The 487,587-nt window shown below is 45.0% G+C and overlaps 10 protein-coding genes, 1 long non-coding RNA gene, 1 other non-coding gene and 1 pseudogene across 18 annotated transcripts; 5 read left to right on the top strand and 8 right to left on the bottom strand.

Moving 5' to 3' along the window:
• Positions 1-65,967: 65,967 nt before the first annotated feature.
• iqcc (IQ motif containing C) lies at positions 65,968-81,116 on the bottom strand. Its single transcript, XM_059949150.1, has 5 exons — positions 80,980-81,116; positions 76,594-76,737; positions 69,964-70,333; positions 68,994-69,115; positions 65,968-67,239 (listed from the first exon to the last, which is right to left on the bottom strand). Exons 1-5 carry the CDS (start codon positions 81,088-81,090, stop codon positions 67,180-67,182), a joined length of 807 nt encoding a protein of 268 aa, XP_059805133.1. The 5' UTR covers positions 81,091-81,116; the 3' UTR covers positions 65,968-67,179.
• On the top strand, positions 81,044-118,705 carry zbtb8os (zinc finger and BTB domain containing 8 opposite strand). 4 transcript variants are annotated; one of them, XM_059949151.1, is made up of 7 exons: positions 81,044-81,246; positions 96,642-96,666; positions 98,445-98,566; positions 107,675-107,757; positions 108,475-108,527; positions 114,951-114,987; positions 115,087-118,705. In XM_059949151.1, exons 1-7 carry the CDS (start codon positions 81,165-81,167, stop codon positions 115,171-115,173), a joined length of 489 nt encoding a protein of 162 aa, XP_059805134.1. In that variant the 5' UTR covers positions 81,044-81,164; the 3' UTR covers positions 115,174-118,705. The 4 variants fall into 4 exon arrangements, with proteins under 4 accessions (XP_059805134.1, XP_059805136.1, XP_059805137.1 ...); XM_059949153.1 differs by having other exon boundaries at positions 81,137-81,238; XM_059949154.1 differs by lacking the exon at positions 81,044-81,246 and adding an exon at positions 81,265-81,446.
• A 5,705-nt stretch (positions 118,706-124,410) lies between these two features.
• On the bottom strand, positions 124,411-124,482 carry trnaq-cug (transfer RNA glutamine (anticodon CUG)). Its single transcript has one exon. It is a non-coding gene; the product is annotated as a tRNA-Gln (tRNA).
• Positions 124,483-136,166: 11,684 nt separating this feature from the next.
• Positions 136,167-156,575, bottom strand: LOC132380400 (CD276 antigen-like). Its single transcript, XM_059949155.1, has 5 exons — positions 156,566-156,575; positions 156,194-156,270; positions 145,931-146,284; positions 140,364-140,648; positions 136,167-138,597 (listed from the first exon to the last, which is right to left on the bottom strand). The coding sequence occupies exons 2-5, from the start codon at positions 156,243-156,245 to the stop codon at positions 138,458-138,460; spliced, it is 831 nt and encodes a 276-aa protein (XP_059805138.1). The 5' UTR covers positions 156,246-156,270; positions 156,566-156,575; the 3' UTR covers positions 136,167-138,457.
• Positions 156,576-165,968: 9,393 nt separating this feature from the next.
• On the bottom strand, positions 165,969-181,718 carry srsf10b (serine and arginine rich splicing factor 10b). Its single transcript, XM_059949156.1, has 6 exons — positions 181,568-181,718; positions 179,155-179,259; positions 173,197-173,300; positions 170,736-170,907; positions 170,589-170,648; positions 165,969-169,463 (listed from the first exon to the last, which is right to left on the bottom strand). The coding sequence occupies exons 1-6, from the start codon at positions 181,630-181,632 to the stop codon at positions 169,241-169,243; spliced, it is 729 nt and encodes a 242-aa protein (XP_059805139.1). The 5' UTR covers positions 181,633-181,718; the 3' UTR covers positions 165,969-169,240.
• Positions 181,719-208,935: 27,217 nt separating this feature from the next.
• On the top strand, positions 208,936-216,236 carry LOC132380598 (gap junction beta-2 protein-like). The gene is made up of 2 exons (XM_059949522.1): positions 208,936-209,123; positions 215,473-216,236. The coding sequence occupies exon 2, from the start codon at positions 215,484-215,486 to the stop codon at positions 216,234-216,236; it is 753 nt and encodes a 250-aa protein (XP_059805505.1). The 5' UTR covers positions 208,936-209,123; positions 215,473-215,483.
• A 27,622-nt stretch (positions 216,237-243,858) lies between these two features.
• On the top strand, positions 243,859-249,052 carry LOC132380402 (gap junction beta-2 protein-like). The gene has a single exon (XM_059949158.1). It carries the CDS (start codon positions 246,781-246,783, stop codon positions 247,441-247,443), a length of 663 nt encoding a protein of 220 aa, XP_059805141.1. The 5' UTR covers positions 243,859-246,780; the 3' UTR covers positions 247,444-249,052.
• Positions 249,053-249,186: 134 nt separating this feature from the next.
• fabp10a (fatty acid binding protein 10a, liver basic) lies at positions 249,187-276,334 on the bottom strand. The gene is made up of 4 exons (XM_059949159.1): positions 276,178-276,334; positions 254,079-254,251; positions 251,217-251,306; positions 249,187-249,294 (listed from the first exon to the last, which is right to left on the bottom strand). Exons 1-4 carry the CDS (start codon positions 276,242-276,244, stop codon positions 249,244-249,246), a joined length of 381 nt encoding a protein of 126 aa, XP_059805142.1. The 5' UTR covers positions 276,245-276,334; the 3' UTR covers positions 249,187-249,243.
• Positions 276,335-276,659: 325 nt separating this feature from the next.
• myom3 (myomesin 3) lies at positions 276,660-398,354 on the bottom strand. The gene is made up of 36 exons (XM_059949160.1): positions 398,225-398,354; positions 393,052-393,202; positions 390,092-390,242; positions 386,690-386,847; positions 385,778-385,870; positions 377,982-378,070; positions 371,688-371,732; positions 368,470-368,610; positions 366,959-367,120; positions 360,656-360,797; positions 356,996-357,195; positions 355,396-355,446; positions 352,950-353,077; positions 346,488-346,671; positions 345,269-345,443; positions 342,086-342,207; positions 339,956-340,143; positions 336,961-337,087; positions 327,577-327,755; positions 320,227-320,341; positions 319,962-320,118; positions 319,118-319,224; positions 318,994-319,038; positions 308,161-308,297; positions 302,691-302,835; positions 300,515-300,574; positions 296,867-296,934; positions 296,646-296,756; positions 294,364-294,451; positions 292,573-292,611; positions 290,428-290,533; positions 288,951-289,114; positions 286,314-286,350; positions 284,312-284,334; positions 283,451-283,506; positions 276,660-280,950 (listed from the first exon to the last, which is right to left on the bottom strand). The coding sequence occupies exons 2-36, from the start codon at positions 393,168-393,170 to the stop codon at positions 280,696-280,698; spliced, it is 4,167 nt and encodes a 1,388-aa protein (XP_059805143.1). The 5' UTR covers positions 393,171-393,202; positions 398,225-398,354; the 3' UTR covers positions 276,660-280,695.
• Positions 398,355-405,623: 7,269 nt separating this feature from the next.
• On the top strand, positions 405,624-408,103 carry LOC132380599 (small ribosomal subunit protein uS9-like; annotated as a pseudogene).
• Positions 408,104-408,222: 119 nt separating this feature from the next.
• On the bottom strand, positions 408,223-439,949 carry LOC132380405 (uncharacterized). Of its 3 annotated transcripts, none has more exons than XM_059949161.1 (7): positions 439,606-439,943; positions 437,019-437,145; positions 427,275-427,450; positions 420,514-420,683; positions 417,925-418,075; positions 415,867-415,991; positions 408,223-409,930 (listed from the first exon to the last, which is right to left on the bottom strand). In XM_059949161.1, the coding sequence occupies exons 1-7, from the start codon at positions 439,646-439,648 to the stop codon at positions 408,887-408,889; spliced, it is 1,836 nt and encodes a 611-aa protein (XP_059805144.1). In that variant the 5' UTR covers positions 439,649-439,943; the 3' UTR covers positions 408,223-408,886. The 3 variants fall into 3 exon arrangements, with proteins under 3 accessions (XP_059805144.1, XP_059805146.1, XP_059805147.1); XM_059949163.1 differs by lacking the exon at positions 439,606-439,943 and adding an exon at positions 429,194-430,331 and having other exon boundaries at positions 437,019-437,136; XM_059949164.1 differs by lacking the exon at positions 437,019-437,145 and having other exon boundaries at positions 439,606-439,949.
• Positions 424,800-458,779, top strand: LOC132380408 (uncharacterized). The gene is made up of 4 exons (XR_009507752.1): positions 424,800-425,196; positions 434,954-435,488; positions 443,578-443,756; positions 458,048-458,779. It is a non-coding gene; the product is annotated as an uncharacterized LOC132380408 (long non-coding RNA).
• Positions 458,780-458,881: 102 nt separating this feature from the next.
• On the bottom strand, positions 458,882-485,116 carry LOC132380407 (interferon lambda receptor 1-like). 2 transcript variants are annotated; one of them, XM_059949165.1, is made up of 7 exons: positions 484,943-485,116; positions 479,116-479,227; positions 474,269-474,444; positions 469,147-469,310; positions 465,233-465,389; positions 461,237-461,379; positions 458,882-460,290 (listed from the first exon to the last, which is right to left on the bottom strand). In XM_059949165.1, the coding sequence occupies exons 1-7, from the start codon at positions 485,025-485,027 to the stop codon at positions 459,751-459,753; spliced, it is 1,377 nt and encodes a 458-aa protein (XP_059805148.1). In that variant the 5' UTR covers positions 485,028-485,116; the 3' UTR covers positions 458,882-459,750. The 2 variants fall into 2 exon arrangements, with proteins under 2 accessions (XP_059805148.1, XP_059805149.1); XM_059949166.1 differs by lacking the exon at positions 484,943-485,116 and adding an exon at positions 484,747-484,868.
• Between the last annotated feature and the right edge of the window lie 2,471 nt (positions 485,117-487,587).

Below are 487,587 nucleotides of genomic sequence, written 5' to 3' on the forward strand. Positions count from 1 at the left end.
GTGCCACCTCCCACTCCGGCATTCCTTCTCTGTCCCGCTCTACTCCCGCAGCACTCCACCCTCACCATTCCCAACAGCCTTTGCTCTCCACACCACATTGACAAATATAGCACTGTGCACCATAGATATGCATATGCACCTAATTCTTTTGAACAGTATTGTATGTACTGTGTTTTGCGCCTTGGTCCCAGAGGAATGCTGTTTCGTTTAACAGCATACATGTTTCTGGTTTAATGACAATAAATGTGAATATGAGCTTGAACTTGAGTAACCTCTGCATCAAAGTAACACAGGCTTACATATTGTTCGCTTGTTAGTCACTTTTATTTCAAGAAATGTTAATGTTCTTCTTAAAAATGCTTCACTACATTTTGCCTGCTCTCCAAGAGGACCACAACCTTGTCGTAGCTTTTCGAGGCTTGTGTGCCTCAATGACAAGGAGAGTGACGTCGGCTCGAGTAAGGGTTTCATGCTTTAGCTTTAGGTCAGGTCACCCATGCCAAACAGGTAAAAAGGTAGAGGACAGACTAAGAGTGGTCCACTGGTCCTCCAGGTTTAGGGGTTCAGATTAGGATTAACAACTCTGACTGCTAAGATAAGGTTATTATGGAAACAGCAATGAAGAATCCTTCAACATCTGAGTGCGACGGTATTCCCGAGTCTCCACCCGGGACTTGCCTGACTGACAGTAGTGAAACTGAGAGGAAGTTACTGACATGGAGAAGGAAGTCCTGAGCACCACCAGAGATGGAAGCCCTTCAATGCTGCTCGAAACGCCAGCGGGATGTCGGCAGGAAGTAAGTACTGTTTGTCTGCGAAGATGGCTCTTTCCCTTGTACACCCATTAAGAAGTTGGTTGGATATTTTAAGGCAACAAGATCCAAATTGAAGACTCCCTTCCCCCAGTGTAACTCAGTCTGAGTAATTTAAAATGTTGATGCAATATTCCTCTCACAGTGAGGTTCTGTCTGCTTATGAATATTCATACACATTAATGTCCATTTCTCATTACTACCATCAGGGAGGAGATACAGGAGCCTGAAGACCCCTCTTCTCATTACTACCATCAGGGAGGAGGTACAGGAGCCTGAAGACCCCTCTTCTCATTACTACCATCAGGGAGGAGGTACAGGAGCCTTAAGACCCCTCTTCTCATTACTACCATCAGGGAGGAGGTACAGGAGCCTGAAGACCCCTCTTCTCATTACTACCATCAGGGAGGAGGTACAGGAGCCTTAAGACTAACTGGCTAATAGTTTCCTTTCTTCTGCCCCTTTCCCTCCTTGAAAAGTAAAATGACATTTGCAATTCTCCAGTCTTCCAGACCACTTCAGAACCAAGTGATTCTTGAAAGATCATTACTAAAACCTCCACAAGTCCCTTCAGGCACCTCTTTCAGAACTCTGGGTGACTTTTCCACCTCTCAGTTTCCCAAGAAGCTTCTCTCAAGTTATGGTAACTTCACACACTTCATGCTACCTGACACCTGGAACTTCCACCATACTGTTAGTGTCTCCCACAGTGAAGACTGATGCAAAATTCTTATTTAATTCATCAGCTATTTCTTTGCCCCTGATTACTACCTCTCCAGAATCATTTTCCAGCAGTCCAATATCCACTCTCACTTCTCTTTTACACTTTATGTATCTGAAGAAACTTTTAGCATCCTCTTTAATATTACTGGCTAGCTTACTTTCATATTCCACCTTTACCTTCCTGATGGTTTTTTTAGTTACCTTCTGTTGGTTTTTAAAAGCTTTCCAATCCTCTAACTTCCCACTAATTTTGCTTTATTATATGCGCTCTCTTTGGCTTTTATGTTGGCTTTGACTTCTCTTGTAGCCATGGTTGTGTTATCTTGCCTTTAGAATACTTCTTCCTCTTTGGGATTTCCCTTCCAGAAATTCCAGCCATTGCTGCTCTGCCGTCATCCCTGCCAGTGTTCTTTTCCAGTCAATTCTGGCCAACTCCTCTCTCATGCCTCTGTAATTCCATTTACTCCACTGTAATACTGATGCATCTGACTTTAGCTTCTCCTTCTCAAATTTCAGGGTGAATTTAATCATATATTGATCATCTCAAGGAGAAGCCTCTCTTTATTGAAGCCTCGAAGAGCTATATGTCCACTCAGTCACTGCACTGGCCCCTGCCTTCCTTTAATTTGCTCTTATTAATCAATCCCAAATGCTGGTGAAAGCTCTATCACACTGCTGTGACCTGCTCCTGCAGTGGATCTGATTGACGTCCCCTCCTCTCCAAACTTCCGATGTCCAGATTGGCCACTGGTCAAAGCTCTACAGCTTTGTACAGTATTAAGGTAGGACAATAGACAATAGACAATAGGTGCAGAAGTAGACCATTCGGCCCCTCGAGTCTGCACCGCCATTCTGAGATCATGGCTGATCATTCACTATCAATACCCAGTCCCTGCCTTGTCTCCATATCCCTTGATTCCCCTATCCATCAGATATCTATCTAGCTCCTTCTTGAAAGCATCCAGAGAATTGGCCTCCACCGTCTTCCGTTTCAATCAGATCAGGACAAGGGATAAAGCAATTATTATAGATGCTGGGACCTGGAGCAAAAGCCATCTGCTGGAACAGAAGTTCCCAAACTTCTTTTATGCCATGGACCCCTACCATTAATTAAGGCATCTATGGACCATAGGTTGGGAACCCCTGTGCTAGATCTCAGCGAGTCAAATAGTATCTATGGGAGGAAAGTAGCTGTCGACATTTCAGGCTGAAACCCTGCATCAAGTCTGGCTGTATGCTTCCTTATATACAGAAGGACTTCAAGTCAATGCAATTCAAGTTCAGTTGTTATTCAACCATACATGAATGCCCATGAATACAGCCAAATGAGACAGCATTAATCTGGGGCCAAGGTAGAAAACAGAATACCAACAGTTACACACAGCACAAAACACACACAGCCCATACAATATAGAAAGTGCATAAGGATATCAGTAACATACAGCCATGCAAAAAAAATTCCATTCCCTGAGTCCATGAATGGTGCAGAAATCTGCAGCTGACCACGAAACAGTTTGTTGTCTGCTGAGCGAGCTCTGGGGGAGGAGCACCAAATCCAGCCTGAACGCTGCACCACACTGCCCCTGGTGGAGTACACCGGCTCTGACGCCCTGAATCACTACCAGTCTCACAATGGCCTGACATGACAGGAGTAAATCATCCGTCCCCTTGTCTTCAAATCCATTTGCATTTAAGGTCAAAATATCATTTGCCGTCTGAGTCACTTGTGTACCTTCACAGTGACCTCAGTGTTGTGTACAGGGGAACTTAGATCCCCCCCTGAACATCAACCCTTTCAGTTTTTGGCCATTGACATACTTCAGGTTTGTGTAAATATAAATATTTATCAGAGAAGAATTATTTGTTATTTGTTGTCAGTAAATTGGTAAGTTGGTTTATTATTGTTGCATGTACAGTGAAAAATAGTGTACCTAACAAACCACCCATTCAGGTCATTTCATTACAACAGTGCATTGAGGTAATACAAGGTAAAACAATAACAGAATGCAGAATATGCAGAAGTGTTACTGTACTGTCCTCACTATTAAATCAACTAGACAGCCAGGCAAACTCCATTCAAACATGACATGAGAGTCAGGGTATAGCCTCCTAGCTCCTAAGAGTTATTGTAGATTAATCATCTCACCTACCAAATCCTTCAGTAAATTGTGAACACATACTTTCATGATCCCTCTCTTCCTTAACTGTGTACTTCACTGTTGTATTTCTCTCCCCCCCTCCCTCATTCGTTGCTTCTCATTTATCAAATTGAATTTTTCTTTCCTGCCAGCTGTTCACTGAGAGCAAACCTCAGATTTATCCTTCATATCCATGGTGCGGTCATTTTTCTTCTCTATCAGTGTGCTGACGTTGCAGAGATTAACCTGGAGTTTGGACAGTTTTGTTGGTTAACAGAATGCAAGTCATTCCCTAATTCTTTGCTTTGGAACAATGGTTGCTTTGACTTCCGGAAGGAGGTACTGCCCTTGCTGAGGTGTTGTAACAGCAATGGGACAGTCAGACAAACTCCATTCAGAAATGACATGACAGTCCCAGCACCTTGGGTTTACTGCAGACTCAGTGGTGTGACAGAGTGAATAAGGAGTGAAACGGAAAAACAACAAAATACAACGCAATTACCGAGCTGTTCCATTCACACAAGTAAACATACACAGGAAAGTTGGACCTTGGTTAAGTTTCCTGCAGGTAAGAATTATAGGGCTCTGACAGGTAAATACTATGGGTAAATAGCATGTGTAATCCATTAGTTTAACATTCCATTTTAGCAGAATTTTATTGATTCCTTTAGATTAACTTCTGAACAATGTAACATCAACTTTCAGTGACCTGTCCAACTCCCCTCTCGCTGTGACAGGAGCGTTGCCTCTCTCTCCCTTGTGAGTGAGAGAAAAAGCCTTTGGTACGTTGAACTGTTGGTGAATAATGGTTTTTGATGGACTGTAGATCATGGTCTCTCTTTGGGGGCTTTGATGTTGCTTGCATGGTGGGTGATGGGGGGGTGGGGCTGATGCTTTCAGCCGGAACAAGCGGGGCAGGGCCAAACCTTTGCTGCTTCATGGGGTTCTCTTGTTTTTTCTGTAATTCCTTCTTTGGGCTGTTTCTTGTTTCATGGAGTCTATGGAGAGTAAGAAATTCAGGTTGTATATATTCTCTAATATTAAGTGGAACTGCATTGAACCATTGAATGCTGGGGGAACAACAGGACTGCTTTAGACAGAAACTGCTTTCACTCCTAACATAAACCTCTGGTCTTCTGCTAGCAAATGTTCTTTCCTACTTACTACTTCCTGACTGCACAGGAAATGACCTAATATCAATCTGAAAAAGCTTATTAAAATAAAAGTTTCATGTGTTTATTCACAAACATAAATGAGTTGCTCAAAGAGCAGAACAGTGACAGTTACAGAGAAAGTGCAGTGCAGACAGACAATAAGATGCAAGGTCATAATGCGGTACTAAAGATTGTAGGGTCAAGAGTTCATCTTAATGCACTGGGAAATGATTTTATCCATCATATTTCTAAATGGACATTGAACCTGTGAACTCTACCTTACTACTTTCCTTTTCTCTTCAAAGTTCAAAGTACATTTATTATCAAAGTATATATACTGTATACAAACTTGAGATTTGTCTTCTTGCAGGTAGCCACAAAACAGAGAAACCCAATGGAACCCATTAAAAAAGACCATCAAACACCCAGCATGCAGAGAGAGAAAAAAAACAAATCATGCAAACAATAAAATTAGCATTCAGGATTGCAGTATAGGAAAGAGAGTTTGTCCACAGCTTCAGTTCAGTGCAGAGTCATGTAAACGTCACAGTAGTGAACTGAAGCAGCCTATCTCTTGCCGCTGGCCCTGGCATCCTGACCTTTTCAAACTGGCCCAGCACTTAAGTCATCCAAAGATCAGGTCGTTCCTCGCTCTCGGACCCAGCGTCTTTCGCTTCTATACGCTCTGAACTACTTAATTAATTTAACTTTTATATACTTATTGTAATTTGCAGTTTTTTTTATTGCTATGTTTTGAAATCTACTGCTGCAGCAAAATAACATATTTCGTGACATATGCCAGTGAAATTAAACCTGATTCTGATATAACAGCGAGGTAGAAGCTGTCCTTGAGCTTGGTGGTATGTGCTTCCATGTTTTTGTATCTTCTGCCTGACAGAAGGGGAAAGAAGAGGCAATGTCTTGGAGGGAAGGGGTCTTTGATTATTCTGGCTGCCTTAATGAGGCATCAACAGAGTCCAGGAGAGAAGACAGTTCCATGATGAGCTGAGCTGTGTCCACAACTCTCTGCAGTTTCTCGTGGTCACACATAGAGCAGTCACCATACCAAGCTGTTAAGTATTCAGACAGGATGCTTTCTGTGTTTCATCGATATAAATTACTAAGATTCGACAGGGGCGTGCCAAATTTCTTTAGCTCCTGAGGAAGTAAAGGCATTGGTAAGCTTTCTTGGTCACGGTGTCAACATGATGCAGTTACAGGCAGACAATAAGGTGCAAGCCATGAACTTTGTTATTGAGTACTGATGGGCAGAGTATCCATAGGTAGAGAAGCCGCTCAGTTAAACTCAATTACAGTGATCTCAGAACATAAAACACAGAACACTACAGAAAAATGTAAATAAGTCTGAACAAGTACACGGAAAACTTACAAGGATGTTGATAGGTGTGGAGGATCTGAGTTATAAGGAAAAGTTGAATGAGTTAGGACTTTATTCCTTGGAACATAGAGGATTGGAAGGAGATTTGGCAGACATAATTATGAGTGGTATAGATAGGGTAAATCCAAGCAGGCTTTTACCACTGAGGTTTGTTAGGACCACAACCAGAGGTCATGGGTTAAGGGTGAAAGGTGAAAGGTTTCAAGGGAACTTGAGAGGGAACTTCTTCACTCCGAGGGTGGTGAGGGTGTGGAATGAGCTGCCAGCACAAACCGTGAAAATGGTATGATATGATAGATGGTGCCTGGCCTTCTGAGTTCCTCCAGCATTTTGTGTGTGTTGCTTGGATTATCTTTTGCTTGTGGTGCATGTGAGCTTGATTTCAACATTTCAGAGAAGCTTGGATAGGAAAATGGATGGCAGAGGTATGGAGGGCTATGATCCTGGTGCAGGTTGATGCAAGTAGTCAGTTTAAATGGTTCAGCATGGACTAGATGGACTGAAGGGTCTGCATTGTATTTTTCTACGACTCTATAAATCTACAACACAGCACCTTTGGCTATCATGTTGTGCTGGCCTATTAACCTAGTTCTATTAATCCCTCCCACGAAGCTCTCCATTTTGCTTCCGTACAAGTACCTATATAAGAGTTTTTAAATGACTGTACCTCCACCCCTGGTCAGATCTTCCATGCATGTACCACTCTCCATGTAAAAGACTACCTCTGAGATCCTCTTCTCCAATAGTCTTAAAGTTACTCCCTTGTGTTTTAGCCATTTCCACTCTGGGAAACATCTCTGGCTCTCCACTCTGTCTATGCCTCTCATCATCTTGTACATCTCTATCAAGTCACTAGCTCTCATCCTCTTCTGCTCTGAAGAGAATAGACCTAGCTCCCTCAACCTATTCCCGTAAGACATGCCCTCTAATCCAGGCAACATCCTGGTAAACCTCATCTGCACCCTCTCTAAAGCTTCCACATCCTTCCTATGATGAGGTGACTAAAACTGAGCAAAATATTCCAAGTGTGGTCTCACCAGGGTTTTACAGGGTGGCAATATTACCTCACAGCCCTTGAACAGCTTTTTTCAGTGGAGGGTGTTGGGTGGGGTGGGGTTGATGGTTTTTTTTGCAAGGGAGAGAGTTGGCGATTTAGGGTTTTTGACATTCTGGCTGCTGTTCACTGGGTGGGCGATATGTTGATTTTTGTGCAACAGAGGGGTTGGAGAATTTGGGGTCTGGTGTTACAGCAGCTGTCTTCCTTGTGGGTGATCTGTTCATTTTTTGTGCGAGGGAGGGTGGGGGAACTTGGAGTTTGTGAGTTTTGTTTCTTTTTTTCCTTTTTATGTGGGGAGTTAGTGTCCATTCTTTTAACAACAATTCTTTTAACAATTTTTGAACAACAATAGTTTTTCATGACTATCTGGAGAAGACTAATATCAGAGTTGTATTGCACATGTGTACTTTGACAATAAAATAAACCTTTGAACTGAATCCCCCGACTAATGAAGGTCAACAAACCATACACCTTTTTAACCGCCCTATCAATTTCCACTTACAGATGCCGGCTTATTGAATTTTCTCCCATTTGATCTCTAAGTGCAGTTGGTACTGGTTGGCTTAGAGTGTCTGTGTTTATGACATTCCACTGAGGTTCCATAATTAAGTTTGATGAGAGTATGGTCCATGGTTTAGAGTTGGATCTATATCACTAAGAAAGAGAAAAGGATGCACAGTTCTTAAAGATAATAACATCAGTCAGTAATGTGCACAAGACAGTCAACTAGGGGCGAGTTCTTTTGAATAAAAATACATAAGTACTACTCTGAAGTTTTATGAATAATGGGTAATCAAGACAGATACAAGAGAAATGAAAGAACAAAGGCAAATGGAAGATGTGGATGTGACTCCCATGTACAGTCTATGTATATAAGATAATCTTATGTCATAAAATCATAAAAGTACAGCACAGAAAAGGCCATTTGGCCCATCTAGTCCATGCCGAGCCATTTAGGCTGTCTACTCCCATCGACCTGCATTGGGACCATAGCCCTACATACCCCTCCCATGCATGTGCCTATCCAAACCTTCCTTAAATGTTGAAATCGAGCTCACGTGCACCACTTGTGCCGGCAGCTCGTTCCACACTCTTACAACCACCTAAGTGAAAAAGTTTCCCCACATGTTCCCCTTAAACCTTTTACCTTTCACCCTTAACCCATGACCTCTGGTTTTAGTCTCACCAACCTCAGTGGAAAAAGCCTGCTGGCATTTACCCTGCCTATACCCCTCATAATATTGTATCCCTCTATCAAATCATGGCCAGACTCGGCAGTTACTGTGTTTTATAGGATTGCTTTTATATTTCTGTTTACTGTGTTTTTTATGCTGCATTGGATCCTGAGTGACAATCGCTTGTTCTCCTTTACTTTTGAATGACAATAAACGATCTGAAATATTGAAAGGTGATTTCCACAAATCTGTGCTGTGATTGCTGCTGTGTGAAATCACTGCTTGTGTTTTAGTTACTGGCGACAGAGCTTCCAGGCGCACAATAATGAGGTTATGAGAAGGGTTAATTACCTCATGCCACACTTTGTCCACTCTATAGACGAAGCCAATCTGCAACAACATCACTTGCTGCAGTGAACTGGCATATTGACTGAATTATGTTTTATTTCAGACATGTAGTGAGTGGTCAACTGAATCAATCTGAATGTGTGACATTCCCTGGACAGACATTAATGGCGTTAAATCCAATCTCTCTCAAAGTAACAACCACACTTTCACTCTGGTATCAGTGTTTAGAAATCAGACTTGTCTTTGGCATTTCACAGAAAATGCTGGAGGAGCTCAGCAGACCAGGCAGTATCTATGGAAAAGTGTACAGTCGACATTTCAGGCTGATACCCTTCAGCAAGACTCCGAGAGGTCCTCCAGCATTTTGTCTATGTTGCTTGGATTTCCAGCATCTGAAGAATTTCTCTTGTTTATGATTAGATTAACACTACCTAGGACAGAGGGAGGAAGAGGAATAACAGACATTAAAATTTTACACAACAGTCAAATAAAACTTCTAAGGATATACTTTCATCAATGAAAACAGGATTCAGCACTCCATGCGAACATATGGAATTCTGAAATGAAGGACACACCATTAAACTTAAACGAAGGCACAACCCAGAAAGATGAAGAAATGATCACTATTGAGGAAAAAGTTAACCAATGGACGAGCAAAACCCTCCAAGGAAGACATCCCCATGATCTGAACAGACCAGATGTTGACAAGGAAGTGTCGAATGCTTGGCTCAGAGTTGGAGACTTTTTCCCAGAAACATAAGGGTTCCTATGTCAATACAGGACCAGGTGGTTAACAGGAAAAAAAATCAAAAATACATAATAATAGACCAACAAATTCCAGACAATAAATGCAAAAAATGTCAAGAGAAACCAGAAACAATCCAACAAATTACAGGATCCTGAAGCAGTTTAACTCAATCTGATTACGTACACAGGTGTGATCGAGTGGCAAACATCATTCACCAAAATCTTGCTTTAAAATACAAACTCATAAAAGATACCATTCTTTACTATAAATATGAGCCTGATCCAGTTTTAGAGTCAGAGTCCCACAAATTATGTGATGACTGATCCATTATTACAAATCCGACAATCCATAATAACCATCTGGGTATAATATTACAGGAAAAACAAGCATGAACAACTTACTTAATAGATATCGCCATATGTATAACATACAGAAATCAGTAAGTGAACAACATCGGAAATAAGCTGAATTATAAGAGGAAACTGAAAGACTATGGAATATGAACAGGGTATACATTGTCCTGATAGTAATATCTACAACTGGTATCATCCCAAAGTCACTACACATTAGAATTAAACAATTACACCTACACAGCAATACTTATGTAAATCTCCAGAAGCACCACCAGAGTAGTCCAAAAGTTTCTAGCAATTGAAAAATGAGCGTGCTTGGCTACGTCCACACCTTCGGTTTTACCAGCCTGAGCTAAGAAAAAATAAAAATACAAAAATAATAGGGTTTTGGCTCAAAACATTGACTGTACTTTTTCCCATAGACGCTGCCTGGCGTGCCGAGTTCCTCCAGCATTTTGTGTGTGTTGCTCGGATTCCCACCATCAGCAGACTTTCTTGTTTGTGAAAAATAATAACTTATTTATAGACCCTCCGTCCTGACGAAGGGTCTCGGCCCAAAACGTCGACAGTGCTTCTCCTTATAGGTGCTGCCTGGCCTGCTGTGTTCCACCAGCATTTTGTGTGTGTTGTTTTAACTTATTTATAGTGCATTTTTCAAACATAGAATATAGAAGACATAACATAGAACACAGATATAGAACAGTACAGGAACAGGCCCTACTCTGGTATTAGACATTTCAACCCTGGGAAACAGATACTCCCCGTCTACTCTATCTATGCCTCTCATAATCTTATAACCCTCTATCAGATCTCCCCTCAGCCTCTGCTGCTCGAAAGAAAACAACCCAAGTTTGTCCAGCCTCTCATGATAGCACATGCCCTCTAAACCAGGCAGCATCCTGGTGAACCTCTTCTGCACTCTCTCCAAAGCCTCAACATCCTTCCTATAGTGGGGCGACCAGAACTGTACGCAATACTGCAGATGTGGCCAAACCAGAGTTCTATAAATATGCAACATAATCTCTTGACTCTTGAACTCAATGACTTGACTAATAAAAGCAAGCATTCCATATGCCATCTTAACCATCCTATCGACCTGTGTAATCACTTTCAAGGAGCTATGAACTTGGACCCCAAGATCCCTCTGCTCAGCAAGATTGTTAAGGGTCAAGACTATGAGAGGCATAGTCTCTTTGCATCTGCCCTACCAAGATGCAACGCCTCGCATTTATCTGGGTTAAACTCCATCTGCCATTTCTCCGCCCATATCTGCAACTGATCTATATCACGCTGTATTCTTTGCTAGTCTTCCACACTATCCACAACTCCACCAACTTACTAACCCAACCATCTCCATTTTCATGCAGGTCATTTATATATATCATGAGCAGCAGAGGTCCCAGTAGAGATCCCTGCACAACTCCACTAACCACAGAGCTCCAGCTCGAAGAAGTCCATTTGACCACCACCCTCTGTCTTCCATAGGCAAGCCAGTTCTGAATCAAAACAATGAATTTGCTGTGGACCCCTTGCATCTTAATCTTCTGGGTTAGCCTTTCATACGGTACAAAGTGTTTTATAATGGTATGAAGTCCGAAAATGAAAATGAAATAAAAAAATAATGTTGAAAATAAAAGATGTTAGTTAAAATCAAGGTTAAATAAAGTAAGTTTTGAGCTGGCGTTTAAAAGTATCAAGAGAGTCGCATCCCTTATAGTTTTTGGTGCTGAATTCCAGAGTTTCGGAGCGCGGTTTAAAAAAGCTGACCTGCCAATTACCTTTTGAGGGAGATTGTTTAAATTTAGGAGACCGTCAGAGGAAGACCTGAGAGCTCGAGCAGGATTATAAAACGAAAACGGTTCTGTGATGTACGCCGGTCCCAAGCCATTGAAAGCTTTAAAAGCTAGTAAGGAATCTTTAAAGTCAATTCTAAAAGATACAGGAAGCCGGCTGATGCAGAGTAGCTAGGAGGGGAGTGGTATGGATAGCTCATGCAGCAGGGATCTCAGAGACTGTGTCAGGTTGTAGAAAGTGCAGTCAATTACGACACAAATACAACCAGGCAGAGGAAGCTTCACAAAGTGCAGGCTGTGGAACTCAATAACGTCAGTGAGCAATAAGTCAGAGTGTATTTCCCAGGGCAGAAGTGCCATCTCTTATCATGATAAACAATTGCACAGCAAGCATTAATGTGGAGCATATTGACACCAGAAATTAGTAGTTTTTCAATTATTTAAATACCAACGTTCCCAGGTTGAAGGCTAAATAACTCAAAGTGCAGGAACCTGACAGTTCCAATCGTGTCTGCCTGATCTGCAATTGCCTCTGACTTTTAGCCTGGGAAATTGACACTAAAGGGCTTAAGATTACAGTCTCTCATAAATTTTATCACCTTTACTTCTCCCTCAGCCCCATTCATCTCTCTAAACTCGGGTGGCTAAATTGTGCAAATCCATCTCCAACTGTGCACCGCCGTGGCCACCCACAGGACTATTACAAGCCCACGGAAGCGATGCTGACGTGCGGGGAGTGCAGGGATTTAATGCAGACGTTAAAGGGACACTCCCCGTGGGTCTCAGCAAAGGGCACGTCAACTAGTCTGCATTGAACTCAGACCAGTACAGCACAGGACAGGCCATTCAGCCCACAATGTTGTGCTGAACCAGCTAAAAATAAACTAAACGTCCTTCTGATAGTGGGTCAACCAGAACTGTACACAATACTCCAGCTGAGGCCTAACCAGAGTTTCATAAAGTTGCAACATCACCTCCTGACTCCTGAACTCAATGCCTCGACTATTAAAAGCAAGCATTCCATAAGCCTTGTTAACCACCTTATTGACATCTGTAGTCACTTCCAAGGAGCTATGATGGACACAGTCCTGATGGATGTTCTCAGCCTCAACCTTTAACCCTCAACTATAAACCCTCTCCATAGATGCTGCCTGACCAAGTGTCACAGAAGTTCAAAGTTCAAAGTAAATGTTATTATCAAAGTACACGTACAGTATGTTACTATATACAGTCCTGAGATTCATTTTCCTGTGGGCATACTCAGCAAATCTATAGAATAGCAATGAAAGACCAAGCAGGGTGCAGAAGACAGCAAACTATGCAAATATAAATATAAATAGACAGCAATAAATAATGAAAACTTGAGATAATGAGAAAATTAGATAAAGAATCCTTAAAGTGAGATCATTGGTTGTGGGAACATCTCAAAAGATGAGTGTAGTTATTTTCTTTTGTTCAGGACCCTGATGGTTGTGGCCTGATGCATTATTGTAAGTGATGTGGTTCAGAATCAGGTTTAATATTGCCAGCATATGTCGTGTAATTTGTTGTTATGTGGCAGCAGCAAGATGCAATTCATGATAAAGAAAACGATCAATTACAGGGAAAAGTATTTGAAAAGTTAAGTTGAAATAAGTAGCGCAAAAATAGAAAAAAAAAGTAGTGAGGTAGTTCAAAGTAAATTTATTATCAAGGTACACATGTGCCACCATATACAAGCCTGAAATTCATTATCTTGAAGACACTCACAGGTAAAAAACTAGAAAGAAACACGATTGATCAATGGAAAACCTTGCATGACAAAAACGGACAAAGAACCAATGTGCAAAAGGCAACAAACTGCAAATACTGTACAAAAAAGAAAAGCAATGATTATAATAATCAATAAATAAGCAATAAATATGATAGCATGACATGTAGAGACATGAAATTGAGTTTACAGATTGTGGAATCAGTTCAGTGTTAGGGTGAGTGAAGTTTTCCCCTCTGGTTCAAGAGCCTGATGGTTGAGCGGTAATAATTGTTCCTGAACATAGATGTGTGGGACTTGAGACTCCTGTACCTTCTTCCTGATGGCAGCAGTTGAGCATATGAAAGCTGTATGTTGTAGTCTGTACTGCAAAACAGACGTGATCTGAACCAGTTTCTAAACTATAGTTTATTGATAAAACTGACTGATCCCGTACAAGGCTGCAGCCAGCTTCACACTGCACCAATTTAATGGCTCCAAGCTCCCCAGAAAAATCCCAAATAACTTTTGTAGGCTAAATTGGAATATTGACAGGTTGCAGAACTGGGCTGAGAAGTGGCAAGTGGAACTTAATGTGGAGAAGTGTGAAGAGATTCACTTTGGAAGGTCAACCTTGAAGGCAGAGAAGAGGGTTAAGGGCAGGATTCTTAGCAGTGTGGAGGAAAAGAGGGATCTTGGGTTTGCATCCATAAATCTCTCAGTTGTTGTGCAAGCTCATGGGGTGTTTAAGAAAGCATATCATGTGTTGGCTTTCAGTTGTCGGGGGATTGAGTTCAAGAGCCAAGAGGTACTGTTGCAGCTCTATAAAACTCTGGTTAGACCGCATTTGGAATATTGTGTTTGGACCTGGTCACCTCATTACAGGAAGGATGTGGAGCTTAAGAGTGGGTGCACAGGAGATTTAGCAGCGTGCTTCCTAGATTAGAGAGCTTAGACCATAAGACATAGGAGCAGAATTAGGTCACTCAATCTATTGAGTCTGCTCCACCATTCTATCATGGCTAATCCCAGATCCCACTCACCCCCATACACCTGCCTCCTTGCCATATCCTTTGATGCCCTGACCAATCAGGAAACTATCAACTTTCGCTTTAATCTGTTTTAAAAGGTTGAGGCTGTGCCCTCTAGTTCAGGATACCCCCACCCGAGGAAACACCCTCTCCACATCTACCCTATCTAGCCCTTTCAACATTCCGTATGTTTCAATGAGATCCCTGTGCATTTTTCTAAATTTAGTGAGTACAGACCCAAAGCTGCCAAATGCTCCTTATATTTTAACCCCTTCATCCCCAGAATCATCCTCATGAACCTCCTCTGGACTCTCTCCAATGACAACATTCTGAGATAAGGGGCCCAAAACTGTCGACAATACTCCAAGTGTGGCCTGACCAGTGTCTTATAAAGGCTCAACGTTATCTCCTTGCTTTTATATTCTATTCCCCTTGAAATAAATGCCAACATTGCATTTGCCTTCTTTACCACAGACTCAGCCTGTAAATTAACCTTTGTGGGTCTTGCACGGGTCCCTCTGCAGCGTGTCTGATGAAGACAGGTTGAGCAAGCTCGAACTTTTCTCTTTGGAGTGAAGGAAGATGAGAGTTTCATTTGGAGTTTGAGGAGATTTCATTTGTCACCTAAAACACTTGGAACCTCCTACAGATGTAATGTGGAGAGCATTCTGACTGGCTGCGTCACCATTTGGTATGGGGGTGTGGTTTACTGCGCAGAATCGAAAGGGGCTACAGAAAGTTTTGAAATTAGCCAGCTCCATCTTGGGCACCAGCCTCCATAGTATCCAGAACATCTTCAAGGAGCGGTGCTCAGAAAGGTGGCGTCCATTATTAAGAACCCCCATCTACCAGGACATGCTCTCTTCTCATTGTTACCATCAGGAAGGGGGTACAGGAGCCTGAAGACACACACTCAACCATTCAGGAACAGCTTCCTCCCCTCTGCCATCTGATTCCTAAGTGGATCATGACCCATGTACACTATACTACCTCACCATTTTTTATTATTTCCTTTTTTGCACTATTTTTAATTTAACTATTTAATATACTGTATAGTATTTAATATATACGTACTTGTAATTCATTTTTTTCTGTATTTATCATGTATTGTATTGTTCTTTGGGTTTAATATATCAGAATTGAAATTTCTTGATCAGAGTTGTCTGTGCACCCTCGCCCCTGAACCGACAACACAGGGGCTTAGCTCTGAGACCTGTGCTCTTATGCCAATGTGGGAGGAGCTGCCATTCAGATGAGATCACCTTTGATTCTCCTGATCAGCAGAAAACATCCCACGCTCTCCCTTGCTTGCCAGTCAATAGCTAGCCCTCAGACAGCCCCAGTAGTTCAGGCTGCTTGCTGTCATTGATCTCCTGCTTGTGGGAACTTATTTTGCACTGTTCAATTTCTGTAAGAAATTGATTACATTTCAAAAGTATTTAATCGTGAAAGGTACGATAGGATAGATCTGAATTGGAATCACGTTAATTATGACGGACAACTGTGTCTCATGAAATTTGTTGTTTTTCAACAGCAGGACAATGAAATATACATTATTATAAGAGATATGAAATCATACATTAACATCCAAATTGAATAAATAGTGCAAAAAGAGAAAAATAGTGAGGTAATGTTCATTGGTTCATTACCTGTTCAGAAATATGATGGCAGAGATGTTACTGTTACTAAAATGTTGGGTGTGCATCTTCAGGCTCCTGTTACCCCTTCCCTGATGGTAGCAATGAGAAGAGGGGTCTTCAGGCTCCTGTTACCCCCTCCCCAATGGTAGTAATGAGAAGAGGGGTCTTCAGGCTCCTGTACCCCCTCCCTAATGGTAGCAATGAGAAGAGGGGTCTTCAGGCTCCTGTACCCCCTCCCTGATGGTAGCAATGAGAAGAGGGGTCTTCAGGCCCCTGTTACCCCCTCCCCAATGGTAGTAATGAGAAGAGGGGTCTTCAGGCTCCTGTACCTCCTCCCTGATGGTAGTAATGAGAAGAGGGGTCTTCAGGCTCCTGTCCCTCCTCCCTGATGGTAGCAATGAGAAGAGGGGTCTTCAGGCTCCTGTACCTCCTCCCTGATGGTAGTAATGAGAAGAGGGGTCTTCAGGCTCCTGTACCTCCTCCCTGATGGTAGGAATGAGAAGAGGGGTCTTCAGGCTCCTGTCCCTCCTCCCTGATGGTAGCAATGAGAAGAGGGGTCTTCAGGCTCCTGTACCTCCTCCCTGATGGTAGTATTGAGTAGAGGGGCCTTCAGGCTCCTGTCCCTCCTCCCTGATGGTAGTAATGAGTAGAGGGGCCTTCAGGCTCCTGTCCCTCCTCCCTGATGGTAGTAATGAGTAGAGGGGCCTTCAGGCTCCTGTACCTCCTCCCTGATGGTAGTAATGAGTAGAGGGGCCTTCAGGCTCCTGTACCTCCTCCCTGATGGTAGTAATGAGAAGAGGGGTCTTCAGGCTCCTGTTACCCCCTCCCTAATGGCAGTAATGAGAAGAGGGCATGTCCTGAGTGATGAGGGTCCTTAATAATGGATGCTGTCCTTTTGAGGTATTGCCTTTTTTGAGTCCTCAGTGTGGGGGAAGGCTAGTGCCAATGATCGAACTGATGGAGTTTGCAACCCTCTGCAGCTTTTTCCAATGCTGTGCATTAACTCGGGATCAATAAAATGTCAACTTAACTCAGATATGTCTTATACCAAAAAAATCTACAGTATTACTTAAAACAATGAGACATAATAATTCCAGGTTGTGGTTCAGGCAGAAAGGCTTGATCTGATGTTAGACTTCACATGCATTTGGCTTATTTCCTCCTCAGTCATTGCAGATCCGCTTCTGTCAACAATCATACAACAACAGGGATTGTGGGGAGCTCGCTGAAGGTGCGGAGTCCTTGGCGGAGGAAGCGGTCGGCCAAGCATGGCCAAAACACAGAGCTGTAGCAAAGTGTGGGACTTCTAACTGATTTATTGCTGTTTATTAGGAAGAGTTTCAAAAGTATTTTCGGTCAATTTAGATCTCACTTTTCCTTCATTTCTCCATGGGGAAAGAGTTTGACGACTATAATTTATGGTGAAAATGTGAGCAAAATACCAAGAATCAAAGAACATATATTATCAAAAAGTGTATAAATTATTCACCTTGAGATTAGTTTACTTATAGGCAGCCACAAAGTCAATGTTTTTAGCTAAACTCCCCAGTAAGAAGTTTAGATCGAGTGAACAGCCAGAGTGGAAATGCTAGTTCAAGGTGGCCTATTTTTGAGGTGATTGGAGGAATTTATAGTGGGGGGGGGGTGTCAGTGGTAGATTTTTTACACAGAGAATGGTGGGTGGGTGGAATGCCCTGCCAGGGGTGGTGGTGGAGGCAGATACATTAAAGACACTTAAGAGACTCTTAGATAGACATATAGATGAAAGAAAAATGTAAGCAATGTGGGAGGGAAGAGTTAGATTGATCTTAAAGTAGGTTAAAATTTTGGCATAGAAGAGCTTGTACTGTGAGTTTCTATGCAAGACTAAACAGAACACTTAATCAATATTGTATTGATATATTATTTTCACACGTACTGAGGTATAATGAAAAACTTTTACTCTGTGCACCATCCAGGCAGATTCCTCCATAGGTAAAGACACAAGAGCCTGCAGATGCTGGAATCTGGAGCAAGAAGCAATCTACTGGAGGAACTCAGCGGGTCGGGCAGCATCTGAGGGAGGAATATAACTGTTGACATGTCAGTGTGAAACTTTGCATCAGGCCCTTGCCTGGTTTCTCAGGGTTGGGTGTGTCTGTACCCACACCACCCCCCCGGCACTCCTCTCTGCCACCTATCCCACACCCCTCCCATAGCCCTCCACCCTTGCCATTCCCAACATCCTTTGCTCCCACTAGATTTACAAACTCACTCTCCGCTCCATATTGACAAATACAATACTGTGCTAAAGTCTTAGGTACCCTTGCTATAGTATATACATGTGCCTAAAATTTTTGCACAGTCCTGTATATCCTGCGAGTAGGAGGAGGGTAGAATTATTAATAACTTTAGAGATACAGTGTGGAACATGTCCTTCCATCCCAACAAACCACACAACCTAGCAACCGACCTATTTAACCCTAGTGTAATCACTGGACAACTTACAATGACCAATTAACCAACTAACCTATACATCTTTGGACTATGGGAGGAAATCAGTGCATCCAGAGGAAACACACACATTCATGGGAAGGACGTACAAACTTCATACAAATTGAACTCCGAACTCCGACACCTCGTGCTGCAATAGCTGACCTCTATGCAATCACGGCACACTAATATTTAATTCAAAATTCCGGATGCAGTCTCAATATAATCAGAACAAATCATTTATACCCTCGTGTTCAAATCTATTTGCATTTCAGGCCAAAATGCCATTTGCCAGCAAGGGAAAAGCAAGTACCCAGGCAGAATAAAGTGATACAGCCACAGAGAAAGTAAAGTACAGACAGATGGTACGGTGCAAGGCCATAATGAGCTAGACTGTGTGTTTAAGAATCCATCTTATTGTTCTTAGTGACTATTCAATTGTCTTATAACAGTGGGACAAAGTTGTCCTTGAGCCTGGTGGCACGCGTTTTCAGGCTTTTCTATTTTCTGCCCAATTGGAGGAAGGAAAAGAGAGAATTGGTTATATGGTGTAGTGGTAGCACAACGCTTCACAGTACCAGTGACCCAGGTTCAATTCCTGCCCCTGCCTGTAAGGAGTTTGCACATTCTCCCAGTGACCATGTGGATTTCCTCCAGGTGTTCCGGTTTCCTCCCACAGGCCAAAGTTGTACCGGTTAGTAGGTTGATTGATCATTGTAAATTGTCCCATGATTAGTCTGGTGTTAAATCGGTGGATTGCTGGGCGGTAAGGCTTGAAAGGGTAGGAGGGCCTATTCCACGCTGAATCTCAAAAAAATATTTGTTTAAAAACTTTGACAAATAGAAATAAATTTCAGAGTAATCAAGGAAATGATGAACTACTATACTTTGCACCATTTCATTGTTTTGTGATTGTTGCTGCATTTGTCATTTTTTATATTCATTATTACCACAGTTGCTTCCTTAAGGCTGTTATAGCCGGGGGTAGAAGTGGGGAAAAGCTCCCACTATCTACTAAATGCTCTCAATGGCTTGCGACTCAAATAATCTCTGAAAACTAAGCCCGGTTCCTAGCCTTCATGTGTGGCTTAGCTACTAAGCCCAGTGGAACCATATGAGCTGACAGGAGAAAGGGCAAAGGTGGGGTGCTGGTGCCTTAAAACCAGTCGCTTCAGGCAGATGAAGGCTTCAAGAGTAATCCCCAGGATAAATCCGGAGCTGGAGTCCCTAAGGCAGTCCCATATTGAGCTCAATGTTAACCAGTAACCCTCTTGATGCTGCTGGTACCAAACTGTATCAGTTTCTGCCGTTCCTTTGGGTTCATTTGATACATAGAATATGGAACTTGCTACATGAGCAACAGCTTGCTATCTATATCATACTGCCCAGGCTTGCATACCTGGACAGCTAGGACATAACATCCATGGTCGACCACGACCAATGGGTCCTCATTACCACATGGTTACTCTTTGAACTTCGCACCAGCAAGGAATTTCACTCTGCCCTGGAGTATAAACTAATCTGAATCTGATTCTGAGGCATAGCTCTGTCGTCAGCTTTGCTTTCCTGGAATCATAGGCAGGGGCTTGGTCCTCATGCGAAGCTCTTCCACCGAGCTCAGACAGGCAGCACTGGTGCTGTGGCTAGTAATGTTGATGTAGAATGGACCTTTTCCATTCAAAGGGGATACCTAAAGAACAATCTGATAGACAAATGCAATAGAAGGAATAGTCTGGTCCAGGTGTGACTAATAGAGAAGTACAAATGACAGGATTGGGTAAAAATAACCTAAACTCTGTGAAAGAGGATGGTATGAGAGTTCCAAAACTCAAGCTGATCTGGTATGTCACCAAAAACTCAAGGAAGTTTCTATAGATGCACCATGGAGAACATTCTGACTGATTACATCACTGTCTGTAATGGAAAATGCCAACACACAGATCGATAGAGGCTGTAGAGGGTTGTAGACTTAGCCAGCTCCATCAAGGGTACTAGCTTCCCCACTGTCAAGGCCGTCTTTAAAAAGTGATGATTCAAGAAAGCAGCATCCGACATTAAGGACCCTCAAGAATGCTGGATTTCTGTTTAATTTCTGATCCTTAAGAAAATATCGAACTCAACTGGGTCAAGGACAGTGGAAGCAGACAAATCAATTGTCTCTGTTCTTGCCATGAGGTTGAAGGAATTGAGGCTGCCATTTTGTGAAGCTGCTCTGTGACCTCCATTTTGTGAACTGTTGGATAAACTGTTTCTTGTCCTGGGATAACTTAATCAGAGCAATGGAATACGGACACAAGGAGTTTCTGCTATTGATCTGCTAAACTTGAGACCATTCTCAGATAAGCTGTTTATTGTGTACAATGGCAGGTTTGCAGAAGTAATCTCGTTATCTCGGCTCAGTATCTGAGTGACCTGATTTGACTGGTTTGAACCGAGTTGAATAGAACAAAATAAGACTCCTAAGGCATGAAGCTTAGCCCTTGGACTACATCCAATGGGAATATTTTATAGGTCAGTCAGATAACCCTGAGCCAAGAGGAATGAAGTGCATCATCTGAACTGATAAGCAGTGTTTAAAATAAAGAGCTTCAAATGAAAAAGTATGTCACCTAAGCCTCACAAGGAAGGGTCCCAATGCCGGGGTGTGGAGCAAAAAGAATCAATGGTTTGTCCAGTGGGAGATCACCTATTTTGTTGTTATAAATTGAAGAAGCAGTCTGAGTGAGTATTGGCAAAGGGAACAGTAGAATTCATGTTTAAAGTTGTTGATCTGGGATCAACATAGTTAGGTTATTGTTTGTGCAGAGACAATAAAGTGCAAGCTTTGATTAATTAAGAATTGTGTAGTAAGTTTCCTGCCTTAGTTCTGTTGGTCAATGGTCAACAATGAAGTAATTTTTACACATTGCGTTGTACTGCTGCCACAAAACAACAACAAATTCCACGCTGTGTCGGTGATATTAAACCTGATTCAGATTCCTGTGTTGTTAACCTTCAACAATAACGTGGGTGACAAAATCCCAGTTAGCTCAACAGATGTGCCACTAATTCCAAATGAAAAATGCATCAGAGTGAGAGACAGCAGAAACTATTTGCAAAGATTTGACTTTGTCACAAATGGAGCAGGTAAAAGAAAATGAAAATTTCACACTAATTACCACAAATCATTGATCAGGGATCAAAAGTATAATGGAAGATAAGAATTAGAATTACCTCAACTAACAGGAAACATATCACTTCCAGAATCAAGACAATACAATCAAACTCTTAAAGCTATGAACAGATGTGTGTAGAGGCCACAAAATTAACGTGAATACGACAGCCATTCTGGGCAGATTGGCAGTGGGGTAACTTTCTTCTTATTTTAAATGATGAGAGTGGCGTGTTTTTTCTTTAATTTTACAGCTAACTACTAACTGGTAAAACAGAATCAATAGATCTGCTGGTTCAGGATGGCGGTGAATATTGGTAGCTTGGGTTGAGCTGTTTGATGTTGCAGTGTTCACAGAGGTTGTAGACGTTTCATCACCGGTCGAGGTGACATCCTCAGTGTGCAGTCATTGGTGTTTCTCTCTGGGAGTGCTTGCATTTATATAGCCCCCAACCCTCATTCGCTTGTCTTCTGCTAACCCTCCAGTTGACCTTTGAATTCTATTGGCTCGCATTTCTTTGGTTCTTAGACAATTGTAGGTGGAGTCTATTTTGATTTGATTGTTTACAGTTATCAGAGAGAACCTCACTTATTTGTCAGTTATGGTCACCTCATTATAGGAAGAATGTGGACGCTTTAGAGAGGATGCTGAGAAGATTGACCAAGATGCTCCCGGATTAGAGAGCATGTCTTGTGTGGATAGGATGCCAATGATAGAACAAGTAGGAGAGAGATAGATCAACTAGTTGAGAGATGGAGCAGCAACAAATTTGTACCTAACATCCGAAATTCTGAAGAGTTCAGAAAGGGTAAGATGTGGGAACATGCACCAGTCTTCAAAGAGCGATCAAAAGTAGAAATGGTAAACAATTTCAAGTTCCTGGGTTTCAGCATCTGTGAGGATCTGTCCTGGGCCCAACATATCGATGCAGTTACAAAGAAGGCACGACAGTGGTGATATTTCATTAGGAGTCTGAGAAGATTTGGTATGTCAGCCACAAATTTCTACAGAGGTACCGTGGAGAGCATTCTAATTGGCTGCATCACCGTCTCCGCCGGATTGAAAGAAGCTGCGGGGAGTTGTGAACTCAGTCAGCTCCATCATGGCAATAGCCTCCCCAGCAACCAGAACATGCCTCAGAAAAGTGGCATCCATCACTGAGGACCCCATCAACCAGGACATGCCCTCTTCTCATTGCAACCATCAGGGAGGGGGTAACAGGAGCCTGAAGGCACACACTCAATGATTCAGGTACAGCTTCTTCCCCTCTGCCATCCGATTTCTGAATGGATATTGAACCCATGAACTTTATTCCTCAATTGAACCTCAATACTTTATTATTTCTATTTTTGCATTACTTATTTAATTAAAATTATATGTATATATTTCTTACTGTAATTTACAGTTTTTATTGTCGTGTATTGCATTATACTGCAACAAATTTGAAGACATATCCCAGTGATATTAAACCTGATTCTGATTCTGAGTTTTCAAGAGTGAAATCAGGAAATATTTTGGAGTACTGTGTTCAATTCTGGTCACCTCATTATAAGAAGGATGTGGAAACTTTAGAGAAGGGGCAGAGGAGATTTACCAGGACGCTGCCTGGATTAGGGAGCTTGCCTTATGAGGATAGATTGGGAGAGCTTTTATAGTTTGAGATGGGGTGATTGTTTTTCTCTCAAGAGCAAAGAATGATGAGAGGTGATTGGATAGAGGTGTACAAGATGATGAGAGGCATAAATAGAGTGGACAGTCAGAGACTTTCTCCAAGGACAGAAATGGCTAACATGAGGAGGTATAACTTTAAGGTGATCAGAGGAAAGAATAGGAGGATGTCAGAGGTAGATCTTTTCCACAGAGAGTGGTGGATGTGTGGAACTCCCTGCTAGGGGTGGGGTTAGAGACAGATACACGAAGGACATTTAAGGAACTCTTAGATAGGCACATGGATGGTAGAAAATGGATGGTTCTGTAAGAGGAAAGGCTTAAATTGAGACTGGAGCAAGTTAAAGGGTCAGCACATCATTGTGGGCTGAAGGGCCTGTACTGTGCTGTACTGATCTATGTTCTATGTGAGAAGAGGTTATATTCCTAGGTGAAATCAGCTGATAATCACTGTGTGTGGTCTGTGGAATTCATGTCTTACACACAGTTAAGTTCTGTGTAATAAAAGGGGGAGAGAATCTTACATAAACATAGAGGCAGAGACATTGATACTGGCAGGTCATCCAATGCCAATATTTATTAGACCATGGACCTACTCTATAAACCAAGTCATAGTAGTTTAATCTGCAGGACTGCTTTATTCTTCAATAAAATCTTGTTATAAAATTTAGCAAATTATTGCACGTGAAGTTTCGGAATAAAATGTGCTGTCACAACATGGGCTGAATAATGAAAAGAAGCAATTGGACCAGACTTCAGCGTTTGAGATTTAATAGTCTGACTAATATTTTACTGGCCTGCAGCTATAATGCACTGGTATGAATTTCAATCCGCACTTGATTGAACATGAGTATTCTTGTGCTCTTCTGCCACTGAAAGATCGAGTGTTACTATAACACCAATTACATAATGCAGAACACCTTCAGGCCCACTGTCACTGTTGTATAATAATAATCAGGCCCCTGCATAAACTACAATTCTCACTCTCCTACGACTGAAGGAGAACACTAACAGGGAAGAGCAGCAAGCACCAGGAAGCAGCTGAAACATACTTTACCATCGGCGTCAATACTGTAACTGACCAAGCAACAGTCGGGGAGATATCTGAACATTGAATGAGGTTGAAAGAGATTTGAGCCTGTGATTAAAACAAAAACTTCACGCCGTCATAAAAGTTTCTTCCCACAGACAGTTAATCTGATCAACCCCCCCCCCTCTATTTATTACCTCACTCACTACACTGCTCTACAAACTCCTCAAACCACTTTCTATGATGCTGCTAATATTGTAAACACTCCAAGAGGGCTACAGTCTTGTGGTAGGGTTTGGAAGCTTGTGTGCCTCAATGACCCGGAGAGATGCTGGCTGGAGTCAGGGCTTTACGCTTTGGCTCTTGGAAGGGTCACGCATGCCGAACAGGTCAAAGGGTAGAGGTCAGACTGAGAGTGGTTCACCGGTCCTCCAGGTTCAGGGGTTCAGCTCAGGACAACCAACCCTCACACAGGAGCAATGAAGCCATGGTTTTACACCCCTTCTGAAAGGCAACATCAGCCTCAAATCAAGGTAAAATGTATTACCAAAATACACATAGGTTGCCATATACCACCTTGAGTTTCATTTTCTTGCAGGCATTTATAGAAAAGTAAAGACATATAATAAAATTTATGTAAAACTATGCATATTGTAAATGAAGACCGACAAGCAATGTGCAGAAGAAAACAATTCGTACAAATAAATAAATAACACTGAGAATGTGAGCTGTTGTGTCCCTGAAAGTGATTCCCTAGGTGGCAGGGTCAGGTCAGAGTTGTGGTGATTGAAGTTATCCATGTTGGTCCCGGAGTGGGATGGCTGTAAGAATATGGAACATAGTACAGCACAGAAACAAGAATAGGCCCTTCAGCCCACAATGTTATGCTGAACCTATTAAATCAGTAATCAAATGGCCAACTAATCCCAGCCTCCACCACTCCAGAGAAAGCAACCCAAGTTTGTCCACCCTCTCATTATAGCACGTGCCCTCCAATCCAGGGAGACCCTGGTAAACCTCCTCTGCACCTTCTCCAAAGCCTCAATATCCTTCCTGTAGTAGGGCAACCAGAACTGTACACAATACTCCAGATGTGGCCTATCCAGAGTTTTATAAAACTTCAGCATAACTTCCTGACTTTTGAATTCAATGCCTCAATTAAAAAAGGCAGGCATGCCATATGCCTTCTCAACCACCCTGTCAACCTGTGTAGCCACATCAGGGAACTATGAGCTTGGACCCCAAGATCCCTTTGCTCATCTTGTCCTTAATAATGTACTGTCCCTTTACATTTGACCTACCAAAGTGGAACATTCACATTTTAATCTCCATCTGTCATTTCTCCACTCATATCTACAATTAATCTACAGACCATTGTATCCCTCGCTACCGTTTTGCTACACACCACTGCACATCTAAGGAAGTTTATTTAAGTGGAAGTTGAACCTGCAAACTATCCTAGCAACAGGAACACTGTCCCATATGCCATGACGGGATTTTGATAGAATCCTGATAACCTCTCAGTCCTTGTATTCAGAACACCAGATTCTGTGACTTTCCTGTCAGCAGTGTCACAGGCACAGGACAGATGTCAATACAATTGAAAGAGTACAGATAAAATTTACAAGGATGTTACAGGGACTTGAGGACCTGAGTTATAGGGAAAGGTTGAATAGTTAGGATTTTATTCCTTGGAATGTAGAAGATAGAGAGGAGATTTGAAAGAGGTATACAAAATGATGGGGGGTATTGATAGGGTAAATGCAAGCAGGTTTTTTGCACTGAGTTCAAAAGTTCCAAGTTCAAAGTAAATTACTATTGAAGTACATATATATCACCAAATACTACTGGAAAATCAATTTCTTGCAAAAAAACAGTAGAACAGAAAAATATAGAGAAACAATGAAAAGCTACACATAAAGACTGACAAATTGTGCAAATACAAGAAGAAAGTAATAAAAATAAATAAGTAAGTTATTACAGAGAACACAATACTGAAATAGTACCGAGGTTAGATGAGACTACAATTAGGTGTAAGAATCAGAATCAGGTTTAATATCACTGGCAGCTGTTTGAAATTTGTTATCTTTGCAGCAGCAGTACAATGCAACACATAATAATAGAGAAAAACATGAAATACAGTAATATATATATATACTGTGTAAATTATATAAGTAGTGAAAAAGGTAGTGAGGTAGTGTGCACGGGTTCAATGTCTATTCAGAAATCAGATAGCAGAGGGGAAGAAGCTGTTCCTGAATTGTTGAGTGTGTGCCTTCAGGCTTCTGTACCTCCTCCCTGATGGTAGCAATGAGAAGAGGGCATGACCCGGGTGATGGGGGTCCTTAATGATGGATGCTGCCTTTCTGAGGCATCGCTTCTTGAAAATGACCTGGATACTATGGAGGCTGGTGCCCATAATGGAGCTGACTAAGATTACAACTCTCTGCAGCTTCTTTCAATCCTGTGCAGTAGCCACCCATACCAGATGGTGATGCAGCCAGTCAGAATGCTCTCAAATTTGTGAATAGAAATTTGTGAATGTCATTGGTGACAGACCAAATCTCCTCAAACTCCAAATGAAATCTAGCCGCTGTCATGCCTTCTTTGTAGCTGCATCGATATGTTGGGTCCAGGTTAGATCCTCAGAGATCTTGACAGCCAGGTACTTGAAATTACTCACTCTTTCTACTTCTGATCCCTCGATGAGGATTGGTATGTGTTCCCCTGTTGTACCTTTTCTGAAGTTTCAAAGGTTCATAGATTTCAGAGGGTAAGGGTCAAAGATAAATGTTTAAGAGGAACCTTCAGGGGAGTTCTTTCACTCAGAGGAAGTGGGTGTGGAACAAGCTGCCAGCTGATGTGGTGGATGCAGGTTTGATTTCAACATTTGAGGGAAGATGGGAGGGGTGTGGAGGGCTATGATCCAGACGGAACTAGGCAGAATAACAGTTCAGCATTGTCTAGATGGGCTGAAGGGTCTGTTTCTGTGGTGTAGTGCTCTGGGACTTTTTAACACCCAACGGTCAAGCAACGTCCCACGTTAATGCTCGTCTCTGTTGTGGAGCCTGCTTCCCAGAAGTTCAATGAACTTCTCTGCTGACTCCCAATGAGAATTGTATGTGCATTCCACACAATTCCCCATGAGAATTGTGCACACTCTCTGATATCAGCCAGACAGTGTGGCAGTGCACAAGCATTAGCCAGGGGATGAGTTCTGCCCGAGGTTTAATGTTGCTCTCTCTCCAAATGCCACAACTGCAATGCATCAAGCTCTCAGTGAAATCAGAGCTACACTTCCCTGTGTGGTATCATGGATTAAATATGAGTCCTTCCATTTCTCCCCAAGTCAGAAACAAAGTCAGTGGAAATCTGCATGTCAAATCTAGATCAGGACGACAAAAATAGACACATAAATAAAATGGGGAGGTGAGAAACTAATAATTGATGAGCCCCACTATTTACACGGCAGCTTTATCACTTGCTCAATCATTGATGACTGAGCTGAACTTCTGAATACATTAAACCCATAATGAACAGGAGCTGAGCCCGCAGCCAATATGCAGATGCCTTCTTAAATAATACACAGTACGGCCTGCCAATGTGATTCCTCGGGGGATGGGATTTTCTTTACAAATTTCACAATATGCAAATGTTATGCCCTATAAAATGTCATTCAGTATCATTTCCTGAAGATTTGTAATGATAGAATTTGAAAATATACAAAATTACAAAACTTTATTCCTGTGAAATACTACGCAATAATGTTTCATGAAATCTGTAATAGCTTATTTATTGGAACTATAAAATATCTGCTTATCTCACATCTGATCTTTTACTAATAAATGAAGCTGCTGCAACAATTAAGCACAAATTCCAATGCTCTGATTTTGGAGATCCATGAAAAATTGATGTAAAATAAGTTGATTATTGACCTCAGGAGGCGGAAACCTGAGGTCGAGGAGGAGGAGGAGCCAAAGATGGCACCAGAGAGCAACTTCTCTCAGTATATCTGCGAAACAGTTTACAATTCTTCTCTTTAATGTCTCTTTTCTTCCTTTTCAAGGCGGCTGGGGTCCTGTCGGAGTCCATCCTCCACAGCTGCACTCAGCCTGCGGTTCTTCACGACGGTGGGCTCTGACTCTTGGAGCTCCTGGGCAGGCCTGGCGTTTTTCGTTATCTCCAGGAGCGGTCTGGAAGACGTGGTCCTTTGGAGTGTGACCCTACAGACAACCTGATCCCTCGCCGATGTCACCTCGGAAGCATTGCAGGAAATGAGAACATCAAGACAGCAGTGGATGCTGCTGTCAAAGTAAGGAATACTGCAGACTGTATCAATGAAACAGTGAGCTGTTGGTCTCTCCTCTCATTGTGACAGGACCGATACCTCTCTCTCCCTCGTTAGTGAGAGAGACAGAACCTGTGGCATGTCGAACTGGTTTTTGATAGACTCTAGATCATGGTCTCCTTGGGGGGCTTTGCTAGTGCTTGCATGACGGGCGCTGATGTTTTTGCTGAGGGAATGCGCACAAAATGCTGGAGGAACTCAGCAGGCGAGACTGAGGCAGGTGGTGGGAGGAGAGGAGAAAGGGTTGATGCTTTGCCGCTGCTTATGTGTGGGAGGTGGGGGGGGGGGCTTTGGGTTTTCCTATCGTTCATTCTTTGAGGTTTTTCTTCTGTTTTATGGACGTCTGCAGGGAGTAGGAATTTCAGGTTGTATACTGTATACATTCTCTGATATTAAATACGACCATGAGCCAGTCGTCATCGGAGGACCAGAGGTGGACAGAGTCAACAACTTTAAATTTCTTGGTGAAATCATTTCAGAGAACCTATTCTGGGCCCTTAGGTGCAATTACAAAGAAAGCACAGCAATGCCTCTACTTCCTTAGGACTTGGTGAAGATTCAGCATGACATCTAAAACTTTGATAAACTATAGGTGTGTAGTGGAAAGTGTATTGACTGGTTGCATCATAGCCTGGCATGAACACACCAATGCCCTTGAATGGAAAATCCTGCAAAAAGTACTTTCCCCATCATTGAAGTTTTCCAACAACCAATTGGCTCACTTTCCAGGACACTTCATTTCATACTAAGACCATAATGCCATAAGATATAGAAGCAGAATTAGGCCATTCGGCACATTGATTCTGCTACACCATTTCATCATGGCCGATACAGTTTTCCACTTAGCCCCGATCTATTGCCTTCTCCTCGTATCCCTTCATGCCCAGATCAATCAAGAACCTATCAACCTCTGCCTTAAATATACATAAAGACTTGGCCTCCACAGCTGCCTGTGACAAGGAATTCCACAGATTCACCTCTGTCTGACAAAAGAAATTCCCCCTCTCTGTTCTAAAGGACACCCCTCTATTCTGAAGCTGTGTCCTCTGGTCTTAGACACCACCATCATAAGAAACATCCTCTCCAATCCATTAAGTCGTTTCAACATTCAATAGGTTTCACTGAGGTCACCCCTCTTTCTTCTGAATTCTAGTAAACACAGGCCCAAAGCCATCAGACGCTCTTCATATGACAAGCCATTCAATCCTGGAATCATTTTCATAAACCTTCTTTGAACATTCTCCAGTTTCAGTACATCCTTTCTAAGATAAGGTGCCTAAATCTGCTCACAATACCCCACGTGGGCCACACCAGTGCTTTATAAAGTGTCAACATTACATCCTTGCTTTTATATTCTAGTCCTCTTGAAATGAACACTAACATTGCATTTGACTTCCTCACCACAGACTCAACCTGCAAATTAACCTTTAGAGAATCCTGCACAAGGATTCTAAAGTTCCTTTACTCCTCAGTGTTTTTGTATTTTCTCTGCATTTAGAAAATAGTCAACCCTTTCATTTCTTCCACCAAAGTGCATGACCATACACTTCCCGACATTATATTCCATCAGTCTTCTCTTTGCCCATTCCCTTAATCTGTCTAAGCCCTTCTGTAACCTCTCTACTTCCTCAAAACTATCTGCCTTTCCACCTATCTTCATATTGTCTGCAAACTTTGCAACAAAGCCATCAATCCCATCATTCCATCATTGACATACAATGTACAAAAAATCGATCCAAACTCAGACCCTTGTGGAGTCACCAGCAGCCAGTCAAAAAAAGCTCCCTCTATTCTCACTCTTTGTCTCCTGTCAATTAGTCAATACTGTACTGTATCCATGCCGGTATCTTTCCTGTAATACCATGGGCTCATAGGTTGCTAAGCAGCCCCATGTGTGGTCCCTTGTCAAAGACCTTCTGAAAATCCAAGTACACGACATCAACTGATTCTCCTTTGTCTATCCTGCCTGTTACTTCTTCAAAGAATTCCAACAGATTTCTCAGACAAGATTTTCCCTTAAGGAAACCATGCTGACAACAACCTATTTTATCACCTGCCTCCAAGTACCCTGACTCCAAAATCTTCCCAACCACTGAGGTCAGACTAACTGGCCTGTAATTTCCTTTCTTCTGCCTCTCTCTCTTCTTGAAGAGTGGATTAAAATTTCAGTTTTCCAGTCTTCCAGAACCATTCCAGAATCTGGTGATTCTTGAAAGATTATTACTAATGCCTCTACAATCTCTTCAGACACCTCTTTCAGATTTCTGGGATGTAAACCATCTGGTCCAGGTGACTTATCTACCCTGAGACCTTTCAGTTTCCCAAGAACCTTCTCTCTAATTATAGTAACTTCACACACTTCATGCCTCCTGACACCTGGAACTTCCTCCATACTGCTAGTGTCTCAATATTTATTGCCTATTTAGTTATTATTATTGTTTCTTCTGTTTTGTATTTCTACAGTTTGTTTTCTGCATTCCGGTTGAATACCTTAGTTGAGCTGTCTTTCATTGATTCTGTTCTAGTTATTTTTCTATAGATTTGATGAGAGTGCCCACAAGAAAAGGAATCTCAGGATCACATGTGGTGACATATATTTACTTTGATAATAACATTTACTCTGAGCTTCGAACTTTGAACTTTGGATATGGCCCAGTCCATCAGCGGTAGAGACCTCCCCATCAATGAGTACATCTACACAAAGCGCTGTCGCAGGAAAGCAGCATCCATTATCAGGGTCCCTCACCACCCAGGTCATGCTCTCTTCTCACTACTGTCATCAGGTAAAAGGTACAGCAGCCTCAGGATCCCGACCATCAGGTTCAGGAACAGTTACTGCACCTCCACCATCAGGCTCCTGAACCAAAGAGGATAACGTCATTCAACTTCACTTGCCCCATCACGGAAATGTTCCCAGACTTCCATACCCCTCCCATCCATTAAATATTGAAATTGAATCCACATCCACTACTTGTGCCTGCAGCTCATTCCGCACTCTCACCACCCTCTGAATGAAGGAGCTCCCCCTCAGAGGGTCGTGGTGGTGTGAAATGAGCTGCCAGCAGAAGTGTTGAATGCAGGCTTGATTTTACATAAGTTTGGGTGACGGGGTGGAGATACATCTCTACCAAAGGAGTTGTAAGGGACTCCTTCCCTCCACTACCTGCAGGTCACCCTTGGACAAGGGGTAGCACCTGCCTAGCCCCCAATCAGGGTCATGTGAAGACATGGGAGCAGGTGGTGGATGGTTGTACGAACAGCTGGTGCATATCACAAGTCCTGGTTATGTGACCACTGACACCAGGCAGACAATCTCTGAAGAGTATTGATAATGGCTGGGGTCACCCATCTTGTAAAGACACTGCCCAGAAGAAGGCAATGGCAAACCAATTCTTAGAAAAAATTGGCCAGAAACAATGACAGTCATGGACAGATGGAAGATCATGATTGCCCACCACCCAAGAGATTGCTCTCACTTGGCTAAGAAGATCATTTTTTACGCCCTGCTACCATTTCTCTGGTGGACAAGTGCTATGTTTTCCCCAACCATGAGAGAAATTAATCCAACAAGGCGGCGGAATCCAGGTTCAGATTAGTAAACTGGCTGAAAAATCACTGGAATTGCTGCCATATTTTTCAGATGGCATTTGGCTGGAATGGAGAGATCACCTAAAGAGGGGAGAAGAGTGTCTGTGCTGCTCGGATGTGATCATAGCTCCGTCTACAATCATAAGCCACAGAGGAATGTCATCATCATGTTAGTAAAATACCACCACCTACAAATTATTGCCATCTGAGCTCATCGTGGGGGTTTGTAGAAAGAAGCACAGAGGTGTTAATTGGTGCACGAATAAGAAGGAAGTTGGAGACAGTTACTTTCCTCCCCATGTGGTGTGGGTCTGGGACTCATTGTGGTGGAGGCAGATCGCGGCAAATTTACATAGAACATGGAGCAAACCTGTGACAGCCAAAATGCCAGTCAAATTAATCCCATCAGCTTATATGTGGTCCATTTAGGGTGGCCAGGTAGTGTAGTGTTCAGCATAACACTTCACAGAATCAGCGATCCGGGTTCAATTCATGCCGCTGTCCGTAAGGAGTTTGTACCTTCTCCCTGAGAGACGGTGGGGTTCCTCTGGGTGCCCCCATTTCTGCCCTCACTCCGAAGACGTATGGGTTAGGGTTAGGCGCCAGAAATACGGCGACACTTGGGGGCTGCTGTCAGCACAGCCTCAGACTGTGTTGGTTGTCGATGGAAACGACGCCTTTAGCTGTATATTTCGATGTTTCACTGTACATGTGACAAATAAAACCAATCTTTATGTCCCTCCATTACCTCCCTGTTCTCAACACATCTTAAGTATTGACAACATATCTGCCTTTGAACAGAAAATCCTACAAAAGATAGTGGATTCGGCCCAGTGCATCACGGGGAAAGCCCTCCCAACCATTGAGCACATCTACATGAAGCATTGTCACAGGAAAGCAGCATCCATCATCAGAGACCCTCACCACCCAGGCCATGCTCTCTTCTCACTGCTACCATCATCAGAAGGTACAAGAACCTCAGGACTCACACCACCAGGTTCAGGAACAGTTACTACCCCTCAACCATCAGGCTCTTGAACCAAAGGGGATAACAATCACCTTTTCAGCTCTTAGCTTCATCCCTCCCCCTCCGGTCTTTTCCTATCATTTCACATTTCCCCCTTACCCCACTACTTTCAAATCTCTTACTATCTTTCCTTTCAGTTAGTCCTGACGAAGGGTCTCGGCCCGAAATGTCGACAGCGCTTCTCCCTATAGATGCTGCCTGGCCTGCTGTGTTCCACCAGCATTTTGTGTGTGTTGTTGTTTGAATTTCCAGCATTTGCAGATTTCCTCGTGTTAACTACACTCAACTTCATTTGCTCCATCTGTTCCCACAACCAATGGACATTTTTCTATATTATCATGTATTGCATTGTACTACAGGAGGGGGATCGGTGGGAAGGGATGGGGGGACGAATGGACAAGGGAGTCGTGTAGGGAGTAATCCCTGTGGAAAGCAGAAAGAGGGGGGAGGGAAAGATGTGTTTGGTAGTGGGATCCCGTTGGAGGTGGCAGAAGTTACGGAGAATTATACATTGGACCTGGAGGCTGGTGGGATGGTAAGTGAGGACAAGGGGAACCCTATCCCAAGTGGGGTGACAGGCGGATGGGGTGAGGGCAGATGTGTGGGAAATGGGAGAGATGCGTTTGAGAGCAGAGTTGATGGTGGAAGAAGGGAAGCCCCTTTGTTTAAAAAAGGAAGACATCTCCTTCGTCCTGGAATGAAAAGCTTCATCCTGAGAGCAGATGCGACAGAGATGGAGGAATTGTGAGAAGAGGATAGCATTTTTGCAACAGACAGGGTGGGAAGAGGAATAGTCCAGGTAGCTGTGAGAGTCTGTAGGCTTATAGTAGATATCAGTAGATAAGCCGTCTCCAGAGATGGAGACAGAAAGATCTAGAAAGGGGAGGGAGGTGTCGGAAATGGACCAGGTAAATTTGAGGGCAGGGTGAAAGTTGGAGGCAAAGTTAATGAAGTCAACGAGCTCAGCACACGTGCAAGAGGCAGCGCCAATGCAGTTGTCAATGTAGCAAAGGAAAAGAGGGGGACGGATACCCGTATAGGCTGGGAACATGGACTGTTCCGCAAACCCGTATAGGCTTGGAACATGGACTGTTCCACAAAGCCACTCGTATGGGTCCCAGTTATGCCCCTGCCTTTTTGTTTGCTTTGTTGACTCCCTTGTCCACTCATCGTGTCCCCCCCCCCCATCCCTTCCCACCGATCTCCCTCCTGGTACTTATCCTTGTAAGCGGAACAAGTGCTACACCTGCCCTTACATTTCCTCTCTCACCACCATTCAGGGCCCCAGACAGTCCTTCCAAGTGAGGCAACACTTCACCTGTGAGTCGGCTGGTGTGGTATACTGCGTCCGGTGCTCCCGGTGTGGCCTTTTATATATTGGTGAGACCCAACGCAGACTGGGAGACCGTTTCGCTGAACACCTATGCTCGGTCCGCCAGAGAAAGCAGGACCTCCCAGTGGCCACACATTTTAATTCCACAGCCCATTCCCATTCTGATATGTCTATCCATGGCCTCCTCTACTGTCAAAATGAATCCAAACTCAGGTTGGAGGAACAACACCTTATATACCGGCTGGGTAGCCTCCAACCTGATGGCATGATCATTGACTTCTCTGACTTCCGTTAATGCCCCTCCTCCCCTTCTTACCCCATCCCTGACATATTTAGTTGTTTGCCTGTTCTCCATCTCCCTCTGGTGCTTCCCCCCCCCACTTTCTTTCTCCCGTGGCCTCCCATCCCGTGATCCATTCCCTTCTCCAGCTCTGTATCACTTTCGCCAATCACCTTCCCAGCTCTTAGCTTCATCCCACCCCCTCCAGTCTTCTCCTATCATTTCGCATTTCCCCCTCCCCCCACTACTTTCAAATCTCTTACTATCTTTCCTTTCAGTTAGTCCTGACGAAGGGTCTCAGCCCGAAACGTCGACAGTGCTTCTCCTTATAGATGCTGCCTGGCCTGCTGTGTTCCACCAGTATTTTGTGTGTGTTGTTTGAATTTCCAGCATCTGCAGATTTCCTCGTGTTAACTTCACTCAACTTCATTTGCTCCATCTGTTCCCACAACCAATGGACATTTTTCTATATTATCATGTATTGCATTGTACTGCTGCCACAAAGTTAACAAATTTCACAACATATGCCAGTGATACAAAACTACTTCTGATTCTGATTCACTTTGGATGACTCTTCTTCTCATGCTCTCGATATTTATTGCTTATTTATTTATGATTACTAATTCTTTCTTTTTGTATTTGCACAGTTAGATGCCTCCTACACTCTGGTTGACCGTCCAGGTTGGCTGAACATCAGCGAAGTATGGCGGAGGTTTGTTCTCTGGCAGGTCTAACCAAGCCGTGAAGGTGATGTTCCTTCGGTAGACCTACTAGACTAGATCTAGTAGTAAGATCGTGGCTAGCTGAGTCAGGGAGGTAAGCATGCCTTTGCTACTTTGTAGGTTATGCCTCTTCAGGCAAAGGCTGCACCCAATGAGGATGCCAGCAGCAGGGTGTCTGATGGTGTCTGTGGCAGATGAATCCCAAAGGGTCGATGGTACTGCCACCTTGGTGGCATGCGGAGGAACCGGAGTGCTGGTCAAAGGATGGCATCACTAGATTAGTTAGTTGCCACTGCGGGGCAGCTTCCTTAACTGCTAAGTTTGTTACACTCCTGTGTACCACTTAGTATCAGATCTGGAAGCCCAGAGAGACTGCATGACACCGTCTGTCTTATTACTGTGCAAGGCATGTTGGTGTAGATAAAACTCTCCGCACAGTCAACATTGAAATCGATGGACAGCCGTAGAAGAGAAGGATTATAGAAGAATGGAGAGCAATGAGCTGTGTAGGAAATGGGGGTGGGTGGTTAGATTGATCGTGGGAGAGGTTTATATTGGTCAGCATAACACTGTGGGCTGAAGGGCCTGGACTGTGCTGTCCTATTCTATATTCTATGATCTATGGAGTACTGACCCTTCACCTGACCTTTGTGCGTCACACTGCCCTGTCTCCTACAATCCACGCCATGGATTCTAAGAGCAACATTCAGACTGTCATGAGAATCATAGTGCATCAGGCAACTCTGTGCTATGTGATTATGCTCCTCCATGGTTTGGACTGAACCTGTGCAAAGACATGCTTAGAATCCCTTAGGGGACAAACTCTGGAGAGGGAGCAAAAGGAGTAATCAGATTTCTCCAACTTTCAGTAATCTCACCACTTCTTCCTTCTCTCTTTTTTTCATTTTGATTCCTCTCTCACCCCTTGTCTTCCCCTAACCCCCCCTATCACCTCCCTTTAGGTTCCCTCCTCCTTCCCTTTCCTCCATGTTTCACCTTTCTCTCCTATCAGATTCCCTCTTCTTAAGTTATTTACCTTTTCCACCTATCATCTCCCAGCTTCTTATTTCATCCTCCCTCCTCCTCATTTGGTCTCACCTGTGCTCTGCCAGCTTGTACTCTTCCCCCTCCTCCCATCTTCTTATTCTGGCTTCTGCCCCCTTCCTTTCCAGTCCTAAAGAAAGGCCCTGGCCCAAAACATGGACTGTTTATTCCTTTCCAGAGATGCTGCCGAGTTCCTCCACAATTTGCATGTGTTCCTCAAGATCTCCAGTATCTGCAGAAACTCTTGTGTTTATGATCAGATGTTAACAGCCTTTGCCACACAGTCTCTTCACTGTTCAGTCAAGACTTATAGATTCATAGTCATAGAAAAATATAGCGCAGAAACAGGTCTTTCAGCCCATCTAGTCCATGCTGAGCTATTTAAGCTGCCTACTCCTAGCGACCTGCATTGGGACCAAAGCCCTCCATACTCCTACCAGTCATGTACCTATCCAAACTTCTCTTAACCTTTGAAATCAAGCTTGCATACACCACTTGTGCTGGCAGCTCGTTCCACATTCTCATGACCCTCTGAGTGAAGAAGTTTCCCCTGATGTTTCCCTTAAACTTTACACCTTTCACTCTTAACCCATGACCTATGGTTGTAGTTCCTCCCAACCTCAGTGGAAAAAGCCTGCTTGCCTTTACCCTACCCATACCCATCATAATTTTGTATACTGTACCTCCATCAAACTGCAAATCTGTGTCTTTGCTGTTGCTTTGCTCACACTGGAGTGCTCAGTGGTGGTGCTGATGCTTGCTCTTTGCCGGGGAGGGATGGAGAATCATTGCTCGCTGCCACTTACATGTGGGAGGGGGGAGTTGGGGGGACTTTGGGGTTCTCACGTTTAACAGTCGTTCACTCCTTGGGGCACTTCTCTGCTTTTGTGGATGTTTGTGAAGAGAAAGCATTTCAGGCTGTATATTGTATACATTTCTCTGACATTAAATTAAACCTTTGAACCTTTGAAATCTCCTCTTAATCTTCTACATTCCAAGGAATAAAGTCCTAACCGATTCAATCTCTCCTTATGTCACCCTGATTGGTGACGAAACGTTTGCAGCCGAACCCCAGGATCAGTGAACAACCCTGCAAACAAGGCTTCCAATCGCCTCTTTTGTTTCGCACAACCCCTAAAACCAGAATATTGCATCATGTAGATATTTCTAATGAACATGATTGTGGAGCATAAATGAATAGATGATGGCTGAGGTCTCAAAGGGTTAAATCCCATTTCAATGAATCTTCTTCAGTAGTTTGTTGCCTGTGGTTTCCTGTCCTTCTCTGATCCCCTGAGGAATGAATATCAGAAGGATACATATGGAGAGGGTGTGAGCCGAGCGCGATGCACCATTGCGACAGATCACGGACACCTTTAAACATTCCTTTCATGTTAGCTCGCTCAGCTGCGCCAGGTTGAAATCTGTCTTGTGTTGCATGAAGAATGAGGCCATGTTTTTAGAACAAGCATCCAAATGTTCTCATAAGTAAATATTTACATTATTTTAAAGAAAGGACTCAAAGGTTCAATTATTTATCAAAGCATGTATGCAGTATACAACTCTGAAATTCATCTTCTCCGGATAGCCACAAAGCAGAACCTCAACACCACCCCCCCGCCCCCACCGGGCAAAAAAATCTTGCAGACAGCATGGTCATCAACGCCTCAGCCTATGGCAAAAAAACCTCACAAGTCATGCCAACCAGCAATAAGAACGTCAAACCCTAAACTCCAAACATCCTCCCTCGCACAATAAAACTAACAAATCGTGCCAAACGGCAACAATGGGCAAGAACACAGAATGCAATAAAAACAAGAACTGAAAGAGTTCAAAATCAATTTGTACAGTTAGTTTGAACTCCAGTCCACAGTCCAATCCTTAAATCGCAGAACTTCATTAAAACCCTTCGGCGGGGGAGGGAGTGAGAGAGAGAGAGGGAGGGGGAGAGAGAGAGAGAGAGAGACTCATTACTTCAATTAAAAAGGATAATGAATCCCATTACCTTAACATCCCCCTATCTAGGCCACAAGGAAGATACACATTTTTATGTCAAAGAGTGGGAATAATTCTCTTTGGAATTTTTTGGTTAAACTTTAGTCTTCATTTTAAAAATCAAAAATCAACTAGACAGTTCATTTTGCATAATACTGTAAAGTATAGATCTATAGAGCAATTACTCCCCTTAGCACTACGTATGGACTGATAACTTACACATTGATCTCGCCCTCTCTCAATGCAATGTGAACACTCCAGTTAAAGCCACCTCCCGCATGTCTGCTTTTATTTAATTGATATATAGTTGCACAGACTCAACAAAGACCATAAGACATAGGAGCAGAATTAGGCCATTTGGCCCATCGAGTCTGCTCCGCCACTTCATCATGGCTGATCCATTTCCCTCTCAGCCCCAATCTCCTGCCTTCTCCCCGTATCCCTTCATGCCCTGACTAATCAAGAATCTATTAACCTCTGCTATAAATATACTCAATGACTTGGCCTCCACAGCTGCTTGTGGCAACGAATTCCACAGATTATCCACTCTCAGGCTAAAGAAATCCCTCCTCATCTCCATTCTAAATTGACCCCCCCCCCCCCCATTCTGAGGCTGTGTCCTCTGGTCTTACACTGCCCCGCCATAGGAAACATCCTCTCCTCATCCAATCTATTGAGGCCTTTCAACATTTAATAGGTTTCAATGAGATCCCCCTTCAGTCTGAATTCTACTGAGTACAGACCCAGAGCCATCAAATGCTCCTCATACAACAAGCCTTTCAATCCAAGAATCATTTTCGTGAACCTCCTTTGAACCCTCTCCAATGTCAGCACATCTTTTCTAAGATAAGAAACTGCTCACAATACTCCAAGTGAGGCCTCACCAGTGCTTTATAATGTCTCAAGAAACTTCTTTCATTCTTACATCAATAGACAAGGTGTTATGTAGTGTTCAATTACATTTCTGGAAGGCACTCATGAGGCCACCTGAGGCGGTACACCTCTGCAATAATTGAAGGGCTTCCTCTCTCAACCCAGCCCCTGCTTCTCCAGTAGTGGAAGAACCCTGCACTGCGTGCTTTCCCCCTGAGCCCCTGTATCGGGCTTCAGTGCGTCCCTCAGCACGCCCTCCTGCAGCCTGGAATGTGCAAGTGAGCACATTCCTCCATGGAATTCGTCATTATTCGCTTAAGTTTGATTCAGTGAAAACAGTTAGGGTACAAGATTTAGATATAAGTATGGTCTAATTGGTGGACTTAATTACCTCTTCCTGTCCTTTAAGATTTGTGAGCATGAGACTACATCCCTTGTCTTCCCTTTCATAATGGAGGACGTGCCCTCTGGGAATGGAGAATGTCCCTTTTGGGTAGAAGGACGTGCCTTCTGGGAATTTGCCAAGAAGCTTAAAAGTGACCTTGATAGTGGTCTCATTGCTTCTTATACCATTTCCAAAATGATAGCAAGGTGTGGAAAATCTCATAGAGATGGGGAAAGATTAATAATGCCTGCTGTATCAGAAGTGCTCACCACTGTTCTCAAAATGGACACCAGTATTTTAAAATCAATTCCTGCAAGTAATAACTGTAGTTCATCATATTGATGAAATGAGTGAAGACATTGAGTATCAACTACACACAGAGCTACAAAAAATGGGATGGAATAGAACTGGATGAGTCAATTGTGCAAGACAACGAGGCATTGCTAATGACACATGTACGGTTTATCGAAAACTGAAATGTTTATGAAGAGATTCTCTTTTGTTAAAAAAGTAAAAAACAAATATCAATGGAGAATCATTCTACGACAAGCTCAAAATGTATATTGAGGATAAAAGTATTACAATTAGGAGCATGATTTCTTGTGCAACAGATTGAGCACCATATATGACAGGTCACCATGCTGGCATTTATGAAAAAAGAAATTTCAGGTCAGTTTGCAATCCATTGTGTAATTCATTGTCAACTTCTCACAGCCAAAAACCTCAGCCATTGACTTTTGTCAAGGATGACTCTTGTAATATCTGCTATCAACAAAGTAAAGCTCATCCATTAAATAGCAGGATATTTTGCCATTTATGCCAAGATAACGATAAAGAGTTTAAATGCTTGCTTCTTCACACTAAAGTGCGTTGGCTGTCAAAAGGCTGCTGCTTAAAACACTTCATTGACCTTTTTGACACTGTGGTTGAACTTTTACTCAAAGTCAACAAGAGCTTGGGAAACAAGATTGAACTTCTACATGGAAACATGGCATACCTAACCGATCTGTGTGACAAAATGAATATTCTAAACATGAAACTGCAGGATGAGAATTTCAATTCAATCCAGGCAAAAAGAGCAGGGTCCACTTTTATCGGAATACTGGAAATATATAAGCAAAACATTGGGAGAGGAATGTTCTCACAGTTATGGCACTCTCTTTCATAGACGGTGATTTTTAAGAGTACTGCTTACACCTGCAGTTACTGAAGATGGATTTTCAGAATCCATTCAAGGATTAGAACAATCTGGAAATTCCGGACTGGGTAATTAACCCATTTCTTTGCCAGGTGGAAGAACATAAAGAGAGCTTGCAACAAGAAATAATTGCATTGCAGAATGATGAAGAAGCAAAAATAGTTTTCAAAAATGTTGGCTTTTGTGGTTTGTGGCTACACTGTCATACGAAGTTTCTTGGTCTTTGGAGAAGAGCCAAACTGATCTTCATTGCATTTCCATCCTCCTACCTTGTTGAAAGAGGTTTCAATGTAATGAACCACACACTCACAAAAAACAGAAACCACTTGGACATTGTTACCCGTGGGGACTTAAGGCTTTTTCTGACACAACTTGAACTAAATATTTAACTCTTGCTAAACACCATCAAGCTCAAGGATCACATTGATATCAAAGCTGCTGTACAGCACGCAGGTTCTGTGTAAGCTAGGTTGAAAGACAAATGAAAAATTAAAGCAGAATCATTTTCCTCATGTTAGCATATGGTAAATAAGTTTTTACATTATGGGGGGTATGGAAAGTATATTTTGCCTAAGAGGGGGGTTGGCAAGTATTAAAGTGCTTTTAGTTGGGCTAAAAGAAAGTTGGGAACCACTGTTCTACATGCTCTACTTTCCTCCCACATTTCAAAGGCATATAGCTTAGGGTTAGAAAGTTCTGGAAATGCCATGTTAGTGCCAGAAGCTTGGCAACACTTGAGACTGCCCCAGCACATACTTGGACTGTGTTTGTCATTGACACAAATAATGCATTTCACTGTATGTGTTGATGGACATGTTACAAATACAGCTAATCTTTAATCTTTAATCTTGCAGCCAGTCACATCAACAGCTTTAACTCTTGTAAGTACATAGCTCTTAATGTGATTCACCTTCATTTTATGCATGATGGAAAAATTACAGAACAAATGTTTGATTGATTTAGAATCAGCTTGGAATAGGCCCTTCTGTCCGTTTGAGTCACGCCACTCAGCACCCCTGATTTAACCCTAGTCTAATCATGGGACAATTTACAATGACCAATTAACTTACCAATCAGTAGGTCTTTGGACTGTCGGTGGAAACCAGAGATACCTGGTTACAGGGAGAATGTACAAACTCTTTACAGGCAGTGGGGAAATTGAACCTGGATCACTGGTATTGTAAAGCATTGTGCTAACCACTACACTATCATGCCCTCCCCAAAAGGTTCTATATTTACGTTCTATATATGTGAGTGATAGAAAAATAGAGGACTATGCAGGATGGAAGGGTTAGATTCATAATGGAGAAGGTTAAAGGTTAACACAACAATGCAGGCTGAAGGGCCTCTACTGTGCTGTAGTGTCTAAGTGTGTTCTGTTAACGTTTTACACCAAGCCACATACAAATTGAAATTCTGTAAGACATTGGTGAGGCCTAATTTGGGATATTGCATACAGTTTTGTTCACCTACTGACAGGAATGATTTAAATAAAGTTGAAAGAGTACAGAGATAATTTACAAAGATGTTGCTGTATCTAGAAGACCTGAGTTATAAGGAAAGATTGAATCGGTTAGGACTTTATTCCTTGGAATGTAGAAGATTGAGATGAGATTTCACATTGGTATACAACATTTTGAGGAGTATAGATAGGGTAAATGCAAGCAGGCTTTTCCTACCTGAGGTTGGGTAGGACTACAACTAGAGGTCATCGATTGAGGGTGAAAGGTGAAAAGTTTAAGGGGACCATGAGTGGAAACTTCTTCACTCAGAGGGTGGTAAGAGTGTGGAATGAGTGGTGCATGTGAGCTCGATTTCAATGTTTAAGCAAAGCTTGGATAGGTACATGGCTGGTAGGAGTATGGAGGGCTATGGTCCCAGTGCAGATCGATGAGAGTAGGGACTTTAAATGGTTTTGGCATGGAATAGATGGGCCAAAGGGCCTGTTTCTGTGCTGTAGGGAATGAAGAGTGATTACATCCCACACTCAAGCAGACCTATCATACATACACTGAAAGAAATCTTTTCATTTTCTCTGAAGTCCACTGACTGTGGTCTTCAGAAAGGGTAAGACGACGGAACTCTCACCAGTCCTCATACAGGGATCAGAAGTGAAAAGAGTGAGCAATTTCATGTTCTTGGGTGTCAATATCTCTGAGATTTAACCTGGACCCAACATCTTGATGCAAATGCAAAGAAGGCACAACGGTGGCTATATTTCATCAGGAATATGAGGAGATTTGCGCTGTCACCTAAACCACTTGAAACTATCGGCAGATGTACCATAGAGAGCATTCTCTGACTGGCTGCATCACAATCTGGTATGGGGGGGAGCTACTGCACAGGATCGAACTAAGCTGCAAAGAGGTGTAATCCTAGTCAGCTCCATCATGGGCACTGGCCTCCATAGTATCCAGGGCATCTTCAAGGAGCGATGCCTCAAAGAGGTGACGTCCATCATTAAGGATCTCATCACCCAGGACATGCCCTCTTCTCATTGCTGCCATCAGGAAGGAGGTACAGAAGCCTGAAGGCACACACTCAACAATTCAGGAACAGTTTCTTCCCCTCTGCCATCTGATTTCTGAATGGACTTTGAACCCATGAGCATTACCTTACTAATTTTTATTTTTGTTTTTGCACTGCTTATTTAATTTAATTATTTATATATATTTTTCTATATTGTACATTATACATTTTTTTCTATATTATCATGTACTGTAATGTATTGCTGCCGCAAAGTTAACAGATTTCACGACATATGCCAGTGATATTAAACCTGACTCTGATTCTGAACAAAAGATGGTCACTCTAGTGAAAGGCTACACATAATCTTCTTTATGAAAACTTCACGTACAAGTAGCAGAGGAGCAATGTCATTTATGTGGATTTCTAAGGTGCTTGACAAACCCATTCATAAACATGATGTCTCCTTTACAATTTATCTCTGGATAAGTCCATAGCACAAAGAGCTTTCAGTAATCAGTTCAACACTTCATGTGGACAGGGGGCTGGAGGATAAAGTTGCAAAGATTAAAGAAGATTAAAGATTAAGCAAATTGTCAGATTAGCAGAAAAGGTCATCAGCTACATCCTACCATCACTGCTGGACTTGTACGTGTCCAGGACAGAGAAACAGACAGGAAGAATCGTTGTGGACACCACCCACCCTTCAAACTGCCTTTTCGGAAATCTCCCGTCTGGAAAGCACTATAGAGCTCTAAAAACAAAAACTTCACACCATCTTAAAGTTTCTTCCCCAGGCAGTAAATCTGATCAACCATTCAGTTTCCCCACCCCTCTCTATCTATTACCTCAGTCACTGCACTGTACGCAGTTTGATATTATTGGCTAGCTTACCTTCACATTTCATCTTTTCTCTCTTTATGGCTTTTTAGTTGCTTCTGTTGAATTTTAAAAGTTTACCAGTCCTATAACTTCCAACTAATTTCTGCAATATTATATGCCCTCGCTTTTGCTTTTATGCTATGTTTGACATCCCTTGTCACCCACTTTTTAAAATGCTGTTTGCATGGAAATACAAGCTGATATTTTTGTATTTATGCACATTCTATTGAATGTTGGTATTTCTAACTTTATTTTTATATAATTATCTATTTTGTGTAATTGTTGAATGTTGTTTTGTTGCATGTCACACTGACCAACAGACCACAGTAAATTCCTAATGTTTATGGTGAATAAAGTTGATTCTCCTCATCCCCCACAAATCTGGCAATGCCTTGAACTACATAGTCCATAGATAACTTCTTGCTTCTTCTTTCAGAAGTAGTTTGCTGCAACATTTATTCAGAATTTCCTTTTTTCAGATAATTTCAGCAGATTTTTCAGAGAATTTGGTTTATCACCAAAAACATTGGCAAATATCTACAAATGTACAGTGGAGAAGATTTTAACTGGCTGCATTACTGTCAGGTATCGGAGGGGTTACTGTCAAAGTAAGCTGCAGAGTTGTAAACTTAGTCAGCAACATTCTAAGCACTAGCTTCTCTAGTATCCATGACATCTTCAAGGAAGAGACATCCATCATTAAGGACCCCCATCAACCAGGACATGCCCTCTTCTCACCGCTACCATCAGGGAGGAGGTACATAAGCCTGAAGGCACTCACTCAGTGATTCAGCAACAGCTTCTCCCCCTCTGCCATCTGATTTCTGAATGGACATTGAACCTATAAACATAACCTCACTACTTTTTTATTTTCTTTTTTGCACTACTTATTTAATTTAACTATTATATTTACTGTAATTTACAGTTTTTTCTCTATTATTATGTTTTGCAATGTACTGCTGCCACAAAGTTAACGAAGTTCCCGACATATGCCAGTCATTCTGAACCTGATTCTGATCATCAGGAGGTCTGTATTTGTTTTACTGGGTGAATTCAGCAGCCACCGTGTACTTGTCACCAGCAGTAAGATGATTGGGCAGCAAAGTTATTTTTGGTGCTTTTGTTTGGCCAGGGTCCTTGGAGAGCTGACGACTCTGTAGATTGCGCTCTGGGATCTTTAACACCCAAACGAGCCAACAGATGGGGCTCAGCTTAAGTCCCATCTGACGCGTGCCAGTCCATCTGTCTCAGCAGCACACTAACTTGTCGCCACAGATTATTCCTTCAAGCTCTGGAGGGGGCTTGAACTCACCACCCCCAACTGAGAGGTAATTGAGCTAGAATGAATCCTTACCAAGGGGGAAAGTTTGGGAGGGGTGCCAGAAAGTATTTGTGTGAATCGGAGCTGGAATATTGTTGGCAGTGAAAGCACATTGAGAAAGCAGAGTAAATTGATGGGAAGGCTGGAGATCAAGTAAGCCCTAGACCTTTCTCATGTGAACAGTTCTTGTACTTTCACTCATATAATAATCACTGGTGTACACTTTGCAACAATATTTTATTTTTAACTAGAATTATTTAAAAATGTCAGAATTCTGGGCAAAACTGTGAATAATCATGTTCAGGAACAGTTCTTACCCCTCAACTATCAGGCTTCTGAAGCAGAGGGGGTAACTTCACTCATCTTCACTTGCCCCATCACTGAAATGTTGAACAGAAAATCCTATATAAAGTACTGGATACAGCCCAGTCCGTCATGGGTAAAGCTCTCCCCACCATTGAGCACATCACAGGAAACCAACATTCATTGTCAGAGACCCCACCACCAGGTCAAACTCTCTTTGCACTGTGACCATCATGAAGAAGGTACAGGAGCCTCAGGACTCGGGAACAGTTATTGCCCCTCAACTACCAAGCTCTCGAACCAAAGGGGATAACTACGCTCAACTTCACTTACACGTTCTGATATTGCCAGTCAATTCATGACAGGTGGGCATATTATGTTTGTACCAGAGTGTGTGGTCACACTTGTGGGATGCCCCCAGCACACATTCTTATGTTGTGTTGGTTGTTAACATGAACAACACATTTTGCTGTATGTTTCAATGTACATGTGATAAATAAATCTGGATCTGAATCTAGATCTTGATCTGGATCTGGATCTGAATCTGAATCTGGATCTGAAAAGACAAACTTTGATGTAGATACAGTGAGGAAAGTTTATTCATGATAATTCCAAAAGAACATTGGTGGCTCAGCCGAGCGACACTGTGAGAAGTAACACTCTCAAAACTAGGACCCTGTGATTAGCGCTAATCAGGTGTCCGCTTAAATAATACAAGTAACATGGAATCCATGAGCCTACCAAATAAACTTAAGTTAAACTGGAAAGCACCAGGAGACTGCATTACAAAGAGTGAATCACTCAAGAGAAGTACAGGGAACAATTAACAATTCTTATTAAACAATAATTAACCGATTTGAGTGCTCTAAATATCTCAGTGCCCAGCGCTCTCTGGTGCCCCTCACAGGCCTGGAGAGCACATTACACCATCATGCTCAGCAGAACAGCAGCAAAACAAAACCCTTTCCCCGCCCCCCCACCAGCTCACTCAGACAGACAGGCCTCCAACCCCAGTTCAGAATGCCTCAAGGTCTCCAACCCCCAGCCAACCATCCAGCATGTCCTTCTTCCCCTGCACAGCAAACTATTCCCAGGTCTTCCTGTGGGTGTAAGTTGCCACTGAAGTAAGAAATATGTGGGGCAGAAAAGAGGTGGAAAGGTCCGAAGAAGGTATTGTAGATCTCAGGGCTATGGCAGCCAAAGACACGGTGACCAGTGATGTAGGCAATAAGTTCAGTCACAAGCAAAATCAAGGACAAAGTCAATTTGCTATTGAAGTACGTATATGTAACTATATACTGCCATGAGATTCATTTTCTGGTACGAAAATAAGGAAATACAACAGAATTTATGAAAATCTGTACATAAACAAACTTCAAAAAGTTCTAAATAAATTTATTATCAAAGTACATATATGTCACCATGTACAGATTCATACTCAATAAATCCATAATAGAATAATAACAAAAAAAATCAAATTGGGCGCTCAACCCAGAGTGCAAAAGACAACAACCTGTGCAAATACAAAAAGAAATAATAATCATAAGTAAATAAGCAATAAATATCACAAACATGAGATGAAGAGTCCTTGAAAGTGAGCCGGTCTATTGGTTTCAGGAGCATTTCAATGATGGGTGAGTGAAGATGAGTGAAATTATCCCCTTTGGTTCAGGAGAGTGATGTCTGAGGGGTAATAACTGTTCCTGAACCTGGTGGTGTGGGTCCTGAGGCTCCCATACCTCTACCTGATGGTAACAGTGAGAAGAGAGCATGTCCTGGGTGGTGGGGGTCCTTGATGCTGTTTTCCTGTGACTGTGTTTTGTATAGATGTGCTCAATGGTGGGGAGGGCTTTACCAGTAATGGACTGGGCTGTCTCTACCACTTTTTGTAGGATTTTCCATTCAATGGCAAGACATGTAAAAGAAGACAAATAGTGGAAGTAACAATAAATAAGTAACGAGTTGTTGTGTCCGTGACAGTGAGTCCAAAGAGCCAGACTGGAGGAATGAGAGATCCTGAGGGGATGTGGGGCTTGAGGAGGCTGTAAGGACGGGGAAGGGAGAGGCCAAGAAAGAATTTCAGAGAGGAATTGGGAATTCTGTATTCTTGCATCCTGTTAATCAACACCTGTTAAATATGCCCTATGGCTCCTTTCACCTTTTCATTAAAAAAAGGAATCTGATGTTGCTGGGATTTTACTCCTCAGAGCAGAGAAGGTTGAGGAAACCTCATCGAGACACTCTGACTAACGAAGAGTTTTCAGTGAGAGCAGAAAGTGTGACAAAGGGAACGGTAAACCAGAAGACACAGAGTGAAGATTAATGAGCAAGCAAAGCAAGTGGGAGATGAGGGGAAAATTTTCCACACAGTAAAATTTCTGACTACTCAATGACCCAGAACATTAGCTCTAGTCCCGCAGATACCACTTAACACACTGACAATTTCAACAGTCTCTACTTTCAGCTGTTTTCTAAAAGGAGAGAGGGAAGAGGGATAACGCGCCAGTGATCCATTCCCACTGCTGTCTGTAAGGATTCTGTACGTTCTTCCCATCGCCATGTGGATTTCCTCTGGATGCTCCACTTTCTTCCCACATTCCAAATACTTCCGGCATCAACGTAGTATGCTCTCGACTCATTAGGGTTAATAAGCTGTGGGCATGCTATGCTGGCTCCAGAGGTGAGGCAATGCTTGCAGGCTGCCCCAGCACAGTTCCCAAAACATTGACTGTATGTTTTTTCCATAGATGCTGCTTGGCCTGCTGAGTTTTTCCAGCATTTTGTGTGCGTTGCTCAGATTTTCCAGCATCTGCAGACTTTCTCTTGTTTGTTATTTATTCATTGATCTATTTATTTACTTGTTTGTATGTATATTTATCGGGATACCGCATGGAACAGACCCTTCCAGCCCTACAAGCTGCACCACCCACAACATCTGATTTAACAGAAGCCTAATCACAGGACAATTTACAATGACAATTCACCTGTCAACCGGTACGTCTCTGGACTGTGGGAGGAAACCAGAGCACCCGGAGGAAACCCACATGGTCACAGAGAGGACGTGCAAGCTCCTTACAGGCTGCAGCGGGAATTGAATCCATTCGCTCGAACTGTAAAGCTTTGTGCTAACCACTGCGCTACCATACGAGCAGAAATTAGGCCATTTGCGGCAGGAAATGAACCCAAGTCACTGGTACCATGAAGAGTTGTGTTCATCACTACGCTACCATGCCACCCCGGACTGTATTGGTCACTGGCACAAAGTGATGCATCTCACTGTACATTCCGATGCTTCGATGCACAGACGACAAATTCAAGATTCAGGATAGTTCATCGTCATTCTTCAGTACGAGTGTAAATGAGAACCAAATGATCATTACTTTGGATCCGAGGCAGAATTTAAAAAAGCACAAAAGCATAAAAACACAATAAGAAACATAATAAAGCTAATATAAATAAAATATATCAATCAAGATTCAAGATTATTTAATGTCATAAGTCTAAAGGAGAATGAAATAATTGTCACTCCAGATCCTTCTTCTTCTTCATGTGCCTTGTGTGTTATACGCTTGGGCGATCATGGCTCTCCACATTAAACCATCCCTCACAGTGTCAATGATATCTCGCTCACTTAGATATGTTAGTTCTTTCACAGTGTCCATATATTTCCTTCTTTGCCTTCCTCTCCCACGTTTCCCAGGCATACAGCCTTGTAATGTGTGGCATTCTATTTCCCCCTTTCTGATGACATGGCCCAGGAATTTAAGTTTCCTTTCTTTTAATATTCTCATTAAAGATCTTTTTGTATGGGCATGTTGGAGTACTGTCTCATTAGTTACCCTATCTCTATATGATATTTTCAGCATTCTTCTGAGAAATTACATTTCTGTTGCTTCTAAGTTTTTTTGGAGTTCTGGTGTTACAGTCCATGTTTCGGAAGCCTACAGCAAGATTGACCAGATGTAACATTTTAGTAGCCTAAGCCTTATTGTCCAGACCCAATGCAGCTAAATAACACAAGCTAGATAAAAAAAACACAATAACTATAAATACATAAGATAGCTGGAGCTTCAGATGTTCATGATAAATCTGAATGACCTGGATGAAGATGGTGAAGATGAAGATGGGTGAGCTTGCAGATGACACAAAAGTTGGTGGAACATAGAACATTACAGCATAGTACAGGCTCATTGGCTCACAGTGTTGCTTTCCCAAATCCTGACCTACTCAAAGATCAATCTAACCCCTCCCTCTCACGTAGCCCTCCATTTTTCTATCATCCATATGCCTATCTAAGAAAGCTTATATGCTGTATATAGATTGCTTGTTTGTCCATAAAGTGACGCTAGGCACAGGAGTGTCTGTACATAAAGTGACACAGAGAGGACATTAATTTGTAGATTTAAGAATACTTTCCTAAATTATTGTGTGCTATGCATGTGTTATGTGAACTATTGTGATTTACGCTCTGTCCGGAGAAACATTGTCTCATTTGGTGGTATACATGTATATAGTTAAATGACAATCAAATAGGCTTGTCTTGAGATGAGAAAGCAGTGGGGGGGATAGAGGGGTAAAGCTAATCTTTAATATTTCAATAGAATTGGATAAATACTAGAAAGGTGAAGCAATGGGTAGCTATGGCAAAAGTGCAGGGGCCTACAATAGAGTGAACTGCCTTGTCAAAGAGCTAGCACAGACAAAATGGGCTGAATGATCTCCTCTGTGCTGAGCAAAAAACCAACGAAACATTTTATTAAATTAAAAACGTCAGCTTTCCTGTTGGATAAGACATGTTGTTAATAATTGATGGGGAGCAAATTCCTATTTTCAATAATATTAATATTATATTAATGATAATATTAATTCTTGCCTTCTTCGAAGAAACCCTCCCATCCACTCAGCTTAGGTATTGGCTTAATTTTACACTGACCACTGGGAATTATACTGTTGCTGAAATTACAATGATTAGTGTCCTTCTTCCATCATGAAAATAGCTGCTTTTCAATGTTCATCTGCTCTGGATGAATGATTTTACAAACGACAGTTTGCCCACTGTAAACTGGGGTTAATTGAAATAAATTATTATTTTTCTATTTTAAACACAACAATTAAGAAATAACAATGAGAGTTTTTAAATAATTCTGGTGGTTAGTGGTATATGAAAAGCAAAAATGCATTTCTACATGTAGGTAATTTGGTTCCAAAATGCTCTGTGCTCAAGGGGCCTTCTCTCTGACATCCACTTGAGAAGCCTAAATCTACATAAAATCCAGTCTAAACTGAAGTAGACACGTCTGGTAGCATTAACAAGCATTCCGCTATCACACAGACCACCTCCATCCAAATGATGTGGAATAATATTAAAGCAGTCTGAAGAAGTTAATAATGCTTAGCCTTTAAATCTCAGTCTCAGTCTCACAGCAGACATCTGCTCAGGCTACGATTGAAAATTCTCCCTCAGAACAATCACCAGAGCGATGCTGCAGCATCGTGTGTCATGTCTCACACTCGAACAGCAAGAGGTCTTCAGTGACCTCAGAGGGCCGAAGTAACTCCTTTGTGGTGTAGGCTTTCTCTGTCACCTCAGGGATATTTATTATAACTGAGGTCTTTGTGGAAGGACCTGTATTCGCGTCTCAGTCAGCTGCAAGGAAAGATACGAGCTCTAAATGTGACCATTGAAAGAGCTGGGGGGAGCCATACACAACGTGAATAATTACCTCTACCAGCAAAGCAGAAAGGCTGGGGTTCTTCGCAGGGTGCAGTTCTCACCCTACGTGACGCTCTCTCTAACTTAATGAATCCTGCATTGTAAAACATCACAGTCATCTTCTACAATTTATTCATAACAAGTATGTACACACAAGGTGACAGCTTTGAGCTGTATTTAATTATGTTCTCCTCCCCCACACTCTTTATAGATGATCGGTTATGGAAAATTCTCTTCCATACTCACGTGACATCATTAAGCCCTCTCCAAGTCAGGCATATCACTGATGGCTTGTAACATACACTGCTGTCTACGTTTTCCTAAGGTTTCACCTTAGTTTCTCAAAATAGTATCTTTAGATTCGGATTCAGCTTCAAAACTACTTTTCACACATTCGTGTAAATATAGATTTAATAGCTAATTTATTAGATACCTCCTGCACCTAATAATGAGACCAATGAGTCTATGTTCATGGTCTTTTGCTGCTGTAGCCCAACCACTTCAAGGTCTGATATGTTGTGTGACCTGAGATATTTTTCTGCGCACCACTGTTAGTTATTGATTCACTGTCGCCTTCCTGTCAGCTCGAACCAGTCTGGCCATTCTCCTCTGACCTCTCTCATTAACAAAGCGTTTTCCCCCACAGAACTGCCATTCTCTGGATGTCTTTTATTTCTTGCACCATTCTCTGTAAATACTAAAGACTGCTGTGCGTGAAAATCGCAGAAGATCTGCAGTTTTTGAGGTACTCAGACCACCCCATCTGGCACCAGCAATCATTCCACGGTCAAAGTCACTGAAATCACATTTCTTCCCCATTCTATGTTTGGACCTCTTGACTGTGTCTGCATGCTTTTATGCTTTGAATTGCTGCCGCATGATTGGCTGATTAGATACTTGCATTAACGAGCAGTTACACAACTGTACCTAATAAAGTGGCCACCGAGAGAAGTGAAATTTATTGTTTGCCCTAACAGGATGTGCTGTGTGGCAGGTGTGGCCACATATTCTGGCACCAACATAGCACGCCCACAATACCAGGCTGAACAACACAGTACACAACAAGCAGCCACAGCAACACAAGCCCATTCCTTCCTCCCCACCCACACACAGGGACAGTTCTCCAACTCAGGGCAGGCCTTGGTCGCCGTGCTTCGACTTCCACACTGCTGATCAACCTTCCGACTTTGATCTGGACTAGCGGATAACGGGACCCCGACTTCCAAGCTCAAACTCTGAGCACAGACATCCAATCCCAGGGCCCACTGACCTGGGCCAGCCCAGACAAATAATGAGAACTTAGACAAATACCGGGGAAAGTTACAAATAAAAGATTCTCACCCACTGGCTGCTGGGATGGTCTTAAGTTGCAGGCTTTACATCTACCACTTCTCATTCCCATTCCAATATGTCCATCCACTGTCGTGATGAGGCCACACTCAGGTTGGAGGAGCAACATCTTTGATTCCGTCTGGGTAGCCTCCAACTTGATGGCATGAACACCGATTTCTCAACCCTCTGGTAATGCCTCCCAAATCCCGCCCCCTCCTCCATTTCCCATCCCCTTTTCCCTCTCTCACCTTGTCTCCTTGCCCACCCATCACCTCCCTCTGATTCTCCTTCCCCTTTTTCTTTCTTCCATGGCCTTCTGTCTCTCTCACCGATCAACTTCTCAGCTCTTTACTTCATCCCTCCCCCTCCAGGTTTCACCTATCACCATGTGTTTCTCTCTCCCCCTCACCCCACCCTTCAAATCTACTCCTCAGCTTTGTTTTTCCAGTCCTGCTGAAGGGTCTCGGCCCAAAATGTCAACTGTACTCTTTTCCATAGATGCTGCCTAGCCTACTGAGTTCCTCCAGCATTTTGTGTGTGTTGCTCGGATTGCCAACATCTGCAGATTTTCTCTTGTTTGTGATTGGCTTTACATCTAAGTTGTTTAAGAGGGGCTTAAATAGAAAACTGAAAGATTTACAAGTCGAACTCAATGTTCGATCAGAGCAGACTCTCACCACCTTTTGTTGTGCTGGGCCTCAACACGACAAAGGGAGAGGAGATTCTTCATGAAGAATCTTCCCATCAGTGCTTTGTCTCTCCAGGTAAGTGTGTACTGTGTTCAGTTCTGGTCACCTCACTACTGGAAGGATGTGGAAGCTTTAGAGACGGTGCAGAGATTTACCAAGGTGCTGCTTGGATTAGAGAGCATGTGTTATGAGGACAGGTTGAGCAAGCTGGAGTCGTTTCTCTTTGGAGTGGTGGACAAGGTGACTTGATGGAGATGCACGAGATGATAATAGGCATAGATTGAGTGGACAGCCAGACTTTTTTCCCAGGGTGGAACAAGGGGGTGAAGTTTTAAAATGATTCAAGGGAAGTATAGGTGGGCTGTCAGAGGTAGGCTTTTTTCATATAGAGTGGTGGGAGTGTGGAATGCCCTGCCAGAGTTGGTGGTAGAGACAGAAACTTTAGGGACATCTGAGACTCTTAGATAGGCACATGGATGACGCTGATTTGGTAGAAGTGGCGTGGTGGGCCAGAAAGCTGCTTTTCCCGGCCCTTTGCTCTCCCAGAGAATCCAGATTCTCGCAGGCGCAGAGATGAGGAGAAGCCGGGCGCAGGTTTGTCTTGGTGGAACCTGCCCCTTTGCTGCACAGCCCGAGGGGAGGGGATGAGGCAAGTGACACGGCCCTTAGCTCCACTGCCCCCAATAACGGACAGCAATCAAGGGAATCTGCACTCCCACCCTCCCAACCTCACGGTAGCGTTTGGCAGTAGCTTCAGCACAAGACCCTAACCACTGCAGGGGACCTTATGAAAAGAAAGACTGATGGCTGAGAAAAATACATTGAGCACCGACCAGTCAGCAATCTCTGCCATTACTCAGAAGACTTGATTTAGAGGAGGATGTTCTTGTTGGCATTGATAGCTGTCCAAAGCTGTCCTGGATTGAGAAACGCTCCCAGGATTGGACAGAGGTGTGGATCAGGAGGGGACCAGGAAAATCTGCCGCAGATATTTGACATGATGGGGAGGATGTACAGGAGCCTGAAGGCCCACACTCAGCAGTTTAGGAACAGCTTCTTCCCCTCTGCATTCAGATTTCTGAATGAACCATTAACCTGTAAACACTACCTCACCACTTCTCTTTTTGCACTAATTATTTAATTTTGGGTGGCCTTAAGCAAAGTGTAGCACCTGCTTAGCCCCACACCCCTAACCAGGGTCATGGGAAGCCATGGCAGCAGGTGGTGGATGGTCGTATGAGCAGCCAGTGCACATCACAAGTTCTGGTTATGTGACCACTGACGCCAGGCAGACAATCTCTGAAGAGTATTGATAATGGTTGGGGTCACCCGTCTTGGAAAGACACTGCCCAGAAGAAGTCAATGGCAAACCACTTCTGTAGAAAAATTTGCTAAGAACAAAGATGGTCATGACTCCATGACCATCCACATCACAAGACAGGGCACATAACGATGATGTTGATGATTTAATTTTACATATATATATATAGAGCACTGTGCAGAAACCTTGGGTGCATGATGGTATTCAGGAGCACTACGTGGATGAGTGCCCAGTCAATAGTGAAGCACAACAGAGGTTCCCTGCAGGCTTGGGGCTGTGTTTCTGCAACTGGAGTTGGGTGATCTGGTCAGAATGAGTGGAATCCTCAGTGATGTGGAACAGATTCTCATCCATCACGCAATACCATCAGGGAGGCGACTGATCTGCCCCAACTTCATTCCGCAGCAGGGCAATGACCCCAAACACATGGTCAAAGTCATAAAGAACTATCTTCAGTGAAACGAAGAACAAGGAGCTCTGCAACAGATGGTGTGGCCTCCACAGAGCCCAGATCTCAACATCATCGAGGCTGTCTGGGATTATCTAGAGAAACAGAAGCCAGCTGCAGATCTGTGGCAAGCTCTCCAAAATGCCTGGAACAACCTACCAGCCGATTCACTTTTAAAACTGCACAGCAGTGTACCTAAGGGAATTAATGCAGTTTTAAAGACAAAGGGTGGTCACACCAAATATTGACTTGATATATTTTACTTCTACTTTTTACTGCTCTTTATCGTAAATTTTTTAGCACATAGAAACTTTTCATTTTTGAAAGCATCTTCGCCTTACTGAATTTTTTACATGTGCCAAAGACTTTTGCACAGTACTGTATATATACATTATTTATTGTATTTTATAGTAAATTTTATGTATTACACTGTACTGCTGCCACAAAACAACACATTTCATGACATGTATCAGTGATAATAAACCTAAGTCTGAATCACAGTAACAATAAAGGTAATCTGATGCCATTGAGTGTACTGTTGATGTCAAAGTAGTGAACCATTTGGCTTTATAGTGCCAGTGACCCTGGTTCAGTTTCCACCACCATCTGTAAGGAGTTTGCACATTCTCTTTCTGTTACCACCTGGGTTTCTTCTGGGTGCTCCAGTTTCCTCAGGATACCCTGGTTCCCTCTCACATTCAAAGTTTCAAAGCATATTTTATTATCAAAGTACATATATGTTAACATAAACAACCCCAAGATTCACTTCCCTGCAGGCATACTCAGCAAATCTATAGATTATAGTAACTATAGCAGGATCAATGAAAGATCAACCAGAGTGCAGAAGACAACAAACTGTGCAAATGCAAATATAAATAAATAATGAGAACATGAGATAATGAGATAAAGAGTCCTTAAGGTGAGATCATTGGTTATAGGAATGGAGAGTGTAGTTATTCCCTTTTGTTCAGAAGCCTGATGGCTGAGGGGTAGTAACTGTTCCTGGACCGGGTGGTGTGAGTCCTGAGGCCCTTGTACCTTCTCCCTGATGGCAGCAGCGAGAAGAGAGCATGGCCTGGGTGGTGAGGATCTCTGATGATGAATGCTGCTTTCATACCACAGTGTTTCATGTAGATGTGCTCAATGGTTGTGAAGGCTTTATCCATGTTGTACTGGGCCGAATCCACTACCTTTATAAAGACTTAAGGGATTGGGTTAGTAAATTTGTGTTTCATACTATGTTGGTGCCGGAACTGTCGTGACACTTGTGGGTTGTCCCCAGCACTTCCTTGGACTGTGTTGGTCGTTGACTCAAACGATCTATTTCACTGTATGTTTCAATGTACATATGACAAATAAAGCCGATCTTTATTCTTTCAGACCCAGTTGTAATCTTCATTAACAGTGACCCCTAGTGGCTGAGCGAATGAGTAAAATTGGCTTCTCAGGCAGAGCCGCACAAGGAAGATGCTCAGTGTTTGAGGACATGGTTCACTGAAGGCGAACAGGACGTTTCCAGGAAAAGAGGGATGGAATGTCGGGTTTATTTCCCTCGAGCTGTACAGCAACATAATTTACTGGGACGGACGTGAACACTTGCATCAGTTTGATGTTATGGTGCTTGCCGAGCTTGGCAATCAGCTTGCGGACATTTAATCACCAGTCGAGGTGGCATCCTCAGTGCGCAGTTGTTGGTGTTCCTCTCCAGGAGTGCTCGCATTTATATAGAAATCCCCCTCCACCCGTTCCACTCTGTACTGATCAGCTACCCCTGTAGGATAATGTAATTGGTGGAAACCTACAGAATTCACAGCCCCCGACATTGAGTTGGAGTTTCACTTTAAGAAGCTGGTCTGACATGATGACGTAATTACGTAAAGGACTCTTACTGTACTTTGAGTTCAATAAATGGGTTGCTTCGCATTTTCCTAAACATAAAACACTAAAGATGTACCAGTTGGTGGGTTAAGACCATAGGCCATAAGATATCATTTATTTTATGAGAAATAGTGCAGAACCTTTTGGCCCTTCGAGCTGCACTTCCCATCAACCCCCAATTTAATCCCAGCTGAGTCACAGGACTATTTACAATGACCAATTAACCTCTCAACTGGTACGTCTTTGGTCTGTGGGAGGAAACCAGAGCAGCCGGAGGAAACCCACACAGTCTTGAGGAGAACGCACAGATTCCTTACAGGCTGCAGTGGGAATTGAACCCATTCACTCAAACTGTAAAGCTTTGTGCTAACCACTACGCACCATGCGAGCAGAGATTAGGCCATTTTGGCCCATCAAATCTGCTCTGCCATTCCATCATGTCTGATCCATTTTCCCTCTCAGTCCCAATCTTCTGTCTTCTCCCCGTATCTCTTCATGCCCTGACAAATCAAGAATCTTTCAACTTCTGCCTTAAGTATGCCAAATGACCTGGCCTCCACAGCCACCTATGACAACGAATTCCACAATTCACCGGTCTCTGGCTAAAGAAATTCCTCCTCATCTCCATTCTAAATGGACGTCCCTCTATTCTGAGTCTGGGTCCTCTGGTCCTAGATTCCCCTACCATGGAAAAGAATTAGTCATTGTAAATTGTCCTGTGATTAGGCTACGGTTAAGTCAGGGGTTGCTGGGCTGCACTTTTCAAAGGGTTGGAAGGGCCTATTCCATGCTCTGTCAGAATAAATAAATAGATAAATAAATAATTAGACAGACAATAGATAGTTAGAAAGAAAGATAGACAGACAGATATATAGACAGAGATAGATAGACAAGACAGACAGATAGATACAGTAGATAGACAGAGGGATAGATAGACAGAGATAGATAGACAAGACAGACAGATAGATACAGTAGATAGACAGAGGGATAGATAGACAGAGATAGATAGACAAGACAGACAGATAGATACAGTAGATAGACAGAGGGATAGATAGACAGAGATAGATAGACAAGACAGACAGATAGATACAGTAGATAGACAGAGGGATAGATAAATCAATCAATCTTGAGGATGTTGGATCTTCATGATTTTGCACTCCAAAGATACCTCGGAAATCAGGAATGAGGCATAAAACTTATTGTTTACTATCATTTTTTAAGTGTTGCAAATAAGATGAAGCGTCGAAAGAACAAAGAACAGACCAGACTAAAAAGTAGCCGCGGCCTTCTCATTGACGTGAGATAACTAGGTTCCAGCAACAATTAACCAATAAAAGAGATAGATTCATGTTACAAAGGCACCAGGAACTGAAAACTAAGACATTTCATGAAAAGTACAGAAGCATCTGCACTGTAATTGCTGGAAAATTCACTGAACAATTGAATGCCCTCAATCACCTTAAAATTGAGGATCTCCATTGGTCGGGGTCAACCATGGATGTTGCATTTGATATACATCTGACAAATAAAGCTAATATTTTCCTGAATCATTCTCTTCCAACCTGTATGAGTGAGCATAGCTCCAACAGCACAGAAGAAGGCAGCCCACACATCACCTTCAGATACTGACACCAAAGGATCATCAGGAGATGTGGGAGTTCACAAAGGTTCCTCCATAGTCAAAGCGAGCATAGAAGGGATTGAGCTCATCTGGAGGTGAAGCCCTGCTGTCCCCCAGCCATATTTGTTCTTTCTCTCCACCTGGTAGAGACTGTTTACAAAATACTCTGCAATTCCTCACCCAGAGTAACTGGACTGCAGGCCCCTGTGCAGCAATCTCTATCACCAGGGGCTTGGAAACGTCGCCACCTGCAGGTTCCCCTCTGAATTGCACCCTCACTTAACTTGGAAATTATTTACCATTCTTCATCACTATGCGGACATCATGCAAATCCAGCCCAAAACCACTGAGCCAGCACCTCTACCAGAAGGATAGCAGCAATTTAACCAGCTTCTTAGGAAATATAGGCATGGCAAATTCATTCACCACAACTCAGACGTGATTCTACAACCTACAGACTCAATTTCAAGGATTCTTTACAACCCATGTTCTCGGTCTTTTTTTAATTTGCAAATGTCGAGGTGTCTGTAGAGCAGGGGTTCCCAACCTTTTTTTATGCCATAGAAGACTAATACCATTAAGCAAGGGGTCCATAGACCCCAGGTTGGGGACTCCCGCTACAGAGGAATGCTGCCGACAGGTACAGGAGTACGTAGTACGGAGTGCACTGAAGCTTCGAGCAGCCACCACAGGGGCTCAGTGGGGAACGACCACAGTGTAGAGATCTTACCCTAGTGGAGAAGAAAGGGCAGGGCTGGATGAGGAAGACCCTCAATTACGGTAGTAGAGTACCACCCCAGGGGGCACGTGACTGGCAACAGTGCTGTCGGTTCAAAGAGAAAAAGTTCAAAGTAACTTTTATTATCAAAGTACATATATGCCACTATATACAACCCTGAGATTCATTTTCCTGTGGATGTACTCAGCAAATCTATAGAATAGTAACTATAACAGGATCAATGAAAGATCAATCAGAGTGCAGAAGACAACAAACTGTGCAAATGCAAATATATTGCAAATAAAAGTGTGGTAGTGTAGTGGTGAGCACAACGCTTTACAGTACAGGTGATCCCCTATGGCTGAAGCCTGCTTGAAGCGGGTGGGTGCCAAACACTGCCGAAGCAAGAGGTTGAAGTTATCCATGAACGCACCAGCCAGGTAGTCAGCACTTGGTCAGGTACCCTGTACAGGCTGGGTGCTTTCCTTGGATTCATCCTCCTGAAGGCAGCCTACACATCACCTTCAGATACTGACACCAAAGGATCATCAGGAGCTGTGGGGCTTCTCCATGTTCTGATGGTCAAAATGAGCATAGAAGCATTGAGCTCAGCAGGAGGCGAAGCCCTGCTCTCCCCCACGTTGCTTAGGAGGTTATGGCATTCAAACCCTGCCACAACTGTCAAGCAGCCTTCTTTGATTCCAGTTTAGTCTGGTATCTCCTCTTCGCCCATGAGGTGGCTTTCTAGAGATCATACCTGCATAAATTTTGTATTTAGCAGTGGCTGAGTTTCATTAAGGGCTCTTTGTCAGTACTGTGTCTGTTCAAAAATTAATCAGATGAATTCTGACTAGAGCCAGAGATTGTGGAAATGACAGCAGTAGCAAGCTATCACATTTACGAAAGGGTGGATTTTTCTGTTTTCCGTTTACACTCGTGCACTCGAATTGTACAAATAATGAACAGTCTGATTAAAAGGCTGTTGAGAAATCATGGGAAGACACCTGTCCCCACTTCAGTCCCCACTGAAGAGTGCAGCTCAGGCTCTGTGTATCTGATTTACCAGCACTGATTCCGACATACCCGAGGGAGGGAAATACTTGTTCTGGGACGCTGTACCCTTACCAGAAGCATTTATGCTTCTGGCTTCTTTGTATTTTTAATTCCTTGTCCAACTGCAACAGTGTAGGGCTGTCATGACTTTAAGCCTATGTTCATCAAAAGTGGAAAGGTTTCTGAAATAGACACTGGTGAATGGCTTATTTGCAAAGTAACTCACAAAATGCTGGAGGGACTCATCCGATCAGGCAGCTTCCATAGAAAGGAACAAACAGTCAACATTACAGGCAAAGAACCTTCATCAGGACTGGAAAGGAAGGGGGAAGAAGCCAGAATAAGGAGGTGGGGGCAGGGGAGGGAGTACAAGCTGGCAGGCAATAGGTAAGGGGGAAGATGGGTGGGTGGGGCAGGAGGGATGAAGTGAGAAACTGGGTGGTGATAGGGGGAAAAGATAAAGGACTGAGAAGAAGGGATCTGATTGGACGGTTGACCATGCGAGTACAGGCACTGGGGGAGGTGATAGGCAGGGGACAAAAGAAGAGGTAAGAGTGGAGCCATAAGATCACAACACACACAGTACTGTGCAAAAATCTCAAGTGCATGTATATAGCTAGGGTGCCTAAGACTTTTACACAGTACTCCAGTAATTTTATGTATAGCCCTGTTCTGCTGCTGCAAAAAATAACAAATTTCTTGACCTATGTGAGTGATGATAAACCTGATTCTGATATGGGTCTCCATTGTGGACTGAGAGTGGGAAGGGGGCAGGGAGAGGGGAATCATGGTTGGGAAAGGGGGAAGGGAGAGGGGAGGGAGCAGGAAGCACCAGAGAGACATTCTGTAATGATCAGTAAACCAAATATTTGGAATCAAATGACCTTACCTGGTATCTCAAGGCTGGGTGTGACTGCACCCGCAGCACACCCCGCCCCAGCACTCTTTCTCTACCACTTGTCACACACCCCTCCAGCAGCACTTCCTCCTTTCCATTCCCAGCATCCTTTGCTCCTGCCAGATTTACAAATCCCTTTCCAATATTTTACTAATTTATATATAGGAATACAGAGTACAAGAAAAATTATACACTAATACATTATACTAAATCGCACATAAAGACTCCTTACCCTATATTCATACAGATTGGTTAATTCATAACATTGAAATATAGTAATTTTATTATATTAAAAAATCTAACTATCAACACCGAAGCTGATTAGTAAAGAAGAAAAGGAAAAAAAAATTAGTCCTCATCTGTGCTTTAACAGCAAATCAAAGGTTTTGAAAATAATTCCGAAAAGGTCTCCCCAATGTTTGAAAGTCTTTACTAGATTCAGAGATTGAACATCAAATCTTCTCTAAATTTAAACATGACATCAAATCACGTAACCTTTGGGTGTGAATAGGAGGGGGCCACATCTTTCCATTTAAGCAAGAATGCCCTTCTGGCCATTAAGAGTAATAAAAGCCAAAATGTGCAAGTCAGATTTCCTCCAACAATACCAAATAAAGAGGTCAAAGGATTAGGCTTAAAGTTTACTTTGAAAAGTATCGAGAAAGTTTGAAATACTCCTTTCCAATATTTCCCAAGACCTGGACATGTCCAAAACATATGAATGAGTGAAGCTTCTCCATTATTACATTTATCACAATACGGAGATATATCTAAATAAAAACGAGACAACTTATCCTTGGTCATATGAGCCCTATGGATCAATTTAAATTGTAGGAGAGAGTGGTGGGCACATAACGATGAAATGTTAACCAATTTAAAAATTTGATTCCAAGTTTCCTCAGAAATCGAAGACTGTAAATCTTGTTCCTAAAGATTTTTAATTTTATCTAAAGGAACATTTCTCATTCCCAACAGCATATCATAAATATTAGATATAGATCCATTATAAAAAAGTTTCAAACTAAAAATTATATCTAGTAGATTCTTATCAGGACTTTTAGGAAATGTACTTGTTTGAGACTGCTGCTATTTATTTCTAATGCTGAGACTATGTTACCCCCATGCGCTTTCTTTACACTCCTGTTTTAGCCAGTTCTCAGGTTATAAATTAAACCTACATAAAAGTGAACTTTTCCCTTTGAGTAATTTGATACCAACAAATTCTAACATTCCTTTTAAATTTGTAAGAAACCAATTTACCTACTTAGTGTAACAATCACTAAAAACTATAGGTGTCTATTTAAAGAAAATTTTCTTACCCTATTGAATGACGTAAAAAGGATACTATCAAATTGGTCACCTCTTTCGTTATTGCTGATTGGCCGAATTAACTCTATCAAAATGAATATATTACCTAAATTTATCTATCTTTTTCAGGCACTGTCTGTTTTTATTCCTAAATCTTTTTTTGATTCTATTATATCTTCTTATATATGGAAGAATAAGCATTCAAAATTAAATAAAATTCATATTCAGAAATTTATAAAAAATTGGAGGATTAGCCTTACCAAACTTTAGATTTTATTATTGGGCAGTTAACCCACCACTAAGCATATCTTTCCCTCCCTACCCCCTCAGCTTTTCGCAGGAATCATTCCCTCTGTGACTACCTGGTCCACACGTCCCTCCCCACAGAACTCCCACCTGGCACTTATCCCTGCAAACACAAATGCTACACCTGTCCCCACACCTCCCCCCTTACCACCATTCCGGGCCCCAGACAGTCCTTCCAGGTGAGGCAATAGACTGCTGGAGTCGTTTATTGCATCCGGTGCTCCTGGTGCGGCCTCCTCTACATCGGCGAGACCCGACACAGATTGGGGGATTGCTTCGTCGAGCACCTACGCTCCATCACAATAGACAGGACCTCCAGGTTGCCACCCACTTCAACTCTGCCTCTCATTCCCATCTAGATATGTCCATACATGGCCTCCTCTACTACCATGATGAGGCCAAACTCAGGCTGGAGGAGCAACACCCCATCTACCATCTGGGTAGCCTCCAGCTTGGTGGTATGAACATTGAATTTTCCAATTTCCAGTAATTCCCTCCCCCTGCCCCTTCCCCTATCCCAGGTCCCTCTCTGCCTCTCTCCCCTTTCAACTTTCTGCTTCTATCTCTACAGTTCTTTCATGCTTATCCCCTCCCCCTCCCCTCCTTTTATCTTTCCTCTGATTGGTTTTCCACCTGACGCCTCTAGGCCCTACCCCCTCCCCTATCTCTATTACTGGGCTTTGCCCCTCTCTTCCCCCCATTCCTGATGAAGGGTCTCGGCCCGAAACGTTGGCTACTCTTTTCTCACAGGTGCTGCCTGACCTGCTGAGTTCTTCCAGTGTTGTATACGTATTCTTACATTTTGGTAATATTACATTAATCGTGACGATTTCTTTAGAAGCTAACTCTTTTAATAAACTTTCTATTATTTCTCTTCTTGGATCTTCACTTCCTTTCTCTCTGAGTAAGTTAACTGATAATCTGATAGTTAAACAGACTATGAGAATTTCCCAGGGCACCAATAGCAAACACCAGAGGGCATATGTACAAAATTAAGGGAGGGAAGTTTAGAGGAGACATCAGGGGTAAGTTTTTTTTTACACAGAGGGCTGTGAGTGTCAGGAATAACTTGCGAGGGATTGTGGTGGAGGCTAAAACATTAGGGGTATTTGAGAACCTCTTGGACAGACACATGGATGAAAGAAAAATAGAGGGTTATGGGGTAGTGTGGGTTTAGTAGTTTTTTTAAGGATTATATGGGTCAGCACAACATGCAGGGCTGAAGGGCCTGTGCTGTAATGTTCTATGGTTCTATGGATACAATTCCGAAAATACTTTGGCTTATTGAGATTTTCTTTCAAGTCCCATTTTTTCTAATTATTTTTTAATTTATGATTGATGTTGCTTTTAAAGAATGGGATAGGTTAGGTATTAAATGCTTTCAGGACTTGTTTGTAGAGGGAAATCTCTTTTCGTTTGAACAACTGTCAACTAAATATAGTTTACCCAAAACTCATTTTTTTTCAATACCTACAAATAAAGAGATTTTTTACGGTCAGATTTACAAATTCAATCTCTGCTGCGTGTTGACAAATACAGTATTGTGCAAAAGTATTAGGCATCCTAGCTATACACATAGCTATTCAGTATATCTGTTTGGGTTACCTGGTGAAATCGGCGGTAGCAGAACATTGCATTTGCAGTGGCCAAAGAATTGACTTCGAAGGCAGAAATCTACTGTGCCACACCAATGACCTTTGGAACTGCCTGGTGAAGGAAGGCATTGAAATGAAACTAGAACAAAAGAATTTTAATAAAGACGAAATTCTTGCTCTATGGAAGAACTGGAATTTGATTGTAAACGAGGTGGGATAGAGAAACCTGATTGGATGAGGACTAACCAATCAGGAGGGATGGACAATGGGGGTATAAATGCCTAGGCTTCATCCCTGAAAGAAGATGGCAGTTTGTCATCAGTCAAGAAATTGAAATTGCTCACTCTTTCCACTTCTGATCCCTCTATGAGGACTGGTGTGTGTTCCCTCATCTTAACCTTTCTGAAACCCAAAATCAGTGTGTGGTCTTAGTGACATTGAGTGCCAGGTTGTTGCTGCAGCACCACCCAACCAACTGATATATCTTGCTCCTGTACACCCTCTCATCACCATCTGAATTCTTCCAGCAATTGTTGTGTCTTCAGCAAATTTATAGATAGCATTTGAGCTGTGCCTAACCACATAGTCATGAGTGTAGAGAGTAGAGCAGTGGGCTAAGCACACACCCCTGAGGTGCGCCAGATGAAATGTGATTGTACAGGGTAGCTTATAAGACCATCAGGTCTATGTAAAGCTATGGGATGAAATATTCTGTGAAGCTCCTGGAAATCCAACCATTATCAGAACTTTATGAACCACAAATGAAATTTGGCAACTGGGAATGCCAATATTCCTTTATTATTTTTAAAGAATTGTTCTTGAATTGTTCTTGAGGTTACAGCTACCTATCATACAATGTGTTGGGCAGTGTTTGGAAACAAGAAAAAACTTTGATTAATATAATTTCAAAATATATTTTTATTAATCTTTCTCATAGAAAAGTGAAGAGGAAAAGGTCTGTACAGGAAATTTCAAAATAACAACAGAAACTATACAGTATTCCATAAAAAACAGTGTATATATTTAAATTTATGGTCCTTATTTGAGGATTTGCCTGGAACAGCTCACTAAGGCTTCTGTGCAGAAATGCTCTTGTATAAAATGTGGAGAATTAGGCACCACAGGCACTTAAATTATTTTATTTCCTTAGGGAAATGTCCATCTTCTTTTCCGTGAATTCTTTCTTCAGCGAGCAATCAGAATCTTACCAAAGAAAACCAAGGCCACAAATTAGATTGCCTTTTATAACAATATCTGTATTAAATTCGTCCTCACACCAGCCATCAATTAGCAACACATTAACCTTGAGAGAAAATACAGAAGAAATAACATCATCAAGCAGCAGGTTATTCCTCTGTAAAGTAAGCCACTTTGTCAGACAGACTGACAAGTGTTACAACTGGTTATCCATAGCAGGGATGGATGGATGCCCAAGATTAGCAACAAGCGCTCCAGTTCCTTGACCACAAAACCAGTTACAAATATTAATTTAGAAGGAATACTATTTTCTGAAGTGTAGAATTATGACTGGAATTATAACAGGACCAGTAACGAATCATGATCTTGAAGCAAACTACCTGTAACATACCATAAGACATCAAAGCAGAATTAGGCCATTCGGCCCATTAAGTCTGCTGCACCATTCCATCATGGCTGACTTATTACAACTCTCAACCCCATCTTCCTGCCTTTTCCCCATAACCTTTGAATCCCTGACTAATCAAGAACATTTCAACCTCTGCTTTAAATATCTTCAATGACTTGGGCTCCACAGCCATCTGTGACAACAAATTCCACAAATTCACCATGCTCCGACTGAAGAAATTCCTCCTCATCTCTGTTCTAAACAGACATCTCTCTATTCTGAGGCTGTGTCCGCTAGTCTTAAACTCTGCAACACAGAATTACAAACTTTAAAGTATAGAATTACAGTTACAAGGTTGCATTAAGTTGCGTTCTTAAAACCTTTTTTCTTTTCTTGGTTAAAGGTTTCTAGCAGGTGCTTTTTTACAGTGCTTGCCCATGTGAACCTGTTCTGTGGTATCCCCTCGTCGTAGCCAGTTCATTGATTGATGAAAAACTACAAAAAGCGAGTTTTATCCAACTTGTTTCTTACAGTTCAGATGCTGTTGCCAATTCTGGAGCTCCCAACTTTTGCTTCAGTATCAGATACTGGCAAGTGAAAAAAAGACCATTAGTGAATTAATTTAAAAGAGAACTATCTTCATTTAAACAGCACCTTTAATGAGAAAAAAAATCCCAAAGCAGGCTAATTAAACAAATCTTCTACTAGTTCCCAAGGAGATATTAACCAAGATGATCAAAGAGGATTTGAGAACTTCTGAAAAACAACTTTTCTGGTGTCTGGTCATCAGTGGTAAAGTCAGCATTTATTTGTCCATCTGTAACTACCCTTAAGAAGGTACTGATAAGACCTTTCGTGAAGGTGTTGACTTAGAAGGTTACTTGGGGCATGAGCATACATTCTGGCCCTCTAGCTGTAGTAAAGATACATTTTGTTTAGGTTATTGTGTTTGTTGGTAACCCAGTATTATGAAATACCTTCTGAGAACTGAATTTTTTTCCTTTGATTTTGGGTACAATAAGCACTTATTGGAATATAGAACTTGAGGTTCATCAAAAAGAGACCTTGACTAGATGCATTCCAGATATTTTGGGCTTGAATGTTTGCTTTTGGTTCAATTTGCCACAGTGGTATAGCTAATATTGCTGCTCTCTCACAGCTCGTGACTCAAGTTCATTCCTGACCTCAGGTCCTGTTGGTGTGGAGTTTGCACATCCTCCCTGTGACCTAGTGCTCCAATCCAAGCTGGTAGATTTGTTAGCACTGTAAATTGCCCATAGTGGTAGCTACACAGTACTGCTGGGCAAGAACTTCCAGGATTTAGACCTAGTGACAATAAAGGACCGATAACACTGGACAACAAAGATTTTATTTCCTGAATACTTTTGGGTATATCTTACAGATTCTGGGCTGCTAATCATGAAAATCACTACGAAATTCCCCTGTTAAACACCAGTTTTCAAAAATCACCTATATTTGTTATTTCAATTCATAATTCAAGTCAGAACAACTGATGCCAAGATTAAGGAAGGCATTTTTATTGGTCCACAAGTCAAATAGGTCCTCAATGACAGGCAATTCAAAGAACTTCCAGTGGGACCAGAGAAAATTGCGTGGAAGGCATTCAAGGATGTTGTTGACAATTTTCTTGGCAACTACAGAGCATCAAACTACATGCAGCTGGTTGACAACATGCTTCAAACATACAAAACCATGAAGTGCAACATGTTACTAAAGATTCATTTTCTGCATTCCCATTTAGACTTCTTCCCTGCAAATCTTGGTGCTGTCAGTGACGAGCACGGTGAAAGGTTTCACCAGAACACTGCAGTCAAGATGAAATGGTATCAGGACAACTGGAATCCATCAACGCTGGCTGAGTACTGTTGGACACTTAAGGGGGAAGCCTCAGACGCAGAGTACCAAAAAAATGACTTTTAGCTTAGTTGAACTGTTGCAAAGCATCAGCACTGTTATGGAATTAAATGCATTATATTCAATAAAAGTTAATTTCTTGTTTCTCCAAATTCCTATGTGATACCAGTAGTCAGAAATTATATTTGTGTCCAGCTTTACATGGTGTATCATAAACAAAAAAAATTCTGAGGAAGCAACATTTGCGAAAAAAAGTGTTGTCCAGCGTGACATGTCCTTCCTGGTGGTTGATGGGAGCTGCTGGACCAGCCTATATGGGTTTGTAAATGGTATGTAGTGCACTCATCCTGGGCTGCGTATAAAGGGAATGACCACTTAGGGGATGGATGAGATACAAATTGGTGTTTTTTACCTTTATATGTCAAACCTGGGTATACTCTCAATCGCACATGAATTTATTACTTACATTTTTACGGCTCACAATGGCTTGTTGTAGCCACAAGAGTTCCATTGCAAGGCTACTTCTGTAGTTCTGAAGTTCCTGGAATGACGTAGGCATCTCTTTCCTTTGCAATTTACAAAGAGGTCCTGCAGATTCAAATGACAACATTCCTCAGCATGTAGTGTTATAGAACCTGTCACTTACACCTCACACCAGTCACTTTCAATGGGACTTAAAAGGAAAGTCTGGCTAGTATAAGAAGTTTGGTATCATTTTAAAATATGTTTTCATTTTTGTAAGAATCTGATAAGGCATAGAACTGCTTTACAGCAGAATACATCCTTGGGACATTTAAGCAGTTCCCAAAAGGAATGCATAAAAATAGATAGGTGGAGAAGAATGGAAGCATTTGTTCCATCTGTGCAAAGAACTTTTTTGTTTTCTCTTCTTGCCACCTAAACAGAATACTTTCCTCATTAACCTTAGAACTCGAAATCATCATTCCCAAACCAAAAACCTATTCCAAAATACTGTAACATTGGTGCAAAACAATTAATATTTCAAAACATTTTATAGCTATTAAGAGTAAAAACAATTGAATTTATAAAATATAGGAGCTTAATTAGGCCATTCAGTCCATTGAGCCTGCACCAGCTTTCAATTGTGGCTGATTTTATTTTTCTACCCCAAACACGACCTTCTTCCAGTAACTCTTAACCCCTTTACCAATTAAGAACCTATAGGGACGAGGTAGTTTAAATGGTTTGGCACGGACTAGGTGTACTGATGGGCCTGTTTCTGTGCTGTATTTTTCTATGACAATCTCTGTCATAAATACACCTAATGACATGACTTTGACAGACCTTTGTGGTATCCAATTCCACAGATTCACCACCCACTGGCTGAAGAATTACCACCTCATCTCAATTTCAAAGGGATTCCCTTTATTGTGAGCCTCATCGTTATGTACCATTGAGTGAATCTCGCACTTTACCTATAAAGTTGCCTTTGGATATATTCTCCAGTACTGCACGATTGCATGCTGACATTACAGTGGAGGAATTATCAGAGCCCTTCCTTTCATCCCCACTTGCACAGAATGTTTGCTCTGTCTCTGAAAATGGAACCGTACTTTCGATATGTGGTACGTGTTCATGTGAACTGGTATCTACGTTCAGAGTGTTAGGAGCATCCAGCTGCCTGGGAGTACTTTGCCTGCTGGAGGGGTTTGTGCTTTCACAGGAATCCTTTACTGGTTCATCATTCTCAAGTAGTGGATGGTCAGTGCTTTCTTCCGCTTTGGGGCAAAATGTTTCAGATGTTTTACTTTGAAGTATATTGTGGACACCTTCTGTTCCTGAAACCTGGGGAAGATGAAAACAAATTCTCAGACAGCTGTTGTAGAAAAGTAAATAAAATGTTGGAGGAATTCAACAGGTCAGGCAGCATCTATGGAGAGACATCTGCAGTTTATGTCAGCACATAAAGCTTGAAAATTGCTTTTCCTTCAAGTAAGGATTTTGAGTAAAATATTTTCCCTCATCTCATTTCCTGGACTGTTTCAATAACTCTGCAGTTTGATGTTTTATATTCTGTGTTTTTCACTTGTTTTTTGCCATTTGCGCAATTTGTTTTTTTTTGTACGTTGGGTGTTTGTTTTCAAACTTGATCTCGTGTCAGTCCATTCCACCAGCTTCTTTCTAAACTGCTACACTCTACCACTGGCAACCCACACAAAAAACTGGAGGAACTCAGTAGATCAGGGAGCTTCGATGGAGAGCAATAATCAGTTGATGTTTTGGTCCAAGGCCCTTCATCAGGACTGGAAAGGAAGGAGGCATAAGCTAGAACAGGGGCTCCCAACCTTTTTTAGGTCATGGACCTCCTGCCATTAACCGAGTGGTACATGGACCCCAGGTTGGGAACCGCTGAAATAAGGAAGTAGGGGTAGGGGAGGAGTACAAGCAAATTAGTGATAGGTGAGACCAGGTGAGTGGGTGGGGGAAGTGGGGAGTGAAGTAAGAAACTGGAAGATGATTGGTGGAAGAGTTAGAAGAATCCTGATGAAAAGTCTTTGACCCAAAACTGTTTATTCTCCTCCATGGATGCTGCCTGACTTGCTGAGTTTCTCCAGTATTTTGTGTTCAGACCTGGTCACTGGGTACAGGAAGGTTATGACGATGTTTGCCAGGGTATAGAAAAGATTTATGAGAATAGTTCCTGGGTTGAGGGACTACATTTACCACAACAGACTGAAGAGCCCCACACTCTTGACTTCAGAGAGAAAGCAGGCAGGATATTTTCAAGGACCACTGTGCATATCTACATGCAGCATTCTGGATGTACCAGACAGAATGGGGGAAGGACAGTGCAAGGTTTGTGAGGTGTTGCAACCAATACATTAACTGGAAATCCATTTATACAACTAGAGTGGAGATTGATTTGGCTATACGAAAACACTGTCTGTAAAGCACCGACTACTGGATAAAATAAGCGTTGGTGCATCTGCTGGGTAGGAACAAACCCTGGCAGAATGGTGGACTGCAAAGAGGATAGTGATAGATTACAAACACAAAACGATTCTGCAGGTGTTGGAAATCTTGAATAAATTGGAAAGGGAACAAGTCTTATTAAAAAACTACATCAAGACAATGATAGAGGCATCTTGATGTGTATTCAGGAAGCTAAATTCATAGTATGGGATAGATGCTCCAGGCCATGACTGAACCCAATGTTTCAAAGATGATTTTGGTTTTGGGCTAGACTGAAAAGGTCAGGGTGTTGGAGTCTGAGACAAGGGTTGGCCAGTTCAGCTCGTTGCTCTGCACTGCCCTGAAATAAAGGTCTGTGAACAGACTCCCTTTTTTTTTTCTCTGCACATTGGGTATTTGATGGTCTTGTTTTTAATGGGTTCCGTTGTATTTTTTTGTTTTGTGGTTGAAAATAAGAAGACGAATCTCAAGGTTGTATATAATACACATACTTTAATAATAAATGCACTTTGAACTTTGAATAGATTTCCAGAAGGCTCACTGAGCAAGATGAGTCGAATGGGGTCAGTTGGCCATTATGACACATAAGATATGGAAAACCTTTTTGTAAGTTGCTACAGAAGGAAGCCAAATAGATATTTTGTGTTGAAGCGAAGTCACATGGTAAAATGGGTTATCCAGTCAGGTCCAAAGATGAATTGACTTGGACAGAAGTACTACTATAGATTTTAAAGAAAATTGTTCCCAGAAGAACAGGATTGGTATTGATGTTGGCTAAAGGAAAAGAGAGTTGCTCTCACAACAGTTAAGGTTACTGAAGAAGACTACAGTTTATAACTGACTTAATACTTAAGGCTGATATATACTTGTGCGTGGCATCTACGCCGTAGGGATCGCGAACCCTACGCCGTACCACTGTACCCTATGCCATAGGGTGACGTGCACCTCTCCAGAAAAGTTACTCACGCGTTGCGGCAATGCAGACCACAACAACTGTGATTGGTCCACTTGGTAGCATCACATTTCCTCCTACGTATTTCCAGTTGCTTCTTCTCCACCATGTTTGTAGGCTGTGCGTACACCAAGACGAAATAGATGAACCAAACTGTCAAATCTACCTGCTGACACGTGAAAATGTTTGAAATGCATTTCCTCGTCCATGTCTCATGAAGAAACTCAACACTGTGGCATAGAAACCCCACTGCCAACTAGTGTTTTGGCGCACACCGACACATGCTCACTATGGCGTAGAGCGACGCAGAAGTGAAAATCAAGGCCACGGTGTAGGCTGCAAGATAATTTCTAGCTGGGTAAGGAGTCAGAAATCCTTTGGAAGAAAAGCTGCATTAACATCCTTTATAACCTCTGCCTTTACAGTCTTGGTAAACTATGGCATGGTTACAGCAGTACTTTACAAAAGCTAGCTGTAAAACAGCAGTTTGATCCCTACTGTTGCCTGTAAGGAGTTTGTATCTTCTCCCCATGACCACCTGGGTTTCCTACAGGTGTTCTGACTACCTCTACATTCCAAAGGCATACAACGCTGGAAGGGTGGCAATACTCACAGTCTTCCCAGTACAATCATTGCTGATTTGATTTGATCTGATGCAAAAAACGATGCATTTCACTGTATGTTTCAAAGTACATGTGACAAATAAAGCTAATCTTTAAAAATCTCCCTGCATGTCTCAAAGGATGTAACACCTATGGAACACTCTAGCCCAAGGGTTCCCAATCTGAGGTCCATGGACTCTTGCTTAATGGTATTGGTCCAGGGCATAAAAAAAGTTGGAAACACTTGCTTTAGCCAAATCACGCACATTATTTCTGATAGACAACAGAAATAAATAACCTCTGACCTAGTGGGAACGACAATGGTTAAAGAATAAATTCAATCCACAATATTGAGAAAAGTTGTTTGACCTTTTGCATCCAGATGAGTAGATTGACTAACATTCAAGTCATTCCCAGGACGTGGAATGATTATTCTTTCCTTTACACGACTCACTTGGGTTCAATAAGAACATGAGAAATGGAAACAGGAGGAGGTCACGTGGCTCCCTGAGTCTGTTCTGCCATTTAATAACATCAGTCAGCAGGTCGGGCAGACAAAAATAAACGGAATGCATAGGGAACAGGAAAAGATAAAAGTCAAGCCCCAGTTTCAAAAAGAGCACTGATTTGCATGCTGTTTATGAAAAATCTGACAATGATGAGAGTGACACAGGACTGGGTAGCCTTGAGATTTAAGATTTGAAATTTTACAAGAGACAAGCAATATGGCTTACAGCAAAAGTGAATGGCAAATTAATTAAAATGGTATTGGACACTTGCTTGGGTGTTTCAATCATTTCACAAAATGAGTTTGAATGACATTTCAAAGAGACTGAACTGAAGCCCACAGATATCCAACTAAGAAACTATACTAAAGAAAAGATAACCCTGTGGGAACGTCATTCGTAACAGTAAATACAACAAACAACAAGCCACATTGAGCTTGTATGTAGTAAGATCAGGAAGGCCAGAACTGTGGGCACCTGAATGGCTGAGACAACTACAGCTTGATTGGAGATCCATCCACCATTTGCATTGCCACATCCCCTGCAACAGAGTCAACTGAAAGCGAATCAAGAAAGGTACTGGATGATGCCACAACTGACTCCATGCTGTACACCATGAACCGTTGCTCAGAAGAGGGCAAACAGGTGTTGGTGCCAATCTCTGTGCCTCTGGTTGGAAACATATTGGACCACGGAAGGACCGTGCTGCTCAGAGAAGCATGAAAGCGTGGTCCCACTACAACAGTTTTTGTAAAAAGCTTCTGATATGTTAACCAGGCAATTACTTATGAAGTGTAGCTTGCTTTTAATCTGGAAGTGTTCAAGGAGCTGCAGGAAAGTTGCAAGTATTTGGCTTTTTTGAGTATAAAGAATCAGAATCTACATGAACTTTAAATGGGAGACAATAAGTTGCTTGTAAAAGCAGATGCAACAAACAAAACCCAGCTGGATGAATGGAAGACCAAGAAGAAAGTAACAAAAATGGGGGAGTTGTCGGATGATATTGTGGAAACTAAGAGATCAGATCATATAGGGAGCAAAAGAAGGATTAGTAACAGAATACTCCAGTGAACTAAATGCACCTTCCCAAGATCAAAATGTACAAGCGCAAGGAGCAAAGTAGATCCGGAGAGAAAAGCCGAGAAAAGAAGAGTTGTGTCCAAGCTGTCAAAGCCATTTATTGCAGTCCCAGAGTCAACTCCTATAACCATTACAGAGGAGACCCCAGAACCACAGATTGTTTTCACAGCAACAACTCTTACCTGCCAAGCAGAGTGGCCTCCCACCATCTGCCGCCCCCTGTTGGAAAGAAGTTATCCCACAAGAGCAATAAAGCCTTCATAGTGATTAAATCTTTAGGCCTGAATGCAACAACTTTAAATTTACTAAGCTGCATGTCCATATAATAGTTGTATTATCACAAGTCTTGGTCAGTGATGCAAGGCAGACAATCACAAAGAGTATTGATAATGGCTGGGGTCACCCGTTTTGTAAAGATACTGACCAGAAGGCAATGGCAAACTGCTTCTACAGAAAAACGTGCCAAGAACAATCACGGTCATGAGACCATGATCATCTACGTCATACGACATGGCACATAATGATGCTAAAATTTAATTAGTCTTCACTACTTTTCAATTCTTCTCACCAAAGGAACAGTCTCCCATTTTCATACATTATATTCCATCTTTAAGACCATTTGCTAAGTTGGGAGGTATTGTAAGAAATTTACAAAGCACTGGCTAGAATGTATTATTTGCTCTGGAGAGAGTGCAGAGCAGATTCACCAGAACGGTGTCTGATTGGTGGACTTTAGCTATGGGGGGGGAAGGGAGAGGTTGGACAGGCTGAGCTTTCCCTGGAATGAAACTGAGGGGAGTGACTTGATATAGGTACATAATAAGAGGCAAAGTACGTCACGAGTGAAACCCTCCTAACCATGCAGCATTCATCATCAGAGATCCTCACCGCCAGTTCATGCTCTCTTCTCATTGCTGCACAAGGTTTCTTCCAGGTGCTCTGGTTTCCTCCCAGTCTAAAGGTGTACTGTTTGGTAGGTTAATTGGTCATCGTAAATTGTCCCGTTATTAAGCTAGGGTTAAACTAGGGATTGCTGGATGGTGTGACTCAAAAGGCCAGAAAGTCCTGTTCCGTGCTCTAGGTAAATAAATATTATTTTTTTAACTGTCAATTTGTGAGACAGGACCTGTCCTGCACAAAACAACGCTGACTAACCCTAATAAAACTCTGCTTTTCCAAATGCATCTTCTCCAATCACTTAAGGTCTGCTCACCACATATAATTAAGGATCCCCACCACCCAGGATGTGCCCCCTTCTCATTGCTACCATCAGAAGGAGGTACATACCGGTAAGCCTGAAGACACACACTCAGCAGTTCAGGAACAGCTTCTTTTCCTCTGCCATATGATTTCTGAATGGACATTGAACGCATGAACGCTACCTCACTACTTTTTTTAATTTCTATTTTTGTGCTACTTAATTTAACTATTTAATATACAGATATATATATACTTACTGTAATTTAGTTTTCTCTCTATACTTATCATGCATTGTACTGCTGCTGCAAAGTTAACAAATGTCACCACATATGCTGGTGATATTAAACCTGATGCTGACTCTGATATATTCCTGGATTGTCTCTGTTGCCCGTCATAAACAAACACATTAATATAGGTTAATCAATCTTCTACAGGAGGATGCAAGGATCTCAATCAAAGCCACAGAAACCTCTTCCCTTGCTCTCAGTTTGCTGGGACGAATTCTATCAGACCCCGAGGATTTATCCACCTTAATGTTTTTCAGGATACACACCACCACCTGCTTTTTGATATTGACATGCCTTAGAATATCAATTTATTCCCCCCTAATCTCAGCATCACCGTTGTTGTTCTCCTTGTGAATACTGACGTGAAATACATTAAAGACCATACCTTTTTTATGTCATGGAGCCTTACCATTAACCGAGAGGTCTGTGGGTCCCAGTTTGGGAACCCCAGATCTAAAAGGCTAGTTAAATATGTAAGTTTTATTTCCAAATATACATTACATACCTGATTCCGAAATCTGGGTCGAGGCAACTCTTTCCCATCCCATTCCAACATGTCCGTAACCCCTTCAATTTCTCTCACAATACATTCATAGTCCTGGCGGAGACTTCGGAACTTTTTTCTTACCAAATAGCCTCTAACGTGAGCCTACAAATGGATGCAAGGACTTTAAAAGGTAAATATAATACATCAAACTGCTTTCCTAATATAAATAGGTCTATATCCCTGCAGAGTACTGATATCTGCTCCATTTAAAACAATATTCAATGGGGTTATGGATTGTTGCTTTTGATGGACCAGATCAAGGACTCTTTGGGGGGTGGGGGTTGCTATTGCTTCCATGATGGATGTTGGGGGGGTGGAGGTCGGTGCTTCTGTTGGCAGGGGTAGGGGAGGGTCAATGCTTGTGCATGGGAGGGGGAGAAGGGCTTTGGGGTTCTGATGTTTCTGTCATTCACTCTTTGGTGTTTATTGTTTCATGGATGTCTGTGAAGAGTAAGTCTGTATACTGCATACATTCTCTGACATTAATTAAATTCAACCATTTGATATTTGTTAAACAACATTTCAATTCCAACATTTGATCATGCTGGCTGCTTTACTGAGACAGCCGGAAGTATAGAGAGTCCATACAGGGGAGCTGGGTTACCATGACATGCTGAACTATGTCCATAACTCCCTGCAGTTTCTTGCAGTCACATACAGAGAGAGGAGTTGCCATACCAAGTCACTGTGCATCCAGGTGGAATGCTTTCTGTGATAAGGGTCGAAGGGGACATGCTACATTTCTTTGGCCTCCTGAGCAAGTATAGGCATTGGTGAGCTTTCTTGGCTGTGATATCAACCTGGTTGGACCAGGTTTACTATTGATGATCATCACTCTCAGGTAACACCATCCCACTACCCCTGTGTAAGTGCAATTGTGAAGGAAGCACAGCAGTGCCTCTACTTCCTCAGGTGTTTGCAGAGATTCGGCATGACATTCAGATGTGTACGAAGAACGTATTGAGTGGCTGCATCATAGCCTGGTATGGAAACACCAGTGCCTTTGAACGGAAAATCCCTCAAAAAGTAGTGAATTTGACACAGTCCATCACAGGTAAAGCCCTCCCAACCTTTGAGAACATCTACATGAAAAGCTGTCATAGGAAAGCAGCGTCAGAGATCTCCACCACCCAGGCCATGCTCTCTTCTTGCTGCTGCTATCTGGCAGAAGATCCTGGAGCCTCAGGACTCCCACCACCAGTTTCTACCCCTCACCCCTCAGACATCAGGCTCATGAACAAAAGGGGATAACTACACTCAAGTTCACTTGCCCCATCATTGAAATGTTTCTACAACCAGTGACCTCATTTTCAGGACTCTTTATCTCATATTCTTGTTAGTTATTGCCATTTATTTATAGTTGAATTGGCACAGTTTGTTGTCTTCTGCACTCGGGCTGATTTTTCATTGATCCAAATGCACCCAAGTAGGACTGGCTGGGGTAGATATCTAGATTATCTTGGTCTTTAAAGAATGGGGTTTCCCTCCCTCTACGAATGATGCTGCCCTCACCCGCAATCTGCTCCATTTCCCTACATCCGCGCTCACCCATTTTCTCAGTACTTTAATAGTGAAAGAGTTCCTCTTGTCCTTACCCACCACACCATCAGACCCTGCATTCAACACATTATCCTACGCAACTTTCACCATCTCCAAAGGGATCCTACCACTAAACATATTTCCACCCCCCCCCCCCACCCCTCTGCGGGGATTGCTCCTCTCCTATCAGATTCTTCCTCTCCTTCCCACCCACCTGGCTTCACCTATCAGCTATCCTCCTTCCCCTCCCCTACCTTTATATTCTGACATATTCCCCCTTCCTTCTCTGTCCTGAAGAAGGATCTCGGCCCAAAATGTGACTGTATATTCATTTCCATACATGCACCTGGCCTGTTGAGTGCCTCCAGCTTCTTGTGTGTGTTGCTTTGGATTTCCAGCATCTGCAGACTTTGATGTGCTTTTGACTTATCAGAAAAATGGGTGAATTAGAGAACATGTGCTAAAACGGATGGACAAACTTCTGTTATTTTCTCTGGAATGCAAAGACTGAGGGGAGATCTGATACAGGTTTATAAGATTATGAGAGGCTTAGAGAGAATACAGAGTCAGTTTCTTTTCCCCAGGGTTGAAATATCTAATTTTAGAGCAAATTCATATAAGGTGGCAAGTTCAAAGGAAATATGCAGTACAAATTTATTTATTTCAAACACTGAGTGTATACACAGAGCTGGAATGCACTGCCTGGGGTGGTTGGTGAAGGGAAATACAACAGGCATTTAAGACACTCTTAGATAGGTGCTTGAATGTGGATGAAATGGAAGGATATGGACACTGTATCAGCAGAAAATATTAGTTTATTTAGGCATTTGATTACTAATTTAATTAGTTCAAAGTAGATTTTATTATAAAAGTACATGTATGTCTGGAGTGTCCAAAGATTTTGTCTTATTGGTTAGATGTTGTAACAGAGATAAGGTCAATAATCAGCCCAGAGATTAATTTTGACTTTAATGTTATTTATTTGGGTAATGGGCTCAAAAAGCATGAAAGATATTTGTTACAAATACTACCAGCAGCCAGTAAGAAAGCAATTACCAGGAAATGGCTAAGCCAAGAGTTTCCTACAGTCCTGGAATGGATAGAAATAGTTCAAGAAATTTATGTTATGGAACGATTGATTTTCTCTCTGAGACATGTCACTAAAAAATTTGAAAGATGCTGGGAAAATAGGACATTTTATTTGAACCTGAAATAACATCTTCACTGTACATTTATTTGGTTTGAAGACCTTTGTTTTATTTCTTCCTATGAGGGAACCTGTGGAATGGATTTTAAAGTCATGGGTCTAAAGGTCCCCTGAGACTTTGAAGGACAATTATGGACAAAAGAGTTTGGTTAACTTTGATACAGCAATGTAACCCATTTCTCTATTTTTTCTATTATAAGATATGGCTTTTACTTCACCTATCATGACCCTGTCTGTTTTTATCCTGTTTGTTCTGTTATTGGCAAAACAATAAAAATAAATACTTTTTTTTTAAAAAGTACATATATGTCACCATATGCAACCGAGATTCATTTTCTTGTAAGCGCACTCAATGAATCTATAGAATAACTGTATCAGAATCAATGAAAGACCACAACCAACCAGTGTACAAAAAATAAATAAGCAATAAGTACTGAGAACATGAGATGAAGAGTCCTTGAAAGTGAGTCCATAGATTGTGGGAACATTTCAATGATGGGGCGAGTGAAATTGAGTGAGGTTATTTCCTTTGGTTCAAGTGCCTATTGCTTGAGAGGTAGTAACTGTTCCTGAACATGTTAGTACGAGGCCTGAGGCTCCTGTACCATCTTCCAGATAGCAGCAGTAAGAAGAGAGCAGGACCTGGGTGGTGGGGTCCCTAATAATGGAGGCTTCTTCTTCCTCCATTTCCAGCAGTTTAGACGCATCTAGGCGTATTACTGACCTCCGCAGGATGTATAATTAGTTACAGAGTTTCAAGCAACTCAAATTCTTGAGTATACACAAGTCGCACGTAGAAACAGATGGTGGCCAAACAAAGATTTAACACAAAAACAAAATACATTTAAGTCAGACAGCCTCTTGAACAACATGCTTCTCTCAATTTTATATCGATTATAACTCAGCAAAACATCGATAATGGAGGCTGCCTTCCTGCAACAGCATTTCATGTAGATGTGCTCAATGGTGGGAGGGCTTTACCCGTGATGGACTGGACAGTAAGCATGCAACACTGTGGGCCAAAAACACCTGCTCCTGTGTTGTAGTTGTTTTATGTTACAACAGCCTATTGTGCCTGGAACAGGAAATAGTAACATACTTTTTTTTGCAGGGCCCATCCGTAAGGGTCCTGGATTCAGAAAGTAATCGGATTCATACTTGAAGATAAATAAAAATTGCAGCTTCCAGACTAGGGGTTCAGCTTAATTACTCAAATAAAAGGGCAGCACAGAGCGTGTAATAATTATCCTGATTCTCCAGCACGTTACTGAGGATTGCCTTCAAGTCGAGTATGTACAGGTACAATCGTACCATCAGATAGGCTGCATTCCTGTTTAAAAATAAACAACCGGACCAACGAAAAAATAGCTGACTCAAGTAGCTATTATTTAACCGCTATTTGCAAAAAAAAAGTCATTTCAATTGGAGCTGAGATCGAGTTTCTACTCAGGGTTTGGCCTGTCACCATAGCAACCACCTAAATGTTGCCGACAGCTTTAAAACGAGAATTTAGCTATATCGAGAAGTTTAAGCACACTTTTCTGTGGTCAGAACTCCGCTCATAGACGAATCGACAAAAAAAACTTTTAAAAGCTGACCTGGATAGTACAAACTCCACGCAGCTCTGCCGCCGCCATTTTAAATGACCTGAGGAAGTGACGCATGGTAGAGTAGACCAACCGCCGACGACTTGCTGAGGTGATTGACATGGGCTCTGCCAATCAGGGGGCGGGTGAGGCCGCTGGGCCGGGTCACCGAATAGAGAGCGGAGAGCGGCCTAGACATGGATGACCGAGAGTATGATCTGACGGCCAAGCAGAAGGCGGTCAAGGACAAGTACCCGCCCGTCACCAAGAAGTACGAGTGTGAGTGCTGTCAGCCGTCCGATCGGACCGGGTTGGGTGGGGAAGGTCTCGTTGCTGGGCGACGGCTGGACTCCTGCAGGTTGAACATATCCAGAGCGCCTGCCCCATCCCTCACGGTACACTACGGAGCTGTCTGCCCCCCACCCCCAGCAGATGTAGGTAGTGAAGAGGGAATCACTGAGTGGTTGCTCCAGGGAAGGGTATGTCTATTTACCATAGGCCGAATGGCTTGCTCACTCGGTCCAGAGCCAATAGCGACAGGCCCTTCGGCCCATTTTGTTAGAATCAGGTTTAATATCGTCGTCATATGTAAGGAAATGTTTTTTTGCGGTCGCACTACAATGCAATACATAATTTTAGTTAAATAAGTAGTGCAAAAAAATCGTGAGGCAGTGTTCATGGGTTCAATGTCCATTCAGAAATCTGATGGCAGAGGGGAAGAAGTTAATTTGTGAATCATTGAGCTTGTGCCTTCAGGCTTCTGTACCTCCTCTCAGGCCATTAAGTTTAGGTTTCTGAACTTCCTACCGCAACGCATTCGAAATGTCACTGGATAATTTGTACTGCACCCTACAATATTTAATTTATGCATTTTATTTTATCTATGTGTACATTTGTACATTTAATTCTTGCTTTCTTGAGTTACTGTATTATGTTTTATGTGTATTGCTGTGCTTTACATCCTGGTCCAGAGAAACGTCTCACTTGACCATAAGACAAAAAGATAAAGAAGCAGAATCAAGTCGGCGCCACCATTTCATCATGGCTGATCCAATTTTCCTCTGAGCCCCAATCTCCTGTCTTCAGACTCCTCAATACCCAGAGCCTGGACTGACACCTTACTGCCATATTGTCTTGTTTATTATTTATTCTAATGCCTGCACTGTTTTGTGCACTTTACACAGTCTTGGGTAGGTCTAGTGTTTTTTTTCTGTTTTTTTACGTAGTTCAGTGTAGATTTTGTACTGTGTCATGTAACACTATGGTCCTGAAAAATGTTGTCTCATTTTTGCTAAGTACTGTACCAGCAGTTATGGTTGAAATTACAATAAAAAGTAACTTGACTTCTCCCCGCATCCCTTCGTTCACCAACTAATCAAGAATCTATCAACGTCTGCCTTAAATATACCCAATGACTGGAATCATTTTTGTGAACCTCCTTTGAACCCCTTCCAGTTTCAGAACATCCTGTCTAGATCAGGGGCCCAAAACTGTTCACAATACTTCAAATGAGGCCACACCAGTGCTTTATAAAGTCTCAACATTACATCTTTGCTTTTACTGTATTTTCCAGACTTGGATTGAATGCTAGCGTTGCATTTACTTTCCTTGCCACAGACTCAACCTGCAAATTAATCTTTAGGTAATCTTCCACAAGGTCTCGGCCCGAAATGTTGACTGTATTCTTTTCCATAGATGCTGCCTGGCCTGCTGAGTTCCTCCAGCATTTTGTGTGTATTACAAGGATTCCCAAGTTCCTTTGCACCTCAGTTTTTTGTATTTTCTCTCCACTTAGAAAATAGTCAACCTTTTCATTTCCTCCTCCAAAGTGCATGACCATCCACTTCCTGACATTGTATACCCCCTGCCATTTCTTTGCCAATTTTCCTAATCTAAGTCCTTCTGTAGCCTCTCTACTTCCTCAAAACTATCTGCCCCTCCACCTATCTTCATATCATACTCAAACTTGGCCACAAAGTTATCAATTCCATCATCCAAATCACTGACATATAATGTAAAAAGAATCAGTCCGAACATAGATCCCTATGGACCACTAGTCACCAGCAGACAGCTAGAAAAGGCTCCCTTTATTCCCACTCTTTTCCTGCTACCACTCAGTCACTGCTTATCCATGCTAGAATCTTTTCTGTAATATTACGGGCTTGTGTGGCACCTTGTCAAAAGCCTTCTGAAAATCCAAGTACACAACATCAATCGGTTCTCCTCTGTCTATCTTGCTTGTTATTTCCTTAAAGAATTCCAACAGATTTGTTAGGTAAGATTTACCCTTGAAACCATGCTGACTATGGCCTATTTTATCACATGCCTCCAAGTACACTGACGCATCATCCTTAGTAATTGACTCCAACATCTTCCCAACCATTGAGGTCAGACTAACTTTCTTATGCCTCTCTCCCTTCTTGAAGAGTGAATAACATTTGCAATTTTCCAGTCTTCCGGAACCATTCCAGAATCTAGTGATTCTTGGACGATCATTACTTATGCCTCCATGATCTCTTCAGCCATCTCTTTCATGTGGTCACCTCTTTACACCATGTGGTCCAGGTGACTTATCTACCTTCAGACCTTTGTTTCCTGTGGACCTTCTCTCTTGTTAAGGTAGCGTCACACATTTCATGACACCTGATAACTGGAACTTGCACCATACTACTAGTGTCTTCCACTGTGGAGGCTAATGCAAAATACTTATTCACTTCATCTGCCATTTCATTGCCCCCTGTTACCACCTCTCCAACATCATTTTCCAGCAGTCCAATATCCCCTCTTGCCTCTCTTTTACACTTTATGTATTTGAAAGAAATGTTGGTGTTCTCTTTAATATTATTGTCTAGCTTACTTTCATATCCCATCTTTACTTTAATGACTTTTAGTTGCTTTCTGTTGGTTGCCTCCTCTAATTTCTCAGTAATTTTTGCTCTATTATATGCCCTCTCTTTGGCTTTTATGTTGGCTTTGACTTCTCTTGTTAGCCATGGTTGTGTCATCTTGCCTTTAGAATACTTTTCCTCTTTGGGATGTATGTATCCTTCCCAAAATTCCAGACGTTGCTGCTCTGCCATCATCCCTGCCAGTGTTCTTTTCTAGTCAATTCAGGCTGATTCCTCTCATGCTTCTGTAATTCCCTTTACTCCACAGTAATACTGATACATCCGACTTTAGCTTCTCCTTCACAAATTTCAGAATGAATTCAATCATACGATCACTTGCCCCAAAGGGATCTTTTACCTTAATCTCTTTAATCACTTCTGTTTCATTTCACAAAACCCAATCCAGAATAGCTGATCCCTTAGTGGTCTCAACCAAGAGTTGCTCTAAAAAGCCATCTTGTAGGCACTCTAGATATTCCCCCTCCTGGAATCCAACACCAACCTGATTTTTCCCATGAAGTCATGGACTTCACGTGCATAGTGAAGTCCCCCATGACTATAGTAGCATTGCCAATTAGCATGCATTTTCTATCTCCCATTGTAATTTGTGGGCCACATCCTTACTAATGTTTGGGGATCTGTATACAACTCCATTCAGTGTCTTTTTACCCTTGCAGTTCCTTAGCTCTATCACCAATGATTCAACACCTTCCAACTCGCTGTCATCTCTTTTTAAAGATCTGATTTCATTTTTTACCACAGAGCAAAGCCACCCCCTCTGCCTTCCTACCTATCATTTCGATACAGTTTGTATCCTTGGACATTTAGGTCCAGCTATGATCCTCTTTCAGCCATGATTCAGTGATGTCTACAACATCTGTAACTGTGCTACAAGTTCATCTACCTTCTTCATTATACTGTGCGCATTCAAATATAACTCCTTCAATCTCGTATTTGCTTTTTTCGATTTTGTCTGCCTTTTACATTGCAACTCAGCCTGCTGATTGCAATTTTGCCTCTTCTCACTACATATTACCTCTTTTGTAAACCAGCGACCTCACCTTCAGCACTATTATCCGTCTTTCCTACGATATATGCAGATCAGGACACTAGTCACACCAGGCTCAACCTTTTGATTCCTGACTTTGTCTGAGGTCTTACCAACATCTTCCTCCACAACCTCTCCACTAACTGTTCTGGCATTGGTTCCCATCCTCCTGCAATTCTAGTTTAAACCCCACTGTGCAGCATTAACAAACATTTCTGCTAGGATATTAGTCCCCCTCCAGTTCAGGTGCAAACTGTCCCTTCTGTACATGTCCCACCTTCCCTGAAAGAGGGGCTAATGATCCAAAAACCTTATGCCCTCCCTCCTACACCAACTCCTTACTCACATATTAAACTGTATAATCTTCCCAGTTCTGGCCTCACTAGCATGTGACATGGGTAGCAATCCTGAGATTACAACCCTGCAGGCCCTACCTTTTAACTTAGCACCTAACTCTCCGAACTCCCTATGAAAAACCTCGTCACTCGTCCTACCCATATCATTGGTACCTCCATGGACCACGACTTCTGGCTGTTCACCCTCCTACTTAGGACTGCTGAGGACTCGATCTGAGATATCCTGGATCCTGGCACCCAAGAGGCAACATTCCTCCGGGAATCTCATTCTTGCCCACAGACCTTCTTGTTCGTTCTTCTAACTAAAGAATTCCCTATCACCACAGTGTGCCTTATCTCCCCCCTTCCCTTCTGAGTCACAGAGGTAGACAGTGCCACAGACCTGACCACTGTGACTTTCCTCTGTTAGGTCATCTCCCCCAACAGAGATTAAAAAGCGATACAGTGGCATGCAAAAGTTTAGGCACCCCTGGTGAAAATTTCTGTTAGTGTGAATAGCTAAGCGAGTAAAAGATGACCTGATTTCCAAAAGGCATAAAGTTAAAGATGACACATTTCTTTAATATCTTAAGCAAGATTACTTTTTTACTTCCATCTTTTACAGTTTCAAAATAACAAAAAACGAAAAGGGCCTGAAGCAAAAGTTTGGGCACCCTGTATGGTCAGTACTTAGTAACACCCCCTTTGGCAAGTTTCACAGCTTGTAAATGCTTTCTGTAGCCAGCTAAGAGTCTTTCAATTCTTGTTTGGAGGATTTTCGCCTATTCTTCCTTGCAAAAAGCTTCTAGTTCTGAGATTCTTGGGCCGTCTTGCATGCACTGCTCTTTTGAGGTCTATCCTCAGATTTTTGATGTTTAGGCCAGGGGTCTGTGAGGGCCATGGCAAAACCTTCAGCTTGCGCCTCTTGAGGTAGTCCATTGTGGATTTTGAGGTGTGTTTAGGATCATTATCCTGTTGTAGAAGCCATCCTCTTTTCATCTTCAGCATTTTTGCAGATGATATGACTCTTGCTTACAGAATTTGCTGGTATTTAATTGAATTCATTCTTCCCTCTACCAGTGAAGTGTTCCCCGTGCCACTGGCTGCAACAACCACCCCAAAGTATGATCGATCCACCCCCATGCTTAACAGATGGAGAGGTGTTCTTTTCATGAAATTCTGCACCCTTTTTTCTCCAAACATACCTTTGCTCATTGTGGCCAGAAAGTTCTATTTTAGCTCATCAGTCGACAGGTCTTGTTTCCAAAATGCATCAGGCATGTTTAGATGTTCCTTTGCAAACTTCTGACACCGAATTTTGTGGTGAAGACGCAGGAAAGGTTTTCTTCTGATGATTCTTCCATGAAGGTCATATTTGTGCAGGTATCGCTGCACAGTAGAACAGTGCACCACCACTCCAGAGTCTGCCAAATCTTCCTGAAAGTCTTTTGCAATCAAACGTGGGTTTTGATTTGCCTTTCTAGCAATCCTAAGAGCAGTTCTCTCAGAAAGTTTTCTTGGTCTTCCAGACCTCAACTTGACTTCCACCATTCCTGTTAACTGCCATTTCTTAATTACATTACGAACTGAGGTAACGGCTACCTAAAAACACTTTGCTATCTTCTTATAGCCTTCTCCTGCTTTGTGGGCATCATTTATTTTAATTTTCAGAGTGCTAGGCTGCTGCTTAGAGGATCCCATGGCTGCTGATTGTTGGGACAAGGTTTGAGGAGTCAGGGTATTTATAAAGCTTTGAAATTTGCATCACCTGGTCTTTCGTGACGATGACTGTGAACAAGCCATAGCCCTAACAAGCTAATTAAGGTCTGAGACCTTGGTAAAAGTTATCTGAGAGCTCAAATCTCTTGGGATGCCCAAACTTTTGCATGGAAAAAGTTCTTTTTTTTTCACTCTAAAATTGTACAAAACAAAAATAATACACTAATCTTGCTTGAAATGTTGAAAAGAATGTTTCATCTTGAACTTCATGACTTTTGGAGATCAGTTCATCTTCTACTCATTTAACTATTCACAGTAACAGAAATTTTGACCGGGGTGCCCAAATTTTTGCATGCCACTATATACTTGTAGTTGAGGGTGATGGCCACAGAGGTGCTCTGCACCTTGGGTGTAACTGCCTCTCTATATGTCCTATCTATCACCTCTCTCAGCCTCCCAAATGATCCGGAGCTCATCCAGTTCCAGCTCCAAATCCTTAATGTGGATTGTTAGAAGCTGCAGTTGGATGCACCTTTCACAATTCACAATCTGGAGGTCTCCATGCTTCCCCAAATTCCACAAGAGGAGCATTCCATTATCCTGCCTGTCATTCCTACTGTCCTAGCTGAGCAGATATAAAGAAGAGTACAAAAAAACTTGAACTATTCTTTCCTTTGCTTTCTCTGACTGAAGCCTCAAAGAGCTAAAGCCTTAAGATCACCATCTGACCAAGTCCACTCAGACGATAGCCTCTGTGCTTGCACCTACCTTCCTTTAATTTGTTCATTAATCAATCTCAAATGCCGATTGGTCGCTGGTCAAAGCTACTTTTCGTTGTGCTGGTGGGCTGTGGTGGACGTGATTGAAGTCCCCTCCTCTCAAAGCTTCCGATGTCCGTATTGGCCACTGGTCAAAGGTCTTTTTCGCTATACTGACCCGCTGCTGCCTTTTATCCTTGGGCAGTGGACCTGGTTGAAGCTTTCTTTTTGCGATATACATGTATATAGCTAAATGACAATAAACTTGACTTAAATGGAGTGAATGCACACAGTACTTTCCCCAGGGTTGGCAATCAATGACTAGAGGACACAGATTTAAGATGACGGGAAAGATTTAATAAGAGCCTAAGGGGTAAATTTTTTTCCGAGAGGTTGTATGTGGAATGTTCCACTGGAGGAAGTGGTTGAGGCAAGTACCTTATCGTTACGTGGACAATCATTTGAGATTGAGCACATAAACAGGCTTGTGCTGTTGACTGGGCATGACACTTGGATCTCAGTATGCAACAAAAACTGATTCAAGAAATGCTGAGCATCTTGAACCTATCTGTAAGCAGAGGTGGATGGGAAATGTTAACGCTGGAATATCAGTTGGCATTCTAACTTGTTCCGGTGAAGATGAACACAGACAAATAGGAACCTTACAGGCTCTGCACTGGTCAGTGAACTCTGCAATTTCAGGTAAACAGCATCTCTGATTCTTATTGGAACTGAACAAGTTGATGACTGCTCAACATATCTTCCACATTTCCCTTCGATTGGGGCTTCCCAATGTGCTGACATTGGAGAGGGTTCAACGGAGGTTCAAGAAAATTATTCTGGTATTGAAAAGCTTGCCATATGTGAAGCATTTGATTGCTTTGGACCTGTACTCTGAAATTCAGAATAATGAGGGGAGACCTCATTGAAACCTATCGAATGTTTAAAGACCTCAATAAAGTAGGTTTGGGGAGGATGTTTCCTGTGATGGGGGAGTCAAATACCTGAGAAATTTGTTGTATTTGCGGCAGCAGTACAATTCGATACATAATAGAGAAAAAACTGTGGATTACGGTAAATGTATATATTTATTAAATAGTTACATTAAACCAGTAGTGCAAAAATTGAAATTAAAAAGTAGTGAGGTAATGTTAATGCGCTCAATGTCCATTCAGTAATCTTTCTTTCTTTTTCAATCTTTTTATTAATTTTCACATAGACACAAAAAAAAACATAACATAATAATGAGTAAATTATGAATACAATAGACTTGAAATCACGTTGATAATAAGATAACAATATCCTATTAAACATCAACAGAAGAAAATACCTTAATCAATCAAGTCCATATGATTATATATGAAAAAAAAACAAAAATGACCATTAAAAAAGAGAAAAAAAAATTTGAAAATATGTGGAAAAAAAAGTATATATTAAGAAAAATAAAACTCTAAACTAAACTAGCATGGGCAACAATAATAGTTTACAAGTATATGATAGTGTCAACAAACTCCAGAACTCCATACCTGAACATGAATAAGCAGAAAGAAGGTCTGGAAAGGGCCAAATTAATTCATATGAAAATGTCGAATAAACGGTCTCCAAGTTTCTTCAAATTTAATTGATGAGTCAAAAATAGTGCTTCTAATTTTTTCCAGGCTCAGATAAGAAATAGTTTGAGAAAGCCATTGAAACGTGGTAGGAGGATTTACTTCTTTCCAATTTTGTAATATAGACCTTCTGGCCATTAATGTTACAAAAGCAATCATTCGTCTGATTGAGGGGGAAAACTGATTACCATCTTCATTTGGTATGCCAAAAATTGCAGTAATAAAATGAGGTTGTAAATCTATATTCCAAATTGAGGAAATAGTAGTAAATAAGTCCTTCCAGTAATTATGTAAAGTGGGACATGACCAAAACATATGGGTCAATGAGGCCACTTCTGAATGACATCTGTCACATTGAGGGTTAATATGAGAATAGAATCGAGCAAGTTTATCTTTAGACATATGAGCTCTATGTACAATTTTAAATTGTATTAAAGCATGTTTAGCACATATAGAAGAAGAATTAACCATTTGCAAAATTTTTTCCCATTTATCTGTTGATATATTATATCGAAGTTCTTTTTCCCATTCTTGTTTAATTCTAACTGATATTTCTGGTTGTATCTTCATAATCATATTATAAATAAAAGCTACTAATCCCTTTGACAAGGATTTAAGGTAAAAATCAAATCTGTAAAGTCCACCAAAGTTGAATTAGGAAAAGATGGTAAAACTTGATGTAAGAAATTTCTAATTTGTCAATATCTGAAAAAATTAGATTTAGGTAATTCAAATTTGTTGGAAAGTTGGTCAAATGACATCAAAGTATCTTCAAAAAAGAGATCACGAAAACATTTTATACCTTTCCTTTTCCATATGTTAAAAGCTTGATCTGTCCAAGAGGGTTTGAAAAAGAAATTAAGTAAGATAGGGCTATCAAGAACAAAGTTTTTCAAAGTAAAAAACTTACGAAATTGAAACCAAATTCGTAATGTATGTTTAATAACAGGATTAGATATTTGTTTATTAAATTTAACTAAATCAGCAGGAAGACAAGAACCAAGAACAGAGAATAGAGAATATCCCTTTACCTCATTACATTCCAAATTTACCCACTGTGGGCACAGTGGTGAATCCAAATCTAGTTTCCAATACATTAAATTACGAATATTATTTGCCCAATAATAAAATCTAAAATTGGGTAAAGCTAAACCACCATCTTTTTTAGATTTTTGTAATTGCTTTTTACTTAACCTAGGGTTTTTATTTTGCCACACAAATGAGGAAATTTTTGAATCAATGTTATCAAAAAAAGATTTAGAAATAAAAACTGGTAGGGCTTGAAATAAATATAAAAATTTTGGTAAAATCATCATTTTAATAGCATTAATCCGACCAATTAATGATAAAAACAAAGGAGACCATCTTGTAGTAAGTTGATGAATTTGATGAAGCATAGGTAAAAAATTCAGTCTAAATAAATCTTTATATTTCTTGGTAATTTTTATACCTAAATAGGTAAAGTTATCAGTAACAACTTTAAATGGTATCCTATCACTCAATAAAGTTTGTGCATTTAAAGGAAATAATTCACTCTTATCTAAATTTAGTTTATAACCCGAAAAAGTACCAAATTGAACCAACAAGGATAAAATAGCAGGAATAGACCTATCAGGGTCAGAAATATATAACAGCAAATCATCAGCATAAAGTGATAATTTGTATAACTTCTCATTACGGGTAATACCAAAAATATTAGGAGATTCACGAATAGCAATAGCTAAAGGTTCTAATGCAATATTAAATAATAAAGGACTTAAGGGACAGCCTTGCCTCGTACCACGAGATAATTGAAAAAAAGAGGATCTATAGTTATTTGTAAGAACAGAAGCAACAGGTTTATGATATATTAATTTAATCCATGATATAAAGTTAGGACTAAAATTAAAATTTCTCAATGTATTAAATAAATATATCCATTCAACTCTATCAAAAGCTTTTTCAGCATCTAATGAAATAACACATTCTGGGATTGTGGGTGGTGAAGTATGAATTATATTAATCAATTTTCTAACATTAAAAAAGGAATACCGATTCCTCATAAAACCAGTTTGATCTTCTGAAATAATCTGTGATAGTACTTTTTCTAAACTAATAGCTAAAATTTTTGTAAGAATCTTAGAATCTACATTTAATAGTGATATAGGGCGATAAGATGTACATAAAGTAGGATCTTTATCTTTTTTAAGAATTAGAGAGATATTAGCTTCATAAAAAGATTGAGGTAATCACTTCTTAGCAAACGCATCATTAAAAATTTCACATAACCAAGGAGAGAGCAAAGAAGAAAAAGTTTTAAAAAATTCTACTATATAACCATCAGGACCAGGAGCTTTCCCTGAATTCATTGATGAGATAGCCTCTCCTATTTCCACCATAGAAATAGGAGCATCTAACAGGCTATGGTCTTCATCAATCAGTTTAGGAATATTCAAATTGTTAAAAAAATTATCTATCATGGACTGCTCACCATCAAATTCTGATTGATATAAAGATTTATAAAAATCTTGAAAGGTATTATTAATTTCTTTATGATCAGTAGTTAAATTACCGTCTTGTTTGCGAATTTTAATAATTTGTCGCTTAGTCGAGATAGCCTTTAATTGATTAGCTAACAGTTTACCAGTATGATCACTGTGAATATAAAATTGAGCCCTGGTCCTAATTAATTGATTTTCAATTGAAGAAGATAATAGTAAACTATGTTCCATTTGAAGCTCAACTCTCTTCTTATAAAGTTCTTTGGTAGGAGTCACGGAATAAATCTTATCAATTTCCTTTATTTTATCCACTAATAAAGCAATATCTAAATATCTTTGTTTTCTTTTACCAACAGAGTATGAGATAATTTGTCCACGAATAAAAGCCTTAAAAGAGTCCCAAAGCATTCCTCTGTCGATTTCTTCAGTACAGTTTGTTGAGAAGAACAAGTCAATTTGCTGTTTTATATAAGTGATAAATTCTGGGTCTTGAAGCAAAGTAGCGTTAAGCCTCCAAGATCTGATATTATTGGAATAGTCCGAAATCTTAATAGATAACTTCAAAGGTGCATGATCCGAAATAGTAATAGAATCATATTTACAATCAATAACATCCGTTAATAACCAATGATCAATAAGAAAATAGTCAATTCTAGAATAGCTATGATATACATGTGAAAAAAATGAAAATTCTTTATCTTTAGGGTTCAAAAACCGCCATATTTCTGTAATTCCCGAGTCAACCATAAATGAATTAATAAGTAGGGCTGATCTGTTCGGAAGAGTACGAATAGGTTTAGATCTATCCATCGAAGGATTCAAACAACAATTAAAATCTCCACCCATTATGAACATATATTCATTTAGATTAGGAAGGGAAGTAAATAAATGTTTAAAAAATTCAGGGCAGTCAAAGTTTGGAGCATAAATATTAACTAGAACAACTTTCCGATGGAAAAGTAAGCCAGTTATCAACAAAAATCTACCCTGTGGGTCAGAGATAATTTCATGATGTGTAAACGATATTGAGGGGTCTATAAAAATAGACACACCCCTAATTTTAGCAGTACAATTCGAGTGAAATTGTTGACCTTCCAGAACCTAAAAAAACGTTGATTATCCTCCCTCCTGATATGGGTCTCCTGTGCAAAGATAATATTAGCATTCAGTCTATGGAATACTTTAAATATTTTTTTACGTTTAATCGGATGATTTAAACCATTAGTATTCCAGGAGATAAAGTTAACAGATTTATCCATCATACTAATATTAATTGTGTGTATCATAAAAGGTTAGAAAGACACATAACCCACAATTCAGGAAGGAGGAAAATTGATTCAGGAGCAACCGGAGAACATGACACCTCAACAATATTAATAGTTTAAAGTCGTCCCATAAACTAAAAGCAAAAAAATAAAAAGCAAAAGCGTGAAAAAAGATCCCTACCCCCTCCCCCCACCCTTCGAAAAAAAGCCAAGCGGCAGGCGCATAATCTAATACTAATATTACCCCCATTTCAAGATGGCAGCTCTATAAAAAAGATTAAAAGAAAACTATATAACACCCAAATTAAGATATAGAGTTGCAAAAAATATATATATATCAATCAGAATAAAAGAAAACTAATATAATACAACAAACAATCATTAATAAAAGTATAAACGTCAAAATTTAAAAGTGTAATATACCTTTAAAAAAAATCCCATGTTCAAATACAAGATGACGTTTCAAAAGCAAAGACTTATGGGAAGAAGAAACGCCATTTTGAAAAAGCCATATTACTAAATACAAATGTGAGTTCAGCAATCTGTTAAAAGACAAAATAAGATTTTAAAAAAAGGGATATAATAAACAGTGCAATATATATAAACAAAAACCAAAAATCCAAAACATTCGTCCCATATCTGAGTACAGGCATACAAGCTTACAAAAAACAGAATCTTACGGGAAAAAGAAACGACATCTTAAAAAAAGGTAAATCATTATTGCAAAATATAAACGTATATAACCAAAACAGAAAGAAAAAAAAAGATATTATAAAAATTAAAAAGAACATCTATAAACAATGATGATAGTAAAAAAAACCCGACCCATAGATCAAAAAATAAAAAGTTATAACCCAGCTTCATAGGTTAAAACTTAAAATAGAAAGATATCCTCTCTCCGAAAAATCTTCCACATAACACATAGTTCAACTTGCAGTAGAAGATCGAAATTCTTCAACAAATTTCTTCGCTTCTTCCGGAGTGTTGAAAAATCGTTGACTGTTGTCGTTCAGCACAATTCTAAGCTTCGCTGGATACATTAAAGCTTGTTTAAGTCCAATCGAGTCAATCTCTGCCAACACTGGTTTAAAAGCGATTCTGGCACTCATAACCTCATAAGAATAATCCTCAACAATTCGAAATTGGAAATTATTGTAAGAGATCATACCTTTTTTACGAGCTAATCGAATTAGAAGCTCTTTCTCAAGAGGATAATGAAGGCGAACAATCACCGCTCGTGGTTTATCAGTCATAGACGAAAACCTCGCAACTCTGTGAGCGCGGTCGATAACAGGTTTAGTTTGCAAACCTTCAGCACCGAAAATTTCCCACAGTAATTTAGAGAAAAATTCAGTTAAATCACCGGACTCAACTTTTTCGGAAAACCCGATAATTCGCAAATTCTGTCTGCGAGATCGATTTTCGAGATCAGTAATTTTAAACTTATGCTGATTTACAACTTTAAGAGTCGATTGTACCTTCTTATCCAACTCCTCAAGTGTACATGCTTTTTCAACAATTAATTTTTCAGGAGTCTCCAACTTATCTTCATGCCGCTGAATATCCGCTGCCTGCGACTGAAACTTAGTATCAAGCGATTTAACAGCTCCCTCAAGTTCAGACATTTTCGTGGTAAACGTGTTTTCCAAACTGGCCATTTTACTTTCCAAGCTTGCCATTTTACTTTCCAGCTTGCTTTCCAAACTTGCAAGTTTAGTGTCCAGAAGATTAGAAATTGCATCGATAGATAAAGGCTCCTTAGACGATTTCTTACTTGTAGCCATTTTAAGTTCGGAAAAGTTAGATCAAATATAGTTTTAAGAAAAAAAAAGTCAATCAAAAATATCAACTCATTTGATTAAATTCGAAAAGATTTGATTAAAGGGTGATTATAGTTAGAAAAGTGAAGAGTGCCTAAAAGGCAGATGTTTACGTCGCCATCTTGAAACTCCACCCCTCATTCAGTAATCTAATAGCAGAGGGGAAGAAGCTGTTCCTGAATCACTGAATCATAAGAACCTTCAGGTTCCTATGCCATTTGCTTGATTGTAGCAATGAGAAGAAAGCACGCCTTGGGTGATAGGGATCATTAATGATGGACGCCGCCTTTCTGAGGCATTTTCCTTGAAGATATCCTGGGTACTACAGAGGCTAGTGCCCATGATGGAGCTGACTGAGTTTACAACTTTCTACAGCTTATTTCACTTCTGTGTTGTAGTCTTCTCTTCCCATACCCCCCCCCCCCCCCACCCCACACACACTTACCTGTTAAAAAGCTCGGTACAGCACATCTATAGAAATTTGGTAATTCTTTGGTAACGTTCCAAATCTTCTCTAATGCCAAAGGTCGTAGCCTCAGAATAGAGGGATGTCCATTTAGAGTGAAGATGAGAAGGAATTTCTCCAGCCAGAGAGTGGTGAGTCTGGAATTCCTTGTCAGAGGCGGCTGTGGAGGCCAAGTCATTGGGTATATTTAGGGCAGAGGTTGGTAGATTCTTATTAGTCAGAGCATGAAGGGATTCAGGGAGAAGGCAGGAGATTGGGGCTGTGAGGGAAATGGATCAGCCATGATGAAATGGCAGAGCAGACTTATGGGCCAAAAAGCCTAATTTTGTTCCTATATGTTATGTATCTTATGGTCTTGTGTCTTTGTACATTATACCTGCTCCTACATCTACGTGAATCATGAAAAATTTATGTTCCCATCTTGCAGCCAAATCACCATTCCAGCAATTACGTGCTGAACTTTTATGTGCTTTCTCTGTTGCAAGTGTTTTTCCTTGGACAGGGTGACCTGTGCAGGATGGGCCAAGCCTGGTCTCATCTGGGCTGAATGTGATTCAAGCACAGACAATCCTCTTACAGTGATGGGCAGAGAACTGGTTCCCTTACCATTTGCTTGCTGAGCCTGTTTTTATTAAGGTGTTGAATTGGTTTGTTTAATTAGCTTGGAGGGAGGAACGAGGCTTTTAGCTGTTGTCTTGTTGCTTGTGGTCTGTGTCACTCTGCTGAACATTGTGAGCATGCTATGCTGCTGCCAGAATGCATGGCAACATGTGTGGGCTGCCCCAGCATATCCTTGGGATGTTTTAGTCACTAATGCAAATTACACATTTTGATGTACATGTGATAAATAAAATTAATCAGAATCTTGGCGATTCCAGTCTTAATGAAGGGTCTCAGCCCAAGATGTTGACTGTTTATTAATTTCCATAGATACTACCTGACCTGCTGAGATCCTCCAGTACTTTGTTAATCTGAGTCTTGTTGTGATTTGTGTATAGGGGTACTCAGATCCCTTTGTCCTGTACCCCATACCCCTACCATCCATATACAATCAAACTTCTCTTAAACGCTGAAATCGAGCTTGCATGCACCATTCGTGCAGGCAGCTCGTTCCACACTCTCACGACCCTCTGAGTGAAGAAGTTTCCCCTCATGCACCCCTTAATCTTTTCACCTTTCACGTTTAACCCATGACCTCTAATTGCAGTATACACCTCATATTTTTGTATACTTCCTACAGGTTTATACAGTTCTTAATTCTGTGTTTTTTTTCCTCTCTCTGTAGATTTGGACCACACTGCTGATGTTCAGTAAGTTATTAAAATGCCTACTATAAAGTGAACTGATAGTTGAAAGAGATATATCATGCAAGTAAATTGAATGACTTTCATTTGTTCATTACGTGCCATGTTGTGTGACATGAGTGATCACGATCTTTCCATGACCATGACTGTTTTCAGCAAATTTTTCTACAGAAGTGGTTTGCCATTGCCGCCTTCTGGGCAGTGTCTTTACAAGAAGGGTAAAGCCATTATGAAAACTCTTCAGAGATTGTCTGCCTGGTGTCAGTGGTCACATAACCAGGTCTTGTGATGTGCACCAGCTGCTCATACGATCATCCACCACCTGCTCCCACCTGCTTCACATGACCCTGATCAGGAGGAAGTGGGGAGTGGTGCTAAGCAAGTGCTACACCTTGTCCAAGGGTGACCTGCGGGCTAGTGGAAGGAAGGAGCACCTTGCACCTCCTTTGGTAGAAACGTATCTCCACCCCACCACCCAATGTGACATTAATGTACATTAATGTTTTTAAGGTGAAAGTACTGTGGGTATATTTAAAGTATAAGAAGTCCTACAAAAATTTACTGTTTTGATTTCTAACATGAAGGTGGGATTGACTTCAAACATAATATTAAGTAGATGGTCCTGTAGTCTTGAGCGTTTAGAAGAATGAGATTGGATCTGATTGAAACATGCACAATTCTTAGGGGGCTTGACATAGGCAGATGAGAATTTGACTTTCTTTGGTGGAGGTGTCAGAAACCAGGAGTCACAGTCACAAAGTAAGAGGAGAGTAGAATGGAAAGGACTTTCTTCATCCTGAGAGCTGTTGAGGTGAAGTCACTGGGAATTTTGAAGGTAGACACCAATATATCTGTAGCTGTCAAGGGTAGATGCAAAGTGGTGCGGAGGCAAGAGATCAGTTAATGATCTATTAACAGTGCAGTGCTTTCCTCTTATTTCAAAGTTCAAAGCAAATTTATTATCAAAGTACATTTATGTCACCATATACAACCCTGAGGTTTATTTTCTCGTGGGCATACTCAATAAACCCATAGAATTAGCCATAACAAAATCAGTGAAAAACTGAACTAACTTGGGTGTTCAACCAGTGTGCAAAAGATAACAATCTGTAGTAGTAATGAGAGGTCATGAGGCTCCTGTACTTCCTCCCTGATGGTAGGAATGAGAACAGGGGTCTTCAGACTCCTGTACCTCCTCCCTGATGGTAGTAATGAGAGGAGGGGTCTTCAGGCTCCTGTCCCTCCTCCCTGATGGTAGTAATGAGAAGAGGGGTCTTCAGGCTCCTGTACCTCCTCCCTGATGGTAGTAATGAGAAGAGGGGTCTTCAGGCTCCTGTACCTCCTCTCTGATGGTAGTAATGAGGAGAGGGGTCTTCAGACTCCTGTACCTCCTCCCTGATGGTAGTAATGAGAACAGGGGTCTTCAGGCTCCTGTACCTCCTCCCTGATGGTAGTAATGAGTGGAGGGGTCTTCAGGCTCCTGTCCCTCCTCCCTGATGGTAGTAATGAGAGGAGGGCATGTCCTGGATGGTCATGATGAAAACCAGCTTGTTTCTAGGTTGTTAACAAATTGTGTTCATTTCTCTTTAACAGTTCAATAATACCATTTGACTTCTATCTAAATGTTTATTTTTACAGCTGTTGGTAGTTTAGTACAAAAAATCAGTTCCTGGTTTTACAATTAAGGCATAATAAGATGCACAATCCATCTCCGCTTCCTAATACTTCGTAAAGAGTTAGCTTTCAGTTCAAGGCCCTGAACTGCTTTGTTTTGTGCTTTGCAGGTTACACTCATGGGGTGATACAGTAGAAGAGGCTTTTGAGCAGGTTGCCATGGCGATGTTTGGCTATATGACAGACATAGAAACTGTGCAGCCATTAACCACCCTTGAAGTAAAGGCTGAAGGTAATCTTAGCATTCTGATTAATTTAATGGTGTTGATAGATTTTCAACAAAGGATATAATAATATCCTTTATTATCCTTAAAGGATAATAAAGTTTTATTATCCATTATGTGAATATACCTGTGCTACAGGGTCATTTGTTAATCAGTTCAAGTGTAATTGTCATTTAAAGGTACATGTAACTCCCTGGGTCGCCTTAGGCTCGCTCAGCTCGTTCTTGTCTAGGGGGAGCAGCCTTCGGCCCCACCAAACTGGGTAATCAGCTGGTGTGGATGCTGTGTGATGTCCCCGCGTCGCCCAAAACCAGACAGTACACCATATGCGATTAAATGAGTACAATTTATAAAGGTTACTATAACTAAGTGATTAATAATGATACAGTATATATGAAGAGAAAATTAAAGAAAAGGCGCCAAACTTATCAAAGTCCAAACCACTTCCTGCACAACCGTTGGAGCTCAATTACTGAAGTCTTCTGGCCACCATTCGATCCCCTCCGAACTTCTCGACTCGCAGCTCAGGACCCTCCGAACTCCTCGACTCTCCAAACAGCTCAGGACCCTCCGAGTGGTCAACCAAGCACATATAGCTTCATCCCGATCCTCGCCCAGCTTAGAGCATTGCGTCCTCTCTCTCGACCCCCTTGCGCCGATCTGCCCAAAAGCCCGTCAACAAAAGCTTACAGACTCAGAAGAAAGAACATTAATCCCCATTTGGTTTACAAAGGAATACCATTCTCGTTATCAGTAAATTAGCATTCCTGCGAGTTAACAAAAGGAAACCCTTTCCCAACAGTCACAAAAAGAAAAAAAAGAAACCCCCTTTACACACTTCCTCCATCAAATAAAAGTCATGTCCTCATGTCTACTAAATAACTCGCCACCTTTCCTGCCAACACACTGTAACCCAAGCACAAACAGTGACATCTCCTCCCCACACAGTAACCCTCACGCCCTGTTCCTCAGGCGCTACTTAGGTCAACTATCTGGGAGTTCCCTAACCCTTCTGAGGCCTCCGTACCCCCTCACCTAAACCCTTCAGGCTCGGACACAACTGGGGATACCTTGGGCCCACTACCAACTCCTCTCTCAACCTCTCACTCATGCCCCACACTGCACACAGCTAACCCTCCCCGCTACACCTGACTCAATGGGAGAAGGGCCAAAGGTCTCTTCCTCAATCGAGGGAAAGTCAGCAAAAGGCAGCATGTACCACACATCCAGCACATCATCCATCGAATCTGTATTCTTCCTCATTCCTGTGATCGGTAGCTGCTGTTTGATCTTCTCCAAACGGAAACACGTGGCCTGCACTGCTCCCGCAGTCTCTTCAGCCTCCTGTTCAGTATTCACTGCACTTCTCTCCAGCTTTTTCTTCCTCATGACTTCTTCCAGATCAACTTTCAGGTTTTGCACTTCATTTGAACTGTCGATGGTCATCTTCAGGTTCCCTTCAAGCTTCCGCTTCTCTCTTCTGAGATTCGTCTGTAATTTCTTCACCTCTGCAAACTCCCCTCTCCGGGTTCTCAGTTTGCTATTACCCTCAGTCAGACAACTTTCTTCATTCTCTCCAACTTGTAAGTCTTCCGAATGGTTCCAGATCACTTTCTCCAGTCTCTCCGTCTTCACTTCAAACTTGATTCCGTAGAGACAGTCTCTCACGAGCTGTGACCTTCGCCTGCCCTGGCACGTGCCCCGAAAACACTTTAACTCGGTAGTTCTCAGCTGCTCCTGCAACGACCTCACTTCATATTCTCCTGAGGCAAATCCAAATACCAAGAGATCATCCACATACACCAAAACTCCAAATGCCTCCACATCCCCTGTGGTCTTCCACCTGCCCCGCAGGAAGGTTGCAAGGGCTCCAGATATGCCCTGTGGCATCTTTTCGGACCCGAAGACTCCTAGGGAATTTATAACGGCCGTCTTCTCCTTGTTGGCCCCACTCATCGGGATCTGGCAACATCCACTCCTCAGATCCAGCACCTTAAAGCACTTCACACCACTCAGACAGGCCATCGCCTCTCTGGCCCTCAGGGCCATATTCTGGTCACTGACAGTGCGCCTCTTCAACGCAATATAATCCATACACATGCTGCCTACATCTTCCTTGGCTGTAGGGGCCAGTCGCCGCAACCTCTCTCTCTCCGAGGTGTCTTCAGCAGTCAACTCCCCTCCCTTGTGGTGTTTGGCAGCGTCCACGAAGAGGGTCTCACCCTCAGATACTTCCCCCAGGCCGTACCACCACTGGCTCTTGTTTGAATTCGGTATCAGCCCAATGCTGCTACTCACGTCCACACAAGCAGCTCGAAACCCTGGGTGCATCGACAATGCCTCCAAACAGCGCTCACCCGCCTCCTCCAGGCAGGCTCCCAAGCGCACCAGCAGGATTTTGGTTCTCTCTAGAACAGAAACGCTGCCCGTCTCAACAGAGTCCGGACACATCAGCATTAACGATTCATGAACCTCAGTCTCCTCCACATTTGCCTCTAAGAACTCCATTTTCATTGACCAACAACCGTTGTCTGGATAATCACCGGCACTGGTACCCCGAATCTCCAGTGTCCTCAATGTTGTCAAGGGTAAATGCTTCCAATAACGGTTATGAAACAAACTGTACAGCAACTTCATCGGCGCCCCGGTGCCGAGGATGGCTTTAACTTGACTTCCATCCATCCGTAACAACACCTGTGCGCATGGCCCCTCTAAGCCTTCAGGAATAGGGTCTGTTCCTTTCGGGAGTTCCTTGGTACATTACTGGGAATGTGCTCCCCCAGAGACCCCAAGCCGTTCCCCCACTGGGCCTCCTGTAAGTTTCCCGACACCTCTCGAATCAACGGAACAACATATCCCCTTGACAGATCCCCTTGGCACCACAAGCAATTTATCTGCCCCCCTAGGCAAAAAGGGATACCCTAAAAACTTCCCACCAATCTCCTGCCACAGATATAATAAGCCCCCCCAGCTGCGGCATTTGACTTCCAGTCAAACCACACGCATTTTCCCACACTTTCCCAGAACTGGCAGCGGTCACTTCGAGGTAATTGCGCCTGACAGTTCTAACAAAGTCTCCAGCCCGCCTACTCAAACTTTCAACCCGTCCCTGTCGCTTTTCCTCAGCCAAGCACTGCCACTCACCCAACAACTGAGAGGTCCGCTCCGCCCACGCCTCCGCCCCTTTAAGGCTGGACATTATTCCAATAACCGGGCGGAGCTCACCACTGCTGAAACATCCCAACCTGTCACTCCTCAATCTCCAAACAGTACGGACAACCCATGGTCCCACCACCATTTCATCAGCCAACAGCAACCATCCCATCCAACACACACACAGCGATAACCAGCAATCGCACACCCACAAAGGCACACCAGCTCTTCGCCGCAGACACAATTTAAAGAGGGTGATCACACAGCTTCCACAGAAATCAACCCCGGACGAGCACCCCACAATGTAACTCCCTGGGTCGCCTCAGGCTCGCTCAGTTCGTTCTTGTCTAGGGGGAGCAGCCTTCGGCCCCGCCAAACTGGGTAATCAGCTGGTGTGGATGCTGTGTGATGTCCCCGCCTCGCCCAAAACCAGACAGTACACCATATGCGATTAAATGAGTACAATTTATAAAGGTTACTATAACTAAGTGATTAATAACGATACAGTATATATGAAGAGAAAATTAAAGAAAAGGCGCCAAACTTATCAAAGTCCAAACCACTTTGTGCACAACCGTTGGAGCTCAATTACTGAAGTCTTCTGGCCACCATTCGATCCCCTCCGAACACCTCGACTCGCAGCTCAGGACCCTCCAAACTCCTCGTCTCTCCAAACAGCTCAGGACCCTCCGAGTGGTCAACCAAGCACATATAGCTTCATTTCCCCCCCCCCCCCCGGAGAATCTCCCGGCCTCGGACCCTCGCCCAGCTTAGAGCATTGCGTCCTCCCTCTCGACCCCCTCGCGCCGATCTGCCCAAAAGCCCGTCAACAAAAGCTTACAGACTCAGAAGAAAGAACATTAATCCCCATTTGGTTTACAAAGGAATACCATTCTCGTTATCAGTAAATTAGCATTCCTGCGAGTTAACAAAAGGAAACCCTTTTCCAACAAAAGAGAAAAAAGAAACCCCCTTTACATACATGAATAAAGCCAAACAAACAGCATTGCCCCAGGGCCATAGTGTAAAACACAATACCAACAGACACACAAAGCACATATAGCAAGTACATATTATCAGTAAAATACAGTCACTCAAAGTATATAGTCCCAAGACCCTAAATCCATGAATGTTGCAGCAGTCGACAAACACAATACAGGTTGTCTTCTGCTGAACGAACACTGGGGGGCAGCACCAACTGCAGTTGAGACGTCTGCCCTGGTGAAGCACACTAATTCTGACAGCTCTCTGCTGCCAAGCTGTAAACAGGTGACTCTGCGGCTTGAGGCCTGCCACCCACCAATGAATCAGTGAATCAGACTTGCAGCACTCCACATTAACAATATGGTTTCATGTGAAAAATGTTGTATTCATCAAGTCCTGTTGCAAGGCCAAGGCTTTGGGGCATCAGATATTTCATTAATGTGTCTTCACACTGTTCTCTTAATATCTACATATGGGGGGTGGGGCTGGAGGGTGCTGTGATAGAGTTTTGCATTCCCAGTTATCTGACGTGTGATGTTTGGGGTATGGGAACAGCTGTTGATAGAATTACAGGATTAGTCAGCATCAATCCTTTCCCCAGTCCTTCCCCAGATGCAACAAATGCTTGGCACATCTGCTACAGTGGCACACCTGTTGCCGCGTGGCCAAGTGGTTAAGGTGTTTGTCTAGTTATCTGAAGGTGGCTAGTTCGAGCCTTGGCTGAGGCTTGCGTATGTGTCCTTGAGCAAGGCACTTAACCACACATTTCTCTGCAAGGACACTGGTGCCAAGCTATATGGGTCATAATGCCCTTCCCTTGGACAACATCGGTGGTGTGGAGAGGGGAGACTTGCAGCTTGGGCAACTGCCGGTCTTTCATAAAAAAAAAACCTTGCCCAGGCTTGCACCCTGGGAACTTTCCAAGGTGCAAATCCATGTTCTATCAAGACTAATGGAGGCCTACTACTGCAGTGGCTGAAATATGTTTAGCAAATCAAGTGGTTCAAATTTAAATGGCTCAATTTAATATCAGAGAGCGTATACAGTGTCCAACCAGAAATTCTTACTTCTCACAGACATCCACGAAACAATCCCCAAAAAATGATAGAAGCATCCAAACCCCAAAGCCCTTCCATGCACAAGCAGCAACAGAAGCATTGACCCTCCCCTCCCTCCCACTTGCACCAGCAGAAGCACCAACCTCCACCTCCTCACTCCCGTGGCATGCAAGCAATAGCAAAAGCTCCCAGAGAGACTTCAATCTAGAGTTCATCAAAAACTACAGTCCGTTATCCAGCATCTCACTCTCGCTCTCACACCAGATTGATCTTCCATCAGTACTGGACAAATGATCTTGTAGGTTAACAAGATTTAAGGTGCAAGGGGAGGAGGGAATAAAGGGTGCTTGGCAGGAGATCAAATGACAGAAAGGATTATTATGCAAGGCAAAAGGTAATTTTAAAAAATTGTGGATGTTTTCAAAAATAGCAGGAAAACGGATCCTAGAGTTGTACAACACAGGAACAGCTTTTCAACACACTGTGCCCACACTAATCACTCCCAGTAGGTCTACAGCATTCAGTGCCTTGTCAATTCAAGTGCTTTACTAAATCCTCCTAAAATGTCTAACACCTTCTCAAGCCACAAAAAAAAACTTCCCAAGATTCCCTCTAAAATTGGTCCCTTTCACTTTAAACCTATGCCACCTTGTCTTATACACCCCTAAAATGGGGGAAACAGTTCATTACTATCTTCCCTATCTATCCCTGTCATAATTTTGTGTATCTCTACCAAGTCATCCTCACAAGCCTCCCACAGTCTGGGTGAAAAAAGCCCTGGCTAATCAATCTGTCCTTAAAAATGAAGTTCTCCAATCTAGGTAACGTCCAGGTGAATCTCCTCTGTACCTCTACACAGCAATTACATCATAATTGTGTGGAAACCAGCACTATACACAGTACTTTGTGTGCCTAACCAATATAAGTGCATAACATCTCACTTTTCAGCATTAAGTTCCAGCTGATGGAAAGAACCCTCCTTGCTATCTATAGCCAGTTTTCACTTGTAAACATAGTGGCATACAAGGCCTTCATGTCATTGTGTACCATTCAGCTAGGTCTTCTAAAATACAGCAACAAACTACAACAAATTCAGAGTGGATCAAATCATAAGCATGTTTTATTGCTAGGGAGGATCCACCTCCATACATTAAATCGGAAGCTTCAATCTTGCAACTCAAAACAAACCATTTTTATACTTGTACAAAATCCAGTAATTCATCTTTGAGGTCGTTTCATCCCATAACATTCCTCCCTTATCTGCATGTGGCATCTGTTTTGTCAATCAATCCTTTTGTCTTTTGAGGCTTCCTCCCCCATGACAGCTGTGTTGTCAAAACATTCCTTATTGTAAACGCACCCCATGCCATAAAAACACACACACTTCTTGTAAGCCTCCCTCTGAACCAGTAAAGCACTCCAGGATCACACAGGTTCCATTTTGTCACATTACATCTGGGACAGTGTCAAAGGCCTTACTGAAGTTCACGTAGACAGCTACTGCGCTGTCCTCGGCAATACGTGGAGTTTAAAAATTCAGTGGAGTGACATGGTTGCGTAGCAGTCAACGTAATGCTTTACAACACTGGCTGTAAGATCAGGGTTCCCATTCCACTATTGTCTATAAGGAGTTTTGTACATTTTCCCTCCCACAGGCCAGAGGCGTACCAGTTAGGGTTAGTGAGCTGTGGGCATGCTAACTCAGTGCCAGAAACACAGCAACACTTGCGAGCTGCCCAGCACAATCCCCACTGATTTGATTTAATGCAAACAATACACTTCACCATAGGTTTCAATGTTTATGTGACAAAAAGATATTCTTTATCAAATTCACGAAACACAAGTTCCTATGATCAATAAATAAAATTAAATCGGTTGATTAATTAAAAGCCTTGCCAATTATCCGTTGTCTATGCCCACCTTTCCAAATCTAAATAAACCCTCTTCCTTCGAATTTTTGCAGTAATTTCCCTACCACTGATGTAAGTCTGACTGGTTCATTATAACGTCACCATTGCTCTTCATGAACAAAGGAACATCATTTGCTCTCTTAAGTGTGTTGAACCCAAAAAACTGTAACCATCCGCTACAATGGGACTTTCCGGTGGTAGCCAAACATTTTAATTGCAATTCAAATTCCCATTCCGACATGTCGGTCCATGGCCTCCTCTTGTGCCAAGATGAGGCCATCATCAGGGTGGAGGAGCAACACCTTATATTCCGTCTGGGTAGCCTCCAACCTGATGGCATGAATATCAATTTCTCCTGGTAAACAAATTTCCCTTCTCCACACTCTGACCTTTTATTTCTTCTCACCTGCCTATTACTTCCCCCGGGTCCCTTTCTTGGTCTCCTTCTCCTGTGGTCCACACTCCTCTCAGATTCCTTCCTGCCCAGCTCTTTACCTTTCCTACCCACCTGGCTTCACCTATCACGTTCCAGCTAGCCTCCTTCCCCTTCCCCCCACCCCCAGCTCTCCAGTCCTGAAGAAGGGTCTCAGCCCGAAATATCGACAATTTTTTCATTTCCATAGATACCTCCTGGCCTGCTGAGTTCCTGCAGCATTTTGAATTTGCTTCTGTGGATTTCCAGCATCTGCAGAACTTCTCGTGTTTATAAGCTGCAACTGACTTGGTTTAAGGGGGTTCATCCTGAAACATGCACTGTTTCATTGGTAAAGTGGCGGAGACAGAATGGAGAATTAGGTGTTCCAGAATGGAAATCTGAATTAAAATGTTTGGCCATCAGGAAGTTCCACTTGAGGTGGAGGTGCTGGATGAACCCAACAGATTTGCAGGTGAAGTGTTGCCTCACCTGGTAGGACTGTTAGGCCCTGAATGCAGGTGAAGGAGGAGATATTGGTTTATTATTGTTACATGTACTGAGATACAGTAGAGACACATTATTTGCGTGCCATCCAGACAATTCATTCCTTACATAGGTACATGGAGGAAGTCCTAAACGAAAACAATAAGAGAATAGAGGGAGGCACGGTATCATAGTGTAGCACAAGACTTTATAGTACCAGCAACCTAGCTTCAGTTCCCACTGCTGCCTGTAAGGAATCTGTACATTCTCTCTGTGACTCTGTGGGCTTCCTCCCACCCACAGTCCAAAGATATACCCATTGTTAGGTTAAATGGTCATTGTAAATTGTCAGGGTCCTCATTTCTGCCTCTGCAGTGCAGTGCTCCTGGGTTTCCTGCTCCCTTCAGAGGTCTAATAAAGGGCTGCCTCTCTTCTCATCACTTGCCCAGTCCATCTCCAGCGTTTCCTCATGATGATGGTGGCCATGTTCCCTTGGTGACATTGAAGGAGCAGTGCATGGAAATATATAATTTGTAGTATAAAATGTATTCTGTTCCTTGTCTTGTCCATTGGGATTTATCACTAAATGTTTACAATTGGCCAACTCACACAACATGTTGGAGCAGGTCATGCAGCATTCTAAGGTTTGTCCCACTCCCATCAGAGAGGGGGCTAAGTAGCATCCATGACAGGAGCATCAGTTGCTTTCACAGTAATTTCAGTAGATAGTTACTTTCCCCAAGCAGTAAGGCTTAAAACCTGTAGGACAAGTAACTTGGCCTCAGTTTGATGGTAATCATGACACAAGAACAATTAAAGTTTGTTGCCATGCACTAAAACTTTTTCCACATTTATAGTACAGCTTGTTCTGTCGTTGTTGGTGATGCTTATGCTGGTCTGTGCTGTGTGTTGTGTTTTTGTGTTGAACATTGTAGGTGTGCTATGTTGGTGTTGGTATGTGTGGCAACTTTTGTGGGCTGCCCCCTGTGCATCCTTGGGCACGTTCATTGTTAACACAAACGATAGGTCTTGATATACATGTGATTATTTGAATGATGGGGAATATAATATGAATTGTAATGAATTCTTATGTTTCTGTCTCCTTTCCTATAGGACATGACATGCAATCACTGCTCTATAATTTCATGACTGAATGGCTGTACCAGTTCAGCGCAGAAACGTTTTTTATTCCAAGGGTTGGTAACTGTTTCAAACTAAGTGAACTGACAGAGAGTGAAATGAATTGTTTGTGCGAAGATAGCAATGTTCCAGAAAGTCTGAAAGAATTTTAAGCAGTTTTGCGTATTCCTACCTTAAATCCATGGGATGCTATGAGAACCCGCTGCATCCCATCTCAAAGTGGAAACCCAATTGGCTCAAACCAGATTATTTGATGACAACATTGCACCAGTCCTGAAGAAGGATCTTCACCTGAAACCTCCAGCATTTTGTGTTTGCTGCTTTTGGTTAACTATTAAGAAGTTGTGTCTTTTGGCTTGGCTAGAACCAGCAAGTTATTTTTTTTGTCAGACTGTATACCTTATCAGCTACAGATGCAAGCAAAGTGAACTTAGAGTCAGAGTCACAAAATCATCTGCTGATTTTCATGTGTTTATGTATGTAAGCTATCTTACATGTTTATATTGTGTTTTTGAGGAATTACTGTGTTCTTTATCTTATTGAGTATTTTTTGTCCTGCATCTGATCTAGAGTAACAATTATTTAATTTTCCTTTACATTTTGGCACTGGAAATGACATTAAACCATCCTGAATCTTAAAATGAAAAGTTTTGGACCGAGCCAAACTCCCTCCATCAGGACTGGAAAGGAACTAGGCAGAGGTCAATTGTTAATGATTGGCATTGACTTTTAAAGATGCTGTTCCAACTTTTTTCTTGTTGTTGCTCTTTTAGGAGATGAAAGTGATTCACATAGACAGAAATAATTACACAATTCGATCGATAGGGTAAGTACTACAGCTTCCTGGACCAATGAGTTCTAACTGGAATCTAGAGAATTAGCATTCTTTGAGTCCACATCAATCAGTACAGCACAGGAATGGCTGCTTGGCCAAGTTAAACTAAAGCTTTGTGTCTCCATTCCTCACATATTCAAGTGCCCATCTAGGTGTCTGTTAAATATTACTGTTTTATTTTCTCTGTTATTAACCATATAACCATATAACAATCACAGCACGGAAACAGGCCATCTCGGCCCTCCTAGTCCGTGTCGAACTCTTAATCTCACCTAGTCCCACCTACCCGCACTCAGCCCATAACCCTCCACTCCTTTCCTGTCCATATACCTATCCAATTTTACCTTAAATGACACAACTGAACTGGCCTCTACTACTTCTACAGGAAGCTCATTCCACACAGCTATCACTCTCTGAGTAAAGAAATACCCCCTCGTATTTCCCTTAAACTTCTGCCCCCTAACTCTCAAATCATGTCCTCTCGTTTGAATCTCCCCTACTCTCAATGGAAACAGCCTATTCACGTCAACTCTATCTATCCCTCTCAAAATTTTAAATACCTCGATCAAATCCCCCCTCAACCTTCTACGCTCCAATGAATAGAGACCTAACTTGTTCAACCTTTCTCTGTAACTTAAGTGCTGAAACCCAGGTAACATTCTAGTAAATCGTCTCTGCACTCTCTCTAATTTATTGATATCTTTCCTATAATTCGGTGACCAGAACTGCACACAATATTCTAAATTTGGCCTTACCAATGCCTTGTACAATTTTAACATTACATTCCAACTTCTGTACTCAATGCTTTGATTTGTAAAGGCCAGCTTTCCAAAAGCCTTCTTCACCACCCTATCTACATCAGACTCCACCTTCAGGGAACTATGCGCTGTTATTCCTCGATCTCTCTGTTCCTCTGCATTCCTCAATGCCCTACCATTTACCCTGTATGTTCTATTTGGATTATTCCTGCCAAAATGTAGAACCTCACACTTCTCAGCATTAAACTCCATCTGCCAACGTTCAGCCCATTCTTCTAACCGGCATAAATCTCCCTGCAAGCTTTGAAAACCCACCTCATTATCCACAACACCTCCTACCTTAGTATCATCAGCATACTTACTAATCCAATTTACCACCCCATCATCCAGATCATTTATGTATATTACAAACAACATTGGGCCCAAAACAGATCCCTGAGGCATCCCGCTAGTCACCGGCCTCCATCCCGATAAACAATTATCCACCACTACTCTCTGGCATCTCCCATCTAGCCACTGTTGAATCTATTTTATTACTCCAGCATTAATACCTAACGACTGAACCATCTTAACTAACCTTCCATGTGGAACTTTGTCAAAGGCTTTGCTGAAGTCCGTATAGACTACATCCACTGCCTTACCCTTGTCAACATTCCTCGTAACTTCTTCAAAAACTTCAATAAGGTTTGTCAAAAATGACCTTCCACGCACAAATCCATGCTGGCTACTCCTAATCAGATCCTGTCTATCCAGATAATTATTAATACTATCTCTAAGAATACTTTCCATTAATTTACCCACCACTGATGTCAAACTGACAGGTCTATAATTGCTAGGCTTACTTCTAGAACCCTTTTTAAACAATGGAACCACATGAGCAATACGCCAATCCTCTGGCACAATCCCCGTTTCTAATCACATCTTAAAAATCTCCGTCAGAGCTCCTGCTATTTCTACACAAACTTCCCTCAAGGTCCTGGGGAATATCCTGTCAGGACCCGGAGATTTATCCACTTTTAAATTTCTTAAAAGCGCCAGTACTTCCACCTCTTTAATTGTCATAGGTACCATAACTTCCTTACTTGTTTCCCACACCTTACACAATTCAATATCCTTCTCCTTAGTGAATACCGAAGAGAAGAAATCATTCAAAATCTCTCCCATCTCCCTCGGCTCCACACATAGCTGACCACTCTGATTCTCTAAGGGGCCAATTTTATCCCTCACTATCTTCTTGCTTTTAATGTAACTGTAGAAACCTTTCGGATTTACTTTCACCTTATTTGCCAAACCAACCTCGTATCTTCTTTTAGCTTTTCTAATCTCTTTCTTAAGATTCCTTTTACATTCTTTATATTCCTCGAGCAATTCCTTTACTCCATGCTGCCTATATCTATTGTAGACATCCCTCTTTTTCCAAACCAAGTTTCTAATATCCCTTGAAAACCATGGTGCTTTCAAACCTTTAACCTTTCCTTTCAACCTAACAGGAACATAAAGATTCTGTACCCTCATAATTTCACCCTTAAATGACCTCCATTTCTCTATTACATCCTTCCCATAAAACAACTTGACCCAATCCACTCTCTCTAAATCCCTTCGCATCTCCTCAAAGTTAGCCTTTCTCCAATCAAAAATCTCAACTCTAGGTCCTGTCCTGTCCTTCTCCATAATTATATTGAAGCTAATGCTATTGTGATCACTGGACCCGAAGTGCTCCCCAACACATACATCTGTCAGCTGACCTATCACATTCCCTAACAGGAGATCCAACACTGCCCCATCTCTAGTCGGTACTTCTATGTATTGTTGCAAAAAACTATCCTGCACACATTTCACAAACTCTAAACCATCCAGCCCTTTTACAGAATGAGCTTCCCAGTCTATGTGTGGAAAATTAAAATCTCCCACAATCACCACCTTGTGTTTACTACAAATATCTGCTATCTCCTTACACATTTGCTCTTCCAACTCACGCTCCCCATTAGGTGGCCTATAATACACTCCTATCAGTGTTACTACACCCTTCCCATTCCTCAATTCCACCCAAATAGCCTCCCTAGAGGAGCTCTCTAATCTATCCTTCCAAAGCACCGCCATAAGATTTTCTCAGACAAACAATGCAACACCTCCTCCTCTGGCCCCTCCTACTCTATCACACCTGAAGCAACTAAATCCAGGAATATTTAGTTGCCAATCACACCCTTCCTGCAACCATGTTTCACTAATAGCTACAACATCATAATTCCAGGTATCAATCCACGCTTTAAGCTCATCCACCTTTCTTACAATGCTCCTAGCATTAAAATAGATACATTTAAGATACTCTCCATCTCCTCCTCTCTTTCCATCCCTAACAATGCATTCAAATTTATTATCCTTTTCTTTCTTCTCCCCTACATCTTCGGGCTGAGCGCATCCCTTCTCCAACACCTGCCTTTCCTCCCTCACACACTCTATTTACTTGCTCTACTGGTGAACTAACCTCCTCTCCCATGGTTTCCTCAAATTGATTCCCGCCCCCACCATGTTACTAGTTTAAAGTCTGCCCTGTAGCCCTAGCAAACCTCCCCGCTAGGATATTGGTCCCCCCAGGATTCAAGTGTAACCCGTCCTTCTTGAACAGGTCACGCCTGCACCAGAAGAGGTTCCAATGATCCAGAAACTTGAATCCCTGTCCCCTGCTCCAATCCCACAGCCACGCATTCATCCTCCACCTAATTCTATTCCTACTCTCACTGTCGCGTGGCACAGGCAGTAATCCCGAGATTACTACCTTTGCGGTCCTCCTTCTTAACTGCCTTCCTAACTCCCTATACTCTCGTTTCAGGACCTCTTCCCCTTTCCTACCTATGTCATTGGTACCTACATGTACCACGACCTCTGGCTGCTCACCCTCCCACATCCTGGACACGATCAGAAACGTCCCGAACCCTGGCACCAGGGAGGCAAATTACCATCCGAGACTCCCGATCACCTCCACCGAACCGCCTGTCTGAACCCCTGACTATCGAATCCCCTATTACTATGGTCCTCTTTCTTCTATCCCTACCTTTCTAAGCTACAGGGCCGTCCTCTGTGCCGGAGGCCCGGCCACTGTCACTTCCACCAGGAAGGCTGTCCCCCCCAACAGTACTCAAACATGAGTACTTATTGTCAAGGGGTACAGCCACCGGGGTACTCTCTAGTACCTGCCTCTTCCCCTTCCTGACCGAGACCCACCTATCTGCCTCCCGTGGCCCCGGAGTGACCACCTACCTGTAACTCCTCTCTATCACCTCCTCACTCTCCCTGACCAGGCGAAGGTCATCGAGCTGCAGCTCCAGTTCCCTAACTCGGTCCCTCAGGAGCTGCAGTTCGGTGCACCTGGTGCAGGTGTGGACGTCCGGGAGGCTCGGAGACTCCAGGACCTCCCACATCCGACACCGAGAACAACAAGCTGCTCTCACACTCATACTTCCCGAAAAACTGAAAAATAACAAGAACTGAAAGATAAGCCGACTGTGCCCTCTTCTGCCTAAGCCCCCTGAGCCCAAGCCCTACACTCTGCTCCCGGCGCACTCCGCTGCCCGCTTCATAAGGCTGCGTTCTTTTTATATCTTCCCTCCTTCCCAGGCCTCCTCACACGCCTGCGCAGTCCCGCCTCTCAGAACTCTGATCTGAGATGCAATTGGACAATTTGAAAATGGCCGCCGCCGCACTTCCTCTCAAAGCCTCACTGTCCTCTTCCAAAAGAGAACTACCTCACTCAGTCTCTCCTTTTTTATTCTGTTGCTGTTCAAATAGTTCTGATATTTTTTGCCCCCATTTTCCATCTGTCTATTTAATATTTGATCACCACCCCTGAAGCCATTTCACAGCAAACAGGGAAGAGATCTACTGAGCGAATTGAAAATTAAGTTTCAAGACCTGCATATTCAGAGGGTTTTGGAGATTTTCAAGTTTTGTAAATTGGCACAAGTTCAGTGTTGGTTTATGTGCTTAAATTTTAAAGTATCCATGGTTCAAAGTTCAAAATATATTTTATTATTAAAGTTCATATATGTTACCATTCAGAAATTGTGTAGATCGGATGGTCGAAGTTTGGGTTGAGGTGTTCTCCAGTCTTGGTCATTTTCTTCCAAATCTTTCATCATCATATGCGGAGAACTCATCAGTGTGCTGTTAATTGTGGTGCCCTCCAAATGCTTGGCTAATTGGTTGGCATTACAGAAACTCACTTGTGATGTAAGGAGTAGGTCTTGTCACTGATTAGTTGTGTGGCAAATTTCATGCATTGTTGTCTGGAATTTTGCCTGCATTAGCTGATAACTGGGATCGGTCTACATGTCTGTTTACAGAAGTTTTCACAGAAAACCACGCTTCAAGGAATTTTCTTGCAGGTCACGTGTTTGCTTGCACCATAACTTTCACGAATACCCAGTCAAATTTGTGCCCTTCTTAATCTTCATGGGTAGAGACGAGGTAGAGCTGGTCATGTCACATTACAGCGTGTTAATGCTTATGGGTTCTTGTAGATAATTTTCTCCAGGTTTAGCCGATGTAATATTTGCTGCAGTCCATGCGTTGGATTTTGTAGACCACGATGGTCTTGTTCAATAGTTTGATTCATTCTTTTGGTCTGCAAAGTACTCTCCTCAATGTTGCTGTTGGCTTACATGCAACCAAAATTCTATGTTCTTGGAGCAGTTGAGCCAGTATATAAAGGCCAAGTATTTAGAGGACTGCACAATTAACAGCACACTGATGATTTCTCTGAGTATTGCTACAGAACGTTTTCAAGTAAATTGCCAAAACCCAATCATATGTCACCATATACAACCCTGAGTTTTATTTTCTTGTCGGTGTACTTAACCAATCTATGGAAGAGTAACTATAACCGAATCAATGAAAGACTGCCCAACTAGAGATTCCTTTTGGCAATAAGAATAACTGTACATCCATTGCAATTTAGTTTGATGTGTTCTCTCAAACAAGTGCACTGTCCACTTGTCCATATTTATTCAATGACAATATCACATTATATCCCGTATCTAACAGCATTTAAACTGATACTTCAGTAAGTACTTTAATGGGAAGTTGTGCTAAGATTTTTGTTTGATGCGTGTATTTTATTTTTTAAAATGTAAAAGTTCAAAGTAAAGTTATTATCAAAGTACACATATGTCACCATATGCAGCCCTGAGATTCATTTTCCTGCGGGCATACTCAGCAAATCTATAGAATAGTGACTATAACAGGATCAATGAAAGATCAACCAGAGTGCAGAAAACAACAAACTGTGCAAATGCATTTATAAATAAATAGCAATAAATAACGAGAACATGAGATAACAAGATAATGAGTCCTTAAAGTGAGATCATTGGTTGTGGGAACATCTCAATGGATGAGTAAGTGAGTGTAGTTATCTCCCTTTACTCAGGAACCTGATGGTTGACGGGTAGTAAATGTTCCTGAACCTGGTGGTGCGAGTCCTGAGGCTCCTGTATCTTCTACCTGATGGCAGCAGTGAGAAGAGAGCATGGGCTGGGTGGTGAGGGTCTCTGATGATAGTACTGCTTTCCTACAACAATGTTTCATGTAGATGTGCTCAATGGTTGGGAGGGCTTTACCTGTGATGTAATCTAAAATCTAACAACTTGATTTCTACTCTAAGATGGGGTGAAGAATTTGATCTGGCCAAGCATCCTCAGGTAATGATTAGATGCCATCCCTTCTGACTTTAAAAATTGCTTTGTTCGGAGCCCTAAACCCTATCTGACTACTGCCACTCTCTCTGTTTACATTTGCAGGGCACAGAGGTGAAGGCCATCACATACTCAGCAATGCAGATTCATGAAGAGCAATCGCCTCAGATTTTTGTTATCATTGATATTTGACTTTTTTCACTCTGCTTTTCCGTTCTGTCTATCAAAAACTATGTCCAAAGTATCTTTTTACAATAACTGTGTTGGAAATAATGTGCCAAGGTGGGCTAATATCTGGCAAACTACCTGTTGAGCAAACACTAACTTATTAAAAGAAGTTAACTTGCCAAGCTGGACGAAGAAAGTCCAGATGTGACACTTCTGGCAAAGATGGTAATTCAGTAAATTAGAAAATATCTGTCCTGAGCTGGATAAGTATATCCCATCTACTTAGGTTTGGTAGAATAATGTATTTCTACTTAATTCTAACCCTTCTGAAATGGATGGATACCTTGTTTCTACTTTTTGGGCAGTGCTGGCAATCCGGCTGTTTGTCTGGCATGCTTACAGACTGAATGAGATTGCTGGTAAGGTTTTTAACACTGGGTGCATTTTTTAATATATCAGATCTGAAACTGTTAGTGACATATTCAGATATTTGAATATCACTCTAGCAAGGTGGAACAACAGATCTATCACATGGAGTGGCCTAACTACAGAATGATATGGTGTCTTTAAGAACTAACATGTAAGGTAGATAACTCGGGATAAAATCTAAATAACAATCAAACTTAAAGTAGGGTGGAAAAGGATTCCGGCTAGAACCGGAATGTGAGGTAACATCCTAGCATATCCTCGGTTGTGTCAGTTGTTATTGTGAACGACGCATTTCACTGTATGTTTCGATGTACATGTGATAATAAATCTGAAACTTGAACACGAGATTCTGCAGAGTAACACACACAAGATGGGCCAAAGGGCCTTTTTCTGTGCTGTTCTTTTCTGTGACTATAAAATGCTGGAGGAACTCAGCAGGTCAGGCAGCATCTAGAGAGTCGACGATTCAGGCTGAGACCCTTCATCAGGTCCTTCACTTCTCAGGCTCTTTTCCATCAGGCCCTCCATTGGTTGGGATCGACCACAGAAACTACATCCTAGCTGTCAACATGATACGCAAGCCAGGGCAGTACAATATGGAAAGCAAGCTATTGTCCATGCATCAGGCTCCCCCTCTCCACGCAACTGATAAATCAAATGGAGTGACAGTGACCGACACAGTTTGGCACCAGCACTGTCGCAGGAGCAGCCAGACAGCTTTGAACTCAACGTAGCACTGTCTTAGGGACTCAGAATCTGGATTTTTCCTCAGATCGTTCCCGAAACCGTCCCTGCATGTGGATACAGCCTCAAGACAGTGGAGATTTAAGATCAAAGTTTTCCTTCTCCTAGATGAAGTGCCCAACATGGCTGACAAACCCATCTGGTTTTAAAGCACCAGGAACCTGCCTTTGCCCCTTCAGTCTGTAGAAGTGGTTCTGCTGGCCTTGGTAGCTAAGCCACATGTGAAGGCCAGGAACTGGACTTGGTTGTCAGAGGCTATTTGAAACGTATGCCAATCTGAGCATTTAATAGGTAGTGAGACCTTATCCCCGCTAACCCCCCCCCCAGCTGTTACAACCTTCTTTTCCATATAAACTACCTATCCTGCTGAGTTCCTCTAGCATATTCTGAATCTTGAACCTTGAAATGATTAAGCCAACTGTGGAATTTTCCAAATGGAAATATATTTTTTTAATTCAGAAATAAATTATTTGGGCAAAAAAACATAAATGTGTGGATGCTAGATGTCTGATATAACAGACTGCTGGTACTACTCAGTAGATCAGGCAGCATCTGGAGCACGGCTTCCCAACCTAGGGTCAGCAGACATCTCGGTTATTGGTAGGGGTCCGTAGCATAAAAAAGACCATCAGATAGAGTAGAATTAGGTCATTTGGCTCATTGAGTCTTCTCTGCCAATTCATCATGGCTGATCCATTTTCCCCTTTCAGCCCCAAACTCCTACCTTCTCCCTATTTCCCTTTATGCCCTGACTAATCATGAATCCATCAACCTCTGCCTTAAATATACCCAATGACTTGGCTTCCACAGCCACCTGTGGCAACATATTCCACAAATTCACAGCTCTCTAGCTGAAGAAGTTCCTCCTCATCTCCGTTTTAAAAAGAAGTCCTTCTATTCTGAGGCAGTGTCCTCTGGTCTTAAGACTCCACCACTGTAAGAAATATTCTCCACATGCACTCTATCCAAACCCTGTATGATAAGCCTTTCAATCCCAGAATAATTTTCGTGAAATTCCTTTGAATCCTTTCCAATGTCTGCACATTGGAAAACACTGATTGAAAGAAAATGTGGAAGATATGTCGAGCATTCATCAACTTGTTCAGTTCCAATAAAAATCAGAAATGCTATTTACCTGAAATTGCAGGCTTCACTGACCAGTGCAGAGGCTGTAAGGTTCCTATTTGTGTTCATCTTCACTGGAACAGGTTAGAATGCCAACTGATACAGCTTTGAACAAGAGAAAATCTGCAGATGCTGGAAATCCAAGCACACACACAAAATGCTGGAGGTACTCAGCAGGCCAGGCAGCGTCTAGGAAAAGCCTGCTGAAGTCCTGCCGAAGGGTTTCGGCCCAAAACATCGACTGTACTTGCTGAGTTCCTCCAGCATCTTGTGTGTGATTTTCCAACTTTAACATTTCCCATCCACCTCTGCTTACAGATAGGTTCAAGATGCTCAGCATTTCTTGAATCAGTTTTTGTTGCATACTGAGATCCAAGTGTCATGCCCAGTCAACAGCACAAGCCTGTTTATGTGCTCAATCTCAAAATGATTGTGCACTTAACGATCTAAATGAGGGGTTCCTAACCTGTGTCCACAGACACCTTGCTTTATTGTATTGATCCATGGTGTAAAGAAGTTTGGGAACCCTTGATCTAAATGTTGAGAATCTCTTCCTCCAGCATTGTGTCCCAATTCCAGACAGTCCCTTCCAGAACATACAGGGTGTTGTATCACAGTTTGGGTATTCTTTATCTCTTCTATCCTCACACCTCTCCTAATTACAGCTCCTGCAGACAGATGAACTGGAAACAACACCTCTTCCCACCAGACACCACCATTACCGCTTGTGTCAGTCACTTCCTCATGGTCTCCGTACTATCACAGACATTCTCTTCTCCACTGTGTCACCCTTCCCTGCAAATTAAAGCATGTTTGATTTCTAACTGTTTCTAGAGCTGATTAAAGGTCCTCAGTGTGAAACGTTATCTCAGCTTCCCCCTCCACAGATGTCACCTGACCTGCCTGTTATTTCCAGCAATTTAAGGCAGTGTTGATGTTGGAACAATGCATTTCACTTTTCAATGGATTTATTTGTAGTGAAAATGATTTTAATCTCTTATTTTTTTAAACATCCTCCAAGGAAAATTTTGCTTCTTGGTATGGTATACAGGGCCTTGTAAAAGTATTCAGCCACCAACCCTTTATCCATTTAATTACAACCAGAAATTTTGATCAATTTAACTGAGAATTTTTATTTGTGAATCCCATGTTCCTTTCACACAGTAGAGCAGATTCCTTCTTCAGCCCTTTACATCTTCCACCTGTCACCAGCCAGCTTCTCACATCATCCCTCCCTCCCCACACCCACTTTCCCCTTCACCTAGTTTCACCAATCACCTGCCAACTTGTACTCTTTCCCTTCCCCCCCCCCCCCCACTCCACCTTATTCTAGTTTTTGCCCCATTCCTTTCCAGTCCTGATGAAGGATCTTGGCCCAAAATGTCGACTGTTTATTCGTCTCCATAGATGCTGCCTCTCCTGAGTTGCTCCAGCATTTAATGTATTATGAATTATTTACATTGTTCTTAATATTTTACTCTGATCAGGGTTTGTAAACATTGTGCAGTTTTAAAAGTACAATTCAATAAAGCTGTTACAGTAAGCATCGGTGTCCAGTTGTCACTTGCCAACATCAAGATACTTGTAATTTAGTGGTCATCTTCTGAGGCTGGGAAGTTTTATTTGTCTTAGTTTGGAGAAAATCAGAAGTCAAACTTTTGATCTTGGACTTGATTTTGAGAAAAGATGGGTTCATTTGCCCACTACTATCTTCTGATTTGAGTTAATTAATATGGTTTCCTTCCGATTGTTCTTTAAATGGAATTGATTTGGCGGATTGATGTTTTTCTTCTATAGAAGCTTGTATGATGTATAGCTCCGGGGTCGTGCTCCCAATGGGGTTTTTTTTCGGTGTTTTTTTTTTCAGTTGGTAAGGGTTTTTTCTTAGTAGGGGTTCTTTTTTTTCTTTTTCTTTCAAAAAAATATTCTTAACACTTTTTTTCTTATTATTGATATATTGCTTAGCTTTGTTAATCAGTTATTTGCCAATTTAATTCTTCATTGTACATAATGACATATTGACTTTTTTCTTTGTTGATCCTCAATAATAATAAAAAAAGATTTTAAAATGAAAAAAAAAAGTGGTCTTTACAAGATGGGTGAGCCCAGCCATTATCAATTCTCTTCAGAGATTGTCTCCTTGGTGTCACTGGTCACATAACCAGGACTTGTGATCTGCACCAACTGCTCAATTGACCATCCATCAGCTCACCACCTGCTCCCATGGCTTCATGTGACCCTGATCGGGTGGGGGGATGGGAGCTAAGCAGGTGGTACACCTTGCCCAAGGGCGACCTGCAGGCTAGTAAATGGAAGGAGTGCCTTCCACCTCCTTTGGTAGAGATGTACCTCCACTCTCCACCCATAAGTGTCAGACTGAACACAGATGCATTTCTGCATTCACACCCTCAAAGGAAGCTCCTACATCTATTCTCGTCCGTTAGTCTGAGTGCAACTGAATATCAGTGATGCAGTAAGCCCATACTATTGAAACCAGCCCACATACAGCTCCTTTGCTGAAAATCCCCATCTGAAAATCTGTGTATCTGATCATTAAAGATTAGCTTTATAGACAATAGGTTCAGGAGTAGGCAATTCAGCCCTTTGAGCCAGCACCGCCATTCAATGTGATCATGGCTGATCATCAACAATCAGTACCCCGTTCCTGCTTTGAACCTTATCAAAGGCTTTCTGAAAGTCCAAGTGCACTACATCCACTGGCTCTCCCTTGTCCATTTTCATAGTTACATCCTCAAAAAACTCCAGAAGATTAGTCAAGCATGATTTCCCCTTCGTAAATCCATGCTGACTCGGACCAATTCTGTTACAACAATGCAAATGTGCTGTTATTTCATCTTTTATAATTGACTCCAGCATCTTCCCCACCACTGATGTCAGGCTAACTGGTCTATAATTCCCTGGTTTCTCTCTCCCTCCTTTCTTAAAAAGTGGGATAACATTAGCTATCCTCCAATCCTCAGGAACTGATCCTGAATCTATAGAACACTGGAAAATGATTACCAATGCGTCCACAATTTCTAGAGTCACCTCATTAAGTACCCTGGGATGCAGGCCATCAGGCCCTGGGGATTTATCAGCCTTCAGTCCCATTAGTCTACCCAACACCATTTTCTGCCAAATGTGAATTTCCTTCAGTTCCTCCGTTACCCTAGGTCCTCTGGCCACTATTATATCTGAGTCTGTGTCCTCCCTGCTGAAGACAGATCCAAAGTATCTGTTCAACTCGTCTGTCATTTCCTTGTTCCCCATAATACATTCACCCGTTTCTGCCTTCAAGGGCCCAACTTTGGTCTTAACTAATTTTTTTCCTCTTCGCATACCTAAAGAAGCTGGTACTATCCACCTTTATATTTTTTGGCTAGCTTACCTTCGTACCTCATCTTTTCTCCCTGTATTGCCTTTTTAGTAATCTTCTGTTGCTCTTTAAAAGTTTCCCAATTCTCTGGCTTCCCGCTCATCTTTGCTATGTTATACTTCTCTTTTAATACTTTCCTTGTCAGCCATGGTCGTCCGCTACTCCCCTTAGAATCTTTTTTCCTCTTTGGAATGAACTGATCCCGCACCTTCTGAATTATTCCCAGAAATACCTGCCATTGTTATTCCACTGTCATCCCTGCGAGGGTATCCTTCCAGTCAACTTTGGCTAGTTCCTCCCTCATGGCTCCATAGTCCCCTTTGTTCAACTGTAATGCTGACACTTCCGATTTTCCCTTCTCCCTCTCAAATTGTAGATTAAGACTTATTATATTATGGTCAGTACCTCCTAATGGCTCCTTTGCCTTGAGTTCCCTTATCAAATCTGGTTCATTACACAATACTAGATCCAGAATTGCCTTCTCCCTGGTAGGCTCCAGTACAAGCTGCTCTAAGAATCCATCTCAGAGGCACTCCACAAACTCCCTTTCTTGTCACATGTACAAAGTACATTGAAACATATAGTGAAATGTGTTGTTTTGCATCAACAACCAACACAGTCTGAGGATGTCCTGGAAGCTGTTTGGAATTTTTTTTTTAGTATATTGCACAGTACTGCTGCTGCAAAACAACAAATTTCACAACATAGACCAGTCATAGTAAACTTGCTTCTGATTCTGAACTGAACACAATACTCCAAGAGTGGCTGCGAACTCTGCAGTTAATGTTCAGTCTACTATTTGTTTACTTTTTTCATTGTTTGCACTATTTGTTCTTTGTTTTTCACACATTGGGAGTGTGACGGTCTTTGTTATGTGTTTGTTTTCTAGTGGGTTCTTTTCAGTTTCTTTGTTTTGTGGCTGCCTGCAAGAAGATGAATCTCAAGGTTGTACATACTTTGATAATAAATGTTCTTTAAACTTTGTCTCTTGAACTCAGTTCTCCAACTAACAACACTATCAAATTGCCTGGCAACTTTGAGGGATCTTTGAACTTTGATCCCAAGATCTATCTGTTCCTTCACACCAAGACCCTGCTATTAATCCTATCCTCTGCCTGTAATTAGGAAGGGTAATTTTGGAACGTCAACTGGCTGTGAGCACCTTTAGTGTGTCCAGTGGCAGTGTTGCATGGTTTGTCCAGTCTAATTTTTTAATTCCTTAAGGTGTTATGGCTAGGGGAGGTAGTGGGGATGAACTTCCACTTGCTATTAAATGCTCCCAATGGCATGCACCTCAAATAGCCTCTGAGAACCAAGGCCAGTGTTTCTATTGACAGGAGAAGGGTCAATGGTGGGTTACTGGTGCCTTAAAACCAGCCGCTTCAGGCAGATGGGGCTTGTAAGCCGTAGTTGGCAGCTCATGTAGAACAGAAACTGACCTTAAACCTCCACTGCCTCGTGGATATACCCACTCATGGGGACAGTTTTGGAAGTAAACCCCGAGGGGAAAAATCTGGAGCTGGAGTCCCTAAAGCAGCCCTATGTTGAGTTCAATGCTGACTAGTAACTCCTGCGACACCGCCGGTGCCAAACTATCGGTCTCTGCCATTTCTTTGGGTCCATCAGATGGGTGGAGAGGGCAGCTTGCTCTCCATACTGTACTGCCTTGGCTGATGTATCTAGACAGGATGCAACACCCATGATTGACCCTGACCAATGGAGTAGTTAAATGAGCATTATCAAGCAGTGATGAGAAGCGAGTCATATGAGGGTAAATCACTGAAAACAAGATCATACCAACAAAACAAGTATGAGGACACCACCCTGTTCTGCACAACTTACAGATCTGGCATATTTTAGAGTATAGAAAGTACTGCATAAAAATGGGCTCTTTGGTTCACCTGCTGAACCATTTAACTACCTAGTCCCATCGCCCTGCATCAGGACCACATTCCCTTACCATCCGTGTGCCTATCCAAACTTCTCTTAAGTGTTGACCTCAAGCTCACGTGCACCACTTGTGCTGGCAGCTCGTCCCACACTCTCATCACCCTCTGAATGAAGAAGCTCCCCCTCATGTTCCCCATAAACTTTTCACTTTTTACCCTTAACCCATGACCTCTGGTTGTGGTCCCACCCAACCTCAGTGGAAAAAGCCTGCTTGCATTTATCCTGTCTTTACCCCTCATAATTTTGTAAACTTCCATCAAATCTCCCCTCAATCTTCTACGTTCCAAGGAATAAAGTCCCAACCTATTCGATCTTACCTTATAACTCAGGTCCTCCAGACCCGACATTATCCTTGCAAATTTTCTCTGTCTTCTTTCAACTTTATTTACATCTTTCTTATAGGTAGGTAACCAAAACTTCACACAACACTCAGCAAAGCCTCATACAAATTCAACAGTTTGGGCATTCTGATCATCACCAGAGAGGCCAGCATTTATTGCCTGTCATGAACTGCCCTGAAATTAGTGGGCGACCAGTTGCCTTCCTGAGCCGGTGAACAAACATTTTAATTCTGATTCCCATTCCCATTCTGATATGTCGGTACGTGGCCTCCTCTTGTGCCATGGTGAGGCCACCCTCTGGGTGGAGGAGCAACACCTTATATTTTGTCTGGATAGCCTCCGAACTGATGGTATGAATATCAGCTTCTCCCTGCCATAAAATTCTGTCCCCCTCCCCGGTCCTTTTATTCTCCACTCTGGTCTCCTACCTCTTCTCACCTGCTTACCACCTCCCTCAGTGCCCCTCCCTTTCTTCTATGACCCACTTTCCTCTCCTATCAGATTCCTCCCTCTCCAGCCCTTGACCTTTCCCACCTGTGGTAAACCATGTTTATCTGTCTGGACACGCCCCCCCCCCCCCCCACAGACCCCTGGATAAAGGTGATTGTGTCACTGCTCCTCCCACAGTCATCCAGCATGGACATGGTCCATTTTACTGCCTTTCAGTATTTACTCTACTTCCAATCTTTTGGAGTTATTGATAGTGCATCACACCCACCTGCCTTCACCTATCACCTTCTAGGTATCCTTCTTCTCCCCCGCCCGCCAGCTGTTTATCCAGGCATCTTTCTCCTTTCCTCTCGGTCCTGAAGAAGGGTCTCATCAACAGTTTATTCATTTCCATAGACGCTGCCTGGCCTGCTGAGTTCTTCCAGCATTTTGTGTGTGTTGCTCTGGATTTCCAGTATCAGCAGACTTTCCCTTGTGTATGACTTGCTAACCCATACATCTTTGGAATGTGGGAGGAAACCAGGATCAAGTGCCAAACTAACCTAATCCCTTCTGCCTGCACAATGTCCATATCTGCCTGTTATCATAGCTTCACCAGCACTGCTGGCAGGACATTCCAGACATTCTTCTCCCTGTCTGCAAAAGAATTACCCAAGCATCTCATTTGAAATCACCTCCTCTCACCTTAGACACAATTCCTCTGGTATTAGACATTTCAATCATGGGAAAGTTATGTTTAATTACAACAATCAAGTGTAGTTTATATCTGCACCTGCGGCGTATAAATGGGTAAACTTTTGTATCGAGGTTTTTTTTTACTTTATTGGTAAAAAGAGTTATCCGTTGAGGTTCCACCGAGATTTGAACTCGGATCGCTGGATTCAGAGTCCAGAGTGCTAACCATTACACCATGGAACCACGCAAGGGGTGGGGCGGCTGCCGCTCTCACAGACTCTGAGCGGCGGCTCCTACAGTGCCGTATATAGTTCATCTCCAGAGGTCTGAACCTCAGAGGGTTCAAACCAACTCCTCAACTCCGGGGTTGTAGCTCAGATCCCGGGAGAACCGATAGAGTTGGACCCGGTTACCTCTGCGCTACAACATCACACTCAAACTCTGTCACTCACGCCGCTCTGTCACAACCAGGGGTAGGTTAAAAAAAAACAGAAAAGTTTTTCTCCCACTTAGTTTGCGGATTGTCTTTTCTCGGTGTATCGTGGGTGTGCAGCTTTCCTGTTATGTCTAATAGTTTGTCTTTGGAAATTGTTCGTAATTCTTTGAAATTGTTTAGCTGGCTCTGGGATTTCACAAACCAGAGGAAATCTGCTGATGCTGGAAATCCGAGAAACGCACAGAAAATTCTGTAACAGTAAACACTGCAGGTGTTGTGGTTAAATCAACAAGCTGAATCAACTCAGCAGGTCGGGCAGCATCCGTTGAAAGGAGCAGTCAACATTTCGGGCCGAGACCCTTCGTCAGGACTAACTGAAAGGAAAGATAGTAAGAGATAGTAGACATAGGCCATGTCCGCCAGAGAAAGCAGGATCTCCCAGTGGCCATACATTTTAATTCCACGTCCCATTCCCATTCTGATATGTCTATCCATGGCCTCCTCTACTGTCAAGATGAAGCCACACTCAGGTTGGAGGAACAACACCTTATATACCGGCTGGGTAGCCTCCAACCTGATGGCATGAACATTGACTTCTCTAACTTCCGTTAATGCCCCTCCTCCCCTTCTTACCCCATCCCTGACATATTTAGTTTTCCCCCCTTTTTTTTCCTCTCTTTCTGCCCATCACTCTGCCTATTCTCCATCTCCCTCTGGTGCTCCCCTCCCTCTTTCTTTCTCCCTAGGCCTCCCGTCCCATGATCCTTTCCCTTCTCCAGCTCTGTATCCCTTTTGCCAATCTCCTTTCCAGCTCTCAGCACCCCACCCTCTCCGGTCTTCTGTCATTTCGCATTTTCCTCTCCCCCTCCTACTTTCAAATCTCTTACTATCCTTCCTTTCAGTTAGTTCTGATGAACGGTCTCGGCCCGAAACGTCGACAGCGCTTCTCCCTATAGATGCTGCCTGACCTGCTGCGTTCCACCAGCATTTTGTGTGTGTTGCATGGGGAGCAAGCTGCTGCCCATTTAGCAAGCTCCCCATCTCCACACATCTGATGAACCCAAAGGTTCGGCTGAGACCAATACAGTTTGGCACCAGAAGCGTCGCAGGAGTTGCCAGTCAGCATTGAACTCAAAGTAGGGACTCATTGCCTTAGGGACTCCGCTCCGGATTTTACTCCCAAACCCTTCCCCAATGAGTGGGTGTAGCTGCTAGGCAGTGGAGGTCTGAGATCAGAGTTTTCCTTCTCCCCTGCCATCCCCCTCACTGGACCCCCTGCAGTTCGTGTACCCTCCCAACCGTTCAACAGACGACGCCATTGCCACCACCCTCCACCTGGCCCTAACCCATTTGTGCACCATCAATAACTCTCAGAGATGTGAGATGAGATATAGGCTTTTATTGGCTGGAAGAAAGAACAAGCAGCAAGTGACCACCACACAACATCCTGGAGACTGAGGCCGGGGCTGTGCCTCCAATCGCCTTTATACTGAGGTCTGTGGGAGGAGCCACAGGAGCAGTGTGTCCAGACAGGTATATGTAGTTCACAACACCCACCTGGACAAAAAAGACACATACGTTTGAATGCTGTTCATAGACTTCAGTTCAGCATTCAACACAATCATCCCTCAGAAACTGATCGGAAAGCTGAGCCTACTGGGCCTGAACACCTCCCTCTGCAATTAGATACCAGACTTCCTGACTGGGAGACCTCAGTCAGTCCTGATCAGGAGCAGCATCTCCAACACCATCACACTGAACACAGGGGCTCCCCAGGGTTGTGTGCTCAGTCCACTGCTGTTCACTCTGCTGACCCACGACTGTGCTGCAACACACAGCTCGAACCACATCATCAAGTTCGCCGATGACACGACCATGGTGAGTCCCCTCAGCAAGAACGATGAGTCAGCTTACAGAGAGGAGGTGCAGCGGCTAACAGACCAGTGCAGAGCCAACAACCTGTCTCTTAATGTGAACAAAACAAAAGAGATGGTTGTTGACTTCAGGAGGGCACAGAGCGACCACTCCCCGCTGAACATCGACGGCTCCTCGGTAGAGATCGTTAAGAGCACCAAGTTTCTTGGTGTTCACCTGATAGAGAATCTCACCTGGTCCCTCAACACCAGCTCCATAGCAAAGAAAGCTCAGCAGTGTCTCTACTTCCTGCGAAGGCTGAGGAAAGTCCATCTCCCAGCCCCCATCCTCATCACATTCTACAGGGGTGGTACTGAGAGCATCCTGAGCAGCTGCATCACTGCCTGGTTTGGAAATTGCACCATCTCGGATCACAAGACCCTGCAGCGGATAGTGAGGTCAGTTGAGAAGATCATCGGGGTCTCTCTTCCCGCCATCACGGACATTTACACACTGCATCCGCAAAGGAAACAGCATTTTGAAGGACCCCACACACCCCTCATACAAACTCTTCTCCCTCCTGCCATCTGGGAAAAGGCACCGAAGCATTCGGGCTGTCACGACCAGACTATGTAACAGTTTGTTCCCCCAAGCTATCAGACTCCTCAATACCCGGAGCCTGGACTGTCACCTTGCCCTATTGTCCTGTTTATTATTTATTGTAATGCCTGCATTGTTTTGTGCACTTTATGCAGTCCTGGGTAGGTCTGTAGTCTAGTGTAGTTTCTTTTTTTCTGTGTTGTTTCACATAGTTCAGTGTAGCTTTCGTGCTGTGTCATGTAACACCGTGGTCCTGTGTCTCGTTTTTACTGTGTACCGTACCAGCAGTTATGATCGAAATGGCAATAAAAAAAGTGACTTGACTTGACTAGATGAGCTGCCAGCCACGGCTAATGAGCCCCATTTGCCCAAAGCGACCAGCTTAAGGCACCGGTAACCAGCCTTTGCCCCTTCTCCTGTCGGTAGAGATGGTTCAGCCGGGCTTAGTAGCCAAACATGAAGGCTAGGAGCTGGGCTGTTGTCAGAGGCTATTTGAGGTGCACACCACTGGGAGCATTTGATAGGTATCGTAGTGGGAGTTTGTCTCCACTCCCACTCCTGGTGATAACAAGTTTAAGGTCGGCAAAACATCGTAGGCCCGAAACGTCATCACTACCTCCTCCCATAGATGCTGTCTGGCCTGCTGAGTTCTGCCAGCTTTTTGTGTTTTTATTTATTTCCAGCATCTGCAGATTCACTCGTGTGGGCTGAAATGCCTGTGTACTGTAAACACAAAGTACACTGCAGATGCTGTGGTCAAATCAACACGTACAGACACCTGGATCAACTCAGCAGGTCGGGCAGCATCCGTTGAAAGCAGATCCAGCTTGTTTGCCTGTGTACTGTGCTGCGCAATGGAAACGGACTGAGAAAGATATGGTTCTCTTGGGGGTGGTGTTCAAAGACATGAGAGCTGAAGCGGGGGAGAGAGCGTGCCCTTTTAAATGTCGCTTAGAAGCCTCTGATGTGTTTGCTGCTACCAGCACACCAGGCAGCTGACATTCACACACACGCCTACTTCATTTTATTTGTTTGCCAGGGGTTCATATGGCTGAAAGTTAGTGAGACCACGAACCTGATGAAATAAAATATGTGACGAGAACACTCAGTCCTTTTTAACCAGTGCATAGGAGGTTGAAAACATGCCTTATAAACACTTTTAGCTCCCACGAAACAATGATACATTTGGATTTTCATATCATCAGCTCTCTTGTCTTTCAATACCACTGAAAGAAAACCTTTCAGCTGCTCCAAGGTCAATTTTTAACTTACAATTTTTTATATAAAAAATTTCTTTTATGATGTATGACTTATCTTTAAATTTTTGATTACAGAGTGGTATACCTTTATGTGTTATGCTATAACATTTTGATCAATTTTATCATAATATATGAATGTACACGTTATGTTGAGATGTATCTATGTGTTGCACTCTGTAAATCTTGTTTTTTTCTTCCGAATAAAAATATTGTAAAAAGATAAGAACCAACAATTTGAGAAGGAGAAGGGAAAATCGGATGTGTCAGTGTTACAGTTGAACAAAGGGAACTATGGAGCTATGAGGGAGGAGCTGGCCAAAGTTCAATGGATCAATACCCTAGCAGGGAAGACAGTGGAACAAAAATGGCAGGTATTTCTGGGAATAATGCAGAAGGTGCAGGATCGGTTCATTCCAAAGAGGAAGAAAGATCCTAAGGGGAGTAAGGGGCGGCCGTGGCTGACGAGGGAAGTAAAGAGCAGTATAAAAATAAAAGAGAAGTATAGCATAGCAAAGATGAGCAGGAAACCAGAGGACTGGGAAGCTTTTAAAGAGCAACAGAAGATAACAAAAAAGGCAATATGCCAAGAAAAAATGAGGTACGAAGGTAAACTAGCCAAGAATATAAAGGAGGATAGTAAAAGCTTCTTTAGGTATATGAATAGCAAAAAAATAGCTAAGACCAAAATTGGGCCATTGAGGACAGAAACGGGTGAATTTATTATGGGGAACAAGGAAATGGCAGACGAGTTGAACAGGTACTTTGGATCTGTCTTCACTAGGGAAGACACAAACAATCTCCCAAATGTAATAGTGGCCAATGGTGTTGGATAGACTGTTGAGTCTGAAGGCTGATAAGTTCCCAGGACCTGATGGTCTACATCCCAAGGTACTTAAAGAGGTGGCTCTAGAAATCGTGGACACATTGGTAATCATTTTCCAATGTTCTATAGATTCAGGAACAGTTCCTGCTGATTGGAGGGTGGCTAATGTTGTCCCACTTTTCAAGAAAGGAGGGAGAGAGAAAACAGGGAATTATAGACCGGTTAGCCTGACGTCAGTGGTGGGAAAGATGCTGGAGTCAATTATAAAAGAGGAAATTACGACACATTTGGATAGCAGTAGAAGGATCAGTCCAAGTCAGCGTGGATTTATGAAGGGAAAATCATGCTTGACTAATCTTCTGGAGTTTTTTGAGGATGTAACTATGAAAATGGACAAGGGAGAGCCAGTGGATGTAGTGTACCTGGACTTCCAGAAAGCTTTTGATGAAGTCCCACATAGGAGATTAGTGGGCAAAATTAGGGCACATGCTATTGGGGGCAGAGTACTGACATGGATTGAAAATTGGCTGGCTGACAGGAAACAAAGAATAGTGATTAATGGGTCCCTTTCGGAATGGCAGGCTGTGACCAGTGGGGTACCGCAAGGTTCGGTGCTGGGACCGCAGCTGTTTACAATATACATTAATGATTTAGATGAAGGGATTAAAAGTAACATTAGCAAATTTGTTGAAGACACAAAGCTGGGTGGCAGTGTGAAATGTCAGGAGGATGTTATGAGAATGCAGGGTGACTTGGACAGGTTGGGTGAGTGGGCAAATATATGGCAGATGCAGTTTAATGTGGATAAATGTGAGGTTATCCACTTTGGTGGCAAGAACAGGAAGGCAGATTATTATTTAAATGGAGTCAAGTTAGGAAAAGGGGAAGTACAACGAGATCTAGGTGTTCTTGTACATCAGTCAATGAAAGCAAGCATGCAGGTACAGCAGGCAGTGAAGAAAGCTAATGGCATGCTGGCTTTTATAACAAGAGGAATTGAGTATAGGAGTAAAGAGGTCCTTCTGCAACTGTACAGGGCCCTGGTGAGACCCCACCTGGAGTATTGTGTGCAGTTTTGGTCTCCAAATTTGAGGAAGGACATTCTTGCTATTGAGGGAGTGCAGCGTAGGTTCACAAGGTTAATTCCCGGAATGGCGGGACTGTCATATTTTTAAAGATTGGAGCGACTGGGCTTGTATACACTGGAATTTAGAAGGATGAGGGGGGATCTGATTGAAACATATAAGATTATTAAGGGATTGGACACACTGGAGGCAGGAAGCATGTTCCCGCTGATGGGTGAGTCCAGAACTAGAGGCCATAGTTTAAGAATAAGGGGTAGGCCATTTAGAACAGAGATTGCGGAAAAACTTTTTCACCTAGAGAGTGATGGATATGTGGAATGCTGTGCCCCAGAAGACAGTGGAGGCCAAGTCTCTGGATGCATTCAAGAGAGAGTTAGATAGAGATCTTATAGATAGCGGGGTCAAGGGATATGGGGAGAGGGCAGGAATGGGGTACTGATTGTGTATGATCAGAGTGAATTGTGGTGCTGGCTAGAAGGGCTAAATGGCCTATTCCTGCACCTACTGTCTATTGTCTATTGTCAATTCGTTTTTCTATTGAGTGACCTGAGATCTTTGGGCCGCTGTTGTGGGACGAACCAAAGGTGGTGACGAATTGGCACATAGGATTGAGATGGAAAATCTGGCTGAATACTGATTATTGACGACAAAATGAAGAAAACTGGGGTGGGTGGAGTCCATGAGTCAGACGTCATTAGAGATCAAAAGTGGGAGAGGGTCAGTAACTTTAAATTCCTCGGTGTTGGAGTGTCAGAGGATCAGAAGTGCGATTGCAAAGACTGAGCCTCTGTTGTCTTTGAAGTATGTCATCTACAACTCCTACAAACTTGCATGGATGCACAGTGGAGAGTGTACTAGCGGGATGCATCACGGCCTGGTATGGGACACCATTGTCTAAGCACGGAAAGTGGTGGATTCGGCCCAGTCCATCACAGGCAAAGCCCTCGCCACCACTGGACGCATCTACAAGGAGCGCTGTTGCAGGAGAGCGGTATCCATTATCAAGGACCCCACCATGCAGGCCGTGCTCTCACCAGCGAACACATGAAGCTGCTTAACAAGATAAAAACCTGTGGCTTACAGGAAAGATACCGGCATGGATAGAGGGATGGCTGACAGGTAGGAGGCTCCAAGTGGGAATAAAAAGGGCCTTTTCTGGTTGGCTGCCAGGGACGAGTGGTGTCCTCGGGGGCCATTATTGGGACTGTTACTTTTCACATTGTCTGTCAGTGATTTGGATAATGGAATTGATGGCTTTGTGGCAAAGTTAGTGGATGATACGAAGACAGGTAGAGGGGTAGGTAGTGCTGAGGAAGCAATGTGATTGCAGCAGGACTTAAACAAATTGGAAGAATGGGCAGAAAAAGTGGCAGATGGAATACAGTGTTGGGAAATGTATGATAATGCATTTTGGTAAAAGGAACAATAGTGTGGATGTCATAAGGGGACCAGTGGGAGCAGACCCAAATGCAAGAGACAGACACTGAACTACCAGGAACAGGACTAGGCATGAGAAGGAAGCAAGGGAAGAGAGGAAGAAAGGATGCTGGACATGACACCAGCCCTGGATAAGACAAGGATTCCGGGCCTGGGCTAGGACTTGACAAGGATAGGGAACCAGGACATGGAACTGGGGACTAGGAGCCTGGGTTTGGACTCCGAACCTGGGTCTTGACTCGGGCTCAAACTCCAGAACCTGGTGAGGACAAGACATAGCTACAGGACGAGGAGAGGCACAAGGCTGGACATGAGACTCCTGGACAGGACAAGGGAAACTCAGCAAAGGACGAGGGAATCCCAGCATCGGGGTGGGCAAGGTACTCCTGTGCTGGGCAAGGCACATGGACATGATGAGAATCAAGAGCCTTGGTCGAGGGAGAGACAGGAACATGGAACACCGAGCTGGGACCCCTCCTTAGGTACAGGACGTAGGGCCGGGACTCATTACTCAGAACACAGAACACGACGAGACAATGCCCAATGCTAGGAAGCGGCAAAATGGATGGACCTACCTAGCGAAAGCGTGGACACAGACAGACAGTTCAAAACAGGGCGAGGCAGGGCCCTAGGCAGGAAGGTGAAGGGAAGGGATACCGACAGGGGGTTTGGACTGGAACAATCCAGCAGCCAGAGGTGGAATCCTGAAGCTATTTATGAAGCCAGCCCAAACGAGAATCAGCTGCCTCAAACAGAAACAGGAGAAACCCGGAAACCTGGAATAAGGATCATGGACCGAACCGTGAACCAGAATGCAGATATCAAGGGCCAGACCATGACAGTGGACTAATATCTAAGTGGGGAGAAGGTTCAAACATCAGAGGGACTTGGATAGACACTTAAGATTCCAGAAGGTTAATTTACAGGTTGAGCCTGTGGTAAAAAAGGCAAATGCAATGTTGGCATTTATTTCAAGCGGAATAGAATATAAAAGCAAGGAGATAACGCTGAAACAACACACACAAAATGCTGGTGGAATGCAGCAGGCCAGGCAGCATCTATAAGGAGAAGCTCTGTTGACGTTTCGGGCCTTCGTCAGGACTAACTGAAAGGAAAGATAGTAAGAGATTTGAAAGTAGAGGCGGGAGGCGGAAATGCGAAATGACAGGAGAAGACCGGAGGGGGTGGGATGAAGCTAAGAGCTGGAAAGGTGATTGGTGAAAGTGATACAGAGCTGAAGAAGGGAAAGGATCATGGGACAGGAGGCCTCGGGAGAAAGAAAGGAGCTGGGGGGAGCACCAGTGGGAGATGGAGAACAGGCAGGGTGATGGGCAGAGAGAGAGAGAGACAGAAAAAAAACAAACAACTAACAGGGATGGGGTAAGAAGGGGAGGAGATAATGCTAAAGCTTTATAAGACACTAGTGAGGCTGCACTTGGAGTATTGTCAACAGTTTTGAACTCCATATCTCAGAATGGATGTGTTGTCATTGGAGAGAGTCCAGAGAAGATTCATGAGGATGATTCTGAGAATAAAAGGGTTAGTATATGGGGGATATAAGAACATAAGACATAGGAGCAGGCAGGAGTAGGCCATCTGGCCTGTCCAGCCTACTCCGCCATTCAGTAAGATTATTGGCTGACCTGACCATGGACTCACCTGTCTTTTCCCCATAACTCTTAATCCCTCTACTATGCAAAAATTTATCCAACCATGTCTTAAATATATTTACTAAGGTGGCCTCCACTGCTTCATTGGACAGATCCAATACTCTTTGGGAAAAGCAGTTCCTCCTCATTTCTGTCCTAAATTTATTCCCCTGAACCTTGAGGCTATGTCCCCTAGTTCTAATCTCACCTAGCAGCGGAATTGACTTTCCTGCCTCTATCTTACTTACCACTTTCATAATTTTAGATATTTCTGTAAGATCTCCTCTGTAAGAACATTTGGCAGCTTTGGACCTGTACTCACTGGAATTAGAAGAATATGGGTGGATCTCTTTGAAACCTACCGAATGTTGAAAGGACAAGATGGAGTGGATGTGGAGAGGATGTTTCCTATGGTGGGGGTATCCAGAACAAGAGGGCACAGCCTCAAAATTGAGGGGTGGCCTTTTATAACAGAGGTACGGAGGGATTATTTTAGCCCGAGAGTGGTGAATCTGTCATGGGGGGGCTTTGAGACTGGACCCAAATGCAGGACACAGACACTGAAGTACTAGGAACAGGACGGGACAGGTCGCAGACAAGGCATGGGTTCTTGGAGTTCGAGGCTTGAGGCTTGGGTTCTCGGAGTTCGAGGTTTGAGGCTTGGGTTCTCGGAGTTCGAGGTTTGAGGCTTGGGTTCTCGGAGTTCGAGGTTTGAGGCTTGGGTTCTCGGAGTTCGAGGTTTGAGGCTTGGGTTCTCGGAGTTCGAGGTTTGAGGCTTGGGTTCTCGGAGTTCGAGGCTTGAATAACTCGGAGGATGGAGCTTGGAGGCAGACCAGGAACTGTACATCAACGTAGAGCCAGGACTTCTCCTTCAATAAGCGGGGACTCATCTTTAACAAGACACTAACATGAGACTGGACAGAACATAGACAGAGCCGGGTCTCAACTTTCACTCCACACCAAGGTGGGGCAGGACCTTCCGTCAGGTAACGGCAGAATGTCCTGTCTTACCCAACGGGGGCAAAGACAAGACAAGACAGATTCCCCCCGCAGGGCAACAGCAGAACGGCCTGACTTACCCCAGGGGGCGAGGACAAGACAAGACAGATTCCTCCCGCAGGGCAACGGCAGAACGGCCTGACTTACCCCAGGGGGCGAGGACAAGACAAGACAGATTCCCCCTGCAGGGCAACGGCAGAACAGCCTGACTTACCCCAGGGGGCGAGGACAAGACAAGACAGATTCCCCCCGCAGGGCAACAGCAGAACAGCCTGACTTACCCCACGGGGCGAGGACAAGACAAGACAGATTCCCCCCGCAGGGCAACGGCAGAACGGCCTGACTTACCCCACGGGGCGAGGACAAGACAAGACAGATTCCCCCCGCAGGGCAACGGCAGAACAGCCTGACTTACCCCAGGGGGCGAGGACAAGACAAGACAGATTCCCCCCGCAGGGCAATGGTTGAATGGCCTGATTTACCCCACGGGGCGAGGACAAGAAGAGACAAACACTGAAGAACGACAGACAGTTCCATCTCTGCATCGGGGTTGCTCCGAGTCGCAGTTACGGGCACCAACCTTGGCAGGCTACGGAAACAACCGGATCCTAGCTCGGAGTGGCTGACGGCCACCCAGCTGGCCCGGGAAACGGCCGAATCCATACCGCAATGACAGCTCCGACTACTGACAGCAAGGCTCCAACGCAGCCTAAAGATGGCAAGTGGCCGTTCTAGCCTTCCACCAGCCGTTTGCTCCCAGGGAATCTTGACCAGACAAATCCCCAATGACACACAATCCCAGGGCCACTTATTTTCCCAAGATGAGCATCAGGTTCTTATGGTGAAGTCCAACCGACAGCCAGAGGACCTGAAGTCCACGGACCGGACTGTGAACCGGAATGCAGACTTCGAACCGGACCATGACAGAATCGGTGGAATGCTCTGCCTCAGACAGCAGTGGAGGCCAAGTTTGGGGGTAAATTTAAAGCAGAAGTTGATTGTTTCCTGATCAGTCAGGGCACAAAGGACATAGTGAGGTGGATGGAGTTGAGTGGAATCCACGATCAGCCAGGATGGAATGTTGGAGCAGACTCGATGGGCTGAATGGCCTATTTCTGCTCCTATGTCTTATGAAGTATTCGGGCTCTCGTGACCAGACTATGTAACAGTTTCTTCCCCCAAACCATCAGACTCCTCAATACCCAGAGCCTGGACTGATACCAACTCACTGCCCTCTACTGTGCCTATTGTCTTGTTTATTGTTTATTATTGTTGTGATGCCTGCACAGTTTTATGCACTTTATGCAGTCCTGGGTAGGTGTGTAGTGTAGTTTTTTTCTGTGTTGTTTTCACGTAGTTCAGTGCAGTTTTTGTGCTGTGTCATGTAACACCATGGTCCTGTGTCTCGTTATTACTGTGCACTGTACCAGCAGTTGTGAACGACATGACAATAAAAAAGTGACTTGACTTGACTTGGTCTTATGGACTCACTCTCGAGGACTCGACAACTCATGTTCTCTGTATTAATTGTCTAAGTATTTATCGATCTACTGTTGTTGTATTTGCAGTTAGTCTTATGCACACTGGTCGTTTGTGTGTAGTTTTTCATTGATTCTATTGTATTTCTTTGTTCTACTGTAGATGCCTGCAAGAAACTGAATCTCGCAGTGGTTTATAGTGGCATATATAGGTACTTTAATAAATTTACTTTGACTAACTGACTTTAGTTCATGCTGACTGCCGTTAACCTGACCAGTCGGTCCCTCATAAATTCACTCCATCTTCTCCGACCAGAGTGAGACCACTTTTTCTCCACAGGCAATGAAGTCATGATGTGGCCTGTACTTGTAAAATACAGGAATGAAAGTATTGTCACAGAAACAGGCCCTTCGGTCCATTTAGTCCATGCCAAACTATTTAATCTGCCTCATTCCATTGAATTGCACCGGACCATAACCCTCCAGACCCCTCCCAACCATGTACCTCTCCAAACTTCTCTTAAACGTTGAAATCAAAACCACATCCACCACTCACACTGGCAGCTCGTTCTTTTTTATATATTGAACACAAACAAAAACAAAAACACTAAACATATGCAAACGAAGCCAGGGAATCACACATAAATAGCAACAACTATTAATTTTAAATATACGAATAAACAAGAAAATCCACTCCAATACTGTTGGACAGAAGAAGCTATATCTAAAAGGAGTCACAAAACAAAAACATTTCCAGAAATAACCCGAAACGTTGACAAATTTGTTCAGTCTTTACAGCTGTCTGCTTATGGGAAGTTTTCAGAGTGTTAACGTACAGTTTGAAGTCTGACATAAAAATATAAATTAAAGTTTCTTAATGCTGTATTTGTATTTATGGATATAAAATTTACTGTAAATTAAAAAAAGATATATGATGAAAAAAAGATCCCTATGAGATTTGGTTTTATTAGTAAACACAAATAAAACATTTTCAAAACAAAAAGTTAAATCCACTTTAACATATTGATCTAAAAATTGACAAACATCAACCCAAAATGTTTTAACATATTCACAGTTCCAAAACAGATGAAATAAATCCTCTGGATATAAACCACAAAAAGAACAGTTAGTCTCAATATCAGAATTAAATCTTGTCAAATAAACATTGGTTGGATAATATCTATGTATAATTGTGACTGAAATTTCTTTAATCTTATTCCTCAATAAAAATTTATTTTAAAGCTCCAAATAGTAGCAGCTCGTTCCACCCTCTGAGTGACGAAGTTTCTCCCCATGTTCCCCCTTAAACTTTTCACCTTTCACCCTTGACCCATGACCTCTAGTTGTCCCACTCCACCTCAGTGGAAAAAGCCTGCTTGCATTTACCCTGTCTATACCCCTCATAATTCTGTATACCTTTATCAAATCTCCCCTCGGTCTTCTACGTTCCAAACAATAAAGTTCAAAATATAAAGTTCATACTAGTTAAATGCTCATCGTAACTTCTCCAAAGCTTCACGCTAAAGGTGTTTGTGATGTAGAAGCGGATAGAGATACTGGCCACAGGTGCTTTCAGTGTTCTGGAACGAACATGAAGTTGTTAGCTTATTAAAGTAACGGGACGCTGTCAGAGCTCCGAAGCCTCTCAGTCCGCACATTGGGGTGTGCGCGTGTAATGTGAAGAGTTAGTTTACTTGTCGGTCAGAAGTCGCTTCTGGCCCGTTTGAATGATGCAGCAGCCCTTCCCCAAGGCTCGCCTTGTGTGCCACGGCACCAGGGCACAGTTCCAGGAACCTCAGGGGCTTCCCTTCGTGCCGGACACTCACCTTCCCACGGAGGTCGCTGGAGATAGAGGGGAGCCCATGCACCCCTATTAACTGTTAACTAAGTGTCTGCGTGTCGAATGCCTCGTCTTGTGGTTTGCGTAATTTCGATGTTTGGTCGAATGTCTGTAAATAAATGATTAATGTGTCTGTCCTTAAATCAGTTTCTTCTGCCTCGCGTGCTCGCTTCCTCGTGACAGCGCGTGGATTTCCTGGTGCTGTAAATTGCCCCATGAGTAGGCTCGATATAACTTAGTTGGGGGATCCCCGTGAGCTGGTTTGCTCCGAATTTAAACGCAGATCGGTTGCAGGTTAATTAGTCACTGTCCCGTGATTAGGCTCGGGTGAAATCCGGGGTTGCTGGCCGGCTCGGCGGGGCGGAAGGACTCGTTCGTTACACGCTGCGCTTCAGGTGCTGGACACGAAGCCGTCCGTTATTATTGTTAGACCCTGGAAAATCTGCAAGAATCTGACTTAAATGTTCGGAATTAATAGATGTTTATGTTTTGCACTGGTCAGCTCTTCCCTACAGGTGAAACACAACTCCGGTGAATTGTACTGGAAGGTTGCTCGTTTCCCTCTCTGCAGACGCTGCCGTATTTCCAGTGTTATCTGTTCAAAAGGAAGATTTCCAGTAAATAGTGTTATGATTTTCAGGATATGAGCGGTGTTTGAAATGCAGCAGAGGAGGTCTAGTAATCTTCCTGAAGAACTCCTTGTACAATACTGACTATGAAGAATTCTAGTGTCTATTAGTCCAGGGAGCAACTCATTGTCACAACTCTGTGTCCTGCCCTGAAACCCTCCTTCTCCACACAGCTTTGGCCAGAATTAAAATTATACCAAATTCCAAGGTGGTGAAAGCAAGCGTCAGCATCCACTTATTTCTTGTTGGAACATCTTCCGTTTTCATTTCTGTGGAGGGAAGGAAAACGTTCTGCATTACTCCAGGTTTCTGTTTAACGTACATTCATCATCAGAGAGAAATGATATCTCAGAATGTTACCTATTGATCTTTGGGATGGAGCCTCAAGATAATTTCACAGATCCAAAAGTCTCTGGCTATCCACTCTTATCATCTTGTATACCTCTACCAAGTCTCATCCTCTTTCTCCCCAAAGAAAAGAAGCCCTAGCTCGCTCAGCCTGGACACGCGCTCTAATCCAGGCAGCATCCTCGTAAAACTCCTTTGCATCCTCTCGAAAGCTTCCACGTCCTTCCTATAAGGAGGCCATTGGAACTGAGCACAATATTTCAAGTGTGGTCTAACCAGGGTTTTATAGAACTGCAACATTACCTCATGGCTCTTGAACTCAGTCCCCTAATTAATGAAGGGCAACACTCCATACTCTTCCTTCACCACCCTAGGAACTTTAAGGGATCTATAGTCCCTAAGATCCCTCTGCTCCGCCCTGCTAAGAATTCTGCCATTAGCCCTGTAACCTACAATGGCCTGCTACACTATCCACAACTCCACCAACCTTCATGTCATCTGCAAACTCACTAACCCATCCTTCCACTTCCTCATCCAAGTAATTTATAGAAATCACAAAGAGGGGTCTCAGAACAGATCCCTGTGGAAAACTACCTCCAGGCAGAATACTCCCCATGTATTACTACCCTCCATGCCCCGTGGGGAAGCCAATTCTAAATCCACACAGCCAAGCTTCCATGGATCTCACGCCTCCTGAAGTTGTAGATGGGCCCTCAATGGGGACCTCACTGAACACCTTACTAAGCCCCACCCGCACTACATGCGTCAGTGTTTCTCAAAAAAAATGTCGATCAGGCTCTTGGCAAGCACAACAGCCTGACCTATTATTCACACAGGTCTAGAACACCTTGGGGTTTTCCTTAGTGCTACCTGCTAAGACCTGCTCATGTCCCCTGCTAGCTCTCCCAAATCCGGAGGAGCTCAGCAGGTGTGGTAGCACCTGTGGAACTGAATAGACAGTCGACACTTCGGGCCGAGAAGGAGGATGGAACCTGGGGGAGGCGGGAAGATGTAAAAGGTCAGAGTGGGAATTGGAGGGGTAGTAGAGGAGGAAAGCAAACATTTCAATTCCAATTCCCATTCCCATTCTGACATGTTGGTCCATGACCTCCTCTTGTGCCAGGATGAGGCCACCCTCAGGGTGGAGGAGCAACACCTTATATTCCGTCTGGGTGGGTAGTCTCCATCCTGATGGTATGAACCCCACTTCTTCTATTCCCCAGCCTGGCCTCTGACCTCTTCTCACCTGCCTATCACCTCCCCCTGGGTCCCCTCCTTCCCTTTCTCCTATCGTCCACACTCCTCTCCTATCAGGTTCTTCCTCTCCTGCCCTTTACCTTTCCCACCCACCATGAGAGTGTGGAATGAGCTGCGAGTGCAAGTGGTGCTTTGAGCTCGATTTCAACCTTTAAGAGAAGTTTGCATGTGCACATGGATGGTAGGGGCATGGAGGGATATGGTCCCAGTGCAGGAGGTTTAAATGGTTTAGCATGCACTAGATGGACCAAAGGGCCTGTTTCTGTGTTGTACTTTTTTTTATCAGTCTTTGACAAAGCATGCTGACAAACTGACTTGCCAAATTTATAGAAATCCAAACCCTGAGTATTTTCCCCATTAATTTCCCTACCACTCATGTACTGAAAGGCCCATCAGCCTGCAGGTTAAATGGCAAAACTAGTCAACATACCTATGGAAAGATCAAAAGTTCTTGAAACTGACTGATGTAAAACTTCATTTCTTAAAATGAACATGTAGCCAGAACTCTTGTTGACATCGCTGACTCTCAGAACGCTCTGCAGTAAGTATAAGCCATTGGCATCTTGTTGGTATAAGGTCTCAGACTGAGAGGAAATATTCTCCCTTTCGTTATCGTACCAAGAAACAGTGGCTGCGGGATAACCTCTGGACTTGAACATAAATACCATCGCTGATGGAGTTAATCTGATAAACAGGTTAGGTTCCTCATAGTAAGCTGTGGAATAAAAGATTTAGAAATAAAGTCGAAACTGGTCATAAAAATAATTCCAGTCAGAAACTTTGTTACAATAAAGAACAGTGCATGATTGTGTCATAAAAGAGTTGCAGACATGTAGGACAATAACAAGCTAAAGATAATTGCTGAGAAAATACTCAATTTATTGAAATATCCAAACAATTTTATCTGAGATTATCACCCACCAATACACCGCTGGCCACTGTCAAAACGAAGTGGAATTTAAGATGTGAAGCTTAAGTTTTCAGTAAGGCCACGATAGATTCTTAAATTGCCTGAGCTCTTGCATCAAACTCAGGGCCTCTACCCTGGTTTACAGCCTCTGGGGGAGAGGCATCTGAGCTGGTGTAGTCCCCTGGGGATGGTGTGCTGCACCATCCGGCTGGAGTTGGGGTGTTCACTCGGTGACCGAAGTCAAGCGCTTTTGTGGTCGACTGAAGATTTCAATGGACTGAAGTGTCTGGACCATCTACAATTATATTTTGCGTGGTGGCGGTGTCCAGGCTGGAGTATACAGGCTCGACCGTGGGTTGGTGGCACGAGTTTTTGATTCTTTTATTGTGTGATTTGTGATACCATCTTGTGTGTGCTTTGTGCTGTGGGTGACTGTTGGTACTGTGTTTTGCACCTGACCCTGGAGTAATGCTGTCTCGTTTGGCTGTATTCATGTATGGTTGAATGACAATTAAACTTGAATTGAAAAGCAGGAACGAGTGGAACACAGAATTTCCACCCTGTGCACACCTTCTCTGACAAAAATAGGTGCTGAAATCAGGCAGCAGTTACAGAGAGGCGATATTTCAGGTTGACAACCTCATGGTTCAAATTAAATTTATATTGAGGTATGTATGGATCACCATATACCACCCTCAGATTCATTTTACTGCAGGCATTCACAATAAAATAAAAAGAAATACAACGAATCGTTTGAGTCAATCACACAGACTGACAAGCAACCAATGTGCAAAAAGACAAACAGGGCAAATACATAAAAAAATTAATGAACAAAGAACTAATACTGAGTTGTAGAGTCCATAGGTTGTGGAAACAGTTGTAGTGTGTGCAGTTATCCAGAATGGTTCAGGAGCCTGATGGTTGAGGGGTAGTAACTGCTCCTGAGGCTCCTGTACCTTCTACCTGATGGCAGCAGAGCATGGCCTTGAAGGTGGGGGACCTTGATTACAGAAGCTGCTTTCCTGTGGTAACGCTCCTTGTAAATATGCCCAGTTTTTCACCAGAATTGAGACATGTTTGACATCAAAGACACAATAAGATGTAGAGAACAAAGGGAGCATCTCTGATATACATCATGGCTTGCTATGGAAACACCATTATCCAGGAAAGGAAAACTCTGCCAAAAGTGGTGGATACAGCCCTGTCCTCACTGGCAAAGCCCTCCCATTCATTTAGCACATTTACTAGGAGCACTACCACGAGAAAACAGCATCCATCATCAATGAACCCCCTCCCCTGCCCCCCCTTCCAGGTCACGCACTCTTCTCGCTACTACCATCGGGCAGGAGGTAGAGGAGCCTTAGGTCCCACACCACCAGGATCAAGGACAGTTATTACCCCACAACCATCGGGCAGGAGGTAGAGGAGCCTTAGGTCCCACACCACCAGGATCAAGGACAGTTATTACCCCACAACCATCGGGCAGGAGGTAGAGGAGCCTTAGGTCCCACACCACCAGGATCAAGGACAGTTATTACCCCACAACCATCAGGCAGGAGGTAGAGGAGCCTTGGGTCCCACACCACCAGGATCAAGGACAGTTATTACCCCACAACCATCAGGCAGGAGGTAGAGGAGCCTTGGGTCCCACACCACCAGGTTCAAGGACAGTTATTACCCCACAACCATTTGGCTCCTGAGCCAGCTTGAATAACTTTGCGCCTCTCAACTCTGAACTGTTTACACAACCTACGGACTCACTTCCAATGACACTAACAACTCACATTCTCAATATTACTATTTATTTATTTTGTACTTGTACAGTTTGTCTTTCATCTCCTGCACATTGGTTGTCTGTCAGTCTTTGTCATTTATGATTTTTCGTAAATTCTATTGATTTTCTTTATTTTCCTGTAAATGCCTGCAAGAAAATGAACCTCAAGGTTGTCCATGGTGACATATACGTTCTACGATATTACATTTACATTGACTCTTTGGGTAGTGACCCAGAGCAGTGGAGAACTACATTTTGGTGATACTGGTTGAAGCAGGGTGGTGAAGTCATGTGAACATCAGATGATCTGCATGGGAGAGGATACTATAAAAGGGGGGAGGTGCTTGACAAAAGGAGAGAGTAAAGGGCAAGAAAATGGCACTGAGGGAGAAGATCCATGAAACATGGGAGCAAAATTAGGCCACTGGGCCCATTGAGTCTGCTCTGTGATTCGATCATGGCTGATTCATCTTCTGCCTTCTCCCAGTAACCTTTAAAACCCTGTCTAATCAAGGACCTATCCAGCTCTGCTTTAAATGATTTAGCATCCACAACCATCTGGAAGTCTCAGAATACAAAGACGTACCTTTAGAACAGAGATGAGGAGGAATTTCTTTAGCCAGAGGGTGGTGAATCTGTGGAATTCTCTGCCACAGGTGGCTGTGGAGTCCACATCATTGGGTGTGTTTAAAGCAGAGGGTAATAGATACTTAGACACCAATAAGGTGCTTTAGACCATGCACAGAAACAGAATAGCTCCCACCCAGCTGGTAACCTCCAGCGGCAGATCCTTCACTATAACAGTGTTGTCAAGTCTAGGGACCTCCCCTGGCTCCATGAGGTGTGCAGAATGGTGTGATGGCACCATCTAGACATGAATTCCCAGCCTGGCCAAGATACAATGCAGGTCCACAGGCATGATTAACAACAGTTAGCTAACCCATGGATGAGGGAAATCATGTTCAAAAGCAATGGTTCCTAACCTAGGGTCAACAGACCCCCATGCTTAATGATAATAGTCCATGGCATAAAAAGGTTGGGAACCCTTGTTCTAAAGCCTTATCACAACCATTGACAAATGCAATTGGAGAATTAATCAGCTGGAATTAATTTGGAAGATGTATAGCTCAATTGGTTGACGGTTGGGTTGGGTTGTTCTCCGATCTTGGCAATTCACTTGCAAATGTTTCATTACCATACAAGGAGACACTGTCAGTGCACTGTCAATTGTGATGTGCCCTCCAAATGCCTGGTCTTATCAATCAGCTGATTGCTCATCATTTCGGGAAGTCATATGTAATGTGGGGAGGAAATCTCGTCGCTGGTTGGCTGTGTGGTGAACTTTGTGTGTTGTCCTCTGAAATTTTTCCCACATCTGCTCATAAAAAAGATCAAGGCCTCATGCTTGTTTACAGAATTGTTCACAGAGAAACACACAAGAGAATTCCAAGAAAATTCAGCTGGTTGAAAAGTATATAAAGGCCAAGCATTTGGAGGACTCTTGCAATCAACAACACACTGACAATACCCTTGCATGGTGACAAAATGTTTGCAAGTAAATTGCCAAAATCAGAGAACTACTAATCAGTCGACATGTTTGTTGTATAAGACTCTTGTACTCTTTGTTGCATTGGCAGCAAAGAGTACAAGACTGGACTAATTCAGCTCCTATGTCTAAGGGTTTGATGTTATCCCCAGCGTGGAGTACATTAAAATCGTAATACAATCAATTGCTGCTTCACCCAGGGTTGTCCATGTCCCAGGATATGTGGAAGAGTGGAGGAGAAAGGGGGGGGGGGCACTGCATCAGAACCTCAGGTCTCCAGCAGCTGCAGCTCTTGTTTTTAAATTAGAAATATTGCTGCCATCAGATCGTGATATGACACTGTGTGGTAATCACCAGTGACTTTATCATCTAGTACTCATGAGTATTGCAGAAGCCATGGAGGTACAGTGGGTTTGGGTAGGCGACAGGCACATGCAGATCTTCTCCAATCTAGAACTATCATACAGTCACACCACACAGAAACAGGCCCATCAATCCAACTAGACAACAGCAATACCTCTGTCAACACCGTCATTCCCTCAGTAGTAATCAACAAGCTTCAAAACCTGGGCCTCTGTTCCTCCCTCTGCAACTGGATCCTTGACTTCCTTACTGGGAGATCACAGTCATTGTGGATCAAAAATAACATCTCCTCCTTATTGACAATCAACACTGGCGCACCTCAGAGGTGTGTGCTTAGCCCACTGTTCCACTCTCTCTACACCCGTGACTGTGTGGCTAGGCATAGCTCAAATGTATTGCATGACGATGATACAAATGCTATCGGATGGTGATGAGGAGATGTACAAGAATGAGATAGTGGTGTCATGAAAACAACCTTGCCCTCAATATCAGGAAGAACAAGGACTTCGGTGATGCTGATATAAAACCACAAATCTCAAAATGTGTCTGTGATAAGAAACCTGATTGTCATTTTGCTGACTTGTCCCATTTGCCTGCGGTTAGCCTAAAACTCTTCCAAACTTTTCCAATCTGTATACTTTTCTAAATGTCTTTTGAAAGTTGTTATTGTACCTGTCTCAACCAGCTCATTCCACATAAATACCACTCTTGTGTAATAAAAAGTTGCCCCTCAAGCTCCTAATAAACTTCTTCCTTCTCATCTTAAACTTACACCCTCTAGTTCTTGATTTCCCCATCCTGAGACAAAGACTGACTACTTTCAGATTATCTTTCACCCTCACAAGACCATAATATATAGGAGCAGAATTGGACCATTTGGCCCATCGAGTCTGGTCCATCATCTCATCATGGCTAATCCATTTCCCTCTCAGGCTCAATCTCCTGCCTTCTCCCTGTGTCCTTTCATGTCCTGACTAATCAAGATTCTATCAACCTCTGCCTTAAACATAGCCAGTGACTTGCCTTCCACAGCCGCATGTGGCAATAAATTCCACAGATTCACTGCCCTCTGGTTGAATCCCTCTGAATCCCCATTCTAAATGGATGTCCCTCTGTTCTGAGGCTGTGCCCTCTGGTCCTAAACTCCCCCACCATAGGAAACTTCCTCTCCACATTCTCAGCAGCCTCCTGTACAACCGCATCTTCCTTCTCAGTGTTTTGACACCTGAAGGCCAGTGTACCGAAGACCTTCTTCACCACCCTGTGTACTCTGACTCTTCTTTCAGGGGTCCGTGCATTTGCACTGTTTTAAGGCTCAGGTTGGATCAGTCGGCCTTGCTGAGGGGCCATGGGGTTCAGTGTGAAGCATCAATGGGAGAAAAATCAGAGGAATCTTGCATGTACCTGCAAATATGAGTGAGACAATCCCTTGACCACTAGCTTTTAAACTACCGACATAGCAGAGGTACTGTCCAGCATCCTCAGGCCTCACCAAATCCAGTTGCAGTGAGGCATTCCCATTTTTAATGTCTTCAGGGAATAAGCTTGTCCTCCCTGAATACTGAGGGCTTTGGCGATTCAGTTGCTCTTTGCCATAGTAATAACTGTAAACAACCTCCTCTGTACCGACACGTTGCCAGTTGATGACCAACTCGTCCAGTCCTATCTCAGCGTTAACAGGGAAGCTACACGTCAATACTGTGTACTGGCCGTAGACAGCAGTCACTGGTGTTTCCGGTGTACAAACTCGAAACTCGACTGAAAGTGAGAAAAGGCATCAGATTACCAACAATTTTCAAATCAGAACCAGGTTTATTTTCACTGATATATGTTGTGAAATTTCTTGTTTTGCTATAAATTACAATAGGAATATATTAAAAATAATATATGGAGCAAAATAGTGAGGTAGCATTGACAGGTACAATGGCCATTCAGAGATTCAATGGCAGAGAGCAAGGAACTGTTCCAAAGATGCTGTGTGTGCACGGTCAGGTTCCTGGACCTCCTCTCTGATGGTAGCAAAGAGAAGAGGGCTTGTCCTGAATGATGGGGGTCCTTAATGGGGGGCACCTTTTTGAGGCATTGTCTTTTGACCATGTCCTTGGTGACGGGGAGGTTGCTGCCCAGGGTGGATCTGGCTGAGTTCATAACCCTCTGCAGCTTTTTCCAGTCCTCTGCAGTGGTCCCTGCATACCAGACGGTGATGCAGCCAGTTGGAATGTTCTTCATGGTACGTCTGGAGAAATTTGCTAGAGCCTTTGGTGACAAACCAAATCTCCTCAAATGCCTAATGGAATATAGCCGCTGTCGTCCCTTCTTTGTAGATGCTTCAGCATGTTGGGCCCAGATAGATCCTCAGAGATTTTGAGGCCCAGGAACTTGAAACTGCTCAGTTCTCCCCTTTCTTTTCAATCATCAACCCAATATTTGATCCAGGCAACACGTACAACACACTGGAGGAACTCAGCAGGTCGGGCAGCATCCATGGAAACGAGCAGTCAACGTTGTGGGCTGAAACCCTTCGTCAGGACTGAAGAGGGAGGGGGCAGGGCCCTATCGATATTTGATCCAGTTTGCCAACCCACACATCGCTTGTCTTAGAAATTTCCCATTTCCATAATTGCATCAATATGTTCATAGTATATGCCTGTAATTGTATCAAAATTGGCAAACAAGCCATTTATCTTATCACTCATTGTATATTGAAGGGTCACCATCATCATCATGTACCCTGTTGTGCGACGTAGGCAATCACTATGACCATGATGGTTCCTGGCAAATTTTTCTACAGAAGTGGTTTGCTACAGCCTTCTTCTGGGCAGTGTCTTTACAAGACGGGTGATCCCAGCCATTATCAGATTGTCTGCCTGGTGGGGTCAGTGGTCACATAACCAGGACTTGTGATGTGCACCAGCTGCTCATACGACCATCCACCACCTGCTCCCATGGCTTCACGTGACCCTGATCAGGGGTGGTGGGGGGTGGGGGAGGTGCTACACCTTGCCCAAGGGTGACCTGCAGGCTAACAGAGGGGAAGGAGCACCTCACACCTCCTTTGGTAGAGATGTATCTCCACCCCACCACACTTTTGAAAGGGTATTATTTGAAAAGGGTTTAATAAAGCACTGATCTGAAAGATGAAATGCAGAGGAGGTGTCCAAGGAAGTTGCTGGGACTCAAGAGACTGAGTTATGGAAAGAATGAGGGATAACCTTATAGACGTGTATAAAACCATGAGCGGCTTACATTGAGTTAATGCACACAGTGTTCTTCCCAGGAGTGAAGAGTCAAGAATTAGAAGACATGAGTTTAGAGGGGAGAGATTTAACAGGAACCTGAGGGACAGCTTTTTCAACCAGAGAATGGTCAATATGGAATGAGCTGACAGAGGAAGTGAGTAAAGCAAAGATTCAAGGTACATTTACTATCAAAGTAGGTATACAGAATACAATCCTCCCACTAGCAGCCACAACATGTGACTCCTTCAAGAAAACATCAAGCATCCAAGGTGCATAAACAAAGAACAAATCGCGCAAATGGCAAAAAAAGAGCAACAATCGCACAGAATATTAACCATCAAGGCCACAGCGACCTCGAAACATTTATACAGGTACTTGGACAGGTTCATGGATAGGAAAGATGAGGAGGGAGGTGGCCAAATGTGAGGACATTGGACTAGTTTAGATGGGAATCTTGGTTGGCATGGACTGGATGGACTGAAGGGCCTTTTTCTGGGCTGTATGGCTCCGTGACGATGACAAAGTTAGGAGCATAATTATGTAAAGTTATTAATATCCCTTCGCATTCCTCCCTCCACCAGTCCCAGAGTATTTCCTGGTCTAGGTACTCTACTGAAACCAGTTCTCTGGGACTTTACAAAACAATTTGATTACCTCAGCACTTTGGTTCGATTCACTCAGATTAACTTTGCTTCTAATTTCAGCTGAAAAGCTGCAAAGATCCAGTAACCAGGGCAGGTCCAGATGAAGGATCTCGCTCTGAGACATTCCACAGATGCTGCCCGAGTTCCTTCAGCATTTTGTGTGTGTTACTCTAGTAACGACATGCTGTTATTGTGAGAGGAATTGAGGATTTCCTCCCGCCTTCCAAAGACTTGCGGGTGACACGGTGAAGTAGCGGTTAGCGTGCAGCGCCACCGATCAGCAAACGGGGCTCAATTCCTGCCACTAGTTAAGGATAAAGATCAACTTTAAACTCTTCTCGGGCTTCCAACTGGGTACAGGTATCGAATATAACCGACGTTTCGAAGTCCGAGAAGAGTTCATTCGTCACGCACGCCGGGAAAGCGCGGGCGTGCTTTCCGAGATTAACTTTGTCACACCTACATCGGAGAAACACGTCGTTTGCCAAACTTTCGGCGACAGCAACAACAAACATACGCGAACGACGTGTTGCACAATGACAATCACTACAATTCCCAGGTACGGTAATCAATCGGTTCCAGTGTATTTCACATCAGGAAGTGGGAACGATAACAAAACTGTTCCTGTCAATGGTGTTGGGATGAAGAGCTTCAGGTTTCTAGTCAGACTAATGGTTGACATTAGTAAATGTCGACACCACCAGCAGGAAAGCTCACAAACAACTCTGCTTTCACAGAAACGTTGCCTGTTCCCCTCCACTCACACCAGTTTCCAAAGCACCTTCGAAAGCAGCCTGTCTGGGTGCATACCAGCTTCTTACGGTAACTGCACTGCACAAAACTGCAGAGAGTTGTGGAAACAGTTTAGCACATTACAGAAACCAGCCTCCCTTCTTGCTGCCTCAGGAAAGCAGCCAGCATAATCAAAGACACCACCTAGCCCGGACATTCTCTCTCCTCCCCTCTCCCTTGGGGCAGAAGATACTAAAGCCTGAAATCTCACGCCGTCACGGTCAAAGACAACTGCAACCCCACAGTTAGAAGATCATTGAACAATTCCCTACTATGATAAGACCCCGTAATCAACTTCGTTATGATCATGCCCCTTATCATCTGCCTGCACTGCACTTTCTTTGTAACTGGAACATTTTATTCTGCATTCTGTAACTGTTATTATTGGGCAGGAGGGGGAGATACGTCTCTATAAAAAGGAGGTGGAAAGTGCTCCTTTGCGCCACTAGCCCCCAGGTCACCCCTGGGCAAGGTGTAGCACCAGCTTAGCCCTTGATCAGGGTCACGTGAAGCCATGGGAGCAGGTGGTGGACAGTCGTACAAGCAACTGGTGCATATCACAAGGCCCGTTTATGTGACCACTGACACCAGGCAGACAATCTCTGAAGAGTATTGATAATGACTGGGGTCACCCGTCTTCTAAAGACACTGCCCAGAAGAAGCCAATGGCAAACCACTTCTGCAGAAAAACTTGGCAGGAACAATAATGGTCAAGGGAAGGCCACAATCGGCCACGTCATATGACATAATGATGACGATGAAACCTCTCATCCATGGATTAGATCGTAACATTGCTTCTGATGAAGCCATCAACACTAGCTCACTATTTTTGCTTTCTTTTTTGCACCACTTATGTACAGTACTCTGCAAAAGTCTTCGGCACCTTCTGTAATACAATTCTGTAAAATGAGGATGCTTTCTAAAATAACGAAATGAAAATTCTCCCTCTCTCTTTATACAGTGTAACGGTTGGGGTCACCTGTCTTGTAAGGACACTTACCGGAAGAAGTTCACACCTGGTTAATTAAGCCGAGTGGTGTCAAAGCAGGTTAATGAAAGGCATGGGCCAGATTAACGTGGCTCCGCAATTTGATCTGCCACAGCCCCACATGCCTCCTGACACTAAACTCCACAAGCCTATCTCGCCCAGCCCCACATTTACATCCCCCAATCCTACCCAATAGCCCACACACCCCAAATGACTTAGACCACACCCTGATTAACCCTGGCTGCACCCCCTTGTTAGAGCTGGCTTGTGTAAGGAGGAGGAAGATCCCATTAAAGGCAATTGCTGGGCCTGGTTAATGAAGGCGTGGGCCAGATCAAAGTGGCAGGGTTGTGTGACACTGAATCTCGCTTGATGAGATCAAGAAGTACAAGGGGGAATGGTTTTCCCACTCCCCGCATAATCACAAACTATTTCTGTAGAAAAATTTGCCAAGAACAGACATGGTCGTGGGATCCGGATTGCCCGTATCATGCAACGTAGCATGTAATGATGATTATTATTCTACCTCAGTAGTGATCTAATTTGTATGAACAGAGATATCATAATCTTTTCATGGTATCCCAGTCCATGTGACAATAATTAACCAACTCCAATTCATGTGGTTTGTAAAGTCCCAATGTTTTCTGTACAGTGAGATTCTCATTAAACAAAACTGATAACAGTATTTCTCTGGAAAAGCTTTGGTACTTTTTATTTGCATAAACAAATACTGTTGACAAGGGAAGTTCCCATTTATAAAGTTATTCAAACTTTACAAGCCCTAGTTATTGCTCTTGGCACGTCATGTCTAACTGCTGCTAAACCTCATCAGCACTTTTCTCGTCTCTGACCATCCCAATCCACTCCAGCCCGGTCTCTGAGTTTCCATTATCTTTTAACAAAGACGTCCGAACGCTGCCGCCCGTGTCTTTGCCGAGAGTGCCAGATGCAGCAGGCGAGGTTTGGAGGAGATGCACATGATCATCTGGAGGGTGTCAGTGAGAGAGAAGGTCCTCTACCCTCATGGCTTCAGGGACAAGTACCAGAGGATGGGAAGCAATGAGTGGATTGGGAAGCCTCTATAAAACACAGATAAAACATAGAAGAGCACAACATGCTGCTGACACTTCAAGATGAATTTATCCCTTCCCTCCCACATAGCCCTCCATTTCAGAATCATCCATGTGCCTACCTAAGAGAACCTTACATGTCCCGAAGATATCTGCCTCTACCATCATTCCTGCAATATATTCCATACACCCACCAATCTCTGGGCAAAAAAAAAATTCTACCTCTGACAACCTCCCCCTTATATTCCCCTCCAGTCGTCTTACATCATGCCCCCTTGTTTTATCAATTTCTGCCCTGAGGTAAAGTCTTTGGCTGTCCACTCAATCTATTTTTTTTTATCATCTTGTACACCTCTGTCAAATCACCTCTCATCCTCCTTCGCTCCAAAGAGAAAAGCCCCAGCTCGCTCAACCTCTCCTCATAAGACACGCTTTCTAATCCAGTCAGCAGCCTGGTAAACCTTCTCTGCACCCTCTCTAATCCAGTCAGCATCCTGGTAAATCTCCTCTGCACCCTCTCTAATCCAGTCAGCATCCTGTTAAATATCCTCTGCACCCTCTCTAATCCAGACAGCATCCGGTTAAATCTCCTCTGCACCCTCTCTAATCCAGTCAGCATCCTGTTAAATATCCTCTGCACCCTCTCTAATCCAGACAACATCCTGTTAAATCTCCTCTGCACCCTCTCTAATCCAGACAGCATCCTGGTAAATCTCCTCTGCACCCTCTCTAATCCAATCAGCAGCCTGGTAAATCTCCTCTGCACCCTCTCTAATCCAGTCAGCAGCCTGGTAAACCTCCTCTGCACCCTCTCTAATCCAGTCAGCATCCTGTTAAATATCCTCTGCACCCTCTCTAATCCAGACAGCATCCTGTTAAATCTCCTCTGCACCCTCTCTAATCCAGACAACATCCTGTTAAATCTCCTCTGCACCCTTTCTAATCCAGACAGCATCCTGTTAAATCTCCTCTGCACCCTCTCTAATCCAGACAGCATCCTGGTAAATCTCCTCTGCACCCTCTCTAATCCAGGCAGCTTCCTGGTAAACCTCCTCTGCACCCTCTCTAATCCAGTCAGCAGCCTGGCGAATCTCCTCTGCACCCTCTCTAATCCAGGCAGCTTCCTGGTAAATCTCCTCTGCACCCTCTCTAATCCGGGCAGCATCCTGGTGAATCTCCTCTGCACCCTCTCTAATCCAGTCAGCAGCCTGGTAAATCTCCTCTGCACCCTCTCTAATCCAGACAGCATCCTGGTAAATCTCCTCTGCACCCTCTCTAATCCAGGCAGCGTCCTGGTAAATCTCCTCTGCACCCTCTCTAATCCAGACAGCATCCTGGTAAATCTCCTCTGCACCCTCTCTAATCCAGGCAGCGTCCTGGTAAATCTCCTCTGCACCCTCTCTAATCCAGACAGCATCCTGGTAAATCTCCTCTGCACCCTCTCTAATCCAGGCAGCGTCCTGGTAAATCTCCTCTGCACCCTCTCTAATCCAGGCAGCATCCTGGTAAATCTCCTCTGCACCCTCTCTAATCCAGATGGCATCCTGGCAAATCTCCTCTGCACCCTCTCTAAAGCTTTCATGTCCTTCCTGTAATGAGGCAACCAGAACTGTCTTCAAACCAGGGTTTTATAGAATTGCAACATTACTTTGTGTCTCTTGAACTTAAAGTTCAAAGTAATTTTGTTAGCAAAGTACGTATATGTCACCTTGTAGAAACTTGAGATTAATTTTCTTGTGGGCATACTCAATAAATCTAATAACCATAATAGAGTCAATGAAAGACCGCACCAAACAAGGTGGACAACCAGTGTGAAAAAGACAACAAACTGCGTAAATACAAAAAAGAAAATAAAAAATAAATAAGCAATAAATATCGAGAACATGAGCTGAAGAGTCCTTAAAAGTGAGCACATATATAGTGGGAACAGTTCATTGATGAGGCAAGTGAAATTAATCCTTCTGGTTCAAGGGCCTGATGGTTGAGTGGTTATAACTCTTCCTGCACCTGGTGGTGTGAGTTCTGAGGCTCCTGTACCTTCTTCCTGATAGCAGCAGCAACCTGTGTAGTGGGGTTCACTGCTGCTTTCCTGAGATACCGCTCTATGTGGATGGGCTCAATGGAGGGGAGGGTTTTGCCCATGAGGGACTGGGTCATATCCACTAGTTTTTGTAGGATTTTGCATACCAGTCGTGCTCAGTATATCAGAGTGTTCCCATGGCTTTTAGGAAATGAGATTGACCGTGCCAGGGCTCACCAACTCTCAGGTTGGGTTTTACCTGGATTACTCAGATCCACACCACAGCACAGCCTTGATCCAACCACATGCAGGTGAATGGAATTCAGATTTATTTACTTACCGTGTGTACACTGAAACATACGGTGAAATGTGTTGTTTGCATTAATGAACAACACCACCTAAAGATGTGCTGGGGCCAGCTCACATTCTGGTGCCTACATAGCATACCCACAATGCTCAGCAAAACAACAACAGTAGCCAGACAGGCCCTTTCCCATACCCATGCTCAGACAGGTCTCCAACCCCAGTTCAGGCCGTCTCCGGGCCTCCAGTTCCTGGCCCTAGACTCACAGACACTGGGCTTCTGACTTCTGGACATGATGACCCTGGGGCGTCAATCTTCAGTCTTCAACCTCCAGTATAAACCCCAGGATTTGCTGACCATTGAATCTAGCCTCACACAGACTTCTGACCTCAGGACACAGTGAGCTGGGGGCGGTACTCTCCAAGCTCATCCTCAGGGCCCACTGACCACTGAGGTCACCTGACTTTGTCCCCAGAACCTTCTTCCACAACCCTAAGGATTGCTTAGTTGCAATTGGTACCACTGTGGCCAATGGGCTGCTTCCCATGCTGTTCTATGTCCTGGTCCAGGTCATAAGGGGAGAGTGACCACAAGGCTGTACTCAATCAGGTGTAACATCGAAGGAAAACACTACAGAGTGTGGAGGCATGTTTCTGCACAAAGGGAGGTGGATGTGTTTTTTGGTGGTCTATCATCTCAGTCCCAGGACATCCAGTTCCTCAGGACAGCATCCAGTACCTGCTCACCCTGGGCTGTAGATTCAGCCAGTTCCACCTTGGGCACAACTTTCCCACAATCAAGGACATCTTTAAAAGGGTCCTATTAAGAACCCTCACTATCAGGACATGCCCTCTTCTCAGTACTACCATCAGAAAAAGATACAGGAGTCTGAAGAGATACACCCAACTATTTCAGGAACAGCTCTGCTCCTCCATCATCAGATTTCTGAACACTGGTGCACTTCGGGGATGTCTGCATAGCCCGCTGCTCATTGTGTGCTTGTCCACAATGACTTTGTGGCCAAGCACAGCTCAAATGCCAACTGTAAATTTGCTGACAATACAACTATTTCTGGCAGATTCTCAGATGGTGACAAGAGGACATACAGGAGCGAGACATATCAGCTAGCTGAGTGGTATTGCAGCAACAACCTGGCACTCAACGTCTGTAAAACCAAAGAACTAATTGTGAGCTTCAAAAAGGGTAAGATGAAGAAACATGCACCGGTGCTCATAGATCATCAATGATAAGTCAAGATGTGACATTGAGGCTTTATAAAACACTGCCGAGGCCTCACTTGGAGTATCGTGAGTAGTTTTGGGCCCCAGAGCTAAGCAAGGATGTGCTGACATTGGAGAGAGTCCAAAGGAGGTTCATGAAAATGATTCTAGGATTGAAAGGCTTGTCATATAAGGAGCGTTCGATGGCTCGGGGTGCAGAAGAATGAGTGGTGATTTCATTGAAACCTCTTGAATATTGAAAGGCCTCGATAGAGTGGACGTGGACTGGATGTTTCCTATGGAGGGGGGAGTCTAGGAACACAGGACACAGTCTCAGAATAAATAGAAGGGTGTCCATTTAGAACAGAGATGAGGAGGAATTTCTTTGCCTGGAGAGTGGTGAATCTGTAGAATTTATTGCCACAGACGGCTGTAGCGTCCGAGTCGTTGTTTGTATTTGATAGATTGTTGATGTCAGGCATGAAGGGATATGGGGAGAAGGCGGGAGATTGGGGCAAAGAGGGAAATAGATTAGCCATGATGAAATTTTGGGGCAGACTTGATGGACCAAATGGCCTAATTTGGTTCTATACCTTATGGTTTTATAGTGCTGACTCACTAATGATGAGAATGATTCATGAATGTCATAAGATCAGAATTCAGGATGTTTTCCACGTTAGTGATCAACACTCGGCTAAGACATGGTCTGTGACAGCAGATCACATTCGTGGCACGTGACCGCAAAGCATCAGCCATCTCCAGCAAGAGGGTCTCGTCAACTGCCCCGGTATTGACCCTCTCCCACCAGGAGGGGGCGACATAGCAACCACCCGAAAAACATTTCTTTTTCCCACCCACTAACCCACCCCTCTACACCCCCAACCACCAGTACTTTATCATTTCCCGACAGTCACCTTATGTACAGACACTCCTGTGCCTAGCATCATTGAATAAAAGCTACCTTATGTACACCGAATGTCTTGGCCACCACAGCCGGCTGTGTCAAGTTCCACAGATTCACCACTCTCTGGCTTACAAAATTCCTCATCTCCGTTCTAGATGGACGTCCCTCTATTCCGAAACAGTGTCCTCAGGCCTTTGACTCCCCACCAGAGCGGTAGGGTCAGTTGGTGGAATTGTAACACTTGTAGGCTGACTCGACAGTGTCGATGCTGTCACTAACGAAGCGTATCTTTGTTTCGCTGGGCTACAAATAACAGCTTTTCAAGAAGGCAATTCCCCCAACTTTGGCATTTAGGGGTGGGCGAGAAATGCCGTCCCTCCCAGCGACACAGACACAAAACACGTATTATCTAAACACAGTCGAATGTGTGTGGTGTAAATGGTGAAATCGACGCTTTATTTATATAGAAACGTCACAAAGTCTTACCTGAAGCAAAGCTGAATCCAATTCCCACCAAGAAACTGAGGATATATATCATAATTCCCAGAATGCGAACTTTTCACCTGCGGCCAGGCACAGAGCGATGTGTGAGAGCAACTGTGTAATGTGCTTTTAAAGTCTCTGCTGAACCAGCCCCAGCTACACGCCCACCGACCACCGGGAAACCCCCTTCTCCCCCAACACACTCCATCCACAGCCGGGACCCTCTACTCAATACCTAACCCTCTTATCCACAGTCAGGACCCTCTCCCCAATACCTAACCCTCTTATCCACAGCCGGAACCCTCTCCCCAATACCTAACTCTCTTATCCACAGCCGGGACCCTCCCCTCAAAAGCTAACCCTCTGCTGACTTACCCGCTCCCCGTCACTCGTTTGACTGTCGAGAGATCAGTCCAGGTCCTCCCCATCCCAAATGGCTCCGCCCCACCCCGGGAACTTGGCTGCGATGACATTGATTGGTCGGTGCTGAAGGGAGGGATCGGTGGCCAGCGACCGGTCTCCCCGGGAAATCTTCTGAACTCAGAGAGGAGGTACAGGAGCCTGAAGACCCCTCTTCTCATTACTACCATCAGGGAGGCGGTACAGGAGCCTGAAGACCCCTCTTCTCATTACTACCATCAGGGAGGAGGGACAGGAGCCTGAAGACCCCTCTTCTCATTACTACCATCAGGGAGGAGGTACAGGAGCCTGAAGACCCCTCTTCTCATTACTACCATCAGGGAGGAGGTACAGGAGCCTGAAGACCCAGCTTCTCATTACTACCATCAGGGAGGAGGGACAGGAGCCTGAAGACCCCTCTTCTCATTACTACCATCAGGGAGGAGGGACAGGAGCCTGAAGACCCCTCTTCTCATTACTACCATCAGGGAGGGGGTACAGGAGCCTGAAAATCTACCCTCAATGTTATAAGAAAGGCTTCTGCCCCTCTGCCATCAGATTCCTGAACGGGTCGTGAACCATGAACACTACCTCACTGATTTGCTCTCTTTTCCCTCTTTCTGTCTATCTGCCTGTGTGTCTGGAGCAACGCACACAAAATACTGGAGGAACTCTGCAGGTCAGGTGCATCTATGGAAATGTTGACGTTTCGGACCCAGACCGTTTATCAGGACTGGAAAGGACGGGGGAAGACACCGCAATAAAGATGCGGGGGTAGGGGGAGAAGGAGGCTTAGCGAGAAGACGATAGGTGAAGGTAGGAAAGGTAAAGGACTGGAGTGGAAGGAATCGGATAGGAGAGGAGAAAGGACCCTGGGAGAAAGTGAAGGAGGAGGGGACCCAGGGGAAGGTGAGAAGAGGTAAGGTAAGGAGCCCTTGTGGGGATAGAAGAAGAGGGGAGGGAACGGGAATTGTTTTTTTTACCGGAAGGAGGAATCTATGTTTATGCCATCAGAGTGGAGGTTATAGGTGTTGTTCCTCCCCGCCGCCCCCGAGAGGCCTCATCGTGGTACAAGAGGAGAGCATAATCGGAACGGGAATGGGAATAAACATGTTTACTATTATGTATATATAGGGACTCACATATATACACACACATATAACACATATGTCGACAGCGCTTCTCCTTAGACCAACATTTTGTGTGTTGTTGTTTAATACATATGTATTTGTCTTTCTATCTACCTATATTTCTAATTGTAAATTGTAATTTTTCATGTTCTGCTGCCTCAGAGCAGAACATTTCACGAAATCTGCAGTGACGGGAACACGGTTTTTGCTACACGTACACATTACTCGGAAGAATGCTGGCGGTGTCCGGATCCGACACGAGCATCTACACACGTCCTGCATTGTTTTCTTTGGAAAGTTACTATGACGTCAGGAGCATGCGATTGGTGGGTGCAATGTATCGGTTCGTTGGCTACCCTGATTGGCTAAGTGCCTGTTTCCGGGTTCGGTGGAGGTGAGTTTGGGCCTAGCTCGGATCGACGGCGGAGCTGACCCCGGAGTTGGAGTAAGGCTGCGAATGACGGTATTGGGAAAAGCGAGAGGGTGTGCGAGGGAGGGGCCCGATTGTCCGTCCGCCGGGTAGAGGCCACGGTCGGGACCGCCATCCACCACCATGTTCGCCTTTTGTTCCTCGGTGCCGACGTGTTTTCCGTTGGAGGCCCGAGGAGGGGCTGCAGGAAGAATGGGGGTGGGTGTGGGGGAGAGCTCCTGTGACCCAGGAGCCGGGCGACGAGAGAAAGGGGCGCCTCACTCTAGGTGTTTGCAGTCGGCTAGCGGGGCGATGCCCACCCCCGGGGTTGTTGACTCCCATGGGAAAGGGAGGGGGTGGGTAGAATGAGGGGACGATGTTGAGATTTAATTTGAAAATTGCGCCCGACCGTTTTGCAGAGTTGGGGCTGCTCACCGCCTCCTTACCCCCGACAAGCGGCGAGCCCATGCCGGCGTCATCCTCGGGCCGAGTCCCGCTGCACGATCCGCAGAGCTCCGGACGCTTTTGCTACCAGGTAGGGTTGCTGGTGCTGGCACTCGGTGATTCACACAGATACCGAACCCTCCCGCCCCTTTGGCGGCCACCCACGGGGAACCCAGTGCTGGAGAGATGGTCTATAAACATCGGGTTTCTTTACACACGCAATCACCCACCTCAGATGCCAGGCCTTATGATCGGTAGTTGCCAAGGTTTTCTGTGAAGCCCTCAAAAGCACATTAGCCTTTCTCCTGTACTCTGACACCTCCCCTGAGCTGACGATGATGCCTATATCTCAACTAGGGTCCTGCCGTTTCTCCCATCGTTTTCCATAGTATCCTCACAAAAAGTGAAAATCTGTAGATGCTGGAAACACAAACAACACACATGGAATGCTGGAGGAACTAGCAGGCCAGGGCGCATCTATGGAGAAGAGCACAGCTGGTGTTTCAGGTCGAGACGCGATGTACTCAATCAAGCCCCATAGATTTATTCACCTCTGTGGCTTTTGGCACAATGCTCAGAACCTGCCAGAGTTTAATTCCAGTGCTGCCTGTGAGGTACATTCTCTCTGTGACTGTGTGGGTTTCCTCTGGATTTTTCGGTTGTCTCTCACAGTTCAAAGCAGTACTGGCTAGTAGATTAATTGGTCATTGTAAAATGTCCTGTGAGTAAGCTAGAGTTAAGTGCTAGGCAGGGTGGCTCATTGGGCTTATTCCGAACTACATCTCTAAATAAGTAATCCATTTAATAAAATCGGCCACCATTTCTACTGTGATGCGGACTGTCCCATCAAATATCTCAAATTACAAAAGTATTTATATCTTTCTCCACGGTAAAACAAGAGAAATATTAATTCAGGATCTTTCCCATCTCCTAGAGCAACACACATGCCCACTTTGGTTTTTGAGATCCTATTCTGCCTTTAGTTACTCTTTCTCCCTTAATAAACACATCCACATTCTCCCTTGAATGTGGCCTTTCCCCTCTAAGATTCAAACCAGTTGGTTTCTGTTTCTTTGGTAATCATGGGATTTACGGTTTAATACTGAAACCAGTTCTATAGTGCACCAGGTGTGATCTCATCATCTGTGGGGGCAAGTGTAGTGTCGAGCTGGTTAAATTATTGGGTACAGTTCAGCAGTCTGGTTAAATTACTGGATTACAATGACAATTCAGTGCAACCATGGTGGAAATTACACCTTCCAGTTTAAGATGGTGCTACTGAAGGCATGTGACTGGTGTAATGGTAGTTTGAAAGCAAAGGAATTCGATTAAAAACATCACAAGTAACACTTTTTAAAAAGTAACTTGTGATAAACTTATCATGGCAAACAGTGAAGAGGTGAGTGAAGGAAATTCGCGGAATGTGCCCTGGAGGTACGTTGCACTATCAACCCACTTGGGAGTTGGAGCAAACAATTTGGAGAGAAGAGGGGACAGTGGAGTCCTGATGTGCAGCCAACTTCCCTGGGTAGGAGTGCCATGCCCATTTGGAGAGGTCCTTGGCAGCGAAATCGAGGCCCGAAGCAATTTGCCACGGCAGAGCCTGGGTCTGAATGTGAGGTGCGATCCACTGTTTGGACAGCGGCCCCAATAGACTGGGGACTCCTCTCCCCATGACCGGCTGCCGTGCTTCGTGTCTGTGAAGTGTGCAGCAACTTGCCCCCCTAATATGATGAACTGAATACCGAGGCTTTGGGCCTGATCTGGGGATTTGGGTCTAAGGACTCAAGTTATTTCGGAATGCTGCTGCTATTTGCCTGATTTTTTTCTTTCTCTGCGTGCTTTGAGGTTGGGTCTTTATCATTTCATTGGGTTCTTTCAGGTTCCTCACTTTGTGACTATGTGTAAGCAAACAAATCTCAAGGCTGTATAATTTATACATTCTTTGATAATAAATGTACTTTGAATCTTTGAATTGGATACATGAATTTAAACTCCACAGTGGCAGTGGACTTCATATTCAGGTGATTTAATCCAGATTAAAGAGATAAGTTCCTTGAAAGTGGCATCACAGTTAGATAGGGTCATAAAGAGAGCTTTTGGCACATTGGCTTCCATGGGATTTTGGAGCAGAATCAGGCCATTTGGCCCATCGAGTCTGCTCCCTCATTTCATCATGGCTGATCCATTTTCCTCTCAGCTCCAATCACCTGCTTTCTCTCCATATCCCTTCACGCCCTGAATAATCGAGAATCTATCAGCCTCTGCCTTAAACATATCCATTGAGTTGTCCTCCACAGCTGCTTGTGCTATCAAATTCCACAGATTCACCACTGTCTGGCTAAAAAAATCCTCTTAATCTCCATTCTAAATGGATGCCCCTCTATTCTGATGCCGTGTCCTCTGGTCATAGACTCCCCCACCGTAGGAAACATCCTCTCCACATCCACTTTACCGAGGCCTTTTGTCATTAAATAGAGTCATCCCTCATTCTTCTGAATTCCTGTGAGTAGGGGCCCAGAGTCATCAAACACACCTCATATGGCAAGCATTTCAATCCCTGAATCATTTTCGTGAATCTCATTTGAACCCTCTCCAATGTCAGCACATCCTTTCTTACTTAATGGGCCCAAAATTGCTTCCATTACTCCAGGTGAGGCCTCACCAGTGCCTTACAAAGTCTCAACATTACTTCCTTGCTTTTATATTCTAGTCCTCTTGAAATGAATGCTTACATTAATTTGCTGAAGCTTTATAAGGCACTGGTGAGACCTCACCTTGAATATTCTGAACAATTTTGGGTCCCTCATCTTAGAAAAGATGTGCTGTCATTGGAGGGGGTCCAGTGGAGGTTCACAAGGATGATTACAGGAATGAAAGGGTTATCATGAGGAACATTTGATAGCACTGGGTCTATACTCGCTGGAATTCAGAAGGATTGGGGGGGCGGGGATCTCACTGAAACCTTTCAAATGTTGAAAGGACTAGACAGAGTAGATGTGGAAAGGATGATTCCCATGGTGGGAGTCCAGGAGGACACAGCCTCGGGATCGGTGGGTGTCCTTTCAAAACAGAGATGCAGAAAGATTTCTTTAGCCAAAGGGTGGTGAATTTGTTGCCACATGCAGCTGTGGAGGCCAGGTCATTGGGAGTATTTCAGGCAGAGATTGGTAGGTTCTTGACTGGACAAAGGTTATTGGCTTCAAAGGTTATGGGGAGAATGCTGAGGAGGAGATAGAAAAAAGGATCAGCCATGATTGAATGGTGGTGCAAAATGGATGGGCCAGGTGGCCTAATTCTGCTCCTATATGGTCTTCTATCACATTGGCTTTTCTTATCACTGACTCAACCTTCAAATTAACCTTTAGGGAATTCTGCACAAGGACACCCAAGTTGCTTTGCATCTGATTTTTGAATTTTCTCCCCATTTAGCAAATAGTGTAAACTTTTATTTCTTCTACCAAAGTGTATGACTGTACTCTTCTGAACACTGTATTCCATCTGCCATTTCTTTACCCATTCTGATCTGAGTTCTTCTGTGGCTTCTCCCCTTCCTTAACTACTTGCCCATCCACCTTTCTTCCTATCGTCTGCAGACTTGACGTATAACATAGAAAGTAGTCCCAACAGACCCCTGTGGAACACCACTAGTTACCAGCAGCTACCAAGAAAAGGTTCTCTTTATTCCCACTTTGTCTGCTGCCAATCAGTCACTGCTTTATCCCTGTGAGGTTCTCTCTTGTAATACCATGAAATCTTAACTTGTTAAGCAGCTGTATGAGTGGCACCTTGTCAAAGGCCTCCTGAAAATCCAAGTACACAACATCCATAGATTCTCCTTTGTCTATCCTGCTAATTATTTATTAAAAATCAGTGTACTGAGTACAGGAGTTTGGATGTTATGTTAGTGAGGTCAAATTTGAGGTCAAGTGTGAAGTCTGAAAGATATCAATAAGATTGAAAGAGTACAAAGAAAATTTACAAAGGTGTTGTAAAGGTAGTAGAATGAGGGGAGATTTTATAGAGGTTATACAAAATTATGAGGGTATAAAGAGGGTAAATGCAAGCAAGCTTTTCCCACTGACATTTGGGTGGGACTAGAACTTGAGGTTGTAGGTTAATGGTGAAAAGTGAAAGATTTAAGGGGAATCTGAGGGGAAACCTGTTTACCCAGAGTGGTGCTAATGTGGAAGGAGTTGTCAGTGAATGTGGGTTCAAATGCAGTAGTTAAGAGGACATGGACTGGAGAACTATAGTCCAGGTGTGTCATGGGATTAGACAGAATTAGTTTGGGATGGACTAGATGAGCTGCAGGGTCTGTTTTTGCTCTCTGAGTCTATTGATAATGGTGAGAATGAAACTACGAGATTGCCTAAAGCACTTCTGAAATATACCACTCCTTTTCCTCTGCTCTGTGAGCAGGTCCACTGGTGAGGCTGAGACTTGACGAAGGGACAGTAAATCTTGTGAATTAGTATTTATTTAAAATCTCTGCAGTGCTGGCAGGGTTTTGGTGAGATCTGTATTTGAACATCTAAACGCCTACCCCTGACTTCCCTTGTTCAATCAAATATATCATTCTGGAAGTTGAACAGCCCCGTGACTGTTCCAAAGACCCATGACTAAATAAATGTAAACAGTCACACATTGGTGATGCCAGAACCAGCTGAGCATAACAGAAAGAAACATTTCCTTCGTATGAAAGGGGGATTGAGGGCAATAGTAATTATGCTCACAAAACCCTTCACCATTGACTCTAAGCCTGTGCTCGCTGGAGTTTAGAATAATGAGAGGTGACTTCATTGAAACCAATAGTGCATTGAAAAGCAGATAAGAGTGGATGTGGAGAGGATGTTTCCCATAGCTGGGGAGTCTATGACCAGAGGCCTCTGCCTCAGAATAGAGCGGCATGCATTTTGAACAGAGATGAGGAATTTCTTTCATCAGAGGTTGGTGAATCTGTGGAATTCATTGCTGTTGGGGGGGGGGGGGGGAGTCAATGGGTATATTTAAAGCGGAGGTTGGTAGGTTCTTGATTGGTCAGGGCATGCAAGATTATGGGGAGAAGGCAAGAGAATGGGGATAAATAAGCCATGATTGAATGGTAGAGCAGACTTGATGGGCCAAAAGGCCAAATTCTGCTCCAATATGGTGATGAGTTATTTAATATAATTCTGCACTTGCTAACTGGGAATTGAACAACTCTCTGGATTACACAGGACAGTAAAAAATTTGCTACCTGAATCGTTTTGAGTGGATCTTATGGATTTTGTTGTCCACAGTGTAAGCTGATAAGTTTTCCATCTTGTCCGGGCATGCTCTTGCAGTGCCGGTGCCATGTAGCAGGACGTTTTAGAAAGGCTATAAATTTCCAATAAGAATTTTGATATTTGAGACTGATATCTCCCAGAGTAACTGATGCTAAGAATAATTAAGAAAGGCATTTTTGTTGGTCCACCAATCAAATGGATAATCTGACTGGCAATTCAAAGAACAGCATGTCATTGAAAACCTTGGCAAACTTGTATAGATGCGTGGTGGAAAGCGTGCACCTTGCTGGCTGAATCATGGCTTAGAATGGGAAATGAGCAGAAAATCCTACAAAAAGTAGTAGGTCCGGCCCAGTATATCATAGGTAAAAACATCCCAACCATTGAGCACATCTACATCAAACATTGCTGTAGAAAACCAGCATCCATCATCAAAGATTCTCATCACCCAAACAGTGCACTTTACTCACTGCGGCCATCAGGTAGAAGGTACAAGAGCCTCAGGACTCACACCACCAGGTTCAGGAACTGTTACTACCCCTCAACCATCAGGCTCTTGAACAAAAGGGGAAAACTACTCTCATTTAAGGACTCTGTTGTATTGTTATTTCAAGCTCGTTATTTATTTATATCTGCATTTGCACAGTTTGTTTATAGTTAACAGTTCTTTTATGTTTAGTTTATTGTTCTATAACTTTGCTAAGTATGCCCACAGAAAAAGAATCTCAGATTTGTATGTGGTGACATACATGTACTCTTGATAAAAAAAATTACTTTGAACTTGGATGTTGAAAATTTTCATGGCAACTACAGAGCACCAAACTATGTGCAGTTAGTTGACAACATGCATCAGTCATACAAAACCACAAACTGCAACATATCACTGAAGATTCATTTTCTGCATTCCCATTTAGACTACTCTGCCAATCTTGGCGCTGCCAGTGACAAGCATAGTGAAAGGTTTCACTAGGACATTACGTTCATGAAGAAACAATATCAGGGCAACTGGAATCCTTCAATTCTGGCTGATTTTTGTCGGACTCGCATTTATGCAAGACTCAGGCATTGAGTACAAATGAAAATCATCAACAGAACATTTTTGGTTTAGTTGAACTGTTGCAAAGTTACTGTTACACAATTAATCACATTATATTCAATAGAAGTTAATTTCTTGTTTCTCCAATTCCTACATGATACAAGTAGTCTGAAATTATATGTGTTCAGTGTCAAGTGGTCTATCATAAACAAAAAAAAATTGAGCAACACTTGAAAAAGAATGTCCAGAATTAATTAGTGTTTGATTTAATCACTCTGTTTGCATACATTGAGGTTTAGTGAAGGCAGGATTGCTGCTATGGTCAGTAGAATCCTGAAACTTGTAGCTTCTAGTCAGTAATATTATCTTATTTCTAAGCCTGAAACATGGCAGTGTGAAAGGTCTGTGGAAGCCAGAGTTAAAATGTTGCAGAAAGCTTTTAAGGAATGAATTCATATAATATGCTGCTGTTAAAAAATGTGCTTGATGCTTATCTAAATTTTCTCACTGCAGAAAGATTTGAGCTGGCTCTTTCTTTCTGATTGTACAGGTTATTAACTTCTTCGGAAAAAGAAAATGGGAGGGGTTGAAAGGCTAAATATTCCAATATTCTCTGGCACTCCCAAGCGAAACCAGCACCTGAACAATAACTGGCATAAGGGCAAGGACAAGAATCTCAGCCACATGAAGTCGGCACACAAGAAGGCCCATGAACGATGCATCTCTGAGACCTGTCAGATTATGCAAAAGGATGCAAAAATGGTTATGCACTTTACTGCAAGTAATCAGAGCTGGGAAGCTATTCTGAGCACTTCTAATACACTACTACAATCACAGTGTGACCAAAATTATGCTGGAGCCAAGTTTAGTGAGCCACCATCTCCAAGTGTATTACCCAAACCTCCAAGCCACTGGGTACATCTTCCCCTGGAGCCTTCTGACCACAGTGACATGGCCTTCCAGTTGAAGACCTTACTTAAAGTGCAAGCATAGTCTGTAGCTTAAATAGGGCAGGTTCAAACAGAACTGGAAGCTTTGTTCTGTCATTCAATACAGTTTTCAACCACTGCCTTTAATTACCCATTTAAGGTGGATATTTGCTTAGTGTATACCGGTTCAGACGTGTGGTTGGTATATGTGAGAAATTTGGACTGTGTTTTAAAAAAAAAAGTGAAATAGTTTTCTTTCATTTCGGCCCCCTCTGTCCCGAAGGGGGAATGATGTTTAGTTTTGCAGCTGACTAGTTTCCCCTTGGTTTTGATTGGATCTAAAGTCCTGAGACAACATTACTGCTGTCAGATCCATGGAAAAGTACAGCACAGAAACGTGCTAAAGTAGGTGCTAAACTATTTAAACTACCCAGTCCCATCAACCTGCACCTGAACCATAGACCTGTTGCCTTCCTTTCCGAATTGCCCAGCTCTGATTAACCAGCACAACTTCTACGTGTAACTTGTGGCTCACCTATTGCCATCTAATTTGACTTTTACTTTGTTCATTGTAGAAGGCAGACCCACAGTGTAGTACTTGTTGCAACCCATGACCACACTGCCAGCATTCCATGCCAGGTGTCCCTGTTTTAATGTTCATTTTTTAAAAAGGAATGCATTTATAATATTAACTGAGTATATTAAGCAAGCAACCACTTAAAATACCAGTTTAGTTTAATTAGCAAAAAAATATTTTTGAGCATTTGTTTCTTGCCATTACTGCAATTAACAGTGGATCTTTGTAAAGATTTGTGAAATAAGATCTTATTTTGTCTATCTTTCTGAAAATTTGTTCCTTCATTTTGAAGCAAAACTGAAGCCCAAAGTTGGTTTGAGATTACATCAATCTCAAAAAAATATGAGGAAAAGGAATTCATTTTACAATTTATGATCTCTAAGGATTAGGTCCAGATTTTTAAAACATGGTTTTCACATCTAGATTGAACCACATAAATAACAGACTTGTAGCATATGTATATTTTAAAGCAGGACCTCCCTCCTGTTGGGAGAAATTATTTTGATACAATAGTTGTGTAAACAATGCCATCTTTCTTGGCATGTCAAACCTAAGAATATTGTTTTATATAAAAGACATGATAAAAACTAACACTGAACTAAATGTCAGCAGAAAAAAGCACATTTCATGTTGTAGCAGTTACAATGCCAGCTGTACATAGTGTGCAGCTGCTGTACATTTAAAGCACCGAACTAGTATTTGAATGTTGCTTGGTATTCCCCTTGCTCAAAATGGGCAAAACTGAAATTGAACTAATGCCTGCGCTGTTGTTAGCACTTGTTTAATGTTGTCTAAGTTTAAGATGTGGATCAAACCCAGAACTTTCCTGCTTACCACATGAAATAAATGACTTGGGCTCCAGAGCTGTGACCATATTTTGCCTGTTTGAATTTTGAGTTAGGTTTGATCCAGTCTTTTGTTTGCAAATTCTCTAATCCATTATCTTATTGGATTGTAATTCAATAGCCATGTCCATTTTTACCCCAAATTAGTTCATGTGTACAAAGTGGCCCTTTAATAGTGCAGCCACACAAATTCAGTAATTCTTATAACAGTGGCCACAATAAGTTTACTGTGAAACAGTGCAAGTTGATTTTATTTGAAATCTCTCCCAAGTTAAACTCAATTATGATATTGTTCTTCTATTCTCAAATACCATTGAAACTAAATTAGGTATATGAATTAAATACGTTTCGTGTTGTGTAATGGTATGCTAAATAAAGTTTTATATCCCCCCTTTCAAATGGGTTTATTTTGAGCTGGAACACCCTCCATTGGCTTCCTGCTGTGTATAGTACTGTTTTGGTACCAAATTCACACAAGCACTTTACCAATACCATTAATATTATAACTGCACCAAGAAAACAGGTCTTGCAGATGCTTCATATACAGTAGAGATTTATTTACAAATGAAGTTACAGTCAGCTATGAACAAAAAAAATGAGTACAACCACATCTGTCTCAAAAAACGTAAAATGTCGTCAGCTTTTAATTCTAAATCTGTGTTAAGTTTGCAAGGGTTTATTTGTACTGCACATCTTAAACCAAATTCTATAAAGTAATGAAATGCGTACCGTGTATTTATGGTCTTCAAAAGCTCAGTCAAAAAAATCTGGTTAATTAAGTTTAAGACCCAAACAGGGCCTTATGACAAGACAATCTCAATGTCCTGGCAGACCCTAAACTGTCACAAATTGTAAGGTTATCTTGGTTTTGCTCAGCTATAGTCACATAACCCTAACTTGATCTACACGTGCAGTGATCAGGTCACTTAAACAAATATCATCCAGTTTTGTTCCTCCCAAAATAAAAAAGAAACTAGGTATGACTCGTAGGGCCCCTATATTCTCAATCCTAAGGATATACTATTGTTACTTGTAGTTCAAAGCAACAGACTAGAATGATCAATACTTAATTTAACATGTCACATCCTTCTAGGCATGCAGAGACTACACAACTTGCCATTTTAAAGCTTAACTGAAAACATTTATACTAGAGATGAACTTTTACAAACAGCTTTTATTAAAAAGACTTGGTATAAAAAATCCCTTTTGTTTTTTTACAAGCTTCTACATGAAAGGAAATAAGTTTGATCACAACACTTCTCAGCTGTTTCCCAGTCACTGTTATTTCTTACATTTAAACGCAGATTCTCCAATGTTGAGGCAGATTATCTTTACAGCCAAGAATGAAAGAACTCATGCAAAATACACAAATCAACATTACAGGAAGCATGCCAGACCACTGCTTTGTATAAATGAATGCACACCGATGGAACAAAATTGTGGCAGCAAATTGCCGGAGCTTGCTGATCACCTTGAGCACAAAAGGAAAGGATTTCTGCATGACTCCTGATACAGAGCTTCAGGCAGCAAACTGAAAGACCTAATAAAAAGCTCACATTAAGTATGGTAATGAATACAGGGCTCATTAACAAATTTTGATTTTACACGGTTTAATTTGTACCAGCAGCATTAGAATATTAACTGGGGAAACAATTTAGTATTTTTCTTTGCACAGTATAGAGGGCACTGTTTTATAAAAATTACAGTAACATAGCAAAGCTGCAGATCAAATACTAGAAATTTGCCTGAAAGTAAATGTGAAAATTGTGTTTCAAACAACTAATGAATATGTCAATACAACGGGACTGTGTTATTATCTAGTTATAGTTACTGCATCGTTCTGTTTAAAATCATGGCAAAAATCTTTCAAGCACCATCAACAAATTAGTCTTCAGAGTTTTCTTGTAGTCATAAAACAGTACCCACCTTCTCTTAACATCTACGAGACCCCAATAAACACAAAAAGAAAATAATCACAATGGAAGCTGTAAATGGACGACTTTCCGCTGCTTCAGTCTTCATGGTGACTGTCGGACTTGTGGCCACTCAGTGACCTGGATTTAGATCTAGACCCAGACCTTGAATGGGTGATTGACCTCGACTGTGACCGTGTTTTAGAATCCTTTCTGGATGCAGATTTTGACCTTGATACTGATTTGGACCTGGATCTTGACCTGGACCTGGACCGTGATCTGGATCTTGATCTGGTGTAAGAACGATGGCGACGTCTATGCCTGGGGATAAAAGACAATTGCATTTACAACACAGGCCATTCAGCCCACAAAACTGTGCTGATATTAATACCCTCCTTCCATGTATCACACACATGCCTCCACGTTGTTCATATTCACAGCTGTTGAAAAGCCTCAAACTTCAATCTGCCAAATTCCTCCACTAACCACTCATTTGACTGAAAAACAAGAACAAATTCATTCAGACCAAAAAGCTTGCTTTGCAATGTATCAAGATCATGCTTAATCTCAATGCCATTTACCATCACTATCACCATATAGTTAACATCAAGTAATCTATTCTCCACAATGTCCCAGGTTAGAGAATTTCAAATAGAGGATTCTGATTAATTGGGCCAACTGTTAATCGGGGAAGCCACTTATTTGGGACATTATGCTTCTTAACTGGGACAGAAGACTTTCCAGTTTCTAATTAGCATCAGTCACATGCACTGTGACTGCTAGAAATTACATCACGCTTAGAGTGAAGTTTTAAGCTTCAGTGGCATGTGCTTCTGTTCAAAAAGCAGTGAATTTTGTCAACGAGAAGTAAGCAGCAAGACATTTCAGAGCTCCTCCCACTTCCTCCAGCCTCGAGGGGCAGGCATGTACACCTGCAGGCGCCCAGCTATGCGCTACGTAGAACAGCCCAAGCTCCAAACTTCCCTGGTAAAATTCCCCAAATTTCCTCTGCTACACTGACAACTGCATTTTGCCTTTGCCCTTAAACTCACTTGGTTCATTGCTGACACCTCCCACCCACCCTCCTTCTCAATCTGTCTCCATCTCTGGAGACAAACTGTTGACCAACTTCTTTCATAAACCTACCGATTCCCATGATTATCTTGGCCATATCTCAGTTCTTACACCTCCGCTGCATCTGTTTCTGAGATGTGGCTTTCCTTTCCAGTACATCAGAGATGTCATCCTCCTAAGAACAGACTTTCCCTTTCTTTGCCCTCACCCAATCACTCCATTTCCTAAATATCCACACTCAACTCATTTCCCACATTAACAGTGACAGAATTCCCTTTGTCCTTACTACTGCCTCATGAGCCTCCACATTCACTCACTCCCAGAACTTAGTCACAAACATGCATAACAGTCAGACAATTCACATGAATATACCTGTCATTGAAGGAGTTACTGCGGCTCCGTCTGCGCTTTCCACTTGATCTGCTCCGTGAACTGCACAGAAGAAAGAAGGCACAGTAAAACAAATGAAAGCAATTACACTGAATGCAAACCAAGTATTATGCTTTTGTGGTATCATACTTCTTAGGGCTGTCAGATCTCCTGTGGCCGCGATCGTATGAACGGCTTCGAGATCTCCTCCGGTCATAACTGCGACTTCTGGACCTCCTCCTCCGATCATAGTCATCATAACGATCATATCGAGGTGAACTTCGTGAGGATCTTCGCTCCTTTGATTTCATCTGACCAGGTGCTAGAATTATAAGAATCAAGATTTTCAGAACTGCACAACAAGGAATCAAAATAACAGCTTTTACTTTAAAGGCACAGGCAATTTGGAAAAGCATCTTGCCTTTCTTCCAGCATGACAATGGAAGAATAAACAATAGGTGCAGAAGTAGACCATTCGGCCCTTCGAGCCTACACCGCCATTTTGAGATCATGGCTGGCCATCTACTGTCAATACCTGGTTCCTGCCCTGTCCCCATATCCCTTGATTCCCCTATCCATAAGATACCTATCTAGCTCCTTCTTGAAAGCATCCAGAGAATTGGCCTCCACTGCCTTCCGAGGCAATGCATTCCAGACCCCCACAACTCTCTGGGAGAAGAAGTTTTTCCTTAACTCTGTCCTAAATGACCTACCCCTTATTCTCAAACCATGCCCTCTGGTACTGGACTCTCCCAGCATCTGGAACATATTTCCTACCTCTATCTTGTCCAATCCCTTAATAATCTTATATGTTTCAATCAGATCCCCTCTCAATCTCCTTAATTCCAGTGTGTACAAGTCTCTTTAACCTCTCTGCATAAGACAGTCCTGACATCCCAGGAATTAACCTTGTGAATCTACGCTGCACTTCCTCTACAGCCAGGATGTCCTTCCTTAACCCTGGAGACCAAAACTGTACACAATACTCCAGGTGTGGTCTCACCAGGGCCCTGTACAAATGCAAGAGGATTTCCTTGCTCTTGTACTCAAATCCCTTTGTAATAAAGGCCATCATTCCATTAGCCTTCTTCACTACCTGCTGCACTTGCTCATTCACCTTCAGTGACTGATGAACAAGGACTCCTAGATCTCTTTGTATTTCTCCCTTACCTAACTTTACACCGTTCAGATAATAATCTGCCTTCCTGTTCTTACTCCCAAAGTGGATAACCTCACACTTATTAACATTAAACGTCATCTGCCAAGTATCTACCCACTCACCCAGCCTATCCAAGTCACCCAGAATTCTCCTAACATCCTCATCACACGTCACACTGCCACCCAGCTTAGTATCATCAGCAAACTTGCTGATGTTATTCTCAATGCCTTCATCTAAATCGTTGACGTAAATCATAAACAGCTGTGGTCCCAATACCGAGCACCCGACTAGTCACCACCTGCCATTCCGAGAAATACCCATTCACTGCTACCCTTTACTTTCTATCTGCCAACCAGTTTTCTATCCATGTCAACGTCTTCCCCCTGATGTCCTGAGCTTTGATTTTACCTATCAATCTCCTATTTGGGACCTTATCAAATGCCTTAAGAAAATCGAGGTACACTACATCCACTGGATCTCCCTTGTCTAACTTCCTGGTTACATCCTCAAAAAACTCCAATAGATTAGTCAAGCATGATTTGCCCTTGGTAAATCCATGCTGGCTCGGCCCAATCCTATCACTGCTATCTAAATATGCCACTATTTCATCCTTAATAATGGACTCTAGCATCTTTCCCACCACCGATGTCAGGCTGACAGGTCGATAGTTCTCTGTTTTCTCCCTCCCTCCTTTCTTAAAAAGTGGGATAACATTAGCCATTCTCCAATCCTCAGGAACTGATCCTGAATCTAAGGAACATTGGAAAATGATTACCAATGCATCCGCAATTTCCAGGGCCACCTCCTTTAGTACCCTAGGATGCAGACCATCTGGACCTGGGGATTTGTCAGCCTTCAGTCCCATCAGTCTACTCAACATTGTTTCCTTCCTAATGTCAATCTGTTTCATTTCCTCTGTTACCCTATGTCCTTGGCCCATCCATACATCTGGGAGATTGCTTGTGTCTTCCTTAGTGAAGACAGATCTAAAGTACTTATTAAATTCTTCTGCCATTTCTCTGTTTCCCATAACAATTTCACCCAATTCATTCTTCAAGGGCCCAACATTGTTCTTAACTATCTTCTCTCTCTTCACATACCTAAAAAAGCTTTTGCTATCCTCCTTTAAATTCCTGGCTAGCTTGCGTTCATACCTCATTTTTTCTCCCTGTATTGCCTTTTTAGTTAAGTTCTGTTGTTCCTTAAAAACAACCTTTTAGATGAAACAAACCTGATTAGTAATCAACCCCACATTTTCCCCCTTAATAGCCCAGAATGAACAATATGGAAAATACTTCTGAATTCAAAAATACATTAAATTTGCTGAGCATCAAATAATACAGCCCTTAATTAAAGCTGTTGGGTTTCTTAAATGCAGATTAATGAAACTATACTTTAACGGAATTAATGTGAAACATGCCTGAAGATCTATGTTATTTGAACAATACTTACTCTTTCGATCACCTTGGGCGAACTGGATCTCAATTTGACGGCCACACACCCACTTTCGATCCAGGTTGTGGAGGGCATCTTCTGCATCACGAACATCTTCAAACATGCTAAGCTGTTAAGGGGGCTTTTCACTTTCACAGGTTTCGAACAAATCCTACAATCTTCAATACACATTTTCAGCCATAACATTGTTTTATCTAGAAAGCTAGTTCTTAAAAAAATGCATAAGACGCCAAAACTCCGTTACCCAGTCTATTCCTTAAGACACAGACGTTTGCTAAATTTACAAAAACAAGATTTTGATATCAATAGCTAAACAATTAAAACTAGTCAAAGTAATTATTAGGTTCTAGTTATCCCACCACCACTATGCACCTTCATTCAAATTTTACAAAATGCTGCTAACAAAATTTGGGAAATAAAATAAAACATAGCACACTGCCCGTCAAAGAATCAAAAACAACTGTTCACTCATTCCCGACAGGGAAGAACCAATCATGTGCCACTACAGTGGTCACACTGAGAAGGATATTAAAGACCCCAAGAAGGCAAATGCCTCCCACAAAGTACAGGTGCTTGCAGGCATTCACCAATGAATGTTAAATAGGCGAATACAATTCATTGTACCTGCAATTATAATTCTGCCCTCACTGACTTTGGAGTGGCAGTTCAATAACTTGAGAAACAAAACTGCTGAAGCTCAAGCAATCCAAAGTGGTACTGCTTTAAGGGGAGCATTAGCTGACAGGATTTCTGTTGGGGAAAGAATAAATGATGGAGAATGGATTGGATTATAAGAGCAATCTAACCCATCATCTCCTGTCAAGTCAATGTAGCTGGAAAAGTAAAAGGCTGCAAATATTTCAAATAAAAATAATACCTGAAAATAAACAAAACTAAATTGATCAGCAGCACTGAGACTAAGATTTATGCTTTAATAAAGTTCATTACACAAGGATCAGTTTGTAAAAAAAAAATCACAATCAAAACATTTAAAGAGCGAATGAATTGTTTTCACTACAGTAGGATACAATATCAGGACTTTGCTGGTTACCTTAAATTTGGCTGTCAACTTGACCTTGCACCGTCAGCTTGACCTTTAACTCTTTAAGTGCTTGCCAGAAGGACTTGACATGAGGCGCTGGCCCAAATAAGACACTTGACTTTGACATAACAACCTTTTTCCAATTGCGGACAAATCGAAGCCTTGACTTTTCCCTCTTCAAGCTTTAATCTTTTTTTCACACCCTCCCTCTCTTTTCTTCAAGCCTGATCCTTAAGAGGTCTTTGGCTTGTCTGCTTGTCTTATGCTTGGATTCTATCTAAAAGGCTCTTTCATACTCTTTGTGGGATCGCCAGTTACAGTGGAATGCTTTACATTTTCTGAGGCAACAACAACAAAAAGATTATGTCAGGGGATGGTATAAAGAGACAAACATGCAGGGTTTGAAATTACTTTTTTGTTTGACTACCTCCAAAGCTAGCCAAAAAATACCAGCAAGTACATTTTACAAACAGCTTAAAGCTATCCATGATCTGAATTTCATGTTAGGCAAGTACTTACAGTATGACATAGATAGGAAAAAAGTTGTTATAAAAAGCAATATTGTAGTGCAATGCATGAAGGCAGAACCAGCAGTCCCCTACAACAACCATCTTGACATTAGCCACACAAATCAGTACTATAGGTTCATATTATGTGGGAGCACATTAACACTTCCTGGTCCTAAATTACTCTAAACCACAGTAATTTAGAGCAAACTAACATTCATGAGCTTGATTTCAATATAAGTTATACACATTGAACATTTAAAATATACATACCTTTGACTGGTTGTACTCTGATAGCTAGTCTAAAAATACTCACCACACACCATATTTGGTATTGGGGAATGTAATTAACACAAATTACTTTTTCAGCAAAGCTTGCTCAGTTTCATTCCATGTAAAAAGCCTGGGTTTTAGTCCACTACCATTTTACCAAAAAAATATTAATTGTCAGACAACCAATTGGGCTCTTACTAAATTTAATTGACCTACATACACAAAAGATTTGACTTCCCTTAATAAATGTTAAGAGATCTTGCTGTCATTAGACTTTAAAGGAAACTTGAAGCAATAAAGATTTGCTCACATTTTCAAAACTGGAGTGAAATATAGAGAAAAACTAGTCTCAACTGACAACTGAATAAAAGGATGAAACCTTCCAAGTTGTACAAAAAGATGTTTTTATTCTAGTTTAAAGTTTATAGGGTACAAATAGGCACAACAAATTTCCCGAAATAAAACTAATCCATCATTTTAGTTTTGGTTAAGTCAATGTCATTAGTGAAAGGGAATGGTAAAAAAGTATTTCCTTAATTAAACCCACAAAGAGGAATATATATTTCACTTGCTATTCACAGCTAATCAACTGCATACAATATTAATGGTCTAGAAAATATGGTAGTTTAAAAAAAAATTGACACCTAAGCTAATTTTGCTTAAACTTGTGTTTTTAGTAACTTGGTGTATTAAACATATCCCTTAATTCGCATTCAGATGTACAAGGACACAAGTATTAAAAAGAAATACTGGTGTTCACTAATCCCAACAATTTGCCAGAGGAAAGTTTCTTTTAGTTCAAAAGATGTGGTAAGAATTTTGATATAATGTAATAAACATTTTTGCCTTTATAAACCTAGAAAATCAGTTTTAAGTTCTACTTAACCATTGATATAACATCACACATGGATACAACTCAGTATAAATGCAATTTACAATGGCCCAAGGAATACGTGTGCAAAGCCTTCCAGGGCAATGAGAACAAAGTATCACCAGACATTTTATAAGAGCTCAAACCTCATTTTACACCAATAACTACATTCTAATGAAATTGGATTATTCGCAACCAACCAGTCCTGAGCACCGGACCATTTGTGTTTCCTTGCTACCTGGGGAAATACAAAGCCATTGTCCTTCAAATACCCAAGATTTGTCAGCTTGATTTTTATTACCCCATTTCTAAAAGGTTTATTTTCCTTGTGGAAGGGAATGATGTTTTAAATGCAGTATAGAATAGGCCACAATTACACTTACACTTTGGACTCCATAATTTACAGTGTCTGTAACTAGGCTGTTTCATTGTCAATTCTAATTTGACAAGTGTGGTAAAATGTTCGTTATATTTTGTAGAAAATCAGAACAAATGCAAACTAACCACCTATGGCTTAATTAGCCCAATATCATTCATCCTAAAAGTATTACAAAATACTCATTTAGATTCCATCAGGGACAACTTGTATTTCAATTTAAGTGACATTAATGCTGTTGCAGCAAACTAACGAAGTGAGAAACGACCCCACATTACTATCAAATCTAGCATAAAGATGTACGTACACTAGAGGCAAGATGTTTAGAGGGGATGCAGAGTGGTTGGATTTGCTGCCTGAGGTAGAGGCAGATACTTTCACATTTAACAAGCATGCCAAAAGTATTTGAATCACCAAGGCACAGAAAGCTAAAGCCTACTGAAAATGCAATTCACATAGATGAATGCAACATAGTTGACCAACAGATCGACCCATTTCAGGGCTGTACAACCACGATTCATGTTGTAGACTAATGATCTCGATTTAAGATCACTGCAGTTTCTCCAGATTCTGCTTTAAACACAACTGAAAGTCAGTAGAGCCATTTTTTCTGCATCATTATAAACAATGCCTGTGCTCATCTCTAACTGCAATTCATAGAAAGACCTGGAGAAGAACTCCAGACTCAGCTGCAAATACAGTCATAGTCACAAGACATTCTCCATGACAGAACTTGATCACTAATACTCTGACGGACCTCCTACCCATGGGTTCAACAGGAACCAGTGCTGCAATGGATCAGGTGCAACTACAGTGGGTCGTTCACAGATTGAAAGCAACTCACCCCAATTCTCAGAACTTTACAAGCACCTACTGCCTGAATGGGTGCAGCTGTAACAAAGCTTTTTATCAAGACCAAAGTAGTCTCCCATCTTAGCTTAAAGTTATTTGTAAACACCTGCTGTGTCTTCTGTGTTGAACATTTCTTTATTGCCACTCTACAAATTGATATTTTAAGATGAAGGTTGAGGATACCATATAAACACGATCTCTTGAAAGATGTACCATTATGATGGTTGCTGTGATTAATCAGTGCAGTAGCAAAGCTGAGCGAACCTGTTCAAAACTTCAAATTACTTCTCTAACTGAATGCTCAAAATTGAACATCCTATAATCAGGAAAAGCTGTGTACATGTAATTCCACATTCCTCTCATAGGTACATTTCTAGTCAATTCACAATCAGCCTGGTATTACAACCTGGTACTGCTTTCTTACAACAGAAAGGTGGTTTGAATTCAGGTATGAGGAACCAGTTTCAAAAAACTGCACTATTAAATCCAGCTCCATTTTCATACTGCTGACCTAACTGTATCTATGAATCTAGAGTAGGAACATTTAGGAATCTAAAGAAGCCAGCCTCCCAAGATCCAAAACTAAAAGCAGTAAGTATATTTGCTGAGGCTAGTTATTTATTTTATTACAGGGCCCATTGCACTCTTGACTTTAAGGAATTAGGCAAGATTATTTCAATGGAGTTTGCCAAATACACACTCCATTACATAGCTGCAGTTAACTGGTAAGCCATGTCATCAGGCGTGCTTGAATGTTGGTAATGCTACCTTTCTGGAGATGAAACAACTCTGTAACATATTTGACAGGCAAAAGAGACCAGGTGAGACCTCTCATTTAATTTGAGCCCAAAGACAGTCAAAAATATGCAGAGTCAATACTTACTGCATGGTAATGAAATTCTTAGAAACCCTGGCCAAATAAGGGGAGAGGCCCAGCTGGATAACTTTACACCCCAGCCCATTTTAATGGATTATTAATTTTTGTTAATACTCAAAAACCTTCAAATTAGACATTCAAATCATTAGCATAAGAAATCTTGCACAAGTACATTTGAACATGTAAGGGATGTAATGAAACTGTAACAAAACTGCAAATTTTCAATTTCAAATGCTCCTTCTGACTAGTGCCCTCACCACTTCATAAGCCATACCTATTAATTTGCAATCCTAAATTAACGACATAAAATTCCCATAAACAGCTATTCAAGTAATCAGAAAATCACAATTATTTGGTGCTTGGCTCATCATGCTCTCTCAGCTCAAGGAAGTCACCAGATTATACAACATTGTACCTAAATATAAGAGTTTAGGGTTTTAACAAGAGTAATATCCAATAGTTCAGAAAGGCCAGCCAGTTCAGCAAAGCCCTGAGGGTACCAGATTAATCAGACTCTCTGAAGTGTCAAGTTCAAAATTGGAGTTAACAGTTTAAACTGACTTTTACTTCAGGCACAAGCTGTAATGATGACAATTTAATGCATTGGTTAGCTTATTTTCACTGAAATTAGGTAATTTCAGTGAGTACAGTAAATTTAACCAGGCTCCCAGATCTCTGAAGTCATTTCGAGACACCTAATAACTTGAGCTATTTTATGAACCATCACTATCTAAGGAACAAGCAATGAGGTCAGATGGGATCACATTTGTGAGCAATACCAACTGATGGAAAATTACTGCTTCAAAAATGACGTTGTCAAGTTACCACACAAAATGATGTTTAAATATCTCCTGTAGTTAAACTTCAAAATTGCCCTCTAAGCATTTCCACTCACACATAGCTGTTCTCCAGTGCTACCCAGTACCCCAACCACTGTACACACAGACAAATCAAGAACACATGAACATGCCCGCTAAAAGCAGTGGAGCCTGTATATATCACTGTGCACATACCAATGTTGTATTTAATAAGTCACCACCAATTGCCACAGGAATAATGCTATACCAGACTAAAAATCATTAAAACAATCAAATCCATTGAACTGGAAAAAACTGAGCATCTCGCTTCACTCATTTAGGAGAATTGAAGAAAGGATATTGTATATATGCAAATCCTCTTGGTCGTCGAGTGTAGAAGTCAAGGGGAACGTAAACATCTACTATTGGGCCATAGCGACCAAATTCACGACGTAAATCCTCAGGCCTAAAGTACCATAAAAACGATATAGTTGATTTGCAATAGGAAATGTCCAGCATGCATGTGCTGAAGAGTCCAAAAAAAGTAATGATTTTAAACCATCCAAAAGGAGATTAGATTACTTTCTAAAAAAAATCAACATCTAATCAACACAAACTATCTACAGGATGAGTAGAACTGGTGAATTTGCTGGTATTCAGGTGAGTGACAGGTTTGACAAAAAGCCATTTTAACTGGGATTGCTACTGCTGATTTAACAAGATAATTGTTCCACTGGATTTATCAATTTAACTGAAATCTTTAAAAGTATAATTTGTCATCTGAAGTCACACGATCCTTACTGAACCTTTCAACCTACCCATAAATTACCTTGTATCATTGAAATTGACACCTTATTTCAATTTCTTAACTATCAATAAATGTGCACATGTACCCTCATTATAAGTGGCCAAAGGAATAGCCATAATATTTCACCTACATCCTGCATAGTAAATCCCGTTCTAATTATCTGCAGAGATGATTTGATGTCCCTTGTGGGATACATTTTGGTATTTTATAACTATACCATCTAATAATAACCTTTTACTGTAAAAATCCACTGAACAATAACTCATGGTTTCTAAATTCCCAGAAAGTTACTCTTAAACCAAGACAACGGACTTGAATTAAACATCTCCAATCTGAAGCATTATTTAGCTTTCCACAGATGCTGTCCAAATTGTTGGGCACTTTCCAGCATCTAAAGTGTATGCTTTGAGCTTCATTTTTGCTCAGCACAAATGTATTCTTTTAAAGTTTTTTTTTGCTTAAATCCTTTGGGTTAAATAGAATGACTGAAGTGCATTAAGGAATATCACTAAGTATCTACATTTTCTTTTGAATAATACAAGTCTGGTGTTCTTTGTTTTGAGGGTGTCTGTGGGGAAGACGAATCTCAGGGCTGTGTACTGCATACATACTTTGATGTAATTCAGTTAAACCAAATCTGTAAATGGCAACTGCAAAGACTTATCAGAAGGATAGCTATACCAAAATAAAAGACTTTCTTTAATCTTTTACCCACTTTAAGGCATAAGATACCAGTTGGAGAATTGCAGCACTTCAGACTAGGATTCCAATCCAATCACCACAAACAGTCACCCCACAAGAATCATACTGGCTCAGCTATGATATATTCTATTGCTAATAGTGGACTCCAACCTGCATAACTAGCTAGGAGTAAATACTAACCACATGAACCCATGAAAGATAACAGTTAAGGGTGTCCATACATGATGCATCTTTTTCTCTCACTGAAGTATTAATGAGACATCAGCCACACTCTTTGGTATGTGGGCAAAGTCCAAACTCTTAAATTGTGCAGCCACTAAGCTAGACATTTTCAATTGATACCAAGTTAAATTGCATACAAAAAGCTCAGCAATTTATTAACTGTTGCAGAATTCTTGGTAATTATAACCATTCCTTCGAATTTATAAGCTTTTATGATATACTCAATGATACCCAGTGATGTACCCAAAAACAAACCTTTAAAATCAAGGATTGACATTACTTAATAATGCAGGCTCCTCAATAATCTTAGCTGATGTGTACAAAACGCCAGATTCTCTTTTTACACGGTATGCACTTCTCTTTTAGAACAATTAGCCAAACCTAAATTGAAAGGTTTGAGTACCATTAAAATTTATAATTTTTAACTCCCTCAGATCAAATCCAGAGAGAGACCAAAGATTCAGCAATTTTAAATATATCTTCTACGCTCCCATGATTGATCTCCTACAAACGTACTAAACGAGATAAACATTTATAAAGATCTAACTTTATACAGCTACTTTAAAGAAAAGCTACCCTTGAGAGATCTTTTAGAGATATCACCATTCACAAAAAGCAACTGATTTTTTTTTAAAAAAAGAGGGTGGGGAGAAACCAAAACTGGAATCAGAAAACGAGATGAAACTCGAAATGCGTTTTACACAGACGCAATGCAGATAAAATTCCCCCAGTTTCCACACGCCAAACCTTGCTTCCACAGCCCCTCTCGGTGCCCCAGTGACCGAGAGAGGCTTGAGAATTTCAGATTTTTTTTCACAAGCCATCGTGGACTAGTTTCGGGGCTGGGATCTGCCTCACGTTGTAGTAAGCACGACCACCCCGCTCTCCCAGCGCTCAGTAAGCCAAGGGAGATGGTAGGGCCAGCGCCGCGGCCTTGTCCTTAGGCCTCGTGGCCCTAGGACAGAGCCCGCCTGACCCACGCCAACTACCGCCCCGGGGACGAATCTGCTGCCCTCCAGCCTCGCCCGGGCGCCCTTCTCACCTGGTGCAATCGCCCACATTCCTGACGAAGAGCGAGCTGTTGGGCGGACGGGCGTACCGAGACATGGCGGCGGCAGCACCGAAGCGAAAGAGGCGGGCAACCAGTGCGCAGGCGCGGCCTCAGCCGACCCGAGGCATGGAACCCACTAGAAGCTGCGTCACAACCGCGCTCTAGCCAATCAGAGCGCAGTACTGGAGCTGGCTGTTTCTGCTCCCGCTGAGCACCAGCCAATTAGAGCGCAGCGGCTGCTCCCCGCCATCTTGGTGCAGGCGACACGGCCGCCATTTGGTGAGGCGGGAACCTCCAGCCGAAGGACGTGTCCCGCCGCCTTCGTTCAGTCCTTTATCTACGGCCGGGAACCTCCCAGGTCACGCGTCATAAGGTCGCCGGCAGGATGGTTTTATAAGGGTGCAGATGGGTCGTTTGTTTTTATTTCAATGGGACTCAGCGACCGAAAGAGTACGGTCTGTTGTGTCCAGCTCACTTTTCCGTCAGCTCAACGTCAAAGTAAATTTATTATCATAGCATATATATATCGCCACGTTCAATCCTGAATTCATTTTCCTGTGAGCATATTCAATAAGTCTATAGAATAGAAACTATAACAAAATCAATGAAATATCAACCAGAGTTCACACGACGACAAACTGCAAATGCAAATATAAATAAATAATGAGAATGTGAGATAAAGAGCCCTTAAAACGAGATCAATGGTTGTACAAACACGAGGAAATATGCAGATGCTGGAAATTCAAGCAACACACACAAAATGCTGGTGGAACGCAGCAGGCCAGGCAACATCTGTAGGAAGAAGCAATGTGGATGTTTCAGGCCAAGACCCGTCGTCAGGACTGACAAAGGGTCTTGGCCTGAAACGTTGACTGTACTTCTGCCTGGCCTGCTGCATTCCACCAGTATTTTGTGTTCATTGGTTGTGGGCACATCTCAATAGATGAGTGTAGTTATCTGCCTTTGTTCAGGAGCCTGATGGTTGAGGGGTAGTAACTGTTCCTGAACCTGGTGGTGTGAGTCCTGAGGCTCTTGTACCTTCTACCTGATGGTAGCAGCAAGAAGAGAGCATGGCCTGGGGATCTCTAATGATGGCGGCTGCTTTCCTACGACAGCGTACCATGTATATGTTCTCAATGGTTGGGAGGGTTTTATCCATGATGGGCTGGGCCATATCCTCTACCATTTGTAGGACCTTCAATTCAAAGGCACTGGCATTTCCTTACCAGGCCATGACGAACATAATACCCTCAAAGCTCCAGCTACAGGAAGGTGCTAGTGGCATGCTGGGGAGTGCGGTGGGGGGGGGGGGGGTGCTGTTTCAAATTATTTTGAGAAGAGTTTTATCAGTGCTCTGCCATCACTGGACAAATACAAGATCCTAACAGCAGAACAGAAGAATTGTCAGTCTCTTTGGAGTTAGTGATTTTTTCAGCTTCTTATTATCACCCGCTCCCTCTTTGTTTTTCCTTCCCTACACTCTCCATTTGCCCATTATCTACGCATTCCTCCTCCGTGTTCTGCTCCTCACCACCTCTCTTCACCACCACCCTGCCCACTTATCCCATGGTCCCCCATCCTTACACATCTTTAGGAGATTTCTTATGTCACCAAAAACACTAGTAAATTTCTACAAATGTGCCGTGGAGAGCATTCTAACAGGCTGTGTCACTGTCTGGTATGGGGGGACGTGGAGGCTACTGCACAGGATCAAAATAAGCTGCAGAGAGTTGTAAACTTAGTCAGCTCCGTCATGGGCACAAGATTCCGTAGTATCCAGGGCATCTTCAAGGGGCGATGCCTCAAAAAGTCAGCATACATCATTAAGGACCCCCCCCCCCCCCACCCAGGACATGCCCTGTTCTTATTGCTACCATCAGGGAGGAGGTACAGGAACCTGAAGGTTCACACTCAACAATATTCAGGAACAGTTCCTTCCTCTTCATTATCAGATTTTTGAATGGACATTGAACCCATGAACACCACCTCACTTCTTTTTAATTTCCATTTTTGCACTGCTTATTTGATATATACTGTAATTCATATATTATCTATCATTATGGTTTGCATTTATTGCTGCTGCAAAGACAACAAATTTCATGACATATGCCAGTGATATTAAACCTGAATCTGATTTTGATTCTTCGGCACTTGATCACTTACACCTATCTCTTCTCAGCTTCTTATAGCATTCCCATTCTTTCCACCTGCCCTGCCCATCTTCCCCTCAACTGGATCACCTATCACCCACCAACTCCAGCTCCACATCCTCTCTGCTCCCAGTCCTTTTTTATACTGGCTATCCAGTCTTGAGAGAGGATTTTTACCCAAAACATCGACTGTCCATTTCCTTCCATAGTTGCTGCCTCGCATTCTGGGTTCCTGCAGCATTCCTATATTGCCAAGATCCAAAAGCAGCTTGGTAGGGTGGATGTTGAAGGCTCCTCACCAGAGGGCAGCCACATAGGCGATATGGTTTCAAAGTAAGGAGTCAATCACTTCAGCTGAGATGAGCGATCTTTGCAACTTTCCCCTTTTCTGTAATAATTGCCACAGTAAATTAAAAGGACTGGAAAATATTACAGAAAAGGAAAAAAAAACTAAATCAGTGATAATAAACAAGGTCAGCAGAACATTGTGGAGCAAAGGACCTGTAGTGCTCTCTGTCTGATTCTCGATATTTTTTTGCAACTCTGACTTCTTTCACCCTGTTATTATCAGCCATGCAATTAATCATCTAGGCCCCATCTCTTAACCCTCACTAAGGTGTTTCCAAAACCTACATTGATCTGTTTGAAGTTCAGAGCCAGCCTGGTAATGTTTCTGTGAAACTTCTTTAGTACTCTAGCTGCATCAAGACAGGTCACAGAGCACTCCACCGGGTGATTAGGATGACTCAGCACATCATTGGGACTTAACTACCAGACTTGCAGATAATCTTCAACTCTTGATGCCTACGGTGTGCTCGTAACATTAAAGGCCCATCGTATCCCAGACACTTCAATCGCCTGTCGTTGGGTGGGACGGGCTGCATCATGATCTGGTATGGAAACACCAATGCTTTGAACGGAAAATCCTGCAAGAGTTAGTGGATTCGATCTAGTACATCACGGGCAAAGCCCTCCCAACCACTGAGCACATCTACATGAAATGCTGTCATAGGAAAGCAGCATCCATCATCAGAGATTACCACTACTCAGACCATGTTGTCTTCTCACTGCTGCCATCAGGTAGAAGGTACAGGAACCTCAGGACTCGCACCACCACGTTCAGGAACAGTTATTACCCCTCAACCATCAGGCTCTTGAACAAAAGGAGATAACTACACTCACTTGCCCATCATTGAAATGTTCCCACAGCTAGAGATCTCATTTCAAGGAATATTTATCTCATCATCTCATGTTCTTATTGTTTATTGCTATTTATTTATATTTGTATTTACACAGTTTGCCGACTTCTGCACTCTGGTTGATCTTTCATTAATCCTGTCATAGTTACCATTCTACAGATTTGCTAAATATGCCCACAGGAAAATGAATCTCAAGGTTGCATATGGTGATATATATGTACTTTGATAATAAAATTTACTTTGAACTTTCAGATACAGAGACATCTTAACCAAGACAGTAAGACTGAAAAAAAGCTGCTTCCTGAGAGCTGTTGTGTAGCTGAATAATGCTACTCCCCGGCTTACCAATGGCCTTCGAGTGTTACGGACTGTCAAAGTCCCTGTTGCATTTAAGTATGGGATTTTTAAAAAATTAAGCTGTACCACATACATTGTAAATACTTAGCACCGTAATCTCATTGTTTTGAGCAATGACAGTAAAGCTATTTTCTATTCTAATGTATTATGTTAAAGGTACTGCTTCACGCTTTTCATCCATGCTCTTTAATCCCATACTTTAGAATTCGCCAAGAACTTCTCACTGAACAAGGTATATTATAATTTAACTTGGAAATTGCAGTATGTGGTAACTACAGTGTATTTTGTTCTGTCTCATGGCAAGATTGAAGTGTTTTATGCAAAAAGCACCATTGGATAGCGTGTCAGAGTTCATGCCAAATTATTTCACTTGAAGCAAAGAAAACCTTTCTCTTCCATGCCAGCTTTCCACGATCTCTCCATTTCCCTGAGTACTTTACAGCCAAATGAGCTTATGAAATGTAATTTGGAAAAATGATACCCACTAATTGCCTTTGGCAACTCTCAATTCATTGTGTCTAATTAACCCACTTACTTTTAGTTCTACTTCTTTAATCCGTGAAAAGGGCAAATTTCAGGTTATCTACTGTATCCACACTCTAATATTAAATGTACCTTTGAACCTATGAATCACTCTTGTAATTATAAGATGTTCACACTAAGCCACCCTGAAATAAAATTATTTCTGCTTATAATATTCCTTTAACGAAGTGTGCAAGACTTGAGCCATCTGTACTGCCAAACCCCATTATTTGGCAGCATGACTGGAAGGCTAAATAAATTATTTCAGATGGAATCTCTTTTTGCACTACTTAATTTTATAGATAAATTAATATGTCTTATTGTAATTTATAGTTATTATTATGTATTGCAAACTACTGTTGCCACAAAACAACAAATTTCATGATATATGCCAGTGACGTTAAGCCTGACGCTGATGCACTCCAAGTTTCTCAGGTAGCCTCTTGGTGGGACCTCATTCACCCTGCCAGAGAATCTGTGTACCTTATTTCACAAGCAGTGCTGATGAAGGGCCTTAGCCCAAAATATTGACTGTTCATACCCCTCCATAGATGCTGCCTGGCCTGCTTAGTTCCTCCAGCATTATGTGTTTTTCTTTTTGATTTTCTTTCACCAAACCTCTGTGAGTTAAAATTAAAATACATCATTTTTTTGGCTTATCACAACTGTTAAGTATCAGAGTTTTAGAGATTATAGATTTTGAAAATTACAGTTTAAGTTACTATCTATCCACAAGAAAATAGAAAATTATTTTGCTGACTGTTCACTGCCTCATTTCTTATCAGTGTTTTATGTGTTGCTTATCAGCAAATGGAAGTGCTATTAATGTGACTTTGTAATTTGTAGAAAATCTCAGGGGCAACAACACGATGAATTTAAAAACACTGCATTAAGGATGAGGTCACATTTGCCTGGCAATTAACAAATTTACAGCACAAAAGTGCTGGGAATGATGATTCTAATGTGATTTTTATTTGGCAAGATACTGTTCCAAGTGTTTTTCTTTCACTAATAATAAGACCTCCTTTGGTTTGGGAACTCCATGGATGTTGCATCCTAGTTGTCTGGATATGCAAGCCTGGACAGTACAACATGGAGAGCAAGCTGTTATCCATGTAGCAGGCTGCCCCTCTCCACAAATCTGATGTGCACCAGATGTCCCGACACACTAGACCACTGCTACACTACGATAAGGAATGTTTATCGTTCCTTCCCGAGACTGCATTTTGGTAAGTTGGATCACTTGGTTGTACTCCTACTTTCTGCATACAGACAGAGCCTAAAAAGCAAGGCTTCAGTGATTAACTAGGAGCTGGTCACGAGAGGCTGAGGAACGGTTACAGGATTGCATTGAGTCAGTGGACTGGGCTGTATCCAAGAACTCATCTGAGGACCTGAATAACTACACCAGGGTCATTACAGACTTTATTAAAACAGCTGTGGATGAGTGTGTCCCCACAAAATTGTTCAGGGTTTCTCCCAATCAGAAGCCCTGGATGAACAATGAAATCCAGGAATTGCTGAGAGCCAGATTAGAGGGTGTCAAGTCTGGAGATCAAGAATGGTACAAAAGATGCAGGTGTGATCTCCAGAAAGCCATTTCTTGGGTGAAGTGGAGATTCCAGATTAGACTGAAATCAATGAGGGACAATCGACAGCTGTGACAGGCTTTGAATGCCGTAGCCTCCTTCAAAGCTAATCTTGCAATAGAGCTTCACTTCCAGATGAGCTCAATGCCTTCTTTGCTCGCTTCGACCACCAGAACAGGGAGGAACCATCTCCCGATGATTCTTTGTCTCAGTATCTGAGGATGACGTGCGGGTTGCCTTCAAGAGAGTGAATCCAAGGAATCCAGTCTGGCCTAATACTGAAGTCCTGTGTCATCTCGCTGGCTGGTGTATTTATAGTTATCTTCAAGCTCTGACTCTGGCAGTGTTTGTTACACCCCCCCCCAACCTGGTTCAAGCAGGCTTCAAATATACCGGTGCCCAAGAAGAGTGTGGTAACCTGTCTAAATGACTATTGCCCAGTGGTACTTACATCCACAGTGATGAAGTGTTTTGAGAGGCTGGTGTTGAATAGCATATCAGCTCCTGTTTGAATGGTGACTTGGATCCGCTCCAATTTGCCTACAAAAGCGACACATTTACAGCAGGTGCTATCTCATTGGCTCTTCACACAACCCTGGAACATCTGGACAACAAAGATGCATACATCAGGATTTTTTTTTATCAATTACAGTCGGCATTTAACACCATCATCCCCTCAGAAGTAATCAGTAAACTCGAAGACCAGGGCCTCAATACCCCCTTGTGCAATTGGATCCTGGATTTCCTCACTTGTAGACCCCAGTCAGTCCGGATTGGCAAAAACATCTCCTCCACAGCACAGGAGCACCACAGGGATGTGTATTTAGCCCCCGCTCTACTCGCTTTACACCTGTGATTGTGTGGCTAAGTACAGCTCCAACATCATATACAAGGGGGTGATGAATCAGCATACAGGAGGGAGATTGAAAACTTGGCTGAGTGGTGTCATAACAACAATCTCTCACTTGATGTCAATAAGACCAATAAACTGATTGTAGACTTCAGGAGAGGGAAACCAGAGGTCATCATCGGATATTCAGACGTGAAGAGAGTTAGTAACTTTAAATTCCTGGGTGTCTCTATCTCAGAGGACCTGCCCTGTAGTCATCATATAAATATTATTGCAAAGAAAGCACAACAACTCCTCTACTTCCTCAGGAGTCTGTGGAGGTTTGGCATGTCATCGAAAACCTTGGCAAACTTCTATAGATGTGTGGTGAAAAGTGTGCAGACCGGCTGCATCACGGCCTGGAATTGGAACACTAATGCCTTTGAGCAGAAAATCCTACAAAAAGTAATGGATTCGGTGGGAATTCTGGGAATACCAGAAGTCCAAGAAATCGATGTTCATGCCATCAGGCTGGAGGCCACCCAGACAGAAACATCGATTTCTCGAACTTCCAGTAATGCCCTCTTCACCTTTCCCCATCCCCTTTTCCCTCTCTCACCTTATCTCCTTGCCCACCCATCACCTCCCTCTCCCCCCACCCTTAAAATCTACTCCAGCTTTTTCTCCCCAGTCCGGCTGAAGGGTCTCGGCCCAAAATGTTGACTAAATGTTTTTATCAATGATGCACACTCATGACATTTTGATGAGCATATCTGCCCCATTCAATGTACCACCTCACATTCTGTCACTGGAATGTTTGACGCCCAACTATTTGACTCATCAAAGATAGATCGCTGATGGAGAATGTTTTTGGAGCTTCTCAGCATGTAAAATTAGTTGATAAATGTTTCCACTAGTAATCGCAAAATCTGCAAGGACAGCCTTAGCCACATTGCAGTCATCTTGTCATTTCTGCAAATCACTTGTTACATTTTCACATTATAAACATCCTGGTGAACATAAGTCCTTTCAGTGAACAATTTCTTACCCAGATTCCAGTCTGTTTTGAAGGTTCATCTTTGACACCAGGCCCCAGTGATAGGATTTTCAAAGTTCAGAATAAATTTATTATCAAAGTACGCATATGTCACCATATACAACCCTGAGAATTATTTTCTTGCAGATGTTCACAGTAAGTACAAAGAAACACAATAGAATCAGTGAAAAACTGCACACAACAATACGGACAAGTAACCAGTATGAAAAAGACAACAAACTGTGCAATATCAAAATGGAAACAAAAACAAACAAATTCTACTAACTGCATAAGCAATAGGGTCAGCAGCTTTAAACACCTCAGTGTTGTCATTTCAGAGGATCTGCCCTGGGTCCAGCACGTAGGTGCCATTATGAAGAAAATCCAGCAACCTCTCGACTTCCTGAGAAGTTTGCGAACACTTGGCATGCCATCTAAAACTCTGCCAAACTTCCATAGAAGTGTGGTGGAGAGTATATTGACAGGTTGCATCACAGCCTGGTATGAACACACCAAACCCCTTGTATGGGAAATCCTACAAAAAGTAATGGAAACAGCCCAGCCCATCATGGGTAACGCCCTCTCTGCCATTGAGCCCATCTACATGGAGCACTGTCGCAGGAAAGCAGCATCCATCATCAAGGACCCCCATCATACAATCCATGCTCTCTTCTCTCTATTGCTATCAGGAAGATGGTACTGGAAATTAGCACTCACACCACCAGGTTTAGGAACTGTTATTACCCCTCAGTCATCAGGTTCTTGAATCGGAGGTGATAACTTCACTCACCCCATCACTGAACTGGACTCACTTTCAAGGACTCTTTATCTGATGTTCTCGATATTTATTACTTATTTATATATTATTATTTCTCTTTTCTCTTTCTTTTTGTATTTGTATAGTTTGTTGTTTTTTTAACAGCGACTCCTTTGCTTACTTCTTTGGAAACAGCTCTATTTCTGTCTTTAATATCTCTATTTTCCCCTTTCAGGGTTCTTTTGAAGACCCTGACCTGGAGGTACACGCTGACTTTGGTTCTTTGCAGGAATGGGACCCGCTCTCGGGGTCTCACGACTGGCTGTTATTCAAGATACCAAGGACGGGGCCTAGAAGATTAGCGCGCCTTTGGATTTCCGGAATTTGGTGGCTCTGGAGGTGGGCGGACTCAAGGTCGGTGCCTCTGCCGGGAATCGGTGTGTTGTGGGAGACAGAAGGTCGAAAGCAGGTGAGCTGGCTGCCGGCTGTGTGCCCAGAGACTTGAGTTCTTTGGGCACAGAGCTCAGAAAGCGTTGCAACGGAATTTTAAAATTATAAATCAGCAAGTTGTTTGTTATGTCTCCCCTCTCGCTGTGAAACAGGACACTTCTTTTTCCCTCATTAGGGAGAGAGAGAGAGAGCCTGTGGTATGTCGAATACCGGGTGAACGAGTAGTCTTTGGGGTACTGCAAGTCTGTGTCTTTATTGATGCTTTGCTGCACGATTGAGTACTCGGTGGGGGGTGCTGATGCTTTTTTGCTGGTGGGGGAGGGGGTGTTGCTTTGCTGCTGTTTATGCATGGGAGGAGGGAGCTGGGAGGGGCTTTAGGGTTCTAACAGTTAACTGTCATTCATTCTTTGGGGCATTCCTCTGTTTTCATGGATGGTTGCGAAGAAAAAGTACTTCAGGACATATCCGACATCAAATGTACCTTTGAAACATTTGAAAGAGGATTTCAGGGTTGTAAGTGGTTTCAGCATGGACTACAGACACAAAATGCTGGTGGAACACAGCAGGCCAGGCAGCATCTATAAGGAGAAGCACTGTCGACGTTTCGGGCCGAGACCCTTCGTCAGGACTAGATGGGTCGAGGGGCTTGTTTCTGTGATGAGCTTCTCTATGACTCTATGAACGTGAGTCCATAGTTTGTGGGAACAGATCAGTGTTGGGGAGAGAGAAGGTATCCTCTTTGGTTCAAGAGCCTGATGGTTGAGGGGTACTACCTGTTCCTAAACATGGTGGTGTGAGTCCATGTTTTCATCGGTTTTCATTCACCACCCATTATGCAATCTCGCTGCAGGCATTAACTGCACTGGAGCGTGTGAATGGAAATATAACAAACTATTAAAATGGTCATGAGGGCAGCCTTGTGGCAGATCATGAGTTCACAAGAAAGAATCTTTTAAAACTTCTTCTCTGCCCCCTTCCTTTGACTTGGTGCTGATCTTTGTAATTACTCTTGTGTTCTGTCATGTGATGTTTTCCTATGTTAAGGGATTATTTAAAATTAGGCTGTTTTGTCAGAAATTGAGGAACAGGGCTCATCTTCTGAGGCAGATGTGGAAAGCACAGCATCATGAATAAGCAAACTTTAAAATATTTGATGCTGAGGTTTTTGTTTCACTCTGCCAGAAAGTGGTGGATACAGTCCAGTCAATCCATCTTTCTGAAACCCTTTCCACCTTTGAGCACATATACGTGGAACGCTGCTACAAGAAAGCAGCATCCATCATCAAGGACCCCCACCATCCAGGCCGTGCTCTCTCCTCACTGTTGCCATCTGGAAAGAGGTACAGGAGCCTCAGATCCTACACCACCAGGAGCTTTAGATAACAGTTATTATCCAATAACCATCAGGCTCCTGAACCAGCACGGATAACTTCACTCACCACAACTCTGAACTGACTCCACAACCTATGGATTCACTTTCAAGGACTCTACAACTCAAGTTGTCAGTATTATTTATTTTTTTTATTTGCACAACTTGTCTTCTTTTGCAGATTGGTCATCAGTCTTTATTTATGAATAGTTTTTCATAAATTCTATTGTATTTCTCTATTTTCCTGTGAATGTCTGCAAGAAATGAAATCTCAGGGTGGTATATGGTAACATATACATACTTTGATAATAAATTTACTTTTTAACTTTGACTTTGAGGAGGAAGTATTGCCATCATCTTCAAGGGCAAGGGACATTTTGAGAAGGTCAGTGTGACAAGTCAGGGTCCTTAATGATGGATCCTTCCTTCTTGAGGCACCGACTTTTGAAGATATTCTCAGTGGTGGGAGCATTGTCCCTGCGATGGAACTGACTGAGTTTACAATGCTGTGCAGCCTCCCGTGACCCTTCCTACCAGGTGGCAATTCAGCCAGCCAGAGTGCTCTTCACCACCCACCCGTAGAAATTTGCTTTGGGTCTTCGGTGACATACTAGATCTCTTCAAACTCATAATGAAGTATAGTCACTGTCATGCCTTCTTTGTGATTGCATCAGTGTGTTAGACCTAGTCTAGATTCTTTGAGATTCAAGGAACTTGAAGCTGTTGGCCCTTCAGTGAGGACTGGTTTGTTTTTCTCCCCTTCTCGAAGTCAACTCTTTAGTTTGCCGATGTTGAACACGATTGTTTTGGTGACACTCAATCAGCTGATCTATCTCACCCCTGTACGAGTCCCCATTGCCATCTGAAATTTTACCAACACCAATGGTGTCATCAGCAGACTTACAGATGAAGCAATACACACAAAATGCTGCTGGAATGCAGCAGGCCAGGAAGCATCTATAGGAAGAAGTACAGTTGACATTTCGGGCCGAGACTTTTCGTCAGGAATTTCCAGCATCTGCAGATTTCCTCATGTTTGAGAGACTTATAGATGATTTGAGTTTGTGTTGAGCCTGGCCACATTGTCATGCATGTGCAGAGACTAGAGCAGGCTAAGCACTCGTGCTTGAGGTGTGCCTGTGCCGATTGTCAGCAAGATACGTACTATCTTTGGTCTCGTGTTGGAGAAGTCAAGGATCCAGTTGCAGTGGGAAGCTCTGAGGTTCAACTTTAGAAGCTCGTTGATTAGTACATTGAAACTTTTGATCTTTTATTGCAAACAAAAATCAAGAAATGGAGGAGGCTGGAATTCTTTCCTGAACCATAGTTTCTCCTTTACTGTCAGAGTGATTTCCCAACTGAATCTCACGTCTCTGATCTCAGCCCTTTTGGATAGAGCAAGCATAAGTGTCCGACTGGCCTTTACCCACAACCCCACCAGCAGGTCATCTCAGAAACTTCTGCCAGCTCCAAACAGATTCCACTAGCAAACACCCTCCTTTGCGATATTTCACAGGGAATACTCCCGTTGCATCTTTCCTGTCGGCTCCTCCAGCCCCGTCAACCTTCAGGCACTTCCCAAACCGTCCTCAGCATGCACAAAAGTCCAGGGACTCAAAACAGTTATTCCAAGTAAAGCAATGGTGTAGTGGATTTGCTGTTCACACTGAGACATCCTCTACTCTGGAGGGACCAAATGCATAATGGACAACCACTTCGTAGAACATAGAAGATAGTCAGTGCAACTCAGACCAGACCCTTCAGTTCATGATGCTGTATAAGACATTAGTGAGGCCTGATTTGGAGTAGCGTGATCACCTACCTACAAGAAAGATGTAAATAAGATTGAAAGAAAATCTACAAGGACAGTACGGCCACAAGCTGTTCTAACCACGTCACCAAGTTTGCTGGCGTTGCAACAGTGGTTGGCCATGCCAGTGGCAATGATGAAACAACAAACAACACAGCAGCTTGTGGACTGGTGTAAACACAATACTTGAATCTCATCGTTGACAAGACTGAAGAGATGACTGTGGACTTCAGGAAGGTATAGGCTGCCCACTTCCTACTTCCTATCAATGGTTTCTTCGTGAAAAGAACTAGGATATTGAGCTTACTTGGCATCCACATTTTCGATGATCTCACCTGGTCCCTTAACACCACAGCAGTGCCTCCACTTCCTGAGGAAAGTGAAGTAAGAGAGGCTCCCCACTCCTCCCCACCCCCCATTCTCACCAGATCTTCCAGGAGCACTACCGAGTGCGCTTCCCAGCTGCATTACCATCTGCTACGCAAATTGCATCAGATTGTAAAGCCCTGCAACAAATAGAGTGGACTGCTGAAAACATCATTGGGGTCTCTCTTCTAAACTCACTAATTACCACAGTTATATCGACTTGTCACTGTGCTTCCTGTAAAAATGCTGTTCCCTTTTCTCGAACAAGAGAAAATCTGCAGATGGTGGAAATCCAAGCAACACATGCAAAATGCTGGAGGAACTCAGCAGGCCAGGCAGCATCTGTGGAAAAAAGCACAGTTGAAGTTTTGGGCCGAAACCTTTCGGCAGGATCCTTTGTCTCCACCACATCCATTCCCAGGAAGAGGCCCTCCTTAAAGGATAGGGTTTCCCTTCATCTACCATTGATGCTGCTCCGACCTGCATCACTTTATTTCCCAGACATTCACACTTGTGACACCTTCCTGCCACCTTAACAGGGACAGAGCTCCTCTTGTCCTTACCCACCACCCCATCAGCCTCCACATTCAACATATCATTCTCCGCAACTTCCACCATCTCCAATGGGATCTACCACATTTTACTTTCCTCCCCGATCTCTGCTTCCTGCAGGGAGTGCATCCCCTCACGTCCCCTCACTCCTTTGTCCTCCCCACTAATCTCCCTCCTGGCACACATTCCTGCAAGCATCAGAAATGCTACTCCTGCCCATTCACCTCCATTCATGGCCCCTAATAGTCCTTCTAGGTGAGGCAACACTTCACCTGCAAATCTGTTGGGGTTGTCTATGGTATCCGTCATTTTTGATGTGGCCTCTTCTGTACAGGTGAGACCTGACGTAGGCTGGGGGACCTGTTTGTAGAGCACCTCCACTGCATATGCTAAAATTGGAATTTACAGGTGGCCATTCCTATCCCCTTTCCTGTTTTGATAAGTCAACTAATGGTCTCCTCTTGAGCCACTCTGAGGTAGCCTCCAACCTGAAGGCATGAACATTGATTTTTCCTTCCAGTAATCTTTTCTCATGTCCTTAGCTTTTCTTCTGTTTCCCACTCAGGCCTCTTACCGTTTCTCTTCACCTGCTAATCACCTCCCTCGTGCCCTTCCTTCTTCCCTTTCTCCCATGGTCCACTCTCCTCTCCTGTCAGATTCCTTCCTCTCCAGTCCTTTACCTTTCCAACCCATCTGGCTTCACTTATCACCTTCCAGGAAGCCTCCTTCTCCTCCCCCTTCCTTTCCAGTTCTGATGAAGGGTCTTGGCCAGAAACAGCGACTGTTTATTTATTTCCATAGGTGCTGCCTGACCTGCTGAGTTCCTCCAGCTATTTTTTTGTGTGCGGCTCTGGATTACAGCATCTTTTGTGTTTATGATTAGTGTCTCTCCTACCCCCCTGCCATTCAGAATCAGAATCAAGTTTAATACAACTGGAGTATGTCAAGGTATATGTTGTTTTGTGGCAACAGTAAATTGCAATACATAATAAAAAATCTAGGAATTACAACAAGAAATTAATATAAAATATTAAGTAAGTAATGCAAAAAGATAGCAAAAAAAGAAAAAAATGGAGGTAATGTACATGGGTTCATTGTTCATTCAGAAATCTATTGGAGGAGGGGAAGAAGATCCTGAATTGTTGGGTATGTGTCTTCAACACTTGTACCTCCTCCCTGATGGTGCAGTGGGAAAAGAACACGTCCCGGGTGATGGTATTCCTTAATGATGAATGCCATCTTTTTGAGACATTGTCTTTTGAAGGTGTCCTTGATGCTTGTAAGACTAGTGCGGGTTTCTGCAGATCCAGGACGTGTATCAGAAGGGCTACATATGCCACGTCTCCAGCACCTCAAAGACTCCTCTCATCCTTCTCTCAATCTCTCCGACCACCCCCCTCCACCCCCCCCGCTGACGGGCAGAAGCTACTGCAGCATTGCAACCAGAAATGTCAGCAGGCTGGGCAACCCGCCAACTCATCCCGTACTGGTATCTTTTCATCTTCTGTCGCTGCTGTATCAAAAGAACAATACACCACAGGGACAGGACATTCTGCCCATGATGACGATATTATAATGTCTTACATAGACATGCACCTTGCACTTTCTGTCAACCTGTCAATCTTCAGGCTATTCCACTCAAGGACATGACATCATCATCTTGATGTCATATAGTGACGTGGGTGATCACGGTCTCATGACCGTGATTGTTCTTGGCAAATATTTCCTCAGAAGTGGTTTGCCAATGCTGCCTTCTGGGCAGTGTCTTTACAAGTCGGGTGACCCCAGCCATTATCAAAACCAGCAGCTCAAATGACTGTCCCCATTATCAAAACCAGCAGCTCAAATGACTGTCCCCATTATCAAAACCAGCAGCTCAAACGTCTGTCCCCATGGCTTCATGTGACCCTGCTCAAGGGGCTAAGCAGGTTCAGGAGCTGTTATTACCCTTCAGCCATCAGGCTTTTGAACAGAAAGAATAACTTCACTCAACTTCATTCACCTTCCCCCCCCCCCCCACCCAACTGAACTGTTCCCACAAGCTATGGACTCACTGTCAAGGATTCAATCTCATATTCTCAATTTTTATTGCTTATTTATTAATTAATGTTATTATTTTGTTGCACAGTTCATTGTCCTTTGCACATTGGTTGTTTGTCCATCTTGTGTGTGGTTTTACATTGATTCTGTGGTGTTTCTTTGTGTTTATTGTGAATGCCTGCAAGAAGGTAAATCTCAGGGTTGTATATGTTAACATATATGTACTTTGATAATAAATTTACTTTGAACTTTTATTGATATTCAGGTCATGTTTTTCTACTTCAGTTTTCTTCATCCCCGATTTTTTGAATTTGTACAAAAATGTTCCCTGTTCTCCCAGGTCAAGGTTTCTGTCCCAAAAGGGGTGTAAGAAATACCTTCCATGTCTGAAATAGCTGAAAATTATTCTTGGTTGTGTAGATGAGATACTTTTTCTAAATGCTTTATTGAACTTTATGAATATCTACAGTATACGTCATTTTCTTGTTTAGCAAGTCATGCAGGTCTTATTTGAGTGCAAACCTGGATGGAGTGACAGATATTTGGATCAAAGTGTGTCGATGCCATTAATCACAACACATTGCTGGAGGAACTCAGCAGGCCAAGCAGCATCTATGGAAAAAGAGTAAACAGTTGACGTTTCAGGCAGAAAACTTCACCGGTCCTGCCGAAGGATCTTGGCCCGAAACGTCGACTGTACTCTTTCCTGTAGACACTGCCTGGCCTGCTGAGTTCCTCCAGCATTGTGTGTGTGTTGCTAGGATTTCCAGTATGTGCAGATTTTCTCTGGTTTGTGATGCAATTCATCCATCCTTTTCATTCATGTGCTCTGAACATATCATCTGCCCACAGCCAGCTTTTATCTGATTTACTTTGATTTTTTATGTATATTATTTATTTTTTGCCCTCTCTTTCCTGAAAAATAGAACCCCTAACTTATTGGGAGAATTTACTGTGGCTTTTGTTTTTCTGATCATTAAACAAGTTGCTTTTGCTAATTAAATTGACCCTTTTGTGAAGCATTCACCCGAATCATTGGTTAACACAGTGACGCCAGTAAATACTCTGACTTTAAGCAACATAATAACTCTGGGTGTATTGGAATTCAATTGCTATTTACCATCCCCCTCCAGAATTATACCTTTGTTTAAATCAAAATTGGAGGAGCTTTAACCGTATTTACTGATCTTTGCCATGGCAGCTATAATTCCTAAAAAAAATTAATTTTCCTGGACAGCCGCAATGATGTTCTTTTTCCCCATCAGCATCGATAATTCAAGGATGAAATTTTGGGCTGTGTTTTCTATCTTCTTAAAGATCTCCATCATGAATCAGAAATCAGTTATTGCAGATCTGGAGGATATGGATCTAAAAATAGGAGTGGGAGTGGACAACTTCACCCATATTTTTTCTGCCCCATTGACTGGTGTCTCTGTTTCTGCTGAGTTCCTCCAGCATTTTGTGTTTATTGCTCTGGACTATTTCATGCCTAGGTTTTACTTCTCCACTGCGAAGTCTCTTCGAGGGATGCCTACCCTGAAGAAGTTTAAATCTTCTCTTCGACAGGAGTTCAGTGACACCCTCTCTCACCCTCTGTGATCTCTGCTGCCCTTAGACTCTTCAACGTTGTACTCACCCAAGACCCGCTGCTGCAACCACATATCCTTCGCCGCCATCTTGTTCCGCATGGCTTCCTCTCCAGACCTTGGCTTTTCCACCCACCTGACTTCACTATCACCTTCTAGCTACCCTCCTTCCCCTCTCCCTTTGTATCCTGGCATCTTTCCCCCCTTTTAGTGTGCTGAAGAAGTGTCTCGGCCCAAAATGTCAACAGTTTATTCCTTTCCACAGATGCTGCCTGGCCTGCTGAGTTCCTTCAGCACGTTGTGGTTGCTGCTTTGGATTTCCAGCATCTGCAGAATTTCTTGTGATCATCATCTTATTTCAACCTCAGCTGCTCTTTCCTGCCTGCTGCCTAAAGACACAGATGATCTTACAGAAAAAAAAACAATCTTATAAATGTGGAATAATGTGAAGTACACCACTTGCACCTGCAATGTAAAGCTTGTTTGCACCAGTATCACTTGCACGTAGAAGCAAATAGGTAGCATTCGCTTGCAAGGTTGAGACAGTGGTACGGAGCATAAATGTTACCATTCATTTTGAAGAAGTCTAGCATGTGAAAACAAGGATGTAAAAGCTGAGGCTTTATAAGATATTGGTCAAACCACACTTGGACTACAGTGAGGAGTTCTGAGCTTATCTAAGAAAAGATGTGCTGGCATTGGAGAGGGTTCAGAGGAGGTTCACAAGAATGATTCTGGGAATAAATGGGTTTGTTGGTTTTGGGTGTGTTCTCCAGAAAGCCATAAGAACTAGGCCATTTGGCCCATTGCGTCTGCACCATTTCATCATGGCTGATCCCCAATCCCCCACCTTCTCCCTGTATCCCTTCCTGCCCTGACTAATCGAGAATCTATCAGCCTCTGCCATAAGTACACCCAGTGGCTTGACCTCCACAGTCGTCTGTGGCAACCAGCTCCACAGATTCACCACCCTCTGGCTAAAGAAATTCCCCCTCATCTCCATTATAAATGGATGCTCCTCTATTCTGAAGCTGTATCCTCTGGTCTTAGACTCCCCCAGCATAGGAAACATCCTCTCCAAATCTACTGTCAAGACCTTTCAACATTCGATAGATTTTAATGAGATCCCCCCTCATTCTTGAATTCCAGTAGGTCTAGGCTCAGAGCTCCTCATGTGATAAGTCTTTCCATCATGGAATCATTTGAACCAGTGGACCCTCTCCAATGTCAGCACATCCTTTCTTAGATAAGGGGCCCAAAACTTCTCACAATACTCCAAGTGAGACCGCACCAGTAAAAGCCTTAACATTACATCCTTGCTGTTACAGTATATTCCAGTCCTCTTGAAATGAATGTGAACATTGCATTTTCCTTTCTCACCACTGACTCAATCTGCAAATTAACCTTTAGAGAATCCTGCTCCTCCCTGGGGTTTAGAAGAATAAAGGAGGTTCTTATTGAAACTTATCGAATATCGACAGAGTGGATGTGAAGAGGAAGTTTCCTAGAGTGGGTGATCTAAGACCAGGGGGCACTACCTCAGTATAGAAGGACGTCCATAGTCTGTGTTCAGAATCAGTTCAGATTTGAGGTGAGTTATAGTTGGTTGTAAAGTCAAAAGCAATGCTTGAATGACATATGACGACATATGAAAATGATTCCTTACGGGATAACTGGCAGCAAGAACTGCAGAGACTGATTGCAGAAGTGAATCCCTAGTCCCTGAGTCAGAAAAGAACTTGCTTTATCGATCTCTGCCAGAGTCACTTCAGTGGGTAATGTCAAGATGTTTGGAAGTTGTGAAACTAACTAAAGAATCTTTTGAAGCTATGAGTGAATCTTTGAGATAATTATGATTAATAAAGTGTAGCTATCATGCAAATTCATGTAAAACCATGGACTTTTGCACTATCTTTGCGGCCAGTTTTTCATAGATTCTTTCTATCTTCTGTGAACGCCTGCAAGAAAATGGATCTCAGCATGGTACATGGTGGCATATACTATACATACTTTGACAACAAATTACTTTGACCTTTGAGATTCATTGTTTGGTGTGGTTTATCAGTTGTTTGACGTTAATTGGCACCACCATCAAAATGCAGTAATTCTCTCCATCACTAGTGCACAGAGGCTGCAGAGCACTGCACTCGTCCAGCTGCCAAACCCTCGGAGTGTTGGAAGAACTCCTGCAGCATCTGTGTGTGCGGGTGTAGGGGGGGTTGTAATGGATAGGCAACATTTCAGGTCAAGAACCTTCCTCTGCATTGAAGGATTGTGGACAATTTCATGAAGAGGTAGAGAGGAAGGGGTGGAACAAGAGCTGGAGGTGATAAGCAGGCGCAGTACGGGAGACTGAGGATAGTGATGGGAAGTGTGGGGTGATAGGTGGAGGCTGAAGATGATGGAACTCCCAAACTGGTGGACAGCAAGTGGAAGTATACGGTGATTAATGGAAAGCTTAGGGGGAGACTGGTGGGTGTATGGAACTTGTTGCTACGTGTTGTGGTAGAGGAAGATACTTTTGAGGCATTTAAGTAACCCTTAGATAGACATATGGATGATAGAAAAATGGAACGCTAAAAAGGAGGGATGGGTTGGATTGGTCTTAGAGTGGTTTCAAAGGTCAACATCATATTGTGGGCAGAATGCCCTGTACTCTGCTGTCGTGTTCTGTGTTTTATATCACCAGATTTTCATCAGCCGAAGTTCTGGACTTCCCTCACAAACAACACTCCTGCTAAAAGACCACAAAGCATAAAAAAAAGGCTCGCCTCCACCTGTCAGGGAACAATAAAGACTATTGACTCGGTAGAGAAGGCTCCAAACAGGTAGAGGTGGGCAGTTTAAAAGTAACACTTGTGGGCTTTCAGCTTTTTCTGGTGGCCCAATTATATTGCGATTGATTAGCAAAGGCAAAATAAAAATAAGGTAGGGACAAGCAGAGTTGTTGGAGTGGGGAGACCTTGGCTCAATAGGCTTGAGCGAGGTAAGTTTCTAGTAAGTTTCTTCTTCATTCTTCATCTGTTAGTGCATACTCAGCATGGCTCCAGGGGCCATTTTGTTGTTTTATTTGTGTGAGAAGTGGGAGTTCTGGGAGACCTCCAGCCTCCCGGGTTACCACAGCTGCACAACGTGCACCGAGCTGCAGCTCCTCGGAGAACATCTTAAGGAACTGGAGCTGTAGCTCGATGACTTTCGGCTCATAGGGGAGACTGAGAAAGTTATAGATAGGAGTTACAGGGATGTAGTCAGCCTTGGGCTGTCAGAAGGGGGAAAGGAAATATGCAGCTAGTGCAGAGTACCCATGTGGCCGCCCCCTCTATAATAAGTATAACACTTTGGATACTGCTGAGGAGGAATGGCCTACCAGGGGACAGCTGCAGTGGAGGGGGCCAAGTCGGACGCTATGTGGCTCAGAGAGGAAACAGGGAAAAGAGGACTACAGTGTGAGAAATAACGAGAGATTCTGCGGACATGACAGAGACTCTTGGATAGTATGTTGCCTCGCGGGTGCCAGGGTCAGGGACATCTCAGATTAGGTCCATGGCATTCTAAAGGGGAAGGGGGAGCAGCCAGAAATCTTGGTACATATTGCAGCAACGTCACAGGTAGGGAAATGAAGGAGGTCCTGAAGAGGTCATTTAGGGAGTTGGTAGAAAGCTGGAAAGCGGACCTCCAGGGTAGCTGTTTGTGCCACGCATCAGTGAGAGAAGATGAGCCAAAAGGCCCAATTCTGTTCCTGTATCTGATAGTGTTATGATCTCACTTGGCAGATGAATGCCTGTGTGAGCAACTGGTTCAGGGGGGCAGGGCTTCAGATTTATGGATCATTTGGATCTCTTCTGGGGAAGGTGACAGGTTACACCTGAACCTAAGGGGGTTCAATATCCTTACGGGAAGGTTTTCTAGAGCGGTTTAAACCAATTTGGCAGGGGTATGGGAACCAGAGTGATAGGGCTGTTGATATACAAGCAGATGTAGTGTGTAGTGATGGAACTACAGTCAGTGGGATGAGTTGCAGTGTAACATGGGGACAAAATTCAAAAGGGTAATGAATGCAGAACTAAAGTGTTATATTTGAATGTGCGCAGTATGCAGAACAAGGCAGTTGATCTTGTAGTGCAGTTAGTATGACATTGTGGGCATCGCTGACCCATGGCTGAGAGAAGGTCATATTTGGAAGCATAACAACCAAGCATACACATTGAGGCAGATAGGCAGAGGGGTGGCATGGCTCTGATGGTAAAAAAATGAAATCAAATCCTTAAAAGATGTGACATGGGATCGGAAGATATAGAATCCTTGTGGGTAGAGTTAAGAAACTGAAAAGGTAAAAAGACCCAGATGGGAGTTAAACACAGACCTCTGAACAGAAGCTAGGATGTGGGCTACAAATTACAATGGGAGATAGAAACGTCAAAAGGGCAATGTTACAATAGTCATGGCGGATTTCAATATGCAAGTAGATTGGGAAAATCAGGTTGGTGCTGGATCCCAAGAGCGAGGTTATGTAGAATGCCTACGAGATGGCTTTTCAGAGCAGCTTGTGGTTGAGTCCACAAGGGAAAGGCAATTCTGGATTGGGTGTTGTGTAATGAACCAGATTTGATTAGGGAACTTAAGGTTAAGGAACCTTTAGGAGAGAGTGACCATAATATGATAGACTTCACCCTGCAATTGGAGAGGGAGAAGCTAAAGTCAGATGTATCAGTGTGTAGTAGGCAGTGTCGATCCCAGGGGATCATGGGTTTATGCCCCTGGTGGACTGTGTCCTCTCCAGGGAGCAAGCCTGGGAGGGGATTTGAAGAACAGGCTGTTGCCCATGCAGCGGGTTCCCTCTTTCTTCGTCACTGATGTAATCCAAGCACCAATACTACTTGGCACCAGTGCCGTCGCAGAAGTTGCCAAAGTGAAGTTGTAAACAGCATCAAGCTGCCTTAGGGACCCCGGCTCCGGATTTCTTCCTCAGGGTTTACTCCCAAAGCCTTTCCCATGGGTGGGTGTGGCCACAAGGCAGCAGAGGTTTAAAATCAGTTTTCCTTCTCCCAAGTGGACTGCCATCCAAGGCCAACGAGCCCCACCTGCCCGATATGATAGTGAAGTAAAGGGCATTATAGAGGTAAGGGAGAGGAGATGGTCAAAGTTGATTGGAAGGGGACACTAGCAGGGATGACGGCAGAAAAACAATGGCCAGGGTCTCTGGGAGCAATTCGGAAGGTGCAGGATAGATACATCCCAAAGAAGAAGAAGCATTCTAAAGGCAGGATGACACAACTGTGGCTGACAAGGGAAGTCAAAGCCAACATAAAAGCAAAAGAGAGGGCATATAATAGAGGGGTGTTAGAGGACTGGGAAGGTAACTAAAAAGCCATATGGAAGGAAAAGATGAAATGTGATGGCAAGCCAGTCAAAAAGGATACCAAATGTTGTTCTCAGATCTACAAAGAGTGAGTAAAAGAGAGATGAGAGCCGATATCAGACCACTGACAAATGACATTGGAGAGGTAGTAATGGGGACGAGGATATGGAGGACATACTGAATAAGTACTTTGCATCAGTCTTTGCTGTGGAAGACACTAACAATACGCCAGAAGTTCAAGAGTGTCAGGGGGCAGAAATGAGTGTTACTAGGTGTTTGGGAAACTGAAAGGTCTGAAGGTAGGTAAGTCAGTATGATTTCTTAAGGGAAAAATGTGCCTGACAAATCTGTTGGAATTTTTTTGAAGAAATAACAAGCAGGATAGACAGTGGATGTTGTGTACCAGATTTTCAAAAAGCCTTTAACAAGGTGCCACAGATGAGGCTGCTTAACAAGATAAGTAAGAGCCCATGATATTATAGGAAAGATACTAGCATGGATAGAAGACTGGCTGATTGGCAGGAGACAAAGTGTGGGGAAAAAAGGGAGCCTTTTCTGGCTAGTTGCCGGTGACTAGTGGTGTTTCACAGGGGTCTGTGCTGGGGCCAATTGTTTTTATGTTATATGTCAATGATTTGGATGATGGAATTGATGGCTTTGTACCCAAGGTTGCAGATTATAGGTGGAGGGGCAGGTAGTTCTGAGGAAGTAGTGAGGTTATAGGAGGACTTAGACAGGTTAGGAGAATGGGCAAAGAAGAAGCAGATGTAATACAATCTCGGGAAATGTATGGTCACGTACTTTGGTAGAAGAAATGAAAGAGTTAACTATTTTCTAAATAGGGTGAAAATTTAAACATCAAGGTGCAAAGGGACTTGGGTGTCCTTGTGCAGAATTTCTTGGTGGCAAGGAAGGCAAATGCAATGTTAACATTTATTTTAAGAGGACTAGAATATAAAAGCAAAGATATAATGCTAAGCCTTTAGAAAGCACTGGTGAGGCTTCACATGGAGTATTAAGGGCAGTCTTGTGACCCTTGACATTGGAAAGGGTTCAGAGGAGATTGACTAAAATGATACCCAGAATGGAAGGGTTATTGTACCAGCAGCATTTAGGGGCTCTTTGAATTGACTTTATTACTTACATCCTTCATATGCATGAGGAGTAAAAATCTTTACGATATTTCTCTGTCTAAATGTGCAATGTGCAATTTATAGTAAATTATAATAAATAGTATGTACAACAGGACAAGTCAATATAACATAGAATTTAGAAGAATGAGGAGGGTTTCAAAGAGAAACCTGTTGAGTGTTGATAGGTCTCAAAAGAGGGGATGTGGAGAGGATGTTTCCTGTAGTGGGGGAGTCTAGGACCAAAGGACACAGATAGAGTGGATGTGGAGAGGATGTTTCCTGTAGTGGGGGAGTCTGGAACCAGAGGACACAGATAGAGTGGATGTGGAGAGGATGTTTCCCGTAGTGGGGGAGTCTAGGACCAAAGGACACAGATAGAGTGGATGTGGAGAGGATGTTTCCTGTAGTGGGGGAGTCTGGAACCAGAGGACACAGATAGAGTGGATGTGGAGAGGATGTTTCCCGTAGTGGGGGAGTCTGGGACCAGAGGACACAGACAGAGTGGGTGTGGAGAGGATGTTTCCTGTAGTAAGGGAGTCTGGGACCAGAGGATACAGATAGAGTGGATGTGGAGAGGATGTTTCCTGTAGTGAGGGAGTCTAGGACCAAAGGACACAGATAGAGTGGATGTGGAGAGGATGTTTCCTGTAGTGGGGGAGTCTAGGACCAAAGGACACAGATAGAGTGGATGTGGAGAGGATGTTTCCTGTAGTGGGGGAGTCTGGGACCAGAGGACACAGATGGAGTGGATGTGGAGAGGATGTTTCCTGTAGTGAGGGGAGTCTAGGACCAGAGGACACAGATAGAGTGGATGTGGAGAGGATGTTTTCTGTAGTGAGGGGGTCTAGGACCAGAGGACACAGATAGAGTGGATGTGGAGAGGATGTTTTCTGTAGTGAGGGGGTCTAGGACCAGAGGACACAGATAGAGTGGATGTGGAGAGGATGTTTCCTGTAGTGAGGGGGTCTAGGACCAGAGGATACAGATAGAGTGGATGTGGAGAGGATGTTTCCTGTAGTAAGGGAGTCTGGGACCAGAGGACACAGATAGAGTGGATGTGGAGAGGATGTTTCCTATAGTGGGGGAGTCTGGGACCAGAGGACACAGATAGAGTGGATGTGGAGAGGATGTTTCCTATAGTGGGGGAGTCTAGGACCAGAGGACACAGATAGAGTGGATGTGGAGAGGATGTTTCCTGTAGTGAGGGGGTCTAGGACCAGAGGACACAGATAGAGTGGATGTGGAGAGGATGTTTTCTGTAGTGAGGGGGTCTAGGACCAGAGGACACAGATAGAGTGGATGTGGAGAGGATGTTTTCTGTAGTGAGGGGGTCTAGGACCAGAGGACACAGATAGAGTGGATGTGGAGAGGATGTTTCCTGTAGTGGGGGAGTCTGGGACCAGAGGACACAGACAGAGTGGGTGTGGAGAGGATGTTTCCTGTAGTAAGGGAGTCTGGGACCAGAGGATACAGATAGAGTGGATGTGGAGAGGATGTTTCCTGTAGTGAGGGAGTCTAGGACCAAAGGACACAGATAGAGTGGATGTGGAGAGGATGTTTCCTGTAGTGGGGGAGTCTAGGACCAAAGGACACAGATAGAGTGGATGTGGAGAGGATGTTTCCTGTAGTGGGGGAGTCTGGGACCAGAGGACACAGATGGAGTGGATGTGGAGAGGATGTTTCCTGTAGTGAGGGGGTCTAGGACCAGAGGACACAGATAGAGTGGATGTGGAGAGGATGTTTTCTGTAGTGAGGGGGTCTAGGACCAGAGGACACAGATAGAGTGGATGTGGAGAGGATGTTTTCTGTAGTGAGGGGGTCTAGGACCAGAGGACACAGATAGAGTGGATGTGGAGAGGATGTTTCCTGTAGTGAGGGGGTCTAGGACCAGAGGATACAGATAGAGTGGATGTGGAGAGGATGTTTCCTGTAGTAAGGGAGTCTGGGACCAGAGGACACAGATAGAGTGGATGTGGAGAGGATGTTTCCTATAGTGGGGGAGTCTGGGACCAGAGGACACAGATAGAGTGGATGTGGAGAGGATGTTTCCTATAGTGGGGGAGTCTAGGACCAGAGGACACAGATAGAGTGGATGTGGAGAGGATGTTTCCTGTAGTGAGGGGGTCTAGGACCAGAGGACACAGATAGAGTGGATGTGGAGAGGATGTTTTCTGTAGTGAGGGGGTCTAGGACCAGAGGACACAGATAGAGTGGATGTGGAGAGGATGTTTTCTGTAGTGAGGGGGTCTAGGACCAGAGGACACAGATAGAGTGGATGTGGAGAGGATGTTTCCTGTAGTGAGGGGGTCTAGGACCAGAGGATACAGATAGAGTGGATGTGGAGAGGATGTTTCCTGTAGTAAGGGAGTCTGGGACCAGAGGACACAGATAGAGTGGATGTGGAGAGGATGTTTCCTATAGTGGGGGAGTCTGGGACCAGAGGACACAGATAGAGTGGATGTGGAGAGGATGTTTCCTATAGTGGGGGAGTCTAGGACCAGAGGACACAGATAGAGTGGATGTGGAGAGGATGTTTCCTGTAGTGAGGGGGTCTAGGACCAGAGGACACAGATAGAGTGGATGTGGAGAGGATGTTTCCTGTAGTAAGGGAGTCTGGGACCAGAGGACACAGATAGAGTGGATGTGGAGAGGATGTTTCCTGTAGTGAGGGGGTCTAGGACCAGAGGACACAGATAGAGTGGATGTGGAGAGGATGTTTCCTGTAGTGGGGGAGTCTAGGACCAGAGGACACAGATAGAGTGGATGTGGAGAGGATGTTTCCTGTAGTAAGGGAGTCTGGGACCAGAGGACACAGATAGAGTGGATGTGGAGAGGATGTTTCCTGTAGTGAGGGGGTCTAGGACCAGAGGACACAGATAGAGTGGATGTGGAGAGGATGTTTCCTGTAGTGGGGGAGTCTAGGACCAGAGGACACAGATAGAGTGGATGTGGAGAGGATGTTTCCTGTAGTGAGGGGGTCTAGGACCAGAGGACACAGATAGAGTGGATGTGGAGAGGATGTTTCCTGTAGTGGGGGAGTCTAGGACCAGAGGACACAGATAGAGTGGATGTGGAGAGGATGTTTCCTGTAGTGGGGGAGTCTAGGACCAGAGGACACAGATAGAGTGGATGTGGAGAGGATGTTTCCTGTAGTAAGGGAGTCTAGGATCAAGAGTGCACAGCCTCAGAATAGAGGGACGACGATTTAGAATGGAGATAAGGAGGAATTTCTTTATCTGGTTGGAGGGTGGTAAATTTGAGGAGCTTGTTGCCACAGCCTATTGCGAATGCCTGGTCATTGGGTTTATTTAAGTCGGAAGTTGATAGATTCTAAATTTAGAAGCATAGAAACATAGAAAACCTACTGTACAATTCAGGCCCTTCGGCCCACAAAGTTGTGGCGAACACGTCCCTACCTACCCATAGCCTTCTATTTTACTAAGCTCCATGTACCCATCTATAAGCCTCTTAAAAGACTCTATCGTATCCACCTCCACCACTGTTGCCAGCAGTGCATTCGATGCACTCACCACTCTTTGGGTGAGTGCGTGCGGTTTATGTTGGGTTTATGGAGAGAAGGCAGGAGAATGGGGTTGAGAGGGAAAATGGATCAGCCATGATGAAATAGTGGAGCAGATTTGATCAGTTGAATGGCTAATCCTGCTCCTGTGAGAGGGAATCTTATAGAAACATACAAAATTATGAAAGGGATAGATAAGATAGAAATAGAAAAGTTGTTTTCACTGGTAGGTGAGACTAGAACTAGGGGACCTTGCCTCAAGATTCAGGGGAGAAGATTTAAGATGGAGATGAGGAGAAACTGTTTCTCCCAGAGAGTGGTGAATCTGTGGAATTCTCTGCCCAGGGAAGCAGTTGAGGCTTCTTCACTAGATATATTTAAGATTCAGTTAGATAGATTTTTACATAGTAGGGGAATTAAGGGACATGGGAAAAGGTAGGTTTACGGGCAGACCAGCCATGATCTTATTGAATGGCAGGGCAGGCTTGGTGGGCCGGATGGCCCATTCCTGCTCCTATTTCTTATGTTCCTATGGTCTAACCTTGCCTTTGATCCTGTAGACAACAAAAAAACATTCTTTCAACATTTGTGGTATTGTTTGTGATTGAAAGTCATTCAAAAACTGGTTTCACTACAATTACTATACCCAACCATTATTGCAAACTTAAACTACTAAATGTAAAACGGATTGGTCTCCTTTACATCGTCTGTATGGAACATGTTATAAATATTTTAAATGTCTTTCTGTACAGCCAGTTTATCCACATTCTTCAGTTTTAGGTCTTTGTTTGGTAGTCGCTTCTGTAGCCATGCGTTGTACACTGGACAAAGCAGCAGAGGCGAGAAACCAGCCTGGGATATTTCCGACAGAGTATCACCCAACGCTGTCTGGAGTACAAAAACTATTCCACATTTTACCGAAGGTAAGCTGAGGTCTCCTTTCCTGCTGTTCGTACTTCAAAATAAGTAAGGAGTAGATACATTGGAACATTCGGGGATGGTGGACTTGGTGACAATGGATTGGGTGGAATTTAAACAGCCTGGGTTTGTGTCTGCTTTAGCTTAGAAGAGGAAGAAGGGAATTTAAGATCCTGAAGGTTTTAATGGGATGAACGTGTGTTGTTTATTGCTTCCTACAAGATAATCTAGAAGTCACTGTTTAAACACTTGAACACAGCTTAAGGGAACTCTATGAATATTTGTAACTCTTTACCTCAAAGTGTGTTGGAAGCAGAGCTTTTGAATAATTGTTAAGCTAGAGGCAGATAACTTCTTGATTAGCAAGGGGGTAAATACTTAAGTAGATGGGGACAGAGAGTTGAGTTACTCAGATTACTATGATGTGGCAGAAAAGGCTTCACAAAAGGAATAGACTGCCCCTGCTTAACTCTGTATTTTCATAAGATCATCTGATTATGAAGTAAATATCCTTTGACCCTCACGACACTTCTTTAACTGATATCACTAAGGGCATTGTTTCTCTAAAGTCCACGCTGTCCCCCACCTCCCAAGCTCAAAAACCACAGACATTAACCTCTGTTTCCTGCATTCTCACAAAACATTTGGTTGTCCATGTTGACTGTTTATTCCTCTCCATAGATGCTGCCTGACCCGCTGAGTTCCTCCAGCGTTTTGTGTGTGTGTTCCTTTGGATTTCCAGCATCTGCAGAATCTCTTGTATATACAGTTCTTTACTGATTTTTTCTTTGCTTTAATCATCTTTTTAAATGGAGAGGCTACAGTTGTTGAGCAGGTTGGACAATCGGTGTAAATGTAGGGCAGATTGAGATATAGAAGATTCTGAACAGATAGTCAGAATTGGAATCAGGTCTGTTTTCAGGGACAAATATTGTGAAGCTTATTGTTTTGTGGCACTAGTACTGTCAAAATTTTTTGTAAATTAAGAACATATTTAAAAATAAATAAATAATGCAAGAACAGAGCAAAATATTGAGCCAGCGTTCATGGGTTCATGGTCCATTTAGAAATCTGATGACAGGGGGGAGGAAACTGCTTGTTCAACATTGAATCTGGATCGTCAGGCTCCTGTACCTCCTCCCTGATTATAGTAATGCAGAAAGAGCATTTTCCAAATGGAGAGGGTCCTTAATAATGGGTAATTGTGAATATGGGTGTTCAGTATGTAGGGTGGATTCAAATAAGCAGTTCAAGGGAGAACCCTTTAACAGTTCATGCTTGAGATGGTACATGCATACTATTGTAACGATGAAGGAAGAAACAAATGTCTTTGGGGTATAGCTAGTAAAAATAACTATTGTTTCTCATCTGTTTGATTCATATACTTGAGAAGTCTTCGCAAAGCATTAATCCTTAGTAAATATTTTGCATCAGTCTTCACAGTGGACAACATTAGCCGTATGCCAGAAATTCAAGATTGTCAGGAGGCAGTAGTGAGTGAAGTTGTTCTTACTAAGGAGAAAGTGCTTGGGAAGCTGAAAGGTCTGAAAGTAAATAAATCACCTGGACGTGAGGAAGGGAAAATTGCAAATACCTCTCTACTCTTCAAGAAGCGAGGGAAGTAGAAGAAAGGAAATTATAGACCAGCTAGCCTGATGTCAGAGGTTGAGAATACGTTGGAGTCCATTATTAAGGATGAGGTTTTGGGGTACTTGGAGGTGTGTGATAAAACAGGCTAAACTCAGCATGGCTTCCTTAAGGGGTCATCTACCTGACAAATCTGTTGGAATTGTTTGAGGAAATAGCAGGCCGGATAGACAAAGGTGAGTCAATGGATGTTGTTTACTTGGATTTTCAGAAGACCTTTGTTAAGGTGCTGTATATGAGGCTGCTTAACGAGATAAGAGCCCATAGTATTACAGAAAAAAGAATACTAGCATGGATAGATGATTGGCTGATTGGCAGGAGGCAAAGAGTTGGAATAAAAGGGGGCCTATTCAGGCTGGTACTGAGACCACTTCCTTTCACTTCATATGTCAACAATTTGGATGGTTTTGTGGCCATCTTTGCAGATGATACAAAGATTGGTAAAGGGGCAGGTGGTGCTGAGGAAGCAGGGAGTTTGCAGAAGGACAGATTAGGAGAATAGCCAAAGAAGTGACAGATGGAATACATTGTCAGGAAGTATATGGTCATGCATTTTGATAGAAGGAAAAAGGAATAGACTATTTTTTAAATGGGGAGAAAGTACAAAAATCAGAGGTACAAAGGGACTTGGGAGTCCTCATGCAGGATCCCTTAAAAGTTAACTTGAGTCGGGCAAGTTGAGTCGGTAGTGAGGAAGGCAAATGCAATGTTAGCATTCCTTTTGAGAGGGCTAGGTTAGAAGAAGGATGCGATGCTGAGGCTTTGTAAGGCATCGGTCAGACCACAATTGGAGTATTGTGAGCAGTTTTGGGCCCCTTATCTAAGAACGATGTGCTAGCATCCGGGGGGGGTTCACGAGAATAATTCAGAGAATGAAAGGTTTAACGTATGAGGAGAATTTGACGGGTCCATCTGTTCCAAAATCCTCTGAGCACAAACTCCAGACCCTCAAAATATGCCCATTTAGGTTTAGTGTTGAAAGAGGTCTGCATGAATAATCAGAAGGTTAAATGACAAAGCAGTTTTGTCCTGAACTATGCCTTAAGTTACAAGGATACACCTTTAACAATGAGCTTTTTTGCAGGAACAATTCATCTACGGTCTGCCCCTATATAGTTTCAATGAGGCAGAATCAGAATGGTGCACACTCAGTGAGTGCTTTCTTACGCTACAAAGGATCATTTGGAAATTACATTGTGAGCAGGTTTTATCTTTTGAAAACTGGTTCGCATTTTAATTAATTCTTAATTATGCTGTCTATATTGTCAGAACCCAGAATGATCCTTAACATCGCGAGGACGTTCTTTAAAATAGAATGCATTGAGACTGAATGGTGTTAGGCTGAAAATCTAAAACAAATCTAAACAAATCAAATTCAAGTTCTATTACCATTCAACTATACAGCCGAACACAACAGCATTCCTCTGGTGCCAAGGTGTAAAGCACACACAGCGTGTGAATCAAAATAGTGAGCAACAAAATAACATGGTTACCCAAAAATAAAAAATAAAAAGTACATGTATATATCCCAAGTCCCTGAGCAACTCGTCCTGCAGATTGATGGTGCAGTTTTTGGCAACGTAGCCCATCATTCCACCGATTGCACTGGAGAGCAGAACCGACAGGCGAGGCCAAGCACTGATGCCACACTGCACCACCCCTGGTATCTCCTCTCCTGGATGCAGTTGCAGGCAAGCTGCTAGCTTGAGGCATATGCCTCGCTACAACCGAGACAACGCAGCCTTCCCACGATCAGCCGTTCCACCAAACAAGGGTAAGATGGTGGCGGCTTCTTGAAGACTAACCAAAGGTATTTTTTTTCTTTGTTAAATGTCTTTTTAATGATTACAAGACAATACTGGACTCTAGGGACTCCAGGTACTGCAGGTCTACCCCATCAGTTGATTGGAGTAACTGGACAGGGTGTCGGAGAAGCTGGTCTAGGTGTCAGAGGTGCTGGACTGGGTGCAGACCGTGTGGCTTAAGATAAAGTTAAAGATTAAGCAGCGCACACAAAATGGTGGAGGAACTCCGCAAGTCAGGCACCATCTATGGAACTGAATAAACAGTTGACTTTTCGGGCTGAGACCCTTCTTCAGGAGAAATAAAGGTTATTGCTTTCTTTGTCACATGTGCATCCAAACATACAGTGACAAGCATCGTTTGCAACAACCAATGTGCTGAACGCCAGGCTTCTGTAGCATGCCCACAAGTTACTAACTTGTACATCTTTGGAATATGGGAGGAAACGGGAGCACCCGGAGGAAACACACACAGTCACAGAGGGAACACTCAAACTCCTTACAGGCAGCAGCAGAAATTGAACCCTGATCTTGCCTCTTAAATTAGATGTGAAGTTGGCAGCTTACTGAACTGTAGCTGTCTATGACTGCACAAATGACATTTGTGCACATGCGATGCAGGCTCACACGGAGATAATTCATTTCGCTAAGGATTTGGGATTTCCTCTAGACTTTTTCCAGCAAAATCCATCATTTTCAGGAACAAAGGACAAGATATTTCATATATAAAAACTAAAACAATTACGGTTTCCCAAAAGCATAGAAGTTAACATTTACTGTAATCTGGCAAATAAGTGACAGAGGTCAAAATTCAAATTATATTTATAATCAAATTACGTACATGCTGAGATTCAATGCTGAGATTCATTTTCTTGCAGGCATTCATAGTAGAACAAAGAAGTACAATAGAATCAATGAAAAATGACATACTAAGACGGACACATAATCAATATGCACCAGAAGTGAATATGAGTAAATACAATAAATAAATAAATAATCCTGAGAACAGGAGTTGTAAAGTCCTTGAAAATGAGTCCATGGGTTGTGGAATCGGTTCAGAGCAAGGAATGCATTAGTTTTGCTTGTAGTTTAACTAACACATTATTACGATATTACTGTATATCACCTTGTATTTTATACGACTTACTTGATGCATACGCAACGTCTCACCAGGACAGTGGGACGTCGTTTGCTTCCCGCTCCCTGTGCCGGTACACTGTATAAAGAGAGAGAGAGAATTTTCATTGCGTTATTTTAGAAAGCATCTTCACTTTACAGAATTTTATTACCGAATGTGCCGAAGACTTTTGCACAGTACTGTACGTAGGTGGTGCAAAAAGGAAAGCAAAACTAGTGAGCTAGTGTTGATGGCTTCATCAGAAGCAATGTAACAATCTAATCCGTGGATGAGAGGTTTCATCGTCATCATTATGTGCCGTGTCGTATGACGTGGCCGATTGTGGCCTTCCCTTGACCATTATTGTTCCTGCCAAGTTTTTCTACAGAAGTGGTTTGCCATTGGCTTCTTCTGGGCAGTGTCTTTAGAAGTCAGGTGACCTCAGCCAATATCAATACTCTTCATAGATTGTCTGCTTGGCATCAGTGGTTACATAACCAGGACTTGTGATGTGCACCAGCTGCTCATACGACCATCCACCACCTGCCCCCATGGTTTCACATGACCCTGAACGGGGGGCTAAGCAGGTGCTACACCTTGCCCAAGGGTGACCTGCAGGCTAACAGAGAGAAGGAGCTCCTTTGATAGAGATGTATCTTCACCTCCCCACCTAAAAGTTATAACATTGAAAACTACATGCACGTCATAAGTAATACATACAGTACTTACTTATTGTCCGTTACACCACTGATGTTTAAGGCAGCAGTGAAGGTCCTCCATCTCCGGCAGTGTTCAGGGCTTCCTTCATAGCATCAGTAGCTTCCTCTCGGTTTTCACTGCTGTCAGTTATACAAGTCCTGGGTGGAGACTCAGGAACCGTCACACTCAGATGTAGAAGGATTCCTCATTGATGTTTCCGTAAATATTTTGTTTTACCAGTCAGGGTTGTTGGCCCTGAGCTGAACCCCTGAACCTGGAGGACCGGTGGACCACTCTTAGTCTGGCCTCTACCCTTTGACCTGTTTGGTATGGGTGACCCTACCGTGAGCCAAAGCACAAAGCCCTGACTCCAGCCAACGTAGCTCTCCGGGTCACTGAGGCACGCAAGCCTCTAAACCCAACGACAAAAGGTTGTGGTCCTCTTGGAGGATGAGTAATACATGATTCAACAAAACAGCCTGGAGTGTTTTGGAACCATTAAAAACTGTTCTTTTGTCCCAGCTATTGTGCTGTAGTATTGTTACAGCAGTTTTGTTCAGGCAGAATTTTTGAGATGTTTGAGATGTTTCGGTTAGTGGATAAAAGCAATCTCAGATGGGTGAATAGGAGAAACATGCCTCTTCAAGAACTGATCATTTGTTCTATGGCTTTATTATTGTTATATGCACTGAGGTACAGTGAAAACCTCGGCCTGCGTACCATTCACTCAGATCAATCCATTAAACAGAGCTGTGAGATCAGACTGAGGTAAACCAGTACCAGAGTTCAGAATAACATGAAACAGTTACAGAGGAGTGCAGTGCAAGTCAACAATAAAGTGCAAGTTCATAATGAGGCAGATCGTGAGTCAAGAGTCCATCTTATTGTACAAGATGTCTGTTTAAGAGTCTGATAACAGTGGGATAGACCCTACCCTTGAGCCAGTGTCCTCTACCCAATGGAAGAGGGGAGGAGAGAGAATGTTGGGGACTTTGATTATACTGTCTGCTTTAGCGAGGCAGTGAGAAGTGTTGACAGAGTCATTTCTGCATTTGTTGTGATGAAGTAACTGATGCTGTTTAATCCTAGAGTGATCCACAATGGGATGGCATTTCCTCCATTCTCTGCTAAATGGGGTCAACAAGTATTCCACGTCCTTGGGGAAGGTGTGGCTCTCGGTCATTTTCATCTTCCGTCTGCTGGTGCTGGTTGTGGCGGCCGAGACCGTGTGGGGAGATGAGCAGAGCGACTTTCTCTGCAACACACAGCAGCCCGGTTGCAGGAACGTGTGCTACGACCGCTTCTTCCCCATCTCCCACATCCGGCTGTGGGTTTTCCAGCTCCTGGCTGTGACCGTCCCGTCATGTCTCATCGGGATGCACGTTTCCCAACGGAGAAAAAACAAGAAAAACATCAAAATCTTTCATCGGAATGCCGATCGGCGAAAAGTAAAGATCGATACCTCTCTCCTTTGGACATACTTGGTGAGCCTCGTGTTCAAGATGTTATTTGAAGGCAGCTTTATGTATTTATTCTACTGGATCTATGAAGGATACCAGATGGTTCGACTAGTGAAGTGTAGCGAATATCCGTGCCCTAATACCGTTGACTGCTTCATTTCCAGACCGACCGAGAAAACCATTTTTACCGTGTTTATGCTGGTGACCTCAGCTCTGTGCGTCGCACTGAACGTGGCAGAACTCTTATTTCTGATTGTTAGTTATTGCTTCATGCAATGGAAGCAACAGTGGTTTTCCTCTAAAGAAAGCAAAAAAAAGGATAGGTTATCAGCCACCGTTACTTCCAGTGATAACATCACTATGAACTTGGATATTGATCAGGAGAGCCTCTAGGAACAATCCCCTATGTGTTAGAAAAACGCTTGATTAATGAATTAAGATCTTGTACCACACACATTGTTCCCAAGATGTTATTACGAGAGGAGGGGAGTGTGCAATATAGTGGTTAACCTCTATCTTACACACATCCTATTTATTTTTGCATGGTGTTCCACTCAGAACTAATGTAATTTGCTTGTTGTATCTCAGAATCTGATTACTGCCTTTTGTTAACCTTCTACAGGTCTGCAGATATGTCACCAACTATGAAATATATTTAGAAATGGTGATATATAGAAGTTATTCATATATACATGATAGGATATATGATATATGATCCACTAGCTTCCGTATCTGGCACATAATTTTCCATAACTTCTGCCATCTCCAACGGGATCCCACCACCAAGCAAAACTTTCCCTCACTCGCACCCCTCACTGTCTGCTTTCTGCGGTGATTGCCCCCTACACGACTCCCTTGTCCATTTACCCCTCCCCACTGATCTGGTGCTTATGGTACTTATCCTCGCAAGTGGAACAAGTGCCACACCTGCCCCTACACCTCCTCCCTCACTACCATTCAGGACCCCAAGCAGTGAGGCGACACTTCACCTGTGAGTCTGTTAGGGTCATCTACTGTACTCAGTGGCCTGTAAATCGGTGGGACCTGACGTAGACTGGAAGACCACTCCGCTGAGCACTTCTGCTCTGTTTGCCCGAAAAAGTGGGATCTCCTGGTGGCCACTCATTTCAATTCTACTTTCCATTTCCATTCCGACTTGTCAGTCCATGGACTCCTCTACTGCCACGATGGGGCCACACTCAGGTTGGAGGGACAACTTTTTATATTCCGTCTGGGTAGCCTCAAACCTGATGGCATGTCCGTTGCGTGCACTATTCCTGATTTGGTCTCTGCATTGGTGAGACTTGAAGTAAAACAGGGGAGCCTATTTTCCAAGAACCACTGCTCCATCTGTCACAAGCTGAACTAATAGCCAAACATTTTAATTCCCATTCCCTTTCCAGTTCCATCATGTTGGTCTATGACTGCCTCTTGTGTCAAGAAGAGACCACCCTCATGGTGGAGGAGAAACACCTTAAATTCCATCTAAATAGCCTCAGAGTTGTTGACATGAATATCAATTTCTCCTTCTGATAATTAAAAAAGAGGTCTTTTTCCCTCCCCACTCATTCGCCACTCTGGCCTCCTACCTCTTTGCACCTGCCTATCACCTCAACCTGGGCCTCCTCCTCCTTCCCTTTCTCCAATGGTCCACTCTCCCCTCCAGTCAGGTTCCTTCCTCTCCAGCCCTTGACCTTTCCCACCCACCTGGCTTCACCCGTCACCTTCTAGCCATCCCCCCATTTAATTCTGGCATTCTTCCCCTTCCTTTCCCATCCTGTTTACTAGTCGCTGTAGATGCTGCCTGGCCCTCTGAGTTCCTCCAGCATTTTGTGTGTGTTGTTCTGGACTTCCAGCACCTGCAGAATCTCTCGTGTCACTAACTAAACCTTGAACTTGTTAATATGTTAAGGTGAGGACAAGTGCAATTTATCCCACTACATCCCTAGAGCATAAGGAAGCAGCTTTTATACACTACAACTACTGGGTTATCACATCCCTTAGAGTTCAAAGTTCAAAGTAAATTTATTATTGAAATACATTTCTGACACCATGTACAACTTTGACGCTTCCACCGAGGTTCATGGCAGTTTCCACAGCTGACGATGACATCAGTGCCTGGAAATCATTGACATGCACCCCCCACCCCCAGATCAGGTCCTTTGTGTGTGCACTGTTGTCCACCAGCGAGTTCAGTGAATTGGAATGTGAAAAACCTATTGCATGCGATGTGATCCCATCTCAGACTGTGCCAGACTGCTCCTGGGAAAAGACATGGCAGCATCAGCCCTTGGAGTCTGCTCCGCCATTCCATCATGGCTGATTCATTATCCCTCTCAATCCCATTCTCCCTGAAGCCCTGACTAATCAAGAACCTACCAGTCTCCGACTAAAGCAATTCCTCCTCAGCTTTGCTCTAAATGGACGTCCTTCTGTTCTGAAGTTGTGTCTTCTGGTCTTAGATTTCCCCACTCCAGGAAACATCCTCTCCACATGCACTCTATCCAGGCCTTTCAATGAGATCCTTCCTCGTTCTTCTAACACTGTACACAGCAGCTGTGTGGTGACAAAGGTACAACAGTGCCTCTTTCACCTCAGATGGTTGAGGAATTTTGGTATGGGCCCCCAAATCCTAAGAATTTTCTACAAGGGCACAATTGAGAGCATCCTGACTGGCTGCATCACTGCCTGGTATGGGAACTGTACCTCCCTTAATTGCAGGACTCTGCAGAGAGTGGTGTGGACAGCCCAGCACATCTGTAGATGTGAACTTGCCATGATCCAGGACATTTACGTGTGTAAAAAGGGCCTGTAGGATCATTGGGGACCCAAGCTATCCCAACCACAAACTGTTCCAGTTGCTACTATCCAGGAAATGGTACTGCAGCATAAAAGCCAGGACCAACAGGCTCCGGGACAGCTTCTTCCACCAGGCCATCAGACTGATGAACTCACGTTGACTTGAGTGTACTTTGTATTACATTGACTGTTCTATTTATTATAAATTGTTATAAATTACTATGATTGCACATTGCACATTTAAATGGAGACCTAACATAAAGATTTTTACTCCTCATGTATGTAGAGGATGTAAGAAATAAAGTCAATTCAATTCGCTCCTCACTCATTAACCGTTTCATTCCCATGACCATCCTTGTGAAACTCCACTGGACCCTATCCGGCACCAGCACACTCTTTCTTAGATAAGGGGCCCAAAGTGCTCTCATTGCTCCAGGAAAGGTCTGACCAAACCCTTATAAAACAGCAGTGATGAAGCCAGCATCTGCCGCATGGAGTTCGGGGATTGCTCAAGCTCTCCGTATGTTCAGAGATTAAAGAATTATCATGTTCATAAATTCATTTCCCATTGGTATTGCTACCATAAGACAATAAAACATAGGAACAGAATTAGGCCATTCAGCCCATCGAGTCTGCTCCACCATTCCATCATGGCTGACTTCAAGTCAAGTCAAGTCACTTTTATTGTCATTTCGAACATAACTGCCGGTACAGTACACAGTAAAAATGAGACAATGTTTTTCAGGACCATGGTGAAAAACAACACAGAGAAAAAAAACAGCTGCACTAGACTGCAGACCTACCCAGGACTGCATAAAGTGCACAAAACAGTGCAGGCATTACAATAATAAACAAGACAATAGGGCAGTAAGGTGTCAGTCCAGGCTCTGGGTATTGAGGAGTCTGATAGCTTGGGGGAAGAAACTATAACATAGCCTGGTCGTGAGAGCCCGAGTCTTATTATCCTTCTCAACCTCATTCTCCCTGTAACCTTTTGACACCCTTACTAATCAAGAACTTATCAACCTCTGCTTTAAATACATTCAATGACTCAGCTTCCGCAGCCATCTGTGGCAATGAATTCCACAGATTCACCACCTTCTGGCTAAAGAAATTCCTCATTTCTATTCTAAAAGGATGTCCTTCTGTTCTGAGCTGTGACCTCTGGTCTAGATTCCTTCTCTATGACAAACATACTGGCTGTAAGATTGACAGATAAGCTACAAAATATATAAGACTTTGGTGGGAAGACAAGGCTTTGGTGGGCAGGCAGGGCCTTGGTGGGAAGACAAGGCTTTGGTGGGCAGGCAGGGCTTTGGTGGGAAGACAAGGCCTTGGTGGGCAGGCAGGGCTTTGGTGGGAAGACAAGGCTTTGGTGGGCAGGCAGGGCCTTGGTGGGAAGACAAGGCTTTGGTGGGCAGGCAGGGCTTTGGTGGGAAGACAAGGCTTTGGTGGGCAGGCAGGGCCTTGGTGGGAAGACAAGGCTTTGGTGGGCAGGCAGGGCTTTGGTGGGAAGACAAGGCCTTGGTGGGCAGGCAGGGCTTTGGTGGGAAGACAAGGCTTTGGTGGGAAGACAAGGCTTTGGTGGGAAGACAAGGCTTTGGTGGGCAGGCAGGGCTTTGGTGGGAAGACAAGGCTTTGGTGGGCAGGCAGGGCTTTGGTGGGAAGACAAGGCTTTGGTGGGCAGGCAGGGCCTTGGTGGGAAGACAAGGCTTTGGTGGGCAGGCAGGGCTTTGGTGGGAAGACAAGGCTTTGGTGGGCAGGCAGGGCCTTGGTGGGAAGACAAGGCTTTGGTGGGCAGGCAGGGCCTTGGTGGGAAGACAAGGCTTTGGTGGGCAGGCAGGGCTTTGGTGGGAAGACAAGGCTTTGGTGGGCAGGCAGGGCTTTGGTGGGAAGACAAGGCTTTGGTGGGCAGGCAGGGCTTTGGTGGGAAGACAAGGCTTTGGTGGGCAGGCAGGGCTTTGGTGGGAAGACAAGGCTTTGGTGGGCAGGCAGGGCCTTGGTGGGAAGACAAGGCTTTGGTGGGCAGGCAGGGCTTTGGTGGGAAGACAAGGCTTTGGTGGGCAGGCAGGGCTTTGGTGGGAAGACAAGGCTTTGGTGGGCAGACAGGGCTTTGGTGGGAAGACAAGGCTTTGGTGGGAAGACAAGGCTTTGGTGGGCAGGCAGGGCTTTGGTGGGAAGACAAGGCTTTGGTGGGCAGGCAGGGCTTTGGTGGGAAGACAAGGCTTTGGTGGGCAGGCAGGGCTTTGGTGGGAAGACAAGGCTTTGGTGGGCAGGCAGGGCTTTGGTGGGAAGACAAGGCTTTGGTGGGCAGGCAGGGCCTTGGTGGGAAGACAAGGCTTTGGTGGGCAGGCAGGGCCTTGGTGGGAAGACAAGGCTTTGGTGGGCAGGCAGGGCTTTGGTGGGAAGACAAGGCTTTGGTGGGCAGGCAGGGCTTTGGTGGGAAGACAAGGCTTTGGTGGGCAGGCAGGGCTTTGGTGGGAAGACAAGGCTTTGGTGGGCAGGCAGGGCCTTGGTGGGAAGACAAGGCTTTGGTGGGCAGGCAGGGCTTTGGTGGGAAGACAAGGCTTTGGTGGGCAGGCAGGGCTTTGGTGGGAAGACAAGGCTTTGGTGGGCAGGCAGGGCCTTGGTGGGAAGACAAGGCTTTGGTGGGCAGGCAGGGCTTTGGTGGGAAGACAAGGCCTTGGTGGGCAGGCAGGGCTTTGGTGGGAAGACAAGGCTTTGGTGGGCAGACAGGGCTTTGGTGGGAAGACAAGGCTTTGGTGGGAAGACAAGGCTTTGGTGGGCAGGCAGGGCTTTGGTGGGAAGACAGGGCTTTGGTGGGCAGGCAGGGCTTTGGTGGGAAGACAAGGCTTTGGTGGGCAGGCAGGGCCTTGGTGGGAAGACAAGGCTTTGGTGGGCAGGCAGGGCTTTGGTGGGAAGACAAGGCTTTGGTGGGCAGGCAGGGCTTTGGTGGGAAGACAAGGCTTTGGTGGGAAGACAAGGCTTTGGTGGGCAGGCAGGGCTTTGGTGGGAAGACAAGGCTTTGGTGGGCAGGCAGGGCTTTGGTGGGAAGACAAGGCTTTGGTGGGCAGGCAGGGCCTTGGTGGGAAGACAAGGCTTTGGTGGGCAGGCAGGGCTTTGGTGGGAAGACAAGGCTTTGGTGGGCAGGCAGGGCCTTGGTGGGAAGACAAGTCTTTGGTGGGCAGGCAGGGCCTTGGTGGGAAGACAAGGCTTTGGTGGGCAGGCAGGGCTTTGGTGGGAAGACAAGGCTTTGGTGGGCAGGCAGGGCTTTGGTGGGAAGACAAGGCTTTGGTGGGCAGGCAGGGCTTTGGTGGGAAGACAAGGCTTTGGTGGGCAGGCAGGGCCTTGGTGGGAAGACAAGGCTTTGGTGGGCAGGCAGGGCCTTGGTGGGACGACAAGGCTTTGGTGGACAGACAGGACTTTGGTGGGAAGACAAGGCCTTGGTGGGAAGACAAGGCTTTGGTGGGAAGACAAGGCCTTGGTGGGAAGACAAGGCTTTGGTGGGAAGACAAGGCTTTGGTGGGCAGGCAGGGCTTTGGTGGGAAGACAAGGCTTTGGTGGGAAGACAAGGCTTTGGTGGGACGACAAGGCTTTGGTGGACAGACAGGGCTTTGGTGGGAAGACAAGGCCTTGGTGGGCAGGCAGGGCTTTGGTGGGAAGTCAGGGCTTTGGTGGGAAGACAAGGCTTTGGTGGGAAGACAAGGCTTTGGTGGGCAGGCAGGGCCTTGGTGGGAAGACAAGGCTTTGGTGGGCAGGCAGGGCTTTGGTGGGAAGACAAGGCTTTGGTGGGCAGGCAGGGCCTTGGTGGGAAGACAAGTCTTTGGTGGGCAGGCAGGGCCTTGGTGGGAAGACAAGGCTTTGGTGGGCAGGCAGGGCCTTGGTGGGACGACAAGGCTTTGGTGGACAGACAGGACTTTGGTGGGAAGACAAGGCCTTGGTGGGAAGACAAGGCTTTGGTGGGAAGACAAGGCCTTGGTGGGAAGACAAGGCTTTGGTGGGAAGACAAGGCTTTGGTGGGCAGGCAGGGCTTTGGTGGGAAGACAAGGCTTTGGTGGGAAGACAAGGCTTTGGTGGGACGACAAGGCTTTGGTGGACAGACAGGGCTTTGGTGGGAAGACAAGGCCTTGGTGGGCAGGCAGGGCTTTGGTGGGAAGTCAGGGCTTTGGTGGGAAGACAAGGCTTTGGTGGGAAGACAAGGCTTTGGTGGGCAGGCAGGGCCTTGGTGGGAAGACAAGGCTTTGGTGGGAAGACAAGGCTTTGGTGGGCAGAAAGGGCTTTGGTGGGAAGACAAGGCTTTGGTGGGCAGGCAGGGCCTTGGTGGGAAGACAAGGCTTTGGTGGGCAGGCAGGGCTTTGGTGGGAAGACAAGGCTTTGGTGGGAAGACAAGGCTTTGGTGGGCAGGCAGGGCTTTGGTGGGAAGACAAGGCTTTGGTGGGCAGGCAGGGCCTTGGTGGGAAGACAAGGCTTTGGTGGGCAGGCAGGGCTTTGGTGGGAAGACAAGGCTTTGGTGGGCAGGCAGGGCTTTGGTGGGAAGACAAGGCTTTGGTGGGCAGGCAGGGCTTTGGTGGGAAGACAAGGCTTTGGTGGGCAGGCAGGGCTTTGGTGGGAAGACAAGGCTTTGGTGGGCAGGCAGGGCCTTGGTGGGAAGACAAGTCTTTGGTGGGCAGGCAGGGCTTTGGTGGGAAGACAAGGCTTTGGTGGGCAGGCAGGGCTTTGGTGGGAAGACAAGGCTTTGGTGGGCAGACAGGGCTTTGGTGGGAAGACAAGGCTTTGGTGGGAAGACAAGGCTTTGGTGGGCAGGCAGGGCTTTGGTGGGAAGACAAGGCTTTGGTGGGCAGGCAGGGCTTTGGTGGGAAGACAAGGCTTTGGTGGGCAGGCAGGGCTTTGGTGGGAAGACAAGGCTTTGGTGGGCAGGCAGGGCTTTGGTGGGAAGACAAGGCTTTGGTGGGCAGGCAGGGCCTTGGTGGGAAGACAAGGCTTTGGTGGGCAGGCAGGGCCTTGGTGGGAAGACAAGGCTTTGGTGGGCAGGCAGGGCTTTGGTGGGAAGACAAGGCTTTGGTGGGCAGGCAGGGCTTTGGTGGGAAGACAAGGCTTTGGTGGGCAGGCAGGGCTTTGGTGGGAAGACAAGGCTTTGGTGGGCAGGCAGGGCCTTGGTGGGAAGACAAGGCTTTGGTGGGCAGGCAGGGCTTTGGTGGGAAGACAAGGCTTTGGTGGGCAGGCAGGGCTTTGGTGGGAAGACAAGGCTTTGGTGGGCAGGCAGGGCCTTGGTGGGAAGACAAGGCTTTGGTGGGCAGGCAGGGCTTTGGTGGGAAGACAAGGCCTTGGTGGGCAGGCAGGGCTTTGGTGGGAAGACAAGGCTTTGGTGGGCAGACAGGGCTTTGGTGGGAAGACAAGGCTTTGGTGGGAAGACATGGCTTTGGTGGGCAGGCAGGGCTTTGGTGGGAAGACAAGGCTTTGGTGGGCAGGCAGGGCTTTGGTGGGAAGACAAGGCTTTGGTGGGCAGGCAGGGCCTTGGTGGGAAGACAAGGCTTTGGTGGGCAGGCAGGGCCTTGGTGGGAAGACAAGGCTTTGGTGGGCAGGCAGGGCTTTGGTGGGAAGACAAGGCTTTGGTGGGCAGGCAGGGCCTTGGTGGGAAGACAAGGCTTTGGTGGGCAGGCAGGGCCTTGGTGGGAAGACAAGGCTTTGGTGGGCAGGCAGGGCTTTGGTGGGAAGACAAGGCTTTGGTGGGCAGGCAGGGCTTTGGTGGGAAGACAAGGCTTTGGTGGGCAGGCAGGGCTTTGGTGGGAAGACAAGGCTTTGGTGGGCAGGCAGGGCCTTGGTGGGAAGACAAGGCTTTGGTGGGCAGGCAGGGCCTTGGTGGGACGACAAGGCTTTGGTGGACAGACAGGACTTTGGTGGGAAGACAAGGCCTTGGTGGGAAGACAAGGCTTTGGTGGGAAGACAAGGCCTTGGTGGGAAGACAAGGCTTTGGTGGGAAGACAAGGCTTTGGTGGGCAGGCAGGGCTTTGGTGGGAAGACAAGGCTTTGGTGGGAAGACAAGGCTTTGGTGGGACGACAAGGCTTTGGTGGACAGACAGGGCTTTGGTGGGAAGACAAGGCCTTGGTGGGCAGGCAGGGCTTTGGTGGGAAGTCAGGGCTTTGGTGGGAAGACAAGGCTTTGGTGGGAAGACAAGGCTTTGGTGGGCAGGCAGGGCCTTGGTGGGAAGACAAGGCTTTGGTGGGAAGACAAGGCTTTGGTGGGCAGAAAGGGCTTTGGTGGGAAGACAAGGCTTTGGTGGGCAGGCAGGGCCTTGGTGGGAAGACAAGGCTTTGGTGGGCAGGCAGGGCTTTGGTGGGAAGACAAGGCTTTGGTGGGAAGACAAGGCTTTGGTGGGCAGGCAGGGCTTTGGTGGGAAGACAAGGCTTTGGTGGGCAGGCAGGGCCTTGGTGGGAAGACAAGGCTTTGGTGGGCAGGCAGGGCTTTGGTGGGAAGACAAGGCTTTGGTGGGCAGGCAGGGCTTTGGTGGGAAGACAAGGCTTTGGTGGGCAGGCAGGGCTTTGGTGGGAAGACAAGGCTTTGGTGGGCAGGCAGGGCTTTGGTGGGAAGACAAGGCTTTGGTGGGCAGGCAGGGCCTTGGTGGGAAGACAAGTCTTTGGTGGGCAGGCAGGGCTTTGGTGGGAAGACAAGGCTTTGGTGGGCAGGCAGGGCTTTGGTGGGAAGACAAGGCTTTGGTGGGCAGACAGGGCTTTGGTGGGAAGACAAGGCTTTGGTGGGAAGACAAGGCTTTGGTGGGCAGGCAGGGCTTTGGTGGGAAGACAAGGCTTTGGTGGGCAGGCAGGGCTTTGGTGGGAAGACAAGGCTTTGGTGGGCAGGCAGGGCTTTGGTGGGAAGACAAGGCTTTGGTGGGCAGGCAGGGCTTTGGTGGGAAGACAAGGCTTTGGTGGGCAGGCAGGGCCTTGGTGGGAAGACAAGGCTTTGGTGGGCAGGCAGGGCCTTGGTGGGAAGACAAGGCTTTGGTGGGCAGGCAGGGCTTTGGTGGGAAGACAAGGCTTTGGTGGGCAGGCAGGGCTTTGGTGGGAAGACAAGGCTTTGGTGGGCAGGCAGGGCTTTGGTGGGAAGACAAGGCTTTGGTGGGCAGGCAGGGCCTTGGTGGGAAGACAAGGCTTTGGTGGGCAGGCAGGGCTTTGGTGGGAAGACAAGGCTTTGGTGGGCAGGCAGGGCTTTGGTGGGAAGACAAGGCTTTGGTGGGCAGGCAGGGCCTTGGTGGGAAGACAAGGCTTTGGTGGGCAGGCAGGGCTTTGGTGGGAAGACAAGGCCTTGGTGGGCAGGCAGGGCTTTGGTGGGAAGACAAGGCTTTGGTGGGCAGACAGGGCTTTGGTGGGAAGACAAGGCTTTGGTGGGAAGACATGGCTTTGGTGGGCAGGCAGGGCTTTGGTGGGAAGACAAGGCTTTGGTGGGCAGGCAGGGCTTTGGTGGGAAGACAAGGCTTTGGTGGGCAGGCAGGGCCTTGGTGGGAAGACAAGGCTTTGGTGGGCAGGCAGGGCCTTGGTGGGAAGACAAGGCTTTGGTGGGCAGGCAGGGCTTTGGTGGGAAGACAAGGCTTTGGTGGGCAGGCAGGGCCTTGGTGGGAAGACAAGGCTTTGGTGGGCAGGCAGGGCCTTGGTGGGAAGACAAGGCTTTGGTGGGCAGGCAGGGCTTTGGTGGGAAGACAAGGCTTTGGTGGGCAGGCAGGGCTTTGGTGGGAAGACAAGGCTTTGGTGGGCAGGCAGGGCTTTGGTGGGAAGACAAGGCTTTGGTGGGCAGGCAGGGCCTTGGTGGGAAGACAAGGCTTTGGTGGGCAGGCAGGGCCTTGGTGGGACGACAAGGCTTTGGTGGACAGACAGGACTTTGGTGGGAAGACAAGGCCTTGGTGGGAAGACAAGGCTTTGGTGGGAAGACAAGGCCTTGGTGGGAAGACAAGGCTTTGGTGGGAAGACAAGGCTTTGGTGGGCAGGCAGGGCTTTGGTGGGAAGACAAGGCTTTGGTGGGAAGACAAGGCTTTGGTGGGACGACAAGGCTTTGGTGGACAGACAGGGCTTTGGTGGGAAGACAAGGCCTTGGTGGGCAGGCAGGGCTTTGGTGGGAAGTCAGGGCTTTGGTGGGAAGACAAGGCTTTGGTGGGAAGACAAGGCTTTGGTGGGCAGGCAGGGCCTTGGTGGGAAGACAAGGCTTTGGTGGGAAGACAAGGCTTTGGTGGGCAGAAAGGGCTTTGGTGGGAAGACAAGGCTTTGGTGGGCAGGCAGGGCCTTGGTGGGAAGACAAGGCTTTGGTGGGCAGGCAGGGCTTTGGTGGGAAGACAAGGCTTTGGTGGGAAGACAAGGCTTTGGTGGGCAGGCAGGGCTTTGGTGGGAAGACAAGGCTTTGGTGGGCAGGCAGGGCTTTGGTGGGAAGTCAGGGCTTTGGTGGGAAGACAAGGCTTTGGTGGGAAGACAAGGCTTTGGTGGGCAGGCAGGGCTTTGGTGGGAAGACAAGGCTTTGGTGGGCAGGCAGGGCTTTGGTGGGAAGACAAGGCTTTGGTGGGCAGGCAGGGCTTTGGTGGGAAGACAAGGCTTTGGTGGGCAGGCAGGGCTTTGGTGGGAAGACAAGGCTTTGGTGGGCAGGCAGGGCCTTGGTGGGAAGACAAGGCTTTGGTGGGCAGGCAGGGCCTTGGTGGGAAGACAAGGCTTTGGTGGGCAGGCAGGGCTTTGGTGGGAAGACAAGGCTTTGGTGGGCAGGCAGGGCTTTGGTGGGAAGACAAGGCTTTGGTGGGCAGGCAGGGCTTTGGTGGGAAGACAAGGCTTTGGTGGGCAGGCAGGGCCTTGGTGGGAAGACAAGGCTTTGGTGGGCAGGCAGGGCTTTGGTGGGAAGACAAGGCTTTGGTGGGCAGGCAGGGCTTTGGTGGGAAGACAAGGCTTTGGTGGGCAGGCAGGGCCTTGGTGGGAAGACAAGGCTTTGGTGGGCAGGCAGGGATTTGGTGGGAAGACAAGGCCTTGGTGGGCAGGCAGGGCTTTGGTGGGAAGACAAGGCTTTGGTGGGAAGACAAGGCTTTGGTGGGCAGGCAGGGCTTTGGTGGGAAGACAAGGCTTTGGTGGGCAGGCAGGGCTTTGGTGGGAAGACAAGGCTTTGGTGGGCAGGCAGGGCCTTGGTGGGAAGACAAGGCTTTGGTGGGCAGGCAGGGCCTTGGTGGGAAGACAAGGCTTTGGTGGGCAGGCAGGGCTTTGGTGGGAAGACAAGGCTTTGGTGGGCAGGCAGGGCCTTGGTGGGAAGACAAGGCTTTGGTGGGCAGGCAGGGCCTTGGTGGGAAGACAAGGCTTTGGTGGGCAGGCAGGGCTTTGGTGGGAAGACAAGGCTTTGGTGGGCAGGCAGGGCTTTGGTGGGAAGACAAGGCTTTGGTGGGCAGGCAGGGCTTTGGTGGGAAGACAAGGCTTTGGTGGGCAGGCAGGGCCTTGGTGGGAAGACAAGGCTTTGGTGGGCAGGCAGGGCCTTGGTGGGACGACAAGGCTTTGGTGGACAGACAGGACTTTGGTGGGAAGACAAGGCCTTGGTGGGAAGACAAGGCTTTGGTGGGAAGACAAGGCCTTGGTGGGAAGACAAGGCTTTGGTGGGAAGACAAGGCTTTGGTGGGCAGGCAGGGCTTTGGTGGGAAGACAAGGCTTTGGTGGGAAGACAAGGCTTTGGTGGGACGACAAGGCTTTGGTGGACAGACAGGGCTTTGGTGGGAAGACAAGGCCTTGGTGGGCAGGCAGGGCTTTGGTGGGAAGTCAGGGCTTTGGTGGGAAGACAAGGCTTTGGTGGGAAGACAAGGCTTTGGTGGGCAGGCAGGGCCTTGGTGGGAAGACAAGGCTTTGGTGGGAAGACAAGGCTTTGGTGGGCAGAAAGGGCTTTGGTGGGAAGACAAGGCTTTGGTGGGCAGGCAGGGCCTTGGTGGGAAGACAAGGCTTTGGTGGGCAGGCAGGGCTTTGGTGGGAAGACAAGGCTTTGGTGGGAAGACAAGGCTTTGGTGGGCAGGCAGGGCTTTGGTGGGAAGACAAGGCTTTGGTGGGCAGGCAGGGCTTTGGTGGGAAGTCAGGGCTTTGGTGGGAAGACAAGGCTTTGGTGGGAAGACAAGGCTTTGGTGGGCAGGCAGGGCCTTGGTGGGAAGACAAGGCTTTGGTGGGAAGACAAGGCTTTGGTGGGCAGAAAGGGCTTTGGTGGGAAGACAAGGCTTTGGTGGGCAGGCAGGGCCTTGGTGGGAAGACAAGGCTTTGGTGGGCAGGCAGGGCTTTGGTGGGAAGACAAGGCTTTGGTGGGCAGGCAGGGCTTTGGTGGGAAGACAAGGCTTTGGTGGACAGACAGGGCTTTGGTGGGAAGACAAGGCCTTGGTGGGAAGTCAGGGCTTTGGTGGGAAGACAGGGCTTTGGTGGGAAGACAAGGCTTTGGTGGGAAGTCAGGGCTTTGGTGGGAAGACAAGGCTTTGGTGGGAAGACAAGGCTTTGGTGGGCAGGCAGGGCTTTGGTGGGAAGACAAGGCTTTGGTGGGCAGGCAGGGCTTTGGTGGGAAGACAAGGCCTTGGTGGGCAGGCAGGGCTTTGGTGGGAAGACAAGGCTTTGGTGGGAAGACAAGGCCTTGGTGGGAAGTCAGGGCTTTGGTGGGAAGACAGGGCTTTGGTGGGAAGACAAGGCTTTGGTGCGAAGTCAGGGCTTTGGTGGGAAGACAAGGCTTTGGTGGGAAGACAAGGCTTTGGTGGGCAGGCAGGGCTTTGGTGGGAAGACAAGGCTTTGGTGGGCAGGCAGGGCTTTGGTGGGAAGTCAGGGCTTTGGTGGGAAGACAAGGCTTTGGTGGGAAGACAAGGCTTTGGTGGGCAGGCAGGGCCTTGGTGGGAAGACAAGGCTTTGGTGGGCAGGCAGGGCTTTGGTGGGAAGACAAGGCTTTGGTGGGCAGGCAGGGCCTTGGTGGGAAGACAAGGCTTTGGTGGGCAGGGAGGGCCTTGGTGGGAAGACAAGGCTTTGGTGGGCAGGCCGGGCTTTGGTGGGAAGACAAGGCTTTGGTGGGCAGGCAGGGCTTTGGTGGGAAGACAAGGCTTTGGTGGGCAGACAGGGCTTTGGTGGGAAGACAAGGCTTTGGTGGGAAGACAAGGCTTTGGTGGGCAGGCAGGGCTTTGGTGGGAAGACAAGGCTTTGGTGGGCAGGCAGGGCTTTGGTGGGAAGACAAGGCTTTGGTGGGCAGGCAGGGCCTTGGTGGGAAGACAAGGCTTTGGTGGGCAGGCAGGGCTTTGGTGGGAAGACAAGGCTTTGGTGGGCAGGCAGGGCTTTGGTGGGAAGACAAGGCTTTGGTGGGCAGGCAGGGCTTTGGTGGGAAGACAAGGCTTTGGTGGGCAGGCAGGGCTTTGGTGGGAAGACAAGGCTTTGGTGGGCAGGCAGGGCTTTGGTGGGAAGACAAGGCTTTGGTGGGCAGGCAGGGCCTTGGTGGGAAGACAAGGCTTTGGTGGGCAGGCAGGGCTTTGGTGGGAAGACAAGGCTTTGGTGGGCAGGCAGGGCTTTGGTGGGAAGACAAGGCTTTGGTGGGCAGGCAGGGCCTTGGTGGGACGACAAGGCTTTGGTGGACAGACAGGACTTTGGTGGGAAGACAAGGCCTTGGTGGGAAGACAAGGCTTTGGTGGGAAGACAAGGCTTTGGTGGGCAGGCAGGGCTTTGGTGGGAAGACAAGGCTTTGGTGGGAAGACAAGGCTTTGGTGGGGCGACAAGGCTTTGGTGGACAGACAGGGCTTTGGTGGGAAGACAAGGCCTTGGTGGGCAGGCAGGGCTTTGGTGGGAAGTCAGGGCTTTGGTGGGAAGACAAGGCTTTGGTGGGAAGACAAGGCTTTGGTGGGAAGACAAGGCTTTGGTGGGCAGAAAGGGCTTTGGTGGGAAGACAAGGCTTTGGTGGGCAGGCAGGGCCTTGGTGGGAAGACAAGGCTTTGGTGGGCAGGCAGGGCTTTGGTGGGAAGACAAGGCTTTGGTGGGCAGGCAGGGCTTTGGTGGGAAGACAAGGCTTTGGTGGACAGACAGGGCTTTGGTGGGAAGACAAGGCCTTGGTGGGAAGTCAGGGCTTTGGTGGGAAGACAAGGCTTTGGTGGGAAGACATGGCTTTGGTGGGCAGGCAGGGCTTTGGTGGGAAGACAAGGCTTTGGTGGGCAGGCAGGGCTTTGGTGGGAAGACAAGGCTTTGGTGGGCAGGCAGGGCCTTGGTGGGAAGACAAGGCTTTGGTGGGCAGGCAGGGCCTTGGTGGGAAGACAAGGCTTTGGTGGGCAGGCAGGGCTTTGGTGGGAAGACAAGGCTTTGGTGGGCAGGCAGGGCCTTGGTGGGAAGACAAGGCTTTGGTGGGCAGGCAGGGCCTTGGTGGGAAGACAAGGCTTTGGTGGGCAGGCAGGGCTTTGGTGGGAAGACAAGGCTTTGGTGGGCAGGCAGGGCTTTGGTGGGAAGACAAGGCTTTGGTGGGCAGGCAGGGCTTTGGTGGGAAGACAAGGCTTTGGTGGGCAGGCAGGGCCTTGGTGGGAAGACAAGGCTTTGGTGGGCAGGCAGGGCCTTGGTGGGACGACAAGGCTTTGGTGGACAGACAGGACTTTGGTGGGAAGACAAGGCCTTGGTGGGAAGACAAGGCTTTGGTGGGAAGACAAGGCCTTGGTGGGAAGACAAGGCTTTGGTGGGAAGACAAGGCTTTGGTGGGCAGGCAGGGCTTTGGTGGGAAGACAAGGCTTTGGTGGGAAGACAAGGCTTTGGTGGGACGACAAGGCTTTGGTGGACAGACAGGGCTTTGGTGGGAAGACAAGGCCTTGGTGGGCAGGCAGGGCTTTGGTGGGAAGTCAGGGCTTTGGTGGGAAGACAAGGCTTTGGTGGGAAGACAAGGCTTTGGTGGGCAGGCAGGGCCTTGGTGGGAAGACAAGGCTTTGGTGGGAAGACAAGGCTTTGGTGGGCAGAAAGGGCTTTGGTGGGAAGACAAGGCTTTGGTGGGCAGGCAGGGCCTTGGTGGGAAGACAAGGCTTTGGTGGGCAGGCAGGGCTTTGGTGGGAAGACAAGGCTTTGGTGGGAAGACAAGGCTTTGGTGGGCAGGCAGGGCTTTGGTGGGAAGACAAGGCTTTGGTGGGCAGGCAGGGCTTTGGTGGGAAGTCAGGGCTTTGGTGGGAAGACAAGGCTTTGGTGGGAAGACAAGGCTTTGGTGGGCAGGCAGGGCTTTGGTGGGAAGACAAGGCTTTGGTGGGCAGGCAGGGCTTTGGTGGGAAGACAAGGCTTTGGTGGGCAGGCAGGGCTTTGGTGGGAAGACAAGGCTTTGGTGGGCAGGCAGGGCTTTGGTGGGAAGACAAGGCTTTGGTGGGCAGGCAGGGCCTTGGTGGGAAGACAAGGCTTTGGTGGGCAGGCAGGGCCTTGGTGGGAAGACAAGGCTTTGGTGGGCAGGCAGGGCTTTGGTGGGAAGACAAGGCTTTGGTGGGCAGGCAGGGCTTTGGTGGGAAGACAAGGCTTTGGTGGGCAGGCAGGGCTTTGGTGGGAAGACAAGGCTTTGGTGGGCAGGCAGGGCCTTGGTGGGAAGACAAGGCTTTGGTGGGCAGGCAGGGCTTTGGTGGGAAGACAAGGCTTTGGTGGGCAGGCAGGGCTTTGGTGGGAAGACAAGGCTTTGGTGGGCAGGCAGGGCCTTGGTGGGAAGACAAGGCTTTGGTGGGCAGGCAGGGATTTGGTGGGAAGACAAGGCCTTGGTGGGCAGGCAGGGCTTTGGTGGGAAGACAAGGCTTTGGTGGGAAGACAAGGCTTTGGTGGGCAGGCAGGGCTTTGGTGGGAAGACAAGGCTTTGGTGGGCAGGCAGGGCTTTGGTGGGAAGACAAGGCTTTGGTGGGCAGGCAGGGCCTTGGTGGGAAGACAAGGCTTTGGTGGGCAGGCAGGGCCTTGGTGGGAAGACAAGGCTTTGGTGGGCAGGCAGGGCTTTGGTGGGAAGACAAGGCTTTGGTGGGCAGGCAGGGCCTTGGTGGGAAGACAAGGCTTTGGTGGGCAGGCAGGGCCTTGGTGGGAAGACAAGGCTTTGGTGGGCAGGCAGGGCTTTGGTGGGAAGACAAGGCTTTGGTGGGCAGGCAGGGCTTTGGTGGGAAGACAAGGCTTTGGTGGGCAGGCAGGGCTTTGGTGGGAAGACAAGGCTTTGGTGGGCAGGCAGGGCCTTGGTGGGAAGACAAGGCTTTGGTGGGCAGGCAGGGCCTTGGTGGGACGACAAGGCTTTGGTGGACAGACAGGACTTTGGTGGGAAGACAAGGCCTTGGTGGGAAGACAAGGCTTTGGTGGGAAGACAAGGCCTTGGTGGGAAGACAAGGCTTTGGTGGGAAGACAAGGCTTTGGTGGGCAGGCAGGGCTTTGGTGGGAAGACAAGGCTTTGGTGGGAAGACAAGGCTTTGGTGGGACGACAAGGCTTTGGTGGACAGACAGGGCTTTGGTGGGAAGACAAGGCCTTGGTGGGCAGGCAGGGCTTTGGTGGGAAGTCAGGGCTTTGGTGGGAAGACAAGGCTTTGGTGGGAAGACAAGGCTTTGGTGGGCAGGCAGGGCCTTGGTGGGAAGACAAGGCTTTGGTGGGAAGACAAGGCTTTGGTGGGCAGAAAGGGCTTTGGTGGGAAGACAAGGCTTTGGTGGGCAGGCAGGGCCTTGGTGGGAAGACAAGGCTTTGGTGGGCAGGCAGGGCTTTGGTGGGAAGACAAGGCTTTGGTGGGAAGACAAGGCTTTGGTGGGCAGGCAGGGCTTTGGTGGGAAGACAAGGCTTTGGTGGGCAGGCAGGGCTTTGGTGGGAAGTCAGGGCTTTGGTGGGAAGACAAGGCTTTGGTGGGAAGACAAGGCTTTGGTGGGCAGGCAGGGCCTTGGTGGGAAGACAAGGCTTTGGTGGGAAGACAAGGCTTTGGTGGGCAGAAAGGGCTTTGGTGGGAAGACAAGGCTTTGGTGGGCAGGCAGGGCCTTGGTGGGAAGACAAGGCTTTGGTGGGCAGGCAGGGCTTTGGTGGGAAGACAAGGCTTTGGTGGGCAGGCAGGGCTTTGGTGGGAAGACAAGGCTTTGGTGGACAGACAGGGCTTTGGTGGGAAGACAAGGCCTTGGTGGGAAGTCAGGGCTTTGGTGGGAAGACAGGGCTTTGGTGGGAAGACAAGGCTTTGGTGGGAAGTCAGGGCTTTGGTGGGAAGACAAGGCTTTGGTGGGAAGACAAGGCTTTGGTGGGCAGGCAGGGCTTTGGTGGGAAGACAAGGCTTTGGTGGGCAGGCAGGGCTTTGGTGGGAAGACAAGGCCTTGGTGGGCAGGCAGGGCTTTGGTGGGAAGACAAGGCTTTGGTGGGAAGACAAGGCCTTGGTGGGAAGTCAGGGCTTTGGTGGGAAGACAGGGCTTTGGTGGGAAGACAAGGCTTTGGTGCGAAGTCAGGGCTTTGGTGGGAAGACAAGGCTTTGGTGGGAAGACAAGGCTTTGGTGGGCAGGCAGGGCTTTGGTGGGAAGACAAGGCTTTGGTGGGCAGGCAGGGCTTTGGTGGGAAGTCAGGGCTTTGGTGGGAAGACAAGGCTTTGGTGGGAAGACAAGGCTTTGGTGGGCAGGCAGGGCCTTGGTGGGAAGACAAGGCTTTGGTGGGCAGGCAGGGCTTTGGTGGGAAGACAAGGCTTTGGTGGGCAGGCAGGGCCTTGGTGGGAAGACAAGGCTTTGGTGGGCAGGGAGGGCCTTGGTGGGAAGACAAGGCTTTGGTGGGCAGGCCGGGCTTTGGTGGGAAGACAAGGCTTTGGTGGGCAGGCAGGGCTTTGGTGGGAAGACAAGGCTTTGGTGGGCAGGCAGGGCTTTGGTGGGAAGACAAGGCTTTGGTGGGCAGGCAGGGCCTTGGTGGGAAGACAAGGCTTTGGTGGGCAGGCAGGGCTTTGGTGGGAAGACAAGGCCTTGGTGGGCAGGCAGGGCTTTGGTGGGAAGACAAGGCTTTGGTGGGCAGACAGGGCTTTGGTGGGAAGACAAGGCTTTGGTGGGAAGACAAGGCTTTGGTGGGCAGGCAGGGCTTTGGTGGGAAGACAAGGCTTTGGTGGGCAGGCAGGGCTTTGGTGGGAAGACAAGGCTTTGGTGGGCAGGCAGGGCCTTGGTGGGAAGACAAGGCTTTGGTGGGCAGGCAGGGCTTTGGTGGGAAGACAAGGCTTTGGTGGGCAGGCAGGGCTTTGGTGGGAAGACAAGGCTTTGGTGGGCAGGCAGGGCTTTGGTGGGAAGACAAGGCTTTGGTGGGCAGGCAGGGCTTTGGTGGGAAGACAAGGCTTTGGTGGGCAGGCAGGGCTTTGGTGGGAAGACAAGGCTTTGGTGGGCAGGCAGGGCCTTGGTGGGAAGACAAGGCTTTGGTGGGCAGGCAGGGCTTTGGTGGGAAGACAAGGCTTTGGTGGGCAGGCAGGGCTTTGGTGGGAAGACAAGGCTTTGGTGGGCAGGCAGGGCCTTGGTGGGACGACAAGGCTTTGGTGGACAGACAGGACTTTGGTGGGAAGACAAGGCCTTGGTGGGAAGACAAGGCTTTGGTGGGAAGACAAGGCTTTGGTGGGCAGGCAGGGCTTTGGTGGGAAGACAAGGCTTTGGTGGGAAGACAAGGCTTTGGTGGGGCGACAAGGCTTTGGTGGACAGACAGGGCTTTGGTGGGAAGACAAGGCCTTGGTGGGCAGGCAGGGCTTTGGTGGGAAGTCAGGGCTTTGGTGGGAAGACAAGGCTTTGGTGGGAAGACAAGGCTTTGGTGGGAAGACAAGGCTTTGTTGGGCAGAAAGGGCTTTGGTGGGAAGACAAGGCTTTGGTGGGCAGGCAGGGCCTTGGTGGGAAGACAAGGCTTTGGTGGGCAGGCAGGGCTTTGGTGGGAAGACAAGGCTTTGGTGGGCAGGCAGGGCTTTGGTGGGAAGACAAGGCTTTGGTGGACAGACAGGGCTTTGGTGGGAAGACAAGGCCTTGGTGGGAAGTCAGGGCTTTGGTGGGAAGACAGGGCTTTGGTGGGAAGACAAGGCTTTGGTGGGAAGTCAGGGCTTTGGTGGGAAGACAAGGCTTTGGTGGGAAGACAAGGCTTTGGTGGGCAGGCAGGGCTTTGGTGGGAAGACAAGGCTTTGGTGGGCAGGCAGGGCTTTGGTGGGAAGACAAGGCCTTGGTGGGCAGGCAGGGCTTTGGTGGGAAGACAAGGCTTTGGTGGGAAGACAAGGCCTTGGTGGGAAGTCAGGGCTTTGGTGGGAAGACAGGGCTTTGGTGGGAAGACAAGGCTTTGGTGGGAAGTCAGGGCTTTGGTGGGAAGACAAGGCTTTGATGGGAAGACAAGGCTTTGGTGGGCAGGCAGGGCTTTGGTGGGAAGACAAGGCTTTGGTGGGCAGGCAGGGCTTTGGTGGGAAGTCAGGGCTTTGGTGGGAAGACAAGGCTTTGGTGGGAAGACAAGGCTTTGGTGGGCAGGCAGGGCCTTGGTGGGAAGACAAGGCTTTGGTGGGAAGACAAGGCTTTGGTGGGCAGAAAGGGCTTTGGTGGGAAGACAAGGCTTTGGTGGGCAGGCAGGGCCTTGGTGGGAAGACAAGGCTTTGGTGGGCAGGCAGGGCTTTGGTGGGAAGACAAGGCTTTGGTGGGCAGGCAGGGCTTTGGTGGGAAGACAAGGCTTTGGTGGACAGACAGGGCTTTGGTGGGAAGACAAGGCCTTGGTGGGAAGTCAGGGCTTTGGTGGGAAGACAGGGCTTTGGTGGGAAGACAAGGCTTTGGTGGGAAGTCAGGGCTTTGGTGGGAAGACAAGGCTTTGGTGGGAAGACAAGGCTTTGGTGGGCAGGCAGGGCTTTGGTGGGAAGACAAGGCTTTGATGGGCAGGCAGGGCTTTGGTGGGAAGACAAGGCCTTGGTGGGCAGGCAGGGCTTTAGTGGGAAGACAAGGCTTTGGTGGGAAGACAAGGCCTTGGTGGGAAGTCAGGGCTTTGGTGGGAAGACAGGGCTTTGGTGGGAAGACAAGGCTTTGGTGGGAAGTCAGGGCTTTGGTGGGAAGACAAGGCTTTGGTGGGAAGACAAGGCTTTGGTGGGCAGGCAGGGCTTTGGTGGGAAGACAAGGCTTTGGTGGGCAGGCAGGGCTTTGGTGGGAAGTCAGGGCTTTGGTGGGAAGACAAGGCTTTGGTGGGAAGACAAGGCTTTGGTGGGCAGGCAGGGCCTTGGTGGGAAGACAAGGCTTTGGTGGGAAGACAAGGCTTTGGTGGGCAGAAAGGGCTTTGGTGGGAAGACAAGGCTTTGGTGGGCAGGCAGGGCCTTGGTGGGAAGACAAGGCTTTGGTGGGCAGGCAGGGCTTTGGTGGGAAGACAAGGCTTTGGTGGGCAGGCAGGGCTTTGGTGGGAAGACAAGGCTTTGGTGGACAGACAGGGCTTTGGTGGGAAGACAAGGCCTTGGTGGGAAGTCAGGGCTTTGGTGGGAAGACAGGGCTTTGGTGGGAAGACAAGGCTTTGGTGGGAAGTCAGGGCTTTGGTGGGAAGACAAGGCTTTGGTGGGAAGACAAGGCTTTGGTGGGCAGGCAGGGCTTTGGTGGGAAGACAAGGCTTTGGTGGGCAGGCAGGGCTTTGGTGGGAAGACAAGGCTTTGGTGGGCAGGCAGGGCTTTGGTGGGAAGACAAGGCTTTGGTGGGAAGACAAGGCCTTGGTGGGAAGTCAGGGCTTTGGTGGGAAGACAGGGCTTTGGTGGGAAGACAAGGCTTTGGTGGGAAGTCAGGGCTTTGGTGGGAAGACAAGGCTTTGGTGGGAAGACAAGGCTTTGGTGGGCAGGCAGGGCTTTGGTGGGAAGACAAGGCTTTCGTGGGCAGGCAGGGCTTTGGTGGGAAGACAAGGCCTTGGCGGGCAGGCAGAGCTTTGGTGGGAAGACAAGGCTTTGGTGGGAAGACAAGGCTTTGGTGGGCAGGCAGGGCCTTGGTGGGAAGACAAGGCTTTGGTGGGAAGACAAGGCTTTGGTGGGCAGAAAGGGCTTTGGTGGGAAGACAACGCTTTGGTGGGCAGGCAGGGCCTTGGTGGGAAGACAAGGCTTTGGTGGGCAGGCAGGGCTTTGGTGGGAAGACAAGGCTTTGGTGGGCAGGCAGGGCTTTGGTGGGAAGACAAGGCTTTGGTGGACAGACAGGGCTTTGGTGGGAAGACAAGGCCTTGGTGGGAAGTCAGGGCTTTGGTGGGAAGACAAGGCTTTGGTGGGCAGGCAGGGCTTTGGTGGGAAGACAAGGCTTTGGTGGGAAGACAAGGCTTTGGTGGGGCGACAAGGCTTTGGTGGACAGACAGGGCTTTGGTGGGAAGACAAGGCCTTGGTGGGCAGGCAGGGCTTTGGTGGGAAGTCAGGGCTTTGGTGGGAAGACAAGGCTTTGGTGGGAAGACAAGGCTTTGGTTGGAAGACAAGGCTTTGGTGGGCAGAAAGGGCTTTGGTGGGAAGACAAGGCTTTGGTGGGCAGGCAGGGCCTTGGTGGGAAGACAAGGCTTTGGTGGGCAGGCAGGGCTTTGGTGGGAAGACAAGGCTTTGGTGGGCAGGCAGGGCTTTGGTGGGAAGACAAGGCTTTGGTGGACAGACAGGGCTTTGGTGGGAAGACAAGGCCTTGGTGGGAAGTCAGGGCTTTGGTGGGAAGACAGGGCTTTGGTGGGAAGACAAGGCTTTGGTGGGAAGTCAGGGCTTTGGTGGGAAGACAAGGCTTTGGTGGGAAGACAAGGCTTTGGTGGGCAGGCAGGGCTTTGGTGGGAAGACAAGGCTTTGGTGGGCAGGCAGGGCTTTGGTGGGAAGACAAGGCCTTGGTGGGCAGGCAGGGCTTTGTTGGGAAGACAAGGCTTTGGTGGGAAGACAAGGCCTTGGTGGGAAGTCAGGGCTTTGGTGGGAAGACAGGGCTTTGGTGGGAAGACAAGGCTTTGGTGGGAAGTCAGGGCTTTGGTGGGAAGACAAGGCTTTGATGGGAAGACAAGGCTTTGGTGGGCAGGCAGGGCTTTGGTGGGAAGACAAGGCTTTGGTGGGCAGGCAGGGCTTTGGTGGGAAGTCAGGGCTTTGGTGGGAAGACAAGGCTTTGGTGGGAAGACAAGGCTTTGGTGGGCAGGCAGGGCCTTGGTGGGAAGACAAGGCTTTGGTGGGAAGACAAGGCTTTGGTGGGCAGAAAGGGCTTTGGTGGGAAGACAAGGCTTTGGTGGGCAGGCAGGGCCTTGGTGGGAAGACAAGGCTTTGGTGGGCAGGCAGGGCTTTGGTGGGAAGACAAGGCTTTGGTGGGCAGGCAGGGCTTTGGTGGGAAGACAAGGCTTTGGTGGACAGACAGGGCTTTGGTGGGAAGACAAGGCCTTGGTGGGAAGTCAGGGCTTTGGTGGGAAGACAGGGCTTTGGTGGGAAGACAAGGCTTTGGTGGGAAGTCAGGGCTTTGGTGGGAAGACAAGGCTTTGGTGGGAAGACAAGGCTTTGGTGGGCAGGCAGGGCTTTGGTGGGAAGACAAGGCTTTGGTGGGCAGGCAGGGCTTTGGTGGGAAGACAAGGCCTTGGTGGGCAGGCAGGGCTTTGGTGGGAAGACAAGGCTTTGGTGGGAAGACAAGGCCTTGGTGGGAAGTCAGGGCTTTGGTGGGAAGACAGGGCTTTGGTGGGAAGACAAGGCTTTGGTGGGAAGTCAGGGCTTTGGTGGGAAGACAAGGCTTTGGTGGGAAGACAAGGCTTTGGTGGGCAGGCAGGGCTTTGGTGGGAAGACAAGGCTTTGGTGGGCAGGCAGGGCTTTGGTGGGAAGTCAGGGCTTTGGTGGGATGACAAGGCTTTGGTGGGAAGACAAGGCTTTGGTGGGCAGGCAGGGCCTTGGTGGGAAGACAAGGCTTTGGTGGGAAGACAAGGCTTTGGTGGGCAGAAAGGGCTTTGGTGGGAAGACAAGGCTTTGGTGGGCAGGCAGGGCCTTGGTGGGAAGACAAGGCTTTGGTGGGCAGGCAGGGCTTTGGTGGGAAGACAAGGCTTTGGTGGGCAGGCAGGGCTTTGGTGGGAAGACAAGGCTTTGGTGGACAGACAGGGCTTTGGTGGGAAGACAAGGCCTTGGTGGGAAGTCAGGGCTTTGGTGGGAAGACAGGGCTTTGGTGGGAAGACAAGGCTTTGGTGGGAAGTCAGGGCTTTGGTGGGAAGACAAGGCTTTGGTGGGAAGACAAGGCTTTGGTGGGCAGGCAGGGCTTTGGTGGGAAGACAAGGCTTTGGTGGGCAGGCAGGGCTTTGGTGGGAAGACAAGGCTTTGGTGGGCAGGCAGGGCTTTGGTGGGAAGACAAGGCTTTGGTGGGAAGACAAGGCCTTGGTGGGAAGTCAGGGCTTTGGTGGGAAGACAGGGCTTTGGTGGGAAGACAAGGCTTTGGTGGGAAGTCAGGGCTTTGGTGGGAAGACAAGGCTTTGGTGGGAAGACAAGGCTTTGGTGGGCAGGCAGGGCTTTGGTGGGAAGACAAGGCTTTCGTGGGCAGGCAGGGCTTTGGTGGGAAGACAAGGCCTTGGCGGGCAGGCAGAGCTTTGGTGGGAAGACAAGGCTTTGGTGGGAAGACAAGGCTTTGGTGGGCAGGCAGGGCCTTGGTGGGAAGACAAGGCTTTGGTGGGAAGACAAGGCTTTGGTGGGCAGGCAGGGCTTTGGTGGGAAGACAAGGCTTTGGTGGGCAGGCAGGGCTTTGGTGGGAAGACAAGGCTTTGGTGGGAAGACAAGGCCTTGGTGGGAAGTCAGGGCTTTGGTGGGAAGACAGGGCTTTGGTGGGAAGACAAGGCTTTGGTGGGAAGTCAGGGCTTTGGTGGGAAGACAAGGCTTTGGTGGGAAGACAAGGCTTTGGTGGGCAGGCAGGGCTTTGGTGGGAAGACAAGGCTTTCGTGGGCAGGCAGGGCTTTGGTGGGAAGACACGGCCTTGGCGGGCAGGCAGAGCTTTGGTGGGAAGACAAGGCTTTGGTGGGAAGACAAGGCTTTGGTGGGCAGGCAGGGCCTTGGTGGGAAGACAAGGCTTTGGTGGGAAGACAAGGCTTTGGTGGGCAGAAAGGGCTTTGGTGGGAAGACAACGCTTTGGTGGGCAGGCAGGGCCTTGGTGGGAAGACAAGGCTTTGGTGGGCAGGCAGGGCTTTGGTGGGAAGACAAGGCTTTGGTGGGCAGGCAGGGCTTTGGTGGGAAGACAAGGCTTTGGTGGACAGACAGGGCTTTGGTGGGAAGACAAGGCCTTGGTGGGAAGTCAGGGCTTTGGTGGGAAGACAGGGCTTTGGTGGGAAGACAAGGCTTTGGTGGGAAGTCAGGGCTTTGGTGGGAAGACAAGGCTTTGGTGGGAAGACAAGGCTTTGGTGGGCAGGCAGTGCTTTGGTGGGAAGACAAGGCTTTGGTGGGCAGGCAGGGCTTTGGTGGGAAGACAAGGCCTTGGTGGGCAGGCAGGGCTTTGGTGGGAAGACAAGGCTTTGGTGGGAAGACAAGGCCTTGGTGGGAAGTCAGGGCTTTGGTGGGAAGACAGGGCTTTGGTGGGAAGACAAGGCTTTGGTGGGAAGTCAGGGCTTTGGTGGGAAGACAAGGCTTTGGTGGGAAGTCAGGGCTTTGGTGGGAAGACAAGGCTTTGGTGGGAAGACAAGGCTTTGGTGGGCAGGCAGGGCTTTGGTGGGAAGACAAGGCTTTCGTGGGCAGGCAGGGCTTTGGTGGGAAGACAAGGCCTTGGCGGGCAGGCAGAGCTTTGGTGGGAAGACAAGGCTTTGGTGGGAAGACAAGGCTTTGGTGGGCAGGCAGGGCCTTGGTGGGAAGACAAGGCTTTGGTGGGAAGACAAGGCTTTGGTGGGCAGAAAGGGCTTTGGTGGGAAGACAACGCTTTGGTGGGCAGGCAGGGCCTTGGTGGGAAGACAAGGCTTTGGTGGGCAGGCAGGGCTTTGGTGGGAAGACAAGGCTTTGGTGGGCAGGCAGGGCTTTGGTGGGAAGACAAGGCTTTGGTGGACAGACAGGGCTTTGGTGGGAAGACAAGGCCTTGGTGGGAAGTCAGGGCTTTGGTGGGAAGACAGGGCTTTGGTGGGAAGACAAGGCTTTGGTGGGAATTCAGGGCTTTGGTGGGAAGTCAAGGCTTTGGTGGGAAGACAAGGCTTTGGTGGGCAGGCAGGGCTTTGGTGGGAAGACAAGGCTTTGGTGGGCAGGCAGGGCTTTGGTGGGAAGACAAGGCCTTGGTGGGAAGTCAGGGCTTTGGTGGGAAGACAGGGCTTTGGTGGGAAGACAAGGCTTTGGTGGGAAGTCAGGGCTTTGGTGGGAAGACAAGGCTTTGGTGGGAAGTCAGGGCTTTGGTGGGAAGACAAGGCTTTGGTGGGAAGACAAGGCTTTGGTGGGCAGGCAGGGCTTTGGTGGGAAGACAAGGCTTTCGTGGGCAGGCAGGGCTTTGGTGGGAAGACAAGGCCTTGGCGGGCAGGCAGAGCTTTGGTGGGAAGACAAGGCTTTGGTGGGAAGACAAGGCTTTGGTGGGCAGGCAGGGCCTTGGTGGGAAGACAAGGCTTTGGTGGGAAGACAAGGCTTTGGTGGGCAGAAAGGGCTTTGGTGGGAAGACAACGCTTTGGTGGGCAGGCAGGGCCTTGGTGGGAAGACAAGGCTTTGGTGGGCAGGCAGGGCTTTGGTGGGAAGACAAGGCTTTGGTGGGCAGGCAGGGCTTTGGTGGGAAGACAAGGCTTTGGTGGACAGACAGGGCTTTGGTGGGAAGACAAGGCCTTGGTGGGAAGTCAGGGCTTTGGTGGGAAGACAGGGCTTTGGTGGGAAGACAAGGCTTTGGTGGGAAGTCAGGGCTTTGGTGGGAAGACAAGGCTTTGGTGGGAAGACAAGGCTTTGGTGGGCAGGCAGGGCTTTGGTGGGAAGACAAGGCTTTGGTGGGCAGGCAGGGCTTTGGTGGGAAGACAAGGCTTTGGTGGACAGACAGGGCTTTGGTGGGAAGACAAGGCCTTGGTGGGAAGTCAGGGCTTTGGTGGGAAGACAGGGCTTTGGTGGGAAGACAAGGCTTTGGTGGGAAGTCAGGGCTTTGGTGGGAAGACAAGGCTTTGGTGGGAAGACAAGGCTTTGGTGGGCAGGCAGTGCTTTGGTGGGAAGACAAGGCTTTGGTGGGCAGGCAGGGCTTTGGTGGGAAGACAAGGCCTTGGTGGGCAGGCAGGGCTTTGGTGGGAAGACAAGGCTTTGGTGGGAAGACAAGGCCTTGGTGGGAAGTCAGGGCTTTGGTGGGAAGACAGGGCTTTGGTGGGAAGACAAGGCTTTGGTGGGAAGTCAGGGCTTTGGTGGGAAGACAAGGCTTTGGTGGGAAGACAAGGCTTTGGTGGGCAGGCAGGGCTTTGGTGGGAAGACAAGGCTTTGGTGGGTAGGCAGGGCTTTGGTGGGAAGACAAGGCCTTGGTGGGCAGGCAGAGCTTTGGTGGGAAGACAAGGCTTTGGTGGGCAGACAGGGCTTTGGTGGGCAGGCAGGGCTGGTGGGAAGACAGACAAGGTCATGGAATCACAACTTCCATGTGCAGTCAAGACTTCTACACAAGTGAATGTGATCCATTTTCTTCAGCTCCTGAGGTAGTTCTGATTCCTGGATGTCAAGTCCAGAAACTGGTCAACTGGATGGTATGTTAGATGAATGCACAACCATTTTGTCATGCCCGTTTGGGAGGTGGGAGTTTGGTGACTCATTCCACAGGATGTGATCTTATCTCAGACTTTTGCCCATTCAAACAATTACAATATAATCTTGGATTACAATATTGTGTCCGCTGGACTAAACTCTAATAAACTGACTTTACTGGAATTAAACTTCTGCTAATGACCTTGTCTGATCCTGGCAGCTGGAAGACTACAGGAAAGATTGAGAACCTGGTGTGCAAAACCTCCGGTGCAATGTCCTGAAAACGGTTTACTGTCTGGCAATATTTGGAACATATTTCTTTCTTTCTTTTCAAATCTTTTTGTTATTATTATCCAAAATAACAAGATTACATCGAAGTAGGTGACACAATGTCTCAAAGGAAAAAACATCGTCTTAAAGATTGAAAAATATGGTGACACAGATAAAAGAAAAGAGAAAAAACCCGACTGAAGCAAAGCAAAGTGAGAAAAAAAACCCATTTGGTGTTCAACCCCGGAGCCGTGCGTCATACAAAAAGCTTCTAATGATAAACATCAAACCGCCAGCAACAAAACCCCAAAATTTACAATTAGATCGTGGAGGAAATCTATTAATTAACTCAAATGGTAGTAACGAGCAAATGAACCCCACCTTTTCTCAAAATCAAACGTAAATTCGAAGGTTCGACTTCTAATTTTCTCCGAACTAAGACGTAACATCACTTGAGAGAACCATCGTGACAGAGTGGGAGCCGACGTATCCTTCCACTTCAACAGAATGGCCCGCCTAGCTAGCAACATGACAAACGCAATAACATGTTGGTCAGACAATGAAATACCATGCATATTTTGAGGAATTATTCCAGCAACACTTTTCATGTCTCATGATAAAAGCGTTGGTCATTTTGGACTGATATGAGGAGAGATAGTTTTATGCAGAGGGATGAGTTTGAGGCCTAGTGTTTGGGGTCCCATCATTGACGAGTCTGGAGTCAAGACCTGGAGTTCAGAAATTTATTAAGTGACTGAATTTATTAAATTTATCATTGAACCATATACAACCCTGAGATACATGTTCTTGTAGGCGTTCACAGTAAATACAAGAAAAAGATTAGAATCAATTAAAGACCACACTCAACAGGCCAATGTACAAAAGACAACAAACTGTGCAAATACAAAAAGAAGAAAAAAAAGAAATAATAGTAATAAATAATTAAGTAATAAATATTGGGAAGATGAGATGAAGAATCATTGAAAGTGTCCATAGGTTGTGGGCAACACGAGTGAATCTGCTGGAAATAAATAAAAACACAAAATGCTGGCAGAACTCAGCAGGCCAGACAGCATCTATGGGAGGAGGTAATAACGATGTTTCGGGCCATAGGTTGTGGGAATAGTTTAGTGGTGAGTGAAGTTATCCCCTCTGGTTCAGGAACCTGATGGTTGAGAGGTAATAACTGAACCTGGTGCTGTGGGTCCTGTGTGGCTCCTGTCTCTCCTTCCCATTGGCAGCAGCGAGAATAGAGAATGTCCAGGATGGAGTGAGTTCTCATTCGTCGTTATCAGAGAACCCTGAGGTCAATAGAATCCTGCTGGTCAACTGGAAGTCTGGAACTTGAGGCCTGATGTGCAGTGCCCTGAGTCTGTGAATCCGTGAGACTGCTGGAGCTGGAGGCCGAAGAACACAGCCTATCCTGGGGATGCAGGCCTGTGTGTGTGGGTGGGTAGGTGGGTGCGAGGAATGGGGCTTGTTTTGCTGTGGTTGTGTTCTGTTGATCTACCAAGCATTGTGGGCATGCTACGTCGGCGCCGGAGTGTGTGGTGATATTTGTGGGCTGCCCCCAGGCAGTGGAGGTTGTTAATACAAACACCGCATTTCACTACATGTTTCAATGAACACGTGGTAAGTAAATGAACCTGCATCTGAATTAGAATTGGAATTTTCTACCAATGGGTACTCAGTATTGTTGATGATATTCAGGAATGGGATTGGTGGAGATTTAGACTCTACGCTAATCATAGAGATTGGCTGGGCAAGTGGATCAGTTTGAATATTAGGAATGGTCATATTAGATCTTGGGGTTTACAAGGATGTTGCTGGGGCTGGAGGACCTGAGTAATAAAGGATAGATTGAATAGGTTAGGACTTTATTCCTTGGAATGTAGAAGATTGAGAAGAGATGTGACTGACGTATACAAAATTATGAGGGGTGTGGATAGGGTAAATGCAAACAGGCTTTTCCCACTGAGGTTGGGCAGGACTACAACCAGAGGTCATGGGTTAAGGGTGAAAGATGAAAAGTTTATGGGGAACATGAGGGGGAGCTTCTTCACTCAGAGGGTTGTGAGAGTGTGAAACGAGTTGCCAGCACAAGTGGTGCACGTGAGCTCGATTTCAACATTTAAGAGAAGTTTGCATAGGTACATGGATGGTAGTGCTACGGAGGGCTGTGGTTTGGATGCAGGTTGATGGGAGTAGGCAGTTTAAATTGTTTGGCATTGACTAGATGGGCCGAAGGGACTGTACTTTCTTATGACAGGCTGAAGGGTTCTTATGATAGCTTCCAGCTCCCACTGTATTCATCTCTTCTGATGAAAAGTCTTTGACAAGAAACGTTAATCCTTTTCATTTCCCACAGTTGCTGCCTGACCTGCTCAGTATTTCCAGCCATAATTGATTTTATTTTAGATCTCTAGCTTCTACAGTTTTCTGATTTTCATTTTTATGTCTTTAAAAGTTTAAAAAGATGGGGTGGCTTGGCAGTGCAGTGGTTGGTGTAACACTATTACAATGCCAGCAACCTGGATTCAATACCAACACTGCCTGTAAGGAGTTTGTACGTTCTCCCCGTGACCGCGTGGGTTTCCTCCGGGTGCTCTGGTTTCCTCCCACAGTCCACAGATGTACTGGTTATGTGGTTGTAATTGGGTGGCATAGGTTTATTGAACTAGGATGGCCTGTTACCCTGCTGTATCTCTAAAAAAGTTTCTGAACATTAATTTCAACAGAACAAGTGATTTTACAGAAGTATTTTTAATGCTCCTACCTAAACCAATCAAATTACATGAAAAAGCACATCTACGTGAAACAGTGAAATACTGTTGTAGGAAATCAGCATCCATCATCAGAGATCCTCACCACCCAGGCCGTGCTCTCTTCTCACTGCTGCCATCAGGTAGAAGGCACAGGAGCCTCGGGACTCACACCACCAGGTTCAGGAACAGTTACTACCCCTCAACCATCAGGCTTCTGAATAAAAGGGGATAGTTACACTCATTACCCCCATTATTGAAATGTTCCCACAAGCAACGATTTCATTTTAAGGACTCATTACCTCATGTTCTCATTATTTATTGCTATTTATTTTTATTTGCGTTTGCACAATTCACTGTCTTCTGCACTCTGGTTGATCTTTCACTGATCCTGTGATTGTTATTATGCTACAGATTTATTGACTATGCCCACAGGAAAAGAAACTCAGGGTTGTATATGGTGATATATACGTAGGTTGATAATAAAATTTACATTGAACTTTGAACTTTTAAATGTCTTCTTCAAATAGTAATTACTATTTTAGTACTGATTGTTATCTGTTATAAAGTGACTGATGCTGTTTATTCCTAGGATAATCCAAAATGGATTGGGACACCCTTCAAAGTTTGCTGGATGAAATGAACAAGTATTCCACGTCCCTGGGGAAGGTGTGGCTCTCGGTCATTTTCATCTTCCGTCTGCTGGTGCTGGTTGTGGCGGCCGAGACCGTGTGGGGAGATGAGCAGAGCGACTTTCTCTGCAACACACAGCAGCCCGGTTGCAGGAACGTGTGCTACGACCGCTTCTTCCCCATCTCCCACATCCGGCTGTGGGTTTTCCAGCTCCTGGCTGTGACCGTCCCGTCATGTCTCATCGGGATGCACGTTTCCCAACGGAGAAAAAACAAGAAAAACATCAAAATCTTTCATCGGAATGCCGATCGGCGAAAAGTAAAGATCGATACCTCTCTCCTTTGGACATACCTGGTGAGCCTCGTGTTCAAGATGTTATTTGAAGGCAGCTTTATGTATTTATTCTACTGGATCTATGAAGGATACCAGATGGTTCGACTAGTGAAGTGTAGCGAATATCCGTGCCCTAATACCGTTGACTGCTTCATTTCCAGACCGACCGAGAAAACCATTTTTACCGTGTTTATGCTGGTGACCTCAGCTCTGTGCATCGCACTGAATGTGGCAGAACTCTGCTACCTAATTGTAAAATATTGCTTTGTTCAGCTAGGAAATCTTGTTTCCCTGCACTAAAGAACTGTACAAAGGCCTAAAGGTCAAAGAACTACCATTCCTTCCTCAAGCAAAAAGTGATGTTGACTGCTGAGATAGAACTACCATTTTCCCCATAAAATTTAGCATTTTCTTCAGTGAGATTGTTACATAAAATACGTTTCCCTCATATTTTGATGAGTTGAGATTAGATCCAAAATCTGAATGGCTGGTAAACATTTTGCAGCAGCACATCATTGGACCCAAACAAAGCATTTTGCTGTATGTTTTGATGTAGGTATATGTGACAGATAAAGCTAATCTTTAAATCTTCATCTATTTACTGATGCAGACTCTTTAATCCTAGGTTTATTTATTTTCTTGAAAATCCCCTGATGCCAGTGTGGGATTTAAACTCGAGCCCCTGGACTACTGATGTTGAACTGTGGATGCCAACTGTCTTCTGAAAACTTTGAGAAGTTGTTGGCATTAACAATCGATACAGCCTAACAGTGAGCTGTGGGCAGCCCGCAAGTGTCGCCACATATTCCAGCGGCAACGCGGCATATCCACAATGCTTGGCAGGGCAACACAGAAGGCAACAAGCAACAAGCCATCTGCAGTAACAAAAGCCCCATTCCTCCCTCCCACGCACACGTTCTCCAGTCTCCAGGCTTCAGCCTTCAGAGTTTAAGTATATTGTTTTCATTTAAACTTTATAGTTTTGTATAACTTTGGTTGGGTCACCCTTGGGGTTCCAGTCACCCCATTTACAGGAATGATGTGGAGGCCTTTGGAGTGGGTGCAGAAGAGGTTTATCAGGATGCTAACTAGGTCAGAGGGCATGAACTATGAGGAGAGTGTGAACAATCTTAGGTTGCTTACTCTGGAATGTCGGAGGCTGAGGGGTGACTTGATAGAGTCATAAGAGGCAGGGATAAGGTAGAAAATCAGAAACTCTGTCCCAGGGATCGTTATGTGTCATGTTGTATGATGTGGACAGTCATTGTCTTTCCATCACCATGATCGTTCGTGGCAAATTTTCCTACGGAAGTGGTTTGCCATTGCCTCCTTCTGGGCAGTGCCTTTACAAGACGGGTGACCCCAGTCATTACCAATTCTCTTCAGAGATTGTCTGCCTGGTGTCAGTGGTCACATAACCAGGACTTGTGATGTGCACCAGCTGCTCATACGACCGTCCACCACCTGCTCCCATGGCTTCATGTGACCCTGATCGGGGGCTAAGCAGGTGCTACACCTTGCCCAAGGGTGACCTGCAGGTTAACAGAAGGAAGGGGCTCCTTACACCTTATTTGGTAGAGACGTATCTCCACCCCATCACTCCAGGTTAGAATTGTCAAAATCTAGAGAGATTAGCTTAACGGTGAGAGGGGGGCAAGTGAAAGGGTATGTGTGGGGCAAGTTTTTTTACTGAAGAGTGATGATTGCTCGAACACACTTCAGGGTTAGTGGTAACAGTGTAAACAAATGCAGTACTGGTCTTTCGGAAGCTTTTAGACAGGCACATGATTATCCGGGGAATGGAGGAAAATGGATTACTATATGTACAATCAACAGGGATTCGGTTTTTTTTTTGGAATCGTCCTCGACACAACATTGTGGGCCAGAGGGTCATCTCCTGTTCTGGGCTGTGGTGTTTTATATGTTTAGAGTATCTAACCTTTACTATTGTTCATGAGTCCCATTATTGTCCAGCTTTGTGTCACTTTGTCCAGCCCATTACCGATGTTCTGGGAGCTAAATTATAAACACGTGCACCCAAACTGCAGGATTGGTACTCCTTTTATTTCAGTACATCACAAGTGGCTGCTTCTGCTGTGCTTAAATCCGGTGACTTTTCCTGATCATGGTGGCTGTCCCCGCGGTAAGCTTCTGTAAGAGATGTAGGAGCTTAAATGAGTCGAAGTAATGGCAACCTGCCATCTATCAAATAGAACAAAGCCAGACGGTGACAACAGAAACTGGTTTGAACAAGAAACTGGTTGAAACTGGGCGTGACAAGGCACAGAAGACATCATGGTCATCTACTGTGACTGAGGAAGAGCCCAGTCTTCATACCACTGGACCCGATCTTCAAAGTGAATTGGGAATGTAGTGAATGAGATTATAATCAGATCTAAGTTGGAAATTCTCCAATTGGACCACAACCTTGTCATTCACCCCCGCCAACACCCCCCCCACCCCAATCAGGGTCACGTGAAGCCATGGGGGCAGGTGGTGGATGGTCGTATGGTACACATTACAAGTCCTGGTTATGTGACCACTGACACCAGGCAGACAATCTCTGAAGAGTATTGATAATGGCTGGGGTCACCCGTCTTGTAAAGACACTGCTCAGTAGAAAGCAATGCCAAACCAGTTCAGCAAAAAAACTTTGCCAAGAGCAATCATGATTATGGAAGACCATGATTGCCCACGTCATACGAATATGACACGGCACAAAAAATGATGATGTCATATGAAATGGCACATAATGATAATGATGACTGCCAGGGTAATGTAGATGGGTGGTTGATAGTTGGCATGGATTTAGTAGGCAGACACTGTCAAACCCATGACCAGTGAGTCCTGGGGCGGAAATACCCAAATGTCTGTGAAGCCTAACGTCTGAATGGAGAGAGTCTGGGACCAAGGAATAGAGGCCGAGTAACCGCCTGTCCTGGGGTAGGAGGCCTGGCTGTGTGTGTGAGTGGGTGGAAAAGGGGCTTCTTTTGCCGTTGTTGTTGTTGTTGATCTGCTGAGCACTGTGGACATGCCAGTGTAAGCAGCAACATTGCACACTGTCCTCAGCACATCAGTCTGCTCCTCCATTTCATCACAGCTGGTCCGTTTTCCCTCTCAGCCCCAATCTCCTGCCTTCTCTCCATATACCTTCACACTCTGACTAATAAAGAATCTATCAACCTTAAATGTACCTGATAACTTGACCTCCACAGGTATCTGTGGAAACAAATTCCACAGATTCATCACCCTCTGGCTAAAGAAATTCCTCCACATCTCCATTTGACATGGACGTCCCTCTGCCCTGAGGCTGTGCCTTCTGTACTAGACTCCCTCACCAAGGGAATCACCCTCTCCACATTCTATCGAAGCCTTTCAACATTCCTCCCTCATTCTTCTGAACGTCCTTGGGTTGTGTTGGTTGTTAACACAAACAACACATTTCACTCTATGTTTTGATGTGCATGTCATAAATAAATAAATCTGAAGTCATAGAGTCATAGAAAAGTTCAGTGCCCTTCAGCCCATCTAGTCCGTGCCAAACCATTTAAACTGCATACTCCCTTCAAGGTGCACCTGGACCATAACCCTCCATACCCCTCCCGTCCACATACCTATGCAACCTTCTCTTAAACGTTGAAACTGCGCTCGCATGCACTGCTTGTGCAGGCAGCTCATTCCACACTCTCTTCAGCACCTTCTGAATGAAGAAGTTTCCCCTCATGTTCCCCTAAACTTTTCACCTTTTGCCCTTGATCCATGACCCCTAGTTGTGGCCCCATCCAATCTCAGTGGAAAAAGCCCACTTGCATTTGCCCTCATGATTCTGTGCACCTCTGTCAAATCTGCTCTCAATCTTCTACATTTCAAGGAGTTTTGCTTCTATGCTGTGTTATTCTATGACTATATTTCACATAAGAGGTTTATCCATTGTCTACTTTAGTGAGAAAGTTCACGTTGTACTGAGCGGAGTGTCAGGGAAACCCTATGTCCTGCCATGGAGGGGATGCACTCTATGATCTTCGGTGCCACAAACCTCCACGGTTCTACAATCCCCTGAATTTTGAACTCACCTCAATCATTTCGGATCCCTGCACCTCCTGTATGTGCTGAAAGTTTGGCAGTTTGCACACTAGCTTCCCGCCTTCCATTAGAACTGTGCACTGTGCAAGAAAAATCATTGTTGTAAGTGTGTGCAATGCACGCGGTAAGTCCTAACTTGCAGTCAGGAAAGAGCTGAGGGGTGAATGTGTTGTGCCATTTGCAGGTTAGCACAAATCCGTGTTTGTAAACAACGTGGGACATCGACAGACCCTCAAGTCTGACCCACTGTTGTTCAGTTAATTCCCCACATACTCTGCAGAGTCTAAACATCTACCGATCCAGACCTCAAAGAGATCTAACAATGGAAAATTCTTGCCGAGGGGAGTTTGGAAGTTCATAACCCTCTGAGCAAAGAAATTTGCCCTGGCTGTTTTAAGCAGCTCACTCCTCATCCCGAACCTGTGACCCTCTGTCACGGTCCTGGAAACCCTTATTCTGGTTGGTCCAGAGTGGGGGGACTACCTGTTAGCATCAGATCCTCGCAGAATACATTTCTGTTTGAGGAGAGTGTTGAAGTCTGTCGTAGGTTACAGTGGGACATCGACAGGATGCAGAGCTGGGCTGAGAAATGACAGAGTTCAACCCAAAAAAGGGTGAAATGATGCGCTTTAAAGGGTTGAATACCAGATTAATGGCAGGATTCTTAGCAGCGTGGAGGGACAGAGAGTCTTAGTCTGCATGTCCATAGATTCCTCAAAGTTGCCGCTCAAGTTGATAGGGTGGTTAAGAAGGTGTATGGTGTGTAGGCCTTCGTAAGTTGAGGAACTGAGTTAAAGAGTTGTGAGGTAATGTTGCAGCTCCTTAAAACACTGTTTACACCACAGCTGGAATATTGTAACACACAAAATTGCTGGAGGAACTCAGCAGGCCAAGCAGCATCCATGGAAAAGAGTATTATCATCATTCAGGCCACTTTAGGGTTAAGGTTTCTGCTCAAAACATTGACAATACTCTTTTCCATAGATGCTGCCTGGCCTGCTGAGAAGGCGAATGCAACGTTGGCATTCATTTCTGGAGGTATAGAATATAAGAGCAGGATGTGATGTTGAGGCTCTGTAAGGCACTTGTGAGCCACACTTGGAGTATTCTGTGCAGTTTTGGTCTCCTGATTTTATATACTGACATTGGAGAGGGTTCAGAGAAGATTCATGAGAATGATTCCAGGAATGAAAGAGTTACTGTATGGAATGTCTGGCAGCTCTTGGGCTGTATTCCCTGGAATTCAGGAGAATGAGGAGGGATCTCATAGAAACATTCTGAATGTTAAAAGGCCTGAACAGATTAAATACGGTAAAGTTATTTCCCATGGTAGGGGAGTCTAGGACAAAAGGGCACAACTTCAGGATTGCAGGATGTCCATTTAGAAAAGAGATGTGGAGAAATTACTTTAGCCAGAGGGTGGTGAATTTGTAGAATTTGTTGCCACGAGCGGCTGTGGAGGCCAGGTCATTGGGTATATTTAAGGCAGAGATAGATAGGTTCTTGATTAGTGAGGGTATGGGGAGAAGGCAGGGGAGTGGGGATGACTGGAAGAACTGGATCAGCCCATGATTGAATGGTGGAACAGACTCGATGGGCTGAATGGCCTACTTGTGCTCCTATATTTTGTGGTCTTATTTTGTGTATGTTTTGCTTGGATTTCCAGCATCTACTTGGAATATTGTGTTCAGCTCTGGTTGTCACTTTGTTATGCAAAGGATAAGGAAACTTTAGAGAGGAGTTTACAGAGGAGGTTTACCAGGATGTTGTCTGGATTAGAGAGGGTGTTTTAAGAGGATAGGTTGAGTGATCTAGAGCCTTTCTCTGTGGAGTGAAGGAGGATGAGAGGTGACTTGATAGAGGTCTGTAAGAAGATTAGAGGCATTGGTGGAATGAGCTACCATCACTTTTGTCCCAGGACAGAGTGGCTAATATTTGAAGACGTAGTTTTAAGGTGATTAGAGGAGATATGAGAGGTAGTTTTTCCACAGAGTGGCGGGTGTATGGAATGCACTGCTATGGGAAATGTTACAGGTAGAAACATTATAGAGTTATAAGAGACTCTTAGATAGACACGTGGATGAAGGAACATGGAGGGGCACGTAGGAAGGACGAGTTAGAGTGATCTTGGAGTAGATTTTAAGGTCAGCACAACTTTGTGTGCAGAAGGGCCTGCACAGAGGGCAAGCTGGAGCACAATTAGAGGTTGGTTATGGGGGCAATGGTGGAAGTAGATGAAATAGTGGTGCTTAAGATGCTGTTACATGGACACAAGAATATGCAGAGATTAGAGCAGGGGTTCCACTGACTCCTCGGTTACTGATGAGGCTCCTCGGGATATGGGTCATGGACAGACAGAATAGAGTTTGTTTTGTTTGGTATCATGGTTAGCATAGACATTGAGGGCTGAGCGGCCTGTTCTTGTGCTGTATGGTTCTTCATCCTCCGAGCGAGGAAGCCGAGGTGGAATTACTGGTGCCTGGAAGCTGAGGGGCAGGTTTTCAGAGGCAAGACGTGTTCCAGGAAGCAGTCACCCAACTTGCACTTAATACTGTTCTTGATGCACAGGTTCCTTGCTTTGTCCACAGATCCCTCAAAACTGCTCCCCAGGTTGAGAGTGTGGTGTGTTGGCTTTCATTAGTCAGAGGATCGAGTTCAAGGGAAGAGAGGTAACTTTGCAGATCTATAAAACCTTGATTAGACCACGCTTGTGTTCAGGTCTGATCGCCTCATTATAGGAAGGATGTGGAAGTTTTAAAGAGGATGGAGAGAGGATGCTGCCTGGATTAGAGAGCTCGTTCCATGAGGATCAGTTACCCATGATAGAACAACTAGGAATCAGATGAAAATACCTTTATCTTTTTGCCATCCATGCTGGTGATATCAGCCTCTTTGCCAATGGTAAACTCATTGGTGACCGACTGCTGGGGGGTTTTGGTTGTCACGACAAAGCTGTCCCCAGTTTGTTTGATTTCAATGATAGGTTTGATATCTTTTCCAATCTTAATTGTGTCTTCTGAAATAGCTGTAAAAATGTACAAGTCAAACTAGAATGAGATATCATCGTTACAATCGTAGGTTAAATGTTGATTACTGAATTAAGGGGGTTGGTAGGATGGCGCTGAGGGAAGTGGCTTCAGACCATTCAATTGTGATTTTGGAGGAGAAACACCTCATATTTCATCTGGGTAGCCTCCAGCATCGATGGCAGGAACTTCGACCTCTCTAATTTTAAGTAATTTCTCTCCCCCTTTCTCTCTTTTTCCATTCCTCATTCTGGCTTCCCGCTCACCCATTTTCTTCACTTGCTCATCACCTCCTTCTTATGCTAATCTCCTCCCCTTTCTCCCATGGTCCACTGTCTTCTATCAATTTCTTTTTCTTCAACCCTTTATCTTATCCACCTCTCACCTCCCAGCTTCTCATCTATCCCTACTTTCTCCCTCATCTGGTCTCACCACTCATCTGCCAGCTTGTTCTGCCCCTTCCACCTCCACCAACTTATTCTGGATTCTTCCCCTGTCCTTTCTAGTCCTGACGCAGAGCTGGCCCGAAACGTTGACTGCTTGTTCCTGCCCAACCCGCTGAGGTCCCCTCCAGGATGTTGCGTCTGTCGCTTGGGTCAGGCAACACTCAGTTGTCAAGTGACGCCCGATGTTTACCTACCTTGTTACTGTCTGTTGGGCATCCGTGGAAGGAGGAGATGTGTGCGATAATAGGATCAGGCACAGAACAGTGATAATGGTTCATTGGTGCCCCATCACCACAGTACCTGCCATGTACAAACTGCATTATAGCAATTCACCATGTCTTCCCCATCACCTCTTCCACCAAGGACAAGGGCAGGAGGTGCATAGGACCACCATTAGCATGGACAAGAGGCACAGAAGGTTGGGTCCCACACCACCAGCTTCAGGAACAGTCATTTCCTCCTGAACCAGCGTGGACAACATCATTCACTTCAACACTGAACTGATTCTGCAACCTACAGACTCACTTTCAAGGACTCTTTACAACTCATCTTCTCAGGACTTTCTTATTTGCACAGTTTGTCTCCTTTTGCACATTGGCGCTTGTCATTGGCCTTCTTATGTAAGGATTTTCGTAAAATTCTACAGTATTTCATTTTTCCTGTGAATGCCTACAAGAAAATGAATCTCAATGGTACTTCAATAGGAAATTTACTTTGAACTTTGAACCTACAGCCGGTTCCCCACTAGCACTCACATCGTTCTGACTTAGAGATTTGTCACCAGTTCCAAATCCTGGGTTTAAATCTGGGAACTGTGTCCGTAAAGTGACTGTGGGAGCACCTTCACCAGTGGTTCAAGGGGAGGCTCGATATCAGATATCAAGGGTAATAAATATATGTTCAGACTGCTTATCCAATCTGTAGCTGGTTCACAAACCGTCTCAGTGAATATTTGATCAGTTCTGACTGGGGTGTAAGATCATAAGATAATGGAGCAGAATTAGGCCATTTGGCCCATCGAGTCTGCTCCACCATTTTATCAAGGCTAATCCATTTTTTCTCTCAGCCCCAATCTCCTGTCTTCTCCACATATCCCTTCATGCCCTGACTAATCAAGAATCTATCAACTGGACTTAAATATGCTCAAAGATTTGTCCTCCACAGCTGCCTGTGGCAAGGAATTCCACAGATTCACCTCTCTCTGGCTAAAGACTTTACTCCTGATCTCCATTCTAGATGGATGCCTCTCTGATCTGAGGCTATGTCCTCTAGTCTTAGACTCCCCCATCATAGGAAGCATCCTCTCCGCCTCCACTCTGTTGAGGCCTTTCAACATTTGATAGGTTTCAATGCTTCCCCCCTCATTCTTCTGGATTCCAGTGAGTGGAGGCCCAGAGCCATCAAACGCTCCTCATAAGACAAGCCTTTCGATCCCGGAATCATTTTTGTAAACTCCCTTTGAACCCTCCCCAATGTCAGCACATTCCTTCTTAGATCAGGAGCCCGAAGCTGCTCGCAATACTCCGAGTGGGGCCTCACCAGTGCTTTACAAAGCTTCAGCGTTACTTCCTTGCTTTGTACTCTAGTCCCAGTATTCAGCTAGTGAACGGTTTGTGTGACATTATTACAGCACAGGCAACCCTGGTTCAATCTCTGCCACTGTTTGTAAAGGGTTTCTGTGTTCTCTCCCTGACTCTGTGGGTTTCTTCTGGGAGCTTCAGTTCCCTCCAAAATTCCAAAGATAATATGTATTTAATATTTAAGTAATGGTTTGAATAAATCCCTCCTACCTCCACCATGTCCATATCCCTCCATCTTCCTCACATCCATGTGCCTATCCAATAAAGTATTTGTCTCTACCACCATATCAGGCAGCACATTCCAGGTATCTACAACTTTCTGGGTAAAATACTTGATCCTCACATCCCCTTTGAACCTACCTCCTCTCACCTTCAATGCATGCCCTCTGGTATTAGGTATTTCAACCCTGGGAAACAGGTACTCTCTGTCCACTCTATCTATGCCTCTCATAATCTTATAAACCTCTATCAGATCTCCCCTCAGCCTTCGCCGCTCCAGAGAAAATGACACAAGTTTATCCAGCCTCTCGTGATAGCACATCCCCTCTAAACCAGGCAGCATCCTGGTAAACCCCTTCTGCACCCTCTCCAAAGTCTCAAAAAACTGCCTATAGTGGGGCAACCAGAACTGCAGGCAATACTCCAGATATGGCCTAACCAGAGTACTGTAAAGTTGCAACATAACCTCTTGACTTTTGAAGTTAATGCCCGACTAATAAAATCAAGCTTTGCATAAGCCTTCTTAACCACCATAAAGGGCCTACCGTGTGGTAAGTGCACCCCTCACTAAAAGTAAACTCAAAGTTAGACGAACATTTTGGGCTCAATCATTATGCAGCCTCCTCTACATTTGCAAGACTTGTTATAAAATGGGGGACTGATCTGTTGAGTGTCTCTGCACCATCTGCCACAAGTGGGACTTCCAGTGTCAAACATTCCACTCCCAGTCCAACGTGTTGGTCCACGGTCTCCTCTTATGCCAAGATGAGGCCACCCTCAGGGTGCAGGAGCAACATCAAGGTAGCAACCAACCTGATGGCATGAACATCGATTTCTCCTTCTGGTAAAATAATTACCCCCTCACCCCCCACTTCCTCTATTCTCTACTCTGACCTCTTCTCACCTGCTTATTACCACCCCTGGGTCCCCAACTCTTTCCCTTTCTCCTATGGTCCACTCTCCTCTCCTATCAAGTTCCTTCCTCTCCAGCCCTTTACCTTTCCCACCCAACCTGGCTTCACCTATCACCTTTGAGCTATCCTTCTTCCCCTCCTCCCAGCCATTTTATTCTGGCGCCTTCCCCCTTCCTTCTCAGTCCTGTTGAAGGGTCTCGGCCCAAAATATCAACCGTTTATTGATGCTGCCTGAGGCTGTTTATCATCTCCGTAGATGCTGTCTGACCTGCTGAGCTCCTCCAGCATTTTGTGTGTGTAACCTTATGTCTCTGACATTCTACCTGAGTGTGGTTCCAAAAGTTCAATACAATCTGACATGCCGTTCACTGCTCGAGATGCTTAGTCTGTCCACCCCCAGTGCCCCATTACAGGGCACGCCATCTAAACAAGCAATGCAAGTACTGAACCTGCTTACTCGCAAACTCCCACTCCAGATATTCCCTCTTCTCTTCCTCACACTGGGCAGGAGGTACAAAAATCTGAAAGCACGAACCACCAGCTTCTATCGTAGTGTTATCAGACAATTGAATGCTCCCCCAGTACAATAAACTCGACTCTTCACCTCATAATCTACCTTGTTATGGCCTATCTGCACTGCCCCGTCCCTGTAACTGTAACACTTGACTCTGCATTCTGTTATTGTTTTCCCGTGTACTGCCCCCATGTATCGACGTGGTGAAACGATCGAGGTGGCTGGCATGCAAAGCAAAGTTTTTCACTGTACCTCAGTATGTACGACAACAATAACCCAATTTGCCTGTGAGCTCTTCAGCCAGCAGAATAGGATGCACCATCTATATACCTCATCGAGGGGTCAGCAGTGGAAAGGGAGAGCAGGTACAAGTCCTGGCTGCCAGCATCTCGGAAGGTCTATCCAGAGCCCAAAGTATTGTAATTACAAAGAAGGCACGCCAGTGGCTATAATTCATTAGGATTTTGGAGAAATTTGAGTATCTAGCATTATTTCCTCAGGTGTACCACCTAGAACATTCTGTGGAGGCACCGATGCACAGGGTTGGGAAAAGCTGCAGAGTGTTATAAGCTCAGCCAGCTCCACGTGGGTACCACCGTCTGCACCACTGAGGACATCATCGAAAGGCAGCATCCATCCTAAAGGACCCCACCAACCGGGACATTCCCTCCTCTCATCCCGAACATCAGAGAGGAGGGACAGGAGCCTGAAGACCCCTCTTCTCATTACTACCATCAGGGAGGAGGTACAGGAGCCTGAAGACCCCTCTTCTCATTACTACCATCAGGGAGGAGGGACAGGAGCCTGAAGACCCCTCTTCTCATTACTACCATCAGGGAGGAGGGACAGGAGCCTGAAGACCCCTCTTCTCATTACTACCATCAGGGAGGAGGTACAGGAGCCTGAAGACCCCTCTTCTCATTACCACCATCAGCGTGGAGGTACAGGAGCCTGAAGACCCCTCTTCTCATTACTACCATCAGGGAGGAGGGACAGGAGCCTGAAGACCCCTCTTCTCATTACTACCATCAGGGAGGAGGGACAGGAGCCTGAAGACCCCTCTTCTCATTACTACCATCAGGGAGGAGGTACAGGAGCCTGAAGACCCCCCCTTCTCATTACTACCATCAGGGTGGAGGTACAGGAGCCTGAAGACCCCTCTTCTTATCCCTACCATCGGGGATAAGGGACAGGAGCCTGAAGACCCCTCTTCTCATTACTACCATCAGGGAGGGGGTACAGGAGCCTGAAGACCCCTCATTACTACCATCAGGGAGGAGGTACAGGAGCCTGAAGACCCTTCTTCTCATTACTACCATCAGGGAGGAGGTACAGGAGCCTGAAGACCCCTCTTCTCATTACTACCATCAGGGAGGAGGGACAGGAGCCTGAAGACCCCTCTTCTCATTACTACCATCAGGGAGGAGGGACAGGAGCCTGAAGACCCCTCTTCTCATTACTGCCATCGGGGAGGAGGTACAGGAGCCTGAAGACCCCTCTTCTCATTACTACCATCAGGGAGGAGGTACAGGAGCCTGAAGACCCCTCTTCTCATTACCACCATCAGGGTGGAGGTACAGGAGCCTGAAGACCCCTCTTCTCATTACTACCATCAGGGAGGAGGTACAGGAGCCTGAAGACCCCTCTTCTCATTACTACCATCAGGGAGGAGGGACAGGAGCCTGAAGACCCCTCTTCTCATTACTACCATCAGGGAGGAGGGACAGGAGCCTGAAGACCCCTCTTCTCATTACTACCATCAGGGAGGAGGTACAGGAGCCTGAAGACCCCCCCTTCTCATTACTACCATCAGGGTGGAGGTACAGGAGCCTGAAGACCCCTCTTCTCATTACTACCATCAGGGAGGAGGTACAGGAGCCTGAAGACCCCTCTTCTCATTACTACCATCAAGGAGGAGGTACAGGAGCCTGAAGACCCCTCTTCTCATTACTGCCATCGGGGAGGAGGTACAGGAGCCTGAAGACCCCTCTTCTCATTACTACCATCAGGGAGGAGGGACAGGAGCCTGAAGACCCCTCTTCTCATTACTACCATCAGGGAGGAGGTACAGGAGCCTGAAGACCCCTCTTCTCATTACTACCATCAGGGAGGAGGGACAGGAGCCTGAAGACCCCTCTTCTCATTACTACCATCAGGGAGGAGGGACAGGAGCCTGAAGACCCCTCTTCTCATTACTACCATCAGGGAGGAGGTACAGGAGCCTGAAGACCCCCCCTTCTCATTACTACCATCAGGGTGGAGGTACAGGAGCCTGAAGACCCCTCTTCTCATCCCTACCATCGGGGATAAGGGACAGGAGCCTGAAGACCCCTCTTCTCATTACTACCATCAGGGAGGGGGTACAGGAGCCTGAAGACCCCTCATTACTACCATCAGGGAGGAGGTACAGGAGCCTGAAGACCCTTCTTCTTATTACTACCATCAGGGAGGAGGTACAGGAGCCTGAAGACCCCTCTTCTCATTACTACCATCAGGGAGGAGGGACAGGAGCCTGAAGACCCCTCTTCTCATTACTACCATCAGGGAGGAGGGACAGGAGCCTGAAGACCCCTCTTCTCATTACTGCCATCGGGGAGGAGGTACAGGAGCCTGAAGACCCCTCTTCTCATTACTACCATCAGGGAGGAGGTACAGGAGCCTGAAGACCCCTCTTCTCATTACCACCATCAGCGTGGAGGTACAGGAGCCTGAAGACCCCTCTTCTCATTACTACCATCAGGGAGGAGGGACAGGAGCCTGAAGACCCCTCTTCTCATTACTACCATCAGGGAGGAGGGACAGGAGCCTGAAGACCCCTCTTCTCATTACTACCATCAGGGAGGAGGTACAGGAGCCTGAAGACCCCCCCTTCTCATTACTACCATCAGGGTGGAGGTACAGGAGCCTGAAGACCCCTCTTCTCATCCCTACCATCGGGGATAAGGGACAGGAGCCTGAAGACCCCTCTTCTCATTACTACCATCAGGGAGGGGGTACAGGAGCCTGAAGACCCCTCATTACTACCATCAGGGAGGAGGTACAGGAGCCTGAAGACCCGTCTTCTCATTACTACCATCAGGGAGGAGGTACAGGAGCCTGAAGACCCCTCTTCTCATTACTACCATCAGGGAGGAGGGACAGGAGCCTGAAGACCCCTCTTCTCATTACTACCATCAGGGAGGAGGTACAGGAGCCTGAAGACCCTTCTTCTCATTACTACCATCAGGGAGGAGGTACAGGAGCCTGAAGACCCCTCTTCTCATTACTGCCATCGGGGAGGAGGTACAGGAGCCTGAAGACCCCTCTTCTCATTACTACCATCAGGGAGGAGGTACAGGAGCCTGAAGACCCCTCTTCTCATTACCACCATCAGGGTGGAGGTACAGGAGCCTGAAGACCCCTCTTCTCATTACTACCATCAGGGAGGAGGTACAGGAGCCTGAAGACCCCTCTTCTCATTACTACCATCAGGGAGGAGGGACAGGAGCCTGAAGACCCCTCTTCTCATTACTACCATCAGGGAGGAGGGACAGGAGCCTGAAGACCCCTCTTCTCATTACTACCATCAGGGAGGAGGTACAGGAGCCTGAAGACCCCCCCTTCTCATTACTACCATCAGGGTGGAGGTACAGGAGCCTGAAGACCCCTCTTCTCATTACTACCATCAGGGAGGAGGTACAGGAGCCTGAAGACCCCTCTTCTCATTACTACCATCAAGGAGGAGGTACAGGAGCCTGAAGACCCCTCTTCTCATTACTGCCATCGGGGAGGAGGTACAGGAGCCTGAAGACCCCTCTTCTCATTACTGCCATCGGGGAGGAGGTACAGGAGCCTGAAGACCCCTCTTCTCATTACTACCATCAGGGAGGAGGTACAGGAGCCTGAAGACCCCTCTTCTCATTACCACCATCAGCGTGGAGGTACAGGAGCCTGAAGACCCCTCTTCTCATTACTACCATCAGGGAGGAGGGACAGGAGCCTGAAGACCCCTCTTCTCATTACTACCATCAGGGAGGAGGGACAGGAGCCTGAAGACCCCTCTTCTCATTACTACCATCAGGGAGGAGGTACAGGAGCCTGAAGACCCCCCCTTCTCATTACTACCATCAGGGTGGAGGTACAGGAGCCTGAAGACCCCTCTTCTTATCCCTACCATCGGGGATAAGGGACAGGAGCCTGAAGACCCCTCTTCTCATTACTACCATCAGGGAGGGGGTACAGGAGCCTGAAGACCCCTCATTACTACCATCAGGGAGGAGGTACAGGAGCCTGAAGACCCTTCTTCTCATTACTACCATCAGGGAGGAGGTACAGGAGCCTGAAGACCCCTCTTCTCATTACTACCATCAGGGAGGAGGGACAGGAGCCTGAAGACCCCTCTTCTCATTACTACCATCAGGGAGGAGGGACAGGAGCCTGAAGACCCCTCTTCTCATTACTGCCATCGGGGAGGAGGTACAGGAGCCTGAAGACCCCTCTTCTCATTACTACCATCAGGGAGGAGGTACAGGAGCCTAAAGACCCCTCTTCTCATTACCACCATCAGGGTGGAGGTACAGGAGCCTGAAGACCCCTCTTCTCATTACTACCATCAGGGAGGAGGTACAGGAGCCTGAAGACCCCTCTTCTCATTACTACCATCAGGGAGGAGGGACAGGAGCCTGAAGACCCCTCTTCTCATTACTACCATCAGGGAGGAGGGACAGGAGCCTGAAGACCCCTCTTCTCATTACTACCATCAGGGAGGAGGTACAGGAGCCTGAAGACCCCCCCTTCTCATTACTACCATCAGGGTGGAGGTACAGGAGCCTGAAGACCCCTCTTCTCATCCCTACCATCGGGGATAAGGGACAGGAGCCTGAAGACCCCTCTTCTCATTACTACCATCAGGGAGGGGGTACAGGAGCCTGAAGACCCCTCATTACTACCATCAGGGAGGAGGTACAGGAGCCTGAAGACCCTTCTTCTTATTACTACCATCAGGGAGGAGGTACAGGAGCCTGAAGACCCCTCTTCTCATTACTACCATCAGGGAGGAGGGACAGGAGCCTGAAGACCCCTCTTCTCATTACTACCATCAGGGAGGAGGGACAGGAGCCTGAAGACCCCTCTTCTCATTACTGCCATCGGGGAGGAGGTACAGGAGCCTGAAGACCCCTCTTCTCATTACTGCCATCAGGGAGGAGGTACAGGAGCCTGAAGACCCCTCTTCTCATTACCACCATCAGCGTGGAGGTACAGGAGCCTGAAGACCGCTCTTCTCATTACTACCATCAGGGAGGAGGGACAGGAGCCTGAAGACCCCTCTTCTCATTACTACCATCAGGGAGGAGGGACAGGAGCCTGAAGACCCCTCTTCTCATTACTACCATCAGGGAGGAGGTACAGGAGCCTGAAGACCCCCCCTTCTCATTACTACCATCAGGGTGGAGGTACAGGAGCCTGAAGACCCCTCTTCTCATCCCTACCATCGGGGATAAGGGACAGGAGCCTGAAGACCCCTCTTCTCATTACTACCATCAGGGAGGGGGTACAGGAGCCTGAAGACCCCTCATTACTACCATCAGGGAGGAGGTACAGGAGCCTGAAGACCCTTCTTCTCATTACTACCATCAGGGAGGAGGTACAGGAGCCTGAAGACCCCTCTTCTCATTACTACCATCAGGGAGGAGGGACAGGAGCCTGAAGACCCCTCTTCTCATTACTACCATCAGGGAGGAGGTACAGGAGCCTGAAGACCCTTCTTCTCATTACTACCATCAGGGAGGAGGTACAGGAGCCTGAAGACCCCTCTTCTCATTACTGCCATCGGGGAGGAGGTACAGGAGCCTGAAGACCCCTCTTCTCATTACTACCATCAGGGAGGAGGTACAGGAGCCTGAAGACCCCTCTTCTCATTACTACCATCAGGGAGGAGGTACAGGAGCCTGAAGACCCCTCTTCTCATTACTACCATCAGGGAGGAGGGACAGGAGCCTGAAGACCCCTCTTCTCATTACTACCATCAGGGAGGAGGGACAGGAGCCTGAAGACCCCTCTTCTCATTACTACCATCAGGGAGGAGGTACAGGAGCCTGAAGACCCCCCCTTCTCATTACTACCATCAGGGTGGAGGTACAGGAGCCTGAAGACCCCTCTTCTCATTACTACCATCAGGGAGGAGGTACAGGAGCCTGAAGACCCCTCTTCTCATTACTACCATCAGGGAGGAGGGACAGGAGCCTGAAGACCCCTCTTCTCATTACTACCATCAGGGAGGAGGGACAGGAGCCTGAAGACCCCTCTTCTCATTACTGCCATCGGGGAGGAGGTACAGGAGCCTGAAGACCCCTCTTCTCATTACTACCATCAGGGAGGAGGTACAGGAGCCTGAAGACCCCTCTTCTCATTACCACCATCAGGGTGGAGGTACAGGAGCCTGAAGACCCCTCTTCTCATTACTACCATCAGGGAGGAGGTACAGGAGCCTGAAGACCCCTCTTCTCATTACTACCATCAGGGAGGAGGGACAGGAGCCTGAAGACCCCTCTTCTCATTACTACCATCAGGGAGGAGGGACAGGAGCCTGAAGACCCCTCTTCTCATTACTACCATCAGGGAGGAGGTACAGGAGCCTGAAGACCCCCCCCTTCTCATTACTACCATCAGGGTGGAGGTACAGGAGCCTGAAGACCCCTCTTCTCATTACTACCATCAGGGAGGAGGTACAGGAGCCTGAAGACCCCTCTTCTCATTACTACCATCAAGGAGGAGGTACAGGAGCCTGAAGACCCCTCTTCTCATTACTGCCATCGGGGAGGAGGTACAGGAGCCTGAAGACCCCTCTTCTCATTACTACCATCAGGGAGGAGGGACAGGAGCCTGAAGACCCCTCTTCTCATTACTACCATCAGGGAGGAGGTACAGGAGCCTGAAGACCCCTCTTCTCATTACTACCATCAGGGAGGAGGGACAGGAGCCTGAAGACCCCTCTTCTCATTACTACCATCAGGGAGGAGGGACAGGAGCCTGAAGACCCCTCTTCTCATTACTACCATCAGGGAGGAGGTACAGGAGCCTGAAGACCCCCCCTTCTCATTACTACCATCAGGGTGGAGGTACAGGAGCCTGAAGACCCCTCTTCTCATCCCTACCATCGGGGATAAGGGACAGGAGCCTGAAGACCCCTCTTCTCATTACTACCATCAGGGAGGGGGTACAGGAGCCTGAAGACCCCTCATTACTACCATCAGGGAGGAGGTACAGGAGCCTGAAGACCCTTCTTCTTATTACTACCATCAGGGAGGAGGTACAGGAGCCTGAAGACCCCTCTTCTCATTACTACCATCAGGGAGGAGGGACAGGAGCCTGAAGACCCCTCTTCTCATTACTACCATCAGGGAGGAGGGACAGGAGCCTGAAGACCCCTCTTCTCATTACTGCCATCGGGGAGGAGGTACAGGAGCCTGAAGACCCCTCTTCTCATTACTACCATCAGGGAGGAGGTACAGGAGCCTGAAGACCCCTCTTCTCATTACCACCATCAGCGTGGAGGTACAGGAGCCTGAAGACCCCTCTTCTCATTACTACCATCAGGGAGGAGGGACAGGAGCCTGAAGACCCCTCTTCTCATTACTACCATCAGGGAGGAGGGACAGGAGCCTGAAGACCCCTCTTCTCATTACTACCATCAGGGAGGAGGTACAGGAGCCTGAAGACCCCCCCTTCTCATTACTACCATCAGGGTGGAGGTACAGGAGCCTGAAGACCCCTCTTCTCATCCCTACCATCGGGGATAAGGGACAGGAGCCTGAAGACCCCTCTTCTCATTACTACCATCAGGGAGGGGGTACAGGAGCCTGAAGACCCCTCATTACTACCATCAGGGAGGAGGTACAGGAGCCTGAAGACCCGTCTTCTCATTACTACCATCAGGGAGGAGGTACAGGAGCCTGAAGACCCCTCTTCTCATTACTACCATCAGGGAGGAGGGACAGGAGCCTGAAGACCCCTCTTCTCATTACTACCATCAGGGAGGAGGTACAGGAGCCTGAAGACCCTTCTTCTCATTACTACCATCAGGGAGGAGGTACAGGAGCCTGAAGACCCCTCTTCTCATTACTGCCATCGGGGAGGAGGTACAGGAGCCTGAAGACCCCTCTTCTCATTACTACCATCAGGGAGGAGGTACAGGAGCCTGAAGACCCCTCTTCTCATTACCACCATCAGGGTGGAGGTACAGGAGCCTGAAGACCCCTCTTCTCATTACTACCATCAGGGAGGAGGTACAGGAGCCTGAAGACCCCTCTTCTCATTACTACCATCAGGGAGGAGGGACAGGAGCCTGAAGACCCCTCTTCTCATTACTACCATCAGGGAGGAGGGACAGGAGCCTGAAGACCCCTCTTCTCATTACTACCATCAGGGAGGAGGTACAGGAGCCTGAAGACCCCCCCTTCTCATTACTACCATCAGGGTGGAGGTACAGGAGCCTGAAGACCCCTCTTCTCATTACTACCATCAGGGAGGAGGTACAGGAGCCTGAAGACCCCTCTTCTCATTACTACCATCAAGGAGGAGGTACAGGAGCCTGAAGACCCCTCTTCTCATTACTGCCATCGGGGAGGAGGTACAGGAGCCTGAAGACCCCTCTTCTCATTACTGCCATCGGGGAGGAGGTACAGGAGCCTGAAGACCCCTCTTCTCATTACTACCATCAGGGAGGAGGTACAGGAGCCTGAAGACCCCTCTTCTCATTACCACCATCAGCGTGGAGGTACAGGAGCCTGAAGACCCCTCTTCTCATTACTACCATCAGGGAGGAGGGACAGGAGCCTGAAGACCCCTCTTCTCATTACTACCATCAGGGAGGAGGGACAGGAGCCTGAAGACCCCTCTTCTCATTACTACCATCAGGGAGGAGGTACAGGAGCCTGAAGACCCCCCCTTCTCATTACTACCATCAGGGTGGAGGTACAGGAGCCTGAAGACCCCTCTTCTTATCCCTACCATCGGGGATAAGGGACAGGAGCCTGAAGACCCCTCTTCTCATTACTACCATCAGGGAGGGGGTACAGGAGCCTGAAGACCCCTCATTACTACCATCAGGGAGGAGGTACAGGAGCCTGAAGACCCTTCTTCTCATTACTACCATCAGGGAGGAGGTACAGGAGCCTGAAGACCCCTCTTCTCATTACTACCATCAGGGAGGAGGGACAGGAGCCTGAAGACCCCTCTTCTCATTACTACCATCAGGGAGGAGGGACAGGAGCCTGAAGACCCCTCTTCTCATTACTGCCATCGGGGAGGAGGTACAGGAGCCTGAAGACCCCTCTTCTCATTACTACCATCAGGGAGGAGGTACAGGAGCCTAAAGACCCCTCTTCTCATTACCACCATCAGGGTGGAGGTACAGGAGCCTGAAGACCCCTCTTCTCATTACTACCATCAGGGAGGAGGTACAGGAGCCTGAAGACCCCTCTTCTCATTACTACCATCAGGGAGGAGGGACAGGAGCCTGAAGACCCCTCTTCTCATTACTACCATCAGGGAGGAGGGACAGGAGCCTGAAGACCCCTCTTCTCATTACTACCATCAGGGAGGAGGTACAGGAGCCTGAAGACCCTCCCTTCTCATTACTACCATCAGGGTGGAGGTACAGGAGCCTGAAGACCCCTCTTCTCATCCCTACCATCGGGGATAAGGGACAGGAGCCTGAAGACCCCTCTTCTCATTACTACCATCAGGGAGGGGGTACAGGAGCCTGAAGACCCCTCATTACTACCATCAGGGAGGAGGTACAGGAGCCTGAAGACCCTTCTTCTTATTACTACCATCAGGGAGGAGGTACAGGAGCCTGAAGACCCCTCTTCTCATTACTACCATCAGGGAGGAGGGACAGGAGCCTGAAGACCCCTCTTCTCATTACTACCATCAGGGAGGAGGGACAGGAGCCTGAAGACCCCTCTTCTCATTACTGCCATCGGGGAGGAGGTACAGGAGCCTGAAGACCCCTCTTCTCATTACTGCCATCAGGGAGGAGGTACAGGAGCCTGAAGACCCCTCTTCTCATTACCACCATCAGCGTGGAGGTACAGGAGCCTGAAGACCGCTCTTCTCATTACTACCATCAGGGAGGAGGGACAGGAGCCTGAAGACCCCTCTTCTCATTACTACCATCAGGGAGGAGGGACAGGAGCCTGAAGACCCCTCTTCTCATTACTACCATCAGGGAGGAGGTACAGGAGCCTGAAGACCCCCCCTTCTCATTACTACCATCAGGGTGGAGGTACAGGAGCCTGAAGACCCCTCTTCTCATCCCTACCATCGGGGATAAGGGACAGGAGCCTGAAGACCCCTCTTCTCATTACTACCATCAGGGAGGGGGTACAGGAGCCTGAAGACCCCTCATTACTACCATCAGGGAGGAGGTACAGGAGCCTGAAGACCCTTCTTCTCATTACTACCATCAGGGAGGAGGTACAGGAGCCTGAAGACCCCTCTTCTCATTACTACCATCAGGGAGGAGGGACAGGAGCCTGAAGACCCCTCTTCTCATTACTACCATCAGGGAGGAGGTACAGGAGCCTGAAGACCCTTCTTCTCATTACTACCATCAGGGAGGAGGTACAGGAGCCTGAAGACCCCTCTTCTCATTACTGCCATCGGGGAGGAGGTACAGGAGCCTGAAGACCCCTCTTCTCATTACTACCATCAGGGAGGAGGTACAGGAGCCTGAAGACCCCTCTTCTCATTACTACCATCAGGGAGGAGGTACAGGAGCCTGAAGACCCCTCTTCTCATTACTACCATCAGGGAGGAGGGACAGGAGCCTGAAGACCCCTCTTCTCATTACTACCATCAGGGAGGAGGGACAGGAGCCTGAAGACCCCTCTTCTCATTACTACCATCAGGGAGGAGGTACAGGAGCCTGAAGACCCCCCCTTCTCATTACTACCATCAGGGTGGAGGTACAGGAGCCTGAAGACCCCTCTTCTCATTACTACCATCAGGGAGGAGGTACAGGAGCCTGAAGACCCCTCTTCTCATTACTACCATCAAGGAGGAGGTACAGGAGCCTGAAGACCCCTCTTCTCATTACTGCCATCGGGGAGGAGGTACAGGAGCCTGAAGACCCCTCTTCTCATTACTACCATCAGGGAGGAGGGACAGGAGCCTGAAGACCCCTCTTCTCATTACTACCATCAGGGAGGAAGTACAGGAGCCTGGAGACCCCTCATTACTACCATCAGGGAGGAGGGACAGGAGCCTGAAGACCCCTCTTCTCATCACTACCATCAGGGAGGAGGGACAGGAGCCTGAAGACCCCTCTTCTCATTACTACCATCAGGGAGGAGGTACAGGAGCCTGAAGATCCCTCTTCTCATTACTACCATCAGGGAGGAGGTACAGGAGCCTGAAGACCCCTCTTCTCATTACTACCATCAGGGAGGAGGTACAGGAGCCTGAAGACCCCTCTTCTCATTACTACCATCAGGGAGGAGGTACAGGAGCCTGAAGACCCCTCTTCTCATTACTACCATCACGGAGGAGGTACAGGAGCCTGAAGACCCCTCTTCTCATTACTACCATCAGGGAGGGGGTACAGGAGCCTGAAGACCCCTCTTCTCATTACTACCATCAGGGTGGAGGTACAGGAGCCTGAAGACCCCTCTTCTCATTACTACCATCAGGGAGGAGGTACAGGAGCCTGAAGACCCCTCTTCTCATTACTACCATCAGGGAGGAGGTACAGGAGCCTGAAGACCCCTCTTCTCATTACTACCATCAGGGAGGAGGTACAGGAGCCTGAAGACCCCTCTTCTCATTACTACCATCAGGGTGGAGGTACAGGAGCCTGAAGACCCCTCTTCTCATTACAACCATCAGGGAGGAGGTACAGGAGCCTGAAGACCCCTCTTCTCATTGCCACCATCAGGGAGGAGTTAAAGGAGCCTGAAGACCCCTCTTCTCATTACTACCATCAGGGAGGAGGTACAGGAGCCTGAAGACCCCTCTTCTCATTACTACCATCAGGGAGGAGGTACAGGAGCCTGAAGACCCCTCTTCTCATTACTACCATCAGGGAGGAGGTACAGGAGCCTGAAGACCCCTCTTCTCATTACTACCATCAGGGTGGAGGTACAGGAGCCTGAAGACCCCTCTTCTCATTACAACCATCAGGGAGGAGGTACAGGAGCCAGAAGACCCCTCTTCTCATTACTACCATCAGGGAGGAGGGACAGGAGCCTGAAGACCCCTCTTCTCATTACTACCATCAGGGAGGAGGTACAGGAGCCTGAAGACCCCCCCTTCTCATTACTACCATCAGGGTGGAGGTACAGGAGCCTGAAGACCCCTCTTCTCATCCCTACCATCGGGGATAAGGGACAGGAGCCTGAAGACCCCTCTTCTCATTACTACCATCAGGGAGGGGGTACAGGAGCCTGAAGACCCCTCATTACTACCATCAGGGAGGAGGTACAGGAGCCTGAAGACCCTTCTTCTTATTACTACCATCAGGGAGGAGGTACAGGAGCCTGAAGACCCCTCTTCTCATTACTACCATCAGGGAGGAGGGACAGGAGCCTGAAGACCCCTCTTCTCATTACTACCATCAGGGAGGAGGGACAGGAGCCTGAAGACCCCTCTTCTCATTACTGCCATCGGGGAGGAGGTACAGGAGCCTGAAGACCCCTCTTCTCATTACTACCATCAGGGAGGAGGTACAGGAGCCTGAAGACCCCTCTTCTCATTACCACCATCAGCGTGGAGGTACAGGAGCCTGAAGACCCCTCTTCTCATTACTACCATCAGGGAGGAGGGACAGGAGCCTGAAGACCCCTTTTCTCATTACTACCATCAGGGAGGAGGGACAGGAGCCTGAAGACCCCTCTTCTCATTACTACCATCAGGGAGGAGGTACAGGAGCCTGAAGACCCCCCCTTCTCATTACTACCATCAGGGTGGAGGTACAGGAGCCTGAAGACCCCTCTTCTCATCCCTACCATCGGGGATAAGGGACAGGAGCCTGAAGACCCCTCTTCTCATTACTACCATCAGGGAGGGGGTACAGGAGCCTGAAGACCCCTCATTACTACCATCAGGGAGGAGGTACAGGAGCCTGAAGACCCCTCTTCTCATTACTACCATCAGGGAGGAGGTACAGGAGCCTGAAGACACCTCTTCTCATTACCACCATCAGGGTGGAGGTACAGGAGCCTGAAGACCCCTCTTCTCATTACTACCATCAGGGAGGAGGTACAGGAGCCTGAAGACCCCTCTTCTCATTACTACCATCAGGGAGGAGGGACAGGAGCCTGAAGACCCCTCTTCTCATTACTACCATCAGGGAGGAGGGACAGGAGCCTGAAGACCCCTCTTCTCATTACTACCATCAGGGAGGAGGTACAGGAGCCTGAAGACCCCCCCTTCTCATTACTACCATCAGGGTGGAGGTACAGGAGCCTGAAGACCCCTCTTCTCATTACTACCATCAGGGAGGAGGTACAGGAGCCTGAAGACCCCTCTTCTCATTACTACCATCAAGGAGGAGGTACAGGAGCCTGAAGACCCCTCTTCTCATTACTGCCATCGGGGAGGAGGTACAGGAGCCTGAAGACCCCTCTTCTCATTACTACCATCAGGGAGGAGGGACAGGAGCCTGAAGACCCCTCTTCTCATTACTACCATCAGGGAGGAAGTACAGGAGCCTGGAGACCCCTCATTACTACCATCAGGGAGGAGGGACAGGAGCCTGAAGACCCCTCTTCTCATCACTACCATCAGGGAGGAGGGACAGGAGCCTGAAGACCCCTCTTCTCATTACTACCATCAGGGAGGAGGTACAGGAGCCTGAAGATCACTCTTCTCATTACTACCATCAGGGAGGAGGTACAGGAGCCTGAAGACCCCTCTTCTCATTACTACCATCAGGGAGGAGGTACAGGAGCCTGAAGACCCCTCTTCTCATTACTACCATCAGGGAGGAGGTACAGGAGCCTGAAGACCCCTCTTCTCATTACTACCATCACGGAGGAGGTACAGGAGCCTGAAGACCCCTCTTCTCATTACTACCATCAGGGAGGGGGTACAGGAGCCTGAAGACCCCTCTTCTCATTACTACCATCAGGGTGGAGGTACAGGAGCCTGAAGACCCCTCTTCTCATTACTACCATCAGGGAGGAGGTACAGGAGCCTGAAGACCCCTCTTCTCATTACTACCATCAGGGAGGAGGTACAGGAGCCTGAAGACCCCTCTTCTCATTACTACCATCACGGAGGAGGTACAGGAGCCTGAAGACCCCTCTTCTCATTACTACCATCAGGGAGGAGGGACAGGAGCCTGAAGACCCCTCTTCTCATTGCCACCATCAGGGAGGAGTTAAAGGAGCCTGAAGACCCCTCTTCTCATTACTACCATCAGGGAGGAGGGACAGGAGCCTGAAGACCCCTCTTCTCATTACTACCATCAGGGAGGAGGTACAGGAGCCTGAAGACCCCTCTTCTCATTACTACCATCAGGGAGGAGGGACAGGAGCCTGAAGACCCCTCTTCTCATTACTACCATCAGGGAGGAGGTACAGGAGCCTGAAGACCCCTCTTCTCATTACTACCATCAGGGAGGAGGGACAGGAGCCTGAAGACCCCTCTTCTCATTACTACCATCAGGGAGGAGGGACAGGAGCCTGAAGACCCCTCTTCTCATTACTACCATCAGGGAGGAGGTACAGGAGCCTGAAGACCCTTCTTCTGATTACTACCATCAGGGAGGAGGTACAGGAGCCTGAAGACCCCTCTTCTCATTACAACCATCAGGGAGGAGGTACAGGAGCCAGAAGACCCCTCTTCTCATTGCCACCATCAGGGAGGAGGGACAGGAGCCTGAAGACCCCTCTTCTCATTACTACCATCAGGGAGGAGGGACAGGAGCCTGAAGACCCCTCTTCTCATTACTACCATCAGGGAGGGGGTACAGGAGCCTGAAGACCCCTCATTACTACCATCAGGGAGGAGGTACAGGAGCCTGAAGACCCTTCTTCTCATTACTACCATCAGGGAGGAGGGACAGGAACCTGAAGACCCCTCTTCTCATTACTGCCATCGGGGAGGAGGTACAGGAGCCTGAAGACCCCTCTTCTCATTACTACCATCAGGGAGGAGGTACAGGAGCCTGAAGACACCTCTTCTCATTACCACCATCAGGGTGGAGGTACAGGAGCCTGAAGACCCCTCTTCTCATTACTACCATCAGGGAGGAGGTACAGGAGCCTGAAGACCCCTCTTCTCATTACTACCATCAGGGAGGAGGGACAGGAGCCTGAAGACCCCTCTTCTCATTACTACCATCAGGGAGGAGGGACAGGAGCCTGAAGACCCCTCTTCTCATTACTACCATCAGGGAGGAGGTACAGGAGCCTGAAGACCCCCCCTTCTCATTACTACCATCAGGGTGGAGGTACAGGAGCCTGAAGACCCCTCTTCTCATTACTACCATCAGGGAGGAGGTACAGGAGCCTGAAGACCCCTCTTCTCATTACTACCATCAAGGAGGAGGTACAGGAGCCTGAAGACCCCTCTTCTCATTACTGCCATCGGGGAGGAGGTACAGGAGCCTGAAGACCCCTCTTCTCATTACTACCATCAGGGAGGAGGGACAGGAGCCTGAAGACCCCTCTTCTCATTACTACCATCAGGGAGGAAGTACAGGAGCCTGGAGACCCCTCATTACTACCATCAGGGAGGAGGGACAGGAGCCTGAAGACCCCTCTTCTCATCACTACCATCAGGGAGGAGGGACAGGAGCCTGAAGACCCCTCTTCTCATTACTACCATCAGGGAGGAGGTACAGGAGCCTGAAGATCACTCTTCTCATTACTACCATCAGGGAGGAGGTTACAGGAGCCTGAAGACCCCTCTTCTCATTACTACCATCAGGGAGGAGGTACAGGAGCCTGAAGACCCCTCTTCTCATTACTACCATCAGGGAGGAGGTACAGGAGCCTGAAGACCCCTCTTCTCATTACTACCATCACGGAGGAGGTACAGGAGCCTGAAGACCCCTCTTCTCATTACTACCATCAGGGAGGGGGTACAGGAGCCTGAAGACCCCTCTTCTCATTACTACCATCAGGGTGGAGGTACAGGAGCCTGAAGACCCCTCTTCTCATTACTACCATCAGGGAGGAGGTACAGGAGCCTGAAGACCCCTCTTCTCATTACTACCATCAGGGAGGAGGTACAGGAGCCTGAAGACCCCTCTTCTCATTACTACCATCACGGAGGAGGTACAGGAGCCTGAAGACCCCTCTTCTCATTACTACCATCAGGGAGGAGGGACAGGAGCCTGAAGACCCCTCTTCTCATTGCCACCATCAGGGAGGAGTTAAAGGAGCCTGAAGACCCCTCTTCTCATTACTACCATCAGGGAGGAGGGACAGGAGCCTGAAGACCCCTCTTCTCATTACTACCATCAGGGAGGAGGTACAGGAGCCTGAAGACCCCTCTTCTCATTACTACCATCAGGGAGGAGGGACAGGAGCCTGAAGACCCCTCTTCTCATTACTACCATCAGGGAGGAGGTACAGGAGCCTGAAGACCCCTCTTCTCATTACTACCATCAGGGAGGAGGGACAGGAGCCTGAAGACCCCTCTTCTCATTACTACCATCAGGGAGGAGGGACAGGAGCCTGAAGACCCCTCTTCTCATTACTACCATCAGGGAGGAGGTACAGGAGCCTGAAGACCCTTCTTCTGATTACTACCATCAGGGAGGAGGTACAGGAGCCTGAAGACCCCTCTTCTCATTACAACCATCAGGGAGGAGGTACAGGAGCCAGAAGACCCCTCTTCTCATTGCCACCATCAGGGAGGAGTTAAAGGAGCCTGAAGACCCCTCTTCTCATTACTACCATCAGGGAGGAGGTACAGGAGCCTGAAGACCCCTCTTCTCATTACTACCATCAGGGAGGAGGTACAGGAGCCTGAAGACCCCTCTTCTCATTACTACCATCAGGGAGGAGGTACAGGAGCCTGAAGACCCCTCTTCTCATTACTACCATCAGGGTGGAGGTACAGGAGCCTGAAGACCCCTCTTCTCATTACAACCATCAGGGAGGAGGTACAGGAGCCAGAAGACCCCTCTTCTCATTGCCACCATCAGGGAGGAGTTAAAGGAGCCTGAAGACCCCTCTTCTCATTACTACCATCAGGGAGGAGGGACAGGAGCCTGAAGACCCCTCTTCTCATTACTACCATCAGGGAGGAGGGACAGGAGCCTGAAGACCCCTCTTCTCATTACTACCATCAGGGAGGAGGGACAGGAGCCTGAAGACCCCTCTTCTCATTACTACCATCAGGGAGGAGGTACAGGAGCCTGAAGACCCCTCTTCTCATTACTACCATCAGGGAGGAGGTACAGGAGCCTGAAGACCCCTCTTCTCATTACTACCATCAGGGAGGAGGTACAGGAGCCTGAAGACCCCTCTTCTCATTACTACCATCAGGGTGGAGGTACAGGAGCCTGAAGACCCCTCTTCTCATTACAACCATCAGGGAGGAGGTACAGGAGCCAGAAGACCCCTCTTCTCATTGCCACCATCAGGGAGGAGTTAAAGGAGCCTGAAGACCCCTCTTCTCATTACTACCATCAGGGAGGAGGGACAGGAGCCTGAAGACCCCTCTTCTCATTACTACCATCAGGGAGGAGGTACAGGAGCCTGAAGACCCCTCTTCTCATTACTACCATCAGGGAGGAGGGACAGGAGCCTGAAGACCCCTCTTCTCATTACTACCATCAGGGAGGAGGTACAGGAGCCTGAAGACCCCTCTTCTCATTACTACCATCAGGGAGGAGGGACAGGAGCCTGAAGACACACACTCATGTTTTCAGGACAGCTTCTTCCCTTCTGCCATCATCAGATTTCTGGACAATGAACCCAGGAACATTACCTCACTATTTTTGTTTTATATCTTTTGAAAACTTTTCAATTTCTTATTGCAAATGCATATTTTTATGTTTTGTATTGTACTGCTGCCTGAAAGCCACAGAGTTCTCGACATTTGTCAGTGATAATAAACCTAATTCTGCTGAGACACTATAAATCTTGCTTAGCACCACTCTGGAAGGACCACCGGCTCAAGGCTCACTAGTGTCGGATAATAATGATTGTGACCATCCCACACACTGCTAGTAAACAGAAGAAATTGACTGAAAGATGCTGACTGTACCCAGAATGGAAATCCTTGCTCCTTTCAGTGGTGATTGTCACTTACAGAGAGCTCGCATGAAGTTCTCGATGTTCTCCTGAGAGTAGACCTTCCACGTTCCAGAAAATGCCATTCTCCCTGCTCCAGCTCGCTTGCTACACGTTAGTCAGGAGAGTGTTTCACAACGTAGAGACTGGAGGGTACTGACCGGAATTTATACCTGGGCGTGTGTACGTGCATTCACATTTATTAATAATTTGACCACAGAAATGGTTTGAAGGTTCAAGTCTAATGATTAACTGAAACGTGAACAAAGTCTGTTCTCTGAACAAACATGAGTAGTTCTGGATGTAGTTTTTCAGTCGTATTAATTTCAAGCTGTAAGCTGGCTAATCGGCATTAGAATCTGAGATGTTATCATTGGCGCACGTTGTGAAAGTTGTGCTTTGTGGCAGCAGTGCAGTGTGATATATAGCATATTTACTACAAATTACAAAGACAAATATATAAAGAATTAATAAATAGCGCAAAGGAGATTGTGTTTATGTGTTAAATTCAATTCAATTCAAATTTAATTGTCATTCAACCATACATGGATACCCATGAATACAGCCAAACGAGATAGCGTTACTCTGGGGTCAAGGAGCAAAACACAGTACGAACAGTCACACACAGCACAAAGTGCACAACATCACAATCACAGAATAAAAGCACCCCCCCCCCCCGAGAACCGCAGCCTGATGCCCAGTCGTTGCACATACAGGGTCACAAACCCATACAGAATATCAGCAAAATATAATGATGCAGATTAAGCATGTATATAGTCCAGACTCCTAGCCCCCCTGAGATCATCTCTCAACCAGTCCCAATGCCCATTAGGTGACACCGTGGCTTTGAGGCCCAGTCCTTATGCATACAAGCACAATGATGCACGGACCGTTCAGAAATCTGCTGGCAGAAGCTGTTCCTAAAACATTGAGTATGTGTCTTCAGGCTCCTGTACCTCCTCCAGGGTCTCAGTCTCTGAAGCTGACGTGCGGGCTGCCCTCAGGAGGGTGAATCCTTGGAAAGCGACTGGACAGGGCAGGGCACCTGGTCGCGTACTATCGGCTGACCGGCTGACCAACTGGCCGGTGTGTTCACCGAGATCTTTAACCTCTCGCTTCGGCAGTGTTTGGACCCACCTGCTTCAAGCACAGCTCCAGAGCCATGTTGAAGCTTGCCCACTGTCATGGGCCAAATCAGAGATGGTGATGAATCGGCATACAGGAGGGAGATTGAAAATCTGGCTGAGAGGTGTCATAACAATGATAGCAAGACAAGGAACTGATTATAGACTTCAGGGGAGGGAAACCAAAGTTCCATGACCCAGTCCTCATCAGAGGACCAGGGGTGGAGAAGGTTAGAAACTTTAAATTCCTGGACGTTACTATTTCAGAGGACCTGTCCTGGAGCCGTGCAATTGTGAAGAAGGAACAACTCTGCTTCTACTTCCTGAGGAGTCTGTGGAGATTCGGCATGACATCTAAAACCTTGACAAATTTCTGCAGGTGTGTGGTGAAGAGTGTACTGACTGGCTGTGTCACAGGCTGCTATGGAAACACCAATGCCTTTGATTGGAAAACCCCACAAAAAGTAGTGGATTCAGCCCAGTACATCATGGAAAAAGCCCTCCCATTCACTGAGCATATCTACAGGAAACACTGTCGTAGGAAAGCAGCATCCATCATCAGAGATCCCCACCATACTCTCCCCTCAGGTAGAAGGTACAGGACCCTCAGGACTTGCACCACCACGTTCAAGAACAGTTACTACCCCTCAACCATCAGGCTCCTGAACAAAAGGGGATAACTACACTCAACTTCACTTTACCCCATCATTGAACTGTTCCCACAATCAATGATCTTACTTTAAGGACTCTTTATCTCATTATCTCATGTTCTCATTATTTATTGCTATTTATTTATATTTGCATTTGCACAGATTGTTGTCTTCTGCACTCTGGTTGGTCTTTCATTGATCCTGTTGTAGATACTATTCTATAGATTTGCTGAGTATGGCCACAGGAAAATGAATCTCAGGGTTGTTTTTGGTGACATATATGTACTTTGATAATAAATTTACTTTGATTTGCCCTTGATGGCAGTAAGAGGCGGTGGGTGTCCTTAATGATGGATGCCGCTCTTTTGAGGTAGCGCCTTGTGAAGATATCCTGGATGGTGGGGAGGCTAGTGCCCATGATGGAGCAGACTGGTTTTACAATTTTCTGCAGCTTTTTCTGACCCGGTGCAGAGTGCCTCCATAACGGACGGTGATACAATTAGTCAGAGTGCTCTCCACCTAAACTTTACTACTCCTGCAAGGTCAATGTCCTAATCCTAGTTATCGGAATTACTGGCCACTGCTTAAAGGATTTGTGATTCACAGAAATACAAAATTCCCAGTGTCTTTAACTTTTTTAGTGGATAGGAGGGAAAGTGGGATTAAAGAATTAGGTGAGAATTTTGTGCTTCATTGTTGAATTTACAGGCTGAGGCAAGAGGTAATTCACCTGGAGCCAGAGCCAAGTTTGCTGTCTGCTGTCGGTATCTCTGCTTGTTTAATCCTAGCTGCACTATCGGTGAATAACTTTAGGAGTCAAATTCCTACTGGTCAGTCACAAAACGTTGAAAGGGAAGGTCACTTTCAGCACAGTGAAAGAGTGAACCAGACAGTGGAATATTGTTCTTAATAACATAGAAACAAAAGGAAAATCTTTGCCTTCATATTTAATGTTTCCTTTCATTTTTATCAGCTCTTTAATGATTCAGACTTCCATTAGTTGTGAACCAGGAACAGTACAGACAAAGCTCCAGTCAATGGCTCTTCACATCTCTCCATCAGCTCCTGATATTGTGGGAAACTCTTGAATGGTCAGACAGACCATGCAGTATGAAAGAGAAGCAGATTGTTTGTCTCAGCACTCTAACAGTTTATGCTAACCTCTACATTACTACATTTCAAAATAGCTTAGTATTAAATGTAGCAGATCATGAATTTCCGTTTTGAAACGGACAGATTTATTTGATAGAAGTTACTGATTGTTAAAGCAGCCTCCAGAGCAGCTGGCGCAGGTCCAGGGAGTGAACCTTGGTGAGTTTTCAAGTCTCGGCAGAGTTATTTTGTACACCTACACATGTCTCTTCCAAACACAGCAGAACCTGTCTCCCATCCTTCCTCAGGGCTGGAATTCCAGTGCAGGTCTGTGTATCCATCCCTTTCTCGACTGCAACCTCTTTCTTCCAACGTCACTTCACTTTCCCGACATCCCAGAGAACAGAGGTGGGGCAGCTGAACGGGCGGTGGATGCAGGGGCTCCCGAGGAGGGAGATATTCTGGCCTCCATTTCCAGGAAGAGTTGACTGGCTGTAACTAGGGGAAGGCAGGTCGTACCACCTGAACACTCAACAGGAATTTGCCAACAGAACTTCCGTTAGGTGCATTCCCAACAATCCTTAAGATCATAAGATACAGGAGTAGAGTTAGGCCATTTGGCCCATCGAGCCTCATCTGCCATTTCATCATGGTCAATCCAGTTCCCTCTCAGCCCCAATCTCCTTTTTTCTTTGTATTCCTTCATGACCTGACTAATCAAGAACCTATGAACCTTTGTAACTTGCAGGCCACATTCTTACTTCTGTTTAGGGTCTGTACACAACCCCCATCAGGGTCTTTTTACCCTTGCAGTTCCTTAGCTCTACCCACAACGATTCAACACCTTCTGATCCTATGTCACCTCTTCCTAATGATTTGATTTCATTTTTTACCAACAGAGCCATGCCACCCCCTCTGCCTACCTGCCTGTCCTTTTGATATAGGCGGGATATTGAACTCCCGGCTATAATCTTCTTTCAGCCATGATTCAGTGATGCCAACAACATTACATATGCCAATCTCTAACTATGCTACAAGATTATCTACTTCATTCCATATTCTGTGCTTTCAGACCTGTATTCCCCCTCTTTGATTTCGTCCGCCTTGTACATTGCAGCTCATCTTGCAAACTGCAATTTTGCCCTTTCGTCAGGCTCTCCTTGCTAGCAGTCTCACTAACACAGCCTCTGTTTGTACACTAATTGCCCAATCCTCAGCACAATCACTCCATTTTGTATCCCTCCCCACCCCCCCCCCCCCCCGCCAAATTAGTTTAAACCCTCCTGAACAGCACTAGCATCACCCCACTTCAGGAAGGTATGTAATTAAAGCCAAGTCCATTCAATTACTTTCACTGGTAACAAGTTCCAGATGTTTAGTTTATGCAAGACTCCCTCTCACTCACTACTAATTCTGAAAGCTGACTTCTGCCATCTTAACACATTCTAAAATTTCTTCAAATTAGCTCCTATTCCACTCAAAGCTCTAAGCTATAACTTCTACATTAACTCTACAGTTAAAACATCAACAGCACTACAAACTAAAATATCATCTCCCGGAATTCAAGGCATTTCACAAAACCGGGTCTGAGCTGGAGCTTCCTTGCGGTTTCAATGTACCGCCGTTGCTAATCCTGAAAGTCTGACCTATTTTTCTAACAAACAGCGGCTGCTATTCCTTCTCAGCCTCTCCGCCACATTTGTACACTCCGACCGTGACGGCCGCCGTCTCGGAGCCATGTTTGTTCCTCACTAACAGGCAGTATCTCCCAGAGTCTTGGGAGGTGACCTGCTGGATACTGAAGGTGACGGCAGTCTTTTGGACTGAGATCTGACAGTGTTCACCGGAAACCACCTCTTTGTCGTTTTTCAGCCAGGTCACCTCGGGGATAGGGTCTCCCGAAATGGTACAGGACAGGTACAGGGTCTGTACAACACAACAAGATATTAGTATTACTTTAGGGTAGTATTGAGCACAATGAGACTATAAACAATCCAAGTAGCTGCACTTTATTGTGTCAATGCAAAAAACTATTACCATCACTATTACTATTTACTATTCACTCAGTGGCCACGTCATTAGATTCCTCTTGTACCTAGTAAAGTGGCCATTGAGTGAATGTTCATGGTCTTCTGCTTCTCCAGCCTATCCACTTCAAGGTTCACTGTGATGTGCGCTCAGAGATGCTCTTCTGCACACCATTGTTGTAAGGTGGTGTTACTTATAATACTATCATCTTCCAGTCTGGCCATTCTACTCTGAACTCTCTCATTAACACCCACAGAACTGCCTCTCACTGGATGTTCTTATTTTGATTTTCACACCATTCTCTGTAAACCCTACAGACCGTTGTGCATGAAAATCCCAGGAGATCAGCAGTTTCTGAGATACTCAAACCCCCCCATCTGGCACCAACAAACATTTCACAGTGAAAGCCACTGAGATCACATTTCTTCCTCATTCTGATGTTTGGTCTGAACAACAGTTGAACCTCTTGACCGTGTCTGCATGCTTTTTTGCATTGGGTTGCTGCCATGTGATTGGCTGATGAAATATTTGCATTAATGAGCAGGTGTACCTAATAAAGTGGCCGCTGGGTGTAAGGGGTTCTGCCATTAATAACTGTGCTATTGTACTGCAGGGTGGTGGGGTGGAGATACGTCTCTACCAAAGGAGGTGTAAGGTGCTCCTTCCCTCTGCTAGCCTGCAGGTCACCCTTGGGCAAGGTGTGGCACCCGCTTAGCAACCCCGATCAGGGTCACGTGAAACCACTTCTGTAGAAAATCTTGCCAGAACAACCATGGTCATGGAAAGACCATGATCCCCCACACCATGCAGCATGGCACATAATGATGATGATGTCTGAGTGTAAGACTCTTTACTATTGGCAGGATCCCCGCCATTGTCATAAAACTGTTATTATTTTAGTCAGATTATTTCAGCTGTCAGACTTGTGAAGGATTCAGTTGCCACATGCTAAAAATACAATTCAAATTGAGCAAACACGAAATCAAACACTAAAAGAATGCTCTTCAGATTCCCTTGTAATTTGGATCGATTCAGATCTCTGAGAATTCCTACACTGCAGCCAATCAAGCAGGGGGCGGGGCGGGGTGGGGGGGGGGGAAACAAGTAAATTAGAACAAGAATGAAATTGATTTGCAATTTAATTTGTATTCAAGTGATCCCTTTTCAAGGTAGCCGGGTCTGTGATCTTCAACTCTATTCAAACTGTGGTTCTTCACAGCGGCGAGTTCGCATTCTTGGAGCTCATCAGTTGGCTGTGGTTCTGATATCTCCAGAAGCGGCCTGGAAGATGGCACCATCGGGGTGCGGCCTAGTGTGGCCCTGTGGACCCGGTTTCTCGCCAGTGTCGTGAATCAAAGCGTTGCAGCTGTCAGAGGCCTCTGCACTTGAGTGATCGCTCTCTCTCTCGAAGGCGAGTGAGAGTCTTCTGCTGATCCTCGAGTCAGGGAACTCGAGTCAGGGAACTCAGAATAAACACAGCACTACAGACTGCAACATTGAAACAGTGACTGCTTGTCTCCCCTCTCGCTGAGGAGGGGGTGATATCTCTCTCTCCCTTGTTAATGAGAGATCCTGAGGGATGTCGAACTGTTGGGATGAACAGGAGTTTCTGTTGGACTGTAGGCCATGGTCTCTCTCTGGGGCTTTGCTGTTGCTGGCGTGGTGGGAGTGCTAGGATCAGTGGGAGGAGGGGGAGGGTTGATGATGCTTTACTGCTGCTTGTGCATGGGAGGTGGGGAGCTTTGGTGTTCCCAAGTCATTTTTCCTGTCACTCACTCTTTGGGGGTTTTCTGTTTCGTGGATGTCGCTGAAGAGTAAGAATTTCAGGTTGCATAGTGTTGACGCGTGGCCAAGTGGATAAGGTGTCGGTCTTCTGATCTGAAGGTCGCTAGTTCGAGCCTTGGCTGAGGCTGCGTGTTGTGTCCTTGAACAAGGCTCTTAACCACACATTGCTCTGTGACATCACTGATGCCAAGCTGTATGGGTCCTAATGCCCTTCCCTTGGACAACATCGGTGGTGTGGAGAGGGGAGACTTGCAGCTTGGGCAACTGCCGGTCTTCCATATAACCCTGCCCAGGCCTGCAACCTGGAGACCTTCTGAGGTGCAAATCCATGGTCTCACGAGATTAATGGATGCCTATTATACTATTATTATACTGTATACATTCTCTGATATTCAATGGACCCACTGAACCATTATTACTGAATAATAAAGCATCAAAATTATATTTTAATTTATAACTGACATTAGTATTCACAGTCACAAAGCAGGTTTCTGACAGAAAATTAAATCAGTAATGCAACAGGCAGCGGAAAGATAAAGGACAGGAGTGCAGTGATTAGCTGTAGCTGTGATAATGCTGATGTTGTCACGTTGATATTTTTTTCATTTTTTACCTTGTTCTCCATGACGTTAACAACATCAGGAAGACCATGCGACACTTTCGCTCTGTCTGAAGGAAGAAGAATGACACTGTATTTGGGAGTCCAACAGAGTCGCTGAAACAACATGTTGCAACTGATTCATTGCCAGATGGAGAACTTGCAGCGCACACAGAATGCGGGAGGAACTCAGCAGGTCAGGCATTGACTATGGAAATGTGTAGATAGTCAATGCTTTTGGTGAGACCCTTTATCAGGACTGGAAAGGGAGGGGGAGCCTGTCTTTGACTCTCTGCATGGAAGAATGGTCACCTCACTACAGGAAGAATGTGGTAACTATAGAAAGGGTGCAGAGGAGATTTACAAGGATGTTGCCTGGATTGGGGAGCATGCCTTATGAGAATAGGTTGAGTGAACTCGGCCTTTTCTCCTTGAAGCGACAGAGGATGAGAGGTGACCTGATAGAGGTGTATAAGATGATGAGAGGCATTGATCGTGTGGATAGTCAGAGGCTTTTTCCCAGGGCTAAAATGGCTAGCATGAGAGGGCACAGTTTTAAGGTGCTTGGAAGTAGGTACAGAGGAGATGCCAGGGATAAGTTTTTTACACAGAGAGTGGTGAGTGTGTGGACTGGGCTGCCGGCAACGGTGGTGGAGGCAGATACAATAGGGCCTTTTAAGAGACTCCTGGATAGGCACATGGAGCTTGGAAAAATAGAGGGCTATGGGTAACCCGAGGTAATTTCTAAAGTGTACATGTTCGGCCCAGCATTGCGCTGTAGGTTTTCTGTGTTTCTAAGAACAAGTTGTGAATGCAGAGGAAAAGATTACAAACTAACACACCCAGCCCTTTACAATTTACAATTGATTAACTTACTTTTCTCTGCAAATGCTGCTTGTCTGAAAGGCAAATAGAACAACATTAGGACATTCACAGTCATTCTACATTTGAAACCGTCGGGATTAGCTTTTTTTTCAGAAGAATATATCAGTAACATGAGACCACACACACTTTACATTAGCCACAGTTCAGTATCTGATATTCCTTCCTATGGACAACACACACAAAACTCTGGAGGATATCAGCAGTTCAGGCAGCTTCTGTGGAGGAGACGTTCTGGGCTGAGACCCATCTGATGTCAACTCAGGTCCTACTCCATAGAGTCACAGCAAAGAAAAAGGACATTAGGCCCATCTAATCCATGCTGAACTATTATTCTGCATAGTACCATTGACCTGCACCTGAGCTATAGCTGTTCATACTATTTTCTAAATGGTGAGAAAATTCAAAAATTCAAGGTGCAAAGTGACTTGGAAGTCTTTGTGCAGGATTCGTAAGGCTAATTTGCAGGTTGAGTCAGTGGTGAGGAAGGGAAATTCGATGTTCAGATTCATATCAAGAGAACTAGATTATAAAAGCAAGGATGTAATGTTGAGGCTTTATAAAGCACTGGTAAGGCTTTACTTGGAGCATCGTGAGCCCCTTATGCAGACGAGGTTCACGAGAATGTTTCTGGGAATGAAAGGGTTACTATATGAGGACCGATGGATGGCTCTGGGCCTGTACTTGGTAGAATTCAGAAGAATGAGAGATCTCATTGAAACCCATCGAATGGTGAAAGGGTTCGATAGAGTGGATGCAGATCAGCTGTTTTCTATAGTGGGGGAATCTAGGACCGGGGGTGGGGGGGGGCACAGACTCAGAATAGAGGAACATGCATTTAGACTAGAGATGAGGAGGAATTTCTTTAGCCAGAGGGTGGTGAATCTGTGGAATTCATTGCCAATTCACTGGCTATATAACAGGCAGAGGTTAATAGGTTCTTGATTAGACAGGGCACGAAGGGATTCAGAGAGAAGGCAGGAGGTTGGGGCTGAGAGGGAAATGGGTCAGACATGATGAAATGGTGGAGCAGACTCGATGGGCCAAATGACCTAATTCTGTTCCTATATTTTATTGCCTTATAGTCCTCCCATCAGTTAGACATCATAGCTGGCATGGGCAAAGTCCGCTGATAAAACTGGTTTCTTTCTATTTATTTATTTATTGAGATACAGTGTGGAATAGACCTTCTGTCCTTTCGAGACATGCCGCCCAGCAACCCCGATTCAATCCTAACGTAATCATGGGACAATTTACAATGACCAATTAACCCACCATCCGATACATGATAACCAATGAGGCATTGATAATGTGGATAGTCGGAGGCTTTTTCCCAGGGCTGAAATGGTTAACACGAGAGGGCACAGTTTTAAGGTACAGGGCGTAGGTACAAAGGAGATGTCAGGGGTAATTTTTTTTACTCAGAGAATAGTGAGTGCATGGAATGGGCTGCCGACGGATACGATACGGTCTTTTAAGAGTCTCCTGGATAAATACATGGAGCTTGGAAATATAGCTGGTTATTTGTAACCTTAGGTAACTTCTGAAGTAAGTACATGTCCGGCACAGCACTGTGGGCCGAAGGGCCTGCATTGTTCTGTAGGTTTTCTATGTTTCTACATCTTTGGACTGTGGAAGAAACTGGAGCACCTGGAGGAAACCTGTGTAGTTACAGGGAGAACGTAAAAACCCTTTACAGACTGCAGTGGGAATTGAACCCTTGTGGCTGGTAACTGTACCATTCCTGACTTTGACGAATGAGTCCATGATTCTATGAGTTTTCCAATAAACTATATTCTATCAAATCTCCTTTGTACTTCTGTTGCCAAACGGAACACATTAGAACTGTACAGGGGGTATATTGGCTGGATCTGATTTTTCTCAGGTTGGAGGCCTCTGCACTGTTAAGGGGTGTTGGAGATAGTGACTCAGCTGCTCTCAGGTCAATAACCTTGCAGTTCAAATGCATCAGGTAAGCTAGTGAACAGAAACTTACTTCAGTGTTTGGTATTCTGTGATAGCTTCATTTAAAACTGAAAAGAAGAACAACAAAGGGAATGAGAAGACTTGTATTGAACAATAATGGGGCATCAGAATTGGAAGATGACATTCAGATTGTAGTTCTGGCATTGATCACATCAAATTGAGATTCTGTTATTGATCACATGTACATCGAAACACTCAGCGAAATGTATCGCTAGTGTTAAGAACCAACACAACCAAAGGGTGCGCTGGGGGCAGCCTGCAAGAGTCATCGCACATCCCAGAATCAGGTTTACTATCACCAGCCTATGTCATGAAATTTGTTGTCTTTGTGGCAGCAGTACTATGCAGTACTTAATAATAGGAACAGAAGCAAGAATTACTGGAAGAATATATATATATATATATATATATATATATATATATATATATAATAATAGTAAAATTAAATAAGTAGTGCAAAAACAGAAGTAAAGAAGTAATGAGGTATTGTTTATGGGTTTAATGTCCATTCTAAAATCAGATGGCAGAGGGGAAGAAGCTGTTCCTGAATTGTTGAGAGTGTGTCTTCTGGCTCCTGTACCTCCTCCCTGATGGTAATAATGAGAAGAGGGGTCTTCAGGCTCCTTTAACTCCTCCCTGATGGTAGTAATGAGAAGAGGGGTCTTCAGGCTCCTTTAACTCCTCCCTGATGGTAATAATGAGAAGAGGGGTCTTCTGGCTCCTGTACCTCCTCCCTGATGGTTGTAATGAGAAGAGGGGTCTTCAGGCTCCTTTAACTCCTCCCTGATGGTGGCAATGAGAAGAGGGGTCTTCAGGCTCCTTTAACTCCTCCCTGATGGTAGTAATGAGAAGAGGGGTCTTCAGGCTCCTTTAACTCCTCCCTGATGGTGGCAATGAGAAGAGGGGTCTTCTGGCTCCTGTACCTCCTCCCTGATGGTTGTAATGAGAAGAGGGGTCTTCTGGCTCCTGTACCTCCTCCCTGATGGTAGTAATGAGGAGAGGGGTCTTCTGGCTCCTGTACCTCCTCCCTGATGGTAGCAATGAGAAGAGGGTATGTTCTGGGTGATGGAGGCCCTTAATAATGGATGCCACCTTTCTGAGGCATCGCTCCTTGAAGTCGTCCTGGATACTATGGAGGCTAGTGCCCATGATGGAGCTGACTGAGTTTACAATGTTCTGCAGCTTATTTCAATCCTGTGCAGTGCCCCTCGCGTCCCCCCATACCAAACAGGTAGAATGCTGTCCATGGTACATCTGTAGAAATTTATTAGTGTTTTAGGTCACATACCAAATCTTCTCAAACCCCTAATGAAATATCGCCACTGTTGTGCCTTCTTTGTACCTGCATTGATACATTGGGCCCAGGATAAATCCTCAAAGGTATTGCCACACAGGAACTTGAAATTGCTCACACTCTCCACTTCTGGTCTATGAGGACTGGTGTGTGTTCCCTCGTCCTACCCTTTCTGAAGTCCACAATCAGCTCTTTGGTCTGACTTTCCAGTTCCAACACAGCATGCCCACAATGCTCAGCAGACAGCACAGAAGATAATGGACCCATTCAAACCAGGCACATTTGTGCGCCAGTGAGAGGAATCTCCCCCACCACTTTTTACTTTTTCATTGTTGGGTCTATTTATCACACTGCGGAGTTTCACCTTTCATCCTTGGGTGCAACCCCGATGGAATACAAGGTGTTGCTCCACACCGTGCGGGTGGCCTCATTGTGGCTCAAGAGGAGGCCTTGGACCAACATATCGGAATGGGAATGGGATTCGGAATTTAAATATTTGGCCACCTGGTAACCAGATTCAGATTAATTTATTTATCAGATGTACATCGAAACACACAGTGTAATGCATCATTAGTGTCAACAACCAACACAACCTAGAGGTGTGCTGGGCGCAGCCCACAAGTGCTGCCACACCTTCGGATCTGTTGCCTGGCACCACCAGCTGCTTTCCGCTCCTGTCCCTCAACGTGTCCAACCAGCCAGTCCTCTTCGGCAGATCGGAGGTGGAGAGGGTCAGAAACTTCAAATTCCCTGGCGTTATTTTGAAGGACCTGGCCTCGGCCCAGCAGCAAGTGCAATTACAAAGAAAGCATAGCAGTGTCTCCACTTGGTTGGGAGTTTTGTGGAGATTTGGCATTACATCTAAAACTTTAACAGACTTCTATAACTGCGTAGTGGAGAGTTTATTGACTGGCTGCATCACAGCCTGGTATAGAAACACCAATGCCTTGAACGGGAAATCCTACGGTCCAGTCCATCACAGGTAAGGGCCTCCACACCACTGAGCACATCTATATGAAATGTTGTCACAGGAAAGCAGCATCCATCATCAGGGACCCCACCAGCCAGGACACAGGAGGAGGTAAGGAAACCTCAGGACTCACACCATCAGGTTCAGGAAAAGTTGTTACCCCTCAACCATTAGGTTCTTGAGCCAAAGAGGATAACTTCACCCAACTTCACTTGCCACATCTTTGAAATGTTCCCACAACCAATGGACTCACTTTCAAGGGCACTTCAACTCACGTTCTCAGTATTTATTGCTTATCTATTTATTTATTATTATTCCTTTCTTTTTGTTTTGAATATTTGTAGAAGGTCTGTATATCGGAGGATACTTGGAAGCACATTTACCTTTCTGTGTTATGTTCAGTTCTCGGACGTGTTTCTGTTTTCCGTCAAATAACTCCAGGGTGTATTTACCCTTATCTGCCTCTGTTGGATTGTAGATCTGTAACCAGACCTGGTGATCATCAGATCCAATCCTCCTCCGGTCTTGAGACTCCAGGCTCTTGTTGCTAAAGAAATGACAGCACTCGAGTCATTTTAGCAGAATATTACTGTCATTGAATGAAATATTTATGGGAAATGGACAGAGCGGTCAACCAGCGCCTTATTCCCAGAGTGGGACGTGATGTGAGAAGCTGGGGGTGGGGGGGATAGGTGGAAGAGTTAAAAGGTCAGAGAATGGATCTCAGAGGAGAGGACAACGGACCATGGAAGAACAGGAAGGAGAGGTAGATAATGGGAAGATTATGAGGGCAGTAGAGAAGTCATGAGAGGGCCAAAAAGATTTGGGGGCGCGGGTGAAAGCTGAGGGGAGAGGTTACCAGAAGTTAGAGAAATTGATGCTCACTCCATGGGGTTTGAGAGTACCCAAATAGAGGTGTTGCTCCTCCAACCGTAGTTTGGCCTTATCGTGGTGTTAGAGGAAGCTATTGACCAACATGTTGGAATGAGAATGGGCAATCAAATTGAAATGGATGGCCATCAGTAGATTTGGCCTTTTGCAGCAGATACACTGAAGGTGTTTGATGAAGTGGTTCTCCCAAACTATGCTGGGTCTCACCAATGTAGAGGAGACAGCACTGGAAACAGCAGATATAATAGATAACCCCAACAGACCTGCAAGTGAAAGGTCACCTCACCCGGAAGGACTGTTGAGGGCCCCAGATGGTGGTGAGGGAAGAGGTGTGGGGGCAGGTGTTGTTCACGTGCTGATTGCTGGGATAAGTGACAAGAGGGATATCTGTGGGGAGGGACTAGTGGACAAGGGAGACTTAGAGAGTGATGGGAGGGAAGACATGCCTGGTGGTGGGATCCCACTGGAGACGATGGAGGCTGTAGGGCATGATGTGCTGGACGGGAGGCCCATGGAGTGGTAGGTAACGACAAGGGAACCCTATCCCTGTCATAATGTGGGAAAGTGGTGTGAGGGCAGATGTGCAAGAAATGGAGTGATGTGGGTGAGGGCAGCAGCGATGGTGGTGGAAGAGATTAAACCATTTTCTGAAAAATATACAGCACCTCAGGTGTTCTGGAATGGGAAGCCTCATCCTGAGAAGGGGTGGGGTGGAGGCAAAGGGAATGGCAGTTTTCCGAGTGATAGGTCAGGAAGAGGTATAGTTGGGACAACTGTGGAAATAAATGGGTTTGCAAAAGGTATCAGTAGACAGACTGTCTCTGGAGATGGAGACAGAGGGATCAAGAATGGGGAGAGAGGATTCAGAAATGGATCAAGTAAAGTTGAGGATCTGCAGAATCGCTTGTGTATCGGAAGAGGGACATGGGCAGTCAAATTGGATGAAATTCACAGAATGTTTTTACTTACTTTAAGTACCAGCTTTTCTTCAGGCAGTCCACATTCCACGTTAGTAAGGAATAAATCTTTATTCCCTCAGCTGTTGGTTGTATTTTCAATTCTGAAGCCGAATTAGCTATGGGAGAAAGCAGTGATGATAGAAAGTACTTTTGTCTAAAATGTTCACATCAAAGTGATGCTTCGTGAGGGAACGTCAGCGGCTCAACTGCGCTGGGTCCTAACAGGGACCTCACCGGCAATTATCTAAAGGTGCACGTTGTCCAGCTGGTGGGGATGCTACCTCACAACTCCAGCAACCCTGGTTCAATTCCGACCTCCAGCACTCTCGGTATGGAGTTTGCACGTTCCCCGTTCTCCCCGTCACTGCATGGGAATTTTACCCGGATGCGCCGGATCTCCTCCTCATCCCAAAGTCACGAGGATTCGTAAGTTAACCGGCTGCTGCAAATTACCTCTCATATAGATGGGTGGGGAGAACAGATGAAATCTGATCAAGTTTAATATTGCTGGTGCCCATGAAGGAAGTGACTACGTTTACAGCTGTCAATCCAGTACAGTAGTTCCCCTCCCCCTGGTGATGCAGCCGGATAATGTGAATGGGTGCTTGATGGCTAGCATGGAATGAATGGGCCGATGGACCTCCTTTTGTGCCATATGACTCTCTCTATAAAGAAAACCAAACCCATTCTCTGGGGCGTGGGGTAATTGTGGAGCAGAGGTACCAAGCAGTACTAAGCTGATGTTTCGCCAACATCGTTGAAGCATATTTGCATTTAATTGTGGGATCTATTGCATATTGATCTACTGCATGTCGATCTATTTAATATTGATCTATTGGATATTGATCGATTGGATATTGATCGACTGGATATTGATCGATTGGATATTGATCGATTGTATATTGATCAATTGGATATTGATCGATTGGCATGTCACTAAAGGCTGACAAGTGTCATAGAGGGCATTCTGACTGGTTGCATTACTACCTGTTATGAAGACTCCAATGCATAGGATCAGAAAAAGTTGCAGAGCATTGTAAACTCAGCCAGCTCTAGCATGGGCACTAGCCTCCTCACCATTGAGGACATTTCAAAAGGCAATGCCTCAAAAAGGTGGCATCCATCATGCAAAACGCTCATTATCCAGGACATGGCCTCTTCTCCTTACTACCATAGGGGAGGAGGTACAGGAGCCTGCAGACTCGCAGTCAACTTTTTAAGAACAGTTTCTTCCCCTCTGCCACCAGATTTCTGAACAGTCCATGAACTGGATCCTGAATAATCGTCACTTGCAGACCCCAGTCAAGTCAAGTCAAGTTAATTCACTTTTTATTGTCATTTCGACCATAACTGCTGGTACAGTACACAGTAAAAACAAAACAATTTTTTTCAGGACTGTGGTGCTACATGAAACAATACAAAAGCTAGACTGAACTACGTAAAACAACACTAGACTACAGACCTACCCAGGACTGCATAAAGTGCACAAAACAGTGCAGGCATTACAATAAATAATAAATAGGACAATAGGCACAATAGAGGGTAGTAAGTTGCTGTCAGTCCAGACTCTGGGTATTGAGGAGTCTGATGGCTTGGGGGAAGAAACTACTGTATTACATAGTCTGGTCATGAGAGCCCGAATGCTTCGGAGCCTTTTCCCAGATGGCAGGAGGGAGAAGAGTTTGCATGAGGCGTGCGTGGGGTCCTTCATAATGCTGTTTCCTTTGTGGATGCAGTGTGTAGTGTAAATGTCCATGATGGCAGGAAGAGAGATCCCGATGATCTTCTCAGCTTCTCAGTCAGTTCGGATTGGCAATAACATCTCCTCACAATCCCCATCAGCACAGGTCCACCACACTGCAGTATGAAAATCTAGTTGAGAGGTGCCACAACAATCTCTCACTCAATGTCAGCAGGACCAAGGAGTTTCAGAACTCCATCACCTGTTTGTTTCAGTAATCCACAGGGAAGTCTCGGGGAGACCTCCAGGCCCCGATCCTGGTGGAAGATGTCAATCACTGCCACCGGGTGTAGTTAAGGTGAACATTGCAAAACAGAAAGACAAAGATGACATTCTTCATTAATTGTAAACTTCACAATATGATAAAAGGCGCTACTAAAATGCAAGTTTATTTTTTTGTTTCAAATTACTCACCGCTGATTCTGCAGACTTCCCGGAGAACGTTGTCAAGCACTGAAATAAATTATTGGCAGAGCTAAAGCAATGATAAACACAAAGTACACTGCAGATGCTGTGGTCAAATCAAGACGTAGAAACAAGCTGGATGAACTCAGCAGGTCGGGCAGCATCCATTGAAATGAGCAGTCAACGGATGCTGCCTGACCTGCTGAGTTCATCCAGCTTGTTTGTATGTCTTAAAGCAATGATGTTGTCGGCACACACGTAAGAATTCAGAAAACTAATCTTATTTATTTGTTTATTTAGAGACACAGCACAGTGACAGGCCATTCTGGCTTAACAAGTCTGTGCTGTCTAACTGCACCCATGTGACCTATTAACCTACTAACCCGAATGTCTTTGGAATGTGGGAGGAAACTGGAGCAGGTGGAGAAACCCCACTCTGTCGCACTCAGAATGTACATACTCCGTGTGGCATTTTAGCTTACCACACCCAGTGACCACTTTATTAAGAGCCCCCTGGCTTTTCTGGCTGTCTGCTGGAGACTAGTGGTGTTCCACAAAGCTCTGTGTTGGGGCTGATTTTTTTTACGTCAATGATTTGGATGATGGAATTAATGGCTTTGTTGCAAAGTTTGCAGACAATATGAAGATAGATTGAAGGGCAGGTAGTTTTGAGGAAGCAGAAAAGCTACAGAAAGAGTTAGACAGATTGGGAGAATGGGCAAAGAAATGGCAGATGGAAGACAGTGTTGGGAAGTGTAGGATCATGCACTTTGGTAGAAGAAATGAAAGGGTTGACTATTTTCTAAATGGAGAAAAGATACAAAAACTGAGGTGCAAGGGGACTTGGGAATCCTTGTGCAGGATTCCCTAAATATTAGTTTGCAGGTTGAGTCTATGGTGAGGAAGGCAAATGCAATGCTAGCATTCATTTCAAGAGGGCTCGAATATAAAAGCAAGGGTGTAATTTTGAGGCTTTATAAAGCACTGGTGAGGCTTCACTTGGAGTATTGGGAGCAGTTTTGCGTTCCTTTATCACAGAAAGGATGTGCTGACATTGGAGAGGGTTCAAAGGAGATTCAAGAAAACTATTCTAGGTTTGAATGGATTGTCATATGAGGAGCGTTTGATGGCTGTAGACCTGTATTCACTAGAATTCAGAAGAATGAGAAACCTACTGAATGGTGAAAGGCCTTGACAGAATGGATGTGGAGAGGATGTTTCCTGAGGTGGGAGAATCTAAGACCAGAGGACACGGTGTCAGAATAGAGGAGTGTCCTTTTAGAATGGAGATGAGAAGGGATTTCTTTAGCCAGAGAGTGGTGACTCTGTGGAATGCTTTGCCGCAAGCAGCTATGGAGGCCAAATCTTCATGTATATTTAAGGCAGAGGTTGATAGATTTTTGATTAGTCAAGGCATGAAGGAATACATGGAGAAGGCAGGAGATTGGGGCTGAGAGGAAAATTGGATTAGCCATGATAAAATGGTGCAGCAGACTCGATGGGCCAAATGGCCTAATCCTGCTCCTATATCTTATAGTCTTAACAGTCTCCTGTCCCAATGGAGTGACGTAGTGACTCAAATAGATGAAGGAAGTCCTAGAAATTTTCTCAATTAGTTTTTGTTCTTTAAGAGATGTCCCAAATGAAAGTGTCTGGCCTGACTAACCATCGGCCCAATTAAACTGTACATAAAAGCTGCACCGCCTCAGCATTAAAAGAACCACAACCTCGGTCTTTATTACCCTTCCTGCAATGAGATATACGTCTCCAAACACATCAGGGCTTTAATTAGAAACGTACCTTGATTACGCATCTCCAAAATGCTTGAATCCTCTCCCCTGTCATCGGCTACAGTCACTTTGTAAACTCCTTCGTTATTTTGCGTGATCTGGAAAAGAAAGAGCTTTATAAACTGAGAAAGGAAATGCAATGTGGACATCGGAGGGGATTTTCCTCCTCGTGCTCTCTTCATCCGAGGGAGGTTGTACCCCTAATCGAGGGTGTCCAGCCCTGGGGTGGGCGGCACTTTAGTGTAATAGTTGGTGCATGGGTTTGCAGCACCAACAATCATGGTTCAATTCTTGCCACTGTCTTTATGAAGTTTGTACATCCTCCTTGTGGGTCCATCTGTTTCCTCCAGCTTTCAGTGGCTGGTAATGGATTGTAGAAAATCCCATCTTCCAGCTACAATGGATGCTTTCCAGGTCTCATACTGCTCAAACCAATCCTCTGATGATGCCATAGGATCGGTCCTGCACTCAGTCTTGTCCCACCTGGAAACTGATGCATCATACGCCAGGATGGTCTTCATCGATTTTAGCTGTTAAACATGATTAGTCCCCAGAGGCTGGCAGGTAAACTGTCCTCGTTGGGACTCAACACCCCTCCCTATACCTGGATCTTGGACTTCTTGATGGAAAGAAGCTGGTTAGCCTGAGTTGGCAGCAACATGTCAAGTTCCATAATGCTGAGCGCTGGTGCCCCCCCAGGGATGTGTGCTCGGCCCACTGCTTCTCACGCTGCTGACTCATGACTGCACTGTCAGATCCAGCTGAAACTGTATCATCAAGTTCACTGATGATACAACAGTGGCTGGTCTCGTCGGCAATAAGGAGAAGGCGGAGAGGCTTGTCAAATTGTGAGAGAACAATAGGTGGACAAGACTAAAGAGATGATTGTGGACTTTGGGAAGGCACAGGTTGATCACCCTCCACTGCACAACAATTGCTCTGCTGCGGAGAAGTGAAGAGTAAAAGTTCCTTGGTGTGCACATAATGGATGATCTAACCCTTGACTCTTCTTGACCCTAATCAAGAAGGCACAGCAGCGTCTACACGATCTGAGGAGAATGCATCATGTAAGGCTCCCCACTCCCATTTTAACAACTTTCTACAGGAGCGCCGTCAAGAATGTCCTTTCTGGCTCCCTCATTGTGTGGAACGGGAGCTGCAAAGTATCGGAACGCAAGACCCTATGGAGGGCAGTAAATCATCAGGGTCTCCCTCCCCCCCCCCCCCCATTTGTGACATTTACCGGAAATGTTGCAGAAAAAGGGTCCAAAGCTTTGTTGGGGATCCCTGCCACCCATCCCACAATCTTGTTCACCCACCACCATCAGGGAGGGGGTACAGGAGCACCAGGACTAGGACTGTCTGTCTGGGTAACAGCTTCTTCCCTCAGGTCCTGTCGCCTCTGAGATCTTGCCACCAGGAGAGCAAACTGTTTACAGTTTACCCCTGCGGTGCCCTTTATACATCTTGAATTATATTTTATTCACTTCTTCATGGCGATTTACGTGTGGTGTGTGATAGAAGTTTTGTGGGTGCATCCTGGTCCTGAGGAACATTGTTTCATTTGTTTCTACTCAGAACTGTGCAAAAGTCTTAGGCACATAAATGTAACCAGGGTGTCCATGACTTTTGCACACTGCTGTAGTAATTTTATGTACTGCACTGTACTATTGCCACACAAAAAAAAACAAATTTCATGCTGCGTGTGAGTGATGATAAACCTGATTCTGATATGGGTCTCTATTGCGGACTGAGAGTGGGAAGGGGGCAGGGAGAGGGGAATCATGGTTGGGAAAAGGGGAAGGGAGAGGGAAACACCAGAGAGACATTCTGTAATGATTTATAAACCAATTGTTCAGAATCAAATGACCTTGCCTGGTGTCTCAGGGCTGGGTGTGTCTGCATCCGCACCATCCACCCTCCCCCTGACACTCCTTCTCTGCCACCTGCCCCACACCCCTCTCATGCACTCCACCCTCACCATTCCCAACATCCTTCGCTCCTGCTAGATTTACAAACTCCCGTTCTGCTCCACGTTGACAAGTGCAGTACCGTGCAAAAGTCTTTGGCACCCTGGCTATAAACACGTCTCGAAAACTTCCGCACAGTTCTGCGTATGTACAATAAACTTGAACTTGAAGTTAGAGAAATCGACGTTCCTGCTGTCAGTATGTGTACTGTAAATTGAACCAAGTCTAGACACTTCAGGGCAGTGAGTATGGTATACGTTGCTGTAGTGTGTAGACCACAAGCAGAACCAAGGTCTAGAACGCAAGGTTATCTTTTCATTACCTGTGAAATCGAGAGGGAGCTGAGGCCCGTCTTGGGATCGTAAGTGGAACCTGTAAGCAGCTTTCCATCTTTACTCCACTGAATGCCGGTCTGGGTCTTTGTGTTCGTCACCTGTTTAACGTCCAAATCAAACAGAAAGTTTCTCTGAACATCATACCAATCCCTGTTTGATTGTGGTATTTCACCTTCAAGCAATTAACTTTTGCAAAGCTGGTTACTACCTTGCAGGTGAAGAGGATGCCGCAGTCTTCTGTCACCTTCCATTCTAAGAATTTTTCAAAGTAAGGCCCTGGAATTTTGGATGAATACTTTTTAAAATTTAAAAGCAATAAAAACAGAACGATGAGACAATTGAAGTGTTGACGATTTTCTGCAGCTGGAGAAAGAGGTGAGGGCAAGCAGCAGGGGAATGGGAGTGGTGTTGAGAGGCAGGGATTCGGCAAAGGGGTGGGAGCTGGGGTGGTGTGAGAGGTGGGATATGGTCGATGGGACCAAGCAGATCATGGAAGATTACATCACAGAAGCAGACGCTTCTGCCCATCTAGTCCATGCTGAACCAATATTCTGCCTGGTCTTATCAGCTCACACCTAGACCATAGCCCACCATACCTGTCCCATCCACCTACTTAATCAAACAAGTCCCAAGTGTTGAAATGGAACCCACAGCCCTCATTTGTGCTGACATCTCGTCCCACTCTCTCACCTCCCTCTGAGTGAAGTAACTCCCCCCCAGGCAACAGTTCAATAGAACTACCTCACTGGCCGAAGCACGCTTTGGGATATTTCAGAATATGTTTGTGTACATATCAGGGACAAAGTGCTTGCACCCCCTTTTTCAGAATGATACGGTATATTCTATTTGGATAAGCATCTCTGAAGGTCAGGATTAAAGTCCTGAGTTCTAGGGAAAGGTTGAATAGTTCAAGATTTTATCCCCTGCAGTGTAGGCGGTTGAGAGGAGATTTGATAGAGGTATACAAAATTTTGAGGGGTAGAGATTGGGTAAATGCAAGCAGGCTTTTTTCCACTGAGGTTGGAAGATACCATAACTACAGAGGTCATAGGTTAAGGATGAAAGGTGAAACATGTAAGGGAATCCTGATGAGGAACTTCTTCACTCGGAGGGTGACGAGTGTGTGGAATGAGCTGCCAGTGGAAGTGGGGGAAGAGGGCTTGATTTCAACATTTAAGAGAAGTCTGGACAAGTACCTGGATGGGAGGGGTATAGAGGGCTATGGTCCTGATGTGGGTTGATGGGAGTAGGTAGAATAATAGTTCAGCACAGTCTAGATGGGCTGAAGGGACTGTTTCTGTGCTGTACTGTTCCATGACTCTATGACTCTACAGAGGTCTGTCAGACTCTATCATGACCACAAGGGAAAGTAAAACTTCACCAATTAAATTAATCCAGAATTTTAAAACATTCAGTAATGAAGGCCATGAAAATAATCATCAAACAAACTGCAGGCGCAAGTAATCTAAACATCTTTCTCTCCTCATCCTCTCTCCCCATCTCTCTCTCCTCATCCTCTCTCCCCATCTCTCTTTCCCCATCCTCTCTCCCCATCCTCTCTCCCCATCTCTCTCTCCCATCCTCTCTCCCCATCCCTCTCTCCCCTCTCTCTGTAGGATGGGCGATACGCTTGTCTCTGACAGCTTTCCTGACCCTCCCGACCGTCTGCAGATTTTCGAGCTTCTTTCTGAGCTCTGACTTGAAACATTACCTGTGTTCCTCTTCCTACAGATGCTGTGCTGACCTGCTGGTTTCCACATCATAAACCCCATGGGGTCCAATCCTGTCTGTAGGAAGGGAACCAGTTGATGTCTCTTCATGGGAGCCCAGACCCACAATGAGTGTTGGAAGCCCAACTGGCTTTTGGCTGGTATGAAATGGTGACTGTGTGGGACACCCATGCCAGGGTTGGTGGTAGACGCAGATCCACTTGGGGTATTTAAGAGAGCCCTTAGATAGGCACACACAGTACTGTGCAAAAGGCTATATATAGCTAGGGTGCCTAAGACAGTACTGTAGTAATTTTATGTATTGCTCTGTATTACAGTCACAAAAAAAAAACAAATTTCATGACATGTGTGAGTGATGACAAACCTGATTCTGATATGTGTCTCTTTTGTGGGCTGAGAGTGGGAAGGGGGCAGGGAGAGGGGAAATCAAGACGTACAAAAAAACTGGATGAACTCAGCAGGTCGGGCAGCATCCATTGAAAGAAGCAGTCAATGTTTCGGGTCGAGACCCTTCGTCAGGACAAAAGAAGGACGGGGCAGGGGCCCTATAAAGAAGGTGGGGGGAGGGTGGAAAACCAATCAGAGGAAAGATCAAGGGGTGGGGGAGGGGAAGCAGGGAGGGGATAGGCAGGAGAGGTGAAGAAGGAATCTAAGGGGAAAGGACTATGGGTAGTAGAAGAAGGCAGAGCCATGAGAGGTGATAGGCAGCTAGAAGAGGAGACAGAGTGAAGGTGGGATGGGGGAAGAGAGAGGGAGGGAATTACCGGAAGTTGGAGAATTCGATGTTCATACCAAGGGGCTGGAGACTACCCAGACGGTAAATGAGATGTTGTTCCTCCAACCGAAGTTTGGCCTCATCATGTCAGTAGAGGAGGCCATGTATGGACATATCCGAATGGGAATGTGAAGCAGAGTTGAAGTGGGTGGCAACCGGGAGATCGTGTCTGTTGTGGCGGACGGAGCGTAGATGCTCGATGAAGCGGTCCCCCAATCTGCGTCGGGTCTCGCCGATGTAGTGGAGGCCGCACCAGGAGCACCGGATGCCATAGATCACCCCAACAGACTCATAAGTGAAGCATTGCCTCACCTGAAAGGACTGTTTGGGGCCCTGAATGGTGGTAAGAGATGAGGTGTAGCACTTGGGAATCATGGCTGGGAGAAGGGCAAGAGAGAAAGCAGGGAGTAGGAAGCACCAGAGAGACATTCTGTAATGATCAATAAACCAATTGTTTGGAATCAATTGACCTTGCCCGGTGTCTCAGGGCTGGGGATGTATCTGCACCCTCTCCACCACAACCTCACCCCTGGCACTCCTTCTCTGTCACCTATCCCACACCCTTCCCATGCTACTCCATTTTTGCTATTCCCAACATCCTTGGCTCCCGCCAGATTTACAAACTCGCTCCACATTGACAAATAGAGTACTATGCTCATGTCTTAAGTGCCCTAGCTCTATACATGTGCCTAAGACTTTTGCACAGCACTATCAATGAGAGACAAATGGAGGGTTACGTAGGAGGGAAGAGTTAAATTGATCTTAGGGTAGGTTAAAAGATCAGAATAACATCATGGGCTGAAGGGCCTGCACTGTGCTGGACTGTTCTATGCTCCCTTCGCCTCCACCCACTGCCCCAAACAAACTCTCTGGGGACTAAGAATAAATTCCAACTATACCAACAGTGCTTCCCGACGCCACTTTCCAGACCCGTTACAGATGTTGGCAGAGAAAAGCTGGGTGGAATTCATTGCCATTTCTCAGATCTCCTTGGTGGGAGATCTGAGAGAAGCTGATGTAAAAGGTCTTTTTTCCTAAAGTAAATACCTAGAATTTGTAAAAAAATTAGCTTCTGAGGCCAAAGAGCAATTTTGTAAGTCTCTGTTTGTTATTTCTACTGCTTCATTGCCAAGCTAGGCTCGGACTAGAACCATCTGATGAGCAATATCCTTCCTTCAGGCACTTGTCTTGGTTAAAGTAGATACAAAATTATTATTCAGCACCTCCCACTACGTGAGCTGTAACAAACCGCTGCAAATCCGTGACCACACGTCCGCTGACCTTGCCAGGTTCTTCACCCTCAGTGTGACCACATACAGATAAAATTGGCGGCCGTTGTGGACCTTGTTACCTTGCTTTCTCTTCCACTCGTATCTTTGGAAATCACAATGAGATAGGATCTCTCGGAACCCTGAAAGGAAATTGAACAAGACACCCTGATGAATTTTAAAAGAAGAACTCATGGTATCTGGGTGTTTCAGGAGCAGTTAACGTGGCACTATTACATCGGAGTTTGGAGTTCAATCCTCGTGTTCTCTGTGAGAACTCCTGTACGCTCCTTCCCACATGTGTGTGGGCTTCCTCCGAGTGCTTGGGCTTTCTCCCATGGTCCAAAGACGTACCGGTTAGTAGGTTAATGGGTCATTGTAAATTGTCCTGTGATCAGGTGAGGGTTAAATGGGGATAGCTGGGGGGCAAGGCTCACTGGGCCTGAAGAGCTTATTCCCCGCTGTAACACCATAAATAAAAATTAAAATAAAAATCTTACTTGGATTCAATTGGTTGAGAAGCTGATAATACTCCCTAACACCGGGACCTGAGTATCTGATATACAGGGAAAGATTGAATAGGTTAGGATTTTATTCCCTGGAGTTTCGAGAATGAGGGGAGATTTGATGGAGGGATACAAAATTTCGAGGGGTATAGTAAATTAAATGCAAGCAGGTTGGGTTAGAACTGGAGGTCATGGGCTAAGGTTGAAAGGTGAGATGTTTAAGAGGATGGTGAGAGTGTGGAACGAGATGCAAGCGGAAGTGACAGATGTGGGTTTGATTACAACATTTAGGAGAAGTTTGTGGATAAGAGGGGTATGGAGGGCTGTGGCCCAGGTGCAGGTCAATAGGACGAGGCAGAATGATAGTTCAACATGGGCTAGATGGGCTGAAGGACCTGGTTCTGCGTTATGGTGTTCTGTGACCCTGTGATGTCTATCCGTGTATGACACGTACACGAATGAGGCAGAAATATTCACTTGTTGAGCAGCAGAGGATGAGGTCTGGAAGTTTGTGACCAGTGGTGTTCCGCAGGAATTGGTGGCGAGAGCATATGGCCTGAATGAAATGTAGACGGGCTGGTTAGTAAGTCTGCAGACAACACAAAAACTGGTGCTGCTGTGCACAGTGAAGAAGGTCGTCCAATGATACGACAAGATCATTAGACATTGGAGCAGAATTAGGCCACTCGGCCCATCATGTCTGTTCCTCCATTCTATCATGGCTGTTTTATAGTGTGGGATACAGATCTGTTGTAGATAATCCGGACAACGAAATTTGGATAAGTACGTTGATTGGGGGGTGTTATATTTGGTGTCTTCAAAGCTAATTCAAAGGGAAACAAGAGAGTTGGGAGATAAGTTGTGCACTTCATTTTCCTCATTACCAATGTTATATTTTCTAACTTAAAAACATTGAACTAATTCAGAGGAAGACACAGGAATCCAGGAATGCAGGTCTAACTTTTTGTTTAAGCGAGGCACACACATACCAGTGTCCTGATATATATAATTCATGTACTTCTACATATAATTATGAATTTTATGAATTATTTAAATGAAGAAGAATGTTTATCAACCAGTGTGTGTGTGCATGTATATATATGTGTGTGTATGTGTTTATATATATCGATCAGGGTCACGTGAAACCATGGGAGCAGGTGGTGGATGGTCGAATGAGCAGCCGGTGCACATCACAAATCCTGGTTATGTGACCACTGACACCAGGCAGACAATCTCTGATGAGTATTGGTAATGGCTGGGGTCACCCATCTTGTACAGACACTGTCCAGAAGAAGGCAATGGCAAACCACTTCTGTAGAAAAATTTGCCAAGGACAGTCATGGTCATAGACCGTGATCGCCCACATCAGTTGACATGGCACGTAACAAATGAATGAATGTACCAGAACAGAAGATATAGAAGCTGAATTAGGCCATTCACCCATTGTATCTGCTCAGCCATTCCATCATGGCTGATTTATTATCCCTCTTAACCCCATTCTCCTGCCTTCTCCCCATAACCCAGAAGAAGATATCATGGCTGGAAGGACCTGTTTCTGTGTTAGTCTGTTTTATGTTCCTTAAGCCCAGCACGAAGGGGTGGGGAATGGGGCTGACAATGAATTGAGCATATGGGACCCAAGGGGAGGAAAGATTATTTCTCTGAGCTAGGGTCACAGCACTGAGTTTTGGTGAATGTGAAGGGACTGTTACAGGTAACTGGATGCATGCAATACACGAGTGTTAAAACTTACTGTCTTCAATCAGCACCAGAGTGAACTGGCCTGTAGCTTTCCCATCCCGGAGCTGGGCTGTATAAGAGCCTTGGTCTTTTTCAGTGAAGTTTTGAATGATCATTTCTATAAGGCCGCTGGCTTTATCGAAATTGATTTTGTGAGTCTGTGTGGAAAAGAACTAATTTTACAGGGTGGTATTTTAGCATAGAGGTTAGTGTAACACCATCACAGTGCTGGTGATCAAGGTTTAATTCCTGCCGCTGTCTGTAAGGAGTTTGCACATTCTCTCTGTATGACTGCGTGGGTTTCTTCTGGGTGTTCTGATTTCCTCCCACCTTCCAAAAGACATCTGGGTTAGCATCAGTGAGTTGTGGGCATGCTATTTTAGTGCCAGAAGCACAGCAACACTTTTCAGAATTCAGAATCATGTTAATATCATCAGCGGATCTTGTGGTTTGTTGTCTTTGTGGCAGCAGTTCATTGTAATACACAGTAACAGAGGAAAGCATGAATTGCAGTAAGTATTAAATACCTAAATAAGTAGTGCAAAAATAAAAAAGCAGTGAGCTAGTTCAAGTTCAAGTTTAGTTGTCATTCAATCCTGCACTTAAAGGCAGCCAAATGAAATGGCATTCCTCCAGGGCCAAGGTGCGATACGTAGTTCCAACAGCGCACAGCACAGACAGCATATATAGTTACAATAGCAGAAACAAATACAGTCACAAAACGACATAGCTCTGGCCCATGACATACATAGCCTGTAGACTGATGGTGCGTGGATGTCCCTGTTTATTTATACAATGCGGAGTAGGCCTCTCTGGCCTTTTGAGCCCCACCACCCAGTAAACCCCCCAATTTAACCCTAGCCTGATCACAGGCCAATTTACACCGACCAATTAACCTACTAATCCGTACGTCTTTGGACTGTGGGTGGAAACCGGAGAAAGACTAATAAAGCCAATCTTTAATTTGATTTATTTTTATTTAGCAATAGAGTACAGAGTTGGTCCTTTTGGTTCTTCGAGCCAAGCCGCACAGCAACCCCTGACAAACCTGATTAACCCTAACCTAATCACAGGACAGTTTACACTGTCCAATTAACCTACCCGGTGCATATTTGGACTGTGGGAGGAAACTGGAGCAGTCGGGGAAAATCCCCGTATGCCCTGCGGAGGACGTACAGACTCCTTACAGATTGAACTCTGAATGCCCTAAGCTGTATGCCCTTAATGGGCTGTCAGGTAGAAGATGAGACAAACCCATGTTCAGTCAGGGAATGGAGTGATTTGGACCATGTGCAGGCTGACTGTGGTGGTTAGATTGGACCAATCTAATAGCCTTTGTCAGGACATCCGGATGAAGAGTCTCAGCCTGAAGCACTGACTGTTTATTCATTTCCACAGATGCTGCCTGACCTGCTGAGTTCCTCCAGCATTTTGCTTGTGTTGCTTATATTTACTGTGTTGTGAACCTTGGTCCTGAGGAATATTGTTTTAGAACATAGAATAGTACAACACAGTACAGGCCCTTCAGCCCACAATGTTGTGCCAACCTTTAAACTCTGCCTCCCATATATCCCCTCACCTTAAATTCCTCTCTATACCTGTCTAATAGTCTCTAAAATTTCACTAATGTATTTGCCTCCACCACTGACTCAGGCAGTGCATTCCATGCACCAACCCTCTCTGAGTGAAAAACATTCCTCTAATATCCCCCTTGAACTTCATGTCCTCTTGTATTCAGCAGTGGTGCCCTGGGAAAGTGGCGCTGGCCGTGCACTCTGTCTATTCCTCTTAATATCTTGTTTTATTTAGTGGTGTACGTGTGCATGGCTGAATGACAATAAAATGAACTTTGAACTTAAACTCTTGTAACTGGTGAAAAGTTTTGAGCATTTCACCCTCTCTTTCTTTCCCTCTACCTTTCATTCCTCTGATTGTGCCCAAATTCACCTGGTTAAGTTTAACTGTGCTCGCCTGTCTGTGTGCAGTTACTTTCACAACTCATCCAAGTGATTGCTGAAGGAAGAATCTCCTTGTTTCCCTGCTCCATTCAGGTCCTGAACCACCTCCACCTCTTACTGCCTACCGAAATACTTAACACCTTCAATGTGCAGGAAGATTAACTGACGGAGGGTATCATTCTCCCCAGAACTGCAGATCTGACAGTGATGGCAGCAGCAGCTCTCAGAGTTCACTGTAGATGAACAAAGTAGACAAAGGCTTATTTAGCTAGATGCTAAATAAGCTAAAGGCTTATTTAGTGTTTCAGTGTTTATTTTAAAATAATAGTTAATGTGCCCATTCACAATCCGCATCTGATCCTTGAATCTGCCTCTACATTAAACCCCACCATAGAAACATCCTCTCAACTCTATGGAGGCCTGTGATCTACTATGTTCTCATCTTTTGATACATTTCTGCATGAATGAACACAGTTGTGTCTCGCACCAACCTCTTGATCAACGGCTTGTAGTCTGTCCTATTCACAACTTCCCCTCAAACTCTCAGGCCAGTTCTGTTTGTAATCAGTTCTGTTTTTTTTTGTGCTGATCTCTTCCCCATCGCTCCTGTAGCTGCCAGCACACCTGTTAAACACATTACCACCTACCGTGGTATCTGGAGATTCCTTGTATACCACAATCTAATGAGTGAGTGTTGGGTATCTCCCCCATCCACAGCTGAGGACAGTCCCTTACTCACTATCTGCACTGAACCATACTAGCTAGTAACACCTGCTGAGAAACAACCCTGGTTAATTTTCCCTTGCTGCCTATCGGTAGGTTGTCCTGCCACCTGTTCAAAGTGCAAAGTTTATCAAAGTACATATACTATATACAACCCTGAGATTCAGCCACAGAGCAAAGGAACAATAGAATCCATTAAAACAAATGCAAACTGTCAACAGCAGCGAGACAGGCACAAATCGTGCAAACAATAAAAGTAAGCAGACAGCAAAGTTCACAAAGCCGATTGCACAGAAGCCTGTCATTTGCTGGCCACGGCCTCCGTTGGGTGCAGAGATGAATAAGCCTCGCAGAGTGGCAAGCTGAAGTTCAGTACAGAGACGATATGTGCGTTTGATTACACCACCCCCTCCCCAACCTCGATAAACTGGACTGGAGGGATTAGTTACTTGCAGAAACTGTCTCGTGGTCTGAAGGTAACCCATCGGTGGTCTCGAGCTCACCTCCCTGTGAGGAGGATAGAGACTAAAATTCTCACCGCTCTTAAAGGGATCTGAGATGAACAGTTACAGACTAAATGGAGGGACAAGACCAATAACTTCATATCAGCCATCAATAGATCAGTCACTTTATTCTATATCATGAATTTCTAAATCAAAAGCTCTACGATGCTAATTCAGTGAAATTAAATACAGTATGTCATCAAAGACTCCTGCACGTTCCTACAGATGTACTGTGGAAGCATTCTAAGTGGTTGCATCACCATCTAGTATGGAGGGGCCACTGCACAGGATTGGGAAAAGAGGGGTGGAAAGGGTTTGAAAACTCAACCAGCTCCACCATGGGGACGAGCCTCCCATCACCAAGGACATCTTCAAACGGCAATACTTCAGAAAGGCAGTTTCTGTTATGAAGAACTCCCATCACCTAGGACATGCCTTCTTCTCATTACTACCATCAGGGAGGAGGGACAGGAGCCTGAAGACCCCTCTTCTCATTACTACCATCAGGGAGGAGGGACAGGAGACTGAAGACCCCTCTTCTCATTACTACCATCAGGGAGGAGGTACAGGAGCCTGAAGACCCCTCTTCTCATTACTACCATCAGGGAGGGGGTACAGGAGCCTGAAGACCCCTCTTCTCATTACTACCATCGACGAGGAGGTACAGGAGCCTGAAGACCCCTCTTCTCATTACTACCATCAGGGAGGGGGTACAGGAGCCTGAAGACCCCTCTTTTCATTACTACCATCAGGGAGGGGGTACAGGAGCCTGAAGACCCCTCTTCTCATTACTACCATCAGGGAGGGGGTACAGGAGCCTGAAGACCCCTCTTCTCATTACTACCATCGACGAGGAGGTACAGGAGCCTGAAGACCCCTCTTTTCATTACTACCATCGATGAGGAGGTACAGGAGCCTGAAGACCCCTCTTCTCATTACTACCATCAGGGAGGGGGTACAGGAGCCTGAAGACCCCTCTTCTCATTACTACCATCAGGAAGGAAGTACAGGAGCCTGAAGACCCCTCTTCTCATTACTACCATCAGGGAGAGGGTACAGGAGCCTGAAGACCTCTTCTCTCATTACTACCATCAGGGAGGGGGTACAGGAGCCTGAAGACCCCTCTTCTCATTATACCATCGACGAGGAGGTACAGGAGCCTGAAGACCCCTCTTCTCATTACTACCATCAGGGAGGGGGTACAGGAGCCTGAAGACCCCTCTTCTCATTACTACCATCAGAGAGGAGGGACAGGAGCCTGAAGACACACACTCAAAACAGTTTAGGAACAGCTTCTTCCCCTCTGCCATCAGATTTCTGAGTGGGCAATGAACCCATGAACACAACCTCACTAATTTTGCTCTTTGGTTTGCACTATCTATTTTATTACATAGGGTTATATTGACAGCAGCCCACACTCCGGTAAATGCTTTGACAGGCAGGCTAAACCAAGTGAGGGTAGCCCATGGTTTTGTACTCCAGTGAGATAGGGACATGCCTGTCCTAGCATATGAAGTCAGCTCTGCCAGACTGGGTGAAGGGGATTGACAGTGAGATCCAACGGCCAGGAAGGCAGTTCTGAAACGCTCCATAGGGAGCGAAGGGAGTGACAAGGCAGAGAAAACATTATGGCCATCCACTGCAACCAAGGGAGACCCCAGTTTGTGATGCTTGTGGACATGGACTTCTGGAACTGCCCCAGTGCAACGGCTTTTCCACTTTAAAAACACAGGTCACCTGTCAATGTCCGACATGATGGGCAACCACAATAGAGTTACATCATGTAGACCACACACACAGAGTGTATGTTTGTCTTGTGAATTGTCATCTTGCTCTGTACTGCTGTCAGAAAACAACAAATTTCACAACATACTGCATGTCAGTGATAATTGGGGAGGCATGGTAGCGTAGTGGTTAGCACAACACTTTACAATACAGGCAACCCAGGTTCAATTCCCATCACTGCCTTTAAGGTACTTGTACATTCTCCCTCTGACCATGTCCGATTCCTCTGGGTGCTCTGGTTTCCTCCCACAGTCAAAGACGTACCTATAAATAGGTTAATTGATTTAATTGTAAATTGTGATTAGTCTTGGGTTAAACAGGTAGCTTGTTGGACGGTGCAGCTTGAAAGGCCTATTCCTCACTGTATCTCAATAAATAATAGAAAAATTGTGAGTATATAAGTAAACAGATAGACAGGCAGACAGACAGACATTTATACAGGTCTCTTTCTGATTCAGGCTCCAACACACTCTGAATGAATTAGAAGAAGGATTTCTGAACAGTAAAGGGTTACCGGTGTACTTGAAATTTCCTTTTCATTGAAGATGAATCGTAACTGTGCGGCAGGAGTCAAACTCTCCACCTGCAGCCAAAGTCGAACGGTTCCCTTCTCAAGCGGTTCCACGACCCAGTCAGTCTTCACATTAATTACTGAAAATAACCCAGCATGTTATGTCGACAATACTTAGTGTGTAATCAAACAAATAACTATTTCAGATGGCAAGAAACACCCAAAGACTCCAATTCAGTTACATAACCATTGTTTGCATGGGTGTATTTACAATCTGTTGGCTACCTGTAATTAGTAGTCAGCTGGAAATGGCAGCTGTAATTTCTGGGACATGTACTGAGGAAAGGGAAGCTCGAACATCTTGCATTGACGGGAAAAATTGATGGAAGAAAAAGTCACAGTCGACATCACAAGGGATGGACAGGCAAAAGTTTTGAAGAGCTTATAGAACCTCTCAGATTAAAGTCATGATCACCCACATCATACAACACGGCACATAATGATGATGGATGCCTGTAATGTAACTCACAATGTAGGTTTGCAAGTATGTTGGATTTGTATTCAGCACTGAGTCACAAGGAATAATTTCTATAGGTGGACAGAACTCGAGGAAACGCGAACATTGTTTGCTATTTATGACAATTTTCAGATGTAAATTAAAAGTTTAATTTCAAAGTTCTAAGTGCATTTACTATCAAAGTATGATTACATTATTCAAGCTTGAGATTCGTCTCCTAACAGGCAGCCACAAACAAGAAACCCAAAAGAACCCTTTAAAAAAAGACTGACAAACACCCAACACAGAGAGAGAGAAGAAACAAAACATGCAAACAATAAAAGTAAGGAAGTAGCATTTAGAACAAAAGTGAGTCCTTGGACACAAAGCCAGGAGCAGCTGGGGAAGGCCACAGTTTCAGATCAGAGAAAAAGCATCAGATCTGAATATTGTTCCTCTATCCTGTGATACTTGAAAGGAGAAGATCTTAATATTGAGATATTATTAATATCTCTTTCAAGTGAATGATGAAAGGGGGACAAAAGTCCCTTGGCTACCCACATTATTTATGGAGAATTGCAAAGTCACATTGGGGGCACTCTGCTAATGTTCTGCATAGGAAACGGCAAAAATCAGAAGGTGTACTTTAGTTTGTAGGAATATCACACAAATGGTAGACATTGGGGTATATGGGGTGTCCAGGTGAGGGTAGCTGGTGGGCTTCATACCCTGGTGAGACAAGGGCTCCTAGCGTGTGAAGTCAGCTCCAGAGAAATGGACAGATGAGATCAACAGTGAGATCCAACGGCCAGGAAGGCTGTTCTGCAATGCTCCGTGAAGATCCAAGGGCATGACAAGGCACAGAAGATGTCATGGTCATCCACTGCAACCAAGGAAGAGCCCAGCTTGTGACACATGCTTGTACCAATGGATTTGGACTTCTGAGGAAGGTCGAGAGAGTGGAACTGCCCCAGTGCAACTTAAAAACTCTCCTGCACAGGTTTCCTGTCATTGATGGACATGACGGATAACCACCATAAAGTCACAGAGTCACAGAACATTACACAGAAACAGGCCCTTCAGCCCATCTATCCATGACAAGCAATCAATCTACCTATATCTATCTCAATGTGACAATTTACTATTCACACCTAATAAGATTAACTAAAACTTCATAATAGACAAATGTGACCTATTAAATGCATCTTAACAGCTTTTACGAAAATTACCAGGTTAGGAATTAAGATATCTAGGCTACTAGTAGAGAACACTCTCTAATCTTGTATCGCTCTGTTGCATAACGAAGTAATTATTTAAATAAGGACAGTTTTGGAAGGAAACTGAGATGGTTAGGGTGCTCTTGTATAACTGTCATGAACCATGATTGAGGGTTACACCTGGGTCTGTGGTGCTTTAAGTATGCACAGATCTCAGTAATAAAGATCAAGGAAGTGGTGGTTTATTTACATAGACTGAGCGTGGTAGTGTAACAGCTGGTGTAATGTTCTACAGTGGCACTGATCATCATCGGGGTACACGCCCTGCCGGTGTGCATCCTCCAGCATGAGTTTCCCCGAGGTGCTCCGATCTCCTCTTGTTGTAACGTGAACAAAGTCACCAGAGAGACCCTGAAGCTGGTGGAGTTTCATCAACAAAATGAGTCACTCTCAGAGAACAAGACTTGCCTGACTCAATATCGCATGACATTTTATACACTGAAGATCTCGTTACAATGGAGTTACCAAGCTTCCTTTGAATTAAATATAATTCCTCACCTCCTTCAGACACCCAAAATGAATATTTATCAGCCGCGTCTGGTTTTCAATTAACTGATGTCCACAGCTCTAGGAAAACTATTGGCCAGAAATGCATTTTAAATTTAATCTACAATCCACATTCAGGTCTAAAGATTGGTTGCTGAAGATAATATTTTGCTCTACACCCTTAACTCCAGGATACTCCATGACACTTTGCACATTCCAAAGAGGAACAGGCTGTGGGTGTGTTATGTCGGCACTGGAAGCAGGGTGACACCTGCGGGCTGCCCCCAGTACAGTTTCATGCTGTGTTGGTCATTGACGTTGGTCACGTAATTCATTGTAGGCTTTACTGATCTGATGTTCATGTGAAAACTAAAGCTAATATTTAAACACAATTCTGTATACATATGGAAATCTACAAGTCTGGGGGTGGGGGGGATTACACAGGAAGTCCACACTCTCTACAGAATTCTGTATATACATCACACAGCCGTCATCCAATCGAACGCTCCTTGCTTATGTTTGGAAACACTCCGACTCTCCGCTACCGACATCCATGGGGTTAGAGTATGCTTCCACTATGGAAATGCAGCCCAGCGTCTCAGGATGGCCCGTTGCCTGGTAGACGCGGACTTCAGAGACTGGAATGTGAGAGACACTCTTCATCGCTGTCTCAAGAGAACCAGTCTTGCATCGGAGTGCCCACAATGGACCTCTGTCCTTCATTTGCAAATGCAAGCGGGTTGGCACCTGTTTCAGGGGCTGGCTCGACAGGTCACCGTTTCCATAAGGCCATAAGGAGCAGAATTAGGCCATTTGGCCCATCGAGTCTGCTCTGTCATTCCATCGTGGCTGATTCATTTTCCTCTCAGTCCCAATCTCCTGCCTTACCCTGTATCCCTTCATGACCTAACTAATCAAGAATCTATCGACCTCTGCATTAAATATACACAATGACTTGGCCTCCACAGCTGCCTGTGGCAATAAATTTCACAGATTCACCACTCTCTGTCTACAGAAACTCCTCTTCATCTCCATTCTAAATGGATGCCCTTCAATGAGATCCCACCTCATTCTGCTGAATATCTGAGAGTAGAGGCCCAGAGTCATCAAACACTCTTCATGTGACAAGCCTTTCATTGCCGGAATCACTGTTGTGATCCTCCTTTAAACCTTCCCCAACATCTTCGATAAGGAGTCTGAAACTGCTCTCTGTACTCAGAGTGAGGCCTCACCAGTGCTTTATAAAGCTTTAACATTACGACCTTGGTTTTATATACAGTTTCAATAAGCCAGTAACAAAATTCCCAGAAGATAATAACAACTTGCAAGCTTGTTGGGAGAAACACTATCACTTCCTGGCCGAAGTTCTAGGCTGTGAGGTTTAGTAATGTTGCATTGATAAAGGACAAAATACAGTAAACAGAATGAACTGGCGTGTCTGCGGTTGGAGGTTACTCTGTTTGTGAAACACCCAGAAAGATGATTCGTGATCAGTTCTGGTAATGCTATACTCTGTGAGGTAAAACTCAACTGGCTGACCAGCTATCAGGATCACTGGGATTTAACGTTCCAATTGGCCTAATGGTGTATATTAGATCAACACACACAAAATGCTGGAGGGACTCAACATGCCAGGCAGCATCTTTGGAAAAGATAAAACAGTCGACATTTTGTGCAAAGGCACTTCTTCAGGACCCAGTCCTGTTGAAGGATCTCGGCCCAAAATGTCGACAACTTAATCTTTTCCATAGATGCTGCCTGGCACGCTCAATCCCTCCAGCATTTTGTGTGTGTTGTTTGGATTTCCAGCATCTACAGATTTTCTTGTGTTGTGTTGCTGACTGGTTGTAGCAGAGCCTGGTACAGAAACACCAATACCCAACAGAAAAGTTTACAGAAAGTGCTGGATACAGCCCAGCCCATCAGAGGGAAAACCCTCCCCACCACTGGGCACATCTACAAGGAGTGTTACCATAAGAAAGCAGCACCCCCGTCAAGGACACCCTCCATCCAGGCCATGCAGTTTTCTCGCTACTGCCAATAGGAAGGAAGTACAGGAGCCTTAGGCCCCACACCGCCAGGTTCAGAACAGTTACTACCCTACAATCATCAGGCTCCTGAACCAGTGTGGATAACTTCACTCATCACAATGAGCCTTAGGCCCCACACCACCATGTTCAGGAACAGTTATTATCCCACAACCATCAGGCTCCTGAACCAGTGTGAATAACTTCACTCATCTCAGTGCTGAACTATCGCCTCACGTTCAAGGACACTGCGACCCATGTTCTCAGTATTATTTATTTGATTATTTGCACAATTTATCTTCTTTTGCCCATTGGTTGTTTGTTAGTCTTTGTTTATCTATAGTTTTTCATAAATCCTATTGTATTTCTTTACTTTCCTGTAAATGTCTGCAAGAAAATGAATTTCAGGGATCAATATGGTGACATACATTATATATACTTTGATAATACAATTACTTTGAACCTTGGCATTCCTTATCAACACTTTAGAGTCACTCAGTAAGTTCCAAGTGGTGCCAACAATTCTATGCTTGATCTTCATGCCTACAGGTACCTAACACCCTCAAGTGTCCCTCCTCTGCTCCTGGGGCATTGTTCTATTTCAGGATGAGATCTTTTTGACACCTTGTCAGTCAGGCTGGACTGGAAAGGCAACTCTGCCAACATTGCCTAGAATGGCTTTGGGCTTCTGACGTTTCTGCGAATGGCTCAAGGGTGCACATGCCACCGCACCCACTGAAATTTGCCAATTCCTATTCTGAACATTGCCTAGAATGGCTTTGGGCTTCTGACGTTCAAAGGGCAAAGCAAATTTTATTATCAAAGTACATCTACGTCACCACATACAACCCTGAGTCTCATTTTCCTGCGGGCATACTCTGCAAATATATGGGATAGTAACTATAACAGGATCAGTGAAAGATAACCAGAGTGCAGAAGATGACAAACTGTGCAAATGCAAATATAAATATATAGCAATAAATAATGAGAGCACGAGATACCAAGATAAAGAGCCTTTAAAGTGAGATTATTGATTGTGGAAACATCTCAATGGATGGGCAGGTGAATATAGTTAACCCCTTTTGTTCAGAAGCTGGATGGTTGAGGGGTAGTACTTGTTCTTGTACTTGGTGGTGCGAGTCCTGAGGCTCCTGTACCTTCTACCAGGTGGCAGCAGCGAGAAGAGAGCATGACCTGGGTGGTGAGGATCTCTGATGATGGATGTTGCTTTCCTGTGACTGTGTTTCAGATATTTTTCTGTCATTCGTTGTTTGGGTTAATTTTTTTGTTTCGTTGATGTCTGTGAAGAATAAGAATTTCAGATTGTATACATACTCTTTTAATAAATTCAACCATTGACCTACAGAGTGCCACTGTGTAACATAACGGATCAGTAACTGAGACATACTTGAAGAGATATTAATTACGTATAATAGGTGACACCTTTAGGCAAGCTATGTTGGTTTCAGAATGTGTGGCAACACTTATATCTGCTCTCACCACACATTCTGCTGTGATGGTTGTTAGCACAAATGACACATTTCACTGTATTCTTTGATGTACATGTTAGAAATATACTTAAACCTCGGGCTACGCCCAACACAATCCTCAGACTGTGTTGGTCGTTGACACAAATGATGCATTTCTTGTACATTCAATGGTCTCTTTTTAGATACCCCGGGTACCTAATCAAGAGGCCATGGAGTGGCTTTTGGGCTCTTCTGCTGCTGTAGCCATCCACTTCAAAGTTTGACATGTTGTGCGTTCAGAGATGCTCTTCTGCACACCACTGTTGCAACCGTAACACCATAAGATCTAGAAGCAGAATTAGGCCATTTGTCCCATCGAGTCTGCTCCAACATTTCATCATGGCTGAGCGATTTTCCCTTTCAGCACCAATCTCCTGCCTTCTCCCCATATCCCTTCATGCCTTGACTAATCAAGAATCGATCAACCTCTGCTCTAAACAGACCCGATGGCTTGGCCTCCGCAGCTGCCTGTGGCAACAAATTCCACAGATTCACCACCCTCTGGCTAAAGAAATTCCTCCTCATCTCTGTTCTAAAAGGATGTCCCTCTAATGAGAGGCTGTATCCTCTGGTCTTAGACTCCCCCACCATAGGGCACATCCACTCTAAGTAACACAAGGTATTTGAGTCACAGTTGCCTTCCTGTCAGCTTGAAACAATCTGGCCATTTGCCTCTGACCTCTCTCATTAACAAGGTGACTTCACCCACGGAACTACTGCTCACTGGATTTGTTATTTTGTCTTTCGCATCATTTTCTGGTCAACTCTGGGGACTGTTGGGCATGAAAATCCAAGGAAATCAGTAGTTTCTGAGATACTCAAATCACCCCATCTAGCACCAACAATCATTCCATGGCCAAAGTCACTTACGTCACAATTATTTATTTGTTGAGATACAGTGCGGAATAGGCCTTTCTGGCCTTTGAGCCATGCTGCCCAGCAATCCCCCAATTTAACCATTGCCTAATCATGAGACAATTTAAAATGACCGATCAACCTACCAACTGTTATGGTTTTGGACTCCGGTAGGAAACCGCAGTACCTAGAGGAAACACACATGGTCACAGGAAGAACGTACAGACAGCTTACAGGCAGTGGTGGGAATTGAACTCTGGTGTCTGGTATTGTAAAGCATTGTGCTAACCATCTCGCTACCATGCCGTCCCATTCTGATGTTTGATCTGAACAGCAACTGAACCTCTTGACCATTCATGACTTTATTCATTGAGTTGATGCCAAATGATTGCCTGATTAGATGCTTGCATGAACGAGCAGGTGGACAGATATACCTAATATAGGGGCTACTGAGTGTAACTTTCAATGTTTTGAGGTACATGTGAAAAATAAATCTAATCTTCGCCTTTCAAATGTCACTCTGCAAAAGTTCAGATGTGTTTTAGTGGGGGAAGTAATTTCAGACCTGGCACTTTTTCACTGAACTGGAACTGGAGATTAACAAGTAATTTCACATCTGCAAACTGTTATAAATAGCAAATAATGTTGCGATGGCATTGGGTTTGCTGACTGCGAAGCTCTAAATGCAAACAAAGATGTAATCCCTACCAGACATAAATGGGCACGCGTACTCTCTCTGAGGGTGATAATACTGTAACTATCCGATGTTCAAAGACTCTCGCCTCCTTGTTTACTCTCATGGTGAGTTTAGCTGTCAATACCCACTCTTTGAGTCATGGGACCCTTCTTCTTACCAAGGAGAAGATACTTCCAGCTAACAAAGTAGATTAAAACACAGTTCATTTATTTTCTGTCGAGTTGTGTGTGATTGGGGTAACCTTGTGGAATCTATCGGTGTGTCAAGCCCTGCCTGCCTGGGTGGTGGTCCCCATTGTGATAAGCTACTGTTGGTGATAATCCATACATGGACTCTGTTTGAGTATCCTGTGGCCACCACGTTGGGACGTCCCGTAGCTGAATTCGGGTGGGCTACCACCTGTGTTGAAAGGATATTCACTGAAGATCACTGTCAGTGATACTTCGTGTGTGGAATGGAATGACTTCAGAGATAAAACCTACTGCTACTGTTACTTTGCATTGCAGTTGTGGAATCTGTGGAACATAATTGCCTTCTCACAACATTCACCTTTGGATTACAAATATCTCACATTGATTAACCTGTGAACTCAACTGAACTTTCTTACACACCATCATAAGACTGTATCACTTACCACCTAAGCTTGAAGAAGTTTTGAGATTTATATATTTACTCCTATATATGCATAACACCGTTAACTCTTGATTGCCTGGTTTAAGTTACTATATTACATAGTTACTAATAAAATAGTCTTTTATTAACAGCAGAACCTGACTCCAGGTGTGTTCTATTGCTGCGATACTTTTACAGGGTTGTGTGTACATAACATAAATTCACAAACACCAAAAAATCTGCAGGTGCTGGAAATCCAAAGTAACACACACAAAATGCTGGAGGACTCAGCAGGTCAGAATGGATTCTAGCTCACCCTGTGTCTCTTCCAGCTTGCTTGATATTTCTTGCCTCTAATTCGCTTGAACTGCTCTCTCCATTTAAACAGTTTATCTGACTTCACACACATATGATAATTCCCAGATATCCTTTTTATACAAGCAATCTGAAAGCTTCTTGGAGACACAGTTCCCAGCTACTCACAATTAATGCTGTGAAGCTAACTTCCTCGAGTACAAAACCTTCCATCATTAATTGATTAGTTATTAATATGCTAGTTGTTTATTTCCATCTTGTCTGCAAGTTCCCTTGAATTAAGCCAACTTGTCTGTTTTTAAAAAAAGCCAAATTAAACAACTGTTGTCTAATACTTCACCTCTTTGAGTGGTAAGACAGGATGCTATGAGCCAGCAAACCTGTGGCTGTATTTAGAGCTTGTTTGCAAAGATGATCTATAGACAGTGCTTGTTTTAACTTCAAGCTGATTACTGCTTGCCACTTACATTTTAAGAACTGAAGACTGGCTCCTGTTTAATGACCCGGAGCTAAAACAAAGAAAATAGTTGGAAGTTTACTTCAATCTGTTTGACCTTACAAGCAGTATCCGCAGTGTATAGAAATTGAACTTGGGAAAGCAAGAGGCCCACTGGCCCAGGAAGCAAATTTCCATCACAAGGCCTGCTTGCCCTCAAGTTCTGTCCATATATAGAAACTATTCTTTGCGATCTTGAAAAGACAAAGTGCTGAATCCAGATCCAACATACTTACAAACATGATCTTCCTCCCTCTGAGCCATGGTTGAGAAGATCTTTGAAGTGTTCCTCCCATTCATCGTTGCCTGTCTTCCTCAGTTCTGGGCCTGCACTGAGCTGGGACCATGGATCATCTTGACAACATGGAGGAGCCTGACAGACAGCTGAACACTGAGCTTCCTGTGCTTTTCCTAAAAAGCTTTCTTTATGACCCTATCTACCCATGACTCCACTTCCTATGAATTATGGACCCGTATACCCAGATCCCTTTGTCCTACCACACTCCTCAGTGCCCTACCGTTCACTGTGTAAGACCTACCCTGCTTGGTCCTACCAAAATGCAATGCCTCACACTTGTCTGTATTAAATTCCAATTGCTGTTTTTCAGCCCATTTTTCCAGCCGGTTCAGATCCTGCTGGACAGTTTGATAGCCTTCCTCCCTGTTCAGGACACTCCCAATCTTAGTGTCATTGGAAAATTTGCTGATCCAGCTCACTGCACTTCCATGCTCGGGATAATCCCAGGCAACAGGTCCCCGGCAGGGACAATGTTGGTGAAGACTTTTGTTAAACCTGGTATGCCACGCACAGAACCTTCTACAGCCTTTGGCACCATGGGACATTTCATGTCCAGCATGTTGCCTGTGGGAACACAATTACTGGCAAATAGTTCCCATGGAGACTGCACCCAGAACCACCAACCATAGAACATTACAGCACAGAAACAGGCCTTTTGGCCCTTCTTGGCTGTGCCCAACCATTTTTCTGCCTAGTTCCACTGACCTGCACCTGGGCCATATCCCTCCAAACCCCTCTCATCCATACAGCTGTCCAAGTTTTTCTTAAATGTCAAAAGTGAGCCCACATTTACCACTTCATCTGGCAGCTCATTCCACACTCCCACCACTCTCTGCGTGAAGAAGCCCCCCCCCCCCCGCCCCCGCAATGTTCCCTTTAAACTTTTCTCCCATCACCCTTAACCCATGACCTCTGGTTTTTTTCTCCCCTGGCCTCAGTGGAAAAAGCCTGCTTGCATTCACTCTATCTATACCCATCATAATTTTATACACCTCTATCAAATCACCCCTCATTCTCCTATGCTCCAGGGAATAAAGTCCTAATCTATTCAACCTTTCTCTGTAACTCAATTTCTCAAGTCCCGGCAACATCCTTATAAACTTTCTCTGCACTCTTTCAACCTTATTAATATCCTTCCTGTAATTAGGTGACCAAAACTGCACACGATACTCCAAATTCGGTCTCACCAATGTCTTATACAACCTCACCATTACATTCCAACTCCTATACTCAATACTTCGAGCTATAAAGGCCAATGCACCAAAAGCTCCCTTTACGACCCTATCTACTTGTGACGCCGCTCTTAGGGAATTATGTATCTGTATTCCCAGATCCCTCTGTTCCACTGCACTCCTCAGTGTCCTACCATTTACCTTGTATGTTTTACCTTGGTTTGACCTTCTCTCCCACCCCCTCTCTCTCCCCTTCTCTCTCTACCCAACCTTTCCTCCTTCCCCCTCTCCCCCTCTCCCTCCTGTCTCTGTGGGAACATCTGGGACAGTAGTAGAAACTTTAATGCCGTGCATTGGGTGGGCACACAGGTCTGGAAAAATGCACCGGTCGCCCACGGCCTGGTTAAACTGCCCCGGCTGTGGGAGAGGCTACGGCTCCTACACTGGATGCATCTGCCACTGCAGACCTACAGAAATAGAACGGGAGTTGGTCTTCCTCGAGCTGAGGACGAAAGGAGCTCCATTTTGCACTTCAGACCAGATCAGATTGGAAATATTTCAATAATGAAGACTCACGTGGGTGCTTTTTTTGGTGGCTCAGTTCCTTCAGTTTTTGCAGCTCTGAAAGATAATGGTTAGAATTTAAATTCCAATCGGAAATGTTCGGTTTTATATTTGACGGGGTTGGAGACAGATTTACCTTCATCGGTTAATGTATGACTGGAGGAAGCCCCATCGGTACCGGTTACCACCACAGAGTATGTTCCCAGGTCCTGAGCAGATGGGTCAAGTAGGATGAGTTTAGACCTGGAGAGGGGAGAGAGAGGGGGAGGGGAGGGGGAAGGAAGAAAGGTTGGGTAGAGACAGAAGGGAAGTGAGAGAGAGGGGGTGCGTGAGAGTGGGTGGGAGAGAGGAGTTGGGAGAGAACGGTTGGGAGAGAGGGGAAGAAGATGGGAGAGAGAGGGAAAGGGAGAGAGAGGAGAAAGACAGAAAGAGAGAGAAAGAGGGAGAAAAAATAGAGACAAGGAGAGGAGAGGTAGAGAGAGAGAAAAAGACAGAGAGAAAGAAAGAGGGAGAGAGAGAGAGAGAGAGAGAGGGGGGTTAGAGAGAGGAAGAGATGAGAGGACCTCAGCAGGCCTGACCTGCTGAATTTAATCATGATGGTGTTTACCTTGTTCCAAATATAAGAATCATTTATTTATCACATGTATATCAAAATGTACAGTGAAACGAGTCATTTGTGTTACAAACTGAAGCTGTGATGCGGGCAGCCCATAAGTGTTGCCACACAGTCCAACACAGCGTGCCCATGGGCTTCATCACAACAACAACAAAACAAGCCCCGTTCACCCCCCCACCCATCGCTCACATACACAGACAGGCCAGCAATCCAGGACAGGCTGTCTCCAGGCTGACAAACGTCAGGCCTACGATTCTGAGACACGCCGCCCAGGCACCTCAGCTGCTAGAATCACTGACTAAGGTCTTTGATCTTCCATCTTACTACTTACTGCCGACAGTTGTAGAATTTGCCAGATGCTTACCTGTCCTCCGAAGTCTCAATCTGCACTCTCTCAGGAGTTTCGATTTCCTGGTAATCTTTGGACCAAATAAACTTTGATGCATCGGCAATTTCTGGGTTCTGGAAAACCAGGAATATATTCCCATCATCGTCCACGCCCGTCTTCATCTCTGTGGTACCTGTGGAAAACAACAGGTGCGCCTCAGGCTGTGTTTCTTGTCCCGGTGAGAGCAGGGACATCTGGAAATCAGAGGGAATGTCGCAGGTAGTGAGAGAAATCACCAAACCTGGTCTGGTTTCTGCACGGACGGGATCCGACGGCAAAGACGGGGCCCCGGCTCCCATGGAGTTCAGTGCTGACACACGGAAAATGTAAGTTTTGCCTTCTATCAGCTGAGAAACCTTAATGAGATTGAAGAACCACAATTAATTTAAACCTTGGAAACTTTTCTTTCTTTTCCTGCCTCTTCATCCGTTAACTGCTTGGCAGTCACCTGATAACAGGCAGATGGCACAGGTTCAAAGTTCAAAGTTCAAAGTACATTTATTATCGAAGTAAGTATGCACCATGGAATACATATGGTATTTAATTATTTATTGAGATACCGCGTGGAACATCTCCTCGAGCCCTATCACCCAGCAACCCTGATTTAGCCAACCTAGTTACGGACAATTTACCCACCAACCGGTATGTCTGTGGACTGTGGGAGGAAGCCAGATTACCCAAAGGAAACCCACGTGGTCATGGGGAGAGCGTACAAACTCCTTACAGAGAGTGGCGGGAAAGTGGGCGCTATGGCCGCATAGGGGTTAACGTGACATTATTACAGTTCGGGGTGCTCTGGAGCTCGGAGTCCAATTCCGATGCCGTTCTGTAAGGAGTGCCTGTACGTCCCTCCCCATGGAGTGCGTGGATTTCCTCGCACGGAGATACCGGGTCCATAAATGGTCATTGTAAGTTGTCCCGTGATTCAGTTAGGGTACGTTGTGGGGTCCCTGGGGTGGTGTGTCTCGAAGGGTCAGAAAGGCCTGCTCCACACTGTATTGCCAAATATATAAAATACAACCTTGAGTTTCAACTTCTTGCAGGCAGCCACAAAACAAGGAAACACAATAGAGTCCACGAGATAAAAAACCCCACAACAAAGACCCAATGAGCAAAGAGAAGAACAAATAGCTCAAGCAGTAAACAAAATAAACAAGTAACATGGAGAACATAGACTACAGAGTCCCTGGACGTGAGAAATAGGCAGTGCCAGGTCAGGATGAAATTAAAGAAGCTAAAGAAAAGAGACCACCTGGCCTGAAATTCAGTCTCTTGGCTTCCTGAATATAAGCCAGCTTCTTGTGGTCTATGTACACGATAAGAGGGTTCTTGGCCCCCTCAAGCCAGCGATTCGTCTACAGACAACTCGACCGTGACCACAATCATCTCTCTATTTCATAGTTCACCTCTGCCGGGGATCGCTGACTGGAAAAGAACGCACACAGGTGCAGTATGTTGTCTGAAGGTGTCCGTTGAGACAACACTGCACCCACTCCGACATCCGAGACGTCCACCTCCATGATGAAGAGAAGGTCCAGGTTAGTCGCAACCAAAATGGGAGCTGTTGCGAACTGCCGTTTGAGCTCTGTGAAGGCCACCTCCGCTTCGGTTGTCCGAACAAAAGGACCCGTAGATCTCTTGGTTAGTGTTGTTAGAGATGCCACTGAGCTGAAGTTTCTGATGAACTTTCGGTAAAAGTTGGCAAATCCCTGGAAGTGTTGAACTTGCTTCACACTGGATGGTTGTGGCCAATCTCCGTCTGCCTGAGTCTTACTAGGGTCCATTTTGAGACTGCAATTAGAGATGATGAAACCCAAAACTGAAATGGCCGTTATATGAAATCCAGACTTCTGCAGCTTGACGAAAAGTCCATGGTCAAGAAGCTCCTTTAGGATATTTCTGACGTGAGTGATGTGCTCCTCCGTGGACTTTAGGATGCTGTCCACGTAGACGAAGGCGTGTTTCTGGAGAGAAGCCCAGAGCACATCGTTTACAAAGGCCTGGAAATCTGTTCACAAGGCCGAAGGGCACGACCAGGTACTCATAGTGCCCTGTCGGTGTAATGAATGCCGTCTTCCACTCGTCACCCTCCTTTATGCAAACCGGGTTGTATGCACTGCGAGAACACTCTTGCCCCTTGGAGAATCTTGATGGCAGTGTTTGAGTGGAAAAGGTAATGATTCTTGACTCTACTGTGATTCAGCACTCTATAATCAACGCAAGGCTACAGGCCTCCATCCTATTTCTGTATGGAAAAATAGCCAGCACTGGCAGGAGAAAGAGGGCCAAATGAACCCATAGCAACAGCTTCCTTTATGTACTCCTCCGTAGCACGTCTTTCCGGGCCTGAAGGTGCATATAATTGACCTCATAGAGGGCAAGGACTAGGCAGTAAATCTACAGCACAGTCGTACGGTCATTGCGGTGGAGGAGTCAAGGCATTTCCCTTACTGAAGACCTCTTCCAAATCCTTGTAGATGGAAGGGATTTCTACCGGGTTGAGTGCTGAAGTTACCCCCAAACATTCCTCCGAGGATGGCTCCTGAGGCTCCTTAGGTAGCGGGGGCGATTTGGCAGACCCCAGAGTCTGCTGCATAGGTTCACATAGTCTTCAGTGAAAACAGAGGCAAAATCATAGTCCAAATCCTCATCTGTATCCTCAGACATTGGCAGCGAGTCCTTGTGTTCCTGGGATTAGGCTCCAAGGGTCTCCATTTTGGAGCCTTCCCCTTAGACGGGATCTGGCAACTGGAGCCCTTTGGCTTAGCTGCTAGTTCCAGACTGCTTGGTCACGTCCTTGGTTTGATCCGGAACGAGAGATTTAGTTCCAGGGCACCCCTGACTGGAGTGGGTCGGGACTCACAAGGGCCTGTTGGCTGGAGCTGGCTTGCCTGGGAGTCTGACCTGAAGGCTCCAGGTCACCCCAAAGAGAAGTCAGCCCTCTCAACAGCTGCTGGTCTGGGGGTCATAACTCCACGCTGAAAACACAGCTTCTTCCAGCGACTGGACCATGCAGTGATCCTCCCTTCCTTCCCGTTTATGGAAGGGACAGGGTGTGTGAGGAGATTCAGTGAGGTAGAGACTAACGTACTCTGCATGATCCTCGATCCTCATCCACAAGATCAATGTCTGCCCAGAACCAAGCGGACAGCCGTCCGGGACAATTGTGGGCATGGACTGGCCCAGCTCCTGCAGCGGTACGTTGAGCTGATGGGAGGTCGCCAAGTCTGTGAAATTTCCAGCTGCCCCAGAATCTAAAAAATACATTCACTTCTTGGTGGTTCATACCCAATTTGATCTCTGCCCTCAGCGTGACACCAAAATTTGTGACGTTGGGGGTCGTGGTTGTTACTGTAACAGTCCTCCAACACCAGACAGTCTGAACAGTCCTCCAACTCCGGACAGCTTAAAAAATCTTCCCAACTCCGGACAGTCGGAACCGTCCTCCCAACTCCGGACGGTCTGGACAGTGCCCCCAACAACAGACGGTCAGAACTGTCCTCCCAACTCCGGACAGCTTAAAAAATCTTCCCAACTCCGGACAGTCGGAACCGTCCTCCCAACTCCGGACGGTCTGGACAGTGCCCCCAACAACAGACGGTCAGAACTGTCCTCCCAACTCCGGACAGCTTAAAAAATCTTCCCAACTCTGGACGGTCGGAACTGTCCTCCTAACTCCGGACGGTCTGGACAGTGCCCCCAACAACAGACGGTCAGAACTGTCCTCCCAACTCCGGACAGCTTAAAAAATCTTCCCAACTCTGGACGTTCGGAACTGTCCTCCCAACTCCGGACGGTCTGGACAGTGCCCCCAACAACAGACGGTCAGAACTGTCCTCCCAACTCCGGACGGTCTGGACAGTGCCCCCAACAACAGACAGTCAGAACAGTCCTCCCAAAACCAGAAAGCTTGAAAAGTCTTCCCAACTCCGGACGGTCAGAACTGTCCTCCCAACTCCGGACAGTCAGAACTGTCCTCCCAACTCCAGACGGTCAGAACTGTCCTCCCAACTCCAGACGGTCAGAACTGTCCCCCCAACAACAGACAGTAAGAACTGTCCTCCCAAAACCAGAAAGCTTGAAAAGTCTTCCCAACTCCGAACGGTCCGGACAGTCCCCCCAACAACGGACAGTCGGAACTGTCCTCCCAAAACCAGGAAGCTTGAAAAGTCTTCCCAACTCCGGATGGTTGGAACTGTCCTCCCGACACCGGATGGTCCGGACAGACCTCCCAACTCCGGACGGTCAGAACAGTTCTCCAAACAGCTGCAGCTTTGGGCATTCTACTTCCCCAAAGTAATAGCAGTAACCTCCACACAAACGCTGGATCCTCTCACCGGCGGAGGTTCTTACGCGGCCGATTTGCATGGGCTCGACAGAATCCTGGGCAGGAGACGGTCTGAGATCAGGGAGTGGGACCGTGAGGCACTGAGGCCAGGCTCGGTCTAGCCTTCTTCGATGTCATGATGTCGTCCCACTTACACTCTGCAGAGAATTATCGAGACGAATGGATTGGTCGATCAGAACCTTCCGGTCCTCTGCTGACTGTCCCAAGGCTTCAGTTCATCTCAGAGTCTGTGACAGTACAGAGTGGCCAAGGCCTCCCTGTCCCAACCACTCTCTTGGGCCAAGGTCCGAAACTTGATAACAAAGTCGGCTGCTGCCTGTCTGCCCTGTCAAATCTTCATCAGATGGTCCAAGGCTCGTCTGGCTCTGGCCGGGTGACGGAACACCTTCCTCATGGTGGCCGTGAATCCCTCCGAATCCGAGCAAACCTTTCCCAATGCACGGTGGCCCAAGCCTGGGCTCTTCTAGTCAGAAGAGAGATATTGAAGGCCACCTTTCTGCACTGCGAAGGGAGCCGGGATGGCTGGAGTTCCAACACTAATAAGCATTGAATGAGGAGGCCACAGCATGAACGTGGGTCGCTCTGGGGTAGGAGGGTGTACTGGCTCCACAGAACAACCGCCTGACTCTCCCAAGCAACTCTGCCTTCCCTGAGGGGAAAGCTGACAAACGGCTACCTGGAGGCGCTGTATCTCCAGGCTCCATCTGGAAACCCTCCCTCTGTCGCAGGTCGCAGCGGACGAAAGGCTCCGATACCCCGCTGGTCCATGCTGGCTCAGTCACACTGAGATGAGAGTCCTTGACCAGGGTGGTTTGGACCCAGAGACACAGATCCAAACTGGATCAAGAACTGAGCGCAGAACAAGTGCTAAACGATATCTCTAGCAGGGCTCACAATTGAGCACTGAGTGTCCGTTCTCAGTGCACTCAATTCTCAGTGCACAAAACATGATCAGCAACCAGTGGGATGGTCCTGAATGTTCCGAAGAGTTGGAACGTCTAAAGCCTGGAAGCAGATGCAGTCAGCTGCGTGTCGTAACAGTGCTCCTTGAGGCTGCTGAACAAATTAAGATCCCATGGTATTACAGAAAAGATACTGACATGGACAGAGATTGGCTGAATGGCAGGGGACAAAGAGTAGGAATAAAGGGAATCTTTTCTGGTTGGCTGCTGGTGACTAGTGGTGTTCCACAGCGATCTGTTTCGGGACCGCTTCTTTTCACATTATATGCCGATGGTTTGGATGACGGAATTGCTGGCTTTGTGGCCAAGTTTGCAGATGATATGAAAGTAGGCGCAGGGGCAGGTTGTGTTGAGGAAGCAGGGAGCCTACAGAAGGGCTGAGACAGATTGGGAGGATGGGCGAAGAAGTGGCAGATGGAATACAGCATTGGGAAGTGTATGATCATGCGCTTCGGTAGAAAAAATAAAAGTGTAGACTATTTTCTAAATGGAGAGAAAATTCAAAATCTGAGATGCAAAGGGACTTGGGAGTCATTGTGCAGGATTCCCTAAAGGTTAACTTGCAGGCTGTGTCTTTGGTGAGGAAGGCAAATGTGATGTTTAGCATTCAAAGATAAAAATATAAAATCAAAGATGTAATGTTGAGACTTTATGAAGCACTGGTTAGGCCTCACTTGGAGTATTGCAATCCTAAGAAAGGATTTACTGAAACTGGAGAGTTCAAAAGAGGTACACGAAAATTATTCCAGGATTGAAAAGCTTATCATATGAGGAGTGTTTGATGGCTCTGGGCCTGTACTCACTGGAATTCAGAAGAATGAGGGGGGATCTCATTGAAACCTATCGAATTTTGCAAGGCTTCGAGTGGATGTGGAGAGGATGTTTCCGACGGTGGGGGAGCTTAGGACCAGAGGACACAGCCTTAGAATAGAACAGAGGGATGTCCTTTTAGAATGGAGACGAGGAGGAATTTCTTTATCCAGAATGAGGTGAATCTGGAATTCATTGCCACAGGCTGCTGTGGAGGCCCAGTCATTGGGTCTATTTAAGGCAGAAGTTGATGGATTCTTGATTAGTCAGGGCATGAAGGAATATGGGGAGAAGTCAAGAGATTGGGGCTGAGAGGGAAATGGATCAGCCATGATAAAAAGTCGGAGCAGACTCGATGGACCAAATGGCCGGATTCCATTCCTGTATTTTATGGTTTTAACACTTGTGTACTGGGACTGACATTAAACAATCTGGAATCTCCCTCTGTTTTTTCTGTCCCTGCCACCACTGTTCATGTACACAGAGTAACAGAAGGAGACCTTGGGATATTATTGTGAAACAGGGCTTTTAGAGAACAGCTCTTCTTGGAAGTGAGGTGTGGTTAGCACCAAAGGGATCAGAAAGTGTGATCAAAAGCCAGAGACGGCTGGGAGCCACAGCGGGAAGTTATTGTTTAACTGCCAGTGCAGTGTGGAGCCTCAGCATCTGGCTGAGGGGGGTGACTGGCTTCCGCAGATGCCAAAGATACTGTTCTCACCAGGGTGTTGTGGGATCTGAGTTACCCTCCTCCCCCATGAGAAACCGCCCGGACTCAGTCTCCTCTCTCTCCCACACATTGGCTTTTTTATGCCAGTCTTAATAAATTCTGTTGTATTTAATTTCCTGTAAATCCCTGCAAAAAAAATCTCGAGGTAGAATATGGTAACATATACAGAATTCGATAATAAATTTCCTTTGAGTTTAAATTCATCTGTACTGGGGTCTGGAAACAATAGAAAAGTACAGTGCAGAAACAGGCCCTTCAGCCCATCTAATCTATGCTGAAAATTTAAACTGCCTACACCCATCAACCTGCACTGGAACCATAGCCCTCCATACCCCTACCATCCATGTACCTATCCAAACTTCTCTTAAATGTTGAAATTGAGTTCACATGCACCACCTGTGCTGGCAGCTCATTCCACACTCTCACTACCCACTGAGTGCAGAAGATTCCCCTCATGTTCCCTTGAAGCATTTCACCTTTCACCCTTAACCCATGACCTCTGGTTGTAGTCTCATCTAGCCTCAGTGGAAAATGCTTGCATTTACCCTATCTATACCCCTCATAACTTTGGATACCTCTATCAAATTTCCTCTCAATCTTCTATGTTCCAGGGAATAAAGTTGGACATGAACTCATGCCCCGGTGATGAAGGGAAGCTTACAGAGAGAGTGCAATTCATACTTTTCCCCGACTGAAAATCCATTGCTTGTCATTTTTGTCAGAACTTGCAGAACATTTACAAACCCTCATGTGCATGTGAGGCGTTGGCTTTTTACTTAGGAGTGTCCACTCTCCTCCGTCTGCCTCACACATCTCAACGAGATAGCCCGTTACACAGTCCTTCCCTGTGTAGAGTGGAGGCTGCCATTTTAGTAACAGGGAGTTGCTGCGAACCTCCAAGAATATCACGTCAAACGGTGGCCCTGCCAGAGGAAACGGGAAACGCACTGTAAACCTTTGGAGCAACAAATCAGCAGAGCAGAAACAGACAAGTTATGAGGCATGCCATCAGAAAGTCTGCTTGTTACCAACATCGCATGGCCAAAATTACTTCACAAGAATAGTAGGAGAGTCTAGGACCAGAGACACACTCTCAGAACACAAGAATATGCCAGCAGAGGAGAAGGTCCAGAGGATGTTTACTAGAATTATCCCAGGAATGAAAGGGTTAACATATGAGGAACGTTTGATGGCCTGGGCCTGTAGGCACTCGTTTAGAAGACTAAGGGGAGGAACTCATTGAAACCTACCAAATATTGAAAGGCCTCGATGGTGTGGATGTGGAGAGGATGGTTCCTATAGTGGGGCAGCCTAGGACAAGAGCGCAGTGTCAGAAAACAAGGATGTCCCTTTAGAACGAAGATAAGGAGGAATTTCTTTGGCCAGAGGTTGATGAACCTATGGAACTCTGCTACAGATGGCTGTGGAGGCCAAGTCTTTGGATATATTTAAAATGGAGGTTGATAGTCTCTTGATTAGTAGTGGTGCCAAAGATTACAGGAAGAATGTGGGAGAATAGTGTTGAGAGGGTTAATAAATCAGCCATGATTGAACGGTGGAGTAGACTGGAAAATGGCCTAATTCTGCTCCGATGTCTCATGGTCTCATTTTCTAAAAATGCAAATAAAAATAAATTATCATCGATACATAATGAGATTTAGGGCTGATGGCAAAGGGCTTGGTCCAAGTAACAAATAGAAAGAGAGGGTTAGGGAAGAAGTTCCTGCATTTAGAGCTTTTTAGTATCCAGGACCAAGGCCAACAGCAGCAGAGTGATTATATTTGTTGATAAGCAGGAGTCCAGAATTAGCACGGATACTTGTTACATCCCGAGCATGACACCTCAGCTCAGTTGATCCTTCAGATCAGAGATGAGTGAGTGTTGTAGTCAGCAGAGTTTGAAATAGATCAGAGTGTTAAAGTGAAATCTGAGCACAAGCTTCATCATGTTGGCCAAAAAGAGCAAAAAACTGTGAACAGGAGACAGCCATTTTGAGAGACTGCCCTTGCAGCCTCCATTTTGTGAACTGTTTGATGAACTGATTCTTGCTCTAGGATAACTTTATCAGAGCAATTGGATCTGGACATGATGAGTTTCAGCTAATGACCACCTAGAATTGAGACCATTCTCAGATGAGTAGCTATTTATTCTGTAAAGTGGCAGGCTTGCCAGAGAGGGAATCTGTAATCTCATTAGACCCATTGTCTGGGTCACCTGGTTTGAACCTGAGCCAAAGGGATGGAATTGCGTCATTTGAACTGATGAGGAACACTATCAGAGCTAGGAGCTTCGAATGCAAAGGATAGGCAACTCTCCAGAGACCTAGCATCATGGATGTGGGGGACCTCATGGACACGTGGTGATTCAAAGATTGAGAACACATTTATTTTCAAAGAATGTATAAATGATACACCTTGAAATTTGTCTGCTTAGAGGCAATCACAAAGCAAGAAACTTGAACAACCCAATTAAATAAGCGACCATAAAACCACTGCTAGAGAATGAGAGAGAACAAAAAAACACACACACATCGTGCATCGACTCCTCCAAATTGCTCACTCCATCTCCTGCAGTGATATGAATTGTGAATCTGTCTGCAAACCCAACGGTTCGAACACGCTGTGCCTCACAAAGTCCCAGCAAGGTTCATCTACTGAACCAGCCTCTCTTCCGCCTGTCTCCTCACTGTCTGTGGTGGGAGGTCACCACAATTTGCTTCATGAAAGATGCCGTAAGTAACAATTTTAGTCAATTCTCTTGCTGTATGATTCGCCAGTAAGCTGTCCCACATATTTGGTAGCACCATCAGAAATCGGAGACCATGAGCGGGAACACAGGGTCAGCATAGATTCCTTTCCCAGGTATTAAATTTCTATTCTTTGACTGTTCGCGGAGGGTCAGCAAAACTTAGCAGATATTCAGCTGTGTAAATTCACATGTTCTTCCATAGAGACAAAAGGATACTTGGTGGTAATTACAGATTCTCTTTGTGCCTCCCTGATCATTATTAGTATCAGGTAGATCCTTCTAACAGATAGAACAAGTTTGTTCTCCCTTTCATATCTGCTCGCATTTCATCAAGAGGATCAAGTACTGAGAGGTGATGAATTTAGTCAAGAAAAGGGAAAATATGTAAAGCTTAGGAAGCTTGAATCAAACAGAGTACTTGAGGATTGTAAAGAAAGGAAAAGCCAGGAGGGGCCATGAAAAGTCCTTGCCAAGTAGAGTTAAAGAGAATCCCAAGGCATTCTACAGATACGTCATTGGTGAATCAGAATGAGAATCGAGTATCTAACATTGTTCCATTATTCAAGAAGGGAGCCAGAGATAATCCTGGAAACTATAGGGAAGCTGCTGGGGAGAATACTTAGGGACAAGATCTATGGGCATTTGGAAAACCATGGCCTAATTAGGGAGCACCAGCATAGCACTGCGCGGGACAAATCATGTCTTTCTAACGAGAGATATTTTAATGAGGTTATGAGGGTGATTGCTGGATGGATGTTGTCTACATGGATCTTAGTAAGGAATTTGACAAGGTCTCTTATGGGAGGCTCACCTGGAAGATTAAGATGCATGGGATCTTTGGTGAATTGGCTGTTTGGATTCAGAACTGGCATGCCTATAGAAGACAGAGGGTGGTGGTCAAATGGACTTCTTCGAGCTGGAGCTCTGTAGTTAGTGGAGTTCTGTAGGGATCTCTACTGGGACCTCTGCTGTTTGTGAAGTATATAAATGATCTGGATGAAAATGGAGATGGGTGGGTTAGTAAGTTAGCAGATTGGTGGAGTTGTGCATAGTGTGGAAGACTGGCAAAGAACAAGCATGATATAGAACAGTTGCAGATCTGGGTGGAGAAATGGCAGATGGAGTTTAACCCAGATAAATGTGAGGTGTTGCACCTTGCTAGGGCAAATGCAAGGAGAAAGTACCCTGTTAAGGGCAAGACCCTTAATAGTGTTGCTGAGCAGAAAGATCTGGGGGTCCAAGTTTACAGATCCTTGAAAGTGGCTACGCAGGTTAATAGGCTGTTTAAGAAGGTTTATGGAATCCTTACCTTTATTAGTTGAAGCATTGAGTTTGAAGGACAGTAAGTTATGCTGTATCTGTATAAAACTAGTTAGGCCACATCTGGAGTATTGCGTACATTTCTGGTTGCCCACTATAGGAGGGATTTTGAGGCGTTGGAGAGGGTGCAGAAGAGGTTTACCGGGATGCTGCCCAGGTTAGTGGACATGTGCTGTCACAAGAGGTTTGGATAAACTTGGGCTGTTTTCTCTGGAGCACCGGAGGCTGACGGGTGATCTGATCGAGGTTTATAAGATTATGAGAGGCATAGATAGATTAGACAGAGAGTATCTGTTTCCCAGGGTAGAAATATCTACTACCAGAGGCATGCATTTAAGGTGAGAGGCAGGGCCAGATTAACCTAGTAGCAGAAGTAGCATATGCTACGGGCCCTGCATTTTTGAGGGCCCCACCCGCACTAAATGCTTGCAAGCTGCAGTCCGGTGAAATCGGCATTCTCACCGTATTCTCACAACTGTTAGAGTGAGTTTTGTTCAGATGATTCATTTGCACTTAAATAAATGACTTCAGTCATCAGTCTTCTGTTCTTTGACAAAGTACTGTGGATTGAGTTCATAACAAGGTACTTCCTCAAAGCTGTGAACCCAGCTTCATTTGTAACAATGCATCTCTGGGCGCCTCTGAGACAAGAATACTAAATTTACAGGTAGTTGCAAAGAAACCATATCTATGCTTTTTGAATATGAATTGTCCTCTGTGTTAGCACATATCAAATAACGTATTATGGATTTTAACTTGCATTCCTAAAGGCCACGAATGCCAGTTTAGGCATATTGGCGCCGGTAGAATGAATTTAATCAAAAGATGTGAAAACTTCAAAGAATTGTCTGATTTTAACTATGAACTGTCCTTTGTGTTTAGCAAATAAATATCAAGCCTCAATCACAAGGTGGTTAGACCTGTTTTGCCTGCTGTAACCTTGTTTTGTTGAATAAATTGCACCATCTCGGATTGCAAGACCTTGCAGCACATAGTGAGGTCAGCTGAGAAGATCATTGGGGTCTCTCTTCCAGCCATTATAGACACTTACACTACATGCTGCATCTGAAAAGGAAACAGCATTATGAAAGACCCCACGCACCCCTCATACAATCTCTTCTCCCTCCTGCCATCTGGGAAGAGGCAACGAAGCATTCTGGCTCTCACGACCGGATTTCTCCCCCCCCAAGCTATCAGACTCCTCAATACCCAGAGCCTGGACTGACACCTCACTGCCCTATTGTCCTGTTTATTATTTATTGTAATGCCCGCACTGTTTTGTGCACTTTATGCAGTCCTGGGTAGGTCTGTCGTCTAGTGTTGTTGTTTTTTCTGTGTTGTTTTTTACATAGTTCAGTCTAGTTTTTGTACTGTGCCATATAACACCATAGTCCTGAAAAACGTTGTCTCATTTTTACTGTGTACTGTGCCAGCAGTTATGGTCGAAATGACAATAAAAGTGACTAAAGAATCTGCCTTGTACCTACCGGTAATGCAACGCTCTGTGATTTCATCCATGACACAACAACGATCTGGCAACACTGTTGTTTTCATGTAGGTAGCAATGAGCAATAGAGCCAGAGGTATTGGATGTCATTATGCTTCTGGAAGTGCAAAATGTAAAGTGAAGGACGAAAAAGAAAGAAGAGACCAACTTGTGATATCAAAAACATGTAAGCTGACTGAATATTTTGATGTTCATGGAGATGATGATGGTGCTATAACAGCTGAAGCTGGAAATGTGGGAACAACTAGTACTAGTGCAGCAGAAGGCACGATACAGCAACAGCCAGCGTCCATTGAATGCGAAAGAACAAGTACTCTAATGATATTGGTGAATGGCCAAACGATTGTGACCGTGAATATTGGATCGCCAAGGAAAGTAATGAATGTCAACACGCTGAGAGTGACTTCTCTTCATCCCTGCGATTGTATGACAATAAAAAGATAACTTGGCACTGTCAGAAGTCTTATTTTACATATGTTCATAAACCTACAAACAAGCAACATGCACAAAATTTGTTCTGCTGTTCAGAAAGCAAGGGAAGCCTATTCTGTTTCCCATGCGAGGTTATGACTTTAGGATGTTCATCAAAGTTTAGTGAAGAGGCGTTAATGACTAGAAAAATGCAAGCAATCTTTTATGTTGACATGAAGAAAGTTCCTCACATGGACAAGCTTTAATTTCACTGTCAATGCGCAAAAACAAAACTAAACGTGTCGATTCCCACCTTGTGAAAGAAATGGAGACTGAACAAAAGTATTGGCACACAGTTCAACAGCGAATAATTGAAGTTGTAAAGTTTTTAGCAGAAAAAGGTCTTTCATTTCGTGGTAGTGATGAAACTGTTGGCTTCCTCATAAAGGAAATTATTTGGGGTTGTTAGAATAACTGGGCAAGTTCGACCCTTTTCTGGCAGAGCATATAAATGCTCATGCAAACCAAGGAAGGGGGCATAAATCATACCTATCTAAAACAACATGTGAGGGATTCATCAATTTGACTGGATCCAGCATACATTATCGGTGAAGTGAAGAAATACAAGTATTATTCTGTTTGATTGGATTCTGCTCCAGATGTATCTAATGTGGGTCAGCTTTGACTGTGCGCTATCTTTTGCCGTCAGGACCAGTTGAAAGATTTGTGAAGTTTTTGGATATGGAAGTTCATAGAGCTGAACAGCTCGCTCAAAGTTTACTTGGCTTTTTAAAGGAAAATGACATTGATATAAAATACTGTTGTGGTCGAAGTTATTACAATGCCAGCAACATGAGTGGCAAGTATAGTGGCTTACAAACACGGATTGAAGAGCTGAATGAGTTTGCGGATTACACTCCATGTTTTACATATTCACTAAACTTGGTTGCAAAATGTGCTGCTGAATGTTGTCGAGAAGCGTTAATGTTCTTTCAATTTGTAAAAAGCCTGTACACATTGTTCTCTGCTTCTGCTTATCGGTGGGATCTCCTTTCTGCTGCACTATCTGATGGTGGTGCTCATTCGCCCATTGTGAAAAGAATGTCAGATACCAGGTGCTCAGCTCAGCTCATGCAGGTGCAACAAAAGCACTTTTACACAGCTTTTCTGCAATAAAACAAGTCTTGGATGACATTTCAAATAACAATGATCAGAAGGCAGAGTGTCGACAACAGGCTCGTGGACTACTTTCAATCATGATGAAGTTGGAAACAGGAATAATGGTCATATTGTGGGATCAAGTATTACAGTGTTTTCAAATGGCCAGTGTCTCTTTGCAATCTTCTGGCCAAGACTTGAACACAGCTTGTGCACTCTGTGAATCCTTGCATGGATATATTCAAGCTACTTTTTCAGACATTGAGCAAAAAGCCAAGGATCTGACTAAGTGTGAAGATTATCAACAGCAAACTCAAAGAAAACACAAGCAAAATCACGCAGATGATGATTTCAGTGGTTCAAGCACTCTTGATCCACTTGTTGAATCTCAAATGCCCACTTAGAAGTTTAAAAGCCGAACATTTCTTGCCATTATTGACAGCTTGCTTTCTGCCTTGTCAAAAAGGCAGAAAGCATATCTAAAGGTGAATCACGAGGAAATCTGCAGATGCTGGAAATTCAAACAACACACACAGAATGTTGGTGGAACACAGCAGGCCAGGCAGCATCTATAAGGAGAAGCACTATTGACGTTTCGGGCCGAGACCCTTCATCAGGACTAACCGAAAGGAAAGATAGTAAGAGATTTGAAAGTAGTGGGGGGAGGGGGAAATGCGAAATGATAGGAGAAGACCGGAGGGGGTGGGATGAAGCTAAGAGCTGGAAAGGTGATTGGTGAAAGTGATACAGAGCTGGAGAAGGGAATGGATCATGGGACGGGAGGCCTCGGGAGAAAGAAAGGAGTGGGGGGGGAAGCACCAGAGGGAGATGGAGAACAGGCAAACAACTAAATATGTCAGGGATGGGGTAAGAAGGGGAGGAGGGGCATTAATGGAAGTTAGAGAAGTCAATGTTCATGCCATCAGGTTGGAGACTACCCAGCCAGTATATAAGGTGTTGTTCCTCCAACCTGAGTGTGGCTTCATCTTGACAGTAGAGGAGGCCATGGATAGACATATCAGAATGGGAATGGGACGTGGAGTTAAAATGTGTGGCCACTGGGAGATTCTGCTTTCTCTGGCGGACCGAGTGTAGTTGTTCAGCGAAATGGTCTCCCAGTCTGTGTCGGGTCTCACCTGTGAGTCGGCTGGTGTGGTATACTGTGTCCGGTGCTCCCGGTGTGGCCTTTTATATATTGGTGAGACCCAACACAGACTGGGAGACCGTTTTGCTGAACACCTATGCTCGGTCCGCCAGGAAAAGCAGGATCTCCCAGTGGCCACGCATTTTAATTCCACGTCCCATTCCCATTCTGATTTGTCTATCCATGGCCTCCTCTACCGTCAAAATGAATCCAAACTCAGGTTGGAGGAACAACACCTTATATACCGGCTGGGTAGCCTCCAACCTGATTGCATGAACATTGACTTCTCTAACTTCCGTTAATGCCCCTCCTCCCCTTCTTACCGCATCCCTGACACATTTAGTTGTTTTCCTGTTCTCCATCTCCTCTGGTGCTCCCCCCCCTTTCTTTCTCCCGAGGCCTCCCGTCCCATGATCCATTCCCTTCTCCAGCTCTGTATCCCTTTCACCAATCACTTTTCCAGCTCTTAGCTTCATCCCACCCCCTCCGGTCTTCTCCTATCATTTTGCATTTCCCCCTCCCCCCACTACTTTCAAATCTCTTACTATCTTTCGTTTCGGTTAGTCCTGACGAAGGGTCTTGGCCCGAAACATCGACAGCGCTTCTCCCTATAGATGCAGTCTGGCCTGCTGTGTTCTAAAAGCATTTTGTGTCTAAAGGTGAATGGTGTTTTTGGATTTCTTCATCAGTTACAGTCGTTTACACCTGAAGAGATCGTAAAAAGGTCATCAAATCTTATTAAATCATATCCGGAAGAACTGAAAGAAAGTCTTGATGAAGAATTTGTGCAGTTTACTGAGCTGTTGAAACTGATCTTGCTTCTCATATTGTTGCCAAACAAGACTTTGCATAGTTACAGTTGTACTGTTTGATAACTGACAATTCTCCTGAATCATGTTTTCCAAATGTAGAAAATGCCTTGCGCATCTATTTGTCACTCATGGTTACGACAGTGGAGAACACTCATTTTCAAAACTGAAAAGGATTTAAAATGTACTGAGGAGCATCATGGGTCAAAACAGATTGAACAATCTCACTCTAATGAGCATCAAACATGAACTTCTGCGTGAAATAGACATTTCCCATATCATCAACAAATTTGCTCATGCTAAATCTATAAAAGCTAACTTTTAAATTGTGGTTTTGTCACTTCTGACATTTGAAATTGATACCTACAAGTAAGTTAAGCTACTGCTGAAGAGTCAGACATTTGTCGTATTATCTGGCTGTATAGCAAATGAAAAAAATTTGAAAAAAATTACTATGCAAGTAAATAATTTATGTTTTAATACTTATGTACATTTTTTAAAAAATTAGGGCCCCTTTATAACATATGTTACAGGCCTCGCACTAGCTTAATCCGGCCCTGGTGAGAGGGGGTAACTTCAAAGGAGATTCGAGGGGCAAGTTTTGTTTACGGAAAGAGTGGTGGGTGCCTGGAATGTGCAGCCTGGGTACTGGTAGAGGCAAATACATTAGAGATGTTTAGATAGGCATATGAATGTGAGGGCACTGTGTGGGCAGAAGAGATTAGTTTAGGTGGCCATTTGATTACTAATTTAATTAGTTCAGCACAATATTGTGGGCCGAAGGGCCGGTTTCTGTGCTGTGCTGTTCTACGTTCTGTGTTCGATGGCTTGGCAGTTAGAAACATGAGTCCTAGGAAAGTACAGCACAGAACCAGGCCCTTCAGTTCATCTAGTCCATGCTGAACCATTTAAGCTGCCTAGTCCCATTGACTTGTACCAAAACATTCCTTCCAAGGGCTGTTGAAAGGCGGCTAGTGTTAGCCAAAGAGAGGCAGTAAGTGAGACTGCCAAAGAGGGGTGGAAGACTCACCGGGCTGTGGCGTGGTCCACAGTTCACATTTAAACTGGTCGCTGACTGCCGACGGCGGTCCCACACCCGCCCAGTTCATGGCAAAGGCACGGAACTCGTAGAAACAACCTTCTCTTAGGTTCTTCACCTACAAAGCAATGAAACACCAAACGTGAGTTCTGCCTTCGTTCAGTTGGGGGTATCGTTGTGGTGGGAAGTACGGCCCACGGTGCTCTGGACTGAGGACAGAAAGTAACACAGAGATGGAATTGATGCTGGTTTGTTACTGTCACGTGCACCAAGATACAGCGAGAAACCTCTCTTACATACTGTTCACAAGAAACAGAACTAGGAGCCATCTGGCCCGTTGAGCCTGCCCCGCCATTCAATAAGATCATGACTGATCTGGCCACGGACTCATCTCCTGTCTGTCCCCCAGAACAATTAATTACCCTGCCATGCAAAAATCTACCTAACTGTTTCTTCACTGCCATCATTATGTGCCGTGTCTTTTTGACGTGGGCGATCATGACCATGATTGTTCTTGGCAAATTTTTCTACAGAAGTGGTTTGCCATTGCCTTCTTCTGGGCAGTGTCTTTACAAGACGGGTGACCCCAGCCGTTATCAATACTCTTCAGAGATTGTCTGCCTGGTGTCAGTGGTCACATAACCAGGACTTGTGATGTGCACCAGCTACTCATACGACCATCCACCACCTGCCCCCATGGCTTCATGTGACCCTGATTGGGGGCTAAGCATGTGAGAAGGAGCACTTTACACCTCCTTTACTAAAGATGTATCTCCACCCCCCCCCCCCCACTCATATTAGGGACTTTTGAGAGACTCTTAGATAGGCACATAGATTATAGAAAAATGATAGAGGGTTCTATTGCAAACATGCAGAAATCTGCAGATGCTGGAAACTCAAGCAACACACACAAAATGCTGGTGGAACGCAGCAGGCCAGGCAGCATCTATAAGGGGAAGCATTGTCAACATTTCGGGCCGAGACCCTTCGTCAGGACTTAGAGGGTTCTATTGAAGGGTTAAATTGGTCATTTTCTATGTTTTATGTTCTATGAAGGAGCGAAAGGACAGTTGAGTGTGGTTGGATGCAAGATACGATTGCAAGCAGGCGGGCATTTAGAGTTCAAAGTTCAAAGTAAATTTATTATCGAAGTACGCATACGTCACCATATACAACCCTGAGATTCATTCCCTTGTGGGCATTCTCAATAAGTCTGTAGTAGAATAATAACTATAACAGAATCAACGAAAGACACATCAACTTGTGTGTTCAACCAGTCTGCAACACTGTGGAGATTTAAAAAGAAGGAAATAATAATAAATAAACAAGCAACAAATATTGAGACCATGAGATGAAGAATCCTTGAAAGTGAGTCCATATATTGTGAGAACCTTTCAGTGCTGAGGCCAGTGAAGATGAAGAAAGTTATCCCCTTTAGTTGAACAGATTGATGGCTGAGGGGTAATAATTGTTCCTGAACCTTGTGGCATGACCTGAGGCTCCTGTACCTTCCTGATGGCAACATGGAGAAGACAGCATTACCAGGGTGGGGGGGGAGGGCAGGTCTCTGATGATAGATGCTGCTTTCCTGTGACAGCACTCCATGTAGATGTGTACAGCGGTGGGGAGGACCTTACCTGTGAAGATCTGGGCTGTATCCACTACTTTTTGGAGGATTTTCCATTCAAGGGCATTGGACTTTATTCCTTGGAATGTTGAAGATTGAGAGGAGATTTGACAGAGGGATACGGAATTATGAGGAGTGTAGATAGGGTAAATGCAGACAGGCTTCTTCTGAGGTTGGGTGGGACTACAACCGGAGGTCATGGGTTAAGGGTGAAAGGCGAAAAATTTAAGGGAACATGAGGGGTATCTTCTTCACTCAGAGAGTCATGGAACAAGCTGCCAGTGCAAATGGTGCATGCAAGCTTGATTTCAACATTTAAGAGAAGTTTGGATAGGTACATGGATGGTAGGGGTACGGAGGGCTATGGTCCTGGTGCAGGTCGATGGGAGCAGGCACTTTAAATGCTTTGGCATGGACTAGATGGGCTGAAGGGCCTGTTTCTGTGATTATGACTCTAGGGTACTTCCTTATCAGGCTGTGATGCTCTCCACCACACATCTATAGAAGTTTGTCCTTGATGATAGATGCTGCTTCCTTACAACAGCGCTTCAAGAAATAATAAGCAAAATACAAAAAAAATCATTTATGGTCAAAACCCAACAGTAAAGATATTTCTCTGTGGCTGACTGACCAAATTAAACAGTAATACATTGAAGGAAGAGGCGTATAACTTTGACAGAAAGGACACAATCTGGGGTTTGGGAGCACTTAAGACATCAGCAAAGGAAGACCAATTAAACAGCGGGAAGATAGGAGGCGAGAGAAAGAACCAGGCAAGAAACATGAAATATTTATAGGTGTAACAATTTTTATAGATCACAGTAAGGAGCAAAGAGGGCATTTGTGTTCTTTTACGGATGAGTGTGGGATTTGTAATGAGCAAAAAGGAAAAATATTTAGTGTCTTCCTCATGGAAAAAGGAACAAAAAACGACTCCAAATCTGGAGGGATGTAAGCAATTATACAAAAAAAACTACTGATGTAAATGATGAAACTAGAAGCCCTAGGTGCTGATGTGCTAATAACTTTACCATAAAAAAATTAGACCACAAGACTATAAGATATAGGAGCACAACTAGGCCATTCAGCCCATCGAATCTGCTGCACTAATCCAGTATGGCTGATCCATTTCCTTCTCAATCTCATCCTCCTGCCTTCTCCCTATAACCTCTGATGCTCTGACTAATCAAGAATCTATCAACCTCTGCCTTAAATACACCCATGACCCACACATTCACCACCCTCTGTCTAAAGAAATTCCTCCTCATCACTGTTCTAAATGGACGTCCCTCTATTCTGAGGCTAATTGAGAAATCAGTCCAAGAAAACTGTAAATTAAGTGTAAACACGTAGTCTTGCCTTGTAGAATCTGGTCTTTATGGGTTTAATGTTAACTTCATGCCAGTCAGCCAGCGCCGCATTACAGCAGTCCAGGAAATATCCCAAAACCTCGGGTCCAATCGGGAATTTGGGCTCCTTCCAGGCAATAACCATTTCAGTCCTTCCAGAGCTCAGCTGTGTCAGGCCGTAAGGAGCAGACGGAAGAACTGGGGAGAAAGGTTCATCAGGTTAAAATATTAAAAATCCAAAATCCATCCAGACTGTTTCCCCAGCACAGTTTTTCCTCGGGTTTCTGTAAAATTTGACCTTGTGGTGGTCCTGTCCCTACTGCCTCCATGGGCAGACAAAATTTTACATTCTGATTACATTTTACATTCTTAGAACATAGAATATGTACGGATAGTACAGCCAGTACTCCTTATTTTAATTGCTATTTTGTGTGAGTTTGATGGGACGGACTGACTCTACAGCCTGCAATCAATGAACGACACAGCGCTAAATTGAACCGAACTGTTTCAATGACTTTGCGGTTTGATGTTATAGATTCGGTGCATTACTTGCTTGCGTTTTTGCCATTTGCAGGATTTGTTCTTTTTTTTGTGCATCGGGAGTTTGATGTTTTTCTTTGAACGGGTTCCATAATGTTTCTTTGTTTTGCGGTTGTCTGTGGGAAGATGAATGCCAAAGAGTGGCTTGTCCACACAAGCTAACAGTAGTTACTAAATGCATCTGCGGCAGCCTGCACTAGTCTGATGTTGGCCCTTCTCAGTCTTAAAGCTCATTTTGCCCCAGAATCATGGCCAGGAGAGAATTTCCTTCTCCGTCCTCCAAGTGGAAGGCTAAGAGAAAGAAACATTTCCCCATTTTTCATAGCTTCAATCACTCCCTGCCCGTGATAATGGAATCAGTAAGCCAAGTTTTAAGTCGCTACTTTTAAAACCAGTAGGTGGCGATGTTCCTTACAATTTTAGACTTGTCTCTCTCCAGCATTTATCCACATCTTCCGTCTTCATGCTCTCATCTGTACTGTGTCAAACCGTTCGTATCTTCTGTTAAACAGGTGATATTTTGTAAGATGATTGGAGGAAAGTATAGAGAGATGTCAGAGGACTTTTACACATTGAGTGGTGGGTGTGTGGAATGCACTGCCAGAGGTGGTGGTAGAGCCAGATACATTTGGGACGTTTAAGAGACTCTTAGGCAGGCACGTGGACGTAAGCACAATGTTCCATGTTCTGCATTGTAGAACAGAAGTCCAAAGTTCTGAAACCACAGATGGCTTCAAGAGTTTGGCTGAAAACAACATTCCCCAATGCAATGAAATCTATGGATGAAATTCCACAGTGGAACATTCTTTGTTCTCCTGTCTGTGAGCAGGGTTTATTGCCACTGTCATACATCGTGACAATCGCTGTTTTGTGACGGTGGTACACTGCTGGTATAACAAGTTACTATAAGTTCCAGTTTAAAAAAGTGTCTAAAAGGAAATGGTGACCCGGAAGAGGACCGCCTCATCTGTGCAGCACCATCCTCAAATGCTTTTCAGGGCAGCAATGGAGGTCCTCCATCTCTGTTTGTCCTCAGCCACCTTCTCTACTGTGCCCCGGGTGTGGTTAACAATGGGTTAATCACGAAGCAAGCACTGCCGCCTCTGCCTGTACCCATCACCGCCGTCTGGCCCATGTGGAGGAAGGTAGAGCCCTCGAGCCAGAGTGTTGTGCCTGTCGAGCCTTGTTTTGTGGTTCTGCTGAGCACTGTGGGTAAGCTATGTTGGCGCTGGGATGTGTGGCGACAGTTGTGGGCTGCCCCCAGCACATCCTCGAGTGTGTTGGTTGTTAACACAAATGGCACATTTCACTGAATGTTTCAATGTACCCATAGTAAATAAACGACTCTAGATCTGGGTCTGTGAACAGAAAACACAGCAATCGCTGATGTTCCTCAGGCACTGTGATATTGCTCTGAGGTCTTCAATGTCATGTTATTTTCCAAAGCCTATATATGAATCAGGAGGACGGTAGGGAGTGGGGTTCTCAGGGCACCGTGTTTCAGTTTTCCCTGCTGCCCAGCCCAATGGCCATTACAGGTGAACTCCAATCTGAGGCAATAATCACCAATGATGGCAGAAAGGTTTTGTTGAATACTCACAGATGGGATTGTTGACAATGATTGGTGTTGATTCAACGGAGTAGTCACTGAGTCCAGCTGGACTGATGGATTTCACACGGAATACATATTCCTTCCCTGGTATGAGACCATGCACTTTGAAACTGCCAAAAGGAAACAGACACATTTGGAGTGATTCTTTCCAGTTTCATATGGTCATCATCATCATCATCATCACTATCATCATCATTATCATTATCATCATCATCATCATCATCATCATCATCATTATCATCATCATCATTATCATCAACATCATCATGTGCCCTGTCATATGATGCTCCTTCCATGGCCATGACTGTTCTTCGCAAATTTCTCTACAGAACTGCTTTCAATGGTTAAATTTAATATCAGAGAATGTATACAGAATACAACCTGAAATTCTTACTCTTCACAGACATCCACAAAACAGAAAGAAAACCACAAGATTGAATGACAGAAAATATTAGAACCCCAAGCCTGTCCTAGTCCCACGCACAAGCAGGAGCAAAAGCGTCAACCCCCATCACCCACCATGCCAGCAATATCAAAGCCCCCAGAGACCACCATCTAGACTCCATCAAAAACTACAGTCCATCCCAATACTTCGATATCTCACACATGTTCTCACTATTGAAGGAGAGGGAATATTGTTCCTCATTTTCCAATGCTGCCTTCTGGGCAGTGTCTTTACAAGACGGGTGACCCAGCCATTATCAATACTCTTCAGAGATTGTCTGTCTGGCTTCAGTAACCAGGACTTGTGATGTGCACCAGCTGCTTGTACGACCATCCACCACCTGCTCCCATGGCTTCACGTGACCCTGATTTGGGGGGGGGGGGGGGGCGGGGGCCTAAGCAGGTGCTACACCTTGCCCAAAGGTGACCTGCAGGCTAGAATATCTTATACCTCCTTTAGTAGAGACATATCTCCACCCTGTTACCCATGGGTGCATGTGGTGTTAAATGGATACAAATAGATCCTGCATTGTCCAATAGTTATATTCGGGTGTATGGGTATCCAGGTAGCACCACTGGTGAAAGGGCTTGTTGTGTCCATTCTGGAACCGCTCACTCACCTTTGGTCTCCACCGGACACTCGGCTCTCACCTGTGGCACCAAGTAGCTGTTTACATGTGACAGCGGCCACACCCCGGTACGCCGCTTCGATGGGCGGGCTAAACCAGGCGAGGGGAGCCAGTGGGGCTCATAGCCTGGTGAGATAGGGTCAAGTCTGTCCTAGCATGCCAGGTCAGCTCCCATAGGCAGGGCGGATGGGATCACCCGTGAGATCCGATGGCAAAGACACCGGTTCTGCAACGCTCCGCGGAGAGCAAAGGGCACGGGAGAAGTCACGGTCGTGCACTGCAACCAGTTTGTGACAACTACTGGTTCCACCGAACCTGGACTTGCGAGGCTGAGAGAGTGGAACCGTCCCAGTGCAAGGAATCTTCCACGATAAAAACTCCCTGTACAAGTCTCCTGTCCTGGTTGCTTTCAACAGAGAGCCATTGCCACACGTTCCTTCCCAGGGACGAGACTATGCACTATGAGACTGGTGGAGGGAGACAGACACGTTTGTTACGATTCTTTCTAGGAATCAGATGGATAAGAAAAGGTCCCATATTAAGCAACAGCTTTATTTTAAAGCACATCTTTACAAAGTTTCACCTCTACTTATAATCCCCCCGTTCCTCTGGGTCTAAAGCCCACTAAGTGGGCAGAAGGAACCTTTAACCCACTCATTAGAGATCCTTCCAGTCATGGAAATGCTGGCACCCTTAAGGACGTGTGGTCATGGAGTGGTAGAGACATATTTTATCACATGAAAACAGGCCCTTCAGTCCATCTGGTCCATCCTGTCTTTCTTGCATTGGGCCACGTCCCTCTAAATCTTCCCTATCCATGTATTTGTCCAAGTATCTTTTAAATGTTGTTAATGAGCTTGCCTTTGGGTGTCAGGCTGGAGATTTGTCTCTAACCAAGGAGGTGTTAGGTACTACCCAGCCTCCGCTAACCTGCAGGTCAGCCTTGGGCAAGGTGTAGCCCCTCGATCAGGGTAACGTGAAGCCACGGGAGCAGGTGGTGGATGGTCGTATGAGCAGCCGGTGCACATCACAAGTCCTGGTTATGCGACCACTGACGTCAGGCAGACAATCTCTGAAGAGTATTGATAATGACTGGGGTCACCCGTCTTGTAAAGACACTGCCCAGAAGAAGGCAACGGCAAACCACTTCTGTAGAAAAATTTGCCAAGAACAATCATGGTCAAAGACCATGTTCGTCCATGTCATACAACACGGAACCTAATACCTAATGGTGCACAATACTCCAAATTAGGCCTCATCAATGTCTTATTCAACTTCAACATAACATCCCATCTCCTGTACTCAATACTTTGACTTACAAAGGCTAATGTGTCAAAAGCTTTCATTACGATCCTACCTACCGGTGACACCACTTGCAGTGAATTATGGACCTGTACCCGCTGCAAAATCACAGGAACATGCCATCATATAAGCACCGTTCACAAAGAACTGAAACAATATAGATGAGGTTCACCTTCAATTCTTGCAAACTCCAAAGAACACAGATCAATGTTTAATCCATTTATTGGAGAGGGTCCAGAAGAGGCTCATGAGAATGACCTCAGGAGTGAAAGGGTTAATGTATGAGGAACGTTTGATGGCTCTGGACCTGTACTATCTGTAGTTTAGAAGAGTAAGAGGAGATCTCACTGAAACCTATTAAATGTTGAAAGGCCCAGACAGAGCGGAGGGGGAGAGGATGTTTTCTTATAGTGGGTGAGTCTTGGACCAGAGGGCATAGACTCGGTAAAGAAGGATGCCCATTTAGAACAGAGATGAGAATGAATTTCTTTAGCCAGAGAGTGACTCATTGCCACAGACAGCTGTGGAGGCCAAGTCATTGGATATATTTAAAGCAGAGATTGATAGGTTCATGATTAGTCAGGGCATCACAGATTACGGAGAGAAGACAGGAGATTGGGGCTGAAAGGGATAATGAATCATCCATGATGGAATGGTGGAATAGACTCGATGGGCCAAATGGACTCATTCTGCTCCTGAGTCTTATGGCGAAACAACACTTTCATCCCATTTACTATCAAACCTTCACGGATTACACTGACCTGGTTTGATTAGACTGAAATAAATTTGTCCTAACCTCTTTGATTTCACAGGCTTGTTATTACAGATTTCCCAGTTGTTGGTCCCAACTTGACAAGCATACACATAGAAACCGATCAGTTCACTTTCATCTTCAGGGCCTTCCCACAGAACGGCCACAGACGTCTTTGTGTCTCGGACAGGTACGATGCTGTGTGGTGGAGATGGAGGAGCTGGACAGCAGAAGAAAGACACAGTTAGTGGTTGTCCAAAGTAGAGCTTCCAGTGGTGACCTGCTGGATCTGGGACAGACCTTGTTCTACCTCAGTGCGCTGTGTAATGAATTTATTTATTTATTTAGAGATACACCATGGCCTAGGAACACACCTATTTAACCCGGGCCTAATCACAGGACAATTAACCTATGAACAGTCTTTGGACTTTGGGAGGAAACCAGAGCACCATGAGCACACGGGAAGGAACACACCAAGTTGCTTAGAGATGGCACTGGAATTGAACCCCAGACTCTGACACCCCGAGCTGTAGTTGGATAAGAAGCTCGCAAGAGTACATGACTTGGAGCCGGAAGTGTTTGGACATTGCATGATTAAAAGCAGAAGCACAGGATGTAGCTGTTGGGTGGAGAAGACCCAAGGACAGTGACAATTGGGCTCATGCAAGATAAATGTGAGATGAAGCAGGAATGCAGTTAAGGGATGGAATGGCCTCATGGACATGAAGCTGGAATCTGTACACATATAAAAAAGATCTGTTTTGAGCTGTTAGATTGAAGCTATCTACCAATGACATGGACAGTAGAGGTAGTCTACCCTTGCAAGTAATAAATGCGCAAATAATTTGATCCACTCTGAGTTTGTTTTCATCTATTTAGAAAACCTGGCTGAATGGTACAGACAACTAACACAAAGAACTGTGTAGTGATCTGTTTACACTTTCTCAGTACATGCTGTAACAATCATAACCCAGTTTTTCATTTACTTCGGCTTCACCCTCTAATAACAATGGACTGAACAAGTTCAAGTTCAAGTTTATTGTCACCTGACTGTACAACCAAATGAGACAATGTTCTTCAGGACCACGGTGCAGCCACACGATATATATCACACACAGCACTTAAACCAAAATATTACCATCAATAAGTTAATAAAAGATAACTCAAAATGCATAAAGTGCATAGCACAGGTAGACAGTAAACAGTTCGCTGTCCCAGTGAAGAGACCTGGCAACTGATAGCCTCTACGCCTGTGAGACATTACCTGGTGTCTGTCCAAACCGAATGACCGCAGAAGGTTGGGACGGCTCGCTGATGCCATACTTATTGGCGGCGCGCACCCGGAAGCAGTACGATGTCGTCTTGTCCAAGTCAGTGACTGCAAATCTCGGGCAGCTCACAGTGATGTCCAGGCTTGCTCGTTGCCAACTGTTGCTTCCAGCCACAGACTAAACAGGAAGAAAGCGGAAAGACTAAACATGAATTGTAATCAGTTATTCACGTACAAAACCATTGTTACAGATCGACTAATGGTTTACTGACATGGACCGACTTGGTTCCAGTTGGGTGAGGTTACCATCCAGTTATGATCACAGGTTCCTCACCCTTCCCAACATCATATCAAAATATTAGCCTACCTCTTCTCTCTTATTCCATTCTGGCTCCCCTCTAAACCCTTTTCTTCTCCTCACTTGTCCATCACTTCACTCTGGTCCCTCTCCTTCCCTCTCTCCCATGGTTTCCCTCCTCTTCCCTTTCTTCCATGGTCCACTCTCCTCTCCTATCAGATTCCTTCTTCTTCAACCCTTTACTTCTTCCACCTATCCCCTCCCAGCTTCTTACTTAATCCCTCCTCCTGCATCACTACCCACTTTCCCCCTCACCTGCTCTCACCTATCACCCATCAGCTTGTCCTCCTTCCCCCCCCCCCCCAACCCCACACCTTTTTATTCTGGCTGTTTCCCCTTCCTTTCCAGTCCTGTCAAAGGGCCTTGGCCCAAAGTGTCGACTGTTTATTCCCCTCCAAAGATACTGCTCGACCTGCTGAGTTTCTCCAGCATTTTGTGTGTATGTATGAACGTGGTAAGTACAGGAAGCACTCTGCAGGTTGGATGGATCGTCTTGCATTGGGAAGAACAGAAAGCCAAGGGTTTTCAGTGAGGGTGGCAACAGGTGGAAGAGGGAGTGGGAAGAAAGGTAAGGGAATGGGAGGAAAGGAGAGGGGTACATACTCAGAAGGCAGCAGTACAAGGTAAAGGTGAGTGCCTAACGCACAGGAGATGTGATTGGCCAAAATTGTTTGATCAACTATGTTCATGGGGGCATAACCTGCTTGCCCCATTTTCTACGATGTGGTAAGTGCTTAATGGCTATATTCAGATTTATTTCTCACATGCACATTGAAATCTATAAGAAACACTGTCGTAGGAAAGCAGCACCTAACACTAGAGATCCCCGCCGCCCAGGCCATGCTCTCTTCTCACTGCTGCCATCAGGTGGAAGGTACAGGAACCTCAGGACTCGCACCACCAGTGTCAAAAGCAGTTACTATCCCTCGACCATCAGGCTCTTGATCAAAAGAGGATAACTTCACGTCCACAATGATCTCACTTTCAGGAACTCTTTATCTCATTATCTCCTGTTCTCATTATTTATTGCTATTTATTCATATTTGCATTTGCACAGTTTGTTGTCTTCTGCACTCTGGTTGATCTTTCACTGATCCTGTTATAGTTACTATTCTATAGATTTGCTGAGTATGTCCACAGGAAAATGAATCTCAGGGTTGTATATGGTGACATATGTACCTTGATAATAAAATTTATTTTGAACTTTGAAACATACTGTGAAATGCATCATTTGCATTAACAACCAACACAACCTAAGTAATGATCCATCTAATTTTTAGTAGTCAGTGTGCGCAAAAATCTTATGTTGTGCAAATTTTTTTCCTGTGACAAAAGTATGTGCGCACTGAATGCACACATGGCACGGTTTATGTAGGTTTACAAAATATTTGACATAAAAATGCACAGAACAACAACAAAACAACTTACATATTTAAGTCACTCAGATATGTTGTCTCTCCCCTGTTTTTGGCATTTACCCGTTCTTTGTAAACTCTTTCTAGACTAATAGAACTTCCATCCAATTGATAGCTTTTGACTCTCATTAACATATCCAAATGACATTCACCTAAGCGGTTTCTGAGCTTGTTTTTGAGTTGACTCATTAGACCAAAACCTCACTCACAGTCCGCACTACATGCAGGAAAGGTTTCCCCAACGTCCATCAACTGTGCAAGGTCGCACAACTGTTCATTTCAAAGTACAAATGCCACCGTTTGAGCAAAGTCTGAAATTAGTTTGGATTTAATTTTTCCTTGCACAGAAAATTTGAAATCATTAAACTGTCTAACTATTGCAGTATTTTCAGCTAGAAAATCATGATATTTAGACATAAGGCATTAACTTGTTCATTGCCAAATGTGAGGTCACAATCTGTAATTGCAGAGAAATCAAAAGCTGACCATTCTTGTACCTCATCTTCAGGAAATCTTTCTTTTAAATGAACACAAAGACTATTTATAGAAGTCAACAGTGAACTTGTATCAACTGTGACATTTTTGGTGTAGCAGTTTCTACTATTTTTTAAAGCCATTCAACTTTAAACAAATTTGCAGTTCTTTTGCACATAATACTCTTCGCTTCTTTTGAATTTGACTTAGTGTATCAATATTTTTTCCAATAAAAACTTAGTAAGCTATCTACAGTGTTTGAAACAGATCTTTGTAAATTTTACGATATGAACACTGTCTGCCAAAGATGGCTGCCGCCGTGACGCAGCTGTACAAACCGGAACAGGAAAGGTGAGGTGACGTAAATTACTGACCTGCATTGTGGTGTTTGAAAAACCGACTAACTAGTTAACAGAAACATTTAGCTAAAAGATTATTTTCAATAAATATAATTATTAATTACCACATTATTTCAAGTAACTACCCTTTTGTGCGCACATTAATTTCTTTTGTGCGCTGGTTGAAAAACGTGTGTGGGCGCACATGCACACAGCTTAGAGGAAACATAGAACCTAGGATGTGCTGGGGGCAGCCCGCAAGAGTCACCACACATTCCAGCGCCAACATAGCTTACCCACAATGCTCGGCAGAACAACATAGGACACAACAAACAACTGAACAACAACAGCAAAACAAGCCCCTTTCCGCCCTCATGTCCTCCCATCCACCCTGCACATAGACAGTCTTCCAACCCCAGCGCTGGCTTCTGGTAGTCTAGCAGATTCGCAGACATCAGACCTTTGATTTTCCCAGCAAACTTACAGAGATTAACAAACTTGGGGCTCCGGTCATTTGTAAGGTTACCTGGGGAACTTGTGGCTGTGAAATCCAAGAACTCAACATTCCCACCCTGGGTGGCTGAGTGAAAGGGAGCAATGCTTCCATTTCTCTGAACACCTTTCAGAAACTCAAATCATCCCAGAGCAATCTGTGGTCATTGAAGAAGTTTATGAGATGTGGCCTGATTGAAGCCCTTCGTTAGTCAGGATCGATCATGGATATTGTGTCTGAGCTGTCTATGTGATTCACAGACCAGTACACAAGCCAGGGCAGTAGGATGTAGAGAGCAAGCTGTGTGCATGTAGCATAACCCCCTGCCCCTCCATGCAGCTGTTAAATCCAAAGCTATGGCAGAGACCGATATAGTTTGGCACCGGTCATGTTGCAGGAGTCCCAGTCAGTGTTGAACTCATTGTAGGACTGCCTTAGGGACTCCAGCTCCGGATTTTTCCATGGGGTCTACTCCCGAAGCCTTCCCCATGGGAAAGGATAGCCGCAAAGCAGCGGAGATTTCAGATCAGAATTTTCCTTCTCCTAGACAAGCCCCGTCTGCCCGAAGTGACTGGCTTTAAGGTTTCAGTAACCTGCCTTTTCTCCTTCTCCTGTCAGTAGAAATGTTTCAGCTGGTATTAGTAGCTAAGCCCCACGTGAAGACCAGGATCTGGACTTGGTTGTCAGAGGCTATATGGGATGCACACCATTGGAAGCCTTTAATACGTGAAGAGATCTTATCCCCACGACTATCCCCGGCTATAACAGCCTTAAGGAACCAGCCTAGACTGTAACTTAGGAAATGTGATCTCAGTTTCTGCACAGGACCACAAAAAGGACAAAATGATGGTAACATAGAAACATTAAAAAAACACAATACAGGCCCCTTGGCCCACGAAGCTGTGCCGAACATGTACACTTTAGAAATTACCTAGGGTTACCTCTATTTTTCCAAGCTCCATGTGCCTATCCAGGAGTCTCTTAAAAGACCCTATCATATCCACCTCCACCACCGTTGCCGGCAGCCCATTCCACACACTCACCACTCTCTGTGTAAAAAACTTACCCCTGATATCTCCTTCCAAGCACCCTAAACCTGTTCCCTCTCATGCAGGCCCTGGGACAAAGCCTCTGACTATCACATGATGAATCATGGTAAATGGTGATGATGGCTGAGGGTTTAGTAGCTGCTTCTCCTGCTTCACACTGATGCTCTTCCACCTTTGGGACAGCAGAGAAGGCCAGAGAGACTCACCTGCTCGACCAAATTCAAGGAACATGGGAACCAAGTGAGCCTCACAGCCCGTGGGAGAAGAAAGGCCAACATGGTCTGAAGACACACTAGAGGTCCCAGTTGCTGGAACCTGGAGCACTGACAACCAGTCTGCTGGAGAAACTTGCTGGTCGGGCAGCATCTGTGGAAGGGAAAGGAATTGGTCGATGTTTTAGGTCGAACTCCACAATCAGTCCTGATGTGGGGTCTGACCAAAATGTCAACAATTCCTTTCCTCACACTGATGCTGCTCGACCCACTCAGTTCCCATAGAAGATTGTTCATTGCACCAACGTGGACTGCTTGGGTGAATGGAAGGTTTCATTGTTTAACTTAAATGGAGCTTATTTCAAATTTAAGTTAATCAGAACTGGGTCTCACCCTCAACAATTTCTCTTTCAGCTCCTCTCACTTCCTCCAAACAAAAGATGTAGCCCTGGGCCCCAGCCATGCCTTGCTCTCAGTCCATTTACAGTCCATGTTCCAAACCTTCACCAGTAATGCTCCTCACCTCTTTCTACGCTGCTTCAACAACTGCAGTATGGAAAGAGTTGCCTCCATCTTTCACACTGCTTTCAAATGTATTTGATCCACTTCCCTTTCTCAGTCTGCCTCCATCTCTAGACTATCCACTGACATTTTTTACAAACCCACTAACTCTCACAGCTATCATGACTACAGCCATGTGTAAGAATGTTATTCCTTTCTCTCCATCTCGGTCTCATCTGCTCTCCAGATGTGGCATCTGAGATATCCTCTTTCTCTCAAAGAACACACTTTCCCTTTCACACCATCAATGCTGGCCTGGCCTGCATCTCCACCGTTTCCCAGACATCCACACTGCCCCCAGACTCTCATCACATAACAAGGACAGGGTTCCCCATACCCTAACCTACCACCCCAGAAGCCTTCACACCCAGCACAGCATTCTCTATAACTTCCACTACTAGTCCAATGGATCCCCCACCCTCCACTTTCTGCAGGGATCAATCTCTATCTGACTCCCTTGTCCACTCGTTCCTCCCCACCGATCTCCCTCTTGGCAATTATCCCTGCAAGTGGGACAAGTTCTACACCTGCCCCTTCACCTCCTCCCTCACCAACATTCAGTCCTTCCAGGTGAGGTGATGCTTTACCTTTGAACCTGTTTGGGGTCATCTACTGATTCAGAGCTTCCAGTGCAGCCTCCTCCACAATAGTGAGTCCTGATGTAGACGGGGGGAGGGATTGATTTGTCGAGGACCAACACTCAATCTGCTGCAAAACGCATGATCTCCTGGTGGAGGCCATTTCAATTTGACTTCCCATTCCAACATGTCAGTCCAGGGCCTCCTCTACTGCCACGATGAGGCCAAACTCAGGCTGTAGGGACAACACCTTAAACATATTCTGTCTGGCATGAGCAGTGATTTCTCTAACTTCCAGTAATTACTTCCCACTTCCTTTTCTATCTTTTACTATTCACCATTCTGGCTACTCTCTCAGCCCTTCTCTTCTCCTCACCTGCCCTTCACCTCCCTGTGGTGGCCCTCCTCTTCCCTTTCCGCCATGGTCCACTGTCCTCTCCTATCAGATTCCTTCTTCTTTAGCCCTTTGCCTCTTTGACCAATCACCTCCCAGGTTCTTATTCATCCCCCCTCCCCCACCAACTTATCTTCCCCCTCACCTGATCTCGCCAATCACCTGCCAGCTTGTGATCCATACCTCCCCACAACTTCTTACTCTGGCTTCTAACCCCTTCCTTTCCAGTCCTGATGAAGGGTCTCAGCCCAAAATGTCAATGGTTTATTCTCCTCCAGAGATTCAGTTTGACCTTCTTGCATTTTGTGTATCTGGATGGGACTTTGGATTAACATCCTCCTGAAAATGTATCTCTGATCTGTTTTAAACTAGTCAGATGTGGCCCATTTTAACTTGCACAGGAGATCAGTACCTACTTTTTGGGTCAGATCGGAATTCCCTTCCCACTTCCCGGACAATAAAGAACGTAGTGATCACAGCTTTACTCTTGCTGAAATAAGGTTGCCACTAGTCAGGTCAAAACCTTTGAATGATACGTGAACAGGTGTCCAACCTGGCTCTGGACCATGAGGTTTTGCCTTCACCTTTTCCACGCAGTAGGTCAGGGGTTCTCTCCCTCGAGGGCTCGGCTCGTTCCAGCAAAGAGCCACGTATGTTTGTCCGACTTCGGAAACCCGGAGTTTGGTTGGAGGCAGTGGGATGCGGACATCTCCTGGAGAAGATAAAGGTTCAGTTCTCAGCATTTAATTGAAGTGAACAGGATTCCCCTGGGGTCTGACAGAGAGCACGCAGAATAGCATTTCCCATGGAGTGTGGAGCCAGTGGTCACAACCTCAAAATAAGCAGTCAGCCATTTGGATCAGAAGTGAGAGGTAATTACATCACACAAAAGTGATGAGTCATAGGGTCATAGAGCACAGAGAACGCCCTTCAGCCCATCAAGTCCCTGCCAACTAAGAGTGCCAACTAAGGTAGTCCCATTTGCCATATTGGGCCCATTTCACTCTAAACCAAACTTTACTTCTGCCATGGAGCCTCACTATTAACCGAGGAGTTCATGGACCCCAGGTTGGGAACCTTTCCCATTATTGTACCTGTCTATGTTACTAATATCCCTGTCTATGGAATCTCAACCTAGAAGGTCTTAGTCCCTGAGGACGTCAAGGCCAAGATGGAGACATTTGAAGATATTACAATGATTAATATTGGCTAATGGGTGACGGGGTGGAGATACGTCTCTACCAAAGGAGGTGTAAGGTGCTCCTTCCTTCCGCTAGCTTGCAGGTCACCCTTGGCAAAGTGCAGCACCTACTTAACCCCATCCCCTCCCCCGATCATGGTCACATGAAGCCACGGGAGCAGGTGGTGGACGGTCGTATGAGCAATTGGTGCAGATCATAAGTTCTGGTTATGTGACCACTGACACCAGGCAGACAATCTCTGAAGAGTATTGATAATGGCTGGGGTCACCCGTCTTGTAAAGACACTGCCCAGAAGAAGGCAATGGCAAACCACTTCTGTAGAAGAATTTGCTGAGAACAGTCACGGTCACGGAAAGACACGATTGTCTACGTCAGAAGACGTAATAATGACGATGTTGGATATATGCCCAGTGCCGCATGAGATCTCTCCCAGAACGCTGGGAAGAAAGGAGCAACAGTAAGTCTGCTTGGACCTCACTTGGAATATTGTGCTGCGTTTTGGTCAGCTCCTTACAGGAAGGAGGTAGAAGCTTTAGCGAGGGTGCACAGGAGATTTACCTGGGCGATGCTTGGATTAGAGAAAGTGTCTTATGGGGAAAGGCTGAGCAAGTTAGAGCTTCTCTCTTTGGAGTGAAGGAGGATGAAATGTGACCTGATAGACATTTACAAGATGGAAAGAAGCACAGATCAAGTGGACAGCCGGAGACTTTTTCCCCGAGCGGAAATGAGGTGGGGTAATTTTAAGGTGATTAGAGAAAGTACAAGCGATTTATCAGATGAAAGTTTTTTTACACAGGGAGAGGTGGGTACCTGGAAATCACTGTACCTGCCAGGGGTGGTGGAAGAGGGCATTATGGACATTTAAGAAACTCTTAGACAGGCACATGGATGATGAAACATGGAGGGCTGTGCAGGAGGAAAAGGTTAGGTTGATCTTAGAGAAGGTTAAAACGTCGGCATAACATTGTGGGCCGAAAAGCCTGAATGGTGCTTCAATGTTCTATGTTCTAAATAAAATTAATAATGGAAGGAATTAGCTAATTCCATCAAAACACACAAGATTCTGAAGATGCTGGGTGTTAAATGTATTCTGGATGCAGGGTAAATAGCAAATATTTAGTTCAACACGAGCCAACCTTCAGATTTGAATGTGGGTGGCTGATTGAATTTAAAATGCCGCTCTGAACAGTGGGCTTCCTGGAGCTGCAGGTTAGGGTCAATCGCCCACAAAGAAACACTGGACTTGGACCTTGGATGACGGGGCCCAGAGGCAGTGGGGATTAAGGTTGATGTTGGGTGTCCGGAGTGAGAGTGCAAAGCAGGAGGTGTTTGAAAATCACATGTAATTCAAAGGAAGCATTGTAGATACATTGTAACTAAAGAATTATCCTGCATTTACCTTTGACCTTTAGCATATAAAAAATATCATTACTATTTGGTCGGGAGGCGTCTTCTTTCAAGAGTGTCTCGATGTGATGCCTGTTGAAGAATGGAACACTTCTACATGCACTGGCTTCAGCGTCTCTCTGTTGATTCTGTTCACAGTTACAACAGAGGGAATCCAGAGCAACACGCACAAAATGCTCGTGGAACTCAACAAGTCAGGTAGCATAGAGGAATAAAGAGTGGTCCTTCCGGTCCCGATGGATGGTGTCAGCCCGAAGCATTGACTATCTAATTGCTGTCCGTTGATGCTGCCTGGCCTGCTGAGCTCCTCTGGCATTTTGTGTGTGTAACTCTGTCGAATCCGTCACAAGCAGACAGGGCTGCTTGCTGCTCTGAGAGGAACGACCTCCCCCCCACCATAGCTCTACTGATCAAAGCCTACCTTCAAGTTCATCTTTGGTAATCACAATCTCACCTCTGTCGGTCTGGATATCTGTGGGTGTGAAACGAGAGAACCTTTCATCAGTGGATACTGGTAAGAAATCACCATTATGAAGGCAGAACGACAATCAGTTAGCAGAATGTCAGTCTCACCCATGCATGTTCCATGACCTGGGTTGGACTTACGGTCCACCCCAACCCTTCACCAGAGCTGCATGCCAGTCAGTCCCTTGTCAAGTCTTCTTCTGTGGTACCTGCTGAACCCATGACCACTCTCCGCTGAACGGACAAGGGCAGCAGCTTCTGAGCTACTCTGCCGGTTGGACATCATCCTGACCTTCAGATACTTTGTCATCGAGTCTAAACCCTGCAACAGCTGCCAGGAGCACAATGGGCCAGGCCACATCACAGGGACGACAGCAGGTCTAGGAGTGACCAGAAGGATGGGCAATTAACCCAGCAACACCCATATAGAGTCACTGGAGCACTACAGCTCAGAAACAGACCCTTCGGCCCATCTGGACTGTGCCATACTGTCACTCTGCCTAGTTCCATTGACCTACACCTCGACTATAACCCTCCATACCCCTCCCATCCAAAGAATCATAGAACACTCCAGCACTGAGCTAGGTTCTTTGGCCCATCTATTCCATGCTGAACTGCCTACTCCCATCGACCTGCACCTGGACCAAACCCCTCCCGTCCATGTACCTACCCAAACTTCTCTTCAATGTTGAAATTGAGCTCACGTGCACCACTTGTGCTGGCAGCTCGTTCCAGACTCACCACCCTCTGAGTGAAGAAGTTTCTCCTCATGTTTTCTTTCAACTTTACACAACTTTCACCCTTAACCCATGACCTCTAGTTGCAGTCTCACCTGACCTCAGTGGAAAATGCCTGCTTGCATTTTGTAAACATCCCCTAGACAAAGAAAGAAATCGCAGGTACAGAGATGTCCATGTAAAATCGCTCCATTCACAGAGATGTCAATAAGATAGCAAAAAACGTTGTCTCGTTTTTACTATGTACCGTACCAACAGTTATGGTCAAAATGATAATAAAAAGTGACTTGACTTGAGATTGAACGAGTACAGAGAAAATTTATAAGGATGTTGCTGGGACTGGAGGGCCTGAGTTACAAGGAAAGGTTGAATAAGCTAGGACTGTATTTCCTGGAGTGCAGGAGAATGTGGGGAGATTTGATAGAGGTATAAAACATAATAAGGTGTACAGATAAGGTAAATGCAAGCAGGCTTTTCCCACTGAGGTTGGGTAGGACTACAACTAGAGGTCATGGGTTAAGGGTGAAAGGTGAAAAGTTTAAGGGGAACATGAGGAGGAAACTTCTTCACTCAGAGGCTGGTGAGAGTGTGGAACGAACTGCCAGCGCAAGTGTGGATGCCGGTTTGATTTCAACATTTAAGAGAAGTTTGGATAGGTTCATGGATGGTAGGGGTATGGAGGTCTCCGGTCCAGTTGCTGGTTGATGGGACTAGGCAGGATAATAGTTTGTCACGGACTGAACAGGCCGAAGAGCCTGCTCCTGAACTCTGGTGTTCTATGACCGACAAAACAAGGTTGCTTCTGTCGAAGATACGTACACATTATCCTGGTTGCAGCTGAAGTATCGACCGTGGTCACTGGCTCAGACACACGTGACGGTCTGCTGATGCCTGCGCTGTTGACAGCCCGGACACGGAACTGATACGTTCGGTTTTCCGAGAGACCCAGGACGGGAAACTTGCATAATTTCTCGGGGGTTTCATTGCACGTCAACCACTCGTCACTCCCCACCTCCTTCCTAGAATTGTAGATCAAAATACACCAGTCTTCATAGCCGAGAAATTCATTGACATGACTCCAACAGATACAGAGTGACGCAGATAACAATCTCACTGACATGGCATTGATGAATTGTTACCTACCATTGCTGACCTTGCAGTTGGACTGATTTTATTTTATTTAGAGATGCAGCAGAATAATAGACCCTTCTGTCCCAATGAACCCACACTGCCCAATTACACTCATCCCACTAACCTGTACGTGTTTGCCTAGGTGGCTGTGGAGGCCAAGACATTGGGAATACTTAAGGCAGAGGTCCATAGACTCTTGATTGGTCTGGGCATGAAGAGAAGAAGTCAGGAGACTGGGAATTCCCAGTGGCCACACATTTAATTCAACTTCCTGTTCCCATTTCGACTTATCAGTCCATGGCCTCCTCTGCTGTCACGATGAGGCCACACTCAGGTAGGAGGAGATCAGTTTCAATGTTTAAGAGAAATTGGGAAAGGTACATGGATGACAGGGGTGTGGAGGGCTATGGTCCCAGTGCAGGTCGATGGGGGTAGGCAGCTTAAGCAGTTCGGTACAGACTAGAAGGGCCAAAGGGTCTGTTTCGGTGCTGTATTTTTCTACAATTTTGCTGAAGGAGCTCAGTGCATCAAGCAGGACTGTGGAGGGAAATGGACAGTTGATGTTTTGGGTGGAGCCCCTTCATCTGGACTGAAAGCTAAAGGGAAGGTAAGCAGTTTAGAAAGCCAGCTCATGCTCCAACCCTCGTCTATATTCGGGTTACCTCTCCTGCTGAAGAGTTTCATCCCAAAACCTCACCTGTCCTTTTCCCTCGGCAGATGCTGCCTGGCCCAGACCTTCAGCATCTGGAGCAACACACACAAAATGCAGGAGGATCTCAGCAGGTCAGGCAGTGTCTGTAGGGGCCTAGGAATCTCAAAGGGTCAGGTCAAAGTGACTTAGCCCGGAGGTTTGACTGGTTCTTTCTCCTCCACAAATGCTGCTCGACCTGCTAAGTTCCTCCAGCAGTTTGTCTGTTGCATTAACCATTTCAATGGCGGTGTCGAATGTGTGACATTACAACATAATGTTTTTAGTACTACAGTCGGAGATGTGTATCTTTATCAACACACACAAAATGCTGGAGGAACTCAGCAGGTCAGGCAGCATCCATGGAAACGGATAAGCCGTCAACATTTTGGGCCGAGGCCCTTCATGAGGGGTGGTAAGGAAGGGAGCAGAAGCCAGAATGAGAAGTTTGGAGGAGTGAGCGGAGTACAAGCTGGCAGATGAGAGGGGAGATTGATTGATTTGTGATTTATTTATTGGTTAACCTATTTATTTATTTGGAGATACAGTGTGGAACCGGCTCTTCTGGCCCATCAAGCCTCGCTGCCCAGCAACCCACCGATCTAACCCCCACCTAATCACGGGACAATTTACAAGATCACAAGACAAAGGAGCAGAAGTAGGCCAATTGGCCCATCGAGTCTGCTCCACCACTCCACCATGAGCTAAACTATTCTCCCATCTAGTTCCAACTTCCGACTTCTTCCCCATATCCCTTGATACCCTGACTAATTAGATACCTATCAATCTCCTCCTTAAACACTCTCAATGAGTGGGCCTCCACAGCTGTATGTGGCAACAAATTCCATAAATCCACAACCCTCTGGCTAAAAAAATTCCCCTCATCTCCGTTTTAAATGGGTACCCTCTAATTCTAAGACTGTGGTCTCTTGTCCTGGACTCACCCACCAAGGGAAACAGCCTTTCCACATCTACTCTGTCCAACCCTTTCAACATTCAAACTGTTTCTATTAAATCCCCTCTCATTCTGCTATACTTCTATACAATGACCAATTAACCTACTAACCGGTAAGTCTTTGGGCTGTGGAAGGAAATGGAGCACCCAGAGGAAACACACACGGGAAGGGACGAACAAATCTGCTTACAGAATTCGCCGGAAATTAACTCTGCACTCTGATGCCCTGAGCCGTAACGGCATTGCACTAACCACTACACTCCCTGGAACTGCAAATAAATTATTACCTTGTCTGAGAAATTTTATACGTGAAAATTTGTTTCTCTGTGATCCGCATGGAATATGTTGCTGACTTTAACTCCACCCACAGCACTACGGAGCTCCACTAAGTGCCAGCTCCAAGCCTGGGAGTGCCCCTCACACAACTGGTCACGTCAATGGCGACTAACCGCAGGGGACCTGAATTCACTGTTCGTCACTTAGCTTCCTCACACACCTTCCTCCTGCCAGATCTTCATCTGTTCTGCCAATGAAGTAGGTCCTCTGGTACTGGTATCCTCTGGTGTGGTGGCACAGTGGCATAGAGGAAAGTGTAATCCTTTACAGAAGCAGTGATCGGGACTCTGTAAAGAGTTTGTACGTTTACCCTGAGGGTTTTCTCCAGGTGCTCCAGTTTCCTCCAACATTCCAGAGACGTTGAAAACACCAATGCCCTTGAATGGAAAATCCTACAAAAAGTAATGGATACGGCCTGGTCCCTTGCGGATAACATCCTCCCCACCACTGAGCATATCGACACAAAATGTCGCAGGAAGGGAGCATCCATCGTCGGGAATCCCACCGCTAGGTTCTCACTGCTGCCATGAGGTACAGGAGCCTCAGGACCCACAGCACCAGGTTCAGGAACAGTTACCACCCCTCAACCATCAGGCTCTTGAACCACAAGGGATAACTTCACTCAACTTCACTCACCCCATCATTGAAACGTTCCCACAACCTATGGACTCTCTATCAAAGACTTCATCTCATGTTCTCAGTACGTGTTGTTTATGTATTTATGATTATTATTTCTTTCTTTATGTATTTGCACAGTTTGTTCTCTTCTGCACACTGAGTGAACACCCAAGTTAGTGAGGTCTTTCACTGATTCCATCATGATTATGGGTTTATTGAGTATGTCTGCAGGAAAATGAATCTCAGGGCTGTAAATGGTGTCATATATGTACTTTGATAATAAATTTGCTTTGAAAAAGCATGGAGACACTTGTGGGCTATTTCCAGCAAATCTTTGGACTGTGTTGGTCATTGTTGCAAACGACTCTTGTGTGTTTCGATGCACATGTGACATAGAACATAGAACAACACAGTATAGACCCTTCAGCCTACCATGACGTGCCAGCCTTTTAACCTACTCGTAAAGTAATCTAACCCTTCCCTCCTATATAGCCCTCCATCTAATTTCATCCATGAGACCATCTAAGACAGGGATTCCCAACCCAGGGTCCCTGGACCCTTTGCTTAATGGTATTGGTCCATAGCATAAAAAAGATTGGGAACCCTTGATCTAAAGTATCCTTAAATGTTTAAATACTAATCCTTTTCTTTTTAGACAGGTCCGCCTGGAAAAAGCAGATTTTCCAGGAATAAATGGGGCCATTCACTGCCATTGGTGGCAACTGGACAGACAGAACTTCCCGTCACTGACCTGTCGATGAAGTAACCAGTCACTGGACTCCTTCCCTCTGCGCTGGGTGGTTCCCAGGTAACAAGCACGTAATCCTTGTTAACGTCCTGACACTCCACGTCCAGAGGAGAGCCGGCTGCTCCAGGTACTGCTGCTGAGGCATCTGTGTGAGCAAGATAGCGCCATGATTGTGAGTTAGTCACACTGCTTATTATCAAAGTGCCTGTATGGAACCATATACTACCTTGAGATTCATTTCCTTGCAGGAAAATAAAGAAATGAAGTAGAATTTATGAAAAGATTATACATAAATAAAGACTGACAAACAAACAACGTGCAAAAGTAAACACATTCAAAACGCTGGAGGAAATCCGTAGGCCAGGCATCATCTATGGAAGGGAATGAACTGTTGATGTTTTGGTTCGAAAGCCTTCATCAGGACTGGAAAGGAAGAATAGAAGCAGAAAATAGAAACTGGATGCCAGAGTAGAAAGGTAGGTGGAGGGAAAGGAGGCTAGCTGGAAGGTGAGAGGTGAATCCTGGTGGGTGGGAAGGTAAAGGACTGGAGAGGCAGGAATCTGATAGGAGATGAGAGTGTGCCATAGGAGAAAGGGAAGGAGGAGGGGACCCTGGAGGAGGTGATAGGCAGGTGCGATAGAAGGTCAGAGTGGGGATTGAAGAAGAGGGGAGGGGGAGGGAATTTCTTTTACTGGATGGAGAAATTGATATTCAAGCCATCAGATTGGAGGCCACCCAGACTGAGTATAAGGTGTTGTTTTTCCACCCTGAAGGCAGCCTCATCATAGCAGTGGAGGAGGCCATAGACCGCCACGTTGGAATGGGAATTAAAATATTTGGTTGCCGGGAAGTTCCACATTTGGCAGGTGGAACGCAGGTGCTCAAAGGACTGATCTCCCAAGTTCTGACAGGTCTCACCAGTGTAGAGGAGGCCACATCGGGAGTACCGGACACAATGTGCAAAAGAAGATAAATTGTGCAAATTAATAAAAATTAAGTAAATAGATAATACTGAGAACTTAAATTGTAGAGTCCTTCAAAGTGAGTCTGAACATCATGGAGTCAGTTCAGAGTTGAGGTGAGTGAAGTTATCTCCTCTGGTTCAGGAGCCTGATGGTTCCTGAAACTGGTGGTGTGGGACCTAACGCTCCTGTACCCCCCTTCCCAAAGGCAGAAGCAAGAAGACAGCATGACCTGGATGGTCTGGTCTTGATACTGCGGCAGCGCTCCTCGTAGACGTGATTACAAAGTGTTTATAATTAATCATAATAAGCAGAAAATTTTTTTTTCTGCTTACTAAGACCATTGTATGTTATTGAGAGAATCTCATGTCTGCATCTCTACACAAGAAGTATTTGCTAAACTCTCAAACATGCAAGGAGAGGAGAAAAGGCATTTACTCCTGTGGCCAATCCACCTGAGGTGCTCACAGCCATTTCCCTCTTCCCTCTCATCACGGTCCACCTCGGGAAAGCTGGAGGCTTTGCCTTCATTAGCAGGAAGAACAATCTCCGGTGACAATTAATCTGATACCATCAGAATAACATAGAGCAGGACAGAACTGCACAGGCCATTCAGCCCATCATGTTGTGTCAATCTTGATGCTAACTTATACTAAATGTGCTCTGCCTGTGCATCATTCATGTCTCCCCTTAATTAGGTGTCAATATAAATGTCTCTTAAATTCTTCTAAATTACATCAGTACAGCACAAGAACAGGCCATTCGGCCCACAATGGTGTGCTGAACCAGCTAAAAAGCAAATCAAAAATACCCAAAGAGTAATCTTTCCTACCCACACGATGTCCATATCTCTCCATCTTCCTTATATCCATGTTCCCCCTTCTCAGCCCTATCACTTTGGTTCCCTACCCCCTGCTAATTTAGTTTAAATCCTCCCCAACTGTTCTAGCAAACCTGCCAGCAAGGATATTGGTTTTCCTCAGATTCAGGGGTAACCCATCCGTTTTGTACAGGTCACACCTTGCCCAGAAGAGATCGCAAAAACTTCCATTGACTTCATCAGATCAGGGCTGTGTTACCACGGCACCCGTTACTAACCTCTCTTCAACACATTCCATTGGCATCCAAGGTCCTTGTCTTCACCCCGACACCACTGCACGCTGCTCATGAACTATTTGACCCTCTCCCATCAGGGAGGGGTCTATGCAGCATCCAGACTCAATAACAGTTACTTTCCCCAAACAATAAGGCTGATTAACACCTCCACCCACTAACCCACCCCTCCATACCCACAACCACTACTTAAACACGAGGAAATCTGTGGATACTGGAAATTAAAGCAACACACACAAAATGCTGGTGGAATGCAGCAGGCCAGGCAGCACCTATAGGAAGAAGTACAGTCGACGTTTCGGGCCGAGACCCTTCCTAACTGAAGGAAGAGATAGTAAGAGGTTTGAAAGTGGGAGGGGGAGAGGCAGATCTGAAATGATAGGAGAAGACCGGAGGGGGAGAAATGAAGCTAAGAGCTGGTAAGTTGATTGGCAAAAGGGATACAGAGCTGGAGAAGGGAAAGGATCATGGGACGGGAGGCCTAGGGAGAAAGAAAGGGGGAGGGGAGCACCAGAGGGAGATGGAGAGCAGGCAAGGAGTAATTGTGAGAGGGACAGAGAGAGAAAAGAGAAAAATAATAAATAAATAAATTGATAGTTAAGGAATGGGGTAAGAAGGGGAGGAGGGGTATTAATGGAAGTTAGAGAAATCAATGTTCATGCCATCAGGTTGGAGGCTACCCATATGGAATATAAGATGTTGTTCCTCCAACCTGAGTGTGGCTTCATCTTGACAATAGACGCATCAGAATGGGAATGGGACGTGGAATTAAAATGTGTGGCCACTGGGAGATCCTGCTTCCTTTGGCAGACAGAGCGTAGGTGTTCAGCGTTGGGTCTCCCAGTCTGTGTTGGGTCTCACCAATATATAAAAGGCCAAACCGGGAGCACCGGATGCAGTATACCACACCAGCAGACTCACAGGTGAAGTGTCTCCTCACCTGGAAGGACTGTCTGGGGCCCTGAATGGTGGTGACGGAGGAAGTGTAAGGGCAGGGCAGTGTTCCGCTTACAAGGATAAGTGCCAGGAGGGGGATCGGTGGGAAGGGATGGGGGGACAAATGGACAAGGGAGTCACATAGGGAGCGATCCCTGTGGAAAGCAGAAAGAGGTGAGGAGGGAAAGATGTGCTTGGTAGTGGGATCCCGTTGGAGATGGCAGAAGTTACGGAGAATCATATGTTGGACGTCTTCCAAATCCAGTAGAGTTTTCCTTACTGAGGACGTCTGGGTTGCTCACAACTTGGCCTCAGCAGCCACCTGCAATCACACAACAGAACTGTACAAATATAACTGTCATCGTCGGATATGACGGACAACCAATAATCTCATTCTTTACCCTATTGTTTTTTATTGTGTTGCATCATAGAGTCACTGAAGCGGGCCCTTCAGCCCATCTAGTCTTTGCCAACTATTTAAACTGCCTACTCCCATCAACCTGCACTTGGGCCATAGCCCTCCATACCCGTCCCATCCATGTACCTATCCAAACTTCACTTAAGCGCTGAAATCAAGCTTGCATGCACCACTTGTGTTGGCAGTTTGTTCCACACTCTCACAACCCTCTGAGTGAAGACATTTCCCCTCATGTTCTCCTTAAACTTTTCATCTTTCAACCTGAACCCATACCTTTGGTTGTAGTCCCACCCAACTTCAGTGGAAAAAGTCTGCTTGCATTTATCCTGTCTATACTCCCCATAATTTTGTATACCTCTATGAAATCTCCTCTCAGTCTTCTACGTTCAAAGGAATCAGATCTGGAGTAACAATTATTTTGTTCTCCTTTACACTTGTGGACAGGAAATGCCATTAAACAATCTTGACATGACTGCCTCGAACATTCAGGTCTTGCTTTCTTCTACGATGAACAATAAGTGCAGCTTTTGAAGAATATCCTGAAGGGGGAGCTCAATACAAGAGCACTGACAGAGCCCATTTGCTTCATTACCTGCTGACTTTTAATGATTCATTGTGCTCACTGCTGGATCTAACTCATCCCCAAGCACAATCATCAAGGACCCCACCATCCAGGCCATGATCTCTTCTCGCTACTACCATCGGGCAGGAGGTACAGGATCATTAGGACCCACACCACCAGGTTCAGGAACAGTTATTACCCCACAACCATCAGGCTCCTGAACCAGCGTGGATAACTTCATTCACCTCAACTCTGAACTGATTGTACAACCTATAGACTCACTTTCAAGGACTCTGAAACACACGTTCTCAATACTAGAAAGAACGGATTAGTTATGGCTCTGTTATGGGAGTCAAACCGGACACACTGGAAGCTGTGGGAGAACAAAAGACCCGACAGAAAATCCTGGCAATTCTCACCCTCTGCACGTCACCTTGGCTGAACAGAGGAGCACTTTTAGTAAAACAGTAGACCAAGACAAACTGAGCTTCTCCATTCTTACCCTCAGCCATTGGGCTTTATAATGAGTCAACCTACAGTCAGGGAAGTGATGAACCCTCCTGTTAGACTGTTTGTGGTAACTTTTTTTTATTCCTTCTACTTCTCTTCAAATATTTGTATCTGTGCACTTGTAATGCTACTGTGACACTGTACGTTCCTCTGGGACCAATAAAGTATTTACCTATCTATCTATTATTTATTTAATTAATTATCTATCTATTTACAATTTACATAATGATTTTATTATTGAAGTATGTATACTAGATACAGCCTTGAGATTCATCTTCCTGCAGGTAGCCACAAAACAAAGAAACATGACAGAAACATTAAAGAGAAGACTGTCAAACACTCGATGTGCGGAACAGAAATCAAACCGTGCAAGCAACAGGTACGCAAATAGCATTTCGAACTGAAGTTCAGAAAAGTGAGTCCAGAGCCCTGAAGCCAGTCATAACTGATCCAGGAGCCCGGTGGTTGCAGGCCACAGCCTCAGTAAACCTCACAAGCAGAGAGCTGAACTCCAGCCCATCCCTCTTCTCCAGCCCCGACACTCTGACCTTTTCAATCTGTTCCTGTGCCTAAATCAGCCATATCTCACTCTCGGACCCAGTCCCTGCCACTACAGTACATTCCTGGGCATTTAGGAGTCTTTAGGAGTTTATCAACATTTTATTGAAAGTCTGATGCTACTCAAAGCTGAAGACTGAAGTGTTCTTTATTTGTGTCAATTTTGATATAACTTCAGTAAATTTAAATAAGAAGATGGTATCGCAGCCCAAAAAAATAACTGATCAGTAAATCATCAGATCAACTGAGTGATCACAGCTCACAGGAGTAGAATGAGACCCTTTGGCCCATTGAAACTGTTCAGTAATTCACTCATGGCTGATACTAGCATTGTCAGTCTCTCTCTTTCCTCCTGTAACCCTTAACCCCCTTTACCAGCCAAGAACCCATCAAGCTCATCCTTAAGCATACCCAATCACTTGTCCTCCACAGCCGCCTGTGGCAATAAATTCCACAGATTCACCACCCTCTGGCTAAAGAAATTTCCTCTTCATCTGTTTTAAAAGGATGTCCCTTTATTCTGAAGCCGTAACCTCAGATCCTAGACTCTCCTACTAATGGGAACATCCTCTGTCCGTTGACTCTATCCAGGCTTTTCGGTGTCCAATAGGTTTCAATGAGATGCCCCGTCTCATCTTTCTGAAATCCAACAATTACGGGTTGAGGTGGGGCAAATCTACCTGAGGAATAGGCGGCCAACATTGATTGACTATGCAACTGACCTACACAGTCAAGGAGTCCAGAATAAACTCCACAATGTGAACCCACAGAGAACAGAGCACAGACTCGAAATATAGACCATAAGACCATAAGGTATAGCAGCAGAATTAGGCCATTCAGCCCATCGAGTCTGCTCCACCATTTCATCATGGCTGATCCATTTTCCCTCTCAGCCCCAATCTCTTGCCTTCTTCCCATATCCTTTCATGCCCTGACTGACTAATCAAGAATCTATCAACCTCTGCTTTAAATACACCAAATGACTTGGCCTCCACAGCCACCTGTGGCAACGAATTCCACAGATTCACCACCCTCTGGCTCAAGAAATTCCTCCTCATCTCCGTTCCAAATGGACATTCCTCTATTCTGAGGCTGTGCCCTCTGGTCCTAGATTCCCCCATCATATAACAATGTAACAGTGGACAGAGTAACCAGGTCAGTGTCCCATCAAAGTCTGATAAAGGAGACACATTCTGTGTTTAAAACAGGACATGTTCTTTATTTTCAGAGCAGGAGCACATTCTTACCTCTCACAAAGACATATCCACTATGTTCCTTGTAACCTGCCCCTGTGAGGAGGCACATGCTATAGAGACCCTCATCCTCCTTATAGATGTGAGTGAGGGTCAGTGTGGTGGAATACTCCGAGGTCTTAATCTTCACCAAATTAGACTCCTTCACTGGAATTCCTGCAGGTACAATAATGATTAGCGTCAGCATTTGCCACATTGCCTAGCCAACACTGTATATTCACTTCCGTTTCAAATGTTATTGCATTTCTGTTGACAGGCCACATCCCATAACAATTGGCACAGGACTCTTGCTGCAGAAGACAACTCAACACATGTTATGGATTTCCTTGGTAGCAAGCTAGAATATAAACGAAAGGACATACTTGGCTAATTGTGAGCAGTTTTGGCTCCTTATCTGAGAAAGGAGGTTCACAAAAATGATTCTGGGATTCAAAGGTTTGTCATATGAGGAGTGTTTGGCTCTGGGCCTGCACTCGTCAGAATTCAGAAGAATGAGGGGTGACTTCATTGAAACCTTTTGAATGGTGAAAGGCCTCGATAAAGTGGATGTGGAGAGGATGTTTCCTATGGTGGGGGAGCCTACGACCAGAGGGCACACCCTCAGAATAGAGAGACATTTGTTTAGAAAGGAAATGAGTAACCTATTACTGTCCAATCTGTTACTTTCATTTCTGGGCAACAATACTTCACATTAAGTTACTTGACTGCTAACTGTTTGCTCCAGACTATCAGTCCTAAACTCACTGAACCCTCGTTGACTCAGTATGTATTTGCTGATGAGGCAAAATAAACAGAAGACAATGGTACAAAGTTGCCAAGGTCATTCACTGGATTAAGCAATTCACACTCTACACTGCGATTTTAAACTTAACTTACTCTGCTGGCATTGGAGAGGGTGTAGAAGAATTTCATGAAAATAACTCTGGGAAAGAAAGAGTTAACATATGAGGAGCTTTTGAAGGCCCTTGCTGCAATTTGGAAGAATGTTGGGTGGGGGGGGGGGGGTGCGGAATCTCATTGAAACCTATTGAATATTGAAAATTCATCATAGAGTGGATGCAGAGAGGATGTTTCCTAAAGTGGGTGAGTCTAGGACCAGAGGCACCCAAATCAGGTCCACTTAGACAAGAGATGAGGAGGAACTTGAGGGCAATGAACTTGTAGAATTCATTGCCATTGATGGCTGTGGAGGCCAAGTTATTGGGTATAATTAAAGCAGAGGTTGATAGGTTGATTAGGCCTTGATTAGTCAGGGTGTCAAAGGTTATGGGGAGAAGGCAGAAAAATGGGGTTAGGAGAGATAATTGGTCGGTCATGATGGAATGGCAGAGTGGCCATGATGGGCCAAATGGCCTAATTCTGCTCCCATGTCTCATAGTCTGAATTAAGGCCCACAGGCAGTCAGCATGACTCAATCCCAGGGAGTGGTAGTGTTAAATATCCTAGTAGGAGTGTGTAATGGAGAAGAAATGTCATAGAGAAAGTGAAAAGCCATTAACACCCACCATCATGAAGCCAGCAGATCTCTCTCAGGTGACCCATCAAGGCCGATGAAAAGATGCAGCTCAGGGTTAGAGATCCACCCTCCTTACCAAATGAAGCTCCAAACCCGTCAACAATGTCAAAAACCGGCACAGTTGGACTGGCTGGAGGAAAGAGAAAGAAAGGGTGATGTTGGTTTCAATTGGTATACAAAACTGTAGCTGCAAAACCATACAGGACAGTACAGAACCACAAAATGACACAACAGAGGAGGTTGAACCTCTTCTACGTGGGTGAGACACCATGCACAATGGGACACCATTTTGTCAAAACCTTTTGCTCTGTTCACCACAAAAGGCAGAATTGGCCACCCATTCCCACTCTCATTCTTTCCGTTAGTCCTGACAAAGGGTCTCGGCCCGAAACATCAACTGTACTTGCCTGGCCTGCCTGGTTCCACCAGCATTTTGTGTGTGTTGCTTGAACTTCCAACATCCGCAGATTTCCTCGTGTTTCCCCACTCCCATTCTGACGTGTCAGTCCATGGCCTCCTTCGCTGTTACAATGAGGCCACACTCAGGTTGGGGGAGCAACGCCTCTTATTCTGTCTGGGTAGCCTCCAACCTGATGGCATGAACACCGATTTCTCCAACATCCGGTAATCTCTCTACCCTCCACCTTACTTCTTTCTCCATTCCCTATTCATGATCGCTGTCACCCCATCTCCTCCCCTACCCATCACCCCACTCTGGCCACAAATTTGACACTGCCCTTGAAGTGGTCAATACAACAGACAATCTGCTGGAGGTATTCAGGGGGATGAGCAACGTCTGTGGGTGTGTGAGGTGGTGAGAGGAACTGTCAAACTTTTAGAATAGAGGGATGTCGGAGGTAGTTTTAGGAGGTAGGAGGTAGTTTTTCACTCAGAGAGTGGTGGATGTCTGGAATACGCTGCCTGGTATGGTGGTAGAGACAAATACATTGGAGGCTTTTAAAAGACATTTGGATCAGCACATGGATGTGAGGAAGATGGAGGGATATGGATATTGTGCAGGTAGGAAGGATTAGATTTTGTGTTTTTTTATTTTTTAGCTGATTCAGCATGACGTTGTGGGTCAAAGCTCCTGTACTCTTCGCTGTTCAATGTTCTTTTATCCACAGTGGCGTGAGACAGTGGAACGAACTGCCAGCACAAGTGGTGCATATGAGTTCAATTTCAATGTTTAAGAGAAGCATGGACAGCAGAGGTATGGAGGGCTATGGTTCCGGTACAGGTAGTAGGGAGCTTAAATGGTTTCAGCATGGACTAGATGGGCAGAAGGGCCTGTTTCTGTGCTGTACTTTTCTATGACTCTATGACTCTACTGTCCAGGGTGAATTAGACAGCCAATCCAATTCACCAAGAGCATTAAAATGATAGAATTATAGCATCACCAGTGCACAGAAATGTATTCATTTGACCCAAGGTGTAAATGCCAGTGTTTGTGAACATATTACTCCGGCTCACCCCATTCCTCTGCTCTTTTGCTCATTGTACTGATAATTGTTTTCACTCATATTCCCAGTGGACCGTGAATCTTCCGGTCATACTGGCAATGCATTTCAGCTTGTAACATTTTGTGATTTATTCATCTGCTGGAGCTTGATTTCACACTCACCCATAACTGCGCTTGAGACGGAGATTCAGATTCAGATTTATTTATCACATGCACATCAAAACATTTGGTGTGGTGGGGTGGAGATACGTCTCTACCAAAGGAGGTGTAAGATGCTCCTTCCCTCCGCTAGCCTGCAGGTCACCCTTGGGCAAGGTGTAGCACCCGCTTAGCAACCCCGATCAGGGTCACGTGAAGCCATGGGAGCAGGTGGTGGACGGTCGTGTGAGCAGCCGGTGCACATCACAAGTCCTGGTTATGTGACCACGGATGCCAAGCAGACAATCTCTGAAGAGTATTAATAATGACTGGGGTCACCCGTCTTGTAAAGACACTGCCCAGAAGAAGGCAATGGAAAACCACTTCTGCAGAAAAGGTTGCCAAGAACAATCATGGTCATGGAAGGACAATGATTGCCAATGTCATACGACACGGCACATAATGATAAAGATGATGATGTTGTGGTATTTATTGTCCATTTTTAATTGTCCTTGACCCGACTGGATTGCTTGGAGATTTCACAGGGCAAAGAGCAACATGGTAGCCTAGCGGGTAGCGTAACTCTTTACAGTGCATATGCAACCCGGTTTCATTTTGCCACTGTCTGTAAAGGTTGTGCATTTTTCCCCCATGACTGCATGCATTTCCTCCGGGTGCTCTGCTTTCCTCCCACATTCCAAATACGTACGGGTTACAGGGAGTAAGTTGTAAGCGTGTTATGTTGGCACCACTAGTACGGAGAGATTTGCAGGCTGCCCCCAGCACATCCTTGGACTGTGCTGGTCATTGAGACATTTCACTGTATGTTTCAATGTACATGCAACAAATAAAACCAATCTCTAAATCTACAGATTTGTGTTGCTGGTGTCGTTCAGCTTTTGCATCTCAAAGTTGAACCTTACGTCCCCATCGTGAGAGGTGGAAACGGGTACGGCCGGCCAACAGGGCTCTGGTGAAGCTGTATCGGCCAATCCCCGGTACAGGGGGTACAATGGATTGCAGAAACATTGACGACCTCCAACTGGACCATCGACTTCAGGCGACGATGGAGACGGAAGGTCATCGATGACCTGTGCCCCACTGGGAGCTGAGAGCCAAGTAAGTTAGTAAGTTGTTCACCTTTAGGTTAGCTGATGTTAAATAATGTTCCGATTTTACATTATTACATTAGCTGACATAAAACTGTGAGAAACACAAAGGCAAAATTACAACCATTTCTGGCTAAATCATTATATTCCACTGGGTGGGGTGGGGGCCTGGCCTAGTAGCATAACAGTTAGCATATCGCTACTGTGGCACTCCGAGCAGACAGAATGGGCTGAATGGCCTAATTCTGCTCCTATGTCTTATTGTAGCACCAGTGACATGGGTTCTATTCCCACCCCTGTCAGTAAGTAGTTTGTCCTCCACATGACTGTGGGGGTTTCCTCTGAATACTCCAGATTCCTCCTACGTTTCAAAGATGGACAAGTTATTTGGTTAGTTGGTCAGATGAGTTTAATTGGGCCATTGAACTGGAAGGGGCTGTTACTGTATCTCTGAATTATAAGTAAATTGTTGCTTGTCTGGAGGCACACATTACTCACCTTCCAGCCCAACAGAGTCACTGCCTGCGTCTGAGCCTTCATGTTCTGTAAAGATCACAAATCAAAGTGTTGAAGGAAGTTTGGTGAACATGGAGACCCAGCTTAGAACTTCAAAGTAATTTTTTGTTATCAAACTGCATACTGTATATGTCACCATATACAACCCTGAGATTCATTTTCTTGCAGGCATTCACAAAAGATCAAAGAAGTACACTGGATTCTGGTTAGATCAGACACATCGAGACCAGTACTTCTTGGTCCAATTAAGTGGGTGCCCCAGTTAGCCAAAGTTTTATGGAAAGAATTAAAAGGTATAAAAGAGACAAATTACCATTTACCTGACTAATAATGTAGGTATTTAAATGAAACACAGCACAATATCTGCACAGTACTTTAAAACTGTATATGTTCCCAATAGTTATTAATGGAGAAATTAATCCAGTGAACCCTGCCATGTTCTTTTGACTGACTGTAAATAAACAAAATCAGCACAGACACCGACACAGATAATGGACTGCCTTCATACAATGCTTTCAACGATTGCATCCTACAAATCTTCACTTTCATTGTAACATTCAAGATGATTGTCAATGCCTTCAAATTCTTCATAGTCTAACTTGTTCAAGTAGTGAACTTATTTCATTTTCAATCCTGGCTGTTCCTGACATCTCTAAGTCTGAATGCTTAAAAGTGCAATGAGGCAAAACAATTCTGAATTGTCTTACTGCTTATTTCTCGGCAACTATCAGTGACAAAAATTGCTGCTTTTTGAATGCAAAACACGCAGTTGAAGCCATTTAAAAACTATTAGTTTGAAGCACAATGCAGTGTCTATTGGCCACACAAGTGCATGAGACTGACATTAGTTAGAAGCTGCTTAGCAACAGTCTCCTGTCCCAACTAAGTGGTAGGGTGTCCTAAATAAACTAAAGGAACCCCATCAATTTTGTCCATTTGTTTTTATTCTTTAAGAGTGTCCCAAATAAGCATCTACCCTGATTAACTGGTGGCCCAATTATCTGGAATCCACTGTACAATAGATTCAATGAAAAACCGCGCACAAAGACTGACAAACAACCAGTGCAAAAGAAGGCCTAGTGTGCAGATAAAAGAAAACAAATAATCATAATAATAATTAAATAGATAGATAGATAGCTAATACTGAGAACATGAGTTGTAGAGTCCTTGAAAGTGAGTCCAGAGGTTGAGAAATCAATTCAGTTTTGAAGTGAGTGAAATTATCCACACTGGTTCAAGAGCCTGGTGGTTGAGGCCAGTAAGTGTTCCTGAACCAGGTGGTGTGATTCCTGAGGCTGCTGTATCTCCTGCCCGATGACAGCAATGAGAAGAGAGCTTTGCTGGATAGTGGAGCTCCACGATGATGGACTTTGCTTTCTCAATGTGGCAGTCCTTGTAGAGTAGGGGTACCCAAGCCAGGCACCAATACCATTAAGCAAGGGGTTCATGGACCCCAGGTTGGGAACACCTGTTGTAGAGAAACTTCTCTGTTATATACTGATAAAATAGACAGCTGTTTCAGATGGACAAATGCAAGGCTGCAGACATTTTCTGCACAGCTATGTGCTCCCCAATGTTTTGCAACTAACTTCCTGTGCAAATGAATTTACACTACAACACCAGGTTCAATTTCACTGCTGTCTGTAAGGAGTTTGTCTGTTCTCCCCATGGTTGTGTGGGTTTCCTCATCGTGGTAACCTCACTGCAGAGGGCTAAAGAATATCACTTCCTAAGCATTAAGAGCAGAAGACCAAAAGATACAGGAGCCAGAATTAAGTCATTTGGCCTATTGAGCCTGCTCTGCCATTTCATCATGGCTGATCTATTTCCCTCTCAGCTCCTACCTTCTCCCTGTATCCCTTCATGGCCTGACTGATCAAGAATCAATCAATATCTGCCTTAAATATACCCATTGGCCACCTCCACAGCCGCCCGTGGCAATGAATTCAACAGGTTCACAACTTTGATACTGTGATAACTGTTAAGACTATTCTGGAGTTATGGAACATATCAGATATTAATTTGGACAGCAACCAGTCTTAATATCTGATTGCGTATTGGACGTTGAATTTAAAATGCAACTCTGAACAAGCGTGTTCTTGGAGCTGCAGACTGAGGGTGATTGAAACACTCACCGACCTGGAATGTCTGCATATGCATGAATGCAACTCAGAAACAACGAGGATTAGCATTCACGTTGGGTGTCTGGAGTGTTGGTGTGAAGATCTAGGTGTTTGAAAATTATATATAATTCAAAGAAAGTGTTGTGGTTACATTATAACTATAGAATTGTCCCTCCATTACCTTTGATCTTTAGCATACAAAAATATCATATGATGTTGGATAAGGGAGCCTCTACTTCCAGGAGTATCTCCAATATGATGTTTGCTTGTTTTGCTGAATAAAGACTTCTATATCCAACAGCTTCTGTGTCTCCCAGGGACTTCATTCACAGTCACAACAATAACTTGCAGCTAATATCGTTGGACCCTGGCATGGTGCTCGAGGACTGGAAAATTGCAACTCTTTAAAAAAAGGAGGAAGGCAGCAGAAAGTATAGACCAGTTAGCCTGATCTCAATGATTGGGAAGATGTTGGAATCAATTTTTCAGGGTGAGGTTATGGAGCACTTGATGACACAGGGCAAGATAGGACAAAGTCAGCATGGTTTCCTTAAAGGAAAATTTTACCTGATGAATCTGTTGGAATTCTTTAAGGAAAATACATATAGTATAGATAAAGGGGAAGTAGTGGATGTTGTATATTTGGTCTTTCAGAAGGCCTTTGACAAGGTGGCACACATGAGGTTGCTTATCAAGTTAAGAGTCCATGGTATTACAGGAAAGCTACTGATATGTTTACAGCATTGGCTGATTGGTAAGAGGCAGCAAGTGGGAATAAAAAGAGCCTTTTCTGGTTGGTTGCCAGTGACTAGTGGTGTTCTGTAGGGGTCAGTGTTGGGACCACTTCTTTTTATGCCAAATGTCAATTCTTTAGGATGGAATAGGTGGCTTTATTGCCAAGTTTTCAGGTGATATGAAGATTAATGGAGGGGCAGGTAGTTTTCAGGAAACAGGTAGGCTGCAGAAGGACTTAGACAGATTAAGAGAATGGGCAAGAAAGTGGTAAATGAAATACAATGTTGGAAAATGCATGATCATACACTTTGGTGGTAGAAATAAATGTGCAGACTATTTTCTAAACAGGGAGAAAATCCAAAAATCTGAGATGCAAAGGGACTTAGGAGTCCTTGTGAAGAACACCCTAAAGGTTAACTTGCAGGTTGAGTCGGTGGTGGGGAAAGAAAGTAGAATGTTTGTATTCATTTCAGGAGGTCTAGAACTCAAGGGCAGGGGTGCGATACTGAGGTTTCATTTTTGAAAAACTCACACTTCCCTCTCTTTGTGCGCGGACATACACACTCAACCAGGTAAGCCCTTTACCAAGGTTCTGGAGGTGCTCTTCATCATTCCGGCCAGTCTCAATGATGTCGTCGCAATAACATTGTGTTCCTGAGGTATCTTGGATCACTTGGCCAAATTGCTGGAGCTGATGTGACGCCAAAAACGAAATAATTGTTCTGGAACAGTCTTTTGTGAGTGTTACTTGTGAGGAACTTCCTGTTTGACTCCTCAGTCTCCATTTGCAGATAGGCTTGTGACAAGTCAATCGAAAACCTCTCCCCACCTGCCAAAGATGCAAAATTGTCTTCTATCCGTGGCAGGGGATGCTGCACAGTACGCAGCACCAAGTTGATGTTCACTTTGAAATTCCCACATATGTGAACTGCTCCGGCCTTCCCTTTCCTGATCACTGGGACAATGGGCGAGGCCCAGTTGCTCCACTCAACCTTGGAGAGAATTCCAGACACCTCTAAGCTCTGAAGGTCAGCATCCACTTTAGGATGCAGTACCCAGGGCACTGGACACGCTTCGTGGAATCTCCGTGTTGCTGTTTCATCCAGTTCAATTCTGGCCTGCATGCCTTTGAGTTTACCGATCCCCTGCTCAAAACACTTCTCATTAGCGTTAAGCCGCTGTGCCAGTCTCTGGTTAGTGCTACTATTTGGGCTGCTGCTGCCTGTGGATGTCACACTGAAAGCTTTGATCAAATGCCAGTCTAGTTGTATTTTTCTCAACCATTCCAGTCCGAAAAGTGCTGACCCTCTTCCTTTCAATACATAAAGCTCTAACTGTTGTGTTTGCCCTCCATTCATCACATTTACTTTCAGTTTGCCTTTGGGAGACACTTTTTCACCTGTGTAAGCCTTTAGCATTACTAACGGTATCTTAGAAAACAGTCTGTTGTGGTCAGCTTCTGAAATTATAAACAAAACTGACCCTGTATCCAGCTTCATTTTCAGTTTTACGCCAGACACATTTATTGTGTTCCATATTATATTGCAATCTGCTTCAGCTCTTGGCACGACTGTTCACTTACTTTTGTCAGACTCTATATTGTCTGTTTTACATTTGCTTTTATGCATTTGCTTATTTTCGAGTTTGAGACCTTTCACTCGGTTTTGCTTTTTGTCTGCCTCGCACACCCTCTCTGTGTGACCTTGTCCGTGATACTTTCTGCAAACTTTTTCTTTGAACCAATGGTCATTTGCATCATAGGTGAACTTGCCACATCGATACCATCTTTGGCTTTTTGCACCATTTAGTGACCTTTTGTGCATTTCACATTCTAACCTCCTTTTCTGTAGTTCTGATGTAGTCTCTAATGATACTGCAATGGTCAATGCCTGTTCTGAGATTAGCAGTTTGTGTCTCTGCAGAATCTTGTGTCTCTAATCGGTCAGGATGTCCCGGTAATTTTCCAGCCGCAGGCATCCGCAGATTATACACAGCTGCTCACCATCAGAATAACTGGATGAGGTCAAGATTGAAGACCAGTTATTGTCATTTATCATTACATGAGTGCAAGGAGAAGGAAGTGGTTGTTACTCCGGATCTTAAGCAGCATAAAAAACACAATAAAACTAACAAACACAATAAACTTAACAAACACAATAAAATGCACAGTAAATAAAAATACATAAGGTTGGTTTATGTACATAGACTGATTATCAGCCTGGAACACATAGGAGCAGACTTAGGCCCAATGACTCCTTCATGGCTGTCTTATCCTTCTCAACCTCATTTTCCTCCCTTCTCCCATGATATTTGTTGGCCTGACTAACCAAGAATCTATCAACCTCCATTCTCATTGACTGGGGGTCCACAACCATCTGTACAATGAATTTGACAGATTTACCATCCCCTGGTTAAAGAAATTCCTCACCACCTCTGTTCGAACAGGATGTCCATCCCTTCTGAGGCTGTGCTCTCTGGTCCTAGACTGTCTTACTATTGGAAACATCTTCTCCACATCCACTCAAAGATCAAAAAGTTCAAAGTGAATTTATTATCAAAGTACCTATAGGCCCCATGTCTTATGGTCTTATTATACTTAGGGTAGAAGTTGATCGTTTCCTGATCGGTCAGGGCATCGAGGGATATGGTGAGAAGGTAGGTGTATGGGGTTGAGTGGAATTCAGGATCAGTCATGATGAAATGGTGAAGCAGACTTGATGGGCTGAATGGCCTAATTCTACTCCTATGTCTCATGGTCTCATTAAGGTTGCCATATGCAGCCCTGAGGTTCATTTTCTTGTAGGCATACTCAAACAGAGTCAATGAAAGATCGCACCAATAGGACAGATAACCAGTGTACTAGGCCTGTCAATATTGAATAGGTTTCAATGAGATCCTCTCTCATTTTTCTAAACTCCAGTGAGTACAGGCCCAGAGTCATTAAATGCTCCTCACATGTTAACCCTTTCATTCCCTGAGTAATTCCTGCGAACCGCCTCTGAACTCTTTCCAATGCCAGCACATCTATTCTTACTGAAACTTCTCACAATACTCCAAGTGCAGCCTGACCAATGCCTTATAAAGTCACAAAATTGTTGACATAAAAAAGCGGAAGAGGAGAACAAGATAGTGAGGTAGTGTCCATGGGTTCATGGACTGTTCAGAAACCTGTTGGCAGAAGGGAAGAAACTTTTCCTGAAATGTTTGCATAATCAGAATCATGTTTGTTATTGCTAACCTATCTGTTGTGAAATGCATTGTTCTGCAAAAGCAGGACAGTGCAAAGACATAATATTACTATAAATCATGATAAATTAATAGGAATAGAAATGCAGCGTTCTGCACAGCACATCAAACTTCTTTGATATGTCGATCGCTCAAAGTTGCCGCACAGTTCAGAGACAAGAGGGAGACTTACTGTTCACAAGGACTGTAGCATAAGACATTGCCTCTCCGTGGGGATTTGTGGCTATTGCGGAATACTCGCCGGAATCCTTTGGGCTGCATCTAGCAATCAGAGAGAGGCCGAGTTATTTCAACATCACAGCTGGTGTGTAAGAAGAGGAGTAGTGAAGACAGGTACATGACAACGGAGGTGGCAAGAACTACCATCTTACAGTTATCATCAAACCATGTATACCTTCTTCAACCTGGGGATTCATCTCCTTACAGGCAGCCACACAACACATCAAGCTCAAAAGAATCCATTAAAACAAAAGTCCGTCAAACACAGAGAGAAAAAAAACGGAGCAACCTATCACAGAAATGTGGGACTCTTTCAAGAACTCTTCATCTCGTTCTCGATATTTATTGCTTATTTGTTTATTATAGTTATTTCCTTGTTTTTGTTTTGCATTTGCACACTTTTGCACACGGCTTGTTCACTCTAGCGGGTGCAGACTTTCGTTGATTCTATTGTATTTCTAGGATTTACTGAGTATGCCCGCAAGGAAATGAATCTCAGGGCTATATTGTGACACTTACGTATTTTGATAATAAGTTTACTTCGAGCTTTGAAGTTTAGTGTTCAATAGATTAGACAACGATTACCAGCACAGGTTGCAGAACTGCTGTTAAAGCCCTGGTGACCCAGTTTCAATTCCTGCTGCTGCCTGTACATTCTCACCATGACCCCGTTGGTTTCCTCCCACATTCCAGAGACGTACCGGTTAGTGGGCTAATTGGTCACATGGCTGTAATTGGGCGGGGCAGACTTGTTGGGCCGTAAGGGCCCGATACTGCGCTGTATCGCTAAATAAATAAAAATTTTTAAACTGTAGACCATCTGATACTTAGCCTTAGCAACTGGTTAAACAAAGGAATTATTTTATCAGGAGCACTGCGTACCCAGTGCCATTAGTGTTACTAAGGATCCCACCCATCCATCCAGCATCCCCTTTGACTTTCTACCGTCAGGCAGAGACTCCGATGCATAAAAACAAGAATGGTCTGGATGGGAAACAGCCTTTTACATCGGCCATTAGTCTGCTGAACTCCCTGCCACATCGCATGCAATAAGTGTCACCGGATAATTTGTAGTGTACCCTGTTACAAAGGATGAACAACTCTGATGGGCAGAAGGGTGCAGGGTTGTCCATGTCCCCCTCCCCTGGGAGAATTACAAACCGTTACTGTTGCCAGGCTGCTAATGAGAGAGAAAGAGATGGAACAAAACATGCTGGGACTGGAACATTTGCTTCAGACAAGGGCGAGATAACACTGGGGGAGAGAGACTGTGGCGGCTCATTTCCTAGCGTATGCGAACCGACTCACAATTAGATAGCCTACGGGGGTTTGCGAGCACAGAGCTTTGGAGCCTCTTCGCCATGGGGGGCCGGTTGACAGAGGCTTAAAAGTGAGGCTGAAGTTTTCGAATAAAGTTTTTTCCTTCGACTGCAGTTACCGACTCCGTGTCGTAATTTTAGCGCTGTTTGTAGCACACCGCTACAATTGGTGACCCCGACGGTCCAAACGATTTTTGGACCAGAAATGACCGACGCCGCCTCTGTTCATGCGGTTTCGTTGAAACTGCCGGGTTTCTGGACACAGCGCCCGGACCTATGGTTCCAGCAAGCCGAAGCCCAATTCCACGTTCGCCGGATCACCTCAGAAGACACCCGCTACTACTACGTGGTGGGCTCCCTCGACCAGGACACAGCGGCCCAGGTCGCGGAGTTCGTACAGTCGCCCCCGGCAGACGGCAAGTACACGGAATTCAAAGCCCTGCTCCTCAGGACTTTCGGACTCTCACGGCGCGAGCGGGCTGCCCGTTTACTGCACCTGGACGGCTTGGGCGACAGACCTCCATCGGCTTTAATGAATGAGATGTTGTCTCTCGCCGACGAACACACACCCTGCCTCATGTTTGAGCAGGCATTCCTGGAGCAGCTGCCCGAGGACATCCGCCTGCTGCTGTCCGACGCGGATTTCAGTGACCCCCGGAAGGTGGCAGCCCGGGCGGACTTGCTGTGGAACGCCAAAAAGGTGAGCGGGGCGTCCATCGCACAGATCACCCAGCCACGCTCCCGGCAGCAAACCAGTCCAGGCCCGGCCGCAGAGCCCACTAACCCCCGGCCCAATGACCACTGGTGCTTCTACCACCAGCGGTGGGGCGCAGAAGCCCGCCGTTGCCGCCCGCCCTGCAAGTTCCCGGGAAACGCCAGGGCCAGCCGCCGCTGATGGCTACGGCGGCTGGCCATCGGGATAGCCTCCTGTATGTGTGGGATAGCAGGTCGGGACGCCGCTTTTTAGTCGATACTGGGGCTGAGGTCAGCGTTTTACCTCCGACAAGTTACGACACTCGCAGCAGGGCACCGGGTCCCCCCCTGAGGGCCGTGAATGGCAGCACAGTAAGGACCTATGGCACCCGTCAGGTGCAGCTACAGTTCGGCCCCAGCCAGTTCACGTGGGACTTCACACTGGCCGCCGTAGCCCAACCGCTTCTGGGTGCGGATTTTTTGCGAGCTCACAGCCTGCTGGTTGACCTGCCCAGGAAGAGACTGGTACACGCCGAGACCTTTCAGACGTTCTCCCTGGGCGCGGCCCAGTTGCCAGCCCCTCACCTCGGCTCCATCACGCTGTCCGACAACGACTTCACCAGGGTCCTGGCGGAGTTCCCATCGGTTCTGGCACCGCAGTTCACAGCAGCCATGCCCAGGCATGGCGTACAGCACCACATCCCGACACAGGGACCACCCCTCCATGCCCGTGCTCGGCGGCTTCCCCCGGACAAGCTCCGACTGGCGAAGGAGGAGTTCCAGAGAATGGAGGAATTGGGGATCATCCGGCGGTCCGACAGCCCCTGGGCTTCCCCCCTGCACATGGTGCCCAAAGCGACGGGGGGCTGGAGACCGTGCGGCGACTACCGCAGGCTGAACGAGGCTACCACACCGGACCGCTACCCTGTGCCGCACATTCAGGACTTTGCGGCAAACCTGCACGGCGCCCGGATCTTCTCCAAGGTCGACCTTGTCCGAGGGTACCATCAAATCCCGATGCATCCTGACGACGTCCCCAAGACGGCTCTCATCACCCCGTTTGGCCTCTTCGAGTTCCTCCGCATGCCGTTCGGCCTGAAGAATGCCGCACAGACGTTCCAGCGGTTAATGGACGCGGTGGGACGGGACCTGGACTTCGCGTTCATCTATTTGGATGACATCCTCATAGCCAGCGGCAGTCGTCAGGAGCATCTGTCCCACCTCCGTCAACTCTGCGCCCGACTGAGTGAGTACGGTCTTACAATTAACCCTGCCAAATGCCAGTTCGGACTTGATACCATTGACTTCCTGGGCCACAGGATTACTAAAGACGGGGCAACCCCTCTGCCCGCTAAGGTAGATGCGGTCCGCCACTTCCCCCGACCCACCACGGTCAAAGGCCTTCAGGAATTCGTAGGTATGGTCAATTTCTACCGCCGCTTCCTCCCTTCAGCTGCCCGGATCATGCGCCCCCTGTTCGCCCTGATGTCGGGTCCGAGCAAGGACATTACCTGGGACGAGGAGTCCGCCGCCGCTTTCGTTCAAACGAAGGAAGCTTTGGCTGACGCCGCAATGCTAGTACATCCCAGAATGGACACCCCTACCGCCCTCACAGTGGACGCATCAAACACGGCAGTCGGTGGGGTGCTGGAGCAGCTCATCGCAGGTCGCTGGCAACCCCTGGCGTTTTTCAGCAAACACCTGCGGCCACCCGAGCTCAAGTACAGTGCTTTTGACCGGGAACTGTTGGCGCTCTACCTGGCAATCCGGCATTTCAGGTACTTCCTAGAAGGTCGGCCCTTCACCGCGTTCACGGACCACAAACCGCTTACCTTTGCGTTTACGAAAGCATCCGACCCCTGGTCATCCCGCCAGCAACGCCACCTGTCCTACATCTCCGAATACACAACGGATGTCCGGCACGTCTCGGGTAAGGACAATGTCGTGGCGGATGCGCTCTCTCGCCCTACCGTTCATGCCCTTTCCCAAGGGGTAGACTTTGAGGCACTGGCAGAGGCACAGCAGGTAGATGAGGAGATTCCGAGTTACAGGACTGCAGTCTCTGGTTTGCAGCTCCAGGACTTCCCCGTGGGCCCAGGTGAGAGGACCCTACTCTGTGACGTCGCCACCAACCAGCCCCGTCCGGTCGTCCCCGCAGCCTGGCGGCGACGTGTTTTCGACTCCATTCATAACTTGGCGCATCCCTCCATCCGGACAACTGTCCGGATGGTTTCCAGCAGGTTCGTTTGGCACGGACTCCGCAAACAGGTCAGTGAATGGGCCAGGACGTGCATGCACTGCCAGACGGCCAAGGTTCAGCGGCACACCAAAGCCCCACCGCAGCAGTTCCATCCCGCCCACCGGCGTTTCGACCACATTCATGTGGATATCGTGGGCCCCCTGCCAGTGTCGCGCGGAGCGCGTTACCTCCTGACTATCGTGGACCGGTTCACAAGATGGCCAGAGGCGGTCCCGCTCACCGACACCACCTCCGAATCTTGCGCCCGAGCCCTGATCGCCACCTGGATATCCCGCTTTGGTGTACCAGCCCACATTACCTCCGACAGAGGCGCCCAGTTCACCTCCAGCCTGTGGTCAGCTATGGCCAGCCTTTTGGGGACTCAGCTGCACCACACCACTGCCTACCACCCACAGTCGAACGGGCTAGTGGAGCGTTTCCACCGTCACCTGAAGTCGGCCCTCATGGCCCGCCTGCGAGGAGCCAACTGGGCGGACGAGCTTCCCTGGGTCCTTCTCGGCATCCGCACAGCGCCCAAGGACGACCTGCACGCCTCGTCGGCCGAGTTGGTATACGGCGCGCCCCTGGCCGTCCCCGGGGAGTTCCTACCAGCCCCGAGGGGGCAAGAGGAAGAACCCGCTGCAGTCCTGGGCAGACTTCGCGAGAAGCTCGGTAACCTGGCCCCCATACCCACTTCACAGCATGGGCGGCACCCGACCTGCGTACCCAAAGACCTACGGAACTGTAAGTTTGTGTTTGTACGAAGGGGCGGGCATCGGCCACCGCTGCAGCGGCCATACGAGGGGCCGTTTACGGTGCTCCGGAACAACGGGTCCACGTTCGTGCTGGACGTTGGGGGGAAGGAGGAGGTTTTCACGGTGGACCGCCTCAAGCCGGCCCATGTGGACCTGGCGCAACCGGCCGAGTTTCCGGCGCCTCGGCGCAGAGGCCGACCTCCCAAGCAGGTTCTGGCCCAGGCTGTGGACATTGGGGGGTGTATCGCCGGTTCTGGGGGGGGGTTATGTGGCGGCTCATTTCCTAGCGTATGCGAACCGACTCACAATTAGATAGCCTACGGGGGTTTGCGAGCACAGAGCTTTGGAGCCTCTTCGCCATGGGGGGCCGGTTGACAGAGGCTTAAAAGTGAGGCTGAAGTTTTCGAATAAAGTTTTTTCCTTCGACTGCAGTTACCGACTCCGTGTCGTAATTTTAGCGCTGTTTGTAGCACACCGCTACAAGACCATATTATGACTCCTGTAAGACTCACGGCTCCGGAGAGGGCTGTTTACTTGGTACCATTCTGTTCATTAAAATTCCTCAGTGGACAGCCGGAGTGGGCTGGTTTGACGGGCTAAGCCATTCAAAACTGATTGACGTCTGAGACCCCGTGAGTGGGGATAAAAGTGAGGTCTGGGGAGACACACCAGGAGACACACTAGTGAGCACTGCTTAAGTGTTGGAACCCATGAGAAAAGTGTGGGGCATCGGAGACCGAATGAAGGATCGGTCAATTTGAACTCACAGTGTTTATAGCGAGGCCGGTGGGGCCTGTGTGTGTGTCCACCCTTGCCTGGGTGACGAGTTCACCATAGAAGAACGGTCTAGCTAAAGGACAGAGGGGTCATAGCTGAATGACCACAACAACACATCGACGGATCAAGAAAGTAAAGGAAGGTTTGAATGACTGTAGCTGTCACTGTTTTCTCTCTCTCTCTCTCTCTCTCTCTTTCTCTCTCCCTCCAATGGTTACAACAAAAGAATCAACAACTACCTCAGCCTACATTAACTGAACTGAACTTTATACTTTCCAATGATAATTCCTTATCCCCTAGACAACAATAGAGCTTGTTTATTATTGATTATTATTATACCCACACTTTTAGGTTTAGTATTGCTAACGTGTATTATCTGCATATTTGCATTGTTGATATTTATTTGTATATTTTACTAATAAACTCTGTTTTGGTAATAGTACCAGACTCCAACGGATGCTTCTATGTTTGCTGGTAAGGCACCCAGTTACGGGGTATGTAAGAAATCTACAATATTTAATTTATGCACTTTGCTTTGATTATCTATGCATAGTTCATTTGTAGATTTAACTCTTACTTTCCGAAGTAATTGTGTGTTACGTGTACTACTGTGCTTTACATCCTGGTCCAGAAAAGTGTCGTCTTGTTTGACGGTATACGTGTATATGGTTAAATGACAATAAATGTGACTTGCAACACACACAAAATGCTGGAGGAGCTCAGCAGACCAGGAAGCATCTATGGAAAAAGCACAGTCAATGTTTCAGGTTGAGATCCTTCACCAGGACCAAAATGTTGACTGTACCCTTTTCCATAGTTGCTGCCTAGCCTGCTGAGTTCCTCCAGCATTTCTGAGTGTTGCTTGGATTTCCAGCATTTGCAGATTTTTCCTTGTTTATAAATGTGACTTGATTTGATTTTTTTGTAATCTAGCAAACTGGATCATCATCAGCCCCAATGAAGAGTCCTGGCTTGAAACGTGGACTGTTTATTCCTCTCCACAGATGCTCCCGCCCTGCTGAGTTCCTCCAGCATTTTGAGTGTGTTGCCTCCAAAATATGGTCTTGTCAGGATTCATTCTGCATGCAGTGACAAAACCATTTTGGCAATGGTGAGGAGCACAGACAAAATGCTGGAGGCACTCAGCAAGTCAGTCAGCATCCATGGAGGCAAATAAAGAACAACTATTTTGGGTGAGAGCTGATGAAAGGTCAAATAACCAAAGAAACTTCTACTGCCTTTTTGTGATTGTAAGGGAACTGCTACGAGATAAGGCATAATTGCTCTGAAGGAATCTACACTTTATTAGGTACTCCTGTACGCCTGCTCGTTCGTGCAAATATATAATCAGCCAATCATCTGGCAGCAACTCAATTCATCAAAGCATGCAGACATGGTCAAGAGGTTCAGTTGTTCAGACTAAACATCAGAATGGGGAAGAAATGTGATCTAACTGACTTTGACTGTGGAATGATTGTTGGTGCCAGACGGGGTGGTTTGAGAGTCTAAGAAACTGCTGATCTCCTGGGATCTTCCTGTGTCTAAATGTCACAGAAGATGGTGCAAGAAAGAAAAAAATACATCCAGTGAGTGGCAGTTCTGTGGGTGAAAACGCCTTGTTAATGAGAGAGGTCGGAGGAGAATGGCCAGACTGGTTCAAGCTGACAGCAACTCAAATAACAACGTGTTACAACGGTGGTGCGCAGAAGAGCATCTCTGAACGCACAACACGTCGAACCTTGGAGTGGATGGGCTACAGCAGCAGAAGACCATGAACATACACTCACTGACCACTATTCAGTACAGGAGGTATTCATTGAGTGTATTATTCCAACATTCTGTTAAAGGAATCAAGACATAAAGCAGGTTTCACTTGTGAAGGATGGACTTCATGCTTTCTTCATTTTGTCCCACATTTTTGTTTCAGTTACTGTATGTGTGATATGTGGACTCTCAGAAAACTTACCTACTAATCTCAAGTATCTGTAAACCAACTTTGTTCTCAATTGTGTACTTTCCTGGAACATCTTCTGGTTTAATCAGAATTCCATCCTTGTACCTGACAGAAACAATGTCAGATTGAGTTGTCTGTGCTGCTCAGAATATCAAACGACACAGAGTTGAGGGTACACTGTCTGCTAAGGTAGTTCAGTCCCTGAGCGGAGGGGTTGTCTATTTGTGGAGTCTTTAGGTGGCCAAGGAAACCGATCCAGACACACCTATTCATTCCCTTATGGAGAATGCCTGTGCATGATTTTGTTAAACGCAGGGAGCCTCCACGCGCTCCCTGTCAGATCGGGGCCAGGGTCTAGTGGCATGGAGTGCAAGGTGACTGGGGGCCTCCTCACCGCTGCATCCTTCCTCTGCCTACACTGCGTCATCTTCCACCAGCTCTGTAGATAAAACCATAAAATATAGGAGCAGAATTAGGCCATTTGGCCCATCAAGACTGCTCCAACATTTTATCATGGCTGATCCATTTCCCTCTCAGCCCCAGTCTTCTGCCTTCTTCCTGTATCCCCCCATGCCCTGACTAATCAAGGATCCATCAACTTCTGCCTAAAATATACCCAATGACTTGGCCTCTACAGCCGCCTGTGGCAACAAATTCCACAGATTCACTACCCTCTGGCTAAGGAAATTCTTCCTCATTTCCATTCTAAAAGGACACCCCTCTATTCTGAGGCTGTGTCCCCTGGCCCTAGACGCCCCCACCGTAGGAATTACCCACTCTATCGAGGCCTTTCACCATTTGAAAGGTTTCAGTGATATTGTCTGACCTGCTGAGTACTTACACATTCCAAGGATTTACTTTATACTTTGTGTTTAGATTAAGGAGATGTGTAACCGCTTCAAATTAAATTTCACGTGTTCTTACCATTGCACCTGAGGGTTTGGAGCTCCCTGGACGATACAGGAAAGTGTGACGTTCATCTTCTCCCACACCGTGTGTGCTCTCAGTCCGACTACGATCTCCGGTCGGTGAATGGAAAGCTCTTCAGAATATTTCCTCTCTTCTGCCATTCTTTTCTCGACCTACAACAACACGTCCATAGGCCTCAGGTGTCGGAGATGGTATTCTTGCCAGATGCACAAGGGATAGCAGATACCGGAATCTGGAGATCATGAAATCAGTTATGGGGAATCATCTGTGGGGGTGGGGGGGAGTGGATGGATGATATTTTGTAATTTGACACCCTATCATGTCTTGATGCAGGGCTATGGCCCAAGATCGTCTCTGGTCTTCATGGGCAGGGGACCAATCAATACGACGTGTTGGTCAGACCGCGCTCAGGGTGTGCGGGTCTGGACAACCACACTACAGGAGAGATGTAGCAGCAACAGAAAAGATATGGATATCAATAAGATTGAAAGAATACAGAGAAAATTTACAAAGATGGTGCTGGGATTGGAGGGCCTGAATGAGAAGGAAAGATTGCATAGGCTAGGAGTTTATTCCTTGGAATGTAGAAGATTGAGAGGAGATTTGATAGTGTGGTGGGTGCGAGGCATCCACTGCAGGCGATGGTGGTGGAGACGGACACTGCAGGGTCTTTTAAGAGCCTCTTAGATACATGGAGCTTAGAAAAGTTGAGGGTTATGTGGTGGGGAAACTCTAGGCGTGGTTGGCACAACATTGTGGGAGGAAGGGTCTGTAATGTGCTGTAGATTTCTATCTTCTACAAAAATTATGAAGGGCATAAATAGGTTAAATGCAAGCAGGCTTTATCCATAAGGGCTGGGTGGTACTACAACTAGAGGTCATGGGTTAAGGGGGAAAGGTGAAAAGTTTAAGGGGAACATAAGGGGAAACTTCTTCACTCAGAGGGTGGTGAGAGTGTGGAATGAGCTGCAAGGAGTGGGTGCGAGCTTGTTTTCAATGTTTAAGAGAAGGTTGGACAGGTACATGGATGGGAAGGGTATGGAGGGCTATGGTCTCGGTGCAGGCCAATGAGAGTAGGTAGTCTAAATGGTTTAGCATGGACTAGATGGGCCGAAGGGCCTGTTTCTGTGCTGTACCTTTCTATAACTCTATGATTCAGGGTGTTGTCTGATGTTCCTGGTCCAACCATGGTGTGGAGAACTCTCCAATACTCGCAGTTCCTCGGGAAACCAAAGAAATTTGGCAAGTTCCTGTCGAGTTTTTCCAATTTCAATTGCTGCACCAATCTGATTGTTGTGCACTGTTCAGCTAGCTCTTCTAATACACAGTAACAAACTACAACTAATTCAGAGAGGATCAAATTATAACCACGTTTATCACTCGCAAGGGAAGGTCTAACTCTGTGTGTTAAGTCGATGGAAGTTATCTTTGACTTTGCAGCTCAAAACAAACTATTTTTATACATTTGCAAAGTCCAGTAATTCATCAGCTTCATGTCTTTGAGATTTTTCCATCCCAGAATGGCTTTCCTTCCTTATCTGCATTTGTCTTTAATCAGTCCATTTGTCTTTTAAGTCTTCTTTCTCCCTATGACAGCAGCCTCCTGTTTTTCTCTGTTGTGAAAACGTTCCCTGCTATAACTGAAGCCCCTGTGATAAAACACACACACACTTCTTGTAAGCCTCCATCCAGAACTGCAAAGCACTCTGGGATCACACAGGTTCCATTTTGACACATTACATGTTACAAAAGTTATGAGTTCATCAAAAATTCAGGATTACAGATATATTTCCACAAGATGCATAAAGGCTTGGTTTAGTGACTACTCTGCCTGTGACCACAGGAAACTGTAGAGAATTTTGGACACATCACAAAACCTAGCTTCCCCTTCATGGTTGCACTCTCACTGTCTCAGTAAAGCAGCCAACATAGTCAAAGACCACAGGCACTGTTCTTCTCCCCCCTTCCATCGGGGAGAAAGCACATACACCAGGCTCAAGGGCTGATTCTACCCTGGCACATACCCTGATTCTGATTCTGATTCTACCCCTCTGTTATAAGGATATTGAAAGGTTCCCATGTACAATAAGATGGACTGTTGACTTCACAGTCTCCCTCGTTATGATCTTGCACCTTACAGTTTCCCTGCGCTGCACTTTCCCTTAACTGTTACACTTTACTCTGCATTGTTATTGTTTTACCTTGACCTCCCTCAAGGCACTGTGTAATGATCTGATCTCCATGAACAGTGTGCAAGACAAGTTTTATTTGAAAGCTTGTCTTGCATACTGCAAACGGAAGGTACCCACACCACCAGTTTCAGGAACAGTTATCACCCCTCAGCCGTCAGACTCCTGACCCAGAGGGAATAACTTCACTCACCCCATCACAGAACTGTCCCCACAACCAATAGACTCAATTTGAAGGACCCCACATCTCAAGTTCTCGATATTCATTGCTTATTTATTTATTGTTATTATTACTATTTCTTTCTTTTTGTATTTTCACAGTTTGCTGCCTTTTGCACACCGACGGTCCACTACGTTGATTTTATTACGGTTGTTGGATTTATTATTTATGTCTACAGGAAAAGAAATCTCAGGGTTGTATATGGTGATATATGTGTACTTTGGTAATCAAATCATAGGCACATAGATATAGCAGAGTGCCTAAGACTTTTGCACAGTACTGTAATAATTTTATGTATTGCACTGTACTGCTGCCACAAAAAAGAGATCAAATTTTATTACGTATGTGAGTGATGATAAACCTGATTCTGATATGGGTCTCTATTGTGGACTGAGAGTGGGAAGGGGGCAGTGAGAGGGGAATCACGGTTGGGCAAATGGGAAGGGAGAGGGGATGGAGTGGGAAGCACCAGAGAGATGTTCTGTAATGATCAATAAAGCAATTGTTTGGCATCAAATGCCCTTGCCTGGTGTCTCAGGGCTGGGTGTGTCTGTACCTGTGCCACCCCCCACTCCTGACACCCGATCTCTACTATTTGCCCCACACCCCTCCTGCAGCACTCCTCCCTCAGAGGCCTCTTTATTTGTTACAGGAGGTTCCAAATAAAGTGGTCACTGAGAGAAGTCAGTGATAATAACCTGTTTCTGATTGTGATTCCCTCAAAGAGCCAAATAATCTCCTTCTGTGCCATAACACCTCTGCGATGCCTTGACAACAGTGTAAGGAAATATCAAGAAAAAATCCCTAGGGTCTTCCCCCTTCCTTCCCAGTCCTGATGAAGGGTCTTGGCCTGAAACATTGACTGTTTACTCTTTTCCATAGGTGCTGCCTGGCCTGCTGAGCTCCAGATTGTTGTGTGTGTTGCTCTGGATTTCCGGTATCTGCAGAATATCTCATGTTTATGGTCCTTGGAACGGTTTCTGTTACCTGACCATGTAGTGCTTTGTGATCAGCCTTCGTCAGCAGAAGTTTCTGAGCCTTATAGTAACTTTTATCCACCTTCTTCATGTCATCTCCAAACAACACCTGCTTTCCCGGCTCCTTCTCCCCTCTTCTCCCACGCCTGCGTTGTTCAGGTCTGCGTGAAGAGAATGCTTGAATTAAGTTTTGCCTTGAAAAGCAATACACAAATGTCATAATATTTAAACTGTTGGAATCTTTCAGCACAACTGGAATTAAGCTGGTGTGGTGAACTACATATACCTGTCTGGACACGCCCCCTGCTGACTGCTCCTGTGGCTCCTCCCACAGACCCCTGTATAAAGGCAATTGAGGCCTGAGCCCGGCCTCTCAGTCTCTAGGATGTAGTATGGTGGTCACTCACTGCTTGTTCCTTCTTCCAGTCAATAAAAGCTGATATCTCGCCTTTACGTCTCAGAGTGAGTTATTGATGGTGCATCAGCTGCCTTTACACAGATGAAGTTTTATTTACAGTGGAGTTAGAGGAGACTGTGCATTCTCCCCCGTGACCGGATGCATTACCGTCTGGAGTGGAGGTACCACGGTACAGGACCGAGCAAAGCTGTAAACTCTGCCAGCTCCATGATGGGCACTACCCCCTCCACCATCGTGGGCACAATCAAAAGGCGGTGCTCAAGGAGCTGGCATCTATCAAAATGTCTCTCCGGTGCTTCCTGCTCTCTCCCTTCTCCCTTCCCCTTTTCCCAACCATGATTCCCCTCTCCCTGTCCCCTTCCCACTCTCAGTCCACAAATAGAGGCCCATATCAGAATCGGGTTTATCATTACTCCCAGATGTCATGAATTTTTTTTCAGAAACAGCACAGTGCAATATATAAAATTGCTACAGTAACTTGCTATATTTGTACTACAGTTATTGTGCAAAACTCTTAGTTACCAGAGCTACATGCATGAGCCTAAGACTTTTGCACAGTGTTCTAATTTATAGAATATTTTATGTATTGCCTTCCAAGAGGATCACAACTTTGTTGCAGGGTTTGGAGGCTTGTGTGCCTCAATGACCCGGAGAGCTGTGTTGGCTGGAGTCAGGGCTTTATGCTTTGGCTCTTGGTAGGGTCACTCATGCCAAACAGGTCAAAGGGTAGAGGTCAGACTAAGAGTGGTCCACCGGTCCTCCAGGTTCTGGGGTTCAGCTCAGGACTAACAACCCTGACCGGTCAAAAACAATGTTGTTACGGAATCAGCAATGAAAAGTCCTTCTACATCTGAGTGTATTGGTTTTCCTGAGTCTCCACCCGGGACTTGCACAACATGTCAGTAATAAAAACCACGAGGAAGCTACTGACATGATGAAGAAAGCCTTGAACACCATTGGAGATGGAGGACTCCCATTGGTGCATTGACACCAGTGACATAACAGGACGTAAGTGTGTATTGCACAATACTGCTTTTACAAAAACAACAGATTTCACAACATGTCAGTGAGTCTGATAACTTTAAATTATCCTGGATTGTGAGTGAGAGAAGCTGAACTTCACCGGGAGTGAGCGGGAGGTGTCCTGTCACTGTAGGAGCAGAGGTCACTGTGAATGCATTGCAAGCTTGGCCTTTGTCCTTGCAGTTGGTCTCAACACTCATGGCTGGCTATATTTACCTCCCACCTCTGACATGAGCTGAAATTTCGGATGGTGTTTGCCAAGTCCAAGTGCCCATTTGCTTTGTCTGATTCTGTCATCTCCCATTCCCCCTCTGCTCACAGGTGCCCCGTAAGTGCCTCTACTCGTCTCAAACACAAACATGGGAGATTCTGCAGATGCTGGAAAACTAGAGGAACACACAATAAATTCTGGAAGAGCTCAGCAGGTCAGGCAGCATCCGTGGATGGGTACGAACAGGTTCTGTTTTAAGCCAAGACTTTTCATCAGGACCGGAAAGAAAGGGAGCAAAAGGAGGAGTTAAAAGGTGGGAAGAGGGTGGAGCTCAAGCTGGCAGGTGATAGGTGAGACCAGGTGAGTAGGTGCGGTTGGTCGATGTAGCAAGAAGCTGGGAGGTGACCCCTAAAATAATCGAGAACCTTTCAACCTCTGCTTGGTTCTCACAGCCATCTGTGCCAATGATTTCCACAGATTTGCCACCCTCCGGCTAAAGAAATTCCTCCTCATCTCCGCTCTAAATGGATGTCCCTCGATTCTGAGGCTGTGTTCTCTGGTTCCAGACTCCCCAGCTATTGAAAACATCCTCTCCACATCCACTCTATCTGGAAAAGCTTTATGCTATATCTCAATACATAGCAGAATCAGAATCCAAAATCAAGTTTAATATCAGTGCCATTGATTGTGAAATGCGTTGTCTTTGTGGGAGCAGTTCAATGCAATACATAACAATATAAAATAAGAATTACAGTAAGTATGTATATACTGAATACATTAAATAGATAAATTAAGTTAATGTAAACATAGAAATAAAAAAGTAAGAGGAAGTGTTCACGGGTTCAATGTCCATTCAGGAATCCGACGGCAGAGGGGAAGAAGCTGTTCCTGAATCACAAAGTGAGTGTCTTCAGGCTCCTGTATCTCCCCCTGATGGTGGCAATGAGGAGTGGACATGTCCTGGGTGACGGTGGTCTTTAATGATGGAAGCTGCCTTTCTGAGGCATCGCTTCTTGAGGATGACTTGGATGCTACGGAGGCCAGTACCCATGATGGAGCTGACTGAGTTTTCAACTTCCTGCAGCTTATTTCAATCCTGTGTAGTGGTCCCCCCACCCCCCACATACCAGACGGAGATGCAGCCAGTCAGAATGCTCTCTACAAATTTCTGTAAAAATGTGCACATGCCTTTGGTAACATACCAAACCTCTCAAACCTCCAATGAAATATAACCGCTGTTGTGCAGAATATAGAAGATATTTATTCATTCACTGCTATTTTATGGGGATGAGAACAAAATCTCCCATTCTGGACCCACCTTAGTACGACAGGCTGTGTCTCTGCCGGTCTTGCCTTTACGCCTGAACTTGTCCCACGAGGTGAACGTTCAAAGCGCTCTGGTCTGCCCTGATGCAGCAGCAAGAATCTGGTAGCCATGACTCAACACAGTGGCTCGCGTCTGATATTTCCTGGAACAGAGAGGACACCCTGTTTCAAGTTCAAGCCTATTGTCACCTGACTGTCCATATATACAACCGAAGGAAACTATGTCCCTCAGTGCTCCTACGGAACATATATCACACGCCGCACATAAACAGAAATATCACCGTGAATACATTAATGAAACATAACTCAAAATGCATGGGTAAACATGTAAACAGTTCACTCTCCTAGTGATGAGACCACAGTGTTTCATTAGTCTCACATCCTGTTCCCCAGTCTGGCAGTCCCAGTCCTGATGTTCCTTCCTGATGGTAGTAGGTCAAAGAGATTGTGGGATGGGCGGTTGGGATCCTCAATGACACTTCAGGCCCTTCACCTGCAACATGGCACAAACGGGGGTAGGGAAAACCAGTGGTCCTCGCGGCAATTTTTATTATTCTCTGTATGGTCTGTCGGATACCTGGTCAGTTTGCTGTGTCATTTGGGAGCAGGGCATTTTCAGGTAGTTGCTGCTCTTGTCTTCAACTTGATGTAGTTCACGGATCTGTGAAGCATGGTGTGGAATGGTAGTCCTGTTGTCAAAGTGTCAGAGGTCAGGTGAGGGGTGCAGATTTACTCCCCGAGAGGGCGTTGCTGAAGCAGATTGGTTTTCACAGCAGAGTATTGAGTACAGGAGCTGGGATGTAATACTGACGTTGTAGAAGACATTGGTGAGGCCTAACTGTGAGTACTGTGCTCAGCCCTGGTCACCTGCCTACAGGAAGATATCAATAAAATTTACAAAGCTCTTTCTGGGACTTGAGGACCTGATTTATAGGGAAAGGTTGAGTAAGTTAGGATTTTTCCCAGGAATGTAGAAGATTGAGAGATTTGTTTGAGGTCTGCAAAATCACGAGGGGTATAGATTGGGTAAATGCAAGTAGACTTTTTCCACAGTTCCGTTTTACTTTTCCTTTAAATTCTGCAACAGCTCTCATTAAAGTCAGCAAACTGTTGACCCGATTCAGTCTCTGTCGCTCTCTGCTTTTGGGCCATATCCAAACGCTCTGACATACACTCATCCATATCCTTCCATTCCCTGCATATTCGAGTTTCCTTTCATATTTCTTTCTATTTAGTCAATGGTCTGAATTTATTGGTCCCAGCTGCCAAGGAGGAATTTAAAAAACTCAGATCCTGGTGTCTCTGGTCCTAGTTTAGTAACAAAACCACTCCAGTTGTTCGTGACGGATAGGAGCAGAGAAAGGCTTTGTGTCGAGCTCGAATATTACCCAACCCTTGTGCTGACAGTCAGAACAGAATCAGGGTCATTGTCGCTCACTATTAGTCATCAAATGTTCTGCTTTGTGTAGCAGTACAGTGCAGGTATAACAAATAGCTGTAAGTCACAAAAATAAAGGAATGAACAAATAAATTACTTACTTATTGAGATATACCCCTCCCGGCCCTTCGAGCCACACTGCCCAGCAATCCCCTGATTTAACCCGAGCTTAATCAAGGGACAATTTCCAATGACCAATTAACCTACCAACCGGTACGTCTTTGGACTGTGGGAGAAAACCGGAGCACCCGGAGGAAACCCACGTTGTCAAGGGGAGACGTACAGACTCCTTACAGGCAGTGTCGGGAATTGAACCGGGGTCGCTGGTACTATGAAGAGCTGAGCTGACCATTACACCACTGTGCCGGCCCAAATAAGTAAAGTCAAGGCATTGAAAATCCTGTGCTAATTCAATTACCCCAAATTGAATGGAAGTGATAAATACAAAGAGAGTTTAACAATCCCCATGATCCCTGCAGAGCAAAGTGAAAACCAAGAGCTGGTGCAAAGGGAAATAATCCAAAGACTACCCATTCCAAGGAGGTGACACTGAGAAAATACAGTCCACATACTAAATGATAATAAAACCTTGCTTTTTAAACAAAAACTACCCCTGGTTGTGACACTGTGTCTCTCTACGCCTTTCCTATCCAATAATTGTTCAAGGGCCTCCAATAATTGTATTCCGTGATTCTGTAGTTAGCGCCTGTAACCCAGGGTCAGTTCTGTCTCTGTAAGTTCTCCCTGTGACCGCGCGGGTTTCCTCCGGGTGTTCCGGTTTCCTCCCACAGTCCGAAGATGTACAAGTCAGGGTTAATAAGTTGTGGGTGCTGGAAGCACAGACTGCCCCCAGCATATCTTTGGGTTGTGTTGGCCACTAGCACAAACAAAACATTTCAGAGTGAGAAATGAAAAGAGAAGGTTGATAGCTCGGATTGGCTGTTTGTTTGTAGGGCTGTTTGTTTGTGAGACTGTTCATTTGTAGGGCTGTTTGTTTGTAGGGCTGTTCGTTTGTAGGGCTGTCCGTTTGTAGGACTGTTTGTAGGGCTGTTCGCTTGTAGGACTGTTCATTTGTTGGGCTGTCCGTTTGTAGGACTGTTTGTAGGGCTGTTCGCTTGTAGGACTGTTCGTTTGTAGGACTGTTCGTTTGTAGGGCTGTCCGTTTGTAGGACTGTTTGTAGGGCTGTTCGCTTGTAGGACTGTTCGTTTGTAGGGCTGTTCATTTGTAGGGCTGTTCATTTGTAGGGCTGTCCGTTTGTAGGGCTGTTCATTTGTAGGGCTGTTCGTTTGTAGGGCTGTTCATTCAGCCTCAGGACCAATTGTACACTGATGGTGTCACCTTGACTGGTGACGAAATGCATGTGTCCCGAACTCCAGGCTCAGCCACAACCCTACTAACAAACATCTCCCAGTAGGCTTCGACGTACCCACTGAGGTTAGGTGGGTCGACAACTAGAGGTCATGGGTTAAGGGTGAAAGGTGAACTGTCTAAGGGAACATGAGGGGAAACTTCTTCTCTCAGAGGGTGGTGTGAGTGTGGAACGAACTGCCAGAGCAAGTAATGGGTACCATTTAGATTTTAGTGCTTAAGAGAAGTTTGGATAGGTTCATGGATCGGAGGTGTGTAGAGGGCATGTCTCCAGTGTTCCAGGGAATAAAGGCCTCAATCATAGAGCCATACAGCAGGCCCTTTGGCCCATCTTTCCCTTGCTGAACCATTTAAACGGCCTTGTCCCATCCCTAGTCCCTAGTCCTAATTTCCAATGTCCCAGTGCAGGTCGATGGGAGTAGGCAGCTTAATTAATTCAGCACGGACTAGGTGGGCAGAGGGGCCTATTTCTGTGCTGTTCTTTTCTATAACTCTACCCATGACAAATAAAATTTAGTCTCTTCTCACAATTTAGTTTAAATTGTGAGAGAATCAACACCATTCAATACCTCGTCAAACGTATGTTCAGGGGCACAGAGACCTAGAGCAGATTTGAGTGCCCGTGAGCTGTCCACTCCACATCATGTTGTGACCCACAGCAGCTGAAATCCCAGCCACGGAAAAGAGGACATGGGTGGCAAAATGCCACGAGGTGAACCCTCACCAGTGCCAGAACTATCTGCAGAACTTTGATCGAGACCATGATCTCAATTCAAATGCATTGCTGGGCTGAGTGGCCGAATTCGGCCCTGACACCCAGTTGCCACTTCATTAGGAACACCTGTACTCCTGCTCGTTAATGCAAATATCCAATCGGCCAATCATATGGCAACAACTCATAAAAGCATGCAGACATGGTCAAGAGGTTGAGTTGTTGTTCAGACCGAACGTCAGAATGTGGAAGTTAAGGGATCTAGGTGACTGATTGTGGAATGATGCGGTGGTTTGACTATTTCAGAAGCTGCTGATCTCCTGGAATTTTCACCCACGACTGTCTCTACAGTTTACAGAGAATGATGTGAAAAAAATTCAGTGAGCAGCGGTTCTGTGGGTGAAAACGCTTTGTTAAAGAGAGGGGTCAGGGGAGAATGGCCAAACTGGTTCAAGCTGACAGGAAGGCGACAGTAACTAATAATCATACATTACAACAGTGGAGTGCAGAAGAACATGCAATGTATTGGACATTGAAGTGGATGGGCTACAGCCCCAGAAGACCATGCCAGGGTTCCATCCCTGTACCTAATAAAGTGGCCATTGAGTGTATGTCAAATGTCAGCTCTGATTAAACGACACAGAGCTGAACTTTGCAGCAGAGAATTCTGCCAACACTTACTGCCTTTGGGGGATGCCATTTCAAAGTAAATTTATTATCAAAATACATAAAGAAGCCCTAGACTCATTTTCTTGCAGGCTTTCACAGTAAGTACAAGAAACACACAAAAACAGTGAAAATGCTGACACTGGAGAGGGTTCAAAGGAGGTTCACGACAATGATTCTGAAATTGAAAGGCTTGTCATATGAAGAGTATTTGATGGCTCTGGGCCTCGACTCACTGGAATTTAGAAGAATGAGGGGTGTGGGGGGGGGGGCTCTCATTAAAGCCATCAAATGTTGAAAAGCTTCGATGTGGGTGTGGAGACGATGTTTTCTGTGGTGGGGGAGTCTAGGACCAGAGGGCGCAGCCTCAGAATAAAGGGACGTCCTTTTAGAACGGAGATGAGGAGAGATTCCTTTAGCCAGAAGGTGGTGAATCTGTGGAATTCAATGCCGCAGGTGGCTGTGGAGGCCAAGTCATTGGGTATATTAATGGCAGAGGTTAAAAGACTCTTGATTAGTCAGGGTATGAAGGGATATGGGGAGAAGGCAGGAGATTGGGGCTGAGAGGGAAAATAGATCAGCCATGATGAAATGGCCCAAATGGCCAAATTTTACTCCTATATCCTATGGATTTATTGTCTAAAAGCCATACACAACAAACACGGACAAACATCCAATCGGTAAAAGACAACAAATTGTACAAGAATAAGATGTAAAGCAAAATACAGCAATAATATCAGATAAATAAGCAATAAATAACACTGAGAACATGGGTTGTAAGGTCCTTGAAAGTGAGTCCATAGGTTGTGGAATCAGTTCAGAGTTGGAGTGAGTGAAGTTATCCACTTTGGTTCAGGATCCTGATTACAATGTCTAATCCTGAAGGCATTCTCCAGTTCAAACTGAACCATTCAGGTTTCAGCTTTAATGAGGAGGCAACCTCTTTATCAGCGTTCCATCTCGAAAAGCAAGGTACTCACCAGTAGCTGGTTAAATTCAGTTGTCAGGAGTCGGAAGGCGGAGGTTATGACGAGAGTGTTCAGTCCGAACGAGAGCCGAAGGAGAAATGCGAGCAGCCGCTTCCCAGCTGCTGACAAAAGGAATGACCCGCAGTGAAAGGAAATGTTGCTGCTGTTCATTGTGACCTTTCCAGTCCGTTATATTTAGAAACTTAATTAATCACCTCAATAAATATAGAGAATAAGACCTTTGTTCTCTTTTTTTGGTCTTTAACTAACATGGATAGTTATATCAAAACCACTGAGCTATGGCTCTGAGTGTTCAGAACCAGAATCAGGTTAATTATCACTGACATAGAGTATGTAGTACAGGCCCATCGGCCCACAATGTCCTGCCAAACTTTACAGCTCCAGTGCGGGTTCAATTCCTGCCACTGCCTGTAAGGACTCGACTTTTAATTTAATGTTTTGAAGTTACAAAACTTAACAGATACTCCACCGGAAGTATCCGGGTTGATAGGGTGTTAAGAAAGCTTACAGAACGCTTGTTTTTATTCGTCGAGGCATTGAGTTCCAAAGTCAAGAGGTGACGTTGCAACTTTATAGAACTCTGATTAGGTGCAGGAAGGATGTTGGGCGCAGAGGAGTTTACCAGGATGCTGCCTGAGAGGCTGGAAGGTTTCCTTCGACTGGAATTTCGGTTGTTTTCTTTGGAACAGCGGTGGCTGACGGGAGACCTGATGGAGGTTTATAGAGAATAAACAGGGAGTATCTTTTTCCCAGGGTTGAAATGTCTCGTATCAGAGGGCATGTGCTTAAGGTGAGAGGAGTAATTTCAAAGGGGGATGTGAGGGGTAAGTTTTTTACTCAGAGAGTGGTGAATGCCTGGAATGTGTTGCCTGGTATGGTGGGCAAATGCATTAGAGGCTCTTAAGAAATGTTTGGATGGGCACAGGAATTTGAGGAGGATGGAGGGATATGGACATGGTGTAGGGAGGAGGGATCAGTGTTTGGGTGTTTCTGATTTGCTTTTTAGCTGGTTCAGCACAACATTGTGGGCCGAATGGCCTGTTCCTGTGCTGTACTGGTCTATTTTCTATGACAATTACAACTTAAACATAAACTAGAGAAGACCCAACTACAACACATTAAAAACCCTGAAGGGCAACAATACAAAATAATTATAATTATTAAAATACAGGGAATACATTAAAAACAGCAAACTATTCAGAATACCCTACCGATGACCTGAGGTTGTGACGACTGTACTCCAAGGTCATTTTATTCCATAGCGCTGCCCAGGCCACAACTAATCACGATACAAGTGTTAACCCGGTTTGCTCTCGCAAAATGCAATACCTCATACAGTATTTATCTGGAATGAAAGACATTCGCCAATCCTCGGAATCAGGTTTAATATCACTGGCAAATGTCCTAAAATTTGTTAACTTTTTGGCAAAAGCACAACGCGGAACCTAATACTATAGAAAAAAACTGTGAATTACAGTAAGAATATATATATAAAATAGTTAAATAAGTGGTTCAAAAACTGAAATAAAAAAGTAGTGAGGTAGCGTTCATGGGTTCAATGTCCATTCAGCAATCAGATGGCAGAGGGGAAGAAGCTGTTCCTGAATCACTGAATGCACGCCCTTAAGCTTCCATACCTCCTTCCTGATGTTAACAATGAGTAGAGGGCTTGTCCTGGGTGGTTGGGGGTCTTTAACAATGGACGGCACCTTTCGGAGTCACCACTCCTTGAAGGTGCCCGGGATACTACAGAGGCCAGAGCTCACCATGGAGCTGACTGAGTTTACAACTCTCTGCAGCTTACTCCGATCCTGTGCAGTAGCACCCCCCCCCCCCCCCGCTTAAAAGACAGTGATGCAACCAGTCAGAATGCGCTCCACAGTACATCTGTAGAGGTTCTTGAGTGTTTTAGGTGACAAACCAAATCTCCTCAAACTCTTAATGTCATGCCATCTTTGTAGTTGCATCGACATGTTGGGTCTAAGTTAGGTCCTCAAAGATATTGACATCCGGGAGCTTGATATGCTCATCCTCTCCACTTCTGATCCCCCTACGAGGACTGGAATGTCTTCCCTCGTCTTACCCTTTCTGAAGTCCATAGTCAGCTCTTTGGTGATGCTCATGTTGAGTGCAAAGTTGTTGCTTTGATACCACTCAACTAGTGGTCAGCCCCCATACCTAACTGATCAAGAAACCCCTGTAATTCTTCATAATGTTCTACACTTTCTACACCGCCTGTTGAAGTACTGTCCACAAGCTTACTAACATGCCTCATACCTCTCAAATTTGTTTATCTCTGTTACGAACAGTAACAGTTACAGCAGCAACCCCCTGTCGTTCACCAGTGGACACAGGCCTCCAGTCTGAGAAACAACCCTGGATCATCATGCCACTACTGAGTCAATCTGCTGTCTCCCATGCGATCTGACCATGAGGTTAACCCTGAATGGCCTGCCATGAGGCCCTGACGAAGAGTCTCGGCCCAAAACGTTGACTGTTCATTTCAATGGATGCCGCCCGACCTGTTGAGTTCATCCAGCTTGTTCGTACGAGTTGATTTGACCACAGCATCTGCAGTGTACTTTGTGCTTACTTTGTCAAAGGCCTTGCTAAAATCCAGGTGGACTACATCTAGTGCCCTTTCCTCATCTACCCTCTTGGTTACCTCCTAAAAGAGATCTATCAGACATGACTTCCCACAAACAAAGCTGTGCTGTCCCCGATCAGACTCTGTCTCTCCAAATGTTGGTAGTTCCTGTCTCTCAGAATTCCCTTCGGCAATTTACCCACTCCCCTTTGTCAGCTTCCTCGCTTGTTTTTGCTACCTTTAGTATCACATTAACCACTCTCTAGTCCCCGGACCTCACTAGCGGCCAGATCTGATGCAAATGTCTCTGCAGATTCTTCTCCTGCTTCCCACAAGTTCTGAGAATTCATCAGGTCAGGTCCTGGGGTTTATCCTCCTTTACACACTGCAAGGCCTCTGATACCTTCTCTCTTCTAATTCACACGTGTTCCCATCCATGAACAAGCCTTCTCGTGTTCAGGGGAGGGAGAACGACACCTTTTGAAGTTCAACATCTTGCTGGGAGTAAAACAAGCTCTGTAACATCACACACTTTTGATCCATCCGCTGCAAAGGGCAGGACCTCCCAGTGGCCACCTATTTCAATTTGACTTCCCATTCCCATTTCAATTTACCCGTCCATGGCACAATGGGGCCACACTCTGGTTGGAGGAGCAACACCTCATTTTCCATCAGGATGGCACATTGGTCTGCCTTCGGTCGGTGTGGGGTGGTTCAGGAAGAATCCACAGAATCCCTCTTCTACTTCCCTTTCTACTTCCCCTCATTCTCCTCTCTCCCCTCCTCTTCTCCTCGTTCTCTTTCTCGCCCTGCATCCTCTTCCCCTTCTCCTCTCCTCATCCTTCCTCTCTCTCCTCCTCCCCTGCCCATTCTCCTCCTCACGGTCCTCCCCTTAATCCTCCCTCCCCTCCTCTTCTCCCCTTCTACTCCTCACCTTCCTCCCCTTCCCTCCTCCTCCTCTCTCCTTCTTCTCCTCACCCTCCTCCCTGCCCTTCCCCACCCCTCCTCCCCTCCCTTTTCAACTGTGCCTCCACTCAGCGTGGGAACCAGAGAAGATGAACTGATACAAAACTCTGAAGAGTGTCAGCCAAAAGAATCCCAAGGCAAGTGAACGAAATGAGTTTGGGCCAGTCACCATAGAAAGATGACATGATGTCTAAGGTAACAGCTTTTGCAATCAAACAATTTGGCCAACTCCACGTCTTTGTTCGAATCACAATGGATGTGAACAGACAGGCAGATTCAGTGATTTGCTGCAGGCAGGTAATAGATGCAGAGTCATCAGTCTGTCAATAAAACAACACACACAACGTACTGGAGTAACCCGTCTTTAAAGATTAGTTTTGTTTGTCGTCACAACATCGAAACATACGGAGAAACATGGCTTTTACGTCAACGGCCAACACAGTCCGAGGATGTGCCAGGGGCAGCCCGCAATTGTTGCCGTGCTTCTGGCAACAACATAGCATTCCCACAGCTTACTGACTCTAACCTGTACTTCTGTGGAATGTGGGAGAAAACCTGGAGGGAGAACGTCCTGTACAAGCCCCTCACACACAGCAGTGGGAATCGGATCGGGTAGGCCCATTTTTCTGCCTGTTCCTGCCCCAGTGTAACTTGTGTCCACAAACCTCGACTCCATTCTATCCCCTTGTTTCAGACCAGTCCCACCTACACTTCTTATGCTCTCAATCTGCTCAGCTGACTTTCAGTTCCCTGGGCCTGACCGCCTCCTGACGTGGCCTCCTCTGAGTTGGTGAGATCCGTTGTAAATTTGGGGCCGGCTTCATCGAGCACCTCTGCTCCATCTGCTAAAAGAGGAACTTCCTGAAGATTTAAATCCCGATTACCATTCCCATTCCAACGTGTCAGTCCATGACCATTTTTGCCACGAAGAGGCCACCCTCAGGGTGGAAGAGCAACACCGTTTCCGTCTGGGCAGCCTGGTGGCATGAATACTGATTCCTCCTTCCAGTCTTTTTCCTTCCCTTCCCTCCCCCCTCTCTGGGCTTTGACTTGTGGTAGGGTCACCCATGCCAAACAGGTCAAAGCTAGAGGACAGACTAAGAGTGATCCACTGCTCCTCCAGGCTAACGACCCTGATTGGTCAAAATATAATTGTTATGGAAACAGCAATGAAGAATCCTTCTACATCTGAGTGCGACGGTATTCCTGAGTCTCCACCCGGGACTTGCCTGACTGACAGTGAAAACTGAGAGGAAGCTACTGACATGATGAAGGAAGCCCTGAACACCGACAGAGATGGAGGACCTTCATTGCTGCCCTAAACACCAGCAGCATAATGGGCAATTGACAGTGGCAATTCAAGCTGAGTAATAAATTAAGTTACCAGCCATGAATGCACACATATATCATTTCACACAGTATGTATGCACACACAACCTCTTTGACTAACTCTATATTCCTGTTGTGAGAGATGGAAATGGGTACGGCCGGCCAACAGGGCGAAGCTGAACAGGCCAATCCCCTGTACAGGGGGTACAATGGATTGCAGAAACACTGATGAACTCCTGATGCACCATCAATAACTCACACTGAGACGTAAGGCGAGATATCGGCTTTTATTGACTGGAAGAAGGAACCAGGAGTGAGTGTCCATCATACTATGTCCTGGAGACTGAGGCCGAGTGTCAGGCCTCAGGTCGCCTTTATACAGGGGCCTGTGGGAGGAGCCACAGGAGCAGTCAGCAGGGGGCATGTCCAGACAGGCAGTTCACCACAACTCCAACCAGACCATCAACTTTGTGAGAAGAGGCTCATTATCGAGTGAGCGGATGACACAGCGCAGGGTAAGTCATCAGGATCCTGTACAGCTGACGACTTTTTTGTCACTGAAGTTGCTATCTACCTTGTGTGCCTGAATGCGAGAACCATGTACCAAGCAGGAAAGTCCACCATCATAGAGATATTGTTGAAAGGATGAGGATGTCAACGCCAGGATCAACAAGGCCAAAGTTGTTTTCAACATCTTGAAGAAAGTGTGGACAAGTAGAGTCATATCAAGCAAAACCAACATCAGAATCTTCAACTCAGTTGTTGAAACAGTGTTCCTAAATGGCCCTGAGACATGGAAAACAACAAAGGAGACACTGCAAAAGCTGCTGGCTTTCAACCATCAGTGCCTGAGAAGAATCCTAATCATCAGACAGACTGACAAAGTAACCAACCGATACCGTGGGGAAACACCAACCAGGAGTCCATAGACACAATCGGAGATGGAGGTGGATTGTCCACACCTCGAGGAATCCAACCAACAACATCACTGGGCAGGCATTGCAATGGAATCCCCAAGGAAAGAGGGAAAAGGGGCATCCAAAGAACACATGGAGGAGAGACGTCAAGGCGGAAATTAGACGATGGGGGCTCTCCTGGTCCACCCGTAACAAAATGGCTCAGAACAGAGGACATTGGAGACAGAAGGTCATCGACGGTCTGTGCTCCACTGGGAGCGGAGGGCCCAGGAAAAGGAAGTATGCACACACACGTTTATGTGTGTACACTCACACATGCATAAACACACTCACGTGTGTGTACTCACATGCAGATACTTGAACAGAGATAACACAAAAGTACAGGCACAAACACACACACGTACAAACAGACACATACATACACACTTACACACTCAAGCGTGTGCGTGCACACACACACACGCGCGCACACACACACACGCGCACAAACACACACACACACACACACACACACACACACACACACACACACACACACACACACACACACACACACACACACACTTGTGAACACACTGCTCTCTCTGGACTGTCACCCTCTGATTACATTTTCCTTGCCTAAGATAGAACTTCAGGGCAAATGATAATCGTCTTCCAAACGCCTTCTAACTCGAGGGGCTAGATCTGGGAGATGTTTCCTCCTCTTCTATTGGACAGAACCCAGCAGATGACTTTTCCCAACTTGCCTCTGTGGTCCATTCGTCACTTAATTTGCCCTTGCATGCTAAATTGTTATGAACTTCCTGTTGTGATGTACTCTTTTACGGAGAGTGGTGGGTGTGTGGATCGCCTTGCCAGGGGTGCTGGTAGAGTCAGATATATTAGAGGCATTTAAGAGACTCTTAGATCGGTACCTGGATGATAGAAAATGGAGGACTGTGCAGAAAAGAATGGATGAATTGATCGTGGAGTAGATCAAAAGTGGGCTGAAGGGCCTGTACTGTTCTATGTTTGAAGTACTTTGTCAGGTACTGACAACCCCGTTAAGATGCAGGGAGTTTGGGGATACCCCTGCCTCACCCTCACTGCACCTTTTGTCTCCATCCCAGTCCTGATGAAGGGTCCACCACTGAAACACTAACTTGGCTCCTCTCCCCACAGAGGCTGCCTGACCTGCTGACTATTGCCAGAGTTTCCTCTCTCTATTGTTAGTGACACCTTCTTCAAGCAGGTAAATGATCAGTCCTGAGGAAGGGTCTCGGCTTCAAATGTCAACTGTTTATTCATTTCCATGGACGCCGCCTGACCTGCCGAGTGCCTCCAGAATTTTGTGTGTGTTGCTCTGGATTTCCAGCACCTGCAGAATTTTTTGTGAAATGATTGATGTCGTGTGTTCCATTCTTTGTTGACAGAACACCCTGCAGCTACTGTACTTCCTTTAAGTGAAACAAAAAACTCCCTGAAACTTCCTTACCAGAAAGATAGATGTAGATGCTGTAGGAAAATGATAAAAATAGTCTAACATTGTGAGTTGGAAACACCTACACTTTAAAATTCCCTTCCTGGTTTTAACTTGGTTTTCAGGTTTAAGATGGCACTGGTGATCGTCAGTGACAAAACAAAACAAACAACAAAATACTTTATTAACAGCACTTTACCTGGTAAACGATCCCCGCAAACAATAGCCTGTAACGTCCCTTGCGGAGTTGAACTTTTGAACCGCCTGTGACCCGGCAGTTTTTGCGGTGTGAACTGAAGTCGTTAAGGTGTAGGACGGTTGTGGCGCGGTGAGCCCGGGGGTGGGGAATGAGCCAACTTACGGGCTTTGCTGGAACGTACTTGGAGGCAATGAGATCCGGCAGAACCAAGTCGAGGCGGAGCCCAAGAGTGAGGAAAGATTGGAGGTTTGATCAATTTAAGTGTCAGGCCAAACTGGAAAGGTCAGGTACAGGTCGAATTGAGGCGGCCGGTAGGGTCCAGGCCTCAGATGGTATTGAAGCAATAGAGCCCGGGTCTGTGAGTGAGGAACAACCGGATGTCGGGATGGTTTAAGCATTGGGTCAGATTAAAAGATTTGGGTGTTGGGGCCTGAGGGAAGGGAAGGGCCAGTTCAGCTCAGTGCTCCGTGATGTTTGCTCGGCTCTGTGCTGAACTGCGGCTGAGGCCTGCTCCTGCTACAGTGATGCCCAGCTTCACGCCTGTGGTCACCTGATGTCTGTGATGTACAGAGGCTCCCACTGCAGCGATGGCTGGCTTCGTGTCTCTTGGAAAACTTCTGTACTGTTCTCTGCTCTATGATTGAGAACATTGGGGAGGAGGTACAGGAGCCTGAAGACACACACTCAACAAATCAGGAACAGCTTCTTCCCCTCTGCCATCAGATTTCTGAATGGACGCACACACACAAACATTGTCTTGTTATTCTGCTGTCAGCGCACAGTGCCCTCGTTTCAATGTCTTCCCTCGATGGGTCCCAAACTGAGCTGATGCGCTCAGGTTGGCTTCATGGTGCCTTTCCCACCGTACACAGCGGAATACTCCATTCCTTTAGTAATGAGGACGTGTAAATGTGTATATGTTGTTTGCGTTGTGTAGTTAAGGGAGATACTTCTGTTTATTTTGCAATATGATTGTAACTCTATCACATTCTTTTCTAGCTGCCGCTCTACCAGGACCATGCCTAAGAAAGGACATTTGCGATATAGAAACATAGAAACTATGTTTCTATACAATACAATACAAGCCCTTTGGCCCACAGTGCTGTGCCAAACATGTGCCTACTTTGGAAGTTACCTAGGGTTACCCATAGCCCTCTATTTTTCTAAGCTCGAGGAGTCTCTTAAAATACCCTATCGTATCTGCCTCCACCACTGTCGCTGGAAGCCCATTCCACGTACTCACCACTCTCTGCGTAAAAAACTTTCCCCTGACATCTCCTCTGCACCTGCTTCCAAGCACCTTAAACCTGTGGCTTCTTGTGCTAGTCATTTCAGCCTTGGGAAAAAGCCTCTAAAGACACGATCAACGCCCGTCATCATTTGTTCAGGTTTTGGGTGAAAGAAAACAGCAACTGCTGTTGCTCTTTGCAAAAGAGGAAATGGCCTCATCAAAGAGAACGGCAGGCCTCTGGAGCAGATTGAGCCAAAGACTTTACAGTACAGACCGCTGGAGACAGTCCTGCTATTGGACAAAGAAAGATTTGCTGGTGTCGACTTCAGAGTTCGTGTGAAGGGTGGTCACGTAGCTCAGATCTATGCTATCTGTCAATCCATTTCTGATGGCTTACTACCAGATGTACGTAAATGAAGCCTCCAAGAAGGAGATCCAGGACATCCTCACACAATACAACAGCACTCTGCTGGTCGCTAATCCTCGTCGCTGTGAGGCAAGAAATTCCGTCGACCTGGTGGCCGTGCACGCTACCAGAAATCTTACCATTGGGGAGAGGGCTGGGGAGTGGGGCTGAGGATCAGCCGTGATTGAAAGGCGGAGCAGATTCAATGGGCCAAAAGGCCTAATTCTGCTCCTTTGTCTAATGGTCTTCTATTCTAATTCATGTGTAGCTTTAAGTTAACTTTGCTAGTAAATAAAGATGATATGTCCTGATGCCTAATAAATGGAGCTCATAGGCCTCGGTAGTGGAGAGAGAGATCAAGGCTGCCAGGAGATCACACTGGACAAAGTGTAGAAATATTATTGTGATTTCTGGTAGATATCTTTTGAGAGTTTTCTTTTCACTCTTCTCACCAATCTTTGTAAGTTTGATTTTTGACACACCTAACAACCACCCTTGCACTGAAGTGCAACCATTTTTCCTTTGGCCGTAGGCCACGTATCTAACACCTACATAGGCAATACATGGAGGATGCAGTCTTTATGTAGGGAGATGGGCAAGGAGGTTTGTTCAAATGGTTCAATTTAACATCAGAGAATGTTCACAGTATACATTCTGAAATTCTTACTCTTCACAGACATCCACAAAACAGGAAACCCCATAGAATGAACAATAGAAACACCAGAGCCCCAAAGTGCCCCCTTCCTTTCCCAATGCACAAGCAGAAGCATCGACCCTCTCCCCACTTGTGCCAGCAGAAGCACCAATTCCCCCCCACCATGCAAACAAAAGCAAGAGCCCCCCCACCCAGAGACCTTGATCTTGAGTCCAACAAAAGCAAGAGCCCCCCCCCCACCCAGAGACCTTGATCTTGAGTCCAACAAAAGCTACAGTTCACAACCCAGCACTCTGACATACACATGGACACATACTTTGATAATAAATGAACCTTCGAACATACCTAGAAGCTAATCTTACCCATTTCACAATTTGTAAAGTACTGATAAACTGTGTTTGATTTTAAAGTCCAATGTTCAATGATCCTTTATGATTCAGAATCAAATGATATACAATGGTTTTCATTTAATTTTCTTGTTATGTACAACCAGGAAAAGCGGTTTGAGGGAAGGAAATATTACTGGAGAGTCATCAAATAGATTGCTTTAGCATCTCGGTGTAACATGAGTGACATCCACTCTCCTCTCCTATCAGATTCCTTCTTCTCCAGCCCCTTACCTTTCCCACCCACCTGGCTTCCTTCATTGATAACAGACCATAAAATGCACTGGAACCAGGCTACAGATCATAATAGTTTAGCTTCAACATCAGAATGAAAATTCTCCATTCACCAAGTATCTTTCAAAGTCGCCTTCCTCCTGTTCCAATATATTCCAATCACACAGACCAGGGATAGAGAGTACATCTAGGACAGGGGTTCCCTCAGTTAATGGTAGGGGTCCATGAAATACAAAAAGAGTTGGGAACCCCCGATCTAGGAGAAGAAGTACTTTTTCAGGGATCTAATCGTCGAAGTGAACGCGGACTTCCCAATTTGCAAGAAGGTCACTTGGTTCAGCTACAGTTTCTGTCTGTAAACTCAGTTGCTGCCCTTCCCTCTCGGATGAATTTGAAGTGAGCAGCTGGTTCTTGTAGACTCCTTCCCAGGGAGGCTTTACCTGGGCCGGGGCAGTGAAGTTGTCCAATAGTGAGGGCCCAGGAAAATATCGATCAGTTTGTAAAATATCGGTTAAGGATACTTTCTTTGGTGGGAGTCCATCCATTCCTTCACATTGAATTACATCCTTGTCCTCCAACTGTGACAGTAATATTTGACTCTTCACTTGTGGCCTGTATTGACACAACAATGGGTTGAGTTGGCTTTCTTCCTTCAGTGAAGACAATATTTCCATGGGCTGCTTCTCCTGCCAGTTGGCCTGATACATGTGTTGCTTGTCATCGTGGAATGATGGAAATGGTACTGGTTGTCCATCCAGGAGTTTCGATATCTGCATCTCCATTCTAGGACCAGTGTGCAATATTTTGCCTTCTTTGTTGCACAATAGGTCTTCTCTCAGTCCTTTCAATGGATTTAATGGTTCCTCTTGTGTGGTGGATACATTTTCACCACTTGCCTCAGTTTTTGGAGATATCACTTGAAGAAATGCCCCATAATTTTCAGCCAGTAGCTGTAGAAAATTTTGGCTTGATGCGTCAGTATCTGATGGACCCTCACTGCTTTGGGGACGATATAGTGAAGAGCATCCATTGTCCACTGGTCCAGATGAGAGACCACTTTGAACTTCACGATCACTAGAACTCGGAACGTTTGTCTGCATTTTCCTGGCATGATCTTCGGGTGCATAGGTGCCCCTCAGCGTGCCCAAGCCAAGTTCTATCGGTTTCAAATTCCCTTCTCTGTCACAGGACTGGCACATTAAAAGACCCACGCCCTCCATATGAACAAAGTGTTCAAACTGGAAAATATCCTCATGGCAGGAGATCAGATGGATGGTGGGTATCGAATGTAGTGGAGGCTGCTTCCTCAAAAGGATTTGCTCCAGATCCTGAAATTAACAGAGACAAGTAAATTATCATTAGTATTAAGAACGCTATTTACTATTGAGACTTTTGAGTTCAAAAGTCAAGAGGTTATGTTGCAACTTTATAAAACTCTAGATAGGCCACATCTGGAGTATTGCATACAGTTTTGATTGCCCCACTTTAGGAGGAATGTTGAGGCTTTGGAGAGGGTGCGGAAGGGGGTTACCAGGATGCTGCCTGGTTTAGAGGATACGTGCTCTCAATGGAGGCTGGATAAACTTGGGTTGTTTTCTCTGGAGTGCTGGAGGCTGAGGGAGATCTGATGGAGGTTTACAAGATTATGAAAGGCATCAATAGAGTAGACAGGGAGTATCTGTTTCCCAGGGTTGAAATCTCTGATACCAGAAGGCATTGAAGGTGAGAGGGTGTAGGTTCAAAGGGCTTGTGAGAGGTAAGTTTTTTACTCAGAGAATGGTGGCTGCCTGGTCTGGTGGCAGAGGCAAATACATTGGAGGCTTTTAGGAGACGTTTAGATAGGCACATGGATGTGAGGAAGATGAGGGATATGAACATTGTGTAGGGAGGGGGAATTAGTGTTTGGGTGTTTTTGATTTGCTTTTTAGCTGAGTCAGCAAAACATTGTGGGCTGAATGGCCTGTTCCTGTGCCGTACTGTTCTATGTTCTATGTATCAGTTCAGAAACCTTACATTCCATATTGGAACTTAGAACAGTACATCACAATACAGGCTCTATGGCCTGCAATGTTCTGCCAAACACTTAACCTATTCCAAAATTAATCTAACCCTTCCCTCCCACATAGCTGTCTATTTTTGTTTCATCCATGCACCTATCTTAAATGTCCCTAATGTATCTGCCTCCACCACCGCCCCCGGCAGAGCATTTGATGCAAACCTACCTCTGACATCCCTCCTGTACTTTCCTCCAGTCACCATAAAATTATATCCCCTCGTGTTAGCCAAATCCGCCCTGAATAAGTCTCTGGCTGCTTGTGCCTCCTATCATTTTATACACTCCTATCAAGTTACCTCTTGTCCTCCTTCACTCCAAAGAGAAAAGCCCTAGCTTGCTCAACTTTTCCTCACAAGACATACTCTCTAATCCAGGCAGCATCCTGGTAAATCAGCTCAGCTCCCTCTCTAAAGCTTCCACGTCCTTTCAATAACGAGGCCATTGGAACTGAACACAATACTTAAAGTGTGGTCTAACCAGAGTTTTACAGAGCTTCAACATTACCTCACAGGCCTTCAGCCCAATCCGACACACCATTTGCCTTCTTAACCACATCAACTTCCACAGCAGCTTTGAGTGATCTATGGATGTGGAAACCCAGGATCCCTCTGCTCCTCCACACTGCCATTAATTCTGTACTCTGCCTTCAAGATTGGCCTTACCACTTCACACACTCTTCCTGGTTGAACTTCTCTGCCTCTTCTCAGCCCAGCTCTGCTCCCCACCAATGTCCTGCTGTCACCGTCAACAGTACCCACCCCATCGACCCTCATGCTGAAGCGTTGGTGATTGCAATCTTTATGTGGTAGCCACAAACTCTGCTCTTCCCAAGTTCATTTCACCGTTCCCCCTCGGGTGCCGAGCCATGGAAGTCGGGAGAGGTAGGACGGGTCGGAGGTGCAGGAGCAGCAGGTGAGACAGGAGGAGCAGGTGGGTCAGGAAGGGTAGGGGGCAGGTGGAGCTTGAGGGGAGGTGGGCTGGAGGGACAGGAGGGGCAAGAGGGGCAAGCCTGGCAGCTGAGCTGCTTTCATTACAGAGGGTTAATGTTGCTCCCCAATCTACAACCGATCTTACAATAACTTCAACTAATTCTAAGAAAGTAATTCTACCAAATACGTTGATGATAAGAGGATAATATCTTATATTTTAATGATTTAGACTGGCAATTCCTGCTAAACCAGTCCCTTTAACAGCTAGCTGTTCAAATAGACGACAGCTGCAGCTACGGTTAAGCTGGGCTGTAAAAATAATCGCGTGTGAGTGTTGGGCGCAGCTGCCGGAATGCGAGCGGTTATTATTTGTGGTACAGTCAGTGCAACCAACACTGGGATTTCCAACTTCCCCCCGTTCTGTATAACGACAAATACTGAGCCCCATCCCATAAAGCTGAGCGTTAGTGAACTCCTGAACGAAGCTGCATTCAAGGTTGATAAACAGATCACTCTCTTAAAATAGCAAGCCATGCCAACAGCTCTCTCTGGGATAGCACTGAAACAGAGTCACCCCATGTTTGAGCTGGACTGTAATTGCATGAATTACAAAAAAAATCTGCTGGTATTGGTGATGAGTCAAATTGTGGGGTGGAACCAGAGCATGGCGGTTAACATAACACCAGTCCCCCTGCTGTCTGTAAGGAATTAGTACGTTCTCCCTCTGACTGTGTAGGTTTCCCCCAAGTGATCTGTTTCCTCCCATATTCCAAAGATATATTGTTATGTTTTGTAACTTCTAACACAGTCCAAAGAGGTTCGGGTTGGTAGGATAATTGGTCATTGTGAATTGCCCCGTGATTAGGCTGGGGTTAAATCAGGGGTTGCTGGGCAGCATGGCTCGAATGGCTACTCTGCGCTGAAATAAAATAATTCAAGTGAAGACACAGGAGTCCGAAATATGAGTTTCCTTCAAGTCAGGCGCACACATGTGGTAGTGTGGTGAAGCATGCGATAAACATATCTTTACATATAACACTCAATGAATTATTTAAACAAACAAGAATGCTTAATCAAACAATCTATATACAAGAACATTCAAATGTTATTGAAATATTAAATGCACGACATATATGGTCAGGATTAGGACCAGGAAGTTATGGGTTAGCTATGTTGGTACCAGAATGTGTGGCAAGACTGGCATGCTTGGACGTTGCCGGTCGTTCATGCAAATGACGCATGTCACTGCTTGTTTCGATGTTTTGATGCACATGTGACCAGTAAAACTAATCTTTAATCCAGATTTCATTTGACCTGTAATTGCATTAATTACAAAAAATACTGCCCCTATTGGTGACAATTAACACAAATCTTCAATGATCACAAACAGGAGAAAATCTGCAGATGCAGGAAATCCAGAGCAACACACATAGAATGCTGGAGGAACTCAGCAGGTCAGGCAGCGTCTGTGGAAAAGAGTAAACAGTCGATGTTTCAGGCCAAGGCCCTTCCTCAGGACTGGAGAGAAAAAGATGAGGAGTAGGAATAAGAAGGTGGGGTCTTCCGGTAATTTCTTCCTCCCCCCATCTCTTTTTCCATTCCCCGTTCTGGGGGGATCCTCCTTAATCCTTCACCTGCCTATCTCTTCTCCCTTTTGCCCCTCCTCCTTCCATTTCTCCCATTGGACAAACTCATCATTTATCTTATTCCTTCTTCTTCAGCCCTTTACTGATCTGCCTATTGCCTCCCAGCTTTTCACTTCATACCCCTTCCTCCCACTTCAGTTCACCTATCACATGTTAGCATGTCCTCCTTCCCCTTCCTTTCCAGCCTGATGAAGGGTCTCAACCCTTTACTCTTCTCCATAGATGCTGCCTGACCTGCTGAGTTCATTCAGTATTGTGTGTGTGTGTGTGTTACTCTGGATTTCCAGCATTTACAGAATCTCTTGTGTGTGTGTATCATTTATCCAGGAGATGGACAAGTGATCCACTCAAGGGAAATGGTCTGACAGGGAAATAATGGGAAACATTGTTTTCTGGGTGGTGGGGTGGAGATATGTTTCTACCAAAGGAGGTGCAAGTCACTCCTTCCCTCCACAAGCCTGCAGGTCACCCTTGGGCAAGATATAGCACCTGCTTAGCACTCCCCCCCCACCGATCAGGATATGTCCAGAAGCCATGGGAGCAGGTGGTGGACGGTCGTATGAGCAGCTGGTGCAGATCACAAGTCCTGGTTATGTGACCCCTGCCACCTGGCAGACAATCTCTGAAGAGATTGATTGATAACAGCTGGGGTCATCCATCTTGTAAAGACACTGCCCAGAAGAAGACAAATGGCAAACCATTTCTGCAGAAAAATTTGCCAAGACCTGTCATGGTCATGACTCCATGATATGGCATGTCATGCGACTGGGCACATAATGATGATGTCATACAGCATGGCACATAATGATGATAATGATGAAGATGCAATTTGGGACAAGCAAGACTAAACCAGAAAGTGGTTTTCACATAAAGGGGGACACTTGGAACGACCTTCTCCGAAAGGCATTGAAGGTGAAGATAAATGGAGATCCACAGGTTGTGGTGAGAGGTGTTGGGGATATGGAACAGAGGGTGGTCCAGCTGAAATTCAGATGGTTCCTGCTACTAGTGCTCCCGAGAGACCTCTGCTAGGCAGACAAGAACATTGCTCATCATGGTGTGGTATGGAATCGGCAAGGCACCTAACTGCAGGATCCGACAGAGGACAGTAAAAACTGCTGATAGGGTTACTGAAGTCTCCCTCCCCCTAATTGTGTCACTTACTGAGAGCGCTGTTGACAAAGAGTCCAAAGCATTGTTGAAGATCCCTGCCACCCATCCCACAATCTCTTTAACCCACTACCGTCAGGAGCATCAGGACTTCGGTTACCAGACTGGGTAACAGCTTTTTCCCTCGGGCTGTGAGACTAATGAACACCCTACCACCACAAAGGTCTCTTGTGAAACCTTCCAGGCGCAGATCCATGGTCTCGCGAGACTAACGGATGCCACCACAAAGGTCTCATCACTGGGACAACAGGCTGTTTACTGTTCACCTGTGCTGCACACTAACTGCTCTTTGAATTGTATTTTATTAACGTATTTGTGGTAATTTTGTGTTTTATGCGCTGTGTGTGATAAATGTTTTGTGAGTGCACCATACTCCGGAGGAACGTAATTCTGTTTGATTGTATATACGAACAGTCAGATGGCAATAATACTCGCAATTTTCTACAGGTGTACCGTGGAGAGCATACTGCCTGGCTGCATCACTGACTGGGGGCGGGGGGGGGGGGGGGTCTACTACACAGGGTCAAAATAAGCTGCAGAGAGTTGTAAATTCAGTCAGCTCCATCGTGGACAATAGCCTCCGTAGAATCCCGGACATCTTCAAGGACCGATCCCTCAAAAATGCAGCGTCCATCATTAAGGACCCCCATTTCCCAGGACATGCCCTCTTCTTATTGTTACCATCAGGGAGGAGGTACAGGAGCCTGAAGACCCCTCTTCTCATTACTACCATCAGGGAGGAGGTACAGGAGCCTGAAGACCCCTCCTCTCATTACTACCATCAGGGAGGAGGTACAGGAGCCTGAAGACCCCTCTTCTCATTACTACCATCAGGGAGGGGGTACAGGAGCCTGAAGACCCCTCTTCTCATTACTACCATCAGGGAGGAGGTACAGGAGCCTGAAGACCCCTCTTCTCATTACTACCATCAGGGAGGAGGCACAGGAGCCTGAAGACCCCTCTTCTCATTACTACCATCAGGGAGGAGGGACAGGAGCCTGAAGACCCCTCTTCTCATTGCTACCATCAGGGAGGAGGTACAGGAGCCTGAAGACCCCTCTTCTCATTACTACCATCAGGGAGGAGGGACAGGAGCCTGAAGACTCCTCTTCTCATTACTACCATCAGGGAGGAGGTACAGGAGCCTGAAGACACACATTCAGTGATTCAGGAACAGCTTCTTCCCCTCTGCCATCAGAATTCTGAATGAACATTGAACCCATAAACACTACCTCACTACTTTTTTATTTCTATTTTTACACTACTTATTTAATTTAACTATTTAATATATATACTTACTGTAATTCAGTTTTTCTCTATTATTAGGTATTGCAATCTACTGCTGCAGCAAAGACAACAAACTTCACAACAGATGCTGGTGATATTAAACCTGATTCTGACTCTGATTGTGATTCTGAAGTTGAACTTGAACTTAATACTGAATATACAGAAGCTGAACATACCAAGGCTCGGGGCAAAGATCGGTGGTGTCTTGTGTAACTGTATGCCATCCAGATAAATGTTCCAATGATGAGTACTACGAGCAAAATCAACACAGCGGTCGGCAGAATAACCACCGGTGTCCATTCTGTGAAAAAAAAGCAAATTATTTACTCTAAGTGGCTTAAAAAACTTCATAAAAGATTAACTTTATTTGACACATGTACATTGAAACGTAGATTGAAACGTACATTGAAAGGTATTGTGTGCGTCAAATCAAATCAGTGAGGACCGTGTTGGGCAGCCTGCAGATGTCACCATACCTGCAGAGCCTACATACTAACGGCCCGTTACACCGCTGTGTTTAGGGCAGCAGTGAATGTCCTCCATCTCTGCCTGTCCTTGTTCACTCAGATGTCGAAGGAGTCTTCATTGATGTTTCTGTAACAATTTTGTTTTACTGAACTATACTGTGGTGACAGGACACCTTTACAACGGGTAGTCAGAACTGCCCAATGCAACAGTGGCACCAACAAGGACATATATACAGAAAAGTGCCAGAAAAGGGCCAGAGACATCATGAAGAATGCCCCCCCCCCACCATCCTGCTAAGGACTGTTTGTCACAGTTTCATCAGGGAAGAGGCTACATAGCCATCCACCAGATTCAAAAAGAGTTACTTTCCCCAAGCAGTAAGGCTGATCAACACCTCCACACACTAACACACCTCTCCACACCCCCAACCACCACTACTTTAATCATTTCCTGTCAGAGTCACCTTATGTACAGACACTCCTGTGCCTAGCATCACTTTATGGACATTTAATCAATCTGAATATATAAGCTATCTTATGTACTTATATTTATTTTTTATTAATATTGTGTTTTTTATCTAATTGTGTTTTTTTTGTGTTGCGCTGGTTCCGGAGTAACAATTATTTTGTTCTCCTTTACACTTGTGTACAGGAAATTACATTTTGAATTTTGAATCGTGAATATATAACTCTCCAAGAGGCATTGTGGACTGAAGAGTCACTGGGGAGATTGGAGGTATGGAATACCACAGCACTTTGCAGGTCATCAGTAACTTTCTCATGGTGAGGCAGGAGATGCTGATGATTAGTGACATATTTGTCAGCTGCCCTCTCAGAACCAACCCTTCACTGATAATTCCAATTTTAATCATGGATTTGAAAATCCAAAAATTGGAGATATTGGAATTCTGAAACTGATGCACCATCAATAACTCACTCTGAGATGTAAAGGCGAGATATCGGCTTTTATTGACTGGAAGAAGGAACCAGCAGTGAGTGACCACCATACTACATCCTGGAGACTGAGAGGCCGGCCCCAGGCCTCAATCGCCTTTATACAGGGGTCTGTGGGAGGAGCCACAGAAGCAGTCAGCAGGGGGCGTGTCCAGACGGGCACATGTAGTTCACCACAGAAACAAAAGCAGAAAATGCTGAAAATACTCAGTAGGTCAGGCAGTCTCTGTGAAGAGAGAATCAGGGGTAACATTTCAAGTCTGGATCCTTCAGATGCTCTGAGGAAAGATCCCAGACCTAAAGCATTAACTGTTTCACTTTCAACTGATGCTGCCAACCCATTGTATCCAGCAGTCTCTCTAATACCATAAGATATAGGAACAGAATTAGGCCATTTGGCCCCTTGAGTCTGCCATTTCATCATGACTGATCTATTTCCTTCTCAGCCCCAATCTCCTGCCTTCTCCCCGTATCCCTTCATGCCCTGACTAAACAAGAATCTATCAACCTCTGCCTTAAATATACCCCATGACTTGGCTTCCACAGCCACCTGAGGCAATGAATTCCACAGATTCACCACCTTCCATTTAAAGAAATTTATGCTCATCTCTGTTCTAAGTGGGTGTCCCTGAATTCTGAGGCTGTGCTCTCTGGTCCCAGACTTCCCTACGTCATGTGGGGGGGGTCGGCTCATTTGCCAGTTGAAAACCACTTCCGCCACATCGATCATTGTTGGCTCGTTTAAAGGATGCAGCCGTTCCTTTCTCACTACAGAAAGGCCAGAAGGTGCCCACAGCCCACAAACGTACCCACCTTGCTCAGTCTTGATGCAGAAGACCACGGTCTGGCTCTCTTTCAAAAAAACTCCTTTCTTCAAGAGAAGATTTACACTTCCACAGTATTCGGTACTGGGCTCCAAGGGTGTAACGGTGAAATTTCCACTCTTGTTGCTGGCAAAAAATACCTGAAAACAAAATATAATGTGTAATCTCTCAACTAAAATAAATCAACCAGAATCAGATCTATTATCACTAACGTGTGTCATGGAATTTGACAGTTAATGGCCGCTGTATGGTGCAAGATATGAAAAATTATTACAAGTTACCATACAAATAATAAACAGTATAATGTGTAATCCCTCAATATTATGCATTTAAATAAAATACGTATTATAAAAATATCATGGAAATATAAACACAAGAGATTCTGCCGATGCTGGAAAATCGGAGCAACACCCACAAAATGCTGAGGGAGCTCAGCAGGCCCGGCAGCATCTTGGAGAGGAATAAAGAGTTGACAATTCAGACCAACACCCTTCATCGGGACAGGAAAGGAAGGGGGAGGAAGCCAGACCATAAGATATAGGAGCAGAATTAGGCTACTTTGGCCAGTTCAATCTGCTCCACTATTTCATCATGGCTGATCCATTTCCCTCTCAGCCCCAGTCTCCTGCCTTCTCTCCATATCCCTTCATGTCCTGACTGATCAAGAATCTATCAACCTCCGCCTTAAATATACCCAATGACCCGGCCCCCACAGCTGCCTGTGGCAATGAATTCCACAGATTCACCACTCTCTGCCTAAAGGAAATGCTCCTCCACTCTGTCCTAGAGACTTGCAGGCAGGATGCGAGAAGCAACCTTTTCCCAGCAGGACAACAACTCATCCCACTTGTTAAAGCTGCTGAGAGTGCTGGTTGTATTCGCCAGAGATCTCCTTCAGGACTCCTCTCCACATGCAAAGAGTGGAACATGAGGGCAGATCTCGGCAGACAGCTAGTTCCCCAGAGAAGTCACCACCACATCTTCCCACCGCAGACATTGTTCTGTGGTCCAAAGCCACCAAGGCAGTCCTCCTCGTTGAGTTAACTATCCCATGGGAGGAAGGAGTGGAGGCTGCCCATGAATGGAAGAGGCTGAAGTACTCAGGCCGGCAGCTGAGTGTAAGGAAGGACAACCAGCATCTCCCATGTGGAGGTAGGATGCCTGCCTGGGCTTCGTCAGTGCGTCAACAACAAGGTTACTTTGTGATATGGCAGTGACTGGAGCAAGGTTCAGGATGGCCATCAGAGAACTGGCTGAAGAGGCAGAAGAGAGCAGCTTTTTGCTGTGGCTGAGGAGGAAGGACAGAAATTGGGGGACTAACTAACCGTATTGGAAGCTGCAAGGGGTGGCAGGGAGATGTCTCTGTCACTGCTCCACCACCAGGAGATGTACCAGGGCTAAGGAAGTGAGACATCCCTGACTGATGTTGGAGGTGCGGCAGGCAACAATACTAGACAGGAAACAACATCTTCCTGTAAATCTCATTCTGAAAAAATGCCCTTCTATACCAAGGCTGCGTCCTCTGGTCCTAGACTCCCCCTCCATCGGAAACATCCTCTCCACATCCAATCTATCGAGGCCTTTCAACTTTTGATAGGTTTCAGTGAGAACTCCCCTCATTCTTCTAAATTCCATTGAGTACAGACATGGAGCCATCAAATGGTTCTCATATGAAAAGCCTTTCAATCCCGGAATCATTTTCATGAGCCTCCTTTGAACCCTCTCCAATGTCAGCACACCCGTTCTTGGATAAAGGGCCCAAAACGGCCCACAATACTCCAAGTGAGGCCTCACCAGTGCTTTATAAAGTCTCAACTTGTATAATAAATACAATCAAAATAAAATTACAACATATAATTTCTGAATATAAAAATGCAACACAGACAATGAAAATACAAGATGTATAATGGGAATATAGCACACACAATATATCAATGCACTGAGTACAAGATGTTATGTTGAAGTTGTATAAGACATTGCTGAGGCCTAAGTATTGAGTGCAGTTTTGGTCACCTACCTACGGGAAAGGTGTAAACAAGATTGAAAGAGTACAGAGAAAATTTACAAGGATGTTGCCGGGTCTGGAGGACCTGAGTTATAGGGAAAGACTGATTAGGTTAGGACTTTATTCCTTAGAGCGTAGAAGATTGAAAGGAGATTTGATAGAGGGATACACAATTATGAGGGGTGCAAATCCACTGAGGTTGGGTGGGACTACAACTAGAGGTCATGGGTTAAGGGTGAAAGGTGAGAAGTTTAAGCGGAACGTGAGGGGAAACTTCTTCACTCAGAGGGTGGTGAGAGTGTGGAACGAGCTGCCAGTGCAGCTGGTGGGTGTGAGCTTAGTTTTAATGTTTAAGAGAAGTTAGGACAGGCACGTGCATGATAAGGGTATGGATGGCTGTGGTCCCGGTGCAGACAGATTAAAAGGTTTTGGTGTAGGCTAAGGGCCTGCTTCTGGGTTGTACTGTTCTATGACTCTGTATAATGAAACTAAAATCAGAATGTGTAATCGTTCAACCATTTAATTTTACCGAAAGCCATGTTTAAACCTCACAGAAGTGACAGTGTTGCTTACCGTTTGATTTGTTGCTGAATGGACAACCTTCAAGTTGTACTCAACCTCGTGGAAAATTTCTTGAATAGAGCGCGGAATTTCCCCAGCTGGTGGGATGGTTGGTGGTTCTGCCCAGACATTGAAGGATCGAGTGCTGGCTGTGTACTTCACTGCTGGGGCTCCGATTATAGCTGGAAGAGACACAGAGGTGGAGAATGTTTAAAACTGGCTGCAGTAATGGAAAGACCCTAGGCACAGTGATTTCACTGGGGCCGTACGTTCAAATTTCTTTAACAAGGCTCCAATTTCTTCCCACGTTCCAAAGGCATCGTACACTAGAGTCAGATGCACAGCGATCCTTGCGGGCTGCCCTCAGCGCACCATTGAACTGTGTTGGTCAAAGTTCAAAGTTCACAGTACATTTATTGTCTAAGTATGTATACTATATACAACCTTGAGATCAGTCTCCCTACAGGCAGCCGCAAAACAAGGAAACCCAGGAGAACCCATTAAAAAAAGGACCATGAAACACCCAGTGTGCAGGAAAAAAACAATCTGTGCCAACAATAAAAGGAAACAAACACTTGAAGTTTACGAAAATGAGTCCACAGCCACGAAGCCAGTCATCACCGCAGCTGATCCAGGAGCCTGTTAGTTGCACCACTGTTAGCTGAACCACCCCATCCTTCCCTTCTGGCCTCAAAGCCGTGATCTGGCCCGGCACCTAAATTGTCCCAACCTTGGATCGTTCCTCATTCTTTTTTTTTCCCAGAGTTCTCTGTTCTTCTTTCTTTATACAGCTGAAGTCAGAAGTCTACACACACTTAGGTTGAAGTCGTTAAAACTCATTGTTTAACCACTCCACAGATTTCATATTAGCAAACTATAGTTTTGGCAAGACATTGAGGACATCTACTTTGTGCATGACATGAGTAATTTTTCCAACAACTGTTTACAGGCAGATTATTTCACTTTTAATTGACTATATCACAATTCCAGTGGGTCAGAAGTTCACAAACAAAATCAAAAGAAATTAGCCAAGACCTCAGAAAAAAAATTGTGGACCTCCAAAAGTCTGGTTCATCCTTGAAAGCAATTTCCAAATGCCTGAAGGTACCATGTTCATCTGTACAAACAATGGAACGCAAGTATAAAGACCATGGGACCATGCAGCCGTCATACCGCTCAGGAAGGAAACGCATTCTGTCACCTGGAGATTAATGTACTTTGGCACAAAAGTGCAAACCAATCCCAGAACACCAGCAAAGAACCTTGTGAAGATGCTGGAGGAAACAGGTAGACAAGTATATATACCCACAGTAAAACAAGTCCTATATCGACATAACCTGAAAGGCTGCTCAGCAAGGAAGAAGCCACTGCTCCAAAACCGCCATAAAAAAGCCAGACTACAGTTTGCAAGTGCACATGGGGACAAAGATCTTACTTCTTGGAGAAATGTCCTCTGGTCTGATGAAACAAAAATTGATCTGTTTGGCCTTAATGACCATTGTTATGTTTGGAAGAAAAAGGGTGAGGCTTGCAAGCCAAAGAACATCATCCCAATAGTGAAGCATGGGGGCGGCAGCATCATGTTGTAGTTCCTCATTCTTGAACCCATGCGCTGGCACTTGGTTACACTCTCGGGCCTGGGCCCCGCCGGGCCTGAGAGCAGAGGACGGAAACAACACACTTCATTGCATGCTTCGACCTCTCGACGTACCTGTGACAAATACAGCGTATCTTTGTCTTTAATGTTTAATCTTACCCACTACCTCTGTTAGTCACCGACAACTAACACACAACTAGTTTTGGTTAACCAGAGAAGTTTCAGGGTGGATAAAAATGACCAAGGTCTGCCTGACATGCTGCTCTATCATAAAGGATGCACAGCAAAGGATTCCACAGGACTCCCCTGAAGATCAGTACAGCTCGATTCAATCCCTCATGACATTGCTGTAAGATGTCAGGTGTACATTGCATTGATGTCAATGCCCAGTGCAGTGCTGGATGCAGCCCTCAAGCGCCACTGCGCTTCTGGCACCAAAACAGCATGCCTGCAACTCACCGACCTGTACCAACACACACAGAATGCTGGAGCAAATCAGGCAGCGTCTATGGAAATGATCAAACAGTCAGCATTTCGGTCCAAGACCCTTCTTCGGGACTGGAAAGGAAGGGGGAATATGCCAGAGAAAGGTGGGAAGAGGGAGGATAGCTGGAAGGTGATAGGTGAAACCAGGTGGATGGGAAAGGTCAAGGGCTAGAGAGGAAGGAATCTGATAGGAGAGGAGAGTGGGAAATAGGGAAAGAAGGGAGAGTGGAGAGGGATTTTTTTATTGAGAAATCAATATTGGGGGCTACCCAGATGGAATGTGAGGTGTTCCTCCTCCACTCTGAGGGTGGCCTCTTCCTGGCACAAGAGGAGGCCATGGACTGACACATTGGAGTGGGAACGGGAATCAGAATTAAAATGTTTGGCCACCGGGAAGTTCCGCTTGTGGCGGATGGGGCAGAGGTGCTCGACGAAGCAGTCTGACCCTTACGTCTTTGGAAAGTGGGAGAAAACTGGAGCACCGGGAGGAAACCCACATGGCCACGGGCAGAACGTACAAACTCCTTACAGACAATGGGGGGACTTAACCCATGATCGCTGGCACTGTAAAGTGTTACACTAACCAGTGTGCCACTGTGCCTTCACAAAACACACTAGTCGGTCAGGGTTGACCATGGACATTGCATCCTAGCTGTCTAGATGCGCGATCCTGGGCAGTACGATATGGAGAGCAAGCTGTTGCCCACGTAGCTGATTAACACCTCTCCACACAGCTGATTAACCCAAAGGAACGGCAGAGACTGATACTGTTTTGCACCAGTAGCATCGCAGGACTTTCCAGTCAGCGTTGAACCCAACGTCTTAGGGTCTCCAGTGCCAGAGTTTTTCTCGAGGTTTACTCGCGAAGCCTTCCCCACTAAAGGGTATGGCCACAAGGCAGCAGAGGTTTGAGATCGGAGTTTTCTTTCTGCTAGCTGAGCTGCCAATCATGGCTGATGAGCCCCATTTGCTGGCATAACACAGATCAGAGGCATTCAAGTCTGGAGATGAAGAACACTACAAGAGGTGCAGGTATGATCTCTGGAAAGCCATCTCTCTGACAAAGTGGAGACTCCAGACTGGACTGGAACCAACAAAGGATGCTCGACACCTGTGCCATACCTCCTCAAAAGCTAAATATTGTGACATAGTGGACAGCAGAGTTGCACTTCCAGATGAGCTCAATGCCTTCTTTGCTCGCTTTGACCACCAGAACAGGGAGGAACCATCTCCCGATGATCCTTTGTCTCAGTATCTGAGGATGATGTGCGGGTTGCCTTCAAGAGAGTGAATCCAAGGAAAGCCTCTGGTCCAGCCAGAGTACCTGGTTGACTACTGAAGACCTGTGCTGACCAACTTGCTGGTGTGTTCATGGATATCTTCAACCTCTCACTCCGGTTATACGTGGCACCCACCTGCTTCAAGCAGGCTTCAAATATACTGGTGCCCAAGAAGAGTGTGGTAACCTGTCTAAATGACTATTGCCCAGTGGTATTTACATCCACAGTGATGAAGTGTTTTGAGAGGCTGGTGTTGAAGCATATCAGCTCCTGTTTGAATGGTGACTTAGATCCAATTTGCCTACCAATGCAACAGGTCTCCATCGGATCTTTTTAGCTCTTCACACAACCTTGGAACATCTGGACAGTATCTATCATCAGAGATCCTCAACACCCAGGCCATGCTCCCTTCTCACTGCCGCCATTAGGTAGAACATACAGGTGCCTCAGGACTCACACCACCAGGTTCAAGAACAGTTACAACCCGTCAACCATCAAATCCTTCAACAAAAGGGGATAGCTACACTCACTTAAGGAAGCTGTAATATTGTTATTTATTGCTATTTATTTATATCTGCATTTGCACAGTTTGTTTATAGTTACTGTTCTATAGATTTGCTGAGTACGTCTGCAGTAAATGAATTACAGGGTTGTATGCGGTGACATGCTTGTACCCTGATAACAAATTTATTTTGAATTTTGAACTTTGAAACACAACAGCTGCTCATTGTCCCAGTACTGTCTGTGTGGCTTTTCTGAAGACAAAGGGACCAGCACAGTTCCAGCGTTACATTAGTCTCTGCATTTTAAAGTACTTCTCTGAATGTACAGTGCTTTGAAATTGTTGGATGCGAAAGGAGCAATGCAAATGCAAATGCAAATTGCTTTGTTTCTAATAAAGATGGGGTAATAAATACCCCAACTCCAGAATACCTCCTTATGCTGGCTTCCAGAGGAGAACAGGAAACAGAGTCAACATAGCCAGTTTTATATTTTGGGAGGAGTCGTGCAGATTTAACACGACAGGACAGAAAGTCAGTGTCATGGTCTGGATCGGTTCCCCTTTAAATTTAGTTAGGTTGCATTATGATCTGGACCATTGACTCCTTGTTCCCTTCTAATTCTGTTTCACGTGTCCCTTGAGCTTGGCAATCAAGGTAATCTACCCTCGACCCGAACCGGCAGCTTATAAGCCCCTGGCTTTAGCCGTTCGGGGCGAGAGTGTTAGGAAGCCTTCGCTACGGCAAGCCAGAGTTATCAAGCCCGCATCGGAGTGCCAGCAATTCGCCTTCCTTCGCCAGAGTGGGTCTGGGCAAGGTCAAACTGCCAGGGGTGAGTTGAAGGCGGAGTCCTGACTCGACATTCATGCCCATTGTCTGTGTCTACCCCTCGAAGTGTCCTGGCTTGGTGCCAGAGTGGAAGGCGGAGTCCTGGCTCAATGTTCCTGTCCTGTGTTTTGGTGACCACGTTTCTGGCTGTGGCGAATCAAGGTCCTAGTCTCCTAGTCCAGGGTCCATGACGATCCAGGTTCCATGTTCCCGGCTGCGGCGATCCATGGATCCCAGTCTCAAAGTCAAAGGTCCGCGGCTGTCCGCGTTCCCCGTGTCCAGGTCCAAGGTCCGCGGCTGTCCGCGTTCCCCGTGTCCAGGTCCAAGGTCCGCGGCTGTCCGCGTTCCCCGTGTCCAGGTCCAAGGTCCGCGGCTGTCCGCGTTCCCCGTGTCCAGGTCCAAGGTCCGCGGCTGTCCGCGTTCCCCGTGTCCAGGTCCAAGGTCCGCGGCTGTCCGCGTTCCCCGTGTCCAGGTCCAAGGTCCGCGGCTGTCCGCGTTCCCCGTGTCCAGGTCCAAGGTCCGCGGCTGTCCGCGTTCCCCGTGTCCAGGTCCAAGGTCCGCGGCTGTCCGCGTTCCCCGTGTCCAGGTCCAAGGTCCGCGGCTGTCCGCGTTCCCCGTGTCCAGGTCCAAGGTCCGCGGCTGTCCGCGTTCCCCGTGTCCAGGTCCAAGGTCCGCGGCTGTCCGCGTTCCCCGTGTCCAGGTCCAAGGTCCGCGGCTGTCCGCGTTCCCCGTGTCCAGGTCCAAGGTCCGCGGCTGTCCGCGTTCCCCGTGTCCAGGTCCAAGGTCCGCGGCTGTCCGCGTTCCCCGTGTCCAGGTCCAAGGTCCGCGGCTGTCCGCGTTCCCCGTGTCCAGGTCCAAGGTCCGCGGCTGTCCGCGTTCCCCGTGTCCAGGTCCAAGGTCCGCGGCTGTCCGCGTTCCCCGTGTCCAGGTCCAAGGTCCGCGGCTGTCCGCGTTCCCCGTGTCCAGGTCCAAGGTCCGCGGCTGTCCGCGTTCCCCGTGTCCAGGTCCAAGGTCCGCGGCTGTCCGCGTTCCCCGTGTCCAGGTCCAAGGTCCGCGGCTGTCCGCGTTCCCCGTGTCCAGGTCCAAGGTCCGCGGCTGTCCGCGTTCCCCGTGTCCAGGTCCAAGGTCCGCGGCTGTCCGCGTTCCCCGTGTCCAGGTCCAAGGTCCGCGGCTGTCCGCGTTCCCCGTGTCCAGGTCCAAGGTCCGCGTTCCTCTTTGTCCTTGATTTCCCGGTTTTCTGTGTAGTGAGTAATGAACGCTCTTTTATTGAACCTAAGAAGTGTTTGTCCTGCGTGTGGGTCCTCTCCCAGCACCCTTGCCCCACCTTGTGACAGTCGGCTGGTAAATCATTGAGCAACTCACAAGCTGTCGGAGGAACTCAGCAGATCAAGCAACATCTGCAGAGGGAAATGGACAGTTGATGTTTTGGGGTTGAGAACCTTCGCCAGAGATGAAAGATTAAGGAGGGATAGAAGTGAAGGGGAGGGGTAGATCCAGGTGAAGGGAGGGGCAGGTGGAGGAAGGGAGAGTGGGAAAAGTGTCAGAACTGGAGAGGTGCTAGGCTGGAGAGGCATTGGATTGAAGATGACATAACCAGATAGAAGAGTAAGATGCAAAGTGGAAAAAAAAATTATTTTCAAAATACATGTACATCGCTGTATACTACCCCAAGATTCATTTTCTTGTGGGCATACCCAATAAATCCAATAACAATCACGGAATCAATAAAAGACCATACCCGACAGAGCAGAGAACTGGTGTGCGAAAGACAACAAATTGTGCAAATAGGAAAAATGAAATAATAAATTAAATAAACAAACAAACAATTATCAAGAACAGGAGATGAAGAGTCCTTGAAAGTGAGTCCATTGGTTGTGGGAACATTTCAATGATGGGGTGAGTTTCAGCCCTTTGGTTGAAGAGTTGGATGGTCAGACAGCACCTACGGAAATTAATAAACAGTCACATTTCGGGCTGTGACCCACCTGCAGAATCTCTTGTGCTTACGATTTTCGTGTGTCAGTGTGCAAATGAAATGATCCATTTAAAATCTAATCTATAACGCTGGGAAAAGATACTCACTCTTGCTCAAAGGGTTGAATCGTTCTGATGTAGACCAGGATGAATTGGTGTCAGTCTGGGATGCCATCACCCTGGCATGGTACCAGTTGTCCTCCTGTTTAATATCATCGGTTAAGTCACAAGAGTGAGTGGAGATGCGGGAACACTCAGGTTTAACCTTCCAATCCTCTCCATAGCTGAAAAAGGAATCGAGAGTATATTTTATTTAGCAATACACCATGACAGCAGGCCTTTCTGGAACAACAAGAGTGCACCATCTAGCTCCACCCATGTGAATAGTTAACACTTTGATTTCCTGGGTGTCAAAATCTCTGAGAATCTAGCCTGGACCCAACATATTGATGCAGCTACAAAGAAAGCACAACAGCAGCTAGATTTCATTAGGAATTTAAGGAGATTTGGTATGTCACCACAGACACCTGCAATTTTCTACAGATGTACTATGTAGAGCATTCTAACTGGCTGCATCTGATATTGGGGGGTGGGGGGGGGGGGAGGCACCACACAGGATTGAAAGAAGCTGCAGAGTGTTGTAAACTCAGTCAGCTCCATCATGGGCACCAGCCACCCCAGCTCCCAGGGCATCTTCAGGAGTGATGCCTAAAAAAGGCATGCCCTCTTCTCATTGCTACCAAGGAGGTACAGAAGCCTGAAGGCACACACTCATCAATTCAACAATTCAGGAACAACTTCGTTTCCTCTGTCATCTGACTATATTGAACCCATGAACACTACCTCACTATTTTTTAAAATCTTTTTTTGAACTAATTATTTAATTGAATGTTATAAATACATATACATTTAATGTGATTTACATTTTTATTATTATCCATTGCCATGTACTGCTACCATATAACAACAAATTTCAGGACATGTGCCGGTAATGTTAAGCCTGATTCTGGTTCTGACTCTGAACCTACTAACCAGTACATCTTTGGACGGTGGGAGGAGACCCACGCGACGATAGGGAGAATGCACAAACTCCTTGCGGACACTGATGGAATGCACCGGGGTCGCTGGTGCGTTAATAGGGTCTTGCTGACCGCTACGTTTCCACCCCGCACAACGTAATAAATACACAGCATCCAACTCTTGCAGTTTAGGGGCCAAGAGGTAATGTTGCAGCTGTATAGGACCCTGGTCAGATCCCACTTGGTGTACTGTGCTCAGTTCTGGTCGCCTCACTACAGGAAGGATGTGGAAACAACAGAAAGAGTGCAGAGGAGATTTACAAGGATGTGCCTGGATTGGGGTGCATGCCTTATGAGAATAGGTTGAGTGAACTCGGCCTTTTCTCCTCGGAGTGACGGAGGATGAGAGGTGACCTGACAGGTGTATAAGATGATGAGAGGTATTGATCGTGTGGATAGTCAAAGGCTTTTTCCCAGGGCTGAAATGGCTAACATGAGAGGGCACAGTTTTAAGGTGCTTGGAAGCAGGTACAGAGGAGATGTCAGGAGAAAGTTTTTTATGCAGAGAGTGGTGAGTGCGTGGAATGGGCTGCCAGCAATGCTGGTGGAGGCGGATACGACAGGGTCTTTTAAGAGACTCCTGGATAGGTACATGGAGCTTAGAAAAATAAAGGGCTATGGGTGACTCTAGGTAATTTCCAAGGTAAAGACATGTTCAGCACAACTTCGTGGGCCAAAGGGCCTGTATTGTGCTGTAGGCTTTCTATGTTCCTAAGTTGCTGAAACATTATTGTGTTTGGCATCTGGGACAGACAGAGGTGATGTTTACGTAGTGCAAGTGTGAACTGCCAGTATTAAAGTCATAGAACACTACATGCCAAACAGCCAACCAGCACCTGGACAATTTAGCCATTATTGCCAAATTCCCCGTCACATTAACACCACGTCACCTGTCCTATCTTACACCAATCATTCAGTTGCAACTTGTACAGGTTGAGCATCCCTTACCTGAGATCTTGGGCCAGAAGTATTTTGGATTTCAGACCTTTCCAGATTTTGGATTTTACGATGAGATAGTTTGGGATCGCTGTCATTGGTGAGGCCTAATTTGGAGTATTGTGTGTAATTTTGGTCAACTAGCTACAGGAAAGGGGTACAGAGAAAAGGTTGAAAGCGTAAAGAGAAAATTTACAAGGATGTTGCCAGGTCTGGAAGACTTGAGTTACAAGGAAAGATTGAATAGGATAGGACTTCATTCCTTGGAATGTAGATATTGAGAGGAGGTTTGATAGAAGCATGGAAAAGGATCTTGGTGATTGTAGAGATGACTTGCAGCAGACTGAAAAGCTTGAGCATGTAGATATTAGGACTTCATTCCTTGGAATGTAGATATTGAGAGGAGGTTTGATAGAGGCATGGAAAAGGATCTTGGTGATTGTAGGGATGACTTACAGCAGACTGAAAAGCTTGAGCATGTAGATTTAAGAAAGCGGATGTGCTGAAGCTTTTGGAAAGCATCAAGTTGGATAAGTTGCCAGGACTGGATGAGATGTACCCCAGGTTACTGTGGGAGGCAAGGGAGAAGATTGCTGAGCCTCTGGCGATGATCTTTGCATCATCAATGGGGATGGGAGAGGTTCCAGAGGATTGGAGTTTTGTGGGTACTGTTCCTTTATTCAAGAAAGGGAGTAGAGATAGCCCAGGAAATTATAGACTAGTGAGTCTTACCTCAGTGATTGGTAAGTTGATGGAGAAGATCCTGAAAGGCACGATTTATGAACATTTGGAGAGGTATAACATGATTAGGAGTAGTCAGCATGGCTTTGTCAAGGGCAGGTCGTGCCTTATGAGCCTGAGTGAATTTTTTGAGGATGTGACTAAACACATTGATGAAGGAAGAGTAGTACATGTAGTGTATATGGATTTCAGCAAGGCATTTGATAAAATACCCCATGTAAGGCTTATTGAGAAAGTAAGGAGGCAAGGGATCCAAGGGGACATTGCTTTGTGGATCCAGAACTGGCTTGCCCACAGAAGAGAAAGTGTGGTTGTAGACGGGCCATATTCTGCATGGAGGTCAGTGACCAGTGGAGTGCCTCAGGGATCTGTTCTGGGACCTTTACTCTCCGTGATTTTTATAAATGACCTGGAGGAGGAAGTGGAAGGATAGGTTAGTAAGTTTTCTGATGACACAAAGGTTGGAGGTGTTGTGGATAGTGTGGAGGGCTGTCAGAGGTTACAGTGGGACAATGATAGGATGCAAAACTGAGAAGTGGCAGTTGGAATTCAACCCAGATAAGTGTGAAGTGGTTCATTTTGGTAGGTCAAATATGATGGTAGAATATAGTATTAGTGGCAGTGTGGAGGATCAGAGGGATCTTGGGATCTGAGTCCAAGGACACTCAAAGCTGCTGCGCAGGTTGACTCTGTGGTTAAGAGGACGTATGGTATATTGGCCTTCAACAATCATGGAATTGAATTTAGGAGCTGAGAGGTAATGTTGCAGCTATGTAGGACTCTGGTCAGACCCCACTTGGAGTACTGTGCTCACTTCTGGTCATCTCACTACAGGAACAATGTGGAAGCCATTGAAAGGGTGCAGAGAAGATTTACAAGGATGTTGCCTGGATTGGGGAGCATGCCTTAAGAGAACAGGTTGAGTGAAATCAGCCTTATCTCCTTGAAGTGACGGAGGATGAGAGGTGACCTGATAGAAGTGTATAAGATTTTGAGAGGTGACCTGATAGAAGTGTATAAGATTTTGAGAGGTGTTGATCATGTGGATAGTCAGAGGCATTTTCCCAGGGCAGAAATGGTTGTCACAAGAGGACACAAGTTTAAGGTGCTGGGGAGTAGATACAAAGGAGATGTCAAGGGTAAGTTTTTTTTTTACTCAGAGTGGTGAGTGCGTGGAATGGGCTGCCGGCAACGGTGGTGGAGGTGGATACAATAGGGTCTTTTAAGAGACTTTTGAATAGGTACATGGAGCTTAGTAAAATAGAGGGCTATAGGTAAGCCTAGGAATTTCTAAGGTAGGGACATGTTTGGCACAACTTTGTGGGCCAAAGGGCCTGTATTGTGCTGTAGGTTTTCTATGTTTCTACGTTTTGTTGAGCCATATAAGGCAGTGGCAAAGCCTCATTTGAAGTATTGTGAGCAGTTTCGGGCCCTTTATCTAAGAAGGGATGTGCTAACATTGACAAGGGTTCAAAGGAGGTTCACAAAAATGATTGAAAGACTTATATGAGGAGCATTTGGTGCCTCTGGGCCGCTACTGACTGGAATTCAGAAGAATGAGGGGTGACCTCATTGAAGCCTATCGAACCTTGAAAAGCATCGATGGAGTGGATGTGCAGAGGATGTTTCCTTTGGTAAAAGAGTTGAGGACCAGAGGACAGAGCCTCAGAACAGAGGGACATCCATTTAGAATGGAGATGGGGAGGAATTTCTTTAGCCAGTGAGTGGTGAATCTGTAATTCATTGCCACAGGCAGCTGTGGAAGTCATATCAGTAGGTTTATTTAAAGCAAAGGTTGATAGATTCTTGATTAGTCAGGGTATGAAGGGATATGGGGAGAAGGCGAGAAACTGGGACTGAGGGGGAAATTGATCAGTCACGATGAAATGGCGAAACAGACTCAATGGGCAGATGGCCTAATACTGCTATATTTTATGATCTTAGGGATCTTATGTGTCTATCTAGACAAACATATCAATGACTAGGCTAGTTCAGAGTCTGATATTAAAAAGATAAGATATCTAAGGTATCTACTGGCAACAATCTAGTTTCAATTGATGAACAATTTATTTATTCAGCACTTTGAAGTGAATACAATAAAAACTGTTTGGACTTTGAGGCAAGGTTCACACAAAGTCATCAGTCAATTCACAAGTGAAACTGAATGCTGGTATTCCGCAGACTCTATGGGACATTTTGCTGTAATGCTGTCCATTAAGAAAAAAATAAATACACCTTTTGCAGGGAAATTATTGAATAATTCCATTGATAAGTAAACAGTCGGCAGCCAGATTTGGATTGACTTGAGGAAATGAGATGACAGCTTTAAGAAACATGGGACAAAGAGATATACTTCCTTTTAGGATAATGGCTTTGGGTTACTTCTGAATACGGATGTGTGAACAGAAAGTGCTGGAGAGCTGCCAATCGAGGGAACTGAAGCCATTTATAGACAATAGACAATAGGTGCAGAAGTAGACCATTCGGCCCTTCGAGCCTGCACCACCATTTTGAGATCATGGCTGATCAATTACTATCAATACCCTGTTCCTGCCTTGTCCCCATATCCCTTGATTCCCCTATCCATAAGATACCTATCTAGCTCCTTCTTGAAAGCATCCAGAGAATTGGCCTCCACTACCTTCCGAGGCAGTGCATTCCAGACCCCCACAACTCTCTGGGAGAAGAAGTTTTTCCTTAACTCTGTCCTAAATGACCTACCCCTTATTCTCAAACCATGCCCTCTGGTACTGGACTCTCCCAGCATCTGGAACATATTTCCTGCCTCTATCTTGTCCAATCCCTTAATAATTTTATATGTTTCAATCAGATCCCCTCTCAATCTCCTTAATTCCAGCGTGTACAAGCCCAGTCTCTCTAACCTTTCTGTGTAAGACAGTCCAGACATCCTAGGGATTAACCTCGTGAATCTACGCTGCACTTCTTCTACAGCCAGGATGTCTTTCCTTAACCCTGGAGACCAAAACTGTACACAATACTCCAGGTGTGGTCTCACCAGGGCTCTGTCCAAATGCAAGAGGATTTCCTCACTCTTGTGCTCAATTCCCTTTGTAACAAAGACCAACATTCCATTAGCCTTCTTCACTGCCTGCTGCACTTGCTCATTCACCTTCAGTGACTGATGAACAAGGACTCCGAGATCTCTTTGTATTTCTCCCTTACCCAACTTTACACCGTTCAGATAATAATCTGCCTTCCTGTTCTTATTCCCAAAGTGGATAACCTCACACTTATTCACATCAAACACCATCTGCCAAGTATCTGCCCACTCACCCAGCCTATCCAAGTCGCCCTGAATTCCCCTAACATCCTCATCACATGTCACACTGCCACCCAGCTTAGTATGATCAGCAAATTTGCTGATGTTAATTTTTATGCCTTCATCCAAATCGTTAACGTAAATGGTAAACAGCTGTGGTCCCAATACCGAGCCCTGTGGTACCCCACTAGTCACCACCTGCCATTCCCAGAAACTCCCATTCACTGCTACCCTTTGCTTTTTATCTGCCAACCAGTTTTCTATCCATGTCAATGTCTTCCCCCTGATGTCCTGAGCTTTGATTTTACCCCCCAATCTTCTATGTGGGACCTTATCAAATGCCTTCTGAAAATCGAGGTACACAACATCCACTGGATCTCCCTTGTCTAACTTCCTGGTTACATCCTCAAAACTCCAATAGATTAGTCAAGCATGATTTACCCTTGGTAAATCCATGCTGGCTCGGCCCAATCCTATCACTGCTATCTAGATACGCCACTATTTCATCCTTAATAATGGACTCTAGCATCTTTCCCACCACCGATGTCAGGCTGACAGGTCGATAGTTCTCTGTTTTCTCCCTCCCTCCTTTCTTAAAAAGTGGGATAACATTAGCCATTCTCCAATCCTCAGGAACTGATCCTGAATCTAAGGAACATTGGAAAATGATTATCAATGCATCTGCAATTTCCAGAGCCACCTCCTTTAGTACCCTAGGGTGCAGACCATCTGGAACTGGGGATTTGTCAGCCTTCGGTCCCATCAGTCTTCTCATCACTGTTTCCTTCCGAATGTCAATCTGTTTCATTTCCTCTGTTATCCTATGTCCTTGACCCATCCATACATCTGGGAGATTGCTTGTGTCTTCCTTAGTGAAAACAGATCTAAAGTACTCCTTAAATTCTTCTGCCATTTCTCTGTTTCCCAATTCATTCTTCAAGGGCCCACCATTGTTCTTAACTATCTTCTTTCTCTTCACATACCAAAAAAAAAAGCTTTTGCTCTCCTCCTTTATATTTCTGGCTAGCTTGCGTTCGTACCTCATTTTTTCTCCTCGTATTGTCTTTTTAGTTAAGTTCTGTTGTTCCTTAAAAACTTCCCAATCATCTGTCCTCCCACTCACCTTAGCTCTGTCATATTTTCTTTTTTTTTAACTGCTTAAAAGAGATCTAAACAAAATTCAGAAGCTGAGAGCTTAGAGGAATTGAATTTAAAGCAACCAGTGGCAAACATTTGTGGGTGTGTATGTACGTGCACAATACCATCAACTACTAGCACTGCCAGTTGGCATGAGCACCCTGTTTTGAACAGACATTTCTTCATCTCATGTTCTCAATAATTATTGCTTACTTATTTGTTATTATTTCTTTCTTGTTGTTTTTGCAGTTTGTTGTCTTTTGCACACTGGTTGAATGCTCAAGTTAGTGCGGTCTTTCATTGATTTTGTTATGGTTATTACTCTATTACAGATTCACTGAGTATGCCCACTAGAAAATGAATCTCAGGGTTGTATATGCTTATTTATCTATTTTTATTATTATTTCTTTTTTTCTCTTGTACTTGCACAGTTTTCTGTCTTCTGCACACTAGTTGAATGTCCAAGTTGGTGGGGTCTTTCATTAATTCTTTTATGGTTATTACAGTATTCTATTTTGGATTTATTGAGTATGCCTGCAAGAAAATGAATCCTAGCACTGTGTCCAGTGACATATATATGCTTTGATAATAAATTTAGTTTGAACTTTGTATAGTTGACTGACGTGGACTTGATCTCCTGCTGAAAGATGCCTGACTTGGAACTAAGCACTGCTGACAGAAGAGATTCCTCAGGCTCCAGAAATCTTGAGCAACACGCACAAAATACCGGAGGAACTCAGCAGGTCGGGCAGCATCTATGGAGGGAAATGATCTGTCTGCATATTGGAGCTCCATGATGGAAGTAGTTGGCACCTTGCTCTTTGCCTTGAATCTGTTGAGGTTAAAGACCCTGTTTGACCCTGGCCTCAGCCTCAAAGGTTTCAGAGCTGCTGTTGCACACATAAGAGCTGCAGAATCTCGAGGTATTTTTGCGGCACCTGATTCTGGACAGTACCTGCCAAAGGTCAAATGCTTTTGTAAGGTCTATGAAGGCCATATGAAGTGGGAGATTTTGTTCCTGGGCTTTCTTCTGCAATTGGTGCACTGTAAAAAATCATGCCGAATGTTCCCCTGGCTGGACAGAAGCCACACTGAATCTCAGGAAGGCGATCTTCTGCCAGAGCTGAAGGCTGGTCACATAAGATTTGAGTGAGTACCTTTCCTGTTATGGGGGGGGGGGGGAAGGGAATGCCTCTATAATTTCCACATGCAGCTTTGTCACCCTTTTTGAAGAGTGTGACAATCAGGGCATCCCTGAGTTCAGCTGGAATCTTCTCCTGGTCCCAGATTTTGATAAGCAGATGATGTAAAAATTCTGTGCCACCTTCCTTGAGGATTTCTGCTGGAATTCCATAAGGCCGGTGGCCTTGGTGTTCCTCAGTCTCTTGCAAACTGCCTACACCTCTTTGATAGTAGAGGCTTACTCATGTCCTCCTCCATTATCGGAGCGGGTCGATGACTTTAATGTCGATGGTGTTGTTATGATTAAGTAGCTCCTGAAAGTGTTCCTTCCATTGAGAATTGATGGTATCATTGTCCTTCAGCAGCCTTTGTCCATCTTTGGAGTAAAGAGAATTCAGGTCACAGTTGTTTGGGCTATACACTGCCTTAGTGGCAATAAAGAAACTCTGATATCACCAGAGTCAGCAGGTGCTGTGTTTCTGGAGCCTCTCAGTCCACCACTTCCTTTACTCTACGCTGGACTACGGCCTTAGCTTTGGAGTGGGCTTCTCATTTTGCCTTGCAGTTGATGTCCTTCTGCCAGGCACCGAGAGTTTTCCTTTCGCTGTTGATTAGCTCTTCCATTTCATTGTCATTTTCCTGGTCTTGTGTCCAATGATGTTTTTACGTATCATGGATGGTGATCTTCAGAGTGGCCCACCGTGCTTCACTGTCCTCGAGGTACCTGCTTTGGCGGTCCTTCGGAAAGGGCAGCCCGGAGTTTTTCAGAGAGCGCACAAAAGCACCAACCTTTGTGACAGCTGCAAACTTACTAACCCACCCTCCCACTTCCTCATCCAAGACTTTTATTAAAAAAAAGCCTTGATTTTAAAATTCAAGTTGTTCATACCCATCATTGACAGACACTTAACCACCTTCAACACAACTATCTCTGATGTCTACACCAATTCTGATTTCCTGACCATTACTGCATTTGCCAGATCTTTAACCCCCTCCAAAACAACCATCCTCTGAGGTCTACATACCAATTCCAATCTCCTGACCATCATTTCCTCTTGCCAGATCTTTCTCCTCCAAAACAACCATCCTCTGTGGTCCGCACACCAATTCTGATCTCCTGACTAACTCCAAAGTTTGCCCCTCCATTAGCAGTCTTTATTTCAGCAGTCAAGGCTCTATGCTGAGTAATGTCCTCCCTACCTCACTCTCCTTTTAGGTGCTTGTTTTTTAAATACAGCACAGTAACAGGCCCTTCCGATTCAAGGGCCCAATTAACTTATTAACCCACACATGGTTAGTTTGGAATATGGGAGAAAAACGGAGCACCCACAGGAAACCCACACACACACACAGAATGTATAAACTCTTTACAGACGGAGGCAGGAACTGAACCGGGGACGGTTTTTCAGCTGGCTTTACAGCTCTCTGTCAGCAACATTTGGTGAGGCATCTTAGGATGCTCCTATTATTAAAAGTAGGTTTATGAAAAGGACATACATCTGGTACTCAACAATGTACGTGGAATTTTCAGGACCTCCGGGTTTCCAGTGGAGCACGTACTTGAAGTTACTGGAGTTAAACTCCACTTGAATTGGTCTGGGCAGCTCTGTCAGAGCAAAGGAACCTAAAAATGGAAAATAGCTTAAATTACATACAGTTCTGCAGATTTCAATTATCGAATATTGAAGGGTTTCAGATTGATTCTCCCTCGAGCTCAGTGGCGAATCCTGAGCAGAATGCACGTTTCAAAGTTGCAAAGATCTCAGGTATCATATTAGTTCTACACCATACCTCAACCCTATCCAGTACCAGAGGGCATTCCAGTACCAGAGGGCATTCCAGTACCAGAGGGCATGGATTGAGAATAAGAGGTCAGTTATTTAAAACAAAGTTGAGGAAGAGCTTCTTCTCCCAGAGAGTTGTGGAGGTGTGGAATGCACTGCCTCGGAAGACGGTGGAGGCCAATTCTCTGGATGCTTTCAAGAAGGAGTTAGATAAATATCTGATGGATAGGGGAATCAAGGGATATGGGGACAAGGCAGGGACTGGATATTGATAGTGAATGATCAGCCATGATCTCAGAATGGTGGTGCAGACTCGAGGGGCTGAATGGTCTACTTCTGCACCTATTGTCTATTACAACCCACTCCCCACACTCCCACCACCAATTTCCAATCGACCCCGATGCAAGTTTAAATCCAGGCAGGATAGGAAAGGAAGGTCGCAAACATGAGAAGATCTGTGGATGGTGGAAATCCAGAGCAACACATGCAAAATGTTGGAGGAACTCAGCAGGTCAGGCAGTGTCTATGGAGATGAGTAAGCAGTTGACGTTTTGGTCCGAGACTCTTCACCAGGACTGGAAGGAAGGGGAAAAGTCAGAGTAAGAGGGTGGGGGAAGGGAGGAAGAAGTACAAGGTGGCAGATGACAGGTGAAACCAGAAGAGGGGGAGGGGTGAAGAGCTGGGAAATCGACTGGTGAAAGAGATAAAGGGCTGGAGAAGGGGGAATCTGACAGGAGAAGCTAGAACACCATGGAAGAAAGGGAAGGGGGAGGAGCACTGGAGGGAGGTGATGGACAGGTAAGGCAATGAGGTGAGAGAGGGAAACAGTAATAAGGAATGGTGAAGGAGTGGGGGGGCGACCCAGATGGAATATAAGGGTTGCTCCAACCTGAGTGTGGCCTCATCGTGGCAGTAGAGGAGGCCTTGGACTGACATGCAGGGGAACATGAAGTACTCTGTATCCAAGGGGGTTCAAATCCAAGCTTCTAGACTGTGGAGGTGATTTCCAAAGACCAATCATTCCAAGATTGACTCTTGTAATTATTAAATTTGAAGACATAGGAGATAAGGCAGATCAAGGACCTCACTGAAAACTAAATTTACATCAAGACTTCCACTGATGACAGCGGCAACAAAGATTTACATATTCTTCAACACAAGAGATTCTTTAGATGCTGAAAATCTTGAGTAACACACACAAAATGCTGGAGGAACTCAGCAGGTCAGGCAGTATCTATGGAGGAGAATAAACAGTCGACATTTTGGCCCAAAATCCTTCCACAGTACTTCACTTCAACAGCAATTTAATAAATAGATTCCATATCAATACACTGCTCTGTACAGGAACGATAAGCAGATGCCACATATATTAGAAACATAGAAAGCCTACAGCACAATACAGGTCCTTCGGCCCACAAAGCTGTGCCAAACATGTCCTCACTATAGAAATTACTCAGGGATACCCATAGCCCTCTATATATTAAAATGTTAATATGTTGTAATGTTAAAATTGTACAAGGCATTGGTGAGGCCAAATTTGGAGTATTGTGTACAGTTCTGGTTACCGAATTATAGGAAAGATGTCAACAAATTAGAGAGAGTACAGAGGAGATTTACTAGAATGTTACCTGGGTTTCAGCACCTAAGTTACAGAGAAAGTTTGAACAAGCTAGGTCTTTATTTTTTGGAGCATAGAAGGTTGAGGCGGCACTTGATAGAGGTATTTAAAATTATGAGGGGGTAGATAGAGTTGACGTGGTTAGACTTTTCCCATTGAGAGTAGGGGAGATTCAAACAAGAGGTCATGAGTTGAGAGTTAAGGGGCAAAAGTTTAGAGGTAACACAAGGGGGAACTTCTTTATTCAGAGTGGTAGCTGTGTGGAACGAGCTTCCAGTAGAAGTGGTAGAGGCAGGTACGATTTTGTCATTTAAAAAAAAATTGGATAGGTATATGGACAGGAAAGGAATGGAGGGTTACGGGCTGAGTGCAGGTCAGTGGGACTAGGTGAGAGTAAGCGTCTGGCACGGACTAGAAGGGCCGAGATGGCCTGTTTCTGTGCTGTAATTGTTATATGGTTATATTCTTTCATGGAAAGACTGCTCCCTCATGTTGATCTGCCCTTGAACTAATTGTTGGCATAAATTTGTAAACCTTGGCTTTTAAATTGATTTTTTTCGGTTGTATCTTTTCACATTGTTGATTTATCGAAAGATTAATAAAACGTGCACAAGTTAAAGTTAAATAAAAAGATCTAAAACTAAGTAAGAAAATTAAAACTGATCTGTTCTGAAGTACTCACCAACAGAAGCAGTGATTAGAACCAGGATCCAGCACAGCCACATTCTGCAGATTCATTCACTCTTGCTAATATCAGACAAGAATTTCCTTTAAAACTGCAGGTTGAAGGTCATGTCTGCGTGTCAGGCAGCCCCTGGCTTTAGTAGCCAGAGAAAGGAACAAGTCTTCAGCGTTAGTAAAGGTATTCCCATTTATATCAAGCCACATACGGTTTCCCTGTGAAAGATTGCTCCTCTGAGGGATATGCGCGTACGTGATCAGCCAGATTTCCTGGTTTAAGGACAGGAGGTGTGCTTGCAGGATCCTACATTCCTTTGCCTGATTTAAGTACCAGTCTGATTACATTCATGAACTTATCTGGACAAAGGTTACTTAGCAATGGCAAGCGTGATTCAGAAAGGTGGGGACAGAGTTATAATTAAAGCGAAAATTTCCTTCTACAAGAACACACCTTGTGCTGAGGAGGTGCTCCTGTTTCTAGGCAACACATTTATTAGTCAAGGCACTGAGTTCAAAAATTAGGAAGTTATGTTGGAGCTTTATAAGACTCCAGTTAGGCCATCTGGAGTATTGTGTACAGTTCTGGTTGCCCCATTATAGGAAGGATGCTGAGGCATTGGAAAGGGTACAGAAGAGGTTTACTAGGATAGTGCCTTGATTAGAGGGCAAGACCTTGAACGAGAGATTGGAAAAACTTGAGGGAGATCTACTAGAAGTTTACACGACTATGAGAGACATAGATAGACAGACAGTATCTGTTTCCCAGGGTTGAAATGTCTAATACCAGAGGGCATGCATTTAAGGTGAGAGGGGTAATTTCAAAGGAGATATGAGGGGAAGTTTTCTACACAGAGTGGTGGGTTCCTGGAATGCACAGGGCAGTAATGAAGGTCCTCCATCTCTGGTGGTGGTCGGGGCTTCCTTCATCATGTCAGTAGCTTCCTCTCAGTTTTCACTCCTGTCAGTCATGCAAGTTCTGGGTGGAGACTCAGGAATACTGTCACATTCAGATGTAGAAGGAAGCTTCATTCCTGTTTCCGTAACAATTTTGTTCTACCAGTCAGGGTTGTTAGCTCTGATCTGAACCACCAAACCTGGAGGATGGGTGGACCATTCTTAATCTGGCCTCTACCCTTTGACCTGTTTGACATGGGTGACCCTACCCAGAGCCAAAGGATAAAGCCCTGACTCCAGCCAACATTACTCTCTGGGTCATTGAGGCACACAAGCCTCCAAACCCTGGCAAGGTTGTGGCCCTTTTGGAGGAAACACAAGGGCAGTACAATGTGGCGAGCAAGCTGCTGCCCATGTAGCAAGCTCCCCCTCTCCACGCATGTGTTGAATCCAAAGGAACAGCAGAGACTGATAGAATTTAATATCAGCAGCATCACAGGGATTGCCAGTCAACGATTGCCTTAGGGAATCCTGTTCCGGATTTTTCCCTCGGGGTTTAGTTCTGAAGCCTTCCCCATGAGCGGGTATAGCCGCAAGTCAGCAGAGGTTTGAAATTAGAGTTTTCTTTCTCCTAGGCGAGTTGCCAACCAAGGTTGATGAACCTCATCCACCCAAAGCAACTGGTTTTAAGGTGCCGGTAACCTGCCTTTCACCTCTCTCCTGAAATAAGGCATACTTTCGCTGGGCTCTGAAGCTAACCCACTCATGAAGGCCAGGAGCTGGACTGGGTTGTCAGAGGCTATTTGAGATGCACGCCGTAGGCGTTTAGTGGATAGTGGGAGTTTATCCCCACCACTGGCCACGGTTTAGGACTGCATTTGTATATATCCTGGCTAGTCCCTCGAGATCAAGGATGACTTGTTTCCATGGCAACTTGTGGATCCTCAGATGGTTCGTGAAGCTAGTGTGGAAACCATGGTCTCTGATGGTGGTGGGGAAGGAGGTGCTTAAGGGGTAGGTGGTGTGCCTGCTAGTCTCCTGTGTGTCCCTGATGAAATGACACGTGCCCTCTTTTACCATCCCTGACGTAATGTTGAAGTTGTGTAAGATGGTGAGACATAGTTTGGAGTACAGTGTGCAGTATTGGTCACCTACTTACAGAAAAGATGTAATTAAGGTTGAGAGTACAGAGAAAATTTACAAGGATGTTCCTCGGACTGGAGAACCTGAATTATAAGGAAAGATTGAATAGGTTATTCCTTAGAACATAGAAGATTAAGGGGTGATTTGATAGGGATATACAAAATTATAGATAGGGTAAATGCAAGCAGGTTTGCTATTCCACTGAGTTTGGGTGAGACTACAACTAGAGGTCATGGGTTAAGGGTGAAATGTTTAAAACGAACATGAAGGGAAACTTTTTCACCCAGAGGGTGGTGAGAGTGTGGAATAAGCTGCCAGTACAAGTGATGTATGGGAGCTCAATTTCAATGTTCAACTGAAGTTCGGATTGGTACATGAATGAGAAGGAGGGCTATGGTTCCAAAGCAGGTCGATGGAAGTAGGCAGTTTAACTGGTTTGACATTGATTAGATGGGCTGAAGGGCCTGTTTCTGTGCTGCACTTTTCTATGACTCTCTGATCGCTGCATCCCTATGTCACAGCCTTTGACAAGATGCCACACCTGAGGCTGCTTAACAAGAAAATAGCTTATGGTACTACAGGAAAGATGCTAGCATGGACAAAAGATTGGCTGAATTTGTGGGTTTGTTGTCAAATGCAGCTGTGGAGGCCAGGTTGTTGGGTGTATTTAAGGCAGAGATTGATAGGTTCTTGATTGGACATGGCATCAAAGGTTACGGGGAGGAGGCTGGGAACTGGGGTTGAGGAGGAGAGGAAAAAGGATCAGCCATGTTTGAATGGCAGAGCAGACTCAATGGGCCAAATGGCTTAACTCTGCTCCTATGCCTTATGGTCTTAAGAGACAAGAGTAGGAATAAAGAGAAGTCTCTCTGGTTGGCTGCCGGTGTCTAGAGGTGTTCTGGTGAGGTTGGTGTTGGGTCCACTACTTTTCATGTTATATGTTAATGATCTGGTTGACAGAATTGATGGCTTTGTGATCAAGTTGGTGTAAGTTTCCAGTGCCAGCAACTAACGATCATGGTTCAATTCCCACCATGGCTTGTAAGGAATTTGTATGTTTTTTCACTTCGGCTTCTTCCTACATTCCAAAGATATGCAAGATAGTGTTAGTAAGTTGTGGGCACGCTATGTAGGCACTGGAAGTGTGGTTACATTTGTGGGCTGCTGCCAGCTCACCCTAGCTGATTTAATTTGATGCAAACCATGCCTTTCACTATGTTTCAGTATTTCAATGCATACCTGACTAGTAAAGTAAATCTGTAAACTCTAATCTATCATTAATTAATTAAAAGAAGGATTATTACTAAAACGACATTGGTTTTCTGACCAGTCCAGATATAGCACAATAACAGGCCCTTCCAGCCCAATGAGCCCAGACTGCCCAATTACAATGAACTCTCGTTGAAGAGAAGATTTAGTCTCTTTCAGGGTAGGCATCCCTCAGAGTACTTTCCTTATCTTTAATCTTTTTTTATGTCTTTGAGCACAGTTTCAATCATCTTGTTTTTTTTTGAAATACTTTGGTCTTTTAAGAGACCCTTAGATAGGTACATGGAGCTTAGGAAAATAGGGAGCTGTGCAGTAGGGTAATTCTAGGCAGTTCCTAGAAAAGGTTACATGGTCGGCACAACATTGTGGGCCGAAGGGCCTGTAACGTGCTATAGATTTCTATGTTTCTATAAGTAAGTGAATCTAAATCTGAATAATCTTGTGGAAGAGATGCTGTATATATTGCTTTCCTGTGCACTTCCTATCCATAATTTATGCAAACTTCTTTGTCCTTCAGACTGATAACTATCTAGAGCAACAAAGCACAGATTTTGAGACAACCAGCTCTTCATTTAAGTTTCTGCAGAGAAAGTTCAAAATTCAAAAGAGATTTTTTATTATTAAAGTATTTATAGTTTATACAACTTTATGATTCATCTGCTTACAGGCTGCCACAAAAGAAGAAACCCAAAAGAACCAGATGAAAAAAAGAGACCAATGCCCAATGTGCAGAGAGTAAAATCACAAATTGTTTGTCTATATAATTATAGATAAAGCGGAAGTGTGAATGGCTCAAAGTACTGAAATATTTGGCAAGTCATGCCCTGATTCTTGATACAAGAGAAGGTGAGTTGCAGAACACTATAGCACAGAAACAGGCCTTTTGGTCCATCTAGTCTGTGCTGAACTATTAATCTGCCTAGTCCCATCAACCTGCACCGGGGGCCATAACTCTGTGTCCCATCCAGCTGTGTACCTGTCAAAACTTCTCTTAAATGGTGATATTGAACACACATCCACCACTTCTGCTGGCAGCTTGTTCCACACTCTCAAAGTTCAAAGTTAATTTATTATCAAAGTACATATATGTCACCATATACAACCCTGAGATCCATTTTCTTGTGGGCATACTCAGCAAGTCTATAGAATAATAACCATAAAAATTAATATTCACTAATCAGTGAAAGGCAGCCCAACTAGGGCATTCGACCAGAAGATAGCAAACTGTGCAAATACAAAAAGAAGAAGTAATAATAATAATAAGAAGAAATAAGAAATAAATTTTGGGAACATAAGATGAAGAGTCCTTGAAAGTGAGTTCATAGGTTGCGGGATCATTTCAGTGATAGGGCACATGAAGTTGAGTGAAGTTACCCTCTTTGGTTCAAGAGCCTGATGGTTCACCACCTTCTGAGTGAAGAAATTTGCTCTTAGGTTTCCCTTAAAAATTTCACCTTTAGCCCATGACTTCTAGTTTCACCCAACTTCAGTGGAAAAAGAATTGCATTTACCTTGTCTATAGTATACCCTTCATAATTTTGTACACCTCTTTCAAATCTCCCCTCATTCTCTTACACTCCAGGGAATAAAGTCCTAACCTATTCAACCTTTTTCCTATAATTCAAGTCCTGGCAACATACTTGTAAGTTTTCTCTGCACTCTTTCAATCTTATCTATGCTCCAGGGTAGGAGTTCCCAACTTTTTTATGTCATGGATGCCTACCATTAACAAAGGGATCTCTGGGCACCAGGTTGGGAACCCCTCCTCCAGGGGAATGCTCAAGACAAGAATTGTATGGTTTAGATTTAGTTGTGAACTATTCCTTAGGCTATCGGCCACAACACACATCATGGTGGGAACCTTTCAGGTTCATGAACCCTTGGTTAATAGTAAGGCTCCTTGGCAGAAAAAGAAAGTTGGGAACACCTGTGAAGGACTATGAGAAGAACAGAGAGCAACTGGATGTTAAATGCACAGTAACAATATAAATCTGTATAAATTACCAAATGTGTAGCAACACATGCAAGCAACCCTCTTCCTTCATCCTGTGACCTTTACTTCATTCAACACTCTTGTCTTGTAAGTTGACAGATATTTAGATTGGCAAACCACACTTACAGAAAATATAATTTTCTTTGTATATAATGCTTCAGTTAGGAAAGGGAGACTTCATGAAATGATGGAGATGCAGTATACTTGGCTTCTTTCAAATCATACTTGTGTCTTGCATGGAGTCTTGGCCTGATACACAAAGCATTGGCTCTGGATGTGTTTATGGAGTCAGTTGTATTGTGCACTATGTGAACATATAATACAGGATGTGGTTTAGACAGCTACATCCAGTTTCACAGAAAATTAGATAACAGCCGCATCCTGTCACTTTCTGAGACTGAATACCTTCTCCAGTTGGTTACTGAAGCTTCAGATAGATCATGCTAGGACATTATTAAAGCCAATCCTGTATTTCAGAATCAGGTTTAATATCATTCACATATCTTGTGAAATCCATTAAGTCTGAAAAGGCAGTAAAATGCAATACATAATAATATAGAAAAAACTGTGAATTACAGGAAGTATATATATTTAATAGTTAAATTAAATAGTTAGTGCAAAAACAGAAATTAAAAAGTAGGGAGGTAGTGTTCATGGGTTTGATGTCCATTCAGAAATTGGATGGCAGAGAAGAAACTGATCCTAGATTAATGAATGTGTGTCTTCAGGCTCCTGTACCTCTTCCCTGATGGTAGTAATGAAAAGAGGGGTCTTCAGGCTCCTGTACCTCCTCCCTGATGGTAGTAATGAGAAGAGGGGTCTTCAGGCTCCTGTACCTCCTCCCTGATGGTAGTAATGAAAAGAGGGGTCTTCAGGCTCCTGTACCTCCTCCCTGATGGTAGTAATGAGAAGAGGGGTCTTCAGGCTCCTGTCCCTCCTCCCTGATGGTAGTAACGAGAAGGGGGTCTTCAGGCTCCTGTACCTCCTCCCTGATGATACCCATGAGAAGAGGGCACAACCTAGGTGATGGGTGTCTTCAGTGATGGATGCCACCTTTTTGAGACACTGCTCCTCAAAAATATCTTGGATACTACAGAGGCCGGTACAAATGATAGAGATAATGTTCTGATTCTGTGCAGCTCAAATGCAGTAACTCCGCCCCAGAACCCCCCACCCCCTGCCTATACTAGATGGTGATGCAGCCTGTCAGAATGCTCTCCGTTGTAAATATCTAGAAATTTGGAGTGCCTTAGGTGATACACCCTATCCCTTTTAACTCCTAATGAAATATAACCTCTGTGTTGCCTTCTTTAGAGAGTATTGATATGTTGGAACCAGTTAGGTCCCCAGATATTAACAACAGGAACTTGAAATTGCTCACTCTCTCCATTTCTGATCCGTCTATGATGATTGGTTTGTGTTCCCTTGTCCTACCCTTTCTGAAGTCCACAATTAGATCTTTGGTCTTACTGAGATTTTGTGCAAGGTTGTTGCTACAACACCACTCAACTAGCTGGTATATCTTGCTCCTGTATGCCCTCTCGTCACCATCTGAGATTCTGCCAATGGTTGTGTCATCAGCAAATTTATAGATGGCAGTTGAGCTGTGCCTAGTCATGGGTATAGAGAGTAGAGCAGTGGGTGAGGCACACATCCCTGTAGAGTGCTAGAGTTGACTGTCAGTGAAGTGGAGATGTTATTCCAGTTAGGAAGTCACAAATCCAGTTGAAGAGGGAGGTACAGAGGCCCAGGTTCTGTAACTTAATTGATCAGGACTGTGAGAATGATGGCATTAAACAGTAAGCTATAGTAAATAAACGGAGTCCTGACGTAGGGATTTGTATTGTCCAGGTGACCAAAGGCCACGTGGAGAGTCAGTGAGATCACATCTGCTGTAGGCCTAATGTAGCTCCTTATTGAGTCAGGAGTTGATTCTAGCCAAAGATTTAAAGACTTCTTTGGGATACAATGTCAAATTCATCACCTCCATGGGGCTAGAGTGACTTTCCCTGTAAACTGCTCCCGTGCTTCTCAATATTTCTGATACGGAACCAAATACCCATCATAATGTCAAATCTGGGATAAATGAAGCAAGTTGGTATTCGCAGAGATTGTTGCGTAATGCTGAACATAGTACTTGTATATTGATCAGCAATGAAATAAACTAGTGTGCAACATCACTGTGATACTGAAGGCCATTGCTATGAGAGGCAAGTCATGGGCTAACATAGGCCTCCATTGGCCAGGGTCGACCATGGATGCTCTGCCTCAGCTGTCTAGATACGCAAGTCAGGGCAGTGCGATATGGAGAGCAAGCCTTTGCCCATGTAGCAGGCTCCCCCTCTCCACACATCAGATGAATCCAAAGGAACGGCAGGGACGATACAGTTGGACATCAGGAGATGCCAGTCAGCATTGAACTCAATGTAGGACTGCCTTGGGGACACCTGCTCCGGATTTTTCCCTCCGGGATGAGTCCCAAAGCTTTCCCCATCAGCAGGTCTGGCCGCAAGACAGCCAAGGTCTGAGATCAGAGCTTTCCTTCTCCTAGATGAGCTCCCAACCATGGCTTACGAGCCTCACCGGCCTAGCTAACTGGATTAAAGGTGCTGGTGACCCACCTTTGCCCTTTCTCCTGTCAATAGAAATGGCTCCACCAGGCTTAGTCACTAAGACACACATGAAGCCCAGGAGCTGGACCTGGTTGTCGGAGGCTATTTGAGTCACAAGCCATTTAGAGCATTTAATAGATAGTAGGATTTTATCCCCATTACTCCCCCCCCCCCAAACCCCAGGCTTTAGCAACCTTAAGGAACCAAATAAATATACACGCAGTATATATAAAACTTAAGGAACCATATGGTTATGAGTAGAGAGATTAAATCCTATTTATAAAGGGTTTAGGGCCGAAAATACAGAAGTCTGAAACACTATACCACCAAGTTCAAGGACATCTTCTATCTAAAAGACCATACGACAAAGAAGCAGAATTAGGCCATTAAGCCCATTGAGTCTACTGCACCATTCCATCATGACTGATCCCAGATCCCACTCTGTCTTCTGACCATGTCCCTTGATGCCCTGACCAATCGGGAAACTATCAATTTTCGCTTTAAATACACCCGCGGACTTGGCCTCCACATCTACTGCTCTCGGACTAAAAAATTCCTCCTTACCTCCGTTCTAAAAGGTCACTCCTCAATTTTGAGACTGCACCCTCTAGCTTTGGATACCCCCACCATAGGAAACATTCTCTCCACATTCAACATTCAGTAGGTTTCGATGAGATCCCCTGCATTCTTCTAAATTCCACTGAGTAAAGGCCCAATACTGTCAAACACTCCTCGTATGTTGATACCTTCATTCCTGGAATCATCCTCAAAAAAACTCCACTGGACTCTTTCCAATGACAACACATCCCTTCTGAGATATGGGCCAAAACTGTTGACAATACTCCAAGTGCAGCCTGACTAGTGTCTTATAAGGCCTCAACATTATCTCCTTGCTTTTATATTCTATTGCCCTTGAAGTAAATGACAACATTGCATTTGCCTTCTTTACCACAGTCTCAAACTTTAAATAATTCTTCTGGGAGTCTTGCATGAGGACTCCCAAGTCCCTTTGCACCTGCTATTATAAGAAACTCGAAGTCCCCCAGTACAAAGTACAGATGTACTGTAGAGAACATTTATTTTTTTCTATATTATCATGTATTGCATTGTACTGCTGCCACAAAGTTAACAAATTTCTCAAGATATACCAGTGATATTAAACCTGATTCTGATTCTGACTTTTGACCTTAGAATCTGCCTTGCACTTTATTGTCTGCTTGCATTGCACTTTTTCTAAAACTGTTAAATTTTATTCCTTGGAGCGTAGAAGATTGAGGGGACATTTCACAGAGGTATACAAAATTTTGAAGGGTATAGATAGGGGTAACGGAAGCAGGCTTTTTCCTCTAAGGTTGGGTGGGACTACAACCTCTGGTCATGGGCTGAGGGTGAAGATGATCAGTTTAAGGTGAATGAGGGCAAACTTCTTCACTCCAAGGGTCGTGAGCTGCCAGCGCAAGTTGTTCTTGCAAGCTCGATTTCAGCGTTTAAGAGAAGTTTGGAAAGGTGCATGGGTGGAAGGGGTATGGAGGGCTGTGGTGCGGTGCAGGTCGATAGGAGTACGCAGTTTAAATGGTTTTGACGTGGACTAGATGGGTTGAAGGGCATGTCTCTGTGCTGTACTTTTATACGACTCTTATCTGTATCCTTTTATTGCTTTACAACCTCAATAAATGATGCAATGAAATTACCTGTGTGGGCGACATGCAGATGTCTTTATCTTGCTACATTTGACAATAAGAAAACCAGACAACCTGTCATGTCCAAATAAGGTGAATATCTCACCAGCAGTTACTTTTATGACCTGCCACTCTCTCCGAGCACTCAACCATCCTAAAGATTCAGAGGGATATGGCTTTTATTTAAAAAAAAAACAAACTTCATCAGTAACTTAAACACAATGGCAATAATTATTGTTGGAATGAGTCTTGACGTTGTCGGGTAGGACTGCATTCTTCCTACATCCATGTGCCCCAAAGGTTAATTTGCAGGTTGAGTTGATGAGGAAGGCAAATGCAATGTTATCATTCATTTAGAGAGTAGAATATAAAAGCAAGGATGTAGTGTTGAGGCTTTATAAAGCATCCGTGAGGCCTCACTTGGAGCAGTTTTGGGCCCCTTATCTAAGAAAGGATGTGCTGAAATTGGAGAGGGTTCAGAAGAGGTTAACGAAAATGATTCTGGGATTGAAAGACTTGTTGTATGAAGATGGTTCTGGGCCTGTACTGACTGGAATTTATAAGAATGAGGGGGGAATCTCATTGAAACCAATTCAATGTTGAGAGGCCTTGGATAGAGTGGATGTGAAGAAGATGGTTCCTATGGTGGGGGGAGGGGTCTAGGACCAGAGAACACAGCCTCAAAATATAGGGACTCTATTTAGAACAGAGATGAGGAGAAATTTCTTTAGCTAGAGGCTGAGGAATCTGGAATCCATTGCCACAGGTGGCTGTGGAGGCCCTGTGCCTGGATGCATTTAAGGCAGAATTGATAGGTTCTTGATTGATCAGGCATGAAGTGATATGGGGAGAAGGTAGGAGTTTGGGGCTGAGAGAGAAAATGGATCAGCCTTAATAAAATGGCAGAGCAGACTTGATGGGCCAAATGGCCTAATTCTGCTCCTATGTCTTATGGTCTCCTGTAATGAGTATGTGTCAAATCCAACCAAAAGCAGAGGCAGAAAATAATGCTTAGAACATAAGATAGTGCAGATGCTGGGATCTGGAGAACTTACTGGAGGCAAACCCCTCAATAAGAATAGACGTGAAGGTGTCAAGTGGTGTACAAGATGATGGGAGTCACAGATCAAGTGGGCAGCCAGCAACTTTTCTCCTGGGGCAAAAATGGCTAATGGAAAAGGGCATAATTTTAAGGTGATTGGTTGAAAGTATAGAGGGGGTGTCAGAGGTAGTTTTGTTTGACAAGGGGTGTTATGGTTACGTGGAAATCACTGACATGGGTGGTGGTAGAGTCAGATACATTACGGGCATTTAAGAAACTCATTGATACACCCATGGGTGTGAGGTCAAGGGAAGGATATGCACATCGTGTATTCATATTGGTCAGCCATTTGATTACTAATTTAATTAGTTTGGCACAAAATTGTGGGCCAAACTAATTGAAATGTTCCCACAACCAATGGACTCCCTTTCAAGGACTCTTCATCTCATGTTCTCGGTATTTATTGCTTAATTATTTATTATTATTGTTCTTTCTTTTTGTATTTGCACAGCTTGTTGTCTTTAGCGTTCTGGTTGGTCGTCAAAGTTGGGCAGTCTTTCATTGATTCTGTAATACTTATTATTCTGTAGATTTATTGAGTATGCCCACAGGAAAATGAATCTCGGGGTTGTATATGGTGACATATATGTACTTAGATAATAAAGTTACTTTGAATTTTGAAGGACCTGCTCCTGTGTTATGTTCTATGTTCTTAATAAGCACATTTTTGGATTTTACAGAAATGTAGAATTATTGTTATACTGTTTAAGGTCTTACCGTCAGGCCAGATTTGTGAAGAGCCATAGTCACCTACAGACCATTATGCTGGTGCTTAGGTCAGCCACGAAGCTCCTTCTGTCAGTCATGTGGAGACTCAGGAATATCGTCGCGTACAGGTGTAGAAGGATTCTTCATTGCTGTTTCCATAACAGTTTTCTTTTACCAGTCAGGGTTATTAATTCTGAGCTGAATCCCTGAACCACTCTTCATCTGGCCTCGGCATGGATGACCCTACCAAGAACCCAAGCATAAAAGCCCTGACTCTAGCCAACACAACTCTCTGACTCACTGAGACACACAAACCTCCAAACCCCATGACAAAGTTGTGGTCTTCTTGGAGGAAAGAAATGTTAAGAGTTCTGATTATTCCAACTTAGAAGTGACCATAGATGTCTGTGTGAAATCAGTGAGTTACACCCGCATTGGCAGACTGTAACTGGATTCATGCCTCAACCTGCAGTTCAGTCAGGGAGTGGAAACCGGACAATTGCCTCATGCTTAAGTACCAAATTGCCAGAGGGGAGACAAAAGAGTTCAGAGTCAAAGTCAGGTATATTATTACTTTCATACAGTACTGTGCAAAAGCCTCAGGAACATATATATAGCTTGGGTACCTAAGATTTTTGCACAGTACTGTAATAATTTTATGTATTGCACTGTACTGCTGCCATAAAAAAACAGATGTCATGACATACGTGAACAATGATAAACCAGATTCTGATATGGGTCTCTATTGTGGTCTGAGAGCGGGAAGGGGGTAGTGAGAGGGGAATCGTGGTTGGGAAAAGGGGAAGGGAGAAGGAAGCACCAGAGAGACATTCTGTAATGATCAATAAACCAATTGCTAGGAATGAAATGACTTTGCCTGGTGCGTCCGGGCTGGGTGTGTGTGCACCCACGCCACCCACCCCATGCTCCAGCACTCCTCTGCCCCCTGTCCCACACTCATCCCACGGCAATCCACCCTCACCATTCCCAACATCCTTTGGTCCCACCAGATTTACAAACTTGCTCTCCACTCCATGTTGACAAATACGGTACTGTATGTCATGAAATGTGATGTTTTGTGGCAGCAGTACAGGGTAATGCATAAAAATGACTAAGTTACAGTAAGAAATATCTGAAAAAATCAATTAGCACAAAGGGAGAGCAAGAAGTGAGGTAGTGTTCATTCAGAAATCTGATGGCAGAAGGGAAGAAGCTGTTTCTAAAAAGTTGAGTGGGTAACTTCAGACTCCTATACCTCCTCCTCGATGGGGAAGAGGGCATGTTCCAGGCAGTGAGGGTCTTTAATGATGGCCGCCTTCTTGAGGCACTGCCTGTTGAAGAGGTCTTTGAGGACAGGGAGTATTGTGTCCATGATGGAACTACAATACCATTTGAGATGCAACCAGTCAGAATGCTCTCCACCATCCATCTTCGGTGACATTCCATATTTTGTCAAACTCCTTGTTTGTAGAGCTGCTGATGTGGCTTCTTGTGACTGTGTTGATGTGTTGGGCCCAGGATAGGTCCCTGGAGATGTTGACAGCCAGGAAATTAAAGCTGCTCATTCTTTCCACCAATGACACCTCAATCAGATCTTTTGCATGTTCCCTTTCTTGAGGTTCACAATCAACTCTTGGTCTGACTGACGAGTGCAAGGCTCTTGCCGTGATACCAGTCAACCAATGGATCTGACGTCGAGGCTTTGTAGGGTGCAGAAAATCGAGATTTACCAGGATGCTGCCGTGGTAAGAGGGCATCTGCTATAACATTAGAGAGGTCAGACAAACTCGGGTTGTTTCCTCTGGAGGCAAGGCTGAGGGAAGATCTGATTGAGGGTTATACGATTATGAGCTGGAGTCAGTGTTCCCCGCCCCACCCCTATGTACACTAGACTGAAGACAAACCATATTGCGCTTGACTACAGATTTCTGCAACATTCCTAGACTCAGGGACTTGGACTATATATATTTTACATGACTGGATTTTACTGACGTAAGTGCTTGCTGTCTTATGTAGGCTATACGTGCTTTTTGCTGTGTGTGATAGTCGGTACTGTGTTTCTCACCTTGGTCCCAGGGTAATGCTGCTTTGTTTGACTCTGTTCATGTATGTTTGAATGACAATTGAACTTGAGCTTGAAAGGCATAAATAGAGTAGACAGACATCCTTTTCCCGTGGCTGAAATGTCTAATACCAAAGGGCGTGCATTTAAGGCGATAGGGGCTAATTTCAAAGGAGATGTGAGGGCCAAGTTTTTTTTTAATACACAGAGTGGTGTGTGCCTGAAATGCACTGTCTGAGGTAGTGGTAGAAGCAGATACATTAGGGACTTCAAAGCATCTCTTTGACAGGCACAGAAATATGAGGAAAATGGAACAATACGGGCATTGTGTGAGCAGAGGGGATTAGTTTAGTTGTCCATGTGTTTACTAATTTAATAGGTGCGGCGCAACATTGTGGGTCGAAGGGCCTGATTCTGTGCGGTACTAACTCACTCCTCTACTCTTTGACAATTCAGCATTTTCAGATAGACAAGCCTTTCTGCATCTACGAGAAAAGGGCAGTTCTTGAATTCATTTGGGGCATAAGTTCATTTCTTCCATTCACCAATGGGGCACAGCTTCATTTCTTCCCTTCACCAATGGGGCACAGCTTCATTTCTTCCCTTCACCAATGGGGCACAGCTTCATTTCTTCCCTTCACCAATGGGGCACAGCTTCATTTCTTCCCTTCACCAATGGGGCACAGCTTCATTTCTTCCCTTCACCAATGGGGCACAGCTTCATTTCTTCCCTTCACCAATGGGGCACAGCTTCATTTCTTCCCTTCACCAATGGGGCACAGCTTCATTTCTTCCCTTCACCAATGGGGCACAGCTTCATTTCTTCCCTTCACCAATGGGGCACAGCTTCATTTCTTCCCTTCACCAATGGGGCACAGCTTCATTTCTTCCCTTCACCAATGGGGCACAGCTTCATTTCTTCCCTTCACCAATGGGGCACAGCTTCATTTCTTCCCTTCACCAATGGGGCACAGCTTCATTTCTTCCCTTCACCAATGGGGCACAGCTTCATTTCTTCCCTTCACCAATGGGGCACAGCTTCATTTCTTCCCTTCAGCAATGAAGCATAGCCTACAGCATTTTTCTAGCATTTACATTTCTAGAAACTGTTGTTTTATTTCTGGCACTTTGTGTTATTTTTATGCCCTCATTCATATTCAAATTAACCAATTGAGTTTCGAAGTTGGGAGCTCATGGTGCAGCTGTACAGGATGCACTTGCTGTATTCTGTACAATTTTGTTGCCCTGCTATAGGAGCGATGTTATTAAACTGGGATGAGTGCAGAGAAGATCTGCAAGGATGTTGACAAGACTTAAACTGAATTATAGGGAGAGACTCGACAGACTAGGCCTTTATTCCTTGGAATGTGGGAAACAGAGATGCTGTTATAGAGGGCACGCCAATCTTCATAGAGGGATCAGAAGTGGAAAGAATGAGCTATTTCTTGTTCCTGAGTGTCAATATCACTAACCTGGGCTTGACATATCGATGCTGCTACAAAGAAACACAACAGTGGCTATGCTTCATTCAGGGTTTGAGGAGATTTGGAATGGTGGATCCCAATTCCCTCAGGATCAATAAAGTATGTCTGTCGGACACTAAGATTGATAAACTGACAAATGCTAATGAAAAGCTTGAAGAAAACGTCTCTGCTGTCAAGGAATCTTTGAGGAATCTGGAATTTCAATATCAGACGCTTAAAAAGGGCACTAATAGTATTGGAAGAGAACAGGAGACAGTGAATCAAGTGATTAAAGAACAAGAATTAAAGATATCTACTATGGAAAAGAAAATTGTTGAGGTTTCTTTGGAATTATTAAGAATTAAGAAAATGATTGAGCTGGAAAGCAGAAGTCATAGGATGAATTTACGCATACTGGATTCGTCTGAAAACATGGAAACCAGTGAGCCACTAAAGTTTTTTATGAATATGCTATACTCACTTTTTAGTGAGGTACTCGAAGCTCCTCCGATGATAGATAGAGCTCGCCGAAACCTTCGGTGGAGATGAAACCTTGCCCAGTGATTTTATGTTTGCATTACTTTGCTACTAAAGAAGCAATTCTTCGAGATGCTAGGAATCGGGAGATGCTAATTTATAATGGAGTAGAGATTCATATAGTTGAAGATTTGGCCCCAGAGGTTTATGCAGAAAGTATTAAATATCAGGAAGTGATGGCTGAACTTAATAAGAACTGTCGTCCCTCTTTGTGTTATCCAGCTCGTTTGATAATTTCCCCCCTAATGCTTGCCCAAAATGGTTTGACTCCCCAGAACAGAGCAAATGACAATAAACCGGAATTCAATTCAAAGAGGCTTGGAAATTTATAAAGGAGTTTAAGCCTGTCTTGCAAGCAACTTAAACACTTAATCCTTAGCTGGGAGTTGTTTGTAGCTGGGTCGTTGAAACTTCAATCTACATTTTATGTCTGCCCAGACATCGTTTTGATGGGTCAAATCCAACCAAAAGCAGAGGGAGAAAATAATGCTTAAAACATAAGATAGTGCAGTGCTGGAGAATTTACTGGAGGCAAACTTTAGTAGCGGGGAAGCTAATTTATAATGGAGTAGAGATTCGTATAGTTGATGATTTTGCCCCAGAGGTTTATCCAGAAAGAATATCAGGAAGTGATGGCTGAACTTTATAAGAACTGCCGTCACTCTTTGCGTTATCCAGCTCATTTGATAATCTCCCTGCCTAATGTTTGCCCAAAACAGTTTGACTCCCCAGAAGAGGCTTGGAAATTTATAAAGGAGTTTAAGCCTGTCTTGCAAGCAACTTAAACACTTAATCCTTGGCTGGGAGTCATTTGTAGCTGGATCGTTGAAACTTCAATCTATGTTTTATGTCTGCCCAGACACCGTTTTGGCTGTTTTATTTTTTCCTTTAGGATTTGTAAGAGTCTAACAATAGTCGTAACATTTTATTTGGTTGGATCTATCTTTTTTGAATATGTGATCAATTTTTATTAAATGAATTTAAGATGGCCACTGTTAACTATGTTCTAACCTCTGTTAGACATAATATCAAAATACTGTATTTGGAATTTGTTTATTTCTTTATGTATCTGTTGTTGTGTCTTTAGTCAGTGGTGTTAGCGTATAACTTTTTAAAAAAGACTCTGCCTACTGGAGAGACGGGTTTAGGGATTTTGGTTTAGCATGCTGTCCGCCTATTGGATGGTTTTTGGGCTTTAAGGGTACAGGGGTGGGGCTATTAGTTTAGGCTTTTTCGACTGGGCAGTCCTGAGAGGTTTTCTTGTCAATCACGTTGTTTTTTTCTCTCTAATCGAATCCATAATTTGTTCTTCCCTGCGGGTTTGGTCTGTGCCGGTTCACTTAACTTATTTTATAAAATCTTAAATTAAAGCCTTACTATGGACGTTAATAAAACTAATGTAATCTCTTGGAACCTGAATGGCTTGAACCAACCTATTAAGCGTAGAAAGATCTTTAAGAAATGAAAAACACTTCAAGCTGATATTATTTTTGCACAAGAGGCCCATATCCATAGAGAGGATGAAACACTGATTTTCTACATTTTGGAGGGACTCTCAGTTTCACTCTTCATCAATAACTAAAGTTAGAGGGGTATCTATTTTTATTAATTTTAAAATCCCTTTCGTATATTTTAATACTGTCACTGATTCAATTGGAAGATACTTAATTGTTACTAGTTTGTTATGTGGTCAAAAGGTGGCTTTGGTGTGTGTGTATATGCACCTAATATATATAGCTCTGTTTTTTAAGAGGTTATTTTCTGCGTTGCCGAATTTAGATGAATATAAGTTGATCATGGGTGGTGACTTTAACTGTTGTCTCAATCCTTCGATTGATAGGTCATCAACCAATCCGTGGCTCCCTAATAAGGCTGCGACTTGTATTAATTCTTTTCTACTAGAATACAGTTTGATTGATATTTGGAGATTTCTCCATCCTAAAAATAAGGATTTTTCTTTTTTTTTCATATGTACATCATAAATATTCAAGAATTGACTATTTTTGTTGATACATGATCGGTGCCTTTTGTTGCTGATTGTGCGTATGACGCTATTGCATTGTTGGATCATGTGCCCACAAAACTAATACTGAAGTTCCCTGAAAAGATATGGAATGCATCTCAGTGGAGATTTAATGCTACACTGCTGCATGATTCAGCATTTGTAAGTTTTATTAAAGAGCAAATTTCTCTATTTTTTGAATTTGATACAACTGAGGGTATGTCAAATTTGGTTATTTGGGATGCAATGAAATCCTTTCTTAGGGGACAGATAATCTCATATTCAGTAGCTTTAAGAAGGAAAACTAAAGCAGAGCTTTTAGTGATTACTAACAGGATTAAAGAAATGGATAAAGTTTACTCAGTAACACCTAGTGAAGGAAAGGCTTCCGTCACTGAGGGTCAACCATGGACGTTGGGTCCTAGCTGTCTACGTACGCAAGCCAGGGGAATACAATATGGAGAGCAAGCTGATGCCCATGTAGCAAGCTCCCCCTCTCCACGCATCTGATAAACCCAAAGTAACTGCAGAGACCAATTCAGTTTGGATCCAGAGATGTCGCAGGAGTTGCCAATCGGCATTGAACTCAATGTCAGGACCTTAGCTCTGTAATTTTCCCTCAGGTTTACTCCAAAGCTTTCCTTGTTAGTGAGCATACCTGCAAGATAACTGACGTTGTCCTAGATGAGCAGCCAAGCACAACTGACAGGCCCCAACTGCCTGAAGCGACTGGTTTTAAGGTGCCTGTAAATACACCTTTGCTCTAAATGAAATGCTCTAGGTCACTCAACCTTTCCTCATAAACCAAACAGATATCTGGTAAATCACCTCTAACCTCTCTATAGCTTCTACAGTGAAGTGGGACTGAGAGGAGCTAAAGACTACACCAGAGGTTTCTGCAGACCTGGATGACTTCTTCCAGCTCATCTGTGAAACAGGTTATATCCCTGGTCTCATGTCTCTTCTTTTCCTTTGTAAGGTGGCTGGGGTGCTGTCAGATTCCATGATCTACAGCTGTGCTCAAACTATGTTCTTCACGGGCGGTGGGTTCTCACTCTTCTGAACTCATTCGGGATCTCCAGGAGCGGTTTGGAGGATGCGTGCCTTCGGGGTGCAACCCTGTGGATGACCCAGTTCCTCGCTGATGTCGCTGGCTAAAACATCACAGGAGATCGAAATATCAAGACAGCAGGCGCAGCTGTCGGAGGCCTCTGCACTCGAGCAATCTCTCTCTCTCTCAATGGTGAGAGAGATCGTCTGATGCTTCTCCAGTTGGGAGAACTCGAATAAGCGATGCTGCAGAAACAGTGAGCTATTGGCTTTCCCTATCACTGTGGCAGGAATGATATCTATCTCTCCATTGTAAGGGAGGGAGGGAGAGAGAGAGGGAGAGAATGAGAATACGCATGGCAGTCTGAAATGTCAACGTGTTGGGATGGACAGTAATTTTTGATGGACTCTAGATCATGGTCCCTAGGGGTTTGATATTGCATGATGGGCACTGATGCTTCTGCTGGAGCAAGTGGGGAGAGGGCTGATGTGTTTGCTGCTGTTTTTGCATGGGGAATGAGGGCTTTAGGATTCTAACATTTTGTTGTTGTTCATTCTTTGGGTTTTTTTCCTTCTGTTTTGTGGATATCTGTGAAGAGTAAACATTTCAGGTTGTATACTGTATACATTCTCTGATATTAAATTGAACCATTGAACCTTCCTATAATGTGGAAAAATGTTACTCTACAGCAGGGGTTACCAACCGTTTTTATTCCACTGACCCAAACCATCAACTGAGGGGTCCTTGGAAACTCAGGTTGGGAACCCCTATCCTAAACATGTAGAGTAGGGGTTCCTAACCTGGGGTCCATGGACCCCTTGCTTAATGACATTGGTCCATGGCATAAAAAAGGTTGGGAACTCCTGCTTTGGAAGAATAAATAGCAATATTGACTCTGAATAACCAATCAGGATAATCAACATACATTAGTAATGCCTTAAAGACTAGATTTTCTAGAAATGCACTTTAATTTTTAAAAGTTAAAAAATAGGGTAACACATGTATGCATAGATTATTCACAAGAATCGAAAATACTGATTTAGGCTCCAGTGTGAACTGTCGCCGGTATTCATGAAATACTGAATGTTATGTTGTAACAATGCATTGAATAAAAAACTCCACAGGATTCCAGAAATATAAATCCTGAGCCTCTTCCACCAATCAATGTTTTGACTGATGCAACGCCTTGCACTCCCTACTCACCCTTGAAATACATGAGTCGTAAAACAACTAAATACTTACAATGAAATGTATCCAAACCGAGCTTGGTTCCAACCTCCTGCCACCTTGCTTATTTTCATATATTTACAAGTTTACAAAGTACAATAGGAACACTTTTGTATTTTCTACAATCTGTGTTTTTTACTCGGGTTTTTTGGTTGCCGTTTGTCTGATTTTTTTTTGTGCATGAGAAGGAGAGCTGTTTCAAGTTTTTCTTTGAATGTTTTCCGTGGTTTTTCTTTGTTTCGTGGCTGTCTGTGGGGAAGACAAATCTCAGGGTTGTATACTACTGTAAATGTACTTTGAATCTCTGAAGGAACCCATTTCCCTACACTCTACGAAGGTGAGTAGGACTAGAAATGAAGTTCATATCATGATTATGTACTGATGGTAACATCATACTCTCCATTTTATATGAGCAGCTGTACAGATGATAAGGGGATATCACTATTGCTGTCTTCATTACAGTGTTGAAGCAGACCAATACTGTCACGGAAGTTTCGGCCGTTGAGCACCTCTGAAGTAACACTGGAAGGCCAATCCTCATCAGTTTGAAATGTATCATGATTACAGCAGTCAGAGACTTGAGACTGGATGCCCATGGCAACGTGACTAGACATAAAAGAGTCACTTGCTTTTTGATATGGTTCTGTATTAGCTGTCTGATGGAAGTCATCGTCCATGGGTTCGTCGTTGTCAAAGACCATTCCCTCAGGAATCCAGCGATTCTCAGTATAGTCAGAACATTCAATTTCCTCATCGCTCTCACTTGAGCAGTCTACATCATTCAAAACACTGGTTTCAGTTTCTTCCTGCTTTACAGTTCTTTCAAAGGCAGTTTTTTCTTCAATAATTTCTTCACTTTTGTTACAGTCAATAACACTTGGCAAACTGCATTCAACTGAATGGTAACCTTCCTCCTGGGTAAAAGCGATGGTCCTTGTGAAATCCTAATAAAAGAAAACTAAATTAGTAATAATGTATGTCTCACGTGTATAAACTAAAGATATCTCCTATGAATTTAATATACATTGGGGTGTATAAGGTGTCCAGGGAGGGGTAGTACTTCTAGTGTAGGCGCTTGTTGTATCTGTTCTGGGAAAGCTCAGTCAATTTGGTCCCCACCAGACACTCGGCTCTCACCTGTGGCTCCAAGTAGCTGTTTGCGCGTGACAGCAGCCACACCCCGGTACTCCGCTTTAACAGGCGGGCCAAACCGGTGAGATAGGGAGATGCCAGTCCTAGCATGCAAAGTCAGCTCCAGCAAACTGGGCAGATGAGATCTACGGTGAGATCCAAGGGCTAGGAAGGTGGTACTGTAACGCTCATGATAAGGCACATATGTCATGGTCAAGGAAGACCCCAGTTTGTGACGCTTGTTCGTACCACTGGACCCGGACTCCTGAGGTCGAGAGAGTGGAAATGAGCCGGTGCAACAGCTTTTCCACTTTAAAAACTCTCCCGCACAGGTTTCCTATCATCATTGGATAAGATGGACAAGCACCACATAATTTTATTGGGTCTTGATTTACCATCTACCATTAGTAAATAAGTTTTTCCGGGAACTTGCAGTTAATGAATTAAACAGATACAAACAAAATGCTGGAAGAACTCAGCAGGTTAGGCAGCATCTGCAGAAAAGAGAAAACAGTCGATGTTTCAGGCCGAGGCCCTTCCTCAGGACCAGAAAAAAGTGTCGACTGCTCACTGGTTTCCGAAGATGCTGCCTGACCTGCTGAGTTCCTCCAGCATTTTGTTTGTTGCTCAATACTGGTATTGCAAATTACAGGTCAGCCAAAAGACCTGCTGCTCCTCAAATATATTATGTTCTTTATTAAGAAATGATTTAACTGTATCAAATGAAAGAGACCAAGAACAGTAATTATTTTTACAAACCAAGGCTTCTGGTGGCTTCAGCTTTGACGGAACAGAGATAATTTGTTTCACTTTGACCGTAGTTATAATGATCAAAATTGAGATTGCCAGCAAAAATCCCAACAGAGGGGCGACAGTGGTGAGAATCACTTCAGCCTGTAATCCTGAATAGAAACAGTACTGTTAAAATATGTGTAATGTTTCACTTTATTTTTACAGCCGGAGCAGGACAGAAAATAGAATCAGCTAAAAAAGAAACATTGACAGTGCCCTGGTGCAGCCTCCTCTACATCAGTGAGACCTGATGTCCAGAAGATTAGGGGATGGCTTCATTGAGCACTTCCTCATGTCATAAAAGATGGGTGTTTCCTATTTTAATTCTACTTTCTATTCTGACATGTCAGTCCATGGCCTCCTCTACTCATGATGTGTCCACTCTCAGGTTGGAGGAGCATCACCTCATATTCTGTCTGGTGGCTTCCAACCTGGTGGTTTGAATAGCGATTTCTCTAACGTCCAGTAATCTCCTCCTTCTCTATTTTTCCATTCCCCATTCTGGCTCCCCTCTTACCCTCTTCCTTCTCCTCACCTCCTCTGGTGCCCGTCCTCCCATGGCCCACTCTCCTCTCCTATCAGATTCCTTCTTCAGTCCTTTACCCCTTCCACCTATCCCCTCCCAGCTTCTCACCATCCCCACCCCCCATCCACCCAGCTATCACCTGCCAGCCTGTACCCCTTCTCCTCCCCCACCTTCTTAATCTGGCTTCTTCCGCCTTCCTTTACCAGTCCTGCTGAAGGGTCTCAGCCTGAAATACTGGTGGTCTATTCCCCTCCAAAGACGCTGCATGACCTGTGAGTTCCTCCAGCGTTTTGTGTTTGTAGTCAAAGGCAATGAATGTTTCTGAATATTTGGCATCAGTAACATTCAAATAAACTCAAAAGTAAAATTTAATGCTTTAATGTTCAAACTATTAGAAATGAAGAACAAACACAAAGAACAAGAACACAACAAATTAATGAAATCTCACCACATGCCTGACAGACTCAAGTCAAGTTTAGAGTCATTTAACTAAATACACCTATATAATGTATTTAACCATATAACGTAAATAGAAATGTGACAATGTTCCTCAGAACCAAGATGTAAAGCATAGTAGTACACACAACACTGTATTTATGAAAGTAATTATGACAGTATTATGAAAGTAAGAATAAAATCTACAGATGAATCACACATAAGTAAAAAACTAAAGTGCATAAGTTAAATATTGTAAGAGATGGAACTGATTGACCAGCGACACTTTGAATGCAATGCAGCAGGGAGTTCAGAAGCCTGATGGCCTGAGGGAAGAAACTGTTTCTCATCCCGACCGTTCTTGTCTTTATGCATCGGAGTCTCCTGCCTGACGGTAGAAAGTCAAAGAGGATGCTGGAAGGATGGGGGGGATCCTTAATAATATTAACGGCCATGTGTTTGAGCATTCCTGATAAGTGAGGTAATATTAAGGGACTAGGTGAAGTCATCTGTAATTTTCTTAGAAACTTGGTGCACTTAACTCTCTCTGCGGAGGAGCCACGTATTCACAAGGGGGAGGTGGTTCAGCTGCACCTTCTGAAGTCTACAATGATTTCCTTCAGCACATTCAGACTCAGGTTGTTCCTCTCACACCAGCCTCTCTATACTCCTTCTTGTCATCATTGATGAGGCCAACCATTGCCGTGCCATCTGCAAACTTCACCCTGTAACTGCCATTCCTAATACATCTACATGGTTTTCCCAGATGCTTCAGCACGTGAAATAATGAAATACGCCGCCTGTCCTGGGTTCCATGATCAGTACTGCCGCAGCTGCTTGTAAACCATCTCTTAGAGCAGACAGCAATTTTAGGACTTCACGTTTCTGTGCACATGCCACGGTCAAACAACGGCTTCTCACTTCATCACCCCCGCCCCCACCGACATATCCCCTCTTCACCTCATTTCACCTATCACCTGCAAGCTTCGGGTGTTATGTTCAAGTTGTGTACTGAGGCTTAATTTCGACTATTGTGTGCAGTTGCTGTTTTGGTCACCTACCTGCAGGAAAGGTATACATAGAGTTGAAAGTGTACAGAGAACATTTATAAGGATGTTGCCAGGTCTGGAAGACCAGAATAATAAGGAAAGGTTGAATAGATAAAGACTTTACTCCTTAAAACGTAGAAGACTCAGAGGCATGCAAATTATGAGGGATATAGAGAGAGTAAATGCAACCAGGCTTTTTCCACTGAGAAGAGAAAATTTGTAGATGTTTTTACCACTGAGGTTTGGTGGGACTACAACTAGAGGTCATGGATTAAACTGAAAAGCAAAATGTTTAAAGGGAAGATGAGGGGAAACTTCTTCACTCAGAGGGTCGTTGGTGTGGAACGAGCTTCAGCGCAGGTGGTGCATGCAAGCTTGATTTCAACATTTAAGAAAAGTTTGGATAGGTACATGGATGGTAGAGGTACAGAGAGCTATAGTCCCAGTGCAAGTTGATGGGAGTAGGCAGGTTAAATGGCTTGGCATAGACTAGATGGGCTGAAGGGCCTGTTTCTGTGCTGTACTTTTCTAAGACTCTATGATAGCAAAAACATACAGGTTAACCTGGTATATTGCTGCAGTAGCCAGGCTATGGGCCACTTGATTATTTTTGGATCACGTTTGTATATCGTGCAATCATCAACAAATATAGCCACTGGCTCGATCAATTGAGGCAACAAACTTCTCCAAAAATGTACAACAGACAGATTTTCAGAGTTAAACTACATTTCCTGTTTTAAGATTATACAGCCCTGGGAGAGTACACTCAAATGGACAAGGTGGATATCGGCGGATTTAAAGATTAGCTTTACTTGTCACACTGAAATACCCAGTGAAATGCGTCGTTCACATCAACAGCCAACACAGACCAGGGATGTGCTGGGGGCAAGAGTTACCACACTTCATGCCCACGGCTAATTAACCCCAACCCCTACGTCTCTGGAATGCGGGAGGAAACTGGAGCAGTTGGAGGAACCCCACACGGTCATGTGGAGAATGGAGTACATGACCCACGTGGTCATACTGAGAATATACAAGTTCCTCATGGGCAGTGGCAGGAATCGAACCCCTAATGCTGGCATGGTAAAGAGTTCTGCTAACTACTATGCTACCATACCGCTCCAGTGTAAATTCTGTAGGAACAAGGTCAAAGCAGGGAGAGAGCCATACAATATACTGATTCTTCACCAAAGCGATAACGGCTGATCCTCTATCTCAACATCAAGGTCCACTCGCCACCCAAACACCTTTATATCTTTTTATTTCAGGAAATCTTCTTTCTCTTTCTCTCTCTCAAATATATGCAGCAGCTTGGTATCCACAGGCCAGTGATGGGTAAGTTCCATCGGTTCACCCTGCTCTGAATGAAGACGTTACGTACGAGGAGAGCTTGATGGCTCTGGACTTGTACTCACTGGAGTTCAGAAGAATGAGGGGAAGGGGGCAGCTACAGTTGACATGGAGAAGATTTTGCCAACAGTGTGAGAGTTTCGAACCAGTGGGCACAGCTTCTGAATACAAGATTGTCCATTTAGAACAGAGATGAGGAGAATATTTTAGCCAGAGGGTGGCAAACCTGTGGAATTCATTGCCACAGACGGTTCTAGAGGCCAAAACAGAAGGCATATTTAAATCAGAGGTTGACAGGTTCTTGATTAGTAAGCACATCAAAGGTTATGGGGAGAAAGCTGGAGAATGGGGTTGAGAGAGATAAAAAAAAATAACACAGCCATGATCAAATGAAGACATAATGGGCTGAATGGCCTAATCAGCTCCGATATCTTATAGTCTGATTTTCCACCTTTTTTTAATTATCTTCAAACACACAGATAGTAACACAGATGTGGGAACACATTCTTCCCATTGGCTGAAATTTGTAAAAATTAAAATATAGAGAACATGAGATGTCACATTACCATAAAAAAAATCTATACACAAATTATGCAAACTTACCTTTGGCTTTCAGTTCAAAACAGACAGGCTCAGAGAAATTGCTTGTTTTCATCATGTTCTTGTATACAGACCGTGCAGACACACAATTGTTGCTGCCTTGCAATTGATCTTTTTCAATTTCTATTACATTCTCAGTTGAGCTTTGTTTAACTGACAGCTGTTCAAAAATAAAACGTGAAGGGGCATCAGTGAAAGTCGTGGCACAAGCAAATATACGGCATGCAAGAAAATTCCTAGAAGCACAGTTTTCTGCGAACAATTCTGTAAACAGACCCATAGACCTCGATCCTATTTATCAGCCAATACAGGCAAAATTCCAGACCACAACCCACAGAGTTTGCCACGCAACTGATCAACGACGAGATCCCCTCCCTAGATCCCAACTGAGTTTCTGTAATGATGACCAGTCAGCTGATTGATAAGTATATAAAGGCCAAGCATTCGGAGAACACACCACAAATTAACAGTGCACCAATGACGACTCCTTGTATGATGATGAAACGTTTGCAAATGGATTGTCAAGATCGCAGAACGACTCAACACAACAAAAATGTGAATACAAATATAGCAGATTTCAAACTCAATAAAATTTGGATTCAAGGCACATGATATTAATGTTAACCAGGTCATCATTAAGTTAAAGACTCAGTAATAAATTCTCACAAGTGACAGATTATGACTTTGACAAAGAAAGCTCGATGCCTATTGATTTTCTTCAGGTAACAAGCTTGGTCCTCTAACTGACTGGCTTGTCTGATTATCAGGAAATGAACTGAACTACCTTGTGGATTTCCAAATGTCATATTCAGAAGTGCATTTGCAGGTTTTGTTGGCTGTTGTAATGTGAACAAAGCCACCGACCGGAGAGACACTGAAGCTAGTGGATACTGAAGTGACTATAGCACCAGGCATCATATTGAGACACTCTTGGAGGAAGAGGCCCCCCTGACCCAGTATTACATGAAATTTTATATGCTAAAGATCAAAGGTAACAGCAGGACAATTCTATAGTACAAGGTATCTACAATGCTTCCTTTGAAATACATATAGTTTTCATGCATCTTCTTCTTTGCAACCACATTCCAGACATACAAAATGAATGTTAATCAGCATCATCTGGTTTGCAATCAACTCCAGTCCAGAGCTCCAGTTAAAAAACTGAAGATTGGTTGCTGGTGAAATTAATATTTGCTATAAACCCTAACTCCAGAATACACCCTAACAGAGGCCAAAGCTCCACTTGTTCCTCCAGGAAAAATATGCATCAAAGCAGAGAAAAAAAAAGTCAAAGTGATCAATAGTAATAATATGTCAGTGTAGGTCAATAAACCCTGCGGGACTTTACATAAAATAGGTACTGTACTTGCAGAACTAATTACACTCCCTACAAAGTGTTCCTCACCTAATCACAGTGACATATCCATCTGTCCCTTTTTTCCTCCCTCAGTTGCCCCACGATCCCATAAATGTATTCATGCTGCACATCCCAGCATCAAATGCCACATTCTAACCATTCTTTGGGGAAGAAATAGAGGACAAAAATATAAAAACTGCCTTGTAGAAGTATCAATTAACAGCGCTTGGTGGCTACAGATCAAATCAATCATCAGGTAAGCTGCGTAAAAATATAAATAATTCTCAAAATTTTGAATAAAATCAGTAAACTACACATCAAAGCAACCAAATCTGTAATGAAGTTTTTTTTATATACTGTAAGCATGTTTTAAATTGCAACAAAAAAACAGGATGGCATGAAGATTCAAGATTGTTTAAAGATTCAAGTGCAAAGAAGAACAAAATAATTGTTACTCAGGATCTGATACAGCATAAAAAAAGAAACACAACAAATATAAATACTTAAGATAGCTTACAGTATATACATAGATTGTATGTCCTTAAAGTGATGCTAGGCACAGGAGTGCACTGCCAGGAAATTATAAAGTACTGGTGGCAGGGGGGGGGGTTAGTGGGTGGAGGTGTTGATAAACCATTCTGCTTGGGAAAGTAACTGTCAGCTCTTCTGGATCCAGTTTAATGTAAACGATACAATTCTAAAAATTAAATGGCAGGACCTGGACAGGCCTTGGAGTATGGAGGGGGGCTGGGGTATGGGGTGGGGCGGAAGGATGCTGTCATACAGGGTGGGGTCACTGGGGTACAGTGGGGAAGCTTGGGTACGGGGAGGACTGGGATATGGAGGGAGAATGGGATATTGGAACATATTAGCTACAGGGAAAAGTCAAACAAACCTGGGTCAATTTCTCGGGCAAGGGGAACCTGACAGAAATGCATAAAATGATGGGAAGCACAGATACATTAGATACTCAGAATCTTTCTCCAGGGTGGAAACACCAAATATTTGTCAGCAGAGGTTCTGAAGGCAAGAAAGGGAAAGTTTAAAGCAGATGCGCAAGGCAATTTTGGTTCTTTTTTTTAAACACGAAATGCTTGGAAAGCCAGCAGGAATGGTAACAGATACAAAATAGCAACGCTTAAAAGGCATTTCAACAGACAGAACCAGCAGTAAGTGGAGGGGCACAAGTCATGCACAGTAAGAAGGGATTGTTAGATTAGCATCATAGTCAGTGGTAAGACAATGGGCTGAAGAGCCTGTTCCAGTGTTGCACTGCTCCATGTTCTCTGTTCAGAGAATTAGGCTTTTCTAGGATTAGGTGAAGAAATATCAACGACATATATGGTGAAATTTGTTGTTTTGTGGTAGCATTTCAGTGCGACACATAAAAATACTATAAATTTGGTCAGTAAGACCAAAGAACTGATTGTGGACTTCAGAAAGGATGAGACGAGGGAACACAAACCAATCCTCATGGAGGGATCAGAAGTGGAAATGATGAGCAATTCCAAGTTCCTGGTGCTCATATCTCTGAGGATCTATCCTGGACCCAACAGAACAATGCAGCTACAAAGAAGGCACAACAGCGGTGATATTTCATTAGGGGTTTGAGGAGAATTCAAATGTCACTGGAGACACTTGTAACTTTCTACCGATATACCACGGAGAGCATTCTTATTGGGCTCATCACTGTCTCATTTGGTGGGGGGGGGGGGGGGGGTGGAATACTGCATAGCATCAAAGTAAGCTGCAGAGAATTAAAGACCAGTCAGCTCAATCATGGGTACTAGCCTCTGAAGTATCCAGGACATCGTCAAGGAGCGATGCCTCAAAAGGGCAGCATCCATCATTAACGACTTCCATTACCCAATTCACGCCTTGTTCTCATTGCTTCCACCAGGAAGGAGGTACAGAAGCCTGAGGCACAACAATACAGGAACAGCTTCTTTCCCTCTGCCATCCAATTTCTGAATGGACATTAAACCCATGAACACTACCTCACTACTTCTTTAACTATTATGTACTGTATTGTACTGCTACTGCAAAGACAACAAACTTCATGACAAATACCAGTGATATTAAATCTGATTCTGAAATATATATTAAAGTAGTTAAGTTAAATAAGTAGAGCAAAAATAGTGAACAAATCACAAATAAGAGAGATTCTGCAGATGCTGGAAATCCAACAAACACACAAAATGCGGTAGGAACTCCGCAGCAGGCCAGACAGCGTCTATGGAAAAAAAGAAAAAAGTAGTCAACATCTCAGGCCGAGTCCCATCAGCAGGACTGCTGAAGGGTCTCGGCCCAAAACGCCAACAGTTTATTCATTTCCATAGATGCCGCCTGACCTGCTGAGTTCCTCCAGCATTCTGTGTGTGTTCATGGCTTGGTTCATTGCCTGTTCAGAAATCTGACAGCAGAAGTAAAGCTGCCAGAAGACAACATGGAAGCAGATACGATTGTGGCACTTAGCTAGGAAAGGAATGCAGGCAACTGGGATTAGCACATATGAATGGGACCGAATGCTTCTGTGCAGTACAACTCTTTGAATACATACTCTGACAGCTTCATCTGTATTCCAGTATTCCACCTCATAGCTCAAGTTATCAATCAGACACGCTTTCAACACCTCTTCTTTGCATGCAGCCAACTTAATTTGAAGATGCACCAGTACAGATTCTTCTTTCACAACTATTTTCAGTTGAGGTGCACCGAGTTCCACTTCAAGAGAAACAGAAATTATTGATTATTATTGATATATAATATCAATGATATATTAGATACTCAGAATATCAATAATATATAATGGTGGGTAAATTAATGGAAAGTATTCTTAGAGATGGTATTAATAATTATCTGGATAGACAGGATCTGATTAGGAGTAGAAAGCATGGATTTGTGCGTGGGTCATGTTTGACAAACCTTATTGAATTTTTTGAAGAAGTTACGAGGAATGTTGACGAGGGTAAGGCAGTGGATGTAGTCTATATGGACTTCAGCAAAGCCTTTGACAAAGTTCCACATGGAAGGTTAGTTAAGAAGGTTCAGTCGTTAGGTATTAATGCTGGAGTAATAAAATGGATTCAACAGTGGCTAGATGGGAGATGCCAGAGAGTAGTGGTGGATAATTGTTTATCGGGATGGAGGCCGGTGACTAGCGGGGTGCCTCAGGGATCTGTTTTGGGCCCAATGTTGTTTGTAATATACATAAATGATCTGGATGATGGGGTGGTAAATTGGATTAGTAAGTATGCAGATGATACTAAGGTAGGAGGAGTTGTGGATAATGAGGTGGGTTTTCAAAGCTTGCAGGGAGATTTATGCCGGTTAGAAGAATGGGCTGAACGTTGGCAGATGGAGTTTAATGCTGAGAAGTGTGAGGTTCTACATTTTGGCAGGAATAATCCAAATAGAACATACAGGGTAAATGGTAGGGCATTGAGGAATGCAGAGGAACAGAGAGATCTAGGAATAACAGTGCATAGTTCCCTGAAGGTGGAGTCTCATGTAGATAGGGTGGTGAAGAAGGCTTTTGGAACGCTGGCCTTTATAAATCAAAGCATTGAGTACAGAAGTTGGGATGTAATGTTAAAATTGTACAAGGCATTGGTAAGGCCAAATTTGGAATATTGTGTACAGTTCTGGTCACCGAATTATAGGAAAGATATCAATAAATTAGAGAGAGTGCAGAGATGATTTACTAGGATGTTACCTGGGTTTCAGCACTTAAGTTACAGAGAAAGGTTAAACAAGTTAGGTCTCTATTCATTGGAGCGTAGAAGGTTGAGGGGGGATTTGATCGAGGTATTTAAAATTTTGAGAGGGATAGAGTTGACGTGAATAGGCTGTTTCCATTGAGAGTAGGGGAGATTCAAACGAGAGGACATGATTTGAGAGTTAGGGGGCAGAAGTTTAAGGGAAACACGAAGGGGTATTTCTTTACTCAGAGAGTGATAGCTGTGTGGAATGAGCTTCCTGTAGAAGTAGTAGAGGCCAGTTCAGTTGTGTCATTTAAGGTAAAATTGGATAGGTATATGGACAGGAAAGGAGTGGAGGGTTATGGGCTGAGTGCGAGTAGGTGGGACTAGGTGAGATTAAGAGTTTAGCATGGACTAGGAGGGCCGAGGTGGCCTGTTTCCGTTATATGGTTATATGGTTATATGGTTATATATGGTTATATGGTTATATGGTTATATGGTTATATGGTTATATGGTTATATGGTTATATGGTTATATGTTATATGGTTATATATTTTTAATACGTGGCAGTTAACAAGAATATCACAATTCCAGGTTTTTCAACTAAGACAAGACTATTAAATTAAATTGAGCCCTTTAGATGTAATAAACTGAATAAACGAGATTAAGCAGAGAAGGCAATACTGTCTGGGTCTCTAGTCATTTTGCATTCCTTGCCACTGGACCCTGACCCTGATCTATCAAGGGCCATGTGGTGGCTGCTCGTGCATCAGTCTCCCCACTTTAAACAAAGTCACACACAGGCATTCTCCATTAAGCGAATAGTCCCTTAGGAGAACATCACATTCATCTGAAGTAATCACATGTACTTTCTTGGTGGTATTAGTGGAGGGCAGTCCACAGAATAAAGGCATTCTACACACTCCCCACCCATTTATCTTCTAAGTGGATTGACCAGAAATTTCTAAATATAGTCAGGGCATCTAACATCCAACTTCAAAATAAAAGTTCATTTTCCATTTACTTTCTGCCTCAAAATAGAAAAATAAGTGATTGGAATTATTGAGAATACTCATCACTAGTCAATAAATCATGTCACTGACGGTAATCATTCGCCTCACTCTTCGAAACAAATTTGGAAAGCCAATGGCTCAATTTAATATGATTAGTCAGGGCTTGAAGGGATATGGAGAGATAGCAGGAGACTGGGGCTGAGAGGAAAAATGGATTAGCCATGATGAAATGGCAGAGCACACTCAATGGGGCAAATGGCCTAATTCTGCTTCTATTTCTTTTGGTCTTAATATCAAATAATGTATACCACATATAACCTGAAATCCTGACTCTTCACAGACAACCACAAAACAGAGAAAGAAACCCTAAAGAATAAATGACAGAAAACATCAGAACCCCAAAGCCTCCTCCCACTTGCAGACATTAAACAGGAACTCTGGGCCTCTCGACAAATAAGGAATTATGGCAAGAAAGGGCAGCTGATAGGATGTTGTGCATTAAAAAGAGATTTTTAATTCAGAAAACAATGTTCCACCATTAACACTTGTTGTAAATATATCAGAATCTCTCTGGTGTCCTAACTAACTCTTAACAGCAGTAGCTTTATTTATTATCAATGCCTTATGACATCACTATACAGTTACTATCTAATTATTGTTCATGAGTATGCTTTGCAAATATGACTACTATATTTTAAGATTCTTTTATACAGCTGAACAATCACTGTGTCTATCCTAACATCCAGGAACAAAGATCAAACATGTTCTTTTACTAGCAGAGGTTACCTGAAAACAAACCAAAATTGCTCAGAGATTAAGCACGGGGATGATGCACTATCCACAATAACGAATGTCCAAAGTTCAAAAGAGTATGTTCAATCCTTTAGTAAGAAATCAGCAAAGACGAACAATCATGTAGCAGTATAAAATCTAATGACACTAAAACTAAGATTAGAACGAAATAAGCGGTCTAATAACAACAGAACAGCAGCCTAGCGGTAGTGTTAGTGATCAGCAAGAAAATATCAGCCTGTGACCCACTCCATGGCTCTATCTAGATTAAACTGAGACAAAGGGTTAACGTGTACCTATACTAATTCCCTTCTACGCCCCAACCCAAGTAACCAATTACCCATAATAAACACGCAACACAAATACAATACAGACATAGAATAGATACGTGGCTCCTACAACTACGTTCTTAGCTCTTAGGGATAAGATAAATAAAAATTTCTTCAAGATTCAAGATTATTTAATGTAATTTCTGGTACACAAGTGTAAAGGAGAACAAGATAATTGTTATTCCAGATCCAATTTAGCACAAAAAAAACGCAGTAAAATAAAGAATAATAAATAAAAGCATAATAAATATAAACACACAAAATAGCTTATAAATATAGATTGAGTGCATGTCCATAAAGTGATGCCGGACACAGAAGTGTCTGTACATCAGGTGACTCTGATAGGCAATGATAAAGTAGTGGTGGTTGGGGTATGGAAGGGTGGGTCAGTGGGTGGAGGTGTTGATCAGTCTTGCAGCTTGGGGAAAGGAACTGTTTTTGAGACTGGTGGTCCTGGCACGGATGCTACGTACCTCCTCCCTGACAGGAACTGGTGGTGTGCAGGGGTGGGTCAGTGGGTGGGCCACACTGCACCAGACACTCAGCAGTACTTTATTTTGGCTGTTCAGTGCTTTGGAACATTCTGAGGTCATGAAAAGTAGTGTAGAAATTCCTCTTTTTTATTGGAAATTATGTACGAAATAATGTAAAGCTTGGCTCAATAACTCAGTTCTCCCGTTTCCAGAGTCTGTAGCCCCCTCTCTCTATCAGAAAATCACATATGGAACAGCTAACTTTATAAAAGTGGCCCCCTCTCTGTCGACCGAAAATCACAAGTATACATCTGGAATAGACAATTCTATAAAGGAATGGTAATGGCTATTCCAATTTAGAAGAAAAATCCCAATGAATTTCTATCCTGGATATATTGTGCTGGCAACCACCACTGTTTCTTTGCCGTCAATCCCCTCCCCCCCAAACTCCAACACCCAGAGGAATCTGTCTCTTCACAATAATAATCCTGAATTCTAATTCTGCCTCAAGATACATTAGCTGGAATATGACTCACTGATTAAGCTATAGCACAGTACAGGTCCTTCAGCCCAAAATGTTATATCAACCTTCTAACCTACTCCAAGGTTAATCAACCCTTCCCTCCTACACAGACCTGCATTCTTCTATCATCCACATGCCTATTTAAGAGTCTCTTAAATGCCCTGAATATATCTGCCTCTACCACTACCCCTGGCAGGGCGCCCCACGCACTCACCACTCTCTGAGCTGGATCAGCATCAAGATGCTTGCGCTTTTGATCTGGAACCAATTCAGAATTACCAGGACAGCAGTAGTGTAGTGGTTAGCACAACACTTTAAAGTACCGGTGGCCTGGGTTGAAACCCTGTCACTGTCCGTAAGGAGTTTGTATGTTCTCCCCATGACCACGTGGATTTCCTCCGGGTGCTCTGGTTTCCTCCCACAGTGCAAATCGTACCGGTTGGTAGGTTAACTGGTTATTGTAAATTGGCTAAGGTTAAATTGTGGGTCACTCTAAGGGCTGGAAGAGTCTATTCCGTGTTGTATCTCAATAAACAAAAGTTAAATCAATGGAACAGAAAAACAGCATCGGTAATAGTAAAAGTAAACACGGTGACCAAGGAATTTCTTGTGGCTCTGTACCTTCAATAATGTGCCTGTTGCTAAACTACCATTTGAAATGGCCTAACCAACCACTGAACTCATGAGTTCTGGCTACTCAAGAAATGTTAGACTTTTCAGCAACACCCATAACTCCCAAATGTTTAGATCCACGCTTGAAATCTTAGCACATTAAAGGTTTAATGTGTTGTCACCAGATAAGCATTGTTAAATTAGAGAAAACTGATAAAATGTGAATAAAACTACATACACTCATTAAATGGATAAAAATATCTGGAGAAGCTCCAGGAAATGGGATGCCCAGGCACATTGCTTCCAACTTTGGCTTGATAATGTTGATAGCAGCTTCTAATAGTACATGTAACATCACAGCCTTCTCCAAGTGGATTGGTGCAATTGGCAAAAGGTTGCCAGACATCATAAGACCTGGAATTATACAGAGATTGTAATTTTAAATACAAATTACTATTTGTTTACAATGCTCTACAAATTTAAAGATAATATTTAATCTAAATATTTTTCATGGAGTTTAAATGATTTTTAAGATTTCTTATTTGTAGATTATTCTAGATTTGATGTTAAATAGAAATTAAATATTTAAGATACTTTAATCTTCTACACACACAAGGAATTTAGACACAATAACTTGATCCAAAATTATACAAATAAATAATTAGCTTACACAAACAGATTAAGGAAACTTGGCTTAATATCTTGAAAAAATTACAGAGTGACATTGTTCAGTATTGATCCCAATTCTTTTCCTCATGAACTCTCAATGTAGCTGGACCATCACCGTGTCTATCCTAACTTCCAGGAACAAAGGCCTGTTATGTTCTTTTACCAGTGTAACGGTTTCCTGAAAACAAACCAAAACTGACCCGGAGACTAAGCACGAGTTGGTGTGGGGGGCAGTGGTGACTCTGTATGGCACGCTATCCACAATAATGAAATTCTAAGTCGAAGAAAGTACATTCAATTCTAAGAAACCAGCAAAGACAAGCAACCTTGTAGCAATAAAGAGCTACTGAAACTAAAACTAGCCACATAATGAAATAAGTGGTCTAATTATAGAATAGCAATCCATCAGCATAAGCAGTCAACAAAAAGTATCACCCTGTGGCCCACTCCCTTGCTCTACTGAGATTAAACTAAATTAGACAAAGGATGACACTCATTTGCTTCTACACCCCAACCCATGTGACAAGTTATCCGTAATAAACGTGTAACACAAAATACAATACAGATAGAAAATAGATACATGGCTCCTACAACTAGGTTTTTAACTGTTGGGGAATGGGATAAATAAAAAGGACTTTCTTACAACCTTTAATGAACTGTTATTTCTTTATTAACTGTAGGTTTTGTAAGCTCTGCAGATGCTGGAAATTCAGAATAACACACACAAAATGCTGGAGGGACTCAGCAGTAGGCAGCATCAATAGAAATGAATAAACAGTTGACGTTTTGGGGCGGGACCCTTCTTCAGGGCTGAGAAGGGGTAAGATGCCAGAATAAAAAGATGGGGGGAGGGATAGAGGTTAGCTAGAAGGTAATAGGTGAAGCCAGGTGAGTGGGAAAAGTCAAGTGCTGGAGAGGAGAGAGAATCATAGGAGAAAGGGAAGGAGGAGACCTGGGGGTGAGAGGAGTTAGAAGTTAGAGTGGGGAATGGGGGTGGGGAGTTTGTTTACTGGAAGAAGAAATCAATATTCATGCTATCCGGTTGGGGGCTATGTAGATGGAATATAAGGAGTTACTCCTCCACCCTGGGGATGGCCTCATCTTGGCACAAGGGAGGGCCATGGACTGACACATTGGAATGGAAATCGGAATTATAATGTTTGGCCACCGGGAAGTCCCACTTGTGGTGGATGGAGCAGAGGTACTCGAACAAAGTGGTCACCCAGCTTAAGATGGGTCTCACCAATGTAGAAGAGGCCGCATCGGGAGCACCGGACACAATAGACGACCCCAGCAGATTTGATCATTAGATTTAGATTTAATAATTACATATTCTGTTAAGGTGAAGAACGTTACGTCAGTTTGTATTTTTGATGATAAATTTAGTTAACAGAAAAGTATATATTTGATGGTTAAGAAAGTCACAATGGTAGAAACCTACAGGCAAGGCAGGCAATTATACAACTTAACCAAACTGTGAGCAGCATGATGGATGCCAAGGAACATAAGAAATAGGAGCAGGAGTAGGCCATCCGTCGCATTGAGCCTGCCCCACCATTCAATAAGATCACGTCCGACCTGTCTGTAAACTCATCTCCATCTACCTGCCTTTTCCTCATAACACCATAATTCCTCTACTATGTAAAAACCTATCTAACTGTATCTTAAATATATTTAGTGAAGAAGCCTCAACTGCTTCCCTGGGCAGAGAATTCCACAGATTCACCACTCTCTGGAAAAAACAGTTTCTCCTCATCTTCATCCTAAATCTTCTCCCCTGAATCTTGAGGCTATGTCCCCTAGTTCTAGTCTCAGCTACCAATGGAAACAACTTTCCTACTTCTATCTTATCTACCCCTTCCAAAATTTTGTATGTTTCTATAAGATCCCCTCTCATTCTTCTGAATTCCAGGGAGTATAGTCCCAGGTAACTCAATCTCTCCTCATAGGTTAACCCCTTCATTCCTGGAATCAACCTGGTGAACCTCCTCTGCACTGCCTCCAAAGCCAGTATGGAGACCAGAACTGTACACAGTATTCCAGGTGCAGTCTCACAAGTACCCTGTATAGTTTCAGCATGACCTCCCTGCTCTTGAATTCAATCCCTCTAGCAATGAAGGCCAACATTCCGTTTGCCTTCTTAATAACCTGTTGTACCTGCAAGCCAACTTTCTGCAAATCATGAACTAGCACTCCCAAGTCCCTCTGCACAACAGCATGCTGCAATCTTTCACCATTTAAATAATTTGGTCTTCTATTATTCCTTCCAAAGTGGATGATGTCACATTTACCGATGTTGTATTCCATCTGCCAGACCTTGGCCCACTCACTTAACCTATCTATATCCCTCTGCAGACTCTCCACATCCTCTGTACAATTTGCTTTTCCGCTCAGTTTAGTGTCATCAGCAAATTTTGCTACACTACACACAGTCCCCACCTTCCAAATCATTAATGTAAATGGTAAAGAGCTGTGGGCCCACCACCAACCCCTGCAGCACCCCACTCACCACTGACTGCCAACTGGAGAAACACCCATTTATATCAGCTCTCTGACTTCTTTTGGTTAACCAATCCACTTCCTCCAATTCCATGCATCTGTATCTTATTTACAAGTCTCTTGTGCGGCACCTTATCGAACACCTTCTGGAAATGCAAGTATACGACATTCACCTGTTCCCCTCTATCCACTGTATTCATTATGTCCTCAAAGAACTCCAGTAAGTTTGTCAAACAGGACCTGCCCTTTCGGAATCCATGTTGCGTCTGTCTAATGGAATTACTCCTTTCTAAATGTTTCACTATTTCTTCCTTAATGACAGTTTCAAGCATTTCCCGACTACAGATGTTAAGCTATATTAAGCCTATAGTTGCCCGTCTTTTGCCTCTATCCTTTTTTAAAAAGTGGCGTGACATTTGCTGTCTTCCAATCCGCCGGGACCTGCCCAGTCTAGAGAGTTTTGATAAATGACTACCAATGAGTCTACCATAACCTCTGCCAATTCCCTCAGCACCCTGGGATGCATCCCATTAGGACCAGGGGACTTATCTACCTTCAGGCCATCTAGTTTGCTCATCACTATCTCTTTAGTGACAGTGATTTTATCAAGGTCCTCACCTCCCATTTCATCCATAACATCCTTCTTTGGCATATTAGACGTGTCCTTCACTGTGAAGACCAACACAAAATAGTCGTTCAATGCCTCAGCTATTTCCATATCACCCAATATCAATTTCCCTTTCTCGTCTTCCATAAAAACTTTTGCTATCTGTTTTTATATTTTGTGCTAATTTACTTTCATACTCTATCTTCCCTTTCCTTATTTCTTGTTTAGTTGTTCTTTGTTGCTTTTTAAAGTTTTCCCAATCCTCCAGTCTCCCACCACTCTTTACGACTTTGTATACGAGCTTTTAATTTGATACTATCTTTTATTTCCTTAGTTATCCAAGGCTGGCTCTCCCCACACTTACTGTCCTTACTTTTGACTGGAATATACTTTCGTTGAGCAGTGAAAAATCTCCTTGAAAGTATTCCACTGTACTCAATTGTCCTACCAAATAGCCTGTGCTCCCAATCCACATTAGCCAACTCCTCCCTCATCCCATTGTAGTCTCCCTTGATCAGGCATAATACACTAGTTTTAGATCTATTTCATCCTCCATTTGTATGCGAATTCAATCATACAATGTCACTCTTTCCAAGAGGATCCCTGAATATAAGGAGAACCAAGAGCAGAAAATGAGAGGGTAGAAAGATTATAATCGACACAAGGAGCTTGATAAACATAAAAGGAATGAGGGCACTGGTGACACAGAAGCATGTTTGCCTTTGAGAAGGCAGCTACAGGCCGGTACTACACCTGCTGTTGGCTTAGCGATCTCAAATTGGGATGGTGTGTGACTCAGAGCTGAACTTGTAAAGATTGCAAGACTTGTGTCTTGAGATAGAGGAAATTAGGATTTGTGAAGCACTGTCAAAGAAGCCTTGGCTGACTGCTGCAATGTCTTTTGTTGCAGCCATTCTATACTGATAATTTCAGTCAATGAATGGAAGTACAACAGAACGGACCTGGAGTTCCCAATGTTTTACACGCCAGGGATCCCTACCACTGATCGAGGGGTCCGTGGACCCCAGGTTGGGAAAACCCTTAAATGGACCTTTGAATGGCATTGAACCAGGAAAGTGAAAACTGTTCCATATTTTCATGAGTTGAGATTTGCAGATAATGGAGACGTGGCAGGGATTAATCTCATCACAGTCTGCTGTTAGCCCTTAACACCACCCCCACCAAACAAGCTCAGCTTCACAGTCAACTTCTCTTAATGAAGGACAATATTGTTAAGCGATAGAATCCCTTGGTTACATAACAATTTATTGTTGAAACAAATTTTAAAAGCAATCAAAGTATGCAATTACTTTATCTCCACTATATAGAAGGTTTCAGGTGTGTGTTCTTCAGGTGCCCAGGTCAAAAAAAGGCTGAAGTTCTTGGAAGTCAAGCTCACATTTTGCGGAGCCGGCAGACCACCTGCAAATAACAAGTCAGAAAATAATTTTACCAAGCAGCCAATGTACAACCACTAGGAAGGTGGCTAGCACCTTTACTTTCTTAGGAGGTTAAAGCGGTTCGGCTTGTCACTGAACATCCTACAGATGTACTGTTGAAAACATCTTGACAGGTCCAATCATGGTTTGGTCTGACCATTTGAAAGCATAGGAATGCAAGCAGCTGCAGGAAGAGTGGACTCAACACAGTATATTATGGGCACAGCCCTCCCCATCAGGGAAAAACATCTATGATGCACAACCTCTAGATTACACCTAGCAAAAATCCCAAACATCTGGGCCATGTCATCTTCTTTGCAGCTATCACTGAGTAGGAGGTATAGAAGCCTGAGATCCCATACTAAGGGGTATGTGCAGAAGGGGGAATGGGGGAGGGGGGTAAGTGTAGCGAAGTATGCGTACAGGACTGAGGGCAGAGTATGTAATTGAGGAAGTGTAGGAAGACAGAGAACAGTTAATTAAAATGGAGTACCAGACGGACATGGCATACCTATTTCGAGTGTTTTGCTTGTGTCTATACTTATTCCAAGTACTTCGCTTGCGTCTATGCTCATTCCGAGTATTTCGCGCGCTTAACTATGCGATAGCCAATCAATCGATGAATTTGAATCGGTAACCATATTTGCGAATGTAGTGCTCCATTTTTGGGGATAAGTATGATCTCTGTGAACCCACAAATGGGGAGTTGGCTACCTTATGCCCGAAGTGTGTGTGGCTGCGAACTCCACTCTGAATAAAAACCGCTTCAGAGGTAATTTCGTGTCTCTGGTGTTTTTACCTCAACTGAGCAGGTTAATAATTTCAATTGAACAATTTGGCGAGCCAAACGGTTGGCAGTTCGAGGATCCGGCGTAAGAGATCGGCGGGCAGGTACGAGCGGGTTGAGACGGAAGGGCCCTCCGAGAGATTTTTCTCGGTCTCTCTCTCCCTCTCTGACTCCCCGTTCTCACCCCTTCGGCTCCGGCTGACCATCCTATGGCCTCCACGGACAAAACGGAGAACCTCAGTTGGGAGACATGGATAACAAGTAAATGAGGCATAGAGTTTGGGGTTCGAGTCCCCTGGTTTGAAAGTGGGGTTAGAGTCCCTGCATAGAGTTTGGGGTTCGAGTCCCCTGGTTTGAAAGTGGGGTTACAGTCCCTGCATAGAGTTTGGGGTTCAAGTCCCCTGGTTTGAAAGTGGGGTTAGAGTCCCTGCATACAGTTTGGGGTTCGAGTCCCCTGGTTTGAAAGTGGGGTTAGAGTCCCTGCATACAGTTTGGGGTTCGAGTCCCCTGGTTTGAAAGTGGGGTTAGAGTCCCTGCATAGAGTTTGGGGTTCGAGTCCCCTGGTTTGAAAGTGGGGTTACAGTCCCTGCATAGAGTTTGGGGTTCAAGTCCCCTGGTTTGAAAGTGGGGTTAGAGTCCCTGCGTGGGGTTTGGGGTTGGAAGCTCTGGAGCAATACATCTTTAATTTGATTAAGGTCTGGTTCCAGCATCTAACTGAAACCACGTCCTGCCTTAGACTGGCTGTTAAGAGCAGAAATCTGCCACGCGAAGGTCAGGAAACTGAAGTGGATGCGAGAGTAAGTTACCAAAATGGGCCAGACTCGTGTCTCTGGTGCTTTTCCTCAACTGCGCAGGTTAATAATTTCAGGTTGACAATACCACCTGGTTCAAGAACAGCTACTTCCCTTCAAACATTCGGTTCTTGAACCAACCTGGTATAGCTCACTAGCTCAAAAAGAAATGCCTTGAAATCTCTGGACTACAGCTGACTTTTCTCCAGGAGGCCCACAACCTTGTCATTGGGTTTGGAGGCTTGTGTGCCTAATGACCTAGAGAGCTGTGTTGGCTGGAGTCAGGACTTTATGCTTTGGTTGTTGGTAGGGTCACCCATGCCAAATAGGTCAAAGGGTAGAGGCCAGACTAACAGTGGTCCACCGGTCCACCAGGTTCAGGAGTTCAGCTTCGGGTTAACAACTCTAACTGGCAAAAAAAACTGTTACTGAAACACCAATAAAGAATTCTTCTACATCTGAGTATGATAGTATTCCTGAGTTTCCATCTGGGACTTGCATGACTGACAGTAGTGAAAGCCGTTAGAAGCTAAGGAAGCCTTCAACACCACCAGAGACAGAGGAACTTCATTGCTGTCCTAAATGCCTCTGATCTAAATAACAATAGACTTTGTAATTTTGGTTCAAGTTGTGATTTTTCTTGAACAATTAAACATACATTTTGCATGTTCAATATATGTTTTCCATAATTGGTGAATCTACAATACTATCTACCTTTGATGATCTACCTTATGTATCTAGTACATACGACAATAAATTTGGCTAACCATTCAATTACTATAAAAGAAAATGATTCTAAAACACATAGTTATCATTTTAATAAATATAGTTAAGTTTTATATTAAAAAATAACTTTTTCCAGAGTCAATTTTATATATGATCACCAGACTCAAAAACATAGACATGAGAAAGTCTGCAGATACTGGAAATCCAGAGCAACACACACAAAGTGCTGAAGGAACTCAGCAGGTCAGACAGCATCTATGGAAATGAATAAACAGAAGACATTTCAGTCTGAGTCCCTCTTTCAGAAGGTGGAGGCTGATCAACACCTCCAGCCACTAAACTCACACCCTCACACTTAACCACCACTACTTTATCATTTCCTGTCACAGTCACCTGCTGTACCTAGTGTCACTTTATGGCAATACAAATTATCCTGTGCATTTATATTTATATATTGTTTTGAGTTCTTTATCTTGTGTTTTTTGTGCTGCATCCGATATGGAGTGGCAATTATGTCATTCTCTTTTACACTTGTGTACAGGAAATGACATTAAACAATCTTGAATCTAGAACAGAATTTCGTGATGTGTTTTGTTCTTAAACATTCAGCATCATCAGTAAGTGTTGTGAAATCTGTTGTTAAGTGGCAGCAGTACAATGCAATGCATGACAATAAAAACTGTAAATACAGTAAGTACATATATAAAATATCACTGATGTTAAAATGCAAAAACTTTTACACCTACATATGTATTGTTGAAAATCCGGTTATGGAATTCAAACAATAGAAAGAAGGGTTTACGTCATTAAGCTGTTTTCAGGACATTCTAAAGGACTTTACACGTAAGAAACTGCCTTCATGTTGCATTGGATATACATTGAACAGTACAACCTTGCACAACAGTAATTAACTGATGTGGTCATTTTTATTTTCATTTATTTTAATTTTTTTATTTACAGCACAGAATAGGCCCTTCCATGCCAGTAATCTCCAATTTAACCCTAGCCTAATCACTGGACAATTTACAATGACCAATTAACCAGTCAGATACAATTGAGAGCATCCTGACTGACTGCATCACCGCTTGGTATGGGAATGGTACTTCCCTCAATCGTAGGACTCGGCAGAGTGGTGCGGACAGCCCAGCACATCTGTAGATGTGAATTTCCTACTATTCAGGACATTTACAGAGACTCGTGTGTAAAAAGTGCCTGTAGGATCATTGGGGATGCAAGTCACCCCAACCACAAACTGTTCCATCTACTACCATCCAGGAAGCGGTACTGCAGCATAAAAGCCAGGACCAACAACTCATGCTGATGCAGCTATTTCTGTGTTATATTGATTATCCTGTTGTACATAATATTTATTATAAATTACTATAAATTGCACATTTAGATGGAGTAAAAAATTTTTACTCCTCATGTATATGAAGGATGTAAGTAATAAAGTCAATTCAATTCACCAACCGGTATGTTTTTGGACTCTGGGAGGAAACTAGAGCACCCAGAGGGGCAATGTACAAACACAGTCACAGGGGCAATGTACAAACACAGTCACAGGGGCAATGTACAAACTCTTTACAGGCAGTGGTGGGAATTGGAACCCGGGTCGCCTGGACTATAAAGCGTAGTTCTGACCACAAAGCTACCGTACTGCATCAGGGAGGCAAAGGACAAATACTGGCTCCTGGATTCTGAGGATTATGTCTTTCAGTTCAGGACAGCCAAAGGATCTTTGACACCGATTTTTAAGAGATTGTGTATAATTGCATAATTCATGCTTTTCTCGTGAATACTGCTGATCTGATGCTCTGTGCCTGTGATGTTGCTGCAGGTTTTTTCACTGCCTCTGTGCACATGAACTTGCAGTTTTATCAGATTAGATTGCTTTTCACTCTTCACGTGAAAGATGTCACCTAACATTACAGCACCACAGTCTGCTCCACCCACAGTGAACACCATTAATCTTTTTGAAATATGCCTTTCTCCACCAACTTCTCCGTGAGTTCTAGAGCAGCCCTCTCCTCACACCCTTCCCTCCTCTCACTGCCTATAACCCTCATGAGGCAATGCTTTAGTCGACTTCAAGTCATCTAATGACAATGATCTAAATCAATGCCCTCAGATCCATCACCGTCTCCAGATCCACCACCCAGACATCAGATCCATCATCCAGTCTCCAGATCCATCAACCAGTCTCTAAATCCATCACCCACACCCCAGATCCATTGCTCAGACATCAGATCCATCACCGTCTGCAGATGCATCACCCAGTCTCCAGATGCATCATCGTCTCCAGATGCACCACCCAGACCCCAGATTCATCACCCAGACATCAGATCCATCACCCAGTGTCCAGATCCATCACCCAGTCTCCAGATGCACCACCCAGACCCCAGATTCATCACCCAGACATCAGATCCATCATCCAGACCCCAGATCCACCACCCAGACCCCAGATCCACCACCCAGACATCAGATCCATCATCCAGACCCCAGATCCACCACCCAGACCCCAGATTCATCACCCAGACCCCAGATCCACCACCCAGACATCAGATCCATCTCCAAGACCCCAGATCCATCACCCAGACATCAGATCCATCACCCAGACCCCAGATCCATTGTCCAGACATCAGATCCATCACCCAGACATCAGATCCATCACTCAGACCCCAGGTTCATCACCGTCTCCAGATCCACTACCCAGACCCCAGATCCATCACCCAGATATCAGATCCATCATCCAGTCTCGATCCATCAACCAGTCTCTAAATCCATCACCCACACCCCAGATCCATTGCCCAGACATCAGATCCATCACCGTCTGCAGATGCATCACCCAGTCTCCAGATGCATCATCTTCTCCAGATGCACCACCCAGACATCAGATCCATCACCCAGTCTCCAGATCCATCACCCAGACATCAGATCCACCACCCAGACCCCAGATTCATCACCCAGACCCCGCCCCAGATCCACCACCCAGACCCCAGATTCATCACCTAGACCCCAGATTCATCACCCAGACCCCGCCCCAGATCCACCACCCAGACCCCAGATCCACCACCCAGACCCCAGATTCATCACCTAGACCCCAGATTCATCACCCAGACCCCGCCCCAGATCCACCACCCAGACCCCAGATTCATCACCCAGACCCCGGATCCACCACCCAGACCCCAGATTCATCACCTAGACCCCAGATGCATCTCCCAGTCTCCAGATGCATCACCCAGACCTCAGATCCACCGTCCGTATCTGAAACCAGCGCCCAGATCGGGGATCCACCCACACAGAGCTCAGTGCCACCCACATCACATCAGGAGCTGGAACGAGCGTCTCCACGTTTGCAGTGAAAGGCCGGAGAGATAAAGGAGAGACACGGTACCGAGCACATGTTGAGCGAAGAGGCAGTAGTAGGTGAGAGCTGCGCCCAGACGGGCGCACGTCGCCCCGCTCGTCACCGCCGCCATCCGCCGGAGGCCACCGCCATCCCACCGGCGCTGCGAGCAGCCACACAGACGTGATTGCGCAATTACGCATTGACGCCGCGGCCTCCAGGATGGGGGGCGGGGCATCTCCCAGCTTGTTGCGGGGCGGACCCTGACTTCCCGGATGAGGGGCACTTCCGTGCTCGGCGACCGACCCGGTCCTGGGTGCGAGGAAAGGAATTTCCCAAAATCATGGGTGTGACCCGACAGGGATTGAGGGACCAGCTTTGTGGCCAAACATTTTAAATCCAAACTCCATTCCCATTCCGACTTGTCGGTCCGTGGTCTCCTCTTCTGCCCCGATGAGACTAAATTCATATTCCACACATATTAATTCCACATCCCATTCCCATTCTGATATGTCTATCTATTGTCAAAATGAATCCACACTCAGGTTGGAGGAACAACACTTTATATACCGGCTGGGTAGCCTCCAACCTGATGGCATGAATATTGACTTCTCTAACTTCCGTTAATGCCCCTCCTCCCCTTCCCCTGACATATTTAGTTGTTTGCCTGTTCTCCATCTCCTCTGGTGCCCCCCCACCCCCCTCTTTCTCCTGAGGCCTCCCGTCCCATGATCCTTTCCCTTCTCCAGCTCTGTATCACTGTCGCCAATTATGTTTCCAGCTCTTAGCTTCATCCCACCCCCTCCGGTCTTCTATCATTTCACATTTCCCCCTCCCCCTCCTACTTTCAAATCTCTTACTATCTTTCCTTTCAGTTAGTCCTGACGAAGGGTCTCGGCCCGAAACGTCGACAGCCCTTCTCCTGGCCTGCTGTGTTCCACCAGCATTTTGTGTGTGTTGTTGTTTGAATTTCCAGCATCTGCAGATTTCCTTGTTTTTGCTCTTAAATTCATATTCCAGCTGGCTAGCCTCCAACCTGATCAATGTTCCCTGGTAATGACCAGAGTGTGCGGAAGTCTTGTGCTGTGGGATTATTTTGTCCAGTGACTACAATGTTACATACCCTGTAACTGGGTGTCTGACCAGCAAAGATAGAAGTATCCATTGGAGTTTGGTGGTACTATATTCAAAAATGTTTATTAGTAAAAATAAGCAAATCAATACCAATAATGCAAATATATAGATAACACAAGTTAGCAATAATAAACCTAAAAGTGTAGGAATAATAATAAGCAATAATAAACAAGCTCTATCGAGGTCTAGGGGTAAATGAATTGTCATAGAAAAGTATAAAGTTCAGTTCATGAGTGCTGAGGTAGGTATGGTTGTTGTGTGGTAATCGTTGGAGAGAGAGTGAGCGAGCGAGTGGTAACAGCTGCAGCAAGCAAACAATCTGTTGCTTTCTGATTCCGTCGTACCGTTGTGGTGGTCATTCAGCTATGACCCCTCCATCCTTCTGTGGTGGACTCGTCACTCTGGCATGAGTGGACACACATACACATCTCCACCGGCCCTGCCGTTACACCGAGAGCTATATTGACCAATCTCCTGATTCTGTCTCTGAAGCCCCCACCTTTCTTGTGGGTTCACAACACTCAGTCAGTGTCCACTGGTGTGTCTGAAGGGTGTCTCTCCAGACCTGTCTTTTATCCCTACTCACGGGGTCTCAGTTATCCATCAACTCTGAATGACTGTGTCCATCAAATCTGGCCACTCCTGCTGTCTCCTGAGGAATGTTAACGAGCAAAGTAAAGTCCTTGTAGTTAATGGTATGTACAATGTCCTAGGTATGTTACTCAAAATGGCCTCGTTGGTTTGTTACAAGTAGGAATGTTTCTTTGTCGGATAAGTGTTTCTCTCGCCATTGTTTCACTTTAGAATGGCTGATATGGTAATTGTCTTCATTTGTTAATCAATGGGGAATGTCATTGTGTCTTGTGATGCTGGGAACTTGGGGGAGGGGTTTTCGCGGGTTTTTTTTGGGAGAGGCCGAGGAAGACGCTGAAGAAGGTGGACGTGTGCTGGACTGCTCGTAAGACCACCGGGGTGGTCCCAGGTGCGACGGCCGGATGGGTCGATTGGTTCGTTGATTGAGCTCCAACGAGTGCACTAAACAGACTGAACTTTGATAAGTTGGCGCCTTTTGTTTTTTCCTTGTATATATATATATATATATATAAATATTGTATTGCCTACTATTTTTTTAATTTTAGTAAACTCTTTAAAGTGTATTTCATAACGGTATTTGTTGTGGGTTTGATACTGTTGGCGGGCGCTAGGCATTAACTCGATTCTCACAGCACCTGCGTGTACGGGAGGTGGGTTGGTGAGTGGCTGGATCTCCTTTTTCCCCTAGACATATACCAGCCTGTTGGGTAAGGGTTACATTTGTGGGGGGCTCGTCCCGGATTGGATTGTCAGGGGCTGTGGAATCGCGCAGGCAGCAGAGCGGAGATGGACAGAGATAAGTTTGTTTGTTGGTGCCAGTTTGAAGGTGTACCAGTACAGTACGCATGCGTAGTGAGCGGAGTGGATGTTTGAGTTTCGGGAGACGCGATAGTGCGGGGTTTAAGTTCGGTGAAGGGTATTGGGCAGGTAGAATTGGTAGCTAGACGGTGTGGTAAAGAGGTAGA

The sequence above is a fragment of the Hypanus sabinus genome, chromosome 24, assembly GCF_030144855.1.
Source record: "Hypanus sabinus isolate sHypSab1 chromosome 24, sHypSab1.hap1, whole genome shotgun sequence".
Taxonomy (NCBI): Eukaryota; Metazoa; Chordata; class Chondrichthyes; order Myliobatiformes; family Dasyatidae; genus Hypanus; species Hypanus sabinus.

Coding starts and splice junctions, on each gene's coding strand:
- iqcc (XM_059949150.1), bottom strand. CDS start 81,090: ATGTCAATCACCTCAGCAAGTCGTCGGCGGTTGGTCTACTCTACCATG. Junction 70,334..76,593: donor GACCCAGATTTCGGAATCAG/GTATGTAATGTA, acceptor CATCTTCCCCAG/GTTTCAGGAACAGAAGGTGT. Junction 69,116..69,963: donor ATCCAAAGGCAACTTTATAG/GTAAAGTGCGAG, acceptor TTGAATCTGCAG/GACCTCTTTGTAAATTGCAA.
- zbtb8os (XM_059949151.1), top strand. CDS start 81,165: ATGGATGACCGAGAGTATGATCTGACGGCCAAGCAGAAGGCGGTCAAG. Junction 96,667..98,444: donor GACCACACTGCTGATGTTCA/GTAAGTTATTAA, acceptor TGTGCTTTGCAG/GTTACACTCATGGGGTGATA. Junction 107,758..108,474: donor AAACGTTTTTTATTCCAAGG/GTTGGTAACTGT, acceptor TTGCTCTTTTAG/GAGATGAAAGTGATTCACAT.
- LOC132380400 (XM_059949155.1), bottom strand. CDS start 156,245: ATGATATATATCCTCAGTTTCTTGGTGGGAATTGGATTCAGCTTTGCT. Junction 146,285..156,193: donor TGGATTCAGCTTTGCTTCAG/GTAAGACTTTGT, acceptor TCTCACTTTCAG/TCGAGTTTCGAGTTTGTACA. Junction 138,598..140,363: donor AACTTTTGATCTTTCCATAG/GTATGTTGACTA, acceptor TTCCCTCCACAG/AAATGAAAACGGAAGATGTT.
- srsf10b (XM_059949156.1), bottom strand. CDS start 181,632: ATGTCTCGGTACGCCCGTCCGCCCAACAGCTCGCTCTTCGTCAGGAAT. Junction 170,908..173,196: donor CGCCCAAGGTGATCGAAAGA/GTAAGTATTGTT, acceptor TTATAATTCTAG/CACCTGGTCAGATGAAATCA. Junction 170,649..170,735: donor AGATCTGACAGCCCTAAGAA/GTATGATACCAC, acceptor TCTTCTGTGCAG/TTCACGGAGCAGATCAAGTG.
- LOC132380598 (XM_059949522.1), top strand. CDS start 215,484: ATGGGATGGCATTTCCTCCATTCTCTGCTAAATGGGGTCAACAAGTAT.
- LOC132380402 (XM_059949158.1), top strand. CDS start 246,781: ATGGATTGGGACACCCTTCAAAGTTTGCTGGATGAAATGAACAAGTAT.
- fabp10a (XM_059949159.1), bottom strand. CDS start 276,244: ATGGCATTTTCTGGAACGTGGAAGGTCTACTCTCAGGAGAACATCGAG. Junction 254,252..276,177: donor GAACTTCATGCGAGCTCTCT/GTAAGTGACAAT, acceptor ACATTTTTACAG/CTATTTCAGAAGACACAATT. Junction 249,295..251,216: donor AGGGATCCGAAATGATTGAG/GTGAGTTCAAAA, acceptor CATCTCTTACAG/AAGCTTACCGCGGGGACAGC.
- myom3 (XM_059949160.1), bottom strand. CDS start 393,170: ATGGCTACCAGATTCTTGCTGCTGCATCAGGGCAGACCAGAGCGCTTT. Junction 378,071..385,777: donor CAGATACTTGAGATTAGTAG/GTAAGTTTTCTG, acceptor TCTGATTGCTAG/ATGCAGCCCAAAGGATTCCG. Junction 296,935..300,514: donor CGAGTGGAAGAGAAAGCAAG/GTAACAAGGTCC, acceptor CCAAAATTCCAG/GGCCTTACTTTGAAAAATTC.
- LOC132380405 (XM_059949161.1), bottom strand. CDS start 439,648: ATGTGGCTGTGCTGGATCCTGGTTCTAATCACTGCTTCTGTTG. Junction 420,684..427,274: donor ATTCAACCCTTTGAGCAAGA/GTGAGTATCTTT, acceptor TGTCTCTTCCAG/CTATAATCGGAGCCCCAGCA. Junction 418,076..420,513: donor ATTCAGCAACAAATCAAACG/GTAAGCAACACT, acceptor TTTTGTTTTCAG/GTATTTTTTGCCAGCAACAA.
- LOC132380407 (XM_059949165.1), bottom strand. CDS start 485,027: ATGGCGGCGGTGACGAGCGGGGCGACGTGCGCCCGTCTGGGCGCAGCT. Junction 469,311..474,268: donor TTTTTATCCATTTAATGAGT/GTATGTAGTTTT, acceptor TTTCTCTTGAAG/TGGAACTCGGTGCACCTCAA. Junction 460,291..461,236: donor TGAAGCCACCAGAAGCCTTG/GTTTGTAAAAAT, acceptor TTCTTTTATTAG/GATTTCACAAGGACCATCGC.